This window comes from Candoia aspera, chromosome 1 (assembly GCF_035149785.1).
Source record: "Candoia aspera isolate rCanAsp1 chromosome 1, rCanAsp1.hap2, whole genome shotgun sequence".
NCBI classification, from domain to species: domain Eukaryota; kingdom Metazoa; phylum Chordata; class Lepidosauria; order Squamata; family Boidae; genus Candoia; species Candoia aspera.
In genome coordinates this window covers 177,003,700-177,580,415 of record NC_086153.1, presented here as the reverse complement: position 1 = coordinate 177,580,415, position 576,716 = coordinate 177,003,700, and the positions used below count along the sequence as shown (strand labels likewise).

Sequence of the window (576,716 nt, the reverse complement as noted above, 5' to 3'; positions counted from 1 at the left end):
ATACCAAGTCATCTTGTCTGCCTCCTGAAGAATCTGTATAATGACCAAGCAGCAACAGTAAGAACAGACCACGGAACAACGGACTGGTTTAAGATTGGGAAAGGCGTACGGCAGGGCTGTATACTCTCACCCTACCTATTCAACTTGTACGCAGAACACATCATGTGACATGCTGGGCTTGAGGAATCCAAGGCTGGAGTTAAAATCGCTGGGGGAAACATTAACAATCTCAAATATGCAGATGATACCACTTTGATGGCTGAAAGCGAAGAGGAACTGAGGAGCCTTATGATGAAGGTGAAAGAAGAAAGTGCAAAAGCTGGCTTGCAGCTAAACCTCAAAAAAACCAAGATTATGGCAACCAGCTTGATTGATAACTGGCTAATAGAGGGAGAAAATGTAGAAGCGGTGAAAGACTTTGTATTTCTAGGTGCGAAGATTGCTGCAGATGCTGACTGCAGTCAGGAAATCAGAAGACGCTTAATCCTTGGGAGAAGAGCAATGACAAATCTCGATAAAATAGTTAAGAGCAGAGACATCACACTGACAACAAAGGTCCGCATAGTTAAAGCAATGGTGTTCCCTGTAGTAACATATGGCTGCGAGAGCTGGACCATAAGGAAGGCCGAGAGAAGGAAGATCGATGCTTTTGAACTGTGGTGTTGGAGGAAAATTCTGAGAGTGCCTTGGACTGCAAGAAGATCCAACCTGTCCATCCTCCAGGAAATAAAGCCAGACTGCTCACTTGAGGGAATGATATTAAAGGCAAAACTGAAATACTTTGGCCACATAATGAGAAGACAGGACACCCTGGAGAAGATGCTGATGCTAGGGAGAGTGGAGGGCAAAAGGAAGAGGGGCCGACCAAGGGCAAGATGGATGGATGATATTCTAGAGGTGACGGACTCGTCCCTGGGGGAGCTGGGGGTGTTGACAACCGACAGGAAGCTCTGGCGTGGGCTGGTCCATGAAGTCACGAAGAGTCGGAAGCGACTAAACGAATAAACAACAACAAACAAGGGAGAAAAAATTACTTTTTCCCTTTGCCCGATGGAGCTGTAAGGGGAGAACTATAGTTCAGAGCCAGACCTCTTCCTTTTGCATGCCAGAGCCCCCAGATTCAATACCTGATACCTCCAGATAAAGCAGGAAACACTGCACATTTTAAATCAGTGTTAGCAACACAGATCTAGATAGATCATTAGTCTGACTCAAGTCCGTTGGAGATGGGCAGCTAATCCATTCAAATAAATAAATTTTCAGGTCCTTCTTAAGTTCCTATTCAGTTATTTAAAAAAACCCAAACAAAATTATATTTCGCCCATATTTATGAAGGCATTTATAAGAAACATGTCTCATATTCACCCTTGGGGCCAATTTAGAAAATATCAGTTTCAAAGAAGGAAAAGATATCTTGTACCAATTTCTTTCCTCCATCTGCATCACTGGGTTTGGATATTCTTGTCAGCAAATGGGGGCAAAATATTTCTCTTAATAGCACACACAAAACAAGATCCTAGCATTCTTGCCTGCAGAAACAGAAACCAGTGGTCAAATTCAAATTTACTTACCTGGAAAGTAAGTAAAAAAAATAAGTCCACATGTTCAGAAGTCTTCCAGCTTTGTGCCATTAGTGGTCAGCTTTGGATTTGAAGTTGTTCATATTTTTGAAGTTTGCATTTTTTAAATCCAGAGAGTGCACAGCAAAGATCTGCCTTCTACCCTTAATATAAAAAACATAAGTTTATTTATACATAGCAATCCAACCAGATGTTCTTGGGTTTATAATGGACTTCCAATGTGCCTATCAAGCATTTTTCTCCCAATTAGGCAACCAGTGTCAAACTAGCCTTCATATTAGACCCTGTGTGTATGAGTCAGAATGGTCAGTCACCCAGCAGCATCTGCTGGCCCCTGGTTCTTATAGCAGTGGGACAATTCCTTCCAATCTCAAACTCCGTGGATCAGTGTCAACAGCACTGTAACCAAAACAGAGCCAGTAAGCAACTGCATGGACGGATCAGCTCAGAGGAACCACCTGTTTTGCATTAGTACCAGAGAGATGTAAGAAAACATAGTTAAAAAGGTAAAACTCTCTCCAAACTCAGCCCAGTTAGGACTAAGCAGATTCAGTGGTCCCAAACTGATGACTGCCAACAGTAGGAAATACATGAAAAGGAAGCAGGGAGGAGGGGGAATGAAATGAAGCCAGCCCTGGAGAGGAATCCAGAGCCATCCTCAGATTTTTACCTTGGCATTTGCCCTTTCTCTGTTGATAGGCTTTTTAACGGTTTGTGGTGAGGCAGCAGCAAGAAAGAATGAGACTGGCAAATAAGAAGATGATGCTGCAGTGACTGAGGGCATCAGGACAGGGTATTTGCCAAAGTATCTTCAAGTGTAGAAATTAAATAAGGTGTCTTCAAGTGTGGAAATAAAAAATTGGAGATTCAGGCAGCAGGCCATTGCCACCGGAACGGATTTCAATCACACAGCCCTCTTTCCTGCCATCAGGAGCTTCTGTGAAGCAACAAAAGTCACTCTTTCAAGAACTATTGGCAAGGGGACCCCATGTATCAGCTCTATAGTGAGATTGACTCCAAGTTTCAGTCACTTCTACAATGAGATTGAAGTGAAACTAGCTACAGGCCCTCAGAATGAACTCAGTTTTTTCTGGCCTGGGTTAGACCTTCCTGTCCTGCAATGTGCTGCAACCCTTTTATAGTAATTTCATTACAAATTACAGTTAAAAAGATTAAAACTAATACAAACTAAAGAAAAAGAAAAAAATAGGAAGTACAGAAAAGAAAAAAAGAAAAGAAATTAAAAATAAGACTATAGTAAAGAAAAAGAATAATATATAAAGAAGTGACTTCCCCCTTCATCACAAGTATAAACAATCTTAGTAATTTATCACCTTCTCTTAAAATACAACAAATGATTTCTTCTTCCCATATCCCATCTCTTATCTACAAACGTTATCTGAAGAGACTGAGAATCAAGACTATTAAAAGCGAAAGGAAGGAATTTAAAGTTGGTTTATTTGATCAAGGTTAAAATAGATATGTTGTTATCTCTGGTAACCCTTAATGGACTTTTGCTGATCAGGACTGAATGACAAGGCTTTAAGGATTTGTTTATAGGCGCTGCAACTCTTTTGTTTGTTTGCAAAGCTTGCTGCACCTTGTGGTCAAGAGAAGGAAACTGAGGTACGAGAGGATTTGGTCAGACAGTGCAGGACAGCTTTGTTGTCTTATCAGTCTGAAGCTTCCCCCACCTCTCACCTCTGAGCCCAGAAAGCTTTGTTTATCTACACACATTTCTGTGTGCCATGTTGTGTTAAAGGTGTCGGAGCAGAAGCAGTGAAAACAAGTGGTGGGAAAAGCTCACAGTCAATGGCCTAGACTTCCCTTTCCCTGGCTTTATGGGTGCTATCCTAAGCAGAACTACTTCAAATAAAAGACAGTTGGACTCAGGGGACATTTCTGAAAGCAGCCTGGAAAATCCACACATTTTGGGTCAAGAAGGAAGGCAGTGGGGATTGTTCTCAAGAAAGGCAGAAAGGCAACCTCCCTCATCCTGATGCTGGACTTGGGCTCTCATTACTCTTACCCACCCCAGCCCTGGGCCATGCTGGCTAAGGACTTTGGAAGTACAACAGTTGGCACAGCACCTGGTTGGAGAAGGCTACGGAGATGCTCATCAATTGCGGGGGGGGGGTGGGGGCGTGGTGGGGGCTTGGAAGGGGGGAAATACTTAATTCATTCAAAGTCCAGATTTTGTGTTGGTTCAGGAACTCTTCCATTGCAGGGTGTGGTGACAGTTTAAAGCAGGTGGCTGACATTCAAAGGGTATTTTCCAGGGGTTGTTTATTTAGGTATGTGTATTTGACAGTCCATATGAGTAATTTTTATTGCATATAAATAGGACAACTGCATTATTTTAAAAACATAGTGTGGGCTGGCTTTCTTTTCAAAACTGTGACTTGATTTTTAGCTGGGATAGACTCAAAACGTGACTTCAGCTGACAGAGATTTGCACCAAAAAATGACACTTTCTAAAAGAGACGTTAAAGGCATATTTGGTGTCAGCTGCACATCTAGATGAGGATTCCTCTATCACACATCTTAATTTGGCAACCTTCCCTAGCGTAGAAAGCTCCAGACACATGGGACTAAAATTTTCCCGATCCCCAGACAACATGCAAGACCCTGGCTTTGGGGAAGCTGCATAAGGATACAGGCAGTGAAGTAGCATACGTAGCAAACTTCCTTGCATTTGTGCGTTTTTTAAACGTTAGTTTCTAACCCTACCAAATCTAGAGGTGTGCCAGAAAACGGGGTAGTGCTTGCCCAGGATTCAGCTGTCTGAAATAGTTGCATATAGAAATCCTATTGGAGCAGAAGTTCCAAGGCATATGGCAGCATCAGTAGAAGTCGGAGCTCTTGTGGGTCACAGGAATATCAGTTGGACAGATTCCTATTGGAGACCATGGGGAAGTCCTTCTGGACAGGGGCTCCTGCTCAGTAATCCATATGGAATTTCTCAGCCAGGCTGCCTTTTGGGCCAAAGGCACTGGAAGTTTTTTAAGCAGAGCAAACACTTTATACATCTGATACAAAATTATTTCAATTGTGCATGTGTAATTATAATTACATACAATATACATTATGTTAGAGAGCCAGTTTGGTGGAGTGGTTAAGGCACCAGGCTAGAAACCGGGAGACCGTGAGTGCCAGTCCCGACTTAGGCACAAAGCCAGCTGGGTGACCTTGGGCCAGTCACTCTCTTTCAGTCCTAGGAAGGAGGCAAGGGCAAACCACAAATAAATAATACATTATATTACATCAATATAATATAATTTAAAACATTATAATTATAAAAGCCCCCCAGCATTACTTGTACCCACTTTTATCTTCTTTTGGAAATGATTGAAGAATGTTATAATTTGTATTTTGCTTCCTTTTCCAGGAATATAGGGGTCCATTCAATGAATAACATTGATTGCAAATGCACATTATCATTTTATAGGATAGAAATAAGTCACACGTGTGAAATGTCCGGTGAAGTCATGAAATGGGTTCCAAACACAATAAATATGCAGTGTTCAAAGGTCCTTGCTGGTTGCACCAGGAGACACAGGAGAGGCTCAGTTTTTATGAGCAGAAGAAACAAGGATATATTTTCATGGACAAAACACTGCCATTTCTTATCAACATTTTCTTGCTGTCCATGTCAATGTTAAAGGTTCAGGGCAAGGAGGGATTCGTGGAGGAAAGCATTTCCTGGCTGGCAGAGTGAACGGGAAGTGGATTAGAAATGTGTCCTGGGAGGGTGCAAGATGCAGCACACTTGCTGAAGCTAAACAGATCTGAGAATTCCCCTGGACCACAAGCCTTTGCATCTTCCAGACCTGGTCAGTGGAAGACTTTAGTTTCAGGATGGAATAGAAGAAAGGCATAAGCACACTCACACAGAAATGGAAAGGGCAAGAGACAAAGAGATTTGGAAAGACTGTCCAATAGATTTGTCGGACCAATTTCGTGATGGCTTGCCAGCTCTCCCTGTCCTTCATTCTGTCAGGGTTCCTGTGCTTTTAACTACTAAACCAGAAGCAGAATTTCAAAGGAAGGTTTCCAACACAAGCACACACAGAGGTGAGCACAGTGAGTTTTGAGCCTATGTACAGCTTTCGTTGCTTATTTTATTCTATATTTGGCAGCTATTTGGGTCATAGGATCTTGTCTATTGAGGAAGAATAAGGCAGAGATTTTAATGATTCAGAGGGAAAAACAGGCTGAGGATGATGTCAGTTCCATCTTATTCACCCTCCCTCTGAAGTCTACTTTTATTCTCTCTCTTGGGTGGGGGGGAATCAATATGAACATAGCCTATCCTTAAATTGATTGAACATTTTATTGCCTCTGTTAAGCCTATTAAAGCATACACTTAGTTCTTTAGCTCATAGTTAGTACTTTTTTTTGCCTTGTTTTACACAGTCCATGTGAGTCAAAGGTAATCCTTCAGTTTTATTCTGCTTACTTTGTAAGCTGCATTTATGACCTCTAATGAACAAACAGGTGGCTCTATCGTGTAACAGAAAAGGAATGGCACCCACTGGTGTAACTCTTAGGAACTGCAGGATGGAATGAGAATGAGATGGCTTCCTTCTCTAGTCTGAAGTCTTTCGGATATGCTGGAAGGGCAGTTTCCAGAATTTCCAGGCTATTGGCCAAAAAGACAATGTAAGTGTAGGACTATATTAGGGCTATCAGATCCGTGTTGCAAAAATCCTGATGACCGCTAGATGCCAGCAAGAATTAGAGTTCTATATCTCTTAGCTGCCATCTTGATTTTTGCACCTTAGTTCTGGCATTGCTGCACTGTTTTCATTTTTTATTCTCTCTCTCCTACCAGATCCTGGTTAAAAATAGAATTCGGAAAGAAGGTAGGGAAAGGGAAGACCATACCAGCTGGGATTTCTGGGAGTTGTGGTCCAAACACATCTGGTTGGGAAGCCAAGTTCAAAGTGTAAAATAGTCCTCAGCCTTCTTCCATTCCCAGCCTAGACAGCTGAAACTCAATACGCTTTTTGTGGTATTGAAATCAAATCAAAACACAAATAAAATTGATATTTTAATCAATGTACTGTAAATCTTGTCTTCCTTTTGAACTGGATATACCAGCTTTTTGTGAGCAAAGTCCTGTGAAAATTGCTTTAGTTCAAATTTGGCACTTTGGGGGGGTGTATTTGCACCTGAGGGAGGTAAAAGAGGAAAATCTTGTTATCACCTAGGAATGAAGAAGAAGAAAAAAATCTTCAGTTCCTACACTGCCATCAAAACTAATACTGAAATATGAACATTACAGGCCACTTAAAAGAGCCTTTTATCTAGTTATTGTTCAGGAGAAAAATCAATAGACCACACCACTGGTGTATGATGAACCTATTGGATGATCCCAGGATCCTCCATCTCCACTGCTTGTGAAAATACAGATACTTAAAACTGCTCTGGAACCTTTCTGTGGCACACCTGAACAGACCTCACTGGCTACCGGTGATGAACAGACCAGTCTGGAGCCTTTGCTACGTCAAGATATTCCATTGCTATTCTTCTGATGAATTCTAAGTTCAGAGACGGAAAATAATCAGTATACACACACACACACACACACACACACACACTGTGTGTGTGTGTAATTTGCAGACTCTCTTTATGCAGTAAAGCTAATTAGGACTATAGATTGATTTGGATTTTGTTTCATTACTTAGTTTTTGTCTTCTGTTTTCCCAGGGGTAAAGTACTTTCGAGCTGGAGGACCTCATTCCGGCTTCAGCTGGCCTCAGCAACAGCCCGGTTGCAACACAGAGGCACTATTGTGCCAACATGCCTTTGACATGAGCATTTTTGAGCCTGGGCAAGGAGGGTGTGTGAATGGCCTTATCAAGGGACAAAGGATGGGTATCCAGTTCACTTTAATCTGGAGCCATGCAGGGACTCAGGGGACAGTGCTTCCCCTTATTTTTCAACTCCAGGATACCTGGCCTCCTCACTCCTGACAAGACAGGATGTTAATCAGTGGTCTGTTATCAGTTTTATTTTAACCAAGGTTCTCAATCAATTAACCAGGGTTAATAAATCAGTTGATTGATTTAAATATAGATGCAAAAAAGTATCACCTCAAAGATACTGCACTGCAATTAGAATTGTTTTGACAAGCTCAACCCCAAATGGAGTTCTGTTCAGTCCATTCACAACAGCGGAAAGGGGAGAGAGGCAGGAAAAGGTGATTTATGCTGAGCTGCTCCTCCACCCATAATTCTCAGCATCCTTTCCCAAATGCTCTGGAGAAATGTATATCTCTCTCTATCCAATTTTTAGGAGACTGCAGGGAGGAATCTACAAAGATCATAGCTACCTCTGTTCAACCAGCACAATTTCTCTACTTCCATCTGCAGGAGGATTTTGCCCAACTGAACCCTTGGAACAAGCCTAAAGTATGAGTTAGGAGAGTTACTTTAGGGACAAGCCTAAAGTATGAGTTAATCAAAATGGGTAAGTCTTGGAAGGTACAGCTGTGTGGAGGAGCCTCTATGCTGATGAACTCCTCCTTTATTTTCCCTTTGCTCTCATTGAAGTTGAATGTTTAACTCCTCAGTCCTTCCAACAGCAAATAAAATCATAATTGCTATGCATTTAATGATCCTTGTCAACACAGGATCAGGCTGAAATTGAAGATGGCTGGGGGTGAACAAGCCCTTTGTTTAAACACCAGTAGCCTGGGAAAATTAGTAATTGTACGAAGGAATATTATGAAAAATTATATGAAGGGTAAATGATGCAGCAAAAGAGGAAATCATCTACACCTTTAAAGTCTGTCAGTATGGGTGACTTCTTCCTACCAATGCTAGTCAAGTGAACACTGCTTTTCCTTAAAGAGAGCAATACACCAGCAGTCTTTCTGAACCTGGTAGCTCAGGACTACAGCTTCCATTATCCTGAGCCAGCATGTCTTACTGTTTGGGCTTATATTCTAGAGTATCCACAGGGCTCCAGATTGGGGGAACCAGCCCTATAGGAATGGTATAACCTTGGGTTATGCAGGCACTCTTGTAGCTTCTGTTGCGGGGAGAATACCTTTCCTAATCTGCCCTTGGATATTCCTCTGAAATGCAACCTAGTAAGAGTGTTAAGCATAGGTAGGCAGTGTTAGAGAGCCAGTCTGGTGTGGTGGTGAACTGGGAGACTGTGAGTTCCAGTCCTGTCATGGGCACAAAGCCAGCTGGGTGACCTTGGGCCAGTCACTCTCTCTCAGCCCTAGGAAGGAGGCCACAGCAAACCACTTTTGAAATCTTGCCAAGAAAATGCAGGGATTCGTCCAGGCAGTCAACAGAAGTCAGCACTGACTCCAAGGTGCGCACATGTGCATGCACACACACAAGTCAGTGTCATCCTCGTGGGCCCAAAGGATCTGTCAGCCCTTCCAGGTCAACCAGAGAGGAAACACAACTAGATGAACTAATTATACTTTATGATTTAAGAATATTGTTTTTATTGTATTTTAATCTTTATTCCAGTTTTATTGTAAACTGCCCAGAGGCGCTCTTTGAGTGAGATAGGCGGTGATGAAATTAGAAATATAAATATAAATAATTATCTCAAGATGCGTTAAAGAGCTTTAGCAAAAAAAAACAAGGTACAATGCCTTCAACTCCTAATGACACTTACCAGGAGGAAACTACGTTGAACCTTAGTGAGATGACTTCTGAGCAAATATTGGTAGGCTTGGGTTGAATGTCCCTTGCTTCCATTAGAGGATGTAATCAAGAGTGAATTAGATGCGTTTTAGTGGCATCAGTGGGAGATCAACATTTACATTGCTATCTGTTTGCAGTGAATCTTAAACACAAATCATGTTGTAATCTGATACCCACTTACCTGGGAGTCCGTTTGATCTCAGTGGGACTTACTCCTGAGCAGACATGTACAGTATAACTTGGTAGGGTTGTGCAAATCCTTTGAAAGAAGTGCTTCAGAACAAGCAGGGGCATAGAGAAGGCACCTCGCTGAAGCAGCTGTTTTTTTTTTACAGGCTGATGCAGCTGTGTTGGAAATTGTATACTTTCTGAAGGAGCTCAGTGCAGCCCTCTAAATATATACTATTAGCTCTCTTTGGTTGTGTTTACAATGCCTGTGTTGGGTGCGATATGGAAGCACAAAGCAACCAACCAACCATATATACCTTAATATGTTGTAGATACCCAACCTAAGAAGTTAGTCTATGGTTCTGTGTACTGTGCAAGTCCAGAAAGTTGGGTTAACAGTAAACCACAGTGATATTAATATTAAATAATTATAATAATGATAGTTGTACACAAATAATTATATATAATTATTACAACATAATAATTATATTAATAACAATGGTTACCTTAATAATCTGGGAAGTATACTGTGCCAACATAGCCAATCTCTGTTACCTGAATTTGGAGAAAGCCCAGGTGCAAAGAACATCATGAGGAGAGAGGAACTGAAAGCAAAGTTCAGCTTTAAGCTGAAAAGTTTCTATTTTCCTATAGGAAGAAAAGCACATTTTCCTTTGCAGGTATTAAAAAACCCTAGAGCAGTGTTTCTCAATCTTGGGAACTTTAAGATGTGTGGGCTTCTACTCCCAGAATTCCCCAGCCAGCATGGATTCATTTTAATCTAAATTTTGGACTACAAGGACTAGGCTGCAAAAATCTGGACAACCCCTAAACTGCAGCAAGGGGTTCAAGTTTTCCACATTGCCTTGCTGCCATCTAGCAGTTGTCCAGATCTGGTAGTCCTAGACTACACCTTCAAGGGAACAAATCCTCTTTTCATATAAGTAGGTGTTGCAACAGAATCATTCAATTTGGAAAGCTCCTGTTCAGAATTCTAGGCAACCAGCCATGCTCTCTAAATTCTCTCTTCTGTTCCCCCTTCTATTATTGTCTATTTTTCACTACTAATAGTCATTCAGCATTCCCTAGCCACTAAATATGTTCAGTTCTCGTGGGCTTGGGTTATTTTGGAGGGGGGTGGAGGTGTTTTCCCCCTTCAATGTATTTTGCTTTTTTGAAATGCTCAGGATTCCTCTTGTCTGCCAATACCAATTTCTTTGTACATGAACAATACCAATTACGCCACATCAGGGCTTATTCTCAGAAAATGGAGATTTCCATTAGAATATAAGTGTGTGTGTGTAAATGTGTATGTGTGCGTGTATTTGTATATGTATATATTTCAAGTTATATATATGTATATATTTCAAATTACACATGGCACCTTCCAAAAGCCATGCACACAAATTTAGGCCCTTATCTTATTGCAATCTCATGGAAAATCTTGAGGTTATACTCAGAGCCAAGTTCAATGTCTTAGAGGTTATTCTCCTTGGATATTAAGATCTCACTTGAATTCCTTCAGGATAAGTTAGAACATCAGTCTGGAGGCCTGGGTAGCAATCTGTGTCCCCTTCAGACAGATGTTCAAGATACAGGCAAACCACAGTATTATTTATTCAGGTTAGCAAATACCAAGATGTCTATAACAGTTCAGGAAAACCACAAAGCCAGAGTTTTATCCCCAAATATAAAACTCCCTACCTCCACTCTGGGTCTGCCAATGGTAAGGAGGAAGTCTTACAATGTCTCAACCTCTTTTTCTCACTAGACCTATTCTGTTTTTCTCCAATTGTCACCTCTCCAAGAATAGAATATAAAATATTCTAAATAATAAAATATTTTGGGGCACCCATACTCCGTAGTCCCAGTAAAACGAACACCAAATATGTACATTCTTCCACAATGATGAATTCTTGCTTTTCATAATAGTGCACCACCTTTCTCCCTCACTTAGTGGCTTATGCTCTAGGCTGGATTTCAAAACCTCCCTGAGCACAGACACCAGATGGACATCAAAGAAGGTTTGTCAGTGCTGGATGTTCTCCCCAGGAGATGGAAGGCAAAGGAGGGAGAGCTGTGGGCAACAAAGCACAGAGGGGATGCACGACGGAAGGTTCTAGGACTAGGAGAAATGAAGCCGAGCAATTTTGACATATATTAGGATATCATGCAAATGCTGTGGTAAGTCTGGCTTGGTATTTTCTGCTTTTTCTTGGCTTGTTTCTAATTCATAATTAAGATAACCAAGATTGACATCTTTTAGTCCTCAGCCTATGTGCAAATCATATCATATTTACAGTAGTTGCCAGCTTGGCCATTCTTTCTAGTTTATGATACAATTGTTCTCTAGTGTCACATTTAAAAACAACAGTCTAGAAATTGTGCAGTTGTTGTTTTGTTTAAATTAATCAGAGGAAGATTTCAAACTGCTTGTAAGAAATGCAAAGGCAATGTTTTGTCCTATTTGTACTGTGATCACTAAGAACATTTGTGCAATAAGGTTGGAGAACATTACACCATAAGCAATGCTGCTCAAAATGTTGCCGAAAGAAACAGTTACCTTGTTGTATTTGCCTAAAGAAACAATTTCCTTACCTTTGTGTATGCCTAAAGGTATGTAAGCGTGTATAAAATAGTTATTAGAATTGTTTTAATATTTTATCTTTAAATATATGCCATCAGTTTGCAAGATTCGAGGCAGTGATCCTTGCCAACCCTCAAAAGTACAAAGTTGAAAAGCTCAGACCGTGAGTTCTTCTCCTGCCTTAGGCTCACAGCCAGCTGGGTGACCTTGAGCCAGTCATTCTCTCAGCCCTAGGAAGGAAGCAATGGCAACCACTTCTGAAATGTTGCCAGGAAAACCGCAGGGACTTCTCCAGGCAGTTGCCAGGAGCCAAGACTGACTTGAAGGCACAAAAAAAGAAAAAGAGAAACCCTGTTGGGACGAAGAGGATTGGCCTAAGCTACAGTCTTTCTCAGCATAAACATTTTAAAGAGGTTTATTCTGACCTCTTCAAAATTAACCATGATGCAGACATTCCAGAGAATCTCAAAGGAGCATCTCTTTTCTACAGTGTCAAATGCTGTCATTACAAGGAACAGTCTGTAATTTTCTATTTTTAGTATTCCTGTGTTTGTGTGTGTGTGTGTGATGGGGAAGGGTGTTAGTACAGACTTTAGCTACATATTCTTGCAAACTTTAGCTTAAGCAATGACAGCCCTGGGTGAAGAAGAAAGCAAGCAGATTGAAACCCAAAGAGCTTTAGGCTACAAAATCAGACATATAAATAAGTATAATCAGTTATGTCTTGCAGAAAAGATTGAGCTGAACAGAAACCTGAATTGTTAGCAGAATTTCATCCATACACATCCAAGGGGCACCAGGTTACCTGGCATTACAAACATGGCTTTTGCTATGTGGTTAGGAAGCATGGCTATTGTTCAGTCAACAGTACCTTATTTTTTTCCCTGGGATTTCCCAGTCCACACTGCTGGAGTTTCCAGCATCCAATTCTTGCTAGTTTCTGCTATTCAAATCAACCAATGATGGCTGATTCCAGCAAGCCCGAAATCCAGATGTTGGACATTGTGGACTAAAACATCTATCCCCGCACCCCAACCCTTCCACCATAAACTGGAGTTCTCCAGAGATACTATTTCAGCCCCAGGACAGACCATCCCATCAGGATACTTCAAAGGCACAGTCAAGAATGAAGGGCTTGGTTAGCTCTTATTCAAAACATGCTTCTGATTTGCCGTGTGCATCTGAGATGGAGAACTTTGTTTGTGTTTATTAGCCCCAAGTGAAATCGAGATTCAGACTAATGTGAACGCCATTTTGTGGGCAACATTTTCTATAGGCTAACATCTGTATTCATCTCCTGTATTCATCTTCCAGAGAACAGAATGGCTCTCTGTGTAGTAATAGAAAATAGACAGAAGCTGGAAATAATGGGCACAGGCAATCAAACTATCATTATAGGTACATTATGTACAAGGTGCTAAATTGGCAGGAATCCTTTATTGTTAACTTCTCTTTGGCATTATTAAATGAGTTCTGAAACCAGAGGAAATTTACAAGTGACAAAGGGTAATTATATACTTTAGAAGAATGTATTTTTCATTGTGAAGATAGAACTGCACCAAGATAACAGCCCATTCAAAAGACAGCCAAAGGAGAATCTGCATATTTCAGTAGAATCATGCTGTCATACTTGGTGAGCATTTTTCAATACCCCCCTTGAAAAAAGAAGAAAAAAGAAACCATTTCCATCTACTGTATGGGTAAATTTCATGTGGAAGTATGTTATGTAAAGCTTTCCATAGGAAAAAGACCATGAAGCAAGCAAGATATGTGTTCCCTAGGCCAGATAGTTATCACATAATTATTTTTATTTAATTTGCTTCAAGCCTTTCCACACTCCTACTCAAAGCAAAGTTCTGCCAAGACAGTTGTACTGTCACAACTGAGATCTAAAATATTAAAACTAAAGAAAATTCTAAGTCAAGATTAAGCAATCTTGTCCCTGCCAAATACTTTAAATTTCCATTTTATGCTTCCTGGAGATGATGGGAATTGAAGTCCAAAACATCTGCTGGCTCACTGCCAATATTGGAAATAATCCATGCTCAGTCTAGTAAACCAGGTCACTGTTTTTTGCACAAGTAGATGAAATTTCCTCTCCCAAGAATTCACTATGATTCCCCAGGTAGCTTCTTTTGCACATGTGTTCAGAAGTTTGTACAAAACATGAATACATGGATATTCAGGTAGAGATTTCACCATAAACTATTCCACTAGCTTTTATTTGATTGATTGATCGATTGATTGATTGATTAAATTTGTATGCCGCCTGACCCCGAATGACTCTTATCTAGTGTCCTCATCTAAACTCCTTTCACAGGGCTTTCCCTGTTACTGAGCTGGTGCTCTCCACCCATCTTGAATTGGCAGAAACAATACCAGCACAAAATTGGCAGTTTCATTGCCGATCCCTGTCTTGTCTCTATTGCCCTACTGTAGTTTCCAACCACTGTCGGTCACCTTGAGGCTGACCTTGGACATTGTCAAAATAAAGGGGGGGGAAAAGGATGACGTTTCTATAAGTCATTCCATTATGTCTATAAGTCATTCCACTTTAACACATAATAAAAATCACTAAGTACAGTTACTCCTCCACCTTATATTAAAATAAAGGGGGGGGGAAGTTCATATGAACCTCCTAAACATCTTTCTCCCTCCAAAAGATAAAATATATTTAATTATTCCCTTCCTACCACTATTCTATACATTTTTGTCTACTATAATAAGAATCAAATTAAAAAGCACATAAGTTGTCTGCTATTAATAGTACAACAATTTTAATAATCCCAAGCTTAATAAACCCAAAAAAACAAAGACAATTCAAAACAGTAAATCCAAATCTTTAAAGGCAAATAGCATCAGTCAAATCCTTAAAGCAAACCAGAAAAAAATTGTTTAAAATCCTGGTGAAAGTCAGAATCTGCTTGAAATCCTCCATGTCCCATGCAGTAGATTATGGCGCCCCCTAGGAGCTTAACCAGTGAAAGTCATATATATGGAAGAGTCCCAAAGTGTGTTTACATAAAGTGAGAGTGAGATAGCAGACAGTTCTCAAGGGAAAGTGGAAACAGAAAGCTGAAGGTTCAAATCAGCCAATTCAATGTGTAGGAAAATGCTAATATCTTCAAATTTAATACAAAAATAATAACAGGAAGGCAATTATTTACTCTCAATCTTTGGAATTTCCTTTGGAAGGAAAACAAAATCCAAAACTTAAAATAATTTTAAAAAACAATAATCCCAAAAATAATGTTAAGCACCAAGAGAACCAGCTTCTCCTCGCTGTAGAAAGCCTCTCTTGGGGACATATACTTAAAAAAAAATACAAATTGGCAATTTAGAAATGGGGTGGCCAGTCTTAGTGTCCATTTAAGGCTACAGAGTGGCTTAGAAAGTGATGAAGTTCCTGCCTCCCAGCTGGCTCTTAGTCAAACACGAAACACTGTATGCGATCTTCTGGCTGCAAGCTGCTGTCTGGAGGACAGATGGGGTGATTCTAGGTATTCTCTTTGATCCGGAGAATGTTTCTGGGCTTCAGGAAAACCTGCCTGAGCCCAAAAAAAGTTACCACATTGTCAGCTCAGTCAGCTGAACCAGCAGACACAGCCGTTCCGTTTTGCCATTCCCACTGGAAGCCAAAACTAGGGAGGGTCCCTTCTGAGATGTTTGCCATGCCACATTCCGGCTACAGGCTCAGCTCCCTCTTATCTGACCATTCCCCTGGCTGTGGCTCGTCTCCCTGTCTCCCAAGGTCATTCCCACATACCATTATACTTCTCTACCATTTAGAAAATGTGAAGAAGCTAGTAGGAATTGTAGCAGCCTGTTATTGTAGATAACTGGTGTTGAGTTCATTTTTTCATAATTAAGATGGTCTAAGTTTTCTCAAACATGTTTTTTGTATGGGAAAGTCTTTTTATGATTTCTTCCAGGAACTTGTTCAGGACCGGCCATCTCCTTCTACTGAAGATGAAATGGCAGATGGCATCTCTACCCTATCAAAGTGTAGAATATCCAAGCACGATCCAGCTGTTCTATCACCTAAAACAGAAAATCCTCACTTCTGCCTCCTTCTATGGCAATAACAGTAATAAAGCAATAATAGGTTAAAAGACCAACAACTTGCTGTTTGTTCTCCTAAGGCTCACTCTGCCTAATGTTAGAGCTGAAATCAGCAGGCAAGCCTCCCTGTATATTTGCTCATTGACCATGGTGATAGATTACAGTGCAATCAACAGCTCCCTCTGCATTATACCAATTCCCCTCCAAAAGTCTGAGACTTTGGCATGCGTCCCAGTTAATCAAAACCACTCCACATTTGTTACATTTTTCATCAGCAAGATGATTGTTCTTTTAAAATATTGTCTATTTGCTGTGTTCATCTGATATTGTTACATTGATGTTATTGTTTTTCATTAATACAAAACTATGGTGGGATTTGGAAGGAAACGGTCGTCCTTATATGCTGCTCCTTGCAGCTGTAAACAGTATTTATACTTTGGATGCCAAGAGATCCCGGGAGGCTCTGGACCCCCAGCCAGTTCCCTGGGCTGTTCTTCCCTTCACATCAGCTAGAGTGGCCAACTATACACATCATCCAGGAAGAGGAAATGACTCACCCCAAAACAGTTCACCAGCTTGCCCAAATTTGGCACATAAAATACTATATGCAGTTCAGGAATAATGTCTAATATTTAAGTAAAAACGCAATACATTGTGCCAAAGAACTCCATCCAATATTACAGGAATGGATTTTCACTAATGCAACAAGATATCTCACTATGTTTTCAGCACACTCTTCAAAGTTGCTCCCATTCAGAGCAAATTTGAGGATGCAGAAGAGACTGAGAAATAGAGAGATCTGTTCTGTCGGTAGATGAGTTCCTGTCAGTGGCTCAGCATGATTCATTGGAAGATTATGATCATGTGATCTCAACTCTGTCTGTTGCATGATGCTAACTGCTGAACTGATTTTTCTTTGTAAAGTAGAACACAAATCCACCCTAGCTTCGGTCCAGAAAAAAGAAAATGGACTATTTATAGCCAGCATCCCAAAGAAACAAGGAATTGAAATCAATTACTCATAAAACTAGGAAATCTAGCAGTATTTCAGAATTTAAATTATTTCTTTTAAAAATATTTCAACTTTCCTTTTCACTCTGATATCAAAACAAGAAAAACAAGCTTAATTCCTGTTTGCTAGTTTTAAGACATTGATGTAACTATCACAGCATTTTTTTTTTAATTAAGCCTACTGAATTTCAAAGGTTTGGAAAGCAAATCTGAATTAAGAGAACTAATTCAAAAAAAAAATAATTCAGGTTTTTGAGGCTGATCTAAATAATTGCCATCATACAAAAATGAACCCTTATATAGTTGGATACATGGACCATAGAAATAGGTTCTCTGTCTCCTCTTAGTTGCTAAGAGAATAGTCCTTCAACACTAGCAAGATAAAATGATGGTCCCAAATATTCACTGGATTGAAGGCCTGATAGTTACTTGCAGCTTAGAAAAGAGTTGCTTACAGATGTAAGATTGTGGATTGCAGAGAAAAAAAAGGTAACAAATACTGTAATCCTGTACACCACCAAACTTTCCCACCTTGCCCACAGATATTGCCAACCCCCTTTGAAATATTTTCCCCAATAAATGTATACCTATGACACACTTGTATATAGGTGTGCATATATGTGTATATATCTAAATGCAGTACCAAAGAAAGATCAGAGCTAGGACAAAAAGTTATATTAATATTTATTGCTTTTTCTATAGTAAGTTCCAATAAATAAGCTCAACTCAGTGAGTCAGCATAGGTGGTGGCCAAGGATGGGCCTCTGTAGCTCAGCTCATGCCAAGTGAGCTGAGATGGAAATTGGGGAAGACATGATTATGCTCGTCAGGTATTTTTTCTCCTTCCCTTTTGGCAACAAAGAAAAGATTTGATAGGTGTCTTTATGCTGGGCTGCAAACTCAAGGAAGTTTTACTCTGTAGTAAGTCCCATAGAGTTCAGTGGTTCTCACACTCAGGTACAGATGCTTAGGACTTTTACTCCTATTCAGTCATTTTGCCAGTTCCATCTTTTGCTCAGTTCCTATTCAAGTATAAAGGGTGAGTGTCTAAGATGGACAGCTTCTCTAATGACAGAGGTTCTCCACTGACTGAAGAAGATGTCCTCATTTGTTTGTAAACTTCCATGGTTGGTAGGAAGCTCCCTTTTGCTGATATCATTTTCTACATGTGGAGGCTGACAAGAGTAGACTGAGTGTACTTCCTAGAAATGCCAGGTCTAGACCAGAAGTCCATGGCCAACTTCATCTCAGCAGGGGGAGAGAGGAGGAGGAGGAGGAGGAGGAGGAAGATGCAGCAGCAGCAGTTTCATGTCAATGGTTAAAATAATCCTCACTCTGGAATTTCTGAACTCTGCTATTGTCTTATATGTCTAAAAACTGCCTTTCCAGCTTAGGTTGTTTGAGGGTTTTAACTGCTTGGGTTTATTGCAAATTAAGCTAATTAGTACAATTTTCTGACAGCTGCAATGAGCGATGGCAATTCCACAATCCCCACTCCCACCCTTCTTCACCCACTTGGATGGGGTGAAAAGAACAGGGCAGGCAGCATTGTGCTTTAATGGGATAGGATAACATGATGAGGGCACTGCATTCCATTCTGGGCACAACAGTGCTTCCCCCCTTCCCCCACACCCTTCCACTTCATCAGCTATTATTGCTCTATTAACTTTTTACACAGGAAGTCAAGCAGAGAGAGATGGGAGAGTGACTTTGCAAGTCACCAAGGAAGAAATCAGGCTGGGATTTATTATTTCTTTGCAGGTTTGGTGATATTGAACAATCTCTTCTCCCAAATGTTCTTTTTTTAAAAAATGAAATTATAGGGAATCCACTGATGAATGGACAGGTACTGATTTCCACAGCACAAATGGTTTAATCACTGCAAAACCGCTCAGATTAAAAGAAAGCCCTCCCATTTCTGCAAACATCAGCAAAAAGCGAAACATTACAGTACATAATCCTCAGGCATTTAGCAAATTGCTTTCATTTATAGAGAACAGGAAAGGGTGGGGGGGAAACCGTACATCCCTATTATGCATATAAAACGGAGTAACTCACTTATGCCTGAGATTTCCGTAATGTTTGATAGAGAACCACAAAAGAGAAACAGTACCAACATATTGCAACGGCAATGCTAGAATAATTTGTGGGATCAGCTTCCACTTAGGGGTTAGGAGTTCAATGGAAGGAAGTTACTGACAGCATTTCTGATAAGTGGCTGCTTAATTGAAGCAAATCTGTTGGACAGAAAGGCATGGAGTTGCCTAGATATTGTTATCTTGGTAGTATACCTTTCCTCAATATGATACCTTCCAGAGGTGTTGGGACCATAAACCTCAAAAATCCCCAATCCATATTCATCCATGATTACTGGAAGTTGAGATTTTGACTGATTCTACTTTTACCTATGCCTTCTGCTCCATCCTTTCCATGGCTTCTCCATCTAAAGTTTGACATCGAACAGCTTTTCATCTAGATTCTTTAAGATTCTATTATTTCTTCAGTAGGACAAAAAAGCAAGCCTTCAAAAGCTTTCCTGAATTTCCAGTTCATTTAGGAAAAAGCTTTCTATTTTAAAAATATGGTACTGAAAACATAATGTAGCTCAGTCATGGAGTAACCTGAAAGTTTCTTTAAGTCTCAGTGAAACAAAAATGTAGCATCTAATTGCAAACTAGGGGTTGACTAACTGTAGTTGGCCAGCACTCTGTTTTTCCTCCAAAGCCTCTTAAGATGAGACCACTGAAATTTGAAGACAAAATGGTTGAATTTCAGCAACATGATTTTTGCCTTAAAAACATGAAATAAAAGCTAGATAAGGAAGCCACAGCTTCTCACAGGTGAAGCATTTCTACTCTTATTGTCAGAATTCCCAAATATTGAAAAGAAGTCTGACCATTTTTGCTTCCTGCCATGGTGATGTCATCACATCACCAGAAGGGTTCTGTGAACCACCAGTCAGTCACAAAGTTAAATTATTGTCCTCAGAATATTGCCCATTGCTACCCAGAAATTTAATTCTTCAAAGAAATTGTATAAATGGACCCAATTTTATAAATTTCACAGATGCATTAATTGAACGGACACTCAACCCTAAGTGGTCATTTGCAGCCATGATTGTGGTATTACAGAAACTATTTTCACCACACTTCAAAATTCAGTGCTTTTTAGTAGAATCACTCCATGCCCAGATGATGAGTCCTCGAACACTTAAATATAACTGAGATATGAAACAAATACTGTAGAAATAGGCCTTATGTGTTGTGTGATCAAGAGTTATATGTACCAGAAGAAGTGACCTGGATTGGAGTTCCTGGAATTAGCTTTTCAATCTGGGATGCTGACTGTGAAGAAAGTTATTTTCACTCCTAATTCTTTCACAAAGCAGTATAATTGAGGATCTGTGATAATCTTCACTACACTGACCTTGAAACACTGAGAACACACAGGGAACACCATGGTTCAATGAATGCTCATTTTTCAGCTGATCAGTCAGAAATGGCTAACAACCCTACCCAATCATCGTTTGTGTATTTCTTTGGTTCGTTTATACAAATAAAAATTGAAAAACGGCATGGATCCTATGAAGAGGAAGCTGTCTACAAAGGCGCCTTTCCTGCTGTATTTAAAACCCTCTTGTGAAAATAAAATGAAAATATGTCACACAAGGGCATTCACGACAACCAGAGTTTGCCAAAATGATAGGACATTGGTCCTAATGTCACAATGCAAGCTCTGCCCCTTACATAATTGTGTGCAATGTCATGGAGTTTGCATCACCTTTTGCATTTTCCTCCACCTTTGCTGCTTGCAGATGTCTGTGATGTTGTATTTTTTGTAACCAGCCTTTTTTTCCTAGTAGTTTTAACCATGGCTGCAAGTTACTGCAGTAGACTGAGTAGATGAGACACATTTTAAGCAGTTTTTCCAAACAACCTCAAGGAGGGTTCAGAGTATTGATTGCCCTGAGCCAGAAAGCAGGGCAAGGCAAGCATTTTCAGCAGTGGGGAAGGAAAGAGTTCACAAGCTCAGCAAAAACATGGCACTGCAAAGGGGAAAAACCAGCTTTGCTCTGGTTCCAAATAAGCCACAGCAAGAGACAGGAGAGGTACAGCTCACCTCTCAAAATCAGCAAATGTTGTGCAGTCACAGTAGCCCAGAAATGCTTCTGAACTGTTGCAAAGCTTTCCTATAGTGATGCCTTTATTTGTACTGCCACCACACTGGATTTAATTGCAGTAATCCTGGGGAGTAATCGTCATCCTCTTGGCTCCAGACAGTGGTCCATTTAAAAGGAGGGTTCCTTCTACTGAGTTAAAATGCTAGTAGAAAACTACACCAGCATGAAATGGGCTTCCTCCATTGCTGCCCCGTAGCTCACCTCCGTCCTGCCTGTTCCAAGTACTAATGAATGGGGTCGTCCTGGATATGCAAGTGCTGTACAGGACGGGCCAACTGTACGGTTGCATCCTCTGGCTTTGCTCTCTCCCTCTTCAGCAGATCATCCATCTGCAGGAAGAACATCCGCCAATCATGGCACTACAGCAGGAACAGGATGGCTCTGTCTCTAGAGAGCTTGGCGTGCCACGCTGTCATATCTCATACTGTCATAACTCATTTAGTAAGTGCTTGGTAAGTACAACAAATACAGACATGTGCATGTCCCTAAGTTGCTAAGAGGCTTCTGGCTGTAGAGGAATTCTTTCTTAGTTTTATTAAACTTCAGAAACATTGCAATTAACATTAAAAAAAACATTTCTTATTAAAAATTTATCTACCTCTATCTATCTCTATCTATCTATGTATCATCATCTCAGGCTAATAAATTATACCATTTCCTTATGCAAGTTGTGATACATTTCTTAAACAATGAATTAAAACTAAGCCATATGGAATCACATTGTCTGGTTTTGCCTGTCTTTTGCTACAAAGCTGATTCAAAGACTGAGAACTGGCAATTTTGTTAAGCCAGCATTGAGAGCCTGGGTCACCAGCATTCTTTCATGAACATGTGCTCCCCTTTTTTTCAATAGTCCAAGTTCAATATATTCAAAATTTTTCATAGATCGTAGAATTCCAGGTTTTTCAGATATAATTAAACAAAACATTAACATCTTTAACTCTTAACTACCTTCAAGAACCTGCTTCATCATTGTGATAATATCTAATCAATAAGGAATTAAATATAGACCATAATATACGTATCAAAGTTCCTTCAAATTTCTTACATCCCCAACATAAAAAAGATAAGAACTAACCTTTTAAAAACATTCTTAGTGGGGTACAATAGGCCCTAAATTTTTGCTGAACTAACCAATTTTTTTTATCATAAGACACATATCTAACTCTCCTTAAAATTTGAAGCTATTTTGAAGCTGAGGGCAACCTCAGCTAACCACATTCCTTTGATTTGTTAGGAAATTTAGGCATGCTGGGTCCAACACCAAATTAAAAATGAAAGGCAACAAGGGACATACCTGACCAGTTCCATGTTGCATTTTAATTACTGGTAAAATATGCCCTTTAATAAGTATACAAGCAGAAGGTTTAAAATAATAAATTATAATCCAAGAAATAAATTCCATAGGCAACACATGAACTGAACACTTAATTTGAGCCATATTGACTGTTTTTTTCACATTCAGTGATACTAATACTGAAGATTCGTGTGTATAAGTGTATCATCCAGGAGTCTGACTGTCCTGGGATTCTAAGAAAGCTTCTAAAATATGCTCTACACTCTACCTCAATCAGGCACAATGTACATTTTCTTGTTTTTCAGCTAACAGTAAATGTCATGAGTGCCGTTGAGCTGAAGACATCAGCGCAATGGCACACATGACAATAGAAAGGAAACAGGGGAAGGGGCTCAAGATAAGTAGCCATCAACTCACAAAGACTGAAGGTCAAGAAACAATGGCTAAACGGATCGCGAGGCACACCCAAGCTGTTAGCGCTAACGCAACGGAGATCGCCCAGCTGACAGCAATCACCGGAGGAATAGAGAAACCGATGATGGGCGATCCCGGAACGCCAGCGGGGCCTCGCAACCCCTCACCTACCGGCAGGACAACGTGTTGGACAAAGGGGGGTGACGTAACCGCGAGTGAGGGGGCGCTGACCGGCGCGGGGTATTTAAACCCCGCACCGGCGCGCTCCTGTCACTCTCAGCTTTTTTCCAATCTGTATCTACGCTGTGAATAAATCAGAGCCTGTTCCACAGAACCAGTGTCTGAGAATTATCCAGAGGTAGGCAGCGCATGACAGTAAACCCTCTTAGAACAAGTGATGAGAAGACCACACTTCGATCCTATAACCAGGATTATAGGATCCTTGTTATAGGATCCTATACTAATTAACTTAGTTAATTGGTAATTTTAAAAATCTGTTCAGAATCCATATTATTGTTGTTGTTGTTGTTGTTATCCATCTGCACCTATTGTCAGTACAGATTTGCAATATGTATTCTGAGAGAGAGGGAGGGAGGGAATGAGGAAAGTGGAAGCTGGTGTGGTGATGAGGCTCCAAAGGCCATTTCCTCACTAGACATGTAGCATCTTTGGGCATCATCCAGCCATTTTTGAGGCTATATCCAACCTTCCTCATTTCTGTATTTTGGCCCAACAATGGTTGGATGACTTCAGAAGTTGCTATAAGTTACAAGTGAGAAATGGAATTTCATTCCAAAAATAAAGTTAGGAGATAGATAGATAGATAGATAGATAGATAGATAGATAGATAGATAGATAGATAGATAGATAGATATGAGAGAGAGAGAGAGAGAGAGAGAGAGATGAACGGAGCACTGATTCGTTCAATGGGAGAACGGAATACAGCAGAGAGGACATTCATGCAGCAACACAAAACTAGTAGGTTTGAGAGGCACACTTGGCAGCTGTGTTGAAGTACCCTATGTCCAGAGGGCATTTTGGACGAGTTTGTTTTCATAAATCAGACCATTGCATCATATCTGAAGTCAGAATTAGAAGGAGACTTCCAACCTGGAAGTCTCATCTAATCCACACACTTTGACAGATCACAACTCAGTTTCTTTCCTGGGCTGAGAGAGGGAAAGAAGATTATCTGTGGCTACTTACTAGAAATATAACTTTTCTCCTTTTTAAATCTGCTATTGAAGCCATGAACCCCTTCACTAGCTTCTTCTATTATGCATTAGCCACAACAGTGCATGGGGCTAAGCATCCCAAGTTATTCTTGGATGTTATAGCTAATCATGCCTGAAACGACATTCACAGCAAAATCATCCCACCCACAGACTGGACAAATTGCCCAGTGACGTGGGTGTGTTTGGCTATCATTGCCACGGAAGCCTGTCTGAAAGAAAAAGCATTTGGTGAGCCACTTTTCTTTTCTTTTCTTTCTTTCTCTTTCTTTCTTTCTTTCTTTCTTTCTTTCTTTCTTTCTTTCTTTCTTTCTTTCTTTCTCTTTCTTTCTTTTTGAACTGCCTATTATCATTGGGAAGGACAGATACAGCATTTACACACTGCTGCACTTATTGCCTTATTTTGTGTTGACAGGTTATGGATGCATCTTGCAGGGTGTTCATTTCTTTAGTACAGTTACATCCTGCTTCTCTTCCATCATTCAGCTCAAAGCAGGTTGTATAGGGTTTCAAGGAACAGTAGGTTCCCATACAGAGAATGGCCAGACTCTGATCTTCTTAATTTCAGCCTCCCATGCCTCAACACCATACTCTAGCACCTGATATTTCTGATCCCTCTAATCCACTTGCTTCCCATCTAATGATTGTCCACCTGTTGAAACAACACATGTGGATACTACTGAGCGGCTGGTACAGGATGAAAAGATGAAACGGCATGGTTCTCCAGAACAGCACTGCACTGCATTTTGAAGGATGTTCTTCCATGCTTCTGGATGGTGCTAGTAAACTGAAGCAGGAACAACAGAAATTTGCAAGTAAATGCAATTCATTCTAAAGAGACATAATTTGATCAGTTCTAAAAACCACACGGGCAGTATACACATTCCATTCTTCTTTCTGCAGAAAATATCCTAATTAGCATAATTCAAATAGAATTAGAATCTAAAATTTGCATTAACGTGATGGCCATGAATCCCAGCTGATGGAAAATCTTATGAGTTTGTACAATTTCAAATATACAGTACATCTAGAAGGCTCTGTTTGTAATGCATATTTACAAATTGTGTTCACAAACTTGTCTGCTGATCAACATGAATGCAACGTGTGGGGGTGACATTTGTCAACAATAATTGGTGAATGGAAGTGATAGTGAAACCTTCCCAAATACCACCTGGTTCTCTGAGGCAATTCAGACTGAGTGCTCTGACACATTTCTCCCAGTTCTCGAGCAATGTCCAGCGAATAATTGCAGGGGAGAATGAATGTGTATAGCAAGAGTCCCTTCCCTGTAAAGGGAACCTCTGCATTAGCATCATGAGGAGAAAAGTTAGGAATTTTCAGTAGTTTATAATGGAACTTTCTGTTTTTAGGTTGTCCTCTCTCTTGCTGGTTTCAGTGAGCTGCTGGCTGGGCTTCCTCTAGAAAACTAAAATTAAAAGGAGGGAGAAAATTGTTACTTAGAAAAATGTAATGCTTTTAGTTGACAAGAACTGCATGTCCCAGGTTCCTCAGGGTCTGCAAGTATTTTCTGTGGACTGGAAGAAGGAACAAATGGATGCAAAACCAGCTGAGAGTTAAGGAGAGGGAAAAAGAAGCACAATATTAGGCAAAAAGAATGAGATCTTGGGGACAATGAGAACCAATATTGCTGATGCAATGTATAGGTCTCATAATTTATGACAGCAAATGAGCTAGGTCTCTGGTTTCCAGAACATGTAAACGTGGTACTAGATCTTAGTTAAAAGAAAGAAAATGGTGTGCAAATGGCTCTTGTCACTCCTGTACAATGACTGTACGTATATGTCAGGCTATCAGATGTCCAGACAGCTTCTAGATGGCAGCAAAGAGGTACAGAAAACTATCCTGATTGTTGTCATCTAGTGATCATCTGGATTTTTGCAGCCCATTTTTTGTCTAGGACATGTTGATGTTTAGTTCAGTCCAATCTTTTCCCCAAAACAATATTTCCTGGGCCACTGGCTGCCACACAACCTCAATGCATAAAAGAGTTGTCCTCATGCTTAATGGCTTGGAAGACATTTCTTCCAAGACGTCACTGTTTTTTTTCCCCTCCAGCTGTACCTTATGTAGTTATGACCAGTTTGTTGTTTCATCAGTCCAAATCACTTTGTTCCAAAATGTTTCTGTCTCCAGGTTTTCTTTCACATACTTCACACAATGATCTTTATAATGTGGTCAGGGAAAGGGTTTCCTTCTGACGACTCTCCCATGCAGATTATTGTTGTATAAGCAATGCTATACATTGGGCATAGGGATAACTACTCCATTGTTGGCTAAACTTCTCAGCAGGTTGTTTGCAGTGATCTGCTGATTCTGTACTGCAGCTGTGACCAGTTTTCAGGAAGGTCTAACAGAGATTTTCCTTGGTCCTCCAGATCTTGCCTTGACTTCAACAGTTGCATGCAACTTTCCTTTCTTAACGTTTCTCCTATTTGAAATTGGAAGCAGAAAATGTTCCACAGCCTTCCCCTGCATCACTATTCCTACATAACTACTACATAACATGCTTTCTAAGAGTGAATTAACTTTATTTTCATGTTCAAATACTTCATTTTCAAATAGTCAAACAGATGCTTAGAGGAGTCCCTGATGATGAAAGTGGACAGAATAACAGTCACAGCCTGAAAGATCAGAAGGGTCAGAATATATATTCACCTGTGGATTTGTCTTCACATGGCTGATTGTAAGCCTAGTGAGTTAATAATCTTTTGGGGCCTTATCAACATTTTTATCATGAGAAGGAAGGAAGGAAGGAAGGAAGGAAGGAAGGAAGGAAGGAAGGAAGGAAGGAAGGAAGGAAGGAAGGAAGGAAGGAAGGGAGGGAGGGAATCAACCGGAATGGTGTCCAAAATTCTGTATTTACCATATACACTGTTTTCTTTCCCTCTATAAAGACCTGCACATAAATAGGAAGTATGTATTCAGATTTGTAGAGAGATGTCATCCTTAACTTCATACCTTTAACTTTATTTTAACTTTTAATTTTATTTTATTCTAGGTTGTAATCATTTTAAGGTAGACTATGTATACTTTCACAGAATGTCATCCTTGTACTGACCTAAGACCATAACTATTGAATTCCTATTGAACTTCATACCTTATAAAGCTTCTGCTCGCTTAGGGTTTCATTGAAGGATACTGTTTGACCTATATATAAGCAGTTAAGGGAAGCAAAGAGAGACAGTGTGGGGCGGGGGGAGGCTGTAACTCAACTGCCTGGGAAAGACATCTTGCCCAAAAATGTAGGTTGCTAAGAGCCAGGTTAGACAATGACTTAACATCACTGTAAGACATTTTCCCATATTACCCTATAAAAAAATCACCGCACCAGTCCCCCTTGGATGGACAGCTCCCTGACATCTGTATAGTTTTTCCATAACTCATAGAGAGGGAGGAAACATGTGGGCTCTTCAACTTTGCTGTTGAATTTTAGTGATATTTTTTGCTGAATATTGTTAACTTGTTCCCCATCATGGTAAGGTAGTAATGGTAATTATTATTACATAGTAATCTGTAGTACAAGTCCTAGAATAGGCTTGATACTTTTTTTTAAAGAGAGAGATAAACTAGTCCTTCCCCTCCCCACCAACATTTTTAAAAAAGAAAATCTGAGTTTTACTCCAAGCATGACATAGCTGAATCCATTTTACATCATAGTTCCACCAACTCCAGACTTCAGAACCAACACATGAAATATCACGTGATCATCAGCCATCAGATGTTGCCCACATCTGCTGTACATGAACTGGAATACATTTGCACATAGAATCCCACACTTTGCAGAATTTTGTAAAGGTCTGTAACAGCAAAAAGGCTTGCGAAAATGTATTTATTAAATGAGCATACTTGGGGAAAGCATGTACAGTACCTCATTATATTATTGAAAAGTGGGAAAGGCCTTTGATTCTGCTGATCACATCAAGCTGTGGAAAGTGCTCAGAAAAAAATGGGAATCGCACAACATCTCATTGTCCTCAGGAGAAACTTAGACAGGTCAGGAAGGCACGGTACAGGCAGAACGTGGTGAAACAGACTGGCTCCAGGTTGGCAAGAAGTGAGACAAGGCTGTATATTCTCCCCTTACTTATTCAGCCCATATGCTGAATATATATGAATATATATAAATATAAATAAATAAATAAATGGAAGCTGGACTGGAAGAAGATGAATGTGGTTTTAAAATTGGGGTAAGAAACATCAGTAACTTGAACTTTGCTGATGACATTACCCTGATAGCCAAAAATGCAAATGATCTTCAAGCCCTAAAAATAAGTCAAGGAGCACAGTGAAAAAAAATGGACTAAAATTAAATATAAATAAGATCAAACTAATGACAACAGGTAGAACAACCAGCCTTAGAATTGACAATGAAGATACCCAAGTGGTGGATAGCTTCTGCTTTTTAGGATCAACCATCAACAGGAAAAGATCCAGCAGCCAAGAAATGTGCCACCGACTAGCACTTGGTAGAGCAACTGTGAAGGCCTTGGAAAGATTCAAATGCTGTGATGTGTCTACACCTACAAAGATCAGAACTGTGCAAGTCATGGTATTCCCTGTGACACTCTATGGAAGCAAAAGTTGAACTTTGAAGAAGCAAGACGTGAAGCGTATTGATGCTTTTGAACTTTGGTGTTGGAGAAGACTCCTGGGAATATTGTGGACAGCCAAGAAAACACAACAAATGGATCGTGGAACATATCAACCCAGAATTCTCATTTGAATCACAAATGAACAGGCTTAAGTTATCCTACTTTGGACACATTATGCAAAGACCCAGCTCTCTGGAAAAGGCTCTAATGCTGGGAAAGGTGGAAGGAAAGAGAAGAAGAGGACGACCAGCAGCAAGGTGGAAGGGCTCAGCTATAGTAGCTATGAGTGCACCATTGGAAAAGCTGAAGGACCAGGTTAGGGACAGATCATCATGAAGAAAATCTATATATTTGGTTGCTAAACATGACAATGACTTGATGACACATAATCAATCAATCAATCAATCAATCAAATGAACATAGGGATATGAGAGGGACTGAGTTACAAACACATGTGGTAACAAGACAAAACAAACATCTAACTGGAAACCATAGCACAACCAATATGGACAGAGCTGCTCAACTCTGCCAGAGAGTTTTGTAACAGGACATTCCAGATCTGAATCTGGGACTTTATACCTACAAAACACATTCAACTTACAGAACTATTTTTTGCCAGTTTAGGGGCTAGAAGCAGAGACTGAGCAAAGGCACCTGAGTAGCTCTTTCTGTCTTGAGTTCAGTTCCAACCTGATTCTTCATTAGATTGTCCCTGTCTGCCTCTTACTTTTATCTATCCCTTCTCGACTTCTAAGTGATCAATTAAAGCAATTTGCACGGAGAAACTATAAAACCTCAGGGCTGTTCTTCGTGTTGTTGGGGGGTGGGGGGGGGAAATAGCCATAGAAAGCCTTTTGCACACACCCCATTGCTTTGAGAAGAGGAGGGACTCCGTATCGTTTATTAACACCACAGGGTAGATAGCAGTCCAGGGTCTTCGCAAATTGCCTCAAGTGCCTCAGTAGATCAAAATTAAGTGGGCCAGTGCACAGCGGGGGGAAAATTGAATTTACTTTTAAGCATTAACTAAAGGATGTAGCCTCCCTCTTCACTGCCCCATCTACCTTGCTAATGTTCGTGCAAAAGTCATGCTGTTAATGAAATAGCTGATTTAAACAAAGCCAATGTATTTTTAGCACAATAACAAAACCATCCATGATCTCTAATTAGGTAGATTGTGAGAAAGAAGATGCTAGTCTTGCATTAGCTGGGGCTTGACTCCAATTCTAATGCGCTCTTTTTCTGCGGCAGAAAGCATTTCTTTTTGTACTTTTATCTCTTTGGTCTGTCTTGGAGCCTTAGGTAAATAACAGTCTGGGTCACGGAGGAGTAGATCTGCCGGGGTGGTACACTGCAGTTAGGTAGTGCAGTGGGATAATGCATTGTAATGTCAATTACTGTGATTTGCTGCTCTGTGATTCACAGATATGATTGCATCTAATTTCAGGAATAAGTGGAGCCGTCTGCTCTTTCCTATTCATTCAGAATCCCTTCACTGGCATTCAAATGACTCCTGCCTTTGCCACCTTAAAAAAAAAAATTCAAAGCAGCCAGCCAGTGGCATAGCAGGATGTTTCCCGGGTGTGCCTTCCTGCTACGAATATCTTTTGGGGGCCTCCTGGAGTAAACCGCAGTCCCTCATCCGTCAGTATGGAAGAAATTAACTGGATGGCCCCTCAAATTGTTCTCAGCGAATTAGCCCATTCTGGGGTGGGCTGGGGGACTCTAGATTTTCACACTCTCTGATGGTGAAGCTCCTAGTGCCTCAGTGGAAGCAGATCGTAAGACAGCTTAGCTGTCTCCAAGAAGTGGCTGCTTTCAGATTATACTGGAGAATATCTTTGGTCTCTGACAGCTTTCAAACTTTTAAACCTTAACTAAAACTGAAATAAAGACATTTTAATTATATCTAGATTTTATAATATAAAGGCTGCCTATATTTTCCCTCTGAGTTTCGCTTTCTGCAAAGGATGGAAGCAAGTTGTAAAAATAGCTGGGTTTTATATTTCCCAAAGTGGGGAACTTATTTTTCATTGGGAGCGCAAAGCGGTGCACAAGGTAGGATTCTCCTCATTTTATCATTACAACAACTCTGTGAGACAGATTGTATTGAAAACAGTGGCTGGCCCAGAATGATCTACTTAGTGGAAAAGGGGGCTAAACTGGTTTCTCCCTGTCCAACCCATACCTTAAACACCACACACACTGGTTGTCAACATGCAATGGCTTACTTTTTCATCCTAGAAAGGGAATGCTGGGTACAATCTACTATCAGTGATGGACCTGACAAAATCCAGTGTTCATTCCTTCTGCCTTCCATCTAGACTGCAACAGATAGCAGATAAAGTTTGAATAGCAGACCACATTTCTTCCTCATTTTTATGGGTAATTTATTTATTTGCCCATTTATTTGATGAACAGGTTGTCTTTCTGCTTTAAACTACTGAAGATGGGCACCTGATATTGTTAATAAGGCAACCAGGAAAAATGGAGGAAGCATTTCCATCAAAGAGATAACAGCTTGGGTCTTCCTTCTTTCCTTCCTTCCTTTAACTTCTTTATCATACAAGAAATTACACTTTCCTCTGAAGATCCTCAGCCACTATAGCAGCCTTTCTCAACTTTTTGACCCTGGAGGAACCCTTGAAATATTTTTCAGGCCTCGGGGAACCCCTGCACATTCAGGCTCAAATATAGGCCACAAGCTACAAAATTATTATATTTGTTTCACATGCAGGCCTGTATATATGCATTAACAGTGTTCTTAAACTAAACATAAAGAATGACACTTACCTCTTTAATGTGAAGTTGCCTGAATTTGAAATATTTTTTTAAATAAATCATGATCTCCCAGGGAACCCCTAGTGACCTCTCACAGAAACTTAGGGCTCCATGCAACCCTGGTTGAGAAACGCTTCACTATAGTAAAAAGTCTAAAAGAGCCAGTATGGTTCAATTGTTGGACTAGGACCATGGAGACCCAGGTCCATTCTCCACAGTGGAAACTCACCCACTGGGTGACATTGGGCCAGGCCTTCACTCAGCCCAACCTGCTTCACAGGGATGTTGTTGGGGAAGATAGGAAGAGCAACCATCATGTAGGCCACTTTGACCTCTTAAAAGAAAGGCAGTGTAATGACTGTGTCACTCAGCTTGCCATTAAATTCAATTCATATCTGATAAGGTTAGAAATCTCTTTAATGGAGTATAGTACACAGTACAGTAAAAAAGTTGTGAATAAAGGTTCCCATGTTTTCCCCAAGTTAAACAGCCCAATGAGCTCAACCCCTTCCCCATCTTCGGCATGCAGCCCCCCTTTTCGTGCCAGTCAGTTCAGTTCTGTGCAGATGTCTCCAATGCTCAGTAGTTCAACCTTGGATGCCAGAGATAGTCCAAACAAGATGCTTTCACACTCCTGGCATGTCCATCTCCCACTTCTGCTGGCCCGCAAGTCCTAATACATGTTAACTCCATTCATGCATGCGAATCCAATCAGATGTTCTGGGAACATTTGATCAGGGAGAATGACATACCACCCATCTGGGAAAAAAAAAAAACTATAGACATAATTAGTAAATAGCAAGGGAACATGGTAGGGTAAATAAGGGAGGTTGGTGAATGAAAGAATTAAGGATTAAGGAGCAGGTTTGTTAGGGTATTTAGTTTAGAATTTTTTAAACAAAACAGATGCATTAACATGATGGCTAGAAACCCATTCATTGTCAGGGAAATGTTTCTAGCAAACCAGGTACTGCAAGGAGCTGCTATGTCTATGAGCATCCAAAATCTCTTGAACTTCAAAATACTCTTCGCCATCAACCATGATAGGGGTTGGCATAGGTGACAGTGGGTGCCATCGTGGCGAGTCATGAAGTGGCTTCAAAAGGCTGCAATTTGCACCCTGAAAAACAGGGTGAATTCTTTTCAAATTGTGGGGAAGTTGCAATTGCACAGTGACAGGGTTAATGACTTTTGTAATAGGAAAAGGTCCTATGAGTTTTGGCCCTAATTTTTTCAATGGTTGAGGTGATCAGATGAATTCTGTAGAAAGGTAAACTTATCTCCAATTTTCAGGGGCCATTCAGGAGAGTGTTTGCGATCTACAATTTTTTAGGGTTTTAAGCATCCATCAAAGCCTGTTGGATGACAGGCCAAGCCAAAACAATCTTTCTGCTCCATTCAGCAGCAGAGCAATGTTCAGGTGGAGAGAGAGGCAATTCAGGGACAGGGACAAAATCCTGGCCATTAACTATTTGGAAAGGAGAGAGACCAGTGCTTTGATGCACAGTATTATTGTAAGCGACTTCTGAGAAAGGGAGGAGGTCCACCCAGTCATCTTGCTGCTAATTGATGTAGCATTGAAGGAATTGCTCTAGAGTAGAATTAGCCCATTCAGTTGATCCGTCCGTCTGTGGATGGTTCAACAAGCTTAGGGCTTGTTTGGTGCCAAGTAATTTTAAAACGGAACTCCAAAACTTCGAAGTGAATTGAATTCCACAGTCTGATATCACACACTTGGGACATCTGTGTAATTGGTACACATGTTGTAGAAACAGCTTAGCAAGCTGAGGAGCAGTAGGGATTTTTGCACACGGTACGAAATGAGCTTGCTTAGAAAACAAATCAATAACCACCCAAATAACAGTCTTGTTTTTACTCTTGGGTAAATCAACAATAAAATCCATGGCAATCTGTTTCCACAGTCTAGAAGAATCAGCTACGGGATGGAGAAGCCCTTGAGGTTTTCCTCCCTTCCTCTTGGACCTAGCACAAATGGGGCAACCAAATACATAGTCTTTGACACCTTTACATAAAGTGGGCCACCAGAATTGGCGGCGGATTAAATGTAGGGTTTTGACAAAGCCAAAATGACCAGCCATTTTATCATCATGGGAGTGTTGTAGAATTTTGGCGTGTAGAGGTTTGGGGATGTACAATTTGCCTGCATGGTACCAAAACCCATTCAGTTCACTCAAAGTAGATTTGTTATTTTGTAACCAAGTGTCAATTTGTAGAGCTGCTTGCAACTCTTGTTGCAATTCACTTTGTACTTCCACTTTATGAGCCGCAGTTTGGCTGCAAGTGATGGCGGCTAGCCCCAGCTGTGTGGAGGAAAAAACAGTATCAACAATTTCTTTTTTCTGACTGTTGTGTTGAGGAAGGTGAGAAAGAGCATCTGCCAAAAAAATTTTCTTTCCAGGTAAGTAAGTTAAAGTGAAATTGAAGTGACTGAAGAATTGAGCCCATCTAAGCTGCTTGGCATTTAGTTTTCTAGGGGTGCATAAAGCTTGTAAGTTTTTATGAACAGTCCAGACTTCAAAGGGAGGTTAAGCCCCTTCCAAAAGGTGCTGCCACGCTACAAGGGCTGATTTCACCACAAAAGCTTCCTTCTCCCACACATGCCACCTGCGTTCAGTGTCAGTAAATTTATGAGATAAATAGGCACAGGGGTGCAAGGCACCTTGGGTGTCTCACTGTAAGAGTACTACCCCCACAGCCATATCTGATGCATCTGCCTGTAGGATAAACAGTTGTTCGGGATCAGGATGCTTTAACATGGGTTTGACTGTAAAAAGTGCCTTTAAGTGTTCAAAAGTGGTTTGACATTCAATGGTCCAGTTTAACCATGCCCCAGGGCTTGTAACCTTATGTGTTTCTCCTCTCCCTTTTGTTTTCAACAAATCAGTCAAAGGCAATGAATTTTGGGCAAAGTTAAATATAAATTGGCGATAAAAATTGGCGAACCCAAAGAAACTTTGCAATTGGTGGCATGTATGTGGGGGTTCCCAGGCCACAATGTCCTGAATCTTTGCAGGATGGATTTCTATCCCTTTGGTAGACTAAGACTCCTTTGTACAGATGTTCGTATAAAACTTGTTGGGCTTTCTCTACAGGGACAGAAGGACAGAAATGTTTTCAAAGGACACCAAAGAGAGTCCTGGGAAGCTGAAAGAAAATAAAAAGAGATGGGGTGGAGGGTCACAAAACTTTTCATTTCAGTCCAGCTGCCCTGTCAGCTGCTCCTCCCAAAGCAATGCAGGCATAGTATTGAACAGCCATTGTGATCCGTCTCCTAAATCTTTGGCTGTTATGGAAAATCAACTTAGAACTGAAGTCTCTCTGTCTCTCTCTGCCTTCCCCCTCAACCCCAGGATCAGGCTGCCGTTTGCTCTTCTCTAGAGTATATGCATAAGTATTGCATACTGCAATACCTAGAACACATCTTTTTCTTTCCTCCTTAGGAAGCATGTTCAGCATCAGATTAAATGTTCATGACAGCTCACCACAGGTTAATGTACATGATTTTGCTGCCATGTTGCAAAGCCTACCGGAGGCCAGGACAGATACCTAGACAATTGGTTGGATTCATTGCTGTTTAATACAAAGAGGCTTTCAGACTGAGAGGCAGTTGGAGGTTTCAGCTTAAAATGATTTTCTTTCTCTTACTCCCTTAAAACTTGTCAGAGCTGGATGCAATTCATGCTTTATCCCCAACCCCTGCCATTCGGCTCATCATGACAAATCCCTTCCAACTGTTCAGCTGCAATGTTTGAAAGCTATTAAGAGCTTGGGAGAAAGGCCTGTGGGTAGTTGAGTCAGCAGAAGTTTAAGAAAGTGGTATCAAAACTAAACTTGTTTGACAAGTTAAGATTCAGGATGTTGGACTTAGCTTGATAAAAGGCCATTTTCTTTCTTTTTTTATGGCTGCAGATGATGAGATTTATGTGTTTTATTTGGATTCATATTCTGCCTGTACAATGCGCCAGCTCTTGCCACCCTCCACTTCCAGGATGTCCTTACATTCCTTGTACCATAATGGTTGTGGAAATCCCACAACAGTGCAGCTACAAGGTGCGAGCTGAGGGCCATGGGATCTCCAACATGCTTGTATTCCAACAGGAATCGAAGAGTTGGAAGGAGTCAATGAGTACAACTCCATGCTTAAAAAATCCCCCAAATATAGTTTTCACTTGAACATACCCAGCACAGAGGAGCTCACCCCTGGCCACTGTTGATCTGCTTCCACCATTAGGATCTTTTCTCCTAATATTTTATCTGACTCTGCTCTCCCTTTAATTTAAAATCAGCCTGAGTTTTGATTGTTCAGGAAAATGCTTTGTATGAGCAAACTAAGAGATTTTTAGTTCAGTTCTTACTATGAGGTGTTAAATAGAAAATCAGTAACAGTGGTTGGGTTTCTCAAATATTAGGTGCTTAGGAAATTTTAGGTAATCACATTTTCTAATACATGTAATCATGTATTTTCTGTCAATCATATTTTCTGTCTTATTTTACTAGTGCTACTGTGAGCTAAATTATAAACAAGCACATGAACACTTAGAAAACATACAGAAAAATACATAAAATTCAATAAATACCCTAGATGGAAAGATATAGATTATATGCAAATGTTACTTATAGACGAACATCCAACTGTCACGGCACAAGTAGCCAGGTTCTGCGCAGCTGCTATGAAGATACATCAGATTATGATTGGAAAAATGTAGTAATGTACCCCTTGTAATAACTTTGTGGTCTATATATCACATTTTATATATGATATTTTACTCTTTTTATTACTCTTTTTAATATTTTACATATCATATTTTATAGACACTTATATTTGATAGAATATTAGTCATGATAATGCAAATTAATAAGATTGTTTTCAAATTTGATTAAGGGGCTCATTTACATTGTGATCTAAACGTATTTTAACATTTAATTGGAACTTGTAAATTCAAATTTAAAATTATTTTATATCAGATGGCTCATATTTTAAGGCTAAGGCTAATGTGTATATCTTTATAGAATTGTATCTTGTACTGGTCAGTGACCGTAATAAAACTGAACTGAACATAAAATTCCATAATGAATGTGTTCATAGTTATTTTTATTCACATTTCACTAAATTTTCCCTGAGCTAGATCAAATACATCAGCAAAACAAGAGGGCAAAAGGGAGAACTTTTGAAGCAGTTTTAAATCAAACCAGCTACATATGATAAAATCAAGCATCTGGAGATTCTAATAATGGGCTAAGCATAATAATTTCATAATGATTATATGCTAATCCTGATCCATTTATGCAAGTATGCGGTCCCTGCTCATGTCACCACTACTACTGTCAACATGTCTTTGGGGAGAAGTAGGGAGTATGTTTGCTGGTGGGGTGGTGGTGGAAATAATTTCTAAATCCAACTCATCATTGTTCCTGCCCAATGAATGAAGGTTAGGCTGGATATATTTTTACTCAGTAAAGCCCTATGATGTTATAAAGATGGTACTTTTTTCACAGCAGGAATACAATTGCAAAAGGAGGAGAGGTAACCATGACCAGACAGTGTAAGCAAAATGTTTATATTAATTTCCCAACTGCCTTTCAGGTTTGTGCATGCCTGTCTGCAAACCCCATTAAACTCACTCTCACTTTTGGATGGCATGATCCTTTGATATGTGTGGGTGTTCTAATTGGCTACAGGGAAAAAATAAAAGTCTTGCTTCTCTTTCAGCAGAATTGGGAAACGATGAATTGCTTCCTAAAATATCCAGGCAGAGCATTTCTATCAGCACCAAAGCTTTGTGTTGCTGTTGCTGTTGCTGTTGCTGTTGTTCAAATAATTGTTACTGAGACAATGCACTGTAAAATCCAGACAAGGACTGGAATTATATTTTGATTGATAGTCTAAAAATATTTCAGCCTGGTACTCAGATGGAGGATCCATTAGGAAGATATCTTCTCAACAAATGGTAAGGAACCTATCTTGGTGTTGGGGCAAAGGAGGTGTCTGGATGAGCCATATACTAGCTGCTGCTGCTGCTGCTGCTGCTATTATTATTATTATTCAATCATGTCCAATTCTTGGAGACTGCCTGAACAAGTCCCTCCATTTTTTGTGGCAAGTCTTTTTGGAGGGGTTTTGCCCTCACTTCCTTCCTAGGGCTGAGCGACAGGGACTAGCCCAAAGTCACCTGGCTGGCTTTGTGCCCAAGGTAGGACTAGAACTCACCGTCTCCCACTTTCTAGCCTGATGCCTTGACCACTACACCAAACTGGCTCTCTATGCTAGCTATACTGGTTGACAATCTGTTTTCAGATCTGAGATCCCAGTTTTAAATGCTGGGTGTGAAGTTACCTTCTAAACAATAAACTGAGGGTGGAGCACCTGGAAGCTACTTATCTGGTCCACAATGTGCCCTCAGGGTCTGTCCCTGCTCCTTCTACCTGATCAGTGAAAAGCTCTGATCAAAAGCTGATAAGAAATACTTTTTCAATGTCTTGTAGTGAGATGTGGAGTTTTTGTTTGTTTGTTTAAAGTCTATTGGTACTAGGATATAGATCATGTGGAAAGATGTGCCAGAATGTGACTGGTTCGTGTGTGGGTACATGTGTAAAGGTATGTAAGAATGGTTATATGTGGAAGAGGGGAAGAAGCTTCAGAGAGTGAGGCAAGTGTGCATGTGTGAATGTTTGTGCATGAATGGGTATGTGTAGGCCCTTGGGAACCATGTGGTGAACTGCCTAGCATGCCATATGAATCTGATCCGTTTGCCTGGACTCATGTTCAACCTGCAGGTCAAAATAGATTCTCCGCTTCTGTCCTAAGTGTTTGAAGCCAGTTTTTTGAAAGGGTAGCTACAGCTCATGTTTCAGCCTGTGTTTGAGCATCAGCGGAAGGGATCCTACCCACTTGCTCATCACAACAGAGGAATGGGCTTCTTACTGGTGATCGAGCCCCAAGACATACAAGGCTGACTCAATCTGGGGCTGCTTTCAAAGGACTTTTAAAATGATCTTGTTCTTCCTGTTTTAGCTGAACATGTTTTGTGATATCTGAAGTTGTGCTTCTTAATATCATTCAACTTTATTTTACAACAAACAGATGTAAAGTGCTTTTATAAATGACTAACTCTGAAGAAAATAATAGAGGCGGGATAGTAAATAAATAAATAAGAAAGTAATGGCAAACCATATCCATTTGTTGCCACAAAAACTATATGGATACATTCAAGCTTAACACATAGAAAAGTTTTGCCAATCAGCAAGTGGCAGTACCTACCTGATCTCCTTGGGTTCTGGAGCTAAGCAAATTAGCTTCCTTAGTTAGACCTAGTTGGAACTTGGACCTAGTTAGACTGAATGCCAGTTGATGACTGAGAAGTTGAAGAAATAATGTCAGAGGAAAACAATGGGAAACCACTCCCATGTAGCTGCCAAGAAAACCATGTAGATGTTTCCATAAAGTATCCAAAAGTGGAGCAAATTTGGATTGCATTTCATTGTGGTGTAAACCATCTTAGGAAGACCATTATCTTAAGGCAGCCAAGGAATATCATAGGTCTATATAATAGGTCTCATAGAACCAGTCTTTGGCGCATGACTTAACCTTTTTTTCTCCACAATTCTCCAGTATTATTTGAGGTTCTAAAATAATGACCCTTTGGAATGCATTCTTTTCCTGCAATGAAAAGAAGTGGCTTGGGGGCACCAGTGGGGAGACTATTCCAGGCCAAGGGTTGATTTCCCATTTGGAGATGGTCTCAGGAGCTGCATCCCAGTAGGGAGTAGAGCTAAAGTCAGGGTGGACATAGTCAAAACAGAGAGAGGAAGCCCAAATAAGAGGAAGAGGAAGAGGAAGTCCAGTATGGTGGTGAGAGTGATCTCCTTCTCCATTGGCTGTGGGAGACTGCAGATAGAGAAACTCTTGGCTGTCAAGCTGAGTTCTCCTCTGTCAGTCTGGGAAACCAATGGCTCTTGGCAAGTGTGTGAAGAACAGCAGCAGGTAATTCCAAACAGAGAGTTACCTACATAGATGTCTCTGGAGAGCTAGAAAATCTTCCTTATTTTCAAACTGTGGAGCTCCAGAATTATCATGGTTTTGTATTTTGCCTTCAGTTCACTATTGTTTTGGATCAAGTTAAAATTCTTCAAGTGTAGCCCTCATTTTACACTGAGAAGCATTGAAAAAGAGCTAGATCTATTTCTTGCACATAATGGCTTGCCCAGTTGCTGAATCAGAGCTGAACAGTCAGTTCCACACTATGCGCTGACTTAGGTTCCTGCTGTTGCTGAAAGTATGGGAAACAGACAACATTCCCATTTGCCAGTTGTGTTGCCACAATAGTAATTCAGCTTCAAATATTCTTACATTTGAATGCATCAAGGAAAACTTCCAATCACCATCTCCATGAACATTTGTACCTCTTTCCTAAATGTACAAAACCATTTCATGTATTTCTTTAGTTCAGCTAGGAAACATTTCACTGTAATAAACCAAACTTCCATATTCTGCTTCCAGATCTTTCAGTGACTCTTAGAACTAGCACTTACTCAACACCCTAGTTTTGATGTAGTTAATGCATGAAATTTAAGTGAATATCACCATTCTTGTTCCCAGGGCATATGCACAGATTTTTTCCTGTGGGTTTTTTTCTCGCTGATGTGAAAAATTCAGTTATTTGAATCAAGGTAAAGACTAGGCTGTTCCTTCCTTCCACAAAACTGTATGGATACATTCAAGCTTAAGAGAGCTGCACATCCTCCTGTGCACCAACTTTTGGCAGATGCGCCCCACCACTAGTTATACCACTAAGGTTTTTCAAATAGGAAAGGTTTCATGTAAAACAATCAAAAACTTTTTGTGTTTGTATTAGTAGTTTTGTACATTGATGATATAGACAGCAAGTTCTTTCCAATCTTAAACTACAGTTAAATGCAATATAGGAAAACTGCCACCTATATGGAATTACTTAAAATAGTTTCTCATCAACAACAAATGAGTAGAACAGAAATTCAGAAGTAGAGTGTTTTGGAGATCATCTGAGATGTTCTCTGGTGAAACACCACATTAGGCATCTCTGTTTTGTCTACGTGAACTGTGCTACTGTGCTTCCAAGTTTTCAAAGCTATGGTTGTCTCATCAAAGGATTGGCCTTTAACTTCTTCCTTCTTTTTGCACTTGGCATTTTAACCAGCATCATTCTAAATTTGCTGTTTTCATCCTAGTGACTGATTCACCTTGAATGAGATAATTTGGCTTGCCCTTTAGTTCAGTCACCTATTCCTTTTTGAAAATCTGACCTTCCACAAGAACTTTTCTTTTCTTGCAGACAGATTCTCTTGAGTTTTCTAAATCGGCAGGGGAAAATATGAGTGGACCCATCCCAGACCAGGTCTAAGCAGTCGAGGTTGCAAAGCAAGTGTAAATAGCAACTGCAGATCACAGGGACATTTACTGAGGAATGAGCATGCTCAACACATGTCCATTCAGAAGTAAAGAAATATATGTAAGCCATAAGGAGGACAGGCTTCTCTCAAGTAACATGTTGGAGAAAACAAATACCAAGCTGGAACAAGAATATATAAATTGTATTGTGGGTACACCATTCCAAAAATTCAAAAGCCAGTTCACTGCTAGAGAGCTGTTCCAGAGATTACCAAAGACCAAGCAAGCTGCTCTAGAGGTACAGGGGTATTCCAAAGATTAACATAGGCTCTGAAAGTTAGGAAGCACTCTGGAAATTAACAAGTCTCCTAAAGTGTCCTTTACATTTGCAAGGTGGTCACGGAAAGGCCAAGCCAACTGGAAAAGAATCGACTGAAGCTGTAGCAATCATAGGAACCCTGCCGACTAAAAAAACTAAGTTAAAAGAAAAAGCTCACCCTTACACATCAATAATCAGGAAGAAAGAGAAGCAGCAATCTGAGTATTTTAGGAGTATATACCCATCCAGCTGCTCAAGAGAGGCCCTTCTGAAATGCCCAGGCTTGAAAAAAGTTCCCTGTTGGGCATGTGGAAAAGACCTTCTCCTGCATGACTCCTTCAGGAGCTGGTGTTGGCCCTCAGTTTCTCAGCCTTTAGAAGAAACTGTAGGGACCCGACATCCCTTTCACCAGGTTTCTGATCTGGGATGGATTTTAGTTGTAAATATGTTTTTGTATTAATTTTTAGTTACGTTTGCTGCCTTGGGTGCTCATCTGAGCAAAAGGGAGAGCTGGTGGGTATCTGAAGGCAAGATGCCACCCTGTGCACACCTTCTTTGGCACAGATGATGATTTGGCCTCAGAGGCAGTCATGATTCATTGTATATTTTGCAGCAGCCACAGAAATCATGAGGATGTGTCACTGCAAACCGACTGCCATGGCAGGGGCTGCTCTAGTGGATGATTCCCCCATCCCCAAACCCCCAGCTGTAGGGCAAACAACTGGGAGGCAATCTTTATTTATTTATTATTCAAATTTCTATCACTGCCCATCTCCCCACAAAAAGGGGGACTCTGGGTGGTTTACAATAAAACTATCCTTTTAAAAACATTGACCTATAAAATCACAAAATAAACAACCAAAATAATAAAATAATAAATATAAAATCCAAGTGGGAGAGATTATCCTCTCCTGCTTGGCAAATTTCATTTGGGAACATAACATGTGTACTAGGCAAGTGCACAGGAGTACAGGTTTACAGGAGGCCGGTGTACAGGGAAGATTCTGCTGCCCTGCATTCCAAGATCTGCTGGTCCTGGCTATGCCCTCGCTTTGAGGACAGTGCCCTGATTTCCTTGTACACATTTCCCTTGCCCTCGTGGCCCTTCTGCTCAGTTGCCTTAGGCCCCCTCGGGTGCTGTTGTGGTTGCAAATGCAGTTCCATGCCTCCTTCATTAAAGGTGTTGGTTTCCTTGCAAGGCGTGTGAGAATATTTCCTTCACATAGGCTTATCTCTATCTATCATCCATCTATCTATCTATCTATATCTATCTATCTATCTATCTATCTATCTATCTATCTATCTATCTATCTATCAAATTTAGCTACCGCCCACCTCACTCAGATCTTGGGGTGGTTGATCTGATGGTTGGGGAGGGTAGGCTTCTTAGTGTTCCCTGAAAGCTTATCTTCTGCCCTTGGCCACCCAGGAAGAGAAGGGGGAGATGCTGGGCAACAATGGACAATGTGGATGGCATGTGGGAGAAGCAAGGCAGGGGGTGACTGAGAAAAAGGAGGATGGGGGAAGGTTGTACAGCAGGCTGAGTGACGGGTATGTTTTCGTATCAGTGGTTCTTGCAACACTGCCACTTAACTTCTTTTTGTTGTCGTTGTGTGCATTTCCCCTCTTTTCCCATGAGAGAGAGAGAAAGAGAGAGAGAGATGGATTATTTGTTATTCTGGCAAATGCGTCACACTCTCCAGTGTCGCATTTCAGCATTCTAATCTTGAGACACCTAGAATCCTCACCAGGGCTTTTCATGATTGGAACATCCACCTTTACAGTAATCTCTTCAAGGGACAGAAATCAAATTGGGAGGTATTGTGGACACCCTAGAGAAAGGGTGAACTACCCACTGTCTCCTTTCATTGTTAGAATTGGCCTCTTCTAAAATATTCTGTTTCCATGTACAGTTTTTGTCTGTCTCCCTGGTACAAAACTCCTGGGAAGAAGGAAAGGGAGTTGCCACTAGCATTTATGGACTCCTGATTATTTTCACATAAACCAGGTGTTCTGCAAATTGTAGCTCCAATCTCTTCTTTTGTCTGCTGACTGTCTACCACATAGGACAGTAGCAAATAACAAGCAATCAGGTAGTCTCTCTTGAATGCCAGGGTCAGCAAACAGACCCAGCCCATAATCAGTTCAGCAACTCAAAGAAAATACACATTAATTAGATGGGTTTCAGAACGTAAATCATGAGTGTTCCCAACATTATGTAAACATAAACTTAGTGGTTCCAGATGGTGTGGATGTGGGTTCAAAGCTTAAATTAGATGGACTTGTTAAGTTACTCCATCACGACATAAGAGGCATCACCTCAGCACATCCAACAGAGTTATTGCTTGTCTTCTTGCTTATACAATAGCTTTCCAAAAAGGCAACGTTCAGACTTACCAAAAGCGTGAGGATTCCATAGCTGTACTCCAACCCTGGGTTATATTGGAGTATTTAGAACAGTGTTACTTTTGAGTTGTGCACTTGGGGGCAATGTCTGCCTCTCTCTCTCTCTCTCTCTCCCTCCCTCCTCCATCTTGGCTGGGAATTCTGGATTAACTGCACACCCACATATGACAAATATTCATAATTAATTGAATACTTACTGAAGAAGAAAGTCATTCAACAAACAATTATCCCCAACTCAACATTTCCACCCCCAACATCAGGCTCATTCTGTAGTGTAAAACAACAAGAAATAAATAGATTGGAGGGTTTCAAGTATCATTTCACTCCAAGTAGCTCTTGAAGCCTACAGTTGTGACACATGGAATATATGGAAACATTCTGCAGGAAACGGAGGGAGCAGACGGTCACACAGAATTTTAAAGGAAGAAGCATTTCGGCTTCAGCATGACCCATCTGAAGCAGAACTTTTGAAACTATTCTCAAGACTCCTGAAAGCTTTTCAGGTGTTCTCTCATGAGAATGCCCACAAAAGACTGCCTGCCAGATATGATTTCAGCACATGTGGGGCAGTTGTTCAGTCCAACAAGATACTAATCTGGTGCAGTTTATGATTTGAGGGTCCATCAAGAAATATGTTTGTGATATGCTGTTGTAGGTCCTACAGCACGCCAGGTAGCAGGGATTCTGTGATGGTGGAAAATTTGAAGAGCACTGATCTACTTGGGCTAAACCAAGTAGTGTGTTGTGTTGCATTATATGAAAAAAGCAATACTGCTGTTTCAGTGGCCATTTGGAGACCTATGACAGAGTAAAAATGTTCTCCCAGGCACAGTGAGGCACTTATTTTCATTTGATTTCAGAGCTCAAATTACATTAAGTGAGCTATAGTTCCAAAATTTGGCTACAACATAAGGAAAACCCTCTTTAAAAAAAGATTGTAATAGTAGCTGCTGAGTGGCTCAGTAATAGAATGGATAGAATATAATTGGGGGAGGGGGAGACAAGGCTTTTGAGGGGAAGAGAAGGAATTTTCCAGAAGATAGTTTGGGCCCCCTTCCTTTTTAGAACTGAAAATTACTCACTCAGGAAAACAAAAACAACAAAAAAAGTGGGGGCGGTTATTCCATGCTGGAGGGCCCCTTTTTTTTCAGGCTTCCACCACAGGCCAGAGAAGGTCTGAAGCACTTCTTTCCAATCTTTTCCAAAATCTGTACAGCCCCAACCAAATGCCTCAAATGACTTAAAGCATAGATAGCTTTCAAAGCATTCTAAACAACTTGAACTACATCTAGGCTAGAAAGAATGATCCTGTCATGCTGACATAATACAGCCCAAGACTGACTTTGGCCAAAAGTCTCATAGGAAGCCTGTATCCCGCCAGATTGTTTATTTCTGTTCTTATTCCTAAACATGTTCAACTCAGCTAGGCATGCCAGAAAGGATCATGGGCACTCCCCCTTTTAATATAGCCCTTGTCAGCTGCCAAGTGTTTTAAAAGGGGCAAGATTAACAAACACAGAGAGCCAGAAGTTGTTGCTCACCTTGCACCCTGATGCAAAATTAACTCAGATAGAAGAAAGAACCATTATCAGAAGAAGACTGGTTCTATTAGATTGGAAGGATCCTGAAGATCAGCTGTGCAAGAGAAATGCTTTCTGGGATGAATGAGCTACTTTCACTGCCTTCTCACTGGAGGCTGAATAGAAGAGAAACTGCCCAATAGGGGAATCCTATTGTGATATATGCCCCAGATTCCCAAGCTAGGTGAACTAACTTATTGTGAAAATTTTCTCTCCAAACCACTGTGCAATCTTCTGGTTGAAACAGCTATGAGAACCCTCTGATCACCCAGTTTGGGCCAGTCCGATTGGGACTCTGGTTTTCATCAACCCTGGGCTGCACTGGCTGAGGTCGATGGGAGTTGGAGTTGAACAATCTTGAGAGGCCCATAGATCCACTGCCTCTCATCAAATGCAACCTATGTGCAAGTAGGTCAAGAGAATCTTTAAAAACTGTGATTGGGACAAGATGGATACCAAGTCTCATGCTTTGTTATATGCTCACATCCAGATTCTTTAAAAGACAACCATTGTCTTTACTAATTTTCTAATTTTACTTATTTTACTAAGTTTCTACCTCAAGACACATGAACAGGTTTTTTCACATAACTTCTGACAAAACAAATATATCCATTTACTAATACTATGTATTCTTTCAAAGTACTTATATGTGGAATAGGAGCAAAAGGTGCAAAGCAGATCAAATTCTCAGTAAAATGCAAAATACAACTGAAACACTACCAGAGATCAGTCCTAGCTATCATCTACAGCTGATGTAGTAAGTAAGGCACTATCCTGTCCCAGTTAAGCACTTTTAACTACATGGCCCAATGAAGTCAATGAAGAGTCCTGACCCAGCTCAGAATAGCCTGATCTGGGGCATTTTGAAAAACTGACTTGAGTTTAGATAGGCCCCTAACTCTCCCTGTCTTGATTTAAATAGCTTTGCTTCTTCTATGTAGCCTGGGAACTGATTATCCTGGATGAAAAAGGCTGTGCTGAAAGGCTGTGCTTTTTTTTTTTTTGGTGCTTACTTACCTAATGCCTTGGAAAGAGGTGAGGGGAAGAAGGAGGATTGACAGGATTCCAGATTCTGGATTCAGGATCAACAGGACCATCTACAATCCAGAGCGATCTTTGCAATCAGTTGTACCAACTGCTGCTGCCTATGGGATGAGCAGTGAGACTGTGGACGTGAAGAGTAAGATAGATACACAACTGCATTTATGATCACTTCAGTCACATCTGATATTCATTCACTTCTTTGTGCGTGACAAAGACCTTCTCTCTTCTGAAGGAACATTGCTATTTTCCCCCATCATCTTCCTTGTCCTTCATTCTTGTTTGACCTATTCTCCCTTAATTCTCCTCTATTCCCTTCCCTGCCTTTCCTTTCACACATATTCCAAACTATAATTTTGTCTTCCATGATCATAATTTGATTTCTTAACCAACTGTTTGGTTTATTAATTTTCACCCATTCAATTAAATACTATATCAGAATACTAGCTTTGAATAACTGATCGTTCGTTGTTCATAAACATAATAAATTAGTGGATGGGGATTTTTTTTATATTTGTAACTCCTGCCATTTCTACAGGCTCTACTGATTGTGTGTGTGTGCATGCATTGTGTTATTATGGAGTATGCATCTGTATATAAATGTATGTATCCATTTCTTTCCTTATGATAGTGAAATTTTAAAATATTGTGTTTTAATTAGTGTGTCTAGAGTGTGAGGAATGTACAAACTGAGAGGCCAAAGTCTCATTTCTGAGACATGAATTTAGTTTCCTTTTCTCAGTCCTCATTCTCATCTTGTATCTGAACTGCAATCTGAGTTGGACAATTATATCCTAACTTAACAGGGCTACAAGGAATGGGATTACTGAGGTAATGCACCTTAAGGGTTTTGAGCACTTGAAAGTATTGTACAAATACTAAACCTTTCTGTGCATATTATTTGATTCAAAGATATAGGCCATTTATTATCAGGTATTGAAAAAAGCAGCACATATGGTACATGAAAATGTGAGAATAGGATTTGTAAGTGGCAGATTTATTTCTGCTCTAATCTGAACTACTGAGTTTTATGAACACAGCTGGCCTTTGTAGCATAAAAAATGAATATATGGTGAATTGGTTTTTACATGCTGTGCAGAGATGCATCTGCAAGAGCTGCCTTTCCATTTTTGAATCACTCCCTTTTCCTTAAGCCATTTAAGGAAAATGGGTTACTTAAACTTGCACTTCATTAGGGCCCAAATGTTGACCCCATGATGTTGCCTTCATCTTGTCCCCAGTCCACAAGTGAGGGGGGCTTGTTGCCCTTAGTTTTATCTGCATTAACGCAGTAATTCTGCCCTTATTCCAACATGATCCAAGGGCAGACTCAAGGGTACACAATCCATTTGACCTTTATTTAGTGATTTCAGCAGCTGAAAATGGAAGCAGTAGAAGCAGGATTGGGATGCCAAATTTCATGCCACTGGAGTTTTCTGAAGATTCAAGGATAGATGGAAAGCACTTTAACTCAGGGGTAAGGAATGACCCAACAGAGATATCCCTCTTTTCATTAAGCATTGAAGAAAACTAGTTCCCATTGTCCATACCAGATTTCCTTTTTCAGTCAGCAGGGTGAAGCCATTTTACTGGCCTGCTAGAACCACTGAAATGGAGCAAAGCTTATAACACAGCTGAGAAGCTGGCACAGAAAAATATTATCTTAAAATAGCTTTAATGAGCATGCCAGAGAAATACAGGTTATGAATCTTACACACTCAGCCTTCCCAAGCATAAAGAATCACACGCTTAGACAGATTAGGTTAAGATAAGTAAAAGAATTCTTACTGACTTTATTGTTGCTTCTGTTACATCCATCTTGGTGAAAAAGATGAAGTTCCTTTGTTCTTTTCTTTCTAAATACTTAGTTTGCCCTAAACCCTCAGCTCTTTTTTCTGCCAAGGGCTGTGTGGAAGAAAGGGGCAGAATCCTTCATCAAGGCCTGAGCACATGGCCCTGATGAATGGAGAGCAGAGCAGCATGCTTGCTTCTCCCTGGGTGGAAGAAGGAGAGAAGAGAGAGAGGGGAAGTGGGAGTAGCGACAAACAGCTTCCTCAGAGTTGCATTGTGGGACAACTCAATTTACATGCTAATTCACATGCTAATGAGGCATGCTGGATTTGCCAGCACTTCCAACAAGGGGAGGACTTGTTTTTACTTCAAAAGAATTTACAGTTGATTCAAAGTTTTACTATCAGGTGTAAGTCATTCCCATCCACCACCACCACCACCCCACACACACACACTTTCAAGTGTATTAAGCAAGTGTGATTTCTCCAAAGATCCCATGTCAGCACTGGGCAATGTTGACAGAGTTATCATTCTTCATTTCCCTTCAACTGAAGTTCTTGGAGTGATCCTTTGGGCATCCATGTACCTACAGATATCTCTCTTGACACATGTCAGCTCACTGCCCCATCCAACTTTTTTCAAAAGGAAGTTTAGATAAAGTTAAACAGTTGGGATGGCACTATGACTTTGGAGTTCTCCCCAGCCTATGGCTACTGCTGGACACCTAGGGAGAGTCCTACTCCAGACTTTGCCACTCAACATTATAAGGTTAGGTACTGAAGCGACACAGCAACTGTGTCCACATGGACTGCTTGGTTTAGCTCTGTAAGGATAGAGTCACCATCCAAGAAAAAGCTTGAGGAGAAAAAGAGTATTTCCCGGAAAGCTGAGGGTGAGTAAGCTGTAAGATGCTTAGAAGATAAGTTGAGGAGACAGATGTGAGTTCCAATTTAGCAATTACTGTTATTGTCCTGTTACTTGGAACTGAGTTGGCTGCAGAGGAGTCATGGAAATATCCAGCATCTTGAGGAATTAGAAGAAAATTTGGACAGGAAGACTGTAAAGCTGAAACCAAGAGCTGCATTTCCTTCTTCGAACAAAGAAGGACTCTGGGGTTGAACAGTGGGGGTTAGTTTAGAGCACAGGTGTGTTTGGCATTCTGGTTTGCCAGATTGTTTACATATTGTGGTTCTAACTAAAGGAGTTTTGCAATCTAAATCTTTGAAAATTTCGTTTCAGCAGGGCTTTCCTGGACCACTATAGCAAGAGGTCACCTGTACCTCTAACATGGGAGTAAATAACCTATTCAGCTTGAACAGGTTCCCAGGTGCTTTGGTTCTACTAAATGTGTAAAGGTGGAAGGACAGAGCCAACGAGGTGTTGATGATGGAGGCAGGACATGTGAAGCCAGCCCTGGAGAGCATTACTGAACAAGACGGTTGTATTCTACATTCCCCATTCACTCCCTGTTCAACATGCTTGGCTGCCTTCCACTGGCAGGGTCAGGCAATAATGCAGTGGGATGATGTAACCACACAAACATTGTGCAGAACGGGAAGAGGGAATTCAGCAAAGGAAAGCAGCAGCTTCTCCCCTCCCCCCTTTTTTAACAAAACATAGTTTACCCTAATTTTTAACAATACTGTAGTTGGCATATGTTCCCCTTTCAAATAAAAACCATCCTCACCTTACCCATCCCAAATTGTCCTTACCTGAGATATTTCTCTTCCGTGTCTTCAGTTTACAACTAGGGATTCGTTGGTTGTACAGGAAACCTACAGTATAGCAAAATAACAGTAAGGTGATAATTAGGTTTCCTGGTTAATGGAAGCAAGGTGATCTGCAGGGTGGGGTGGGCAGATGCATTGCTCTGTCATCTTCTTCAGTACCCTGTCAGTAGCACTATTTCAGTCATACCCACTAATTCGTAGCAGGCCAGGACTTTCTTCCAACATTAACGTGGCAACCTCCATGTCAGTGGTGTTTTTGAAAAGCATGCAGAATGATCAGATTATATAAAATTACATGCACAGAAAACTGCATTAGGCAACTCAGGCAAAGCTGCTCAGACTGAGAATATGCTAACCAGGCGGTGATATTTCTTTTCCTCTTACAGTTAATCAAAATCATTCATGCTCATCATGTAAGCTGGAAACACAAAAGGCTTCCAACACAAAAGCCTGAAGTCTTTTCACATCCAGTGTTTCTTTACGTCTCAAATTTCTCCACCTATGTAGCCAAAGATTTCTTAATGAGGTTATAGTTCTGAACATATATGGTAGGCAGAAAATCGACATGTCTTCTGCCAGGACCAGTGTGTGTGTGCATGTGTGCCCACGTATATGCGCATGTCCACGTGCTTGCCAAGACCTCTTAGTCTTGATCTGTTTTGAAATATACCCACAAGCTTGTTGGAAAAACAAGACTATTTATGCCTTGTTTATTTGCCCTGCCATAGAGCTGTCATGAAAGGAGCAAGATCAACCAATATAACTTTATTGTTCAGACTGTAACATCAATGGTCAGGGTGTGGATTCATCCAGTCAAGCATCTTTTTCTGCGTATACTGTAGTCTTCAACAGAGATCTATGCGCTGGTCTGCTTGGGCACCCATATGATAGCAATACAATCCTCCTGTGTTGCCTTGAGAAAAAGTATACGTACCCATCAAGAGCACATCAAGGTGCTGCCAGAGAATGACAAACAAGGCCTTTTCCTATTCATGTTTGTTTTACCCAGCATTTGTCCCGCTTGATTGTGGGGTCCCCTTGTTTGCACTGCACTTGTCCAGTTCACATGGCAAAAAGATCAAAGCATGACCCAACAAGGGGTTTGTGTTTCAGTCAGCTTGTCACAGAGTGTCAGGCCACTTTTGGTCTGAGAGAAAGTGACTGGCCCAAGGTCTAGTCTTAAGGGGGGACTAGAACTTATGGTCCCCCACTTCTAGTCCAGCACCTTAACCAGTACACCACACTGGGTCTCTGGGAGGGGGACCCTGTACCTCTTGTGATACTGCTGGGATATAGCTCCCCTCCACTCCTGACCACGGGCTAAAGCTGATTTGGAAGTGAGAGTCCAACAACGTACTGAAGGCCCAGAATCTCTACTTCTGTGATAGAGTGCAAGGAACAACTCTACAAATACTAAGACACCAGTTATCAGATGTATTTATTTATTTATTCATGGTAGTTCCTTGCTGCTCCACTCCAAGACAGCACTGAGTGACATAGAAACGAAAAGTTAAAAACATCAAAACAGTGACAATGAATATATATTACAGTAACACTAACTGGCAGAGAAGGAGGAGGAGGAGATGAACATCCTCAAAACAATCTCTTCCAAAGCTGAGATTTCACCTCTTTTAAGAAACTCACTAAGAAGGAGGCGGTGCTTTTATGTGGGGGTAGGCTGGTCCATGGAAGGGGCACCACCAAGGAGAAAGTGTATGGGTAAAGTTATCCCTGTAGAAGTAACCACAACTAATCAGGTATGTTATTCTGGGAGTTTCATGGCTGGTCTGGGATTTGAACTCAGGTCTTGAGTCCCATGTTGAAATCCAGGTTGTGATTACTATGGTAGCAGCAGAATGCTGCTGTTCAACTTCAGTGCAGAAAAAAACAACCCACTAGTTGACATTGCCCAGGCTTTCTTTATATCAAGGATTCTTAAGTATTGGACTGTTCCACCAGCAAGGCCACCCTAAACAGAAGCCACCGACCTACCACTTTAGGTCTTTTGAACCTGGAAGACAAGAGGCCAGTTCCACCCCGGTTGTAACCAACCACCACTTCTTCTTTGCTAAAACTCAGACATGTCTGAACTGTTAACATTCCTGATAAAAAGTTAATCATGCTTTCTAAAGACTGGCTATTATCTGCAAGACGAAACCATACCCAGCACAGAGATGCTCAGACACACACACAGTTCCTTCATCAGACCAACCAGCACGACAGCCAAGCCAAACTCAAATCTCTCGAGTTTTGCGGACTTCTTCAAAAGCCAAGGAAGTGGTCCGAGGAGCAGCCAGTGGGTGTTCTGTCAGAGGACGGCTAGGGCCGGCCCCTCCTGGCCAGGCTGATTCCTCAGCTTCTGAGGGTCCTGACTAATGTGTGGCTCAGCCAAAATAACTCAAATCACCGCTTTAATTGGAGAGGGAACCAAACACAATTTCTAGATTAAATGTTAATGTAAGACTACAGTACTGCTGCTTGTATTCTGCCATGAGGGAAAATTGCCATTGTTGAAAATTTCACATTTGGGATCTGACAAACAAATTAAGGGTCGCGACATGTTGTCTGCACCGAGGAATCCATGTTGGGCTTTATCAGAGCCACGTTGACTCTATTGTAAAGGGTTCAATGGCTCTTTGTTTAGACCACTTTGATTCAATGCTATCAGATTGCGCTGATGGGAGTAAACATGAAGTATTGCCATCCTGCTCATTGCGGTTGTGATTGTGAACAAAAGCACATTCTTCTAGGCTTCCCTGAATTTTCATTGATAGGCTTGGCCACACAAGCAGGCAGAACCACTCAGTATCATTACAATCCAGTGGCAATTCATCCAAATACAGCTAGCTCACATGTTAAATGAAGAGAAGCCATGATGTATGGTCCCATTTGTTCACGCAAGTGTGTTTGGTTGTGAAATCTCTACCAATCTTAGCCAGTTAGGTCTAGTGGGTAAGGCACCAGGCCAGAAACCAGGAGACTGAGAGTTCTAGTCCTGCCTTAGGCCTGAAAGCCGGCTGGGTGACCTTGGGCCAGTCCCTCTCTCTCAGTCTGACTCACCTCACAGGGTTGCTGTTGTGGGAAAATAGGAGGAGGAAGGGATATTAGGTACATTCCCTGCCTTGAATTATTTATAAAAATAATAAAGGCAGTATTAAAAAATCTAAAAAAAAAATCCAGTTGGGCTTGGGAAGCTAGACTTCAGTTCCTGCACAACTCCTGCACTGCCTGTAGAATGTCACGGGGAACGTCTTTCTATGGCTCAGCCATTCATTCCATCAGGGACCCATTCATTCCTCTGAGGATGTGCCAACTTCTTTTGCTGTTAATATTTTAACAGCTGAGTACACCGACAATAGAAATAAGCTTCCAGCATTGTTGAATAGATGAAAATTCATATGTGTATGCCATACAAGGTACATGAACAGGTGGCCTGCATATTTGGAAGTTGGAATAATCATATAATAACATTTTAGATGGCATCTGGGAGACTGAGCATTTGAAAGCAAACCCATATAAAAGCAAACAAGCCAATCCCTCACTACGCACCCCTGCCCCACAGGCTTTTCTGCCCATCCATCCTAAACCTAATACCTTCCCTACATTTTTCTGTGTTTGGGAAGATTTTATTTTTGTGTGGGGAAATATTTAAACATGCAGTTCCCTTACCTGCAGTCAAAAGAGAAACGTCATTCTAACCACAATCAGTTCCAGAACCAATGCCAGCAATCTCTGCATTTAAAATATCTAGAAACGTTCACTTGGATGCCTTATAGCAGTTCTCAAAGTGTGGTCTGGGGAAGCCAAATAAATAAATAAATATTTTAACATTTCTCAGTCTTAATTTCTAATACAGTATATATTGATAGATATAACCTGCATAAACCAAAGCTCTTTGGGGTGCTCAATCATTTTTAAGCACGTAAAATGGTCCTGAGACCAAAATGTTTGAGAACCGCTGTGTCAGCACACATAGAAAGGCTTTTATGTGGGACTACTTTGAAATAAGTGGCCCCTTGCATATGTGTGATGGTATAATCGCACAGTCCTTTGAAATCCATATCATGTTTTTGGTAAACTTTTGAATAAGCTGGAGAGGAGTAACTTCTGGCTGATGGTTAATGCTTAGTTCATGCTCTTGTTCTGATCAGTTAGCAAAATGTGGAGTCCTAATTCACTTGCATTCTGTGCCAATCTCAAGGAGTTCAAAGATCCATCACGGATTAACTCTTTTGAGAAAAAATGTTGAATAAATAGGACTTCTTGGTTATTGTTCTAGGAATTGGTGCAGTTGAACTGTGAAAGACATTTATGAGCAGATTTTGTCTAGAATGTCTAGAATATCAGTCACTAAGTACCTCTGCAGAGAATCATCCCAACCTCGAAGATGTCTCAGCCTACTGGTAAATCATAGGGAAAGGTGCATTAACTTGATATGTTCCCTTCTCTGTGGCAAACATCAGCTCTGGGGGGATTTTAATTGGACAATGGCATGGCCACAAAGAGGAAAATCCCCCCTCCCAATTCATTTCAAATGGTACCTGCACTTTTGTGCTTACTGTTAACCCTTCTCCCCTCCAAGGGTGGGAATTCCTATGCTCCATTCTCTTGTGTGAGGTTTACATCAGTCCTAATTTTTTTGAAGCTCTTCTCAGAAAAGCCAATTCCAGAAAATGCTGACGTAGATGGTCTGCTTCAAGGTCGCCACACATATCACAGAGCAGGCAAGCTTTCCTTTGATTAAACCTCCCACTTCAGAATGACAGATCGAGCAAAGGATTATTTTACAGATGACAACTGATAGGCAGGGCCGTCCCTGCCACTTCCGCAAAGCACAGCGGGTGTTCGACTTTCCCATGTCACGGGCAGAGGAAAATAGTGTTGTGGCAGGATCATTTGGGGTTAACAACTGCTATTTGCAACATCTGAAAACTGTTAGTTTTTTCTAGCTGAGGTTTATCCTGCAGCTTCATAAACTTTCCATTTCAAATTAAAGAGCTTCCTTTTAAAACTATAATAAACTTTTATCTTGAAAAATGGGGTGTGCCTTTTAATCATTTCAACATATTTACTTCAATTAGGTTTTTAAAAGTTTACAGCACTGTTCTTAATTTGGGCTGTGAGGTTTCTTCTGCACTCAGCTAACATCAGCTCTTCTGGATACCTCTGTCAGCGCACTGACAGGACTGCCACCATCTTGGACCTCACAACCTCCACTTCAGGAGCCACTGTCTACATTAACCTTGTTGGTGGAATTCCTTTGTTTCTCCCCACATGGATCTCTTTGTTATTAAACTGTGCAATATATTTTAGCTGAGGAGCATGGCAGCATCACAACATCTGACTGTTGCTGTTGTTGTTAGTCTAACCTACCCAAAATAAGTAACGTGAACCTAGAATCTTTGTCCGAGAAGTACCTATAGGAAGCCCTTCTGAAGACAGGCAGAACAATAAATGAAGAAACAAATGAATAAGTAAATACCAATATGTACAGTTCAGTTCAAAATTCTGATTATTACCTGAAAAACCTTTTATGGTGCAGCAGCAGGATATATCAGACAATGTTGCAGGCACCAGAATGGAAGCAGACATCTAGGGAGGGCCCTGAGAGGTGCATGGGACAGGGACTGAGTGATAGCCCTTCTCAGTGGTAGCCCCCACCCTCTGGAACATGCTTCCTGCCGAGGCCCACCCAATTCCTGCCCCACTTCTGTTTAGAAAATCAATACTGTTCCAGCAGACCTTTGGTCCCAAATGATTATGGATCACTGCCAGAATGGTTTTGGCTTGAACAATTTTTGTTTGTTCCTTTTTTCTTGGATACGTATAATTTTCCACTGTATTGGTTTTAACTTGGTTTGTTAGCTGACCACAGATTGGAGTGGATTATTAATATTGTCAATTAAGTACTACCATGTAACTTTTCTCTAAGAAATCACTACTCAGGAGGCTGTGCAAAGATATCAAAGCACTTGAAGACAGTTGTAAGAACCACACGTAGTATTCATAAAATGAATTAAAATACTCATCATAAGAAACAAGGGAATCCAGGAAGAATCATAACATCTATACAAGCCAGCAATTGTTTTTTATGCAAACATGTTCCCTGCCCCCAGGGAAGTGAATGTTTTTCTGTTAGTGGAAGGAATTTAGAAATATCTCTTGGTGAACATCCCAGGCAAACCATCTCACTGGGATGTTTGGAACATCCACCATTCAATAAATATTTCACATGATACGATATTATTCCTCGACAATACACTCTTTATTTAAGTAGAAGCTTTTCTCACTCCTGGGGCACCAATGGTTTCTCTGCTTTAATAGAGCTGTGGATGAAGTTTCTCCAATGAACAGAGCACAGAAATGTTATCTCCTCACCCCACCCCACATGTGGATCCTCTAACATGAAATAAGTTCTGAGTTCCAACCAAGGCATACTAAACAGTTATTATATTCCACGTGAATTCCCTGATGACTCCAGATAGATTTTTCTTTCACAAAAGGAACACTATGTAAGTTCTTGGTGTCTAATAAAGCAGAGGTTAGGGATCAAGTTAATTCCCCCCTCCCCAAGCATGGGATTTTAGTGTGTGCAGCTGACAACACAATAGGTCCTCGATGCATGAGGAAGGGAACTGAGGATGGGCTGAAGCATGTCCCGCAGTGAATACATTTACATAGTTGTTCTCTTGTGAAAGTGTCCTAGTGTTGAAGAAAAAGTAGCTCTAACACACACATTGTAAGGGGAAAACCTTCTATGACCAAACAAAAGCTTCAGCAACCTCAGTCATAAAACTCTTCAGGTGGAATCTGGCCACTGCAGGAACAACATGTGGTTTTTCTGTGCTCCTGCAGGATGCTCCCATGCTATCCTGAGCATTCTGCTCCTTCTCCTGGACTGCTTTTAGAAAGGCAGATTCAAAGCGGTTTTTCTGCAGGATTTGTATTTTACTCAGGAGGTCCATCTTAGTCAAGACAATTTTGGAAAAAACAGAACCGGTAAATTTATTGTGAACTCCTATACATGTTTAGTCTAAAATTAAGATACAGTGTTTTCAGTGGGATTTCATCCCGTATAAGAGGGCTTAGGATTGATACCTAACAGAGTAACCATCTACTTGCTTATTTGGATTTCAATATGACTTATTTCTAAATATGTCTTCCCAGGACTGTAATTTTTAAAAAATCAGTGCTTTACTCCTATTCAAATGCAAATGGCAACTTAACAATAATATTTTATTTACTTTTTAAAAAATGAGCAGGCTAAATAAATGCTTACAACCCCCTCTATTGTCAACTAAAAATACCCTTTAGAGTGTTGTTGTTTATTCGTTTAGTCGCTTCCGACTCTTCGTGACTTCATGGACCAGCCCTCACCAGAGCTTCCTGTCAGTCGTCAACACCCCCAGGTCCCCCAAGGTCGAGTCCAACACCTCTAGAATATCATCCATCCATCTTGCCCTTGGTGGGCCCCTCTTCCTTTTGCCTTCCACTCTCCTTAGCATCAGCATCTTCTCCAGGGTGTCCTGTCTTCTCATAATTGGCCAAAGTATTTCAGTTTTGCCTTTAATATCATTCCCTCAAGTGAGCGGTCTGGCTTTATTTCCTGGAGGATGGACTGGTTTGATCTTCTTGCAGTCCAAGGCACTCTCAGAGTTTTCCTCCAACACCACAGTTCAAAAGCATCGATCTTCCTTCTCTCAGCCTTCCTTATGGTCCAGCTCTCGCAGCCATATGTTACGATGGGGAACACCATTGCTTTAACTATGCGGGCCTTTGTTGTCAGTGTGATGTCTCTGCTCTTAACTATTTTATCGAGATTTGTCATTGCTCTTCTCCCAAGGATTAAGCGTCTTCTGATTTCCTGACTGCAGTCAGCATCTGCAGTAATCTTTGCACCTAGGAATACAAAGTCTTTCACTGCTTCTACATTTTCTCCCTCTATTTGCCAGTTATCAATCAAGCTGGTTGCCATAATCTTGGTTTTTTTGTGGTTTAGCTGCAAGCCAGCTTTTGCACTTTCTTCTTTCACCTTCATCATAAGGCTCCTCGGTTCCTCTTCGCTTTCAGCCATCAAAGTGGTATCATCTGCATATCTGAGATTGTTAATGTTTCCTCCAGCGATTTTAACTCCAGCCTTGGATACCTCAAGCCCAGCATGTCTCATGATGTGTTCTGCGTACAAGTTGAATAGGTAGGGTGAGAGTATACAGCCCTGCCATACTCCTTTCCCAATCTTAAACCAGTCCGTTGTTCCGTGGTCTGTTCTTATTGTTGCTACTTGGTCGTTATACAGATTCTTCAGGAGGCATACAAGATGACTTGGTATCCCCATACCACTAAGAACTTGCCACAATTTGTTATGGTCCACACAGTCAAAGGCTTTAGAATAGTCAATAAAACAGAAATAGATGTTTTTCTGAAACTCCCTGGCTTTTTCCATTATCCAGCGGATATTGGCAATTTGGTCCCTAGTTCCTCTGCCTTTTCTAAACCCAGGTTGTACCTTTGGCAATTCTCGCTCCATGAATTGCTGAAATCTACCTTGCAGGATCTTGAGCATTACCTTACTGGCATGTGAAATGAGTGCCACTGTTTGATAGTTTGAACATTCTTTAGTGTTTCCCTTTTTTGATATGGGGATATAAGTTGATTTTTTCCAATCTGATGGCCATTCTTGTGTTTTCCAAATTTGCTGGCATATAGCATGCATTACCTTGACAGCATCATCTTGCAAGATTTTGAACAGTTCAGCTGGGATGCCATCGTCTCCTGCTGCCTTGTTATTAGCAATGCTTCTTAAGGCCCATTCAACCTCACTCTTCAGGATTTCTGGCTCTAGCTCACTGACCACACTGTCAAAGCTATCCCCGATATTGTTATCCTTCCTATATAGGTCTTCTGTATATTCTTGCCACCTTTTCTTGATCTCTTCTTCTTCGGTTAGGTCCTTGCCATCTTTGTTTATGATCATACCCATTTTTGCCTGGAATTTACCTCCAATGTTTCTAATTTTCTGGAAGAGGTCTCTTGTCCTTCCTGTTCTATTGTCTTCTTCCACTTCCACACATTGCTTGTTTAAAAATAATTCCTTACCTCTTCTGGCTAACCTCTGGAATTTTGCATTTAATTGGGCATATCTCCCCCTATCACTGTTGCCTTTTGCTTTCCTTCTTTCTTGGGCTACTTCTAGTGTCTCAGCAGACAGCCATTTTGCCTTCTTGGTTTTCTCTTTCTTTGGGATGTATTTTGTTGCCGCCTCCTGAACAATGTTGCGAACTTCTGTCCATAGTTCTTCTGGGACCCTATCTACCCCTTAAATCGATTCTTCACCTCCACTGCATATTCCTTAGGAATATTAGTGAGCTCATATCTAGCTGATCTGTGGGTCTTCCCTAATCTCTTTAGTCTGATCCTAAATTGTGCAATAAGAAGTTCATGATCGTAACTACAGTCAGCTCCAGGTCTTGTTTTTACCGACTGTATAGATGTCTGCCACCTTTGGCTGCAAAGGATGTAGTCAATCTGATTTCGGTGTTGTCCATCTGGGGAAGTCCATGTATAAAGCCGTCTCTTAGGTTGCTGGAAGAGAGTGTTTGTTATGCAGAGTGAGTTGTCTTGGCAAAATTCTATCAGCCTATGTCCTGCTTCGTTTTGTTCTCCCAGGCCATGCTTACCTGTAATTCCAGGTGTCATTTGACAGCCCACCTTAGCATTCCAGTCTCCCGTGATGAAAATAACATCTCTTTTAAGCGTGTTGTCCAGTAGGTGCTGCAGATCCTCATAGAACTGCTCTACTTCAGCTTCTTCAGCATCTGTGGTTGGGGCGTATATTTGGATCACTGTGATGTTAGATGGCTTGCCCTGAATTCGAACTGAGATCATTCTGCCGTTTTTTGGATTGTATCCAAGCACTGCTTTAGCCACTTTACTATTAATTATGAAGGCTACTCCATTTCTTCTGTGGTCCTCTTGTCCACAGTAGTAGATCTGGTGGTCATTTGATGTGAAGTGGCCCATTCCAGTCCATTTCAGTTCACTGACACCCAAAATGTCTATCTTTAATCTTGACATCTCACCAATAACCACACCAATTTGCCCTGGCTCATAGATCTTACATTCCAGGTTCCAATGGTGTGTTGATCCTTAGAACATCGGATTCGCCCTTCACCACCAGCACCGTCGGCCGCTAGCCGTCCTTTCGGCTTTGAGCTAGCTGCGTCATCATGTCTGGGGCTAGTTGAGCTCATCCTCTGTTCCTCCCCAGTAGCATTTTGACCATCTTCCGACCTGGGGGTCTCATCTTCCGATGGTATACCGACATATCTCTGATTGTACCGATCCATTTAGTTTTCACGGCAAGAATACTGGGGTGGGTTGCCATTACCTTCCCCAGGGATCGCATTTAGTCTGACCTCTCTGTCATGACCTTCCCGTCTTGGGTGGCCCTTCACGGTTGAGCTCATGGCATCATTGAGGTGCTCAAGCTCCAGCACCACGACAAGGTAACGATCCTTTGCTGAAGCCCTTTAGAGTAGGGTTCCCCAACGTGGTCAATATCAACCCCCAAGTGTCAATGGGAACTATCATTGTTTTTGTTGTTATTATTCGTATTGTAGTACTATTAGTTAAAGTAGTATTTATTAAATTATTTTCATATAATAAATGTTTAAGGGACAATGAACAATCTGAAACTACATGAAGGGATCAATGAACTGAAGTGTTTGGGGACCCCTGTTCTAGAGGAAAGTATGATCAACTTAAAAAAAAAAGTTTTTCCAAAGTCACAGCCAAAGCAAAAGTCAGAGACTTTTTGCTATTTTAACTTCATTCTCAGGCCAGCACTGGGCTTCCCTGCAAAAGATCTGTCCTTCTCAAGGTTAGCCATAAAATTCTTCAAGTGCTGATTCAGCATTTTACCCCTGATTTCCTCCTGTGACTTCCTTGGGCTGCTGCCAAGATCTGTGGTCTTCATGCCATGTCCTGGGGATGCACCTATGCTAGGGACCTCTGAGCAACCATTTTAAGCCCGTGGTGTTGTGTGGAATGTGAAATGATGGCTCATAACCACCTACCAATGCTGCTGATTTCAGAAGAGGCCCACAGAGGGTATTTTCCAAGCCCCACCCCTGAACCTGAAGAAAACTCTGTGCCATTTCATATTAGCATTAACCCAAATTTCCCCAGTAGTTTTAAATGCTAGATTTTCTAGTTCCAGGATGTGAATTAGAAAATATGTTACAGCTCTGGGAAGGTGTCGGGAAGGATATTTTATTAAGTCATGTCAGCTTTCTACTACTGTATAATACTGTCTGAGGATCATAAAAGCATAACTGCCACTGAGAAGCTGACTTGAAACAGCTTTAATGCTCCCTCCCCTATTACCACAGTCATGGGTCAAAAGAGTCCTACAGTGGTTCATTGAGGGCTGTCTACATTTAAATCTCCATTCTACAACATCATAAGGTTAATTACCCTTTTATGAGATCTCCTGAGAAACTGAATCACGTTGAAAGTGAACTTTGCTTCCATAATAGCAATGGAGTTGTAGCATTTAATTTCCTCAGGAAAATTTCTTCCCTTCCCCAAGAAGCTGCTTAAATATCTAACTGATAAGACATGCAAACCCTCTGATTCCTGAGAAAGGAAATGTGCATACTGTATTACCTGTAGTAAATCTGTACTGCAACCACACTTTGGGGAAGAGCTAAGGGGTGTAGCAGACAAAGCAAAGATGGATAGGATCAGGATATTGGGAGGAGGAGATTTTTCCCTTTCATTTTTTAACAAAGTTAATAGGTTTTTTCTCCCCACCTAAAAATGATGGGAAACCTTGCCACATAACGCCACTGACAGGGGATACCGGGAGGCACAGGTGGCTCACCTCTAGCCCAAACTGGAATTATGAGGGCAAGTAGAAACTCAGAGTAGTTGAAGAGTATCTGGCAGATCTTTGTGCCCCTAATAAGCTTTGGAACCACTCCGAAATTTCTAGGGTTGACATCGCTAACCTCCCCTTCTAGGATTCCCTCTGAAGTGTTAAAATGCTGGTCTTTTATACAAAATTTTCTGTCAGTTCTACTTGTCTTCTAAATAGGATTATTTAAGGCATCTTTCCTAAGAATGCGGATTCCAATGTTTCTTTTCGACCCACACACATTAGAAAAATAGTATTTGTTGGAGTCTTTCTTTCCTTCTTTTTTCATGAATATGCATCTAAAAACTAAGTAATAGAACAAAATAGTAACACAAAAAGTTAGAAATCCAATCCCAAGTATTTATACTTATAAATACTTGTAAAATACTTACACTTATAAAATAGGAAAAATGGTGGTTTGCATTTTTCTTATTCCAAAAAAGCTTGGAGTCTGTCTTTTGCAATCTAAAAGGCTGAAATAAGGAAGGCCACACACAGAACTGTTATCGGTAGCAATCTGTACATTTGACCTTGGAGTTTCTCAAACTTTTTCACGTCCAGTAATTTATAAATTATGAGGACAATTTTGTTCATCAATTCTTGACATAGAAACCTACGTCAATCTTCTATGACATAGAAACCCTTCAGCCATCTCCAAAATCCTATCCATTGATATATATTGAATCTATGGTTGGCAAAGAAACCATATGAATTTTTTTTTAAAAAAATTATTTTATTTTTTTTTGAGACCAACCGCTTACCACAAATAACAAACACTTGTAGCAGTAGTCACAGTGAGTTATCTGTGAGCAACTCACAGCATGAAATTCAGTCCTATAAACAATTTGTCAAAGGATTTTTGAGTCATGAGCTAATTAGTAACAACTGATGTCTGAGTATGAACGGATAACCCAGGAAGAGAAATCAGCTAAAAGTGTATTGAATTAAATGCATGCTAGGATACATCAAACTGATTTGGGGAGAACTGTTTGCAGACCTTTGGGGATAGCTCTTGAGAGAAGGGTAGCAACATTGAACTATTTATAGATATTCAAGATACCTACTGCCGCTCCTTATCCTTGAATGCCATAAAAAAAAAAGCGTCCTGGCTGCATGGAAAAGTCCCTCTGGATATGCAGTAACTCTGTTCTGATGGTCAGTCTATCTCAGTGTTTCTCAACCTTAGCAACTTTAAGATGTGTGGACTTCAACTCCCAGAATCTCCCAGTCAGCATGCTGGCTGGGGAAACACTGATCTGTGTACTAAGGATGGGAATGAATTCCATCCCATTCTTCCTCAACTACTGCATTGGTAGGCCAGACTTAAACTCTTTTATAGGAGGAATTGGGTTGCAAAAGTTAGATTTGCATTCATACAACAAGTGATGAAATAAGGCAGCATTGAAGTAACTGTTAAGCTCATACATACTACTGAAATGAGTTAGAAGATGTTTTTGGGACTTCACAGGAGTGAGTGCAAGTACAGCAGCTCTCAGCAATTCACTAAAGCACTCTGGTTTTTTTCAGGCTTCTGCACCAGCCTTGTAAAAACAAGGCCACTGTTTTAAGAGTTGCAGTCATTTTAATGAATAGATTCCTTGAAGCACTTAAGAAATCTGAAAACGCTGCTCTGACAGCAGTGAGGTGGTACGTTCCTACTGAATTATTTTCACAACTCTAGTAACCATACACTATGTGAACATCTAGGCTGATTACAAGGCTAAGAGCTTCATCTTGCAGCCAAACTCTAAGACTGATACTCGCTTCTAGAGGTCTTGAACCCATGCTGGTGCAGATGGTAAGTAGAGGAGTAGCAGAAGAGAGGAAAGCACAAGCTCCAGAATTAGCCCTGTGACAATATGGAGATCTATTAAACATGATTTGACTCTATCTATCTAAGATCACCAGCGGTATGCTTTCTAAATGTATTGAGCTACAATTTCTATGATCCACCAGCCAGCCTAGCCACTGACGTATAGTTAAGAGAAGACTCATCTACATCAACTGGCATAGACAGGCAAGAGAAATTATGGCTGTTCTCCCAGGCTCTGAGCTAAGGTGGTTGGAGTCCCTGCGAGTTTAGCTGATACATGTTGTGTGTGTGTGTGTGTGTGTTGGCTGGATACACCATTTTGTTATTTATCTTGTCCTTTTCCTATTACTTTTTGTTGGCTTTGCCTTTTTGAATTGTATTGTTATTCTATTCTCTTTCTCTTTCTCATATTGTGAGCTACCCAGAGTCATTTTGGAGTTGGCAGTGCCTAAACTGAATAAATCCAGTTCAGTTAAATTATTGAATATTAGGGCTAAGCTCACTCCAAAAATGATGTGGAGGAAATGTGTCAGACCTCATGTGAACCCATTCATTTCTCTGCTACTTTTTAAAGCAGCCATATCTTTTTTCAGGCTTCCTTCTGAGACTGAAAAAGAATGTGGCTGCTTTAATGAATAGCAGAAAGATCCAAACCATTTCTTCCAAATCATGTTTAAAGCATGCCCAGCGCTATTAAATGCGGTATATATTCCATACTTTCCCTTCACTGGGCAACTCAGGGCAACAGATGTAGAATTACATGGCAATATCCCACCCATGCAGGTATTGAAGGGACCGAGCTATGCTAAATTTCTGCATGGCTGCTTACGATATGTCTTTGAACCACATCATGGGAGGCAGAGCTTTCCCAACACATTCTTATTCCTGATAGAAAGCAGGTTTGCGTCTTACTTCAACACTGGGAATGGATTTGCATTAACCACCTAAGTGGGGGTAGGAGGCTATCACCCGGGGTGCAAAGAAATCACTAACAGCTTGGCCCTTCCCAATCCATTTTCTTCACCATTGGCCACTTTTGAAGCAGCTTCCCCCCATATTAGAACTGGTCCCGTGGTCCTTAATGCTCTGGCACTGTAAGATCTCATTCATTTTCTAAACCAAACTTGGTTCATACTTTGAGGGGAAATGTGGATGAGAATTATTCTCACCAATCTGGAATTCTGAGGAGACACATAAGAGATTTGAAAATTCACCTATAAGAAGGAATTGGGCCCAGAATAGAGCAATTCCCAGATCTTCTAGAAAATTCCAAGCATTTTTGCAAACCTGAATGCTGAAGAGGACAGTAATGGATTCTTGAAGGTTACTTTGGCCCAATTTGAGCATTTAGAAACACAAGCAGAGCAGTTCCTGGATCACAGCAGAGGTCTCCACTCACAATGTTTTTCTCTCTTTCCCATGGCCTAGACTGTCATTGCAAGAGAAAGCAGAAACTCATGGATCAGACTGGTCAAGTAGTATGTGGCGGGTCCCTGTACTCCCAACATGTCTCTGGAACCACTCCAAAATGTTTATAGTTGCATGCATTAATGTATGTGTTCCAAGGCTGTCTTCATTATTTATAAAGCAAATAATGTGTAATTATTCCAAGTTGTGAATCGGAGCCTATTATCTTTGGTACTGTAACACTTAAGGTATTTTGCACTTGATCATGAAGTTCTTAGGCACTCTATATCCCACCAGGAAATCTGAAATGAAGCAATCTGAAGCAAGCATTGGTTTGACTAATGTTTAATATTTTGTTTGCTAGAGTTCCAAGCAGAAAGTAATTTACAACAGTGTAACCGAAACCCATATTTATATGCAGTTGTGCTTCACTTTTCATCTAATGCCCTTAGTGATATACAGAAATCCACTATTTGATCAGTAGATCTGACTCCAGGGGCTTCATGGCTTGCAAACCACAGCCAACTAATAAGTACCCTGCAGCTTGTTTGTTAAAATAGATCTGTGCTGGCAGACACTCAAAAACTCTCGCCTTTGAAAGCCTAGAACTCTTTCACTTGCCCAGCTATTGTGTGGCAAGCAAGACAATAAAAACTCCAACTCTTCTGAAGACTCAAACAATTAGACATAAGTTAGTTATACAGCTGCGGTAAAGCAATGCCTAGTTTCAACCTGGTAGATAATCTAATTTCTCTCCTTGGGTCATGTTTTCTAGAAACCAAAAGAAATTGGAGCACCCTTGTATGCAGCATAATGGTGCCATTTCCTTCTTAAATAAAATGGCAACTGCATGTGAGGGTTGGGAGGCTTTTGGCTTCCAGGTCAGAAGGAATGGGAAAAGACAGCATTTATTCAGGACTTTCTTGCATAGTTTGAGATGTGTTATTTTTACCTGCTCCCATCTCTTAAGAGAGAAACTTCTTTAACGGTTTACATTCAAATATACGTCACTATAAAACAACTCAGCTTCCATGCAGTTTGCTTCTTTCTAGTTTTTCTTTTTAAAGCAAGAATTGTGGACATAGCTCTGCCCTATATACAACAAAACAAAAAGCCTTGCAAATCACCATTAGGGCTAAGTCTTGCACTGTTGATTTCTAGCACAGAACTAGGCTTACTAAGTAATCATCTATGTATCCTATTTAATGAGACCAACTTCCAGAGTATAATAAATCCTGACCCAATTTCCTACCATAAGGAAAGTAAAATTTCCCTTGGGTCAAGTTCAGCTCCTAGCAACTTCATGGAGACATCCATGTTTTCTTGCCAACAGTATGGAAGTACCATTGCCTTATTCTAGCAGGTATTCTCAAATTCCCACACTAGACTATAGCCCTGGGATTTCCTGGTGATCTCTCATCCAAGGAGCAACCAAATTCCATCCTGCTTAGCTTTCTGAAATCAGCAAAAGTTGGCTAGATGCTGTCATCCTGGCGGCCAGACTCCAACTAATCAATATATAAATACTGTATTGGAGTTGTGTAAATGCTTTGAAGAAAGCCAGTTTGGTGGTTTAAGGCACTGGACTAGAAACCAGGAGATGGTGAGTTCTAGTCCTGCCTTAGGCACAAAGCCAGCTGGGTGACCTTGGGCCAGTCCCTCTCTCTCAGCCCTAGGAAGGAGGCAACAGCAAACCACTTCCAAAAAACCTTGCCAAGAAAACTTCAGGGACTAGTCCAGGCAGTTGCCAGGAGTCAAAGTTGACTCAAACACATGAATGCGCGCGCACTCACACACACACACACATGTTTTGAAAGAGGTGCATTGCATCTCTCTTCAACAAAATTTTTCTCCAGGTTCATGTAGCTGCTTTGTAAACTGCTCCTGCTGCTCCATACACGGTGTGTACTTGACACACAGTGTTGGTGCATACACACATGCAGAAAGCCTGGAGAAAGAGATTGTTTTAATGAATGGAAGAGAGATACTTTGTACACTGAAGCAATACTCTTAAAGCTAGTTTTCAGCCATAATAGCTTCCCAGTCTCACAGAACAAACAAGCAGGAGCTTCAGGGATAGAAAAATAGCCCAGAAGGAAAGGTGTAAGAAGAAAATATAAATAGCACTTACTGTATCATCTCATTTGCCCTTCTATCTAGATCAGCCTTCTTCATCCTGTACTCATGATTTATTGCTAAAATACTATATATCATCCCCAGCCAGCATGGCCGTTGCTGAGCTGTTGGGATCAGTAGTCTGGGACATCTGGAAAGAATCAGCTTTCAGGGAAACTTAGTCTAAGTTCTAAGGATGCCAGTACACACATTCACAATCAAACGTTCTCTTCAGACAAAGGTTTGTGTGAACGCATATTCCCACAATATATATGCACATTCATGCAGTGCTTCACATTTAGTTTCAATGACCCAAATTTTTTTGCAGGAAATTTGGAGAGGAACAAATGTTGCTAGAACTCAGCTTGCCACATGTTGATGAAGAGACATAGGATGTTCATCTACTTCTCTACTAGTATGACATATGGCCAGTTGGTGCAGAGAAGGGGCAATTTCTTACTCGGAGGAACAAAATATAAGACCAGCCTGTCTGCTTTTTTCTAAAGCAGGGGCCATGTGAAATATTAAAAGAACAGAGAGTATGCAAAAACCTGAAGGTTGTACCCACTTTCACATCAAAACATTTCATTGATATCCCCAATTTTGTGAGTGTTTAACCAGTGAGTTGGGGAAGAGCCATCCATTACGTTACTGGAAATCCAGAAGCACATAATGTTTATTGATAAAGAGCATGATTTACATACACGTTATTATTATTGACCATAAACTGGGGTATATTACAAGCTAGGGTGAAATTACTCACTAATTGGCCTGTGAAGATCATGTTTAATGGAATGTATAAATCTAGCTTCTCTCTGCAGGCATAAGGACCTTATTCATTAAATGTGCACATAGGCAGCTTTTATGCTGAAAAGGGATTTTGATATATAATTCAAGGTGAAATTATCCACCTTGAGATCTGCAAAATCAAAACATTTTAGTGCTCTAGCTCCTTTTACTCTGAACGTGAGTCAGTTTTGAAAGCTGGGGTCTTTTCATCAAATATTACTGGATGGGGTGAGGGGGAATAAACTATTGGATATTTCTGAAACACTGAAGAGTAACTGCTTACTACATCAAGGGGGGCAAGCCAAGAATCTCACCCAAATGAGGTTTAGCAGCATTTTTGAAAGCTATACTGTCTGATTTCACTGGAAACCAGCCATTCATGTCACAATCACTCACTGGGACTCCAGGCCTTAAAAGCATTCCTCATCCCAAATCTTCTAGGATGTTATGATAACTGAAGAAGTTAAGCCCAACTTATATGGAAGGCATCAGATTGAGCAACTAGGGCTCTAGCAACGGATGGATTGGATCCTAAATATGCTCAGTCTCACTATATGCTGCCTGCTGTTCCAAAAATGACCCAGGAGGAGGACATCCCAGATATATAACGCTTTGAGGTAGATCCACCCCAGATTGTACAGAAAGAGCAATATCATCAGGGGAGTTAGTAGAGTTACTGTGATTGGGAAACCAGCAAAGGGGTCATAGGGCATTCCTTTCACACATTGCAATAAGCATACTACCAAACTCTTATTTAGTCATTTAAAGTGTTCATGGGTTGCACAGACATCATCCTAAGGTCTAATCAAATTTGGGGCTGTCTTGCCATTAGCAGTTGCATGAATGCATTTGCCCAGCTTGACTTTTTAAAGGAAATGACGATAGCATGGGGATGAGAGGAGGAGAACTTTTTCCCAGCAAGCTAAAGTCCCAGGAAAAACTATCCCTGTGGATGAGGCTATGCCCCATGGAGAGGACTCCTCGTTCCTTGGGCAAACAGCAGCTTCATCTGTATGCATATGCATGTGTGTGTGGGAGTGTGTGTGGTTTCATGGCTAAGGTGTGATCTAAAGCAGGGACAACTTGCTGGTTCCTCCAAGGCCAGTCTCTTAACCATCCCTTGAGCCGACCTCTTTCTCAGCTGCTTTCCCCCTCAATCGGTTTAATAAGAACCATCTGCCAAATAAGGCCATATTCAGTATAAACTTGGAACTGGGGGCTGGGGGGGCATATAGGCATTTCTTTCTCTCCTTAATTGTTCACAACTCATAATGCTGGAGCAGTGAAGCACCGACTTCACGGGTGAAATCTTCCCTGAACAAAATCATTAGAGGATTTGAAGACTTGAAAAGTGATTTTAGAACTATCAGATAGAGACTGAAGACAGAATGGCAGCTAACTAGAATAAGCTGTGTTTTATTCTGTGGCTTACTTTTATGATAAAAGCTAAAGGCCATGACCCACCACACACAGCATTCCAGAATATAATCAAATAAATGCAAGGAAATACACAATATGTAACCCTACAATTGCCAATTGCTTTCCAAGCACAAATTAAGGTGCTGATATTAACCTTTAAAGCCCTAAACAGCTGGAGGGGCTACCTCTTCAGTCTTAACCCTGTCTGACTGCTAATATTTGCAACAGAAGCCCTTCCAAATTGCAACAACACTCAGTGGCTTTTCTGGTGCACCAAAAGGGCCTTCTCCTGCATTACTCCCAACGGTTGGTGACACTCCCTAAGAAGCTGACCTTGGGCCCCATTTGCTCAGCATTTAGAAAAACTGCAAGGGTCTCCTTTACCGCCCTTTCAAGGGCAACAATTTCTGGTACATTGTCATCTATCCATTTCTCCCTTTCTTTCTTTCTTTCTTTCTTTCTTTCTTTCTTTCTTTCTTTCTTTCTTTTCTTTCTTTCTTTCTTTCTTTCATTCTTGGTGCCTTCAAGTCAGTGTTGACTGCTGATAACTGCCTGGACTAGTCCCTGCAGTTTTTTGGAAGTGGTTTGCCATTGCCTCCTTCTTAGGGCTGAGAGAAAGTGACTGGCCCAAGGCCACCCAGCTGGCTTTGTGCCTAAGGCAGGACTAGAACTCACAATCTCCTGATTGCTAGCCTGGTGCCTTAGCCGCTACACCAAACTGGCTCTCATCCATTTCTGTCCCATATGTATTTTTAATTTGTATCAGCTGTAAAGTGCCGTGAGCTGGTTTTTCTCCAAGTAGAAATCCGATCAGCAAGATAAATAAAACAATAAATAAAGCAAAACATCTCCCAACATAATAACAGTTCTTGTAATTAATGAACTGGATTGTGATCAGCAACTGCTGGGCTGGGGGGATTCAAGATCTTGTTAGCCTGTTGAAAGATACTCTCATTCCAAGACTGTTTGGGACTGTGCCCAGTTTCCCCCATCAACTGCTTTGCGCTGCATGGTTGTGCCCAGTGACCATCCCTGCCTTCCCCTTTCAGCACTAGCCAATGCTCCAGCCAGCAGGGGAGCACCAAAACCAGGAGGCCCCTGGCAGGAGCCAAGCGGACCAACTTATGGAGTTAATCGGCTCGGTTTTCCAAGACTGATGGAAATGCCAGGTTGATGCATCCTTTGCATGTTGCAGCAGGATCTGAGATTGCCAATTTGAAGTAGCTTCTCATTAACATTCTAAAAGTCTGTCACTATATTTTCTGTCTATAATTGCTGACTGAATCATTATTGCAAAGAAATTTTGCTTTATGCAGGAATGGCAGGGAGAGAAATCTGGCCCTGCCATTGCAAATGAGCATGCCCATCTGTGTACTAGTGCAGGCATGCAGACTGGGCTCATCCAGAGAAAGCAATGTTCTTGATCATGTGAAGGCATTCATGATGCCAGTGAGGGTCACAAGGTTCTTATACTGGGAATGGCCCAACTATGTGTGTCTGGATCTGATCTAACATAGCTATATGATCCCTTGTCTGTAAGTAAGCATGTAAATAGTCTGAATATATATAGGTACACTTAGGGTTAATTTCTACTTCAGAATTTGATGTATTTTCCCTTTTCTCCCCTTGAAATATTATTAGTATTTTTTTCCATGTTAATTGTTGATATCTGATTTTATTATATAAAATAAATACCAATCTGACTGCATGCATCTATCTATCTATCTATCTATCTATCTATCTATCTATCAATCAATCAATCAATCATCTATCTCTCTCCAAACAGTTCCCTTGCTGTATAGGATTAGGCATTTATTAAATTTAGTAATATGTTTTATCCAGTGATTGGGCATTTTGGGGAGTGGGTGGGGATGGAGGGTTATTTGAATGTTGCACACTCTGATGTGGGGGCAGAAAGCATGAAGTGCAAAAGAAATAGCTTCCCTTATAGAGATATTGCTTTGTAATTATTTAAGGATGCAGATTTATTTTTAAATGTTGTAAAGCAATCTGCAAAACTGGGCATCTTGACTTTCTTTTGCTGTGCATGGAACTAATGCTCCTGGATGACCAATCTTTTCAACTCGAGCAAGAACCTACAGCCTGAGTTTTGGCTTCTGAGGATTCATGAGATATTCCAGAAATGCCTCTTCATGGGCAGGAAGCAGTCCTGGAGGAACCCCGGAAACTTCTGACAAAGACGCCAAAAGATCTGTGATATTTTGCTAGTGGTAGGAAAAAACACATCCTTTCGGCACAGAGGCTTTTCCTGTTTTGTAAAACAGGGGCCCCAACCCCTGGGCCACGGACCGGTACCAGTCCGTGCCCTGCTAGGAACCGGGCCACACAGCAAGAAGTGAGCGGTGGGTGAGCAAGTGAATTTGCAGCCTGAGTATTTACAGCCGCTCCCCATCGCTCACATTACCGCCTGAGCTCCGCCTCCTGTCAGAGAAAGCAAGCCCATTGGCTGCTATCTCCAAACGGTGCAAAGAAAAAAGAATAAAAGGTCGGGAAAAAGAGGAAGCACCTGAATCATCCCGAAACCATCCCCCACCCCCCACCCCGGTCCATGGAAAAACTGTCTTTGGCACGAAGCTGATGCCAAAACAGGTTGGGAACTGCTGTTTTAAAACATTAATGGTCATCATGTATTTACTTAACTCTGGACTTATTGGGGGGCTCTGAAATGGAGCGTTCTTTCCCTCCACCTAGAAATGGAGAGAGACTCCAGCAGCCGGGGGCCTCTGCCAGCAGTGCGGGGGACTGAAGAGAGGTGGTGGGCCTAGATCCACAGGAGGGCGGGATCTCCTTTCCCCTCCTTTTCTGCCACCCCTCTGGATCGCTCCTTTCCCTCTTCCCCAGCTCTCAGCTTCACCATCCTCCCCACAACTTCACTTTTGGTCAGGTTCTTAAAATCCATCTCAAATCATTTCCACATCGGTTTGTGGCGCGCGCTCTCTCTCTCTTGCTTTCTCTTTTCTGCACACATTTCTAAGTTGTGAGTTTTTGTTCATAATTTTCTTGCTATACACATTTCTAAAATGATGCCCCTCCAAATATCATATGGATTAGAGTACATTTCCCTGAATATACATAGTTTTGAACAAGCTTTTCTTTAGGGATGCCCTTTGAATGTAGAAGTGGGCTCCAGTTCTGCAAGTGCAAATTGTGTAAGTTAACTTAAATATTTGAGCCGAATAAAAGACACCATTGCTCTTAGTAGTGGGCTGGTAAGATTGGGAACAGATAGTTGTAGGCAGCTCTGAGGCTAAGCTGAGTCCTCAGCTTCAGACCCACAGCGACATCCCACAAGTCCCACTGGCTCTCTTTATCCCCTCCACCCCCAGTACACGTTTGCACTCCCTCACCTTTCTTGTAAATTCAGTTGGTTCCTTGTATTCCATTGTGTACCCAGGCTACCTTGCACACCTGCCAACCCCCATCACACCTTCCACAGTGAAATGCGTGGATCAATGCAGTCTACCTTCTGGCACAGCTCCTCTGCGTTCCACCACAAGGTGCCTAGCAGAAGAGCAAACTTTTCCTGGAGTGTAAGTGCGAGGATCGGAAAAACCATGCCAGGGGAATTTCTGCTTGCTCTAGAAGCGTTCACTTCTTTTGTGGCAGAGAAACGATGAGGAGAAAAAGTTCTGTCTGTTCAAGGGCTGTTGGGGATGGGATTTCCTGTCAAGAAATACTTTGGGGGACATTTGCTATTTTTAAAGAGCAAGCTGGAAGAGCACAACTTGAAGTTCACCCAGGAAGACAGCAGGACCACCACTGCAGTTGAAGGAAGCCGTGATTTTCTTAAAAGTGGTGCTGTAACAGAAGCCTTTCCTCAGAGGGCAGTGCAAATTGGCTTGTTGTCTCCTTGCGTTTCCAAATACATCCTAGGAAAGCTGGTAAATGCAGGCATACCATGATGATCCCAAGACTCTGGCACACCTTTTGGTCACAGGGGAGCAGCATACAATCCAGACTCCTCCTATGATCAATTTGAAGTATTTAATATGACAGAAAGGAGAAATCATTACATACACAAAGGAGCAATCCTTGAGTTCCACAGCACTTTGGATTCAAGTGCAAAAAAAAAAAGTGTTTTGGAGCATGAACATAGCACAAGCATGTACATAGCATGTCTCATCTCAAGTTTTTAAGCAGCTGCATCCGTTCTTGGGAACCTGAGGCAACTGCCAAGCAAGCCTGAGAAAAAACACAAGGAGTCCCAGGTGCCAAGGGGTTGCCCCCATGTGCTCTGAGGAATCTTTTTGTGCTTGAATCCCAAATGCTGCACACTCCCCTAGCAATCAGATTATGTACAAGTTGAAATGAAGTATAAAGGAAATCCAATTGCCCACAGTTTTTTGGGAGTGCAGCCTCTGGCAGCCAATCAAAGAACCCGTGTGTCTCTCAGCCCAGAAAAAGTTGTGCGTCCCTATCATAAGGACTAGAAACTCATCTTTGAAAAGCTAAACTCATTGGGATCCCAAATTCTGCCCAACATTCCGGTCTATGACATGACGGAGCTCAGTTTGGATAGAAATGAAAACAAGCATTCTGGTGGTCATGAGATATATAACATTGCATCCCAAAGAGGGGAGGGGAAGAAAAGTTACACAGCCTCTTGACTAAAGCCAGCCATTTGGCTGGCTCTGCTTTTACTAATCAGACCAATATGAGCCATGTCTGGGCCAATTCTGGGATATGTGTAGGTCCTTGATAAACACCATGAGAAGCAAGCTTCAATCAAGGGTGGGTGGTCACAACCCCCCCCCTCCGCAGAACAAAACAATTGAAACAATAGCCTCAACTAAGTTCAGCACATCTCCTGCTGTCTGGAGCGACAGCCAGCTCTGCTTATGCCCTGCCCTCACTGGTCCAGCAAAGGTAAGTGTGCCCAAGTGCCTGGAAAAGTCTTGGCCAATTCCGATCCCTCATCATAAATGATTCACACACGGAGCTTGCCTTGTGGCTAACTAATATATGAGATTTCCTCCGATGGCAGCAGCACAGTCAGGTTTTTAGAGGCGGAAATTGGAACATTGGCTAAGAAAAGTCAGGTTTGGACCAAATTAATTTTTACCAGCTTTAGTTCAATATGATTTCCATTTCTGTTTTAAACAAGGCACTCTGTCTAATCCCAGCCCATTAACATCAATGTTGCTGCAGTCCTGAAGGCACTAACCCCACCATTTTGGAATACTGAGCCCCATTGAAGTTTGCCACAGCCTGAAGATAATATTACATGACACCATGAAAACGGCTGTAATTCCAGATTATGGATTTACTTTGTCAAGATTGAGGATAAATTCTGGCTTTAACAACCCCAAACCGTAGGATTTGTGTTCAGGAAATGTTATTTAGCAAAGCTTTTTGGAATCTTTCCTGCCTGGATGGAAGACTACCCTTTCTACACTTATCAGCCTAATAGAAAGGGACAAACGTTTAATTTGAGGTTTAATGCTGCCCCCTTCTGAACATTCTGGGTATTGCAGCCCCATTCTGGATATTTCTCAGACCAAGGAACGGCAGAAATGTTAATCCCACCTATAACACAATCTCTCCCGAATCACACACCCAAACATCACCTCCTAATAATTTACTGTTCGAGTACAGAAGGAGTCCTTGCATCCATAGATGCAAACAGTGTCACTGATTAGACCTCTGGCACTGCTTTATAAATGTGTGTTGACAAGGAGTGGAGTAACGACTCCACTTTCCCAGGGATGAACTTGACCTGGACAGTAGACCCACCACCGTGGATCACTGCAGACTACACTTCAGGAGGTTTGCGCAAACCTTTTTCTGGGTTCAACAGAGCTGAGGATGAGGAGGGCAGGGAGCTGCACCTTCAGAAGATTTTTTGTTCTCTCCCAAGGTGGAATGAAGATTTCATCATGATAAAAGTACCGTGCAATTGACAAGCTTTGCTAGGGCAAGAAAATGAAGCAAGAACAAGACTTTCCACTATTATTGTTGCTTGTGACAGCTGAGTGTAACGGATATCATGTGACTTGTGTGTCAAGTAAGGTGGTTGTATACATGGATTAAATAAATGAACAAATAGATCAGAGAATAGGAAAAAGAACCAGGCAGAGGCTTCCTTTTCTTTGAGGGGCTGTGCTTTATACCACCAAAACTAAATGATCACACTTTTTTACAAGCTTCTTTACATTTTTAATGACAAGCGAAACATGGCATTTCATTGGACCAAAGAACTTTGGTTAAACTCAGCGTGTTTGCAAGTTGAAATGAGGCCATCAGATGTAAGAACTGGAAATTCAAGGGATATTTTTTTTCCCCTAGGTAATTATGCCCTGTGGCTTAATTGTGAAATGTTATTAGTAGTTGCTGGGGGACCAGTGCATTTATAATTTGGTCAGGGATTGGGAGGGGAAGCAGAATTTCTTCTTCTTCCTATCGCAGTCCCAGTTTTCATTTTGTTATGGGCTGCCATATGGAGTTACCCCTCCCAAGAAAGATTATAACAACACATTAAAAGAGAAGACATGATTGAATAACAAGGGGACAGGGTCACTGATAAAAGAATAATGGATCCACTGCAAATTATCTTAATTAAGTCTGGGCTCCTCCCGTTTCCAGGAGCTGGTGATTTAAAGCCCTCTCTGGAGTCAGGACTCTGAAGGCAGCTGAAGCCTTGAAGCCTCGCTGGGGACAGATTCCTTTGCCCTCTGCTTGCAATTCGTCAGGCTTCCCCTCTGGCTTGCAAGAGCAAGTCTCAGAGACAGCCAAGTTAGAGCTGCAGCTCCCTATTCTCAAAATAAGCCGTTAAGGCCCATTCTGGTATTTATTTTTCCCTAATTAAAAGTCACTTTAACAAAGGCATTATCTACTTCCTCCAAGACACAAATTAATCATGGTGTCTATCGCCCTAATTGACACAACCCGGGAAGCCCACCGTGGTGCTAATGGGCCCCTAATCAGTGCTGTGAGGGGAGGGGTGCTGGCTGGCGGTAAGAGAGAGAGGGAGGGAGGGAGGGAGGGAGGGAGGGAGCAAGCAAAGGCAGGAGAAGGGGGGGCGCTCTGACCCAAGGGGGGCCTGTCTGGATGAAAACACTTGGTATTTAAATCCCAAGCATTGGTTGAAATAGAAGCTTGCCAAGCTGCTTCCCAAAGAGAAGAGGATATCCAGAAGATAAGAAATGTGTTTGGCTGTCTGGTTATTAGAGCACCACGGAGAGTGCTGGTGGTTGTGCCGTTGACGTCTCCCTCAAGATCAGGGTGCATGACCCCCTGCAGAGACATAAAAAGAACCACTCAATACAGTAATTGCATTGCAGTGATCAAGGGCCCTCAGCAAGGAAGAGATTCTGTCATATCTGTTTGAGGGCTATATGAAGACTTGGCTGTGTTTGTGGCTGTAGGATATGATTTGGGGCCCTGTTTCAGCCCAAAGGCACATCAACATGCCAGCCCTAGTGCTGGATACTCCAGACTACAAGACAAAGGAATTCTCGGAGCAGTGGAACCACAAATGACATTGTGGTTTTGCAGGCCAAAAGGATGGACTAGAGAAAAAGTCAAGGTCAGGCCATCGATGCTGTTATCATGATGGTGATGATGATGATGAAAAAGAAGAACAATTCTCTGAAGCAGTCTACTACAGCCTGTGTTGTATTTCACTTCTCACAATCTCCTGGACAGCACAGTCCAATATATTTGGGAATTACAGAAAGTTGCTTTAAGTATTGCAAAGAATTAAAAAAGAAAGAGAGAGAGAGAAGGGAGCAGGCTTGCAATCAACGTGATATGAAAGAAAAAATGAATTGGGAGGGAAGACGAAAGCTAGTAAAATGTAGACACTAGTTCTTGAAAGTTATGCAGTGCCAGCAGCCACACTTGATCAAGGCAGGTCAGCTTTCGCCCACAGCTCAGTATCCCATTAGTTAGTAGCTGTTTCTAGCATGTGGTTTCCCATGTGGATCAAAAAGTGTTGACACAATGGAACTCAGATGGAGCCTTTGCACTGTGCTAGGACTAACACTTCAAAGGTCTTGTGCCATTGGAACTCCTGGATTCATCTATACCTTCTCCCCCTCTTCCCCTCCTCAACATTTCAATTATGACCACGAGCCCCCCAAATCCACCCACTTCTGCCCAATTGCACAGCACAGCCAGTGTAGAAACAACTTTGATGGGCAACAGAAGAAGCATTAAGAGGACTGGTTCTCATGGTCAGATTTCCCTATACACAAGCAGCCTCCTTACCAGGACAACCTTAAATGGGGCTATATAATGGCAATGATTTGGGCCGTGTGTTTTCCAGTCAGGGCTGAGGCTGCCATGCCATAGAATGAAGCCTACCTTCAGTGTCATCACATGTGGCAAAGATGCAATAGTTAGTCTCTGAGGTCCTCATTTGTGCAAGTATTTCTCTCGTGTTCAAAGAGACTTGTTTGACCCAAGCCCTGTTCATTTGTAGCAAAACAATTGCAAGTCTGGAACATCTTCCCAATCTAGATTGGGGACTTGGAGTAGACTTCTACCAAACATGACACCTGGCTTGGGTGGTAGCCAATCCTTCAAAGTTAAGCCCTCTTCATTTGGGGGTGCCTTTTTATGCACCCCAGAATTGCTGCCTCTGCCTACAGCAGCTGTCTGGAGTCATAGGCTTCCTTCCCAGGCTGGCAGTTGTTCCACTAGAGATGCTTCGAACTAGAACTGGAGGTCCTTTGCGGGTGGCTCGGCCCCTCCTTTGCAGTTTGTATCTGCCCACCCAAGCCCCCTACTACTAGTCCAATTTGAATAGTAGCCGTGCATCACTCCTCCAAAGTCTCAGTCACAGAGCATAGGAAGCTCCTTCTGGAGTGCTAATCCAGCTTTTGGACCAGAGCAGGTCTGCTGGCAGATCCCCCACTGGGGCTCCAGGCAAAATGGAGTCTTGCTTTCCATCCCAAGGGACTCCAGGAATCCTGGGTCTTCTCTGAGGGAAGCCTCAGAAGTAAAACAAACGTGTTTAAGGAAGTTTGTTCCCATGACAAACCTCCTGAGGGAACCACTTTTGCCTGTGAGGTAACAGAGGCATTTTCAGTCCCTGCGCTGGCCAAGGGTCCCCTCTTCAAGCCCCCACCCCACCCCCAGGATGGTATTTTTTGTACTGGGATTTCTCCATCAGTCTAAGTCTTGATCACAGTCTGTTAATGATATGTTTTCTCTGTGGACTGATGAACAGTCAGGCTAAGGTTCCTAATTATCAGGGCAGGGGGGCAGGGGCACACTAATCAATGCTGGAGCTTTAATTTACAGAAAATAGAACAATTTGGATAATAGCCATGATAATATTTTTTTTCAATCTAATGTCTGCCCTATGTTATTTTAAGGCTATTCTGCCCACTGTCCTTTTCCTTTAAGTTAGTTGTGATAGTGATAACAGTAACAATAACAATAACAACACCAATGTTCTGAAGAACGTTAGAAGGGCTCAGCCAGCCCTGATGCTTCTTTAGGCCTTTTAGCATCCTGTTTCCACACTGGCCAGCCAGAAACTTATTGAAATTTTTTTAACATCTATAACCTCCAGAGCAGGCAAGCAAATCACTTTGTGGTGTATAAGCACATAAGAATCTATCTGTCAGTGTATGGCAGAGATTATTATTCAAATGAAATAGGCCTCATGTTCATACTGAGTAATCCTCAGACGTTTTTCTGGACCATGCTGTTCTGCTGTCCATGAGGAACTGCACAGCCTGTGAGCTGATGACGTTTGCTTAATGGCTGGTAACGACATCACACTTTTTGTCATCTAAGTGTCATTATAGAAGAGAAAGGATGGGGACTATAAGGAAGAGTTTGCATAGGCCTAAATTTAGGGAGGAGAGATGGGGACTTGTTTGGAGAATTGGGTGGTAATAAGTAATGGAGGGGGGGGGTCGTTTTGTCGGATGCTGAGGTTCTACGCTGCTTGAGAAGTCATCATCCTTGACCTCAGACTTCCCCCCCACCCTTCCATATAATGGTGAATGTTAAGAAGAACATTACCAGCATATTTCATATCTCCACTGAGCTCTTCTTCCAAGGAAACTGTCTTGTAAAGCTGTCCTAGCATATCCTGCCACTGGGGAAGTGAGATGTGCAAAGCAATAACCAGAGTTTAATCTCTTACAGAGGCTCAAGCATATTGCAAGCAACATAAAGAGGCTCCAGAGAATTCTAGGCTCAAACCACCCAATATTGCCTCTCATTGCAAGATAAGTGGCTGTATTAGCAGAAGCATCAACAAAATGCCTTCAAGATCCAGGGTCCTTTGTCAAGTGAGGGATGCCAGGCCATTGCGTTTCCTGAAACCGCCCCCCGCCCCAAGTCCAGGTATGTTTATCCAAGGGGACGAAGCCTTCCACCCATACTGGGAGCTTTCCCTATGCCCTTTCAACCTCTGGACCACAACTCCTACAATTCCCCTGCCAGCATGGCTCTACCTTCAAGAGATGCTTTACCAATTCTCAATAGTGAAATTCCCACAGTGGAGGGAATGGATTGTGAATGTGTCAGAATTCTTTTTTCTTTCTTTTTCTTTTGATTAGTCTTTTATTCTTTGTAAAAATTCTTAATAAATATGATTTTTTTAAAAAAATGAATTTCCTTTCCTATGAAAGGAAAACAAAAACATGAGGAAAAAAAACTCCTGGGTTCCACTCCTTCTCTCAGCATCTTTCCCTAAGGAGTTCTAATTTCTGCCAGTTCCTCCCTCTCTTTCTCAGCTTTGGTGTGTCCTCCCCTTCCAAAGTGACCCCTTTATTCTGGCCAGGCGGCTAAGAGGAGAACTGCTGGCTTGTTGGAGTAATTGAGAAACCTCAACAGTCCTTAAGGGCAAAATGGGTTCCTTTTCACCTCAAGTTGCTCTGGCAGCTGCACTGAAGCATATGAGGCTTCAACTGAGCAGTCTCTGCCCAAGCTTGGATGTTGTGTCTGATCAGGTTAAGTCCCCCTGCAAACACCTTAAAAAGGACAACCTCTTCACCAAGTCCTTGTTTCTGCTCCAGAGGCATCTTACTTCTGGGTTCGGAGTATTACAGCAAACAATGTAGTGGGTGGGAATGGCTTGCAAGTGAAGATCCTCAAAGAGATTTTGTTGTTTGAGTTGAACAACTAAGTAAAATAATTCTCATTCTGCAGGTAAGGATCCAGCAGTTGGGCTCAGAAAAATAATGAAGGATTTCCAGAGGTTCTTGACTGTTTGATGGAAGTTGGTCTGTGTAGATGATCCAAACTACAAAGCTAGGCTCCATGGAACAAACAGGTTCTTGAACCAAAAAGATCCCAGGTGTGTTTCAACCTACTGATTATCTTGAGGTAAGGTGGTTTCAAGATTATCTCTCATGAGGATTTTAATTGGCCAAGTTGTAGATTATTTTACTGGTTGCTTGTCTTGATACGGTGACTTAGAGGTCAGAAACACACTTGCAGCTATTCAGGGATCTTATTGTTTTTCTACATTCCTGAGAGCAATTCCTATCTATTACATTTTAGAAGATGTCATGAACTTGACTTTTCATTAAATCACTCAGCTAGCATATGATATCATTGTCAGGATGCTGATCTCTTACCCATGCAGTTTTTCTTAGGACAATAGCCCAAATGCCAGGGTGATGCCTGCATAATACACTTATAAAGACTATCTTTCCTCAATAACATGCATTTAAAATAGGAATGGACAATACTTGTAAACCTTGAGGAAGGGCACTTTTTATTTTTTTAATTGGCCGCTGATGGTAGTGAGGTCAGCTAAATCTTTCTTTCTTTCTAAAATAGAACAAGTTATTTAAGCCTGGAGGAGACTTTTATGTTTTATTTATCTATTTTTTGTTGCAAAAAAAAAATTGTTTGCAGTTAAACTCTGAATTTTGGTAATGCGATTTTGGTGGGCTCCGACAGCCACAAAAATGGTTGGGGGCTTTAGGGAAACTGCCATTGGAGGACACGGCTTGGTCTCCATTTAAAGAAATAAGCAGGACAGTGCAGTGCTTCAGATGGATCTCCTTGGAGTGAGAGGAAGTGCGAACGCAGCACCTGTCTGCAACACCTTCAAGCAGCTGCACTTCTTCCCAGAAAAAAACACAGCTGTTTGAAGGTGTTGCAGACAGGTGCTGCGTTCTTTTCCAACATGCTTTGAAGCACTTTTTGGAATCTGAATCTGAAGGGTTGTCTAGCCCCAGAAAGAACATAACCAGCAACAACTCCATATATGACTAGATGGATGTACCTAGATTTGTGTGTACACACCCACCTACATCTACATCTGCATGTTCACACACATGCACACATGCACACAGATACACATACATCTACACACACACACACCTCAGTCCATCCCCAGTGCAGCTGGCTAATGAAAGCCACTCCAAATAAGATCCTGTAACACTTCCAAAGATGTTTGAAGTTCAAGATGCTCCCTGCCAGCTCCCATCCCACTCCCAGTTTCCTATTAGCCATTGCCCCATGCTGTCCTTTCTTCCTAACTTCATGCTTCTCTCCCTTCTTTCCATCCCAGACCATGCTTGTTGCTGAAAGGGGTCAAGATACAGGAGCAGGAAACACTAAGAATCTTCTGGGGCATCCCAGGCTCTTGCCAATTTCTTTTCACAGAACAGCTCTTTCAGTGCTGGCTGCACACTAACCAAGGGAGCATTGGCAGATTGCTCCTTCTTGGCACCAACTAAGCATGTGGCAGCTGGATGGCTTCTAGCTTGTATATTTTGCAGCTGGTAGTTGTGGCATTTGGCAAAAGCCAGCTGTCCAGATGGACACTAAATTTCCTTTAATGTTCATAACATGTCAAAAGTGAGTAATCCTATGTCAAAATGGCTTAGGAGCACATTTGTCTATCTTGTTTACAGATACTTGACTTTGACAGCTTGGGAGCAGCCAGGTCCTCCATTGGAAGGAATAGCCAAGCCACCTTCAACTGCCTGTCCCAAACTTTGCCTAGCATTTCCTCCCACTTCAGGTGTGCTTTGCACTCTCCAGGCATAGCTATAAGTTGCACAAGTAGCATTGCTATGGCTTGGTATGCACTTTTATATACACAGAACAAGCAGTGCTGAACATTCCTATTCAGAATGTTCAGCCAGCCAATCAGCCAATCATGTCTATTGTTAGGATATTTCGATCCTTTTGCCCTCCAGACCCCTGGTTTTCAATGGTGTTTCCCGTTGTCTTTCCTGTAATAGTCTCTGCTGAAGAATCCAATAGCAGTCCTGCCATTGATGTTCATTTTTCTGAGCCAGCTGCACTTTTAAGCACAATAGTTCTACATGCACAAACATGCATAGCATCCTATGTGTAGATCTGCCTTTGGGAAACGCCAATTGCAAAAGATTTAGCTGCATTTGGATAAATCAACCAACAGGCACCATAAAAGGTATGGATGGGTCAAATGTTACTAACCAGTGCAAGGTGTATTTCCACTGCACAGTTCAGATGCTGACAATATCATCCAATACAAATAGCCAGGTATATCCTTTTCTGTTGGCTTACAAGTGTACCTTGCATGCTACCAAATCACCCATAATATGTTCCATTGGATTCCATGTTTTGTTTTATTCTAATCCTAGAGAGCTGAGAAGTACCCAGACCTATCCTTCACATTCCCCAACAGCATGAATGTATTTAATTACACAGGGCTTCATTCAGCATTCCAGCATGAGGATACTTCCAACCACAAAGTGGGATTTCTCCTTGTTCTCTTCTCCTCTTCCCTGCACATTCAGCATATCCCTCAGATCTGCTCCATGTCTGTGGAAGGGTTTGGGGGATTATGTCTACCAGTCCTCATCTTTTCTGGAATGTTAACCCAGAGACTGTATTTTCTAGGAAGTTCTGAAAGGGCCTGAGCAGCACCCCCCTGTGAGTTTCAACAAATATCCTACAAAGAACAACAATAGTTTCAAATGCACTGGGGTTCTACATGGTGGATGTGTAGGGCCCCTCAAGAGTGATAGAGGTAGCCACACAATCACCTCCATGCAGTCATTGAGAGAGTAGCCGTGGCCATCATGTGCATGCATAGGCTCTCCTTTATGCCAAGATAAACCTTGATTAGCTCCTCCTCCTCCTCCCAAATACAACCATCAGGCATGATCCTGATCTCTCTTTTATTTCCAAGACGGCTTGGAAAGGTACCCAGTCCTTTGGCTATTGGAAAGATCATAATTCTGTGTGTGAGACATCTTTGGCAAGAACATCTCACAATCATGATTTTGAACACCATGCTGCACAATTAATATTGCATTGTTTCTAACCAAAGATGCTGGCCAATTAGTCTATGTTGTATTGCTTTCTCATTCATCAGATAATTGGTGCCAGACTTCTAGATCAGTATGTACAATTAAATATATTTTAAGCAGCATTAATCACTAATCTCTTTGCACATGTTTCACATTTTGTAAAATGATCAAACGAAAGCATTTACAAGTGATTCTCTTCCAGAAAAAGATTCTTCTATGCTATCAGCTCCAGAATCCCACCATTGGCTGACCCCCTCCCAGAAAAAGCCTGGGAAAACAGATTGGACCTACCAAGACACATGTTACAGATAAGCTTGTTCATAACGTAAGCCCTTGAAATTGCTTGAAAAGCTAGTTTAATGTTCTTTGTAAAGGCATTACCATCGTATTCCTAATTGGTGCTCAGTTCAGATTTCATACACACATACATTATTAGGCCTTGTAAATCTTTGCATGTATTTATTATTATCCAAATATAAAGTATGTTAGCTTGTGAATTAAGGTCACTTCCACTTCAGATGAAAGGCACAGACAGATCTTTTGACATCAAGCTGAACTGGAAGTAAATTTCTCACTGGTTTTGAGGTACACCTGTTGCTCTATATGAGGGGATTACCCATTTTTCTTGCATTTTCTTGCATTTTCTAGCCTTTTTTTTTTTGGGCTAAATAATTCAAAAAATCCTGATGTCTAAGAGAGAGAAAGCCACTCCTGTTGATAGATCAAGCCAATCATAAAGTTTGAGGAAATGGGAGAAAATGAGCTCTGTACATACTTGCAAAATGATTTGGAATAAGTGCTTCAGTCCAGCCAAGAGGAAAGAAGATTGAGGGGAGACATGATGACCATCTTCAGGTATATAAGGAGGCCAAAAACTATTCTTCATGGCCACAGAGACTAGGACCAGAAATAAGGGGCATAATTTGCAACAAAACTAGATTTTGATTAAATATAAGGAAAAACTTCCTCATGGAAAGTATCTATGGAGGATGTGAGTTCTCCGTCTCTGGAGGATTTTAAGAAGAGCTTGGACAGCCATCTCTCGTGGACCTAGTTAGTTCCTTGCACTTTGCAGAGGGTTGGAGTAGATGATCCTTGTGGTTCCTTCCAGCTCTACAATTCTATGATTCTACTTTGCACAAACATGGTACCTCTCTGCTCTTCCTTAAAGCAGCCATACCATTTTTCCAGACTCAGGAAGAAGCCTGAAGAAAAGGGCTGCTTCATGACCAGGGCTGCATTCACTGCAAGGTATGTATAGTCCTTCACCTGAATCATTCTGAAAGCAGGCACAGGAGAGGTATGCAGAATACAGGTCCAAAGTGGACAAAGGTGTTTTGGAGCCAAATCCTGCACTCTCTATTGCACAGCTCTATTGGAAATCCTTTTAGTGACACAGAGCATTGAAGCAAATCTCACTGCCTCCATGCCTTTACTCCCCTCTACACGCTGGGACAGCAATGACAGGGAATGGTTGAACGTTATGCTCAAGGCACGGAAAGCAGCTGATACTTTGATATTGAGTTTGCAGTGGATACTTTAATATTAATGTATGGTTTCCCATTATCTAAAAGTAATGTTACCCTCAAAAAATCAGATTTTTTTTTTCCATGGATATCCAGACTTTGATGCTATTTTATGAATGTCTTCTCTCAAATGATTCCCAGTCCTCTAAAATGGGCCTCTGGGACAGCTTGTCTCTGACCTCAGCATTGGAGGCTTTTTCCTGTGGCTCCTCCTTGTTGGAGTCAAGTGGACCGGGGCCACGACTGTGGGATTTTCTTCCCATGAAGACACATCTTTAGCCCCCTCCTTTTAACAAGTAGGCAATCATTCTACGCACCCTCACCAGGGAGTAACCCCATTAAACTTAGTAGGTGCTGATATCTGAGTAGACCAATATAAGATTATGCTAATAGAGTAAAAAGCATTCCACTATTTATTAACTAATTGATTGATTAATTGATTACGTGCCATCAAGTCGTCAACTCTTAGCCACCACATCGATAGATTTTCTCCATGTAACTGAATAAATTTAGAGGCCACCGGACTTCAGATGACTCTTACACTTCAAAAAGCAAAGAATAATAAAATAAAGGAAAAAGTGCAAGAGCCTGGGCTAGCCCTTTGGACTCTGAAACTTGTTTTAGTGAGTAATCGGATCTCCCCCCCTTCCTCTAAGCAAGGAAACGCTATGATTCTCAGCAGCTCCAAAGAGTGCTCTCCCCTCTGAAATATCTCAGAGTGCAAGTAACAATGGCTTTTCAAATAGCCTTTCCTGAGCTGTTTATTGTTTATTTATTAGGTTAATATCCTGTCTTTTTTTATAGGAGCTCAAGGAGGCGCACATAGTGCACTCTGCTATTTCCCCCACAACTGCAGCCCCTGGATTAGATCAGGCTGAGAGAGAATGACCGGTCCAAAGTCACCCACCAAGCCCCCATGGCTGAGGGTGACTAGAACTTGGGTCTCCCCACTCCTGAACAATTCCTTGACCACCACTCCGCACTGACTCTGCAAGCTGAGCACTCTAAGCTGTCGACCTTCCACAGCAACATCTGCGTATATATTACAGAATGAAAAGCACTGGCACTGGCCCCTCTTTCCCTCGTGCTGCTGTAAGCAAATCTAGGTAAGGGAGGCTGAAAGAATGACCTATTGGTCAGTTTAGCCCTCTCCATTTTCCTCTCTGTTTCCTACGTAAGAATTTATATTATAAATTTCCTAGATCATAGCCCTATTTTCTTTACTCTTAAAGAACGCAATGTATACTGATGGAATAATATTGTTGGGGAAAGTGTGTGCTGCAATAAACCATTGGGTAGAGATTTGCAGCCTCGTGTGGAGCAGAGTGGTAGGCGGCAGTATTGCAACCGAAGCTCTCCCCATGACCCAAGTTTGGTCCCAGCAGAAGCTGGATTCTCGGGTAGCCGGCTCAGGTCGACTCAGCCTCCCACCCTTCCCAGGTCGGTAAAATGAGTACCCAGCTTGCTGGGGAAGGTGACGACTGGGGAAGGCAATGGCAAACCACCCCGCTATAGTCTGCCAAGAAAACATCGTGAAAGCGGCATCCCCCCAAAGGGTCAGGCATGACTCGGTGCTTGCACAGGGGACCTTTCACCTTTCAGAGATTTGCTATACTGAGGTGTGTCCAGGCCTTGGAAAGCAAAGAACCCTCACAAGGTATGGTGAACTGAAGATGGCTGTGCAAAAGTGGAGCCCACGACTGTGGCAAAGACCAAAGAACCAGTTAGTAGACTGGTCCCTTGGAACCCCTCCAGATAGAGTATGGGAGATTGCCCACATGTGCTCCAGACAGCTGCTTCTAGCGAAGAGATCAAAGGACAGTGGTTTTCTGCAGTTTCGAGCACTGGGAGTTGACAGGATCAACCATCTTCCTTGCAACCACAGTGGACCTTTTTAAAGGACACTAAGTTCACAAACCTCACCTTCTAATCACTTTTGGAAATTGCCTATTAACCATCTTAAAGCTATTAGAGACCTTCTAGAGAGCAACAAGTTTGAAAAGTCTTCATTCGGTGAGTTTATCTTCAACTCTGAACAAAAGAAAATTAATTATAAGCTTAAGAACTTAAAGAATTTGAAAAAATAAACAGCAAAAAGCTAAATAAAATTTTGATCTGAGAAAGTTATAAACAGATTAAGGGTCCAGATAAATTTGGAATATTGACTTTTACTATAAGATTTTGGAATTAACTATAAAACATAAATAGCTTCTCATAGGAAACCAATTTATTTTGGCTATCCTGTTATGGCTATTGCAAGTCAAAACAAAATATAAGTGATGATTTTAGGAACTGGACACTAGAGGGGACCAAAGATTTCAAGCAGAAGAAAAAAAAGTACAAGCCTGTTCTTGATGTCAGTTAATACTGGGACTTACAAACTGATTCAAAATGTTATAACATTGGAAATATTAAAGGAGATCTTTGAAGAATGGAGCTAGAAATTAGTAACTGCAGTATCAACATTGTCAGTAATGATGTCTCCTTCTACGGATAGACTATGTCTAAAAGATGTTAATGAAGAAATGACAGATGTGAAACAAATTTTATCTGACAAGAAAGTATCGAAAATGGAACTACAAATGACAGGCCAAGAGAATGATTTGGAAAAAGACGCTTTACTGGTTAAACAAAAGAAACTGGCTGAAGTTTTAAAAAATTACAAGGAAAATATAAAAGATAAACCAAGAGAATAACTTGAAAAATGCTTTCTTATTGGATCTATTAAAAGAGGCTTGTTAAAGCCTGGAAGAAATCTGCACAATGGCATAAAGAAGAATTGAAGAGAAATCAAATCCTATGACAATATTCGATTGAATTAAAGAGTAAGACAGTTAGAAGTAAAAGGAAGGAATATAAAGTAGATTTATTTGATCAAGCTTAAAATAAGACTTTTTTTTTTTTTGGCAATGTTTTGGCAACCCTTTATGGACTTTTTTCTGACACCAGGATTGAAAAGTTGATGTTTTATGGATTTGCTTATAGATAAGGGATGAGATGGGATGAAGAGATCAGTTTAACCTTATAGGGGGTGAAGAGTTATTAAATTTGTTTATACTTGTTGTGATGAAGGTTGGAAGTCACTTCTTTATATATTTATTTCCTTTTCTTTATTATATTCTTTCTTTTCTTTTTTTTTCCTATACTTTCTATTCTTTCTTTCCATTCTCTTCTCTCTCATTTAGTTTGTATTAGTTTTCACTATCGTAATTAAAATTCTTAACAAAAATTATATTCATACAGAAAGACTTTCAAAATACTGAGATTTGCAAATACAGATCGCAAACATTTATAAGAAATATTCAGCTGTGAAACCAAGTGTTATTGGGGTATAGGTTCAATTCCAAGAGCTGAAGAAGAATTTAGATTGTCTAACATTGGAACGACCTACAACAGCTCAACTACAAGCAACAGCACTGTTGGGCATCTCATATGTAATTACACATGACTTTCATGATTCCCAAAGTCTTGAGTGTGGCTTAAGTCACGAAGAAGAAAACCAGCCAGCATCAGCTGTGACATACAATTAGTGGAATTGAAAGAACAACATGGCCACAGTCACCTTAGAGACCAAAAGCAGCTTCCTTCCCTTTGAACATAGACTGACCTTATCTCTGACTTTCCTCGTTTATACAGTAGAAGGTCTTTGACAAAGGATGACCTCCAGTTCTGGCTTTGAAGCACACACTGACACACATATCATTTTCAGCCAACGACCCAGTCAATCAATTGACAATTTTCAGTCACACTCTTAACTTAATTAATTGGCACACGTCCCACATATCCCAGTGCCAAAAAATGATCAATCGGGAATCCATCAAACCTAAGAGTTCAAACATATTTGTATTCCTTATTTATGTACCATCCTGCTCTGTGTTTGTTATACTGATACAAATATCTTTCCATAAGACTGATTCAAAAGGTTACAGAACCTTTCAGCTGAAAAATACACCACAAGTGCAGCAGCCAGAGCATAATAGCTAGAACAGCTGCCTAAACCGTAAGATGCAATAGTAGATATTTAATATCTAAAGGAGGATATCTCGCCAATATGTAAAAAAATGCTTTTCTAAATTGGATGTGAAATGTTTAATTTAATGCATTAAAAGACCCATTTGGTTCTGCAGTTAAGCTAAGATTACCACGTGTCTGGCTTTTCCTGGACAGACTCTGTTTGAATCACAGTGACTTTCAGTCAGGATTTGTGGAACAGCCACAAAGGTACAGTATACAGTGTTGTTACAAAGAATAGGATCAGCGATTCCCAGCTGTTATATCTGGAAAAGGCCCCTCACTGATGCTGCCTGAAGAAGCAATCTATGGTCTGGGTAGATTTGGGTGATTTTACACTACAGAAATGGAGAAATAGTTCGGTTTCATAACAAAGACTGTTTTAAGTGGCAGACACTTGTTGTTTCAAAACAAAACATTGGTTTATAACTGACAGAGAACTTTGATTTTGAAGTAGTGCTGCATATCCAGTTAGCTCATTCATTAGTTGGATGAGCTTTTTGGTTTGGACTTAGGGGAAGACTGTTCCTCCACTGGTAAACCTTGTTTTGGGCCCTTTTAATTTTGGTGGGCACAACCAAAGGAGCTGAAACTCATTTAATGAGGCTTTCCATTTCTCTGTGTGTACTTATACGAGCATGGCTTAATCTCTGAGACAAGCATTTGCCACTGTCCCAATTACTAATGTTGTGTTTTGTTGGGGCTTAAGAGATGAAATGAATGCTGGGATAAGGAAAATAAAATAAAATAATGAAGTAAATTAATTTTGCAGACGGTAGAGGAGGATGGAGATAAAAGAATGCATGGTCAGTTACATAAACATCAGCCAGTCCTGAAAGAGGGGGCATGGAAGAAACACATGACTCACCCACCTTAGTTCTTTGGGGTATAAGAAAAGGAAGAAATAAATTCAGTGAGGCTTTCAGGACTGATGTCAGCCCTTCAAGATAGGCCAGGTCAGGAAACAGACTCCAGAAGAACTATAGAACTCTATTGTTGCAGGTCTTAATAACAAAATCTTGAAAGCCTAATAAATTTGGTTAGATTAACCTTGGTTTAACTAACCTTAGATTAACCCAACCCATTTGGTTAGTTTATGGTTCCACTTGTTCTGTAAATCCAGAAATTGGGCAAATTAAGGTGGATGAATTAATGAATGGACTATATGATTGTAGTCAATATTTAACACATCCCTTCATGGTTTGTTCTTGCCCTTCCACCCTTGGCTGATTTACTCCTTTATTACTTCATAAACTGGGGGAGGAGGAAATGAAGAAGTGAAGATCAATTCAGCAGTAGTAACCATGTTCAAAGAGATTGTGTCCTAACAACCAGGAAACACACTGAGACAATGAACTGGTCTCTAATATTTATTGCTAGTACTTAACAGGAATCCTAACAAACTGAAGAAGCGTGGGAAAAACCCAGACATATAACCCCCAAGGGTTAAGGCGGTCCCGATCTGTGTCTCTTTGAATGGCTGAACAATTCCTCAGTGCTACGCATGCGCTTGACAGTCTGGATGGGAGCCCCCTGCTCGCCATCCTTACTCATGACAGATTGCAAGGAAAGCATTATTTATGGTCATAGAGGATTAGGAGTGGAAGGCTTCTCATGTTGTCTTAAAGTAGGGCAAGATTCTGGACCATAGAAGAAAAAAAGGGAAGGGTACCTGCCTGTGCTATGCCAGGCCCTTTGAACTAGTTGCAAGGAATCATCCAACAGACTTCTCTGGAAGCCTTGCCTCGCCACATGCTACTTGGCTGCTAGATGTGCAGCAGCTTGAGCAGCGTCTCTTAAAGCTGGGCGGAGGCAATCTATGGACTGCATTTGGCACACCAGCTCTCCATTGGTTTCTGCTAGACTCCACTTTCGTGAACATGTTCTTTCTTTTGGGGGGTTGTTAAAACGTGAAAGTGTTCTAAAAATCTTGAAAATCCTAAAAAATCAAATCAGTTTCCAGAAGGGGGAGCTGTTAAGAGACTACCCCAATTAATATTAGTTATAAAACCACCAATCACATTTCCTGCAGCCCCCAATTAGGGCAGAATGTATACAACTCCTCCAGGGTGGAAAAGATTGCACACACCATCTTAAGGAACATTTTACCCACATTCTGCTATACACATATAATCTTGATGATTATGTATTAACTCCAATAAACAGTATCATAATATGGACATGATGTCAGGCTCTTTACACATGTGTTCTGTAATAGTCATGTTTAGAGGGGGCAGACTCATTGCTTGTATCCTTATGACTAGGCAGAAAATTATGAGATGCCAGATGGATATGCACATAGACATAAATCAGTATCATTTGTTTGCTTGTCTACTGCATAAAAACTACCAGTAAAAATGGAGGCTGCCAAAAGTATTAGAGATGCAAAATTCACAGTGGTATTCAGTAAGATTTCCAACCAAGTTGCTATTTTATTCTTGAAAGAAAAATATGCATATATAACAAGGAAATATTGTGTGCACCCTATCAGTGAGCCCTCATCACTCTCTGAAGCCAAAAGAAAGGTATGCTTAAGTGGTCAGTGACACTATATGAATTATTTAGCCTCCTGATACATATCCTGATCATATCCTTTTGTTCTTTTCTCCCATTATCTTTTTTTTTAATTTGTTCAATCATGTCCGATTCTCAGAGACTGCCCAGACAAGTCCCTGTAGTTTTCTTGGCAGGTTTTTGGAAGTGGTTTGCCATTGCCTCCTTCCTAGGGCTGAGAAGGTGACTGGCTCAAGGTCACCCAGCTGGCTTTGTGCCCCAGGAGGGACTAGAACTCACAGTCTCCTGGTTTCTAGCCTGATGCCTTAACCACTATACCAAACTGGCTCTCTACCTTTTTACCACTCATCAATAATGCACAGTATGATACCAGAGCTTTGTGGATTCTATCAAGATTCAAATGGTCATGTTGGCTGAGGATTATGAAACAACATATCTAGAGCGCCTAGGGGAAGGAAGACTGATCCATGCCATTGTGGTGTGTCTTCCACTGGCAAGCTAGATGTGACTAACCTTTGGCATGTTTAGGCTCTGTAAACTGACCCATGCTACTTAAGAACATGGACCTATAATTTGCCTCTCTAGCTGGCAGCTGTTGCTAAACCTTGTCCTCCAGAAATTTCTAATTGTGTAAACCAGAGGTCATTGCTAGAACTTCCAGTAACAATTTCTACAAGTAAGGATGCAGAGAAGACAAGCTTTTCTTCTACATACATATACTGTATAGATATAGAATATAGAACATATAGAAAAATTGTTGACATAAGATGCAGTGAAAGGTGGTGGCTAATGGTTTCTGAACATTCTCCACTTCCTGATAACCAAAACGAAAAGCCATTGAAAGTGGAAGCACATGTCAGCTTTACTGCTTTCTTTCAAAGACTTTTTCAAAAAAAGATTATGATTATTTATATCATACTTTTTAGGATACAAAGCCTTCCCAACAGGCTTATAAGACCAAACTGCAGTTAAAAAGACTATCTCCCTCCCTACTTATTGTGGATTTTATTTATTTATGAAATTTACTGTATATGGCTGCTGAACTGTGACTCTGGATGGCTTACAAAAAACCCAAGAATAAATAAAAATGGATCACTTCCACTAAAATAAAGACAAACCTTTAACAGGTGATCAGGAACTTGTAAATATTATCCTCCTCCCAATAGGGATTCCCACCATCCTAGTCCCAATACCTGAGGAAAGAGTGGGATTTTTAATTCCTTTCTAAAGGCCAGCAGGATCAGGGCCAAATATATATTGGAGGAGGGGGAGATGGTTCCAGAGAGCAAACATCACAATGGAAAAGGGATACCTCCTGGGTCCTATCAGATGCCCTCTCTGTTAGAAGGAGTAGACAGGCAGATGCCATTGGAGAGAGGCAGTCCCACAAATAACCTGGTGCTGTGCCATATAAGGCCCAATATGTAATAATCAGCTTCTGGAATTGCACCTGGAAGTCTATTGGGAGCCAATGCAGCTCGCAGAGGAGCGGTGCTACACAATCATACTGAGGTGCAGTCATAACTCCCCACACCACTGCAATCTGGTCCAATTGTAACTTCCAGATGGTCTCTAAGGGCAGCCCCATGTAGAGCACATTGCAGTTTACCAACCAGGTAGTGGCGATCAAGGTATGAGTGACAATGAGCAGAGCCTCTTGATCTTGGAGCAGGTGCAATTGGCATATAAGACAAAGTTGTGCAAAGTCTCTCCTGGCCACAGCTGCCACCTCCTCTTCAAGCAGCAGAACCCCCAAATTGTGCACTGGCTTCAAGTAGGACGGTGCACCCCACCCCCCACCCCTGAGAGTCAAGTATGGAAAGTCTCCCATCCTGGAATCAGAAGGGCTCAAAACCCACAGCCACCTCATCTTGGCTGGGGTTGAGTTGAAGCCTCATGGATGTAGCTTTCATGCTGAACAGGCTCAGACAGAATAGATACCCCTTGAGAGTCAGGATACACATTCAGATGAGGGAGAAATAACTTTTGTCACATATGCAGGAAGTTAAATTACTCCAACCCCTTCCTCTGTTGGAAATAAAAAAAGGGGGGGGGTTGTTTTTGTTTTTTAACTAGAGGCAGAACTGCTGAATCTGTGAACCAAGGCTAGGAAATGCTGATGAGTCATCCAGCAGCCTTCAGAATTAATTTAAATTCCCAGGAAGCAGGAAGTCCATGAAAAGTACAGCAAAGGAATAGATGCTTCAGGTGATGGTATCTTTGAATAAACAGGTGTCAAGCCAGGAATCTGCAATAGATCTTTTCTTTTCCTTTCTTTTCAGTATCATAACTTAAGTCTAATTCTCTTTATTTTTATTATTTTTTTGTAATAGTTAGAAAATTAGGTCAGTCTTGAATCAAACCTCAGGCTGTGTACAAGCAGATCTATTGTTTTCTCTATAATCTTCTCTTGATCTGTATTTATTTTCTGAATCCTCTCCAGTCCCTTTCCTATGAAGGTTCTTGCTGGAAATAAGCCATTTAGAGAAAACCAGCCCCATCTAGTGGTCTGCTTGGAGCACTGTAATCCCCTTTTGAAGTTGCTGTCTCTGGTAGGACATTTATCTTAGCTAATACTGACTATTTTCATTTTAATACTTAAAAGTTACATCAGGTGTTATATTTTACCTTCTCTTAAAAAAAAAAAAATTAATGTTAATCTCATGTGAGATTGGTCTGCCTCCCAAGCAACTGAATCTTCTAGCCACCTGCCTCTATGTTACATAGCCAGGAGGTTACACCACAGACTTTTCCCCCTTTCTTCTCTCTCACCTTTTAAGCACCAGAACAGCAGCACAGGATATGGAAACTCTATCTGTCTCACACAGAGCAGGTTTAGGATGACACCAGAAGAGGTACCCCCTGGAAGATGGTAATGTCAGTGGGAACTGCCAAGCTCCTACCCTAAAGCAGGATCAAGATGTGAAGACCCAGAGGGCTTCTGGAAAAGGAAATCTGAGACCTCCAACCTTCTACTCTGTCCAGGCTTAGCTGGTCTGCTACACCACAACTAGGTGGAGAAGCAAGGGAGGCACTGGATGAGTGCATTCTCTCTCTCTCTCTCTCTCTCTTTTGGTTATAGAGCGGTAAAGCCATTATCACAAGCAAGCTTATTCTGTTGGAGATAGTAACTTAATAAATCTTCACAAATCTTGTGCTGAGGGCTATTGAGAGATATATGCAAAAGAATTGAGTGTTCTCAGTTCCCAAGGAATATGGATGGTAGAACACCTAACAACAGTTACTTGTTTTGTTTCTTATAACTGCAGTCACTTAAAATTGGCTTGAAAATTTTTAGATTGCCTATAGCAGCAATTCCACTGCTCTCAAAGACATGTAGAGCTAGATAATGCATGCACAAGAAAATGGTCAAAAGAAAATTTTGGACAAATCAGAATTGAGATCTAGGGCACCTTTTTATAACACTAGCTATATAAGAAAAACAAGAAACAGTTGTTAAGTGTCCTAGCTGGTATATTCAGTTGGCACAGGAAAGAATCCTAAGTATGAAGTTCCTGCATGTTCTGAAGCATCTCTTCTGAATCTCGTAGCCTTATAAAACAGTACATTTTCCTATGAATGATGCTTCTCAAAACTAGATGAACAGCGGTTGCAATTGTCCAAACTTTCTGTCATGAGTAAGGATGGCGAGCAGGGGGCTCCCATCCAGACTGTCAAGCGCATGCGTAGCACTGAGGAATTGTTCAGCCATTCAAAGAGACACAGATCGGGACCGCCTTAACCCTTGGGGGTTATATGTCTGGGTTTTCCCCACGCTTCTTCAGTTTGTTAGGATTCCTGTTAAGTACTAGCAATAAATATTAGAGACCAGTTCATTGTCTCAGTGTGTTTCCTGGTTGTTAGGACACTTTCCATGTTACAAGCAAATTTGATTTGCCAGTGCTGTGGATACATTTGTCCTCTAGACAGCGGCTTGCAGCCAGAAGATCACAAACAGAGTTCGTGCTTGACTGGTAAGAGTAGCCAGAAGGCTGGGACATCACCATTTTCCAAGCTGCACTGTAGCCTTAAAGGGATATTAAGACCAGCCACCCCATTTTTAAATCACCCAATTTATATTTTTTTTAAGTATGTGTAACCTAAGAGAGGCTTTCTACAGCAAGGAGAAGCAGTTCTCTTGGTGCTTATTGTTATTTTGGGGATTTTTTAAAATTAAGTTTTGGCTTGTTTTCCATCCAAATATTAAGAAGGAATAAGAGTAAATATAGTAATTGTCTCCCTGTTATTATTTTTGTACTTAATTTGAAGATATTAGCATTTTCCTACAGGTTGAATCGGCTGTTTTGAACTTTCAGTTTTCTGCTTCAACTTTCCCTGGGGAGCTGTCTGCTTATCACTTTCACTTGTGTAAACATATTCTGTAATTCCTTAATATCCTTGACTTTCGCTGGTTAAGCTCCTAGGGGGCACCATAATCTACTGCTTTAGGCATGGAGGGTCTTAAACAAACTTTCTCTGACTTCCATCGAGATTCAAACAGATTCTTTCCAATTCTTACCAAGTTTTTATGCAAGGCATTCAGGACATTGTGGAAAATATGAGCTTTAAAATGTGTCACTTGGATGGGGATGTCGTGGATGGAATTGAAGAATTTAACAGCAACAGAAATGTCTCTTCAATCTCTGTTGAAATGCTGGAGGAAGATTGGATAGTCAAGTTGAAGAAATTAAAGGGAGAGATTGAGTTGCAAGCCATAAGTGAAATTGATTTTCTGATGGAATGCCATGGAAAAGAAGGGGTTATTATGTACGGGAGGTTTCCTTAAGAGAAGTCGGAGTTTTTGAGGGGGGCAGTTGGGCTGTTTGATTTCTGTAAGAAAAAAGCTCTGTGTGCATTGTGGGGACATGTAAATGCTTTGGTCTATTTTGAAGTGGAAGAAAGGTTTAAGAACATCTGTTTGGATTGCTATTAGGGTTTGGCTGATTTCATTTATCTTTAACGATTTGGATTAAGATCATTAAGGTATAATAAAAAAAAAGTCTGGTTTTGGGTTTGACATGATTATTAAAATTGCTGTATTATCAAGTATATTGGTAAACAATTTATTTATTTTTTAAATTTGATCTTTATTATAGTAGACAGGAATGTATAGAATAGTAGTAGGAATAACTAAATAAATATTGTCTTTGGGGCAAGTTGATTAGGAGATTTTATATAAATATACACACACACACACGTACACACAGACACACTATATACTGTATACTCTATATTCTCTCTCTCTCTCTCTCTCTCTCTATATATATATATATATGTATATTCTTTTAATATAAGGGGATGGAGCAATTGTATTCAGTGATTTTTATAATGTGCCAATGGAATGAGTTACAGAAACAATGTGATTTTGGTTTAATATAGAGTAAGGGATTGATTATAGACAATTGTTGTATATCTTGCTGTTAAAAGCCGGAAGGCACCTCTTTTTGTAACTCTATTTTTTTTTCCTCTTGTGTCTTCACTTTTTTAGTTTTTTCTTTTTCTTCATAGTTTTTTCTTTTCTATAGCTTTAATCTTTGTTTGAAACTTAATAAAATTCTTATAAAAAAAGAAATGGTTTTGACAATTTTTCTGATTCTGCATTAGGAAAATGGTCTGAAAAAATGAGAACCCAAATCATATTCCTGATAGAAAGCATTAACAAGTGTGATGAACTACATCAAAATTCTGTGTCTGCCGTAGACTCATTACTCAGATTTGGGAGCCCCTCTTTTTGCAGGTCTTTTTGCTATACTTACTCATATCAAAAAGCTTGCTTGGGATAACAGAAGCTCTCAGAATGGTACACACAACCCACCTTCTCTTATGTTCTCAGAGCAGATACAGATGTTATTTCACTCCCCACATCTGTATTTCTCTGCTCTGAGAACTTAAGGAAAGGTGGACTGTATGTACCATTCTGAGAGCTTTTATATATCCCTTCCTGTAACTACTGAGCACCAGAACCTACATAACTCCTAAAGCTAAAGCACTATATATAGTTTTAAAATACAAAGGTCAATGATTCAATTCCCAGAAGAGGGTTTGAACCCCACAGAATAACATCTGGTTACTCACATCTGAGGAATCCCAAACAGGATGAAATGGCCTCCTAGTGGTCAGTGTATCAGGGATTACAGGAGTCAAGTCCTGTAGTCAACTGTGTTGTGTGGTGGGAGTATCTGACTGACCAGGTCCTTCAACCTGCTTAATCATGACTTCACTTCTTCATGGCAAGTAGAATATACCCTTTAGGTGAGCGATGGATGAGAGTGGGGCAGGAAAAAGCTCAGCTGTCATCCATGGAGCGTGAACCTCTCTTGACATGGATTATTTGGGTGAGTCAAATTATTAGAGGTGAGGTTTCCTGCTGTTCTTTATGATAATTGACATGCTGCTCCGATACTATCTGCTGACTTACTACAATGCTGCTGCTTTGACAGAAGTTGATTTAAATTGTAACCCTGATGCTTGATAAAGCTGAGCACAGCCAGCTCATTCAAAGTTAGTCTAAAACATTTAACACAATTCTATGGTTTCAGGGTTTTACTCCCTTGTCCTTGAAATTCTGACTCATTGTCTTTATAGTTTATGACCCAGACCCTGGACAGAAACAAAGAGAGTGAAGAGAAAATAACTCCAGCTCTTAAAACCAGATTACTGAGGTAGAAGCAAAATAAAAACAAATGTACTCATTAACATCTGGTATTTATTCCTTTTTTTGCAAGCGCAAATGCAGAATACGTGTGACAGTGCTTCAAGGAATGACTGTGAACTGTATTGTTAAGCTGTGGTTAAAGAATTTTTGTGGCAGGATTGTGCCTAAAGCAAGAGGAATTTAAAAATGGATTAAAACAAGTATTTTTATTAAACAGAAATATGTAAACAGCTTTGATTTATGCAGAACATTTCTAATTTGGGAATACTGTTTTTAAGCAAAGGACCGGACCTGAAAATAGTTCTCTAATTATATATGTATTTCACTGACATTTATTAGTCAGCCCTCTAAGTAATGTACAAATTAAGCCAAACAAAAACTAAAAATATAACCCACAGATGATTAAATATAATTCCAGTGCAGAGAACTAAAACTCATACACAGAACAATCCCATAAGAATTATCATCATCCGTGGTTGAGTTTCAAACCTGTTAAGCCATACCTTAAGGTACTGCCAATCCCACATGATATAATACTGGCTGCTTTGAAAGTTGCATGATTAAAACATCCCAGCTGTGTTGCTTCTTTGAACAAGACTTTCTCTGGAAAGTCAGCTTGCCCCAAAAGAAATTGGCAATATCTAGGGGTGGAAAGAAACAAGCTCTCTGCTGTGGCTGAAGGAAGAATCACAGTATATAAGGGTTGGAAGGGACCTTAGAGATCACCAAGTCCAACCCCCTGCCCAGGGCAGGAATCCACTCTTACCACATCCCTGATAGATGGCCTTTGTTTAAACACCTGCAGCAAAGGAGAGCCCACCACCTCCTGGGGTAGTCTGTTCTATTGTTGAATAGTAATTCCTGTTGTAAGGATGGTGTTTTCTGATGTCCAAGCTAAATCTACTTCTTTTAATTTACATCCATTGTTTCTTGTCCTGCTTTTCTAAAACAATTCTGAATAACTTTGCCTCACTTTCTACAGAACAGCCTTCGAAATACTTAAAGACAGCTATTGTGTCTCACTGCAGTCTGCTCTTCATCCGGTTAAAGACACCCAACCATTCTTAACAGGCTTTTCCTTCCTCTTATCATATTGATTGCTCTCCCCAGAACATGCTTGCAGTGGTCAATCTTCTTTCTATAGGCAGTGCCAAGAACTGGACACAATATTCTAGGTATCTGACTAATGCAGATTAGAGCAGAACAATTACTACTCCAGATTGTCACCCTTACCATTCTGTTAACGCAACCTGCATTTGCTGCTGCTGCTGCTGCTTCTCCTGCTGCTGCTGCTACATTGCACCGTACATTACAATAATCCATCTGAAAGGTTTTTCAGCACATGTGCTACCTGAGATCACACTGCCATAGAAAATAAGTAAAACAATTGAATGAAATGCAAGACAAACATACTGTGGATGAGAGGATATTAGGCAAAGCACTTAGAAACTGAATTGCCATTAACAGTTTAACATGCATTAACATCTTAAGTACAGAATTTAATTATATTATCTAATAGGTCTATAAAAATTAATTAAAGTTTAATCACAAGTATTTACATAGAAACTCTGGTAGATCAGGAAAATTGCTAGCCTTGCAGAACAGACTTTGTTTAGGTCCATTTCTCTAAAACAAATATTCTGGCTTAAGCAAGTAATATGTATTTATAACAATCACAATAGTGTTATGATTTCAAACATTAAAATAGCCCCAATACATTAACAAGTTATTATTAAAAACAGAAACAAGCTAATAATTTTTAAAGCCAAATTTGATGAGGCTACTCAAGTTTCAGGGAATGACAAAATAAACACATATACTGTTCCCAAGTCTGGAGTGAATCAGGTCCATTGATACTTTATACCAAAGGTCTGGGGTTGCTATGGGGAAGACTCACCACGGGACACATGCTCTACCACCTTTCACAAAAGGGCGATTGTCAGCAACCGCTCCCCAGGGAAGTCGGACTGTGGTGATTATTACTGGGTGATCTCTTAGATAACTAGGCCCAGAGCCCTCTAGGCCCAAGGCAGCGGCTGCCAAGCAAGGCTAATGTGCACCCATATTCTGAGCCCATATACTGCCCCAGCTGCTGTGAAACAGCTCTACCAGCTGTAATCTCTGGACTGTCTTCAAGGGCAGCCCTATATTAAGTACACAACAATAATCCAGTTGAGAGGTTCTTAGCAAATGGACTACTGAAATCAAGCTATTGCCATCCAGAATCTTGCAGAACTGACTCATAGCCAAAGCTGTGCAGAATGTCTGGTCACTGAGATCACATGCACCTTCAGTGACAATCAGGCAGCCAAGAATAACCTGTACTTTATTGTGTAGGTGGAGCGCCACCCTATCCAAAACAGGGCAGAGGACAATTCCTGGATTTGAGAACTGACCAGCCAAAGACTTTGTTTTCCTGGGATTCAGCTTCAGTCTGTTGGCCTTCATCCAGTCTATCAGCTCAGATCCCACAGTTCCACTGTTTGGTTATATGTTTGGTCATATTGATGACCTCTCCCAGCAGCTTCATACTTATATTAAACAGCACAAGCAGTCAACATTGAATCCCCATGGTGACCAAGGAAGTTTCTATGCTGAAACCTCAAAACCAGATTGTGACAAATCCAAAAAATTAGGCTCAGCCAGAAGTTACCATAGTTATCCAGTCCCCATCCACTCAAAAAATTTGCCTCCAAAGGGGCTGAAGGTGTCAGAGCAGCAGTTTGATAGTATCTCTGCAGAGAGGTCTTCAAGAATGGTTGGGTCACTGACATCTTCACATCTGTCAGCTTCACCCCCCCCCCTTAATGTGGTCTTCATAACTTTCAACCCATCCCAACATCATTGACCAGAGCCTGCTTTTTAGAGCAAAGAAAGGCAAGGAATAAGAACGCCTATCTCTTCAGGTTTCAGTAGCTGAAACTGATCCTACTGTGCCCTAAAATCTCTACCCAATCTGTTTCAATTTTGACACCCATATCATTGAGCCATCCACCATCCTCTGATGCTATCAAGTCAACTGCCCAAGCCAACTCTATTCCATAGTGAGGCTAGGGCTTAGCAAGGGCACCAGTTACAGTCATTGGGCTGAAGATGTTGCCTAGTCTGGCAATGAAACATCTGCAAGAAAACAAGGCTGAGAGAGCACCAAAAACTCCACAGTTCAACCCTGAGCTACAAATATTCTCTTTGATTAATCTCCCAATTGGTAGGAATAGTTTGCATTTCCACTGCAGTTCATGAATATCTACTTTTGGATTGCTTTATTCTGCAATTATTCTGCCTCATTCAAAGCATTATATGGGGATTGTCTTACATTTGTTACCCTCCCACAATTGAGCCATCTGTGAAAACGACCAGCAACCTTTCTGCCTACTGAGGTGGAAAGCCTGTATTTGTTGCTGTAGAGCAGGTGTATGCTGAGGAAGGTGGAAGTAAGGAGGAAAAGAGGAGGACCAGCAGCACAGTGGATGGATTCAATTACAGTGGCAATGGCTGCACTTGTTGGAAGATCTGAAGGACCAGGTTGGAGACAGATCTTATTTATTTATTTATTTATTTGATTGATTGATTGATTTCTATAGCCGCCCATCTCAGCGAGTGACTCTGGGTGGCTTACAACAATAAAACTATAAAACAATTACTATTAAAACAGTTAAAATATAAAATAAATACAGAATAAATATACATGGCTGCCAAGCGAGCAATGCACGAATGTTAATACAGCCAAGAGACTGGACCCAGGCCCAGGCACAAAGCCAGGTCTTCATAGCCTTACAAAAGGCCAGCAGGGTCGGGGACATCCTAATTTCTGGAGGGAGGATGTTCCAGAGGGCAGGCGCTATGGAAGAGAAGGCACGCCTTCTAGTTCCCGCCAACCGACACTCCCTGGCTGATGGGACCCGCAGCATACCCAGCATACTAGATTGAATTGGACAGGCAGAAACAACTGGGAGAAGGCGGTCACATAGGTAACCCAGCCCCAAGCCATGAAGGGCTTTAAAGGTGACAACCAGCACCTTGAATTGCACCCAGAAGCACACTGGCAACCAATGCAACTCACGTAGCAGTGGTGTTACATATGTCGAGTATCCGACACCATTTACTATCCGTGCAGCTGCATTCTGCACCAGTTGAAGCTTCTGAATGCTCTTCAAGGGCAGCCCCATGTAGAGTACATTACAGTAGTCCAGATGGGAGGTCACGAGGGCATGAGTGACTGTGAGCAAAGCCTCTCGGTCTAGGAATGGGCGCAGCTGGCGCACAACTCCAAGGTGTGCAAAGGTCCTCCTAGCCACAGCTGCCACCTGCTCTTCGAGCAGGAGCCGTGAGTCTATGAAGACCCCCAGATTGCGCACCGGGTCTGTCTGGGGCAGTGCAACCCCATCCAAGAGCAAAGGTGGAAAAACCTTAGCACCAGAAGGCCCACAAACCCAAAGCCACTCAGTCTTGCTTGGGCTGAGATCATCCTGGAGAAAATCCATCTATGTGAATTAGTAAAAGTCAACACCAACCTGATGGCACATACTCATGATCAGAGCAGGTGTAGTAGCAGTTGGAATACTATAAGAGGCAGACAGGCAACTGGCTACCAAGGATGATATGCAATTTCATCACATGTAATAAATAATGATTAAGATCTGCATTGTATTATTGAAAAGAAACATCAGTGTTCTCAAAACAAGTCTGCTGAAATTATCAGATTCAGTCTTGATCTGTATCTACAATGCAGAACCTGTATACTGTTCACCGCCTTGAGTTATTTATAAAAATAATAAAGGCGGGATAAAAATAAATAAAAAATAAATACTCAGCTTTGTGACAAATAGTGCAGGCCTATACATAACTACTTAGAAGGAAGTCCCATCAAATGTCACAGGATTTATGCTTAAGTCAATTTTTTAAAAGAATAATGCTGTGTTTTGTCAAAGATATTCAGAATTTTAAGTTTATGTAATTCAGTTTGTGTTAATTTTGTTTATGCTACTTTTATACAGATAAGTAATTCCCTTTGTTAAATCCTTGCTTTGTGATGGTCTGCTGACTGGATACAAATAAACAAATCTGAATCTACTCCCAAGTAAATAGGTATTGCAATCCAAATGTCCTGGACACGTGATGCCAGCTTGCAAGGAAACAAAAATATCCTTCCACATAAAAAGTCAGGATTCACACGTTCCCCAAGCAGTAGTTTTCACAGCATGAGATAGGCAAGCCTGGCTTAAGCAAATGAAAAGGATGAGCACAGACTCTTCGTTGACCCCTTTTGGTGTCTTATGCTCCTGGCTGAAAAGATATCTGCTTCCAATCCTTGGTCCCCCAGCCCCTGCAATCTTCCCCTCCCTCAGTGATACAATTGCAGGCACTATATTAATAATTATATTAAGGTTAATAGAGTTTCACAAGAGTAGTGAATCCAGTAGGGGGGGAATCCATATGTTTCCCTCTCTACTGGACATGCTTCCTGGGGCTGCTGTAGGTTGTAATTCAGCAACATTTGAACGGCCATAGGTTGACTGCCTTATGTGATGGGAGAAAACTGGAAAAATGGCTTAAAGTAAGAAAACAGTGTTTGCTTACTTTAAGCCATTGTTCCATATTCTTCCAAATCAACATCTATCAGGAGGAGGATGGGCACTACACCCAAGCATGGATAGATTCCAATATGCACAGCCATGATAATGGAGGCAAAACATCCTTACAGATAGCAATAACATACTGCAGTTGCTTAATTTAAAAAAAGGAATAATATGCTTCATCTAAATCTGAAAAACACAGATCTTCCTAAATAATTTTCACAATGTATTAAACAGATATAAAAGTCTCATTTTAGTTGAGTTCACCTCAGGTGACTTCATGGATACATCCACATAGTTTCTCAGCAACAGTACAGAAGTAGTGTCACTGCCTTCTTTGGGAGTGTTCTTTGATGGTAGTGGTCTCCCAATCAAGCACTCACTAGTCCCGACCCTGCTTAGCTTCAAAGCTCAGATGAGGTTAGTTCCTGTTAAGGTGACAGCCTACAAGAACCCTCACCTGACGTGCAACATCAGTTAAGCTAATTTGCCCATGTAGATTGGAAGTGGTCAGGTGGGTAGGAGTGGCTAGGATCAAAGAGGCACTTGCTGACTGTTCAGGCTAGCTAACTTGCCTGCTTCCATTTTGCTGTTGCCTCCTTAAAGAGCTGGATGCAGTAATACTATGCAGTAGCATTAGGCTGCTCAGCCAGAATTCTCTAAGTGCTTGAACTCTATGTCTCCTGCCGGTTTAGCGCAAGGCTGAAATACCGGAATTGTAGAATGACACCACCCTATCCACTTTTCCTTCAAATCCAAATACAAAGTTGACATTTGTTGCCTATTTCAAGAAAGGAAAGAGAAAGCTTTTTTAAAAAATATATATAGTACTGCATTTGATTTAGTTTCCTTCATAATTCTGATTTGTTAATTTTTTTTCAAATAATTTTATTAAGAATTATAAATGAAAAGAATAAAAGCAATACAGGCTACAAACAGAAAAATACAAAAGAAAAGAGAAAAGTGTGAAAAAAACATAGAAAAAGGAAAAGAAAAAAGAAGTAAATTCCCTCTTCATCCCAGCAAGTAAAGACAAACTTAATAGCTTATCACCATCTATACAGTAAATACAGCATAATCTCTCTTCACTCCATAGCTCATATATTGAGTAAAAATCCAAAATCTAAATGATTTGTCAATCGTTCTTTGTCAGGAAAAGTCCAGTAAGGGCAAACAAATATAACTATTTTTCTCTTTTAGCCCTGATCAAATAAGCCAATCTTGTATTCCTTCCCTGGGTTTTTAAAAATATATATTTAGTCCCTTCAAAAGGAGTTCCAGAGCTAGTTTTCTGTTCATCTGTGTTTCAAGCCAAAAATCTTTCAGAACTTTAACAAATTTCTATTTAATCACTATCTAACAAATCACTTCTAATAAAGTCCTTCAAAACCTTAACAGAGCTCTTTTGGATATTGAGTAAAAAAAAATATCCAAGTCAATTTTCTGGTTCACTATTTGTACATCTCCTTTAGAGAATAAGTCATCCATTGGTTCCATTTGTGTGCCCATACCTTTCTCCATATCTCTCTCATTGCTTGTTGCAGTTAAGTCCCCCTTCAAAGTAATTTCAAAATCATCCATTGAAATGCGTTCTTGTTCTGTAACTTCATTACAACACGCTCTGTCGATCTTATCGAGAAATTTATCTATCTGGTCCAAAAGTTTGGCAGACAAATATTCTGAAGTTTGTAGTATAGATTTCTGCTCTATCTTGTTTATCCCTCTAGTGTCCAACCTTCAAGTTCCCCTCAAAGACTCAAAACAATCGTTATTTTTCCCATGACAAAATTTCTTCTAGATAATTCAGAAATTTGTGGGCATTAATCCGTTGTTAAACTTTCTAAAGTCCATATTCTAAGCGCCCTTTTGCTGTTTAATCCAAAAAATAATATTTTTCAAAAGCTTTTAAAAATTGCATTTAAAAGTTTTTTTCTAAGGATAAGGCTACTCACCTGGCAAATACAGTATAACTTGCTATTCCAAAGGGTCTTAATCCTTGTAAAGCAGCCGGAAAAAAAACAAATCCAAAGTGATTAAGAAGTAAGGCTCGGTAGAGCTTATTGTCCTTTAAAAACGCTGTGTTAATGACTGTGAGCAAAGATGGTTCCTCCATTGACTCCCAGCCACTCGTCTCATAGGCAAACCACAGAACGATTTCTGCGGTTTACTCATGAGGAGCAGCTGCACAGAGTCACATGGGCTATCTCAAAGATCTCACCTTAATCCAGATAGCATTTCAGCAGCCAGGATCCTGCATCCTATGTGGATCTCCATCGTAACACCATACCACTGCAAAAAGGGACATTAAGCTCACAATGGCTCTCAACTGGAAGTCCCTGATTTGTTAATTTTTATTCAAGTCCTGCTATGATAGAATGAGTGTAGGAAGAAATTAGGGATGGAGAGTCCTTTGTTCAGGCAGCCCACCCCTACCTACTTCTTCTGGGCTACATTTGGGGTGTTTCTCCTGCTGGCTGATGATATGCTGAAAAGGGAAGGTAGCAAGGCTGGAGGATTCAACCACTCACTTTGCTTATTACATGCTGCAGCCACGTAATCAGGACACCACTATCTGGCAGTGAGTCAGAACAGAGGCAGGAGAGGGACTGCCAATGGGGGCAGCAAATTTCACACCAACAGAGCTTTCTTCTTACTCAGGTAACGGTGGATAGCAATTTAACTCAGCAGGGGGGAAAACATACTTACTCTCAGAAAAGCAGAAATAAGATTGCAGCAGAAATTTCTCAAATCACTCCTACAAAGGGAAAAAAAAAGTATTTCAAAACAGTTCATATTTCTGATTTCCAGGCATGTCAGTTAGAGTAGCTATCACTTTGATAGACCTATCATAGTCACAGTCAGAAACATTAAGCACTGTTGCTTGGGATCAATCAAAATCTATAGGGAGAAAAAGACTTTCTGGTTTTCTGGTTCAGATGTCAAGTAAGAGCATCCAGTTCAGCTTAAACATAGACTACATGTTGAAGAATTGTACCTGGTCATAATTTTGAAATAAATTATCTTGAGGCTAATAGAACTTCCTTCAAAGAAGCATAAGAAACATAATTTAGCTCAAGAAGTTCCCTAAATTTATGTTAATGAAAAATGAAGTGTTGCTGCAATTTAAGGAACTTCTTGAGCTAAATTATGTCTTTTATGTTGCATACCAGTGCAATTAGTATATAGATTTACAGCATAACTAAACTGCAGACATATATAGTAATACTGTCTTTACTCAGAAATAAGTACTATAGAATTCAATTCAATTTTAATTCCAGATAAAATTAGTTAGGACTGGGACTTAAAGCTAGTTAGCAGACATTTCCTTGCATCAGGAAACTGTAGTTCACAAGGGAAGATGTTAGGTAATTCTCATGGTGAGTTTTCCACAACTTGCCAAAATATATTTCCCAGAATTCTTTATAGAAAGCTACAAGCTAAGCAACATAAAACAAGTATTATTTTAGGATATAGTTAGGGGAGTTGTAAATATATGAAATAAACTTTTAGTGCAGGTGGTCCTGAGGTCTCTAGGTAGATCAGGTTTCTGCACAACTTTCTTGACTGTGAGTAAATAGTTTATTCATGAATGCTACACATTGTGGGTGAGCTTTGACAAGCCTTTGTTTGAAGGGCTTGGTCTGAGGACCCCTGGCTGAAGGTCAGCAGGGCCTGAATCTGATCAGGAGTAGAAACTGAGTGGGAAACCTTACTTGTACACCATCTTCCAGAGCAGAAGAATGGCAGGATATAAACACACTCAATAAAAGGATCAATATGACACATCACTTAAAACAAAAATTTTGTCAAAAGAAGGGTTTTTTTTAATGGAGTCAGTCGGACAGTTCTAATGCAAATCACAAGGTAAAGTCACTTGGTTTGAGATATTGGGTGATACATATAATTGCATGTATGGATCAACCAAGAGGACCTTTGTCACGACAGTCTTTTAAAGGGTATTTTCTAAAATAAGTAGTCAGAAATTCAATACTAGTAGTGGAGGATCATGGACGTAGAAATCCTGACATACTCTCTGTCCATTATCCTTCATTGATGAAGACATGCAACGGAGGACTTTCAAACAGTACGGAGCTGCCTCTCTTACTCAGCCATACCTGAATCTTTGTGACTATTAGCCAGAATCCTGGAAGGTGAGATATTGGTACTCTTTATACTGGGACAACTGGATAGCTCTCCATGAGCACAAAAAAAGAGGTTTTATGTGTTGAAAATCTAGCAGAAAGAACTATTATACCATGAACTGGGATTTTGCAGCATCAGTTTTTAAGGGAATGCCATTGTCTTATGATGTGTGGCTTCTATCTAAGAAACTAATAAAAGTATTGCTAGTCTCTCATTTAACTTCACACCAACATAAATGGGGCCCAAAGGGCAACTCATAAAGCTCAAAGGCTTAAAGACTTCCCTTTTACAAAAAAATATTTCCTTACATAGTGAACTTCAGACCCAACATCACAGAAACACTAGAAAAAATATATATATAGACACCACTGCCTTGAAGTATTAAAACATGCTAGTTAGTGACTCACAGATTAATGGCTTTCACTTGTGTAACAGATCATTCAAACCACATTCAAAAATTCTCCCCAAACTGGAAGGCTGCAATTTGGTGCAACTTCACAAACACACAGCACAAAACTGCTGACAAAACCATAGCTAACATAAAATCAGAGAGCTGGATGGGACACAGGGTATCATTTACTTAAAGGGTGGGGAATCTGAAGCCCTCCAGATGCTGTTGAAATGCAACTCCCAGACTCCCTCACTGTTGGCCATGTTGGATGGGGCTGCCAAGAGTTCTAATTCAGCAACATCTGGTAGGCCAGATCCTACATTCGTTGTAGGCAGAGAAATCATTCGGTGTACAGTATGTGTTTATTACAATAATTTATCTCCTACTTTCCTAATATAAAGTAATAAGTAGCATCAGCACTTATCAATAAAATCACAGCAAAATCCCCATGTGCACACAGAGAGATACTAACTGTTGTCCTTCCATAGGGAAGATGTCCCTATGGGATGAACAGAAAATCTATCTGGAGGTTCTCAGGTGGTCAATGATTGCCTGCCTTTTCTCTTTGGGGTCCTTCTCAGAGATTAACTGTTGGTAATTGGGGGTGTACAATACCTCACAGGGAAAAGGTACTTTGTGAATGTAGCATCTCTCTGCAACTTCTTAAAGGAGCTGCATCTTTGTCTGGGATCACATGGCTATAGCATAAACATGGGACAAAATGCATTTGGTTTAAGGAATTGCAGACAGCCACAAAAAACAGAATACTGTATTTTTAAATATACTGTCTCCATGCAAAACATTGCCAAGGATTATACATTATAAAATTGAACACAAAATAAATAATAACAAATCACAATAAACAGAAAACCAAAATATATGGAAGACACCATGTTGTATAAAAAACGGCTTCTACCATTCAGATCAGCCCAATACTTCCAAATCAGAGTTTCATGACGGCTCACATCTCCAGAATTGGTTTCCAGCACTGTGGAGTACAAGACATGCAAATACTACCAAAAATGTGCAGAATGCAGTTCCTGACTAAATTAATTACACCCTGTCCTTGAAAATTTAAATTTATAAAGTTGTGTTTCAAGGGCAAGATGATACGATTTTCACATTATTTGCAAATTGACAGCCAATCTCAAGGACACAAAAATTACCCATTCTTAACCTGAGGCAATGCTACCCTTCCACTGTTGTCAGTAATATTAGCATTATATGTGTACTATTACTTACCACAATTAAAGCTAATCAAGTTTGCTTTAAGGTAATATGAAGCCAAAAAAAGGGTATATAAATTTTATTTATTAGCTTTATGCAGATTCCAATGTATGATCTAATCTAGTGAGAGACATAATTTTAAGGTTTTAACCAGTATTGTTCTAACAGAACATGCTCCTAATAACATGTGATTAAGAATGAAAAATAACACAGAAAAGGTCTTCCAGAATAGCCAAGTGGATCATGCCTGTGCAGCCTGTGATCCTACAGGGCCCCCTAGCTTTCATAGGAATTCTGCGAGATGAAGCAACACAGGAGATGCCTAGAGCACCACAGGGGGAGGAAAAAAAGCAAATCTGACCAAGCACTGGTAAGAATCTTTATTAAGGCTTTCCTTGTGTCAATAAGAATAGCAAAACAGTCTATTTCTCCACTCTTATGTCCACAGCCATGTTTTGGGTGACTATGTGTGTCCTTGGTACAGAGGGGCTAGGAAAACCCTTGCAGGGTCGCTGTGAGGACTATTGTAAGCATCTATTGATAAAGTTGCTCTGATCCAGTTAGAGCTGGACTGTCTGGGCTGGTCCTATGGAAGTGACTGAGGTATGGTCCTGCTCAGTTATCTGGGAAGAGTTTCACCTGGTTGGTACTGAGGAAGTGGACCAACTTGGGGCTGTGAGTTCTGCCACCTGTGCTTTAGATCCATGTCTCCCCTAGCTGGTGAATGCCTCTTCAGAAGTGATGTGTGCTTGGATCCAAGCTGTGGTCAACGCTCCTTTACAGGAGAAGATGGTCCCATCTGCTCTGAAAGAGGTGGTGGTCTGTCCTCTCTTCAAGAAGCCGTCCTTGGATCCAACAGTTCTGGATGATTTCCATCCAGTCTCCAACCTTCCCTTTTTAGGGTGGTTGATTCACAGCTACAAAGGGCCCTGGAGGAAGTAGAGTATCTGGACCCTTTCTAGTCAGGTTTCAGGCATTCTGTGTATTCTAAGACTGATAAAATATATGTAGCTATATTAAAAACAAACAAAAAGCATTCTTCTTCCTTTACTCTGATAACTGGATGTACTGTATGATTACAGTCTTAAGCCTGGAGCTGAAAATGGATTCTGGGACTAAGTATTAGTAAGCCCAATATCTTTTTCTCTCAGATATAGATAACCTGCAATATATCTGCAAATGAATTCCTACAATATCACAAAACGTATTCTTGCTACTTTTTATATACCAAACCAGACCTCAGTCCACTTTTCCCCAGGAGGATCAACTCTGCTTTCTCTTCTGCAGCTCATTTTTATATTTATTGTGAGACTTTTTAAAGAAACTAAACTTGAAATCTTAAAATGGAGCCAGCACAGAAACAATAGTCAAAATAAAAGATTTAATTTTTTCCAGTTTTACTTTGTAAATCAATCTTATAGTAAATATCAAAAGAGTTTGCTGATTTACATTACCACTGAAATTATGAATGCTAACTGTGCAATAACCAGATGGTAAATGGTGAATTTGTCATTCAAGCTAGAACATACAGCACCATCTTGTGGTGATCAGTTTATTATATAATTAGAAATTCCAGTAAAATATATTACCAATGTGCCTTTTCATAGTAAGAGTTAATACTTTTTGGCAGTTAAGTAATGATTCTGTTTAAGCTTCATCACATCAGCAAAACAAAACAGCATGCTTATTTCAACAGAACATTGCTATCACAAAGGACAAAAATGGGGGGGTTGAAGTTGTTCTGGAAGAAGAGAGGACTAAGAACTGCAACAAAATGTTCCAATCTATCCTCATTTATCAGCCAAAGTGCTCCCATTCTGTATTCCAGACAGCTGTACCCTCTAGGATAGGTCCTTTCCTTTCATCCCCAATTAAAAAAAAATCAATGAACATTCAGTTTTCTGTAGTTTGGGGGCCTGTTTTATTTCCCAATGCATTATTCTGAGTAGTTTACGCCCTTCAGATTTTGTTTTTGATGGCTTATATGGGTGGTTATAGTAGGCAGGTTTCTCCGAACATAACAGTCTCTGTCTTTCTCAATAGTTTGTTTTGAGTACTTAGCTGTTGACACTCACCTCTTCAGTTAAGTATTAGAGGGGTGATTCTATTCTTAATTAAAGGCCAATCTTGCTCAAAAGACACCTGGAATGCAGTTCAATGAGGGCAGTTTAGGTTTTACTCCACCTATTTTTAGTAACTCAGAAAACTTCATGGATTTAAGCCCACTAGAACTTCAATTCATGCTAGCAGAATAACATTAGACCTGCAAAATAAGTGACCTAAAAGACTCCTGCTGAAATCAGTAAAGATCACTATAGAGGAAAGTGCAGGAAGGACTCTATCACTTATAAATCTATCACTTATAAAGCAGTGAGTGACAATTACAAATTTCATTAGCAAATATGATTTGTATACCTTTATGGCAGGGGTCCCTAAACTCTTTAGCTCACTGACGCCTTCATAAAGTTTCAGATTGTTCACCAACCCCCAAACGTTTATCATATGAAAATAAATTAATAAATACTATTTTAACTAATAGGACTACAAATAATAATAATATTGATCCTTGACTTTAGAGAACTCTGCTTTATGGTAAGGAAGGCATTAATCAATCACATTCATACTGTAATGACCCACTGAAGCATTTTTATCCGCGCTCCTCTGTTCGTAAGACCCTACCGCTCCTCCAGCTCCGCCTCTTCTCTTTCAGTTTCCCGCTCTCCTTCTTGCAGCCAACCAGCGGAAGCGAGTCCGAACGACCAATCAGGGATCTCTTGCCGCCTCTCCACCAGAGAAAACCCCGCCACTCGCCGCCCACGGGCGCGTGCGCACTCGCCGCACGCCGCCTCGGAGGTGTGGGCAGGCCGGGCCCGTCGATTGGTTGGCGGGTTTGTTTGGGCCGAGGGAGACCTTGGAGGCCTGGCTGAGCACGCGGGGCCAGAACGTTAGAGCCTCCATGAGCAGGTGTTGTCTATCTGCCGCCTCGGCCGTGCGGGGACTCCTCGGTTCCGTTTTTCTCTGCCTGACGCGGACTATGAGCCTCCGTGGAAGTCCGGCTGCCTACCTGTCGGGGGCCTCGGGCAGCGGCAGGACGGGCTCTGAAGAAGGAGGCAGCGCCTTCTCCCTGCCCTCGACCTCCTCGCCCCGACCGAAGCTGCTGCGGCTGTCGGAGGTGCCGGGCGCCGAGCCCTTCAAAGCCAATAACGTGCTGCTGCACCTGCCCCTCTCTGCCCCGGGGCCGGGGCCGCCTCAGCATCATGTCCTCTACTTCCCGGGGGACGTGCAGGTAGGAGGCGGGCGCCGGCGAGCTCGAGCGACTTTTCTCCGGATATGCAGAGCACGCGAGGAAACGCACTGCCTCTGCGCGACGCAGGGGGGTCTGCCGCATCCCGGGCTCGCGGGTTGGGCGACTCCAGCCCGTGCGGCTAATGTGTGGTTCAGCGGGACGTGCGAACGCAGAACATGGGGTGGAATAAACCAGGGCTCGGTGAACGGCGAGTGTGGGTGCCCGAGCCACGGACGCCGCAGTCCCCGTTAGGTTCAGCGGCGGCGCTCGGTTCTGAGCAAGAGTAAGGCGGCCCCGGAAATGCTTTTTGAGGGGTAGACAGACGCGGGGTTGCTCCCTAGGATTTCTCTGTTGCAACGTGACTTGTGCTTTATTGGGCAAAATTCAAAATTCAGATCTTGGAATGGAAATTCAAAGCTGAATGAATTTAAATCGGGTGGGTGCCATCAGAAGAAGCCATGGCCTTTTTTTTAGGCCATGACTGGCACTATTTTTTTTTTAAAAAATGGCCTTTTCTGCCATTCCACAGCTTTATAGGTATGCCTCTACAGATGCTCCTGAAAGTGAAAATCTTAAGATATATGTTGGATGTATGTCTTAGGGTTTATTTAGTTTTTTTTTTAATGGAGTCTGTAGATATCCTACACAAAGCTTATATTAATAGAAGTAGAGCTGTAAGCACCAGGGATCTTGACTGACCTTGAGACCTCTAAGTTGTTAGTGTCATTTATGGATCAAAAGAGCTTTCCCATGGTGTTATTTGTTCTTGTTCCACAGTGAAAGGAGTGAGGCTGTTGTCTCTGTGCTGGTTGTGGGATTTTTTGTGTGAAAACTGGTGGCAGGAAGTAAGACCATACAGCTATTATAGTTACAGCTAAGCAAAATAATCAGGCTTCAGCCAGTTGAAATCAAGAGTGTGCAATACCTAGTAAAGGTTAAGACATAATGGAAGGTCTAAGAATCTTCATATCTATCATTGTAGAGAAATTAATGAGAGTTTCAGCTTCCCAAGATGAAAATTGAAATAGAGGGTATTTGTCCCCACTTTTTAAGTCAGTGTTGAGGCAGGAATGTTGCATATCCATCCAAACTCCAGAGTACTTTGTAACAAATTCAGGTGTTGTTTGAACATATATCCTAAGTCATTTTAGCTTTAAAGGGATTGATGATGTTTAACATATTCAGGAAAATCAGATAAGTTACTGTTAGCTGGAATATCTTAAACAGGGCAGCTGTATTCATTTCAAATGCATACATTCCCGAAATTTTATTAGGACAAGTATATGTTCTTTCTACTCTGTTAACAAGTGTTTGTTTTATAACTGCATGTGACCTGCATTTTTCCAACAGGTTCCTATAAAATAATGACTTCCTATCTATTTCATTTCAGAACTATCATGAAATTATGGCTTGCCATCCAGAGAACTTCCAGTGGAAACAATGGTGCTTAGAAAATGTTGCAATTATTCTTGGTCATCGTTTTCCAGGCAGTTACATTTGGATTATAAAATGTTCCCGTATGCATTTGCACAAATTCAGCTGCTATGACAATTTTGTAGCAAGCAATTTGTTTGGAGCACCTGAACATAGTACTGACTTTGGAGCCTTCAGACACCTTCATGCCCTGCTGGTTAATGCATTTAAACTTGCTCAAAAATTTTTGCTGTCTCAGAAAAGCATGTATGATTTCAGTGATGATACAAAGGCAGTTTCTTGTGAATTACCTACTGTTGCTACTAGTAATGGTTGCCCGGCAGCAGAGAGACACTCTGAACATTTTAGTAATTCTACTGTGAGGTTTAATGAACCTTCCGCTATTGGTAGAGCTTCATTCACTTTAATAGGATTCAGTAAAGGTTGTGTTGTCTTGAATCAATTACTTCATGAACTGAAAGAAGCAAAAAAGGACAAGGATATAGATGCTTTTATACAAAATATAAGAGCTATGTACTGGTTGGATGGTGGTCATTCTGGAGGAAGTAATACTTGGGTAACCTATCCTCATGTGCTGAATGATTTTTCACAGACTGGAATTTCAGTTAATGCTCATGTCACACCATATCAGGTATTCGATACAATGAGAACATGGATTGGAAAAGAGCACAAGAGATTTGTACAACTTCTTGAGGAGTTTGGTGTGAATATAAATAGCCAGCTTCATTTTGCTGATGAAGCACCTTCTTTGGACAATCACTTCAAAGTGCATGAAGTATTTTGACATTGTAATATACCAGTATTCTGTAGCTGCAAAATAGATTTAAACTTCAAGTTTAAGGATGTGTTTTCTTAACTCTTGGGAGAGGAAATATGATAATGTATGCTTTCTAAGGTAAATGTTGATTAGAGCCTACTGCTTGTAACTGAAAAGTCACCGAAAAGCTACAGCTTTTTGATCTGAACAAGACAGTATTATCCCTGAGGAACACCAGTTTCAGAGCAAAACAAAAACTAATTCAGATTAATGTTAGAGGGAAAGCTTGTTTATTTGTCTAGGATCATAATGACCAAAACTTTCAAGCCCAGGTGTAAAAACAGCATCTTCAAATTGTTCTAATTTGATGAAATTGAAGTTTTAAGTGTTTTTGAATAACCCCCATTTTATTTGGATGGGATAGTAATTAGAATATCAAAGCTATTCTAAACATTATTTAGTATTTTAGCACAAGCAATGCAGTAAATTGGTTATTTTAACCTTCATTGCAATAAGTATGTATTAACCTTGGGAATAAGATGAGTAACTACTATACTGTTGTATCAGGTGCCCTGCAGTTTCTAACCATTGCAGGCATCTACAAATATGTTTATTTTATTTCCTTTCTGGGGGGATTGAAAGAGTTAAAGATCTTTTTTTTTTGTGCTTGAGACCAAAAATGTATAATCTCACACTGGTTCAACATTCCACATTAATGGTGAAGCTTGACTAACTCTTAATACAATTTTGAGCTTTTATATCTTGAGACTGTTAGAACTTTTGTAGCAACTGGGATCATTACTTTGCTGAAAATCAAGCCAAGTATCTACATGATATTAATACTGTAAGTTTTGGGGAAATGGTAGTAGCATATCTCTTAGTAATGGTTATAATACAGTTATTCGTTATCTGTAACACAGGAACATCAAGTAGCATTCTCTATGAAACAGCAATTCCATGAGAGAAGGATCACTGTAGTTAAAAATTAATTTAAAGCAATTGCTAATGCACTAGTGCAGTTGATCAATATTTTTATACACTGTTTGGAACTTAATTACTACAAACCAGAACACTATCTGAAAATGGAATTTGGAAAATATAGAATTCATCTGAATTTTAAAGGAATTGTGACACAATAGGATTCTTTAAAACTTTAATGAACAAAATATTATTAGTAAAGATAGTAAACTAGAACTATTACTAGAAAGCCTTTTTATTTTCTATATATGTTAAGAATCACAAGCTGTGTCCAAATTGTTTTTGCTTTAGCAGAAAGCAGTTTGCTAATCTAATTTTCACTGAATATCCCTCTCACTACAATTTTCGATACCATTATTCCATCCTGTGTTTTGCAAGGAGGGCACCTTTCAAGAGCAATTTTTTTAAGTGGGACAGAAAGTTAAGGTAGGAGAATCAATACAAATGGAGATCCTTATTTGCAAGAGTGCAAGCACAGCCTGCTTACTATCCAGTGTGTAGGCTACACAGCTTTTGAACATGAGTAAACTATAGAGTTTCTATAATACTTGGTTATACAGTAATGGGTGGAATGCAATGGTACGCTTGCATCATGGAAGCCATTTTTCCTCCTCTAGTGTCTAAATCCTCTGAAGCAGATTGGAGCATCACAAGAGAGCTGAGGAGGGAAAGAAAGTTGTGTTTTGTTAGCAATAGTCCTTTAGTACAGGCGTGGATGCCATCTTGTCTTCTGTACAGAGGGGATACAAGTTTGACACATCAATATAAATGTGAAATGGGCATTTGTCCTGATCCAGTAATTCATTGTGGGCATTTGTGGGTTGTACACTGACCTCCTTTTGTTTATTCACCTTGCTTCAGAAGTATTTACAAAGGGATGTACGCATGGAAGTAGTGGGAAAGCCAGGGTGTTAAGTAAGGTCAGATCTCTTAATGTTCTATTTGTGCAGCCAAAATGCAGGCATTTTTACTTTCCACACATTCCAGAGATGTTTTTGTTGCACTTTGAGATACCTCTATAAGCCAGGTTTTTACTTTTTAGTCCATGCTTTAAAAATAATGAAATCTGGTAATTCAGTCATCCCAAGATTAGTAGTCTACAACCAAAATATCCAGCCTTTAATAGACATGACTCATGTATCGCCTCGCAACTGAAGTTACAAGATGCCAGCAAAGGCACATCTTAACAGAGAAAAAAAAGTTTTATTCCATCTGCACTTAGGACATAATGTTATTTACTGATGGAATGATGTCTAGCAGCCCTTCCCTGTTTCCCAGATTTGCTTTTGAGGATTGAGAAATATTTGCTGCTGAAGTGAGATGAAGGGAATAGTATATTGCATGCCTTCAATACAGCTCATTAACTGTGTCACAGTATGAAGATGCTAAGTTTTCTGTGCCAATAAATGTTTTCAATATGACAAATAGTTGCTTACCTCTGAAAGCCACATTTATGAATAAGCATTTTGTTTTTCTTATAGTAGATGTTGACGTACGTGAAACCTTATTTTCCTGATTTGAACTAAGCTAGTTACTCTGGTTTCTACAGAGAATTGGAAGACTATAGGATAAGAAAAATGAAAGTAGTATAGTATCAAAGATAGCTTAACTTTTTAAAAAAAATATTCAGTTCAATAAAACATTTTGATATTTGCTAAACTGCAAAGAGTACATTGTTCAGTACTAACGTTGGAGTATGAGCTTTGTGTGGTGCAGAGTGGTAGGCGGCAGTATTGCAAACAAAACTCTCCCCATGACCCGAGTTCCATCCCGGCAGAAGCTGGATTCTTGGGTAGCTGGCTCAGGTTGACTCAGCCTCCCATCCTTCCGAGGTCGGTAAAATGAGTACCCAGCTTGCTGGGGAAGGCAATGGCAAACCACCCCACTATAGTCTGCCAAGAAAACACTGCAAAAGTGGTATCCCTCCAAAGGGTCAGACACGACTTGGTGCTTGCACAGGGGACCTTTCACCTCATCAGTCTTTGAGTAGAAGTAATTTAGAGCAAGCATCTATTTTTAAACTCGAAATTATTTTTCTAGCTAAGTGTGAAAAAATAAGTAACTTCCATATATATATATTTTTCTTCTAGTCAGTAGCTTAGGTTGTATTGATGCTTTACTGGGCACATCTTTACAGTTGGCATTTTAGAAAAATGTCTTGATAGAATATGTATGGATATAATCAATATGTCTCCAGACTTCCATAATAAAATGTTCTCCCAACATCCCTTTGGGTAAAAAGCAGTAAGATTAGGGATGCATTTGAAATGTTTTCCTGATACTACGCATACAGTGTGTTTGCCCCTCTGCCCCCTCCTCCACATTATCTGTGATCTACCTTCCTTTCATACTCTCCCTGCAGTCACAGCCATCAATCTTGAGTTCAAGTGCCAGGCACTGAGAAGAATCACAAAGGGGCAGGCAGTTTGAATATGCCAAACTTAAATTCAAGGGCAGTGGCTAAGGGAAAGTTCCCATCTGCTGTGTAACATGGCCAGCTATATAAATCAAATTTTCCCTTGAATTAAAGTGCTATATCCAACTGGCTGGTACGCTTGTCCCCATCCTTATCTTCCCAGTGCCACCTTTTTCCCATCTCCCCTTAGTTGCCATGCACTGCCACCAATGGCCTTGCCTTTTTCTCTCATCATCATCATGAAATACTTACGTCTGGAACATGCATGTTCTAGGTCTGTGCCCAGACCAACCAACCATATTTCAATCGACACAGACCAACTAACAGCGACTATTCCACACAAATGTTTTGCACATCCAAAATAAGATACACAATCTTTTTTTTATTCATTAGATTGTTACATATTTACATGATACAGTAGTTTCAGATAAAAGTACAACTCTTTGCAAACAACTTAAATACATACTCTGCTGAAAAGCAGTATGCTGCAAAGTAGTGAAAACCATATTCTGCCATTTCTTTTAAGTTCCTTATGTGAAATTTTTTACACCTGAAGGTGTAACTACAGAGTAAATTTAAAAAGCAGCACTGAAGAGATTGTTACACCACCTTCAGTTTGTTGACTCCAAACTCAATAGACCTGTCTGCAACCTGTCTGAAAATATGTATTTTCCGAGCTGCTTGGAACACACACATTTAAGGATGTACCAATAGTGTTGGTATGCACATTGCCCCTTCAAATCCAGATTGATGGACAGTCCTATTGTTTGTATCTCCTTAGCATCCCCTTACATTCTGTTCATAAACAATACTGACATTGTATCAGTATGTGTCTGTTAAACTGGCTTGTGTTCTCTGGCTTAAATGGTAAATGCACTAGTAGCCATCCTATTAATTGGTTCACAAGAAACATTTTAATATATATGTAAGAAAACTGTTAGGGTTCAAAAATGTTCTTTATTCATAATTACTGCTGTAAGTTTTTTCTTGGATGCGTAATGCCATTCTCCGGCCATAGAAGTCTCTGTATTCCTCAGGAAGTTCTTCCAGGGTTTTCAGTGCTCTATCCAAAATCTGTATTGCTCTTGAAGCTGCAGTTAGATCTTTGTTTCCATATGTGTCTGTTTTATCATAGCATTCAGAAGGAAGCTGCTTCCAGAAAACATTGACTCCAACTCCAAATTCCTCAGAAGTCACATTATGGAACCACAAAGCTGGGGGGGAGAGAAAGTCTTGAAACATATTTTACACACACTACTATATTTACTGAAAGATTCTTTGATTTCCAGTTAACAAGCCGTAATTGTTTTGCAGTGACAGCTTGGCAAAGAAAGGAAGATGCTTCAGTCTTGTGTACATATTAACTCTAAGTACAGCATGTTTCTGTGAATTGAAGATTTGAAGATTTTTCTGAAGATATACTCAGGACTATAGGTCCTTTAGGTTACATTTAGACCACTGTTCTACAAACAAGAAATTTGTAGTAGTGAGTTGTAGCTGGTGGAAGACCCTCCTCTATTAATCAGACATTCCAGCTGATGGAAGTTGAAGCCAGATTTGCTGATTCTTTAGCTGCATATCCCAAACTCTTCTGAAAGTCCCTGTCATGAGTGCCGTTGAGCTAAAGTCATCAGCGCAATGGCACACATGACAATGACAAGGAAATAGGTGAAGGGGTACAAGATAAGTAGCCATCAACCCACAACGACTAACGGCTAACAAAACAATAGCTAAACGGATCACGGAGCCACCCAAGCCATCAGCGGCAATACAACGGGGATCGCCCAGCTGAAAGCAATCAGCAGAGGAATGGGAAACCTGATGATGGGCGATCCCGGAAACCCTCACCCACCGGCAGGGCAACGTATTGGACAAAGGGGAGTGACGTGACCGTGAGCGAGGGGGCGCTGACCGGCGCGGGGTATTTAAACCCCGCACCGGCGCGCTCCTGTCACTCTCAGCTTTTTTCTACCAACGCTGTACCTGCCCTGCAATAAACCAGAGCCTGATTCGCAAACCAGTGTCTGAATGTTATTCAGGGGGAGGCAGCGCATGACAGTCCCTTAGTTAAAAACAATTGGGAAGAGGGGCAGAGAAACTAAGGATAATCCATGAAAATCACCACTATCCCATTTCACCTAAAGGAGGAACTAATTTAGATTCAAGTGGCATCCAGAGTACAGCTTCAAGAATCTACCCCCAATATTGTGTCTGCTTTCCCCCTTTCTTTCCTGCCTCATGTACACTTAGCACTTTGGGGTCTGAAGAGGCTTAAACTTCTAAGGAGTACACATCTAGCAATTAAAATGCCATTAGTTGTGTATTAGATATGCAGATCTAGTTAATGTCCAGCCTGTTCAGATATGGATTCCTTGAAATTTTGAAAGAACTACTAAAAATTGACCTGTTAATGGTGGCTATGCCAGGAGCTTTGAAATGAGCAGAGAGCTAGCGTGAAGTATTACTTTTTATATATGAGGCACTTTATTCCAATTCAAAGAGCATTCCTCTGAATTACAGTAATCATCACTCTAATCTGATTAAATCTAAATTTGGTAAGGAAGAGGTTACATCTGCTCTCCAAAGGACCACAGACCAGTCCAGCTGGTGTACTTAGTACCCAAGCCAAGTTGCTAAAAATAGCTTCGGATGAAAGAACAGCCATGTAGGTTTGGAAGAATCCCAAATTCCGAAATTATTTGGAAGATTTTAATATATACAATGGATGTGATAAACTATTGCAGTCTCCTTTGGATCTAGCCCAATCGTGTAAATGGGTCTGACATGAATTTAAATGTGCAAAATAAAAAATGAGGAATCTGGTAGCATCTTTTCAGACTAACACATTTTATTAAAAGGCATAAGCTTTTTGGCTTATGATTTTGGCTACCACAGACAGCTTCACTCTTACAGGGTGCAGAATAATGTAATTTTTAAGATGAGGGTATGGTTCAGCGTATCCATATAAAAGCTGCTATTCCTCCTCTCTCTGCCAGGGCCCAAAGGGATGCTTCCCCAATCTGACCTCCCAATTGTATATTGGTTGGCTATATAAAATTAAACATCCCCTCTTTGACATTTAGTCTGATACTGGATTATGACAAGCCAAGTAGTCTCACCCTCATCCTGCATAGAATGCTATGGGCAGGGGATCATACTCCTAAAGTAAGTAGAGTATATTAACATTGACTATGTCTTATATTAATTATGTTACTACATTCATTTTTAATATATTAATGCAGTCCCATAAATGTAATCAGATTCATGGGCTAAATCTGTTGCTATCTGTTAACATATCTGTATTGCCTATTTTATCCCAATTTCTACTGCTTTTTCTTACACATCAGAATTTACTTGTTATAGACATCATCAGTTAATTTTGCACTGGATATAGAACAAGGCCACATAATTTTGTGCTGAGACTGTTCAGCATTTAAAGGCCACATTCATTTTCTTTAGTTTTTTCACCTACTCGCTTATTTAAAAAATACAACCTACAATACCATTTAAATATTAAAGGTTTTATTAAAGCTTGGTCTTAAATTAATGTGGAGCCCATTAAGTATTTGGTTACACAGGTTCTCATAGACAAGGATGGAAGTGTGTTGACTTACTGATTGAACTCTGGCTTAGCATGATAGGTGAATAGGAAGACCTGTTAAGGACAGCCTCTGGCCATCAAAAGCCATGGCTTTAGCATGATTTGTGAGTCAGACCACTATAATTTGTTCAACAAAGCATGACTGAGATAGAATTATAATGTCTTTTTTTCTTTGGTTTTAAATAGTTTGCTCCATGTATAAAAATGCAGTCATAAAAAACAGAGTGTTCGCCTGTGACTGACTGAATTCTAAACTGGATCAGGCCAAAGAGTCCTCCTATGGTCCTTTAAAAAAAGAAAGAAAATAGCTGAATTTCTTGTAGGTTTTCTTACCAGGAATGAATAAGACATCTCCTGCTTCCAAATGACATTCATAACGTCTGGCCTTGATAAAGAGAGGGTATTTTTTCATGTCTGGTTTATCCACATCTAACACCTCTGATTTTGTACCTAATGAAGATTTCAATGAACAATCAATGACATTGCTTTTATTAAACTGTATTACTCTTAAGGCTACCAGCATAATATTTAGACTTCCCATCTGGGAGTGAGACATGCAGGAGAGAAAGACTGTATGTGTGTATATACACACATAGAATACTATGTGCCTCAGGTTGGGTACTGGGCTGCCAAAATGTTTTTTTTTCCATTTGTGTAGCTCTTTCAAGTTATCAAATGCTACTAAATCAAATTTAACTACAGTATGATGCAATTTAAGTGTAAGTCTTTATTAGACCAAATGGGACATTCTTTCCCTACAATCTCAGAAACACTAGTTTTAATTGATCACAGGCATTAACCACACTATTTCATTACAGAATAGCTCTCCTTTATTCAATGATTATCAAGTTTGGAAATAAACCACATATATAAGCAAACAGCAAGTCTGCATTTCAGTCTCATCTAGAATGCAGATGGTGCTGCGCAAAGCAACTGTCAACTGATCTTTAGTGATTTGCATCTCATTAGCAACTGCCTGCTCTAGTTTGCTATTTTCGTGGGTGAAAAGGTCTGTTTTGTCTCATTTGCTTCATTTTTTCCTTTTTATTTTTGTTTTTATTTAAAATTATAGGCAACACCACAGGATAGCTTTATTTAAAAAGAATATTATAAACTACAATAAATCAGCAATGCTATTTTTCAAATGGCATCCAAGAAGTTACAAGCTGGCTAACTTCACAGGTGAATAATTCATTAAAGTGAACAATAAGGATAAAATGAGCAGTTTTACAATACTGGAAAATAAGATTCTGCCCAAGGATATATTGGAGCTATTATTTTTCATAACTTATCTCGTGCTAGGAACGAGTAGTGAAGTGATCAGTGGTGCCATGTTATTCAGGATGTTGGAAAACCAAAATAGATTGTGAAAATATCCTGGAGATTTAATGTTTAATATTTTATTTAATATTTAATTAATTGTTATGTAGTCACAATGAGACTGTGATTAATCAAGAAGGTGATCTTAAGGTGATGTTGGAGCAAATTACATGCCCAGGATTATAGGAAAGGAACCAAAAGAAAAAAGTTCCAGTAATGGAATGTCTGTGTACAAATTTATGATATATGTATCCTGGTCAAAAATCAAGGTTATGCTGGAACAAAAAGGAAAGGATAACCAAGTTGATGAAAGACCTTTAAAATTTTCATATGAGGAGAAATGACAAACAGATTAAGGGGAGAAGGCTCAATAAAGGTTTCTAAAAAAATATGGACAGCAGACAGAATGCATTTATACACAACAACAGAATTTGGGATCATCCAATGTTATTAACAATACATTGAAGACAAAAAAACCTATTGTATACAATGCAAGGTAAATGTTATAGATGAGGTGATTGCCACTATCTTAAATAGGTGTAAAAAGGATTTATGCCAAATGTATGAAAGGTAGTCTAGTGACAGCTACTAAATATGTTCCAGGTTTCAAAAGCAGTACAAAACTGAGTTTGTCTGTCACTTTGGATCAAAGAACAGGAGAGACTTTGTCCAAGCGCATCCTAGAGGTATCTGGGCAGCCAAAGTGGGAACTGAAGCACTACAATGCATGGAAATGTGATCTGGTGTAGCAGGAGTGTTCTTCAGTCCTTGTGTAGTAAGGTGTTTGCTTTTAAACTAGGTAGCACACACAAACACACCTGATAAATATAAATATGGTGCATCACGGGGGCTGAACAGTACAACTCGTTTCTTTCCTGTCACCTGAATTAAGAAGTTATCCATTACCTGCAAATACAGAAACAATAAGCATTACTGAATGTGTAACCAGATAAGAATTTCAATACCGTTGCAGCTATATTAAATTAGAGCTATCAAATTAGCAATAATAATCATTTACAGTGACTCTGAACACCATGTCAGATCATGAACCTTCACTCTCTTGCCCTTTTCCTATGTGGATGAATAGGAGATTCTCTATTAATAAAATAAAATGCATGCACAGAACACTTAATGTTAAATAAAGAGAATTTTTCACATAGAATAACCATCTCTCATTGTCTGTCTTTATATCTTTACACACAAACATATATAGATACATACACATCAACAATGGTTGTGGCATTAGCAGCAAAATACTGTATATTTCCTGTCCTTCTCCTTGCCTCATTGGAGATGTTCAGACAAAAATGTCAATGTCCTGCTTATTAGTCTAATCCCCAATACGCTTGAAGTACAGATCTTGCTGTTATGTTTAGACAAATCAAAATGTACTGGCACTCAGTCACAATCTTTGGGCACATGTCTTATAGAAGGCCTTTTTATAGCTATTAACTAAATAGCCCAGGTAGAGGGGAAATATGACTTTTGAAAAGGATGCATTACTAAAAAAAAAATCTGCTCTGGAGAACTAATAGATTACCATGCACCTTTCAACTTAGCTGGCTTTGTAACCACTCAGGGAAAGAGGATCAGTAGTAGAGAAATGAGGAAAAACATGTAAACAATGAGGGGAAAAAAACAGAATTCAAACAAATTAATACATTCCATGTGCAACACTGAAATACAGGTAGTCCTTAGTTAACAACGGAAATTGGGACCAGAATTTCCATCACTAAGCAATGCAGCTGTAAAGCATGACGTCACGTGACTGCATCACTTAGCAACAGCAATCCTGTCAAGCGAGGATCTCAGGTTGTTAAGCAAGTCCCAGGTGGCTCGCAAGGGGGAGGGTGGCAAGTGGCCCACAAGATGCAGCAGGAGTGCTGCCAGGGGTGGCTGCTGCCAGGTGGGGAAGGATGCAAGCGACTTACTGGAGCAACTTGCAACCTTCCCTGCCAGCTTCCCCATTGACTTTGCTCATGGGAAGCCAGCAGGGAAAGCTGCAAATGGCGATCACAAGAACAGGACACAGCAACTTTTATAAGTGCAAGCCGGTTGCCAAGCACCCAAATCACAATCACATGACCGCAGGGCTGCTAGGGTTTTTCAGTGCCATCGTAACTTCAAATGGTCACTGAACAAATGGTCGGTAAGCGAGGAATACCTGTATCCCCTTTGAAGGGACATAGTATGTCTGACTAGACTGAATACACTGAAGGATACTCACAGAACATCTGATGGATTATATAGTATCTTCTTTAAAAGAAAAACTAAGTCAGCTAGGTCAGAATATGTTCATAATCTAATCCAAAACACACCACTATCAAGCTTGGTTCATGCTAAGAAGAAACTAGAAAGCTGCCCTAAATGTGTGTACTTTTCAGATAGTACTAGTACAATTTCAAGAGCAGGCATGGTGCCATTTTATCTACCAATCCAAATGCCCATCTAAATCAGAGAGATTCTTTGCCACAGTTTTTTCATTCATCAAAAACTACCCCATACCTCCACAGCTATCCAACGCTCAAGCTCATGGCTCCCAAACCCTGCAATCAAACTTCCTTCATATGTGCCCTTGCTCATTCATCATATCCTATTAATAATGGCTCCTCCCACTGAAATTACAGGAACAAAGTACAAATACTTTAGTCTGGATTTAAGGCTTTTCTAGCTGTGTCTAAACGGTGAAACAATGTCATGTTCCCTGTTTCAATGTTCTGTTAACATCGTAACGTTTCACATGTCAAACCTTTTTTCCGTGTATACTCGGCTTGCTCTTTGCTGGTATTTTCCATTCGTGCTCTCTGCGTTGTTTTGGGACTTTGGAATGTATGTTTGGGTTTGCACTCCTATTCAAGATTACTTTCCCAGGCGCGTGTAACAGTTGCTAGCACCTGGGAGGGGGTGCTTGCTGACGGGTGCTTGGGGCGGGACTGGATTGAAGGCAAGGCTTTTAAGTTTGTATTTGGCGCGCTTTTGCTCATTCTCAGCTTTCTCTGTATTTGCATACTATTCCTTTAATAAATCAGTTATCTTTAAGCCCTGGCTTGTGAGACTGAGTATTTGGGATTAGGCAACCATTACAAACAATCCAAGTATGGACAAAAACAGATACTATAGGCGGGATTCCTGAAGGACCTCATGAGGATCAGAATGTTTTACATCCTTTTAAATGTTTCCAATCTTTAAAAAATTACATCTATTTTATTCTGTTTTTTTTAACATTTAAACCTGTTTCACTGTGTTTTAATAGTTAATTATTATCATTTGATGCGAGTATTAGTCTGAAAGCCCTGACCTAGCTTAATACCTACAGGGCTCCTTTCAAATATTGTTCAAGGAAACAACACAAAATCTTCTTCTCACGAAGATCAAAATGAGCTTAGCATACTCTTCATTAATAAATGTTTAAGAACATATTTACATCATAATGTGTCCAAAGCTGTAGACCTTCTGAACTTATGCGGAAGACAGTGGAGAAGAACTTCTCCTTTTCAAAGTATTCTGGGATTTGAATGTCATCTGCCAATAAAGGAAACTGCTTTCTCAGATCTGCAATATCCTGAAACAAAAATATTTATCTTGGCTGGAGTTGCACATTATGCTAAGCCATAAAACAGCATTTAGAAATCGTAATAGCTGGGTTCACATAGCATATGAAGCCAAAAGCAAACCAATCATACTACAGCTTAGTGCAATGTAGGAATCCAATTATACTGAAAAGCCCTGGAAGAGGAAAAGTGTTATTAGGATATTGCAGAAAGACAGAAGGACCTTAGTCCATAGTTGTAGGTCTGCTAAGATTTCCTCCCCCATGAACTGCAAAATCTCTTCTACTCAAGAGATGCTGATTAGCTTGGGCTGCTAATAAGGCATATAGAACAAGCCAAGGTTCCAGGCCATCCATCAGGTTTATTCATACTTGGATTGAGAAAGTTCAAATAAGGCATAATATAAAACATGTAAGTATGGCTATTGTGTCTTCATTTTGCATTTTACACACTTCAAATCCTACACTCAGTTCCAGATCCTGAAGAAATTGGGAGTCTGCTTCAGCAAAGGAACAGAAAAGGTATGAATATGTTAGGAGCAATTTTAATATAGAATTGCTGAAGTTAACATAGGGAAACAAGATAACGTTTGGCTCTGAACTTCTATGAACAGTACAGTTTAACATAGTTTTTCAAATCTCTCTCCAAACCATGAGTCAGGGAGTTGCAAGGTAGGATAAAAATCCTTTTGCAAGAGATTCTATTTCCTTGTCTATCCCAGGAAACAACAGTAATATCACCTTCTCCAAATCCCTTTAAAAGATCCAGACAATGCTTCTCCCTATCAGCTTTATGAACCTCCATTCCCTCTATTTTAAATGGACATAGTAAAAAAAAGCACAAGCTAAGAACAGAACTTACATAAGGGTCATCCAGGATAGCTCAGAGAAGAACTAACATTTTTAAGGTGAGCATTTATCTTACACCATGTACTCACCTTCCGGGGGTCTTCTCCTAGTGATCGTAAATAATACTTTTCATCCTTAAAAATACAAACACGTGGGAAATAAATTGCAATGAATAAGCACATGAGTATTTAATTGACTTAGCTTGTCATGTTGCATGTAATTTGATAACTGAAAAAGAACCTACCCCCCCAAATCAACTCAGAGTATTAGTAAGTAAATAATGTTACCTCAGAAAGAAAATAATCTGAATGTTTGATTTCAGCTGCTCTCTTTACAAATACATCAAAAGGCAATGTTCTGAAATTCGAAATAAAAAAAAATAACATTATCAAAATGTTTTTCATAGGTGGGACTGACTTTTAACCATAATTACCTTAATTATGAATACCCAATATTCTTACTAGAATTTAAATTCCACTGACATCAATGGAAACAGACTTCAGATCGGCTTGAAAATTATCTACCGTGAGTCAATTACTGGTAAATTTGTGCTGGCTGCCATATAAATGGGCTCAATCGTTCTAGTCAACTAAGGGCTTCTAATCTAGCGAAGCATTTCCACTGGCAGAATTAGGAACAGAATCGTCAACAATTCCCCCTCCTGTCTGCTGCCCCACATGCCTCCCAAAATGTGTTCCAGTAGATTGGTGGACCTCCAGAAAATGCAGGTGGTGATGCTGGGAGCTGCAGAGGGAATCAGGAACTAGGGAACATCATTTTATTTATTTACCTATTTATTTACATTTTATATCCCACCTCTATTATTTTTATAAATGACTCAAGGCAGTGAACATATCAAATACTCCTTCCTCCTATTTTCCCTATGGCACAACCCTGTGAGGTGAGCTGGAAATTCCTAGAAGGAACTGCACTGAAGAAGTGCTCCTAAGGGTATGGAGAGACAGCTGGATCCCCTCTCCTATCATGACAGAAAACTGTCACAGTAATCTCAGCAAAATACATTTCACACTGAAACCAGTGACTTTATTTCCAAGGGCTTTTCATTCAGAAACTGGCTATTTCTCCCACCAGTTTCAATACAATTGCAAATACCTTGTGATTTTCATTCTTATTTGAGATAGCATGCAGAATTGCTGCTTTCATTTTTTTATGTGGATAAGTCCGAACTGTAAGCTAGAGTACACTGTGACCCTGTTGAAGTTGGAATGGGCAACTGACTGAGGTGTGAAGAAGGGAGCCATAGAAAATAGCGTAAGAATTTCATAGACAAATGATGATAACGGATGAACTGAACATTGGGGATTGCATCAGCACAATTATTCACTGCCATGGGAAAACAAGAAAGTTTGTGTAAGAGACAGGTAGGAAAATGTGAAAATTAGATCTCAGAAAAAAGTTTCAACAATACCCACACACAAACCCTGCCAATCATAGCCATCATGAAAATGTGTAAATGGATTGACAGCACAAAGTCAGTACAGAAATCTGTATTACCTAGGTTGGGAAAGGCTAAGCTGAGACAGAAGGCTTACTAATGCAAATAGTTCTACAGCTGCAGGTTCCTCTTCCCAAATGGCACATCTGTAGTTTGTTTTGAGCTAAGCATGGCATGTGACAACAGTCTACATCTAACCAGAACAGCAACATCTGGGGTGCTACCAGTTCCCACGTACAGAAACAGAGTAGAGCTTGGAACAGAATACCTATACACAAAGTTCTTATTAAGGAAGTTCATCTGTGGCACAGTGGAAACATGAACCTTTACTTCTTTATTCCCTGATGCGTGACAGAGGTAATCTACTGTCCATCTGGTCACACAAGGGCCCAGATCTATTCCTTTCAGTACTGCAGGCTTTCTCTGTGAATGGAAAAAAAAAAGTTATTGCACAAAATGCTGCCATTTTGCTATTTTCTCAAGGCACTCATGGGAGAGGCAAGTGATAAAACATTTGCTGTGATGAAAACTCCCATCCTTCAGGATGTCATGCAACATTACAATGCAAATCCAAAAGGGTGGAGCTTGTGCTGGGACTTCAAAATGCACGTCATCAGTTTAGCATCATGGTTAGAAACAAAAGGCTATGAACTATCTTATACTACCAACCATCCAAACTTTCCAGCAGTTATGAGAAACCAAATAACAAACTAATAAATAAAAATGCATATCTATTCTTACCGAAGTATGCATTTTGATTGAATGAATTCCACTAAGATATTGTTTGTGTAACCATTAAAATGGACTTCATCTATATTTTTAACTTTCATGATTTTTCTGTCACAGCATGCTTTAGTGAAATATCACATAATCATCCTAATGACAGGATAAGCAATAATGAACAACCTACAATACAGTATTGGGTTAGTCTACAGTTTACAAAGCTATGCAGCCTAATTCTTAGCTCAACTACTTTGAAGCAAATCCCCAAAATTGTAACTGACTTCTAGATAAATGTATTTAGGACTACAGTCCAGCTGAACTTGTGGATTTAAATCAATACTTTAATTAGGTTTTGTTTTTCCATAAATCTAGTAAGAGACACCCAACCAGCTTTCATGCTCCAGGTAGGCCTAGAACTCACCGTCTCCTGGTTTCTAGGCACTACTCCAAACTGGCTCTCTCAATCTTGCATGTCTTTGCCACGTTATTTATAAACGACCCAAGAAAGCGTTTGAGCCTCCGGGTTTCACTCACCAGGGGATAGACGTCTTGCAAAAAGCGCTCCCGAGTGACCCCGATGTAGTGCGGGACTCGCTGTCTCTCCATGGTCCCCGCTGAAACCTAAGCCGCCCCCCGCTCACTTCCTCCGCTGGGTCCGGCGGTGATTTCCCTCCGCTGACAACGAGGCCTCGCCAAGCCAGGGGACCCGCGCCGGCGGCCCCTGCAGGCGCCCAACGCCGCCGGGTGGGCCGCGAGAAGCGGCTCGCTCCTGCTCTAACTCAAGGGACAGCCGACTAAACGCGCCGCGCCTCCCGCCGCGGCGCCAGAAGAGCAGCCCGCTCCATCCTGCAAGGCCGGGGACCCTTCCCGAGAGGTGGCGCACCAGCCGCTCTCTTCTTGGGCTGCAGAGGCCGCTCTTTCTCCAAAAGGGGACTCTGCTCGCCGCCTGCCGATCCCTCGCGTCTCTTCCGTCGCCGCCGCGGCATGATGGGAGGGCTGAGGCGGCGGGTTATGGAGCTGCCCACGGGAGTCCTCTGCAGGCGCTGCTGCTCCTGCTGGCGCTGGCAGCCGCGGGGGCTCCCCGTCCTCCCGCGAGGCTCCTCCGCCTCAGCGGCCCAGAATGGCGGGGTCGGGCTCCCGTCGCCTTCCTCTGGCCGCGGCGCCGCTCCGCCGCTGCCTCCCGCGCGCTTTTATAGCAGTGGCGGCGACTCCAGGCCGGACGAGCGGACGGTATTCTTGGGGTTCCCCAACCCTTTGAGATGGCTCCGCACTCGCCTCTACTTCTTCCTCATCCGCACCTATTTCGACCGCGAGTTCAGCTTTCACGAGTTCACGCAGGGGGCGAAGCACGTGAGTCGTTTGTTGAGCCGCCCCGCCGCAATTTGGGTTGCTATTAAAAAAGAAAAGTGGGGGGAGCCCTGATGTGTGTTGGTTGTTCGTGTTTAACACAGCTCCGAGGAAAGCTTTTGGGTTGGTTTAGCAATGGCTGCTTAACGAGCTGGTGTTTATAGCCGTGGCAAACAATAGCGGAGGGTTCTTGTCCTCTTGCCCTGCTTACGGGTTGGAAGGCGTTGGATTGGCCTTACAGTACAGCTTCGCTCTGATCCAGTAGGTCGGGAGTTTAAACTCATAAAGTAGGGAAAAATATTAAGATACTATATAATATATCTGTATCTACATACATATATATAAACACATTATATCTTTACATACACACACAATAGTATAAGATATAAATAATATATCTTATAAAAATATATAATATAAATATTCATTTTTAAAATATTTATTTTTAAAAAATAAGAGAAAGTTAACCAGATAAAATTCAGTTTCAAAAAGGAAACAGTAACAGAAGTGGAAAAAAAGGAAGGCTTGTCTGGAGCTAGCTATAAGTGCTGCTAGGCCAGCAACATCTTGGGGGGAGAAGTGATCCACCAGGAACCTGAAGAATCTTTTTTTTTCCCCCCCCTTGGTCCAGCCCTGCAGATATTGTGATTGGAGGTATTGTACTGCCTTTTCCATTTTTGATCTACAGTCTGGGAAACAAGCTTGGGGGGGGGGAAAAAAGATAGGTCTAATTGCAACTTCCCAGTTGCCTCAAAAGTCTTCTCTTGCATTCTTTCTGTTGGGTCAGTATTTAGGTTAATAAAATCACAAGGTTCTGCCCTCCTGTATTTTGCATCAATTGAACCTAAATTATTTACTTTTTAAATATGCACAAAGACAACATTAGACTGTATTCTGGTAGATATAAACTTGTGCTTAATTGCAGGAGCCTTAATTAAACTAGCATTTTTCTCTGTGTTTTCTAGGCCTTTACTCTTGTTTCAAGGCTAATTTCTCAGTGTAAATATGATGTATTGGAGGAGCTTGTATCAAAAGAGGTAAAAATATTTAATATCCCTCATATGCAAAAAACAAGATTCTTCTCACTGTTCCTTATGTGAATTTTTTTTTTTTTTTTTTTTTGCAGAGGACAGCATAAGTCAGCCTTCCCCAGCATGGTGCTCCAGATGCCTTGGATTTCAACTCCTATAGTTTACAGTATGAATTTGGCCATGTTGGCTAGAAATTGTAAGCATTGAAGTTCAATGTATTTGGAGAGCATGAGAGTGGAGAACGCTGTCCTAAGTTAATTAAAAGTGGAAGAAACAGTTTGGGTTATATTTATATTCTGTTCCTAAATTAGGGTAAGCATATAGCATCTAAACTAACAACTTTTCATTCCCAGAAACTGTGACAACTCACATTTGACTTTCTAAAAAGGGCAAGAACCAAGTTCTGTTTTCCCATTAGCGCTTCTATGTAATTTAACCACCATAACTGTTTATTCACTTTATTCTAACTTGGGTTTTCTCACACTTTAGTTACTTTAGCTGTGCTGTCATTTCTAGAAGTAGGACGTAATTAAATAATTTATTGTTACAACTTCCATGCCACTTCATTTCCAGAAACTCTGAACTGCTTACAGTTTTAATATAATAATATTTAGTAAGTAAGGGATGGTCTGTCTATACAAGGATTAGGTTTTCCAAAAGGGTGGGGGCATGACTGAGAAAGCTCAGCATGAAGTCCCTGAAGATGAAATTCTCTCAGTGGTGGAACCCTCAGCAGATCTTACTGGAGTCAGGGTTTTCCAGAGCATCAGGTTTGAAAGGCTTTCAGTGGGAAGACTAAGAGTTCTAAAATGGGTGCCTTTAAGGACATATAGGACATTTCCCTCATCAGTAAGTAATCTGTACCCAAGGCCACTCATTGAAAGAAGTTCCCTCCCACTGATGTGCTCAGAGCTCCTTCCTTCCCTTCCTAAATTACTAGTTTCAACATTCAGTTCTGGGAATCTCAGAATTCACCCAAAGGAGATCAACAACAACTATACTCATATAATAATTATTTGATGCAAGAATATTGAGGTGTTTTAAAAATACTTGAATTTTTAAGTGGCAGGGAGGAATGGCAGCATAGTTTTCCGTAACTGTCTTATATAACTATTACACAGCTGATTAGGTGAATTGGTGTAAGGGAACTAGTAAGCACTAATGTTAACAATTCCACTTCCAACCCAGATGATTCAGATGCTAAGGGAGAAGCTCTCTTCACTGTCTGAAAACCACAGAAAAGCCCTGGCTGCCGAGATGGATGAAATTATGTTCACAGCAGCAGGAGATGTTGGCATTTACTATGATGACAGCGGTATGCCTCCATTCCATTTCAAAGCCCCTTACAAAACACAGAAGCATTCCTCAGCCTTTTTAAATAGTGCTAAAAATTTGTTTTCTTTCCATTTGATTACAGTGTTACATGTTGAGCACCTGTCTGCTTTGACTTGTGTCTGTTTTTGTATACATTTCATTCTGCCTTCATTCTTTCAGCCCAAAGCAAAATCAAGTAGTCTTTTAAAAACACTGGTTCTCAAAATGTGATCTAGGGACCCCTGGGGCTTCCTGAGACCCTTTCAGAGGATCCATGAAGTCAAATATTTTTAAATTTCTCAGTTTTAATTTCTAATTACAGAAACTATTATAGATATAACCCACACAAACCAAAGAGCCACTGGGCTACAAACCAGGAGACCGAGAGTTCTAGTCCCACCTTGGGCACAAAGCCAGCTGGGTGACCTTGGCCCAGACACAGTCTCTCAGCCCTAGGAAGCAGGCAATGCCAAACCACTCCTGAAAAACCTTGCCAAGAAAACTGCAGGGACTTGTCCAGGCAGTCTCCGAGAATTGGACACGATTGAATGGATTAAAAAAAAAACACACAAGCCAAAGCTCTTTGGGGTCCTCAATCATTTTTTTAAAATGTAAAGGGGTCCTGAGACAAAAATATTTGAGCTGCTGTTCTAAAACAATGTAACCTGTTACATGGAATGGACTTTATGACAACAAGTTACCTAGTAGCTCAGTTTGCTTGGCCCTTTAGGAAGATCCATCGTTTACTAGCTGAATACATACCTAACATTTATTCAGAAATTGGTGGGAAAGGCCTTCCATACCTTTGACCAGCAGGTAAAGGTAAAGGTTTCCCTTGACGTAAAGTCCAGTCGTGTCCGACTCTAGGGGGCGGTGCTCATCTCCGTTTCAATATTAAGAAAAAAAAAACCTTACCACAGCCAATCTCTCCTCAAAGATGGCCAGCAGGACAAACAACTTTCCTAATTTTACTTTTAAGTCAAATTAATCACTTGAATGTTAAATACTAGAAACAAATGATGTTTGAATGTCTAACTCATACCTGAGCCATGAATTTTCCCACTTGGTATTTCCAAACATACATAAAATGATGCTGTGTTGGTCTTGGCGTGAGAAGTTTGTAAGACCGCTGATTTGTGGCTACCACTTCCTAGCTTCTTGCTGGGAAGAGAAAGACTGGAAGATACAGGAGAACCATCTCTCCTGTGGTGAAGGTGGAAGCAGTTAACAGGTTCTCTGGTAGCTGAAAGTAGTTGGCTACAATAATTCAAAGCTCAGCTGTGGGTGGGTCATGGCTAAAGAGTCACATACGAAAAACGAAGGAAGGAACTCTGGCTGGTTCTGTACATTGTGTTAAGACATAATATGGTCGGTCTACATTTCACGTGTTACGTTTTATGAACCCAGCTAATTGTTATGTATTCAGCAAACTCTGGATAAGTAAATTTTGGATTTAGCCTGATAAATGAATTGAGTATATGGCAATTCATGCTTTGAAAGGCAAATTTTAAAAATTGAGGAATGGAGCAGTGGTAACATTATTTCCTCTGAAAGAGGCTTTGGCTGATTCCACTGCTATCCTCACAAGTAGTTTTTTCAAACTGTGTGTGTGTGAGAGAGAGTGCCGTGTGTCCTGTTGTATCTCTCCATATGTTATAAGGTGTCTTTTTCTATTTCAATATCTGTGTCCCCCTGCAAACAGGAAGGAAGTTTGTTAGTATCCTGATGTCCTTCTGGTATCTGAGTAGTGCTGACATCCCTGACAAGACTCCAGAAGGAACCAAAGTATTCCAGATTGCGCTTAGAGGTGAAAACACACCGAAAACAAGACGACTCTTACTAGCAAATTATGAGTAAGCCAGTCATTGATTTTCTGCCTGACCGTGGTTTTGCTCTCTGGGTATGGTGAAACTTCAATTGAATCAGTGTATTTTAAACAAGGGTAGCTCCTGTGATGCATCATATAAGTGATGTTGCTGCATCTTGAGCAATATGCCTGCCCGTAACTTAAAGACTTACGAAGGAAAAATATTGAATTTATTGGAAGACCAGGGTTGCTTCTCAAACAGCAGCTTATTTAGAAAATCTAGTTTCGGTAAGCCTCGGACAAGTTGTCTACTTCTGTCCGTAATCGCCATAGTAAGTAAGCACAAGGATGAAAAAGCTGAAGAAGTTTTGACACCTGCTCTGAGCCTTGCTGTGGAGGAATAGGGAGCATAAGCAGTACAGTATGAATGGAATGGCCTAGGAAGCCAATAGCTATTCTAATAGCTATTATTAAGCTGGTCTTTCAAAAAGGCAAAGGTTTATAATCAACTTATAAAGGCCTGGAATCAGTTTAATGTCTGGTAAGCTAATTTAGTTATTTCAGCATGAAAGATACGTATTTAAACAGACAGGGTTTATTTATGTAATGAATAATGAAGAGTTAATACTATAATAAAATATATACAATGAAGAATTTTAATTGAGGCAATTATAGGATACCTCTTTTATATTGTTTGTAGTCCACCCAGATTATTTGGATTGGACAGCAACATAAAAAAATATTTTAATAAATAAATACATTCCCACTCTTCTATTATAAAAATAATAGAGGTTAGTCTTGCAAGAATCATTTTCATCCACCACCAGAAGAGACACTGTGCACAGAGGTGATTTCTGCTTTCTCCTAAAGCTATTTGCATTTGTAAAGCTGGGGAACTCTGGAACAAATTTGGGAAGTTCATGAGAGGCTAAAGGCCCTTTTGGTTAATTAAATGTAGACATCTGTCCTTGGGATGTCTTTCAGGAGAAGACATATCACTTTGTATCTGATTTTACCACATAAGATTTCTAAGTGCAGAACATTTTCTCCACATTTTCCCATTCACATCCTATAGGAAAAAAAATGTGTATATTGGAGGACTGTATTGGTGTAGGGCGATACTGGCTGTAGTTATTATGTTTTGTGGGATTCTTCCTGCTTACATTCTCTTTCTTGTATAATTTATGGGAATTAATGTCCAACACATCTGGAGGACATGTGGTTGAGATGCCTATTCAAGAGTGTGATGAAAGCCAGAGCAGCATTCACATACATGTAAATCCTAATAGAGGATGGGTTTTAGCAAGGCAGTTAAGAACAGCTTTCTCTTTAGCTGTGAATGAGAAGCAGATGTCTAGAGAGAATGGCTCTTAAGTAGTAAGAAGATTGTACAGAGTTCCAGTTCTAAGAATTGAAAAATGAAAATGAATAGAGCTGTATGTCATCTCTCCATTTTCTCTACCAATTTTCTCTTGGGTAGACTAAAACATTAAAACTCCAGAACCTTGTGTCATTTAAAAAATATTCTCATGTAAACTTTTGTATTGATCACAATTAGTATTTCTCTTTGCATTCATATGCTTAGTTCCAGATTTAGCTTTATTCTTTTAGAGCAAACTTTCAAGTTACTATGCTTCTTTATGCTTTTGGAGGCAATTTTGAAAATATGAGGGACTGTATTTAAAACAATAATCAGTGGAAGCCAAAACAGATAAACTCTCAGCTGGCTCAAGTGATTAATAGAAACTCTGGCAGAGAAGAGTTTTTGAAGGACAATATATGTACTGCTGCTAGAGAAATGTCAGAATGACATTAGTTCATTCTTACAATCTTCCTCTGGCTCCAGCTAGATGTTTGTATCTAATCTAGTCATCGCTGCTTTTTTTTTTTTTTAATTTTAAGGGGTATACTGAATAAAAAGCATCAGTTAGGAATGCTGACACTAAGAACAAGTACTTTGGATGATTAGCTGACTCCATTCAGATAGCCTTTTCCTACGTCAACATCATAAACATTCTGATATTAATGACTGGAAGAGCATAAGGTCTCCCGGTTCCTTCGTATGCTCCACACACAGTTCTGCCTTCAACCGTAATGATATTACCGACTTCCACGAACCTCTAGATTTCTCTAGTGTTCCAATAAGTTCATCTATTAATGAAAGTATTCACAGATATAACAAGGTGATCTTGGAATTTTGTGCTATGTTTCTTGTTTTGTTGATTGAAGTCAGACTGCAGTTCTCTTCCTGAGGGATCTGGTAGCCAAGTCTGAATCTATTTTTAGTGTTACAGTTTGTTCACCACTTTAATATTACATTTGCAATTGTAATAGCTGCTTTATTAAGACGGTTCACAAAGGGTTGTTGCTTGGCTTTTGCAACTGTCCCTTCATTGTTTTGTTTTGTTTTGTTTTGTTTTCCCTAAAGGTTTCGGAGAGAATTTACACAGGGTGTGAAACCAGACTGGATGATTACATGGATTGAACATCCAAACCTATTGGAATAAGTTCACAGAACGGAGACATTCATATACTAGTAATATTTTGGCATATCAACAGACATCTCAAGATTTGTATGCCACATTACACAGTGGACTAATTTTGTGTTTTTTGCCTGAACACAATCTTGCTTGGAAGTGCATAATGTCTTTCCCATCAGACTTGAAAGCACAGTTTGGACCAGCATAATGGGGAGCATGTTAGGTTGGTATGATAAAGATCTTGGTGTGCTTTGGAAGAAGAAAAGTAACAGTTAATAGTTCAAAACTGAACAGTGCATCTTTTTTCTTCAACCATTTTCAGAAAGTGAAATGGGTGTTCTTAGGAAAAAAAAAAGGACTTGGAAAGAAGCGACCTTCCAAGTATCCGACTTTACCTGACTCCATTGATATAGTTACTTAACAGCCAAAGTCTTGATTTTAGGATCAAGAACATTAAAATTAATACATAATGTACTTTTCAATGCATATATTATCTGTATCATTTGACAATGGAAGTAAAGAGGTTTCAGTAGACTTCATATTTATACCAGAATTAAGTTTTGTAGTGAGTGTTTTTACTTCAGTGCTTTTTTTCTGTATATATGATAATGAAAGTCAAAACTATAATAACTATGAACAGCTTTTAGCTGAGATCCAAAATTGGTATAGTGAATTTAATTTCAACGTGATGCGACTTTTGCTGTTTCTTTGTGACACTGCCAGGGCTTGAATGTAGGTCTTCACACATATAAAATATATAGGACTAAGTTGACACCTGCTAAGTGGCTAAAATGCCCAGGATGAATGTTCTAAGAAAGCAAAAAGAAATATTGCAAGTGTTGCTCCTTCTATATATTTAAAATGATTTATTGAAACCCCCCTTAGCATAAGACAATTTGAATTGATTCTCTGGGATTGCAAAAGATTTTGAGGCTGTTTCGATTTAACCCTCAAATGTTCATGTTTGTGCATTTTACTGGAAAAGCATACTGAATAAAATACATCTAGGAATGCCTCAGTTAATGATGAAGGGAAAGCAGAGCAGCCAAACTGGCCACCCAGTTAGCCACTTCCACAGGGATCATTGTACTTCTTGTGTAAATGTCAGGTATAGTCCCTGGATGCTATGAGCTCCTTTCTGTGAGCCATACATATTGATCCCCTTGATCAGTGAGACCATACTAGATGATTTCTTACCAGTGAGGAACATTAATAGCAAGGACATTGTATGAAACTGTTCGAAAGAAACAGCTGAAACAGATGCCATCAATTGCTTCCCCATTGTGACAGTATAAGAGGCCTGCCAGTCTGAACCTATTAATTTTGGGAGGCACACTGATGCAGGGGCCCTGGGTTATATTGCTGTAGGGTGTACTTACAACCTTAACAGTGCTGTTATAACTGGGCTAAGGGAGTGGAATATCTGATCTGCATGCAGAAGACCCTGAGTTTATTCTCTGGCTTCTCCAACTAAAGAAAAGTGTAGTAGAAAATAAGGGGAAAGATCTCTGTTTGAAACCCTGAAGAGCTACTATGAGTCAAAATAGACAATGGTGAGCAGCCTGGACAGGTACTCTAGTATAACAAAAGAATTAAACCTCACCTGCATCTTGTGACAACTTAGCAACTTAGAAATTGTCTTTAAGACACTTTTCCCCCTTATTTTTGCTGCATCGTATTAATGTATCTATCGCTTTTGGAAAATAGTATAAGGAAATTTCTGGTGGATTAGAAATATCTAGTCTCATGCAACAGAAATAACAGATTTGTGGCACTTGAAAAGCTAACAGATGTATGACTGCTAAGCTTTGTGGATCACAGCCCACTTTATCAGATGCCTGGAGTACGGTCTTGAGAAAAGAGTATTTTAGCTGTGTGTGTACAGGTATACACATAGGTACAAAGACATATACTGTACACACGCAAGAACAGCTGTAGAAGGGATGGAAAGAGATGTGCATGCAGAACATGAGGCAAGCAACAATTGTACTCTCTCATGCCTTCAACTATGCATTTGGGGGTTGGTTGATCATGGCTTGAAACTGGTAACTTGGATTTAATATATATTCTCCAATAGCAATGTTCTTTGAACATAGAAAAGTAGTAAAAGAGAATGTCAATTTTAAAACGTATTTTAAAAAACTAAAGAGTGGTGTTCAGTCTCAGCCTTCCATTTGATTTTTTTCTTCTTGACCAGTTGGTTGTTCCCATCAATTGAGCTGTTTGAATTAGTTTCATTGCTAATTTAAACAGTTCAAAGTATGCAGTCACACTTTTGATCCTTCACGTTCTATACAATTATTTGTTATTAGGAAACCAGTGCCTAAAGTTGTAGATCAGAAAATGTCAGGAAGAAAAATATTAACTGAATTGGATAAGAATGGAGTGTAAAAAGGCCTGAAAGCATTGGCTAGCATGGACCTCCCTGTTACTGGAATTTGCTTGCAACTTGAAGAAAAGCTCATTTATGCTGAAATCTTGTACATGTTGTTGGGAGAAAATGACTAGGAAGTCCTAAGTAAAAGTCAAAATTATCTCATGGTTGGGTATCGTGTTCTGTGCTGACAAATGCTAGCAACATCTGGGTTGATTGTTAAAAGGAATTGCTTTTCTCCAGGCAGAATGGAAAGAAATACCTTTAGATGAACACTTACATTGAAGCAGCAGCGGCTTTCTCTTGCACTTCTCTTCTGTGTACATTAGGTGGGAGTATTTTATCACAGCCAAAACATTTTGTTGCTCCCAGGTCAGGGTTATCTTATATACGTAATGTCAGTAAGTACCTGTAACAAGGAATCTTCCTTGTCATAGACAGGAATGCTGCTCTGGTTGAATCCAGCATAATGCTTGGTGCATGGAGGAAATTGTTTTATGACTCAGTGGTTAAAATATGATTCTGTCTGCAGCGTGCCTAAGAAAATCACATTATGATAAGCAAACATTTGAACTAATTAAAGTTAAAAAGTTGTTAGCACTCTGATTTTACAAATTAAGCTAGTTCTTTTTTTAAAGTTTGCCATCATAGATTTCACTTTCAGCATGTGGGAAGGGGTACTGAGATTCTAACAATTGGTGGATTTTCTTACAATTAGTAGATCTCTTAGTTAATCTTCCCTTGAAAAAAAATGCCCCCTGGCTAAAAATTGTTTGCTCAGCCCTTAGCTAGATCATTCACTGCATCCAGCTTAGTGTCATACAGTACTTTTGTCATAGTTGCAGTAGTAAAACCATGGAAAATGTAGAGCCCTGATCATTAAGTACTGTTCCAGACTGGACTTGTTATGCATTACAATCAAAACTAGCAAAAGATCAAATTAGAAAGCATTGCATAGTCTAGGAATCCCTATATGTGAGTGTGCCACCTTTTAATAATTGCATAGATTTTGAAGCTGCTGTGTCAATGGAATAGTGCAAGCTGATGAATCTGCATAATTTTCTCCTTGCCATTCAGAGTTGTCACGTCTGAGAAAAGCTGACGCTGCAATAATGGCCCACAGGATTGGCCCAGGCTAAACTAATTATTGCCATAGCAAATAGTTTTCATGAGACATTTTGTTCTCAGCAAGTAGCACAGGTAGCTTCTTAAGAATTTGACGTGTGGGAGGGAAGCCATGTGCATAAGTGGAAAATGTGAAGACAGAATTGCCCATTTCAGTTCAGATTTGGTCTTTTGGTCTGTTGGATTCTTACTGCACTCATTCCCCATTAGACACTCTCTATTTTTCCCCTACAAAAGGAAAATCCACCATAGTCAAGTAGTTAAAAGGCTGAAAGGGCTATCATACCCATGTCTGCTCAGAAGTGAATCCTACCAAGTTCCATGGAAACTATTCCCAAGTAAGTGATTTTAGGATTGCAGCCTAAGGCTGAGAAAGTGAAGACAGAGGTACAACCAAGGAATGTTGGTTGAGAGAGGAAGAAACTAATAAAAAATACTACTGTATATTATGGCCTTGGTGGCCCTCATTTTCTTTGTAATTTTCTTTGCTATTGTTAGTTTTCTTTTTGGAATACTGTTTTAACATTTTAATCTTACTGAAAGAAGGAAATGTGAACTACTCAAAAGTCCCTCTGGATTGAATTGGCACATGCACCAAGTAAGTAGGTATATAAATCAGTAGGAAATACAGTGTGGGTGTGGGTGTTAATGAGTACCGTTGTCTGTACTGAGAGAACAGCCACCTTATCAGGCTACTTGAAATATTTTCTCTACCTGTTTGTTAGAAGAAGACAACTTGAAGAAGAGCTTCCCTCCTTTTGTCTGGATGTATATTGTCTAGAATATACAAAGGCACTTCAAATTTATGTTAGAAATGTGAACAACAAGAAGGAACATTTTATCATGTTTGGTGGACGTGTAAAAAGTTAGAAAATTTTGGATTCAAATACATACACTGACTCAGAGGATTTTAAAGATTAATATACAATTGAAACCGGAGGCTTTTCTTTTGGAAATGATGGACAAACAGTTGGGAAAAAGTCCATGAGCTTTGTTTTTATGCATGACAACTGCAGCGAGATTATTGTATGCACACAGATGGAAAGAGTCGGCATTACCCACAATGGAAGAATGGTTGGTGAAGATGATGGAACTTGCTGAGATGGCTAAATTGACTTCTTTGATCAGAGAAAAGACAATTATCTACATTTATTGCTGAGTAAAAACCCCTCATAGATTTTTTGCATGAAACAAAAAAACCCTCATGATTTATGGTTTTGATTATTAGACAGGATAGATTATAGAAAAAAGTGTTACATTGTAACCATAGAGCAAGAGGTAAATTTATAATTGTATTTAACTATATCACTGCTATAAAGAAGATTGCAAGCTACTTTTTGTATACTTTTTTTTTCCTTTCTTGCACTTTTAGGGTTTTCTTTGATTTCTTTTTTCTCCTCTCTTTCTCACTCTCTCTTAGTTTCTCTTAGTTTGTATCTTCCTTAAAATATTTAATAAAAGTGTGTGTGTGTGTGCGTCTCATCAATTTCCACCATTGTCACATCTAGATTGTAATCTTGAGGGCAGAGGCTATCATGCTACTTCTATCTGTAATCTAATCTGGGAACAGTTTTGGCTATATAAGGTAAATTGTATTAGGAAAAAAAGCAATAAAAGAATGGGATGCCTGGAGGCCATGGCAGCAGGAGCCATGCCACTGCCAATGCTGCTCTGTATTTCTCCAGGTTCCACTGATCATTTTGTTAACTAATTCTTGGACCGCTTCCCAGTTCCTTACCTCCCCTCCCCCAGATGTTCATAGAAATAGACAAAAGGGAGCCAAAAGGGTAAGAGAAGGAAATTTTTAAATTTTATTTATTTTATTTTATTTTTAATTGGAAGAAGGGGATGGTGGGGACTTCCAGTGGGAATGGCGGGCTGATTGGTTCCTCCTTTTGAAGTGTAGCTGGCACAGTATTTTCTGGGTGCAGGCTGGGTTCCTGCACCCTGAAGAATTCTCCGAAGGTAAGGAGAATCCAGGAAAACATCCCATTTCTTCTCCAGACAGCAGGTTTGGGGTGGGGGGTGGGGGTTGTAGAACGGAGTTCCTGCCATCTGTGATTGAGATTGCTGGGAGGTGAGGCTGTCATCTTGTTCGAGGCTGCACCAAAGCTGAAAAACAGATGCCACCCCATTTCTTAGATACTTTATTTTTTTGCTTATTTGTTACTTAAGAGAGGCTTTTTACAGCTAAGAAAAGCTGAACCTCTTGGAGATTTTCATTATTTTTTGGAATCTTTTAATTTGGAAATTTGGCTTTTTATAATATGTAACATCAAAAGTTAAAACTACTGGTTTTTTATTGCTTTTTAAGGAATAAAGTTTTAAGGAATATTGAAAACTCTTATTTTGACAAATCTGCTTATGTGGAGTTGAAATCAGACCTTTCTGCCCTTATGTTCCTGTGGGAAACTGTCTTTGTTGTTATTTTCCACCATGCTGATTGGTTCAGTTCCGTAAATAATAAATTAGGAGATAATTTACACAAAAATAGCCTTCAACTTTTGTTGGTGCTTTCCTGAGTCACTAGAGGGCACTATAATCTACTGTGATGAGACATGGAGGAAGTTAAACTGATTTTTGATTAGCTTTATCTTAAAGTCACTCAATTTTTGGACTCTTTCTGAGAAGTGGATTTTAGAGTGTACCAGCAGTTGCAGAAAACTAACAGTGCTGTGAAACACCCAAAGGATAAAGGTGATTTTTCAAATAAGAAGATGGGGATTAGGGATTTGGAGTTAAAAAGAGAGCTGGAGAAGATTGAATCATTTGAATTTGAAGAGAGAATTGGTCTTAGAAATGGGACTCTATTGTTGAAATATGAAGAAAAAGAACTTGGCTTAAAAAGTTGGAAGGTCCCAGAAGAAAATTTGAACTTGTTAAGGCAGGATGGAGAACAGATGGAGGTGCAAACGGGGAAAGCCCTCTGTATAATGTTAAGACATGTACATGTTTTGGTTTATTTTGAGGTGGAATAAATTTTAAATATTTCTGTCAGGATGGCTTTTTAAGGTTAAGATGATTTTTTTGGGGGGGGGGATGCCACTCTTACTTTTGGTAAAAGGATATTAAGAAAGCTACTTTTATATATGTATATATGTTAGTTATAAGATATAGCCATGTTATTTTTTGTTAGTTATAGTTGACGGAATTAAAAAGTAATTATAGGCATGAGGGACAATATTTAGTTATTTGTTTTCAGTGAAAAACTGAGTTTGAGGGTTTCTTTTTTATGTTTTTAAGTGGGGGAAAATTTGTGTTAGATGGGAATGGACTATAGAAATAATCTTTATTATAGTTAAAATTGGAGTAAGAGATTGATGTTTTTTTATGTATATCTTTGCTGCAGAAAGTCAGAAGTCACTCTTTATTCTTTTCTATTTATTTCTACACCTTTTTAGTTTTTCTTTTTTCTTTCAGTTTTCTTTTTCAGTCTTTATCTTTTATCTATACTTTGAAAATATAATAAAGTTGTTTTTTAAAAAAGGAAGAAAGGAGTGGTGGAAAGAATGTGCAGTTATTTCACTCCTGCAATGTCACATAGGAGTAAGTTGTCACAAAGACTTTGTGAAATGGTGGGAAAGACCTCTTTGGGTTACTTCAGTAGTAAGGGTTCACACCAGGTAACAAACTGTAGAAAAGTCAGTGGATCATCTTAAAGGTTTAATCAGAGAAGACGAGTTAGATTTCTTTTCAAGAGCCTTCCATTCATTTGGAATTCTAAAATGATACCAGATACATATAGCCCACCAGCACCACGCATGCTGTACAGGAAAAGAGAACCCTCCCAAATTGTATTTGTTACTTTAAAGAATTAAAGCTCTTTTTAAGTTGACTCATAGGTTATGGAATAAATCTTTCCAGGAGCTTCATGCGAGAATGTTCTATCTTTCCTGGCAGTAAGTAAAAGTGATAAAGACAAGTTAGTTGTTTTTCCCATTCTGGAAATTATGTGTCCCAGTGAATTTTCAGTGAGGCAAAAACAGGGAGCATTCTCTTTAAACTTTCTTGTGGAGATTGGCTTCCACCTCCTTTAACTACTTGCTTCAGTTCTGTAATAGAATTCAATTTTGGGATGAAGCTTTATTGTGATGGGCATGGGAAGTGTGGTTTGCAGCTGAGCATCAGCATTTCTGTTGTTTTTAACAACTGTAATACATTGGCAATTCTGTGGTAGGGGAGCATACAAACATCCTTGCATTCAGTTATGTACCCTTGATGTGCATCTCCTGTAAAGGGTATGTTTGCATTCCTAGTGAAAACCAGTTTTCTGCCACATCTTGACTGCAGCAGCTGATTGCAGCTGTCAAGAACATCTTTAATAGTGTCTGTGGCACCACTGATGTCAGGGGACATGATCTCTGTGCCTATAGGCACGTGCAGCTAAATGACTGGTTTTGTTAAGTGTTTTCAAGCATTCCTGCTTCAGCACTGCAGCAGGAATACTCAGGGGTTTTTTTCAATTGAGGAAAGAGGCAAAAAGAGATAAGACTGCTTTCTTCCATTTTTTTCATGTATATAATTTGATTTTCTTCATAGGATGCATTTCCACTCTGTTTAAAGGAGTGGGGAGAAAGCCTTTTTTTTTTTTAGGAAAGTAATGCGAAGTACTGCCTCCACCTTGATTATTTATACATAACCTTTTTGATTATTTATATATATCTTTTTTTCCCAGTCAAAGTGCTTAATATTATGCATTTCCCATTAATCTGCTGTGCTAGCTGCAGAAGCAATTGGAAGACAGTCCAGATTTAAGCATCTTCCTAATCCATGATTTATCTAACCTTAAATTGTTAAATAAGCCATATTTGGCTGGGTTTGCACATTACACTGAGCAAGAAACAAGCCACATTAAGCTTTGGTACACTGTGAGAACTAGATTATAGGGGCTGTGTATTATACCCAGAAGCTAGTGCTATTTCTAAAAACTGATTGACAGCTAACCATAGATTCTCTTGTCAAAGAATCACTCTGCTTCCAGAATGCAGTAGTCAGGTATATAGAAACAGCTTTCTAAAAGAATCTGTCACTATGTATTGTACCAGATCTCACTGCTGCTTCTATCAGTTCTAAATGAACAATTATTTTCAACCACACAGCTACTCTCTCTCCTTGTAGAAATCCAAGAATTTCTGTGCACCCCACAAAGATCTGCCAACAATAGCAACTCCTAGTTGCAAGAGTATGATCCTTTCCCATGACACGTTTAATTGGGTCAAGGGGGAGTTGAGTATGTCATGGGAAGACCAAAAATGGGCTAATTGACCCAGTGATCTAACCTGGGGAGGGGGTGTAAAATTTATCCCAATTCAAATCCAGTCATGCTCAGTTTTAAACTAACTCCACCTAACCACTCATGTTGTAGTAACATCAAAGCTAAATGGTTCCAGTTTGCATACCAAATTCTCTAGGAGCTCCCCCCTCAACCCAACCTTATCTGGAGCAAACAACTGGCTATAAAGGACCTCCAGCCCAACATGTGCAATGTCGGGTCAGGGTACCCAATCCTCACAACCAATGTCTACCAAGGACTCCTTACTATCCATGGCATAAAAGAACCAAGATAGTTCTATTGTGTATTGCCCGGAGTCACTTTGTGTGAGATGGGTGGCCATATAAATTTAACAAAAAATAAATATATAGTACAAAGACTGCCTATCTTGTCAAACTCCTGACCAGTGAACAAGTGCAGGAGGTAAATAAAAAATTGATGAGGAAAAAAACTAATGAGAGAAGCTTCTATTGCACCTTCCAACATTGCACAGACAAGCAGGAAGCCATAAAGTAACAAGTCAAAGAGATAACCTTTTGTAATAAAAAAGGGTTGTTCCATCCTTATGGAGTGGAGAGATGTTATCCAGGAATATGTGGCTGGCAGTGGGATCCTACCTTAATGGCCCCCCTTACCCTTATGCTATCCATGAACCATGGCCACCTTGAGTTAGGCAGTGGATTGTCACTGGGGAATCCAAGTCTGAGAGGGAAGAAGAGGAACCTTCTGCTATGGACAAATGCCAGATGATGTCCAGATGAGCAAGAGGTTCTCCTCCATCTGAGAGCAACTGTGTTCTTTGGCATCCTTTATACTGTACATCCTAGTTGAGGTGGGTAGGTTTAACTGTGGATGTGAGCTTCTCCACAGACAGTCAGGAATGTGTTACTGTACTGAATGATATGGCAAGTAAAGGAAGAGTGGTGGAACTTTTGTCCTATGAACCTCCCAGATTGTGGTGCCAATCACTGAGAGGCGACTGCAAATCCACCCTGCCTGGCAGAATGCATTCAGGAATATTATTGGATGTCCGGTAAATGTGGGGTGGGCGAGGAAAGTGGGTTCATATCTGCTCCCTAGTTCCCTGTGCCCTGAGTTACTTGCCAGAGCTCCTTTTAGTCAACTGTTAAATTCTCCTGGGTTCCCTTATACTTGCTGCAATTGTTCTAAGCTGCCACTCCCCCCTGCCAGGCTTTACTTTTCGCAAAAGGCACGTGGTTATGTGTTTTTTCCCCAAAGTGTTTTTAGTGCACTGGCCTGATCAGAGCTGAGTTAGGGTAGTACTGGGCAAGGTTGAGGGATGTGAATGGGGTCAGGGTCTGGCTGCTTGAATGGAAGGCACCTGAAAGGATGGGCAATGAGCAGGGGCTAGAAGGCTACCCAAATCAAGAGTAGTTGCCACCATCTAGCGGCCATTCTAAGTTTTGCAGCACAGCCCCTAAAGAGGATAAAACGTGGTCAGGATTAGCGTTTGGACTTTTGCTGCCTCTGGGGCATTATTTCCCCCCTCTTCTGTCCATTTCATCTATCTTTTGCCTTCTATTCCCCTCACATCACTGCCCGCTTGGCCAAGGTGAAAAAAGCAGCAACGTCCTGAAAGCTTGCCATACTGTACTGTAGTCTCCTGCTGCAAAGGCTCATAGGACTCTAGGACCTTCCTGTCTCCAGCTGGGGAGGCTGCGTTAACTCAGAGGCTGATGGTGTGTTTTTTAAGTTGCTAGAATCCCAGTTAAGGAAAGCTAACTAAGTGAATGGCTGGCTGGATAAGGCATTTTGTGGGAACAGGGCCTAGGAATGATCTCATTAGCCATCACCATATCTTGCCTTTTCTCATTCCCTTCTCTCTTGATGGCCCGTTTTTGCAATTCTTTCAGTTTGATACAAGCCTGCCTCCATTTCTCTTTGCCTTTACCTCTTCTCCCCGTTGCCTTTGCACCTGTTGATGTAGCTTCTGCCAGCAAGTCCTCTGGCTGCTAGCTTCTGTGAGCAGTGCCAGACAGAAGGGAAAATCTGGATTAGAGAATAAAACTGCTTAGTTGTTTGAGGAAGACCAGGTCTGCTGCAAATCTAATGGATGCATTCACTCAACACAGTGCTTTGCCTCATTAAAATGCAGGCAGGAGCTTTTGGATTCAAAAGCAATAAAACACACAAGATAAAAAGCTGAAAGGATTTATAAGCAAAGCATAGCAAAAGAATAATTTTAATTGCAATACATAAGATAGACTGGAAATACCCATAGGCAAGGCAATAAAACAATCAGCAGAGGAGTGTAAATACAGGACAAAATCTCACATCCTCTGGGTAGATGGGAACCCCTCATCCTCATCAAAGGCAACTATGGATGTTTCTCAGATTATCCCAGCTAGCAAATAGCACCTATCCTGGGAAGAAAGTATTTTAACATAGCTGTCTGGCTGTGCCTTAACGGATATCTGCAGTAGCTGTGGTTCTTCATACACTGCTGTAGGAAGAACCACTGCACTGTCTTTTGTGATTTGAGAAAATATTTGTGCAGGAAGTTATGATACCTTACCAATACTGTCCCCGCACCTCGTTAAAAAAAACCAAAACCATTCACAATAGGACATCTGTTTAGCAGTTGATTTCCCTGCTTGCTTTGCATCCAGCACCCAATATAATAGTTTTTCCATCTTCAGTGTTTTTAATGCTTTGCTATACTGAAGTAAAGCAGCTATGTTACACATCTCTTAAGCACCTATACTGTAGACTACCTTAAAAGTCAGGTTGTTGGTTTGTTCGTTTTTTTACAATAACTTGGATGTATGCATCCCCCATTGTTTGCATTTGTACTGATGCTGCCTCAGTCCCAAACAAGGCTATATTTGGAAGATGTGCTGTAATTGATTCCAAGATACTTTGCAACGTGTCATAACCCTAGAATCATGGCATGACATTAAGTTGGCTATCTCTGTGCTATTTACTGGTCTTGGCCACTGATTAAGATTAGTCAGAAATATAATGTTGCAACAGCTTTCTAGACTCTGTCATATAACATCCTCATCGATAAAGGCTCCATGTCACCAAGTAGGCAGCATCCTTCAACAGGATTTGCAAGGATTTTCATTATTTGAGGAAGCTACAGAAAAGTCTGGGAGATAAACCAATGCAGAATTCATATTTTGCCATTGTAAAATGAACTGCTTTGCAGGATGACATTTAGATCTTCAAGTATTTCCTCTTTAATGCTGTGAATGAGTGTGCTATTCGCCAGGTTTATACCCAAATGTAAGTGAACATGATTGCCAACTTAATCATGTTGAAGCTCATCTCAATTTAGAGTTACAGTGAACCTACTACAGACTGTGGGTGAGAGATAATTTAGTTGGCATTTAAATGTGAGTTCATTTAATTTAGCAGTTTTGAGCATACCAAAGTTACCGTCTGAAATTCACTATGTATTTTTAAATATTTATTTATTTATTAATCAAATTTGTCACTGCCCATCTCCTCCCACCAGAGGGACTTTGAAAAAAGTTTAGATACAGATGCACACATTCATGAAAATCAGGTACAAAAATGCACTGTAGTTATGCATGTATAGGTCAGAGAAGAACAGAATCAAGCTGACAGCAAGTTGCTTATTTATTTTTCTTGTATGGCATTGGTGTATGTACACTGGTAATTACGTGGTAACATGAGTCTGCAAGATGAGCTACATTCCATTTGAAGACTCTCCCTGACCTAAGACTGTTCATTAAAACTCTGTGTTAAGTTTTCCAGGCACAGCCTCTGTAGAAGCCAATGTTCCTGCTTTTAATATTTTAAGCAAATAAAATAAATCTGGGTCTTCCAGCTCCTGGTGTCCTCCATACTCAGCCATCTAACTAACTGGATCTGAGTGGGAATGACTTAGACTACTCTGGAAAAATAGAAGAGTCCTTAATACAGTGTTTCTCAACCTTGGCCTCTTTAAGATGGATGGACTTCAACTCCCAGAATTGTCCAGCCAGCCTTGCTGGTTGGACAATTCTGGGAGTTGAAGTCCATCCATCTTAAAGAGGCCAAGGTTGAGAAACACTGCCTTAATATGGTATTGATTTCTTCCTTAAAGAGATGGTGGTATGCTCTCTTGCTCTCTCCCTCTTTTAAAGACACTGCTTTGAAATAACAACTATTGTGACCTTGTTCCAAACTCTTACATTGAAAAATACGTTTAATCTACTTTGATAAACAGGATGTAAATAGTGCTCTGAAAAAAAAACTGATCAAATTGAAGAGCAGCAATTAAGGAACATATGACTCTTTTAAGAATTTTTTTCCTCAAAGGAAAGCTGTGCTTAAATAATACTTTTCTTATAGCAACATACAGAAGTGATTATCAATGCTTCTTTCCAAACCCACCATCTCACAGCTTATTTTTTAAAACTTTCTTAAATATTAGAGGTGCTTGATAGCATCCCCTTCCAATAAACCCTAGCATGAATTTAAAAAGGAACTTCAGCTTCTTCCTCAGTTCTTCATTCCCTTGTTGGTCACCCCATCCTTCACCTTTTTCACACTGACATGGTATCAACCTTAGTGTTTAAAAATTTGGATAAGTAAACAGCCAATAAGATATCAAATTACTTTTGCTGTAATTGGTTTGTTTCCCTTGAACGTCCTTGTATGTTTCACACACATTCCCAAAAACCCCTCCCTAGTTCCAATTTATCTTTATGTAAAAAGGAAGAGGCAGGGAATGAGTTCCCTATGTAGAGTTTTCCAAGTCTTGTTTGTTTGTTTGTTTAAAATCTAGTCACCGTCCATCTTACTCACTCTTATTGAAACTTTTGGGAATCTTTCGAAAACCTTCACATGTCTAGGTGAGCAGGTGTATTAATGTATTTGTCCAGCACAAGAGAGAGATAAGTTGCGATGGGGTGAACCACTGTGAGTCAAGAGGAGTAATGTTGAGGGTTAGGTCTAGATCTGAGCCCATGCATTTACCTTTAGGATAACTCACAATGCATTAGCAATACCAGCCTTCTATGAAATAGGTGGGTTGTGTCTTGATATCCTCATAGTAAACATATCAGTGGGATGGCAGGTATTCTGCCATGGTGCCCGCAACCCTTTCATAAAACTCAAACTCTGCCCACCAGCCCAGAAAGACTGAGCACCCCTGCCATAGCCCACAGGCATCCTCTCAGGAAGAGCAAAGACAACAAATTCAAAAGGAAAGGAAAGCGGGACCTCATCACTCAAGGTTCTCTGGGTAAATGACTTTGGTCCTTGCCAGCCATCAACAGCCCATCCTTGAGCATTTCCTAATGAAGCACAGAGATATGGCAAGGCGGCTGTGCATATGTGGGGATTCTTTGGTTTGAATCAAGTGTCACTGGGCCAGGGAAAATTCAAATGATGAATCTTTATTTGTACAGATCTGCAACCCTGTGGATTCCATAGACGATCCACCCCATCATGGTTACCAGATGTGCTCAGGAATGTGATTCACACATGAGCCCACTTTCTAATATATATTGTCTAAGACAAAGGAGCTCAGTGGGAGCTCTTTGCAAGCAACTCAGGTTTAATATTTATTAAACCCAATGAGGCAATGTGCAGGCAACATAGGTGCATTGTCAAAACTGATTCTGGGGTTTTCTCCCCACTTGCCCAATCAAGCTGGCTGCAAGCTTGCCCAGGCAAAGAGGGAGCACAGTCAAAATTGCTTCTGGATCTTGATCTTTATTTTGCCACGGTGGGCATTTGCAGTTCCACACCTCCCACACTCTGAGAACCCTGTGATAGAATGATTAAAACTGACCAGTTAAGTAGTAACTAAGTAGTAATGTATTTCTTGCCCAACACTAACCCCAAAGGATGTATTAGTTATATTCATGGGGAGTTCACACAGACAGGGACACAACTGGGGGGGCAAGCGAGGCATGTGCCCCAGGCGCCAAGCTGGGGTGTGTGTGTAAATGAGCACTGGGGGGGTGCCAAAATGGGCACGGAATCCATGTTTGCTCTGGGTGACACAGACCCTAGTTGCGGCCCTCAACACAGATTCATGCAGAGAGGGCAGGTTGCGGACCCCGTCTGTAAGAGAATTTCATCTGGTGGGGTCCAGGAGGCAGGCCTTCTCTGCAGTGGCTCCCACCCTCTGGAACTTCCTGTCATCGGAGGTCAGGCAAGCTCCATCCCTCCTGACCTTCTGGAAGTCCCTGAAGACCTGGCTCTGCCGCCATGCTTGGGGTAGGGAGGGAGATAGTCATTCTTGGGGATGGCTGGCACCTTAGAGTGCGTCCCTCATATTTATGTTCTTTTATAGCCATCTGGATTTCCATTTTATTTTTCAATCTTTTATTGTATTGTATTATATTTCATGTTTTATTAGGATTATTGTTTTAATGTTTTAATTAATTAACTTATTGTAAACTGCTCAGAGTCCCTCCTTGGGGGGAGATGGGCAGTAGTACAAATTTGAGACATAAATAAATAAATAAATAAATAAATTTATCATTTTGCAGGAGTGTCGTATTAGAATGGTTGAGATCCACTGCGCTAAGGGATTGTTGCCCCAAATGTATTGAAAAATTAATCTACTCTTCACACGTTGATGAAACAGGGAAGGCCCAAAAAATCAGTGGGTACAAGTGATTAGCAATCTAATTGAAAATGTAAAAATAAAAAATAAAATATTGCGTAAAGAGACACAAAATAAGTTATCATAACATAGCTTTTGAAAATGCGGTCTGGCTGCTGTGGGCATGACCTGGTTGGGATTTAAATAGTGTCTAAAGTTTTAGATTTAGTGCTTATTTTTGTCTGGAATTATCATTAGTGGAGCACAAAGAGTGCTTTAAAAAGATAGGCTTTCAGCAAATTGAGGATATCAGGAATGATCAGGGTGGATTAGAAAATGGGAGGAATCCAAAAAGAAGGCTGAAAAAGGTGAGGATGGATGCGGATTCAGCAAAAGCATCTTCCCATCAGCTTCTCCTTCTCCTTCTCCATATGTCTTAGGTAATGGCCAAAGATTTTGTGATGTTTTCTAAAATTACGTTACTCAACTTCTCCACCTATTTTTATGGACAGCGGTGTTTATCTCAATAAAGGTAGCCTGTATGCACCTCTCATTCATAGCTTAGATCCATGGTTCCCAAACTCAGAGAACTCTGAGTCCCAGTGCCCCACAGCAAATTCACAGGGGCACTTTGGATATTTTAAATTTTCAAAGGAAACGTGGCAATACTTGACATCTGTCAGACCCTGTATGAACTACTAGTCTAGAAGTGCCCCTGTGAGTTTGCTGCTTTGTTAAGCCCACAGTTCCCAAACTGTTCTATTTCTACTATTCTTGCTTGCTTTATGTGGTTCACATTTGCATGATTTTTAATAAATAAGCTATAATTTGAAGTATTGAGCAAGCAAATTGAATCAATTGCACAGCAGTTGCTATGGTGAATTTATTGGGTGGGTTCATATATTTGGCTTTAATTTATTATAGATTTATTTATTTATTTATCAAATTTCTCTGCTGCCCATCTCATACACAACAACTCTAGGCAGCTTACAAATAAAATTTAACATTCATACTGCCTGTAGAATATTGGATTCCAGATATTTTCAAGGCATTTTTCCTTCGATATCCTTTAAATAAGAAGCGCCACTTTTGATTCTCTATGGAAGGTAATTTGAATGTCTTACATTGTTAAAAACTCTGGATCCATATGCACTTGTTCCATGCAGTGAACCTGAAATGCTGGTGGCTCTTCTCAGCCAGACTGACCCTGGATTCTCTTATAAATAATAAAACAATTTAAAATAAATAAAATAACAGGCATATTCCTGCTGAGCCTTGCTTGAATAGCATACCTGCCTGAACACTGATGTGCTTGATTGTTCTTTAATCCTGCTTCCCAATTTGCATTCAAATTCTGCTTTGCTCCTTCACTCTGACTCTTTCTTTATTCTCTATCACTGATGTTCTCAGTCCTAAATCTTCTGTAATTCCAGATTTCCATGTTACCTATCCATCTCCATAATATCAAATTATGATGGGTAAAATAGATAATTCTTGCAAACAATCAAAGCCACGTACAGATAAACACGAACACTTTTCTGTTCGACTGAAAACTGCCCGTGTCTGGTCCTTCAAGGAAGCAGAGCAAAGGTTAGAGCTAATGCACAATAGTGGCCAATATTGCACAGCTTGCTTTATGTAGCCGTATGACACTGAACAGGTTAGAAACCCTTAAAGCAGTGTTTCTTAACCTTGACCACTTGAAGATGTGTGGACTTCCACTCCCAGAATTCTCCAGCCAGCTATGCTGGCTGGAGAATTCTGGAAGTCCACACAACTTCAAGTGGCCAAGGTTAAGAAACACTGCCTTCCAGTAATGAAGGTAGGGGAAAAGAGAGAAGCATTCCATGCATGCAAGATGGGACCACATACATCTCATGTGGAATCAGTTGTATCAAGATGGATTTGCACCTTGAATGTGCACAAGTATTTTTGCACTTCTCCGTTAAGGATGTGATATGTTAATTATGAATTGGGGAAAGAGGTATCCAGCATCAGGAAATGGAAGAACCAAGCCTGGCCCTGTGCCCACAGGGGTTAGCACCGGCAGGGGACCCACTTCCTAGAACTGGCTCTTGGGTTAGGTCTTTGAAGGGCTGTTGCGGCTCCTGAGTGCCTTTTTGAGGCTGCTTTGCATTCTTCATTCTTCTGTCCACTTCGCTCCATCTCCTTTTCTTTCCTGACATTTCCTCCTGGTGGTTTGTCCTCTTTCCCTCACCCCCTTCATTCCCACACTACCCCTTTCTCCAGAATTCATACCATCTGGCTACTAGGTTTTCTGGATAATTCACCTGCCAGTCCACCACGTTGCCGCATTTTCCTGGACTCTACTTTTTAACAACTTTCGTCCGTGGGATTTCTTTTCTTCTCTGCCAGTCTTTCAGCAGTAGATTGACAAAGTTTGGAGATAAGAGTAGATTGGAGCCAGTTTGGTCTAGTGATTAAGGCAACAGGCTAGAAACCAGGAGAGTGAGACTTCTAGACCTGCCTTAGGCCTGAAAGCCAGCTGGGTGACCTTGGGCCAGTCACTCTCTCTCAGCCCAACCCACCTCACAGGGTTGTTGTGGAGAAAATAGGAGGAGGAAAGAGTATTAGGTATGTTTGCCGCCCTGTGTTATTTATAAAAATAATAAAGGCAGGATAGAAAATAAATAAATAAATAAATAAATAAGTGCTATGCATTCAACTGGCAGAAGAAGAGACCTTCAGGCAATTGATGATTGGATTGGGGAAGTCCTACTTTTCCTCAGGAGTTTGTACATTTTTTGGTTGCATGCTCTGATTATTGGCTGGAACCCAAGGAACCCTCCTGAAAAAGTTCTGATTCCTCAGGCCAGGTATTCAGAAGGGAAGGGAACAAGATTCAGTCACCTCAGCCTTCCTCCTCTTCCCCATATAAAGCTGGTATGATCATGGGATTTTCATCTTCCTTGGCAGCTTTTTCTGCCTTTACCATTTATGCAATGCATCTCTCTTCTCCTCTGCCCCTTTATGCTCACTTTCAAATAACTAGTATATTTCTCAATGTTGTTTTTGCACTGAAAAACAAATGTACTGCTTAATCAAACTCAAGCAAATGTTGAAACATTGGGAATAGAGTAGCATTTGCCATAGGAAATGCATCAGACACTGATGCTAACCCTAAATCTTCACAATGAACAATCCAGTGTAAGTGCTTTCATTTATGCAGATTAGTTTTTCTTTTAAAAGGAGGAGATGGTAGCTAAGGCAGTTGTATTACAAATGGCCCTCGGGTTACAACCACTCATTCAGCAACTGTTCAAACCTGCAACGGTGCTGAATGAGGGGAATTACGAACAGTCCTTAGAGTTCTGGCCATTGTAGCATCCCCGTGGTCACAATTTCCAACATTCCCTGCTGGCTTCCCACAAGCAAAGTCAATGGGGAAGCCAGCAAGAAGTCGGAAGTCACAGTCATATGAAGTCCTTGCTTAACCCCCCATGTGGTCCTTGCTTAATGACAGAAACCATGAAGAAAATGAGAAAGAAACTATGAGAAAAATGAGGAACTGATGTTTCTGTGAAGAGACTGAGATCTCAGTTCCTGGATTTAAAGCAAACAACTCTCAGCAAATGCTCAAAGGCAGTTTCCAGTTTGTGTTCCCTGCATCATTGCTGAGCACATAACTCTGGTTGGTGGACTAAGGACTTTGTATTTAAAGGCGAACTAGATTCCCCACCCACAAAGCTTCATCTCTGTCCACCTCTATCCTACAATATGGTTTGGAATCCTTTCCAAATGGAGATCAGTTAGTTCTTGTAAGAATTTCACAAAGACAGGAAGTCTGAGAAGAACTGCATTGGCCTAGTCATATCTGAATACATACACACACACATGCTGGTTTTGTTCAAATGCAGTTAAATGTTTAATGTTCAATATAATATATAATACAGGTAGTCCTCACTTAACAACCATTCGTTTAGTGATGGTTTGGACTTACAATGGTGCTGAAAAAACTGACGACCAGTTCTCACACTTACAACCGTTGTAGCATCCCCGCAGTTATGTGATCATGATTTGGGCGCTTGGCAACCAGTTCACATTTATGACCATCACCACATCCTGTGGTCATGTGATCGCCATTTTCGACCTTCCCAGCCAACTTCTGGCAAGCAAAATCAATGGGGAACCATCTGATTCGCTTAACAACTGCCACAAAAGTAGTAAAATTGGGTTGGATTCACTTAAGGACCACTTCGTTTAGCAACTGAAATTCCAGTCCCAATTGTGGTAATTAAGCAAGGATTGCCTGTAGAGGTAGTCCTTGAGTTACAACTGCATTTGGGACTGGGATTGCCATAGCTAAGTGATGCGGTCGAAAAGCATGATGTCACATGACACCATCGCTTAGCAACAGCAATCCAGGCAGTCCTGGTTGTCAGCGTAACCCAAGATGCACAGGTTGTGAAGTGGGAAGTGGAGGGAGTCCAAGATAAGGAGTGCAGCGATGCTGCAGGGGGGTGAGGGAGGCCCTAGGAGGCCCAGTGCAAGCCATACATGAGTTGGGGAAGGGGGTACTTGGTGCAGCACAAGCTCAGAAAGGCCAGGGAATGAGGGCATGGGGTGCATGGGATAGCAGGGAGGCTGTGGAAAGACAGCATTGAATATGCGCGATCTCAGGGAGGTCGAGGAAAGAGAGTGTGGGATATGTTCGTGCATGTGTGCAATTGCAGGGAGGCCATGGAAAGAGGGCACAGGGGTGTGTGCATGTGTGTAAGTGGAGGGAGAGCATTGAAAGAGGATGTGGGGGATGTACATGTGTGCATGCAATCACAGGGAGGCCATGGAAAGAGGGCATGGGGTGCACGTGATCGCAGGGAGGCCATTGAAAGAGGGCGCAAGGTGTGTGCATGCATGTGTATGTCAGGATGGGGTCAAAGTCCAACAAAGAGGTGGGGGAGTTAGCTAGTGAAAAGGCAGGAAGGCTTTTGGAGTCATAGAGTGGCATAGAAAAGGAAACGAAGGCTGAGGGGAAAGGGTGATAGAAGCAAGCTGCGAGCACCAAGTTTCAGAGCTGCCAATTGGCGAAGAAAAGAAGGCGGAATCACCACCACCTCCCAGCACACACGATAGGCTGGAAAAGTGCGTGGAACAGCGGGCACTCTGATTGGCTCCTGAGGCTAAAAGGCAGGACAAAAGAGTATATAAGGCGCATACAAAGGCAGAGAAGGTAGTCGGAGACAACCATTCTCTCAATCTGACTTCGGCTCCTTGCCTTGAAGTTCCGGATCGCCTCGCTGAGATTTATTTTGATCCTGTGCCTCACTTTCACCCGGTACCTTGTCTTAAGCCAGACCCTGTGCCTTGCCTTGAGCCTTCACCTCAGCTGGACCCAGTGCCTTGCCTCAAGCCCTTACCTCAGCTGGACCCAGTGCCTTGCCTTAAGCCCTTAACTCAGCTGGACCCTGTGCCTTGCCTCAAGCCCTTAGCTGGACCCGGACATTATCTAGAACCCTCGCCTTACCTCAGTGCCAAACCTTATCTCAAGCCTGCACCTCAGCTGGACCCACATCTCATCTAGAGCAATGCCTCACCTCAACCCATACCTTGTCAGAGCCCTCATCTCAGTTGCACTCCATACCTTAGTCGAACCCAAGACTAACCTCGACTTTGAGCCTTGCTTGGAGGCTGCACCTCACCGTGATTTCGAGCCTTGCGTAATCCATGTCTTAGTTGAACTCTATGCCTTGCATTGTTCCAAGCTAATTAACACCTTTGAGCCAAGCCCCAATTCTGAGACACCTTGTGCCTTGCCTTGTATCAATCTCTAAGGAATGGTCCTTAGAGCGGTGATTAGTTGTTGTTTAATTATTAGTAGTAGTAGTAAAATCCTTAATGTTTACAACTGCTTCCTGAGTTGTGCGTACAGCCGATCCAGGACAGATTGTCTCCAACCAGACTTTCTTGGGGAAAAGGAAGATGGTTGTATAATTTCGTTTGGTGAAGAAAGATGGAACAGCTCGCGCTGGAGAACGCACATCTTGTGCAGTAGATTGCAATTCTTAATGCCCAGTTAGCTCAACTCCAGCCTCAGCAGATGTTAGAATAGAGACTGAGTCAGAGGATGAATGGGACAGCTGGGAAAAGCAGCTAAGCCAAGCCAAGGAAAAAACTGAAGAAAACTTACAATTAAAGAAAAGTCTTGAGTGGGAAGAAGCAGAACAGCTGAAGGAGTCAGGAAGTGAATCAGGTTCACCACCACCAATTAGCGCTCGAGAGCGGCGTGCGGCAAGGCGGGCCGAGCAACAAGAAGCCCAATTGGCTCCTATGCGAAAAAGGCGGGAAAGCCAAAGATATAAAGAGCGCCAGAAGCCAAAGCCTATTATCAGAGACAACCATTCTTCTCTACAGCCTCACAATTTCTCCTCAGCATGTTCAGAGCTGTCTTTGAATTCAGAAAGCAACCTTGATCTTGATAACCCCGATTTTCCTGTAGAGTCTGTCATTCTTCCACCTGCCTCTCCATTTGTCTTGGCTCCTAATTCGGCATTTCCTTAAGGACTTAATTACCTCAGCAGTCACTGCCGTTTCTCTGCCTTAGAACACTTTGTGCAGTGGGGCTTCAACTGTCAGCCTCTGACATCATCATTCAACTGTCAGCCCTGTTGTAATTATATCTATACCTTTCGCCCCAGCATTGTATACTTACCTTTAATCCCTTCAAAAAGCCACTGTCACCCCCTCACCTTAGTCTGTCTCAATTCTCCAGTTCTACCATCAATTCATCTTGTTAAATACTCAGATCACCAGATTCCTCTACCTCAGCTTCTGTGTTAATTCTACTCCCTCGGAACCGCCCTGTTTAATGCCTCAGAGTCAACAGCTTCTACAGTCTTCAACCAATTGGTAAAATAGTACAGTGCAAACAATCCATTTACTCCTCAATTGTATTCTGTCTGTTGCCTATGACTTTCTTTGTTTATACCTTAATTTTAAGAATCAATTTTCCTCAGAGTTAATTACCTTGTACGTAGAATCCATTCTTTTCCTATTCAGAATTCCATACTGAATTCAGTTTCAAAAATTGAAATAATAAATTTCTGTTAATTATTATTAGACCTTCCACTGAGATAAAATTAGCTTAATAAAGAATTGTTATTAATTAATTCAGAGTCTATCGCCTAAACAGGACAGCAGGCCACTGAGGCTGCCGCCACAACCCCACAACACAAATGTCCCGTAGTGGCACCAGAAAAATTTGATGGGACTTTGGCTCAATTTCTGGCCTTCTTTGCTCATTGCAAATTGTTTATAAGTCTTCACCCAGAGATTTTCCTTCAGATCACCATAAAGTGGGCTTCCTGATAAGTCTGCTCTCAGGCACTGCTGTGAGGTGGGCTTCACCTTTAATCACTCAGCAAAGTCCATTATTGGACAATTTTGATGAGTTCAGTTGTCAGCTCCAGCTCATGTATGAAGACCCAGTTAAATCACAGTTTGCCAACAGACGTCTCAGGGAAGTAAGGCAAGGGCGTCGACCAGTGGCTGAGTATATCAGTGACTTCTGTCTGTTAGCACAAGATCTAAAGCGGAATGATGAGGCCTTAATGGATCAATTTCAGGAAGGGCTATCTTCAGAGATTCTGGATGAGTTGGCCAGGATCAACTGTCCCCAAACACTTCAAAACCTCATGCACCTTTGCTTAAGAATTGAAGGCCACCTCCAACAGCGTGGAGCAAAAAGACGAGCATCCTTGACCACGACTTTTCTTCCTGCACTGATAGCTCACAACTTCCCTACAGAAGAACCAATGCAAATTGGGGAAGCAAGACCATGCCTCACCTAGGCGGAAAAAGAAAGATGTAGACAAGAAGGCTATGCCTATACTGTCCCAGACTGGGTCACCTTGGTGCTAATTGCCCTGCCAAAAACAAGGCTTTCTCATCAGGAAACAGCCGCAGCCCAGCCTAAAAGGGCAGCTAGGTTGGGCCATGTTGGTGGCTAGTCAAACCCAAATGCCCCGCATCACACCCACTAGGCACCTGTAACAATTGTCCTATAGGTTCCTAAGGCTTCATCTTTAATGGTTCAAGCCATGATTGATTCAGGGCCAGTGCGAATTTCATAGACAAGAAATTCACCAAAGAATGGGACATTCCGTTGCATGAAGTAAAACCTCCTTTGGTCGTTGAAACAATCAACGGTCAACCACTTTGGTCTGGACCCGTGGTCTCCACTACTGAACCCCTACCCATAAAAATAGGGGACCATCTGGAGTGGGTAGAGTTTTTTGTAGCTACTACAACCCATTTCACTTTAGTACTAGGGCTGGAGTGGCTTCAAGCACATGATCCTCGGATCATACGGTCTTCCAGGGTGATAGATTTCCACAGCCCTCGATGGACTGTCATGAGTCCATCTCTTCCTCCACAATTTGAAGACTTTGCTGACATGTTTAGCGAACAAGAGGCTGAGCAACTTCCTCCTCACTGGTCCTATGATTGCCCCATTGATTTAATTCCTGGCACTAAGCATCCTGTGAGATGCATTTAATCCTTGTCGGAACCAGAGAGAGCAGCCCTCAAGGATTTCATCGACAAGAATCTTAAAACAGGGTTCATTAGACCCTCTATCTCTCCAGTAACTGCCCCCGTGCTGTTCATGAAAAAGAAGTCAGGGGAGCTGAGATTGTGCTGTGACTATAGGAAGTTAAATGACATCATGGTAAAGAACTGCTACCCCTTGCCACTAATTTCCGAGCTTTTGGAGAGACTTGGTAATGCCCAAATCTTCTCAAAATTGGACCTGAGGGGTGCTTACAATCTGGTCCAGATACGTAAGGGGGATGAGGGGAAAACCAGGTTTCAAACCTGCTATGGCCACTTTGAATATACCATTATGCCTCTCAGTCTGTCCAGTGCTCCAGGGGCTTTCATGTACTTCATGCATGATTTTTTCAGAGATCTCTTGGACCGGTATCTTATAATTTATCTAGATGACCTTCTGATCTTCTTGTCTTCTCCAAGCGAGCACATCCAGCATGTCTGTTCAGTGTTGCAATGGCTACAGGCACATTGGTTGTGTGCCAAACTGGAGAAATGCCAATTCTTGCAAACCATCATTGAATTCCTGGGAGATCAGATGTCAGCTACTGGCATTGTCATGGAGCATGGCAAGGTGGAGGCTTTGCAGTCTTGGCAATCCCTGCGTTGGGCCAAGGATGTGCAACGACTGTTAGGGTTTGCCAATTACTATCAGAACTTTATCCCGCAGTTTGCTGAGCTCACCACACCTTTGTCCAACCTGCTTCGAAAAAGGACCAAGTTCAGTTGGGAGAAAACAGAGCAATGGGCCTTCAAGATCTTAAAGGCTGCCTTTACTACAGAGCCTATCCTTCGGCATCCAGACACATCTCGACCATTTGTGGTCAAAATGAATGTGTCTGATGTAGCTATAGGGGATGTTTTGCTTCAAGCGGAACCACAGACCAACACATTATGCCCTTGCGCGTATTATTCAAGGAAACTGGTGCCTACTGAGAGAAATTATACCACATGGGACAAAGAGCTTCTGGCAATTAAGGTGGTGTTTGAAGTATGGAGACACCATTTAGAGGGAGCTCGACATCCAATCGAGGTAAGAATGGATCATCAGAATTTAGAACATCTGAAAACCGTGAGGAAATTGAACCAACAACAGCTCCACTGGTCCTTGTTCTTCTTGCGGTTTAACTTAAGGGTGACATATATTCCCCGAGGTTGAAATCAACGAGCAGACACTGTCTCTTGGAAACACGAATATGATCTTCAAGTACTGCCTCAGCCTGTCATTCCCTTAGAAAGATTTGCTGCAACTAATGCCCCGCTGGATCTCCTCCAACAGATTTATGCTCAACAACAAGACCCATATGTAAGGAAATGGAAAAATGAACTTTGGCAGTTTCAGCTGATCACTCAACCCCATGGACCTGGGTCCATGATATGCTGTGTTTTGGGGGACACTACTATATGCCAGCAAGGAAACTTCAGGGGGTGGTTTTACAATTATGCCATGACAACCCCACCGCAGGTCACTTCGGGTTTTTTTAAAACTCTGCATCTACTTTCCCAAGATTTCTGGTGGCCGTGTATTCAGGATGATGTAAAGCAGCATGTGGCATCTTGTCCTGAATGTTGTTGAGCCAAGAACCTGACAGGAAAACCCCCAGGCCTCTTAATGCCACTTCCCACTCTGAGGCAGCCCTGGGATGCCATTTCCATGGATTTTATTACAGAGCTCCTGAAATCCAATGGCGTGTCAACCATTCTGGTCGTAGTCGATATGATGACTAAAATGGCTCACTTTATTGCATGTACAGGGTTACCTACCACACAGGAAACTGCATGATTATACATTAAGCTTATCTTCAGACTGCATGGATTGGAAAAAAGTGTGGTTTTGGATTGCAGTTCACAGTTCACTGCTCGATTTTGGAAGGCCCTGCTTAAGAATTTGGGCATTCAAAGCCATCTATTGTCTGTGTATCATCCTGAGTTGGACGGGGGTACAGAATGGGTGAATGCTATTCTAGTGTAGTCCCTGCGCTGCTACATGAACTTTCAGCAAGACAATTGGGCGGACCTGTTAGCAGTGGCAGAATTCACCTACAATAACTCACAGCACAGTTCTACACATATGACACCATTTATGGCCAACTACGGCTTCAACCCTTGGCTATTCCCTCTCTTTGCCCCGGATTCCATTGTACCAGCTGCCAACCAGTTCTTCCAGGAACTGCAGGCCTATCATCAGGTCTTGCATGAGCAGTTAGAGAAAGCCAAGGAAGACTACAAGCAGTTTGCCAGAAGGCAGGTGTGAGAATCAAGCAACCCTCTGACTTAGAAAACAAAACTCTTTCTGAGTCAGAGGAGGAAATAGAAACTTACTGGGCTGAAACCAGGAAAGCAAAACCCAGAGGTGAGTCAGCAGCGTGGGAAGAGTCATAGGCTCTGATTGGCCAATATTCGGAGGAGGATTTGAATCCTCCAATCAGTGCATGCCAATGATGGGCAGAAAAGAGCACGAAGGAGAAGGCAGCCCAATTGGCTGCAGACGGGAATAGGCGCATGAAGGATTGACATAAAAGGCAGATGCACAAGGAGCAAGCTGCCAGAGACAACCAAGCCTACAAGCCTGCAGCTTCCGCGGAAGAGTCCTTACCAGCATCAGAGACAGCATCTGTTACCGAAGAGGGATCAGAGCCAGCGTTCTCCACTGAAGAGGACTTGAATCCTGCTCTGCCTCCCAGGATCTTCTCCTTGCCAAGCCCAGCAATCTCAATCTCACATCCAGCCTCAGACTTCCACGGTCACCTTGTGCATGTTCCAGGCACACTTCCTGTCCCATTTCGAGGTTCCAGCCATGTCCAGAGTCTCCAGTCCAGCCTTGTCATGCCTCAAGTCTGTAGCCTCACCCTGAGTCTTCGGTGCAGCCTTGTAACGTTTCTAGCTCGCAGCTTAGTTCCAGGTCTCCAGTACGGATTCAGGGTGCCCCTGACCTCCAGTCTCACCATGGATCTCCAGTCCAGTTTAGCTGTGCTTCGGGTGCTCAACCTTGTTCAGGAGTTCCATGCCTATCTCATTGTGAACCAGATTTGCAGCCTTGTCTAGAATCTGTGGTTCAGTCCTGCCATACCTCAAGTTTCTTGCCTAGTCCAGAACTTCCAGTCCAGTCTTGGCTTGTAGCGAGCTTTCAGCCTAGTCCACAGCCTCCAGCAGAGTCCAACCTTGCTCCGTGTTCTCAGCCTTGCTCCAAGTTCCTAGTCCAGAGTATTCAGCCCAGTCTAGTGCCTCCAGCTGAGTCTAGTCTTGCTTCGAGTTCTCAGCCTTGCTCCAAGTCTCCAGTTCTGAGTATCCAGTCTAACCAGAGTCATTGAGTCCAGTCCAGTCCGGTCACTAGAACCCAGACACATCCAAGGGGCTCCACCCAGCCTTGCTCAGCATTTTGGTGCCAGCCTAGTTCAAGTGGCATTCCAGTTCAAGGTCATTCAACTTCAGTTCCAGTAGTGTCTCCTGCTGCAGCTTCTCTCAGCCTTCCAGCCTCCGTTAGAGAATCCTGCTCCACCACCTTGCTGCTGTCTCCTCCTGCAATCTTGCCAGTTTCCTTGTTGCTGCCCAGTTGGTCTTGACTGAAAGCAGTTCTTTCTTGATTCTAAGGACTTATTCATTGTAAATAGTTATTTAATGAAGAGTATTTTTGATATTTAATCTGCCTGGCTGCCTCTAAGTCTGATCAGGACAGCAGGACCCTTGTTGGCAGTCAGCGATCTGGTGTGGCTTTCTAGAGAACATCTTGCCTCTTTATGCCCCTCCTGGAAATTGGATCACCAGTTCTTGGGGCCCTTCTCTATAGCAGCTGTAGTTAACTTAGTCACTTTTCATCTGAAGCTTCCACATTGTATTCGTGTATACCCCATCTTCCATAGATCCTTGCTGATTCCTGCATCACCGATTAGTCTGCACAGATCAGTGAAACCTCCCCCTCCCCCTCCTCCCCCTCCCCCTATTGACATTCAAGGGGAACCCGAGTATGAGGTCACCTGCATTTTGGACTCACATGTATGCCACGGTTGTCTCCAGTATTTAATCGACTGGAAGGGGTACGGCCCTGATGAATATTCCTGGGAAGATTCGTCTAATGTACATGTGCTCCTGCAGACACGACAATTCCACTGCCAATATCTGCACAAACCCAGGCTTAAAACCCAGGGGGAACCAGCACCAGTGTCTTCTACCTCTGCAGAATCACCTTCTGCACAAGCTGCTCCAGTGGAGCCTCTCCTTGCCATTCCTGCCAAGCACAGCTTTGCATCTAGCTCCAGACCTTGTCACCACATTTCAAAGCACAATCCAGGTGTGCATTCAGCCTTGCCTTTAAGTCTCAGTGTAATGATTGCCTATCCTAAAACACCATCAGACTCATGAACAGGTTCATAAAGATATCTGATTTATTAAAGAATAGTATGCAGGATCACAAAGAAAGCTGAGAATGGGAAAAGCGCACCAAATGCAAACTAAAAAACCCTCGGTACAATTGAGATCCCTCCCCCCATAGAATCTTCCCAGGCTCACAATCCCAGGTGCTCCTAACAGCTTCTGCTGGTCCACGGGAAAAGTCCTTGAGCAGAGCACATAACCCAAACACATTCCATTGAAATGAACCTAGATACAGAGCTTGGCACAAGGTTTCACAGCAGCTCCCTCCCAACAGAAACGCGCGTCAGCACCATGGCATGTGAAACGTTACGATGTACAGTGCACATTGAAACAGTGAACATGACACTCAGACTTGCCTGAGGTCTCCAGCCCAGTCCAGCCTTGATTCCAGCTCACAGCCTTGCCTAGAATCTTTAATCCAGTCCAGTCTTGCTTTAAGCTCTCAGCCTTGCCTAGAATCTCCAGTCCAGACCAGCCTTGCTCCCAGCTCTCAGACTTGCCTTGACTCTACGGTCCAGTCCAGCATTGCTTCCAGCTCTCAGCCTTGCCTAGAATCTCCAGTTCAGCCCAGCCTGGTTTCCAGAGATCAGCATTGCCTTGACTCTCCAGCCCAGTCCAGCCTAGCTTCCATGCTCCAGTCTGGTCCTTCCTGCGTGCCTGTCCACAGAACTTTGCCCTTCCTTTCCTCCTTGCCTCGCACTCTAGCAGCACCAAGTCTGACAGCTTCAATCAGAGAGTTAGCTGAATTCTGCCTTGCGGTTCTGCCTTAGTCTGACACCACAGCATTGCCTGTTCATCTGCCAGTGCCTGGGTAGTCTTGATTGAAATTGCTTGCTTAATCATTCACAGACGTTGTTGTAAATAGTTGTTTTTAATAAAAAGTTTGATAATACTGCTGTCTGGTTGCCTCATATTCTGAACAGGACAGGCTGAGGGGGGAAGGGCGATAGAAGCAAGCTGCGAGTGCCAAGTTTCAGAGCCACCAATTGGCGAAGAAAAGAAGGCGGAATCACCACCACCTCCCAGCACACACGATAGGCTGGAAAAGTGCACAGAACAGCAGGCACTCTGATTGGCTCCTGAGGCTAAAAGACGGGACAAGAGAATATATAAGGCGCATACAAAGCCAAAGAAGGTTGTCGAAGGCAACCATTCTCTCAATCTGATTTCGGCTCCTTGCCCTAAAGTTCCAAATCGCCTTGCTGAGACTTACCTTGATCCTGTGCCTCGTTTTCACCTGGTACCTTGTCTTAAGCCCTTAACTCAGCCAGACCCTGTGCCTTGCCTTGAGCCCTCACCTCAGCTGGACCCAAACATTATCTAGAACCCACGCCTCACCTCAGTGCCAAACTTTATCTCAAGCCTACACCTCAGCTGGACCCATGTCTCATCTAGAGCTGCGCCTTGCCTTAACCCGTACCTTGTCAGAGCCCTCATCTCAGTTGCACTCCATACCTTAGTCGAACCCAAGACTAACCTCAATCTTGAGCCCTGCTTGGAGGCCGCACCTCACAGTGATTTCGAGCCTTGCCTAATCTGTGTCTTATTTGAACTCAATGCTTTGTGTTGTTCCAAGCTAATTAACACCTTCAATCCAAGTCCTTATTCTGAGACACCTTGTGCCTTGGCTTGTATCAATCTCTAAGGAATGGTCCTTAGAGCGGTGATTAGTTTGTTGTTTAATTATTAGTAGTAAAATCCTTAATGTTCCAACTGCTTCCTGAGTTATGTGGACAGCCAATCCAGGACAGAGTACGATTACAAGGAGTCCAAAGAAAGAGGATGTGGGGAATGTGCATGTGTGTGTGCCATCACAGGGAGGCCAAGGAAAGAGGGCACAGGGTATGTGCATGTGTGTGTGCAATCACAGGGAGGCCAAGGAAAGCAAACAGGGTGAGTGTGTGAGTGCAGAGAGGCCAAAGAAAGAGGGTGCAGGGTGCATGTGTGCAGAGGAAAGAGGGCATGGGGTGCATGTGTGCGAGCACAGGGAGGCCATGGAAAGAGGGCACGAGGTGTGTGCAAATGAAGGGGGGAAGGAGGGAGTGGAGCGTGTGAGTGAAGAAAGCTCAGCAACTTGTGACCTTCCTTACTGGCTTCCCATTGACTTTGTTTGGGGGAAGCTGGCAGGGAAAAGTTATAAATGGCAATCACATGACCGTGAGACACTGCAACTGGTCATAAATGCAAACTGGTTGCCAGGTACCTGAATACCTGAATTTGTTCACATTACTGCAGGGGCACTGCAATGGCTGGAACTTCAAGGATTGGTCCCTTCGTTCAGCACCTTCGTATCTTTGAACAGTTGCTGAATGAATGGTCATAACTCTAGGGCTACCTGTAATGTAATATATAATAGAAAAATAGTAGCTTATGAATAGAATACTTAATATAGTAAATAAATTAATGTAATAGTAGCAGCAAGAACAAGAGCAGCAAGAGGGAAGGAGAAAGATAGGCTTTCTAGGATATTTCCAGATCTGTCATGAGTAAGGAGGGCGAGCAGGGGGCTCCCATCCAGACTGTTAAGTGCATGCGTAGCACTGAGGAATTGGTCAGCCATTCAAAGAGACATATGTCTGGGTTTTTCCCACGCTTCTTCAGTTTGTTAGGATTACTGTTATGTATTAGCAATAAACATTAGAGACCAGTTCCCTGTCTCAGTGTGTTTCCTGGCTGTCAGGACAGATCCCCTAGATCCTCCAGCACCGCATGATCTGATGGAAGAAAAGAGAGAGGAGATCCAGTATAAGTTTCCTTGAGACAGTGGGGATCCTGCTATCCTCAGGATTTCTGTGCCACCTTCCCCTATCTAGAGGATGGTTTTCTGGCTATGAATTAGCATAACAGCTTGAAAAGAAGCTGCTTTGAAATCTGCAGAGGTATCCTCAAAAAGAGCCAGTGGAAGGATAGGCAACTTCATAGCCAGGGAAAACACTTCTCCCTCTTTTCTCCTTCCTTCTTTACTTATGGAGTAGAGGAAATGAGGCTAGTGCTCTCAGGGTGTACCAGAATCAATGGGGGAAAATTTGTTTCTCAGTAGAGTTAAAAAAAGACATAAAGCAACCTAAAAGTAGGCAAGGATACAGCCCCTCTCTCTAGAGTTATGCCAATTAGAATGTCCATTCTTGTATCTCAGTGCTTGACAGCTGAGCCAATACTGCCATATTTTCTCTTGTACCCTCAAAACAGGGTTGGAGGTTTGGGAAGGTGGAATTGAGTCATTAAGCCTGAAGGCATCAACGGGCATCACAACCCCCACCTCCAAATCCATCAAGTAGAAAGCAGGGTGAAATTGACAGCCCACCCACTGCAGGATCCAGAGGAGATGCTGGGCTGACATGAAATCCATGGGCTGTAGGTTGCCCACCTTTTCCATGGAAGGGATGTTATTTTATGAATACACTCTGGAGGCAGAAAAACAAATACAGCTCAAGTAGCGATGAATGGGACATTCTGGAAGAATGGCCATAGCAACTGCAGAGGAATCAGTAGATCACACAGACTTTTCAGGGGAATAATGTGATGGGGTTCTACTTTCTCCCTTTCTTGGGAAACAAACTTACTTTCGTTGGTACTGAGGTGCTGAACAAATGACTTTTGCTGTTGCCCTATTTTCTTTTGCACTTCTCTTTGCTAAACAGGAGGGGGAAAGGCCAGAATCATCAGATATTTTTAATGTTAATCCAAGCCTCCGCCATCTTAACCCCTCCCTACCAACATTAACCCTCTTCTCCTGATTAATTCCCCAGAAAGGAAAAAACTCCTGCTTCACTGACTCCCTGGACTCTGAGCTGAGGCTTTTCCAGAAGGAGTCCAAGAGAAAAGCATCAGTCTCTTTCAGACAAAGCCATTCCCAGCCTCCCTTCCTGCACCAAAACACTCCTATATCTCACCTTCTGCTCTTCAAATACACAGTTACAATATATGAAAAAGTCACAGAGGGCAGAGAGGATGAGGTAAGTCTTAAGCAAGATGTTTAGCTCCCAGATTCAGTCCTTAACTTAATCCAAAGGAAGGAATAATTGCAGGTTAGGCCCACATTTCTTGACTTCCTGATAGCTCCTATCAGAGCTCAATAGCCTTTGGATCCAAATTGGAACACTACACGGGGTACTTACATCTAGTTGTGGCATACTCCGGGCATGGTGGAGCAAGGCAGAATGCAGATTGATGGCCTGTCTCTCCCTGTAGAATATATGTCAGTGATCCAAACTTCTATATGCTGTAGAGGAAAGGAGCAGCTCAGGAACATAGCAGAGGTCTATGGTAACAGTGGACCCTTTGGGGCCTGTTAAGGAGGTTCATGTACAAGAATAGGTCTCCACTAAAGGAGCTTTACTCTTTTGGAAAGCTACTTCTATCATAATATTCCCCTCAAATTGGATTGCATAGCAGGATCTTCTCAAGATCCACAAGGATCCTACCTTCATTCTGGCTGAAGATGAGGTCCAGCTTAAACACTGATACAAATCAGGTCATCACACCATTGTACTCAGTAAGTGAAAGGTTGTACTGTATGTAAGCATTTTCCTCCAAGGGATAAGGGGATCCTCCTGTCCAACAGAAAGGGGAGAATCAAAATCATCCCATGTCACTTTGCTATTTGGTTCTGACCAGCAATTGTCTCCTCCCCACCCTCAGTCAAGGGACTTTGTGGAAGTCCTTGGGTTGCTTGAACCCGAGTATCCCAGAGGTGTACATTAAAAGGGATTGCCATGCTTGATGTATTTGCTCACATTTCTCTTTTTTACATTATTGTGTCAACATTTGTTTCTTTTATTCATTAATAATGCTAATTTATACGTCTACCCATCTTTCCACCCGCTCTGGGCAGCGAGATTCATTAACTCGTAGAGAGGAAGTACGCATTGTCATGAGTACTGATGGTGAGCAGGAGGGGGCCACTATCCAGGGGGGAAAACGCATGCGTAGTACTGAGGAGTTAAGCAGCCATTCAGAGAGACACAGATCAGAACCGCCTTAACTTTTGTGGTTTATCTATCTGGGTTTTTCCCACGCTTCTTCAGTTTGTTAGGATTTTCTGTCTAATGTAGCAGTAATAAAACACTAGAGACCTATTCCTTGTCTCAGCGTGGTTCCTGACTGTTAGGACATCAATCCTAACAAACTCAACTACTCTCATTGAAAGAGGGAGGAACAAAAAAAAAAAAAGGAAGAGACATTTGGGAAAATGTCTTTGGAAAACCAGGAAATTCGGCAAGCCATCCAACAACTGGCAGCAGCATTGCAACAACATCAACAACAAGTAGATCTCCAGATCAACACATTACAAACAGCTATGCTACAGCAGTTACAACAACCAGCTCCGATTAACCCACAACTGGTGCCAGCAGCAGCAGCAGCAGCTCCGCCAGTAGTCTTGAGATCCCAGGGCAGTCTACCAGAGAAGTTTGGAGGAGAAGCAGGACAGTTGAGAACCTTTCTCACACAGTGCACAATGTTTTTCGACAGCAGACCAGCAGTTTCCCACAGACCAAAGCAGAGTCACCTTCATTTTAAGTCTGCTAAAGGGCCCAGCAGCCAAATGAGCTATTCCCATGGTGGAGAACAACGACCCAATTCTCAACGACTACCAGAATTTTCTGGCAGGGTTCTGAGCACACTTTGACAACCCTATCAGAGAGGTCACTGCCAGCTGGGAAATTTGGAAGCTCAAGCAAGGCAACAAGAGAGTGGGAATTTACTTTGCTGATTTCAAGCTGTTAGCAGGAGATCTGGACTGGAATGAGAGTGCCTTGAAAGACCAATTCAAACAGGGGCTGGATGAAGAAATTAAAAATGAATTAGTGCACCAGGGAACACCAGCTACCCTAGAAGGTTTATATCAACTTTCTGTGGTCGTAGACGCCAGGCTAGAAGAGCTCAGACAGATGCAGCCAGGGAGAAACAGGGGCCTCGGAGCACTTCCAGGATTTCCAGCTCTCTCCGCAGCATCTCTTTACCCAGGACCAGAGTGTTGGCAGATTGCTGGGAAAGCCTTTAGCCCAGGAGAGATCAGAAAAGTCACGCACACCAGGCATATCTATAAAAATAATTTATTTACAGAAAGCAAAACAAAAGCAAAACATATTTAAAGGACTTAGCTCTCATTGAGAGCTACCTGGCTTGCTACATGCCTGCACAGAAGAGAAAGAGGAACTGAAACAAGTCCGGGCAGGTTCCTCCCCCCAGGTGCAATAATTAACATTCGAAAAGGGGGCAGTTGAATTCAACCTCTGCACCCGGCCAAAATGATTAGAGACAATAGCACCTTAATCTGTTAGTAGGAAAACCATTAACACAGAGGAGCCGATGCAGATCAGGGTGAGCAGGAGGCTTATTTCCGAGGCCGAGAGACAGAGAAGGAGAGAGAGAGCCCTCTGTTTCTACTGTGGAGTCCAGGGGCACATGGTGAGAGCTTGCCCAGTGAGAAGCCAAGCAAATTCCGTAAGAGCCCCAGGGCAAGCAGCAGAAACAAGAGCCACCTCCACCTCGACTTCCAACCAGGGAAACTCCGTCAGTCTCCCTCCAAAGAGATCAGCAGGGAGACCATCAATCAATTAAGAAGGGCTCATTCCGAGGATTCCAGGCAATCCTTTTACTACTTACCAGTCATAATGCACATTAACCCAGAGCACCAGGTCAAGCTAGAGGCCCTCATGGATTCCGGAGCTTCCACCAATTTTATTGATGTACAGACTGTACAAGACCTCAACATCCCGACCATAGAATTGCCACATCCCATAGAAGTTGAGACCATTGACGGCCAGCCCCTCAAGGCAGGGCCAATTAGAAGTTTCACAGAACCTTTGCAACTAACAATGGGAGACCACACTGAGTGGATCCAACTTTATGTTACTGCATCACTTAATGTGCCTATAGTCCTGGGCACACCTTGGCTGAAGATCCACAACCCATTGTTGAACTGGACTATGGCAGCAGTCTCCTTCCCAGCTAAGGAATGCCAGCCCCACAAGATTCAAGCCGCTCTTCTCTCTCCAGCAACCAACGGAGTCACGGAAGCAGGTGGGGGTCCACTTGCCAGCCAAGTATGCAGATTTTGCAGACATTTTCAGCAAACAAGAGGCCACAGCACTACACCCCCCCCATAGTGACTGTGATTGCACCATTGAGTTGATACCAGGAGCCAAGATTCCAGCAAGGAAACAATATCCCATGTCCCCCAAGGAACTAGCCACCTTAAAGGATTACTTGGATTCTAATCTCCAAAAGGGTTTCATCCAACCATCTACTTCCCCAGCATCTGCTCCTACCTTCTTCGTACCAAAGAAGCCTGACCTGTTGGCACCAGCAAACCAGGAGGCACCCATGAGAGTGGTGCATGATTTCAGCTCCCTCAATAAAGTCACGGTCAATGAAAATTACCCACTCCCCCTAATACCTGATCTGCTGGATCACTTACAGAAAGCACGCATTTTTACTAGGTTGGACCTCAGGAATGCGTACAATCTGATCCGGATGAAAGAGGGGCATGAATATCTGACTGCCTTCGATACCAGGTTTGGTAAATTTGAGTACCTTGTTTTGCCCTTTGGCTTGTCTATTGCAGGAGCCATATTTTCCCGATTTATGAATAAAATTTTCTCTGATTTACTAGATAAGTATCTGGTCATTTATCTAGATGACATATTAATATTCTCTGAGGATGCTACAACTCATGTAACCCATGTACATAATGTCTTAGAAGGACTGAGAGAGAACAAGCTGTTCGCCAAGCTAGAGAAGTGTGCCTTTGATTTAACTGAATTACATTTCCTGGGCTATAAAATGTCAACAGAAGGCATATCCATGGATCCTTCTAAGGTCCAGGCAATTCTCTCTTGGCAACCCTCCCGAAATGTGAAAGAGGTACAAAAATTTCTAGGATTCTGCAATTTTTACAGGAGATTCATAAATAAATTTAGCGACAGGGCTAAACCCCTCCCACAGCTTTTGAAGAAAGGATCCAAATTCCTTTGGGGGGAGAGGGAGCAAGCAGCCTTCCAAGAATTTAAGCAACTCTTTGCATCCCAGCTGCTTTTGAAGCATCCTGATATCACGAAGCAATTCATAATGCATTCAGATGCTTCAGATTTTGCTATTGCTGCTGTTTTATTGCAATATACTGACAAAGCAGGGAAGACATTGCTCCCTTGTGCCTTTTTCTCTTGCACGCTCTCACCGGCAGAGAGAAACTATGATGTTTTTAACAAGGAGTTGCTGGCAATTAAAGCAGCATTTCAAGAGTGGAGGCACTGGCTAGAAGGTGCAACCTTTCCTGTGAAAGTTTGCACTGATCACAAGAATTTACAGCTTCTACAAAACACCAGATCCCTCACCCCACGCCAAATCATATGGAGCCAGTTTTTCTCCCATTTCAATTTTGTTATTTCTTATGTTCCTGGGGCGCAGAACTCTTTGGCAGATGCCTTGTCTCGATCCATTCAGGCAACCCCCGCTACTCACCAGGAGGTCCAGTCTACTATATTACAACCTCACAACTTTGATCAGTCTATGAGGGGAAACCAGACAGAGATTTTAGCAGCAGGCAGACAAGCAGAGGAACTATTTGCAAAGGTCAAAGCTCAGCAGCAACAGGACCCGTATGCCAGGGCCAGGATGGATGACCTCCAGAGGGGTCTGCAAGTCACTGCATACCCATTTAATGTGGAAGCAGGAATCCTCTGGCATAGTGGGCAATTATACATTCCCCCCTCATTGAGGGAAGAAGTACTGAGACTTTGCCATGACCATCAAATGGCAGGGCACGGAGGTGTTTTCAAAACTCTCCATAAGGCTCTGAGAGACTACTGGTGGCCTAAGATGACTGCAGACATAAAGAGTTACGTTGCTTCTTGTCATACCTGTAGATGAGCCAAGCCTCTCCCAGGGAAGCCCCCAGGGCTCTTGCAACTCCTACCCACCCCCAGTAGGCCTTGGGATACAGTTTCCATGGATTTCATCACTGATTTACCCCCAGTCCAGGGGCTGACTTCCATACTAGTGGTGGTGGACCTTTTCACTAAAATGGCACATTTTATTCCTTGCAAGGGCCTCCCATCTGCGCAAGCCACAGCGCAGTTGTTTATGGACCATGTTTTTAGGTATAGAGGCATGATAAATCAGTTGGTGAGTGACAGAGGCCCACAGTTCACTTCCAGGTTCTGGAGAGCCCTTTTCCAGTCATTAGGGGTCCAGATCCACCTATCATCGTTGCATCATCTGGCTAGTAACAGGCAAGCTGAGAAAATTAACCAATGGTTACAGCAGTATCTCAGGTGTTATACCACTTATCAGCAAGACAATTGGCCAGCCCTACTCCCCATGGCAGAATTTACTTATAACAACTCTGTGCAGTCATCTACCAAGATATCTCCTTTCCAAGCACTCTACGGGGTTAACCCTCAGGTGTTGCTCCCCACCTCCCAGCAGGGAACTGTTCCAGCTGTGGCTGATTTTCTTAAAGAGCAACAAGCCGCACAGGAGTTGTTAAAGGAGCAGCTGAACAGGGCAGAGAGTGCTTACAAGAGAGCTGCAGACTCTCACAGACAAGAGGGGCCAGCGATTGCGGTAGGAGACAAAGTGTGGCTCTCTACCAAGTTTTTGACCTCTACAAGGCCCTCCAAGAAGTTGGACTCTAAGTTTGTGGGCCCTTTCACTGTGGTACAGCAGATAAATCCAGTGGCTTATCGCTTAAAGCTGCCAGCATCCATGAAAGTCCATCCAGTCTTTCACAGAGCCTTGCTAGCCAAAGACCCTCCCCCAAGTACCTTACAATCACAAATGCCCCCCCCCACCTCCAGTAATTGTGGATGGGGAGGAGGAATACGAAGTCGAGGAAATTCTGGACTCTAGGAGGAGGGGAAGGGCATCCAATATTTAATACACTGGAAAGGGTACCCTGAGGAAGAGCGCACGTGGGAAAATGCCAGAGATATGCATGCACCAGCGCTGGTTCAACGATTCCATCAGCTTTTCCCTCACAAACCCAAGCCTTGCACTCTACCAGAGATTCCTCACTTGACTGAGCAAGCAGAGGAATCCCAAGCAGAGGAGTTTGTAAGTTGGCAACCTCCACCCCTGCCAGAGGCTCTGAGGCCAGAGAGAGAGGAGGAGGGGGAGCCGCAGCCCTCCACCTCCGGCTTGCATTTCCCAAGGGGGAGGGGGGAAGAATGTTCTAATTATCTAGCTATTTTCCAGCAGCAGCCACCTGGGCGAGAAGCATTATCAGACCTGGAGAGCAGCACTGTTTCGTCCTTGGAGGAGTTTTCCTTTGAAGAATTTCCATCATTGCCCAGTTCCCATGGGAGTTTGGAGGGGGAGATGGACTCTCATGAGGGAGAGAGGAGGGAGGAAGGAACTCTAGAGAGGAGGGGGCTGAAATGGAATGTAAATCTGGAGGGGAGGGTGATGTCATGAGTACTGATGGTGAGCAGGAGGGGGCCCCTATCCAGGCGGGAAAATGCATGCGTAGTACTGAGGAGTTAAGCAGCCATTCAAAGAGACACAGATCAGACCTGCCTTAACTTTTGGGGTTTATCTGTCTGGGTTTTTCCCACGCTTCTTCAGTTTGTTAGGATTTTCTGTCTAATGTAGCAGTAATAAAACACTAGAGACCTATTCCTTGTCTCAGCGTGGTTCCTGACTGTTAGGACACACATGGTGTTTAACACTCTTTGTGACAGATTTGGCATGATATTCCAAAACAATCTGCAGTTGAGGTATGTGGCAATTAATTGTGGTGACCAGATGTAGTGCAGGAGAGAGCATCTGTCTACCAGGCCTTCCTTTGTCCACCACCATCTTGACAACCCACCTACTTTTTAGATCCTGAACAGATGCTCTGTGGTGGGCTGTTCCAGAAGAAATGCCCTCAGCATGTCCTTCAGGTTTGCGAATCTCATACTATACAATTCTTGAAACAAAATACAACCATCGGAGCATCTTAAAAAGAGGTATAAAACAGTATGGGTTCTACCCATTGAGATAAGATCCTTCTCCTTGAAGTAGAATCTGTGCATTTAGGAGAAGACAGAACTATAATAAGCAATCTTCCCCTAGCATTCTCCTGACTTGTCTGGGGATCATGGGTTTCAGCCTTGAAGCTGAAATGCAAATTATAATTCAAGGAACAGAAACAAACTAATATTGCTGGCTCTCAAGGAATACCTGCCAGATGGCAAATAAGCTTAGTAAGACTTACCTGACTGGAGATCCTGCAGTTCTCAGAGTCCATGCTTAGAAGAAGGTGGAGAGCCAAGTGGAGTATGTGGGATTCAAGGTGTAGGGGAAGCAGAGGGTGGATCTTACTGGGAGAGGGAGGAGAGAGTATTAGACTGTGTAATGGGAGAAGGATCAGTCATCCATCCTGAGCCAAGAACCAAGTACTTGATGTGTCCATCCAACCCCACTGAGGTGTGAAATTTGAAAGGGAGGCTCAGGGTCTAAGGTCCCTGAAGACCAGAAATGAGAGAATCACAACTGTGGAGGGAAGGATGGACTTTTGTGTTCTTGGGTCACATGTCCTGAGATAGGAGGATAAAACTCCTTGGAGGTTCTTGATGTCTCCTTTTTCAGGAATATCTTCTAACGTTTTATTCAACTAGCTGCTAAGCCCAGCGGGCCAGCCAGCTCCTTTATACTGTTATGTGCCCTTCTGAGTTGCATTTAATTTTGCATTGTGGTTTTGAGTTTTGTCCTATACATGTAAAACATTCTGCCTGTACTTCTCCTTTTTCCTTTCTCATCTCTTAATCCTGAATACTGCATATAAATATCCTTGCACAAACTCCAAATGAGATACCTTAAATGGTAAATGGCCACCATTGAGCAGGACAACACTGAAGCAGGCATGCAATGTGGGTGAAGCATTTCCATCACCTCCTGGAAGACATCAAAGAGCAAAACAGAGGAGATGTTGGTGTGCCTTAATTATGTTGGTGTGGTTTTTTTTCCCTGCTAGAAGCTGCAGAGGAACAGTATCCATGGTGACAAATCATTTTCTTAAGTGTTTGGCAGAGTCAGAAGGTCGGACTTAATTGTCCTCAGGTTGGGGTGTGGAAAAGGATGACCTAATAAGGAAAGCTGCTGCATGCTTGGGGGAACTTGCCTGGACTTGCCACCAGAAGTTTCAGTTTCTGTTTTCTGCTCAGCCCAGCTCAGCAGCCTCTTTTTTGCTCAGTGTTTGTGTGTGCGTGTATGAGTTTGTAAATATGCCTTTTTTTATTTAAGGACTTTGCCTATCCAGGGCTCTGGATAAGGAAACTGTTTGTGTTCTATGCTTTGTTTAAATACACTTATTTTTGTAGAAATGCCTGGTGTCCTCCTTCTGATCTCTCGGGCCAAACGCTTTCCAGCACTCTGCACAAACGCCAACAAATCTTTCATGGACCCAAGATACCAGGTGCTGTGACATTTCTAACTTGTCTTCAAGCCTCATCATCCAGTTCATTTTGGCTGTGCCTCTTTCAGCAACTCTCTCTCCACAGATATCCTTCAAATGGGAGATATACTGTCATGGGGAACATTATGTGAATGTTGGGTTTTTGCTACATAGTCCATTTCCCTCACCCCATCAACTTTTTTTTACAATACTTTCCCAGAGCTAATCCCTTGGGCATCCTGTCCAACAATTAGTTTTTATTTATTTATCAAATTTGTCACCACCCATCTCCTCCCACCAGAGGGATGCTGGGCAGTTTACAATAAAAGTAGTCAATTAAAACAATAGGCATAAAATATAAATACAATATATAAAAATATAATTACAGTTAATAAATAAATATAAGAATAAGAATAAGAATTAGTTGCTACTTGGTTGCTACTAACCCAGCCACGTACACTTGTTCATCCAGGTGTACATGTCGGTCCCAAGCCCAGACAAATGGGGAGGGTTAAGGAAAGACCTGGCAACCTACCTTGTAAAAATTTTGCCAAGAAAATTCCAGGAAAAGGCTCTCAAATGACTTCGATATGGTGCCCAATGGGGAGACCCTCAAGCTAGAAGGTACCAAAAAATGACTGGGGAAGAGCAAGGACCTATAGCAAGTAGCTCTGGATTTTATGACATGCCTGGGGCAAATCCAGTGGGACTGTCAGGTGCTGATGCTACCAATAGTGAAAGCAAGGGTCTGCACTGCATGAACATACAACAAATAGCAACTTGGAATACAAGATCAGAAATCCTGCAGAGAGCTGGCTTATGGAATCGCCAAGAGTCAGATACAACTGAATGGATAATTCAATTTGATTCAAGGTTGCTACTAGGTTTGCGATGCCCTTGCTCACTCACTCATAACTGCTTCTGCTAGATGGACTTTAGAGAATGGCAGATGAAGTGCCTTCTTCTCCTCATTTTGGAATGTGGCCAATTAAAGATGAGAGATGGCACTGAGGCACCAAACTTGCTCCTCTTCACCCTGGTTGCCCTGAAAAGAAGTTGTCAGAGAGTTAGAGGAGGCCCTTGCTCTGCCTCAGGTGTCCTTTTCTGGGGAACTCAGAAAGTTATGGGAAGTGTGGAACTTGGGATAACAATTGACTCCCACACAAAGGGACTTTCTATGGGACAGACATGCTGGATTTCCATGGGGAACAAAGTGATGTGCACAGTCCAGCTGTTCTGCAGTGCAGGAAAAACCTGTGAAGAAAGCCTCTTTGCTGAGATTTCTGAGTTTACCTTGTCCTTGTGATCCAAATGCCTGCAAAGGAGGTCCTCTGCTTCACACAGATCCAGATCCTGTGGCTCTAGATTGCTACAGCATGAAGAAAAGGAGTCCCATTTGCAGCTCGATAGTGAGTCTGGATGGGAAAGACACATAAAGATCATGTGGACAGTGAGATCTCCTTCCTCCTTCTCAGCGAAGACCTCCTTGAGACCTGATATGCTCCTTGAGCCCTGAAAATGAGATTAATTTCCACCAACTATCCTCCCATTTAATTATGAGCCTCCTTTCATTCTCAGCTGACTGGCAAAGCTCTTCTCAAAACCACTGAGTGGGGAGAAAAAGATAGTATTAAAGATATCCTTTCCTGCATTGGGTTGGCAGAGAGCCTTCTAGGACCATCTTGGAGAATGAAGACTCTGCTGTGAAATCTTACTTACATGATTATCCCTTGTCCTTCCTTTCTTTCAGCTCAAAGACCAAGAAGCTAGGACAGAAGTGTCTTCTCCCCTGAGCAATGCTGTCAATCTGACCTAAGACCTGAGCTGCTGAGAGGTTAAGCTGCTGGGGGGTCATGATGACACAGAGGAATGGCATGATGTCACAATGATCTTTTTGGCCTCCCAGCTAATCACTGTGGTTTTGAAGTGGCCTTACTCTGATGATGGCTTTTAATCCAAGTTATAGCCTTTTCTGACTGACAAATCTTACTTTTGATTAAGTCTGCACTTTTAGTTACAAGGAACAGTGGCACATATTTATTTTCAAAATCATTGGTGCTGTCCCCCTGCTTAAACTCCAAAGTTTGTATCCCAAACTTTAAGAAATAATCCCATATAGAAAGTCTCATTTTTTGGGAGCACTTTAAGAAAAAAGACACATATTAAATGGCTTGGGGTATTATATTTATTCTGAGACATCTGAAGCAAGGTTTTGTTCAGGTATGTTAGCATACTTCTATATGACTATGAATGGGGACCCTGGGAACCTAACTCTACTGAGTCTCAGATTTCTCAGATGTACCTGTGCATTGGAGTCCAAAAAGGATTAAATTTCACATTGATTCCTGTGTTAAATGGATTAAGCTAGTTATTGTGAAGAGCTTTAGTTAATGGGATTTCTACTGTTGTCAGAAGGAGTTTGCTATTCATACAAGCTGGGCAAATTATTAGAGAATATTCATTCAGAACAATATCCATGAGTTCACAGTGAGAGTATCTGCAAAACAGGAGGTTGCTGCACTTTGGCTGGGATCTCTGCCTGCAAGGGTGAGTTAAGTAGAAAGAAGGTAAAATTAATAAAGTGATCACACTGTGGATGTTCCCTGGACAAGGGGATGCTCTTGAAGAGAATTAGAGTTGTATCTAATGTAAAAAGCAGGAGCCAGATTGCTTTCTGATACTGCACACATTTTGTGATGTACTCAGCCCTGTTCTTCCACAAATTCTGGTCTGAAGAGGGCAGGAAGCTAAAAGCTCTGCTCTTGCGTTTAAAACAAAATCCAGGAATCGGGACAGTCAAAGGCAATTTGGTCTGGCACCACCAACGGAGACATGGTTCAGCTCCAGGCTCCAGTTGGTGGACTTGGATGGGCTTTAGAATTAAAGTCAGTGTAGAAACACCCCCACCCCCGCTTGATCTGGGTACCCCTCTGCCCTACAACATGGCCCAGAATCCTTTCCCTTGGCGGCCAGGTAGTCCTAGGAGGAGTTTCATGGAGACAGAAAGCCTGGGCAACCCTGCCTTGGCCAAGCCAGAGCTCTGGGCTCATAGAGAACTCAGAGCTGGTGCAGGTTATGCTCATCCTAAGCAGGCGAACCCCGAGTGAGTTGTGTGGTAAATCCTCACTTGTTTTGGGCTCATGAGAAGCTGAAAATGAACAATCCATGGCAGTTGGGGGGAGCCTTGAAACCTAAAGGTCAGTGGTGGAAACTGTTACTTTTTGCACTTGCCTGACTTCACTATGGAAACCATGACAGGACTGTACGTACTGTGGTTGGTGATTGTTCAGTATAAAAGCATAGGTTACCCTGCATTAGGGACCCTTCATTCAGCCTGTGTGCCAGAGTGGCACCACGTTTGCTCAAATGCTATTGGTGTGCAATCACAGAATAATGTTCAGGCCGTTTTCCTAACCCTGCCTGCTTAATTGGGACAGCCGCTGGGCAACAAATAATTAGTTGGATATTTTGGATAATTATTTCTGTGACAGTGTCCACGCACATGCTTCTTTTCATTGTCATTGTGTATTAAATGAATTACATAACTACTGTAATATATATTAGGCAGGCAATGTGTATGCAAGAAAACACAGAACCGCCTGGACACTTAGAAAGAGACATAAAACACTATCAAATTCCACCTACTGAAGTGAGATCGCTCTCCTAGGAGTGAATCAGCAGTGTCCTAAGTCTGTTGTTCATATCTGCAGCTTGGGTACAAACTGACTGAGTACTTGATTCTTCAGCAGTTATAGCAATGCCATGTAATTTGGATGGGAAAAATTAGTAAGAACAATTATTAAAACTAGAAGCTCATATAAAATGAAAATACCTGAACATCCACCACTTAACCATATGTTTGGGCCCACAAAACATCCATTTCACAGAAGTAAACTTATGATACTCAGGGAAACCTAAAGGCACCCATTTTATCCTTTCAGTCTAAAACCAAGGGCTCAGAACGGTTGGCCCTTTCACTCCAAGTGCTTGGGGGGGTGGGGTGCGCAGAAAAAGCATTCCTGAGGCTACATGCAGGCTGCAAGCTAAAAGTTACCCGCCACTTTCCTACAATGGGGATGGCACCTTACGTTCTACACAGCCAAAATAATGAGGACATTGTAATAGACCCTTCATGACACAGGGCCAGGCTACTTGAGGGACTGTCTCTCTCCTATTGTTTCTGCCCGCCCTACCAGATCTAGTCCAGAGGGCATGCTCGGGGTCCCTTCTATGAAACAATGCCATCTTGTTGGACCCTGGAGTCGTGCCTTCTTAGTGGCAGCACCTACCCATGGAGCAGCATCCACCTGGAGATCTGGATGGCCCCAACCCTGTTAGCCTTTCACAAGGCAATGAAGACCTGGCTGTTCCCCTAGGCATTTGGAGGAGGGGGGAGATGAGCTCTGCTACAATTGATAGTAAGCGGGGCCAACAGTTTATCCTTGGGCACTGGGGGGTTATGTTGGTGGGTTGGTTTGTTTTAACCTTGTAAGCCACCCAGAGTCACTTGTGTGAGATGGGCACTATATAAATCATATCAATCAATCAAAGGCACATCCTGGAGTAAATGGCACAGCTGCTCATTCAAGAATGGTAGTACATCCAAGCTCTTCTTGGGAGATAATCACTCTTGTCCCACCGAGGTGCCCTTTAAAAAGGAAGAGATGGATATATTTGATACTCTTTTGGTTGTTTGGTTGGCTGGCGGGCTGGTGGGCTGGTTTTTAACTGTATACTGTTTAGTCATCAACTCATGAACCAACAGAGCAGATCATGTTTAGACAGGCTAATTCAGACAGATTTGGTGTGTGATTTCTGCATGTTCTCTTAACTAGAGTTCATGGCAGGTGGCAGTGCTGAACAGATGCTGGCTAAGTGGTTATACCTGCCTGCCAGAGTCTCCTTTTGCCCTCTTTAAGATCTGCTTCCATTGTCTCCCAGCGGTGCCCAAAGCAAGTTTTCTAGATTTACCAACCTTATATTCTACAGTTTCTGAAAGAAAATAGCTTGCTTGATTTCCTCCCCAAAGCACTTCTCGAAACAGCCCGATGAGTGCTGAGGTGAAATTCTTTCCCTTAAAAGTGGTTCTGTGTATTGTGAACAAGAAAAGGAACTTTGAACTATAACCAACAATATCTCCCTACTCGGTAATCTTGTCTTTGAGGATGGAATGAAAATTGCCTTGTCTTTGAGAATGGAGTGTAATTTCAGAGATTGAAATAAGAGAAGAACTCTAATCCTGCAGGCTCCCAAGGTATACTTTCCCATGAGGTTTATCTGGCTGGAGATATGGGACAAGCTCCTGGTAAAGCTGAGACTGGGTGTGTTACTGGTAGCATAGAGGCAGCAATATTAAATTATGCTCTGCAAAGAAAAGGCAGTCATCCCCAATGACCCCATAATCAATAATCAATCTATTCACCTAAGTTCTACTAATGCTGAAATTTGCAGGCTTGAAATTCCCATGAGAATACAGATCAGAAATGAGGAGAGAAGGCTGGATTGGGGGGCTTTGAAATCATATCTCCCAAGGTGTGAGGAAAATGACTATAAAACCTGTGGCCATTTGCTGGGGAGTCAAGACCTCCTCCTTGCTGAGGCAGAATCCCCAGTTCTTTATCCAACCAGTTGTTTAGGCCAATGGGGCATGTGTCATGTGGTTATTTGCTTTTCAGTGTCCTGTCATTTTCCCTTTTCATTTTGCTTACTGACTCCTACTGTAACTTTCCTGCTTCTAGCCATCCTTTCCTCTCTGCTGCTCATCCTGAATACTGAAAGTAAATATCCCTTCACAGATCCTGAATTATATACATGAAGGCCCCAATGAAATATCTGAGCTGTAGATGCCATTGGGCGAGGCAAAGTTTTTCCATCTCATCCTGAGAAGGGTTGAGGAGCCAAGATAGGCAGGGAAGGACCATTCTATTCTCTGCAGCCAATCCTACTGTCAATTTCTTTTAGGGCTTAATTGCACTCTGGGTGGGCCACTGTTTCTAGTATTCTAGGAATACGAAGGCAAAGAAACCAGCCAACCTGCATTTCAAAGAGCATAAGCCATCCCAGTCAATGAAAGAAAGGCATGAAATACTTCTGCAAGCAAATAAAATGCAGGGGGAGAAAACAAAGAAATCTCCAAGCCTTGCTTTCTCAACTGAAAGATGAACTACTGTATGCATAGATTCTGGAGCTGCAAGTAATCTTATTAAAGAAGAAGTTGTATCAAATTAAATTCTAAGCACTGTAGTCAGGAAAAAAATTCCCAAAAGGGGCTCATTTGAACCAGACACGAGAACACGCTCACAGCGAAGCATGAATTGATTTATTGATACTTACGATTAACTGGAGGCAGCAAATATTACCTAAAGCAGTTGGATGACCGAGGGGGTGGTGATGTGATGCTACCAAAGTGGATGGGCTAATTTTTTCAAGAATTGGGGTGGGGGCTTTTAGATATGTTACAGTTATCCAAAGATGTAACATGCCAGTAATATTCACTGATGCCTGAGGGCTTGGGATCTTCAAAAATTGGTTTAAGTCATGTATGTGACCTGTCGGCTAAACTATGCCTCTGATATAAAGGATGGGAAGTGAGCAACAAAGTTCTGAGCAAGTTCCTCACCCTTTTCTCCTATTACCCTTTTTTAGGTTAGGACCCTGCAATAAATTTTTTAAAAATTCCCACTGCACCTGTTTTTAAGCAGGGAAAGCAGGAATGAGGATAGGGCAGCACAACAATCTTCAAGTTGTCTGGCAAAGATTCTGTAGAGAAGTTGTGCAGAAAGTGTTTCATTTTAAAAAATAATCTGAACTCTTCAAAGTGATGTTCCCAAAATAAGACTGCAAACTAATTTTGATCCCGATTTTTGATCTGAATTTTGCATGTTCAGTAAAAAAACAAGAACCTACAGTTTGCCAGTTTGGTTATCATTACAAATTGTGCTTTTAGGAAATCTAAATTTGACAAAATGAAGGAGAAAGAGGAGGAGGGAAGGTCAAGCTATGTGCTTCTTTCTGAACTCCAAGTCAGGAATTGGGAATATGCAGAGCTGGCTCTGGGCTAAGGCCGAGTAGGCAACAGCCTAGAGGTGCCAAATTTTAAGGGGTGCCAAAATTGAAAAGACTTCAGAAAAACACAATAAAAAGGCAGAAAGCAGTAGTGACACACTCTGTGAGCCAGCACACCTGCTTGAGGGATAAATATAATTTTGCAGTGTAAATGGGGTGAAAATGTCCAAGAAAAGAAAAATTGTCCAGGGCTGAAAATCATAAGTCTAAAGCTCAAAACCTCGAAGAAAAAAGAAACAAGAAGGTGCCTTTTTGAAATTCCTAACAAAATGGAAAGATGAGCCAAACCAGAGGGGGCACCAGAACATGACTTTGCCCAGGTAGCCAAAATGTCTGGAGGCAGCCCTGGGAATATGCAGCTAACTATAAACTCACTAACACATCACAGTAAGCCATAAAGTTGTTTTGTTTTTTGCTTAGCGTAATGTGTTAATCAGGCTGCTATAAGGTATCCAGCAAACTGTGGTTTTAACATCCAGACTTGACATTGTGTCTGAACAGAACTAATAAGTTAAGAGACTTAATGGAAAGAAAGATTCCCAAATAATTTGATTCCTTTGAAGTCACTTGCACTTCCTCCAATTTTTTTCCAGAGGGACAGAGTCCCTTCAGGACAGTGCGGGATGTTGTTCAAGGACATGTAATAGGAGGGGAAGATGGTTCAATACAGGATGCAAATCTGCCAGATCTCACTGAACCTCCCCTCCTAGCAGCCCGCCATTTTAAGTGGTTCAAATGCATCTGCTGTTGGGGAACTTTCAGGGCTTCAGAGGAGACAACAATAACTTTCCCTCTGTGAATTAACTTATTTTATGAGCCAATTAAAGTATGCATACAACCTCCAAATATTTTCCACTTAGGCAGAGCCTCCCATACAAAAGGATACAAGTAATGTCTGATAAGATGGTGCTAGAAGCCATGTGCCTTACGACTTGAGAGCCATTCTATGATATGTTTCTATCTTGACCCTTATAAATGGACTGTAAATTCATTTGTGGTTTTTATTTCCTTATTTCTTCTGCATCTTACGGTTTTATAATACATTTTTAAATCCATCATCCCCAGTCTGTCCCATTCCTGCATCGCTGTGCCATTTGAAGTGATTGTAAATAAGCAGCAGATGCTCATCCACCAGATTAAAACAAACATTATGGTATCATCAGCACATGCTGTACTAGCTTGGCTGTAAGTACAATATGCTTACTAGATATTTATTACAATAGTGCTGTAAAATTTATTGTTCTCAAGAACAATCATTTCAAAGAAAGCGTGCATATTTATTGTTTTATTGTTATTCACTGTTGATTATTGTTATTTTTATTTTACTGTATTTTGAAAGCCAGCTGGAGGGAGAAGTAGCATATGTAGAGTCTACAAAGAAAAAAAATAGAAACTGTTATCCATATTTCAGTATATATTTTCTTCCTAGGGAAATTCAGGAGTCTGAGAATGTCCATCTGCATACTCTCTCCCACATTTTCTTGCTGATATCTGTAGATCTGAAAATATGACATTGCTTGGTGAAGCTCTAAAAACTTGAAGAAGATGAACACAAACTGCTCTCTATAACTAGCAAAAAAAAAAAAGTTGTAGTAATTCATGTCATATTTTCCTCCAGATTAGATAGCTTAATGTACACTGAGACTATCTTTGATATGGCAGCTACAACTGCAAGAGGTTCTCGCACCAGTCAATTGATTCATCTTACAACTAATTTCCATTACCTACACTGATTATCTATTTTTTTTCTGGGGTTCTGACCTTAACTTTTAAAACAATACAGTAGTATGGCTTGGCTTCCAATTCCCCTTCTGCCATACAGTAAATGGCCATCTGAAATAGAGCCTTTGTAGCTGTGGCACTCGATATCACAAGAAGGTCTTGTGATATCGCACCACTACTTAATGAAGACAGTTTTAGTGGTGGGGCTGGGGGGTTAGGGAGGAGATTAGAATATTGCCAAATACTCTTTCATGGTGATTTTAGCTTTTTTCCATTTAATCATAGATTGATTGACTGATTACATTCCATCAAGTCAGCACTGACTCTTAGCAATACATAGGTTAGACTTTCTCAAGGATGATTTGTCCCTAGCATCACTGTTTAGGTCTTCCAGCAGTGCATCATCACCACTGTAATCAAGTCTACCTGTCTTGCTGCTTGTCATCCTCTTTCCTTCCACCTTTCCCAGCATTATAGACTTCTCAAGAGAACTAGATCTTTAGGTATTATGTCCCAAGTATGCTAATTTAAGCCTAGTCATTCCTCCCTCAAGTGAGAACTTGATTGATTGGTTCTATGATCCATTTGTTTATTTTCTTGGCTATCCACAGTATTTGCAGGAGTCTTCTCCAACACCAAAGTTCAAAAGCATCAAAAAGCTATCTGGTTCTTTAAATTCTAACTTTTGCTTCCATAGAGTGCCACTGAGAGAATCATTGCTTGCATAATTTTGATCTTTGTAGGCACAGACATATCCTGGCATCTGAATATCTTTTACAAGTCCTTCATTACCATCCTACTGTGGAAAGAAAGCCTTGCACTTGCCAGCATGAGCTCTTCCGTTCCTTTGTTCTCTCCCCTGGGACTTTAAGGCAGCCTGAAGAGCACTGGACCACACCTGGTTTCCAATTATAAAAGGAAAGTGCTGACGGCACCAGTGTGTGGGTGTGTTTTTGAGGAAGATTTGTGGCACAGACAAGGTGATAGGAGAAGCAGATCCCAGCAGCTTTACCAGTCCAACAGAAACACTGAGAGGTGCCAGCCAGCAGCTGGCAAAGCACCTTCCTTTTCCCACCCCAGCACAGACTGAAAAACTGCCAAGTCAATGCTTCAGCAGTAGTTCAGAACAGCAGCTGACAGCAGTAGCAGCCAACTAACCTGAAGGTGGCTAAATGGTGGCTAAAGACTTTGTCATAAGCTCAGGCAGCAAAGGAGAACAGAATTGTTCACAGGACTGTTTAGGAATAAAATATATACATAGGCATAGATGTAAATATATTATAATGTAGCATATGTTTAGTGATAAGAGTTAAGGTAGAATTTAGGAAAATAAGTTTGTTAAACTTTTGTACAGTAATAAAAGCCTCCCTGGAAATAGAGGGAAGATAATCTCCCATTGGGGGCGATGGGTGGTGATACAAATTTAATAAATTAAAAAAATTAAAAAATAACAGTCTCTTTGTTGGTGGTCTGTACTATTTTGCAAAAGAACCCCCTCACACCTACCAAATGCTGGCTCTTTTACTGTTGATAGTTGACCCTAAAAGGCAGAAACTATTTCCCATTTCAATATCTTCATTGTCATTTCTAAGTCTGGTTGTTGTACTTACTGTCATAAGTTTGGTGTTCTATACAGTATTTTTAATTGTAGTCCTATTTTTTTCCCTGTGCTCCCTGACTTTCATTATTAGAGCTTGCAGTTCATTTGCATTTTCAACTATCAAAGTAATGTCATTAGCATAGCACAGGTCATTGATTTTTCTCCCTCCAGTTTTAAAACCACACTCATCTTTTTCCAATTTAGCTTCCCTCAATATATATTCAGCATGTACTGTAGGTTGAATAAATAGAGAGTATACAGCTTTGTCTCACACCTGTGCTGACTTGGAACAAGTCTGTTTTACCATGTTTTGTCCAGACTCTAGCTTTCTATCCTGTGTATTGATTTGATTTGATTTGATTTGATTTAGAAGGCCCCCAACTCCAAAATGACTGCCATTTCTCATGAAGTGAGGACAACGAGATGTCTTGGGACTCCCATTTTCCTAAGGGCATTCCACAGCTTGACATGGTCTCTAATGTTTATTTATTTATTTTCTATCCTGCCTTTATTATTTTTATAAATAACTCAAGGCAGCGAACATACCTAATACTCCTTCCTCCTCTTTTCCCCACAACCACCACCCTGTGAGGTGAGTTGTGCTGAGAGAAAGTGACTGGCCCAAGGGCACCCAGCTGGCTTTCCTGCCTAAAGTGGGACTAGAACTCTCAATCTCCTGGTTTCTAGCCCATTGCCATAACCACTAGACCAAACCAATATGAAGCATATTGACTTCTTTTTGGTATCCTTTGGCTTTTTCAAATCATCTTTGTTGTTTATTCGCTTAGTCGCTTCCAACTCTTCATGACTTCATGGACCAGCCCACGCCAGAGCTTCCTGTCAGTCGTCAACACCCCCAGCTCCCCCAGGGATGGGTCCATCACCTCTAGAATATCATCTATCCATCTTGCCCTTGGTCGGCCCCTCTTCCTTTTCCCTTCCACTCTCCCTAGCATCAGAACCTTCTCCAGGGTGTCCTGTCTTCTCATTATGTGGCCAAAGTATTTCAGTTTTGCCTTTAATATCATTCCCTCAAGTGAGCAGTCTGGCTTTATTTCCTGGAGGATGGACTGGTTTGATCTTCTTGCAGTCCAAGGTACTCTCAGCATTTTCCTCCAACACCACAGTTCAAAAGCATCGATCTTCCTTCTCTCAGCCTTCCTTATGGTCCAGCTCTCGCAGCCATATGTTACTACGGGGAACACCATTGCTTTAACTATGTGGACCTTTGTTGTCAGTGTGATGTCTCTGCTCTTAACTATTTTATCAAGATTTGTCATTGCTCTTCTCCCAAGGATTAAGCGTCTTCTGATTTCCTGACTGCAGTCAGCAACTGCAGTAATCTTCGCACCTAGAAATACAAAGTCTTTCACTGCTTCTACATTTTCTCCCTCTATTTGCCAGTTATCAATCAAGCTGGTTGCCATAATCTTGGTTTTTTTGAGGTTTAGCTGCAAGCCAGCTTTTGCACTTTCTTCTTTCACCTTCATCGTAAGGCTCCTCAGTTCCTCTTCGCTTTCAGCCATCAAAGTGGTATCATCTGCATATCTGAGATTGTTAATGTTTCTTCCAGCAATTTTAACTCCAGCCTTGGATTCCTCAAGCCCAGCATGTCACATGTTGTGTTCTGCGTACAAGTTGAATAGGTAAGGTGAGAGTATACAGCCCTGCTGTACTCCTTTCCCAATCTTAAACCAGTCCGTCGTTCCGTGGTCTGTTCTTAACTGTTGCTACTTGGTCGTTATACAGATTCTTCAGGAGGCATACAAGATGACTTGGTATCCCCATACCACTAAGAACTTGCCACAATTTGTTATGGTCCACACAGTCAAAGGCTTTAGAATAGTCAATAAAACAGAAATAGATGTTTTTCTGAAACTCCCTGGCTTTTTCCATGATCCAGCAGATATTGGCAATTTGGTCCCTAGTTCCTCTGCCTTTTCTAAACCCAGCTTGTTCCTCTGGCAATTCTCGCTCCATGAATTGCTGAAGTCTACCTTGCAGGATCTTGAGCATTACCTTACTGGCATGTGAAATGAGTGCCACTGTTCAATAGTTTGAACATTCTTTAGTGTTCCCCTTTTTTGGTATGGGGATGTAAGTTGATTTTTTCCAGTCTGATGGCCATTCTTGTGTTTTCCAAATTTGCTGGCATATTTTTCAAATCATCTAGTATACATCAAAAATAATGTCTCTTATTTCTTGAACTTTCTAAAGCCAGCTTGAGTGTCTGGCAATTCCTTTTCCATGTAGGGCTTTAATCTAATCCCTACGTAATATTGTGTTAGTACATGAAATCAAGGATATTGTATGATAGTTTGCACACTGTGTTAAGTCTCCTGTCTTTGGTATTGGTATGTAGACTGCCCTCTTCTGTCAGCAACTGTATCATTCTCCAGATTTGCTAGCATAATTTGGTTAGAACCTTTTCTGATTCTTCTTCTGTTGTTTGACATATTTCTGAAGATGTTCCATCAATTCCTACAGCCCTTCAACTTGGTAATGACCAGAGTGCTGATCTGACTTCATCTTCTAGCATTAGAAGTTCTTGTAAATAGACAGTAACTTCTAAGCCATCTAAGAAGTTGACATCTCTACTGTACAGAATTTCAGTATACTCTTTCCATCTTTGTTTAATCATCTTTGAATTGGCTATTGTCTGTCCATTAGCATACTTTAGCACACCAAGTTGAAACCTTCTCCTGAATAAGGAGATATTTTGGAAAACTTTCCTTGTTTTTCTGGGTCTGTTCATCTTTGACAAATGTTATCTTTATAAATTTTATAGAGAGATTTTAATGTTTTAATATTATAGTACTGTGTTAGCAATCACAGTTTTGTTATCCTTTATCTCCCATAAGCCTAGTGTTACTATTGAAACACTTCTTCTTTCTACCTTGTGCTAGTCTACAACCAAAATAAAGATCTGACTGACTATAGTTGATTTGATTTCTGTGTACTTCATTTGCTCATGTCCATGTTTATCAGCATAATTTTGATTGTTTGGTGTTAGCAATGAAGAAATCATTGGTTCATCAGAAACTAAGTCATCTTGCTGTTTCATTTCCTAGACCATACTGTCCAACTATATTTGCCTCATTATTTCCAATTTTGACATTCTAACCTTCAACTACAAACAGTACATCTTGCTCGCATGTTCTGAGAATTTCCCATTGAACATGGCCATAAAATTCATCAACATCTCCTTCTACATCAGTGGTTGGAATATAAACTTATATGAACATCATATTAAAAGGTTGCCCATGAAGTCCCATTTATCTCATTTAATCATTGAATTTTTATTATTATTTGGCCTTTATGGGGGTTTTTTTCTGTTTTCATTGTTTTGTAAACCTTTTGAAAACCTGAAGTTGAACTTTTGGTGATAAACTAACCACTTTGCTGAACTTGGTAAAATGCACGCAGTTATGAATCTAAGTTTCTTGGAGTATGTGGACTATATGCATTAATGCAAAGTAGTTGTTCTTTTACAGATCATTGTATATACAGCTATACAAATTACTGAAATTGATATAATTATGAGGTTTATGACTGAGATAGTATTAAGTGTTCTGTAAGACTACAAAACTGCACCATGATTGCTACTGTCTATAAAGTATATTTATTCACAGAAAGGCTGTGAGTATAAAGATTGGAAGAATTTCTCTCAATACACTGCAATTCTAGCTGAATATGTTCTTGGTTACAGGCACAGTAAAAATCTCTATCTAGAGCTGCAGCCATTAATTTCTCTGCCATTATATACTGACTATGAATCATGTAGTATGGGCTCCTGGAGGTGTTATGTATTAGCATTGTGACATTTAATTGTAACATAATGGGCATGGATAGATAGAATATATTTAAACAAAAACAAGCTCCTTCCTCTATCTATACACATACAAAAACATACCTATATTAAACTTAGTTATGTTTTCATTTAGCAAGCATTTTTAAAAATCATTTCCTGGTGTTCTTTTATTTCCCACAGGCTTTCTACAGGAAAAACTTCAGCCTAGCCCGCCAGTCAGTTTTAATGGAACTGCTTATTATATTTGGCATAAGAATGTCTTCTAGATGAACAATAACAGAGAAACGTTCATTTTTTATTTAGCTTAGGAAGTGGGTTTTGAATATACTTCAAAAGTCTGAGCATGTATTCTTACAAAAGTCATAAAATTCCAAGTGTTTCCATTTCTTAAGAAAAATGGACTCCTTCACTAATTTTTCTGGAATTCTATTCCATCTTCTTCCTTACAGTTATCAAAGTAAAAATCACAACTTTTCCTGCAGCTGCTTCAGGGCCATTATGGGAACTACCACTAGACTCCCTTACTGAAATATGCCAGTAATGGTCTCTTTTTTTTCATTTGGAATGTGCCTTTCCTGTAATTCTTATAATTGAGAAGCCAGAAAACAGCACCATATTTATAATAGCACTGCAAGAATACTGTATAATACATTCTGATACTGCTATTTTTCTACAAGAAATATCTCCCAAATTATACAATATGTCCTCCATGTTGGAAGTTCTGGCAAATCCAGCATGCCTCATTTGCATGTGAATTAACATGTAAATTAAGTTGTCCCACAATGCAACTCTGAGGAAGTTGTTTGTTGCCACTCCCACTTCCTCTTTCCCTCTTCCTTCGTCTCCACCAGAAGCAAGCACACAGATGTGTGCTGCTCTCCTCCATTCTGGGCACCATGTGGTGGGCCTGGAATTCCCCTTTCTTCCGCACAGCTCTTGGCAGCTGTAGGGCTGAGGGTTTAGGGCAAAACTAGGTATTTAGAAAGGAAAGAAGAACAAAGGAACTTCATCTTTTCCACCAATATGGATGTAACAGAAGCAACAATAAACTCAGTAAGAAATTCTTATCTTAACCTAATCTGTCTAAACGTGTGATTCTTTATGCTTGGGAGGGCTGAGTGTGTAAGATTAATAACCTGTGTTTCCCTGACATGCTCACTGAAGAAGTTATCTAAGATAATTTTCTTTTTCTGTGCCAGCTTCTCAGCTGTGTTATAAGCTCTGCTCCATTTCAGTGGTTCTAGCAGGCCACTAAATTGGCTTCACTACAATTGTAAAAACTATTGTACTATTCACCCATTCCTCTGAATGTTGAGAAGTTACAAGGAAGTAGTCATTATCCAGATTAAGATATCCTTTGGTCACAGGAAGTTTATTGGCATTTTGCAAAACAAATGTATTTATAAATGTATAAGTTGAGAATAGGTAGAGTCTCATGGGTTAAACATACCAAAAGACTTCCAAAATACATTACTTTCATATCAGAACTCTAGGGAAACTGTCAATACTTTAACATATTGTTAACTTACAGCCCAAAAGTTCACTTCTTTATATCTCTTGGTAAGCTAATTTCTGTCTGGCAGGTATCCCTTGAGAGGAATACCTGTAATATTAGATTCCTTCTGTTCCTTGAATAGTAATTTGCATTTCATCTTTAAGGCTGTAGCCCGTGATCCCCAGACAAATCAGGAGAATGCTAGGGGGAAATAGCTAATTATACTTCCATCTTCTCCCAAGTACACAGGTCCACTTCAAGGAGAAGGATCTTATCTCAATAGGTAGAACCCCATATCATTTTATTCCTCTTTTTAAAATGCTCAGATGGTTGTGTTTTGTTTCAGGAATTGTATAGTATGAGGTTCACAAACCTAAAAGACATGCTGAGGGCACTTTTTCTGGAAAAACAGAGCATCTGTTCAGGATCTTAAAAGTAGGTGGGTTGACAAGATGGTGATGGACAAAGGAAAGCCTGGCAGGCAGATGCTGTCTCCTGTACTACATCTGGTTAGCACAATTAGTTGCCACAGTTAAAAAAAAATTCTGGAACTTCTGCTGCTTGCCTCTCAGACACAGATGGAGGGTCAAATCATCATGAACACAATGCTCCCTGGGTCACTTCCAGCTATGGTTTGAGAGACAACTGGTATAACATGTTTTATAGATGGTATACAACTCAGTCAATAATTGCCAAAATAGACAAATTATATAACAATAAATGTTGGAAATGCCATGAAACAGAAGGAACAGTCCAGCATATGTGGTGGACATGTAAAAAACCCAAAAGTATTGGAAAAATATGCACAGCATTACTCAAAGAATTTTGGGAATCAAAGTCAAAATGAAACTAGGTTTTTTTAATTAGGTATAATTCCACAACCTATCAGAAAAACATACCATAATTTATTAAGATACATGCTTATGGCGGTGAGGGTAAACATTGCACAACACCAGAAGAAAGACATTACTAACTATATCAGACTGGGAACATAAACTTGGAGAATACGCAGCATGGCAAAACTGTGCGTGTATGTGTGTGTACCTCCCCATTGAAAACAAAGTATAAGTTTAAATTTAAGCAAGAATGTAAATAAATATGGAAATAAATAAAAAAATATTGCTGCGTAATATGTAATACATTTTTATGCAGTACAATAAATAAATGAAAATACCCATAGCATTACTGCTGCGCGAGCTGCAGTGGATGCCAGTTTGCTTCTGGGTCCAATTCAAGGTGTTGGTTATGACCTTTAAAGCCCTACATGGCATGGGGCCAGGTTACCTGAGGGACCGTCTCATCCCCATATCATCGAACCGTCCCACCTGATCATGCAGAGAGGGCATGCTACGGACCCCGCCGGTAAGGGAATTCCACTTGGTGGGGTCCAGGAGGTGGGCCTTCTCTGCAGTGGTGCCCACCATCTGGAACATTCTGCCCCCAGAGGTGAGGCAGGTCCCTTCGCTCCTGGCCTTCCGGAAGAACTTGAAGACCTGGTTCTGCTGCTTCACCTGGGGTGGGAGGAGCAATAGTTCTTCTTGAGGGTGGCTGGTACCATAGATCCCTCCCCAATGAATGAGATCCTCACTCCTTGGATTTTGTATTCATTTATTAGTATTTATTGGCTGTTTATATTGTAATTTATATTTTTATGGTTTTAATTGTGGATTTTATTGTAATCCGCTCAGAGTCCCCCTATTCGGGGGGAGATGGGCGGTGTTAGAAATTTGAGAAATAAATAAATAAATAAATTACTCAAAGAATTTTGGGAATCAAATATTTATTACACATTATGCAGCAAGGTAAATACAAACATTTAGATTATGGTTTCTAAAGCTTATGCCAACAGACACTGCAAATCAGTTGGAGTACAAAGAAGGGGGAAATCAGAAATTAAATATTTACCTATATTATTTTTAGGGTTTTTTTCCTTTTTTCTTTTTTAACATTTATAAAAAATAATATACTGGAGATTTTGGCATTAAATTCAGATTTATACTTTCTTTTTGATATCATAAAAATAATTTAATATATTCTGCTTGAAATGTTCACTGATGTCATACTGAGTAATAATTGCACAACCTCAATAATCTGTTTATTTCATAGACAATATCTTTTTTGAAAATACACCTTTGTTTTACATAAAATAAAAGGATTATAACAAGACTAAATAATAATAAAACAAGCACAGACTAATGTTGAGGTACTTCTTAAAAGAGGGAAATGCATATATATCTTTATGCACCTGTGGTGGTGTGTCTTCTCTTTTTTTTTTACCCTTAGTCTCCGATGGAATGCCATTAAAGGCTTGTGGAGCACTGTTCTAGAGCACAAAGTATGTGCCATACTTTGTGTGGACTCAACACTTTTCAATACTCTACCACACATCATCCATGACACTGAATAACTGTGCCAGCAATTGCTACAAAAAGTACCAACAATTACATACCCTGAAACACCATGTCTCTGGGCCACATTTCATGAAATGTCAATTGGGCTGTAGGACAGGCAGAATCTAAGCAGTCTGGTGATATACTTCTTGCTTCCCGCTACCCCCCCTCCAAATTAAGCCCTTTAAAATATGGTAAACCTCTAGTGGGCTTAACATACTATTAAGGCCAAAGTGTTATGCAATAAACATGGGCTTGGGAACCCACAATTTGACCTAAAATGTTTAATTCCTCCCATCCACACACTGGATACAAAAAGATTCAACTTCTACTTTTGATCATTTCTCCAGAGAAATTTCTTCTGACTCCAAATTATCTGGTTGCTAGAATATTTTGGATGTTCAAATCAGATTAGAAGGCATACATGCCTCTTTTGTTATGACAGTGCAGAATCTGAGACAACCCCCTTCACACACACACCCTAACTGCTTTCCCCATTTAGTGTGGGACTCAATCAGACACTCATTGTATCATCCATCATTTTGTGTGCATTCAAAGGAGCCAGGAATATGTTCAGATCATAAACCATGCATAAATTGTTGTATGCTCAACACTCTAAACTAAAGAAACATCTGTTATGTTTCACACTGTAGGATTAAATTCTCATACCCTGGTAGCCAAGCAAGCCATGAGTTCAATTTCCATTGCATTATATGCCATCATTTTCATCAGTAGTGCTATCTTGTATTCTTAAGGTGACAAACAGGCCAATCCCTATATAAAAGAGTAATGGATATGAATTTGATATCAGAAATACTTAGTACTGAAAAACCAGAGAGGGAAATCACTTCATTGTCTCAGCATATTCCACCACCTGTCTTACTCTTAATCAAACAGAATAGTAATATAATCTAAAATATGGGCTACCATCACCTCAGCTGTAAGAACTCCCATAATCTCATGCTGACTGGGTGATGGGAATAGTAATCCAACCTATCTGGATAGCTTTAAGTCAGAGGAAGCTGTTTTAGAGCCTGCCCAGTCCTAAACTGGTCATCCCTTCTCCCTGAAAGAGCAATAGGAAGAACTACTGTATTTTGATGGCATTTAGTCTTAAGAGCTTTCTGATAAATAAATGTGATTTGCAGTAAGCACTTACATAGGAAATCATTCTCGATGCTTTAATGGAGCTTCTGTCCTTCCAGGAGAGTGGAACATGAGGATTATCTCCAAAATGGGATATTTTATCTCATGAAGCTGTTTAAACTGTGGCAAGTATATCTGAATTGTTCAAGCACACTTTTCTATCCTAAAATCTGTGGGGGGAAATGGGTACTTCTAAAAGAAGTATAATAATGTTTCCTGCCCCCTCTCCAATCTGCTTTCTTTCTTTCTTTTTCCTTTTTTTTGGTTCAACATATTCTGAGAAATAATCGTGAAAGCCAGATGTGGGTGGAATTATCTTCAGAGGTAATTTACCAAAACAATTCAAATAGAATAAAAAGGGAATAGCTGTTATGAATGGGTGATATGACTAAAGTCTGAAAAGGAAATTCTATTGTCATATTTTTCACCGTCTCCTGTGCAAAAAAACCCAAACCCTTAGAACCCAACCCTAAAAACGCTCTAAATTGATTTTTCCTGATCTTCTGCCTGGCTGAGAACAGAGAGCACAGCTGAAGCAGACACACCCACAAATATTCTTTGCAGCAATCAGTTATTTTTGAAATGGAGCTGAATTGAGGACAACCTCCTTCCCCCACCCCATCCTGCTCTTCCTTTCCCCTCTGTCTTAAAGAAACCAAGTTATATAAGGCTAACCTCAAGGGTATTGGAATGCTTAAACTAAGAGAGATTGCAAATGTTGTTTTTTCCACTTGATTGATTGCAAGCATTCAGTTATTTCCTCCCATGCAGTTGGAAGATTTTTTTTAATACATACCCTCTTAATACACAGAACAGATTTTTCTCCATATATAGAAACAGAATGTAAACATTATAGTTAATTTGATACAGTGGAATGGTCAGGCATGTAAATTTTTCAGGGAGCAACAGGGCACATGCCCCCCACCACGCCTCAGTCTCATCCTTAGCTGGGTTATCAAGCCAACTGGTGTCATCAGACTCCTACATGTAGGGAAACAGCCAGTCCTAGAAAGATAAAATATCTCCTAAGGTTCGGGCTCCTGAAATCACAGTAACTCCTGTTCCTTCCCTTCTAAACCAAACATGTTCTGGTCAGATCCAGCCACACCACCAGGAGCATGAGAGGTGGGAGGGGGAGGGACAGACGGAGGGATTCAAGTGTCTGTCTGTCTGTGTCTCTTTCCTCCCTCCTGCTCTGCTCTGCTCTGCCTGCCTCTCTTCACCAAAGTGGTAGTCAACCTTGCCTCGTCAACTTGCATTTGAAAAAGCAGCCTGTCCATCCCTCATCAGAAAGGGGCAGAGGGTCTGGGCCAGAACTGATTCCAGGGGCTCTGGCCTGAACTGTTACTGAGGAAGAAATAGCTTCTGATTCTTCTAACACAGGGTGTGCTTGGAGTTCCTCAACTGGGAATATGAACAAGGAAGGAGAGTCCTCACAGGCTAGATCTTTGGACTGAGACCCGGAAGTGGACGCCAGGAACATGCAGGTACCTTGTTATATGGAAACAAACATTTGAGTGGCTCCATTATGATTTAAAAGCAGGAAGCATTTATTGAAGCATTTGCTGTATAACCAGTCAGATCAATGCTTCTCTCCCAACATACTTCAAGAGACAATGATGCCTGTGAAGACTTTGTTCAGATTGTCTTTTCCAGCTGGAGAAGTTTAACAGCCATCAGGGTTTTCACTTGCAGTAGCTAGTAGAGCTGAGATAAACACAGGACCCAGGTCTCATGGTCCCAGATCAAACGTTCACAAAACGTCTGATCCAACTCGCATGCATGAATGAGTCAACCCGGGTTGAGACTTGCAAGTCAGTAGAAATGGGAGGGGGAACAAGCTAGGAGTGTGAAAACATCTTGTTTGGACTATCTTGGCACCTAAGATCAACCGGCAGAGACATCTGCACAGAACTGAACAGACTGGCACAAAAAGGCGGGCTGCATACCGGAGAAGGGAGAGGGGGTGGAATCCATTGGACTGTTTAACTTGGGGAAAGCGCGGGAACTTCTATTCACAACTTTTTCTCTGTACTGCGCATTTCAATATCATTAAAGAGCTTACTACTTAGCATGTATGAATCGAATTTAATGGTAAATTGAGTGGCAGTCATTACACCAGGTTTTTAGCAGGCGTACAGGTGTGAGAGACTAGAACGGCACTGCTGGTCTCCTTATCACCTCTTTGATATCTAGCCTGACAGAGGGTTAACCTCCATGGCCATCTGGAGGAAGAGTCAAACCTGAGCCTCTTTGTTTTATAGGTAGGGGACACTTTCTTGATCTCTTTCCCATTTCCAATTCTGTATTGAAATTGGCCCAAAGCTAATCTGGCTGTGGACTAGAAGGGGTCTCTGCCTTCAATAAGAGTCCTTTCAATTATGCCATCTATTTTGTAGCCAGAACAAGAGGATGTTGCTCTCAGCTCTGCCTACCTTTTAGCCTTGTGATAAAAGTGTCCTGTTCACAATATAATCACACTAATAGAGATTCACTCTATTCCCATGCTGTTCTTATCAGATAAGAGGGGCTGAGCAGCAGTCATAATCCCATTAGTAGCCTTAACTCAACAACAGTGTTTCATGATCCATTTTCTCTTTGTGATGGCGCATTTGGAGAATTTCAGGACTGACCCTTTAATGATCCATGCATGGCTTTATTTTTTAAATTCTTGGCTATAAATTTTTACCTGAAGTGCCTTGTTCTTTCAGAGCTTTAAGAATGGAACTAATGCTTGCCTCCCCCATTCACTGTGTAGTTCATTTGCATTTGATTTGTCCATATGGAGCTCATTTGCCATTGAAATTTGAAGTGAAACACAACTGACAAAGTTCAGTGAGGATGTTTGCCTGATGCAGAGCAGATCTTTGCCTGTTGCCATGTAGAAATGATGTCAACTTGGCCAGGAAGAAGCTGCAGCATTCAGTTTGGCATAGAAAATCACTGTATCCATTCCATTCCAATATATTCGTCCATTGCCTTATGTCAGGCCTGCAAAACATACAGACAATAGAGAACCAGTCTGTTGCAATCTCTTGGGTGAATTCCAAATGCCACATTTCTGTGGAAATATCTAAATGCTCATCCAAGCTGGAAGCAGGAACGAGATAAAAGTTACATTGCTGCAATTGTATTGAAGGAAGTACATAAATAGTAGGAGTGAGGAGAGAGAGATTAAATACAGTATTCATTTTTCCAGCTCAGGAAGGCTTTGACTAACTAGAGCTATTGCTTCAGCAGAGAACTTTAGGGCAAAGCAAAGCCCTAAATTTTTAAAAATGGAAAATTCATAAGTAATCATATTAAGCATATTCAGTTAATTCAATTAAACATGGATTTATAATCAGTGAGACTCTTCTGAATCCCAGCTCACTGCTGTGTAGCAGAAAATGGAAAAGTGGAACAAGTTGCCAAATAATGTCTCTGACACTCTTTTACTGGTATCTTGCTGCCTTTGTCTTTTCTGTACATCAAGTGCTGGATAAAGTGGGAAAAGCAGAGATAAATAAGAGAGACATTGGGATATGGAACTCACTGGATAGAGAATGTATTCTTTTTGTCCTAATTTGGAATATATTCAGATCTTAGGCTAATAGAATCAGAGAAAACAGATCAGTATTTAGAATACTGTCATCATCATGTTCTTTGAAGTGATTTAATAAAAATTAAAAGTATTGTACTAGAACTGTATATGAACTCTAACATCAAAGAAACCATGTCCTTGAATCCTCTACATTACAGTAATAGTAGAATTCCTGTACCAGATAAATGGTTTAAACAGGAATTTGGAGTTCACAGCATGAATTTGAACATGACTTTTGTGATTTTTGTAAATGATCCATTGGAATTTATACTTGCCCACAGTTAAGACAAACTATGGGTTTTAGTCCATTAGGTCGTAAAACAGGGCTGTTTAAGTATAGTTTTTAAATTAAGTATAAATTCCAATGGATCATTAGAATTCCAGTGGATCAATAAAGAGTGTCAGAGATGTTATTTGGCAGCTTGCTCCACCTTTTCATTTTCTGCTACACAGAAGTGAGCTGGGATTCAGAAGAATCGAATCCAAAGTCTCATTGATTATAAATCCATGTTTAATTGAATACGCTTAATATGATTACTTATAATTTTTCCATTTTGACGTACTTAAGCTTTATAATATCGCAGAAACTTTTGGAGGAACTTGGGGGGCATACTTTATATACTCTAGGCCACCTAGTTCAATTTAGTTTAGTTTATTAAAATAAAACAAATTTTAAATTAAATTTAAAATAATCATAGATCAAATATGCATAAGTTAAAGAATACATTACACTGCTTCCAGTTAAAAAAGCAAAATATATATTCATGCCTGCATAAAATACACCTAGGAAAATGATCAGGTCCAAAAACTTCTGATATGCCTATTGGGGAATTATAGAAGGTGAGAATGTGAACTAATTACAGCAGCGCTGAGGAGTGTTGGTTCTGCCTCTTTGTAAATCAAGACCTAAAATTCTCACTTGAGCTTCACCCAGGCTTCGCCCAAAGCTAACACGGATACCGACTGGGGATAAGTTCACAATAAGCCAGGTCATTCATTATTCATTTCTTCCAGAAAGACTAGTATCAGTCTGTCAGGATTAGTTGGGCTAGTGATTCATTTCCCCAAATTTGTTTAAACCGATACTTCAACTGGCAGAATCGTAATCAAGCCTCAACTGAGATAAAGTGGAGTTCTAGCCGGAAAAGCACATTAGTGACAGAAAGAGATATTTGGAATAAGGATCTCAGAAATTTTGATTGTACAACTTCTAAGGCACGGATGTCCTTGTAAGCATAACATTGTGTGCCATCCAACAAAATGCTTAGCACTTTGGCTTTAAAAAGTTTTAATTGATGCAGTATAGGCCACCTATACTGGTGGTTATCCTTTAGGACATATTAAATTCAGTTTAATCCCAGGAAGTCCATACTGGAAATATTTACTAGGAAAACAAACCAAGGCTGTATCCCTTTGCCCAAGCCAGAATGCCTTCAACATTTACTTTGAATAGAATGCATTTCTAGAATTAAGATCATTTCCAGTTGTAAAAGCAGACTTGCAGTTCAGACATAGATTCCTACTAGCTCAAACTTTTTTTTTTAACATATTCTTTTACTAATTCCACTTGGTTCCATCCTTCAGTGCAGTGTTAGATAAGTTCTTACAGTAATGTAATATGTGAGACATATTTTCCCCTTGCTTTTGCTGTTGATCTTGATTAGGAATATGCATCCAGACATTCTTGTTTTTTATATGAATATCACCTGGGAATCTCCAACCATTGTGTCTGAAATGTTTCATTCCCCTTGTACTGAAGATAATGCACTAGTAAGCATTACTTGCTTTCATGTTCATCAGGAAGAAATAGTTCTGGGAAATAAATGTATTGCCTAAGCAACTATTTGTAGGGGTGTGTTAATGTGAAGGTTCCATCTTCTTTTCTTGTTCGGAGTAGATATATTGGATATCTACATATTTCTCTATTCACGTTCATAAATCATCACTTGCTCCAGATATTTCTCTATTCATGTTCGTGTTCATCACACATTCATCCATCTATATTATCAAGAAGAACTGGGTGCCCATTATAAATACTGGAGGTACTTGTCATTGTTCAGTGTTTAGGTAAGATTATCCAGTATCTTCCAATATTGATGTAGTGGGTAGAAATAACCTAATAGACATCCATATTGCTTTCAAAAGAGTATTTTAAAACAAACATGTATATGTTCGTATGCAATATCTTCACAGATTGAAAACGTATTTCTGTAGGTTGTTCTGTTTATTCACTATGCTGGATGAGCTCCTCTTATCGTCTACTCTGCTTCCACCTGCCAGTTTATCATTTTCTTTCCTGGGCCTTGCTGGATTGATTCCACAAAAGAAAAAATTCTGGAAACCACTGCACTGCAATGGAAAACTTAGAAGGATTTGTTTTTCCTGGAAAGATCCTGACCTGGAAAGAACCTAACCATTTAAATCATGGTTAAACAAAAGAAAAATATCAAGATAAGTTTCAGTGCAAGTATGTTTCCCATGTATGGGAATCACCCTAAACCTGAAAGCAATTTGTTTCCAATTAGGATCCTCGGGAAAGTTTTATGCTAATTTTCAGCATATTAAGACAGTATAAAGCTTAACTTTCAGAGTGATAGCCATGTTAACCTATTGAGGCAAAATAAAAATAATGTTGTGGCATGTTAAAACTAGCTTATTTAAAGAACATCAGTTTTATTTCACAAGTGCTACATGCTTATTCATTTGGTTATTTTTCTTGCAATATTATATAAAGCTGGGGATTAATGGATCATTCTATATTTGTGTCAATTGATTTTAGATATATTTATTCCCAAGTATATGTTGTCTTTTCATTTCTACATTAATTTTTGATTTTATAAAATCTGCACAAAAATCCCAATAGATCTAAAAGCAATACTTCTAAAAAAGTGCATACACACTCAAACAAACATGAATATTTTAAAGCACTACAACATTCTGAGTAGTACAAAATCTGATGATCAATTCATAAGGAAATAAATTCTACAAGGATTCCTAGTGATGGCTAATATCCCTCCCTCCCTCTCTTGTGACTGTGTCTCTATCACTAGATCCATGATGGATTCTATGGTTCTGTAAACATTAGAAGACTTACATCGCTAGAACAACAGCAGCAAAATAAGTAATGTGTTTAATGGAGGCATGTCACCAATCTTATATTATCATTTCATGTGCTGTTATGGGATTAGATATAGCCTAGGAAATTGAACCTATCTCTGGTTGGGATCCCCAAATTTGTGCCTGCAGAGATCTATACAAATATCTACTAGATAACTTGCCCCAATGGACTTATAAAATATTTTTAAAAAACAGGCATGCTGCAAAGCAAAGGACTCTGGCATCTTTATTTGTTGTTTGTTTGTTTTTGCAAGGAATACCTAAGCATAATAGATATGGTGGATGGCAGCAGCCCAGAGGTTAATTTGGAAAATGTACCCATCTACTCAGAAAAAAATTAAAGGAGAATTGAGGTCAGGCAGGGAATAATTTGGGTGCCAGAGGAGATGGCAGGGGACATCTACACCAATCTGCCATCTGTTAAATAGGTGTTTTATAACAGGTTAGGCTTACAAAAAGGGACATGGTGGCGCTGCGGGTTAAACCGCTGAGCTGCTGAGCTTGCCGATTGGAAGGTCAGCGGTTCGAATCCGTGTGACGAGGTGAGCTTCCGTTGCTAGTCCCAGCTCCTGCCAACCTAGCAGTTCGAAAACATGCAAATATGAGTAGATTAATAGGTACTGCTTTGGCGGGCAAGTAACAGCGTTCCATTTAGTCATGCCGGCCACATGACCAAGGAATCTCTACGGACAAACGCCGGCTCTTCGGCTTTGAAACAGAGATGAGCACCGCCCCCTAGAGTCAGACACGACTGGACTTAATGTCAAGGGAGACCTTTACCTTTTTAGGCTTACAAAGGTAAGATATTTTGTGAATTCGCAGGTTTTCCGGTAGAGATATTTTGTGACAATTTACATGACATGCTCTTAACATTCTATATGCATCTAAGTTCCCCCCAAAGACAGGGATCCTGGTCCATGATTATCAGCTACAACAATTTTAGTCTCCATACTCAGGGATGGTATATATCTGTAGACCAGGAACAAAATGGGAGCCTTCATCATGCTATTCTAGTGAACTTTATAGGGACATCAACCAAATCTCTTGGCGACTAAATGCTACATAGGCTACATTGGCCATTGATATGATACAGCAAGAGAGTTCTGTTTCACCCTATACATACTATACTTACCTGAGAAACTGCCAGGGCCCTAAGAATAAAACCAGGTATCTTTCTGCTATGATCTAGTAATGCATGTATTACATTAGAACCAGAGAATCATAGGTTTCAATCCCACTTTATCCTGAGATTCACCAAGGAAAAAAAAAGTCCTGTTTTCTCACAGGATTACTTTCTATTAAGCAAAATAAGAGTAGGTTGCAGAAACCTTAAGAGGCAAGTTTCTGCATCTCTGCATATATGAACAATAATGTGCTCAGTATCAATTCTTCACGATTCTATAAAGAATATTCTGCAGATTTGATTTCTTGCTTTCAGCCTAGCTAATGATTTAATATGTATGTATGTATTTATTTATTTATTAAATACATTTATATGGCCACCCAACTCACACACAGGTAGGCTACAAAATTAAAATCCACAATATAAAAAACCTACACACACACACCCAGCGGCAGTTACAAACACAATCAGGTCAGCTACTTGATCGGCTTCATCTCAAGCTGGGGTCCCCAGGCTGCTGACAGAACCATGTCTCTTCAGGGCCTTTTGGAAAACTATCAAGGTAGGGGCCAATCTAATCTCCGGGGGAATGATGTATTTATTCTTCAACATACAGCTTTATAGCAACAAAGTCCTAGAATCAGGCTTAAGAACAAGCTCATTTCATATGATCCTAAATCAAAATTGTTGATAATTGTGATGGCTTACAGAAAACTACAAGTGTACAAAGAGCAGAATTACCTTGGATTGGGGCTATTATAAGTGGGCTGCAATATTCCAGAAAACCATTAGAGGGCAGCAATGTTTTAGCTATTGCTTATCTCTTTGCTGCCATCTAGTGGGCATCTGAAATTATTATTATTATTAAATTTATTTCATTAATATGAAAATATGCAGCCTAGATATGGTTGCCCTACTTTGGATTAGAAAAGAAGACTTGGATTTGAATCCTTACCTATCAATAACTCTCATTTTGTAGAGAGTAAGGGAGATAACCTTGACAAAGTTGCAAGTACCGCTACTTAGGGAAAAAAGGCTAAAACATTCTTTAAGTCCCAGGAAGCACAATAGTATTTAGAAGCGGCTCAGGCAGGTTCCTCCCTGATTCATTAAAGTATAAGAAGGATGGAAAGTAAAGCACAACCAGGCTATCAGGATTCTGTTATTATAGCCTATCTCAATAAAGTACAGTATAGTTCTAGTCTTCATTTGGAGATGATTCTCTGTCCTTCACTTTGGCACAGGTCATAGTATCATTTAAGATAAATGTACTGGAAGGAAGGAAGGAAGGAAGGAAGGAAGGAAGGAGGGAGGGAGGGAGGGAGGGAGGGAGGGAAGGAAGGAAGGAAGGAAGGAAGGAAGGAAGGAAGGAAGGAAGGAAGGAAGGAAGGAAGGAAGGAAGGAAGGAAGGAAGGAAGGAAGGAAGGATCACCAGTCTAAAAACAGATTTTTCTCCATTTTAAATACACAGAGAAACTGGGTATGTTATTTAGAGCAAATCAGCAGAACAGTTCCATAGAATGTAAAATGACTTAACCTTATCTCCTTCGTCTCATCTGCACTTTGGATTGCTTTTAGCAGGTTTACCTAAGATAACAGACTGTCAGATATTAAATGCTAGAGTAAAAATCAATGGCTATTCCAAACATATTGCAAGCGGACTAAATGGACTGCTGTCAGCTTTAGGGGTCAGCTCCATGTCAGGAAGACTCACTCAAGTCAATTCTATAAACCTGGTATGTAAACACCACTTTCAATTCAGGGTCACAGAACTCATTTCTGCAGGAAGACCTGCCACATCTAGAAGTGTTCATGTGTTCCATGAAAACTTAATTGCATGGGGGGAAGGGGAATAAAACAGTGCATACAGTGAATGACCTTGTGGTGTTTGTACTCTGATGTTCAAAATGTTTAAATAGTAGAGAAAATGTTTCATATTCCTATAATTGCTATAAGCAGGAATGTCTTTCACTCCCTTCCAGCTGCTATTGAAGCTTATTGTGTAAACCAGCATTCCTCAATTTGGTCCCTTCCAAAACTGTTGGGCTACATTTCCCAGTATCTGTAGTTGGTACTCCAATGGGTGGTGATGGAAGTTGTAGTCCAACTTATCTAGAAGGCATTCAATTAAGTAAAGTTGATATAGACCAGAGAAAGCAACATTCTGTCCCAATCCCTATTTTGCAATTTCAAAGCACCTGAAAATTGCTGTGCTGAAATTTGGTAGCAAAATTGCCAGTCTTTGGCAATGTGATTTTTCCCGGCTTCCTTTTAAAAAGTTTCCATGGAAGTCTTATGCTTCCACGATGAGACCTATCACTCAACATATCTCCTTTGCAGCACAAAGTACAATATGCCCCCTTAGGCCAAAAAGGACATGTTGAGCATAAAATCATAATCTCTTCTTTTGCAGGTATCTCTAAGTAGCCTGTGTGTCAACTAGTGAGTATATTGAACAAAAATCATGTTCAGTCTTGGAATAAGGATGACAAGAAATAGAAACAGACCTGGAAAGAGGAATATGCACTGAATCATTCCTTCAGTGGCCTGATGTATGAGCAACCTCCTACTACTGCTCCACTTTCTTCACCAATACAGACTCAAGCTCCTCTAGCTTTGTTGTTATAGAATTCCAAGATTCTGTAAAATGGAACTAGTTCCCATTCTCCGATACACTAAGAGGATACATGGTTTTTTATAATAGAAATGCAAGTTTCATTTTTGTTAACCGAAAGTTTATACTGAAAGTCACTACTGTATGAACCTTTTACATATCTATGCTAGCTGTGTGTGCGTGTGTGCGTGTGTGTGTTGCTATTTTGCTCTAATTCATTCTTGTTTCATACTCTTGTAAGTGAAAGGGAAGTTGTCCATTTTCCCCATATGGCTTGAATAGTGCATAAAAATCCATGCTGCCCACTTCTACTCCTAAATACATTTATTTGGAAGTAGGCTATGAAAGGTTTTCCACTACCTCTACTCTGCTTCTGAATATCAGGTGGGCACAACTACTGTCACGTTTCCCTGAGGGCTTTGAGCAGTGTTTTTCAAACTTGGCAACTTCAAGATGCATGGACTTTAACTCCCAGAATTCCCCAGCCAGCACTGGCTATAGAATTCTGAGGGCTGAAGTCCACGCACCTTAAAGTTGCCAAGTTTGAAAAACACTGGCTAACAGGCATCTGCTTAGCCCTGTGGGAACAGAACGCTGGACAAAATAAACAGGTTTTCCTGTTTTTGCAGGGCTCATTACACTTAATAGACCTTGCTTCTTATCTTTTTTCTGTAAAGTACAGATCCTTCAGCCTCAGCCACACTTAAAGGTTCAAACTATTTGCCTAATTCTAGACAGAACAGGAGCCTTCCTGTATCTTGTGGATCTCATTCATACCAATTCCTACTTAGACAGCTGATGACTGTTAAAATTATGCTAGTCGCTAGAAATGTAAATCAATAATCACATATTTATTTTTATGCTTCCTGTCTCCCAGCTCTGCGAGATTACAATTAAGAAATTCTTTGATTTGAATGGTAAATTGTTCATTCAGTTTCATTATGTCAGCTGATAGCTTATCTGCATTTTCTATTATACTTTGCAATTTTTAGTCTTGATGTTTCAGACTCAGTGCAAGTTAATCAAGTTTCACACTACCAGAAGTGTCATAATTTTTTTGCATTATCACGTAATTCAGTTTTTAAATTTTAAAACAGAAAAAATGAACAGAAAGGGGCCCTGAAATCATGAACTGATAACCATGATTAATGGTAAAAGCCTTGTGGAAACCAGCATAATTAATTTATGTTCATTCACTGGATATTTGAAAACAATAGTTTAATAATATACAGATAATATAAAAATCTATACCAGAGGAGTTTATGGTTTATGGATAGACTTCAGGGGATCTGTGAACTTGGGAAAAATTATAAATAAATATTTATTTTCACTAACTTCTAACTGAAATTTAGCTTTTTATTCAATAACAAATGTACACAACAAAGTAATTTACATCCTCTAAAAGTGTTTAACTTCAGTAAATCTCACTATCTAAAATTATTATATCCTGTATCTGCAAATACTTCCCTTGACCCAGGTTTCCTGCCCACTTGATTTTTTACATTGCAGAGCAATGTGCGGATTTTCAGGAGAAACTTTATTTCCAGTAATTCCTTGATCCCAAAGTGGGCTTCATAAGATTTTCATATAATAAAAATGATGGGTGGCTGCAATTCTGTGCTTACCAATAGAAGAGAATATATGTAGCTCAGGGTTGAACTGTGGAGTCCATGGTGCTCTCTGAGCTTGGTTGTTTGATTGCAGACATTTCATTACCCAACTAGGTAATGTCATCAGTGCTGGTGATGGGGGTTTGTTGCCTGTTTATATGCAGTAGCTTGCCCTGCCAGTGTTGGTGGGGGTGTGGTTTTCTCCTTGGTAGTTCTTTGATTAGGGTATTGTTTTCTGATTGATTGCTTGTCTCCTTGGTAATTCCTTGGCTAGAATATGGTTTCTGCTTGATTGTTTGTCTGGTGTTAATCCCTGCTTATCTGGGTGTAGGCTGCTGGAGAAGATGTGCTCTTGTCTTTTTGTTTCCTTCAAAAAATATCAAAAAAAGCCTAACTACTCAACCCACTACACAACCACCACAAGCTATGAGAAAGATAATACTCCCATACGTTGGAAACGTCTCAGAATAACCAACAGACTATTACAACCACACAGCACCACCGTAGCACACAAACCAACTAAAGCCCTCCAAAACATCCTAAGTAACCCAAAAGACCCAGTAGCCCAAGAAGGAAAAACAGGAGTCATCTACAACAATCAATCTAAGGACTGTAATAGCCACTATGTAGGACAGACAGGCAGAAGACTAGCAGAGCGCATCCATGAACATCAACTAGCAGTCAGAAGACACAATGAAAACTCCTTAATCTCACAACACATGGACAGACTCAACCATAGTTTTAACTGGGAAACTGTGAGCATCCTAAAGGTTTCCCTTGACGTAAAGTCCAGTCGTGTCCGACTCTAGGGGGCGGTGCTCATCTCCGTTTCAAAGCCTTGGAGCCGGCGTTGTCATAGACACTTCCAGGTCATGTGGCCAGCATGACTCACGGAACGCCGTTACCTTCCCGCCGAAGCGGTACCAATTAATCTACTCACATTTGCATGTTTTCGAACTGCTTGGTGTGCAGGAGCTGGGACGAGCAACGGGAGCTCATCCCGCCGCGCGGTTTCGAACCGCCGACCTTCCGATCGACAGCTCAGCGGTTTAACCCGCAGCGCCACCGAGCTAAATCCAAAAATGCTAGGGAATTCCTGGAAGTTTGGCACTCAGACAAAGAAGCCATCAATAAACACACAGAGATAAACCACATTTATACATCATTCAAAAGAGACAATAAAAAAGCTAAGAAGGAAACAAAAAGACCAGAACAGATCCCCTCCAGCAGCCTACACACAGATAAGCAGGGATTAACACCAGACAAACAATCACGCAGAAAATAATATCCCAATCAAGGAACTACCAAGGAGAAAGCCACCCCACCACCAACACTGGCAGGGCAAGCCGCTGTATATAAACAGGGAGCAAACCCCACACTAACTTGCACTGATGATGTTACCTAGTCAGGTAATGAAACGTCTGCAGGCAAACAACCAACTTGAGAGAGCACCATGGACTCCACAATCCTGTGGTTGTTTGGAACTCTACCTGACTTCCCAGAAAAGGGGCAGGGATAGGAAGGAATTGTTCTATGGAAGGAGAGGGATGACAGGCAACATTCTAATTAATTAGAGTTTTATAATTGCTTATGTTCCTCAAGACAGCCATTTTGCAAAAGCACCCACCACATGCTTTCCATATTCCATATATGCCACTTGAAATAACCATTTTTTAGACTGATCCTCCATACTATATCCTCCTACTATGTTAGGTGGTAACAGGAGGGGAAGGTGGCGATTATCCATCTCACCAAGTGCTCATAGCTGTGTCCTAACAGGCAGGAACCACACTGAGACGAGGAATAAGTCTCTAGTGTTTTATTACTACTACATTAGATAGAAAATCCTAACAAACTGAAGAAGCATGAGAAAACTCAGACAGATAAACCCCAAAACTTAAGGCGGGTCTGATCTGTGTCTCTTTGAATGGCTGCTTAACTCCTCAGTACTACGCATGCGTTTCCCCCCCTGGATAGGGGCCCCCTCCTGCTCACCATCAGTGCTCATGACATCACCCTCCCCTCCAGATTTACATTCCATTTCATCCCCCTCCTCTCGAGAGTTCCTTCCTCCCTCCAAAGCCTCATGAGAGTCCATCTCCCCCTCCAAGCTCCCATGGGAACTGGGCAATGATGGAAATTCTTCAAAGGAAAACTCCTCCAAGGACGAATCAGTGCTGCTCTCCAGGTCTGATAATGCTTCTGGCCCAGGTGGCTGCTGCTGGAAAATAGCTAGATAATTAGAACATTCTTCCCCCCTCCCCCTTGGGAAATGCAAGCCGGAGGTGGAGGGCTGCGGTTTCCCCTCCTCCTCTCTCTCTGGCCTCAGAGCCTCTGGCAGGGGTGGAGGTTGCCAACTTACAAACTCCTCTGCTTGGGATTCCTCTGCTTGCTCAGTCAAGTGAGGAATCTCTGGTAGAGTGCGAGGCTTGGGTTTGTGAGGGAAAAGCTGATGGAATCGTTGAACCAGTGCTGGTGCATGCACATCTCTGGCATTTTCCCACGTGTGCTCTTCCTCAGGGTACCCTTTCGAGTGTATTAAATATTGGATGCCCTTCCCCTCCTCCTAGAGTCCAGAATTTCCTCAACTTCGTATTCCTCCTCCCCATCCACAATTACTGGAGGTGGGGGGGGGCATTTGTGATTGTAAGGTACTTGGGGGAGGGTCTTTGGCTAGCAAGGCTCTGTGGAAGACTGGATGGACTTTCATGGATGCTGGCAGCTTTAAACGATAAGCCACTGGATTTATCTGCTGTACCACAGTGAAAGGGCCCACAAACTTAGAGTCCAACTTCTTGGAGGGCCTGGTAGAGGTCAAAAACTTGGTAGAGAGCCACACTTTGTCTCCTACCGCAATCGCTGGCCCCTCTTGTCTGTGAGAGTCTGCAGCTCTCTTGTAAGCACTCTCTGCCCTGTTCAGCTGCTCCTTTAACAACTCCTGTGCGGCTTGTTGCTCTTTAAGAAAATCAGCCACTGCTGGAACAGTTCCCTGCTGGGAGGTGGTGGGCAACACCTGAGGGTTAACCCTGTAGAGTGCTTGGAAAGGAGACATCTTGGTAGATGACTGCACAGAGTTGTTATAAGTAAATTCTGCCATGGGGAGCAGGGCTGGCCAATTGTCTTGCTGATAAGTGGTATAACACCTGAGATACTGCTGTAACCATTGGTTAATTTTCTCAGCTTGCCTGTTACTAGCCAGATGATGCAATGATGATAGGTGGATCTGGACCCCTAATGACTGGAAAAGGGCTCTCCAGAACCTGGAAGTGAACTGTGGGCCTCTGTCACTCACCAACTGATTTATCATGCCTCTATACCTAAAAACATGGTCCATAAACAACTGCGCTGTGGCTTGAGCAGATGGGAGGCCCTTGCAAGGAATAAAATGTGCCATTTTAGTGAAAAGGTCCACCACCACTAGTATGGAAGTCAGCCCCTGGACTGGGGGTAAATCAGTGATGAAATCCATGGAAACTGTATCCCAAGGCCAACTGGGGGTGGGTAGGGGTTGCAAGAGCCCTGCGGGCTTCTCTGGGAGAGGCTTGGCTCATCTACAGGTATGACAAGAAGCAACGTAACTCTTTATGTCTGCAGTCATCTTAGGCCACCAGTAGTCTCTCAGAGCCTTATGGAGAGTTTTGAAAACACCTCCATGCCCTGCCATTTGATGGTCATGGCAAAGTCTCAGTACTTCTTCCCTCAATGAGGGGGGAATGTATAATTGCCCACTATGCCAGAGGATTCCTGCTTCCACATTAAATGGGTATGCAGTGACTTGCAGACCCCTCTGGAGGTCATCCATCCTGGCCCTGGCATACGGGTCCTGTTGCTGCTGAGCTTTGACCTTTGCAAATAGTCAAATAGTTCCTCTGCTTGTCTGCCTGCTGCTAAAATCTCTGTCTGGTTTCCCCTCATAGACTGATCGAAGTTGTGAGGTTGTAATATAGTAGACTGTACCTCCTGGTGAGTAGCGGGGGTTGCCTGAATGGATCGAGACAAGGCATCTGCCAAAGAGTTCTGCGCCCCAGGAACATAAGAAATAACAAAATTGAAATGGGAGAAAAACTGGCTCCATATGATTTGGCGTGGGGTGAGGGATCTGGTGTTTTGTAGAAGCTGTAAATTCTTGTGATCAGTGCAAACTTTCACAGGAAAGGTTGCACCTTCTAGCCAGTGCCTCCACTCTTGAAATGCTGCTTTAATTGCCAGCAACTCCTTGTTAAAAACATCATAGTTTCTCTCTGCCGGTGAGAGCGTGCAAGAGAAAAAGGCACAAGGAAGCAATGTCTTCCCTGCTTTGTCAGTATATTGCAATAAAACAGCAGCAATAGCAAAATCTGAAGCATCTGAATGTATTATGAATTGCTTCGTGATATCAGGATGCTTTAAAAGCAGCTGGGATGCAAAGAGTTGCTTAAATTCATGGAAGACTGCTTGCTCCCTCTCCCCCCAAAGGAATTTGGATCCTTTCTTTAAAAGCTGTGTGAGAGGCTTTGCCCTGTCACTAAATTTATGTATAAATTTTCTATAAATTGGCGAATCCTAGGAATTTTTGTACCTCTTTCACATTGCAGGGGGGTTGCCAAGAAAGAATTGCCTGGACCTTAGAAGGATCCATGGATATGCCTTCTGTTGATATTCTATAGCCCAGGAAATGTAATTCGGTTAAATCGAAGGCACGCTTCTCTAGCTTGGCGAACAGCTTGTTCTCTCTCAGTCTTTCTAAGAGATTACATACATGGATTACATGAGTTGTAGCATCCTCAGAGAATATTAATATGTCATCTAGATAAATGACCAGATACTTATCTAGTAAATCAGAGAAAATTTGATTCATAAATCGGAAAAATATGGCTCCTGCATTAGACAAGCCAAAGGGCAAAACAAGGTACTCAAATTTACCAAACCTGGTATCGAAGGCAGTCAGATATTCATGCCCCTCTTTCATCTGGATCAGATTGTACGCATTCCTGAGGTCCAACCTAGTAAAAATGCATGCTTTCTGTAAGCGATCCAGCAGATCAGGTATTAGGGGGAGTGGGTAATTTTCCTTGACCGTGACTTTATTGAGGGAGCTGAAATCATGCACCACTCTCATGGGTGCCTCCTGGGTTGCCGGTGCCAACGGGTCAGGCTTCTTTGGTACAATAAGGTAGGAGCAGACGCTGGGGAAGTAGATGGTCGGATGAAACCCTTTTGGAGATTAGAATCCAAGTAATCTTTTAGGGTGGCTAGTTCCTTGGAGGACATGGGATATTGTTTCCTTGCTGGAATCCTGGCTCCTGGTATCAACTCAATGGTGCAATCACAGTCTCTATGGGGGGGGTAGTGCTGTGGCCTCTTGTTCGCTGAAAATGTCTGCAAAATCTGCATACTTGGCTGGCAACTGGAACCCCCCCCCCCCTGCTTCGGTGACTGCATTGGTTGCTGGAGAGAGAAGAGCGGCTTGAATCTTTGGTGCTGGCATTCCTTAGCTGGGAAGGAGACTGCTCCCATAGTCCAGTCCAACAATGGGTTGTGGATCTTCAGCCAAGGTGTGCCCAGGACTATAGGCACATTAAGTGATGCAGTAACATAAAGTTGGATCCACTCAGTGTGGTCTCCCATTGTTAGTTGCAAAGATTCTGTGAAACTTCGAATTGGTCCTGCCTTGAGGGGCTGGCCGTCAATGGTCTCAACTTCTATGGGACGTGGCAATTCTATGGTCGGGATGTTGAGGTCTTGTACAGTCTGTACATCAATAAAATTGTGGAAGCTCTGGAATCCATGAGGGCCTCTAGCTTGACCTGGTGCTCTGGGTTAATGTGCATTATGACTGGTAAGTAGTAAAAGGATTGCCTGGAATCCTCAGAATGAGCCCTTCTTAATTGATTGATGGTCTCCCTGCTGATCTCTTTGGAGGGAGACTGATGGAGTTTCCCTGGTTGGAAGTCGAGGTGGAGGTGGCTCTTGTTTCTGCTGCTTGCCCTGGGGCTCTTATGGAATTTGCTTGGCTTCCGCTGGGCAAGCTCTCACCATGTGCCCCTGGACTCCGCAGTAGAAACAGAGGGCTCTCTCTCTCCTTCTCTGTCTCTCAGCCTCGGACGTAAGCCTCCTGCTCGCCCCGATCTGCATCGGCTCCTCTGGTCCTGAGTAGAGAGATGCTGCAGAGAGAGCTGGAAATCCTGGAAGCGCTCTGAGGCCCCTGTTTCTCCCCAGCTGCATCTGTCTGAGCTCTTCTAGCCTGGCGTCTATGACCACAGACAACTGATATAAACCTTCTAGGGTAGCTGGGGTTCCCTGGCGCACTAATTCATTTTTAATTTCCTCATCCAGTCCCTGTTTGAATTGGTCTTTCAAGGCACTCTCATTCCAGTCCAGATCTCCTGCTAACAGCTTGAAATCAGCAATGTAAATTCCCACCCTCTTGTTGCCTTGCTTGAGCTTCCGAATTTCCCGGCTGGCAGTGACCTCTCTGATCGGGTCGTCAAAGTGTGCTGGGAACCCTGCCAGAAAATTCTGGTAGTCGTTGAGAATTGGGTCGTTGTTCTCCACCATGGGAATAGCCCATTTGGCTGCTGGGCCCTTTAGCAGACTTAAAATGAAGGTGACTCTGGTTTGGTCTGTGGGAAACTCTGCCGGTCTGCTGTTGAAAAACATTGTGCACTGTGTGAGAAAGGTTCTCAACTGTCCTGCTTCTCCTCCAAACTTCTCTGGTAAACTGTCCTGGGATCTCAAGACTACTGTGGAGCTGCTGCTGCTGCTGCTGCTGCTGCTGCTGCTGCTGCTGCTGCTGCTGCTGCTGCTGCTGCTGCTGGCACCGGTTGTGGGATAATTGGAGCTGGTTGTTGTAACTGCTGTAGCATAGCTGCTTGTAATGTGTTGATCTGGAGATCTACTTGTTGCTGGTGTTGTTACAAGGCTGCTGCCAGTTGTTGAATGGCTTGCCGAATTTCCTGGTTTTCCGAAGACATTTTCCCAAATGTCTCTTTTTTTTTTCTCCCTCTTTCAATGGGAGTAGGAGTTTGTTAGGATTGATGTCCTAACAGGCAGGAACACGCTGAGATCAGGAATAAGTCTCTAGTGGTTTATTACTACTACATTAGATAGAAAATCCTAACAAACTGAAGAAGTGTGAGAAAACCCATACAGATAAACCCCAAAAGTCAAGGCGGGTCTGTTCTGTGTCTCTTTGAATGACTGCTGAATTCCTCGCTACTATGCATGCATTTTCCCCCCTGGATAGGGGCCCCTTCCTGCTCACCATCAGTGCTCATGACAGCTGTCCTCAAATATTCCCTTCCTCCTGGTCTATCACCTTGATGGTGCATTGGTGTTAGCCTTCCAAGGTACTTCAAGCAAGAAGCACAACAATGAATAGTACCTCTATCTAGAATACAGTACCAGAATCCTGCAAGTCTGAAAGCACTTCCCCTCTCCCCTGCCTTTACTTTCCAGAGAACTAAGGAGGGACCTTTTTGAGATGCTTTCCATGCTCCTTCTGTTTCTGTGGACTGAGATACCTTTTGCATGATGGTTGTCTAGTCTGCGGCTCTTCCTCCTGTCTCCCAAGGTCATTCCCACATACCATTACAATTGGTGCCCTGAGCAGGCTGGCTGGATTTCTTGCCTAGCCATCCTCTACAATCCCTGATGGAAAGCATTTTATTTATTTATTTATTTATTTGATTTATATAACTGCCCATCTCACTTTTACATGACTCTAGGTGGCTTACAATAAAACAAATAAAATACATAAAATACACAATATAAAAAACAAATAAAAATAAAAACATTATTAGGAGAATCCTCTCAATGGGTAAGTAGGCCTTATACATTTTTTTATTTTTTTATTTATCATATTTTTATTACTGCCCATCTCCCCCACTCGGGGAGATACATGCACATGCATTGTTGTTCTGCTAATGTGACAATGCAATATTTGTTCAAAAGGCAGCTTGTGTAGATGCAAAATACAGAGGAAAAAGCTGTGTGGGCTACTAGTTTGTCTTCAATACCCAAATTAGACAGTTGTTCCCCACTGAGGGGGAGCATATTGTCCTATCAAGAGTGTTGAAGTAAGATTCAGCTATCAAGCTAATTGGGTTTTGCTCATGAAACTGAGAGGTAAGTGTGCTGTCTTGCCCTTGGAAAAGGCGAGGAAAGGGCATCTTTCTATCCTAGACTGACTTTATATTCCCAGTGCAGAATACAATTACGTCATAAGGTCCCAGGAAGCAAAGCATCTTGGGCCAATTCTACGAGCAGATGTCACTGTCCAGTTCTGGCTCCAGGGTCTCAGGTGGATAAGTCTGAGAAAAATACACTCAGTGTCCCCATTCCCGAGTAAGCCTGTCCCTCTTTCCACACCACTGTTGCTACTTTTGCATCATCTCCCACAGAGGAAAGGTCAAAGATATGCAGAAGTTATTGTTCCCTCTAAATCTCATTCACCTAGAGACAGTAGTTAAACAGACATCAATGGACTTCAGGGTGTGATAAAATTTCCTACCAGATACAGGACTCAACATGGCTCTGCCATTGACACCTGATATAAATTGATGAGAATACATTTTGTACTCAGGCACCCTTATCTATCATAGAAATGCATTACAGGTATATGTATAATTGTGCATGAATATCCACAAACATGAGAACTAAAAACATACTGCTTAAAGTAAAATTCTTAAGCTCTGTACTATAATTCTGCAGAATGTTCCATATATTTAAAATCACAGTAGGTACATATTCTCACACATTAAAAGCAATATGAGTTTAATTCAACCTTTCCAAACCTTGTGCATTTCAGATACATTTGATTACAGCTCGTATCATCTCACACACAACAGTGAATTTCCATCCTAGCTGGGCAGGTTGGGAATTGTTACAAACACATTTGGAGGGTCTGAATTTGAGGAAGGCTTTTAATTCATATTTGTTATTGTTGGTTATAGAAACTAGCCTTATGACATTAATTCAAAATGCATTCTTTGTCCTTTGTAACTGAAATACATTCCTTCTTTTTTCATATTCAACAGCAAACAGCTGGAAATCATTGGATGCCAAATGTGAGTGACCTACATTAATAGCTGGAAGGCATTTCATTGAGATGAAATCTTAGATATCGAATCTTATGGCTTGGGTTCCTCTGAGAGTGTCATGTCCAGGATAATGGTGAAACAGATGTGCTACCTCTCTGCTTCGTGGCAATTTAAAAGCTTTCTTAATCTGTTTCTCTCAATTTTTTGTATAATCTTCCAGTGGAATTCATTTTTTTTCCTGGCACATTAATCATGTGAATGTGTTGAGTGTGTGTGTGTTTGTGTGTTGTGCACACACACTTCTGTGCACATTTAGAGCACCATTATTCTCTTTCCAGCAACGTTAAAATATTCCCAATCAGCCACCTCACTATCTGATTATAACTATATAACTGGAATTGTTCATTTGTGCTTTGATGACATCAGCTTTTACTCAGGGAATGAGGTTATAAGGCTTTTATACTGTTCACCCCCTTCTCCCTCTCCCTTCTTCTCTCTTAACATGATAATTAATCAAATCTTTTTCAAGAGCACATGAAGCACTGGGATATATCAAAGTAAGGCAGAGACTTTTTTTTGATAGTTGTTAGATTATTTTCCCTTTAAGTTACAGAGGAGCCTTTTTCAACCAGGTGCTCTTTAGTTGTGATGGGACTAAAATATTCATAATCCCGACAGCCAAGCTGGTTGAAGCATGTGGGAATTGTAGTCCAGTCCATTTGGAAAAGGCTGATATCAAAGAAAGGAACTTAAATCTTTTTGCCTGAAACTTTTTTATTATCAGTCAGCTTTCCCCCCAAAATTATTTGGTCTTGCCAAACCAGTAAAAACTATTTTTAATGGTTTTCAGGCTCAGCACCACAGTGGGAAAGCTATAAATGGACACTGGGACATTTCCTGAAGAGTTATTGAAGCCTAGAGGAAAATGTTCAGGTGGAGGGTAGAACCATGACATGGCTTGAATTTACACTCTTAGGTGGTCATCCCTTGGAAAAGAGTATGTTTAGGAAATGTATTGATGGCTTCAGTTTCATCCTGCTTAGGCACCAATGATATTTCCTCTGCAGTCTACCTGACAGAGACAGAGAGAGAGAGAGATTGGGGTGGGGTGGGGGGGTGTAACAAAAAGAAAAAGAGAGAAAAAAAGTAATAAGTAATGCTTTTCTACACCTGGGTCTAAGCCTGCCCTTTCTTCATGTGGCCACAATCATTTATCACAGAAAGTTAGAAAGTAGGAGGTGGCAGCAAGGACTTTCAAGCCACATACCAAGGCAAGAGGAAGAACTAAGGTGTGTTGACCCAGGGGGCGTCTGGGACATGAGGTTTGAGACCTCCAACTTTTCATACTATAACTGTAAGGGTTGCCTATTCTAACAGACTCAGTCTCACAAGCAGGTGCTTAAGGAAAACTGGTTTATTGAAAGAATAGTGTGCAAATACAAAGAAAGCTGGGAATGAGCAAAAGCACGCCAAATACAAACTAAAAAGCCTCGCTTCAAATCCAATCCCGCCCTAGCTCCCACATAGAACCACCCCCTCCCAGGTGTTGGCAACCGTCACACACATTGGCCTGAGAAAGTAACCTTGAACACATGCAATAACCCAAACATACATTCCTCAGTTACAGTAAGGAGATTACAGCCTGGCACAGCTGAAAATCCCCTCCCAGCAAACGTGAGACACGGATCAGGAAATTGACATGCGAAACATTACGATGTATACAGTACATTGGAACGATGAACATGACATACTGCCCCCCTTAAAGAAACCTAAATCAAAGAGCAGGCTTGGCAGGATAGGCAGCATGAAAACGGGCCACTAAAAGAGGGGAGTGAACATTGCGGGCAGCAACCCACTCAGGATGAGGGAAATGTTTCCATCGGATAAGGTATTGCAGGGTAGAACGAAGGCGCCGAGAATCGAGAATCTCCTGGACCTTGAAGTGTTGCTGGCCATCAATCATAATGGGAGCAGGCGGTGCTGGCTGTGGGTGCCAGCGATCCAATTGGTGAAACGGTTTGAGCAAGCTGCAATGAAAAACGGGATGCAAACGTTTAAGATTATGAGGCAAATCCAATTTAAAAGTAACAGGATTAATTTGTGCCACAATAGGGAAGGGCCCCACGAACTTGGGCACCAATTTCTTAGAGGGCTGTGGGGATTTAATAAACTTTGTGGAGAGACAAACTTTATCTCCCACTTTGAAAGGTGGCTGAGGTGCGCGCTTGGTGTCAGCATGGCGTTTGTAAGCGGCTTGTGCATCGGCAAGAGCTTGTTGGATTTTAGGCCAGGAGTTGCCCAGATGTGCTGCCCAGTCTGCAGGGGACGAAGGAGGAGAGGTTGGGCGAGGCAGTTCAGGAATGGGCACAAAATCCCGACCAAAGACAGTACGAAATGGCACCTGCCCAGTGCTCTGATGCACGGCATTGTTGTAGGCGACTTCAGCAAAGGGCAGTAGATCGACCCAATTGTCTTGCTGATAGTTAACAAAAGCATGCAAATATTGCTCCGGTGTGGAATTAAGCGCCTCTGTAGATCCGTCAGTCTCAGGATGCGACACAGTGGGCAGCACTTGATTAGTGCCCACCAATTTCATAAAAGCCCGCCAAAATTGGGAAGTAAACTGTGTGCCTCTGTCAGTCACCAAATGGGAGGGGCTCCCGTGGAGTCTGTACACGTGTACAAAGAAGAGGCGGGCTAGCTGCTGTGCTGAGGGAATGGAAGTGCATGGAATGAAATGGGCTTGCTTTGAGAAAAAGTCTTTTACAACCCAGATTACAGTCTTTCTCTGGCTTGGAGGTAAATCCACGATAAAATCCATAGAGATCTCCTCCCAGGGGTGAGAGGGACTGGCCACTGGCTGGAGCAACCCTTGGGGCTTACCAACCTTCCGTTTGGAGCCAGCGCACACTGGTTTATGAAAAGCACATTTGGACAATTTAGCATACAGTTCAGCCTTTCTCAGCTTGCTGAGCACTTGTGTGAGCAGTTCTACATGTTCCTCCATGGTTTCAGTATAGATTAACACATCATCCAAATACACCAAGACCCCCTTGAATAAATGGTCATGCAAGACCTCATTAATTAATTGCATAAAGACCCCAGGCGCTCCCGCCAACCCAAAAGGTAATACTTTATATTGGAAAGATCCCAGAGGGCAATTGAACGCAGTTTTCCATTCATCCCCCTCCCGGATGCGTATGCGGAAATATGCCTCTCTCAGGTCTAACTTGGAGAATATTTTCCCCCTCGCCAGATGTGCTAACATGTCTTTGATTAACGGTATCGGATATTTATTTAATATTGATACTGCATTCAATCCACGGAAATCTGTACAGAGTCTCAAAGTTCCATCCTTCTTTGGTCTAAAGAGCACAGGAGCCCCTACTGGGGAGCTGGCTGGTTCAATGAAACCTCTAGCTAGATTTTTGTCAACAAACTCCCGTAGCATTGCCAGCTCCTTTTGGGACATAGGACAGATTTTTGGCTTCGGCAGTTTCACATCAGGAATAAACTCTATGGCACAGTCAGTTTTTCTGTGCGGCGGCAGCCGATCAGCCTCCTTTTCGCCAAACACATCTGCAAAATCCTGGTATTGTACCAGTAGCCCGTCTAGCGGACCGTTGAGGAAATGCGGAGTTGCCGCTGCCACCCTCCCCACTGTGCCATCATCCGTATCATCCCCCTCAGGGGCTTTGTAGAACCCATCTGCAAATGTCACAGTTCTGTGTACCCAATTTATATGGGGGTTTTGTTGGACAAACCAAGGCATTCCCAAAATGACAAACGGACCCCCCACAGGCGCCACCACAAAAGGCAGTTTCTCCCAGTGACTGCCCAACTGCAACGCCACCAACCCTGTGGAAAGAGTCGCAGGCGACCCTCCCGCTGTAGATCCATCCAATTGCGTGAAGATCATAGGACGTTTCAAAGGGAACGTGGGTAACTCTAACGCAGCCACCACGTCAGGGTGCATCAAACACCTAGAACACCCCGAATCAATCATCGTCCACAATTCCACCGTTCGAGTGCGGGACCCCAATTTCACCTTCACTGTCAGTGTAGGGAAGTTTCCACTCACCGAAGCGTGATCGCGCCCTTCCTCTTCCACCTGCCCAGTGGCGCCCTTTAAAGCAGGTGGCTGGCGTTTCCCGCCGGTTGATTAAGAACAGCCTCCTCCTCATCCCCGAAGAAAGGGACTTCCTCAGGTTCGGCCTCTGTCAACGCCGCCTTCATCTTTCTCGGTAGAGAAGGAGATTTCCCAGACGACTTTCCCGGCCGGTCCTCGGTCTTTCCCTTCGGGCACGCCGCTGCTCGGTGCCCCTCCTTTCTGCACCGCAGACACTGGCCTCGCGCATAGCATCGCTCCTTCTCTTCCTCCCAGGTCCGTTGGCTGGATCTCCCTGGAGGAGCCGGGGTGTGGGACCCTTTACTGAATCTCCCATACCTCGCCGATCTTCGGTGGGCAAACATCTCTAGGGTGTGCTCAGCGCTGCCCGCCAGCTGAATCCAGTCATACAGGGTTTTTGGGTCCTCTCGCCCCAGGGACCACTTTAGAACTTCAGTTTCCAGTCCATCCTTGAACATCTCCACCAACGTGGATTGGGACCAATCCTCCACTTTCCCAGCCATAAATTCCAGCGCATAATCCGCCACGGATCATGAGCCTTGGTACAGTCCCTTTAATGCCCGTTTTGCTCTTTCCTGAGTTAGCGGGTCTTCAAAATGTTGCCTTAATGCCCACAGGAACTCCTCGAAGTCTTCTAATTCCGGAGCGTCCGATTGGCACAGCTGTACATACCAATCGGCCACCCTCCCCTTGAGCTTGGTGGCAATGGCGTTTATTTTGCCCCGTTCTGACCGGAACCCCTGTTCCCAGTCCTCCATATAACTGTTAGCATTAGTTATGAAGAAGGACAATTTGGTAGGGTCCCCATCGAACTTTACCGTGAAGGGTGGGGGTCTCACCGCTTCTGGTCACTCAGCCCTTGCCACGGCCCCTAGCGAGCGCCTCTCCGGAGGTGATCTCAAAATTGTCACCCTCGGGCCCCTCTCCTCGATGCCGGGCCCTGCTTCTCCCTCTGGGGAATGGTAGGGGTGATGGTGGGGTGGAATGCCTGCGGTGGGACCCTTCCCTTCCTCTTTCAGGCGAACCCCAGCCCATTGACATTTTTTTCAGCGTGAATTCGACCGAGTCTAACTTTGACTCCAACACCTTTATACGGTCAGGGGTGGGTGATCCCTCAGGCGCCTCTTTTCTGACCACCTTAGGTGACAGCGGGTACCGCCGCTTCCAGGAGGTTTGAGTCGCCCCAGTGACCGAGTCCTCGTCCCAAGTGATATAGTCACCGGCCGAAGTACTGGTTGTTTCTGGTGCTTTTTGACGTCCCTCCTTCTCCTTCAGGTTGGGGTCGGGTTCTGCCCGACCCTCCGGAGCGTCGCTGCAGGGTACCTTCCCCGCTCTCACAACCGTGGCGTCCGGTTCCCCTTCGCTCGATGCCTCGCTCTCCATCTCTTGCAATCTCGGTTCGCTCATCACTAGCGCTCCCCTTCACAGACGAATCTGGATAGGGGCTAGCGGAATAAGTTTTTTGAGATTCCCAGCTTTATGTAAGGGTTGCCTATTCTAACAGACTCAGTCTCACAAGCAGGTGCTTAAGGAAAACTGGTTTATTGAAAGAATAGTGTGCAAATACAAAGAAAGCTGGGAATGAGCAAAAGCGCGCCAAATACAAACTAAAAACCCTCGCTTCAAATCCGATCCCGCCCTAGCTCCCACGTAGCAACCACCCCCTCCCAGGTGTTGGCAACCGTCACACACATTGGCCTGAGAAAGTAACCTTGAACACATGCAATAACCCAAACATACATTCCTCAGTTACAGTAAGGAGATTACAGCCTGGCACAGCTGAAAATCCCCTCCCAGCAAACGTGAGACACGGATCAGGAAATTGACATGCGAAACGTTACGATGTATACAGTACATTGGAACAATGAACATGACAATAACCAGTTTTCAACTTTTGTCACTGAGCTTAGCCAACTAAGAAAAACGTTTGGAGCATCAACATGTGCTATAAAAGGGCAATTTACATGTTACCATCACAGCAAAGGTATCAATTTAACTTATGCCATCTTTTGAAAAGTCATATCACCCTTCATAGGCATGATCTATATGTTAATATACACGAAAGTAACTCACTGTCAGCTATTAGTCATTCTGTGGAATGATTTAAAGAAGATCCAGTGCGGCAGCCCAGAACGTGAATCAGCCATGGATCTGAAGTTATTCTAGATTTAGGAGAAGGTACATTAACAACAGTGAAGATGTAGCTTTCAGATTTCAGCTAAGCATAATTATAAGCTTTGAAAATATATACTGTATATTTCAATGTGTAGCTGGTTTCCTATATTGCATAATGCATAATGTGTTTGGCATAGTATTTTGTAAAAACCTAGCCAATTGTGACTTCTCGACCATGGTTTATGCTATCTAAGCCCAACCTGTTGTGTTTTAAACAATACAAAAGTGATGGTTTAACTTAAAACAATCAGTGTTTTCCATCTGTGTGTGTTTTAATAAAGAAGTAATAAATCCTGAAACTATACTGCAATCACAAAAACAAGGAAATCTAGCTCAGGTTCATGCAAACTCTATTTATCTTACACGGTACAGATCTGACTAGAGCAATGATTTTTTTGCTGGATAACTGCCGAAACTAAAATGAACTGCTGGTCTGAAGTCACAGTCTTTTCAATTAACATCTGACATTTCAAGATGTTTGTGCAGAGTGTCATAAAAGTTTCATCCAATTTTGAAGACAAGTTGCATTCCTCATCTTGATCGAGTAATGCACCACAAAGACCATTTTCAATAGGAAAAGAATTTATAAACATATGTCTACTGTACCAGCTGCAGAGGATTAAAATGCAATAATGTATTATGTATTTTGCAAGTTTCTCATAGCAACAGTATTTGGGAAAGGGGGGATCTCCTGCCCAGATACAACATTAAAAGAAAATGCTATCATTGGAAGACAAAGCAAAGAAATATTACAGGAATAATTTTAATATGAACTAATAAATCAAGAGGCTTACCCTGCTTCCACTTAACCACAACAGAAATGATGCTTTTGCAATGTGCTATTTTTTGCAATAACCCCATAGCATTGCCTAGACAGGGTTAAGTCATCCTTAGCCGCACCAGCGTTAAAAGAGTCATCTTCCCATGATTCCAAGGCAGCCTCAGAATGGATATAATCTGTTACGCTTCATTACCCAATCTCTGAAGTCAGGTAATGGCAGTGATTGGGAATAAACAAAATAAAGGCAGGATAGAGATCAACAACTGGGAAGGCAAATTTCACACCAATGTTATTTTTGGCTGACCCATTGATGCAAGAGTACCAGTTTGAGCTCATCCTCACATTCCCCTAACCATGGCAGGAAAATGCTACATGCCCCAGTACTGTTTTTACACCATGGCCTCATGACGTTGCCTTTATCTCATCCTCAGCTTTAGCTGTTCCAGTTTTAAAATAGTATTTTCCCTGATCTCTTCCTTCCATTTTCTTCTGTTTGGGTTGTGGGTACAATTTAGCATAGTTCATCAACAACAGTGGGTTTATTATTATTATTATTATTATTATTATTAAAGCTTTATTAATTTTTTCAAAGTATAATTAAAATATAAAATACAGAATACAGAACAGATAGAACACGAAATTAAAAAGAGACAAGAAAAACTATAGCTACAGTATATAAGATCATGTCCCAGAAAAATTATGAATTACTACAAAAAATAAAAATCATCCCATTTTTTCTAGGCAGCATTCAAATATACATTTATTGAGGATTCACTTTTTAGAACATAGATGGAGTGAACAGTCTGAATAATTTTTTTCATATAAATAGACATTCTGAGAATGTACTGATTGTTTGAAAAGACATGGCCATGTCATGCTTCTCTTTGCAGATACCAGAACTGGAAGCAGCTCAGGTAGGGAGTCAAGGATTCAAATCTCAAATGCGTAAATTGATTGCAGAAACTAATGAAGCCATTCTGAAAGAATTCCAGAGACTGGGACATCACAGATGCAAGACTTGATTATACTGAAATCAAGGTTCAAATTCTTGTGCTTTTTTCTCCTGCCCACACAGTGCAACAAGTTTAAAGCTTATTACCTTTGGCTGGAGACTCAATTTTTACCTGTACCTTGTTATGATAATGGGCTAGTCTGTTTCTGGCAGTTTGTATCTAACCTTCCCAGAACCAGCATTCACCCTACCTTGAAGAAGATAGGGTGTGGTAAAGGAACACAAAGGACATGGAAGGTGTTCAAGGAGCAGGAGGGAATGGTGGAAAACCAGGGGAATTTTCATTTTTGTTGAAGCTCTAGACCAGAGGTTTGCAATCTTTTTCATCTCACAGTGCACATCTCATAGGCAGGACTTCCAGGTCGCGGAACCAGAAGTCCCGTGACATCGCAGGTTGCTGGGACTCAGGAGGGGAGATCGAGGCAATCCGCCCCGGCGATGTCACAGAGGCGGAGTTCTGGCTGAGGCAACATACCCGTGGACCTTTTGTAGCACACAATGCCTCAGCACAGTGGTTGAAAACAGCTGCTCTAGACAAAAAGAGATTGGATTGATCTGTGCTGATACAAGAAGCAGTCCAATAAATATGGCATCCAGTGGAGGGCAGGAACCTGGTAGAGAGCCAAACACAGTCTCCAACAGCATAATCTATTTTTCTTGTTTACCTTTCTTTTCTTTTTTTCCATTTTGAGGTGTTTTGCTTTTTCTTTATCTTTCTTTTCTTTTTTTGTGTATTAATTTTAAAAATAAGGTAAAATAAAATAAAAACATAATGTTACTGCCATCTCTATACCCCTCCCCTCATTACAGGATACTTCCTGCTGTCCCTACTTACTTTTGCCTTTGCCAGGCAATTGGACTTCCAAATATAGCAATGGGCTACAAATATTATTATTTTCTACAGACGCTTATGGTGTCACTGGGGGCTCAAGGGCTTTCTGAGAAATAGCAGTTTTACAGCATGCTAGCTTCCTATTTAACAACAACAACAATAATATCAAAAACAATATAAAGGAAAGTTGGGACATGGAACCAGGCAGGTACACACAGCTGTTTCAGTGGGTACTGGAGAAATAAATTGTAATAAATGAATCAACTACCATAAATTCAGTATGCATGTCAAGAGGTTTTCAAAAGGGAAGAATGACAATCCAGCATTTTAAAATGACATCAGCTTCTTAATAACTATTTCAGGAATATGTACATGTACCAAAGTAATGCTTTGCCATATAAGGTAGTACATACATGCAACCAATGAAACAGATGCATTGTGTTATGCTTGTCTTTGAACCTATATATACTGTAACCTTTTTAGTCCTGTCATCTCTCTTGTGGGCAGGTCCTGTGTTATGTAGCTAATACATTTTTCTCTTTATTGGTTAGCATCCTCTGTTAGTTGGGCATAGAATCATTCCAGAACTGTAGGTTGGCACCATTCAACATTATGTTGGGGATCCATACCACACTGAATTGTTTTTAGTAGGCCAACTTCTCTTTCAGTCTTAGCTCTGACATCCAGCTTGCTAGATGTACACTACACGAAGCCAGAACCTCTCACACCCTTTTTATTACCAAAATGGAAAAACAGAAATGCTACAACCTGGGGAGAGGGGGGAACAGAGGATGGGTACTCAGGTTGGATATACAGTAAGAATATTTTTAGCTTTGCTTAAACTGTGAACTCTTTCATGCCTGTGATCAGTCTCATTCCTTCCAATACTAGGAAGATTTGGCAAGTTATTTTAGTCTATGAGATAGAAAATGCCTCACTCCAGGCCCCTCTCAGCAGTAAAAAATATAAACTAACCAATCAACACACAGCTGCTCTTTCACATTGCACCAAATCATCCGCTTGAAACTGCTGTTCCATTCAGAGGAGTCCTCGGCAGGAAACCAACATCAGAATAATGGGTGTGGCTGGACAATTGAAGCCACACCCTTTTTAATGTACATGGAATCTGGGCAGCATAAGTTAAAAAAGGCAAGGCTTCAATCATCTGGTCTCTCCTGCCATTTTGATGCTGTTGACAACCTCCATGGAAATCTCTGCTCCTTCTCTTCAGGCCTGTTGTTGTTTTTGCAGCATATAGGCAAGCAGTTCAACCTCTCCACAAAGCAACTGAAAACCCAAGCAAGAATTTGGGGGGGGGGTGATTTTAGATCTTTTTCTCCCCCTCCGCATTGGTTTCCAAGTCCAATGAATGAGTAACTCGAAGTAAATGTAACTTGGCTTTATAGCACCTTGGACATACACTGAAGATCAAACAGACTGCACTGTGCAGGGGGCAATTATACAAAGGCTTTATAATCTGTAGGTAGCCTTTAGCTATCATACAGAGTTCGTCTCCTTGGCACCATTTCTCTGTCCTAAGTAGAGATAATGTGTTCAGTAAAAACACTTGAATCAGAATCTCTAAAGGTTCAGAAAATTTAGGAGTTTATTCCCATGCTTGGAGACAATTTTTCCATCACGGCTGTCATTCACTCCTCATTCCCAGTTCCCTCCTGTAAACACCTGAGATGTTCAAACACTGTGTGCATCTGTCTCATGTATCTGCATGCACATTTTAAATAAAGTTTTTAAAATTAAAATTCTGAATTTCAGGATTTAAAATACTACAGGTATCATTTGGGTTATCATTCTGTATCAGGTCATCTCTGAAATAGAATGGAACAGGAGCTATGTGTGGATTGTACATAGCTCCATAGGCAACAAAATTAGAAAAGCAACAATTTAAAGCAAAAGAAATGTTGCTTTTGGACATAATCTATGACAAATTAAAGAAATGACATTAAATCAATCTCAGTTGCTCCATTTTTCCATAGGATTTTAAATACGAAGGATATGATGGGGGGAAGGGGAGCAATCAGAAATTACATAGTTCCAAATTGCCAAACATGTAAACCTCCCAGAGTTTTGAGATCCAATATGGTATAAATTAGTCTAACAAATAAATAAATAAGCAAGCAAGCAAACAAGCTTGTATCTAAAATACAGTGTATTAACAGTACTAATGTTACCCACATATTAACATGAAATAAGACACAGTGTTGGCTGATATTTGGTCTGTAAACATAAGTGACCAATCCGCTAATTATATACTATGACACACTAGGAGCTGCACATAGTTTTTCACAAGGATCAGTTACTGCTCATGCTATTAAATAAACACAGTTGGTCATTCAGCCATTGCTGGATTGTAACTGAATCAGAAAACTGGCTGCCTTATTCTTAGCATTATATTCTGGAAAAGCTGATGCGGAGACACATTGGCCTGATTCACACATCATGCTAAACCATTGTGTTTTTGAATTAGCCCGATGGGCTAACCTGGCCATTATTACACAAAGATTAAAATGCTTTGTTTGCATTATGTGTTAGCAAGGCAACTGAGGTATTTTTAATAAATTCTTACCAGGGAAGTCTATCTGTCCATCTGCGCTCTCCAATAGCCTGAGGTCTTCCTGGAATCTGTTTATAATCTGGAACTGCCCAATTGCTCCTGGTCCAGAAATACAGGGATTAGCATTAATGCTTTTTTCCTTCCTCTACTGACCTTTCAGAAGTACCCTATTAGGTTACCCTCCTCATGTAATTCTTAAATAGCATAGCAATGTACAGTCTAAGTTAAGATTTCAAGACCATTTCAACTGAAACGATATGTCCTCTGCCCCCTAAATATAACAGGAAATAAAAGTTTGGAATTGTAATGCCTTAGATAAAGAAGTAAAATCATATTTCATAAAGGAGATATGATTATATCTCGTAAGGTATCATATCTAGCTTGAAATAAGTCATTTCATAGTCAAACTTTGGACTTGAAAATCACACCATAAAAGCAACAGTGGGATTGCTAGGATTATGATCCATGCGATGTCATTATTTTTCTTGGTTTGTCTATCTATAACTGCTTCTTTGAGTTCTTGTAAGCTGATATTTGTGTCATCAGTGATAGTATCTATCCACCTTGTCTTCTAACTCTAATCTTCATTTACAATTGCCTTCAAATTTTCCAAACATCAGGGTCTTCTTCAGTGATTCTTGCTTTCTCATTATGTATCCAAATTATTTAAGATTTAGCTTCATTATTCATCCTTCTATTGAGCTGTCTTCATCTGGTATTCAGTTTGCTGTTCTTCATTCCAACTTATTCCCAATCATTTTCTCTAGCACCACAATTCAAAGACATAGGTTTTTCCTCATTCAGCCTGATGACCCAGTTTTCACAGCCACATGCTACATCTGGAAAAACCATGGCTTCTTTTTTTTCTAGATACATCAATCTTTTATATTGCCATGAAATATAAAAGAAGTTTATATTTCATGGCAATATTCACCATAAATGTAAATCTTTGAGACTAAGAAAATAGTCTGCTTTAATGGCTTCTCTGCCTATTTACTTTGTGTTGGCATTTGACATGATCTCAGATTTTTTACAATACTGAACATTAGATTAGCTTCTGTACACTCTTTTGACTTGAACAAGAGAGTCTTTAAGTCTTCTTCACTTCTAGACACCAAAGTAGTCTAGAAGTAGTATCATCAGCATATCTGAGGTTATTTATGTTTCTCCCAATAATTTTAATTCCAATTTCTATTTCTTCTTATTCAGCATTTCTCATTATACTGTATATTCTGCACAGAGGTTAAATAGATAATTTGTAATTCTTTTACCAGTTTTGAACCAATTAATGGTTCCATATTCTGTTCTGCTGATTCTTGGTCATCATCCAAAGTCTTCAATAGGCAGATGAGGAGGCCCATGTCACCCATACTGTTCTCATTCTGTTTCTTTGTTTGCTGCAATATCCTTTGTTCAAACTAGTCTCATTTAAAAGACTAGGGACATAGCAGGAACCATAATCACATATTAAAACAAACCTGGAATCCTCTTGAAGCCCTAAAGGAGCCTTGAGAACATTTACTGATTTCCAATATTGTTGCTTTCTGAAAATAGCACCAATTTATTTTTTCTTGACATACTCTACATTGGCATTCAGTAGAAATATTTAACAATTATACACTGTGGAATATAATTGTTTATTGAATTCCTAAGCTGTGTGTGATATTATGTAATGTTCATTTCTTAGCAATTATAAATATAGGCTCTCCCATGACTCAGAAATCACAAGGACCGTGTTTACAGATAGGAAGTTCCTTTTGATTTTTTCCCCACTGAAATATATTCAAGATTCTAGCTATAGTTCTGAAGAAAAAAACCCCAAAATGTATCACTCTTTTTCTTTTTGTGGTAACATCTACACAAAACTGCTGGGAGAGACTATCCATTAGGAGATGAGGGCTCAGTTGTAACCACTAAGCATGACATCTTCTTCTGTTTTTCACCCAATACAGATGATGTAGCCAGTGTTTGGTATGAATATTTCAACAGTGTAATAGAACTGAAATCTCAGTCTAAAAAGTGAGATTCACTTGGGAAAAGACTGAGAGATTAACTGTAGGTAGCTGATCTTTTTGAATATATGGTGTTTGAGTGGAGGTTGCCACCCTGTAGGATCAGATGCTTAGACTGGAGATACTCCTGACTAGAGGTTCAAGGAACTTTAGTGATTCTGAGCACCTTTTATCATTTGCCAAATATCATGTGCCTTTTATCATATTCAGCTAGACTGAATTAGCCGTACTACAGTTACACTCTGACAATTACAGATTTGGATTATTACGAGTTATGCATCTGACTGTGTTTAAAAGGTTTGAGACTTCAGTTAGTAAAAAACAGACTGATGAATAATATATTATCCAGGGCTTTTCCATCTTCCTTGACTGTCAATCTAGGCTACCATACCTGGGCTGCAACATTAGAAGGCCACAAAGAGATACAACCACTGGAAGGTTGCAAAGAGATTCAGAAAACTCTTTGGTGCTCTCTAATGATTGCCTGGATTTTTGCAGCTAAAATCTGGTAGTTCTATACCAATATACTTCAAAGCTGAGTTCAAAATGCTGGTGTTCATTTATGTAGCTTAATCTTTACCTAATCAAAATTCTACAGTCATCATCTGAGCTCCTTTTCAATTGGAAAAGGCAAAACAGGAGAACAGCTCTTTCAGAACTGTTCCAGCAATGGAATGCTATCTACTCACCTGCCAATTACATTTTTTTTTTCTAGAGACAGTGAAAGATGTTGTTCTTTCCTCAAGCATTGTAGGAAGCCACTTTAGAATTACTGAAAACTGTGATATAATTTTCAGTATTTATTATTGCTGTACTCACAGTAGTACTAAAGGGTTAGGGTTCCTTCAAGTCAACTCCTAGTGTCTATGTGGGGATGTCCATGCAATTTTCTTGGCAATAATACTGATGTGGTTTGCCATGCCTATTTCTGGGAAGTTTTTTCAGCTTCCCAATGTATAATGACAATGATGATGATGCAGTTTTTTATTATTTTATAACCTAGGAGACTCTAGTTATTGGGGTAATTAATATATAAATTACATATTTATATTTATATTATAATTATAATTATATATAATACATTATATATAATATATATTAATTATATATGTATGTACATGAATGAAGAGACATGTACAAGGATTCAGTTTGAAACAACAGCATGTGAATTAATAAACTAGCAATCAGTGTAGACATTTCCTTCAAGCTATTTCTGGTTCTCCTGATCAGTTTTCAAACAGGATCAAAAACATAGCATTTCCATTGTAAGCCAACACTAGGATACCAGCTGCCAGATTCCTCCCTGGTACACCCATTTGTGTTGGAACATGTCACCTTTCTTCTAAAATGATTGTACTATGTTTCAGATTAGTTTCATGTTGATTTAAAGTTAGGTTCTTCCAGCCAAATGAATTCATTGATGTTATGTTTTCTCTGTGTAACCTTCATAGGCCAAAAGAGGATGAAATATCAGCAACTGATGTAATCTTATACTTTTACTGCTACAGGGTCTGAGGATCATGTCAGTTAAGAATTATCAAGGACAGTTATGGAAACCAAAGCATGAGTCAAAAGCAAACTTAGGGGGCCAATTCAGGTAATTTTTTTTAACCATGGATACAACAGTCATTCACATGGGCCTTTTTGGATTGGTACACTAAACCAGTTCTCTAACCTTTCTAATCTGACAAGTTCCAGAGAGTTACAGTAGCTATGTTCAGTAGCCAAACAACTGCAGCCTCTCATGTGGCTTCTTAGAGGAAAAAACTTAAGCCACAAAAATGTGATTTTGTTGCTGTTGTTGTTCCATAAAAGGGCAATTTAAGCCATCACTATGGGAAACTGTAGCAGTACATTCCACACATTTAGATTATGGGAGGATGTGTCTCTGAATCAATTTTAAGTTGTTGGGGTCTTTTTTTTCTTTCCTTGAGTAACCATTTATGAATGCTTCTTGCAAAGATGGTTACCAAATCCTGAACAAGTGCCAAAAGGTTTTGTGAACATGTTTATTTATTTTTCAAATTTCTATCACCGCCCATCTCTCCCGAAAAGGGGACTCTTTTCTACATTCTTTTATAGCTCTTATAAAATCTTTCAGAATCTTGCATGTCTGAAAGTACAAATCTCCCACCATCTCCTTTACAGCCTGAGAAGTTAGGGAGGGTCCCTTCTGAGCCTCTTTCGCCACCCATTAGGCAGCTGCGGACTATGCCCTCTCTTATCTGACCATTCCCTAGGCAGCATCTCTTCACCCATCTTTCAAGGTCTTTCTCACATACCATTACACCACCCCGGGCTAAATTGCCATTTATGAAATAAGTTGCCAATTATTTGCCCACTATCTCTTAACTGTTTATTCCTACTTTTCCTTCCATTCTTTTCCCAGTCTCCCCACAATCTCTCATAATAACGATGGGAGAAATCTTCTCATCTGGATGTAGAATTGGCTCAACACACATAAGGTTTATCACAAAAGCTTTCAGAAAAAGTTAATCCTGTCTTTGAAGAATTTACTCTTGGGATGAGATGCTGATGTGTACAAACAGGCGGTACATGCACTTTATCATATCCCTCACCTAATTGTTTTCCAGTAGCAGACATTGCTAAGATTCTCTCAGTGACCTCAGGCCAGTCACTCTCTTTCAGTCCTAGACTTGGAACCTACTATCTACTAGCCCACAATGGACCAGCATGGTAGATCACAGTCCATAATATTCAATGAGGAAGCCTTCATCCTGCAGTGGGTTGATTCAGACAGATCATCATCATCGTATTTTAATATAATATCTGCCAATAGCTGTACTCTGAAAAAAGAGAAGAGGCAGAACTAAAATAAAAAACAAATAACTCCTGATGAAAACTAATTGCCTGAAAAATAAGATACAACACTGATCAAATTAATCGTTGCCCCCCCTATATATATTAACTATTTTCTTTCTGTATATATTTACTATTTTCTTTTAGACACTTTCACAATAACATATACTCCCTTCTTCCTGCCAGACAAAGCAAAGCAAAAAGGAAAAAAAAAAACCAAGTTGGAAACAGTGAGGGAAAGGGATAGAAACAGACAAAATTGGAAAAAGGTACTGTATAGAAAAGAGGCAACGAGATAGGGAAGAAAAGATGAGAGACATCCAATTCAAGCCTTACCAAAAGATTTCAATTGACTAAGCAGTCTATCCTCTACAAAGCAAATGTTCACACTAATCCAAAAGCATCCACTTTTTTCAGCAGGGATCTCCACAGTCATCTGTATCTCCTACTCATTCCTGTTTTCAGCAACTTCTATTCTTATTAGAAAATGTAAGAGCACCATCTCAATTCACAGTAATTATTTGTGGAAAAAAAATTGTCTTCCTATTGGAAAATATCATAGTTCTGAAATTTAATGGCATCAATAATTTCCCCAGTCTTAAAACAGGAATTCATCTCAAAGGCTAAAATGGGAAACGGTATCCCATAATCATACAAATTAATAACAAAGCAGCTTTCTGTAGTACAATGATACAGAGAGGTGGCAGGAAGGGAAAGCTGATTTACTTGCCTCCTGCAGGGAGGGGCAAGGGAGGGCAAATGATCGAAGCTATGTTGTGATATGTGCTCTGCCCCTTTCATACATACATGGTGATGTTGCGTGCATGGTCAAAAGGGGCAGAACATGCATCACAATGGTGCAACATTACTTTTATCATTTTGATCAAAATGATAGATCCTGTGGCCCCATTGCTCCCCACTGTTGTTTCTGCACTGAAAATTCTCTCCCAAATTCTTTCTTTCTCATGCTATACTAAAGGCAGATTTATGAACATAAAGACAGATCTGAAACCCTGCAAAGAAAAAAGGGCTGGAGGGAACAATTTTGAATGGCAAAATGACCAAGAGGGAAAGTGTTTTAATATGATAACATATGTATCACTTTTAATCAGCAGAACAGCTTTGGGAAAGGAATATAGGACAAGGAATTGATATCAATGGGAAAGGAAAGATGCTTACTCCTCCTCCCCCCCTTTTTGGGGGGGTCAAAATTTCTTCCTCCGCAAAGGATCGTTACCTTGTCGTGGTGCTGGAGCTTGAGCACCTCAATGATGCCATGAGCTAAACCGTGAAGGGCCACCCAAGACGGGAAGGTCATGACAGAGAGGTCAGACTAAATGCGATCCCTGGGGAAGGTAATGGCAACCCACCCCAGTATTCTTGCCGTGAAAACTAAATGGATCAGTACAACTACCATTGGAAGATGAGACCCCCAGGTCGGAAGATGGTCAAAATGCTACTGGGGAGGAACAGAGGATGAGCTCAACTAGCCCCAGTCGTGATGACGCAGCTAGCTCAAAGCCGAAAGGACGGTTAGCGGCCGACGGTGCTGGTGGTGAACGGCGAATCCGATGTTCTAAGGATCAACACACCATTGGAACCTGGAATGTAAGATCTATGAGCCAGGGCAAATTGGATGTAGTTATTGGTGAGATGTCAAGATTAAAGATAGACATTCTGGGCGTCAGTGAACTGAAATGGACTGGAATGGGCCACTTCACATCAAATGACCACCAGATCTACTACTGTGGACAAGAGGACCACAGAAGAAATGGAGTAGCCTTCATAATTAATAGTAAAGTGGCTAAAGCAGTGCTTGGATACAACCCCAAAAACGACAGAATGATCTCAATTCGAATTCAGGGCAAGCCATCTAACATCACAGTGATCCAAATATACGCCCCAACCACAAATGCTGAAGAAGCTGAAGTAGAGCAGTTCTATGAGGATCTGCAGCACCTACTGGACAACACGCCTAAAAGAGATGTTATTTTCATCACAGGAGACTGGAATGCTAAGGTGGGCAGTCAAATGACACCTCGAATTACAGGTAAGTATGGCCTGGGAGAACAAAACGAAGCAGGACATAGGCTGATAGAATTTTGCCAAGACAATTCACTCTGCATAACAAACACTCTCTTCCAACAACCTAAGAGACGGCTTTACACATGGACTTCACCAGATGGACAACACCGAAATCAGATTGATTACATCCTTTGCAGCCAAAGGTGGCGGACATCTGTACAGTCGGTAAAAACTAGGCCTGGAGCTGACTGTAGTTCAGACCATGAACTTCTTCTTGCACAATTTAGGATCAGACTAAAGAGATTAGGGAAGACCCACAGATCAGCTAGATATGAGCTCACGAATATTCCTCAGGAATATGCAGTGGAGGTGAAGAATAGATTTAAGGGACTGGACTTAGTAGATAGGGTCCCGGAAGAACTCTGGACAGAAGTTGGCAGCATTGTTCAGGAGGCGGCAACAAAATACATCCCAAAGAAAGAGAAAACCAAGAAGGCAAAATGGCTGTCTGCTGAGACACTAGAAGTAGCCCAAGAAAGAAGGAAAGCAAAAGGCAACAGCGATAGGGGGAGATATGCCCAATTAAATGCAAAATTCCAGAGGTTAGCCAGAAGAGATAAGGAATTATTTTTAAACAAGCAATGCGCGGAAGTGGAAGAAGACAATAGAATAGGAAGGACAAGAGACCTCTTCCAGAAAATTAGAAACATTGGAGGTAAATTCCAGGCAAAAATGGGTATGATCAAAAACAAAGATGGCAAGGACCTAACAGAAAAAGAAGAGATCAAGAAAAGGTGGCAAGAATATACAGAAGACCTGTATAGGAAGGATAACAATATCGGGGATAGCTTTGACGGTGTGGTCAGTGAGCTAGAGCCAGACATCCTGAAGAGTGAGGTTGAGTGGGCCTTAAGAAGCATTGCTAATAACAAGGCAGCAGGAGAAGACGGCATCCCAGCTGAACTGTTCAAAATCTTGCAAGATGATGCTGTCAAGGTAATGCATGCTATATGCCAGCAAATTTGGTAAACACAAGAATGGCCATCAGATTGGAAAAAATCAACTTATATCCCCATACCAAAAAAGGGAAACACTAAAGAATGTTCAAACTATCGAACAGTGGCACTCATTTCACATGCCAGTAAGGTAATGCTCAAGATCCTGCAAGGTAGACTTCAGCAGTTCATGGAGCGAGAATTGCCAGATGTACAGGCTGGGTTTAGAAAAGGCAGAGGAACTAGAGACCAAATTGCCAATATCCGCTGGATAATGGAAAAAGCCAGGGAGTTTCAGAAAAACATCTATTTCTGTTTTATTGACTATTCTAAAGCCTTTGACTGTGTGGACCATAACAAATTGTGGCAAGTTCTTAGTGGTATGGGGATACCAAGTCATCTTGTATGCCTCCTGAAGAATCTGTATAACGACCAAGTAGCAACAGTAAGAACAGACCACGGAACAACGGACTGGTTTAAGATTGGGAAAGGAGTACGGCAGGGCTGTATACTCTCACCCTACCTATTCAACTTGTATGCAGAACACATCATGCGACAAGCTGGTCTTGAGGAATCCAAGGCTGGAGTTAAAATCTCTGGAAGAAACATTAACAATCTCAGATATGCAGATGATACCACTTTGATGGCTGAAAGTGAAGAGGAACTGAGGAGCCTTATGATGAAGGTAAAAGAAGAAAGTGCAAAAGCTGGCTTGCAGCTAAACCTCAAAAAAACCAAGATTATGGCAACCAGCTTGATGGATAACTGGCAAATAGAGGGAGAAAATGTAGAAGCAGTGAAAGACTTTGTATTCCTAGGTGCAAAGATTACTGCAGATGCTGACTGCAGTCAGGAAATCAGAAGACGCTTAATCCTTGGGAGAAGAGCAATGACAAATCTCGATAAAATAGTTAAGAGCAGAGACATCACACTGACAACAAAGGCCCGCATAGTTAAAGCAATGGTGTTCCCTGTAGTAACATATGGCTGCGAGAGCTGGACCATAAGGAAGGCTGAGCGAAGGAAGATCGATGCTTTTGAACTGTGGTGTTGGAGGAAAATTCTGAGAGTGCCTTGGACTGCAAGAAGATCAAACCAGTCCATCCTCCAGGAAATAAAGCCAGACTGCTCACTTGAGGGAATGATATTAAAGGCAAAACTGAAATACTTTGGCCACATAATGAGAAGACAGGACACCCTGGAGAAGATGCTGATGCTAGGGAGAGTGGAAGGCAAAAGGAAGAGGGGCCGACCAAGGGCAAGATGGATGGATGATATTCTAGAGGTGACGGACTCATCCCTGGGGGAGCTGGGGATGTTGACGACCGACAGGAAGCTCTGGCGTGGGCTGGTCCATGAAGTCACGAAGAGTCGGAAGCGACTAAACGAATAAACAACAACAACAACAAAAATTTCTTCTCTACCAGTCATTCCGCTTTCTCCCTGCAAACAAGGTTGCAAATGAGGGTTCATTCTCATAGCTATGTTTCAAGAGAAATATAGTGTGAGGAGATTTTGAACAGAGAAATTACCAGTGCAAAAAGGGAATTGTGCTTTCTACTCCTTCACTTCAGATTCCTTCTGTCCCACAACTGTTTTGACTGAGATACTATTATCTGCATTCATATGTAAGTTTTAGTGTGACCCAAAAAGGGGAAGTGAATGTTATTATTTTATGAGGCTTTGGAATCTTTCTATATTTGGACTTTCCTGGCAGCAAAGAAAAGACTGGATCACATTTATAAAAAACATGTTTCCTGTCGCTTGAGCTCAAATTGGTAAAATATCCAATTATGGAAATATGTCTGAAGATGAAAAATGTCAACATATAACTTAAACATTTTAAATTATACCAGTGCTATGTAAACTCATAGACAATATATTGTTATAGTTCAACAAGTACTTTCCCTAATGGAGCAACACATATTATATGAGCATATTTCAATTCTTAAGCACTCTATGAAATGGAAAAATAAGATGACTGTCCTTTGGCTGAATATATATAGTTGATACATAAACTAAACAGTGGGATTTATTTTATTCTTTGCTCTCTTTCCATATTTTTCTCTACACTTTCTGACATCCAAAATAACTCTGCTTTTTGAAGCTTTTATCTTATAGTTCAGACGGCTTCAACACTACTGTCCAAGTCTTTTGTAAATTTTATTTTTCCCAGCTGGTTTTGAAATGGCAGTTGTGTTCCAGAAGAATCTCTACTGATTCCCCAAATGCTCATTAAGCTGCATAATATGAAACCCATGTCTGAACTCTGTAATTAGAAAAGAACATATATTCAAAATACAGTGTATTGTAATGTAGAAATGTAAAACATTCAAGTGTCCCAAAATATTTTGACTGCCTCTATATACAGAGTTGTTAGAAACATGTTCAGCAGACTGCAAATGCAAAGAATATTTGACTGTACTAAGAAGATAATCAGGATGAGAATCTGTTATCTTCTAAGTAATAGCAAAACTATCACTGATTTTAATAAACCACAAATGCAAGTTTGGAGGACAAAAAATGAAGGAATAGCAATGTGGTTTCAAACTATGGTAACAGTACTATGGCACTGTTCCAAGAATGTAGCTCTACATATTTACATGAGAGTAAGTCTCATTGAACTGGTGTACAGGCCTGCGCCATGAAATATTGTGTGCAGGGCCGCAACTGGGGGGGGGGCAAGTGGGAGATGTGCCCTGGGCGCCCCGGGGGAAACCAAATTGAGCACTGGGGGGGTGCCAAAATGGGCGTGGAATCCATGTTTGCCCTGGGTGACACAGACCCTAGTTGCGGGCCTGATCGTGTGCAAGCAAAACATTCCCTAAAGTCTGGGTATTATGATACCTGAGAGCATTTTCTTGTGAGTAAAAATGATTAAGACTTCTTGGTTATACAGTAGTCACTTTTTAAATCAATCTTCAGAAAAATCATTTTTACCTAAAGTACAGGCATTAATCAGAAAAGCGGGCTGAAAAACAATACTTCTGATTTGTTTAAACAAATGAACCACCATTACTGACAGTGTGGCTCAGACAGTAAACTTCTTTAATGAATTAATATGGAGTCAAAAAATGATGTATTTCCTACTTTTCAGGTGGGTTGGTGATACTTATAGAGACATTGTTCTTTAAGGAGATAATCTGGCCTTTCTGAAATTCCAGTGAGCACGACTGCACTATGGAATTACATTTTACTAGTTGTTTTTGCCACCTATTTAGTTCACTGTTTACTTTATCTTCAAAGGAATTTACCACGACGACTGCCACATCTTTTCACAAGCAAAAATGAGCTTGGTTGGTTCATAAATATCAGCAGTAACATGTCCCAAGCGTCTGAAAAACATGTCTCACAATCCCCGAATATTTGAGGAGAAAAGAAAGAAGCCCAACCCCATGACACATCCACATCTGACCAAGGAAAAGCTTCTCCAAAACGGTTTATTTAATCTCCTGTCTTGTTAAAAAAGAGAGAGAGACGGATTAGACATTCTCGGCTGTGAGAAACTCGTTACTTTTTTTTAACCCGTCCAAAATGCCTCAGCTAGAAAATATGCTGGCTATGTCCCACTGAACTGTCATTATCACTCACTCACACACACACACACACTTGTCCAGAGCTCCAAGCAACAGCCAGAACGTACAATTCTATGGGAAGCCGCGCTTTGCATCTCGGCACGCAATAGGAAAAGGGTCTGCGGCGACTGAGAAGTCATTTCATAATGTTGGGGGGCAACTAGAGAGTGCATGTGAAGAGGAAGAGAGATTCTCCACCCCCGCATCTTTTCTGTAGCGAGGAGAGAGAGGGGTGTGTGTGTGTGTAGAGGAAAGGAGGGGGAAACCCTGCGCGATGGGAGTGACTGAGGAGGGGTTAACTGGCGTTTGAGCGACGAGCCGAGGGAATTGAATCGCTCTAGAAACCCAGCTGAACTGAAAGGTCGGCGCTCTCCTGCCAGCGTTGAGCTAAGGGAAAACGAAAGGCAAGGAAGCCGCCGCCTCTTCGGTATTCCCCCGCTACTTCTCAACTCGCCTTTCGCTGTCCTGTTGCTGCTCGGAGGAGAACCGTCTCTCCCAGCCCGGGCCGCGTCGCTCAGGCGGGACCAGACCATTGGCTGTGCGCGAGGTAAGGCACCGTCGCGAGCGTCCCGACCCGCGCGCCCTTCCTGCTTTGCTGCCCCTCCGGGGGTAAATGGCGCCAAATGGCTTGGAGCTGAATTCTGCTCTTCGGTGAAAAGGATCGGAAGCGCTGAGAACCTGGAATCCAGCATTGCTGGTGGAGGGGAATGATCGCGGATTCCCCCTTCCAAGCCCTTCAGGTTTCTTTGGCCAGCCTTGGCCGTCTTGGTCGAGGCGAATTGCGATAAAGTCGGTGGCGATGGGAGGAGCGGGGTGAAAGGAAGGGAACAGAATCTGGTTTAATTGTTGAACGGAAAATCATTTGGGTAGGTGGCCCGCTTCCTACACCACCACCCCTGCATTGTTAGTCCCTTGCATTCTTTCAAGAGCGGGGGTACTCCCAACGTTGCAGTTTTGAGGAAATGGCACAGTGATCCCTCAAAAGCAATAAAGGGGTGTGATGCTGGAAGCATTCTTGGATCCTGTCGGAGTGTGCGTGGGAAGCCCAGAGATCAAGTCCATCCTTATTAACTATGAGGCAGGAACTGTTAACCCTATTTTGTTCCTGAGGCTCGTTTTACATTACAGCACTGTACTGTATTGATGCTCTGCAAGCAGGAATCTTACAAGGCATCTGTATTATCCTTGTATTTCCAACTCCCTTGCTCTAACACCCCCCCCAATACGCTACTTCCTAAAGTGGGTATGCGTGTGTGTGCGTGTGTATATATACATATATAAATGTTGAATGGTTTCGTGCAATATTTAAATGGCTTGAAAACCTAAAAATCTCCTGAAAACTGCAATCAGGTATATCAAGGCAGCAAAGTTGCAATATTTTTCATGAAAAGTTGCATTATATTTTTTGAGTGCAGATGCCCAAAATTGTAACTGTAGAATGTGCTGAAATTAAAAGGCAAATGGAAAGGTGAGTGAGTGGTTTCTCTGATTTGCACCAAGATTCTGGCATTTTTAAACTGGGGTTTCAGGAGCTGTTCACATTCCTTGTCCTTTATGTTATATTCTTTACTGCCATAGCGTTAAGATTCATTACCTATTTACCGAGAGCAATATGAGGATTGAATTTATTCCATATTTTCAAAATGCACAGACATCTTATTTAGAATTTTTTGCTTGGGTTTGTAACTCAACTGTAATTGCAGGCTCTTCTTTTGATAAGTGGGAACAGTGGGAGAAGGGCTTGTTTGTCCACATGCTATTACTAATGCAAATACTGTTGAATTTTTTAAAAACAATAATTTTATTAAACAATATAGTTAGATAAAAACTAATAAAAACTACAAAAAATAAAGGAATAAAAAGAAAAAATAGAAACTGCAGAAGAAAAACATACAGTTAAAAAATAAAAAAGAAAGAGTATAAATATAGCAAAGGAAAAGAAAAGAAATATATAAAGAAGTCACTTCCCCCTTCGTCACAACAAGTATAAACAATTTTAACAACTTATGATCTTCTCATAAAATACAACAAAAAAATCTCATCCCATATCTAGAAACAAATCCTTACAACCTCATAATTCAGTTCTGGTCAGCAAAAGTCCATTTAAGGGTTGCCAGAAATAACAACATATCTGTCCTAACAGTCAGGAATCACGCTGAGACGAGGAGTAGGTCTCCAGTGTTTATTACTGCTACATAAGACAGAATCCTAACAAACTGAAGAAGCGTGGGAAAACCCAGACAGATAAACCCCAAAAGTTAAGGCGGGTCTGATCTGTGTCTCTTTGAATGGCTGCTTAACTCCTTAGTACTACGCATGTGTTTTCCCCCCTGGATAGAGGCCCCCTCCTGCTCGCCATCAGTACTCATGACAATATCTAATTTAACCTTGATCAAATAAACACACTTCATATTCCTTCCTTTTACATTTAACAACCTTGATCTTTAATCCCTTCAAATAATGTCCTAGAGCTTGTTTTCTTTTCATTTTTTCTTTGTCCCTTCTCACAAGACTTCAGCAGATCTCTTGTAGATCCAATATAAGGAAGTTATCCAAGTCACTCTTTTGGTTTGCCAGTTGCACATCCCTTTCAGTTATTAAGACATCAGCCAGTTTCATTTGTATATCCAGCGTAACATCTTTTTCCATATCACTCTTGCAGCCTGTCATTTTCAAATCCATTTTCAGATCAGTCTCAGTCCTGTCCTTCAAAATTTGTTCATCTTCCACAACATCTCTTAAAAGCTGTCTATCTATAATGGCAGTCACTTTTAAGCTTAACCTCTGGATCCATTGCTCACAAATACCTTCAAATACATCCAGTGTTAAAGTATTTTGCTCAATTCTGTATTAGGAAGTCAAATTTAATTGTTGTTCTCCTTTAATTGTAATATTTGGTTCCCTCTGGTTCCCTCTAGTGTCTAATGTTCACATTCCCGTCCTATCATGTTTTCTTTCAAGAATTCAAAACAATGGCATTTTCCCGCAGGAAGGATTCCCACGATCAATTTCAAAATCTTATTTCAAATCCATATGGACCCCTAGTCCATTTATAACTCCGAAATCAACATTCTAATCAACCTTTTGCAGCTTATTCCAAAAAATGATTTTTTTTAATATCCTTAAAACTTACCTTTAGAACTTCTTTTGTTAAGGATTAAAGGAAACTTACCCAGTGCATGTTATGAAGCATGTTGATTGCAAGGGTCTTAATAGTTGAAAAGCAATTAATAAGCAATTTCCAAAGTGATTAAGGAATGAGGCTCGGCAGAACTTTGTGTCCATAAGGCTACATTGTGGCTGTGAGCTTGGTGGAATCCCTCAACTCCCAGCCGCTCCACTCATGAGCCAACTGCAGAAACCTTGGATCCTGCAGTTTACTCACGAGGATCAGCTATCCAGAGTACAAGTGGGAAATCTCACAATCTCTCCTTTATCCAGAGCGGTTTGGCTTGCCAGAAAATGCTGTCTGGCCGTCAATTTCACCGCAGTGCTGTCTCTGCTCCCTTGGAGACATCTAGTTCACCATGAATCTTCACCAGAAATCCCAATACTGTCGTATTTTGAGATACCAAATCGATATGTCATGGCCAACATTTCTGATCCCTTGAAAAACAAATTGTGTGAATCTTTGTTGTATTCCAATAGTATCTGCTCATCACAGGTTACTGTCCTGTTCAGACCATGCACCAGACCAGTTCTCAATAAAAGTCTTTATTAAAGAACTATTTACAATCAATAAGTCCTTGAAGTACGGAGACTAGAAAAACCAAGGCTAAATGACACAGCAAGGCTGCCAAGAAAATCTATCTCTGGAGGTGAGACTGGATTCAACAGAAACACAAGGACTGGAGACAGCAGCTGTCGAACAGGAATTGTACTGAAACCGAACGACTGAGCCAATGGATCTGGATGCAAGACTATGAGCCACACACAGGAATGCACTGGATCTCAGGAACAGGACTCAAACTTGGAGCAAGACTGGACTCAGCTGTGATTGCTGGACCATCGGAATCACCTTGGAACAGAGACTTGGAAACAAGGCTTGGTACTTGAGCAAGGGTGGACGCGGCAGAAAATCCCTGACTAGACTGGATTTCTAAGAAGGATGACTGGAAGCATGGCTTGGAACTTGGAACTGGACTAGACTCAGCTGGAAGCCCTGGACTGGGCTGGATCCTCTGGGCAAGAGACTCAAGGCTTGGAACTCAAAACGCAGTTTGACTCAGCTGGAAGCTCCGGACTGGACTGGATTCACTGGACGGGAGATCTGGAACAAGGCTTGGAACTCGGGATTTGGCTTGACTCGGCTGAAGGCCCCGTACCAGGCTGGATTCGCTGGCCAGGAGGCTCAAAACAAGTCCTGGAACTCAAAACTCAGTTTGACTCGGCTGGAAGCCCCGGACTGGACTGGATTCACTGGACGGGAGATCTGGAACAAGGCTTGGAACTCGGGATTCGGCTTGACTTGGCTGAAGGCCCCAGACCGGGCTGGATTCGCTGGCCAGGAGGCTCAAAACAAGTCCTGGAACTCAAAACTCAGTTTGACTCAGCTGGAAGCTCCGGACTGGACTGGATTCACTGGACGGGAGATCTGGAACAAGGCTTGGAACTCGGGATTCGGCTTGACTCGGCTGAAGGCCCCAGACCGGGCTGAATTCACTGGCCAGGAGGCTCAAAACAAGTCCTGGAACTCAAAACTCAGTTTGACTCGGCTGGAAGCCCCGGACTGGACTGGATTTGCTGGACGGGAGATCTGGAACAAGGCTTGGAACTCAGGATTCGGCTTGACTCAGCTGAAGGCCCCGGACTGGGCTGGATTCTCTGGCCAGGAGGCTCAAAACAAGTCCTGGAACTCAAAACTCAGTTTGACTCGGCTGGAAGCCCCGGACTGGACTGGATTCACTGGACGGGAGATCTGGAACAAGGCTTGGAACTCAGGATTCGGCTTGACTCAGCTGAAGGCCCCGGACTGGGCTGGATTCTCTGGCCAGGAGGCTTGAAACGAGGCTTGGAACTCAAACTTTGGCTTGACTTGTCTGAAAGCCCCAGACTGGACTGGATTCGCTGGGCAGGAGAATGGGAGCAAGCCTTGGAACTCAGAACTTGGCTTGACTCAGCTGGAAGCCCGGGACTGGGTTAGATACCCTGGGCAGGAGACTTGGAGCAAGGCTTGGGACTTAGAACTCAGCTTGACTCGGCTGGAAGCACCGTGTGTGCCACGAACTCAGATCCTAAACAAGGTAAGCGATGACCTCCGAAAATCGCTGGGGTTTGCGAAGCGGGGTTGCAGTAAACTGCTGATGAATGGCGGCACGAAAAACTCTCAGCTTGGCTGCACTGCTGAGATAAATGCGAGCTCTCAAAGCTGGAGGCAAGGCGCGGGTTGCCAGGCTTTGGTGACCCTGGTTCCTCAATTGCAGTAGGCACGGAAATCCCCACCTCAGAATGCAAGCCTGGCGCTGCTTCTCCTTCGATCACAGACGCTGCTTCTGATGTTGGTAGGGATTCTTCTGAAGCTGCAGGTCTAGAGGAGCAGTTGTCTCCGGCAGCACGATGTCTGCACTGCTCCCTTTTATCCTTGTTCCTTGGCGCGCTTGGAGTCTCCTGCAGCCAATTGGGCTGCCTTTTCCTTCGCGTGTTTTTCAGCACGTCTTTGGCGTGCGCTGATTGGCGTATTCAAATCCTCCTCCGGATCTTGCCCAATCAGCATTGTAGATTCTTCCCACCCTGCTGAGTCATGCTGGAGTTTCGTTTCTCCAAATCCAGCAAGATTAGTTTCCAATTCCTCTTCTGACTCGGAAAGTGAAACTAAATCCGAGTAAGAGGCAGGCTTGGTCCTGACAGTTACAAAAATGGGCCAGTGACATTTGTATTTATTCTCAATAGCGGATTTTTTTTTAAACCCACACCTGCACATCTAAAATTGTATTAAGAAAAGCTGAATTCTGTGATTAGCATAAAGTAAGAAAATATTGATAAGGAGATAATGCTATGAGTCTTCAGTTTCATCTTTGACGAAAGGGCAGACGGCCTCTATATAATCTTATGAGCTCCCCTGCAGTGCTTGGGGTTTTTCATCATGCTCTAGGAGAGGGCCACACCCAGGTGGAAACTTGATGGTCTGGAAAGTCTTTCAATTATTTATTTGGGGATGAGAAACCATAGGCTTCCGGGGAAGGGAAAAATATGGTGTCAGAAGCAGGAATTGGGCTTCTGGAGAAGGAACTGATTATACGCATAAACCCCTGAAGCATTATGGAAAGGAGAGTGCAATGGAATAAATAATAAATCAAAACAAATAACACTTTCAGATATAAAAAACATGATACTAGATTAAAATAACAGGCTTATTCCCAACAACTGGATGCTTCCCAATATTATTTTGACATCTTGTTAATATTATAGAAACATTCACTGAGGAATCGCGATCTGGTTCTGATTACTGTTTCTCTGAACCGGAACCCTGGCACATTATAATTAAGGAGATGCAGCATTTTTAATAAATCCCCTAATTCAGGGGATTTGCTGATAAAGTCTTAAACATGCTAGGCTGAATACAGAGAATCTACTTCTGAGTAGATATTTATGTAGGGCAATTTATGCCTTGCTCCAGTCCAGATAGGATCCTGGAATACATAGAATTGCTCAGTTAATTCCATTAAGCAATGGGTGGCAATATAAGAGGTTTATGGTTCTTTATTTATGTGAGTTATATCCTTTTTCTCCACTAACAGATGGTGGTCATGGCAGCCAACAAATAATGTTATAACCATAACATTAAAAATACAACTAAAACATCATTAGAACACACACTAGGGGAAAAAAACTAGAAAAAAGGCTTCCAGCTTGATCAGCCAGAGCCTACTTGGTATCAAAAGCTTGCCTAAAGAATACTTTTTGTTAGCTTGGCTTTTGCTAAGGAGCTCAAAAGCCTGGCTGAGAAGCCTCTTGAATTGCCGCCAAATATGTCCTCTCTTGAAGATAGGAATACCAGGACAGGCCCCTAAGGGAGAAGGTAGTCTCCTCAGTAGGCCTTTCCAGATTATAATCAGGACTTTGAACTGAACGTGAACCAGACTGTTAATCAGTTAAACACTTGAAAGCGGGGAATCACCTGCTCCCTGTAGCCAGACCTATTCTCCCATCTAATAGCAACCTTCAGCTGAAGTTTCCAAGCCCCATATAGGTAGCTTTAGCTATGTGAGCACATTATAGTAGTCCAGAATTATTTGGTAAAAAAGGTAAAGGTTTCCCTTGACGTAAAGTCCAGTCGAATCCGACTCTAGGGGGCGGTGCTCATCTCCATTTCTAAGCCTTGGAGCCGGCGTTGTCATAGACACTTCCGGGTCATGTGGCCAGCATGACGACTCGGAACGCCGTTACCTTCCCGCCGAAGCGGTACCAATTCATCTACTCACATTTGCATGTTTTCGAACTGCTTGGTGAGCAGGAGCTGGGATTAACAACGGGAGCTCACCCCGCCGCGCGGTTTCGAACCGCCGACCTTCCGATCGGCAGCTCAGCGGTTTAACCCGCAGCGCCACCGCGTCCCTTCAGAATTATTTGGATGAATATGTATATATATAAACACACACTGTATCTATGCTACATAAGTTATATTTACAAACTGAAATGGGCTTTTCCTTAGGATGCTTCATTCTGAATGTCCCACAAATATGTCCATAATAGACTGTGGGCCCTCCTGCCACTCCGTGATCAGTTCCAGACTTGCCTATTCCCATACCTTTGATTTGCTGGGAGGAATAAATCAGGATATTTTCTGGCTCCCTTCCAGGATAACTAAAACTCAGCAGAGCTATTTCGTTTGTTGCTTTGTTTGGCAATGTGGGGACTCGTGGTTCTGCTGTTGTTCTGCCATGCGTCCCAGCTCCTTGATTCTTGATCAGCTGCCACTGGAGCTTTCGCTATGGAAGGGATAAAGGCAGCCTTCTCAGTAGTCTTCTTTTTAACCCTCCACATCAGTTTCCCGACTGATGAACACAATTGATTAAAGGTTGATTTTCCCTGCTTATGGGAACAGCATGCAGGGCTCTCTTGCCTCAGCCTCCCCTTCCAGACCCTCTGGTTTAAGTGAGCTATTAACACTCTCTTCCTCAAGACATATTCCTAAAGGCATAGAAACCAGGTGAGCACTATTGTGCAAAGAACGCAGTTGTAAAAATACTGCCATGTTACCCTTCCGGTATCTGTCATAGCTAGCAGAGGCTTCTTAACAGAAAGATTTGTGTCATCCCAGCAATGTGGCTTCCTTCTATAATGTGTCTGTATTTGCAAATAATCAGAAAAATGTACATATGTATTAAAAACATGGAGGGGGAGAGTTTGCTGGCAAATAATTTATCTTGTTTTGTGTGGAATGGGGCAACAGGATTTTTGTTCTGCCTGGTGCTGTGGCAGCTCCAGGGGTGTGAAAAATAATTAGTATTTTGAAACTGGCAGAAAAGGTTTCCTTCAAATATGTTGTAAGGGATTGAAGGGTGAAAACAGAACAAAAACAACTATGTGAGAATATCCTCAGAAACTTAATCAGATACAATCATTAGAATAGAATTTGTGCTTGGAAGGCTTCAAAAGTATGCATCCCCCCCCCCCCCGAATGTTAGGCTAAGGTGCAGATTTTGCTATAATTTTCTGCTGAGTTATAAATAATCTAGAATATTTATAATTAATATAAACCATTAGGAATACTTTCTTCAGTCAGAGGCTTACATTACTTTGTGTTTGAGCAAGATTATTTATATGTTTTTCAAATTTCTATCACTGTCCATCTCCCCCAAAAAGGGGAACTCTGGGCAGTTTACAATAAAATTGGCAGTTAAAACCATAAAAGATATAAATTACAATGTAAATAGCCAATATAAATAAAGAATAAAATAGATATAAAAACCAAATGGCGAAAGATCTCATTCACCAGGGAGGGCTCTGCAGCACCAGCCACCCCCAGGAAGAACTATTGCCCTTCCCACCCCAGGCGAGGCGGCAGAACCAGGTCGTCAGATTCTTCCGGAAGGCAAGAATTATATTGCAGATAACACTTATTTTATGGTAAGGCTGCAGAGTAATCCCAGCTTTGTTGGTTTCCTGACATTTTAGAAGTATGTTAAACATTGCATCCTCCACACAAGGATTCTGTGCTGCTTTGAAAGCAGCTCTAGCCTTCTGTGTTCCCATGATGTCAGTACAGTAATGTTGTAGAGCTGACTTTTTTTTTCCAGGTCAGCTGCTCTGTAATTCAAAGTGCTGTAGAGCTAGTTTGGGTTTAGCTGGTGGTTGTTTTTAAAGACATTGCTGCTCCTTTCCCCAGCAGAGACCTCTTAACGGCAAATCTTACAGGTCTTTAACTTTAGCTCTTGTAAGGGAAATGCTAGTTTCAGGGTTCTGCAACTCTTCCTCAATAGCTCCAACAAAAGAACAGGAATGAAAATTAGAAATGCTTTGTTTTTGTTCCCTTTTTTAAGTATGGAAACAACCAATGTGCAAAACCAAGCTATTGCTTTTTCCTCTTTTTTTCCCTTCTGTGTAGTGCAAAGAGGAGGTAAGAGGATTTTTGTTGGTGCAGGATCTGTAATAGTTTGGTTGCTGCAGTGATTTCCATACAGCTTACAACTCTGTAGAAATGATGAATATCACAGACCACCTTCAGGATTCTTTTGAGGGCTTGGAGAGTGAAAAAGGTGGTGATAGGGAAGTACCCGCTGTATAGTTTGGGAAAATGTATCTTTTCCCCAAGATATTTATAAAGGTGCCTGAATAATTTGAAAATATTTAAGCATATGATGGTTTAAAATATGCTATAGTTAACATTTAATCACAATTAAGTGCTGCTTTCTTGGTGCTTAGATAAAATTCCTACTGGAAAGAATGGGGCTCCAGATACAGCATTTGCTTAAGTGACTGCTCTGTTTTGTTTTGTGGTAACAAAAGAGCAACATTGCTAAATCAGAAAAGAGCCAAACCAAAAACCACATATCCAAATATACTAAACTACTTATAGGAAGCTCAGCCCTCAGACATTAACTACTGGCTTCTATATTTAAAGGGGAATGAAGCAAAAAATAAGGTCCAACTTTGCCATTTCAGCATTAGGAAACCTGCATCAAAAGCATCTGCCTCAGCTGTAAAATAGAATTCACCAATCTTTATGGTCTGGTGTTTTCTGTTGCCTTTTTGAATACTATTCTTCACCTTGAGACTGAACTACAAATGCTAGTTAATATATCTATCCCAGCATAGCACTTGCTGTATATTCCATGCTAATTTTTGAGCCAGTATTATGATGGCTGTTTTGATAAATCGTTTAGATAGTGTTCCCAGGAATAATAGGATAAGTAATATAATGACTGCCTATTTTTTTAAGGAACTTTATACACTACGAAGTATACATAGAAAATTGTATGGGTGAAATTTGGTGGCTGATGGAACTGCTTCTGGCAGCAGAACCAAAATGGGATTTTCCCTTCACCTTGCAAAAAGTGGCCATATTGTGTGCAAGTGCTGTCAGTGTTGTGAACTGCTGCTTAAAGTTTTGCTTGCTTGCTTGCTTGCTTTCCCTCTCTCTCTCTCTCTCTCTCTCTTTTTCTTTCTTTCTTAACTTTTCTTTACAGCTATATTAGTTATATTGTACATTTAGATGTTTATGTATTGACCATACCAATAAATTAAACTCTTCTGCTTGCAAACTCATGATACTCTTCCAAAATCTTCTCTGGAAAATCTTCAAGTGAGCAGAGATGTGGAGTAAGTCCCATCTTGTTTTTCTCCAAAAAACATATTGAAATCTTCTGTAATTGTTGATGGATCAGTGGCATGGGGACATTTCTTCCCACACAAATAATGCTATGAAGGAAGACAAAGTGAATAGGAAGAGTACTAGGAAAGACAGACTTTTCATTGAGTTAAATTCACAATTTATTTTATCTTAAACATGCTTTATTTGTAAAGAAAAATAAAAAGTGCACCAATTTCTAGTTATACATTGTCCTTAATTTCTGCAGTACACAACATATTTTTCTTGATACTGAATCTGGATCTCTCTTCCTTTTCCTCTAGATAGAATACTTCATTCTGAATATAATGATGTTTAATAGAAAGAAATACTGCCTTTAATACCACCTTTCAGAAAACCACAATGGCAGTATAAACCATAAAAACACTACAATAATTGCAGCATAAAATAGAATTCCATAAGCTACAATAATTGTACTATTAAAACTACTAAAGCTTTAAAGGCCAATTTTAAAAGATATTCTTTCTGAAACCAGAGACTAAGGCCCAATTATAGCTCTAAATTAAGGGAAATCAGTATCTGACAGTGACAGAAGAGAAGGCCCTTTCCCATATGCCTGACTAGTAGGGGCAAGGGACGTTTTCAGAAGGACTGTTCTTAAAGTTAGGAGGAGGTAATAGCAAGAACTTTTAATTTTGAAGTCTGAATTCTGGTGTGGCACTTGTAAATGACCACATCCCCTATTGCTGCTATCATGACCAAACCCCTTCTCAGTGCAAGGATCCTCAAATTAGAGTATTTGAGACAGATGGCAGTCAAACCTCTGTTTGAACACATCCTGCAAAGAGGAACCTACCATCTTTCTGGGTAGTTGGGTCCACTGTTGAACTGCTCCTACTGTGAGAAAGTTTTTTCTATTATCAAGCTACAATCTACTTTCTAATAACATCAATCTATTATTCTGTGTTTCGTGCTCATCAGTAAGACAGAACAGTTGTTCACCTTTGTGGCATTTTGTCAGATATTTGAGGAGTGCTGTCATGCCCTCCCACCTGCTGAGTCATCTTTTTTGAGGCTAAACATATTTAGCTCCTTACATTTATTGTCTTGGCATTTAGTTTATGGTCCTTTGATCATCCAGATCATGGAGGAAGAAATGGATGTCAAATGATAAAGCAGGATTAAAAACCATCAGAAAGGCAGCATACAAAATAGAAATGTAACCAAGCCAAGCTAGGCTGCACATGGAAAAGCATGGTTTTGAGGGAGAGTGGCACTTTTGGCCATTCCAAAGAAACCTGAAGATTATTCAGGTTTATTTTTTAATAAAATGGTGATAACACAATATGACCTTATTAATGACTACATTCGCCATTCTTAACTGTAAAATGAAGTGGGAAATGTGCTACACTGCCTGGGTCTGCTAGCTGTGCTCATGAGTGGCTGTGACAGTATGGGTTTCAAATCAGCTGTGATTTAGCAATAGCTAGGCATATCACCGGAGTGCAGAATTCACCCTACTTGCGGCTGCTGCATGTCACAGAACGAAGCAATGGTTTGTGGCTGATTAGAGTCCAGTAAGCAAGCCAGAACTAACCATGCCTCTCTGGCCATTGATGGGAAGAGACAGTGCGTGCATGCAGAAGACTGGTATGTTTGTTGTTTAATCTTTTTATAGTTAAAGTGAACGGATTATGCCATGGAATCCATGGAGAGCAAATTTAGAGGTTCCATACCTACCAAGTTTTAATGAAATCCCCAAATATGCAAAGGATCGTGTTTGAAAAGAAGTTGGGTACAAACTGTGATATTTACATTTTAACGAACACCTTCTATCAAGACATTACAGTCTCTTTTTAACCCAGGAAATAAAGTGCAGGATTAAATATTGCCAGATTACTACAGACAGCAAAACAGGCAGGATTTTCACTGATTTGCACAGTCTTAATTAAGCTTGATGAGTTGCTGAGCCCAATATATCTTAATGAAAAGGCATAATTACATTTTTAAGGCAAAGTCAAAAGCCCCAGTATTTAAGGCTGATACCATTAGAGGTTAGACCAAGGAAATAAATAAATAAACACATACATACTGGCTATTTCTTTTTACAGCATAACAATTTTCCTTTGTGGAACAAAATTTCTCTTCATTAAGTTAATTGGAGCCATCTTTCATATACAGTATTAGAAATGCAAAATAGACATTTTGCATGCAGACTATAATTAAACACAGTTGCTTACCCTTCTTACACAATTGTTGCTTATTAAGGCATTGTGTGTGCATATGTTTGATACGAGCAGGAGGGAGGAGAGTACAGTATGGCCAGGAGAATAGCATTCATCCAATTTTCAGTTTAGAATTACTGTGGTTTCAGAACACAGGAAGTCCAGCCACCTCCAAATTGGCAGGCTTAGGCTGATGTTTGTGTGTTTTTTCTAGAAACATTTTTCTTCTATTAAAACTTTTTTCCATTGTGAAAGAGAAATTTATTTCAATACACAGATTGTAACACTCGTGCAATGGAGAGGGAAAATAATCATCCAACTTTTAGCAATATTAACAGTCAAAATTTGGTGGGCCATAAATGTCACAATGTTTTCCAGTCGTTTATTACCCCTTTTCAAGCTTTGGGAGAAAAAGATTGAGCATCTTCTCCAATTGTGTCATGGACTTTTCCAACCACTGCTGTCATTACTCATAATTTCAGAAGAAATTGGAAGGTGACCTGCCATTTTCTTCACATTAGCAGACTTGAAAAGCTAAGGAGTGAAAGCAACTACTCCAGCCTAAGAACCCCTCAACCCCTCATTTAACAAAAGGGAGGGAAATCTTTTTTGCCCCACTGCGTGTCCAGTGCTGCAGAGGGAAAGTGGCAAAATAACTTTTCACTTTCATCTGCGGTAGTTTTGTCTGAATTACTGAGGGGGAGTTGTGGAGCTTTTGGCTGGCATCTCCTTTTCAAGAACTGAAGTTCAGGAGCTGGAAGGAGCTGTGAGGCACAGCATCTTAAAAACCTTGAAACAACCCCAAAACTAGCTCTTTGTTGCTTTCAATTATCCTGCAGCTGAACCAAAGGTAAATCAGCTCAACTCTCTTTTCTTGTGGGGGGTTCATCCAGGTTTCAGTACAGAGTAAATGGTTGGGAAGTGAGATACCATGAGCAGCTATGTAATATTGGTTGGCCTCTCACTTATTAAGAAAAAGGAAAACGTGATTAAAAATTGGGTGTAGATTTGCACATGCTAATTCTTATACTTAGATGCAGTTGTAGGAAATAAGTAACATAATCTGTAAGCTGCCTGGAGTCACCATGTGTGAGTTGGGCGGCCTTATAAATTTGTTAAACAAACAAACAACTGTGTTTATTTAAAATACATCATATTCACCAGAATGGGGAGACTTACCTTTATATTGATCTTGAAAAGGACAGCCTTTAAATCTTGATATTTTCTGTAAAGTAGGATATTTTTAGATACTTGGTTGACATACTGTATATCCAAGTTTTGAATATAGATACTTTATATATAGAGGAAAACAATATGAAAAGGAAGCACCAGTTATAAGGAAGTGTTCTCTCAAAGGAATGTTTTGATCTCTTAACCACTCAGTGTTTTGCTTGAAATGACATCGTAAGTTAAATAACAGCCCTTAACAACATTGTGGTATTCTGCATGTTTCTTAGCTGGTACTGAGTTGGAAAAAAGAATGCCAGTACAGAAAAAATGCCAAGGTACTTCTTCATTGGATATTACTGTTTTAGTGCAAGTATAATTTGTGAGGGGTTTTATAAATTGAGAAGGGTTTTTGTTTTTAACAATATTAGATATAAAACCTTGGCAAGATAATCCATCAGTTGAACGATATAAGGGTTGCTACGGTGTTAATATATGCACATTCTGTAATACATTGGCAATATATAGTATTGCAAAGATTATTGCATTCATTATGCACCTTTGTTGTAAGGATGATCACTATTTGCACTGTTGAAAGACATTGATTGATTGATTGATTGATTGATTATGTGCCATCAAGTCAGTGTCAACTCTTAGCAACCACACAGATCTTCTTCATGATGATCTGTCCCAGATATGATTTTCCAGTGGTGCACCCATCGCCACTGTAACTGAGTCCATCCACCTTGCTGCTGGTCATCCTCTTCTTCACTTTCCTTCCACTTTTCCCAGCACTTTTCCAAGAGAGCTAGGTCTTAGCGTAATGTGTCCGAAGTAGGATAATTTGAGCCTGGTCATTCATGGCTTTAGTGAGAACTCTGGTTGATTTCTTTGATGATCCATTCATTTGTTTTCTTGGCTGTCCCTGGTATTCTTATGAGTCTTCTCCAACACCAAAGCTCAAAAGCATCAATATTCTTCTTATCCTGCTTCTTCAAAGTCTTGTTGAAATAAAACTAAGCCCAACATAGTGGTGTGCTCACAATCAGTTCTTTGATAATTTTGGGTGTTAGTTACATCACATAGGGACGCGGTGCGCTGAGGGTTAAACTGCTGAGCTTGTTGATTGGAAGGTTGGTGGTTCGAATCTGCGTGACGGGGTGAGCTCCCGTTGCTAGTCCCAGCTCCTGCCAGCCTAGCAGTTTGAAAACATGCAAATGTGAGTAGATAAATAGGTACTGCTTCGGCGGGCAGGTAACGGCGTTCCATGTAGTCATGCCAGCCACATGACCACGGAAGTGTCTATGGACAAACGCCAGCTCTTCGGCTTTGAAACGGGGATGAGCACTGCCCCCTAGAGTCGGACACAACTGGACTTAATGTCAAGGGAAACCTTTACCTTTACAAGTTACATCACATACACAGTTCTCACTGTAAGTCACTGTAAATACCCTGAAATAATATCTCTTGTGAGAGCACGTGTTGCCAAGGAGTAAAACTACTTTATTAGGAATTAGGGCTTGGTGGCACTTGCTTCAGAGTACTTAGTGATGAGAATGTAGCATCTATCTACAGCTGCTTAAAGTGGTTTTTTTGGAACTGAACTCAAAGCACTGCACAACCCTTTTAGGGTTCCTTGTGCCTTTTGAACAGTGACTCACAGAATTAGGAAAAGATCTGGCCAAGGGGCTGTGATTGAGGATAAAAAGGCCATAGGGCTGAAAGGGAATCATCTAAATCTTTGTCACGATTTAGAACTCTGTCTGCCTAGATTCCATGTTTTCTAGGACTTGGAATCGAGTATTTGGCTGTCAGTATTACAGTTATTGCCTTTTAAGTTTAAATGCTTGGGGGTGGGGAGGTGGGTTAATCTTGTTCTTATCTCTGGCTGGATTGTGCCATGTATACTGAAAAACTAATATACCTGAAAGAACAGTGCTGGCTCAGCAGATTTTGCTGGCTAACAGAGAGAAAATACATCATCTGTGTTCTAGGTTTCCCCTTATGCATTCGCACAATTTTAAAAAACTCAACAATGTTACAGTACTGCTGTATGTTATATTAATAGTAACAGAAAAAAGAGGGCCAGTTATATGCACATGGTGTCAACTTTAGCCCTTAGAAGGGCATGGGGTTGGGCTCTTAAAATATACTCTTATGGAGATTTCCTTGAAAGTTAGTCTCTTGGCCTCAGTGAAAAGTTAGTCACATGACTTCCAAGTAAACCTGAAGAGGATGAAGCATTTTACTTTTTTTCCCTGAGATGGGGAACATGCCAGTTTCTTCTCTTCAGATGGACCATTGCCTTTCCCTCCCTTTTCATTTCTCCCATAGCTAATAGAAGATTCCCCCCAAACCTGATGCTCTTCAGACCTACTGGATCAACTTGCATAGTTTATCACTGTGGATTGGAATAGAACCATTCAACTTTTCATGTTGAAAGGTATAAGGATACATTTCTTGATATTCATCGTCCTTTTCTTCCTCCAGACCACTTTTTTAAAAGAATCAGAAAGGCCCTTTGGAAAATTATCCTAAGAAGAAAAGCATTGATTTATCTAAGGACAGACTATTTCTTCTCTAGCATATAATATCAGGCCAGAAACTCCACATGACTATCAAGATTTTAGTGACAGTGGCAACATTTAACAGGCAAACATATTAAGAAATGTCAATATTGTGGTTTGAGTTTGTATATAACCTCCATGAAAATACTGCTTTGACATATAAGTTATTATTTCACAGGGACTGGTTGTGAGTTTTGGAGGGGTTTGTGTCAGTGATGATTGCCTAGGAATGTACTTTTGTCCTTATTACATTAATTCCAGCAAATCTCCACTGGCAGTTTGTTTTTCCTCTTTGTCCTCCTTGTTCTGCTTCTTCAGAATTTGAACATAAAAAGCCTAATACTACATATATATTTAAGGGCAAACAATACAGTACAGTACAGTTGCTGCACTTTATTTTCTGTTGTATGTATGTATGTTGCTAAGGTTTTATGTTTTATTTGGTATTTAATTGCTCTTATTATAAGGTACACAGAGAACTAAATGTTATGGGGAAGACACAAAAATATCATAAATAAGCAAGTAAGCATGTTTAACTTGACATCAATTTCGTTAGTATAAATTTTATGGATTTATTGTCTGTAAATTGTTCTGGAATTCAAAAAAGAAATGTAAAACGTATGAGTATTCTGCTTTATTTTATTCATTTCTCATGAGAGAAGCAGCCAGATGATTCATCCCCATACTGGTAATATTTGCAAATTAGACCTATTAGGCAATAAAAAGCAAACAGTTTAACTATGAAGTTGACCGTGTAGTCTATTTATTTAGAATTATGATTATGATTATTAAATTTATATGCCACCTGACTCAGAACAATAAAGGTACAAGTCAAATAGATGTTTTATTTACACATGACTATTATCAAGTCACAGTGTACAAAATATATTTATATATTTTTAAATTGAAAAATTACTACATATTCTTTGTGTGCCCAATCCCACACCCCCTCTAGCTTGATTTGGAGAATCTCCTAAATCTTTGTATGGCAGAATTGGGATCCATAAATGGAGAAGGAAATCAGTCTTACTGGCTGATGGAGATCAGCATGGTATAATGCGATCATCCAGAGAGGCCATGTTGCGGACCCCGTCCGTAAGAGAATTTCATCTGGCAGGGTCCAGGAAACGGGCCTTCTCTACAGTGGCCCCTGCCCTTTGGAACATCTTGCTCCTGGAGGTGAGGTAGGCCCCTTCACTCCTGACCTTCCAGAAGGCTCTGTAGACCTGGTTCTGCCTTCTCACCTGGGGCAGGAAAGTGAGCCACCATTCTTGGGGGTGGCTCGCACCCTAGAGCCCCTCCCACCAGCTTGGATTTTATACCTTCTTGGATTTTATATTTATTTATTGTATTTTATAATAATTGTAATGTGTCTGGTTTTATGAGATTTTAATGTTTATGAGCAGAGTTTGATTTTATTGTAAACCGCCCAGAGCCCCTCTCTTGGGGGAGATGGGTGGTAATTAAATTTGAATAATAAATAAAAGAATAATAAATATAACCACACTGCATATAACCCATTGTCTTGTAATTATGCTAAGTAAAAATAACTTAGCACAGTAGTTGACATGATGTTTCATTATTTTTCTCCTTTTTACTGTTTCCTCTTGTTTTTAGTAAATGATGGGCAGAAATATAAACGTTTAGGTCCTCTACAATGACCATTTCACATCTCCTATTGAGGAAAAGGCTTTTCAACTAAGTCTTCTTTGACTTGTTTTATTTATTTTTCATAAAACACATTATAATAAAAAAGAACGATTTACATTCAAAAGAAGGGAGCACTGAAAGGCTTTCAGATCACTTTTCACAGTTATACCAAAATCTTTTGATTTTTTTTTAATTTAACCTATTGCTGAAGAAGAATTAAGTCATATTCGGTCATATTACTTTCTTTAACCTGCAAGGGTGAAATGAGCCTTCTATTAGCCATATTTTTAGAAGAATTTTTTATGAATATACTGTATATCACTGCAAGTAACACTGGAAGTTACAACTTGCAGAGAGAGCAATTTTCTCTGTATGTAACACTTACCCTATGACCACAGACAGATCTTAGAGATAAATTAGCTTTTATGTTATTTTCTAAAATCAAACCAAAATAGAAAAAACTACCATCAGATAAGACCCTTCTATCATATATTTAAAAGCAAAGAACATTGCGGGATTTCAGGAGCATTTTGGAAACAGAGGTTATTGCATGGATTTCCTCTTGTGTCTGTATAGCACCTATGGAGAAAAAACAGAAAAATGCAGTTCTCACCACCAAGTGGCAAATGCCCCTGGAGAAATGCAGAACCCCCTACAAACTAATTGTTTGGTTTCTGGAATTCTGCACTTGGGCAGATTGTACTCATTAGTTTGTTCAGCTGGTTTGTTGATACAAGATAGAAGTGAAAGGTAAAGATTTCATTAAAAAAAACAGAAATTTGCAATTTTTTAAATGAATGGGATACAAGGTACTTGGGACTTAAAAAGTCAAATGAGAAGGACACTATAAGGGAAGAGCTTTAAGTACTGAACTCTGACTCCGCATTTCTTCAGATTTTGCAATACAGTTCTTGGCTTACATATAAACTAAACTGCACATTTTACCGTAAACCATTTATAAACTGTATAGCATAAAATGTTTGTAATACAGTATGTGTACAGATTTCATGCAGATTTAAACAACAATCTTGGTAAGAGGAAAAATACAGAATGGAATAGAAATGAATTTATTAACAAATATGTGTGAAACCAACATGAACCAAAAATATTCTGCCATCTGCTCATCACTTGGTCTGTGTGAAGAAATAAGAAGGTAATCAGCCAGGAAATGTTAAAAAGCAGAATGAGGGCATCCAGCTATCTCCTCCTGCAAGTAGATTAACCTCTGTCAGTGAGTGAATAGGAAGATTACTCTGTTCCCCACAGCATCTTCTGCACCTTCAAACTTCGTTCTGAAGTGTTGGGGACCACTTGGAGCAGATTCAAGAAAGCACAGTGGGAGAAGACCGGGCAGGTGGAGGTGGGGACATCCTGCAGCGTGACTAGAAATCCAGAACAGTAATATGGAATGTAGAACTGAATGTAAGATGGATATGTGATAGATCCTATACTGGTCTTCACTGAACCAATTCCCTGGACCGTTCCTTTGAATGCAGCTCCTCCCTTGCTGATTTGTTGTCAGATTTGTACTGGATTTGTTAGAGAGCTCCCTGATTAGGATAGCCATTAGAATACTCTAAGAAATGATGCCATGATGATGATGATGTCATGATGGACAACAATAATTAAAATTAAATACTTCTCCAGCCTCAAAAAGCCTGCAAAAGTACAATAATGCTAAATATACGTTATATCAATAGAGACTCTACCCCCACATAGACACACACAGCACACAGACACACGCACACACTTTTCTCTCTTGACACATAGATGACTTTCTCCTCCCTTCTCCCTCTCATTTACGCACATACTTGGGATTTAGGGCTGCTTTAGTAGGATCAGCATGACTTGTGCTGGTAGTAAACCTTTAACATTGTCATCGGCACCCACCGAGAGAAAGAAAAAAGGCTCTCGGAAGCTTTCTTCACAGCTCAGCCATTCATTTTGCCTCCTGCATATTCTTTCCACCCAAATCATTCTGCCTCACCAATTAACAGACTGCTTGGAGGCCAGCTCTGTCAGCCTCCCACCTGCATGCCATCCATCATACTGCTTCCAAGTCCCTTCCTGCAAGATAGCTGATGGAGTAGGGCTAGCAGAATTGCTGCCATCTAGTGGTTGTTTGGATTTTGGCCCCCAATTTATGATAGCCTTCCATGAAAGCAGACAGAACAAGCCAGAGGAGAGCTTGGTAGAAACTGGAGAGGATGGTGGGAAATCTTTTAAAAAGGGAAGCCATATTATAAAATTACATAGTAGAAATCATCATCCATTCTTCTTTACTGGCATCACAATTTTTTTCCTCTAATTTGTGACTCCAGTAAAAAAAGCATGCACGTGCACATGCGCGCACACACACGTTTCATGCCAGTAATCTCCTGTGGTGTCAAATAAGTCAGTGTAACACACGTAAAAAGGAATGGAGCTTTGATCAGATGGTTGTGAACACCATCTTGACTTTTTTTACCCCACCCCCAGATCCCCTGGTAATCTCACAACACAGTTACTGGGTAGTGCACATGGATAATAAATACATTTACAACTATTCAGCCCAAAATATCTGCAATCCCCATAGAACCAGTTGCCATGAAGTCTCAGAAACAATACTTTAAAAAATGGAGAAAAATCTCAGTGATTTGTCACACATTAAAAAAAAATAAAGTAATACTTAACAGCATAAGTATTTTGGATGATTTCAAATCTGTTGTCCAACATACCATTAGAAAAATCAGTATAAAACAGGACATTTAAGCCATTTTTTAAATCCTGCAAAAGTTAGAGATGGACCACATAACAGTATATAAAATCTGAGGTTTTATGCAAAACATCTTCGTGGAAAACCACTGCCGTGTCTGCATAATAATACTTTGCAGTGCAATGCCTATAATTTTGTGAGTTGTTCTCTGTGTGGTATAAACAACCTTAAAATAGCCCTTTTGATACATGCCATTTTGCAAAATGACATAATTGAAAGTACGTATGTTAGCTTTCAATTTCTAATAGATGTTCTCTGCTACTGCATTTACACCTGGATTGTGATCGAGCTCTGCTCAAGTTCTTCTACATGAATCACCTTATCAATTGCAGTATTTACATTCTACCTTTCCACTACATTATTCAACACTCAACTTCATTCTGCCTGATTGACATTGAAAAAAAATTGAGAGAACTGATGATGGATATGGTGAATAAACCACTACAATAGTGAACAATTCTTTACAATACTGTGCAGTGCCATCTGTGCTGTTCCTGCAGATTCACATGCACACATATGCCAATTGTACATTATTTTATACTGCATAGTGCAGTATATTCCTCAAATTATATTAGATTATACTAGACATCCAGCACATTCAATTAAAGAAATATAAATATCAGTCATATTTCTACTTGTGAATGAACTACAACTTAAATAAAATGTGGAGAGTCCTATCATAGTTTAACAGAGGCTTAAGATTTTGGAATTACATTGTGGAAAAAACTCATTCCTTTTATTTACTGAGTGGTCAGTACTATATTTCCTGGAAGGAAGATGGCTTTAAGATGACTCCTCAAAAACAAAGGATGGTCAGATGAAAAGTTGCAAACATGTCAATGCTCCCTTTCCCTGTCTTGTCAGCCTAAGATCAGTAATTGTAGCTAAAATCTGAAACCAATCTCTGAAAAAGGGATGTTATGGGGAAGGTCATGCAGATCTTGCTGTTCCAGGAGCAGTTCAGCAATTTTCTGGAAATAAATCATACAACTCAGAAGATGGGTTGCTGTGTTTGGGATGTGGTTCATGCAGGAAATAATAAAACTTTTAATTCAGATATTCCTCAACCACGGTGTGTGATTTATCAAGTGATGTTGCAGGCTGCCCACCTCCTTACCTAATGAAAAAAATGTGTTCAATTCAACTAAAGAAATAAAAATATCTTTTGAGAAAACTGAAAAACATGCATGTAAGTTACTTCAGTCACAGTGGCTGATTATTTTTCACAGTTTAGAGAAGTTCAGAGAACCTGTTATTTCCATTTATTGCGAGTGGGAAGTGTAGAGACTTTTAGTTTTTGTATTTTCATAAAGGGTTTCCTTAATATAAGTACACATAATACATAAGGACAATAATATAATCCATTCTTTCTCAATCTTATTTTTAAAAAAATAGTTGAATCTTTACTGTGACTAAACAGAACAGAATTTTTATCATATATATTTGAGTTCATAGAGTAGAGTAGAACAGAGTAGAGTAGAATAGAGTAGAGTAGAGTAGAATAGAGTAAACTTTTATTGTCATTCCACTATACACCAAGATGCACATTAAAATGAAATTTCGTTGCAATTGGCTGACAAAAAATAATGACTATAATATATAATATATATTCTTTACCATTTCACTCCCTTAATCATTATCTCTAATAAATATCACAGTCCTATGTACAACATGTACCACAATGAAGTAAGAGGGGATTATTAAGAGTTGTTTCTTGTTGAGAATTACTGGGGATTCTGTATTTTCAATCAGAATTGAACTGAATTTTGTCTGCAAATAATTTTATTTATTTGTTTATTTAATGTATCTGAGCTCCTGAAACCAACTGGACACTAAGCAGCTTACATAATCTGTAGTAAAAGGGGCAAAAATCAAGATAAAATAATTAAAATAGTAACTAAGATGTTTGTGTGTGTGTGTGTGTGTGTGTGTGTGTAGTGTCACAGGTGGGTATTAGCAGATACTCTCTGGTTGTCTGGCTAGGACAGGTGTAAACTATCAGGGAAAAGCAGTGCCCAAGATACCCACACCTCAAGCTATATTGGGCTTTATTTTTTTAAACTTTATTAATTTTTCAAGATAAAAAGATAAAAGCTAACGAGGGATAAAAAGAGTAAAAGAAAAGAACAAAGCAGAAAAGAAAAGAAAAAGTAAAGTCAAAGGTGCAGAAAAAAAAGAGAAAAAAGAAAATACAGAAAAAGAATAACTCCCAACTTTCTTTGCTACAGATATAGATATACATTTACATTAAACTCTTACTGTAAGCTTACAACATAGCTTTCGTTAATTCTGTGGTCCATTATTTCTAATCATCAAATCCAGATATCATGATTTAAGTTATACAGGACTTTATAGGTAGCAATCAGCCCCTAAAATTGTACTCAGAAACCTATTGATAACCAGTGCAGCTCCTGCAGCAGAGGTGTGACATGGCAGTAATACAGCTGGCCATTAAATACATATGCTGCTACTTCCTGAACTAGCTGAAGTTTCTGGGTAGTGTTCAAGAGCAGCCTTCTGTAAAGTGAATTACAGTCACCCTGTCGAGAGGTAACAAAGGACATGAATGACCACCTTCAGGGCATCCTGTTCTCAGTAAGGCCACAGAGCTGGTGCAACAACTGAAGCTGTGCAAAAGCCCTTCTGGCCACAGTCTCTACCTGCTCATTGAGCAGGAGCTGGGAGCCTGCTGTTTGGGGGAGCACAACCCCATCAAGAGCCAAAGATGATACGGTCTTGGAATCAACAGCCATCCCACTTTACTTGGGTTGACTCTGGGCCTGTTTCTCCCCATCTAAACCCTGACAGCCTCCAGACATGGGTCATGACTTCCACTGCATTCCTACAGAGTTCTTTTGCCACAAATTTAGGAAGGTCAAACAGGTTTTTGTATTTGCAGGGTTTCGCACTTCTTATGTGTATCAAAGAGTGGAAGGATGGTGATGCAGCAGCTAATAAGGCCTGGCACTGCTGACATTAAGAAATTGGACAATGCCATCCTGTGATCAGTGCAATGTCAGAAAGTGAACAACAGTGGGCTTCATGTCATCTTTTTCTCTATCATGTCGTATTGTGAAATGTGGTCACTGCTCCAATTCTGTAAGATTTTAGAGGTAAATTCACAAAGATTACTCAACTATTATATACAGTAACTGTTAAGATTTTGTGTGTGTGTATGAGAGAGAGAGAGAGAGGTTTGTATTCATGGCAAAATATGTTGCATAAATAAACATTTATTTACTTGTACTTATAATGCAACTATAAAAATAAATTGCAAAGTAAAATATCAAGCAAATAAAAAGTCAGTATGATAAAGAGCTAATAAAACCAACCCAATAAAAATTAGAAGCAAAAATAAGACAACTAGGGTTAACAAGTACCAAGCAGTGTTAAGGCAACAAAGATTTGAAAGGGCTTGTGAAGAAAAATGTTTTAACGAATTAACTTGTTTTTAGACACCAGCTAGAATGACTTGCAGAGCTACAGCTGACACGAGCTGCTTTCCCTTGTCCACATGTCCACTTCCTTGTCCACTTCCAAAAACTTTAAAGCTGAGCAAGGAATGTTTTGAATCCTCTTGCAGACTGCTAGATGGGTTGCCTTGTGTCCCAGGATTAGTTTTGCTTGATTCACAGCAATAGAAAACATGTCTGTCATGATAATTTGTTTTGCAAGCATTCTTTAACACTCAGCAAAATGCAGGCATGAACACTACATCAGATTTGATTTACCTATTAACTGATGCCAAGCAACCAGTTGGCTATGTTTTTTACCTCTACGCGCTCCCTCTCTCTGTCTCTGCATGTTCTTTGTTGACTTCGTTTATCTATTAGTTCCACCATGGTACCCATTGCCTTTTAATTATTTGAGAGCCACATTTACTGTATATAACTTTGTATATATAAAGGGTACATTGTGTTTTATATTATATATAATCATTGCAAATTTTGTTTTGCTGCTAGTAGAATTTGTTTTCATAGTAAACTATGTATGTATGTATGTATTATGGAGCTACATTAGAGATTAAAACAAAACTTAAGTCCATTTGTTTTTTCATTATTCACCTCTATCTCTGATGATATCTAAATGTGAATAATTTAATATAAGAAGAGTACAGTTCAGTAGTGAAAGCAGAACAAATATGCAGAATCAAATATACAGGATGGACAATGGGCAATGGAGGCTGAAAGCATCAGGCATTTTCTATTAATCACCCATGAAAGCCTTCAGCATTATCCCTAGGGCAGTCATTTCATCTCTCTATTTAGAAACTCAGGACTGTTGATCTCATAAGTCAGTTAAAGAAAAGCATTACAACTTACCTTGCAAGTGTACGTATCCCCTGTTCACAGAAGCTTCCTTTTTACAGCTTTCTGTCATTCCTTGTTCTTGAGTTACAAACTCATTTTTTCTAATACAAGCATATTTCTAAAGTCTGTCTGTTTTTCAGCAGTTGCATCTGGCATGATTTTGTAGTAAAGCAAGGCTTCTGGACAGAAGTTTCCCGAGAAAGACCTGATTCACACATCATATTAAGACATGGTGCCATTTAATAATTGAAGGAAACGAATATGTTGGCAAATATTCAGGGAAGCAAACCCGGTGGTTACTTCAATGTGATACTGTTAAATGTGCCTTAGTAGAATGTATGAATCCAGCTAGAGGATGAACAACCATCTGATGGAAACTATTAGCTTGAATATATTATATATGCAAGTAAGACTCAAACTTCTTTCTCACCTTCTACCCTCTTCAGTCTTGAATGGAGTCAGTAAAGTTAAAGTCTTGAATATCACTTTAAATGTAAAAAAACCCAAATTAATAAAACAAATCTCAGAAAAACAAAGGAGATATTTATTACGAGTCTCCATAAGCAAAATCTTTACTGTGTTTATTTCAGTATGGTTTGCTTTCTGCTTCTGTTATGTACTTTGTCTTGTAATACTAAATTTGCAATTAAATTTATAATATTTTCTCTTTTAAAATTATGCATGTCTTTCAAAAAGTTTCTATGGATTAGAACCCATAGAATGTGTGTCCAATCTCATTGTCTCAATCACATTTTGATAAACCACATCCAGCTTTTGCTTCCCTGCATATTTGCCAACATACTCATTTCCTTCAATGATTAAGTAAGCCAGATAAATTTTAATTATGCCATAAAAGTGCCATAAAGAACGATCACCTGTGATTCTTTGCAGTGATGTTTTTCTTTGCAAATACTCTTTGACAGACTTAATGAAGATATTGGCATGGCAGTGTTTCAAATCCATTTCCATGTGAGTTATTAAAAAGGATTGTATTGGTAGACAAAATATTTCATTATTAAGAATTTAAACATTGGAAACATGGAAATTATACATGACAATTGCTAACAGTACAGGCTGAAAAAAAGGAAGCAGTGCAAGGTGAAGTTCTGATTATTTCTGTTTGCTAGAGCAAAATACTGTTGCAAAATGGAAAAGATGATTTTATTTGTATGCTTTTCAGTATTTGTGTGTGTACACGTGTGTGTGTATATATGAATGCATATATGATTTATTCCACTTTCTGGTACAATTATTTTCAAATTAGAAATGACAATACAAATTAAACACTATGGTCTATTGTGCAGCCAGTAATATGAAGTATGCTGTTAAGTATATAAGAAGCAAAAAATAAATATCAAGGTCAAAAACTCTGAGATGAACAGTAAACATTTCATTGCAGAACTGAAATGTTTGTGTATTAAGTATATTTTTAAATTATGCTATACTAATATCTGATTTGTTTTCAAATAAATGTAATCAATCCAGTAATTAACCATTACTGTTCTATATAGTAACAGTCACACACCTAGCACTTAATCGGCAGCTTAAGAAATGTTTATCAAGCAAGGTAGTGATTTTACTAGCTTAATAAATATTTTTAAGAAGCCAAGAAAACATATAGAAAAGCTAATTCCTAAACTAATGATCATTGTGAGCCAGTTTTATAGATTATGGATAATTTATTAAAGACTCAAACATATTTGTTTTGTTACATTTATTGTCAGTGCTAATAAATCTGAACATAAATGGTATGGGATAGAAAATTCCTGGTCTTAGGAGCATAATGGGCTTTCTCTTCGAAGCAAAAAGCTCAAGAAAATTATTCTTACTGATTTATTTTTATTTTGGATTGATAAAAAACATTGTAAACAAGGGTTTACAAGAATGCGTCAACTTAGTCCTATAGACAGACTAAAATCCTGTAAAAAAAATCAGCTCACGGTTATAGATAAGTTTCATGGTGGGATTTAATTAATAAAAGTACTAATAAAATAATCATAAACAGCAGGTTACCCAAAATTTGAGAGAACATGCAGTAAACAAGAATTAGGCAAAGTGTTGCCCTCCAGTCATAGCTGTCTAATAGAAGCCACAGTGATACTTGTGTGTGTCATTGTGTCAATTGTGCAGATTGCCTGTTTCAGTGATACCATGACATATGATGTCAGCTCCCCCTATGGATGCCCAATCTGCCACCTGTTGTCCATTTCTGCTCCAAGTTATGATCAAGAAACAAGAGCAGAGAGATTTCCAGTGTGGACCAGTGGTGGCTTGAATAGGAGTTTCTGTGACAGTGGAATGACCGGTCAGCGTGGCAATTTTTTCAGGCTCAGGCAGGCTTCCTTAGAGCCCAGAAGTGTTCTCCGGAGCAAGGAGAACCCCAGGATCACCCCTCATGTCCTTCCAATGGCTGGTAGCAGCCAGAAGACCGCAAAATGGCATTTTATGATCAGCTGGGAGGTGGGGCTGTCGTAAAGACATGCTGAACCAAAACGGACTCTAAAGCTGCCCACCCCATTTCTATAACATTAAGGGGGTTTTTTGTTTGTTTGTTTGATTTTTACCAAAGAGGGGCTTTTTACACCAAAGTAATTGGGAATCTCTTGGTGACTTTCATTATTTTTGGAATTTATTAATTTGGTGATTTGGCTTTTTTTATACATATAATCTGTAATGCTGAGATTTAAAGAATTTTCTTTTTATTGTTGCTCTTTTTACTAAAGTGAGCTTTGAGGAGTATAAAAGATTTTTTCTTCTTTGTTGAATCTGCTGATTGGAATTCTGATTTATTTGCTTTCACTTTTCTGTGGGAACAGTCTTTGTTACTACTTTCTGTTTTCCCGATTGGCTACACTGAAGATAAATGAGCTGGAGAAAGTTTCCAATTACAGTCTTAACAGACTTGACCTTCCTGAGGCACTACAGAGCGCCATAATCTACTGTGGAGAGATATGGAGGAAATTAAAGCAATTTTTAAAGACTTTTATACTGAACTCACCCAAGTTCTGGATTGTCTCTCAGAACCTGTGGAGCCCAAATTGTCCCAAAATTGAGAGAAGCTGTCAAGGCTGGAAATTATCCTAAGAATAAAGTTGCTTCCCCAAAGAAGAAGATGAGAATTGGTGATTTGGACTTAAATAGTCAAGGGAAGAAAACAGTTGTTGTAATGGTTGCCTATCCCAAACACTCAGACTCACAAGAGGTTACTTAAATGAAATCTGATTTATTAGGGAAATTATGACAGTTACAGAGAAAGCTGAGAATGACTAAAAGCACGCCAAATACAAACTAAAAACCCTCAGCTCCAAACGTAATCCCTCCCCCCGCCCAGCCATAGCAACCACCCCCCTCCCAGGTGCTGGTAACCGTTTTCTACACATCCTGGGAAAGCAGCCTTGAACACAGGAGATAACCCAAACACATTCCAACCCAGCAGCCAACAGATAACAACTCCCTGAAGAGGAATCTTCCTCTCTCCCGAGATCAAACACGTATCAGGCAAATGACATGCGAAACGTTATGATGTACCAAGCACATTGAAACGGTGAACATGACAGTTGTGGAAAGTTGAAGATAGAAGAGTTTTGGATCTAAAAAGAGGGATGGGCTGTGCTGCCATCATATCAGGACCAAGAAAGAGAATTAGGCAAAGGTTTGGACTCTTTAAGGCAGGCTGTAAAATTTGAGACTGACAATCAGAAAGTTCTGTGTACAATACTGAGATATGTGAATGCCTTGGTTTACTTTGAATTGGGTAACTGTTTAAATGTGTTTATCAGGATAGTCTTTAAAGGTTTAGATAAATGTTTTTGCTTTTTAGATAACACTTATATTTTTGGTAAAAGGGTATTAATAAAGTTACTTTTCTAAATATATAATAGTAATAAGATGTTGGTAGGTTACTTTGTTTTAATTTAAATGCTTTGGTTTACCTTGATAATTGTTTAAATTTGTCTATCAGGATGATTTTTTTAAAGGGTTTAGATTATTGCTTTTACTTTTTGGATTATATTTTTATCAATAAATAATAGCAGTAAGATATAGTTAGGTTATTTTTTGTTAGTTTAGCTGGCAGATAGGAGCAAATTATAGTGAAGAAGCATATTGTTTGTTAGTATATTAAAGGTAAAGGTTTCCCTTGACGTAAAGTCCAGTCGTGTCCGACTCTAGGGGGCGGTGCTCATCTCCGTTTCAAAGCCTTGGAGCCGGCGTTGTCATAGACACTTCCGGGTCATGTGGCCAGCATGACTCACGGAACGCCGTTACCTTCCCGCCGAAGCGGTACCTATTGATCTACTCACATTTGCATGTTTTCGAACTGCTAGGTGAGCAGGAGCTGGGATTAACAGCGGGAGCTCACCCCGCCGCACGGTTTCGAACCGCCGACCTTCCAATCGACAGCTCAGCGGTTTAACCCGCAGCGCCACCGCGTCCCGTTGTGTTAGTATATTAGGTGCAAAAAATTTTTAACTGGGAGGGAAAATTTGTTTTAGAAGGGAATGTTACAATGAGTATTGAGATGCTTTATAGAAATAATGCTTATTACAGTATAAATTGGAGTTTGATACTGATTTATGTATATCTTTGTTGTAGAAAGTCGGAAGTCACTTCGTAGTAATTTGTTTTGTATTTTCACACCTTTCTGGTTCTCTTCTTTTTCTTTGTAGGTTCTTTTGTTTCATCCTTTTTAGTTTTTATGTATATGTTGAAATAAATTAATAAAGCTTTAAAAAAAAAAGAAACAAGAGCAGAGAGAAGGCAAGAGTAGCTCTCAGGCAGTAGGCAATGTTTACTCCTAAGTAAAGAATAAATTAGAGTCCAGGTCAGCAACCACAAATACAGATCCAGGCCACAATTACCACTGTTACTCATAAAGCACTTCTCAAGTCTAAATGTTCTTACCTAAAACCTGTGCACAGGCTCAAAGTCTGAGTGAAGAAAAAAGTGGGGAAGGATTTTCTGTCCCTGAACCTGTGCTGCCTGTGAAAACTTGTTTCATTTCTAAGGAATGGGTCTTTAACAGATCACATCCAACATCCATTCATGTACTCTTTTTTTTTTCTGACAGGTCGTCTAGTATCTTTAATGTGATGCATGTATATTTGTATACAGTATTGTATTTTCTTGTAAGAGGTTACATGCAATTGCAAAATGTTGCTGTTATTGATATTAAGGAGGTTGGACTTGGAGTGACTTTACACAGAGATCACAAATGGGTTTTATTTAAATGGATCCTGCTGGATATCAGCGATGAGGATCCTTCAGCGTCAGAGGTGTGATTTCTGTTCCTTTGCTGAGTAATTTTCAGGTTACTGGAAATAACAGAGTGAGACCAGTTTCCAAATTGGTGTCTGCACCGGTATTTGTCAACATACTGTAACCCTAAAGGTAAATAGCCTGTTAATGGGGATGACTTCTGATCCAACGAATGTGGGCAAAACAAAATGCTGACGCAGCCCTTTGGCCCATCTCTGTTGTACAGATACGGGTGGGGGGTTACGGGCCTGCATTCGGTCATACTGAGGAAAGGAGGTACGGGGTTTAGGAATCGTCAGAGACAGTACTGTTGCTTCTGCTTGTTTTGCTTCTTTCTCCCTTTCCTCTTTCGTGCTCCAGCGATTGGAAAAGTAAAGTGCTTCCTGCAGCGTCAGCAGTATCAAAGGAAAGAACTCTAGTGTCCCCATTATCACTGCAAGCATTAGGTTGTTTGCACATTTATAGGTTTAAAGGACTGGTACAAAGGCTAGAGGCAACAATGTGCATAGGCAGTGCTTTTTGAAAAGTCAGCCCAACACTTGAGGAACTTTTCTCTCTGTTTCTGTTCTCTCTTTGCTTCTGGCACAGTGGCTGAGCCAAGGAGGGCAAAAACTGCATACAAGACCCTTTTAGTCTTCTCAGTCTGTGGCTTAGCCCTGAGTGTCATTCTTGGGATAATGGGATGGAACAGTTTGGATGTGTCTTGCTGAACTAAAATGGTGATTTAAGAGTGATTCGACTGCTATCAATGGAATTGTTATTTATTTGCTTAGATCACTGGGGAAAAATTATTCTTATTATTATTTTTGTATATCCGTTTCTCACAAGTGCCCAAAGTGACTTACAAGCCTAAGAACAGAAGCTTAGGCATTCCTATGTTTAAAGAGGTTTTGTTTAAAAATATTTTTTGCTTGCCATTTCCTTCCTTCTCTCAATTTTTAAATTCAAATACAAATCTTCCTATGTTTCGTCATCTTTATTCCCACACCCTATTGGTGTTACACTGGCAGTTTCTAGGACTTCTTTCCTGTGTTCTGTAAGAAAAGTAAAAGTCACTTTCTACATGGAGAGAAATTATGTCAAATGGGAAACCTTTGTTTAGCCTTTTCCAATATATGGCTATTATATTGAAAGAAGCATCTTCACCTTGCAAGATGAGACTGAAGACTTGGAATAAAGACATTGTCTTTAACTGTTTACAGTCTCTTATCCCTGCCATGTAAGAGATAAGAAAGCATTTTTCTCTATCAGGAAGCCTATGCTTGGAAACCAGTCCCAGAAGGTTAGACCCTTCGGATAGCAAAAATGTTTTTGTTTCCTTTCCTCTCTTTTCTCTCCCCGCACCCAAGACAGCATGTACAGTGACGGATGGACGGACAGAAGGCAGGCAGGCAGGCAGGCTGCAAAAGAAAGATGTGATGTGCTGAAGCTGGCTTTCAGCCTTTTCTTAGAAGGCTTTCCACATATATTGTGTTCATATATGTTCATGATATTTAATATTCAGAGCTGGAAAAGAAGAAGCAAACCATGAGCCAAGGTCTTTCATTGGAATGCCTGTTTTTCTGTTGTGGTCAGTTTTAAATGGTCTTATTTTAAAAAAGAAGTCTAATTGTGTCATTATTGTTCATAATACATTTTGATTTAAGCAATTGGGTTGCTACATTACTTTTGCAAACAAGAAATCTAATTAATAGCATAGAACAGAAACGGGCAGGAGAAAGATCTGAATCTGCTTGTAGATCCACTTTAATGGGCTGTTACAGATCATAAAAAGGTTACAGTTCCCAATTATTTAACAATAATAGCTACCGAATGACCATCCACCTTAAATTATACTGCTAAACTGAATAAATTTTGGATAGCCAGGATTTTTATAATGAAGAAATGCAAGTTCTGTTGCGGTGCTCAAAAGAAATTCCTCGGCTCAGAATTATTTAACTCTGTTACAATATTTCTGTAATGATTGCCTATTCCAATAAAAGGAGTCTCATCAGTAGTTACTAGAGAAAACTAATTTATTGAATGAATAGTATGCAAAGTATGAAGAAAGCTGAGAATGAGCAAAAGCGCGCCAATTACAAACTTAAAAAGCCTTGCTCCTGTTGCAAACCCTCCCCTCAGGCTAGCATAGCAACCACCCACCCCAGACGCTAGCAACCGTTAGAATCGGCCTGAGAAAGTAACCTTGAACAGCAGAGATAACCCAAACATACATTCCAGAAGATCACAAGTCAGCACAAAGGAAATTTACCAGCGTGGCCAGGCAGGCACGCAACTGCAGATATGACGTGAAACGTTACGAGGAACCATAAACATCGGAATGGGAACATGACAATTTCCTTATTATAAAAATGGGTTGAGATAATATGTGAGATTAAAATGGGACTAAGATAATTCATTCCACCCCCAAATGCCAGATATATCTATTAGTGCCTACTCCAGTGTCTTCACAAAGTCTCCAGAGACTTACATGGACAGATCACTTTCTGGTGACTGTAGGGTTGACCAATGCCACAAACCTCTGAAGGAACATGAGACTAATTATATCAGTCTACCCCATGTACTTGATTAATTCAGTGTGTTTCCAGGTGGCACATGGAGAGTTTTTATTGTAAGAAAGGATAGATAGGAAGAACCATCAATGGGCTGCTGTAATTTATTAGCAGAGCACTTTGCAGACAAAATCACTTGCCTTCACTTAAAACCAGCTGGGCAGAGCCTGAAGAAGTGCCAAGGGTAACATCTAGCAGTGTTATCTAGAAAGAGTTTGAATCTGTGGATTCTGAGAAAGTGGATAGAGTCCTCCAGGATATGAGTCTGTCATCTATGCACTTCATCCCTGTCCCACTTGGCTTATATGTGCTGCCAGGAAAAGGACAGGAAGCTGGGTCAGTGTAGTTGCTATGACCTCTCCTTAAGGGGTCAGTCCTCAATTCAGAGCCAGCTGTACTGGGTAACTATTGCCCAGTTTTTGACATTCCCTGTTTGTAGGCTGACCATACGTACCGTTTTGAACGGGACAGTGTCGTTTTTTTTCACATTTCCCGATCGTCCCGTCGTTTTAATGTAAATGTCAATTTTATCCCATTTTTTAAAAAACCACCTGTCAGCGCACATGTTAGGCAAGCCTTCCGTGCCTGACTGCCCCTCGCATTGGGAAACAACACCACAGGGACTGATCCATGTGCAAACAGGCACCAGTTTGTTTACCTGACTCTACCTGGGATTGTAAATAAAGATTGTCTAAAAGTGCTGCTGCTTTTTATATATACAGTAATCTGTTTAAGGACCAGCACATGGATCTTAAAAACTTTAAAACCATTTTTATCATCTTACTTTTTCATGAATACGAAATATTACATAAGTTTAACCCTGTCCCGTTTTTGCCATCCCAATGTCATGTTTTTGTCTCAAGGAAATATGGTCAGCCTACCCCTTTGGGGAAGGTTATTGGGAAGGTAGTGGGCAATCAACTGCAATGAGCTCTGGAAGAAATAGATTATCTGGATTCTCTTACACTAGGGTTTAGGCATGGGCATAGGCATGTGATGGAATGCTCTGGTTGCCCTCATTGATGATGTATGATGGGGCTTCGATGGGGGAGACTAACCTTACTAGTTCTACTAGATCTCTCAGTGGCATTCAATACCATTGACCATGATATTTCTCTGGACTTCTATACTGGCTACAAGGAAACACTGTTTCTTGGTGGTTCAGTTCCTTCTTAAGTGGGCAGTTCCAGTTACTATATATGGGGAAGCAGCCTCAGGGCTTGATCCTCTCTCCCAATTTATTTAACATCTATATGAAGCTGCTGCTGGAGGTCATCTGACAGTTTGAGGTTAGGTATCATGAATGTTCCAGTTATAGCCAGTTGTAATGGTATGTGGGAATGACCTTGGAGACAAGGCGAAGAGATGTATCCAAGGGAACGGCCAGATAAAAGATAACTTAGCCCACAGTGGGAATTTGGGTGGGACATGAAGCTCAGAAGAGACCTCCCTAGTTTCTTGGGCTGTAAAGGGGATGGGGGGAGAGACTTGCAAGGTTCTGTTAATGTAACCTTACAATAAAGTAGAATAAGCTCATCTGGCTGTGTTTCCTGTCTGGTCTACCTCACAAGGCTGACACCACTTATACATCTCTACCTTGGTGTGCCTGGGAGATACAGTGGAATTCTTGACCTGGAGTTAGTTGGGGTCTGGATGGGGAGAAACAGGTTGAGGCTCAACCCTAGCAAAACTGAGTGGCTGTGGTTCTGGACTGATTCTGGGACAATACCAGCTTCAGCTCTGGATGGGGTTGTGCTTCCCCAGAAAGAGGTGGTATGCATTCTGGGGATAGTCCTGAACTCTCAACTACTGTAGGAAAGCTATGTAGAAGCTGGGCCCAGGAGGATCTTTGCTCACCTTCAGCTGGTTACTAGTTGCAAGCATTCCTGTAGCATAAGGCTGTAGTCACTCATGCCCTTGTCACCTCACAATTAGACTGTTTTAATTGGGACTGTCCTTGAAATAATAACTAATGCAAAATGCAATAGCCTGCATATTAACTGGGATAACCCAGTATTGTCATATAATATCAATATTGTGGGAGCTGCATTGATGGCCAGTTTCCAGGTGCTATTCATGATGCCAGTAATCAGTTTTAAGAGTTCTATATGGATTGGAACCTGGCTATCTTTCAGATGGTCTGCTCCAAAGTGTGCCTGCCCGAGGCATGCCCACAGGAAGTTCTGTGTTGAGCGTCTTGGCTGCATATGAAGTGCACAACCAGTTTTGTTTTGTTTTAATGACTGAGTAGATCAGAGATAAATAACTTGGGTTATTTCAGAAGCTGGTGATCAGTGACTTCTGGCATCTCTCACTAATGGCCATGCTGGTTGAAGCTGTTGAGAATAGCAGTCCTGTATTATCTGAAGTAACCCACCTGATGGGCTTGGATAAATGTCTTGGGTAACTGCCATGCTTGGTAGCATTCAGTGTTCTAGTATAAAACAAAATAAATCCTGCAGAATTGAACTCTGTGAAATCCTGGTATATAATATATATTGAAATAATTAATGAAAAATAATGTCACTGTTCCTCAAACATATGCATCCCTGAATTCTTATAGCTACCTATTCTTTAAACGGTTCTTTCAATGCTGAACTTGTTTGATCTGAAGTTTTAAAATGGAAACTGCCTTCTGGAACTTCAGATATTTCTCTTTACTCCTAGCAGTGTTGCATCTTGCTTCTGCTTTCTCCTTTACCCAGCTTTTATGTGGCCAGACCAAAGTCTGGTATGCTTTTGCCACAGTAAACCCAAAATAAGAGTTGTAGCTATTTTTTAGGTTTGAGTAGCAAAAGGTAATTCTCCCCCTAATGAAAGCATTTGTTGGTGAACAGGTGATGTCTCAACAGTTTCATCCCTAGAATACTTTTCCCACCAGGGAAAAATGGCATGGCCTATTTCTGCGTTCTTAGCAGAAATTTGATCTACAGAAATCAGCAAATGAGCCATTTCCAGGCCTTTTGAATGATATTCAGGTTATTAGAAAAGGCAGCAGGAAAATTCAGGAGCTATTTAAAATATTGGCAGTTTTATTCTTGGCTGGGTAGGCATTTAAAATTAAAGCATTCAGACTTACTATATGCATTACTTACTATATGTATTTATTTCTTGCAGCTTGCAGCTATTTATTGCAGCACTTCCAGGTAGGAGATGGCAGAAATTGGCTCACAAGCAAACATCAAGGAAAAGGTACAATTTTTAATCATCATGTCATGCAGCACACAGGACATGTAGATCAGATCATTCAGACCTTAGACAATGCCCACTCCTGCTTTCCATAGAAGATGAAAGAATTAGTCAACACCCCCATGCTTGGTGGACATCCTTGAGCTAGCTGCTCTGCATTTCTACTTCAGACAAGGACATTTAAATGCTACTTCTTGGTACCAACAATGGAATCTGTTATCGCTATATAACAATCCCCTTTCCTTTTTAGAACTCAACTCTCTAATAGCCTGGATTATATGAAAAGGAAATCCTAGCTTGCATACGTGCTTGATGTTCTTCATATCATATACTCATTACCTATTTCATATATATAGACACATGCACACATACCATCTTTCCTTTAATGAGCTTAAAGTGATGTACATGGGATTATCCTTCATTTTTGTCCTTGCAGCAGCAACACTGGAGGTGGTTTGGCACCTAATGAACTCCATATTTGAATAGGGATTTGAACCTGGGTTTTCCTTGTCTCAGTCCAGCATTCCAACCACTACATTACAATATACTTATTACTGAAATATTTTGTTCATTAGTAGCTAGGACTTTTTCCTGTATGCAACTTCAATAGCCTTTTTGATTTTCTGAAAACAGTATTATTCCTACATTCTCTATCTTCCTACCGCTTAATCACACCTTATATTTTCATAGAAGTCAAGCCCACTTTCTTTGTAGGGTATGCCTGAACTTTGCAACCTAAACTCTCTTCCATTTTCCCCAGGATTCCATTCCTTATTAATTAACTGCCTGTCTTGTATTGATCATGTTCCATTCCATTTGCTTCTCCTGTATGATTACATGCAGAAGAGGACAGGACACCTGCATCTTTATAAAAGTTATGTAAAAGAGAGAATGTCAGCAGGTATAATTTAACATGCAAGTTAGATCCATTGAAATCCCCAGTTTTACATGGTATTAATTGATGCATGATGTTCTGCTGTCCATATCTGAGACCTACGAGGAACAAAAATTTTGTAGCCATTAGGCAAAGATGAGAATTAAAAATGCCAGAATCAAGTCAAAGCAAAAGCCAACTTTCATTAAGCTGTTACATTTTTAACACAAATGCAACAAAACTTTAAAAAAATATTTGGAGGGAGATTGATGGTTGCAAAGTGAGTGGAGCAACATCGCAGTTGTAGCTGGTGGAATATTTTTTTAGCAAATTGGTTGACTGATTGATTGATTGATTATGTGCCATCAAGTCGGTGTTGACTATGAGTGACCACAGAGATAGATTTTCTCCATGATGATCTGATCCTAACCTGGACCTTCAGGTCTTCCAATGGTGCACCTATTGCCACTGTAGTGGAGTCCTTCTGTCTTGCTGCCGGTCGTCTTCTTCTCTTTCCTTCCACCTTTCCCAATGTTAGAATCTTCTCCAGAGAGCTAGGTCTTCACATAACATGTCCAAAGTACAATAATTTGAGCCTGTTCATTTGTGCCTCAGGTGCTCACAAATGCTTCTATCATCCTCTATTCTTTGCCCATCTTCAGCGGTATAGCCAGACTTCTGCTATGACCTGAGCCAGCTAGAGAGCACTTATCTGAAAATTTCCATCCTGCACATCCTGTATCATCCTAGAAGAGGCATAATGGTGAAGCCAATTGGATACCCAGATGACAGCAGAAACAGAGCTTGTGGGGCATCTAGTTTGTTGAAAATTTACAGCATGAAAATACTATTCATCAACTCTGAAATGTCAAAAGCATCTCTAGGCTGACACAGTGCATATAACCTATTAACAGCTGCCCTTGTGTACCATTGCCTGGAAAGCTATTTAAAATTTAACAGGCAAGCTACAGGATGCAAATAAATGGAAATGTCAGCGCTAATTTTCAGGTGGAACGAGGAAAAAGTTGCTGCCAAGAAAGAGGTAGCAGCTGTATCTTTGCTGCAACCGAGGAAGTTATCAGAAATATAGCAGAAAAAGTGAAGCCAATTTTCACTTGTTCTTTCTGTGTACCACTAGCGATAGGAGACTATTTTGTACGAATAGGCTATTGAAAGTTTGAACTAGAATTGCAAGTTTGTAATACAAAAATACAACACAAATTTGTATTTTTATTTGTATTTTGTTTTGCATTAGTAGCCCTTTCCTTGTTTCAAAATGTATTTTTCTCTCTTCATTGCAGATCAGTGCAGTGCGTTCAATTGTCCCCAACAAAAGCCACAACGAGATAGTGCTGGTGTTACAACAGTTTGATAACAATGTAAACAGGGCCGTGCAAGCTTTCATGGATGGTCTGTATGCTGTTCACATTTCACTGACTCTTCAGAAAGAAGCATTAATTGTTAAACGTCTCATTCTTTGCATAGGTGAAATAAAGGTCATCCGTGTACCCTATTAAAAGAGAATATTCAGCATTCCTTGAAAGTAGACTATTGTTAGTGACCTGAGAAGGGATTTATAGGCATCACCAGCAAGCCCCATATGGTATAGAACTTATCAGCAGCTTTTCATCTTCTTGGTGCATCCAAGTGTAGTAGAAGGAATATTTGGGGCATGGGAGGAATGCCATAAAGTTGACTTAACAGTATGGCTGCTTTGCTGGTAATTTTGAAAGGTCGCTAAGAACAAGTGGGCCAGACCCACAGAGGAAAAGAAATAATTTGAACCAGAAATTAATGAGATATTACCAGGCTCTGGCAGCCATGGACACCAAACCTGTCTCTAACCATAAAGCAGCATTCTTGATGCATCTCAGAACGGCAAGGACAGCTCCTATAAATTTGGACAGCTTCCAGAATATTAAACCATCAGTAGCACACTAAGAAGGGAAACTATTCTGAGCCACTGTTACTGCTGATTGCATATTCATCTTTCCTTCTCTTCTCCTCTCCAGGCAGCGCACTTCAAGTTCTAAAAGAATGGAATATGACTGGGAAAAAGAAGGTAAGGGATTCCAAAGCAGAGTCAACCCGCTAAACTCATATTATCTACATAAATTGTGAGAGCTGAGCAAATGATCTGTTGCCACAGTTTTTTGCCCGTTGCTTTGTTTTGTAGTGAGCACAGTTCCACGTCTGCATACAAGCAGCTTCAAAACCAACAGGTGCTGTTAGTTTTAATTATTCCTTGCGGTTGCTGTTTGTGTAATTGCAGATTGCCCTGGATAACTTGACAGAAAATCAGAACAATTGAAATAGTCCACCCTATTGAAATCTCTGGGCATTTCTTTAAGAAATAATCAAGGCCAGCGTTTTTCACTGTTAAGTGATCCTTGAATGATTGAAAAAGTACTGATTTATATGAAGCATACGTGTTTACAATTTCCTATAACAATTATGTAGGGATGGCTACCAAGTTAGAGCCAGTCAAGCCAATGAAAGTCTAAAATTGGGTCACTTTAATTTTTTTTTTATTTGGCCCCTCCACAATTAGAACTGGGATTGTGGCCTTGAGAAAATGTAGTGGAGGTCCATCTGCGACAGTGAGTGAGCATAGTCAACAGCTGGCAGCTCAAGAATAACTTGACAGCGATCCAATAAAGCTGCATTTGTGTTTTTATTATGCTATGTGCACCCCACCTGATGCTCAGATAACACCCCCCCCATCTCTTTTCTGTTGCTGTAATCTTGCTCCACCCAAAGTGATGCTTTAAACTGGACCCAGTCTGAAGCCCTTCATTCTTGGGTGTGTATGGGTGCCCTTATATAGGGATATACAGTACTTACACGCACGCGCAGAGTCTCTGCAGAGTATAGTTGAAATGGAGGCTACAGCGGTAGGATCACAGTTCCATCTCCTTTTTATGCTTGTTGCACATAAAAAGCAGGCAGAGCTTCAATTGCTCCCTTGTCACCACCATCTTAACATTTTCTTACCATACCCTGCAGACACTCCTGTGCACACCAATGTAAAAATTGTTTTCAATAGGTAAGAGAACTCTGATTGCTCTGTTAAGCAGCTGAGACCACAGATTCTAGCTAGTGCTTTTCACTTTTGTTTATACAACTTAACTTTGATATTGAATAGACTCTGTAGTGCATGGAGAGTTATTACATGTTAATCCAACAGTTGCGAAATATAACAAATAATTATGTTCTTCAAAATAATTTTCTTTTCTCCTGTGGTTGAATAGAACAAGGTCAAAGTTAAAAAAAATTAAGAGAGCTAAATATGCTATATACTTTTCTAAGAAATATTTTTATTTAAATATTCAATGCTCAGCTGTAACTGCAATTATTTTATGATCCTGTTTCTTTCACCCCATGTGTATTTCAAGTAACGTGGATGAAGCCCTGATAAAATATACAGGTAGCCCTCGACTTACGGCCACAATTGGGACTGGCACTTCCATCACTAAGTGAGATGGTCATTAAGTGAGTCACACCCAATTTTATGACCTTTTTTGCCATGCTTGTTAAGTGAATCACATGGTCATTAAGTGAATGGCTTCCCTCATTGACTTTGCTTGTCGGAAGCCAGCTGGGAAGGTCGCAAATTGTGATCACGTGGCCTCAGGACACTGCAACTGTTGTAAATACATGCTGGATGCCAAGCCCCTGGATTTTGATTACATGACTGCAGGGATGCTACAATGGTTGTAAGTGCGAGGACTGGTCGTAAGTCACTTTTTTCAGCACCATCGTAAGTTGAGGTAAGTCTAGGACTACCTGTATTGCATTTAGTACATTGAATAGAATTTACAATTGAAAGAGAGAAATGTGGGTGGATGTGTTTTTCCCACTGTAGCATGACCTGTATGGAGTAATGTTGCTATCCTTATTTAACGCAGAACAGCAAAAGGAAAAGAAGCAAATCGAAACAACATCACCGTAACAAAGATACAAAAGATAGAGAGGATGGGGCAGAAAAGGTGTCTTTGGAATCCCAAGAGCTAAATGGCTGCCAGCTGAATGGCTGTGCTAAAGATACTTTCCCTGGCAAATATGCCAGGGAAAAATCAAAAAATCCTCATGAAGAAAAGAGCTGGGAATACAAGGACAGGGGAGAGACAAAACCAGAAGTAGCAGGTCAGTGCCCGTATCAGCTGGATTTCCACCTTTCTCATTCAGCCAGGATTTTGTCTTTCATAGAGATGGACTGATTCAGTTCTGATTTGTTCTTTCACAAGTCTGAGAATTTAAAATTTTCAAACTGCATAAAAATTCATGGGCGTTTTTGTTCAAATTTGCCTTATTATACACATTTTTGCAAGGTAAGATAAGATATAGCATAAATAACTTCAATATTTTTTTTTCACTGTTAAATGAAACTTTTGTGTACATTTTTCTCTAATACTTATTGGAGATACATCAGAACATTTTAAATAATGTAAGTTTCTATTATTAGTTTGAGCTTGCGCATTGATTTGAAAATGTGAATTGGCATTCAGATGGGAACTAAACCAATTTCTCCATATCCTATCTTATATGATTAGCCTCATAGCCTTTGCTTCCTTCTTTCCTTCTTTTTGATCTCCTTAGAGATCATTTTATTCAGCTGTTTTCTGTATTTCATGCTGCAGTGCACCTGTCTGAGTCTGGGCATGTATGTCCTGGGCCAATGTTTTTCTCCCCATGAATGGCTGCTGCTGCTGCTGCTGTTCTTTCCTCTGGTACCATCTTCGTTGCTTCCCTTTTTCCTTTGGGCATTGTTTCACCTGTCCTAATGCAGCAAAGTACCTAGAATGTAATATTGCTTGCCAGAATTATTTCAGATTTTTAAAATTCTATGGGCTATCATGCATTGCTGCATTTAGTGATGATGCATATCGTTTGATGAGGGTACAGCTGCAACAGTACTTCCTCTTTTCTGATGGTTAAATCATTGCTGGAGGCAATTGGTTCTGCAAGCAATGCAGAACCAATCCAGCATCACCTGCCCTCTGATCTGTTTTGGTCCCATCTCCTGAAGAAGTTTCTTACAACTGTCCTACCAACCATGTATGTTAATAGTGATCACAGTTTTCTGTCTTTATATAGCTGGTTCTGCTGAACTCCAAGGGATGCTAGATGTTTAGAAAAGAAAGGTTGAAGTTGGGGACCCAACACTGCCCTATGATTATTGAGGAAGTGTATTACTGTACTCAGAATGCTGACTGCTTGTTGGAGAGGGTTGAAAAACTGGAAGGCAGGGAAAGAAGGAATGAAATGGAGTATTTATTTTATTTATTCCCCACCCATCTTACTCAGAGAGCGACTCTCAGCGGTATCCTAGAAGAGAATATTCTTCTAGCCAGCCCTGAATAAGAGCACCAAATGCTTCACCCTTTTGTGTCTTCCACAAAAAGCAGAAATGTTTTCTGTATGACCATATTAGCATATATCCATCCTGGCTTTTATAGCATTTGGACAGGAAGTAAAATATATATTGGCAGCCGTATATAATCCCGAAAGAGTCATGTACAAATTTGTTGCAGATGTAAAGCTTCTAAACTTCTGAAAGTTCTTGGTCAATAATTTCAGCATGCATAGTCATAACAATACATTAAAGGAACATTCCAGGAGAAAGTTGGAATATGCTTCTCAAAATCATTTTCAAAGATGTATATCTTACAAATACTAATTGAAATGTGTTTCCCCTAAAGAAACACACTTCCTTAGTGTTTAAAGAATCCTTTAAGGAATTACCACCCTCTGGCCAATGTATTATTCAAACCAAACATAAAGCATATGTTTAAGTCTGGCATCATAAAGAAAATTCTATTCCTGAAAAACGGACTTACAGACAGGTGTGGAATGGATATTGTGGCTTGCTAATAGACAATTACTCCGGATAAAAAATAATCAAGAGCCATGCATAGAATTTCACAAATGTTCCCTAATAGCTTTTGTTACCCATGAAAAACTACCTGCAAATTCAGTGGTGTCTTGATTCTTTTGAAAAATGTCCATCATCTAAGATCTTACAGCAGTTAATTCTGTTTTTTCAATCTTACAGAAGTTAATAGTTCTGTTTCTTAAATCCCATAGGAATTATAAAAGCATGCAGTCACTCAGTGGATCTAAGACAGCTTTTGGCTTTTTATTTCTGTATTGATATAAATTACTTTTATCACTTTTCTATGCAGCCAAATGACTAACATTCCAGTTACTGAAATAATGAAAGCAAAATATAGAGCTCAAAAGCAGCTAAAAAAACACAGTTAAAATATTTTAGAACAGAATTAGAAGAGGGTAAAAGCACTTTTGCAGTACTGTCATATATTCTACCGAGAGATCTTGTTCCTTATATAGCCAGAACTACCCCATCGACATCAAGAGAGTTACTGTCACACCTTCAGGAAATAAAAAATAGAGCTTTGCAAACTATTTGGAACACCACTTTGCAACAAACCCTTCCTATGGCTATGAATCCTGCCTTTTCCATATTGCTGAGTTGGTTATGACTATGGAAGATTTGGCAAACCTACTTTAACACCATTTCCTGAGTCCACTGAGCATGCACAGTAAACACTTCCACTAGAATGGATGGCAAAGCAAAGAACTGGAAAAGACGGTCTATATTTCAAATGCATCACACATTTGGTTTACATCAGGGGCCCCCAAACTCTTCAACTCATCAAGCCCTTCATGAAGTTTCAGACTGTTCATCGACCCCCCAACATTTATTATATGAAAATAATTTAATAAATACTACTTCAGTAGTACTACGAATACTAACAGCAACAACAATAATAGTAATAATAATGACTTCATAAAAATAGATAATATTTAAATATGAAAAATAAAAGATTTAACATGCTTTTTTTACTGAAACTGTTGACATCCACCTCACCTTCAGGCCTAGGGACAGGCATGGAGCTCTACAGAGACCCCAAAAGATTACCAAAGACTTTTTCGGAACATAATCCTGTGAGTTTGATTTATAAAAGAAAATCTAGTTCTTTTAGATGGAGACTAAACGAAACACTGCTACAGAAAGAAGGAATAGTGGAGGATTATAAAAAGAAATTAAAAGAATTTGTAAGACTGAATTTAAAATAGAATTGTGTGTAAATGATGAACATGTAATTGCTAAAATATATAAACTTTTACTGAAATCTGAAGCAGAAAAAGAACAAGTGAAAGAATGTATGATAAAGTGGTCTACAAATTTTCTTTTAATATACAGATGGAACAATGGGAAAATATGTCTTTGAAAGGACTGAAATTTACACTATGTTATAATCTTAAAGGAAATGGTTATAAAATTATGTACTGTTGGTATATGTCACCAGAGAAATTGTCTAGAATGTGTAAAGGCACTTCAAATTTATGTTGGAAATGTGAGTAACAAGAAGGGACATTTTATCATGTTTGGTGGACATGAGAAAAAGCTAGAAAATTTTGGATTCAAATACACTGATTCAGAAGATTTTAAGGATTAATATACAATGTAGACCAGAGGTTTTTCTTTTGGGATTGATGGGCAGTTTGAAAAAAGTCATGGAACTTTGTTTTTATACGTGATAACTGCAGCAAGATTATTGTATGCACAAAGATGGAAAGTTCGGCATTACCCACAATGGAGGAATGGTTGGTGAAGATGATGGAACTTGCTAAGATGGCTAAATTGACTTCTTTGACCAGAAAAAAGACAGTATCTACATTTATTGCTGACTGGAAACCTCTTACGGACTTTTTGCATAATACAGAAAAAAAATGAACTCATGACATGGTTTTGACGATTAGACAGGATAGATTATAAAAAGAAGAGAGTTATGTTGTAACCATAGAACAAGAGGTAAATTTATAATTGTACTTATAACTGCTATAAAGAAGATTGGAAGCTACTGTACTTCTTTGTATCTTTTTTCTTTGTTTTCTATTTTTCTTTTACCTTTTTTCCCTTTCTTGCACTTTTAGTTTTCTTTTTGATTTCTTTCTTTTCCTTTGCTTTTTCTTAGTTTGGATTAATTTTTAATCTTCTTTTAAAATTTTTTTTTAATAAACATATAAAAAAGAGACCCCCCCCAAAGGTTAATTGACCCCAGTTGACCTTCCATCATTTATCGACCACCTATTGACCCCCCAGACATTTACCGACCCCCTTTTGACCCCCAGCCATTTATCAACCCCTTGGATAGCCCCATCGACCCTTGGAGGTCGATATTGACCACTTTGGAAAACCCTGATTTACATAAACATCTAGTTATGCTGCAAAACATACACTTATGTTTGCTTTGATCAGGACCTGAATAGAAGAAACAAATCCCTATGGAAGTTGCTCTGTGGAATTCTGTTGTGAATGCCATACTACAGATTTAGATTTTTCATTAAAATAAATACTTAAGGAGAAAAATGTTTCAGCTTTCACTGATTTATAGATCTTCAAAATAGCTGAATTTGCTCTTATCACTGAATCATCACAGCAGGTTCTTCCCCTCTAATTCCTGATAAATTTTCTTTGCAAGTGAAATGATAGGCACACATTGTCATTAAAACACTCTCAGCCTTACTCACCTTTTAAAAATATGGAAAAGTCCCATATTATATAAATTCACATATATTTGTTAAGTGTCTCTGAGGATGCAAGTGACATCTTTATAGCATTACATACAGTAGTGTTATTTCTTTATTGATTTAATTTAGTATATTATTGGTGCAGTAAATTAGGTTTTACTGAACTGGGCTTGAAAACTGTCTGGAAGAATATTATCAGAGTATTAGGCTCATGGATTCAAAATGTCTGGCCCCAATAAACAAAGTACTGTTCTATTCTGCATTAAATGGGATTTTCAGATTGTCTGTAAAGATAGATCCATGTATCCTACATTGCAATAATCCAGACAAAAAAAATTCTGGTTTCTGAGTGACTTCTCTATCCAGAGGAGATTACAGTATAACTGGCATTAGAATCTGAATCAGATGATAGGCACACAGTGGTACTATGAACCTGATCCTAGAGGAGCATGACCCTCTTAGAGCAGAATGAATGCCTGGGCAGATTAGGTTTTATTAATATTTTTATTTACTTAATCAGTTTTTAAGGCCAACAAATTTGGGCAGCTTACAGAGGATTAAAAAGTAACAAGAACAAGAAAAAACAATAGCAATAAATGGCATCTGCACTGGAAAGGAGAAGCAAATTCTGCTATACCACAGTGGGTTCACAAGTCATCCCAACCCAGTGCTTGTAGGAAGAGCTAGTCTAATGCCCTCCTAAAGGTCAGCAGGACTGGGGCCATAAGGACCTGGGGGGTGGGAGCTGTTCCAAAGGGCAGATCCAGCTACAGAGTGGGCATGCCTCCTTGGTCTCATAAGATGAGCCTTCTCTTTTGAGGGGACCTGAAGCATACCAACCCATCTTCAGACAATCTGAAAAAGGCAGTTCTGCAAATAAATCCCACTAAAATAATTTCTGCTTTATTTCAGTATCCTTTCCCTGGCAGAGAATGTTTACTTTCCAAGATACTTCTTCTAGCATATCACTACTGTTGTTTTGTTTGTTTTTCTAGACAAAAAAGAAGAACCCACAAAAGTATCTATAGAGGCAAAACGAAATAGCACAGAGCTTCCTGATACTTTCCAGTGTTCACCACAGCTTCAGTGTAATGTTGGTAGAACAAAAACAAAAATACCAGCTACCACCATCAAGTCACCTGTCCCTGAATCTCATCTTGCAATGAAAGCAGAAGATTCAACCCAAAAAAGAGGTAACATAGATTGTGATGCAGTTCAGTTGGATAAACACTTATTACTCTGCCCAGCTAGTGTTACTATAAATGCTACTTCACCATCCATTCCAGAAGTGATATGTAAATATATTTTGCCTACCCTGTAAAAGCAAATATACTTCTTATCTTACAGACAAACACCTCTGGGAGCAGTCACAAAGTCACCTCTCAAAGGTTATTACAATGGGACTCTTCCAGTGGCTTCTGTCTTTCATATAGCATTTTACCAGCTAAAGTTAGGCGTGATGGTGGATTTGTAGCCACCTTCTCCTTAGACTCCAGAATTCCCCTGCCCCCTTCAATACATAGAAGATTGGGAGAACAAACTGAATGAGGTAACACTGGAATGAAATAAACTCCGAGTAAGAACAAGGAGGAAAGATAGAAGGAAAATCCCCAGAGACTCGGTGCAGGCAACTTGCAGGAGAGGAAGATCCATCTGTTGCTAGAATTAAATCATTAGATGAAACCCTGAATCGATGTAAGAGTAGTGGATTTGTTTTACACAAAATAAAGATTGGGATATTCAATATGGTTTTTTAAGTTTTCAGGTCAGGGATATGATATTGCAAAATAGGGAGTAACTGGATTTTTTTGAACTAGCAGCAAGTAATTTTACTTTTGAAGGATCTTCATCCGATTACAAAAGGAGAAAAATGCTATAATGCTTCTTTCTGTGACAAAATTGAAAATGTTACAGTCTGTAGCAGTGGTGCTGCATCAAACATTCAGTTCCATTCATGATGTGGAGTGAAGGAGAGGGTAGGATAGAAGTCAGAATTCAAGGTAGGAGAAAGAGAAAACTTAACATACTGGTGGACAGTAACTCTATCCTTTTTCTTCTATAAAAAGTCCATATGTTCACACACAACATTCTTTGTGGATTTTTTTTTTAAATTCTCTGCTAAAGAAACAGGAAAATCAAGGAATGGCAGGGCCCGAACTGAGTCATTTGCAATATACAAGAAGTTACATTCATTTCATAATGAAATAGAATTGATAGGAATCTAGCTGTATCCTAGTCTTCCAGATCTACCGTGCTACAAAATCAAGGTTTTAAATATTGGTCCTCTGTTTTGGCTATTACAGTGTAAAAAGAGTTCCTGATGTTCTGTACAAACTGAAGAATAAACTTAGTCCTGCATTTTTGTCCCTTGTTTCATTATTATTATTATTATTATTATTTACAATGAACCATTTCTCAATTGTGCATGACCAGCTGAAACAGAATTTTGTATATTTCATATAATGTGGAAATATACAAAATTTTGAAATACATCAGTTAATTGAAATATACCAGTTAAGAAATATACAGTAACAATTACACTTTGTAAGTTGATAATATCTTAACTGAAATTGATAATTTATCATTCCTTTTGAATGCTAAGATAGGAAAATAGTGTCAGTGACTTCACAGAACAAGTGATGTTTAATTTTGCATATAAATGGACAAGAACCAGTTTGTTTGTTTAAATTGTGAAACATTATATAACAATAAAAAATGTGGATTTTGGCATTTTAAAAGAAGAAGCAAAATTCTATTCCGTCCTTAATTGTTTGTAATCAGGCAGTTGTTTTAAATCAGAAATCTTTTATGCTCTTACTAGTTTTGGAATGGTATGAAGGATGATTTTCTATCTTGGCTTACTTATTCTAAAATATTAAAGGTGCACGCTCAACAAATTTTCTGAAAAAAATAGAATTTATAAAACCTGGAATATAAATTGCCAAGATAATTTAGAGATACAGTGTGTATAATGTTTAAAATTTTAAATAATCTGGTCTCTTGTGGATTCTCTTTTTTTCAAAAATTTGCAATTATTTTCTTAAATTACTATACTTTTGAAATATACTTTGTATAATTTAAAAAGTACTTTTTAATATATCAAGAACAGATAGTGTATATATGTGTGTGGGTTTGCTTCTTAGATAACTGATCCCTTTGTTTTTTCTTCTGAATCAAGTTTGTTGGTGAAATAGTAATTGATGAGCGTGTTGAATCAGGACCAGGGAGGTCATTGATAGCCATGAAAACTATCTGGGTGACCTTGGTTCACCCTCCCTCTCTCAGTCCAATCACAGGGTTCTTGAGGTGGGAGTAAAATTGGAGGAGGGAGTGTGAGGTGCCTTGCCTCAAGCTCCTGGAGGAAAGCTGGAATATAAATATACAGTACTAAATAAGGATGATAGCTGTTTGTTCTTATAGGTCCAAATATTGAGAAATCTGTTAAAGATCTTCAACGCTGCACTGTTTCACTGACTCGATACCGCATGATGGTCAAAGAGGAGGTGGATAATTCAATAAAGAAAATTAAAGCTGCCTTTTCTGAATTACATAGCTGGTAAGTAGAATGGTTTAAATATTTTACAAAAGACACAACTCTACTCTCTCAGATTTCACTCTATAAGGAAGACTTCTTTGCTGCTTAAATCAACCCGTCACTTCAATATTCCCCCACTTTCATTCTAAATAAGTAGGAAAGGTCTATATTTGACACCATGGAACAGCTACTCTCTGGTCTGGTGTTTCCCCACTTTTTCTTTGTGTAGACCACTTCATCACCAGCTTAAGTTTTTGTGGACTACCACAAAAATCAGGAATCCAAAATGTGATGTCTGTGGGCACCAAGGTACACATCTGGATGACATCCATGGAACACCAAATTTAAATAAAGTTAACGTAATTTTTCTTTTACGAATACCTGATATTTGGCAAGATTGCAACATTTCAGAGTTGGTTTCCAAACTGAAATTTTGGGTGAAAAGACCCAGGTCTTCAATATTTCATATGAGACCACAAAAATCTTGCAAGAAGGTTTGGGCATTTTTGGAAATTGTATTTGGTTAGGCATATGCATTAGAGTCCATCTATAGGAGAGAGCTCTGACACATCATCAGAGGTCCACAGGCCACAGGTTTGGAACCATTTGTAGAGGCTAACTGGATCCCCCAGAATATTTTTTTTCTGTTTCACCCTTCCTTTTGCCTGGGTTTACTGACTGCATTTGGGATGGATTGAAAACCTATACACTTTGAATGCCAGTATTTGTTATTATAAACAATATGCCTGACCAATGCACTTCTTGCTTCTCAACTGAGAAGGTTGAATGAGGCAGTTGAGATGAAAGTAGTGTATATTAAAATGTACACAAAAATAAAAATTACAAGGCTATTAATATGTCCTGTTAAGACATACAGTAAATGTGCATAACAAATACAGACTGACCCTGCTCATCAGGAAAAAGGAATTGTCTCCTTACATGCCCATACAATATTTTTCTCTGCCTTCAATAGAAAATAAACTGTAGAAAGTGAGTGTTCTAGGATTAATTATAAAGTATACAAAACTGACCCTAAAAACGTCTACCCTCCTTTTTTATCTCAAGTATTTTTGTGTCAAAGAACTTTCAGCACCGAAACCAACTAATGGAAAATGTTTGAAATGTTTGAAATCACAGGAACACTGGGGGGAAAAAAAGTCTAAGAGCTATTATAGTTTTTTAAGAAACCTGTATAAAATGAAATCATATGTAATAAAAGCAAGAAGGAGAGGGAAAACAAAAGGCAGCATTAATACTTTTTTTTATCTAAATATATAGCAGAGAGGAGGAAAGTTAAAAATAATGAAGGTGGGATAAAAATAAATAAATAAACTTTTCTCCCTACCAACTTTTTATGTTGCTGATTGTAACAATTTTACAGAGCAAGAAAGAATGGTTAAAAAACCATTTGGGGTTTGAAACCAGATGTACGTTTATAGTCTTCATTTCTCTAACACATCAGTCTGCTTTTCTGAGTATACTGCTTAAAAAAAAGTGATTGGTACAAAAAGCATGTTGGCATGGTTTGATCATATAGAGAGGATGAATAAGGATTGGGTTGCAAAACAAATATATGAAGGAAAAATGAATGGGTTGAAACGATGAGGAAGACTGGGAAAGTCCTGGCAGGATGGACTTTAGGAGATGTGAAAAGTTTAAATAACAAAAGGCAACATACAAAGCCATGTATGGATGCTATTGAAGCAAGGGTATTTTGCACACAGAAAGGAATGCACAGGTTTAGTGCATGGCATTGGTGTAGATTTAGGTATATTTCATTTTTTGTCTCTTATCTCATTATTTACTTTCTTTGTCTTAACTATTTCTTACTACTTTTCTGTGCTTTGCATAACATTGCTTACCCCGAAAGGGAATAGCACAGCTGGTATCTATGTATGCATTTAATTATCACCTTTAGGTGTTACTGTACATCAAGAATAAGAAATTAGACACAATCCTAATTTCTGTTCATTCATACTTGGAAGTGAAAATATTTGAACTCATTGGAAGTTGCTCCTGAATAAAAATGTGTAATATTAAATACATTTTAAGAGGTAATTGCAGAACTTTTTGGAGCTTTCTATTAGCAACACACACTGTTTTTTATATCTGGTCAAATAGGTTTTGCAGTTCTTTGAAGCAACACAAAATTATATAAATACTGATTTTCCTTAAGGGAAAGCAGGGTGTGTATGAGGACTTTCCAACATTAAAATTGCTTTGGAAGGTAGTTGAAAAAACAACTATCTTCAATCTCTAAGTGGCTTTAATTTTTTGCCCTTTATCTTTTCAATAGCTGGTTTGCTTTCAATGTTTGCTAGTAATACAAGTACACAAAGTTTCTTGCAAAATGTGGGAGTTTTATAAAGGCAATATTTTATTTAAAAGTTAGGACTGGTCCATTTTCAGCTTGATCTGTGATGTGTTCAGTATGAAAAGAAAAATGGCCTGCACCTCTTCTCTTTATAAGTTCTAGTCTTAAGTGCTGGATTGTTGCCTGGGATAGGAAGAACAAATCCTGTTTTAGGGTTATATGTGAATTGGACATCTTTTAGGGGGGGAAATGAAGAATTCTGTATCTTTGCTTATTGTCCTCCTCCTTTCACATCTTTTCTTGTGTGTGTGTATGTGCTATAGAGAAGGTTTGAATAAAGCTGTATTTCTTCACAGGCACCTAACTCTCAAAGTATTACTGTACTGAGCACCTTTATGTTAGAATTTAAATAGTCTAATATATACTGTTATATGCTAGTCATTCTCTTAATTTTTTTCTTTGTTCGGCATTCTAAGCAGCTGGAACCTTATGTCTCAGCTTCACAGGATACAATAATTTGTACATATTAAAGTCAAAATCATTCTTTATAAGCTGAGAACTGCAGTGCTTGGTTTTAAAATGGTGAAATTAGAAACCTGACCATACCCATACATTAGTCTGTAGGTTTTGTTTCCATACAGAACAGATGTCAGAAAGGGTCTGGCTGTACTTTTTATGACTAACACATTTCATTATAAGGCAGAAGCTTTCATGAGCAGCAGGTCACTCCATCAAATGCGTGGAGTGGCTAAACTGATGTAAGATTTAAATACTTGGGGAGGGGAGGGGATGACAGGATGGTTTTGCACATGGAGGTTCCATGGGGCACAGATGATAGGTACATTATCAGCTAACAATTGTAATGGGTTTTAAAACTGTCATGAGTAAGGATGGCGAGCAGGGGGCTCCCACCCAGACTGTCAAGCGCATGCGTAGCACTGAGGAACTGTTCAGCCATTCAAAGAGACACAGATCGGGACCGCCTTAACCTTTGGGGTTTATATGGCTGGGTTTTCCCACGCCTTCTCAGTTTGTTAGGATTCTTGTTAAGTACTACTAATAAATATTAGAGACCAAGTCCTCGTCTCAGTGTGTTTCCTGGTAATCAGGACAAAAACCTATTATTTAGACCTTTGAGTTGCTGAAACCTACTGACTGCAAGCTTAGCTGCCTCATGCTCAATTGTGCTTGTGTAGTTTCTTTGTTCCCAGACTGCTACACTGAGATCGGCAATGGAATGTCCTGGGAGGTTGAAATGCTCTGATATTACTTTGTCCTTATCTTGAGTCCTGATGTTAAATTTGTGTCCATTAATTCTTTTGTACAAGGTGTGGCCCTTTGTCCTAAGTAGAATCCAGGAGGGGCATTGCTGGTAGATGATGGTATATCTCACATTAGAGGAAGAGCATGTGAAGGTGAGAGGAAGCTTATGCCTTACAGGTAATCCTCGGTTAACAACACCAGTTGGGACCGGAATTTCCATCACTGAGCAATGTGGTCATAAAGCACATGTCACATGACCACATCACTTAGCAACAGCAATCCTGGCACTCCCTGTTGACATTGTTAAGTGAGAATCGTGGGTTGTTAAGCAAGTCCTGGGCGGCTTGCAAACAGGCCGGCAGGCAAGGTAAGTGGCTGCTGCTGAGCGGGGGAGGTGCACGGGTGGCCAGCATGGCATGAGTGCAGCAGAGCCAGGGGTGGCTGCTGCCAGGTGGGGGAGAGTGCAAGCAACCTACCAGAGCAACTTGTGACCTTCTCTGCCAGCTTTGACTTTGCTTGTGGGAAGACGGCAGGAAAGTTCTCAAATGGCGATCACATGACTGCGGGATGCTACAGCCATCATAAGTGTGAGCTGGTTGCCAAGTGCCCAGATCGTGATCATGTGACTGCGAGGGTGCTGGGATGGCCAGAACTTCGAGGACCAGTCATAAGTACCACTCATTCAGCGCTGTCGTAATTTCAAACAATCGCTGAACAAGTGGTTGTGAAACGAGGACTACTTGTATAACAAAATGTGTTAGTCTGACAAGGTCTACCTGACTCTGACTTTCGGTTACCACAGACTAAGACAAGCCTCTTCCTACAATACCTACATAAAGAACCGATGAAGTAACAAATGAATGAGCAACTCATTATACCCCCAGCTTATACAGTAGATAATAAAGTATGTTAATAGGGGCCCAGTGTCCTAACAGCCAGGAACCACGCTGAGACAAGGAATAGGTCTCTAGTGTTTTATTACTGCTACATAACAGAGAATCCTAACAAACTGAAGAAGCATGGGAAAAACCCAGACATATAAACCCCAAAGACTAAGGCGGGCCCGATCTGTGTCTCTTTGAATGGCCACCTAATTCCTCAGTACTACGCATGCGCTTTACAGCCTGGATGGGAGCCCCCTGCTCGCCATCCTCACTCATGACACCCAGTTTCATTAAAATAAGAGAGGTTGGCAATAAAGAAGTAAACAGTGACTTTTGCATCTACCTAACATTAAGAACACTGAACTCCATTTACTGGGATAATTATCCCATGTTTGAATCTTCTGTCAAACTTCCTTTTTGCAGCCAGAATAAGAATAAGGCTTACTTTGGATTACTGTGCAAATCTTGAGCATTGTGCCAATAGAATACAGTTGATACAATAATGGAACAGTGCTATATTCCAAGCCATTGCAAAAATACGTAATGTAATGGCTATCCTCTAGGGATCATAGCTGGATGAAAGGTCTGCCTATTTTTTTTTCCTAGCCAGGAAGCATTTCTATTCATCAGTTATTTGATTTAGCTTCTAATCACTTTTCTAGATCTGCAGTCAAGCAATTATGTGCATTAAGCACCCAAATAATTCTTGGCCTATATTAGGCATATTCTGCTGAAAAGATGCAAAGTTTATGCTTTTAAAGGTGTCTGTTTTGGTGATTGACAAACATTACTTTGGCCATATTTAGTTTTTTCCTGTGCTAACAAAAGAGTGATCAGAGTTTTCAGTGCCAAGCATTAGGCATTAAATTAGCATCATACTTCTGTACTTCTCTAAAGGCCTCTCCCCTCAGCCCCACAATGCCCTGATAATGTCTTTTTTTTTGCTGCTCTGCCACCATGATTTTACCTTCATCTTGTCCACAGCCCATAAATGGGGTAAGTTATCCTTAGCTGTGCTAAGTATTTAAGAAAGTAGCATTTCCTCCTTTATTCCAACACCATCCAAAGACTGTCTCAAGAATGTAAAATCTGTTACATTTTTATCCTTCTATTATTGCTAGTCCGAAGCAATGATAACAAAAATCCTTTATAGCATTTATAAAATTCGGCTCTATAGCCATGTAATCCAAAGGCTTTATTTGTTTTCATATTCCTCTAGTTCTTCCAAATCTTGTTCTGCCTAGCTGCCATCTCAAGTAGTGTAGCTGAACTTTTGCTAACTATCTACTTATTTTAACAGAGTCTAATTCTTTAATGGAAAGAGAGTGTGAGATGTGTCCGTGCGTCTGTGCAATCACAGGGAGGCCATGGAAAGAGGGTTCAGGGTATGTGTATGCATGTGTGTGGTCATAGGGAGGCTGGGGAAAGAGGGCGTGGGTGTGTGCATGCGTGTGTGCAATCTCAGGGATGCTGGGAAAGAGGGCACAGGATGTGTGTGAATGAAGGGTGGAGGGTGTGCGGTGTATGAGCGAAGAAAGGCCAGGGGGTGAGATTTACCCCAGCAACTTGCAACCTTCCTTGCCAGCTTCCCATTGAGTTTCCTTAGGGGAGGCCGGCAGGGAAGGTCACAAATGGCAATCAGATGACTGGGGGATGCTGCAATTGGTCATAAGTGCAAGCTGGTTGCCAGGCACCCAAATTTTATTCACGTGAACATAGGGGTGCTGCAACAGCTGGAACTTCAAGTATCTGTCATAAGTCCCTTCGTTCAGCACAGTCATAACTTCAAACATTCGTTGAACGAATGTTCATAATTCAAGGACTAACTGTAAATCATGTACTCAAGTTTAGATTTTTCAAATTTCTCAACTTCAGGTTGATCTGCTAAGAGTTCCAGTTCAATCTCTATCTAAAATTATTTCACATTCTGCAAGATATGCAATCTGTAACTTACTGAGGGCATAAAGAAATACTATGGAGCAGTAAATGTGCAGGCTGCCAACCCTTGCCCCACATTTCGTAACAACCAGCCAGCCAAACTTATCTAAGTTTCAGTACATATCAAGAAGGAAAGAACTCCTTTCCCAGGTAGGAGGGAGAGATGTCTTTGGCTCATAGGCATAGTTGGATACCCCAACTCTTCCCTTTTCTGAATAGGAAAAAGCTTTGTTCTTTTAAAAGAGAGAGAGAGAACTCTGAAGAAATGGAAAAACAAGTAGATTGCAGGAGCCCTATTGCTTTCACAGACCAGGATTAGGGGAATTACATCACATGAGGTGTCCCTGGAAGAGATAGGTGATGACAGCAGTAATTAGCAAATAGCTTGTCCTGGGCAGGAGGAAGGACCAAGGTACATGAACCCACTGAGCTTCTGGAAAAGGAGGTTTGAAACATCTAGTCTTTCACTCTGTAGGCTCAGCGCTGTTACCTCCTTTACCCATACACATCTACTGTTTTTTTTTAATCTTATATCACCAACTACCTAGAATAACAGCAACATTCCTGGTCATAAAGTATTTTTGTTGTTTTGTTTCTTTGATATTTTTTTTTCTGGTTCCTTGGAAGACATTAAATCTTGTTGATATATCTAGCTAGACGTCTGGCGAAGTATATTCCAAGTCACAACTGCATAGCCTCTAGTGTCTGGAGCACTTTTCACAGCATAAGCTGTGGCACTAACTGCATCCTCTTCTGTTATCTATGCCTTGGGCAACTTTCAGACTAAGCCAGCAGTTTTTGCTAGGAACAGATATGGATTTTCCATTCTCAGCAGATCTATGGCAGATAAATGCCAACAAAAATGAATTATTGCTAGGATTCATTCTCTTCCAGAAAACAGTTATGGACTGACCACATGACTAAATATTGGCTATGTGGTCATATACATTTTAGGAAGTGATGGAAGATTGAAGCAACTTTGGGGAAGGTCTCACGCTACTGTGAAATGTGCAGGGTAGTTTAGATGAGAAACAAGAGCCCTGGCCACTTTGTGCTTTTTTCAAAATAAGTCTAGTAAAACACACACACCCAATAGATCTAATGTATGTGCACATTTCATTTTAAAAAAAGATGTAAATCTGCTGGAGTGGAAATCTGTCCTGGCTATAGAATGTGAAGCATAAAGGTATAGCTTTCTCCACATCTAAGCTCCAATACTGTATTGTAGGAGAGGCTGCTTTTGTCAATAGAATTGGTTTAGAATATAATTGCCTAGTTAACAAGGGCCTGGTGGCAGAATCACATTTCACAAGGATTAAAAATAATGGCAGTGCTTCCTGATCATTTTTTGAGGTACATCCAAGGTGATGATACTTACCTTAAAAAAAGAAGCCAAGAATTAAGGGTGGGGGTGGAATGTAGTTGTTGGCCCACTTTCTGTTGTGTCCATTCCACTTGAAGAATTGAAGTAATTATTTAAGTATCTTGTAGTTGTCACCAGTTTCTCTGATGTGGAGAATAATACCTGGGAAGGGGGCTTTTTTGATGGTAGCAACATTCAAGTTGTGTTGGCAGCCAGCCGGTAAGCAGTAGCTTTGGGGATTTGAAGACCATAGGCTCAAACCAGGATGAAAGGACTTTATTGAACAAATATTAAGAGAGGAAAAAAAAGGTTAGTTAGTTATACCTAACTACGTCCCTTTGGCTTGTCAAGAATTCCATGAAATGACAATGGATGGATCCCTGGAGCCATCTGGCAGTTGTATAACACCTTCCTGGATCTTCAGGTCTACATCCAGGTTCAAAATATTTAGGATGTTTTGCCACTTTTTAATACTTGCTCAAGGGATAGGAAACATGAAAAATACATCACCTGGAGATGGCTAGGTGGCACATCTTATCAGTGACTTGGCCACAACTCAGCAGTTGACCTGCCAAATATATTTTTAAGTAAGACATCACCTTCCTAAGACAATGTGCGGGGTTGTTCTAATGACACGTCTTGCCAGTAACTTGGGAACTCAGATAATTGACCTTCTGCCAAAGATATTCTAAGTGAGATACTTCCTTTGCTCACCTTCCTTTTTGCAGGTGTCAGATTAGGGATCTCATGTTCTCTTTACCTTGTTGTCAAGTAGCAATACAGTTAAAAGACTCAAAGTGAGAGTGCGTACATGCAAGTTGCAAGAGGCTCAAAGCAAAAGAGGTTACATTCAGATTGCAACAACTTGCTAAGTGACCCTCCTTGGCAATTTTTCCATGGTGACACTATGCACGTTTATCTGACCAGCAGCCACACAGTGGCACAGGGACTTTAGACCACTTAAACTACTGTTTTAAACTATATATTCTGCTGAGTTTTGATTGTGCTTTATTTGATATTGCTGTGATTTCATTCCTTTTTATTTTTAATTCTGTGAGCACTAGAACCTTTTTATTAGCATCTGGAGCATTTGTTTATTTATGTATTTAACAATATTTAAGTGGTTGCAGAAGGGTATAGTCAGCCCATTAGTCAAATGAGCTGTGCGAAAATGAGATTCATAGAATACCTTTTCTGCTCTGTCTTAAGAAATCATCTTTATCAGGTGCAAATCTTACCAATTTTTTGATAATGTTTGCATATCAATGGTTTTAGTAAGCACCACTTTATAGTTTACTGAATAAGACATGAGCAAGCAGCAGGAGCAATTCAGAGGCTGATTTAACAGCAAATTTATGCTAGTGGAAAGTAATCGTGCTCATGCAAGTTGAGATACCCAGTTTTCACAAGTCCCTGCAACTAGTCCAGCTCTCCCTGCCATAATCCATACTATTCCAGAAAGTCCCCTAACCCTGAGAAGGGCTGTGGGGGACGGCGCTGGGCAGCCAAGACAAATACTGGTCTTAAGACAAACTATTTCAGCCATCAGCATCATAGTGGAAATATGGAAGCAATGTCTTGAAAGAAAGCATTTAATGGGACTTGATTCCAAAGCAAATGTGGGAGCCTGATTACAGCACTTTTTTATCTTGCAGAAAGGAATATGTAAATGCCCCTAATGATAAATTATGGTGTTCTACAACTGATTATTGAATATCAGAAAAGTTGTATTAAGTATGGGAAGAAGATAGTGCTCTGTAGCTAAACATGGAATGAAGTGCCACATAGCCAAATGTACAGTGTTCAGTTGCCCTGTAGCCTGGTTACTTCTGCCCCCTAAAAATCTATCTGTCCATTAGAAATCTCCATGCATTCCTTGTGAATTCTAAGTTGCAGAGAGAGAGAGAGACTTGTATACGTGCAAAGGTTTCTTAAAAGGAGGCTATGTACCAAAGGAGAATAGTACCAGCTGCCCACTACTGCTAATGCAATAATTGAGTGAATGGTCTTGATACTATATCACCATACTGAATATGGGAAACTATGCACAGAGTGCCATCTACAGGGAAAAGTTAATGGCAGTTGTGTAAGTTGTTTCTTAAGCTGTGTCCTGAAATCAATTCCATCCATAGAACGAAATGTTCTAAAAGTCAAAGGGAGTAATTTAACTAAACACAATCAAAGTCCCAAAGTATGAAAGCATTAAACAAACTGAAGCAGCATCAGTGGTTCTTTCTGGAGTAAAGCACAAGAGGATTTCCCCCAAGAAACAGTCTGCCAAAGCCCAGAGGATCCTGTGGTGTGTTTGATCGAACTGTTTTCTACACCACTCGGAACATCTCCTGTGTGCTTTTGCCTATCATTTTGAGTTATAGTTCAGGCAAAGATGCATTGATGTGGTATTTTTCTGAGTATTTGAGTATATACAGCAATAGGAATATTTAACTGTGTGCACAGACCGGCAAGCCCCAATGAGCATGTGTAGTATTTCCTTTTAACTTACAGATTAGATGGGGAATTGATGTGCAGCAGCAAAATAAATCACATAAATGTCCAACATGTTACTACTTTCCATATTTCTTCACACTAGGACGCTCTTTTTAGAATCTAATTTGAAGTTTCTAATATCCCGTTTAGCAGATTAAAAGGTAGCAAGGGAAGAAGATGAAACCATGTTCAGTTGGTAGAAAATATGCTATTAGGTTCAATGTTAAGTTTGAAAACTGGGATCATATTGTGATATCATTAGTGTGGCTGTGATAGCATTTCAAGAGGATCATAGAAATGAACAATTAAACCATTATAGAAACCTGTGATAGTGACTGCATTTGACATACCCCACAATTCCAGACTAAGAGTTATATAAATGAATTGGTTTAAATCCACATCTAGTGAGTTTAAGGATCATACAGTATATAAGAATGTAACACCAATACAAATAGCTGAACATGTGGGCAAAAGCATTGTGTTATTATCCAGATAGCATTTTCTTTTGTTTGTAATGGTTAATGGTGGACCTGCACACTAATACAAACAACTAGATCTGTTTTAATGAAGTAATGGATTTGATGAATCTGAAGCAAAGAAAACATGTTCTTATCTTTAATTTCTATTTAATTTTTTCCAGAAAGCAATATTTTTCATAACCGTTACCATAAATTCTGTTTGAAAACCTTTTGGAAGGACATAATTAATTAATTATTCTATTTGTATTGTCACGGACTAAATTATTTTGTTTCCATTTTCAGTATCATCGACAAGGAAGTGGCTTTAATGGCAGAAGTTGACAAGGTTAAACAAGAAGCCAGTAAGTAGAAATTAAAAATCAAGTAATGCTTGCTAAATTTGTTCAAGCCAAGGATGGGAGAAGGAAAAGAAGAAGTTGAGATTAAAAGATTACTAACTGTCAGGGCTATTACATCTTTGCAGAAGGCTGATAAAACAGTTCCTTGTGTTAAGTTGGTTTCTAATACCGCACCAACAGATTTGGGGTGATTCCCCCCCCCTTTTTAAGTCACCCACTTTTCTTTTGGGAAAAGGCATTCCTAGAAGCTGCAGTGAGGAAGAGAAAGGCTGGAATTTCCCCTGGGTGAGGGAAAACTGTTAACATAGCATTAGGAGGGGTAATCCCATTCCAAGCCTTTTAGAGAAGGGCAAGATACAGATATTGTAGCATAAGTCAACAAGCAAAGAAAAAAGTCATTTCATGCATTGATCGGTGACTTAATTTATCACTGTGGTTATCTCTTCCACATGCCCATTTAACATTTTGCATTATCCTATTTTCTTTGGCAGTGGATATTTTGACTGCACGTCAGAAAAAAGCTGAAGAATTGAAGAGACTAACTGATTTGGCAAGTCAGATGGCAGAGACTCAGCTGGCCGAACTGCGGGCTGAAATTAAGGTTAGCTTTTAAAGGATGTTCCTCTTGGAAATAAGTGTAGCTGTGTACAAGCCAGGCATCTCTATTTCTGCACTTAGAGCCATAGCCGGGCTCAAGCAAAGTATAAATCTCGCCTTTTAAGAATGTCTTCCTCCCTTATATTTTATAGTAAGATTTTGAAAAGTAATATTTAGATTCATATAATCAAAGTAATTTCTGCTTTTCTTTCCAATTCTATGAGCACTGTAAGGGTTCTTTTTGTTTTCTTAGGCTTTAACTCCCCCATATAACTGGAGATTTTTTTTCCAGTGACAAACATTCCCTCCATTAAATGTGAGGACAGGGTATTGTACTGTTGATTCTGAATCAGATTTCGCAGTAGCATTTCACAAAGGATAAAAAACAATCAAACTTTCTAAGATTGGAGCATGCATCTCCTCAAAAGGCTTTTGTTCAAAAAGTTGGGCTTCAGCATGATTTTCTAGTTGGGGCTATTTGTAACAGTTACTTTCCCCTTCATTGTAGCACTTTGTAAGTGAACGTAAATATGACGAAGAATTGGGTAGATCTGCCCGCTTTTCCTGTGACATTGAACAGTTGAAGATGCAGATATTACAGTGCGGAGAAAGTAAGTTATGGTAGAGTCTCCATTCCTCTCAGCTTCTTCATTAATTGCCCTTTAGAACAGTTATTAGAACCATTTTCATAGCTAGTAATTATAATGGATAACCTACTGCCTTTGGTTTAGCTTTTCTGGAATTCATGTCAATATATTGTATGATAAAATCTGCATTTTTTCTTTGAAGTTTTCCATCCAAAAAACAATTACTCCTCAAGAACACCATCCAGTACATTTCTTCAATCAGCAACTTCAAAATCAGCGACCAGCATACAAAATACATATAACCAAAAATATTCTAGTCAGACTCCTGCCAAGACTTCTGATTATAAAACAGCAGTAACTAAAGGTTCAAGCCAAGTTGTCCCAGTTTCGGAATCTTCTCATGTAATTTCAACAAATAAACAGGTAAAGACCAAGGAAAAGTTTTCTCTGTTAGTGTAAAAATTATAAAGTAAAAAATTTACAACTGCATGAGAAACGTCATGTAGACACATAGTTGGAATGATTTTCATCAAGTCAATTTCTTTCCAGATTCAGGAATTATTTTGAATGCTATATTATTAAAAGACTCTAGATTCTGGAACACCTTTGGATCTGATTTATGTGTTTGATCTCAAGAGACCTTTCAGCTGATCATGTTCCTAAAATTTAATTGAGCATAACTTAACATTCTTTTTCTATTCAGGATGAGACACATCAATTAATGAATTGAAGAGGTCACAATGAAGGCTTATTCTCACATCCATATATAAACCCTTTTCTGTCCCTCACATATACCACCTCAGTCTAGCTGTGTGCTCTACATGAGGCTGCCCTTGAAGACCATCCAGAAGCTGCAACTGGTTCAGAATGCAGCAGCATGCGCAGTTTAGGGTGTCCCACAGTTCACCTGAGTAACACCACTGCTGCATGAGCTGCACTGGTTTCTAATTGCTTTCCAGGTGCAATCCAAGGTGCTTGTTATCACCTTTAAAGCCCTACATGGCACAGGGCCAGATTACATGCGGGTCCACCTCTCCCTGAGGGTATCTGCCCATCCTACTAGGTTAGATAGGATGAGTGTGCTCCAGGTCCCTTCCCTTAAATGTTGCCATCTGATGGGACCTTGGAGACGTGACTTCTTGGTGTTCAACCTAATCCTTTGGAACAGCCTCCCACCAGAGATCAGAGGGATCCCTACTCTTTTAGCCTTCTGGAGGGTTGTGAACACCTGGCTCTTCCCCCAAGCATTGAGCTAGGATGAGGGGTTGAGTTGTGTGGATGTTTGATCTGGCTCCTGGGGGGAAGGGTATGTTTTTAGCTGTGTTTTATGGATTGTTGTGAGCCACCTAGAGTCATTTTATGAGATAGATAGCCATAAACGTACTGTAAATAAATAATGAGGCAGCCAATTGGCATGTATAACCTAGATCTGGGTAGGCCTGGAGGGAAGGTTTCTCCTTTCAGAAGTATGTCCCCCAAAATCTTTGGCATCAGCTGAGATTCCAGGGGAGGAGGGTGGCTATTGTCATCTGTAAATTGCTGTAGGCTTTCAGAGACTCTGCATCACAGATAACCAGATGTAAGACCCTCTGGTTGAAATTGGGTTCTAGGGGACATATGGGAATGTACCATCTTTCCTGCTGCACAGCATCATCCCTGCTTGACCTCCTAGATTCCATTGCCAGGCTGTCTATGGAGACACCAAAGCTGTTGGTCTTGGGGATTTCAATTTGCTACCAGACAACACTGAGTTCAGAGCACTTCTATGGAACCATACACACAGTTCAAGTCACTGAAGGCCTGATGCGTACTGGTGGTTGCATTTTGGATCTGGGACTGGAGGACATAATCATCAGTCCATTGCTATGCTCTCTGATTTCGACTTGCTGGTGTCACCCCACCTCACTGGGAGATAGGGTTTGTTAGAGTGGCCCATTGCGGGTGAGGCAAAGTTTTTCCCTAAGAAGTGGGCAGTTTGGCCGAGGCCTTTATTGCAGCCTTGAATCGGCAGGTGGCAGAGGCCCTGAACTATACTGCCCCTATGTGGTCTTTCTGTGTGCCTTGACACCTGATGAAGAAGGTCCTTCAGACTGTGAGTTCAGTCACCTGTTCATTATATCCAGGTCCCTGGTTTGTTAGGGCTGCCCAGGAGGGGACTTGTGCTTGGGTCTCTGTGGTGGTTCCTTTGGCCTTGAAGGAGTCAGTGGTGCACCCCCTCCTCAAGCCATCACTGCACTTAAGTTTGAACAATTTCTGTCTAGTCTCCAACTTTTCCTTTTGGGTGAAGGTGGTTGAGAAAGTGGTCAGACAACAGCTCCAGAGGATCCTGGAGGAAACAGACCATCTGGACCCATTTCAGGCTAGGGACTTTCCATCTGTAGTCTTTGATGGGGTCGCATTTCCTCACTCGAGACTGGTGTCAATCTGGGGGTTGTCTTGGACTCACAGCTCCTACTGAAGGAGCACATAGCAGCTGAGGCCAAGAAGACCTTCACACACGTTCATCTTATACACCAATTGTGCCCGTTCTTGAATCAGGACATCCTGCTCACCTCGCAAATGGATTATTGCAATGTCTTCTATGTGGGGCTGCCTTGAAGGCCGCTAGGAAAGGTCCAGAATACAGCAGTGTGTATAGTGAAAGGCATCTCACAATATGCCCATGTGATGCCACTGCTCCGCAAGCTGCACTGTCCACCAGTTGGTTTTCAAATGCAATTCAGGGAGCTTGCTAGTTATTACCTTTGTTACTCTTTGTGGCATAAGGCCCAGTTATTTGAGGAACTGCCTATCTCTGATAGTTTCTGCCCATCCAGTGAGATTGGGCAGTGAGTGCATTTCAGGTTCCTTTGATAAGATGGTATCATCTATTGGGGCCTAGAAAGGACCCTGTCATAGCATCTACCCCTGGAACAGCATCCTCCCAGAGATCCATATGGATGAGGACAGAAAGCCATTGAAAACTTGGCTGTTCTCCAAGTTCTGAGGCAGGGTGCTGTTTGAGCCCCTGTAGGATGTTTTGTTTGTTATAGAGGTTTGTCTTCTAGATGCTTATAATCTGTCTCTCTCTTAATTCGTAAGTGTAACCTGCCTAGAGTTGTTTGGAGTTGGGCTGCCTCTAAATTGTGTTAAATACATACACTTTCCAGATTAAGAGGTAAATAATGAACAAAAGCAAGGCAAGCTTTTCTAGAAAGGCAGTAAGATCTGATGTGTGCTTGAATAGGTCACAAGATGAGCTTCATTACAAGTGAGAGGATATTAATTGGAAGCTTCTATGAATATTCATAGATTAGTTCATCAAAATATTAGAATCTCTGAAAAATGTTTCATTTCCCAAAACATGGCAAGAGGAAACCATATTTCAGAGATGAGCTAAGCCAGGCCCAGTGGCCATTTTGTCTTAGTGCCAGAGGAATGCATTTAATAGCAATTCAAGCAGCCTGCCAATAATTAGCTTTTTGTTCTGTTATCTCCCCCACAGTTCCCCCAAAGAGGAACTGTGGTTGATGTCATTTTATACTCCCAGCCAGTAGAAGCTGCAAAGTTGATGGGGCCATTGGAACTGCCTCAATGACGGTGATGCTGACATGGTTAGGTAATAGATAGGCTTTGGTGGACAAAATAACAACAACCCCACCCAGCTTTTACTAAACAGAACAGGGGGAAAGTTGTATCGCAATGAATCCTGACATTGTTTTTTCTACCTTAACAGAATGTGCCTTCAGGTCCAAGACGAAGATTTCATGAGCACTACCATGGCATTCGAATCAATGGCTCTCTCAAGCCCCAAAGTCCGGGTGACGAGTCTGATCACAGCAACCCAAAGAGTCACTCCCGACATGAATACCGACGGCAGCACCATCATAGCTTTAGGCCCAAAAATAGAGGCACGGTGAAAACTCAAGAGCGACCGACACCCGTAAAAAGCCTAGAAAAGGTAGCATATCCAGAAAAAACACAACAAAAGCATCCTATTCCCGGCCCTGCAGAGCCCAGCCCTTTGTGCAGCAATATAGCAAGAGCTTCTCAGTGTAATTTATGTCCTCCGAGAAGAGAGACTTCTGGGGACACCCCTGTCCTTTCAGTCACAGTGCCAGCTGTGACTTTGGTGGCATGAAAACAGTGATTTTCACCTTAGGTTTTTCACTAAAGGTGCTTCTGCCCTCCCTTGTTGTATACTCCCCAAGTACTGACAAAATAGCTTGAGAAAAATATTCCAGTTGTGGTAAACCAAACTAGCTAAAATCATCTTAACTATATCCCATTTTCTACATGGAAAGCTTTGCTCAATACTCTGTACTTAAGATTATTTTTTCATAATAATGCAACTTTAGCCAGCAGTACTTAAAGATCTACTAGACTGAAAAATAAACTGCAAGAGGATGTCATTAGAGATACGTGTTTATTACTGTCCGATTTGTTGTCAGTCATTCAGTATTAAAGAGGTAAAATGCTGGCATCTCTAGTGTTGGACTATTATATAAACTCATAACATTTTTCACTCTTTCCATATTAGATGGAATTCAATATTTGTACAGAACAAATCTCATAGTTCTGTGTGACCTAATATCATTGCCAGAAAGATCTTGAATATCAGTCACAAATAATAGTAAACGAACTACATATTTAATTGTTCTGCGCTCTAACATTTGTAAAACGTGTTTTTTCCATTTGAAATGTATATAACTTACACAGTACAGTTTTCCAAGCTCTGGAGTCCTTTTTTAATGACTGATTATTTTTTGTGGACTAAAAATTGAATGTGTTTCAGTCTCAGATTCTTTTTGGGGGGATGGGGGGGCTATTCCTACATTTATTTATTTGAGGAGTTCAAGAGGGCACACTTAACATTCTAAGTTTTTCCCTACAACAGTCCTGTGAGGTGGATTGGGCTGAGGGTGAGTGACAAGTCCAGAGTTGCCCATTAAGCTTCTATGGTTTCCCATGTTAGTAGTGTTAGCATTTATTATGGGCTTATAACTAAGGACAGTACACTTAATTGATAAAATAACATTTATTTCATTATTATACCTCGCTGCAATACCACAACATTCTCAGCAGTTTACAGGAGTACAGAAAGAATGAAATGATCCATGGTCACCATAAAAAATAAAGATACTTAGAAACCAACATTCTGTGATCACCTTCCAAATGCCCTCTGGAAGAACATTTCAGCTGTTGGGGAAATTCCCCATTACATGCTGGCTGGGGAGCTCTGAGAGTTGAAGTCCACACAGCTTCAAGTTGTCAGGGTTAAGAAACACTGCTCTAGAAACCAATCTAGAGGTGCTGTAAGGATTGCCTACCCTAATAGACTCAGACTCACAAGCAGGAACTTAATGATATCTGATTTATTAAAGAATAGTATGCAAATACAGAGAAAGCTGAGAATGAGCAAAAGCGCGCCAAATACAAACTAAAAAACCCTCGGCTCAAACGTAATCCCTCCCCTCGTCCTGCCGTTGCAAACTCCCCCCCCCCAGGTGCTGGTAACCGTTTCTGCTGATGTCCTGGGAAAGAAACCTTGAACACACGAGATAACCCAAACACATTCCAATCCAGCTGCCAACATATAACAATCCCACGAGATAGAATCCTCCTCCCCTCCCAAACGAAACACGCATCAGCCAAATGACATGCGAAACGTTACGATGCAGCGGTAACATTGGAATGATGAACATGACAACTGCCAGTAAGAAGCAGCATGTCTGAGCCTTGGCTCCCCTCAACCCCTGAAAGTGGGGAACTGCCAGCTGTTTTCCTGGCAAGATCAAATTGGTTGGGCCAATGTGGTCCTGAAGATAAATTGGTGTCAAGCCATAAAGGGCTTTATAGGTGAAGATCAGCACTTTAAATTTCATCTAGAAGCCTATGAGAAGACAGTGCAGCACCCACATCACAGGTATAATATAGTCCCACCAGCAAGTACCAGATAGTAGGCAGGCCACTGCACTCTGGACCAGCTGGATTTTCTGAGTGGTTCTTAAGGGCAGCCCCATAGAGAACATATGAAGGTAGTCCACCTGGGGGATGACAAGGTGTCACTGCAGCAAGGTCCTCTTACCCCAGGTAGGGCTGCAGCTAGGGCACCAGCTGAAGCTAGGCAAAGGCCCCCTGGTCATGGCTTCCATCTACTGTTCCAGCTGTGCATCCAGGAGGACCATCAAGTTGTGGACCAGCTCCTTCATGGGTAGTGCTTCCCCATCCAGAGACACCAGTGCAGCCATCAGAAAACTCCAGTGGATAAACATGTGATTTAGAGGCCATCCAAGTCCAAACGACTCTGGATGGCCTATGCTTAATAAGCAAGAAACAATAAAAAGATAGATACAGATCATATGCATCCTAACCCTAACCCTCTGCATCCAGAAGAAATATATGTAACAGAACATCTTACAGGGATTCCATACCACCCTATCCCAAGGCCTGGTAGAATAGCCGGGTTTTCAGTGAACATCATCAAGGTGGGAACCATACATATCTCAAAGGGGAAGGAGAAGGTGATGCTGGTCCAAAGGACAGTATCAGAATAGAGAAGGCATACTTCTGAGATTCCAAAAAATGACATTGTTTAATCAAAGAGACCTAGAGTGCACCCACCCTGCCCAATCTAACTGGATTAGCAGGACCTATGGGAGGTAGGCAGTCCCTCAAATAACCAGGTCCTACGCCATGAAGGGCTTTACAGGTGGTAACCAGCACTTTGAATTACATCCAGAAGTACACTGGTAACCAGTGCAGCTTGCAGAGCAGTGGCATCACATGGGCATATTGCAATATGGTACCTCACCTTCTACTTGGGCCCCCGATCCAATTACTGTGGCCACCTTTGCTGGAGGGGGAAGGGGGTAAATTCCACTTCCTTCCCATTACAATCAATTATCTCTTTAAATGTAAGGAGTCTCACTAGTCCTGATCAAAGACTAACCACTATACCATACTAGCTTTTCTTTTTTGACAAAGCAATCCTCATGCTGGCAAAAACTACAATGGAGGGGAATTTTGTTTTTAGGATTTAACTAGCTTTCCTTCTTTTTTAACTGCTCCCACTCATTGTTCTCAAAAGGAAAAATAAACTTCACAAATCATAAACCTCCAGGCTTAAAAGAATTAAATATTTCCTTTTAAGAAGTTTCATTTCCTGATGGTCAAGTGCACAGACTCTGCTTAGTGAAATCACCCAAGATTGGCTGGGTACTACCAACTGATTGACAAGGAATGGATAGATAAAGGTAACTTCTCTCAAGCATATACATGATGTACAGTAGTGAAAAACCCTACAAGAGGCTGCTGCTGCTATTTTCTGCTGCGTGCTCAGAAAGAGACCCTTCTCTAAAAAGTACATCTGGACGTACTCTTCCACATTCTGTGCTAAATTTGACCAGCCCTTGGCACTCTTACAAGCGTCTGTCCACACTGCTACATGAAGAAGAGGCTGCCTGTTTCCAGAGATAAAAGACTTGACCTCTGATGCTGGCTCGGCTTCTTTAACACGAGGAGGGGAAAAAGCAGACTAGAATCATTGTATGGCTGCTACAAGATTAAATACTGGGAAAAGAATGACACCCCTTGAAAACCACTTGGGAATTCACCTGTAGTACCGCCGCCTCTCTTTCCTTCCTCCCTTTCTTCGCTGTTTTCTCATCATTGTTCTCCTAATTTTTCCACTCCTTTTCCCTTGCCTCTTCCTACTCAACGTCTTGCATTTTTTCTTCTAGTTTACTGGTTTCATTTCCCTTAAAACTTCCTTCCCTCTTTAAAACTCTTCCTTCCCACTGAACTCTCTCCTCTCCAAAAACTGTTCAAAAGCTGTTTAGAGGATTCAGGTTCCTCCACAGAATTATTAGGGTGGCAATATTTAGCCATAAATGTAACTTAGGTCTAGGGACGTACCGTATTGCCCACTTGAGCAAAATGCTGAGGATGGTTTTGAGATGACAAAAGAAATCAGGCTTGCAAATGAGAAATTACTGCAATAGTTAATGCTCACGCCATGACAAAAAACCAAATTTCTACGTACTCTCAGTGTCTGCCATAGAACAGTTGGTCCTGGAACCAGTCGGAGGGGAGACAACCCTAAATTTAATTCTAAACGTGACTGTGACCTGGTGTGAGAGTAAGTGTTGTGGGACCAACAGAAAGATTGCAGATTGTTAGATACACTTATCTGGGAGCAAGTTTCCAGACCCCAAAGCGCCTTTTTCCTGAGAAGACAGAAATTAAGGGTAATGGTGTAATAACACCTACAAAAAATCATAGCCCAAAGAGACTGGCAATTAAAAACATAGAAGTTCTTCTGTTTAATACAGATTTATTTTATTTAAAAAGCCTCAGGTTACTAGTAAAGACAAAAGCTTTGCAAAATTACTTTTCTTCTTAAATAAGTATTATTTACTCCTATTGTTATCATCAGAGCACTAGTTACAAAACAGCCTCAAACATTAACTACCGTCTGTCTTCACTAACCTCTCCATGGATGTTGTGTTTAATGGGTTCACGGCAGGGAGACAGAGGGCTTGGGAAGTGGAAATGAGTGGCAACGAGATCTGGCGCTTTGGCCAGCTTGAAAACAACGGAGCGGATTTCGCTAGCTTGTCTGAAGCTAGTGTTGCTTCTCAAATGCTTCTGGCTACGGGGAACTTGTGGGCAATCCGTTCCCCATTTGCAGAGGTGTGCTTCACCATGCTCTTCAGCTCCTGGGCTCAGCCTTTCAAGGGTTAAAATGGCTTGATACTTCAACTCCCCTCCTAGGAATTGCTGGGGGGAAGGGAGGCATATGACCGGGATATTGACTGGGGAGGGGGAACACCATTTAGTTCTGTTTGGATAGATAGGGATGAAAGGGTTTTGATGTAATTGGAAATAGTGGTGGTATGGAAGTGTCCTAGTAACCTCAACAGAAGCTATTTTCAAACCTTAAGGGATTGGAGAAAAACGTATCTTTCTGATGATCTGCTGATCCAGTAGTTTTCTGTCTTGGGCCAGAAGGATAGACAAGGAAATGGAATGCTTGGGAAGAACAGTGCAAGCTGCAGGGAAACCGCAGCATTTGGAGAAAGCAACATTCCTGGAAAACCATGGACACTTTTCCTGAAAGCTGGAAATACTATCATTGCAAAAGGAGGAATAAATAGTCCCCAAAGTCAGTTTTATCATTAGATAAAAATGTTTTCACAGCTGTCTCAGCTTTGTTTGTAATAAGAAAGTATCCCTCAAACCACATTAATATATGGTTAATGTAATACAAAGAAATTAATGCAACACATGGTTAACATTTTGGAAATATGGGGCCATACCTAACAAAAGCAGAACAGCCGGAACAATGACAGAGTAAGAATCCTACTGTTCAGGGGGAGGAGACTTTGCTGTTCTCTACAGGCCCAGAACAATTTGAACAAGTTTTCAAAATGTTAAAACCATGGAACACACACAACCTAGCATAAATAATACTCTAAAATGACTAACATCCCAGATTTAATCTATATTACATAATCATTTAGAATGCACATTAAAAAATGAACGTTGATAGACTTCTTATACCATCCACCATCTTATTAGATGGTGATTTAATGATTATTAGACGGTGATTTTAAATACTTCCAATATTTTTCTGCATCCTGGGACAGATTTGTCCTCTCAGAAGGTAAAAGTTTTGTTGTTAGAAGGTAACAATCAGTAAGTCTTACAAGAGACCAGCCTCATACATCACCACTCTGCTGATTATTCTGGAAACCATCTCTGATACTGGTGCACCTCAAGGAAAGCCCCGAATGCTCGCAGTTTAATGGGTGGGATGCAGAAGTAGCAGCAATTGCAGCAGATGGAATTTGTTGTTTAACTTTCTTCACAACTGATGAAGAATGCTGAGTCAGTAATTCATTACAGAGTGGAGTCCGCTTCAATTTTATCACCCGACTGGTTGCAGATTTTCTGGACAAGGGAGACTTCGTGGTCATTTGGCTAACTATCCCATTGTCAGCATTCCTAAGATTGGCCTGAGAATTTTTAGTCAATGGTATGGTCTTTGTACAAGGTGTTTTGGAAATTTCTTTGTTTATTAAAGAAGTATCTCTGCTAGGCCACTTAAGAACCGTTTGGGAATGTGAAGATGCTGCCATCTTTAAAGAAGCTGAGTTCTTAACTTTGATACGGGTACTTGTAGAGGGACCAGAGAATTGCACTGGCTTTCGAACTATTCTACTGTTCAGCTGACTTCCTTCCTCATCAGGAGGATCAACTATTCGTCTGTAAAAAAATCATTAGGTTCACTGAATCTAGTACTGTAAAGATAGAGGATAAGTATAATATTCAAAATACGCAAAACTCTTTTTACTCCAATATCTACTTAAAATGGCACCCTCACACAAATGCTATTCAATCATCAAGAATAAAAAATCAGGACATGTTGATAATGATAATCAGTTGCATTTGGCACAAACAATAGAAAAATGTATCTGCTCTTATTTAATACTGATTACAGCATATTTCCAAGTATATTTTTCTTATGCTCATGATTAAGTATTACGAAATGGGCTGAGGACCAGCATGCAATTTAATATATAGCAAAGGGTTTACATGGATTTCTGTGCACTGAACTGTTAAGTTTTATAAATACACACACACACACAAAAAAAGGAAAATGCACAGAAGTAGCCTGTATCATTAGTGTGATTTAAGTTTTTAAACTGGGGCTTACTAATACTGCATTTAGCATTTATTTTATAATATAGTTAGTAATAGATCATATTTTATAGGGTTGTGCATACTCTGAAAAAGATTCAAGAGCACTACAAACTCAGCATAAGCCTGAGTGCAGCATCTCTCTGCTGCTCATTAAAGAAGCCCAACGTTTTTCAGGTTTCCACATGAGCCTGAAAAAAACATTGCTCCTGCTTTAAGAAGTACCTTCATAAAGATTCATTTAAGATTGTTTGCCACCCAGAGTTACTTGTTGAGATGGGCTATAAAAATTGATTGATTGATTGAATGAATGAATGAATGAATGAATGAATGAATGAATTAATTAATTAATTAATTAATTAATTAATTAATTTTGTGTGACTCTTAAAGCAAAAGCACTTTTTTTTTCAGGCTCACTATTTTACTGAAAGCACAGGTGCTGCCCTTGCACAAGGTCCAAAACATTTCTTCCTAATAACTTTGAAACACACACACAGCCCTAATATTTTGTAACGTATTGTTTAACATATACACAGCAGGTAGGTTAAAGCAAGTGGATTTACTGACCCTTCTATAATACACTTAACTACACAATCATTTGGTAACACACACACGTTTCTTCTACCAAAGTGATACAGAAAATCAAGTGCACATATAGCTTCTACTCCACATAAAGGCTATAACAGTACAATGAACCACAATACCTACCGTTCACGTACTGGAGACATGTTCTGAAGGCTTCCTTTCAAAGAATGCTCCTCAAGAGTCCAACACTCTATCAGCTCCTGTGGTACTCGCCAATAGCTGGCACCTTGTAATTTCAAACACATCATTTCACAATATTCAAGATGCATAAATTTGGTAACTTCTACCTGAAATTCACTGATATGCAATAAGGAACGTGTTAATGCAACTGGAAACATATATCTTCATTACAACAGTTTCTCTTGTGTTCCCACAATTAAACGGCAGTATTATATTCTGAATGTTTTTTCCTACATACAAAATAGAACTATATCTAGCATTACATGAATGAAGTTGCTGACATAAAAATATGAGATCTTGTTCCCTCCCCTCATCCTTTTTCCTGCACACGTCCCATCCTTTGGAAGATTTTCAACCTGATGCAGTAAATCTGAGATTTAAATGTAGGATGCAACTCCTACTTTCTAATTTATAATTATTGTTTCCCTTTTTCTTGTACAGCAATTGCCTGAAGTAGTAATATGTTTCCAGAGAGAGAACAAAAATAATGGATCTCATATTTAACCAAATTCCTTTAAGAAAGTATATGCATATTTTCAAAATCCACAATACTTGTTCTGGCAGAAATGAAAATTAAACTATCATGCCAACACATAATAGCATGAACCCAATACATGTTATTTGAAATACACATGATATTTCCTGTATGTCAAAATTGCTGACTACATTTTTTACTATATTGAAATAATGGATATCTGGTTGTTTGAGCCTGAATAATAATAACGTTCAAGACATTTGGTTTATGTTAAGAGTTAGCTGTGTCCTTTTCCTTATGTTGCTGAAGAATAACTGAAAAAATACTCCAGCTGTCCTTCAACAGCTGATTCCTGATCACAAATGCTTTTATTCTTTACAGAAACTCCCATCTTCAAATATAGAAATATATATATATATATATATACCTCTTCCTTCCCATGCCTCAAATGCATCCATTATCTTTTTCAATTCTGTTGCTGAATAGTAACTCCAAATGTACTGGATATTGTTTCCAGCCTCTCTAGGAAAAAAAGTGTAGAAAAAGACAAATTATTTTACCAAATGAAAAGCAAAACTTTGCTGAAGTTATTTTTTCATATCCAAGAATCATAAACAACTGAACATTCATTCTCATGGTCTAAATATTTAAGATAACAACATTGTTGAAATTTCTCTTTAACAAAAGGAGAAGTGTCAGCAATTCATAAAATATTTTGCCAAAGAAAATGGTAGGATTAATCTCAATGGCTCCCTGAGCTGGATTCTCACATTGCATTAAATGAACATTAGGTTTCATTACGGTTTGTTAAAGAAGTTATAATGGCTGAGCTCATACATCATGGTAGACCATAAAACAAAGTTTATAAACTGCAATAGATGATTCACATATTGTGCTAAAACATAATTTTTGTCTTGGTGTGATGTCTGAACCCAGAGATTGTAGTTTATTCAACAAACTATGGTTGAAAGAAAGCAACTTAGCACAATCAGGCTATGTGTTTAAGTGAACTATTTTATTCAGCCAAGCTCTAGCACTAGATTATTACAATTTCTTTATTGCTGAATGTTGATAACACAATTTGTAGAACTCAAATGTAGCATTTTTGCTTTGTGTAACTATCTTTACATAATAATTTCATCTAGTCACCCAGATAAATAGGCAGATCTTATGGAATATATGCAAGGAAACTGAACTGGAGAGCAATAGTAACAACACTTGAGTTCTCTACCCCAAAATCAAATTAAGTTCTAGTTTAATACATTTGGGTGAATTACTGCTTAATCTATTTCCTGGACAATATATGTTTAGATAGTCCAGATGTAGTTTTACTTATGACAATTAAGATCCAGAGTCCTACACAGACATTACAGAAGTAGAAATCTATTCATACAGCTGGACTTCCTCTTGCTCTTCTTCTCCTACATCTCTCCCAAACCTACATCCAGAACAGATTTGGTGGGTATGCGGGCTTTAAAGGGGAATCCATTTTCTAGCAGATGTTAACACACCAATATGAAAACACACCTGGAGAGTGCTTAATATTAAATCATTGTTGGTAATTAATTAATAATTATACACTATACACTCCTACCTGAAAGTAACTTCCATTACATTTAATTGGGACTGGATATAAGATTGTAATCCTAGCCAATCTGTGTACATAAACAAATCTCAAAAATCGTGACACTGGGCGAGATCTGCTCATTTTTAGAAACCTGCTACTATTGTTGAGCACAATGGTAGGAACCTGTACCTTCCTGGTAGCTGTTGGGGAACAAGTCCCATGATGATTTATCACTGCTCACAATGACAGGGAATGACTGGTACTGAAGTCCAAAGCATCTGGAGAACATCTGCCAATTTTTACTCTAGACAGAAAATGCATCACAATTCATTTATAGTCATATGCTAAGGTAGTCACCTGGCTGAGAAACTTCTCACCTCTTGTAAATATTTTTACTATTTATTCGTCCTCCTAGTTCCTTCTCAACTGCAGTTGTTCCATCTGCTTTTGTAGCATATACTCCAATTATTCTACTCTCACAGCTTGCACCAGAAGTGTTGAGATAATGCAAGACCCAAACTGTAGGTTTAGTGCATACTAAGCCATAAGAGTCACAAAAACCTATCAGTGCCTAGAAAAGAAGCATATACATGTATACACATAACTCAGTCAAACAATGTGGTTATATAATATCTTATATATCTTACATAATTTGAGTTATAAAAAAAGTATCAAAAATGTCTGCTGCCTAATTCTGTGAATGAATTCATAGTATTTTGCCAGTGGTAAATGCAGAGATATCTGCAGCACAGCTTAACTAATCATATTTACTTTAGGTATTTATTCTATGTGGTCAAAGTCATTTACTAAATGAAATAGACAAAATATTTTACTAGATTTTATTAGAAACGTGTTAGAGAAAACACAGGAATTTTAAAAAGGATTACTGAATTCTGTTTACCATTGTTGAAGGGCTATGATTTAATGTATGCATAATATTTTTAAGTGCATGAAAAAATTCTCTGGTATAATTGGACTGTGAGCATTGTTACATTACACTGTAAAATATTTACTTTAGTCCTAGCAATAGTAATCTAATAGCTAATTTTTTTAAAGCTTTTTCCCTGCCAGCCCATCCTAGACAAAGTGATTTGTGGAATATGCCCCAATAAAAAGATAGATGTTATATCCCAGCCTGAGAAATATGCATTACTTGGCCTTTATCGAATTTTGAGTATATATCACAGAATAATTTAAGACCGTAGGAAAATTCTGAGACCTTCTTAAGTTCTATATTTGTTCTTAAACAATATGTCTCCATTTCATTAGCTAGGTGGTCAACGAGACTGTAAGGGTAAGGAATGCCAAAATAATCAGCTTCTTCTTGTAATGCAACTCGTGTTTCCTCATTTTCAGGAATCCAAACTTCTCCATGAAGATAATTTAAGAGGTATTTAAAAAGATTGCCATCACGATCAATAAGACATGCCCCTGAAAAGACACACAAAAAAATTACACATGCATTATATACTACCATTACTCCAAAGCTGTATTAACACAGAAGGGAGTTCAATTAAACTTTTAATTTATATTAACCAAGTTGGATGTAATTTAAGACACTGAACTAGATCAACAGAAGCCAAATCACGTAGGATTACCTTATAATAGAACTCAGAAAATACCTACACTGGGACAATAAGTCTTTTCCAAGCCATGCTAGCTTACTATGGTATATATAGCAAGCATTGTTCAATTTTAATTGTCAAACTTGAACACCTATTTAGAAGTTGTATTTCCCAATGTCTTATCATATTTGCTTACAGAGGGCTTAATTCAAAAGTTCTTTCCTCTAGGCTAGAAGTCTACAACTTTTTTAGTATGAGGACCATATTTGGCTATTTAGTGGTATTGTAATGACTAGAATACTCAACTTCCCATTAAATCCAACTCATAAGCATTTACTTAGAATTCTCTTTAATGGTGGTAGCATTCAGTACAGAAGAAAAAGTTGCGAATGGAAAAGCCCACACTTTTTCCCCATTAAACATCCTTAGTGACTTCAAATTTCCCCCACCCCCCACTCAGGTATGCCCCCTCCCTCTCGTGCCAGTTAGTGAAAGCATGTGCAGCTGCCTCCAATGTTCTTTGTAGATGACCTTCAACGATAGTCCAAACAAAATGATTTCACACTCCAAGATGTTCCCCCCTCCCTTATTTTCAACTCGCAAGAAGACGACACGTGTTGAATGAAACATGCATGAGAGTCCAATCAAGTGTTCTGAGAACGTTTGATGTGAGAGCATGACAGGTGTGCCAAGAGCTGCACTTCAAAAAGCAAACAAGGGGAAATTGATTTATTCCCATTTATATTTAAACTGAATGAAACTTATTATTGTTGTTGTTGTTATTGTTCCCTATTATTTAATAAATTTCCTCTTCTGTCCTATTAAAAAATTAGTTTGATGGCAACTTTGGGAGAGGCTCTGGGGCCATACTTGAGGCTTTCAGGAGCTGAATGTGGTCCTGCATTCACAAGGTGCAAACCTCTGTTCTAGGCCATTAAATACTAACAAAGCACTGAGGAAATATTCTCCCTCCAACTCTAATCACACCCCCAACTATGTGTTGGGCTTTGACTCATAACACTCGTTCCTAAATAGAATCAAATCAAACACCTACAGAATGAGGGCTGTACGTATGAATGAACTGATGCAGATGGAAGAAACCAAGAGGGGTTAGTCAAGCTCACAGGAAAAATAATGCAAAGAAGCATACAGCCAAGTTATCTTGTGGCAAATGCTGAAACAGTGTAATGCATTTGTTCACCTTTTCAAGTTCTAGCTATTTATGATTTAAGAAGCTTTTTACCTGAATTATCCATTTTTAAAGGAAACCGTCCACTGAACATAGCTGCTAACATTGAATCCTTAAAACGGCATAAAGATTCACGCCTAGCAGTATACATAAAGCCTCCAACGTTAAGGCGAATAATATCTACCATCTTTTCAGACTTGCTGTCATCCATCACTTCTGCAGTTAATATTGTTGATTAGATTAAGTATGTTGACACCTGAAAGAAAATTGTATTTATAATTGTATTTAGGAGATTAAATTTAAAAATTAATATTTCAGTCAGCATCACTACTCAAAAATAAGTTAAATGACTTAAATTTTGTGCTGATGTTTCATCTCATTCCTTTGTCTGGACATTTAGTAGAAATCTCTCAAACACTGAAGGTCCATACAGTCATGTGGAGTGGACATACAGGCCCCACTTGTAACATGGTATTCTCAAAATCATTGGAGATTCCATTCCTATAATTCTCATTCCTCAGTCGTGGTGGCTGGAATTTTGTAAATTGCAGTTCCAACACATTTGGAAGGCACCACTATATTAGGTAATGCCTTGTTTCTACATAGTTTTCTCTCAACCACTACAGTGAAAGCGAATTATATCCATAACTGAAAATCCAACTATTCATACTTAAACATTAATCCCAAGAAACACATACAGTACTAAATATCATAAGCTCTTGCACTTCAAGAACCTAGTACTCATGAGCTATCAGAGAAAAGGCAATATGTCTAATAAACATATATTTACTCACTCAGTGAGACTTACTTCTGAATCAAAATGCATTAAAGCCACTATTTTTTTAGGGGACACCAGAAATATATGGAGGAAAAAAACCTGTTTTACAAATTCAGGTCCATAATTCTATCCAGACATCCAGTAGATGCTGTTGGCACTTAATGCTAATCTCCCCTTATATCAATCTAATATAAAACCCAAGAATTTTCTATTTTTCCTTTGAAACCTCCCAGTCAATCTACTTGGGGAGATCTATGCTGGGGAGGGAATAACCAAGGCATATTTGGAGCCAGAGCAGATCACAGTCCTCAGGCATTTCTTTCTTTATCCAATATGCTCTGGGAGAAACTTGTGAAGTACTGACCTAATGTGCAGTTCTAAACACTGAGCAACTACAATTTCAAATTGAAATACCATGTTTATTTGCTTACTTGGCAGTAACACCCAATCACTTTTGAATAAAATAGGCATAGTAAGATGGTGCTTCATAGCAGAAAGTACATACTTTTCATCAAAATGCCAAATGCCAAGAGTAACAATATTTTTTATTAGAACTTCCTTTCAGAAGAGGTCACCCAAGCTATGGCAACCTTGCAGGATTGTCATTGTGGGCAAATATACAGGCCAGCACTTTGTACAGCACCTTGAGCTGCTGTGCAAATGTGGGTTATAAATCAAACAAATAAATGCATATACTTTGACTTTTCTAGACAAATGTACTGAACAACGGCCTATCCATAAAAACATCCTCGTTTATAAACTTCTTTAGCAAATAGTAAGAAAACATCTTCATGAGTACTTCAATCTATGGGTTCCTATGCCTCATTTCCCAAATATACTGTGCCATGAGAAAACATGAGAGGACTAGAAATGGAAAATAACGTCTGGGCCCAGTGAAACTCTCCAAATGAGACAGGCTGGCTGCACAATGAAAGCCTCCTAGAGGGGTATGCCCTGTCATTAATATATCTATCCCTGATACAGTACAAAGTAGGTCCTTCAAGCTGGACAGCAAAGTTCTTTGCCAGACCCAGCAATATTGTTTCTCTCCCATTCTAAGATCCAAGAGGGGACATGGAACAAACAATGCTGCTGCACATAACAAATGAACATGCTGGACTTTTCACATTTACCATGTCCAATGGTCGAAGAGTACAGAGCCGCTGTATTAAACATCTGGAGGACAACAGCTGCCTCTTCCTATCCTGGGGAGAATCCAGACACTTCACAGACTTGCAGCCAAGGCTCCTTAGAAGAGCCGCTAAGCATCACCATCGCTTAAAGTAAGGGCACGCTTTCCGAGCTGGCTGCTTTCCCTAGGAACAAGGCTATCAGAACCGAAGTGCAAAATCGCGGGCGGCAGCGAGAAGCAAGCGACAGGTTACAATTTTCTGCGTCTTAGCTGCCACTGGCGGTTGGCCAGATTTTTGCAGCTCTACTCGAAAGAACCCTACTCTCCTGCTAAATCAGTCAAACGAAGTTTCTAGGCATGCCTCCTTTTCCTCTTTAGTAAGAAATTACGTACATTTCCAAGGGCAGGGAGGAAAACGCGGCACCCGGCCAGAAGAGGGTCACAAAAGGGAGGGAAGGAATGATGAAGGCCCAAGCCAGCCGCTTCCTCCTCCTCCTACAGCCAGGAAACAGCAGCGGCCGGAGAAAGAGGCAGAGGCGGCGGCGGGCCCTCTGACACACAAGCACTTCGCGGTAACGGGGACCGAGACGATCGAGGCCGAGGAAACAGCCCCGGGATCGCCTCCGCTCTCGCGCTCCGTTACCTTCCTAGTCCGAGGCTTCGCCCAGAATTCCCGGGAGCGGCACGCGCAGCCCTGCCCCCTCCCTCGCCAGCCTCCACCTCCCCCATTTCCAAATCCGGCGGAAAGGACGGAGGGGGAGGCGGAGTCACCCCCGGGCTGGATTTGAAAAAACGCGCCTGACCTTTAAAAGCAGCGCCCGGAACATCAACCCACGGATGCCAAGGAGACAGGACATGTGGAAACCACTTTGAATAACTGTTCCTCCCTTGACAGATGTCTCTCCGAGTTCTCCAAGCTGCTTGCGCTGCCTCTGTGACGCTCTTGCGCGGCCAGGCAAGCATAAGTTAAAAGTCACTGAGTTCAATAAAATTGGTACCTGCTTTTGTAACTGTGCAGATAATAATAATTATGTACTTATTATACTCCTGCCTATTTTCCCGACAACAACAACCGTGTGAGGTGGGTCGGGCTGAGAGAGACTGACTCAAAGTCACCCAGCTAGCTTAGTAATAACTGGAGGGGGGGCGGGTTCGGGCAAACCGTTTTTTTTCCTTTCCAGAAGTCTCAGGTTCTGTAACATTGACGTTCAAACATCTTTCTGATTCGCTTTCAAAACTGAAGAATTAAAATAATGCAACAGCTTGAGATACAGTACCTTGAACAGATTAGCATTATTCCAGTGTACAAGATTAAGGCATGATAATTGGCTATACAGTAACGGACAGGGAGGTACTAATACTCATCAAAGTTTTCAAATATAAACCTGTTTTCCCATTGAAAAAGTTCCCTGTTGTCTTTTAGCATCTGTTATATTTCCTTCATAAGTTGGTAAATTCCTCCCTTTACTGCACAAATACATCAGTTCAGATCAGTCACTTTCTTGACAGCAGACAGAAATTTTGTCTTTTTGGATACTTTGGATTCTATGTTTCTGCAGGCAGTTGCAAAGTCTCATGAACAGGTACTTTTCATTAATGAAAAAAGGGTATGGTTATTACAAAGGGATAATGAAAAACACTGTTAAATTTTTTCTTTAGTCATCGCTACTGAGAAACAATTTAAACAAGCATGAGAGGCAAGGTTATAAGTGGAATAAAATCGCTTACACAGCTTCACATTTTATTAATTATATAGATTATTTTAAAAGCACTGATTTTTGTGGCTCTGTGTCATGGTTGCTAATGTTATTTAAACTTAAACTGTTTAAAAGTTTTGCTATTAAATTGTGCAATCAGGAATTTGTTTAATGCAAAAGCATTTTTTACAGCTTACTGACATTCACATGTAGATGTATTTATTCTGAAAAACAGCATACTTTAAACCGTATGTTTCACTCATACTGATTAAATAATACTTCTAACTATGTAGTACTAACACAGTACTGTAGTTCAGAAGCAAACCTTGGTCTTTGCCAAAATTATAATATAATACTATTTATATAATGAATTTGAGAGCATCCAACCTGATCTAGGTGACAGCCTGACGAAATTTCAGAAAGATGACTCCTGGCATTTTCAAGCCCTAATGGACAGAGACTTTCCAAAGAAAATCCTAAGGACTGAAGTTTGCTATTAGCTTTTGTTAGCCAGGTTGCTTATCTGCTTCTACTTTAACTGTGTAACTCATCTCATACCTAACACCGTATCTGTATATAGCTCTCAAATGTCATGTCTAGTATTTTTCAGGTGACCTGTGTGGGTCAAATAATCTGTGCTGTAATTGCAGATTCATCTGTACCAATCAAAGAGAGTATCTGTAACTCAGGGTTGAACTGTGAGTCCTTGGTGCTCTCTGAGCCTTTTTGTTTTCTTGCAGATGTTTCATTGCCAGACTAGGCAACACCACACTGAAGATGTTGCCTAGTCTGGCAATGAAACATTTGCAAGAAAACAACAAGGCTCAGAGAGCACCAAGGACTCCACAGATTCATCTGTTCATGCAAAGCGAGCTGCTTCAAAAGTAAAAATAAGGTACTGTACTCTGGAGCCTGCTGTTTTGACTGTTGAAGTAATTTCTTTCATATATATAACAAAGCTTACTGAAAAGTGAATCATGAGATTCCCCTTTAATCATTCAAGAGATTATTATCAAGAGCTAAGATACAGATGCCTTCAGGAATCTTGCCAATTATCTCTTCCCTGTGCCCTAGCTTTATAAACTAATGCTTAGTAACTCAGAAACATATCTGAACCAGCTCACTTTTATTTTGAAGTCTTTAAAATGAAAGTATGTTGTTATTCTTGTTTTAGTTATCAAAGAGTAAGTCTTATTCCCATGGTTTCTGTGCCACACCAAAATAACAGCAATCTATTATCTATTTCTGAAAGAAAAAAGGATAAAATATCAACAGCCTTAACCAACAGAGGTTTAGAGCACCAAAATACCCTGGGTAGAACAAAGTGTGAGAAAAAATACTTATCCTGATTTAATAGGCAATATCAATAAAAAAAAGGAAGAATTCTGGATGGATATAAATAGTTTAACTTCAGGCTTCAGATGTATTCAATGCTGTAACTTAATCTCTGTTCTTATTGATTGGTGGGATTTATTCAGTTTAAGCAATATTCTAAGCAATATGCTGGATGGGAGAAATTATCTTTTATTCAGTTGGTGTAGCACAGTGCTAGTATTTGTAAACTGCCTACAGGTTAGCAGCTAAAATACTTGCTTTTAACTATTAATCTATGGATAAATATCTTCACATTGTTTAAGATCTGCTAGTTTACCAGTGTTGGAATAAATAAGTCCACTTATCTGGTAGAGTGAAAAGACCTTAACATGCATGAGGTTGCTTTCCTTTTTCTGCAAAACCTAAACAGCTACTTCTTAATCAGGAAACAAAACTAATGAATGGTAATGCAAAGCTAAAAATTGCTCCAGTCTGTCACTAGGGTAGCAATTCATAGAATTAGCCTGTTTTAATTATATATTGATCCCTGGGTTAGTAACAATAAATTGCATGGACAATTCCCCATAAATTGCAAGTAAGTGTTATATTTAATGAGTGCTTATAACGAAAAAGGATACAAGTCAGTCAATGTGCTGTACTTTCATGGAGGAAATTCTCAGATATGTGGCATCTAGGAGGGAAAACTGTACATTGTCAGCATGACTTTATCTTTATTCACACTAGGCACTAGTCCTTATACTGTACTGAAAGCAAGCTCTGTAACTGATGTCCCAACCCTACTTTGTTTCTGTGCCCCAACCTTCCGACAGTTATCCTTACGTCGGATTATCCTATTCGTTTACATGTTGTCATGGGGGTAGTTTCTAGCTAACGGTACCGCGATTAGAGGAACGTGCAGACGAGCCGCTGGCGTGTAAGTATGAATTCTATGGAAACGTGCATTAGCTTGTAAATTATTTTTACAACCTTTTGACCACATCTGGCAAGTCTTTGTAATAGCCGAGAGTCATAATCCTAAAAACACTGAGACACATTTCCTAAGTATCGATTGCAACTGATTGACTGGAGGAGGGAGGACGAGAGGGCAAAAGCAGGGCCCGGCTGCAAAGCCAAAGGGCTCCCAGTCATGAAGACACTAGCCAAGCGAGCTCCTCTCCCCTGTAGCCCCAGCAGCCCATCGATCACTTTTCCACCGTACATCCCCACCACGCGAGCTTCCAAGCAGGCCGAAACTTCATTCCGCTCCCGCAGAGTCGCGCGATGCCCTTCTCGTCGCGCGAGTCTTCGCTCCCCGTCCCTCTTCATAGCGTTTAGTCACTGAACCACCTCTGCAAGGCTCGCGCTGTTGCGAGGCCGCGCTTTAATGGCACTGGCGGTGAGCTCCATCCAATCAGGTCTCGCGACTTCGGTTTTAGCGGGAAGACGAAGTGCTGCACGGGAAAGAAAGAGCGCAAAGGTGGCCCCTTCGGTTAAACTGCAGGGTGTTGGGGTTATGAGTTTTAAAAAGGCAGGCATAATTCCCTGAAGTGTCCCGGGTGAGAAATGATGACATCTTATGGCTCTCCTCCTTTTTTCCTGTCAGTGTTTAGAATCACTTCCTTCCTCAATTAATGTGAAAAAAAAAAAATCACTTGTTTTTTGCTCCCTAACAAGGTTTATGAACACATGCACACACTGTAGCTTATTTTTCTAGAATTAAGAAGACCAAACATATTTTATCCAACGCACATACTGCAATTTTTTTTTTATTTGCTTGAGTTACAGTTGGGCTTGAAGGTTTTGGATTACTCCCACAATCTGTTTTGGGTCTCTAATAAATAAAGGGGAATTCCATAAATGAAGGCATTTAATTTGAACCATGACTCCCAGAATCTGATCTGAATGCTAAAGTTCAGAGGTGGGAAACTTTAACTCTCATGTGGAAAAATAATGAAAATGTTAGGAGTGTTTCCACCTGAGGCTTTTATCATGTGATTATTCTGCCCTCATTCATGGGTCCAAACATTTGTGTCTCCCATTTATAATTCTTCAAGACTTCTTCCCAGAAAAAAAGCTGTTAAGCCAGGAAACTGTAGAAATCGAATAAACAAACAAACAGAGCCCTCTATCTGAAAGCATGCACAATTCAGGGCAGCTCAAAGACCCTAACCCAGAGAATTCCTTTTCAGGCTCCAGTCACTCTCTCTCTCAGCCCAACCTATCTCACAGGGTTGTGGGGAAAAACTGGAGGAGGGAGCTCTGCATACTCTGCCTTGAGCTCCTAAATGAAAGACAGGATATAAATCAAACCATTGAAATAAGCTTGTATTGTGGTGCTACTTAGGACAGGTAAGTGAAGAGGCTAGCTCCTTCTTAGAAAACAAGAATTAACTGCTTGTTTGTACAGGGTCCTTGTGCTTTTCTCCTGTCCTGGGGATGGAAGGAAAATATATTGTAAAATCTGCTGCCCCAATAGGAACCTTTTACTGCACCTGAGAAGAGGCTGGTAGAGTTGCTGTCCTCACATGGGTGGCACTTAGCTGCTGCAGTGGTGGCAGTGGTGCTCTCCTACAAGTGGGGAAGGAAGAGCTGGGGGGATGCCATGGTGACTGGAAGGGGGAGCCATGGGTACCAGGAAATCCTGATACTTTTGAGCCTGCTGCTTGCTCACAGGGCCTAAGCTGAATTACTGTCTCCACTTCCACTTCTCTTTCTCTGCTCCTTGAAGTGCCATGTGGCCATTCCAAGTGAGTGCTAATTAGCCTTGTTTCCTAATTATAGCTGTATATGAATTACTAAATCAGCTTTCTTTCTTTTGGCCCCTGCTTGACTCCACTCCTCCATTTTGGTCACAATTTCTCCAATGGGAGTATCAACTTAAGCATGATATTCCATGAGAAAAAGAAGGGAAGGGAAGGGAAGGGAAGGAAGAAATGCTGCTATGCAAGGTTCTGTTCTCTCCAGTAGCCAAGTCAGAAATGTCTATGAAAGCACAGAGCCCAGTGGCTGGATGGGAGGAGATGGTCCAGCAGCAGGCCAATATAATAGAATGATCTAGTCTAGAAGACAAGTAGCAACAGTAAGAACAGACCACGGAACAATGGACTGGTTTAAGATTGGGAAAGGAGTATGGCAGGGCTGTATACTCTCACCCTACCTATTCAACTTGTACACAGAACACATCATGCAACATGCTGGGCTTGAGGAATCCAAGGCTGGAGTTAAAATTGCTGGAAGAAACATTAATCTCAGATATGCAGATGATACCACTTCGATGGCTGAAAGCAAAGAGGAACTGAGGAGCCTTATGATGAAAGTGAAAGAAGAAAGTGCAAAAGCTGGCTTGCAGCTAAACCTCAAAAAAACCAAGATTATGGCAACCAGCTTGATTGATAACTGGCTAATAGAGGGAGAAAATGTAGAAGCAGTGAAAGACTTTGTATTTCTAGGTGCGAAGATTACTGCAGATGCTGACTGCAGTCAGGAAATCAGAAGACGCTTAATCCTTGGGAGAAGAGCAATGACAAATCTCGATAAAACAGTTAAGAGCAGAGACATCACACTGACAACAAAGGTCCGCATAGTTAAAGCAATGGTGTTCCCTGTAGTAACATATGGCTGCGAGAGCTGGACCATAAGGAAGGCTGAGAGAAGGAAGATCGATGCTTTTGAACTGTGGTGTTGGAGGAGAAATCTGAGAGTGCCTTGGACTGCAAGATCATACCAGTCCATCCTCCAGGAAATAAAGCCAGACTGCTCACTTGAGGGAATGATATTAAAGGCCAAACTGAAATACTTTGGCCACATAATGAGAAGACAGGACACCCTGGAGAAGATGCTGATGCTAGGGAGAGTGGAAGGCAAAAGGAAGAGGGGCCGACCAAGGGCAAGGTGGATGGATGATATTCTAGAGGTGACGGACTCGTCCCTGGGGGAGCTGGGGGTGTTGACGACCGACAGGAAGCTCTGGCGTGGGCTGGTCCATGAAGTCACGAAGAATCGGAAGCGACTAAACGAATAAACAACACAAGTCTAGAAGATCTAGTCTTCTTCCCTTTTTACATTACAATACTACTCTCCCGATCGATTATCTTAATTAAGCTTCAGCCTGCCTCAGCTATGGGCTACCACCAAAACACAAGCATTGTTGTGAGGACATGTCCTCCACAACCAGTATGTAGTCCCACAACTGTGGATGAACCACAGGTTTATCTTTCATGGTTTCTTTCCTTTCATGGTAAGGAACAATGCATTTATGGCTACTGAGTTTTGATTCCAGTTGGCTGAATCCCAAACTATTTCTTGAATTGATTTTCATCTGTGGCCATTTCTACCCTAGGAACTTATAGTGTCCTTGAGGGCCTTTCTCCCTTTGAGTTGAGGTGCTTTTCTTCCATCCTTCTGACAACAGAAATCTGTACCAGCGTGAAATTTTCTGTTCCCATTGCCAGCCCCTGCCTCTTACTTCTTTTTCAAATCACTGCTAGTTACCTGAATTCAAGGGTTTGCTGGGGTGCGAGGGGAGAGAGTTCATGTAAGCTGATTTAATTTGGGGGATTAGCTGAGCCCTTGTTAATGCAGACAAAGTCTCTGAGGTGCCCTGCAGAGACAGTATGGTCCTTGTGCCAAATCTTCCTTTCAGTAAATCTGCAAGCTCTGGTTTGCTTTGCAGATCTCCCTTCTCACATTCTTTTGCCCAGACTCCACAGTAAGGAGCCAAGGTCAACCCAGCATTGAGGCTGAATTGCTTGGCTTCTGCAGCAAGAAGTGAGGAGGCCAAAAGTATCCATTGCAGTAGTGACATCATTTTCCATGCTGTGTGTTTGAGGGATTATGTAGGAGTAGACCAGAGGGCAGCAGGTAGCAAGTCAGCTGCTCTCCCGCCACTGGCAATCCCTTGGCCTGCCAAAGGGAGACATAGAGCAGTGACAGGCTGCAGCATGCTCCAGCAACCTTGACATGCTGAAGGTGTCTTTGTAGAGTATAACCTAGATCCACCTGGCTGCTAGTGACAGCAGCAGAGGTACAGATTTGGTAGGGATGATTTCCAACTTCTCTTCCATTCCAAAACTTCTTTATGCAGCAGCAGAACCATCCTTGTTATTTATATAGAATTATGCATATTCCATAAGAGTCATAGTGGGATCTAATTTACAGAAACTTCTACAATATTTTGCAAGAAAGAATCTTTCAAGCAAACTAGCAACAAAGCCTGCCTGAATTCCTTCCAGTGACAAAGCCTAACAGATTTTATATACTTTGAGGCTTCCCTTGAAGGTGTTAAAATAGAGGGGGAAATACTATTTTTAACACTGATAAACAGAATAAATCTGTCTCACTTATGCACTGGGGGTGAGATGAAGGCCATGTAATGGAGACAAGAGAAGGAGGAGAAGGAGGAGAGGTTGCCTAGGCACATTTGTATCCTGGCTAGGTGCTACTAGAAAAAGACTTACAGAGTCATCCAACAGTCACTATGGGGATACTTTATTAATGCAGATGGGCTTTTTATTGCCAAAGCAATGGCTACGTTGCACTATAAATTACTTGTGTCAAAATGTCCTATGTCTACATTGTCACTCTTGTAAGTTGAGTAAAGGGTCAAAGTATATATATCCAGAGAGGTGTGGCTAAAATAGCCAACTTAGTAGCAACATTTCTTGTGAAAAGCATGGAAAATAAAGGATTACAGGTATTTGACAGCGTATTTCCATAGTAGGGCAAATAATAAATGGAGGAATTCATTTGAGAAGAAGATACATGGGTGAATTAAAATCCTTATTTAAATGCAATGGTCTCAATCCTATTAGCTTTTAAAATAAATCAAGATTCCAAGATCACATTTGATCTAATTTGACTTTAAATGTATTCTTTCTCATAAATTGAGTTTGAACATCATGCTAACCCATGATTTGTTAACCATGGTTTACTGACTGAATCACAATTAGCTGAGTTCATACAATACATAAATAATGATTTTAAGCCACAGTGGGTATTCATACAACATGCTAAGCCAAAATCAAACAAACTACATTATGACTTAGAATGGGACCTGAAATTGAAGACCTTTTTTTACTAGTATTCTAAACTCTGGTAAAATAAATTGCCAATGTAAATGAGGTTGCGTGGCTCCAGCTGTGTCCATAATATCTTTCTGCCCAATCCAATTATTCTTAAGGAGTGAGTGTCAGTATTTTCAGATAAAAAAATTGGTTAAAGTCTGGTCAATAATGGGGCTGGAATACCCCACTGGCTAGTGACCTGCAGGTGGAGTGTTACATTTTCTACCTTGTAGAATGTGTTTGGACAGTGCCCTGGGATCTTGTTGGCTTAAGCAAGAAAAGCTGCTTGTTTTCAGAAACTGGCATAAAATAATTTAAATTTTGGACTAGAAACAAGGTAATGCCAATGATGTGATCAAGAGAGAACACTAGTTTGCCAGAGTGTACTGAAGCTAATAGAAACTTTAACTGAGGAAAGGACACAGGATTGTTATGTAAATAAAATGGATAATTTCTATGAACTGCTGCCCTGAGGTATAGAGGGACTGAATATGGTTAGATCTTTTTAAAAGTAGAAAATATGTGCAATTTTGTTGAGGAATTGTCAGTATTTTTCAGTACACTATGCATTTAAATTTGATGAATGGACTGAATTGTTAAGGTGTTCTTAGGGGTGTGATTATCATTACATTTAGAAATATGAATATATTTAGGCTGAATAATAGAGATAGATAATCCTAACTCACACTACCCACTTAAAAATATTTTTAAAAGCAAACATCAATATATATATTTTTTCATTATATCCATTGTTAGGTCTTCTTCAAGGTAATAAACCAAAGACAGAAATTGATGTAATGCCTGAAGTATCTTCCCTTTTTACCACTGGAGGTATTAAAAGACATGTGATGGAGAAGAAGAATGGAGCTCTAAAAGTTACAAAGCTGAATACTTCTCTTGCATCTAAATTCAAAACCAAGATAATTAGTAAGTGCTAATTAAATTATAAATAATCAGGATCATATTTACAAAAATAAAGTATTTGTGAATTTCTCCAGTATACCTGAGTATGGTTACCAAAATAAATTTAGGCAAAATAAACTAAAAACAACAAAAGGCTAAGAGCTAATTTTCACTTTAACTTTCTATTCCAAGTTAAACCAAATGATGTTGGACCTATCAGATTTACTTAATTATGTGCCATCAGTTATGTGATTCTTAGCAACCATATAGATTTTCTCCAAGATGATCTGTCTACAGTCTGGTCCTTCAAGTCTTCTATCAATGCACCTTTGCCACTGTAACTGAATCTATCCACCTTGCTCCTGGTTGCCCTCTTTTTTTCTTTCTTTCCACTTTTTCCAACATTATAGACTTCTCCAGAGAGCTAGGTATTTAAATAATGTGTGCAAAATATGGTAATCTGAGCCTAGCCATTTATCCCTCAAATGAGAACTCTGGATTAATTTGTTCAGTGATCCATTTGTTTTTTTTCTTGTTTATCCATGGTATTCTCAGTCTTCTCCGCCATGAAAGTTCAAAAGCGTCAATACTCTTTCTAACCTTCTTCAAGTCCAACTTTAGCTTCCATAGAGAGTCACAAGGAAAACTGTTGCCTGCACAATTCTAATCTTTGTAGATATAGACACTTAAGCATCTAAATATATTTTCCAAGGCCTTTGTAACTACTCTACCAAATGCTAGTCTGCAGTGTATTTCTTGACTGTTGATTCCTTTACTGTTGATAGTTGCTCCTAAAAGGCTGAAGCTATCCCTCGCTTCAGTATCAAATCAAATCTTTATTATGGTCATAGATGTACATATCACTTCAAACTTTTCTTTGTCAGTTCTAAAGCTGGCTGCTGTACCTGTTGTATTAGTTTGGACTAATTGTAGTCCTATATTTTTCTGTGCTCCTTGTCTTTCAATACTAGAGGTTCCAGATAATTTGCATTTTCAGCTATCAGAATAGTGTCATCAGCATAGCACGGATCATTGATTTTTCTTCCCCCAGTTTTAAAACTTCACTCATCTTCTTCCAACCTAGCTTCCCTCAATATATATTCATCATATAAGTTGAATAAATAAATATACAGCCTTGTCCCGGTCCTTTGTTGATTTGCAACCAGTCTGTTTCACTGTGTTCCATCCAAACTGTAGCTTCCTGGACTGTGTATATATTTTGCCTGAGGACAATGAGATGTTTTGGGATTTTCATTTTCCTAAGCACATCCCACAGTAAGTGACACAATCAAGAGGCCTTTCTATAATTAATGGAGCATATATTGACTCGTTCTTGGTATTCTTTGACATCATCAGTAATATATATTGTTCTACATCCTTTTCTAAAGCCAGCTTGAACATCTGGCCATCCCTTTGCATGTAGGACTCTAATATGTATTCAATGATCATAAGCATTATTTTGCTAGCATGTGAAATTAAGGCTATTGTACAATAGTTTGCACAGTATGTTAAGTCTCTTTTCTTTGGTAATTATATATAGACTGACATCTTCCAATCTGCTGGCCACTCCGTGGCTCTCCAGATTTGTTGGCATCGTTTGGTTAGAAACCTTATAGATTCTTCTTCTTCACTTGCCATATTTCTATAGATATTCCATCAAGATCTGTAGCCTTCTGACTTGGTAATGACCAAAGTGCTGATCTAACTACATCTTCTAATATTAGAGATTCTTGTAAATAGGGAATACCTTCTATTTTGGATGTTGACATTGTACTGTACATAATTTCAGTATACTCCTTCCATCTTTGTTTAACCTTTGAATCAGTTACTATCCGTCCACTGACATCCTTTAGCATACCAATTCAAGATTGGAACCTCCTTCTGAGTTAGGAGGTCTTTTTGTCTGTTTCTATCTTACAGATGTTATTGTAATATTTCTTCTTTCATAACAGCTGTCTGAAATTCTTTATTCTTCCCTGAGATAGTTCTTTCTTGGCTTTAGCTTCTCTTCTTTTGGCAATTTCTACCATCTATTCTGATATCTAGTTCTTTCTTCTGTTTCTTCATTTTTGGCAATCTCTTTTCACATTCTAACTTTGTTTTCATTCTACAGTTCCTCTGATTCCCTATCAGTGAGGTTCAGAACTTCAATGTGATTCCCCATTGTCATGACCCCGTTGCAAGGCACACAAGAGCCTCACAACGTGGATCATGATCATCAGGAAAGAGAGGAAGGATCACAATCAAATCAATGCTCAGATAATCACCCAAGCATCCACACCCATGAACTGATCTACAGCTTAATAGAAGGATATCACTAGGTAATCCAGATAAGCATCAATGACACAGGAGAACTCAAGCCTTGTGCCCCGGAGGACGCACCTGCAACCAGAGGACAAAGACGGCAGCCGAGAAAACTCCCAGACACCTATCACAAATCACATCAACACCTAAATCGCCCGTCCGGTCAGAGGAGTGGGGACAATGGACGGTGGAGGAGCACGGGGTCCGGCAAGAGGGTATAAACAGGGTACCGTGCCACCACGCCTCCATTCCCGTTTTTCTCTCTGTCAGCACCATTTCAATAAACCGGAAATCCTTAATCCCCATTAAGTGAGTCCGTGTCTTATTCGGAGCGAGGCTGGCCCTGACACCCATGTTCTCTTTGAAAATGGTGGGTATATGCTCAAGATTGTATCATGGACACTGATTGCCTTTGTTCTTCTACTTTAGCTTGACTTAGAATTCACATGCAGTACTGTGTAAAAGTTTTAGGCAGGTGTGAAAAAATGCTGTAAAGTAAGAATGCTTTCAAAAATACATATTGTAATTGTTTATGTTTATCAATTTACAAAATGCAAAGTGAGCGAACAGAAGAAAAATCTAAATCAAATCAATATTTGGTGTGACTACCCTTTGCCTTCAAAACAGCATCAATTCTTCTAGGTACACTTGCACACAGTTTTCACTCACTTTGCATTTTGTAAATTGATAAACATAAACAATTACAAAATGTATTTTTGAAAGCATTCTTGTTTTATAGCATTTTTTCACACCTGCCTAAAACTTTTGCACAGTACTGTATGAGTAGCTTGTGATCTGTTCCACAGTCAGCCCCTGGCCATATATTTGCTATTATAACTGAGTTCTTTCATTTCCTTCTACCAATAATATATTGTAGTCAATTTGATTTCTGTGTATTCCATCTGGTGATGTCCATGTATATAGGCATCATTTTGGTTGTTGGAAGACTGTTTTAGCAATGAAGAAATAATTTGATTGCAGAAATTGGTAAGTCATTCTCTGGCTTCATTTTGGTTTCCTAAGCTTTATACTACTTAATATTTCCAACTTTGTGGACAATATAGTAAGTTTAGAAAACAAAACATGGTCTATGTCATCATTATTCAAACTGCTTTTGAGGATTTGTGGAATGGAGGTAGTGGCAGTATGAAAGTGCCCTTATTTTCTCTTTTCATTTTATTCAGGCAACTCCTCACTTTTTAAAAGTTCTTTGAAATGTAATAATAAGGCATTGGCCATGGCCCTCAGTAAGGAGAAGGAAAATTCTCGGCGGCTGAAAAATGAAAAGCTATTATTACAAAAAGAATTGGATGGGCTGAACTTGCAAAATGTCTTACTTCGCCAAAAGCTAAGTTACTTGGTACATTCTAAAAAGTAAACAATGGGATCTAATATTTGATTCACTTCTTAAGAATATAAAACTAATAGAAAATATCCAATTATTCCTTCCTATTAAAAGAATAGCTTATGTCAGTAAAATGTGCAGGGGGCAGTTTTACTTTTCTTTGCAATTCCCTGAATGTCCTCAGAATCTGATCTGTTGAGTTTATTTAATTATTAGATTTATATTCTGCCTTTTGTATAGATGCTGAAGGTGGTGTACATGGTATTCATTCTTTGTCAGCCCAAGATAGGCCAGGTCAGGGACAGACAACGCAAGGATTATAGGAATGCTGCTTAATTGTTGTAGGGTGTAATAACAGAATCTTCAAAGCCTTCCGGAGTTTCTCTTTGCCTCCTCTTATATCAAACAGAATCAAAGGAAGGTTATTCTGAGTTTCTTTCTCATGCCTTCTTTTTTCCCAGAACTCAGTTACAGTATCTTTTATTTTCCCTTAACTGTTTCTGCATAACTTCTTCAACATCCTTCTACTCTCCTCCTACTTTTTCCCCATAACAACAACCATGTGAGGTAGGTTGGGCTAAATGAAAGTGTCTGCCTCAAAATCACCCAGTGAACTTCTATGACTAAAGGTGGACTAAGGTCTCCTGTTCTTAATCCAACATCTTGACCACTACACCATGCTGGCTATCTTGAGTTGAGAGATCCTCCAGAGAAGGAAATGATGAAAATTCCTTATTGAATAATTGGAGGTCTAAAGCACAAGGGATAGTTTCACTCCAATGAAAAATAATATTTAAGTATTTATAAAATAAGCATCTATTTGTCTTTATCTTGCTTGTAAGCATGCATAGAAACTGACAGCATGCATAAATAATCCATTTAATCAATTACTAATTCCACCAACCAGCATTTACCAAGAAGGAATGCCTCTCTCTTTTGTTTACAAATAGATAATAGGAACTTCTGTCAATTTTCTGTCAGTTTTCTAACTTGTCATAAACAGTGTCCTCACTGTGCAACACAGTTTGGAATTCAACTAACTGGTAAATCTGTGTCTTATATGAAATATTGTATTACATATAAAAAAGAAGAAGAAAAATGTTTCATGTTAGAGAAATGACTAGAACTAATAATTTTGATATTTTCTTTTTTTCATTGACTCTTTCCTAAATTTTCTAAAATAATCATTTAGGGAGTTGGTTTAGGTAAAATCTTATGCTCATTGTCTAATAATTGAGAGGCTATGAGATTTACCAGAAATTTGCTCTGATGACAGAATGCCAAATATGCTGTACCATGGCAGATTCATCAACCAAATGTTTCATGTATCATTGGCAGATCCAACAATGTATGAGATATGTTGGCCAATTGACAACCCCCCTCCCCCAATTCTTGTAACAGAGGGAAACTTTTTAAAAAATTCATCCACATTGCCATGTTTATACTATCTGATTTGAAAGGATGAGGGGAAACTGGAAGGGGTAGATTGGATGAAGTGTTTCCCAAGGTTTTGGTCTATCACCAGTTTTTTATACCAAGTGTACAATTTTTTTATCGTGTGTTTTTTCAATCCCATTCTGAATGCACATTGGACATAGCAGACATTTTGCTGATGTAGCTGAGGCATATCTTCATAATGATAATAATAATGTGAATATAGATTTGCTGTGCTTCCCTAGATCAAATATATTAGGTCTCAACACTGATTCTTTTTCTGTCCTAACAATAAGAAATTTTTAAAAATCAACCATTTTTCTTACTCACTTTGGCTGCATAAAAGAAAATGTATTTTATATTTAATATTTTTATTCTTTTTAATGCACAGAACAAAACTCTAAAAGAAATTCAAGCATTCATGAATAATAATATTTTAACTGCAATTGAAATAAGCACCTTTTCTGAGGTATGTGTCAGCTGTATGACTGTTATATCATAGACCCAAGCAGGATAGCTATTATGTCTGTTTGTTATTCATCATTACAGTTCTTAGTTTTATTTGATTTTTAAAGATTTTTTTTTTATCCTGCCTTTATTATTTTTATAAAGAAATTTTTCAGAGATTTTCAGAAATTACTCTTGAGATCTGGTGAAAATACAAGAAAAAAGTATTAAATAAAATAATCAGAGTCCTGTCTACATGATATATTTATACAGACATCTATTCAGAACTACCTGCATTATTTATTATTACTTATTTAAATTCACTGGCTGCCCATCTCCAGTTGTCTCTGGGCAGCACACATAACTAAAAGAGACATAAAAACAGATAAGAATATTAAATCAACAGACATCCCAGTCTAACATGCTTTAGTAACAAAATCCACAAAACAAACAAGAGCCATTAAAAAAATAACAACCGCAGGCCTGGAACCAAAGCCAGGTTTTCAAAGCTTTCCGGAACCCTAGGAAAGAGGGTGCCATCCTTACCTCAGGGGGGATGCAGTTGTTCAAATTAATTTTTTTTAATAGGAGTAAAAATATACTTAGTTTATAAAATAATGAGTATGAATTAAATATTTTTCTAATAGATAAGCACTATGCATATTGGTATGTTTGTGTGCTTTATATTTCCTAGCCAAAAGCTGCAAACATTTGAAACTTAAACAGGTAGTCTTCATTTAGCAACTGCATTTGGTTCCGGCAAAATGGTCACTAAGTGACATGGTCACTAAGCAAACCACATGACTGAGAAGCTGTGAAGATCGCTGGTTGCTACTGTCTCATTTAAATAAAGTTCTCTTTTGCAACAATGCCAGCGTTACTCTTATTCCAGCATGCGTTGTTGTCAGGTGCAGAAATTTGGGTGTAAGAGTGCACATTGGTCAGAAAATGGTTTTTTAACTACCATTTACTACCGTTTATTACTGTCATATTTATGAATGGTCACTATCCAAGGCAGTTGCTAAATGAGGACTACTTGTATTATAGAATGTGCTTACAGTACTGATTAATATTCCCTTGGAAAAAATCCTCACAATCTATACACTAGATGTATAAACGTCCTCACAGGCTTCTTGCACCTTCTGACTTTTCTCATTAAAAATTAAAACGTTAAATGTTTTAGTTTAAAAAATTAAAAGCTAGCTTTTAACAAAGAAAAATGCCAGCCTTCAGCATGATCTTTATTTCCAAAGGTGCTTCTCTGCCTGAAATGGTGTATTTTTAGAGAATGAATGGGTAACTGCAGTTTTTCTGTGCCCACATAGCCAGAAAAATGGCAGAAGATAAGTTGGAGTAGTAGAGAGCAGATATGAGGAGTGGATGTTCCACTTTGCAAGAGCATCCACAACCACAGCAGCCATTTTGCAAGACTACTCATAAACACAAGTCTCAGAATTCCAAGCCATGAAAACTTGGGAATCCCAGGAATATATTGACTTATTTTTCCTTTGAATAGTGTATTCCAAAACCTGTAACAATGGATGATGCTCAATGCAGCAATTCTGGTCATGAATCCAATCTTTCAAATCATCAAGTAAGGTAATATTTGAGTTTAATTATTAAACTAGATAAAAATCAGAACAGAAAACAGAAGAATCTGCCAATTCAACCAACAGTGAAGAGCTGCTTCAGAAACAGTTTCTGAGCTTTATTTTGTACTCAGAAAAAAAAAAGTGTATTCTTGACTCCAAAAGATACATAGCCAATATATGAGTTACTGTTAGATCAGAAAATTTATGAAATTATCACTTGTTTTTATTTTGCTAGCGCATCACAATTTATATTGCTGTCCATGTAGCACATCTAATTTAATGGATTTAAATGAAATATTTTAAAGTTTGGGTCTTATTTTCTCTATGTTGTATGCGGGTATGTTTATAGAATATGATATGCTGTTAACAGAATATCTTTGTACTCTTGCTCAAAGCAGCATACAATACTACCTAAATTATGGGCCTTTATTCCATTCTTTTTTTAAAATGTAACTTGAAGCACAATTCATCATGCGATCAAAATTTGTTTTTTATTTTTTAATATTTATATTAATGAATATTATTCACTCTTAGTAACTCTCCTTTCCTTTTCCTTTCAGACCTACTGAGCAAAATTTGATCACTCCTCATATTGTAGAAACTGATGGGGGGAAAAAAAGGAACTTCTTTGTATGTGACACAGATGACCCTTTTAAGCAGATATCTGTACTATCAAAAGAAATTGCAGCTGATCAAATAAACATTCAGATATTAGACCCTAAGCAAATGCCAAAACCAAGTGAAATAAATAAAGTGGAAAAAGAATTTGCCACAAATACATTTCCAGAAGGTATACTGTATTAATTTTTATGCAGTAGAGAAGGGTATCATCCACTATATGGTGCCAGGTAGGTAGGTAGGTAGGTAGGTAGGTAGGTAGGCAGGCAGGCAGGCAGGTAGGTAGGTAGATCCTTCCAAATTCATCCCAAATTATCATCAGACTCCTCAGATGAGATTTACTGAGAGAGACTGGGACAATTGACAAATAGAATTAAAGTCCTCAATGCTCCAAATGTCTACCATCAGATGATGTTTGGGAAGAAAGCACAGACCTTATCTCCAGAACTCAAAACGAACAAAGACAATAATGAAAGATAGCACATCCTGTGGAATAATTCAACATTTAGAATTTGTTCTCTTGGTTAGCTAGATTCAGAAGCCAAAAACCATAGAAACTTTAGAGGGAAAGAAAATAAAAATCATATAAGGAAAACAATTGGCAGTTGGTAAAAAGGAAATTATACTGCTTCAAATGTAATCTTCAGAGAAGCTCTAATAATATGACTCATTTATTTGGCATTTTAACAAATGATTGAAATACATGTATTTTTAGACAGGCCTTGAAATATCAATGGAAAAAAATGGACCAGTTTTAGGAATTGACTCATTAAAGTTAATGCAACTTTTAAAGTAACTGCAACTCTTGTTTCAATTATAAACTGCTTCGAGATTTTTTTAATGGGAAGCAATATAGAAATCTAGAAAAAAATAAAATAATGAATACCAGAGAGAGAATGTGCCAGCACAGTATCCAGAGCACTTCTTCCTAATCAATTTTATACATAGCCCTAGTGAATACTTCTGCGAAGGTCTACAAGCCAGTCAAATACTGCATTGTGATTAGTACTGAAAGTAGATTTCATTTGTTCTATAGCAATATAAAATCAATGTTAGATATATTAAAATAAAACTTAAACATTTTAAATAGTTTTCTTGATTTTGCTTTTCAGAAAAGCAATCCCATATGGAACAAATCTCCAATAGTACCTTTCTAGATTATGCATCATCTACAGATGAATATGAAAGACAATCAAAAGGACATAATAGTCCCTTTCCAATCCATGGATATATAACCGAAAGAAAGAAACAAATGTGCGTTTCAAGTATTCACCCTGTTCTAAACAATTTTGATACCAAAAAAGACAGAAATTGCATATTGCATTTTTACACAGCCAAAGTTTACACTAATAATGATATAGGTAATCAGAGAGCCCCAAATGTTTCGCATATTGAATTGACTTCCCAGCCTAACAATAAGCCTATTCACATAAATAAAGAAGATTTAATAAAAAGTCAAAAATCAGAGGAAACTATATACGATACTGAAATGGAATTAACTGCAAGTGAATTGGGTGAAATAGTCATAATTAAATCTAGAGATAAGAAAGTTAATAAGGTTAAAGCTGACAAAATTTCAGGAAGTTTAAGAAAAGTAAAATTTGCAAGTACAGAAAAACAGATTAAAAATAAATTTAGCAGTAAACCAAAAAAAAGTAATGAAAATATTCCAAAACCCATCCAAACCATTAAACCAAAAAAACAGTTACTGCTGAAAGAAGAATTGTTTGAAAAGACAACAGCTTTGGAAGTGAAACTGAAAAACAACAATGAACAAGATGTTGGGGAAGATAATAAAGACAGTAACAAAAATTGCAAACACCTGCGTTTGGTAGATCTCAAGTGTCAGCTGCAAACTACTAATATTTTAGAAACAGAAAAAGAGGAAAAAATAATTTCTGAAACAGAGGGTTTAGTCAGGCAGAATCCAGGAGAAAATTTGGAAGTATCTACTGAACACAATACACTATTAGAAGGTAGTAATGTTGAAAGTTTGCTACCAACAGCAAGCCACATAATGGGTGTTCAAGAGACTTTAGCTGTAAATGAGAGTTATCCTGTTACCTCCAAAATCAGCAAAGCAAACTACTGTGAAATAGAAAACATGCAATATTTAAGAAGAAATTTGAAAGGATGCAGATCAAAGGAATACAGATATGACTGCCAAACAAAACAAGGTCAAAGAACCAGTATAAAAAACAGATGCAGCAGCAAAGAAGGTACTTCCAAATACAGCATAATAGAAAAAGGTGCTTTAAATGTTTCAAAGCTAGATCAAATTAATGAAGACATTTTACAAAGTGATAAAAGAAGAATTTTTGCAAAAGCTAGCCGGAAGACAAATATTATATATCCAGGTTCTCTTAATCAGAAAAAAATGTACATGAAACAGAAATTACACAATGAAAAATTATATGATGAAAATATTCCACATAAGCCATCTGAAGACAGAGGAAGAATTTTCAGTGTTCAGAGAGTAAATTCATGCTCCATAAAAGATGCTGAAATTTCTATTGAAACATTACATGAAAAAGAAGGTTCCACATCAAAGCCAAGCAGAAAAACTTACTTTGTTTGCACACATGATCAAAATAAAAGGGAGACTATCCCCATTCTGAATAACTCTGAGAGATATTATCAAGAAGAAAATGATTGTGTTTCTACAGAGAAGGCGGACATAACTTACGAAGAATCATGCAACAGAGAGCCAGTGCAAGATTCTGGTATGTGTAACCCTAATTGGGATGAAGTTTATTTATTTATTTATTTATTTATCAGATTTGTCGCCACCCATCTCCTCCCATCAGAGGGACTCTGGGTGGTTTACAATAAAATAATCAATAAAACAATAAACATACAATATAATTACAATATATAAAAATACAGTATATAATAATAAATATAGGGAAGAATAAAATCCAGATGGCAAATGATCTAATTCAGTCCTTGCGTGGGATGAGCACTTAGGGCACTAGCCATCCCCAAACATGATGACTCCCCTCCCCGCCCCAAGCCAGGTGGCAGAGCCAGGTCTTCAGGGACTTCCGGAAGGTCAGGAGAGAAGAGGCTAACCTCACCTCCGTGGGCAAGATGTTCCAGAGGGTGGGAGCTACTGCAGAGAAGGCCCGCCTCCTGGACCCCACCAGACGGCATTCTCTTACCAACAGGGTCTGCAACATGCCCTCTCTGCCTGACTGGGTGGGACCGGTTGTTATAATGGGGATGAGGCAGTCCCTCAGGTAACCCATGCCATCTATGGCTTTAAAGATAGTAACCAACACCTTGAATTGGACCCGGAAGCAAACTGGTACCCAGTGCAGCTCACGTACTAGAGGTGTTACATGTGCCCTTCTAGGGGCACCAAAGATAGCCCACGTCGCTGTATTCTGGACCAGCTGTAGCTTCCAGATACTCTTCAAGGGTATCCCCATGTAGAGCTGGTCTGAAACTCAAAAACCCTCCCAGAACTGAATTATTGCCATCATATACAAAAAAGGTGTATTAGCATCTTACTTACTTATTTTCATTTTCTTAATGGGTATTGCAATTCTAAGAATGCATGATACAAAAGAGTCAGGTAAAAAATGCCTCTCCAGAGAAATAGCACAAACAGGACTGTTGTTGCAGATTTTTGCTCTAGATGATAGATACATGTTCCGTATAATAACTGGAATCATGGAGTTAGGTATAGTGGTCCCTGTGCTTCGAACATTAGATCATTTTTGGTTTCTTTAGTATCCAGAATCATTTGAGTTATGCATAGTAAAGGTACCCCTCCACACATGTGAGCTGCATTCGCTACCAACCTTATAAGATGCCCTCCCATACATGTCAGAGACTGTAAGTCTTGCTTGTATTCCATGGCCTTCACCCTAGGTGTCAATTTATTGTTCTACAGTTAGTGCATCTGACAAGTGAAAACACTGTAATACATCAGGCACTGGTCCTCATGAAAGCTTATGTATAGTAAATCTCTTCATGTTTCAAAATATCGCAAAAATACTCTTTTTGGTCTAGTCATTGACTGAAATGAAGTGATATGAATTAATTGATTAAAAGGTCTTTTTGTTTTTGAGTTTGCTGTAGTGAAAACCTAAGAGACTTACATAGACTTAGGTCTTCCTATGCTCTACAGCACAGTGGGCAACATGCTTTCACCAATGAGTTTGGCCAGAGTAGGGAGGTAAATTGATGAAGAGTAAGATTCTGAAACATCTCAAAGTTTGCTTCAAAGTTATGGTTGCTTCAAAGGCCTCCCTGTGCATCCAAACAGAGATGATCCCATATATCATGGTTGAGCAAGATTGGAACCTAAGTCTCCCTAATTTGTCTGACACAGTATCCTCTACAGCATAATATTTAAAAAAAACACATTTAAGATTATTTTTTAAAAATCCAAAAATATTTCTAATTAGTGACTTAAGTGTTATTGCATTCACAGGGAACAAGCCTCTTCAAGAACTGACAAATATTGGCATAAATTCACATCCCAAATCCAAGAAAGATACCGAAGAACATTTTGTACCACCTATTAGACGCAGACGAGCAACAGTTTGCTACAAAGAACCCAGTATCAAAAGGTTTAAATGAGATTTTCTTCCCTCCTGTTTTTGGAAAAATAAATTCTCCCTTCATTGAGCTTGATTTCTGGTAACTACAGACATATCCAAGTAGAGGGCTTTTTTTTTATCCAACAATGTGGTTTCTGCAATTATTTACTGAGTAGATATTTATAATGAATGGACTTCTGACTTTTTGCTACTATATCCATGCCTGAAGTGCACTGAGAATTTCAACTATTCCCGTGAACCTTGTTGTATTTATTTTGTTAGAATTATATAGATCTATAGTGAGAACCTCTTCCCAAAGAAAGAATAAAAATAAAAGGATAGGAAGAGGTGAAAGGAAAGAGGTCTGCATGGAACAGTTTCTCCAGCTATAAGAAAAATAAGCCCAACCTAAAACAAGGTTCACTGGAATAGGTTGAAATTCCCAGTGCATTTCAGGCATGAGCAATGGATATAGTAGCAAAAAGTCAGAAGAAATACATTTTACAAGATTTTTCAAGTTGCTTTTATTACCACTATGGTTGGCTAACTTCAGTGCGGCTATTACAATTACTTCCCATGCTGCACTGCTTTTTTATGCTAGACGTGTGCAGTTTTTTCAGCTAGAGACCGCACTTCCTCTTTCTGTCCCATTTGATAGCTGAACTGGACATAGATGGAGCTATGTCACCAGACTGGATGGGCTGACCTCTCAATTTTTTAGACTTTTGGGGGATTTAAAGTAAAAATCAATTATTTCTTTGCAGTAGAAATCCAATACCTAAATATACTACTATGCTTGGAGCTTTTTCCAGATGATTCCATTTACTAGAGCAGGTATACCTAATCCTTTGGGCCAGTGGACACATTCGGAGTGTCATAAGTACTCAGAGAAAATGGCTGCCATGAGGGCTTGCACATTCGTTCACAGAATGTGGCCAATGACAAAACATCCATTTATCAGAAGGTAAATGAGTGAGATTGCTCCCTACCTGCCCCTTTCTAGTCCTCCAGAATACTTATCTCACTGCTTCAGTCATGGTGCACATAACAAGGAGGGTGCAGCCCAAGAAGCGGGGAAAAATCAGTCTCTGTAATTGACAAGCGAGGTACTTGGGCTAAGACAGGGGTCCCCAACCTCCAGGCCACGGACCGGTACCAGTCCGTGGCCTGTTAGGAACCAGGCCACACAGCAGGAGGTGAGCGGTGGGCGAGCGAGCAAATTTACAGCCGCTCCCCATCGCTCACATTACCGCCTGAGCTCCGCCTCCTGTCAGAGAAAGCAAGCCCATTGGCTGCTATCTCCAAACGGTGCGAAGAAAAAAGAATAAAATGTTGGGAAAAAGAGGAAGCGCTTGAATCATCCTGAAACCATCCCCCCTCCCCCCGGTCCATGGAAAAATTGTCTTCCACAAAACCAGTCCCTGGTGCCAAAAAGGTTGGGAACTGCTGGGCTAAGAGAATGACTTGCCCAAACCGCACAGGAAGAGAAAGCTTGTGAGATACTGAAAAAGCCGGACAATATTTGATTTTAAGGCTATGCCTGTCAGACTGAGGACATGAGGATAAAAAGGAGGACATGTCCTCCTTTTGTGGAACATCTGGTAACCCTAGGCCTGCAGTATGAAGAATTAACATGCAGTTCATTTAATGATAGACATTCTATAAACTTTAACATTTATCAATATTAGTTACACTGTATGATTGTTCATCGATTTCAAACCCAATTGTGATTTAATCATTTTGTTTTGTAGCAAATTGAGGAGAGGAGAGGATGTCACAAAGGATATATTTCATAATTCTCCAGTCTTCAAAGTTAAAAATAAGCAAAGTTTCAAGAGTAAATCCAGATTAATCTAAAGGAAATATACAGAAAACAATGATTTCAATGAATACTCTACCTGTCAAACAGATTTTATCTTTCTTTCTTAACAATTTCACTTATTTTATTTTCCTTTGATTGTTCTCTTTAATCTCTCACTAAGTTTAAGAATGAAATGAGCAAAGTTAAACTGTATTGGAAAACATTTTATTATTAATACAAATTTAAACATAGCATTTCCTGAATTAAAATGAATTTAAAAGTTATAAATTGTAAGTAAAATAAAAATGAAAATGAAAACAGTTGTAAGTGAATAAAAATGGTTTCAGAACAATGCCACATAGTTGTTTGGGGTTTTTCTACTCCCGTAGATATTAGGAAAATCACAGCCTAGATCTATTCTTAGAAATAGCAGCTATGGATCAAGTATCGCAGGAAACCTTCTTGCAACCATGCTTTCTTAGCTTTATTTTTGAGAAGTTGCATCAGGGTAGAGGGTTGCTTAACAATGGTTGTGTTGAGCTGAAGCCTGTTTTACCCCATTCAGACCCCTATAGCCTCCAGGTGCTTGGAAAGCCCTTAATGACATCACTTGTTCAGCCAGGGATAGAAATTATAGCTGAGTATCATCAGCACCGGTGGTTCGAATCCGCGTGACGGGGTGAGCTCCTGTTGCTAGTCCCAGCTCCTGCCAACCTAGCAGTTCGAAAACATGCAAATGTGAGTAGATTAATAGGTACCGCTTTGGCAGGCAGGTAACGGCGTTCCGTGTAGTCATGCCGGCCACATGACCACGGAGGAAGTGTCTACGGACAAACGCCGGCTCTTCGGCTTTGAAACCGAGATGAGCACTGCCCCCTAGAGTCAGACACGACTGGACTTAACGTCAAGGGAAACCTTTACCTTTACCTATCATCAGCACAGGATGATACTTTATCCCATCTCAATGGATAACCTCACCCAGTGGCTTCATGCAGAATATAGATAGGAGCAGTGAAAGCCTGTAGGCCTGAGGAACTCCCCAGAATGGAAGTCTAAGGATAAATCTCTCCCCTTCTCCTAACACTGTTTGGAATCAACACCAGAGGAAAGAGGAGAACCACTGTAACTCTCTGTCCCCCACCCCACCCCACAACCTTGAGAGTCAGAAAGATATCATGATTGGGTGGTATCAAATGCCACTGAGAGATCAAGGAGGGCAAGGATGGATAGTGATTGGCTAGTCTGTGGTCAATGTGTTTCAACTACTGTTTCATTTGTTGGTCCAAGATAAGGTACATTTTAGTAAGTAAACGTACTGTGATTTAAAAAATATCTGCTGAAAAAGAACTGTCAAGAACAACACCACCTGAAAATTTTTTGGAACTATCTTTGGAACTTAAACTATTATATCTCAGAGTCTTTTGTCATTATGAATCCTTTGTTATTCACCCTTGGGATAGTGATATGTTGTCTTAATTAGGGCTGTCTTGGCAGTACTGTGTAATTAAATATATTGTCATCATTTTGGGGGAGGGAGGATGTTTTGTCTACCTTTCCTGATAAGATTACGAACACCTGTGTGGGAATCTACCCATGACTGATCAAGGATTATCTAGTCATATGAACACACTTCCCTCTAAGGGGACAAAGAATGCACAATAAAGTTTAAACACCATGTTTCTGGTGGCTTAAACAGGAAAAACTAGTTATTTTCCAGAAAATAAGGATTAGTGTAAGACTGTGCAGTGGCTAGAGGGTGGAAGTCCTGTAATCTAGGAACAATAACTGCTGGAAGAAGGGAGGGAAGGAGGGTTGTCCTCCTTTTTGCCCTCATGTCCTGTGTCTGGCAGGCATAGCCTTAAAATTAAATATGGTTTGGCTTTTTGAGAGCTTTTGTGTGGTTTTTTGGGGGGGGGGATTGTTTTCACATTTCACATGTCGTACAAATGTTCATGTATTGTGACCTTGTAGATTGTCTGCTTCTTTTTTTCCCTAGTCTGTCAACAGATTTGACAGCCCAGATTTTCATTTATGGCCTGATTCCAGCAATCGGCTTCAATCTGGCCACTTCAAATCTGTGATCTGTGTGTGTGTGTGTGCGTGAGAGAGAGAGAGAGAGAGAGAGAGAGTCAGTCTTGACTCCTGGCGACTGCCTGGACAAGTCCCTGCAGTTTTCTGTGGGCTTCATGCCCAACGTGGGACTAGAATTCACGGGCTCCTGGTTTCTAGCCTGATGCTTTAACCACCACACCAAACTGGCTCTCCCATGCTCCCTATAGTCTGTAGATAAATAAATAAAGGTATGCTGGAAAAATATTGCTGTTGAAAAACCAGACTTTTTGATTGATACTGGAGAAAGTAATTTCATATGCATGTAGACCTAAGTAGATTTTTTTTCTCAGCTGTCCACTGTAATTTTTGTCGCAGATGCCAAGAAAGTTAAACAGTGTGTCCTCCTTTTGCCCCCATTTGCCCTCCTTTCCAATCGTCCATGTCCTCCTTTGCCTGTTCAGATATCTAGTAACCCTAGCGGGAGAGGGGTTCTGATGTCCATGTACCAGCAAATGGGAAATTACTGATTATAAGCCTTGCAAGTAATAATACTACAGTCATAAAATAGGGCAGTCAGAAAGTAATTCAAGTTATGAAGTAGAGAGACCAAGGACATCTTTGCAGATCACAAAAACTCAGTGCTTGTTCCTTCAGTTATCATGACATTGGACGGTTCTAGCCTTTTCCCCTCCATCTCACCTCCTCACAAGTGGGGGGGGGAGGAAGCTAGAATGAAGACTAAAAGCTGTGCTTCACCCTGGGCCAGTCACTCTCTCTTAGCCCTAGGAAGGAGGCAATGGCAAATCATTCTGAAATCTTACCAAGAAAACTGCAGGGACTTGTCCAGGCAGTCGCCAAGAATCAGACATGATTGAACAGCAGGAAAAAAAAACATTTCTATTGCTTATGTTCCTCTGATTAACTGCTCGCCGCGATTGCCCCTTTGGTGAAATTCTTCTAGTGTCTTCCCACTGCAATGTCTCTTTTGTCTGCAGAGGAGGCAGGAAAACAGGCAGAACGGGCTTGATCTGATTCTCTGCACAAAGGAAAAAGGTCAGCGGTGACTTACATGAATGGCAGAAGGTAAGTGGGAGGGAGAATTTCAGGGGATTAGTTCCAGATCTCCTACAGATACAGTTTGCAGAGTGGCAAGAGAAAAAACCTTGTGCATCTCAGGAGGGGCTGAGCCCCAAGTGGTTTTCTTCAGTGAGAACACCTAGTATATTGTCATTGTGCACTGAACATTTTCCATCACAGCATTTTCCCTCAGGAAGCATTCTTATAATTAATTTCAAAATCTTATTTCAAATCCATCTGGACCCTTAGTCTGTTTGTAACTTTCCAAAATCAAAGTTCTTTTGCTGTTCATCCTTTTGCTGTTTATTCCAAAAAAAGGAATGTTGTTAAGTCTTTAAACTTGTATTTAAAACTTCTTTCGTGAAGGACTGATGGAGACTCACCTGGTGCTTAATACTTGTCATTCCAAAGGTTCCTAATAGCTGAAAAGCAGTAAATAAGCAATTTCCAAAAGTGATTAGAAAAGGAAGTATGCAAACCCAGTGTCCATAAAGGTGCTGACCATGGTTTGGGCAAACATGGCGTTCCCTTGTCTCCCAGAGCCTGCCGAAAATGTCTGTCTTGCAGTCTCCTCATGAGGAGCAACTGTCTGGAGCACTCATGGGCAATCCCAAGGCCTCTCCTTCTCCGGAGAGGAATCTCGAAGAGCCAGTCCACCCACTGGTTCTTCATCCCACCATGGTCATCAGCCATTTACCATCTTCTTAAATATAGCTAACACTTGTCTATGCTTAGTTTGAAACCCCAACCTTTTAAAATTCCCAGTTACAGAGGTGGCTCCTATTAGATACTATTAATATTCAAAACAGTAAGCAAGAAAAGAAGTGTATGCCATACCCATCCAACTAAGCCATACCAAAATTTTGAGCCCCTTTTCCCCCAAAAGAAAAAATAAAGTGATAACATTAAATATATATGTGGCCTAGCTGTGGCTAGGAAGGCCTTTGAACAACTCATCTGGTCCACCAGTTGTGCCCTTTCCTAGATTGGAGGGCCCTTCAGACAGTCACTCATGACTTGGTCACCTCATCACTTGACTACTGCAAGGCTCTACATGGGGCTGCCCTTGAAGACCACCCAGAGGCTTCAACTGGTCCAGAATGCAGCAGCATGAGCAGTGATGGGCATGTCTCAGTATGCCCATGTAACACCTCTGCTACGTGAGCTGCATGGGTTGCCAGTTTGCTTCCGGGTGTGATTCAAGGTGCTGGTTATTACCTATAAAGCCCTACATGGCATAGGGCCTGATTATTTGAGGGATTGCTGTCTCCCATAACATCTACCCAGGAAATTCAATCCTGTAGGGTTGGCATGGTCCAGGTTCCTTCAATTAAACAATGTCATCTCCTAGGACCCTGGAAGCATGCCTTCTCTGTAGCAGTGCATGTGCTATGGAACAATATTCCCCCTGAGATCCAGTTGGCCCCCACTCTGCTGTTGTTTAGAAGAGCCATGAAAACCTGGCTCTTCAACCCAGGCCTTTGGTGAGGGAGAGTGAGGCCCCTCGCTTCACCATGCTTGCCATCTTTTATCTTTATTTTTTATGCTTTAATTGATTTTATTGTAACTTTTTTTTATTGTTCTGGGCTGCCAGGAGTTGATGAGAATCGAGCAGCATACAAGTTTAATAAATAATAATAGTAATAATTATTATTATTTACTGGCATCATTCTATTAGTGTCAATGAAGTATACCAGCAGTGATGCAATACTCTGATCTTCTAAGGTCAGGGCACAAGCAACTTTCAGTTTTCTTTAACGGCCAAAGGAGAGAAGATAAGCAGTTATATGGAAAAAATACAGACCTAGTTATCATCTTAATTGTAAATGAGGATATTCATTGGGGTAGATGGTTGAACTGTGTTTGAAGTAGGCCAGCTGATACCACTTCTGAGATGTATAAAATGCATCCTGACTTCATTGTGGGCACCAAAAATGGTTGCTGTTGAGGAACTGGAATTTTACTCAATTTTTCTAGCTCCAGTGTTTCTCCCATTCTTATTTGGGTCTATTTTTCAGTATTCCTCTCCTCCTATTAGAATTTAAGACTTTAGAATCTTTTGAAACTCAAAAGATTTCCTCTAGGCAAACTCGGGGGTGTAATACACTTGGTGTCATGAGCACTGATGGTGAGCAGGAGGGGGCCCCTATCCAGGGGGGGAAACGCATGCGTAGTAGCGAGGAATTGAGCCGTCATTCAAAGAGACACAGAACAGACCTGCCTTGACTTTTGGGGTTTATCTGTCTGGGTTTTTCCCACGCTTCTTCAGTTTGTTAGGATTTTCTGTCTTATGTAGCAGTAATAAACACTAGAGACCTATTCCTCGTCTCAGCGTGGTTCCTGGCTGTTAGGACGCTTGGCTTGTTTTATGGATAGAGCTCTAGACCATTATATTTAAACAAAACATGAATGTTGTAACTTTTTGTCCTAAATTGCTAGCTGACATTTAAGGGTACAGTGTCTAATGTTTACTTCTATGCAAGAAGTACCACAACCTTTCCTAATGCCCCCATGATTCATTTGGATCTGTTGGAATGGATGTAAATTGAATAGCAGTAAAAGTAAAGTAAGCAAGATATTTTCTAGCTCAGGGTTGGGGAACATGATGCACACAACACTAATTTGTTCTTGATGCCTATCAGGCAAATGTTACATCTGGTTTAATTATTCTTTTGATCCTTTTAATTAAAAGAAATTATGAGATGCTGATATACTACAAAATAAAATACCCACAAAAATGCTTGTAGGCCTACTAAGGGCAAACAGAAATCTTTAGAAAATTAAAGCAGTGGATGCTTATAGCCAGAGGGTGTGATAGAGAGCAAGCTCATCAGTTTGCCTTCTAATGTTGTGTGTCTAGCTGCCAAGGCAGCCCTCTTGTAGGTGGGCAAGCCATGTGCCCCAATATGCCTGCAAGTCCTGCAACCAGCAAGTGTCCTGCTTCTCTTTGAGTAGGAATATGTGTATTCCCCAGCAACCCCTGCCTTGTTAATGTTCTTCTATAACCTGCTCTAAAACTCCAGCTGAACACTTGTGTGCAAACAATGAACATTAATATGTTTTTTTTTCCATAACATATATCACAAAGTGTAGAAAACCTATATTTGTCCACTCAGTTGGTGGAGAAATTCCTGTTGATCATGTTAAATTGGAGTGTGAGACTGCAACTTTGGAAAAGTGAATGCTTCTAGAACACAAGTCTTTGGCTTCCCAGAAAGAGGAGATTGTACCTTTACGATAGAAGTGTTACAGCCTCTGGATTTTCTGCAGAAGTGTCACTTGCCAGTCTCATGGGCAATTCTGCATAGAGACTTCTGCAGTAACTAACAGCAGTACAACACTGTCACAAACAGAAGAATCTTGAAAGTATTTCCTGTGGAAAAGTTCCTTTTCTTCCCTCTGTTCTTTTCAATCTCTTCAGGATGCCTATCAGACTCTTCTAAATCTTCTTGTGCTCATCATTAATCAAAACTCCAAGGATATCCAGAAATATTGGGTAAAAGTTGTCCTTTGGTTTATATAACTCAACAAAAGAAAATACATTTGAAGTTTATTAAAGGCCAGTTGCACACAAAAACATTCTTTGCACATTATTTTAGAGCCAGAGCATAAACAGTTGTTTTATTCAAGCCCCGAGTTGCTATCCTTAAAGATTCTATGGGCAATGATGTGGGTAGTATTAAGAGAAGATGGAAGGAATATACAGAATCACTGTATAAAAAAGAGCTAGTCAGTGTTCAGCTATTTAAGAAGGTGGAATATGATCAAGAACCGTCGGTACTGAAGGAAGAAGTTCAAGCTGTACTGAAGGCATTGGTGAAAAACAAGGCTCCAGGAATTGATGGATTACCAATTGAGATATTTCAACAACCAGATGCAGCAGTGGAAGCACTTACTCGTCTATGTCAAGAAGTCTGGAAGACAACGACCTGGCCAACTGACTGGAAGAGATCCGTATTCATGCCCATTCCAAAGAAAGGAGAGGAAACAGAATGTGGAAATTATGGAACAATTTAATTAATTTCACATGCTAGCAAAATTTTGCTGAAAATAATTCAACAACATTTGCAGCTTTACATCAACAGAGAACTACTAGAAGTCCAAGCTGGATTTAGAAGAGAACGTGGTATGAGAGATATCATTGCTGATGTCAGATGGACATAACAAGTTATGGTTAATATTACGAAGAATGGGAATTCCAGAGCACTTAATTGTACTCAAGCAGAACCTGCACACAGATCAAGAGGCAGTTGTTAGAACAGAAAACAGTGATACCAAGTGGTTCAAAACTGGAAAAGGTGTGCGGCAAGGTTGTATACTTTCACCCTACTTATTTAACGTGTACGCTGAACAAATAATTTGAGAAGCAGGAATGTATGAAGAAGAATGGGGTATCAGAATTGGTGGAAGACTCTTTAACAACCTGCAATATGCAGATGATACAACTTTGCTTGCTGGAAGTAAGAAGACTTGAAGTACTTGCTGATGAAGATCAAAGATTGTATACAGCAATATGGACTACACCTGAATGTGAAGAAGGTGAAGTTACTCACAAATGGACCAATAAACAATGTCACAATAAATGGAGAAGAAATTGAAGTCATCAATGATTTCATTCTACTTCGATCAATGCCAAGGGAAGTAGTAATCAAGAAATCAAACAACATATCGTGCTGGGAAAATCTACCATCAAAGACCTATCTAAAGTTTTCAGAAGTAAAGATGTCAGTTTAAAAACAAAGGTGCGTCTGACTCACACCATGGTCTTCTCAATTGCCACATATGCCTGTGAAAATCAGACATTAAAAAAGGAAGATAGAAGAAGAATTGATGCATTTGAATTGTGGTGTTGGCGTATTGAAAATACCATGGACTGCCAGAAGAACAAATAAATCAGTTTTAGAAGAAATACAGCCAGAATGTTCCCTAGAGGTGAAGATAACTAGGCTTAGACTCTCATACTTTGGGCACATCGTCAGGAAAGACTGATCACTTGAAAAGGACATCATGTTTGGTAAAGTCAAGGGCCAGCGGAAAAGAGGAAGACCTTCAATGCGGTGGGTTGATAAAATTACTGCAGCAATGGATACCAACATTGGAACAGTCAAGCATATGGCGCAAGACTGAACAGCATTTCGTTCTGTTATACATAGGGTCACCATGAGTCATAAACAACTCAATGGCAACTAACAACAACATTCTCCCTCTGTCTGCCAAGATAACCATGTGCATAAGAAATCCAGCTGTAGAAATGGAGAAAATGCTTTCATTGTGCACAGAATAAGAGACAAGGAAGAAAACTGGTTTAACATTAGGACATAAGAAGTCTCTCAGTAGCAACTGCCTGCTCTCTGCAAAAACCTGGACATTGTTTCATGTTTCCAGAAAAATAACAAGTAAAATTCAGTTTTCTAAGCATTGCCCTTAGAGAGAGCTTTCAGATTGGGTGCTTAAAGAAGACAAGTGTCAGTACCTCACTGAGATCCAACTAAATCCCAAGAACCCCAGAAGGAGAAACCCAAGAAAGGGTTCCAGCCAGACATATTAGAAGTTAGCAAATTACTCTCCTTTCTCCAGTGTCATGTGGTGATATTCATTAAAACTGTTTGCTCTGAGGTATGTTACAGAAATGTGCTGTTCTTTCAGATTAAATTACAAACCTTACAGGTTTTACAAGTGCTTATATAATTCCAGTGATACGCAATGTGGCACCTACAGCAGCAGCATCAGGACCAGTTGAAACTGGTTTTTCTATTCCCTGAAATCCCTCAGGGTCAAATATATGTGGCACAGAGTCATGTGTTTTCTCCAGTGAGTTTCACTATGTTCTCCCCCATCTTTTACAAAATGAGATTACTAAGCCTAAAGTAAGAGAAGAGAGGGAAGTTTTTTTTAAACTTAAAATTATGATCCAGAGTAGTCATAAGAGTCTACTGGGAAGGCTCAAGGGAGTCCAGCTTCAGGTTACAAGAAGCATGGAAGGTCAGGGTTTGCATCATAATTGTTGGCAGAATGCTGGGAAAGCCTTTAGCCCAGGAGAGATCAGAAAAGTCACACACCAGGCATTTCTATAAAAATAATGTATTTACAAAAAGCAACTCCAAGCAAAGGATCGTTACCTTGTCGTGGTGCTGGAGCTTCAGCACCTCAATAATGCCATGAGCTAAACCGTGAAGGGCCACCCAAGACGGGAAGGTCATGACAGAGAGGTCAGACTAAATGCGATCCCTGGGGAAGGTAATGGCAACCCACCTCAGTATTCTTGCCGTGAAAACTAAATGGATCAGTACAACCAGAGATATGTCAGTATACCATCGGAAGATGAGACCCCCAGGTCGGAAGATGGTCAAAATGCTACTGGGGAGGAACAGAGGATGAGCTCAACTAGCCCCAGACGTGATGACGCAGCTAGCTCAAAGCCGAAAGGACGGCTAGCGGCCGACGGTGCCGGTGGTGAACGGCGAATCCGATGTTCTAAGGATCAACACACCATTGGAACCTGGAATGTAAGATCTATGAGCCAGGGCAAATTGGATGTGGTTATTGGTGAGATGTCAAGATTAAAGATAGACATTTTGGGCGTCAGTGAACTGAAATGGACTGGAATGGGCCACTTCACATCAAATGACCACCAGATCTACTACTGCGGACAAGAGGACCACAGAAGAAATGGAGTAGCCTTCATAATTAATAGTAAAGTGGCTAAAGCAGTGCTTGGATACAACCCAAAAAACGACAGAATGATCTCAATTCGAATTCAGGGCAAGCCATCTAACATCACAGTGATCCAAATATACGCCCCAACCACAAATGCTGAAGAAGCTGAAGTAGAGCAGTTCTATGAGGATCTGCAGCACCTACTGGACAACACGCCTAAAAGAGATGTTATTTTCATCACAGGAGACTGGAATGCTAAGGTGGGCAGTCAAATGACACCTCGAATTACAGGTAAGTATGGCCTGGGAGAACAAAATGAAGCAGGACATAGGCTGATAGAATTTTGCCAAGACAACTCACTCTGCATAACAAACACTCTCTTCCAACAACCTAAGAGACGGCTTTATACATGGACTTCACCAGATGGACAACACCGAAATCAGATTGATTACATCCTTTGCAGCCAAAGGTGGCGGACATCTGTACAGTCGGTAAAAACAAGGCCTGGAGCTGACTGTAGTTCAGATCACGAACTTCTTCTTGCACAATTTAGGATCAGACTAAAGAGATTAGGGAAGACCCACAGATCAGCTAGATATGAGCTCACTAATATTCCTAAGGAATATGCAGTGGAGGTGAAGAATAGATTTAAGGGACTGGACTTAGTAGATAGGGTCCCGGAAGAACTCTGGACAGAAGTTGGCAGCATTGTTCAGGAGGCGGCAACAAAATACATCCCAAAGAAAGAGAAAACCAAGAAGGCAAAATGGCTGTCTGCTGAGACACTAGAAGTAGCCCAAGAAAGAAGGAAAGCAAAAGGCAACAGTGATAGGGGGAGATATGCCCAATTAAATGCAAAATTCCAGAGGTTAGCCAGAAGAGATAAGGAATTATTTTTAAACAAGCAATGCGCGGAAGTGGAAGAAGACAATAGAATAGGAAGGACAAGAGACCTCTTCCAGAAAATTAGAAACATTGGAGGTAAATTCCAGGCAAAAATGGGTATGATCAAAAACAAAGATGGCAAGGACCTAACAGAAGAAGAAGAGATCAAGAAAAGGTGGCAAGAATATACAGAAAACCTGTATAGGAAGGATAACAATATCGGGGATAGCTTTGACAGTGTGGTCGGTGAGCTAGAGCCAGACATCCTGAAGAGTGAGGTTGAGTGGGCCTTAAGAAGCATTGCTAATAACAAGGCAACAGGAGACGACGGCATCCCAGCTGAACTGTTCAAAATCTTGCAAGATGATGCTGTCAAGGTAATGCATGCTATATGCCAGCAAATTTGGAAAACACAAGAATGGCCATCAGATTGGAAAAAATCAACTTATATCCCTATACCAAAAAAGGGAAACACTAAAGAATGTTCAAACTATCGAACAGTGGCACTCATTTCACATACCAGTAAGGTAATGCTCAAGATCCTGCAAGGTAGACTTCAGCAGGTCATGGAGCGAGAATTGCCAGATGTACAAGCTGGGTTTAGAAAAGGCAGAGGAACTAGAGACCAAATTGCCAATATCCGCTGGATAATGGAAAAAGCCAGGGAGTTTCAGAAAAACATCTATTTCTGTTTTATTGACTATTCTAAAGCCTTTGACTGTGTGGACCATAACAAATTGTGGCAAGTTCTTAGTGGTATGGGGATACCAAGTCATCTTGTATGCCTCCTGAGGAATCTGTATAACGACCAAGTAGCAACAGTAAGAACAGACCACGGAACAACGGACTGGTTTAAGATTGGGAAAGGAGTACGGCAGGGCTGTATACTCTCACCCTACCTATTCAACTTGTATGCAGAACACATCATGCGACAAGCTGGGCTTGAGGAATCCAAGGCTGGAGTTAAAATCTCTGGAAGAAACATTAACAATCTCAGATATGCAGATGATACCACTTTGATGGCTGAAAGTGAAGAGGAACTGAGGAGCCTTATGATGAAGGTGAAAGAAGAAAGTGCAAAAGCTGGCTTGCAGCTAAACCTCAAAAAAACCAAGATTATGGCAACCAGCTTGATTGTTAACTGGCAAATAGAGGGAGAAAATGTAGAAGCAGTGAAAGACTTTGTATTCCTAGGTGCAAAGATTACTGCAGATGCTGACTGCAGTCAGGAAATCAGAAGACGCTTAATCCTTGGAAGAAGAGCAATGACCAATCTCGATAAAATAGTTAAGAGCAGAGACATCACACTGACAACAAAGGCCCGCATAGTTAAAGCAATGGTGTTCCCTGTAGTAACATATGGCTGCGAGAGCTGGACCATAAGGAAGGCTGAGCAAAGGAAGTTCGATGCTTTTGAACTGTGGTGTTGGAGGAAAATTCTGAGAGTGCCTTGGACTGCAAGAAGATCCAACCAGTCCATCCTCCAGGAAATAAAGCCAGACTGCTCACTTGAGGGAATGATATTAAAGGCAAAACTGAAATACTTTGGCCACATAATGAGAAGACAGGACACCCTGGAGAAGATGCTGATGCTAGGGAGAGTGGAAGGCAAAAGGAAGAGGGGCCGACCAAGGGCAAGATGGATGGATGATATTCTAGAGGTGACGGACTCGTCCCTGGGGGAGCTGGGGGTGTTGACGACCGACAGGAAGCTCTGGCGTGGGCTGGTCCATGAAGTCACGAAGAGTCGGAAGCGACTAAATGAATAAACAACAAACAAAAAGCAAAACAAAAGCAAAACATATTTAAAGGACTTAGCTCTCATTGAGAGCAAGCCTGGCTGACTACATGCTGGCAGAGAGAAAAAAAGAGGAAGTAAGAAACAAGTCCGGGCAGGTTTCCTCCCCCCAGGCAATTTGCATGAAGCACGTTTGAGGAGACAATCAAATACAACCTCTTCACCGGGCCAAAATGATTAGGTACAATAGCAGTCTTAATCGTTAGTAGGAAAACCTCAACAATAATGTCACAGTATGTATTTTTCCTTCATCATGATTTATACAAACATCTATGAGAATAACTGCTATTCTCCCATGTGAAAAGAGCTAAAGCTAGTTCAGATATCAAGTGTCAGATATACAGTACTTTTGTTTTTAATGATGCAGAAACCTCCATCTGGTGCAGCCTGTTGCTGAGGGATCATATGATATAATATTTCCCCATAGAAATCAATTATATGTGTCCCAGATCTTTGTCCTTTCTCCAGTCCTGTTTAACATCTACATGAAGCTGCTGAGAAGTTACTCATCAGTTCAGGAGGAGCTATTATCAGTATGCAGGTGATATCTGTCTTCATAATACCACCCCAAGCTAAATGGGAGATCCAGTAAAAAGTTGATCCAGTCTCTAGAAACTGCCCAAGCTTGGACTGGGAGGAACAGGCTGAAGCCAAGCAAAATGGAGTGGCTGTAAATTCTTAAGGCTACTGACCAAGATAATACCAACTTTGATTCTCAGCTGGATGATTCTTCACCAGAAAAATCAGAGCCACAATTTGGGGGTCCTTCCAGACTCACAGCTCCTGATGGAAGAGCAGGTGGAAATTGTGGCCAGGAAGCTGTGGCCCAACCTTGGAGTGCCTGTTGGAGCTTTACTTGGAACAGGATGCACTGAGGAGAGTCATTCACACCTTGTCATCTCACAACTGGATTCCTGTAATTTGCTATATGAAACTGCATTTGAAGACCATTTGGAAACTTCAGCTAGTCCAAAAAACCATGGGCTGCATGCTTAATGGGCTGCAAATCCTGCAACATTGTATCAGTGCTGCAGAACAGCATTAGTTATCAGTTACAGTATTTCAAACTGCAATTCAAGATACTGCTCAATACTTATAAATTCCGGTATAGCTAGAGACCTAGCTATCTAATAGACAGCCTTCTTCCCATGCAATAGAGGTAAGAAGGGAGTGCCTGCTGAAGGTCCCTTTTTATCTCAAGGTACAACAGGAGAGTGACAAGAAAATGGGCATTCTCATTGAGGGCATCCTTCCTTTGGAACAGCTTGCCTCCAGGCATTGGTGGCTTGCATTGGCATAGCTTTCCATCAACTAATAAAAACTTGGTTTTTGCAGACTGGCTTTTGGAATTGATCATGGAATTTTCAGAGCCAAGATAATTATGCCTGTTTTGTATTATACTGTATATTAATTTGGTGTTATGTTCTCACATTGCACACTGCTTAGACTCCTTTTGGATTGAGGTGGTCAAAACATTTTATAAATAAACAAATGTAAAATTGTTCCTTGGTTTTTCATGAGTATGTTAGCGATATGGTGTAATCCTACATCTGAAAGAAGTAAACATTGTGCTTTGTATTGTGTGAAGCAGACCTTTTAGCAAAGTATTAGTCTGTAAACTACTGATTATTTAAGGTATTAAATTAAGTCCAAGATTAAATAGGAAGCAGCCAGAAATAATTATTGGTCACATGTCAGAATAAGATCTGACTAAGCTGAGATCCTGAATGACTAAGTTTATATTCTGATTGGTATGATCAGTTCCCAGATTATACATGAGGACCGAAGACATCCATGATATTATGAGAACCAGAGCGTCAAAATATACAATTGTGCTTCTTAGAATGGAGACTGGGAAAGCACCATTCTTACTAAACAAATGATACCACATCATTTAAGAGTGCCATTTCATTGGATTGTAATGTAGCAGCAGAGGAACAAGAGGGAGAGTTTATCGTCTCTTCCTTTTTGCACAGTCCCCTGTTCTCCCATCATCTTCCTGGATGCTCCCTTCCTTTTTTTAAAATATAATTTTATTAAAACTTTTAAGAATGAAGATAAAAAAACTAATAGAACCTAATATAGAATAAGAAAAAGAGAAAAAGAAAAAAAGATCAAAGAAAGAACTAAAAGTGCAAAAGTAAAGAAAGAAAGAAAATACAAAGAAGTAGCTTCCAATTTTCTTTAAAGTAGTTATAAATACAATTATAAATTTACCTCTTGCTCTATGGTTACAGCATAACACCATTTTCTTCTATAATCTATTCTGCCTAATCATCAGATCCATAAATCATAAGTTCATTTTTTTCTGTTTCATGCAAAAAGTATATAAGGGGTTTCTAGTCAGCAATAAACATAGATACAGGTAGTCCTCGCTTAATGACCACAATTGGGACTGGAATTTTGGTTAAGCAATGTGGTCATTAAATGAATCTGACATGATTTTATGACCATTTTTGTGGCAGTTGTTAAGTGAATCACATGGTCATGAAGTGAACCATGTGGTCGTTAAGCAAATCACATGGTTCCCCATTGATTTTGCTTGCTGGAAGCTGTTATACATGCTGTTCCCAGGTTCAGCTCATGGTCACTCACTCACACACAGCCTGTTGAGGCACATGAATCATGTAAGCTCCCCTTGCTTTCTACCTGGGTTTTCCAGATAGGTGCAGCTTGAGCAGACAAGACACACAGCCCTGGTCAACAGCCAGGATATAATTAGGGACAAACACAAATCACTTCCAACTGAACACGGAGACACAACAGGTTCTTTGTAATACACAGAGACCCAATGAATGTAAAGTAACAGCAAAACTTTACTGGTTACAATGTACATTTGCTCTTTCTCACATGCACACACACACACATCCACACTTACCCACATCCTTCTCCACTAGGCTGCCAGAGGGACAGAAGCTGCCAAGTCTAGATCCAAAGATGACTCAAGAGGTCTGTGAAATCAAAATTATTTCTCAGATATTGAAAATGTTTGCAAAAATTTTAAACAATGCCATTATTATAAGAAAAGCGTCTGCCCTCTGGAACATTCTTCTTCCAGAGATTAGGATGGCCCTGACCCTGTTGGCCTTTCGGAAGACCTTGAAGTCCTGGTTATGTGCGTGGGCCTGGGGCCCTGAGCATGTGAAGGGCCCTGTTTCTTGGTTATGCTAACATCTATGGATTATAATAATTCTTGCCTGCTATATATATTTAATTTTTAATTTTTCTCTTTGTATTGTGATTGTAATTGGTTTTAATTGATTTTATGATTGTTCGCTGCCCAGAGTCACTTGTTTGAGATGGGCAGCCATACAAATAAAATAAATAAAGAAATAAAATTATTTTTTATTTGTTAAAAAATATAGGGTTTTTCATAAATAATATTTTATTTATGTTAATATCTAATGGGTTTAATGTTATTATTTTTACATGATTCAATAAATAAATATTCTATGAAGGCATCGATTTTAATTTTAACACAATAAATATCAAATATAACCCATGCATACAAAAGCTCCATAGTTTTTGCAATCTGGAAGGGGTCCTAAGAGAAAAAGTTTAAGAAACACTAACCTAGTGTAATGGGGAGCAGCTGGCCCTTTAAATCACAAACCAGACTGATGTGCCCAGAGGGAGTCACCTGACCCCTGAGGGCCAATAAAAGAAAAGAAGGGGGTTCTGTCAAGTTTTGGGTGAGAAGAGTTTGGGTGTTTTTAGTGAGAGAGTCAGATGGAGTCCTAGATGAGGGGGTGACCTCAGGCAAGGTTGGAATTTGAGTTGATTTTAGTTAGAATTGTGTTAAGGGTTTTTGTTTTTGTTTTTTAAAATCTTTTTAAAACTGTGTGTTGTGTGTATGGAACCCTATCTTCTTTTGGTGCCATTACAAGTAGTCCTCAAGTTATAACTGCAATTGGGACCAGGATTGCCGTCGCTAAGCGAAGCTGTCGTAAAGCACGATGTCATGTGACCACATTGCTTAGCGATGGCAATCCAGTCAGTCCCGGTTGTCATGGTAACCTAAGACCTGGGGGTTGTTAAGCAGGAAGCAGAAGGAGTCTCAGGAAAGAAGTGCAGGGGTGCTGCAGGTGGGTGGGGGAGGCCCTAGGAAGCCCAGCACGGGCCACATGCAAGTTGGGGGTGCTTGGTGTGGTGTGCACTTAGAAAGGCCAGGGACTGAGGCCGTGGGGTGCGTGCATGTGTGCGATTGCAGGGAGGTGGGGGAAGAGGGTGGAGGGTATGGGTGAGTGCAGGGAGACCACGGAAAGTGGGCACAGTGTATGTGCATGCGTGTGTGCAATTCCAGGGAGGCCAGGGAAAGAGGGTGCAGGGTGTATGTAGTTTGCAGGGAGGCTGTGGAAAGAAAGGTGGGGGGAGACTTACCCCAGAGACTTTCGACCGTCCTTGCTGGCTTCCCACTGACTTTGTTTGAGGGAAGCTGGCAATCATGTGACCGTGAGATGCTGCAACTGGTTGTAACTGATTGCTAGTTGCCAGGCACCTGAATGTTGTTCATGTGACTGCAAGGGCTCTGCAGTGGGCACAACTTTGAGTACCCATCGTAGATCCCTTCGTTCAGCACCATCATAACTTCAAACAGTCGCTGAACAAATGGTCATAACTTGAGGACTTCCCTGTAATAAATTTTTGTTTAAATCCTGGAGTTGACTGGTGGCTGCCTAGCCCCTGCCTCAGCTTGGCTGAGCTACAGATTCCCAAGGTTTTTGTTTGGTTTCCCCTTCTGTATTCTGTATTCTGTATGGGGTGGGGGGGGAAGGGTGAGGATTTCCCTTTCAACTTTCTCCCAGTTCCCCAGAGGGTTGGTGTAGAAGGGAGAAACTGGTTTATGGTAAAGGGGGAGATGGCAGTAAGGAGACCTAATTTTCCAGTCACTGTTCACCCACAGGAGCAGGTTACCTCTGAACTGAAATACTCTGAGGAGGGGCTGGTTTTACCCTTATTACACCTACTGACAAGATTTTGGGGTTATTTACATGCATTTATACCTTTTAGCTAAATATGACATCGGTCAGTCAGAAATCTTTCGAATTTTTTTTGAAGAAAATCTTTTCTATTTCAGATCATCCAATTTATTTATACACATTGTGCATTCTGTCTACCTTAATTTATTTATATGGCACAAAAATACTTGCTGTGCTGAAAGACACATCAGCATGTCAGGCTGCACTGCAGAAGGGATAAAGCTTTATAAAGAAATTTAAACAGAAGGCAGAGGCAAAAATTACACTGCTAATATTCCCTTTATTGTACTTGATATAACAGCTAAAATTCATCACACACATTCCTAGTGTTCCCATTCCTTCATATCTCACTGTACTTTTCTCCACAAGCATTTGAAAGAATGATCACATAATCAAATATATTAGAACACAAATTAAATCTGTAAGATTTTCCTCTGAATTGGTTCTTCCTTCATACTGTCATTTTATACATCTATTTGAGTTCTTGCTGGGCAGAGAAATTCTTTTTTTCCCTACCATTTCTTATTGATGAAAAACAATTTGCTTCAGAAATTCTTTTGAATAAGAAGAGCATTTTAGAATCACTGCTATGGATGAACATGGCTGTGAGAGGCTGTTCTGTCTTTCATTGCTTCGTCTTTTCCATGAAGGTTTGTAGACACTTTGGCTTCCCACACTTCCATTGAACCCAGAATTACCCATGAGGTAATTTGTCCCATGGGAACATTTTCTTTAACAATTGTTCTGTCACCGTTAAGGGAGAATCCTGCCCTTGAGAAATTACTGTAGAATTTCTCATTCCCAAGAAATCATTCTCCTTTACCAATAAATCATATAATCAATTTCCTTCCACAAATTTGGTGGAGAATTTCAAAAGGCTGTTTTTCAGCATATTTGGTTCCTATCTATAGAGAGATTTGAGTCTAACACCCATCCCCCACTATTATATGGATTATCTATGAAGAAGGCCATTTACGCCAGCCAATTATTTTTCTAGTATTTTGTCCATTTTGCACAGTATAAACTTAGCACAGGAAAGAATCAATGCTGTTCCATCCATGGGTTTGGAAGTCAGATATAATAACAAGAGAGTGACAAGAGTTTAGAAATCATTTCCCTTCCTCACTGATATTAAAGAATGTCTAAACTGGATACCCTACATCTTTCCAATTCACCCTCAATCTGTCTAATGTACAGTCATGTTGTGTAATTATTATTTTAAGAAGGGAAGCAGATTTTTTTTTTGTTTTATCTATGTCTAAAATTATATCTGCATTTCCAGAGTGATTCACAACACTTTACAGACATAACACAATACAAAATAATTAAAAAGTACAAATAGCTTGCTTCCAATTCCATTCCCTCCTTCCTGTGTATCTCTACTTTGTCGTCCTAAATTCCCTCAGTTTTCCTCTTCCAGTTTTGTTTTTATTTTTTGTTTTGGTTTAGTTGGGAAAATATGGAACAACACTTCATGTTCTCTCTCAAAGCCTGTATCTATTAGTATTGAATTTTTATATTCATTTAACTCCCTGTATTTTGCTGAAAAACACAAATAATAGCCTGTTATCTATGACTAATTTTAACCAAAAATAATTATAAATGCCACGGTGTGCCATGACTCAGCCCATGATCCAAAAAATATATGCCAGGAATGTGTGCAGGTAAATGTGTGATAGGTGATCACTTCTAGAGTTAAATTCTTCCAACTAAGTAAATACATCTATGCTTGGAGATGAAGAAATATAATCCTCCAAGGGGATTTTGCATAATTCTATTCAAGCTCCTCCTCCCTCCTTATTGCTTAGTTTTTAAAAATCGACTGCCACTGCAAAATCCTTCATTCTTTACTGATCTTGAGCATCATCCCTGACAACTCTCAAGGTGTGCTTTTCAGTTGTAGAATGGCTTGTCCCCAACAATCAGATGAGCTCATATTTTTTGTAAATGGAAGGAAGGTAAGGATTTCTTTTCTCTAACAGATCATGTGCTCTTTTAAAAAAAAAATCAGGAAGGTTAGGAATGTACTATGATACTGTATTATTCCTGATTCTGCACACTGATAAATTCTGACTTTCCATGAAGTTTTTTGATAATTCAATATATTATATCTTTATAAGTGAGACATTTGTGTGCATGCAGTAGTCATTGCTTGAACATAAATAAAACTATGTAATTGTGACATACCTATTTAGATGTAAAATTACTTCCTCAAATGCAGCAGGATAGAATAGGAATAGAGTGATCATTAAACCAATGAAATGAACTCATCTGTTATAGAAATGATTTTGTCTAATGTACTGTCATATTGTGTAACTATTATTTTATCTCAATGTAATTAAGGTAAAAGTTTGCCAAGACTAAGCTAATTAAATTACTGCTATATAATAATCTGAAAAGTTATTAAGAAATCTAGTCAGGTAATTATGCAGTCTATTACTTATAGCTTCAATTTACAAATATGTTAAGTAGCTTTTTAACAGATTTACTACCAGTTGATGTTCTCAAGGGGGACTTTAGCCTGCATGATACATGCAAGAAAAGAAGAAGGAATCCAGAAATACAGTTCATATTTTATGAATTTTCAACTAGAAAACTAGTATTTATTCCACTGAAATAAATAAAACCATATTAAAATTCCAGTGGATTTGAGTTAAATATATTGTTATTTTTTGAATTAACTGTATGTCTTTTTGACATCAATAGTGATAAAAAGTTTTGAATTGCCTGGATTATGCCCATACTTTGAATATGTCTATCAAAACCCTTCTGGAAGAGATGGGGGAAGATGTAATAGTAGTAGTATATTATTATTAGATCTATTAATTCTTTGATTTCAATAGTATTAGCTGTAGTTGCAGAGTAATAGAAGGCATTAACTTTTAAGTTTAGATTTCTTAAGTAAAGCCGTACATTATATTTTAGTGAAAATTGTTATTAAAAAAAAACAAGATCACTTTCCTTTTCCAGACATATAAAAGAGGAAATACTTCAGGGGGGCATGTTGTGCGGGGAAGCGTTAAATGTGAACATTTCATTCATTGTCCTCATCCCTTAGGTTTGAAGTGTTTGTCTACAACTACATTTTTGGCTTTTTATATTTTTATAATTCTAATACAGTGTGATAAAAGCACAAAACAGGGTATTAAAATATAAGAAATGCCCAGGAAACAACATACCCCGTTCAGACTCCCATTCCCTTAACATTTGGCAGTCTTTTCTTCCTCTTTGTCTTGCCCTCTTTCCTGAAAAAATGACTTCGCAAGAACAGGTTCCAGTCAGGGGCCATCATCCTTGCCTGTTTAGGTGCCACCGTTGAAACGACTGAAACGGTCCTCTGACTCAGTGAGCAGAACTGAGTAATGGATGCAGATCCTTTTAAAGGTTTCTTGGGTTTACCAATTGTCCAAACATGTCCAATCATTTCTTTGCTAAGATTTCCCAGCATGCCAATTGTATTTGCAACAAGGACTAGAAATGAATAATCACAAACAAGCTAAGAAAACGAATGCAAACTACAGATGAGTAGGTGCTAAATAGAGGTAAATCACTAGGATAAAAATGAATTTCAAACCAAGAGCTTGAAAAAGGAGATTCTCAGTAAGGCAATGCTAATTATTGTAATAGTTCTACAAACAATGATTATTAATATTAATAATTAATATTAATTAATTAATTAAAATAATTAATAGCTAGGAATAAGAAATATGGGAAAGCTATCATAATATAATCCCTAAATGAAGATATTCTCAGTCTGGCTAGCATTGTTTACAGTTCCCAGATATGCAGATTTGTTTTTTTTTCTTTTTGAAGGTCACTTGTTTGGATTGAGAAATGGTGCTTTGTTCCAATCAGTCTCGATAGTGCAAAATTCAGTAACTAGACAGTTAGGCTTCAGAGTTTTGAACAGATAGTTTGTTCAGTTCATAAGTCAAACTGGAATCATGGGTGTCATTATCCAGTCCTCACTCCTTAAAGCAATCCAAAATGCACACAATTACAGAACCAAATTCCACAACAAAAAACACCTGTAAAGTATCATGTTAAGAAAAGATTACCACAACTTGGAAGACTGTTTCTGAATCCAAGGAAGAGAATGAAAAGAAAAGAGAGAAGAGAAGAGAAGATCAGATCAGATCACTGGAGTTGGGTGGCCAATAAATTTAAATAAATAAATAAATAAATTTTGCTTGTGCCACTGCTTTGATGCAACTCACAGGTTCTCCCTTCACTTCACACAGTTTCAGTTTGGATGGTGGTAAGGCAGATAATATATTTTGGAGAGACATCTGATTTAGTCTAAAAAAGTCGGTGAATACCTGGAGGAACCTAAGGTGGTGCCTCAAGTTCCTTGCAGGTCAGGTAAATATCGTGTCTTGGAGCTTTCCCAGAATTTACCACAGTAAATATTAATATAAATCACAGCTCAGCCAGTCTTAACTTGCTTTTTGAGTAATAAAATAATCCAGCAGTAACAGAAGGAGATGGAGTGAATAACATCGCTGTTCCCTGAAAATTAGAAACAATGCCTTTAGAGATCCCTTTGAACTAAAATTGTTTGTACTGTATTCCAGATGGTGTCAGTAAAGAGAGGTGAAAAGCAAAATAGCTTTCCATATACAGTATAACCTTATCTAGAGTGTTTTCTTAAGTGAGAGTAGAAATCTTTTAACAGACCTGTTAATGTTTTCTACTACAGATTAAGGTTACTATGGTAACTAATCATTTTGGCGAAGAGGTTGAATTCAACTGTCCCCTTTTCGAATGTTAATTTCTGCACCTGGGGGGAACAACTTGCCTGATTTGTTCTAGTTTCTGTTTCCCTTCTGTGTAGGCATGTAGAGAGTCATGTAGCTGCTCTCACTGAGAGCCTGCAAGAATGCAGAAGCTTTTAAATATGTTTTGCTTTCTGTAAATAAAATTATTTTTATAGAAATGCCTGGTGTGTGACTTTTCTGATCAATCCTGGGCCAAAGGCTTTCCCAGCAATCTGCCAACAAGACCTTCATGCTGGTTTGTTCCCATCAACATATCAAAATTGAAAGGAATTGTTCATGCATTGCACAGAGAGTAAAATGTAAATGGAGCTATATTGCTGTGGATAGATGGACGGAAGGAAGGAAGGAAGGAAGGAAGGAAGGAAGGAAGGAAGGAAGGAAGGAAGGAAGGAAGGAAGGAGTGTCTCTATCTTTTGACTTCCTATGATTTTTCTTATGGCTTGTGCCTTGAGTTAACTTTATCCCATACTTATGCAAATATCCTATTGGAATATTTGCACAACAGCTGGCATTCTCCTCTATTATTTCCACAAATGCTTCCTTAGAAAATCATATCAGAAATCCATGCTCCTTATAGGTCCTGACCCAACAGTGGTTGCACAATTACAATATGTTCCATGTAAGTTAATAATATGAATGTGGAAATGGGATTCAGTGTCCCTAGACTGCATGTAAAGCTACAGAATTCAATTTTCATCAGGAAATGGATGAACGTGCATGGAGATCATTGTTAACTAGTGCTCACTGCATGCTAACTTTTCCCCACTGATAGGCAATCACAACTACATGTTTAGCACAGCAGGGTCCCATGCTGACAGACTAATGGTCCACTTTTTGTGTGGAAGTAGTGAGCAACACCCAGTTAATACCCTTCATTACACAGAACAGTTAATTTACACACAAATTGCCTTGTAGATTTATAGTGAATTTGATTGTTGACTGTGGTTGTCATTAAACATACCTTGTCTATAATCCATCTTGACTACTCCAATAGTCTTTCTATGGTGCAGCCCTTGAAAAGTGTTTGAAAGTGGCAATTGGTGCAAAATGTGGCAGTTAAGCTGCTAACTGGTGAAAGGTACAGGGAATATATCATGCCTGTACTGAAAATCCTGCACTGGCTGTCAGTTGCTCACTAAAGCCAAAAGTGCTGGAATTAATCTTTAAGGCCCTAAACAGGTTGGTCAGACACACAGGGGGGCCATTACTGCTATTATGAACCTGTCTGGTCACCTAGACCAGTAGGAAAGCCACTTTTGAAGATCCCTGCTGCCAAAGGTTACCTATCTAGGGTCTAGGAGAGGGCCTTCTCTTAAGTGGCTCCCAGGCCAAGGAGATGTTTGGTCCCCCACTCTCCTGGTATTAAAGAAAACAGCAAAAACAAACTTCTTTTGCTATAAAAAGCCAGGGAGATGGCCTTGAAGCAAATATTCAGAAATGGTTAAGTAAGTAAACAATTAGGACAGAAGTATTCCTTAAGCTCTGAGAAGGAGAATAGTATTAAGAAGAAACTAAGGCTGGCTCCTCCTTGACTCCCAGAAGTATAAGAGAGGGGGGAGGAAAAGCAGAGTCAGACTTTCAGGATTCTGTTACTAGAACCTCAATAAAGTAGCGTTCCAGTCTTCCTGTGGTGTCAGTTTCCTGATCTGGTCTACCCCAAAAGGCTAACATTCACCAAGCTTTAATTGTTAGTTCAACTGATTTTGTTTTGTACTGATTTTAATTTTGCCTTGATTTTAATTGTAGTCTTTTGGCATTTATGTTTTATAATTTGTGGTATAAGGGAGCCCCGAATTAGAAAGTTGGCTGGGAGAGGGATCCATTGTGGGGGATAAACTATAGCATTCAGGAAGAGGGCAGGATAACTGAATAAATTCACCACTGAGCCGCAGATGTTCACATTGCACTAGATTTGTGGGATGTCCCACTTGTCCCCTTCTTAACCTAATGGTCTTATTGTTGTCTGAATACCTGCAACTCAAATAACTTTCCAGTGTCGTTCAACTTTCCAGTGTCGTTCTCTCCTAACTGATGACTCAAGTCTCTACTCCCTAACATGCTGAGAGATTTGTATGCCTAGGAAGGGGGCAATGACAAACCACTTCTGAAAAATCTTGCTAAGAAAACCGCAGGGACTTGTCCAGGCAGTCTCTGAGAATTGGATACGATTGAACGGATAAAAAACAAAATGCTAAGCCTAAGTATGAGGAGAGAAAAAGCATGTAGTATTAATTTCCTCCCTTAAAAGCATTGTTAAACCTATTGGGGCAAAGTTGGGGCATTATGTCTTCATAATGATTAAATCTTCTTTCAATGCAGGTGACAGAGAAATATGCTGATCCTGAAGAACACTTGCTTAACTACCTGAGAAAGGAGCGTATCCTTTTTTTCTATAGCATTTCATAACAAATTCTGATTATGCAAAAAAACCCTGATTAGTTTCCTGTAACTGAAGTAAACCTCAAACCACTAGGATATAAAGCCTTTTGGTTTGTACTTATTTATACTGCTTAAAGCAGGATCTCCAAAATTAACGCCTTTCTTAAAATACATATAATAGCATTGATGGCCAGATCTAAAGTATTCTGTTTCAGTTGTGGGTGCAGGAAATGGAACCTCTGAGAATGCTGCTTTTCCCACTTTTGTGGATCAAGCTCCTGAAGGTGCAACCTCAAACCAGCTAGTAAAAACTTGTGCTTGGTTTTTCCTTAGTTTGCAAATGTTGGTATCAAATTTTATTACCAGAATAGAATATCCTTGAAGACATTGGATTGTTTATAGAGGCACTTGATGTTTACAGTGTTTTAAAAAATTAGCCTCTTTTCATTCCCTGGATATAATATACCTCACAATAGATAAATGTGCAGAGATTATTCCTACTCAGCTGTTTTGTAGGTTTTCAGAAACTTACATAATCTATTTAGACCACGGTTTCTCAACCTGGGCCACTTCAAGATGTGTGGACTGCAACTCCCAGAATTCCCCAGCCATGCAGAGAAAAATATGCAAATACAGTACTTAACATAGTTGCTGACAAACTTTAGTTTATGGCACAATTTTATTTATTTATTTATTTATTAGATGTATATTCTGCTTTTTCTCTCAGAGCTCAAGGTGGTGTACATAGTGCTCCCTTCTACATTTTTTTCCCCACAACACCACTCTGTGGGGTAAATTGGGAGAGAGCCACCAACCTCAAGTCACCCAGTGGCCTTCTGTGGCTGACAATGGACCTGATCCTGGGTCTTCCCATTCCTAGTCCAAAACCTTAACCACTAGATGTTGGGTTTTTTTCTGTTTTAGAAAGTCAGCTACTGCAGATCTCTTAGACAGTATGGGTGACTCAACCTTAATTTGGGGGTTTTCTTGGACTCACAGCCCCTGCTCAAAGAGCATGGAACAGCCATGGGTAGGGTGAGCTTTTGCACCAGTTGTGCCCATTCTGAATCTGGAATCATTGCCACTCATGCCTTGGTCACTGCAATGTGCTGTACATGGGGCTGCCCTTGAAAAGCACCTGGATGTCTCAACTGGTCCAGAACTCTGGGCACACTGAGGTTCACCCGTGTGACACCACTGTTGCGCAAACTGCACTGGCTTCTGGCATGCTTCCAGATGCAATTCAAGGTGCTGCCTGTCACACTTATGGCACAGGATCAGGCTACTTGCAGAGTCACATATCTCCGAGATCCTCTGCCTGCCCCACTCTTTTCCTGTTCTGCAGAGGGTATTTTCTATTTTGGGGGATCTTGGTGAATACTACAGTATCTGATTTTTACAAAAACTCTGTAATTATTCATTGTTGCTTGTCTGACAATTTTAAAGCTATTTGGGAACTGGGGCATATTTCTTTTAGGACAGGAATAGGTAACTCCCTGCAGGCCATTTATAGTATCCAAGGTGCTCTGAAAGCAGGCCACCAAAATCAGCAGCAAAATGGACCATTTGAAGCATTGCAATATTTGTCTGAGTTGGAACTATTACATTTCTGCAGTTTTAAGGGGGCAATTTTAAGGGCTAAATAGGAATGTAAGACCTTCTTTGTGAGATAAAAGCTCCCATTCACATCCCCCAAAACACAAACAAGAAAAAGTTGACTGAAAAAGTTTGGTCCTGCTTCTTCTGGTGAAGTCCATTTTTTAAAAGAAAATTTAAGCTTTTAAAAGATTTTTAGAAAGTTAAAGGTACAAAACAGAGAGTAAGAAAATGGGCGGGTGGGTGGCTGGGTGGGTAAGCTTTTCAATGATGCTTTGTCCTCTTCCATTTGTTTTCCCAAATGCTAACCTAAAGATTTGTATTTTATGTTAAACACTGAACATTGAAGGATCTGTTTAGGTTATTTCATCTGTTACTTTTTATCAGTCTCATGACTCTTTTCTTCTGAATATTCCAAATGTCTACATTTGCCTTGCTGTGTGATGTGTGGTATGAAAGGTCTCCATTCTTGCTCAGGTTGGGTTAAACTTCTGTTATGGATATATACTGTCAGCTTTGCCATTGCTGCATATTCTCCAATTTTGGTCTCCCAGTCTTGTATCGTCAGTAAAGTTTCTCTTTTCCAGTGTTATACCAAATGTGTCCTTAGTGAGCTGTGGTATTTTTCATTTATATTTTCTGGGATTTTGTGAAGTCCATTTCAGTCACAGAAACCTACTGAATACCTTTGGGCCAATCACTCTCTCTCAGTCTAGCTTGCCACACAGGGCTGCTCTTACGGGGATCACATGAAGAAAGATCCCTGTGAAAGCTGCCAAGCCCTTGGAGAAAAGGCAGGATGTGTCTTTAACAAGTAAGAATATAATAATGAACGTTACTCTAGCATCCTAACTTCTTAAGGGCACCTGGCTTTTTCCTGGTTAGGATAATGACCAGGAATAAGCCAAAGCGATGGCTGTTTGAACCACAGGTTTACCTTTCAATACGGGGAGCAGGAGAGATTTAGAAATGAGTAACAGCACACAACCTTGCATCTCTTCTGCTAGTAGATACCCTGCTTGTTCTTGTTCCTTCTCTGGGTAAGCTAACCTGATTGTTACTTATTTTCTTCCCATTTGCTCCCTGTGGAAATGAAAAGTAATGGGGAAATTGTTCTAGAAAAGTATCCAGTATTTAACAGGTATCCACTTTTCCTTCCTTAACCATGTGCCATATCAGTCCGCCTGACTGGAACTAAATACGGCTGTGGAATTGGAGGCTGTGGGGCCTGCACTGTGATGATATCGACCTACAACCCTGAATCCAAAAAGATACGGTATCCTTTGGGAAAGGGGAAGGCAGATTCTGCATAAAGATTATGCAAATTCAAGGCAACTCTCTGACGTTGCTTTCACCCCAAAGAATTGTGGGAAATACAGTCTGATCCAGGAAAGGAATAACTCTCTGTCAGACAAGAATAGCCAAAAAAGGAAGTGATAGAGGGGTTGCAACCTCTGCGGGCCAACATGGTTTAAGAGGCCTGATGCCAAGTTTTGACTGAAACGACAAGGACCTGCTCAAGCTATAGTGCTGTCCAAAGAAGACATTCATTGTCCCTCCCTCCCCCTTCCCTTATTATCTAAGGTGGTGGGATGATTGTGAATCCCTGTAGCACTTCCCTTGGTTGCAATTCTTCTGAATCATTACTAAAGTAAGAACAGGTTATAACTGGAGGAATCATGATTGATGGCTGACCAGTCCAAGTCTGGTTTCAGAGTAATAGGCTGTAAGAAAAGAAAGCAGGGGCTGTGCAGGGGACCATCAACAGTTAATGTTTGGATCCCAGACTGACACACAGGAGGGTACACACAGGCACATAGGTTCCTTGTGTACCCTCCTCACAGCTTTGTATTTCTATTTAAATTACAGGAATTACAGTATTTTTACCTGCTGTTATATCTATAATAGAAATTAATATATGCATATTTAATAAAAATTTGCATCAACTTTGTCCCAAGGAGCAGAAAGTAATATTGCTCCAAGGTACTGACCCAGCCAGTAACAGTGGGTTTTCTCTGGAGGGCTATGGCATGATGAGGTCCCAGACAACATGTCAGATTAGAGGGTCTAGAGATCATCTATAACTATCTTAATGGTTAGGCATTTGGAGATTCTCCTTTACATCCCAAAGACATTATCCAGCCAACTCTTGTCTACTTCCACTGTGCTCTGTCCATGGTGCCGCAATAACCACTGTAGAAGGAGTGGGAACCACAAAAACCAAACTTAATCCTATACAGGTAAGAGTAATAGATAAGTTGTTATATCAATTAAGATTTGATGAATTACTGTGCTTGTTTCAAAGCTGAATTGAGCACTTTGACCTATAGTTTTTCTCAAGCCTGGTTCACACTGAGTTGGAGAATAACTCCTACAGTGTTCCAATCCCAACTTCCTCAGCTCCCAACTCACCGAACACCTCTTTCTCTTTCTTCTCTTTATCTGGTTGTCGTGGTTGCACCACAGGTTCTTTCTTCCTTCCCTTCCATTGATATACCATATGTGCCAAGGTGTCTGGCGAATGTGTTGCTGCTAAAGCAGTGACCCAGATATGCCAGAGGAGTAAGAAAGGAGGAGACCCACTATCACCCCTTGCAGTGTGGGATCAGGTTTATGACAGTTTCTATAAAGGATTGCAACTGGACTTTTACGTGGTATTTTGAGACAACAATACAGCTGGCTGATCCCTGTTCCAGTGAGGCCCTTGGGAGTGAGATCTCCATTTTCTGGAACATTTTTATTTATTTTGACAGTAAATATTTGGCAGATTGTCAAGTTGACCACTGGCCCTGCATCAAAAATATAAGCACCCAGTAGCTTTGTAATATGGAGATTGGGAAGATTTCTTCATAACTCCTATACTGCAGGCTACTGTTTAAGGCAGTGGAAAACAAATATAGCATAGAGGTTGTGCTGCATGTGGTAAAAATCTGTACAGACATCTTCCCCTGTGATGCAGCTTTTGCTCCAGATTCATGTGGTGTATGCAGCAGAGGAGACAAACAGCAGGACAACCACCAAGCAAAATAGTGTGCACTATGCCAAAGAAAGATGTAAAAAGTAGCATTAAACCTCCTCAAAACCTTTCCCAAGTTTGTGACAATTTCTGTAGCCATTAATTTGGACATACTGTATGTTGCATACACAACAGCATTTTCTCTTTTTAAAAAAGTTGATCCTTAACTGCTTTTTGTAGCAATCAGAAGAAAAATCTGTTCAAAAATCCAATATATATAGAGTTGTAATAATAAGATCACAAAGATAACATTTTATAAACAAATCACAATTGCAGCACAGTTAATTCAAGTCCAGGAGATGAGAAAAAAGTTACAATTATATGTACAAGACAATACTTTCCCATAGATCATCCATTTAGATATTATTTTGATTCCAGGAAAGTCTGGCAATGTGTCATGGCTCTCAGTGTGGCTTCTGTACTCCTGGGATGGTGATGTCTATGTGTGCTCTACTGAGAAATCATCCTGAACCCAGCATGGAGCAGATTGTTGCATCTCTGGATGGTAAGCTAGCTTTCTCCCAAAAGTTATTTTTCTTTCAAAGTTTGTTAGCAGTTTGGACGCACACTAAAAGAATCAGCTATTTTTAGGCCGACCAAAGGCAAGATGGATGGATGATATTCTAGAGGTGACAGACTCGTCCCTGGGGGAGCTGGGGGTGTTGACGACCGACAGGAAGCTCTGGCGTGGGCTGGTCCATGAAGTCATGAAGAGTCGGAAGCGACTAAACGAATAAACAACAACTGGATTCTTCTAATATTTGTCTTCTCCACATGTGCCTGCTCTCTACCTATATTAGATGTATAGGTTAGAGAGAATATAACCAGTTAGTGAGCCTCCTCCCTGGGCTTAGCTCCAGTGGCCTTAGCTATTTTGAAATATTTTTGAAGTACAAATGGCACAAAATGTACACTATCAATAAATTAAAACATATACAGTAACCAAGTTTTAATTAATGTATGGTCAGATGTACCTTCTTCATGTACCCTTTAACATTATATTTGTTTATGAGCAGAGTAATGTTAATTTACAGATTTAGTTTGTTGAAGAGAGCAAAAATTAGACTGGAGGGGAAACTCTTCTGCCATGGAGATCTCTCCTATTCCTGAAGAGAACTGTTTGGAAGAAAAACTGCTGCGTTCTTTCTATGCACTGAGTAAAATTTTATTTGAAGATATTTCCTGCTGCTTTGGTTTGCTTTTATTAAGTCATTTTATTGGTATATAATGGTTGTCATATTTGCTTCTTTTGTAAATTATGTAAAGTTTGTGATATAATTGTTGTTAGCCTGCCTGAGTAATGCACATGCATTGAAAGGGTGACATGAAATGCATATTCATCTCTGAAATAAATTTATCTCTGTGTCTGATCATTTCTTCCAGGTAATTTGTGCCGTTGTACTGGATACAGATCTATAGTGGACAGCTTTAGTGCTTTTTCTTCGGTAAGGAAACAAATGGATAGATCAATATATTTATTTTGCTGAAAGTGCCCATTAATGGGAGAAGATGCAGGTACTATTCTATTTGCAAAAGGGATTGTTTTTCTAAGGAAAGGACGAAGTAGAAAATTTGGTTCATATCTTTTATGTGATTCCATGTTGAATAGAAACACTGTATTCTGTAAAAATAAGCATACATAGAAGTTGCTTTGACTTGAAAGCCTGTCTTGCTGGATTTTGGAAAGGATACATAATAACTTTTGGTTATAAGTCCAATTGTTTTATATTTTACCTTGATACGGTTTGAATTCCTAAAAAGGCACTGGAAGATCCTCCATTTGTTTGTGCCTACTCACAAGTAAAGGATAGTTCCACAAAGCACCAGAAGAGACATAGTGTAGTTTGGCTCTGTCCTGAAGAGAGCTTCTCCGCTTCAGAAAGCACGGAACAAAGAAAATGGTCAGCCAGCCAATGGAACTGCTAGAGACTTCCTTAATTAGGGTAGTACAAAGCAGTATCATTACAGTGAAGAAAAGAGAGTCCAGAGCCTGGAATGTTTGAACTTTGAAGTGAGTGCAATCTGAGGGTTTTTATCTTCTTATATTTCAATAGCAGCACTGGTGGTCTCTGGCTGAAAGCTGCCCAACCAACCTTCATAACATACCCCAAGATATACAGTATTGGTGAAGCAGGGCACAAAGAAATATCTAGCAATAAAATGATTCGGAACAATAATGAGTAACTCCCTCTAGATTCCTTTCCATTATTATAATATGATGCCAGAATAACATAGAATAAATTATTTGCTTAGGAATGCTGCCCATTGGCAGGGAGCGGAAAATGTTGCATGGATAAAGAAGATGATGAAGAGAAAGAGATTTATGCAGAAGACCCATCGTTAAGAAGAGGAAAGGTATGCTGCAGCATTTATAATGTCAGTGCTTTCATGAATGAACTCATGATGCAAGTCCCAAAGGGTTTATTTTGAATGACATATATAAATCTTCTAGGAATGTCTAGTTTCCCGATCATATGAAGAGGTCTCCTTCGTCCGATACTCTCCAAATTATGGATTATTATCTTTCACCATACTTAATGGAGATGATGGGAATTGTAGTCCAACACATCCTGTTGGGTTCATTTTGGGAAAGATTGTTATAAATAAGGAAAGTTTTGCCTCTGTTATTTTTCTTGCATGCAATCTCACTGCATGACAGGAATGTCATTTGCAAAGCATGCATTGGATACAGCCTCCTTTAATAATAACTTATTTATTTGTTTGTTTGTTTGTTTATTTGACTTATATGGCCACCCATTCTTATGTACAATAATCCTGGGTGCATACCAATACAGCTAGTCATCATTTAGTGACTGCCTCGTTTAATGACCATTTACAGTTACAACAGTGATGCAAAAGAAACTTTGCAACCAATCATCACATTTATGACCCTTGCAAATCTGAAAAGCAAAGGAAAGCTGAAGTAAGATCGTAAGCATAGTCATGGTTTCACTTAGTAACTGCTTCACTTAAAGACTGAGTTGCTGGTCCCATTGTGGTCACTAAACACAATTATATTTGTGTAATTATATGTATTATACTTTCTTACCCATAGACTTTCATGGCTAGTTGGCTATGATGACTGAAAATTACAAGCCCACATTGACATCATGATGCAAACCCTATTCTTTTGTACTTCCTAATATCTGACATAATTATGTAAGTCACAGGGATTGTGTCATAACATGAAGATGCACATTTTGTCACTTGCCCACCCGTGACTTCTTTCATCTCATCTTTTCATCTTCCTAATATCACTTGTCTTTTGATTGAGTGACATGATTCTTGAATATCTGGTGAGCCTAACAGAGTTAAGAGCCCCAACAGTGCTCCTATATGGAACAACCCCCAAATTACTAAGCAGAAATGTAGATGACCTCTACCCTACTGCATGGAGCTCTGCAGAACTTATAGTAGGGCTACCAGATCTAGGCTGAAAAAATCCAAATGTCCACAAGTTTTTTGTATCTATTTACTGCCATTTATTGGTCATCTGGATGTTTGTAGTCCAGATCTCATAGCTCTACCTATAGATGATGTGAGAAATTAGAAATTGCCAATCTTTGCTCCAGCAGTATGTGAATCCTTTCCCTGTGGAATCAGAAGTATTCAGTGAAGCTTATTTTCACATAAATAGGCATAGGTTTGCTGTCTTAGAATCAAGAGTTGATGTACCTTCCGTACCCAATCATGCATTGCTATTTCAGAATTTGGAATAGCCTTTTTCTACTCTAAATTTAGAAGTAATATAATTTAATTTTAAATTAAATCTAATAGTATTATTATTAACAATAATCCTCTGGGCAGAGGAGACTAGGGTGCCTTACTAGTCAAGTGAAATCTCATCGTCTGGATAAGATGTATGTTGCACGGTTTTGTAATACAGTAGTTCAAGGAAACTACTTAAAGTTAAAGTCCTACATGGCATGGGTCCAGGTTACCTGAGGGATCATCTCACCCCCATTACATTGACCCATCCCACCCAATCAGGCAGACAGGTCATGTTATGGACCCCGTCTACAAGAGAATGCCGTCTGGTTGGGTCCAGGAAGAGAGCCTTCTCTGCTGTGGCCCCCACCCTGTGGAATACATTGCCCCCAGAGGTAAGGCAGGCCCCCACTCTCCTGGCCTTCCGAAAGGGAGTAAAGACCTGACTCTGCCATCTCGCCTGGGGTGGTGGGGGGTAATCAATCGTGGGGGTGGTGGGTTGAGGAGTCCCCTGGGGAATTTATGTATTTAAATTAAGATCTTTGGATTCACCATCTTGGATTTTATACTTTATATTTATATTTATATTTTTTATGAAGAATTTTGCTTTTATTGTATTTTACTCTGTACTTATTTTAATTTTAAACCACCCAGAGTTGCTCTTAATGAGATGGGCGGTGATGAAATATGAAACATAAATAAATATAAATAAAACCATTTCCAGGGATTGTCTAAACATTTTGCTGTCCAAAGCTCTTTTGTGTTGAGGCAAGTTCTGAAAAGGGTAGTGTTGTGATATGCATAACTGCTTGACAAGACTCAAATGTAATGATGTTTTAATTAAACTGCCTGGGGATTTTTCCACAGAAATTAACAAATGTTCACCACACCCTTCAATAATATTGCGGAGAATGGTCTTTCCCTAAAATCTGCATAAATATCCAAGTGTTTGTTGGTTCTGAAAGCTGATCTGGAACAAGAAAATCAAGCATGGCCAGCAGGATTCCAGTCTGTGAACAGCTTTCGCTGTTTCTTCTTTTTTAAAAAGATTAATATTCTTTGAAGAGATTAAAGAAAAAAAACTGTTCTTTAAAGTTGGCAGAGAACATTTTATACTCATAGTTAAAGAGCTCTAGCATTACTGGCACAGGATTTTATCACCATGGTTTTTTTGTTACCCAACAATCCTGATCTGAGGAATACTGAAAAAACCTCTCATTGGTCTTGTCTGCATGGCCACCCTCCCCTGCCACCTCAGAAAATACGCCAATTCCACCAGAGCCTCATTTCCACCTGCTTTCATAGTTGTTTTGCTCCTGCCTTCTACAGTAACTCTTACAGAAATTATGTAAAGTATGACTCAGGTTGGATTCAATGCTGGCTTCCGTTCAACAGGGAGGTGAGCCTGCATGACATGAGTTCAATTTATTTATTATGGTTGAAGACCAGTACAAGCAGAGTGCTCTGTGAGTATATATAAATCTATCTTAACAGATAATAAACGAAATAAAATTTAAGGAAAGTTAAAATAATTTATAAAATAACCTTACTAACATACGTGAGTGAGGTCCAGGGTGCAGTCTATATTTAAATTATAAAATAAACACTAAAATGAGGTGATAATATCTAAAATTTGAATGAGTTATAGTTACATAAAATATGTTTGGCTAGTGGGAAATTGGCCCATTAGGGTCCGGTGGATCTTCTGTGCTGCTGCACAAAACCTAGCCACGTGCACTGTAACAAAAGGCAGTTCACCTATGAGCAGCATCTGGGCATAGGCTGCATCTGAGCAATCAAGATGTCTACTAATCAGAGGTAGGATTAATCTGGTTCGAAAGTCTCCATAAAGGGAGAATGAAGAACATGTTCTGCAGTTTCCACCTCTCTGGAATCACAGGGGCAAAGTCTTTTAGCCAATGGCACTTTTTATACTTACCATCCAATGCTGCAGAGGGGAGTGCATGACATTGGGCAAGAGAGGAAGCTCTTCGATGGCTGGGTGTTTCTAGCTGTGTAAGGTAGCTGGCAGCAATGATAATATGTCTGTTGTGTACTGGATCCAGTTGGGGAAGGTGATTTAGAGTCTTCCCTGATTTTTCTTTTAAAAAATATCATAATACATGCACACTTTTTTAAAAAATGCTATCTGATATTCATAATTACATGTAGTCCTCATTTAGTGACCACAATTAGGACTGGCAACTTGGTCATTAAACAGAGTGGTAACTAAGTGAAACCACAACTGTGCTTATGATCTTACTTCAGCTTTCCTTTGCTTTACAGACCTGTGAAGGTCGTGAATAGGAGGATTGGTCATAAAGTTACTTTTTCATCACCGTTGTAACTGTGAGCAGTCACTAAACAAGGTAGTCGCTAAACAAGGCCTACCTGTACAAGGAAAATGAGATGACTTATGACTTTGGAGATAACAGCAACAGAGCAAGGAGGCAAGGGCACTCCATAGTCCCAATGATTAGAGAAGCCTTCAAGTGCTAGATGGGGCTTGATGGGGCTTGACTATAGATCACCAAGCTGGGAAATTTCATTGTTACAGAAATGACTGGCCTAATGGTAAATGGCAGAATATCATTCTCCTGGCAAGATGATCAGTGAGGTAGACCATGCACACAAGTGACCTGTGCATTCATCTGAATTTAAAGAATGATCTGAATTGGACAATCGTATATAAGTTAGTCATCTAGAACAGTTTAGCATGTTTGGCGAATCCTACCACCCCAGCCAATGACTACTCTTGTAAATTACACATCCACTTTTAATTTCTCTCTCTAAATATAACATAACATAACATTTTTTTTTTAGATACTTTCAGGCCTATGTAAACCCGAAGAATTCCATCCCAGGGATCCAACCCAGGATTATATATTTCCTCCTGAACTAATGGTAGGAGATCAGTCTTTTATCCAGGCTTGTAAAGTTCTTACAGTCTTTTACAGGATTTCCTATATTGTTTTCCATTGATTTGGGGGTGCTATAGGTGGAACTCCATGGAACAGTAGCAAATTTTTCTGATTCCAGCATTCTGCTGTTTGTAATTGCCTCCGTTCAGTGCTTTCTGTTTTTTATGCCATCTTTTTTGGCAAGCACTTTCCCCATGTTCCCAAATTATGTTTTTTCAATCACTAATAACTAGCAACATTGTATGGTTAGTTGTTGAAAGTGATTTTAAGTCTGTAGAACTTTTAGTGCAGTATTTATCCCATTTTTTTTTCTCTTTAACCGTGAGTGGGACAGAAGGAGTTAGCAGGTGGGACATTCAAGACTGACTTTTTTCTTTAAAAAAATGTGGGGAATATTTGTCATTGAGCAGCCACACAACTGCACATTGAAAATGACCAATTTTTATTTTTAAATCTCTGTCCCAGCTGCAGAAGTACACATGAATTTTATCAAAAGAAAACATAACCTAAAGCTGCAGTTTAAATGGAATGCAGACTGAAACTAAAAATTCATTGGTTTGAGCTGTCAGTGCAAAGTAACAAATGTCCAGGATTGTGTAGTTATTTATCTCCCTTTTTTAAAGCAAACCTGAAAGTCCCACACAATCTGCCACTTGTCCTGTAAAATAATTGCACAAGTAGTTTATGTGGTGCTCATGCAAAAGAAATGTGGCTTTTCTGATGCCACCTATTTCTCCCGCAGTAAGAGCTGTGAATATGAATGAATGCTACTAGACTGAGTTATACATACAATAGATACTGCTGTGTCCATTAATCCATGCCCACCAAGCAGCAACTCATTTGGAAATGTAGTGGCTGCAGAAGAGCTGCAGAAGCAGTAGGTGCTGTGCGGGAGATTCTGCCTGAGTAAGAAGAACACTAATTGAGTGGCACCAACAGTATGTACAGTCTCCATCAATGTTGCTTTTCCTCACAGAGAATGGCTGAAGAGAACAGAGGAAAAACTCTGGTTTTCAGTGGAAAAAGGACAACATGGATTTCTCCTGCATCTCTACAAGAACTTCTCCAGCTGAAAGCCACCCACCCACAAGCACCTCTTGTTATAGGAAATACATGTGTAGGTGAGCAGACCAAACCCGACATGTCACATGATCAGCCGTGAGGGAATGTGGCATGATACTGTATAAGAAGCGTAAAGGAAACTACTGACTGCATTCAGTGAGAAGAAGCTGCTGGCTGGGCACCCATCCTTTGTGTACACATATACATGGATGGTACAGATACAGAAACACCGTTGTAGTAATAGAAAATAGAAGTTGGTGCGTTGAGCTGTTCACTGATGATACAACCATCACAGACTACCTTTCCTGAAGAGAATTTACCAGGAACAGACTTACCCAGGCAGTAGAATGAAGTAACAGAATGGGTCATACCACTATAGGGAGCAAGGATGGAATGTAGCTTGAGGATGCTTTGTTTATAAAACCAACCATCCCCAATCTCCCTGACACAGAAAACTGGCATGCTGATAAAAGTTTCCAACAGTTGTGCTTTTTCCTTTTTTTACTACAGAAACATGAGTTTTTCTGCCCTTTTTTATTGGAAGGGGATAATTAAAAATGTGATTCCCCTACTTCATCAGAAGTAAATTAGCATGAAAGCAATCTATCTCATGGCTCCACTTAAGTTGAATAGTCCTCCTCTAGCCATCTGCAATAGCACTCAGAGGTATGATGAAGTAGGCATGATGGTGGCAGTCGTGTTTTCAAGCCCAGCAGTACAAAAGAACAGCTGGAATGGTTCCAGGCTTATCGTATACTTGCATACTCACTATTTCTTCCTCAGAAGGCTATATGTCCATATATGTTACTTCTGGTTGTCTCCAGAACTCATTCCAGGTTCATTTGGCAGCTGCTCTGCACGGCAAACATTTACATAGGTTGCTTCTGCTGCCCAACTCTTAGTTTTGCCTTCTGTTTCTGGCATCTGATTCTAATTTTCTCCCCATTAGGACTTGATAGGAAACTTCTGGATGTTTATTATCCCCTTTTCCTCCATCCTATAAGGGTTCCAGAGCTGCATCTCATCAATACTGGAAACAACGGTACGTCTCTGTTGTGGGATAAATGCCCACTTTAAACAAGGGACCAAAGCGATTGGAGAAAGATGCAATGAAGTATACTTTTTACAGATAGTCCTTGTTTAGCGACCACAATTGGGACTGACAACTCAGTTGTTAAGTGAAGCAGTTGTTAAGTGAAATTGTGACTATACTTATGACCTTACTTCAGCTTTCCTTTGCTTTATAGACCTGCAAAGGTCATAAATGCAAGGATTGGTTGTAAAGTTACTTTTGCATCACCTTTATAACTGTGAATGGTGGTTAAACAAGGCAGTTGCTAAACGATGACTAGCTGTATTGGCATGCACAAACTACAATGATCAGTGAGCTCCTCGCCAAAGAACTGCAGAAGAGTTCTGAACAAAGCAAGGTTCAGAATGTACAAGTAGTACATTCTGAATCTTGCATTCTGTACATTGCTTAATGATAATTCATTCAGTGACCATTCAAAGTTATGGTGGTGCTGAACAAATGGTACTTATGCCTGGTCCCCAAAGTTGTGGCCGTTGCAGCGCCCCTGCGGTCACATGATCAAAATTCAGGCACTTGGCAGCCCGCCCACACTTACAACCGCAGGGGCACTTCAACTCCCCCCACCTGCTTATCTCCACCCCATCTTTGTCCTTTTGGCAACTGTGCACAGTGGCACTCCTTGGTGATGGTGATGACACCAGCAGCACTGGAGCTAAAGTAGAGGCCTGGGGCCTTCAGCGGTCTGTCATCTGCTGCTACCCCCAGGCCTCTACTTCAGCCCCAGTGCTGCTGGCACTGCGAAGGAGTGCTGCCTCAAGCCCCATGCCATGGCCAGTTACCCCAGCACTGCAGTGCAAAGCTGCAGCTGCCCCAGCCATCCTGCGTGCCCCACCTGACCTTCGCTGTCTTCTTCCTCCTGCTGCTGACAAGGTGCGCCCAGCCTGGCCCTATGCAAGGCAGTTGCTGACTGCACCAGGCCTGCTTCCCAAGGCTGGGACGCCCTTCTCTATCACATGCACATTTATCCAAATGGCGCATGGCCTTCTCACAAGCTTTCGGAAGGCTTCTGAGGCTTTCTGAAAGCTCATGAGAAGGCTGTGCACCATTTGGAGAATGGGATTGCCATCGCTAAGTGATGTGGTCACATGACATTGCGTTTTACAACCACATTGCTTAGTGACGGCAATCCCTGTCCCAATTGCAGTCATAATTTGAGGACTACCTGTATCTACATAAGAAAGATAAAGAAAATATTGTAATCACAACGTGAGCCTTACCGCTGAATGTCTTTGATAAAAGATTGAGAGTAACCTTACTATGTAGCCCTGCGTTCCTTCACACTATAAGATTCTATCCTGTTCGAGACCATCAACATGTTCTGTAAACAATAACATTTATTATACCTATGTACTTCCTTCTTTCACACTATTCCATTTATGCTCTAAAGAAAGAGAGTTGTCTGGTTTCTGTTATCTGTTTTCACTATCAGGTCACGGTGCTAGCTTTATTTCAATGTTTAATTTTACTACAGTTCTGCTTTAAAGCTTGAAAAAGCTATTTTTAAAATAATAAAGCACATCAATTAAGAATAAAATGAATTAAACAACCACACTCAGTTGTAGCATAGAAACCTTTGTGGCAACAATAGTGGATCAATGTTTTGGGTCTTCAGTCAGCTATAAACTTTCCTGAGGAACTGACAAAAATAATATGGATGCAATGAATGCATCAAACAATCAGATTGTGGACTTCAAGGAGAAAGATATTAATAGGTTTTCTTAATCATGTTTAACCATAACTGACTGTGATTAGATTGTAGTCATTGTGTTATAGCAGTTGCATGCCCACATAAACATCATTTTCTCTCATATACCCTTTTTGGCAGATTAGTCTTTATTGTTATTCCAACAATATAATGGCAGCACATCACATCATGAATATGGCTGCTAGCTGAGACTGCAGTCATCTCTCTCTCTCCCTCTCTCTCTCTCAATCTCTCTCTCTCTCTCTGAAAATGGGTACCATTGAGTTCAGTTGGCCTTACTTCTTTGTACAGAATTGCACTGTTATTGTTACTGTTATTGTTTCTAATATTCCCGGTAACCAAATTCTCTGAACATTCTTTGGTTTCAGGCATACTGATAGGCGCAGCAACCTGCCTTGCCCAGTTGAGAGACTTCCTATTAAACATCATCTCAGAGCTCCCAATGGAGAAGACCAAGATTTACCGTACCCTCTTGAAGCAGCTGAGAACATTGGCTGGAGAACAGATCAGGAATCTGGCTGTACGTTTTCTACGTGATTTTCTTTCCCAAAATGCAAATTACTTCATCTCCTTAGCTCCACATGTCTCCACAAATTGTTCCAGAGCCTATCATTATCTTCAGAGAATACAAGAGCAGGATTCACCTATTTCTAGCATGGGCTCCTTTCTGCCTGCCTAAGGGTCAAAGGGTGGCAGGCCAATTGTGAGAGGAAGAACATCTATCTAACATCCTTCCACAACCTATGGAGGAAAATCCACTAGCAACAAAGTACCCATCCCCAGATTAAATGCAGAAGTTGTTCTGATATCTAACTCAGAAGCTTACAAGTCTATCTATTGGCCCCGACCAAGAAATCCCAACCTAGCAGTTGAGATTCTAATGGTAATTTTTTTTACAAATCTCTTCTTTTAAGAGTTAAATGGGAACTCTTGAGTGAGTCATTGATACTAAGCTACACAAGCCAATTCAGTATTCACTAGATATAAGACTGTAACTATTCCTAACCTCAAATGACAAAACGTGCATTGTGACATCACAATACAATATCTGCCCTTTTGTAGTTGCATTGCAATGTTGCATGGAAATATATAAGGGATGGAAACTCCATTATGGCAAAGATGTCATTACTTCCCCCAGCAGCCTCCCCCTACAAACATCTGTATGCAAGAGAATGTCACAAAGCATTCACTTAAAAAAAATAGTGGGAAAAGTTACGACCTGAATAAAAAATAATCTAGACTGTAGAGATGAGTTAGTTTTTATTGAATATGTTTCACAACAAGATGTTGGTTGCAGTAATTTTCAGCTATAATTCAGGATACATTTACATTAGCAGATCCCGCTGAATTCAGTGGGTTTGCTTCTGAATACAGATGTACAAGACTTCACAGCCAACATTTGAAAATTGCTGTTATTATTGAACAAGGCTATTTCACTAACGTGATACACTATGCACGAAAAAGACCACTACTTTCTGATCATTGTGTTTCAAATCTGTACAGAGATGTGGACAGGAAGCAAATAAACCTTATTCTTTAGTCTTTAGGAGGACACATTGTAAGCAGAGGATCGACCTGGGATTTGAACCCTGTCCTGGCAGCTGGAAAAGCTATTCTCCATCTGGCATCAGAAGGTAAATACAAAGCCTCTTGAGATTTTACATTTATGCAGCATGTGAACTAGACTGCCTAATCTTGTGCACCCCACCTGTGCTGAGCCAATAGCCATACTAGCTGTGAATTCTGAAGTTAGTCCCAGTACAACTAGACGGCATCAGATATATGGGAAGGCTGGTATATTCTTACAAGATTATGAGGAAATGTTACAACTACAGATATAATGAGTGTTACTAGTAAAATCTCACATTTTAAATGCTAGAAATAAATTAAAGTATGCTTGATTGGGCTCAGATGCTGCAAACAGCAGCAATTCCTAAACAGAAGGGAAGGGAAGACTTTGCATTTAAGAAATGTACTTGACTCTTAAAACCTTGAAATCTTCCCTTTATCTCATCAATTGATGTAATATTCCCCTCACTAGTAGGACGGACTGTAGGACAATGACCAAACTGCATAACATATGGTTAAATAATAAACAAATTTTGCCCAAAGAATCTCCATTCCTGCAGGCATATACAGTAGGTTGGATATTAGAGAAATAGGGGTACAGTGCCAGTAGGAATCAGAAATCACAGCCTACAAATCTGGAAAGATTAGAATAATTCATTGCCAGCAGTCTTCCAATAAATGTTTCTCTTGGGTATATCAGTATTTTTCTCTTTTGTGTATGGTAGGTAAGGCCTCTGTCTGACAGAGCACCCTCTCTAAAAAGTGTTATTTCCTCCATCAGATGGTACACGAGAGATTCCATTGAATGATGAATTCCTTGAACGAATACCACAAGCAGACCTTTTAGGAAATGAAGTCATTGTCTCTGTTTTTATTCCATTCTCAGAGGAAGTAAGTCCATGCATTTTTCTCCACTCTCTGATCATGCAGCCTGTGGAAAGATGGGCAGGCACAATATGGGGAACGAATGTTTTGCATTATGGTACCCTTTGTCTAGTCCACAATGAGATTTTTCTCTGTTCTCTTTCCTCTATACTAGCATATTTGACCCAAAAGTTTTGGAAAACTGTTCCTCCCATTATTCAGAGTAGAAGTTGAGACTGTACAAGGTTTGGATGGAGGAGAAATTTGGTGGGGGGGATTAAACAAACATTACTCATAGGATTGTAATATTAGTAGTTTGGTTCAATCTTCTGGTGACAGTTTCTTCTTCTTTAAAAGCATGAATAATGCCATATGTTCCTTGGTTCTTACTGTTTCTCTCATAGGCAGATGTTTTCAGGATAAGCATTTTTTCACATGTGAACTAAAGGATGGACAGCTCTTCAGTGTGTAGGAGAAATAATCAGATTTCTTTCTTCTTTCTGCCAGAATGAATTTGTGTCAGCCTTCCGACAGGCAGATCGTAGAAGAAATGCACTGTCGGTGATAAATTCTGCAATGAAAGTCCTTTTCCAACCAGGCACAGATATCATTCAGGACCTGGCTATTTTATATGGAGGCATTGATTGTACAACTGTGAGTGCAAGAAATTCCTGCCAGAAGCTCATTGGAAGGTATGTGTCAATGGTCCTATTTAGCATTATATAGATCACTCAAACAACATAGGATAATGAAATTCTGATTAAGGACCATCTAATATCATGCAAAAAAATGTTCATTCCCCAGTGGGATGGCCCCTTGCTTTCTTCCTTCTGAACTCCCTATGTGTTCCCCTAAGTTTCTCCCAAGGGTTCTTCAACTTTTCTGGGCAGATTTGAGGGGCTGCAGGAGGAAAGTGAATTTGTACATCCAACAATTTCTGTAATGTTAGACAGTACTGAATATAATGCATGGGTCTACAAGTTGTAGTATGAATACTTCTTTATTTAAAAAGAAGAAGAAGAAGGTGGATTGCTGTGTTGCTGTTTCAAAATGGCTTCTTAATATTTAGAAAAGTTCTTCTTTAAAATATTGTTGCTGAACTGAATTGAGAGAAATGAGAATTTCAACTTGTATATGAACCTGAGCTGAGAGATAAAAGGTACAGTACATCTGTTTTCTTGTTTTTTAAATAGCCAGGTTTCTGGGAAAGATTTCTTTTAAATGTTATCTTGACCACAGATCACAGGGCTATATGTTATATAATTCAGTCCACTGAGCTGAGGCAATATCTTCCAGACTCAAAAACTAACTATTAGATGAGTGAAATATCCTGATACTCTGTAAAGATATAAGGCCGGTGTCCTCTCTCCTAGGATTCAGGAAAGCTTTGAAAACCTGGCTTTGGTCCCAGACCTGGGGTTGATGTTTATGACTGAAACAATCCCCTGTTTTGTTTTGTTGATGCTGTTGTTTATCAGATTATTTTAGTCTGTCTGATTTTATGTTTTTAGCTGTTTTTATCTTTTTTCTAGTTTTGTACACCACTCAGAGTCTGGAATTGGGTATATTTATTTATATTTATTGGCCACCCAACTCCAGACTCTGACCAATAAATGTATAATAATAATAATAATAATAATAATAATAAATCAAAAATTCCTGGCCATACTCTCCAATGACATGTTCTGTCACATGTAGTTGAGATAAATTAAAATCCCAAGTTCCATTAAGGCAGGAATGAGCAATTTGAACCTGCAGGGCTGTATGTTGATCAGTCCCCTTTTTCAGCCTTCAGAGCCCCCACCAATGATTTCAGAAAAGTGAGAGCAGAATGCATTGTCATTTTGATATGAGTAACTCATAGAAGATCTAGGGTAAGCCCTAGAATAGGCACGTCAGAATTTATCAAAACAAAGAGGAATAAAAGGCAAAATCACCCCATTACCCAGCAATGCTCGTATGTGTGATGTGGCTGAACCCACTTTGCAGTCCTCAGTCCCACACAAAACATCAAGTATAGGTTTTGGCCCTCAAAAGTTTGTCCCTAGTTGCAGTGTGGGAATGCTGTAGCTAAAGCTAGCACCCTGGAGAGTTCCTAAACACTGCAAATTTGAAGACTTCTTAAAGGAGTTGAAGCACTGCACCAAAATCAAGAAGCCCAAATGGAGCCTTCAGATGATCTTGCACTCTTCCTAGTGGCTAGCTCCTCCTCTGGTGAGAGAGGCCAGATTGGTCAAGGAGTCCTATCTTGCTTTAAGAGCCACTAATAGGTGGATGCATTTAGGGTTGCAGTCTCAGGTGGAATACAGTTTGGGTAAGCAGACTTCTGCTCATGAAATTGGACTTCCTCTTGCTCCCTCACACAATGCTTTGAAGCTCCTGTGCATTTCCCAAATCTGTTCCAGAAGACTCTCCAGATCAATTTTGGAGGGGTGGAGCAGCTACAAGTAAGACAAAATCACACCCTCCACTTCAGGGAATGCAAACAGTTTCTGTTCAAAGAAACATATACTTGGTCTTCATCCTAGTTCTACTGAGAAAATATATATACACATACATGCTCAAGAAGTCATTTGCTTGAAATCTCCACTGTTAATACACCAGAAATCCATTTTTATCCCTTCACTGACATACTAACTAGACATTTCCATAGAAGGACAATGTCATATTACTAACTTTATGTATGCTAATAATTATCCCTAAATAAAAGTACAGAATAAGCCCTGGATTCTTGAAAGGTTTCTTGTGTAAATCTTGAATTTGTCATTGTAATATGCAATAGTACCACTACAGCTGCCAACCTATGCTGTAAGCAGTGATGTTCCAGTGCATGTATTTGGAATGGCTTATCACTGCTCACCCAAATTTTTCCTCTACTTTGCTCATCTAAGCATGCTTGGCTATATGACTTTTTTCCTCCAGAAATTGGAATGAGCAGATGCTGGATGAAGCTTGCAAGCTAATTCTTGAAGAAATCACACTCTCTCCCTCAGCACCAGGTGGAAAAGTAGAATACAGACGAACTCTGCTTATCAGTTTCTTTTTCCGATTCTATCTGGGAGTACTACAAGACTTAAAAGACATGGTAAATAATAGACCTTCTGCATACCCAAACCTTCACCTTGTTTTTCCAAAGCCATCTGGTTGGGAAAGTTGCTCTGTGTAGATCACTGACATCAAGAACTGTGTGAGCTGGTAGCCTGGGACTGACTGCTGTCAGGTCCAGGTCATGGAAGTTACTTATTTCCCATTGTGAGCAAGCTCAGTAATAGGTGTGTGCTAGGATTGCCATCTTTTCCACCAGACTTTCTTGTTGTAATATTAAAACCAGATGGCCCTGCCTGTGATGGCAGGTGATCAGATTAGCTTCTTCTTCATAAAATAATCAGTGTTTATCAAACATCAAAATGTATCAATAATTTGATAAAACAGCCTTTTCTATATAGTAGGAAAGCAATCTCAATGGTATATATTGGATGGAATACAGGTGATGATGTAAATAGCCATAATGGCTAAGGATAGAAATGTTACCAATAAACATTTCACTTCATCAGTGAAAATTTACACAGAAAAGTTTAGGACTACTATGGTGATACAGAAAACTGTCACTCTGCTGCCATCTAGTCATCTAAATTTGAACAGCCCAGATATGGTAATCCTAGGAAGCTTACACCAAAGACAACTGGGTAATTTAGACCTACGTTTCAGTGAATGCTATGCTTTCTGATAGTAATTACTCACCATGCTTGTACATACAGTATGTTGAGATCAGGTTAGCATACATGTATGACCTTATTGTACTTTACTTTATGAGAATAAGCCTAGATTCTCACAAGCGTGTTCATCTGTCCTTCGACTCCAGTTTTCTACTCCAAAACACATCTACGTAAAACATAATCTGTTAGGAAGTATTTTGCTAACACGATTAATTGAATGGAACTAGATTGGAATAAACCTGATCTGTGATTGATGGATTCTTTTAGGTTGCATTAATTTTTTTAGCCAATGCAGTTTCCCAGAGTCTTAAGTGCCACTAGTTTAAAGTCATGATATTCTGCTGTAATACATTTGGAAGCTTTTCTGATTTTGCACTATTGTCTGATTGCAGGCAGAATGTGGTTAATTTTAACTTTGGATACAAGCTAATTTTACATCATACTTTATGACATGAGGTTGTAACAACTCATTCCGGTTTAGGGTTTAGACTTGCTTAATGCTAAAATTGGTGAATCTAAAATGTAAGTGGACACTTCCAATGTTCTTCTTGTTGCTACACTGCAAATAAAAGAGGACTGTGTGAACCCAGAATAAATAGACTAAGCTCATTCTTATAATGCTAAACTGTTAATGTTGCAATGGAATATAGCAATGCTCTTTTGACCCTGGACTGTTCCCTAGCAAAATCATTTTTGAAATGTTGGTATAATATATTAAATGAGTTCCTAACTTCCTACAGTTTCCATCCAAGTATCCTGACTTACCGAAAGAATATGTGAGTGCTTTAGGCGAGTTCTGCGATACACCACCACAGGGCAGACAGATATACCAGGTCAGTGAGGTCAATTTTAAAGGAAGTTATGTGTAGATAAAAATGATAAATTTTTCTAAATGGTCTACAAATATCTCATCAGATAATAGAAATTATTCTGCAAATATGGGAAGAGGACATTTGTGACCTGGCTTTAGTTGCCATTAGTAATAATCACACACCTAATTCTTGAGGGTGAGGGCATTTTATTTTGCACTAGGAATCTGAACTTTCTGTTGTTACCAGGAACATTCTCCAAGTTATGTACATAATAGTCAGACGATATACGATGTAGGTGCGCAATGAGGTGCTTGAAGGTGACAGTGCTCCTGCAAACACACATCGATGCCCATCAAGTTATCTGCCTTACTTAGTTCTATTTTTTAAAAAATTCAATTTTAAAAATGAATGGGATATAAGTATACTGCAAAACAAAGTGCAGTTCTGGTCATAACCTGCATTTACAGCAATGCTTCTCAGCCCCACATAGATCCCAGAGGCATTCTTAGAAAAAAAAATGTGGTGAGCCTATAGCCCAGTGCTCTTCTGTTATAAGGGGGTTTTGTGAGTGGCCATGTTCTCTATAGTAACCATTTTGTGAGAGTGCCATTATGTTCTCACTAGTTTAGATGTGTTTGCTGGTTCACAAAGATGAGGAACTCTGAAACAAGCAGAAATTTAACCTTTTTCTCAGGGAAAAAGATGGAAAGGAATTTATGAATGTCATTTCCCAATTGTTTCAATACTTTCTACTATGTGACAGGATGTAGATCCTCAACAGCCTCCTTGTGACCCTGTGGGACGTCCCATCAAGAACGAGTCTGGAATTAAGCATGCCACTGGTGAAGCTGTCTATGTTGATGACATGGAACCAGCAGATAGAGAGCTCTACATGGCAGTGGTAACCAGCACACGAGCCCATGCCAAAATTCTGTAAGTAACATGAAAGAAGAGGCATGAAAAATGTGTGCCAGGGGCCATATTTCCACAGGTTCAGAACTCACTTTAAATCTGTTTTGACATTCTATGTTGAATTTTTTGCATTCAGCTGTGGTCAGGGCCAAGAGTGAAGAAGTGGTGATAAATGAAAAGTAAATGAAAAAAGGGATGCTCAGGACCCAATTCTTTAAAATAAGAGCAGAATACAATTTGCAGGCACTGGATCTTCTTGTTCACATATCCATCTCACAAGAAGTCCATTCTTAATCTTTATGGGTTTCCTTCTCTTTTCTTTCCTTCCAATGTTTATTTATTTTATTTCATAATTAGTTTTACAAAAAAGATACACAAAAAGAAAAAGAAAAAAGAAAAAAAATACATACAGAATAATAAGAAACGATAAGAAATTAAACATAGAAAAAAAGGAAAAGAAATGTTACAAAATCTCTAAACATATTGCATATTTGAAGTATATTCAGCAGTATAGAAGTTCCTCATTTTAAAAGAAAAAGAACACTATAAAGTAAAATATATGATAAAATCTATGCCAAACACATTGAGTCATTTTTATTTGTACATAGAAGTGTGAGAGCCAGTTTGGTGTAGTGGTTAAAGGAGCAGGTTGGAGATTCTGAGTTCTGCCTTTGACACAAATCCAGCTGGGTGACTTTAGGCCAGTTGCTCTCTCTCAGATCTAGGAAGAAGGCAATGGCAAACCACTTCCAAAAATATTGCCAAGAAGATTGCAGGGACTAGTTCAAGCAGTCATCAGGAGTCATGACTGACTCAAAGGCAAACACACACACATATATACTGTATATAAAACAGATAAAAGTACCTTTTTTGAAACAGATGGACTACATATTTTATTTATTTAGCCAATTTATATGGCCGCCCACTGCAACAACAGGCCATGTACAAAGGTTAAAAAGCCAATGGTAAATAACAGTAAATAATAGTAATGCAACAGTAATCCATATAACCAAAGTCCAGAGTTCAAAACAAGCATTCCTTATTTGCCAAAGTAACAATACATCAGCCAACCAATCAACTAACAGAACTAATTAACATCTTGGCCCAGATGCCTGGGAGAACAGCCAGGTTTTAAGTGCCTCACAAAAGACTAAAGGAGTGGAGGTCATCTGAATCTCCAGAAGGATGCTGTTCTTCTCTGCAACAGAGAAGATATGAATCCTGTGTCTGAGAAGTTGAAATTGCCTAGTAATGGGGACCAGGAACATTCCCTCCTTACCAGATCTGGTGGGGCAAGCAGAAACAATTGGAGACAGGCAGTCATGCAAATAGCCTGGCCCTCTTTCCGGAATCCAGTCCTTAAATATTGGAAATAATGCTACTTTTTGAAATTCTCAAAATAACTAACAATACGCCATGCCTGTTAAAACCTTAATTTCTCAAAGGCAGATTCCAAAGTTTTGGGACATGATTTAACATAAGTTTAACATCTTTAACATTAAAAAAAAATCCTAATAAATCTATACATTAAAATATTGTCCCAGAAAGATGCCAATGACTCATAAGAAGAAATGATATGAATGATATGATATGAATCAGTGATCCCTCAAGTTTTTTACATCACCAACAAAGAAAATCTGACATTTATCCTTTTCAATACATTCTTTGGGGCATTCAATAAACTCAAAATCAAATATTTTCATGGATCAATTTTAACCTTAAATCCAATTAAACTAATTTAACATTCTTTAAAACATGCAACAGTTGATGCTCCATTATTGGATATTCCAGTTTTTTAGTCCTTAAATTGTAAATGTCAATAATGTCAACTTCAAAATGTTTTTTTTTTAATTTTGATACAAATATGATGTGGGTTTAGTTTCAGTTATTGACTCCATCAGTTTAGAAATCTTTAATGGCCTGTTTTCCCATATAAATCTCCTCAATAACGTATCTATCTAAGAAAATATTTATTTGGGATTAATCTTGGAATCTGTCTTAAAACATAAGTCAGTTGTGAGCTGATACTCATTTTAATATCTTTAATTTTACCCCACCCGCTTAAGGATTTTAAGTTCATTTCTTAATATTCAAGGCAAGCTTCTCCAGAACTTTTAACATATATGTTTTCATGTAGTTAGAAATATTTTTTTGGATATAAAGTCCTAGATACTTAATATATTCTATAGACATTACAAAAGCCGCATCTTTACATTGTTCTATTGATATATCAGATTGAAAAATAAGTTCAAAAAAGTAAAAAAAGATACCCTAATTAATCATTTTTCATCAATTGAATTGTCTCTAATGACTCTTGAAGTGACAAGGGCACTTTCAAAATATTAGTGGTAATGGCTGAATGTTAATCTGCCTCAAAAATTATCATATTGAACAACCTTTTCATCAAGTTTATATAATGACATATAAAATTGAAAGAAGTGTTTATTGACAGATTCAGGGCCCATAAATCTCTCACCATCATCTGTTACTATTTCAACAATATTCTGTTGGTTCTTTTGCTTCAATATGCCATGTTTGTCACCTGATTCCCAATAGTATCAATTCTCCTCTATATTGGTTGAGGGGACAGAGCTTGAAGTGAGCCCAGCCTACCTAGTTATTTTAAAAGTTTGGTCAAGCTATTATATTGCAACATCAGTATTCAACCTTTCATTAAGTAAAAAAAATTGTATACAGATACAATTACATTTCACTTTTGGTTTAATTTTTTTGTTAATTAAATACACACACAAAATTGACTATAGACTATAGCTGACTCCAAATCATAGGGTTTTCTTGTTGTTTGTGTCTTTGTCTTTTGGGGGACTAAATGCTGAACCACAAAAAGTCACAGTGACATCATGTGTCGGGTTACATTTTGGAATACAGCCTGTTCCTTTTGAGGAAGGGAAGCACAAGGCTGCTCCAAATTCATTCTCCAAAAGTACTTTGCAGGTGCTGGATCTTGAAAGCTGTTTTGCTTTTCCAGTGCCTGCAAAGGTGAACGGAAGCATGAAGGTAGGCTCTGGGGACGATACGTTGTACTTCATTCATGCCCCATGCTCTCCAAAGCACCTCAGGGTAGTCAATTCCCAAGCAGAGCACAGCCCTAGGAAGCACCTCTTTTGGGTTAGAAGTGCATTCCTGTTGGAAGGAAGCTTGGAATTTTCTCAAAATTTGGGTAGTTGATAAAATGATTCAGAAAGTTTTAACAGTTTCAGTGTAGATATTGGGCTTCTTCTAAGTGGACATTAGTTTAATTTAGGGCTAATTAAACAATATATCCTGTTCTAGTTTTTGACTTTATATAACAGTAACCACATGAGATGGATCAGGACTAGCACACATAGGAAGAGAGGAATGTATGTTCTCCTCCAACTGTTTTTTTTTCAAACTATATCTTTGTTGCATGGGTGTGGTATTTTGATTACTTCTTCCCTTTGAACAACAGACTCGGTCTGAATTAGGCAACTGTTTACTTATAGTTAATTAAGTCGAATCAGAAACTGGAGCAGGAAGACAATTTGTAGATTGTCTAGTTTAGTCTTAAATCACCTGGAATCATAGCTAAAGAAAAGTATGTATTTTTGTCATTGATGTTTTGCTTTAGGTCATAAAATAAGTATGTACATTTGAGAATTCTTCTAATCACTTCCTTGGACTGAGCTAAGTGGGACATATTGCTTCTTTTTTTCCAGAGCCATTGATGTATCAGAAGCCATGAAAGAACCAGGTGTGATTGATGTAGTAACAGCTAGCGATATTCCAGGGAAAAATGGTGATGGCAGAGAGGAAGTGTTTGCTGAAGATGAGGTAATTCTTGGTTTTGACATTTTATTTCTATGTAACAGTGGAGCTTTATGCTCCACTAATGCCAAGATTAGTTGGTATAGGAGTTTCTTCTTATTCTAGTGTTTCTTTGCCCAAGATGTAGATTTACAATTATCCTACTTGCCCAATCACTTTTAGAATAATGGAAGTTATTGACTTTGGTGGAACAAACTAACACATCAAACAAGGGGAAATAACTATTGATTTGAGCACTTCCCACTATAGGAACTCTTTGATGTAACAGTCAAAGGTTTCCACACAACACTTCATAAGAAGACTAGGGGTGCACAAGATTTATGGGGAAGGGGAGAGAAAAATCTGTTCTATCAGCAGGGTCAGTTCAGAGATGGACAGACATAACTTAGATGCTATCTAAAGAACAAACAACTTAGTTTTTGACAACATTTAAATACTCAAAATGATTTTCAATATCTGGACTAGGTTCTGTGAGAGTTATGATTTTAAGGCCTAATTTTAGAAACTCACAGCACAAGCCACGATGGATATACAAAGTTCTTTATTAGGTCTTTCTCTCAGGCTGTCAAAGCCACAACTGGCTCCACTTCCTCCTGCCTCCCTCCTTAAGCATCCCGCCTTTTCTTTGTCCCACCCCTTCCTCTGCGTTTACAGCTTGTGTGATGGTGGCTTCGCAGTCTTTCAGTTGTGAGTGGGGTTGTTGCTAGCTGCTCTCTTCTCATCCCTCGTCCCTCCATTATTTCTCTTCTCTCTTTCATTCCCCTTGATTTGTAAGGTTAGAGTACCCAGTCGCAATTAGCTATTGCTGCTGGGTTCTCCGATCTTACAGGTTCACACTGATAATATAACATGAGGGAACAAGGATGCCCATTATTATAATATTTTTAAATACATGTTATTAAGTTTCAAGACAAAGATAAAAGCTACAAAAAACAAAAAAACTACAAAAAAGAAAAAAGAACTAAAAAGGGGTGAAAACACAAGAGAAATTTTTTTTTCAACATTACAAAAAGATGTGACTTCCAACTTTTAACAGCAAGGACATACAACAATTTTCCATAATCAATTTATATTAAACCAAAATCACATTATTTCTAAAAATAATTCCACTTTAGCATATTATAAATATCACTAAGTACGATTACTCCCTCCCCTTATATTAAAATTAAAAAAAAATCATATAAACCTCCTAAACAACTTCCCCCCACAAAAGATAACACTTATTTAATTATTCCCTTCCTACCACTATTCTATACATTTCTGTCTACTATAATAAAAATCAAACTAAAAGCACATAAATTGTCTCCCATTATACTTAATAATGCAGCATTTTTTTCTGTTTAGTCATGCCAGCCACTTGACCATGGAAGTGTCTATGGACAAACGCTGGCTCTTTGGCTTTGAAACGGAGATGAGCACCGCCCCCTAGAGTCAGACACGACTGGACCTAATGTCAAGGGAAACCTTTACCTTTACCTTTAATCTTAATAAACCCAAAAAAGAAAAACAATTAAAAGTAACCTTAAATCAAATCCTTAAAACCATCCAAATGAACATTTTTATACCAGCTTGGCCTAGTAGTTAAGGCAACAGGCTAGAAACCATGAGACCATGAGTTCTAGTTCCACCTTAGGCATGAAAGCTGGCTGGGTGACTTTGGGCCAGTCACTCTCTCTCAGCTCAACTCACCTCACAGGGTTGCTGTTGTGGGGAAAATAGGAGGAGGAAGGAGTATTTGGTATGTTCACCACCTTGAGTTATTTATAAAAATAATAAAGGCAGGATAGAAAATAAAATACATGAATAAATAAATAATCTTAATCCAAATCCTTAAAAACAAATAACATCAGCCAAACCCTAAAAGCAATCCAGATAAATATTCTTAAACCTTTATCCCACTTCAAAGTAAACCAGAGCATTTACATATCCCCACAATATGCACAGAGCTTTTCTCTTGAAAGAATCAAACAGCCCAACTGCCCTGCTCAAAAATTCCAACTTCTCTTCAGAAAACCTCCCATACATAATGACCCCTTCTTTTTCATGGCATTTCAGTTTCACTTATTGCTTGCGGATCCCTCCCTCCCTTAAATTTCTCCAACTCCACTATCTAATCTTCATCCAGCATCTCAATAGAAATTCCAATCTCACTCTTAAAAGAAACATTTCTATCACTATTGAGTTCCTCAGTTTCATCCACTACATCCCCAACCAGATTACATATTTTAGACCTCATATTTTCCACAATGTCCTGGATGTCTTATATAAAGGCTTGGTAGGAGTCAGAAAAAATCTGTTTGAAATCGATCATACATGTCTCACACTGTAGATTATGGCGCCCCCTATGAGCTTAACCAGCGAAAGTTGAAGATAAGGAAAAGTTCCGGAGTGTATTTACACAAGCGAGAGTGAGATAAGCAGACAGTTCCCAAGGGAAAGTAGAAACAGAAAGCTGAAGGTTCAAATCAGCCAATTCAACATGGTGTTGTTGTTTATTCGTTTAGTTGCTTCCGACTCTTCGTGACTTCATGGACCAGCCCACGCCAGAGCTTCCTGTCGGTCGTCAACACCCCCAGCTCCCCCAGGGATGAGTCTGTCACCTCTAGAATATCATCCATCCATCTTGCCCTTGGTCGGCCCCTCTTCCTTTTGCCTTCCACTCTCCCTAGCATCAGCATCTTCTCCAGGGTGTCCTGTCTTCTCATTATGTGGCCAAAGTATTTCAGTTTGGCCTTTAATATCATTCCCTCAAGTGAGCAGTCTGGCTTTATTTCCTGGAGGATGGACTGGTTTGATCTTCTTGCAGTCCAAGGCACTCTCAGAATTTTCCTCCAACACCACAGTTCAAAAGCATCGATCTTCCTTCGCTCAGCCTTCCTTATGGTCCAGCTCTCGCAGCCATATGTTACTACAGGGAACACCATTGCTTTAACTATGCGGACCTTTGTTGTCAGTGTGATGTCTCTGCTCTTAACTATTTTATTGAGATTGGTCATTGCTCTTCTCCCAAGGATTAAGCGTCTTCTGATTTCCTGACTGCAGTCAGCATCTGCAGTAATCTTTGCACCTAGGAATACAAAGTCTTTCACTGCTTCTACATTTTCTCCCTCTATTTGCCAGTTATCAATCAAGCTGGTTGCCATAATCTTGGTTTTTTTGAGGTTTAGCTGCAAACCAGCTTTTGCACTTTCTTCTTTCACCTTCATCATAAGGCTCCTCAGTTCCTCTTCACTTTCAGCCATCAAAGTGGTATCATCTGCATATCTGAGATTGTTAATGTTTCTTCCAGAGATTTTAACTCCAGCCTTGGATTCCTCAAGGCCAGCTTGTCGCATGATGTGTTCTGCATACAAGTTGAATAGGTAGGGTGAGAGTATACAGCCCTGCCGTACTCCTTTCCCAATCTTAAACCAGTCCGTTGTTCCGTGGTCTGTTCTTACTGTTGCTACTTGGTCGTTATACAGATTCTTCAGGAGGCATACAGACCTTGCCACAATTTGTTATGGTCCACACAGTCAAAGGCTTTAGAATAGTCAATAAAACAGAAATAGATGTTTTTCTGAAACTCCCTGGCTTTTTCCATTATCCAGCAGATATTGGCAATTTGATCCCTAGTTCCTCTGCCTTTTCTAAACCCAGCTTGTACATCTGGCAATTCTCGCTCCATGAACTGCTGAAGTCTACCTTGAAGGATCTTGAGCATTACCTTACTGGCATGCGAAATGAGTGCCACTGTTCGATAGTTTGAACATTCTTTAGTGTTTCCCTTTTTTGGTATGGGGATATAAGTTGATTTTTTCCAATCTGATGGCCATTCTTGTGTTTTCCAAATTTGCTGGCATATAGCATGCATTACCTTGACAGCATCATCTTGCAAGATTTTGAACAGTTCAGCTGGGATGCCGTCGTCTTCTGCTGCCTTGTTATTAGCAATGCTTCTTAAGGCCCACTCAACCTCACTATTCAGGATGTCTGGCTCTAGCTCACTGACCACACCGTCAAAGCTATCCCCGATATTGTTATCCTTCCTATACAGGTCTTCTGTATATTCTTGCCACCTTTTCTTGATCTCTTCTTCTTCTGTTAGGTCCTTGCCATCTTTGTTTTTGATCATACGCATTTTTGCCTGGAATTTACCTCCAATGTTTCTAATTTTCCGGAAGAGGTCTCTCGTCCTTCCTATTCTATTGTCTTCTTCCACTTCCGCGCATTGCTTGTTTAAAAATAATTCCTTATCTCTTCTGGCTAACCTCTGGAATTTTGCATTTAATTGGGCATATCTCCCCCTATCACTGTTGCCTTTTGCTTTCCTTCTTTCTTGGGCTACTTCTAGTGTCTCAGCAGACAGCCATTTTGCCTTCTTGGTTTTCTCTTTCTTTGGGATGTATTTTGTTGCCGCCTCCTGAACAATGCTGCCAACTTCTGTCCAGAGTTCTTCCAGGACCCTATCTACTAAGTCCAGTCCCTTAAATCTATTCTTCACCTCCACTGCATATTCCTTAGGAATATTAGTGAGCTCATATCTCGCTGATCTGTGGGTCTTCCCTAATCTCTTTAGTCTGATCCTAAATTGTGCAAGAAGAAGTTCGTGATCGGAACTACAGTCAGCTCCAGGCCTTGTTTTTACCGACTGTACAGATGTCCGCCACCTTTGGCTGCAAAGGATGTAGTCAATCTGATTTTGGTGTTGTCCATCTGGTGAAGTCCATGTATAAAGCCGTCTCTTCGGTTGTTGGAAGAGAGTGTTTGTTATGCAGAGTGAATTGTCTTGGCAAAATTCTATCAGCCTATGTCCTGCTTCATTTTGTTCTCCCAGGCCATACTTACCTGTAATTCCAGGTGTCATTTGACTGCCCACCTTAGCATTCCAGTCTCCTGTGATGAAAATAACATCTCTTTTAGGCGTGTTGTCCAGTAGGTGCTGCAGATCCTCATAGAACTGCTCTACTTCAGCTTCTTCAGCATTTGTGGTTGGGGCGTATATTTGGATCACTGTGATGTTAGATGGCTTGCCCTGAATTTGAATTGAGATCATTCTGTCGGTTTTTGGGTTGTATCCAAGCACTGCTTTAGCCACTTTACTATTAATTATGAAGGCTACTCCATTTCTTCTGTGGTCCTCTTGTCCACAGTAGTAGATCTGGTGGTCATTTGATGTGAAGTGGCCCATTCCAGTCCATTTCAGTTCACTGACGCCCAGAATGTCTATCTTTAATCTTGACATCTCACCAATAACCACATCCAATTTGCCCTGGCTCATAGATCTTACATTCCAGGTTCCAATGGTGTGTTGATCCTCAGAACATCGGATTCGCCGTTAACCACCAGCACCCTCGGCTGCTGGCCATCCTTTTGGCTTTGAGCTAGCTGCGTCATCACGTCTGGGGCTAGTTGAACTCATCCTCTGTTCCTCCCCAGTAGCATTTTGACCATCTTCCGACCTGGGGGTCTCATCTTCCGATGGTATACCGACATATCTCTGGTTGTACTGATCCATTTAGTTTTCACGGCAAGAATACTGGGGTGGGTTGCCATTACCTTCCCCAGGGATCGCATTTAGTCTGACCTCTCTGTCATGACCTTCCCGTCTTGGGTGGCCCTTCACGGTTTAGCTCATGGCATCATTGAGGTGCTCAAGCTCTAGCACCACGACAAGGTAACGATCTGTCATGTTCCACGTTTCAATGATCTGTATACATCGTAATGGTTCACATGTCAAACCTTTTCTGCTTACTGTATTCACGTTACTTCATGCTGGGTGTTTTTCCATTCCTGCCCTCCTCTTTGTTTCCCAACACTGGAATGTATGTTTGGGTTTGCAAGCCTGTTCAAGGTTACTTTCCCAGGCGCGTGTAACGGTTGCTTGCACCTGGGAGGGGGTGCTGGTTGTCATGCTGGATGTCATGCATTCGGGGTGGGACTGGTTTGAACGCAAGGCTCTTAAGTTTGTATTTGGCGCGCTTTTGCTCATTCTCAGCTTTCTCTGTATTTGCATACTATTTGTCCTGATTACCAGGAAACACACTGAGGCGAGGACTTGGTCTCTAATATTTATTAGTAGTACTTAACAAGAATCCTAACAAACTGAGAAAGCGTGGGAAAACCCAGCCATATAAACCCCAAAGGTTAAGGCGGTCCCGATCTGTGTCTCTTTGAATGGCTGAACAGTTCCTCAGTGCTACGCATGCGCTTGACAGTCTGGGTGAGAGCCCCCTGCTCGCCATCCTTACTCATGACACTATTCCTTTAATAAATCAGTTATCTTTAAGCCCGAGCTTGTGAGACTGAGTATTTGGGATTAGGCAACCATTACATAAAGCTGAGAATCATTTCAATCATCTTCCGCTAGCCCCATCCAAACGTTGGATAAGAGGGAGCGCTAGCGATGACCGACCAACAGCTTCGCGTGAGTGAAGGGAGCGAGGAAGAGCAGGATTTGACAAGGACCCGGCCCGCTCTAACTTCGAGAGCGCAAAGAGCAGCACGTCGAGAAATGCGGGAAGTTCAATTAGAGGAGTTGCTGCTATCTATGCAGGAGAGCCTCAGGAGTGAACACAAATCCGTAGTGGAAAGGGCACCGGGGAGGGGGTCCCCACAACTATCCTGGGAGCCCGAAATCCCCTTGTCACCGAGGGTGGTGGTAACCAACCAACCGGTGGAAGAGCCGGTCACTCCTGCTCGTATAAAAGCAATCGAGGACAAAATGAATCTGATAGTGACAATCCTAAAGGATCTCCCCAGGGGTGCAGAGCCAACTCAGGAGGATTGGGAGGAAGAGCCGTCACAGCTGGCTTACCCAAGACACAGCACCCTACCCCCCAGGGGAAGGAGCAGGACTCGAGCGTCCCGCCAGGGGGGGGGACGAGAGCCAAGACTGCCCAGAGATCGGCCACCCCTGGGGGCTCAGCGTACATTGACGTTTACGGAGCCGCCACAGCCAGCCGAGCCGGTAAGAAACTTCCCACCGTTTGGGGTGAAGTTTGATGGGGATCCCACTACACTCTCCTTCTTTATTACTAATGCTAAGCATTACATGGAGGATTGGGGGTGAAGCTTTCGTTCGGAACATGGCAAAATCAATTTTATTGCCAACAAACTGAGAGGGAGGGCAGCTGATTGGTATGTGCAACTGTGCCAAACCGAGGCAACCGAGTTAGAGGACTTCGATGACTTTCTGTGGGCACTTAAACAACACTTCGAAGACCCTTTAGCCCAAGAGACAGCAAAAAACGCCCTGAGAAAACTCTATCAAGGGTCCCTCTCCGTGGCAAACTATGCGCTTGAATTTAAAGCCTTATCAGGGAAGGTGGAAGATTGGTCCGAGCCAACTTTAATTGAGATGTTCAAGCAAGGCTAGAACCAGAAATCCTCCGTTGGGCGCTGGGACGAGATGACCCTAAAACATTATACGGATGGATTCAGTTGGTGGGCAGCGTGGAAAACGCCCTGCAGACCTATGCCCATACTAAAGAACTTAGACAATCCCGAATGGCCAGAGGAGCGCGGATGACTGGACTTGCCAGCCGCCCCAAACCAAAAACCTGGGAAGAGGAAAAGGAACGACGGTTTTCCAAAGGTCAATGCCTGAGATGTGGAAAAGAAGGGCATCGCGCCACTTCGTGCCCCAGACGTCGTCCAGAGGAACGACAGGCGAAACCTTCAGTGAAGCCGTCTGCCCCGCCACGGAAAATGAAAGCTGCCATCGCGGAGCTAGACCCACCAGAACTACCATTCGGGGAAGAGGAAGAGGAATTACAATTCGAACAGCCGGCGGGAAAAGGCTACCACCTGCCCTAAAGGGCGCCGTTGGGCAGGTGGAAGAAACCGGGCGTGACCACGATTCGGTGAGTGGGAATTTCCCTACACTGACTGTAAAAGTTAAAATAGGCTCAAAAACCAAAACTGTGGAAGTCTGGGCCATGCTCGACTCGGGCTGCTCCCGTTCCCTTATGCACCCTGATGTCGTAGCGGCCCTGGAACTGCCCACGTTCCCTTTGCCAAGACCTATGATCTTCACCCAATTGGATGGAACTATGGCGGGGGGAAAAGCAGTCACTCATTCCACAGGACTTGTTGCCTTACAAATGGGTTCCCATAGGGAAAAGTTACCATTTGTTGTAGCTCCAGTGGGGGGCCCTCTGGTCATTTTAGGTATGCCCTGGTTCGTACAACAAAATCCTTTCATCAACTGGCTACATAGAACTGTCACCTTTGCGGATGGATTTTATAAAGTACCCGAAAAGGATCTTCTAGACAACATGGAGGGTGGAGGGGTAGCGCATACCACTGTACAAACACTCCAACCTCTCGAGGGACTACCCAGCCAATATCAGGATCTAGCTGAGGTATTCGGGGAGAAGGAGGCAGATACATTGCCACCTCACCGAAAGACAGACTGTGCCATTGACTTCCTCCCTAATGTGAAATTACCTCCGCCAAAAATCTACCCTATGTCTCAGAAAGAGCTAGCTACGCTGAGGGAATTCATTGACAAAAACCTTGCTAGAGGTTTCATTGAGCCGGCAAACTCCCCGGTGGGGGCACCTGTTCTATTTAGACCAAAGAAGGATGGTTCCTTAAGGTTATGTACAGATTTCCGCGGGCTCAATGCGGTCTCAATATCAAATAAATATCCTTTGCCCATAATCAAAGACATGTTATCACATCTGTCCAAAGGCAAAATATTCTCAAAATTGGATTTAAGGGAAGCCTACTTTCGCATTCGCATAAGGGAAGGGGACGAGTGGAAAACGGCTTTTAACTGTCCTCTGGGTGCCTTCCAATACAAAGTTTTGCCTTTTGGTCTCTCTGGTGCCCCTGGGGTTTTTATGCAACTTATCAATGAGGTCTTGCATGACCACCTATTTAAGGGGGTATTGGTATATTTGGATGATGTATTGATTTATACTGAAACAATGTCTCAACATGTTCACTTGCTGCGTCAAGTGCTTACTAAGTTAAGGAATGCTGAATTATATGCCAAATTATCCAAATGTGCTTTCCATCAATCACAAATAGACTACTTGGGATACCGAATTTCTGCTAATGGTATTGCAATGGACCCTGCAAAAGTGGAAGCCATTGTAGCATGGGAACCTCCCCGCACCAGAAGGCAATTACAAAGTTTCTTAGGATTCGCAAATTTTTACAGGGCATTCGCCCAAAATTTTGCAGAAATTGCCCTCCCCCTCACTGAACTGCTGAAAACCAAGGCGCAAGGCGATACGCGCTGTTCCAAAAATCCGGGAGCGCTCCTTAAATGGACTCCTGCTTGCCAACAGGCTTTTGACTCGCTCAAGCAAATTTTCACAACAGAACCAATTCTACAGCACCCTGACACCACTAAGCCTTTCATAGTGCAAGTGGATGCCTCTGATTTCTCCGTGGGGGCTTTACTGCTCCAATCTGATAACTCTAACACCTTAAAGCCCTGTGCCTATCTCTCCCGTAAATTTACGGAAACAGAGAGACGCTGGCACGTTTGGGAAAAGGAGGCTTTTGCTGTAAAAACAGCTTTGGAAACCTGGAGACACTTATTAGAAGGGGCGTCCAACCCTTTTGAGGTCTGGACGGACCATAAGAATTTGGAAGCATTAAGCACCAGCCGCAAACTCAGCCCCAAACAACTGCGCTGGGCTGAATTCTTCAGTCGCTTCAATTTCACCCTTAAATTCATACCCGGCAAGAAAAACTTTCTAGCTGATGCCCTCTCCCGGAGACCACAAGATGCTGGCCCGGGGCCATCAATACAAGGTACAGTCTGGACAGAAAAACAATTGGGTTTGGCAGTGGTGACGCGCAGCCAAGCGCGAGTGCAACAGCTTCAGCCCCCTTCCGCTCCACCTCCCTCCACTCCAACGCGCTTGCCAATTCCCTCAGATTTGAAACAACAGTTTCTTTCCCACCTCGAAACTGATACTTGGTTGCAAGCAAACCAAAACACTGTAACTTTTGCAGACAATTTTGCCTGGCGGAACGATCGTCTTTACGTTCCTGCCGCCTTACGAAAAACGATCCTCCAAAGGTGCCACGATGACAAATTGGCTGGACATTTTGGATACCTCAAAACCCTTCACTTGCTCAGACGCCAATTCTGGTGGCCATCGTTGCTAAAAGACCTTAAAACATATGTCACTACTTGCCCTGTCTGTGCCATGACAAAACGCAAGACTGGCAAACCACAAGGACTTTTACAACCCATTGCCACCCCATCTGTCCCATGGCAGGACATATCTATGGACTTTATTGTTGACCTGCCTCCCAGCCAATGAAAAACCGTCATTTGGGTGGTCAAAGATTTCTTTTCTAAACAAGCCCATTTCATACCATGTGCCTCCATTCCTACCGCTCAGCAGCTCGCATGTCTGTTCCTCCTTCATGTGTACCGGCTCCACGGAATACCCTCCTGTTTGGTGAGTGACAGAGGCACGCAATTTACGTCACACTTTTGGCGGGCATTTTTGAAACTCCTTGGTACCAAACAAGCCCTTTCAACTGCTTGGCATCCACAAACAGATGGATCTACTGAAGCCGTTAACTCTACTCTAGAACAATACCTTCGAGCATTTGTCAATTATCAACAAGACAACTGGGTTGACTTACTCCCCTTTGCAGAAGTTGCCTACAACAACGCCGTTCATCAAACTACTGGACAAGTTCCCTTTAAGACTGTCTTTGGCCGTGAGTTCGTCCCAATACCCGAGCTCCCGCACTCACAACCACTTCCGACGTCCCTCACAGACTGGGCTGACACTCTCAAAGACTCCTGGCACAATATTCAACAAGCTCTAGCCCACGCCCAAACCACCTACAAAAGACATGCCGATGCCAAGCGCTCCCCAGAACCTACCTTTGCTGTCGGGGACAAAGTCTATTTATCCACAAAATTCCTTAAGTCCCCGCAACCCTCCAAAAAACTGGGTCCTAAATTTGTGGGGCCGTTTCCCATTGTTGCGCAAATTAACCCTGTTACATTTAAACTTGATTTACCGCACAACCTTAAACGTTTACATCCTGTTTTCCATTGCAGTTTACTCAAGCCGTATTTGCCGTCCGACCGCTGGCACCCCCAACCAGTCCCACCTCCTCCAATCCTGATTGATAACCAGCAACACTTCAAAGTGGCAGACATCCTCGATTCCCGTCGCCAGCGCTCTATTTTGCAATACCTTATTCGCTGGAAACACTTCCCTCACCCCGAATGGGTGGCTGCCACTGATGTTCGTTCACCTATCCTTGTGAATCGTTTTCATTCTGCCTACCCTACCAAGCCGGCCCCTTAGCAATTTTCTGGGGGTGGGCAATATGTCATGTTCCACGTTTCAATGATCTGTATACATCGTAACGGTTCACATGTCAAACCTTTTCTGCTTACTGTATTCACGTTACTTCATGCTGGGTGTTTTTCCATTCCTGCCCTCCTCTTTGTTTCCCAACACTGGAATGTATGTTTGGGTTTGCAAGCCTGTTCAAGGTTACTTTCCCAGGCGCGTGTAACGGTTGCTTGCACCTGGGAGGGGGTGCTGGTTGTCATGCTGGATGTCATGCATTCGGGGCGGGACTGGTTTGAACGCAAGGCTCTTAAGTTTGTATTTGGCGCGCTTTTGCTCATTCTCAGCTTTCTCTGTATTTGCATACTATTCCTTTAATAAATCAGTTATCTTTAAGCCCGAGCTTGTGAGACTGAGTATTTGGGATTAGGCAACCATTACACGATCCTTTGCTGAAGAATTCAACATGTAGGAAAATGCTAATATCTTCAAATGTAATATAAAAATAATAACAGGAAGACAACTGTTTTCTCTCAATCCTCCTTTATATTTGGGAGGAAAACTAATTCCAAAACTTAATTTAAAAAAAAAAGTAATCCCAAAAATAATGATAAGCTCCAAGAGAGCCAGCTTCTCCTCACTGTAGAAAGCCTCCCTTAGGATACGCAGTACACATGCTATATACATATACATATACATATATCACCATATACATATACATATATCACCACACACACACACACACACACACACACACATATATATAGTGATTTAGAAATGGGGTGGCTGGTCTTAGTGTCCCTTTAAGGCTACAGCGTGGCTTGGAAAATGATGAAGTCCCCACCTCCCAGCTAGCTCTTACCAGTTGAACATGAAACTCTGTTTGCGATCTTCTGGCTGCAAGCAGCTGTCCGGAGGACAGATGGGGTGATTCTAGTTGTTTTCCTTTATCCAGGGAACACTCCTGGGCTTCAGGAAAACCTGCCTGAGCCCGAAAAATATTGCCGCATTGTCAGTTCCGCCCAAGCCCGTGGGCACAGCTGCTCAGTCTGCCATGTCCCCACTGGAAGTCCCATTATTATTCTATCTTAATTTTACAGTAGGCTCACAGATATTATCAGGCAAGCTGATGTTGTGCTGTTTTGTCAGCCACTGCTACAGTAGTTCATGTTGGTGTAATGCAGTTGCAGTCCTGTGTCTACCTAGCCCCAAAGTGAAAGCAATGCAAGAGGCTGTCAGTAAAATATCCACTGCAACCCTGGAAATCTGTGCAACATTGTGCAATGATGTGTAATGAGTGTGGCCCTGGGCAGGATTGCATCTGAGAGACTCCTTCCTGTTTGCTGATTCAGAAGAGCTCCTTGGTCAGGTTTCAGGCCTGGGCACAGTACCAAGAACTCATTGCTAGATCCCTCTTGTGGATGACCTGTGGAAAGACTGGGACAGTGGACATGAGACTACCCACTTCTTGCCCAGGTCTTGCCAGACCTCTCAGTGGCTTTTGATACCATTGATTATTTATTTATTTATTTATTTATTTATTTATTTATTTGATTGATTGATTGATTGATTGATTGATTGATTGATTGATTGATTGATTTCTGTAGTTATATGTTGATTCTCACGAACAGAGAATACCATTATCATTTGCCATATTGGTTGACATTACTAGGTGTTGTAGTTCTGCAACCTTTGGAGAGCCAAGGTTTCTAAATCATCCTTTGCAGCTGCCCATTGAAAATGGATCAGCATGGTCTTACTTTGTTAAGGGAAGCCTTTTGTTTGAAGGCATTTCTAGCTGAAGAACCATCAGTTCAAAAATAACAATGAAAAGGAAGTTGCCATTCACTGCACTAATGGATTTCCTGAGCAGGCATATAGGGGACTGACCAAAATCTGCTCTCATCTAGATTGGCTCTCTCTTAGAATTATAACTAATTCTAGTTTGCATCTATATGTATAATTCAGATATGCAATTTTTTAGGTTAAGTCATTGCCAGTTTCCTTCTCTTTTGAAACTAAAATTTGTCTCCTTTGGTAATTTGTAAGTGACCTTCATAAATGGTAGACAAGCAGACGGGTGAAAAAGACTTTCTGCTTTCACCAATCATCATGCAGCAGAGTCCTAGAGATAATTTTCAAGATACTTGAGTTCCTTGGAACTTTGTTTAAAAAAGATAAATAACCTTATAACAAGTTTACAGAGGTAAATCAGATCATGTCTTTACAGTACTGTACTCTAAAGTCATGCAGCTTCTACCGTTTGGGTTTCATGCAGGTAATATTCATTGGGCATATTATATGTGGTGTGGTCGCAACATCCTCTGAGTGTGCAAAACAAGCAGCAAAAAAAGTGAAGATTGACTATCAAGATCTGGAAGTGATTCTGACAATTGAGGTAAACATTTGGGAAGCTTTGTGCAATTTGGTAACCTTTCGCCTTAACTGTTTAAATTTAAAAAAAAACCCTTTTCAATCAAAGCCATTATTTAATCCAGTATCCTGGTTCCAACAGTGACACAATAAGATCCAAATAAGGCATAAAGGCACCCTATCTATTGACCCTGCCCCACCATCACCAATTCAGATCCTGTGATTAATAACCACTTGCAGACCTCCATAAGTAAGTCCAATCCAATTTTAAAGTTCCACAAGCCTGCAGCTATGTGAATTTCAACATTAATCACAGGTTGTATGTCAGTCCTTAAGCTACTGCTAATCAGCTGCACAGGATTAGAGTATTATTAAAGCAGAAAACAAATGCCATGGAATTCTGACATACTCCTTCCTCTATTAACTTCTTTTTTTAAACTAAAAACTCCACATGGCTTTCCCCTTTCTAACGGAAAGCTATTCCAATCCTTTAATTATTTCCTCTGGCAAATCTCTCTATGCATTGTCTGAGAAATGTCTGAAGCATAAAAGAACCAAACTGTTAGCAAAAGGGCACAGAAATGAGGAAGGGAAGAATACCACAATGCTTTAACTCGTTGTCTATAACTTGTCCAGTAAAGCCAACATGGACTTAAAATAGATCATGATTAATTAATGAATTAGTGACAGATTTTTCATGTGCTGAGAGCAGATACAGGGATCCTCTGGAGGTTTCCCATCTATATCATGTGTTCTAAGGAAGCTTTATCTCTTCTCCCACATCCCAACTGCATCTCCCCAAGCACTTCCCTTAAATTTTTTCCAAGTCGAAAATCTCTGATCTCTAATCAGCAGTTGCTCAAAGACAAGACCTCTTTCCAACCCAAAAAATGTTAAACAGTAAGATCATCTATATCCAGTCTGTCTCACTTTCACATATGCAATTCCTAAGTTGGTTCTATTGTGTTTCTATAATTTAAAAATGCAAAAAAGGTATGTTTATAAATACATATTTTCTGACAACATACACATTGTTGATCAAAAAGTACTGTATGCATGTCTGAATACTGTATTTGATTGTAAGAGATGTGTTTTAAATGTGTTTTGGTATGCTTTTTGAGTAAGAACCTCATTTAAAAAATTACAGAAGTATAAATCCAAAGAATTAGGAGCTGAGTGCTACTTACAGTCACAGGCAATGTCCCCACCATTGGCCAATATGAAAGAATATAGTTTGAGAAAAGTTTGGCCATAGTTCTTTTTTATAGCTTTATTTGTTTATTTTTCATGACAGTTCTTTGAGGTTCAGGAATTTCATGGACTTGGAAAAAGTCTATTATATTCATATTTGCTGTGAGACAGCTTCTTAACTGGAGTAAATTTAATGCAATTGTACTGAGACAGAATGTGATACATTAATTCTGTAATATCTTCTATGTTCTAGAACTCAACCCAAAATTTTCTCCTCTATTCCAGGAAGCAATTAAGCATAAATCCTTCTTGTCAAAAGACAAAAAACTTGAAAGGGGAGATGTGGAAAAAGCATTTCAGACTGTGGACAAAACTATTGAAGGTAAGAAGTATCAATACTGGATAACCATGAAGTCCCAGTGATATGGCAGTATATTTCAATTGTGTAGATTCAATTGACATTTTGCTTAAACTCACTACAAGAGAACTTTTCACCTATGGATCCGAAGGATTGCCTAAGATGAAATGTTTATCCTAGGATAAACATAGGTGCCCAGCACCTATGCTTATCACCCATTATTTTATGTTTAGCACCCATATCTAGCCCAGCACCTAGGATAAACATAGGTGCTGGGCTAGAAACCAGGAGCCTGAGAGTTCTAGTCCTGCCTTAGGCCTGAAAGCCGGCTGGGTGACCTTGGGCCAGTCACTTTCTCTCAGCCCAACTCGCCTCTCACGGTGGTTGTTGTGGGGAAAATAGGAGGAGGAAGGAGCGTTAGGTATGTTTGCTGCCTTGAGTTATTTATAAAAAATAATTAAGGTGGGATAAAATAAATAAATAAAATAAAAATAATGGCATTAAATCTTCCCTGCCTCAATATTCCCCTGCTGTTGATCATCCTGTTTTTATTGTTTGGGACTATTATTTGTTGAACTTTCAAGAATTCCCAGTCTGTACCACCAAGGGAATTGTGAGAGTTAATCCAATGCATCCAAAAGTCTCAGACAGAGAAGGCAAAGTTAGGACCTAGTGTAAAGCTAGCAATATAATCATATACTAACCATCTGCCTGGCACTATTGTTTTTGATAGGTGAAGTCCACATTGGGGGTCAAGAACATTTTTACCTGGAAACAAATAGTGTGCGTGTTATTCCAAACAAAGAAGATAATACCATGGATATATATGTGAGCACTCAGGATGCTGCACTTGTACAGGTGAGGTAACCTGAAGCTTTGCCATTGATTCAGCAGTAACTATGAGGTAAGACAAGTCACATACCCACTCACCCAAAGACGTTCTGAAATTGTATTAGCTTTTGTCTACATTAATAATAATATCAATATTAATTGATTTTATTGTCTCTGTTTATACTGTACTTGTAACCAGGTGATTTACAAAAATTAAACACATATTGAAAACAGCAAGATAGGCAATAAAGGCCATCAAAACACAATATTGCTTCTTTATTACTTAAACCATCTAAGTTTCAAAATGATATTGCTGATTACCTTTTAGTTTGTGGTGAACCACTGTTGGAACAGGACCTTATCCTTTGTGGTAGGATCGATCAGGAACCCACCCACTCTGCAGGCTTTCTCCATTTATATTCACCAACGCAAGCAGTAACTAGAAGAGCTTTGCAAAATGATGACGGTAGGGCTGGGGAAGCTCCAGTGTTCATGATGATTCCACAATCACTTTTTCAAAACAGGTTTTAGAGCTCTGGAGTATTTCAAGAACCTTTAACTGGCGATAACAGTGGAATTTAAAAAATGTATACATCTACTATCCTGAGGATGGAATACCTAAACACATAAATATATAGAGCTGGAATTATATGTTCATAGCTAGAGTGAACATGCTGTAAATAATTAAGTGGGATATGCTGCTTGACCTGTGTAGGAAAACCTGGGAATGCTTTTCTTTTTACAGGAATTCGTGGCTTCCGTGTTAGATGTTCAGAGCAATGAGATCATGTGCTATACAAAACGAATTGGAGGAGCTTTTGGGGGGAAAATAAATAAACCTCCATTTTTTGCAGCTGCAGCAGCAGTGGCTGCAAAGAAGTAAGTACTAAACTAAAGTGCAACCATCCAAAATGGCTGAAACCTAGTTCAGATATCTAATGGTTCTTGTTTATTTTCTCTGGTTTTCCAAAATTATGGACATCAATTTATTATGAAGAAAATCAATCATTTATTTAGGGTGTAAAGCTACAGAGGCCCAGAGACTCTACCTACACTGATTATCCTCTGAGCCTCATTCTTCTCATGTTATGCAAGAAAACAGGTGGCTGCTTTAAAAGTTAACTGTTTTTTGTAAGTTGCATCACACTTAACAGCAGTATTGAATATAAAGTAGCTTCCACAAGAACTAGGTTGCTGCACTTCTCTTTCTTTCACCAGCTTTTTCCAATGCTGCAATTAAGTTTTCAATGAAATGTAGTTAAAGATCCTAATAATCTGATACAGTATTTGTTGGTGTACTCCAGCTTGCACACATCACCTTCCTTGGACTTAGGTGGAAAATTATTTATTTATTTATATTTCAAATTTAGTCACCTCCCATCTCACTCAGAGAGTGACTCTTGATGCCTGTTGAGCTGCTGTGTATCAGAAAGTGTGATAATATGGATACTACTTACATATAAAATGTATATAAAACTTTGAAACTTAATGGCTCACTGTGTCCCCCACAAGCATCAGTGTGCCCACACACAATATTTGGGGCCTTTTGTCAACTTCTATGCCTCACCTGTTTTTATGTTTATCATTTTAGTTAAAAGTATTAATTGGGAAATCAGAATGCTATAAACCAAAACACCAACTTCAAGCATAACATTTTTAAGAATATTCCTAGGCCTGCATATGCCTGTGGGCATTTTTAGAAAATAAGAGCCAGTGAGGTACAGTGGCTAAGATGTTGGACTGTCACTGGGGTCACCCAGGTTCTAGTCTACCCCTAGCCACAGAAGCCCACTGATGATAGGGGGCCAATAATCCTCTCTCAGCCAAATCTTCCTCCCAGGAAAATGTGTGGGATAAAATAGAAGGAAGGAACATGATGTATACCACTTTCAATTCTTGCATGAAGGCAGGATAGAAATCTAATTGGGACCAACTCTCATGGGGGGCTTGGAGTCCGAGTCTGAGGATGAGGAAGGGCAGCTGGGCCCTGGAGCAGCCTCGGAGTGCGAGCAGGCAGCGATGGGGGCACCGGACTAGGGGCTGGCCAGCGAGCAGCGGGATCAGGTGCCGCTGCTCAGCAAGGGTGAGGACACTGAGTTGCCACCCCCGCCCAGCCCAAGAGCAAGGAGAGTGGAGAGGAGAGAGGAACAGTGGAGATTGGCGAGGCTATGCCTGGGAAAGAAGCCCTGCCCTCCTAATTAAGCCCCACTGGGGTCTGCTCCTATAAAAAGGGAGCCACAAGCCTAGACCGGTCGTTGGGAGCAACCGTCTGTTTACCTAGACTTTCTGTGCCTTGACTTTTGACTGGAAACCTCGTGTCTTGACTCTGGACTGGCTGACAAACCTTTTACAGCATCGGAACCCTTGGAATTCTCTTGACTACTTGTGCTTTGGACTCAGAACCCCCTTAAGGCAAGCTCTCTGAACTTTGGGGGCTTGTATCTTGTAGTGGGTGTGTGTGTGTGTTTTGCGCTCACATTTCCTTGCTGCCTACTCGTTTACCTCACAAGTTCCTCAGTAAAGTTTGCAATTGCTTCCCTGGTGTACTGCGTGTGATTTGGGTGGGACAGGACACCAATCATGTACTCTGTTTGCCAATAAAAAAGAGGGAGAAATATGTTGAGCAGGTAAAAAGCAATGGAAAGTGAAGTGGGAAGCAATCTGGCCTGTTTGCCTGCTGGTAAGTGTGAGTTTTGCCACTAACCATGTCTACCTTAAGAGGCGTTTTACAGTATGAGGATGCCTGTAACAAGTTTGTACAATTCCAAAAGTGCCCAAGAGACCTGAGAATCCCTGCACTATGGCATATGCTCTTTGGTCTCCTAGCAACTCACTCTAATGTCATGTATATTTTTGTAGAACGGGTTGTCCAGTCCGTTTTATCCTGGAGCGAGAAGATGACATGCTAGTATTGGGAGGCCGACATCCGCTTTTTGGGAAATATAAAGTAAGCTATTTTGATTCTATTTGGCAGCACTTCATTTGCCTAAATTATTGCCTCACACAGACTGACTTTGAGCTGAAATGTCCTTGCCCATCGGCTAAAACGTTAAAAATTTCTCTTTCCGGACTATTCTGTCTTCAGATTTTGCTGCTGTACACAATGTCATGGGCTGTGCAGAAAGTATGCAGTAATTAGGCATCTTCTAGACTTAGGGCAGGTCTAACCCAAGGCAACAAGGGATCTTTATGAGTTAGTTTGGTCAGTGTCTCTCATGCATGCTGTGGTAATCTCCCATTCAGAACCTCCTTCCCTCCCTCCCTTGTAACATCTTTTATGTATGGCTGTTTTTGAGAAAGGTTAAAAAACTGGGCAGTTTAAGTGTATTACATTACTGCGTTATCTCCTGCAATAGCTCCCAACCTATTAACAGTTTGGAATCACTGAAATATTCCCTTCAACATATTTCTCTCCAGGACTCCACCTAAGCAAAAGAGATGAGTAGCTAGCTGTCAAGGAGAAGACTTTCTAAGAGGAGACAGATTAGCAGTCAAATGCTCTCCCCAACAAAGAAGCTCATCTGACACTCAGCTTATTGTCATTTCAGCACCGTCAAAGTTGTTGAAGAAAAAATGAAAGAAGTAATAAATGCTGATTCTTTCTGTTGCCCAGAGAAAAGAATTCCAATATACTTCAAGGGAATCAGATGAAGGAGGTAGTTAATGTGTTTCTAACAATATGCTGTTCTGATTTTAGGTGGGATTCATGAATGATGGTAAAATCAAAGCTGTTGACCTTCTGCTCTACATAAATGGTGGATGTACACTAGATTGCTCTGAACTGGTAGGTTTCTTTATAACAAAAGATTCATAGGTGGGAAAATTATATTCAGTGCTAGCTGAGGGAAAAACAATCTTATACTTGCTGATGAAAGAATATAAGTTGAATACTTTATTTCAGGATATATTATGCAGTTCTCAATCTTCTAAAAGAATTAAGGGGATTTTAATCTGAAATGGATCCCTTAAATTGAAAACTCCTAGGAACAAGGGAAGACACCTGCTGAGGGCTCTTCATTTGTAGCAGACAAGCTCCACTTTGTGGTCTGCCAGTGTGTTGTATTATTTTTGGGATTTTTCTTTTTTTAATCATAGTTGCAAGCTGCTATATAACCATGAGTGCAATTCCTTTCACATTAAATGTCCATGTTTGAATACTTTAAGTTTAAAAAAAATGGGGGGCAGGCTGAATCCTGTAGTCACCATGTCTGTATGCCATAGGGTTAGATGGATTGGTGGCATTATCAACATTATTTCAATTTTTCCATTTTGATGCTTAATTGCTTGAAGGGCAGCACTGGGTGTAAATTTTTCTCCCCACAGGGTTAGTGAGTAGGTGTCAGGTGATAGCCTCTTGGAGGATAGGTAGTGACAACAGGAACCTAAGAATGCTGAAGATTAAAATATGAGGGTAACTCCATAAGACATAACAATTAACAGGTTTATTACGTATCCCCACCCACTAGGTAATAGAGTATGTGGTGCTACAATGTTATAATGCATATGATATCCCCAACTTCCGAAGCCATGGATGGGCCTGCAAGACAAATCTGCCATCAAACACTGCATTTCGAGGGTTTGGATTTGCAGAATCAGCCATAACTGCAGAAATGTGGATAGAGGCTGTGGCCGGCAGCCTTGACCTTCCACCTGACAAGGTACATAAAAGATTGCAAAAAAGGTTTGTTGAAGCCTTTACTGTGATTTGGAGTAGGACCACAGTGTTACCTTGGCATGTGCAAATATAGCACAGATATGTCAGTCTTCATTTGCAGAGTAGAATTGACAGAAAAGAGAGGGAAATGAATCCCTTCTATACCCACCAGTTTTCCCCAGTAAATACACCTAAGGCCTTTTCTCCCAGCCAGACTTATTTCCAGTTGGGGAGCTTGGCTGGAAGGGGCAAAACTTATCAGGCAATGGATAAACAGTACTTCATAGAATCATAGACTCATAGCAATGGGAGGGAGCACTAGTTTCCTCTGGTCCATCCACTTATAATGTCCATGAGAGGTGGCTGTCCAACCTCTTCTTAAAAGGCTCCAGAGACAGAGAATCCACAACTTCTATTGGTAGACTGTTCTCCTGTTGCCAGATCTTACCGCCAGGGAAGTTCTCCTTATATTTGAACCAAATCTAGGTAGCTGCAACTCATATCTGCTATAAGTTGCAGAGGTACATAGACTTTCCATGCATTTTAGCACTAACAGGGGAACTGATTGCTTGCCTCACTGTGTCATTTTGTCATCACTATGCAACCTCAAACAGCAGAACTCCCCACTTCAGGCTCATGAAAAATATCAGATAAGACTGAAAATGAGCTTCTCTCCTCATCCTGGAAAATTGCATGATTTATTTTTTGTTTTAATTGCTGCAATATTTCTATACCAAGCCCCATGATTCACCTTTGGAAGGTAACTTTCTGTCCCTTCCAGAAAGATTTATACAAATGCTCATCCTGATGGTGAAAACCGTTGCCACGATGTAACTTCCATAAACCATTCTTTTCAATTTTCCCAAGGAAACATTCCAGATTTCTCTGACATGGCTCTTGAGAAAGATACTTCAGTGGATATAAAGCACAAGTAGCTTTTTCTGGTTTGTGGGCACTTAGGAGTCTTTCTAGAATAATTCATTTTTTGAAAGCAAAAGGATGTGAAAGTTATTTACTGTAGGAACAAACTGTGATCTTTCTACAAAGAGAGTCTATCTTAGTCCTTAAGGTAGACTGTCCTCAAGCAGTGCTGCTGGAAGAACACTCTCATGAGTGCTAACTTTGGGGACTTTGCAACCCGACCAACAGTTCTAAGCTGGGGGACAGCCCTGACTTTGAGGAGACTTTGAGTAAATGGCCCCTGCTGCCTCCCTTCTTTGGTCATTGGACTTGGATGGATATAAAACATCCGATGTGACAGTACTCTGTTGCTGAGTAGGTGCCATAGCAACCATTTCCATTTCTCACAGTGTCCCAGATAAATATTCTGTTGGGGACATAAGCACTGTGGGAAACTCAAAGATAGTGGTGCAGTACAACCATCAGCAATGTCAGCCCTATCAGAGCACTTGGGCACTAGCTTTATTTGGAATTGATGCTAATCAAATAAAATCTGATAAGTTGTTCAGCAAGCCTGCAGGAGTTGATCAGCTGAAAAGGAATCAATAGAAGAAAATATACGTGGCACAGGGTTGTACTGTGGAGTCCTTGGTGCTGAGCTTGGTTGTTTGCTTGCAGACATCTCATTACCTGACTAGGTAACATCTTCAGTGAAAAGGAATCTGCACATGCATTATTATGTCCAGGAGCCTCCAGCTCACCCACCCCACAGGCCAAGCACTGGGAGAGTGGGACACATTTTGTTAGCTTGACCATAAATGTGAAGGGAGAAAGAAATATTTGTCATTTATTAACATCTCTCTTCATATTTTTCAAAACGATCATTCAAAACTTGCCCATTAATCTGTTGTGAAAGTTATTGCTATTTTCACACCAACAGTCACTTCTGTACCATACTGGAGTACGTTTAGGGGAGAAAAATCTGCCATAGGGATACATATGGGAACTATGTGCATGTTCTATGAAAATACACTGATCAATTTGTACAAACCTTGCTGTTTACCACCAGTACTTTTTTTTCCATCTTTACCAAGAATGTTAAGGGGGGATTTATATGATTATGTTTAGGAAACATAATAAACAGCATTCTCAGTGGTGTACAGAACACTCTAAACTGAAATGTTTCAAACTCAAAATACTGTATTTTGAACACAGGCAGAAAAGAGCCTGCCTGGGGCAGCATCTGTGGGGAGACAGGATGGGGAGCAAGGCCAAAGCATTGGGCAGACAGAAGTTTGTAAGGTGTGCACAATGTCTAGCACGGCTTACCGCTCCTATTCATAGGTCAAGATTTTGTCCAGTCTTCAACCTCCCCTTTTGGGAGATGGTTGTTGAGAAGGCGGTCAGGTTACAATTACAGAGAGTCCAGGAAGAAATTATCTGGACCCTTTTCAGTCACTACTATGTTCATTCAGGCCAGGACATAGTACTGAGACAGCATTGATTGTGCTTGTGGTAGAGTTGGCATGGGAATGATGATGAGGTTGGGGGTTGAGAGGGGAGAGAGGTCAAGTCCAAAGCCCCTAATTTGTGGGGTGTCACAGTTTGACATTCTCACTGCTCTTGTTTAATATCTACATGAGTCCAGTGGGAGAGGTTTAGGGTCAGGTATCACTGCTGATGATACTCAGCTGTACATCTGGGCCCCTGGCCGACCAAGCAATGCTGTCAAGGTCTTGTCCTAGTGCCTGGAGGCTGTTGGGGTTTGGATGGGAAGGACAGGCTCAAGCTGAACCCTAGCAAGACTGGCTGTCGTTTTTGGACACCCAGTTCCAGGGATCTTCCCCTTCTGGTCCTGAATGGGATTGCGCTAACCCACTTGGGACTGGTGCATAATCTGGGGGTCTTCCTGGACTATCAACTCCTTCTCAAGGAACAAATGGCTGCTGTGGACTGCACCTTTGGACTGTAGTGATTTTTTGAGCATACCAAAGGCTTGGTACTTGTAATTAATCCATAATATATAAATAAGTATGCCAAGACTTAAATGATTTGTTAAGCATGTGGAACAACTAACAGTATTTTCTGTGTCTGTGCTGAAGGTCAGAGAGATGAACATGTACAAAACGGTATCTGAAACTCCCTACAAAGAAGTGGTTGATGCCAGAAATCTGCTAGCATGTTGGAAAGAATGCCTGAAGAAGTCTGATTACTATAACAGAAAAAAAGCTGCTGAAGAATTTAATAAACAAAATTACTGGAAAAAGAAAGGAATCGCAATCATCCCCATGCAGTTTTCAGTTGGATATAATGTCACATATTACAACCAGGCAAGATGTTCACTTTTTAGAAATTGACACTTCCAAAGAAGCAGGATAATTATAACAGCAAGGGAAACAGCAGTTACGAAGGGATGGGTGAATTTCATTTGGGAAAATGCCACAAGGGGAAACAATTAATTCTCTTTTCTCCAAAGCTTACACTCTCAGTGCATAGCTCTTTCTTCTGTCCTTTAACATAAAAAGAACATTTGTGAAAGATCCAATTACAGTACATATCTTCTACCTCCTGACTTAACTGAATTTGTGTTCTCAGGTTCCCCCTATTATGTACATATAATATATGTATGAATGTATTCTGCATATATATGTAACACAATTCTTACGGTACATTGTTTGGGAACATAATATTACCTTCCTTATAGGGGTGTAATGAAGATTACTTTTCAGTATTGTGAAATTTTAATTATTTGAGAAGTCTTGAAGGCCAATCCTAAACATGTCACATTCAAAAGTAAATCTTATAGAAATCACTTCGGTGACTTGAAGGGCACTTTTTCCCAGGCTCCAACTTCAGCCCTCACCTTCTCTGAAGCACTTTCATGCTCCTAGGCAAGCATCCCACTTTCCTTACTGTGCTTTGTCCTCCTGCCCCCTCCAAAAAGCCAGTGGGGGAGCATGAGAAACAAAAGCGAAGGTGTGTGTGTGCCCTGCCCCCACCCCCACCCTTCTCTTGCAAAGTCTGCCCTCAGGGTGAACAGGAAGAATGGGGGAAGTAGCAAGGGGCCTGTGGTCCTTGGCTTTAGGAGGGGGGTAGAAACTTGAGGACAGGGAGGCAGAACAAAGGAGCTGTTCCCACCAGTAAGAAATCCCCTGCCTCACAACTCCAGAGGACCTGCTGCCAAGTTTGCTGGAGAAGTTAATTAGCTCAGTTTGCAACTACCTATGCAACACCTCTGGTGAGTCCCTCTGGTGGGAGGAGATGGGCAGTGAATCCTTTTTAACCATCTTATGAGTCAATCCTGATTTCTGGTGATTACACAGACAGATCCATCCAGCTTACTTTGCAACATTTTGGAAATGGTTTGCCAGTACCTTCTTCCTAGGGCTGAGAGAGTGACCCAGCTGGTTTTCTCACTCAAGGGAGTCTCATGGTGTCCCACTCCTAGACTCCTAGTCCAAACAGATTTGCAACATGTACTACAAAATTATGCGTTGATTTTACCACTTCATTTATCATGGGTCTGGTTTTATGAGATTTTAACATTTATGATTGGAGATTGATTTTATTGTAAACCGCCCAGAGTCCCTCTTTTGGGGGAGATGGGCAGTAAGTAAATTTGAATAATTAATTAATTAATTAATTAATTAATATCTTCTTTGAGGTTCTGGTATACTGGGTGAAGGAACCCTTTGTTCCTAATATGATTCTCTGTATCACAAATATAACAGGATTTAATTTAAATGATTAAGAATAACATTTGTTAAATAATTAAATAAATAAATAAATTTCTATTTTTTGTAGGCTGCTGCTCTGGTTCATATCTATCAAGACGGGTCAGTGCTGCTGTGCCATGGTGGATGTGAAATGGGACAAGGAATTTATACCAAGATGTTACAGGTAATGTAAGACCAAAAAAATCTAATATTTAAAGCTTAAACAAAGCAGTCTTTCCAAATTGGGTGCTCTTTCCATATGTTGAATTACAACCCCCATAATTTCTGGCCAGCATGTCCAACTCATCTGATAGGCAGCAGCTGGGGATGGCTACTACAGAATGCATATGATTTACAATATATTGTCCAGAAATAAATGAGCATGAAAGTTCCATTGTTTGTTTGTTTTTATCAAATTATCTAACATTTTTTCCCTGTACCAATACCATTTGTTAGGGCATATATATAAACTCCTACTTAGATACAACACAGGGACAGAACAAATAAAAAATTGTATGGTAAAATGGATGCACATTTTCAAAGAAACAGTCACAACACAACAATGGGAAGAATTATGGATCAAATCCATAAAATTTACTCCAAGTTACACTCAAAAGAAAAATGGCACAAAATGTTTTACAGATGGTATCCAACTCCATTAATAATCCCCAAGATAGATAAATCATACTGTAATAAGTGTTGGACATGCCATGAAACAGAAGGAACATTTTACCACATGTAGTGGACATGTAAGAAAAAACCCCCCTCAAAACTATTGGAAAGATATACATTACAATACAGAAAATTTTGAAAATTAATTTTGAAATGAAATCATAATTTTTCTTACTAGGTATAATCCCAGAAAACATCAACAAGAAATATCATAATTTACTGAGATATATGCTTACGGTAGGGACACGGTGGCGCTGCGGGTTAAACCGCTGAGCTGCTGAGCTTGCCGATCAGAAGGTCGGCGGTTCGAATCCGCGTGACGGGGCGAGCTCCCATTGCTAGTCCCAGCTCCTGCCAACCTAGCAGTTCGAAAACATGCCAATGTGAGTGTCTACGGACAAACGCCGGCTCTTCGGCTTTGAGACGGAGATGAGCACCGCCCCCTAGAGTCGGACACGACTGGACTTCATGTCAAGGGAAACCTTTACCTTTACTATGCTTACAGTAGTGAGAATAAATTTTGCTCAACACCGGAAGAAAGATACAATTCTGACAATATATGATTGGGAACTTAACCTTGGAGAATATGCAGCAATGGCAAAATTAACAGTACATATTCACAACAGAAGCTTAACCACATTTAAGCAAGAATGGTTCCCATACATACAATATATTATGCAGCATGGCAAAACACAGTTTGACTTCTAAGCAGGCCTAAATATTTATAAACACTGCAAATTAGTAGAGGCACAGAAAGGGGGAAATTAGAAACCAAATAGCCTTTTTTTCCCTTTCCTTTTCCTTTTTAAAAAGTAGTTGTTTTAATGTTATATTTAGCTTTGGATGTAAAATTTAAACAACCTTATGCTTATCTGATATTTCAAATCATAGTTAACACTGATATAAACCTCTTGTTTCTCTATCTTTAAAGGTTTAAGTTATCTAAACTTTAGAGTGTTAATATTGTCTAGTCAGTACTGTATAAATATCACTGTATCAAAATAATATCATATATTACAGTACTTATGTCTTAATATAATAAACAATTTAAACAAAATATTCCCTGTAGTAGAAATCATAATTGCATCTGAGCTGGTGTTGTAACTCCAGGTAGACTAGAAATGCTAATATTTTTATTTTTTAAACCAAAAGGTGGCTAGCCATGAATTAAAGATACCACTATCTTATTTACGCCAATATGAAAGAACTACAGTCACAATACCAAATGCAATTTGTACAGCGGGATCAGTTGGTGCAGACGTCAATGGGAAAGCAGTCCAGGTTAGATGCTTAATTGGTAGTGTTCTTTTCAATATTTTTGAAATGCAATGGAACTTAAGCCTTACTGACATCAAAATCTACCTTTTTGTGAATGAGAGCCTTCCTTTTTCTCTAGCCGTTACTGGATTTGAACAATGGGGAGAAGCTCAGTGATAGAGCGTGTGCTTTGCATTCAGATGGACACAGGTTTTCTCCTTGAACCCATTAGAAGAACTTCCCTCATAGATGGGACCCACAACATACCCTGCCTCCCCACTCTTCTGGGCCAGGTAGATGGAACTGGGGAAAGGCAGTCCTTCAAATAACCAGGCCCCAAGCCAGGGTTTCTCAACCAGGGTTCTGTGGAGGTCACTAGGGGTTCCCTGGGAGATCACGATTTACTTAAAAAATTATTTCAAATTCAGGCAACTTCACATTAAAGAGGTAAGTTTCATTCTTTATTCTTAGTTTAAGAACCCTGTTAATGCATATATACAGGCCTATACATGAAACGAATATCATAATTTTGTAACTTCTGGCCTATATTTAAGCCTGAATGTGCAGGGGTTCCCCGAGGCCTGAAAAATATTTCAAGAGTTCCTTCAGGGTCAAAAAGTTGAGAAAGGCTGCCCCAAGTCATGTAGGGCTTTAAAGGTGATAACCAGCACCTTGAATTGGACCCGGAAGCAAATTGGCAACCAGTGCAGCTCCCACTAAAGAGGTGACACATGTGCAGATCTAAATTATGCAGCCTTACCTATTCCTTACCTATTCCCCATAACCATAGCCCACATTTTCGCTTATAATGTGCAGTTAGTGAGGCAGTGCATTCCTGTATACTGCATTTTGGCATGTGAGGACCTGTGATGCTAGAAGAATTTTGAACAAATTTGTAATTCCTGCTAAGAAAAAGTCTACCTCTTCAATTCTACATGTCATGGAGTTTAACATTAAAAATGCACCAAATCTGGAAAACATCTTAACAATCAAATGTACTCTTTGGGGCTAATTTCTCCTGTTTTCTTTGGCACCCCTTTCTATAGAATGCTTGCCAAATTCTAAGGAAGCGTCTTGAGCCAATCATTAAAAAAAATCCTAAAGGAAAGTGGGAAGACTGGGTAGGTATCATTCATATTTTTAAAACAGAATAATTTTAATCCTATTAGTGGCACATCTTCAGAACAGCTTTTAATACATTAGCTTCAAGTATAAATACAGGAGCAGCACAGAAGGTAAAGTGAACATTATGTCAAAATAGCAATTCTAAATTTATCTAACAAGAAGCATTGGTGATATATGGCACTTCTTGGTGCTACTGAGCTTTGGATATATAAAGATAACCTGATTTCAGCAGTGAGCCCATTTTGGGTGGCATCTGACCTTCACTGATGGTCTGTGCACAGTGGAGCCAGTGAGGTTGCTTAGTGTCAGCAAAGACACTTCTGGGGAGGTAATCCTAGATGCATGAGCAGAGAGCAAATTCAACAGGACTTTCTCACCCCCTTTTTGCAGAGGAGGACGGCTGACCTTTAATGATCCCCATTTTGGTTTTGTTTTATGCATAAATGTATTTGTGTCTGTATTACAAATATTGCCATTTAAACAATCCATCACTTTCAGATTAAAGCAGCCTTCGAGGAAAGCATCAGCCTCTCTGCTACTGGCTTCTTCAAGTAAGCAATTTGATCCCAATTCCTAAATGGCTTTATTTTCAATACCAAAGGTGATAGGTTGGGATTTAATGGGAATTCCAAGTGCTGAATATCAATGCACCTTTGGAAGGGCAAGAGCAACATGACTGTCCTCAAAAGCCCTACTAGAAAGAGCTTTCCCCCCACTTGAACATAAGCAAAGATATAAACTTGCATGACATTTTTTTCTCTGCCATGTCTCTGAAGTTGTCTTCATCTCATCCCAGCCTATTAGTGAGTGACACATTCTTAAGCAACCTTATCCATACTATATAAAGTATATTTTTCCCCTTAAACTACCAGCACTCAACAGGAATAAGGTAAAATATATTACTCTTTACCACCCATTACATCAGAGGTGAAATTGGGCGACCAATAGCAAGTGGGATAAGAGAGGCACTTATGGGCCATTTCAGGGCATACCCTTTCCAGTCCCCTCTAGTACCCCCTTATCTGCTGCCATTCTGCTATTGTCTCCCTAAAGAGCTGGACACAACACTCCTGTGCTGGTGGTCCTTTAAATTTGTACAAGTATGGTAGAGCTGTCTTTCTTTGCATGGAGGTTTTTTTGCATTGTCTAGCAATCACACTTCTACTGCGTGCAAACAATTCCCTGCCGCGTGTCTACCTGTGCAACACCATGTGACATACAGATGTCACTGAAGGGAAGACAGTTGGCTTAATGGCCGCTGCCTTGCTTTTGCTAATACCTTGTGCGAGGAAGAAGGGGTGGGGGGGAAGCACCGGAAGTAATGAAATGAACCAGAAACAATGAAATGTACCGGGAACTATGAAATGTATAAGTTGCCCATACAAGGTAATGTCCAGTGTTGACCCCAGGTGATTGGTTTATTCAAATGTAAGCTGTTGTATGAAGGATGTATAAAAACTGAAAACCTTTGTCTCTGGGTGTGGCTTCCTCCGAGCACGTTGCTGCCTGTGCCGTTGGATCGTCCACCCGGCTGCTTTACTTGGCCAAATAGAGGTCTGTTAGTTTTCTGAAGCCTCTGCCTGGAGTCTTTATTTTCAGTGTTAAGAGTCTCCGGTTTAGTTTAGGGTTTGCTGGAACCTTACATCACCATCTGACCTTCTCCACAGAATGGTGGGAAGAGTTAGTGGCCAAGTATATTTAAACAAGGTTCAATTAGACTTGCACAATAGCATTAGACCAGTCAGAAGTAAAACTCTAAGTGCTTTAACTCAATAGCCCTTAACAGATCCAAGCTGAAGATGGAAGAATCAACCAATCACTTTGCTTATCACACTCTGCACATGCATAATCAGCTTAATTACAAACAGCATCATTTGGCAGTGATTCAAAGAGAGCCCGATTGGGAGTGGCAATGGGAGCAGCAAACATTTTCTCCTGACTTAAGGAAAGGTTGATTGCACCTTAATTCAGAAGGAGGGAAAGGCCCAGAGAAACAGAAGGGAAGGATTTCTTCCTGATGTTGTCTTGCTCAGGTTAAGTGAGAGGAACTTGTAAGGCTCAAGCCTGCAATAAGCCAACAGGTGAGATCCAAAAAATATCCAAGAATGGGGATGTGGCAAAAAGTCATTGACAGACTTAAAGGGAAGGACAGAGACTATCATTCTGGAGCAGTTCAGTGCTAGATGCAGCAGGGGTCAATGTCTGGCAAAAGCCAGGAGCCCTATTTATTTGAGCCACAAACTCGGGCAGTTCAAAAGTTACCCCAGCAAATTCTAGGTCTCATTTGAATGCCTCAATGAGATACAGCAGGAAACCACTTCTGTCATTGGCTTTTTTATCTAGCAATCAATTTCCTTTTTGTTATTTCCCACTGAAAAGGAGGGAGCACCTTCATCTTACCCCAGATCCTTTCTTTATTTCTTTCAGAGTGTCCTAATAATTTGGTATTTTCACATGATTTCTGTACCTCTATTTGAAAGACATCTAAAGGAAACTCTCTCATTTTTTCCCCTTCCCATCAGAGGATATCCTGTCAATATGGACTGGGAGAAAGGAGAAGGTCACGCATTTGCATATTTTATTTTTGCTGCATCTTGTTCTGAAGTTGAGATTGACTGCCTGACCGGTGACCACAAGGTAATCAGGAGGAGTATTTCCACCTCTCTGTTCTACCATGGGATAGCCTGTGGGGTGGTTCAATGGCCCTCCTGCCTTTTAGGTTTGGGTGATAAGCAATTCTTGCATTAAGGCAATGCTCAGCCACCAAATATTTTGAAGGATAAACAGAGAGAGCTTATAACATATATTACCAAGTATTTGAAAGGTATAAACAATTGACCACTCAAGTTGGGAAACTTTAAGAGCTATTGGCTTGGTCAAATCAGAACATATTTAGGTTGGATATTGGGGAAGCAGTAGTCTGACACTTCCAGGTTGTGCCGGCTTGGGGAAGGCTGTTGTAGGGTGTGCTGTTTACGGCCAATACCATAAAACAGTCTTTGTAGAACTAGACAATGCAGCCATAGCCAAGGTCCATAAACCAGGAAATGGAGTATATGTGGAACTGTATGTGGAAAGCTCCAGGCTCAGTCTTGGCACAGATAACACTGGGCAAAATGGGCAAATGTGCTAAGGCGTGTTTCCATGTTCTGGCTTAGATGGATTCTTAGCAGAGGACAGGCAATGTTTTGGTGGCTGGGGGCCTGTGTATAACTTGGAACAGAGGGTGAAGATCCTCACTGGGTGGAATATTAATGCAGCTGGGGGGTGGGGTGATATCCATAGGCAAGGCCAGAGTTTTCTGGGGTGGGGGGGTCATTCTGCATTTGGGATGTACTTGAGGTTTTTTTGTTTTTTAAGTATGCTTAGTTTATTGTAGATCTTATGCTACAGTTTCCCATATATCCCATCACAAAATAATAGAAGACTGTCATCATTCTGGGGACTGTCGAGAAAGAGTTCCAGGGCCTGCAAAAAGGGATTCAGCAGCTCCACGAAACTTCAGGACGCCCACCCCCAAACTATACGATGGCCTCTCCCCATCTGATGCTGCTTGGAATTTATTTATTTATTTATTAGCATTATTTATACGGCCACTCATCTCACAACAGTGGCTCTGGGTGGCATACAGGGATTAAAACATGAACCACAACATACAATCCCCTGCACCTAAGGATAAAACAATGTGTGTGATCCCAATCACACCAGCAGCAAAGGACTCACTTACCTCCTTACCCAAATGCCTGGGGAAAGAGCCAGTTCTTCCGTGCTTGTAAAAGGCTAAGAGGATCAGGACCATCCTGATCTCCAGGGGTTGCTGTTCCATAGGGCAGGTACTGCCACAGGGAAGGCACAACCCTGGGATCCAACAAGATGACTTTGTCTGATGGAAGGAACCCAGAGCATACCCCCTCTACTAGATCTGGGCAGAGCAGAGACAGTGGGAGGGAGGCTGGCCCGCAAGTAGCCTGGCCTCATGTCATGTAGGGCTTTATAGGTGATAATTAGCACATCACACCAGGAAACCTACTGGAAGCCAGTGCAGCTTGTAGAGCAGCAGTGTTATATGAGCATTTAACAAGAAATGCCAAAAACTGCCCATGCTGCTGCAGCTTCCAAGTGCTATTCATGGGCAGTCCCATCTACAACAAGTTATAGTAATCCGAAGAGGAAGTTACTAAGGTATGAGTCACCATGATCAAGGCCTCCAGGTCCAGCAGTGGGCACAATTGATGAACAAAATGAACCTGTGCAAACCCCTCTAGCCACAGCTGCTACCTGCTCTGAGCAGGAACTGTCTAGCAGGACCCCCAAAATACACACTGACTGGGAAAGTGCATCCCCAGGAAGAGTTAAAAATGGAAAATCTCCGGAACTGGGGGGGGTGGGCTTAAAACCCACAGCCACTCACTCTTGCCAGGGTTGAGCCAAACCCCCATCCAGATCTTCACAGTCTCCAGGCATCAGGAAAGGATCTTGACAACATTGGCTCAGGATGGAGCTGTATATCTGAGTATCATCAGCACACTGATGATACTGTACCCTGTGCCAGGGATGACCTTGCCTAGCAGATTCATGGAGATGTTAAATGGGGGTGGGGAGAGGGGAATGCCCTGAGGCACCTCACAAAGCAGGAGCCTCAGACTTGACTTCTCCCACCCTGCTAACACCAACTGGAACCAGCTCCAGAGAAAGGAGTAGAATCACTGTAATATGATGCCTCCCACTCCAATCCCCTAAACCAGCCCGGAAGAATATCATGATCGATAATATCAAAAGCCACTGAGAGATCAAGGAGAGCCAGGATGGATGCACTATCCCCACACTGAGCCTGCAAGAGATCACTGACAAGCACAATCAATACCGTTTTAGTACTATAAACAGGCCTGAATGCTGACTGGAAAAGGTCCAGATCATCTGCATCTTCCAGGCTCTCTGGAGCTTAAGCCAACCACCTTTTCAACAACCTTCCCTAAAAAGGAAAGATTGAACATTGGACAAAAACTGTCCAGATCCATTGTGTTCAGCAATGATCTCTTAAGAGGAGGGCACACAACCACCTCCTTCAAAGTGGATGGAACCACCCCCTCCCACATTCACCACCACATGGACCCAATCACCTGTCACTTCCCAGGAGACCTTAATCAACCAGGATGGATAGGGATCCAGAACACAGAACTCACAGCTTTGAGGACCTTGTCCACCTTATCCACCTCATCAGGACTAACAGGTTCAAACTCTTCCCAGATCACCAGGCAAGATTGTGCTTAAACTCCATAGGACTTGTAGGGCTGGATTCCAACTCTGAAATAAACTTTATTTGACAACTTTAACTAAAATAGTCCTCACAGCAGCCCTGCAAGAGTTCCTGCATCTCCTTACCTAAGAGGCATGAGGTTACTCTGAACAGGGCCACTGGCCAGCTCTCTGCAGATGCAGTAGGGATGGAGAAATAATTATGTTATTGCCACAAGATAATCCTTAAGAAAGGCTCTTACCTGTGTTTGGTCTGGTTCACTGTTTGTTTTCCTCCAGCGACATTCTAGGGATCTCTTAGACCATTTCATCACTGATGCTCCTCTGAAGGCCTGGGGGCCCTCCAGGATCTATGTGCATAAAGAAGCTGCATAGATGCAATCTGATCCAAGGCCAAAGTTCCCCTCATTCCAAGTGGCAACTAGAGCCTCAGCCGAACCATGCACCAGAGCCCCAGGAACAACCCCAAGCTCCCTTTGGAACTCATTAGAATCTATCAAGGGCTTGAGGCAGACTGTTCAGATTGGTCCTGCCTCCCTGCAAGGAAGTGCAACACCAGAGAAATCCAGAACCAGCAAGGAAGATCCATCCATGGCAAGGGATTGATAGTAATATCCCTCAACTCCAGATCACATTGCCACCGCACCGAGATACAAACCAGGTCTAACGTGTGGCCTGCCCTGTAAGTTGAGTCAGAGATTGATTGGGTCAAGTCCATAGTTGCCAGGAACTCCCAAGCTGCCTCTGAGCCCGAGAACAGCATTTGCTCTGTGGTCTCAGCTTGGTGATGTTTTCTTGGACACAACAGATCCTCTCAGAGCTATCAAATGCAGAAAATGTTATGCTTGAAATCCTCCGTACCCCATCTTATTCCTCTTATTAGAGGAAAAGGAGCTGACATATAGCCATACTTAGGGGCTCCAGGAAGACAAGTTCAAAGGTGCATTTCCCTTCAGCTCAAGGCCCCCAATATTGTCATGCCTGCTGGAAAAACTTCCAGAAAATGTATAATATATTTGTCATTGTAATATCATGGGTTTGGATGTCCACAGCCTTTTCTTTTTTTTTCTGAACTGCTATAAAATGTGCTAATGACAACTTCTCTGTGCAACAGAACCTCCGAACTGACATTGTCATAGACGGTAGTTTCAGCATCAATCCAGCCATTGACATAGGGCAGGTATGTACTAGGCACTTTAAATTCCCACCTTATTGTAGCTGCAAACAATCAATCTTTCTTGAAAGATCAGAGAAGTAAATCCCAGTTGAATGTTATTGTTCAGGCACTTATTCCCATAAATCTTGATTCATCAGTGCACCTTTTCACCCCATCTAATTTAAAGAGTACCACAGGGATGGTTGTAGTTATAACATATAAACCAAAACATGTGATGAATAAATAAGTAAAGTGGAAATAAATAAAATGTGGATATATATGTTATGTGATAAGTGAAAAGATAAATCAAATGATACCATATCATTTCCTTATCAATCCTGGGATAGGATGGAATGATTAAACAAGAATGTGCTATTTTTGCATATCCATGCTGCAGAATTCAGCTCTCTCTTCTCTTACATTCCTATACATTAAGTAATCTACAGTGTTGAATTTTAATTTTATTTTTTTATTCTTCCACACCTGAATATTAAGAAGCGTCCAGACATCATAGCTGTAGAGAGAAATAGTGCAAATTTGCACCAATTTTTAGTCCATCTTGGCACTTTTATTTCCAGATTGCTATAATAGTGCTGCTGTCCAATGGTGTCTACAAGTAGTGCACAAATGTGTGTTACCTTAAGACATTCCTTATTTCTGCATTCTTGATGCAGTTTTTTTTAACTTTCTCTTTCCAATCATACTTCAATATACTGTATGTGCATCCGCCTCTGAAGAAGAAGTGAATGTGGGGAAGAACTGATGTAATTAGAGTATTTGCAGGAAGGATTCATGGAGGTCTGGTAAGCTTGCAACAGAAGCAGTGCTTGAAGGAACAAAGAGTAGTAAGCTGATTCACTGAGAGCTGTAACTGAAAAGATTATGTGTTCAGAATCTCAAGCACCCATGGATTTCTCAGAATGGATGCTTGAGAAAGAGATCTTCTTTATCCTCTAGGACATGGTCTACTATTCACATACCCTGTAAGTCTTCCTTCAGTAATAGTGAAATACTGTGATTGAATATAATGGGAGAAAGGAATGGACTTGCTGGAATGGAGAAGTCGTTATGTGGAAGGACTAAGAAGGCAATTCTTGCTGATGCTCACTATTCCTTCAATTCTGAATAAATGATTGCTTCTATGATGAAGTTGGAATATGATAGGGCAATCAAAGAATGCTAACTGGCAAAGAAAGCTTCAAAAGAAAATTACAAATAATAAAATTGCTATATAAATGTAGATTAAGAATGGAGGACAGATAAGAAATAGAAAGCCAATAAGCATTTTCCACGTTTTGTGGAAAGATTCTTAGGTCAGATAAATCCTGGGGTAGGATGGAATGGGTAAACAAGAACTGTAGGGTGGAATTCCCATGTCAGGATTTTGACTAGGATGCCCTAACATCTGCCCTACCTTTGATGCCAGTGGGTTCTCACAAGCCAGCAGAAGAGCCTGATGACCAGGTATCTCCAGGTTTAAGCAGACCATCAGGACTACTGCTCTGCAGAAGAACGACAAAGGCTATTTCTACAGCACTAGCCTATCCACATTCAGGAAAATAAATTTCCAAGGAAATATGTTTAGGACTGCAAACTTAAGAAGCTATTACTTTCTTAAAAGAAATATATGAAAAACAGAAAATATGTATTTTATTCCCTCAGGTTGAAGGTGGCTTTATTCAGGGACTTGGACTTTATACGTCAGAAGAAATAAAATTCTCCCCGGAAGGACAGCAGTATACATTGGGTCCTGACACATACAAAATACCGGGTGTTTGCGATATTCCAGAAGAGTTTAGAATCTCCTTGCTGCCAAATTCAAGAAATCCAATTGCTATCTACTCCTCCAGGGTAAGCAAATGATATGGATTGTCCTGGAAACTGTTGAAGTAAGGAGCACAACCCGCCCCCCCAGGAGAAATTGCCTGCTGTTTATTCAATGATCCTCCTCGGTGCCTGCTTTACAAGAAAGAGGGAGCCCACAGTATGGGAAAGCAAAGATTTTTAGAGAAGTTAAGGGCTACAAAGCAGGAAATCCGAGGGATCAGATTTGTGGGACAGTTTGGGGAAGCTAGGCAGGTCTTTGTCAGTGTACTTATTGTTAGGCAAAAGGGGCCTTTCGGAAGAGCTCTGCTGGTAGGCATGCTAAAGGAGATGGAATGTTGCGGTCCTCAGGCTGATTGAGGATGGAGCCCTGAGGCTTGTTCCTGTGTTGCAGCTCCCTTATCAGGGCTGCCCCTGGGCTGTACTATGAGCTGGTGAGGAGGCTTCTATTCTTTGGATGAGATAGGGTTGCAAGGGAGCTTTGTCTGGGGCAGGAAGGGTCAGTTCGGGTCTGATAGCATTAGGCAAAGAGATGAATTTGGTTTGACTCTGGTCATGTCTGAAAGACCTGATGGAGGGAAAGTGCAGCCTCCTTTTTGTTTGTTAGATTTATTTTCTTTGATTATTTTATTTTATTGTAACAATTTGTTACAATAAAACACAGGACTCCAGGCAGTTGATGTCAGTAACATACAATAAAAGTAACAACACAAACAATACAACCCTCCCATTAAAGCCCATATCATAAATTAATGATAAAAAAATATCAAAATCAGACATTCAAAAAATAAAAAAAATCAGGGACTTTCCCCAGGTCAAAATGACGGTAGCAGAACACTTGTAGACTGCTATCCCTACATGTGGACAGAAAAGTCTGAGTATTAGTTTAGAAAGTGGGAACAGCAATATTAATCACTCTGGAAATTGTTAACCTCTACTCTCTGAGAAAGAGTCCAACGTGTAGTGCCTAAAATCTAGTAGATGAGGTAGTTTTGGATAAGACCTTTTGGAGGTGATTTGGCTTAAACTGAAAACCTTGAAAAGATGTTAGATTTGAATGGTTCAATGGTCTGACAATATACAGTATCTTATATTTCTATAAAACTAGGAAAATAGGTTTAAAGAATGAAAATGATGTGTGAACTATGCATCCCATATAGAAATACATGTTTTTTCGCAAAGAAAAGAATGTTCGCTGTAAAAAACAATCACAGGTAAAAAGTTTATTGATGGCCAAGAAAGAGGGGTTTGCTTAATACTTAATACATGCTTAATATGCAAATTACAAACTCAAGACTTAGGATACTGGAGTTCCTAAACTGAAAAATTATTCATTTATTCAATAATTGTATCCCATGTTAGAACTTCTATTGTTTTTCTTCACCATATGTTTTTGTTGTTTATTCGTTTAGTCGCTTCCGACTCTTCGTGACTTCATGGACCAGCCCACGCCAGAGCTTCCTGTCGGTCGTCAACACCCCCAGCTCCCCCAGGGACGAGTCCATCACCTCTAGAATATCATCCATCCATCTTGCCCTTGGTCGGCCCTTCTTCCTTTTGCCTTCCACTCTCCCTAGCATCAGCACCTTCTCCAGGGTGTCCTGTCTTCTCATTATGTGGCCAAAGTATTTCAGTTTTGCCTTTAATATCATTCCCTCAAGTGAGCAGTCTGGCTTTATTTCCTGGAGGATGGACTGGTTTGATCTTCTTGCAGTCCAAGGCACTCTCAGAATTTTCCTCCAACACCACAGTTCAAAAGCATCGATCTTCCTTCGCTCAGCCTTCCTTATGGTCCAGCTCTCGCAGCCATATGTTACTACAGGGAACACCATTGCTTTAACTATGCGGGCCTTTGTTGTCAGTGTGATGTCTCTGCTCTTAACTATTTTATCGAGATTTGTCATTGCTCTTCTTCCAAGGATTAAGCGTCTTCTGATTTCCTGACTGCAGTCAGCATCTGCAGTAATCTTTGCACCTAGGAATACAAAGTCTTTCACTGCTTCTACATTTTCTCCCTCTATTTGCCAGTTATCAATCAAGCTGGTTGCCATAATCTTGGTTTTTTTGAGGTTTAGCTGCAAACCAGCTTTTGCACTTTCTTCTTTCACCTTCATCATAAGGCTCCTCAGTTCCTCTTCGCTTTCAGCCATCAAAGTGGTATCATCTGCATATCTGAGATTGTTAATGTTTCTTCCAGAGATTTTAACTCCAGCCTTGGATTCCTCAAGGCCAGCTTGTCGCATGATGTGTTCTGCATACAAGTTGAATAGGTAGGGTGAGAGTATACAGCCCTGCCGTACTCCTTTCCCAATCTTAAACCAGTCTGTTGTTCCGTGGTCTGTTCTTACTGTTGCTACTTGGTCGTTATACAGATTCTTCAGGAGGCATACAAGATGACTTGGTATCCCCATACCACTAAGAACGTGCCACAATTTGTTATGGTCCACACAGTCAAAGGCTTTAGAATAGTCAATAAAACAGAAATAGATGTTTTTCTGAAACTCCCTGGCTTTTTCCATTATCCAGCGGATATTGGCAATTTGGTCTCTAGTTCCTCTGCCTTTTCTAAACCCAGCTTGTACATCTGGCAATTCTCGCTCCATGAACTGCTGAAGTCTACCTTGCAGGATCTTGAGCATTATCTTACTGGCATGTGAAATGAGTGCCACTGTTCGATAGTTTGAACATTCTTTAGTGTTTCCCTTTTTTGGTATGGGGATATAAGTTGATTTTTTCCAGTCTGATGGCCATTCTTGTGTTTTCCAAATTTGCTGGCATATAGCATGCATTACCTTGACAGCATCATCTTGCAAGATTTTGAACAGTTCAGCTGGGATGCCGTCGTCTCCTGTTGCCTTGTTATTAGCAATGCTTCTTAAGGCCCACTCAACCTCACTCTTCAGGATGTCTGGCTCTAGCTCACCGACCACACTGTCAAAGCTATCCCCGATATTGTTATCCTTCCTATACAGGTCTTCTGTATATTCTTGCCACCTTTTCTTGATCTCTTCTTCTTCTGTTAGGTCCTTGCCATCTTTGTTTTTGATCATACCCATTTTGGCCTGGAATTTACCTCCAATGTTTCTAATTTTCTGGAAGAGGTCTCTTGTCCTTCCTATTCTATTGTCTTCTTCCACTTCCACGCATTGCTTGTTTAAAAATAATTCCTTATCTCTTCTGGCTAACCTCTGGAATTTTGCATTTAATTGGGCATATCTCCCCCTATCACTGTTGCCTTTTGCTTTCCTTCTTTCTTGGGCTACTTCTAGTGTCTCAGCAGACAGCCATTTTGCCTTCTTGGTTTTCTCTTTCTTTGGGATGTATTTTGTTGCCGCCTCCTGAACAATGCTGCCAACTTCTGTCCAGAGTTCTTCCGGGACCCTATCTACTAAGTCCAGTCCCTTAAATCTATTCTTCACCTCCACTGCATATTCCTTAGGAATATTAGTGAGCTCATATCTAGCTGATCTGTGGGTCTTCCCTAATCTCTTGAGTCTGATCCTAAATTGTGCAAGAAGAAGTTCGTGATCTGAACTACAGTCAGCTCCAGGCCTTGTTTTTACCGACTGTAGAGATGTCCGCCACCTTTGGCTGCAAAGGATGTAATCAATCTGATTTCGGTGTTGTCCATCTGGTGAAGTCCATGTATAAAGCCGTCTCTTAGGTTGTTGGAAGAGAGTGTTTGTTATGCAGAGTGAATTGTCTTGGCAAAATTCTATCAGCCTGTGTCCTGCTTCGTTTTGTTCTCCCAGGCCATACTTACCTGTAATTCGAGGTGTCATTTGACTGCCCACCTTAGCATTCCAGTCTCCTGTGATGAAAATAACATCTCTTTTAGGCGTGTTGTCCAGTAGGTGCTGCAGATCCTCATAGAACTGCTCTACTTCAGCTTCTTCAGCATTTGTGGTTGGGGCGTATATTTGGATCACTGTGATGTTAGATGGCTTGCCCTGAATTCGAATTGAGATCATTCTGTCGTTTTTTGGGTTGTATCCAAGCACTGCTTTAGCCACTTTACTATTAATTATGAAGGCTACTCCATTTCTTCTGTGGTCCTCTTGTCCACAGTAGTAGATCTGGTGGTCATTTGATGTGAAGTGGCCCATTCCAGTCCATTTCAGTTCACTGACGCCCAGAATGTCTATCTTTAATCTTGACATCTCACCAATAACCACATCCAATTTGCCCTGGCTCATAGATCTTACATTCCAGGTTCCGATGGTGTGTTGATCCTTAGAACATCGGATTCGCCGTTCACCACCAGCACCGTCGGCCGCTAGCCGTCCTTTCGGCTTTGAGCTAGCTGCGTCATCACGTCTGGGGCTAGTTGAGCTCATCCTCTGTTCCTCCCCAGTAGCATTTTGACCATCTTCCGACCTGGGGGTCTCATCTTCCGATGGTATACCGACATATCTCTGGTTGTACTGATCCATTTAGTTTTCACGGCAAGAATACTGAGGTGGGTTGCCATTACCTTCCCCAGGGATCGCATTTAGTCTGACCTCTCTGTCATGACCTTCCCGTCTTGGGTGGCCCTTCACGGTTTAGCTCATGGCATCATTGAGGTGCTCAAGCTCCAGCACCACGACAAGGTAACGATCCTTTGCTGAAGCACCATATGTTAGCCATGTGTAATGTGTAGAAATGGATGCAATTTCTACAAATTGCAATACAATTTCTGTATTTTCAGTTCACAAAGGGCTTAATCTTTTATGCACTGGAAATATTCAGAATTTAAGATGCTGCTATCAGAATAGGACAACTGGATCAGACTCTTAACTGTGTGAAATTGTTGTACAGCCTTAAATATTATTGCACAACAGTGTTGCACCACTGATTTTTTTGCTTCTCTTTGGTTATTTTTGATTTTCCTCCAGGGACTGGGGGAATCCGGAGTATTCCTTGGATCTTCTGTATTTTTTGCTATAAAAGATGCAATAGGTGCTGCACGGAAGGAAAGAGGATTAAACTCTTGTTTTACACTGGACAGTCCACTGAACGTAGAGAGGATTCGCATGGCCTGCACTGATCACTTTACAGAGATGGTAAGGACTCTGCCCCAACACTTTTTCTTCCCTTGCATCTATCCTTTCTTTCTACTTCAGCCAGCAAGGCAAAGATTATAAATGAAGGCGTATAAAACCAGAGACGTGAAATGCCCAGTACTGTTCAGTTAAATCACTAACTGAGGAAAAAACAGAAAACTTGATCCAGATTACCTACTCCGTAAATCAGGCATGTCCAACCCATGGCCCACGGGCCGCATGCGGCCCTGAACAGCTAGTAATGTGGCCCCAAGGATGAAGCACACAAAGAGTAAAATTAGAATTAAAATTTCTGATGAGCACCTTGAGAACTCACTGAGAATTGCAACCACTTTAATCAAACCAGGCATTGATGCATTAGTTTCACAAAAACAAGGTCAAATATCCCACTAGTTTTACGTTGCCCTCTTTTTTTTAATTTTATAATAAAAATACTAAAAAATAAATGAAGTTTTATTACTTATATACATTACCTATATTATATATTTTATGTGTGGCCCAAGACAATTCCTCTTCACTCAGTGTGGCCCAGGGAAGCCAAAAGGTTGGACACCCCTGCCGTAAATGATGAGCTTATTGCAGTCAGCAAAGGCTCCCGCTGGAGGAATGGGCTTGGAGACTGCCAATTACCCCTGCTCTCATAGCACTGCTTCTCATTCAGCTCTGAAGTGTCTTCTTTCTCTTCCTCCTCCAGCAACTTTTCAGGAGGTACTAGGGAATGCAGATGGAGGAAAGAGGAATCATAATCAGTCAGTCAGTCAGTCAATAAATTTCCCCCAGCACCTTCCCACCCGCATCAGGCCCTGTGAGCTGGCAAATTTAGGAAACAAGAACCACTTGAATTGCTGGAATGATCTTGATTGCTCATAGGACAATTTAGCAGAAGCTTGAAAGCCTGTCAAAGGAATTCTCCCAGGCAACTGATACCTAGCGTAATTAAGGTGGAGTTACTTCGTATCTCTTTCTCATATTTCCCTTCTGCCTTGGACTAAACAATCTTTTCTGAATGGTACTCCCTCCACCTCTGTGTTCCCTATATCAGTTAGATATTTAATCATACCACCTCCTGATGGAAATAAAACTCTGCTATACTATTTTATTGTGATTTACAGTGCAAGCTGCGAGATTTCCTCATTCAAAACATACCTGAACCACCAATTCACTGATATCACTAAAATCTCCTATCTCTCATCACAGAATCCCACCTCCCATATGAGCAAAGTTAAAAATATAGGTAAAATGTAAGAAGCAGAACAAACATTTATGGCATCGCATTTCCTTTCCAGAAGCCAATGGGAACTCCACTCACAGGCTATGAGTATAATAGACCTCTCCAGCTTTTCATCCCCGACAGCTGATCCAATATGTGGGGCTTCTGATCTCAGAAGTGGCATATAAGTGCCATCATTAATATCGTTACCCTCCATTTTTTTTCTTTTAAGACTCTCTAAATCTCCCTGGGCTGCTTGCCACATCTTGTGGCAGGAGATTCCAGAATTTTAACTATTGCTATGAACAGAGGAGTATTTCTGTGTATGTATTTTGCTGTCCTTGCTCTCTATCATTCAGATGAATTAGGCACTCTGAAATTTAGTATTATGAAAGAAAGAACTCCTCCATTTACTCTCTACGTTCCATTCAGAATTAAATTGTCTGAAATTTTGTAAGCTTTCTCCTCAAGGAGATGCTCCAGGCCCACATATACTAGACTTGCATCTTCTTTTTCCATTTCTGCAGCACTGTATTGTTTTTGATCTGAGGAACCAGTTCTATGCACTGGATTGCTATTTTAATTCAGCTGATTCACTACAACCCCTAGACCCTTTCCTTAGTCTAGACCAACTCAAATCTTATGAGAGTATATGTGAAGTTCACTTTTTGTGTGTCATTATGCAATACAGTAAAGCAGTAATATAAGTGCCATGGTATTTTATTGCCCATTAAATATGGAAAGATCATTATACATGCAGAATAATCAGGACACTTGAAAGGTGTTGCATAAAAGTTGCACACCATGATTAGTATGTGTGCATTAGTAATTTTATGGTTGCCTTCTTAAAAGACTGACCTTCAGCTTGGAGCAAAACAAAACTTCACTCAATTACTCTGCTCGAGACAATCGGGTTCACATTCAGGAAATGATGGAGCAAAGCTAGCAATTCAAAGTTCCACAAAGAAGATTTATTTGTTTGTTTAATTTGTCCCTGCCCATCTCCTCCCATCAGGGGACTCTGGGCAGTTAAGTTTTTCAGGGGACATGTGGAGAATTTAACAGAAAATTTCAGTAAACTAACCAAAAGCAAATTTCCAATTTCCAAATATTTTGGAAATATTTAAGATTAACTTTTAGAGAAGCAACAAAAATAAAGCAGAATAAAATAATTTTATTTCTGAGCATTTTTATGGTATTTTTATGCCTCAAACCCACCCCCACAACCTACCGATAGAATACATGCTTGTGGAAAACTCCCACCCGGTTCAAATTGCAGCAGTGCAGAGTGGACTACTTCCCTACCCCACTTTTCCTTAATGGCATCCCAAGAATGGAGGAAAATGCTTCAGTGCAGAGTGTTATGTTGGCTGTTACGTTGCACATAATTGTAGCAGCTCAGAGTAGACCCCTGGTATGTTGTGCTGTATCTTATCAAGCAAGTTAAATATGCAATCTAGAATGTTGACTATCATAATTATATTTTATTTCATACTAAGCAATCACACTGTTAAATAATCTTTCATGCTCCTTTTTTGTTTAGATTCCAAGGGACAAGCCCGGGACCTATAAACCTTGGGCCATCCAAGTAGACTAATCTTCTACTTATTTGTTTTTCAATGAAGTTGTGATTCTTTTACCACACAACATTATACATACCTCTTCAGAAATATATCCTATGGTTTTCAGTGAGACATACTCCCCACATAAATGCTTACAGGACTGCAGCCTTAGTTGTCTATCTAGACAGTAATATTGGAACCATGTTTAGGATACTGTTGGCCAAAGATGTTCAGTTTGATTACATTACCAGATTTCAAAAAATAGTTTTTGTATGTAAGTGGAATCATTCTTGTTACACTGCATGTTGAAATGCTTAGAACGTAACCTATAAATTTCACTGTATAATGTATAGAATTGATGCAAAAAATAGATCGTCTGAGCAGTCTGTGGGATTCAGCAAATACAGCCACTCCTCTTTTAGCGACTGTGCACAAATACAAGAGTTATTTAAAAAAATCTTTTTCTGACCACTTACAACCAAATTTCGTGTGCCTGACAACAACGCATGCCAGAGTGAGAATAATGCTGGCATAGCTGTGCAAGAGAATTTTATCTGCATGAGACAGCAACATCCAGTGATCTTTGCAGCATCTCTCTCTCTCTCTCTCTCAGTCATGTATTCACTTAGCAACCATTTCACTTCCAGTTCAAGGAATGGATTGCAGTTAGTAAATGAGGAGAGGGTGTATAGAGAGATATTTACCTATACATCTATAAAAATATTAAAATGCTATAAATTGTTGCTTGTAAGATGTACACCTCACTTCACCAATTGGATGAGCTGCTACAGTTGTGGAACACTCCAACTGTTCAGGCTAAGAAGGTCAACAGTAGATTAAAACAGTACAGCTCCTGTGGGGAAAGGAAAGACAGAACTGAATGGGAGAAAAATGTCATTATGGACAAATTTATCTTGCGTATGGGCAACCAAGGGAAGCTTACCAAGGATATCATATGCTAGAAATGAAAAGCGACTATCAACACAGTTATAGGTGCAAGCAAGGCAATGGTGATTTCCAGCAGTGCATATTATACTATGTAAGAAACCTGGTTATTTTCATCATAAATGTGACACTTTCCAATGATTTAAAAAGGGGCACTCAAAAAATAGCTGCAAGTTCTATATAATGTTATATATTAAAAATGGTCCTCTTACCTGTCTGCATGCACCCACACATATACTATGTGGAATTGTAGAGAAGTCTCACGTGTGTATTCTTTAATGAATAAAGATTTAATAACTTGTCACTTTTGAAAGCATTTTATTAGAAACACTGCCTTAATCTGAATTGTAAATCTCCTAATCTGGGGTGTTTTAACAACCAATTCCCAAATTGCAATACTAGGGTTGCTATAAAACCATTCTATTCAATCTCAGCACCATTCTGTGAGGAATGCCTAAGGCCAAATAAAAGACTCAGACTCTAAATCAAGTTTAGCTCTGGCTTTTATTTAGAATAGAATGCACACCCGTAAAAAGCTGAGAGTGAGGGAAGCGCGCCAAAAGTTGAATTAAATAGTCTCGCGCCAAACAGCGCTCCACCCCCACACTCCCCGGGTGTGCCCCATGAGTTCCACGGAGTGACAGGTCATCAAGACTTGATAGGTGAGAGGTCGTCCAGCCCCATTCGCCCCGGGGGTCGCCCTGTTTATCTTCCTGCGAGGTAATGGTCCATTACCGGGCGATTAGACCTCAATATTCCTCGAAAGCCCGGACGCACCCTTCCGAACCTCGCCCTGATAATTTCTTTGACAATAGTGTCAATGGTCGATTACCAGGTTGAGATCTTGTTGTTCAACAGATCTCCCAAACCCATTACCTTCTTTGTCTGGTTTATCGCCCGCACCTCTCCAGTCATTGACACGCATCCGCGCTTTGTCATGCAAGCCGTTACGATGTCGCAAACATCGCAACGGCGATCATGACATACCGCCCTCCTGAAAAAAAATCAAGCCGAGGGCTTGGAGGGATATGCAACATGGAAGTTGCGGACTAGCTCGGGGGCCTGAATGTCGCGGGCAGCGATCCACTCAGGGTGGGGAAAGTGTTTCCAGCACACTAAGTATTGGAGAGAGCCACGAAGCTTGCGGGAGTCGAGAACCTCTTGACTTCGAAGTGCTGCTGTCCGTCGATCATGACGGGTGGAGGGGGGGGAGTGCGTGGATGCCACCGGGAGGGGTCACTGGCCGGCTTGAGTAAGCTGCAGTGGAACACAGGGTGCAGCCGCTTCAAATTATGAGGTAGATCCAAATGCACCATGACTGGGTTCACAATTTGTGTAACTTGAAAGGGGCCAATAAATTTGGGGGTCAGTTTCTTGGAAGGCTGAGGTGACTTGATAAATTTAGTGGAGAGATAAACCAGGTCCCCTACTCAAAAAGGCGGCTGTTGGCTCCTGTGCTTGTCAGCCTGAAGTTTGTATGAGGTCTGAGCCTCATTGAGAGCATCCTTAATGACGGGCCAGGAGTCTGCGAGTTTAGAACCCCAATCACAGGCCACCACTACTGGAGACGGGGGCTGTGGGAGCTCAGGAATGGGGACGAAGTCCTGACCCGACACCACCCCAAAGGGGGTTTGTCCCGTGCTTTGATGCACAGCGTTATTGTATGCAACCTCCGCGAAAGGAAGCAAATCCACCCAGTCGTCCTGGTGGTAGTTGATGTAGGAGTGGAGGAATTGTTCAAGGGTGGCATTGAGGATCTCAGTAGATCCGTCAGTCTGGGGATGCCAGGAGGTTGACAATGCTTGCTCGGTGCCAATTAATTTCAAAAAAGCCCGCCAAAACCATGAGGTAAATTGTGTGCCCCTATTGGTCACCAAGCGAGAGAGGCAGCCGTGAAGGCAGTACATGTGCACCAAAAAGAGCTTCGCCAGCTGTTGCGCCGACGGGATAGAGGCACAGGGGACAAAATGAGCTTGTTTGGAAAAGTAGTCTTTGACTACCCAAATGACTGTTTTCTTTTGACTGGAGACGTAGAGATTTCATCCCAAGGGCATGAAGGGTTAGCCATGGGCTGCAGCAGCCCCTGGGGTTTACCGGACGGCCGCTTAGACATTGCGCAAACAGGGCAGGATGCCACATACGTTTTGACATCCTTCCTCAGCGAGGGCCACCAAAATTGGCGTCGGGTCAAGTGGAGGGATTTGAGGAACCCGAAATGACCAGCCTGTTTGCTGTCATGAGAGCGGCTGAGGATAGTTGATCGTTGCGAGTCAGGGATGTATAAACGTCCCTCCACCCAGGCGACGTCTTGTTCCATGGAAACCTTGTCAGGGTTAGCAAGGAGCCAGGGATCAGACTTTAATGCGAGGGCAAAATCTGCACGCAACCCACCCGGCATCTGTGGTTGCCTGCGGCCCAGAGCGGGCTGCGCCGGAGTCGTTTGCAAGGGGGGGGGAGGCTGTTCCCGAGCGCGGCTCTGGGTGACAGCGGCCAAACCCAATTGAGACTCAGAGAGCACAGTCCCCACGATGTCGGAGACAGGCTCCACATCCTGGGGCAGTCGGGAAAGTGCATCTGTCAAAAAATTCTTCTTCCCTGGAATAAACTTCAGCTGAAAGTTAAAACGGCTGAAAAATTGAGCCCAGCGAATCTGCTTAGGGCTGAGGCGCCTGGGCGTGCGGAGCACCTTGAGGTTGCGGTGGTCTGTCCAGACCTCAAAATGGCAAGTCGCCCCTTCTAAAAGGTGACGCCAAGCCTCCAGTGCCGCTTTTACTGCAAATGCCTCTTTTTCCCAGACATGCCAGCGCCTTTCCGTCTCAGAAAATTTCCGGGAGAGATAGGCACAGGGCTTCAAGAGTGCAGCAGAATCCTTTTGTAATAGGATAGCCCCAATTGAAAAATCAGAGGCATCAGCCTGAACGACAAAAGGCCGTTCAGGGTTGGGATGGGATAAAATTGGCTCCGCTGTAAAGAGAGCTTTCAACCGGTCGAAAGCAGCCTGACAGGCGGGAGTCCAATTGAGCACGGCCCCTGGGTTTTTTACCTTGCGCATCTCCCCGACGCCTTTGGTCCGCAACAAATCAGTCAAGGGCAGGGCAATCTCCGCGAACCCTTTTGCGAAGGATCTGTAGAAATTTGCGAATCCCAGGAAACTTTGGAGCTGGCGCCGGGTGCGCGGGTGCTCCCAGCTCAAAACAGCCTGAACCTTTGCAGGATCCATTTCGATGCCCTTATCTGAAATCTTGTAGCCTAAGTAATCCAGGCGCGACTTATGGAATTTGCACTTGGAAAGCTTAGCATAAAGTTTAGTGTGCCAGAGCTTGGTGAGAACCTGTCTTACCAATCTTTCGTGTTCTCTCTCAGTTTTGGAGTATATCAGGACATCGTCCAGATAAACCAGTACTCCTTTAAACAAATGGTCATGCAGAACCTCATTAATTAGTTGCATGAAAAGCCCCGGGGCCCCTGCAAGACCAAAAGGCAGTACCTTATACTGGAAGGAGCCCAAGGGACAGTTAAAAGCTGTTTTCCATTCGTCCCCCTCCCTGATGCGAATGCGGTAATACGCCTCGTGGAGGTCCAGTTTGGAAAAAACCTTTCCAGTCGACAAGTGTGCCAACATGTCTTTCACGAGAGGGAGGGGGTACTTGTTTGCCAAGGAGGCTGAATTTAACCTGCGATAGTCTGTACACAGTCTCAGGGTACCGTCCTTCTTCTCGCGGAACAGAACGGGCGCTCCAACCGGCGAGTTTGCCGGTTCAATGAAGCCCCGAGCGAGGTTTTTATCGAGGAAGTCCCGCAATGCCGCCAATTCCTTTTGTGTCATTGGGTAAATTTTTGGCTTAGGCAATGGGACATGAGGGAGCAGTTCAATGGCACAGTCCGTCTTGCGATGGGGGGGTAACTGGTCTGCCTCCTCCTCCCCGAAGACGTCAGTGAAGTCTGCGTATTGTTCCAGCAACCCCTCCATGGGGGAAGCGTGAACTTGAGGGTCAACAATCTCAGCCCTCCCTACAGTCAAAGTGAGGGATTTCCCCTTAGCAGGTGCCTGGTAGAACCCATCCTCAAACGTTATCGTACGGGTCCTCCAGTTAATGTAGGGATTGTGGCGAGTTAGCCAGGGGATTCCCAGAACCACTATAGGCTTGCCCACCGGGGTGACCACGAATTCTATGGTTTCCCTGTGCATGCCTATTTGTAGGGTAAAATTCCCTGTACCCTGGGTGGCCGCCGCCCCCCCCCCCCTGCCATGGAACCATCGAGTTGCTGGAAGATCAGCGGCTTCGGGAGAGGGAAACAGGGTAAATTTAGCGCAGCGACTAGGTTGGGGTGGGTCAGGCATCTGGAACACCCGGAGTCCACCAAAGCCCTGACTTCGATGGTCTTGGAGCAGTAGCTCAGTTCAATTTTTATGGCCAGGATGGGACAGTCTGCACTCACCCTGGTGGTATCGCACCCATTCTCCACCACCTGTCGAGCGGCGCTGTTTAGGACAGGTGGAAGGCGTTTTCTGCTGGCTGCTCCGGGGCAGCCAACCCGTCCCCCGCGAGGTAGACGTCCTCTTCTTCGTCCGGGGTCGCTAGTGCCCCTGTCAGCCGTCGGGGAGGGTTGGGTGGTTTCTGCGGAGCCTTCTGCGTCGGTCTAGGTGGGCGATCCGCCGTCCTAGCCTTGTGGCATTCTGCCACACGGTGACCTGCCTTACCGCACTTGATGCATTGCCCACGGGCAAAGCGACGTTGTCTTTCGGCGTCCCATGTCGGGCCCGACTGTGGCACTGGCCCTTTCCCGCTGGGAGGAAGCCTGTCGCTCTTAGCCACCAGCATGAAGGTGCGCTGGGCATGTTCAGCCTTCCCGGCAAGACAGATCCAGTCATGCAGTGATTCCGGATCGTCTCTGTACAGCGCCCATTGCAACACCTCTCGATTGAGGCCATCCTTAAACATATCGATCAGGGTGGCCTCCGACCATTCAGGGACCTTCCCTGCCAAGACCTTAAATTCTAGGGCGTAATCTGCAACCGATTTCTGCCCCTGATTAAGTTCTTTCAGAGCGCCTTTAGCCCTCTCCTTCGCCAGGGGGTCTTCAAAGTACCTCTTCAAGGTGGTCAGGAAGGTGTGGAAGGTAGCCAGGGCTGGGGCTCCGGACTCTGACATTTGTACGTACCAGTCCGCGGCTCTGCCCTTAAGTTTTGTGGCAATAGCCGAGATTTTAGCCCCTTCCGATGCAAAACAATGTCCGTATAGCTGGATGTAGTTTGTTGCGTTAGTTAAAAAGAATGACAGGTTCGTGGGGTCACCATCAAATTTTACTGGAAAGTCTTTAGTGATCCCACCAACTGGAGAAACCCCAACCTGTGAGTGAGTAGGGGTAATCCCCACCGGAATAAAACCACGGAGCCCTGGGAAAAAGTCCCGTGCCTGGCCCCTTCCTCTCGGGGCCGGTGATAGGGTGAGTGGGATGCCGAGACCCCTCCCTGCGCCCTGCGCAGCAGCACTCTTCGTGAGCTCACTCACCACAGTTGACATGGATCGCAGCATGTGTTCTAATGATTGCACCTTGGACTCCAGAGCCCTGATCCTGTCCGGTGTGATGGGATTGTCCATCCTCGGTGCTGTCGGTTGTTGCCCGATCAGCAGTCCCGCGAATTCCCTCTCGGGCGTCTGGGGGCATTGGAGTCTCCAAGTGGTGTCAGATGTCCCCGGCCGGGGGTCCGCTACACCGTCCCACCTGAAGTGTTGTTGACTCACAACTCCCTCTTCCATTGGGGCCCTCCACTCCGGGCTGAGGCTCCAGGCTCCAAACTGGGATGCGGTGTGGGTAGGGAGGGGGCTCGTGTCCCATCTCGGGAGCGCCGATTCCAGAAGCTGTCTGGTCACCTCCCCCACTCGCGTTGAGGCCTTCGCGTCTCCGCTCTGAAGCGCTGACTCTAGGATTGTCCCCGGTTCAGTCATTGCTAGTTGCTTCTCTCGCAAAAAAAAAAATTCCTGGTAGAGGCTAGCAAGGTTCGTTCTTAAAAGACTCTCAGCTTTATGTGAGGAATGCCTAAGGCCAAATAAGACTCAGACTCTAAATCAAGTTTAAGCTCTGGCTTTTATTTAGAATAGAATGCACACCCGTAAAAAGCTGAGAGTGAGGGAAGCGCGCCAAAAGTTGAATTAAATAGTCTCGCGCCAAACAGCGCTCCACCCCCACACTCCCCGGGTGTGCCCCACGAGTTCCACGGAGTGACAGGTCATCAAGACTTGATAGGTGAGAGGTCGTCCAGCCCCATTCGCCCCGGGCATCGCCCTGTTTATCTTCCTGCGAGGTAATGGTCCATTACCAGGCGATTAGACCTCGATATTCCTCGAAAGCCCGGACGCGCCCTTCCGAACCTCACCCTGATCATTTCTTTGACAATGGTGTCAATGGTCGATTACCGGGTGATGAGACCTTGTTGTTCAATAGATCTCCCAAACCCATTACCTTCTTTGTCTGGTTTATCACCCGCACCTCTCCAGTCATTGACATGCATCCGCACTTTGTCATGCGAGCCGTTACGATGTCGCAAACATCGCAATGGCGATCATGACACATTCCCACTGCACTAGAGAGATGACATAACTATGAAAGGGACAAGTCCATCCTGGTGTACTGAACAGTGATCTTCATTTCCAGTCTTGAAAGCTTACCATTAATAAGTAAGCAATTAAGTTTTTATTCCAGATCACATGAGAAGCTATAACCCAATTTGAAAATAGCAGGGAAGATGTTTAACTGGAACACTTGGCTAAACAAGGGATCAGTGCTTTGATATCAGTTGATCAGTTCTTTTAAAGACTTTGAGACATAGTGTGTTGAATAAGACTTACCTACAACATTTGCATATACAGTTGAAATATCTGCTAACCAAGCAATATGGTCCAGACACCCTAGCAGTTTTGAGATGCAGGACCAAAAACAATCAGCAAAAAAATAATATTAAGGTCTAGAATTTGACCCTTTCAAGCCAAGAGCACAGCAAAGAGGATAGTTTTACATAATAAATAGAAACTTATCTCCTGATGTTAAAAGGATGCAGGATATGAGTCTCTTATCTATCTTTGAAAAGTCTCTAACAATGGGAAGAGGAAGCAGTATGTTTCTATATGGTTTACATTTAATGATAAATTTAAGAATTGAACTGCTTTTATATTATCAATAGTTAGTGTATGGATTTTTCTTTTTCCTGTTAATTAGGTGGGTCTTTTGGTCACATTAAGCACCTAGTTTTTTTCCCTTCACCATATGACCATCATTTATCTTTTTTTTTTCCTGTTGGCACTGTATTTTTAAAAAATTTCACTTTTCAAAATAAATAGAAGTCCCTGCCGATATGCATGGGCAAATACAGATCAGCCAGTTTTATTATTAACTTCAGCCATTCCTATATCACTTGAAACATAGAGATGTTTTTCAGGAGACCTAATGCCTAATGGAGACATCAACAGCAGGCAAAGATAGGTGGTCAGGAGGACAAGTTGTATCAGCAAAGGAAGGATGACAGCGAAATAGTTCAGTGTTACCATGAACAGAGTTGACACCTCAAAAAGAATTTTTGGCTATTTATCTGGAAAAGCATATTTTTAAACAGTTATTTCATTATCTTCCATGTTGTAAGGTTACTTGAAGTAGGGTTACCTTATTTCTGCTGGAAAAATCCAGATGGCCACTAGATGGTAACAAAAATTTGGTTTCCCCTGTATCTCCACTGCTCTCTAGTGTCATCCAGTTTGTGGGTTTGTTTGGGATTTTTTTTGGTAGCACCGATATGATAGCCCTAGCTAGGGGGCATTTTCATTTAAAACAGGGATAAAGATTTGCCTCTTTTATTGTCTCTAACATCTGCTCCTTCTGCCACAAAGGTGTTAAGCCGCATAGGTACTGTAGCTATCTGCCTTCTATTTATTTGCTATTGATTGAGTGACCATCAAGTCATTTTTGACTCTTATAATTTTTCTATAACTTTTTTTTAAATCCGTTTGATTTTTGGAGACTGCCTGGACAAGTCCCTGCAGTTTTCTTGGCAAGGTTTTTCAGAAGTGGCTTTCCCTTGCCTGCTTCCTAGGGCTGAGAGAGAGGGACTAGCCCAAGGTCACCCAGCCAGCTTTCATGCCTAAGGCAGGAATAGAACTCACAGTCTACCAGTTTCTAGCCTGATGCCTTTAACCACACCAGCTCTCTTCTATGTCGCTTAAGTCAAAAGTGGGTGAATGGCCTAACACCAAATAACGAATCACAGAATTTGAACCTTGATCCTAACTTCACACTTCCCCACTTGTTAACAACTAAATGTTTTATTAATAATGATTGTGCCCCTGCATGAAGATGTCTATAGCTGTGTAGCCATATATGCTGCTAAGTTTGCTTCTGAGTACACCATCTGGAAGGGAGCGAGTTATATAAAAAATCTACACTGCAGCATTCTTACAGCATTTGAACACAGTCACTGTGGATTTTGCAGAGTGGAACTGAACTTTTATAGAACTGTTGGAACCTACCCATTTCTTGTTAGGACCCCCGTGCAACTAAGATGCCACTCCCTGTCCTCACACAGATGGTCCTGCTGCTCTTTTTCACAGGAAACTTGAGAATGGATTGTTTTCCTGAGAAGCAAGGAAGGGCGTGCCTAAGCTGATGAAAGCAGCAGCCAGAGAAGCCAGCTTTTTTTCACAGTTCCTTTTCTCACAGGGCAGCTGGTTCAGGGTGCCAGGATGCAGGAATGTCCCATGGACAGACTCTCAGTTACATCGTGATTGCTATCAGCTAGCCTAACCCAATCAAGTGCTCCACAATATATGCTAGCCACGTTGATTGGGAACTGTGTCCGCAACACTCTTGTAGAGAATCGGATTTCCTCCAGCCAGTTTGGTACAGCGGCTTAAAGCATCGGTCTAGAAATCGGGAGAGGTGAGTTCTAGTCCTGCCTGAGGCACAGAGCCAGGTGGCTGACCTTGGGCCAGTCACGCTCTCTTAGCCCTAGGAAGGAGGCACTCCCGAAATCTTGCCAAGAAGACTGCAGGGAGTTGTCAAGAAAAAAAAACAGCACCAGAATTTGCTGTATCTCCTCGTCCCATTGCGGGAAAGTCACAAACCAGGCGCGCCTGCTGATTAGAGGCTAGATCTGGTCCCTCTTACACGTCACCTTCCCCACCCCCACATCGCTGACGCAGGCACGAATGTTTTTTCCCGGGAGGGTGGGCCTCCTCCGTAAGTTCTCGCGTCGTCTCTACTTCTCGCGGGAGGTTGAGGGGGAGGAGACTGAAGATACTACTGCCTCAAGCCACCTCTCCGTCCTCCTCGCGTCGCTGGTAAAGCTCGTGCTCCTTGGACGTTCCTTTCCTGCCTTAAAAGTCGGTGAGGCTCGAGAAGGGGTGGGTGAGCGGGCGCGGGGCCGTTCGGAACACGACTGGACAGTAACGGCCGCGCCAGTCGGGCCTCTTCCCCCCTCCCCCACGTCCTCTGGCCTGGCTTGGCCTGGCCTGGCCTGGCCTGACCTGGCGGGTAACAAAGCCGCGGCCTCTGTTGGTTGGTGACGCCGCGGCCGCCGCCGCTGCGGGGGAGAGACCCGCGGCGGCGGCGGCTGCGGCGGCGGTGGCCGGGAGGGACAAGCGGGACTCTAGCCTAGCCGTGGCGGCGCTTGCGAGAGACATCCCCCTTCCCTCGGCCATCGCTTCCACCTCCTACAGCAGCGGCCGCCTCCGCCCGGAGGGCTCGGTGGGTAGGACGAAGGGAAGGAAGAGGACGAGGGAGCGCTGGGGAAGACGAATCCAGGGAGGGAGATGGGAAGGGCGCCGTACCCCTTTTCCACCCTAGGCAGCTACGCTAGGAAGAAAAGAGTAAAGAAGAAGCGCCACATAATACGGCTGCTCTTCCGTGGTGCGGGGTGTAATGTAGTGGGAAGGAAGGTTGCCAGGTCTCCCGAGGCTCCTTGGGCGGACCTGGAGGAGGCGGAGCCTAGTGGTAACTTGATCACCAACGCAAGAAATCTAAATATTTTCTCTAGGCGCTCTCTTTTAACGTGATTATTAACCTTTTTTCCCCAGCACGTATATATGACAGATGACCCTCAACGTAGATTGCTCTTTTTTAGTGATCGAGGTGTATATGACTACATTTTCCCTTTAATAGTAAACTAAAAAACCAAAATGGGGAGAGATGAATATTTAATACTTACCCAGAAGAGTTGCAAATGGAGCTTGTAGGAAATGGCTTTGTCTCCCAAACTCTTCCTAGGTGATCACTGAAATGGGGACATTAAGCGGGGGGGGGGGTTAAAGTATTGAACCCCCCCCCCCGCTTAATGTCCCCATTTATAGGGTACAAAATAGGAGTGTTTTATCCAGTTTTAGAGTAGAAGGGGAAATCAGTCTTGGTCTGCTCTGCTCTACTATCATTTTGTTTTCCCAAGATTACCAAGAAATAGCCCTGCTTCCTGATGTAGCATCATTCCAGTTTCAAGGAGAAATACAGTACCTATTATAGGTCAAGAGGAAGACATGGGAGACATGTTGAAATTCACTCTGTGGCCCCAACATTGCCATCAACATTGGAAATGGGACAGCTAATTTCACTACCTCTTTTGCTGTCCCTCTCCCACCCTTGTCTCAGGAATCCTAATTTGTGATTTATAGCTCCACCCTAAGATGTGGAACTCTGATGAAACATTTTGTTTCTTCCTGTATTTTTGACTGTGCGTGATTATTATTTAGGAGTGTGCATGCTTCTTTTAGTGCAAATCCTTAATGAAGTTCCATTGTAATATTTAATGAATATTAATCACTGGTGGCTGAATTTAGCAAAATTGTCTTAATGCAGGTGTTATTCTAAAATCTCAAGCATATTTATTTCTCTCCTCTTGAGGCTTAAAATCTTTTGTGCTTTTTATTAATGTTGAATATTTAGTGTATTATAGCTGTGTATTTGCAGTCTGCATGCTGATGCAGAGAACTGATAAAATCACAAACTGAGACTGAGCCCTTCATTTCAAAGTAAAACTCAGCCCTGAATTAATTTTCAGGCCTCAGTACTGTAAAAATAATTATTTTGGCTTCAATCTGTAAAATAATTGTTAAAGTACTATTTCATATATCACTGAATTTGAATTTCTAGCATGTTTTCAGTTGTGATTTTCATAGTTGCTCTAACTATAGTGCCACAGCTTGGAAATTGGGACAACCATAGCTGGAACTAGTCAGAGAAGAGAGAAGGGAATTTTCATGTAAAGTATATACCTGATAAAGTTTGATTCATCCATCAGATTGAGTCACCCAAGATTTCATGGATTGTAGTGGGTGTGAACAGTATTACCAGTTAAGAAAAGCTTGCATTACAGTATTAATTAGCTTATTTAAGAGCTTTTATACATTGCCTTTCAGCCTTAAAGAATAGTTAGGTATTGATGGAAATTAGTCCCTGCTTTCTGGTTTATAATCTAAAAATATCTTATACAGAAAGAAAATAGGATTTGCATGCAAAATGAAAGCACTGGAACTTGTTTGAAAATGGCTATAATGTTTAATCAGGGAGGTTCAGATAATCCCATCATCCACTGAGCAAATGATCCTGCTACTGGTCTACAAGAAGAATAGCAGTCTTTGCCTCTTGCAGTTACATAGGTCATAGCATTTGTGTGATGGTATCACCACACTAATTTCTCATTCTGCCCAACACCCATAGTGACGATAGAGCCCCCCCATTAGTTACAACAACAGTGACAGAAGATGGCAATGCCTTGTTTCTGTTTGCTCCTATTCCTACTAATAGCACTTGTAGTAATAGAATTTACTAGAACAGACAGTGAACTAGAACAGTTTATAATAGAGTAGTTAATTTTAAAGCATCTTCCTAGGTGATGACTCAGTGAAGGACATTTGAGGAAGCTGTCTTAAGACAGGGCAGTAAAAAAGCATATTTGGTACTTAGGATGCTCTGTCAGTAAAGTTTTGATATCCAGTCTCACAATAGAAAAGATACAGCTGCTCTGAACTGTGCTATAAGTGAGCCTCCCAAGACAGGAGACGAGCTGACTATCAAGATACCTTCTTAATCAGAAGTCCACCAATGCAAAGTTTGACTTTTAATTGCTGCTGTGAACATTGCAGTTCTCCAGAAAGAAAAACAGTCGGCTTCTTTTCTCAATTGGAATAGGAATGAGATCTTCCTAATGTTCTCTTTAATGCAATAAGAATTATTAACCTGAGATAACATTAGATGTAATTGTTCTTACTTGTTATGCAATAATAAACCTGCCACCTTGGCTACTATGTATTACATAAATTGGTGGTTTGCAGTTAACAAACTTGTTTCTAGTTACTGTTCCAGTTTTAAATATAAATATGTGGCTCAGTACCCATTTTTAATGGTAATATAGACATGGAAATTTTGGTAATGGGAAAAACTTGTTATGTATTCTGATGTGTTATTATTCTGCCAATAGGTAGTAAATGTCTTGACCAAAATCTTTCTTAAGTCCTTGAGGATTATCTCCTTAACCAGTGTATCTTCAATTTGTTGCTTCCACAGGGTGTCTTTTATGAATAATCAAAAGCAGCAAAAGCCAACGCTATCAGGCCAGCGTTTTAAAACTAGGAAAAGAGGTAAGGGTAATCATATGCCTGTTCAACCAGTTTGTTTTTATCCCTTACAAATTAGCATATCAGTGTAAAGATTGATTTGTAATATGTCCTTCTGTTGGTTTTGCTGGTGAATCTTCTTGAGTCTTTGTCCATTTATCCTTCCTTTCTGTTAGACCTATTAAAAACACTTATATGTATACGTAGTAGTAACCATAGGATTAGCTTCTCCATATTTTTCCTTATTACTAATTAAACATTTATTAATATATTCCACCTAAAACCTTAAAGGTAATGATTCAGTGATCCCATTCTTCCCTGTTTCCCAGTTACTGATTTTTAATCAGTCTTCAGTCTGACAGTTATATTTCATGTGTTATATTTCATGTTCACACAAGCCTGTTAAGTTAATGGAATCAATATTTGAGGAAATTAATGTGCATTTTTACTTCTCCTTCAAGAAAGAAGTTGATTGCCAATTAACAGAATGATTGGGCAATCTGAGGAAAGACTTAATCAGGGTCATACTGTATTTGTTTCATTTTCTACAAGTAGAAATAAAGCATACTTAATTTTATCATATATGGAGGTGCCGTGAGAGAGAGATTGGGTGCTGGGACAAGAGAACAAACCTGATTCTGTTCATAATTACAAGAGATGCGGGCTTTATCTTTACGTGGTGTCATTATGTTTACGAATGAAACTTCTGTACTGCCTCAGTGCCTGGCAGCAGAATTTGGGGAGAGGTTTATTTACTTATTATCCAAATTTCTATTATTCTATTTAATATAAACCATTTCTGGTTGTCTTAATTTTTCTCCAAACTACTTAGCTTTGAGCTTACAAATGTGAGAGCTACATTTGAAAAGTTTCTGGTTATATACATTGGCTTCTGTGACATAGTGTCAACTGAGTACATAGTATGCTTAAATCACAGGAATGCAAACTTGTAAACAGTCATTGTGTTGCAGACTTACAAGGTGAAAACATTTGCTCAGGACAAAGCAAGGAAAGCATTTTCTGATGCAAAGTCATAAACATAAACTACCTAGAATGGCTTGAATAGGTAACATAAAAATAATTCTAATTAAAAATAAAAATAAGCTGAAACTTCAATTATTTTAAAAGGTGTCTCTCTTCAGTAATGTAGTTCTTGGACACATCAGTCTGGAAATGAGTCCCATTGAATTCAACAGTGTACTTTAAATAGGCAACATAGGACTATATATTACTTTGAATCAACATTTGTCATAGTTTTACATAACTTACAATGAAACATCATGAATTGAGTTTGTGCGCCCACACTGAATTAGGGAAGCTGTCTCACTTCTGCCAGAGGCTGTGTTGACTTCTGTCACGTAGTGAATTAACACAGTTTGCACACTGTTTTCTTACCATTTTAAACTCTCAAAGAGGGTGGTGGCTTTGGATTTGCAGCACACGTCAGCCGCTCATTAAGTCCAAGATCTTGTGGCTTCTGTGGGATCCTTGACTTTTCTTTTGGCTTATCTGTTTCTCAGCCTGAAATGAATAACTCCAAGTATTCTGACTTTCTTTTCAGAAACATTTACAGTATTATTTATTGCAGATGAAAAAGAGAGGTTTGACCCCACTCAGTTTCAGGACTGCATTATTCAAGGTTTAAATGAAACTGGCAGTGATTTGGAAGCAGTAGCAAAATTCCTTGATGCTTCTGGAGCAAAACTTGATTATCGCCGCTATGCAGAGACACTCTTTGACATTCTGGTGGCTGGTGGAATGCTGGGCAAGTATATTTTTATTGGCTGTTCGGACTATGAACACATGGATGCACTGTAAAAACATTCTGATTGTTTTTTCAGAATTGCTTGTACATATATAAAATTTGAGAGTGATTGTGGTGTTCAAAACAAAATATAGAATAGAGGCAATATATGCTGCAGTGTGATCATTTTAACATAGCTGTTGGAAGAGGAATCCTGGCTCAGACTGGGTCTGAACAAAGCTCTCAGTTGGCTTTCAGCGTTCTCCAAAAATGCTTTAAGATAAGGATCAGGTTCATTTGCCTACCCAATCCTAGATAAATGAATTTTATTTGCAGTAAATTCAGTGTAATATGTATTGTTTAAAGTTTGACTGTTTTAACAAAGATGATCTTGTAGACCAAAACAAATTGTAATACAGTTGCTTTTCTTGTAATTGAAATATCAATTTTTAATAGCCCCAGGTGGTACCCTGGCAGATGACATGATGCACACAGATGTCTGTGTGTTTGCTGCACAAGAAGACCTAGAAACAATGCAAGCATTTGCTCAGGTTCGTGTGTTTTATCTTACTCTTTTCTTGATCCTACCTTTCTACAGTATGATACATTTGTATAGTAAAAATTAACTTTTATAAATGGTTGGTACTTGAGCGTTTTATTTCTTAAGCCGGATCATTTTCATTTATTTTATAGGTCTTTAACAAGCTGATCAGGCGATACAAATACCTGGAAAAAGGCTTTGAGGATGAAGTTAAAAAGGTATTCAATGAAAACTAGATTTTTACCTTATATTGCCAAAAAAAATGGATTATTTATATAAATAAGCAAGTAGTGTTAGTCTGTCTGCCTCTGCTGGTCGTTTTCAATCTGAAAAGGAAAAAAAAATGGTTCACCTGCTTTGTAACAGCTTTACTTTGCTGGGGCGGGGGTGTACATTGAAAGAGCGAGTGAGAAAATGGTTAATTACAAATGTTGTCTTTTAAGCATTTTAATGCAGAAAAGTGGTGGTCTTTTGATGATTCCCATATAAAATCCTTTATAATATTGTAGTAGTAATCAGGAATGGTTTCAGTATCTCATTTATTTCAAAATGCTTCTTACCATATTTCCTCTTGCAGTTGCTGCTCTTCTTGAAAGGTTTTTCTGAATCTGAGCGGAACAAACTGGCCATGCTGACGGGTATTCTTCTGGCCAATGGGACACTTAATGCATCAATTCTCAACAGCCTGTATAACGAGAATCTTGTTAAAGAAGGTAACTACAGAAATCTTGTCTCTGATGTGGCTTCTTCCACTCTGTTTTCATAGTATGTTCAGTGATCATGCATTCTATTTAAACCTAAAATTGCTTCCACATTTGAACATAAGAAGCAACGGAAATATGAAAAGGGCAAAAAATAAAAATAACTTTAAATAGCACTTGAAGCCAGGGAACATTGTATTTTGCTTCCTCGCCAATAGAAATTTGTCTAGTCTCAATTCATTACATATTATTATATTTTTTAAATGATTTTAAGATCCTCAGCTCCTGCAGGCAGCAGGCTCTGTATGTGTTTTGGTTACAATGAAGCAAACGCTGTTGAATTTATTCTCAGTGTAATCCTGACATTGACTTGTATTATTGAGACTGTCACCTTGACATTTTCCTCTCGAAAAGCCTACTGTAAGTACTAGTGCGTGAAGAGGAGCTCCATGATCTAAATGTATTAGTTGTTTAGGAGAAAACTTGGAAAGCCTGTGGAAGGATTGGATTATGCATGTTCCTACTGTAGAGTATTAAAAAGTAATTGTACAATTCTCTATGCAGGTGTTTCAGCAGCCTTTGCAGTAAAACTGTTCAAATCATGGATAAATGAAAAAGATATCAATGCAGTGGCTGCTAGCCTTCGTAAAGTCAATATGGACAATAGGCTGATGGTAAGTAAATAGTGTTCTATAGTCAAAGTGGAACTTCTGTTACCCAAGCAGAGAGTAAAGTATTGGTCTTTACCAAGAATATTATTTTTAGCTTTCAGGGGTACCCAGGTTCCCTTTCTACTACACAGTGATTGTCCTGGATTCATAGGTTCATGCCTGAAGGACAACTGATAGTTTAATTCACCAGTGCATAATAAAAAGATCTTCTGAATTTGGTGCCTTCATTACATCTCACTCTGGTTTTGGCATTTGGGTACATTTGATAAATCTGGAGTTGAATTTATAACGCAGGTTTTGACATAGTGTGGACCACAGGAGAACTTGATAGGAAAAAGTATAGTATTAAAAACTAAGATACGTGACTCCTCATATCTACCTTCTGAGCAGATAGGAAAATTAATTTTATTTTGAATATTTCCATGCATCAAACAAGGAAGAATCTTTGTGTTAAGCACTAATGCTTTGCTTCCAAGTATAGTTCCTTAATCAATGTTTGCAAAAAAATATGTTTCAGGAACTCTTTCCAGCCAACAAGCAAAGCCTTGAACATTTTACAAAATACTTCACTGATGCAGGATTGAAGGAACTTTCTGAATATGTTCGGAACCAGCAGTGCATAGGGGCTCGTAAAGAATTGCAGAAAGAACTTCAAGAGCAGATGTCACGAGGGGATCCCTTTAAGGATGTAAGTATATTTAGCTGACAAGTTGGATTCAGTAAGATCTTAATGAACTACCAGAATAATGAAAATAGCATTTTTTAAACTGAGCATTGTTTTGGTGAGTTAGATTCTTAAGATTTGTCAAATATGTTTGATTAAATAACTTCTTCCCTGTGTAAAAGATTGTGTTTTACTGAGAAGTGCTAAGAAACACCTAGCCAGTCTTGGCTGATCTCAGAAGCTAACTAGGGTCAGACTTGGTTAGTACTTGGACAAAGGTCTTCCTGGGAATCTCAAGGCTGTTAGACTGAGAAGCTGAAAATATATCCGGGAAGAAGGTAATGGCAAACTACTCCCAGAAAACTGGATGGATGTAGCCACCAGAATGTGAGGGCAGCTTTGGGGCACCTTTACTTTTTAAGTATTAAGATTGTTGCTAGTATATTACTTCTGCAAACATTTTCTGTTCAGAAACATAATGAAAGAATAGTTCATCGTAAATAATTGTATGCATAACATTATGTATCATTGTATTGTTAGGCTACCAGCTTTCTCCACAACACCCACGTTTTTTTTGTCTAAATTGTAATTTGAAATCTGCTTACTTTTGTGTTCATCCTCCTCTTTAGTACTACTATTATCCGAAGCTAACCTTTCACATTTGAGCCCAATCATGGGGGAGATCTAATTTGTTCAGTCTGATTCCATGCTATCAAACACTTTTGTGGAGGGCTAAGTTCAGCCACTGTCAATGGAAGGAAGTGATATTCTGTGCCCCCCTAGAACATTTCAGTAGTCTCCTTGGCTGAATATGAGCTATAGAAATATTTGGGGCCGATCTTATGAAAAGTGCAGGTATTAACCTCTTCACAAGAACCCAAATGGTAGCTGTCCATTGGCATGGAATCCTGATGCTATCCATACATAACTCCCTCCTTGGTACTGTTTTAGCATTCCTGTACTGTATAATGAATATGTCAGCAGAAAGCAATTGCATGAAGATTGTCTGAAAGGCAATCTCACGTGAATGCTCTTTGCCTCCTTTTAGCAAGGGTTGTGGCATAACTAGTTCCTTCCAGTCTGCTTCCTAAGAATTGGCTAATATGGCTATGCAGTAGTTTGGGTTTGCTTCTGTAAAAGCGCTTTGGCACGGAGAAAGATTCTCTTTCTCAGGATCGCTGCAGTTGTGTTCCAAAGCAACGTTTGGGAATCAAATCCAAAGCATTCCACCACTCTTTTGGCTATTGTTAACGGTATGTCTCAGACCAGTGATTGTGGTCCACTCCTGATGGGTTTGGTTTTAATAGTTCTTTCATGGCAATGGAGGAAAGCCAGATGGCTATGTTTGTATTTAGAATTAATGTTCTAAACTTTCTAGATGTTCCTAGCTGTTGACCTGCCTTGGAAAGTGCATAGAAAAATTGTTTTAGGGAAAAAGAACACTCTTTTAGCCTTGAGTTTGATATTTGTGTGGTGTTCAATAGCAGATCAAAATAGCAGCTCAAAATGAGTGGTGGTTTTTATGTTGAGCATACTTGCTAAATTTGCTTATACTTAGATATGTTTGTTAAATAAAGTTGTTATTCCAGCACAGAGTTAAATTTGAATAAAGAATAATACAAAGGTGAGAGACAAGCCCCCCATTTTGGTATTTGCATGGCAAACCAAAATAGGGACAAAATGTGCAGTCCAACACTCCTCCTTGTACATATATCCATACATTCAGGTAGCAGGTCAAAGTGGAAGCTGTATTCAGATTTACTTGGACTTGAGTACAGTGGTCAGTAGTGTCCAGGACCTTGCTTGATATGGATTCTCACTCACATAGCGAGCCTCAATTAAAGTCCAGTTTGAGCTCATTACATTCAGAAAAATGCCTGGACAAGGCTAATATGCTAATCTTGCTTGCCTAGATCATACCGTACGTCAAGGAAGAAATGAAGAAAAACAACATATCAGAGCAGACTGTAATTGGCATCATCTGGTCTAGTGTAATGAGCACTGTGGAATGGAACAAAAAAGAGGAGCTCGTCGCAGAACAAGCCATCAAGCACTTGAAGGTATAGGATTAGCTTTTAAATATTTTTTTCAGTCTATTGCAGGTGTGTGTGTGTACACGTGCACACACACACATATGTATGTACAGTATGTATACAGTTGTAATCGAAATTATTCAACCCCCATTGCAAATCAGGTTGATTGTCAAAATGTATAGACATTCCATGAGGAATGGGCTACGATTCCTTAGGAATGCTGCCAGAAGTTGGTGTCTGGCTATGCATCTTGTTTACAGCAGGTCGTAACAGCAAAAGGGTGCTCTGCTAAGTACTGAAGATGCTTGCCATGAAGGGGTTGAATAATTTTGAGACTGGAGATGTCATTATAAGTTGCATTTTCAGTTGAATTTGGGGACACCACTTGAAGCATTTGTTGTGTTCTGCTATTTCAATTGCTTTTGTTTGATTTGTTCATTGCAAACAGCTGAAAGTCTGTACATTTTGACAATCAACCTGATTTGCAATGGGGGTTGAATAATTTTGATTACAACTGTGGATGGACGTTTCAGGAGGTTCTGTCTGAAGTTTTCCTGAAGTGATTTTTTTTTCAGAGTAAGTTTGTTTTTAAAAATTAGGCTTAATGCTGTTCTTCAGCATCCAAAGTTTCTTTCTAAGATGCTGTGCATTTCTTGACAATATTAATTTTTTTCTTCATAAGAATGGGGTAAGGCATTGCAGCTAACTTGATGTTGCTTACCTTAGTTCTTAAGAGGATATTAATTTTTGAATAACTCATCTTTATTCTCCATGGCTAAGATGAAGCAAATGTTTAAATGCAAGGTAGGAAATTATGACAAGGCTTCTCCTGTCTTTTCAGCAATACAGCCCTCTTCTTGCTGCCTTTACAACCCAAGGTCAGTCTGAACTGACACTGTTGCTGAAGATTCAAGAGTACTGTTACGACAACATCCATTTCATGAAAGCCTTCCCAAAAATAGTGGTGCTCTTCTACAAAGGTAATATATGAACCTGTCTCTTTTGAAAGCAGAGCAAGTTAACATATAATACTGGTTTCTGATGTTGATGAACCAGGCATTTATCTGCAAGGAGAATGTATTTGCAGCCTCTTATTTCAGAGGCTGCAAATTATTGCAAATTATTCCAGGCTTTAAGTTTGTAGAAAGCTGTAGAGGTTAAATAATTCAGTCTTCATAACCTAGTACAGCCTCTTTTATAACAAGATAATTATCAGATGTAATGTGTTGCTCTAGGGATTAATGCCTCGCTTTTGTGCTAAGTGTCACTGTATGGGACACAACTCAGCCAGGGAGTCTGTGAAATATACAGTCGGGACCAGAAATATTGGAGCAAGGATAACTGTTTTGGCATTTGGCCTCTGTACACCACCACATTGAAGCTGAAAGGAAACACACCCAGATGGGAGCGAAGTCAGGACTTTCAGCTGTCATTCAAGGGATTTGATAAAAGTGGGGCACGAACCATTCAGGAAGTAACAGCCAGTGGCATACACACACACCCATCGTTGGTGGCTCATAAGTAAAGGAACAAATGGCTGACAAGCAGCTGCATGGCCAGGTGTGGCCTGCTTCCTGGGTACCCCATGACCAATCAACCAGATAAAAGGCCTGGAGGTGGTTCTGAGTGTTACATTTGTATTTGGTAGCTGTTCACTGGAACTCTCAACATGAGGTCCAGAGAGGTGTTCATGCGAGTGAAGGAGCCCATCATTAGGCTGAGAAAACAAAATAAACCCATCAGAGAGAGAGAGCAGAAACATTGGGAGTGGCCAATACAACAGTTTGGAACATCCCGAAAAAGAAGGAATTAACTGGCAAGCTCAGCAACAGCAAAAGGCCTGGAAGACCACAGAAGACAACTAAAGTGGATGACTGCAGAATTCTGCTCATGGTGAAGAGGAACCCTTTCATAACATCTAGCCAGGTCAAAAACACTCTTGGGGAGGTAGGCAAGTCATTGTCAACATCTACAGTCAAGAGACGGCTTTATGAAAATGTAAATACAGAGGCTTCACAACAAGGTGCAAACCTCTGGTAACACTCAAGAACAGAAAAGCCAGATTAGACTTTGCCAGCAAACACCTAAAAAACCCTGCCCAGTTCTGGAAGAAGATTCTTTGGACTGATGAAACCAAGATTAACTTGCACCAGAATGATGGGAAGAGAAAAGTATGGAGAAGGAAAGGAACAGCTCATGATCCAAAGCATACCACATCATCTGTCAAACACGGTGGAGGCAGTGTTATGGCATGGGCATGTATGGCTGCCAATGGAACCAGGTCACTGGTGTGTATTGGTGACTTGACTGCTGATAAAACCAGCAGGATGAATTCTGAAGTGTATATAGGGCTATACGTTCTGCTCAGATTCAGCCAAATGCTGCCAAACTGATAGGACGCTGCTTCATATTGCAGATGGATAATGACCCAAAACATACAGCAAAAGCTACCCAAGAATTTCTCAAGGCAAAGAAGTGGGATGTTCTTCAATGGCCAAGTCAGTCACCTGATCTCAACCCAATAGAGCATGCTTTTCACTTACTGAAGACAAGACTGAAAGACCCACAAACAAGCAGCAGCTGCAGTAAAGGCCTGGCAAAGCATCTCGAGGGAGGAAACTCAGCATCTGGTCATGTCCAAGGGTTCCAGACTTCAGGCAGTCATTAACTGCAAAGGATTTTCATCCAGGTATTAAAAGGCGATCCTTATGTTTGTCATGATGTTGGTTTGTTCCATTACTTATGAGCCACCAACGACGGTGCGTGTATGCCACTGGCTGTACTTCCTGAATGGTTAGTGCCCCACTTTGGTCAAACCCCTTGCATTACAGCTGAAAGTCCTGACTTTGCTCCCATCTGGGTGTGTTTCCTTTCAACTTCAATGTGGTGGTGTACAGAGGCCAAATGCCAAAACAGTCATCCTTGCTCCAATATTTCTGGTCCTGACTGTGACCTTTCCTTAGAGCACTTCCCCACAATTAACCAAGGCACAAAGAATACCTTTGTCTTGGCATCTTTGTGCTGATTGCAGTGCATTTCCCAGCGGAATGGAGATTTTTATATATTCTGAGTGGAATCCAGAATTCCTGTGAGCAGAACTTCACTCATAGAAATATTCTGCTGGGAAAAAAGAACACAGTGATTATTTCTCCTTTTCCTAAAAACTGTTCCAGGAGGTCCCAAATCCTTGGGTGGGGGGCAGCTTCAGTAGAAGAGAATAATGACATCAGGCTTCCCTCTTGATTCAGCAGATGCCTCTGAAAGAAATCCTTCTGTTTGTAGAAGGGGGGCATGCTGGATTCTACTCTCTCTACTTTGGATTCTTATATTGAAAACCAGCCTCAGCCGCACAAATAGTATATCTTATCATGCATCTTAAAAAACAGAGGTAGTCAACTTGTGAGTCTCTAGATGTTGATGAAAACTCCCATCCTCTCTTGCCAGACTATTTCCCTTCACCTAATTTAAAATCCCCCCACTTTTTTTTTTACAATTAATCTGAAAGTTTAAATCTGCTGCAAAATGAAGTCCCCTTCCCCCCAATGCTTCTGGTCTCTGACTGAAAACGGGAAGGATTGTAACCTGCTGGCATATCCAGCCCTCTTCCAGTTTAAAACAAGGTAGGGAAAGCATGCAAAGCATGGATTCTGGAATTCTTTCCAATTCCTTAATAGAAGCTCAATTTCAAGTCACACGAGCAAGGCTTAGAATGGAGAAGCCAGCACCATTCTGAGACACTACCTGACTGCCCTCCATTAGCGGGCACTGGGGGATTTTTTTTCTCCATAACCCCTAGTTGGATCCAGCCCATACTGAATTTTTTACCCCCCCCCTTCCAATTTGATCTCATTCTGTACAAGCTTTGAGGTTATACTGATGGACATAGTTCTGAGCCCCTTTACATAATTTCTTCCTGATGTACTGCTGGTCTTGAACAAATTTTTAAAACTACGTAGATAAATGTATACTGGGAAAGTTAAGAGCTGATCATCTGGGATGGGGTTTTAAGGGTATGATAGCTTGGAAGCGTATGGGATTAGAATTTCCAGAAGGAGCTGTTTGTGGGGGGTGGAGTCTTTTGTCTTTATTTAGTTTGTTAAACCTAAATAAAGGGTTACCCATGGGGGGGTGTAAAAAATACCACTTTTCTTTCTTAGCAGTTGGATGCTAAAATTGGTACATTTTCTAGGGAGGCAAAAAAGTGTGAGGGAGGGGCATTGCATATAGTCCATGAATTGTCCACCATTGATCTTGATGAAGAATTTAATTTGTTCTTATCTTTTACAAAAAGTTAAAATGAAATGACAGAACTCTGGCATATGCATCCTTAATATAAATAAATATCCAGTATTGCTGGTGACAAAAACTTCAGAGAAGTTTAAGTTGGTCATAGAATCACTATAATAGAGTGTAAAATCAGAATTGCTGTGTTGAGTTTAAGTATTCAAACTGCTTTCCATGTTACCTATTTATAATAATTACAGCCCTCATTAGAGAAGTTATACTGTGGAGATAATTATAGAAAGAGTTCATGGTAGAAACAGAATTCAAATTAATGACACCAGGAACAGGCTTCTTGGACCATATATGGAACAAGACAAAGCACTTTATTGCCAGAAATGAACAAACAGCTCCAGAACAGCCCTATTGCTGCATTTGGTGAGAAAACTAGAACATTTTGGAGATCACTTAACCATTCCATGCCCAGGATGGCAAGTTTTGCCAACTGCTATGCAGAGGTTTGAATGTCTTTGGACTAATGGAACACTTCTGAATGTTTGGAACGATTTGCACTGTGCAAAATGATATTCAGAGGCATTCTGAAGGAGAAAGTTGTGAGGAACTAAAGCCAGTATTTGATTTTGAGGACTGTGCAGAGAACAAAATAATGAGAATTAGAGAACACTGTAAGTGTAGGGAGAAATGCCTGTGCTCATTATAATACATTCAAGAGGAGCTTCTTGAAGGTCCAGCAGAAAATGAAAGAAATGCCTCCTGATTTAGCCACTGTTAAGATTCCTTGCCATCAGATGCCATAAGTTGCTGTTCAGATTGTAAGAATATTTGTCAAATGACTTGTAAAATAAACCCATTTTATTCTTAACAGTACGGCATTTGCTTCAACTGCATGTTGTTTTTTTAGTAACTCTGTGAAGGGATCTCCAGTAGCTCATTTTAATATAGAATTTGTGATAGCTGGGTGTCTTTTCTGAGATTGTTATTTTGGTGTCTTGAAGAAAACGACCGTTCTTTCTTTTTTGTCACAAGGAGTCACTTCTGCAAATATTGGGTTGCTATAGAAAAAGTCTTGCCTGACCTAGAAAGTAGGCAGAGAGATGTGTTAGTGAGATGTGTGGCCTGACAGCCCTTTGTTTTCCACAGCTGAGGTGCTCAGTGAAGAACCCATCCTCAAATGGTATAAAGATGCGCACCTTGCCAAAGGAAAGAGTGTCTTTCTGGAACAAATGAAAAAGTTCGTAGAATGGCTCAAAAATGCGGAGGAAGGTAAGTAGCCCTGCTGTTATTAAACTATTAATTATTAGGTGCCCTGAATATCACAAAACAGCCTCATGGTGAAATACTTTGTTTGTTTTGTCTTTCAGAATCGGAGTCTGAAACTGAAGAAGGTGACTAAGTTGTCAAAATGTCAACAGTAAAGCAAACAGGAACTGTAGATAAAACGTCATGTTTTGTGTCCTTCTGATTCTTACACCCTACCTCCCTTTATCAAGCATGATATAAGGGCTCTCATAGCAAATTTATGTTTGCATTTTCTAGGGTCCTTAGAAAACACAGAAATTAGGTTTTTAAAACCATGTGTTAGTAGCTTACAGGAGCTCTAGATTTGATTCTAACATTGCATTAGTCCTTTCAGTTACATTCTACCTCCTGTATTTTCTACTGTAACATAATTTAAGGCCTTCCACAACTTAAATTCATTTTACCCCTGGGTTTTCTATAAAGGTTTACAGTAGACATGGAAAATGAAATTTGTTATAAAATTCTGTTTGCAGATTAAACTGTACAAGTATCCAAAATCTAGAAGCCACATTTGTTTGATTTTGTTTGAAAGAAAACTAGACTGAAGCAAGAACGAATTCCTACATTACCACCTTCTTTCCTTTCAGCTTCTTGGTTTTGATACTCTTGCACTGTTTTAGACAGCCCTTAAAAATGCTTCTTTGCAGAATTAAGAGCTGTTTCTCAATAGAATAACAATATTCCTTGCTCTTAGTGAACACACAAGTAATTTGAGATTAAATCTTTGTGTGTAATTGAGCACTGTACAGAAATGATTTGCAGTGACCAGCTCTACTTCTGAGAATGCTAGGCAAGGAGGAAAAAATGTTTTCTGAAGGTTCTAGCTAAAAAATTGACTTTAAAGAAATTGATTTTATTCATAATGCACCTCACAATTTTCAGACTGCAGAATGGCCTAAATTGAATTCTTTTAAATTCAAAGCAGGTTTTTTGAGCTTGAAGCTGTTTGATTCAGAACATTTTGCACACTGCTAGAATTAACTTGCTTGTTAGCATTTTAGGCTCAGAATCTGAAGATTGTAGAATCTTTTTATAGGTTCTGTTTATGTCTCCCAAATTAACAAACTGATACATTGCCTTCCTAACAACAACTTGTTTGTTGTGGAACAGATATCCTTGCTACAAGTGAAAAAAATCACTGGCTGTGTTCACTGAACATGCTTAGCCTGAATACTGACTTACTCCATTTTCTGTGTTCACACAATACATGGAGTCGTAAACTTATCCAAGAGGCTGGATTGACTCAGTATTCTGAGCCACCAATAAACCAACCCTTAACATAGTGACCAAATGCAACTGCTGGGTTTTTAACTTACAGCATAACCTAATTCAAAGCATGAGATGACATCCTTTCATCATATTCTGATTGAAGATGTATAGAAATTGGTTAATTCATGTATGATGTTAACATTTGGCTTCCTATATGCTTTTTTCCTACGGAAGAGTACTATGTAACCTGCACTTAAATTGTGATAGTGGAAAGTTGGATTTGTTTTCAAAGAAGAGTTGGGCATGAGTTGTCCAAAAGTGGCGTGATTGGTCTTGCTTAAAATGGTTTGATCACATGCAGCGTTATCTGAAGCTCTTGTCTTGCTCAAAGTTCATACAGGATAGAAAAAAAATTCTCAATTGTAGGAAATTTCCTCCAATTCTATCCTAGAATGCAGATGTAGCTGAGGATCTACTTTCCTAATGGAGGTTCTTCAAAAGAAAAATTGCCCTCTGTGGCCATGTTAACAAAGTACATTCCTCATACTTCCAGCTTCAACCTTCTTTGCAGCCTGCCCCTTTTTGAACAAAAAGATTTGTTTCTGCTTCAGTGTAAAAAAAAATCTGCACTAATAAAAAATAGAGCCCAGTACACTGTTTGTTAATTAAGAGAGCCAGTTTGGTGTAGTGGTTAAGGCACCAGGCTAGAAACCAGGGGACCGTGAGTTCTAGTCCTGCCTGAGGCACAAAGCCAGCTGGGTGACCTTGGGCCAGTCCCCCTCTCAGCTGTGGGAAGGAGTTAATGGCAAGCTACTCTTGAAAAACCTTGCCAAGAAAACTGCAGGGACCAGTCCAGGCAGTTCCCAGGAGTCAAGACTGACTCAAAGGCACCCCACCACACACACACACACACACAATTGAGAGTTGATCTGATTAGAAAAAGCAAGTTGGGGTAGCAGAGAGCAGTCTGAGAGCCAGAGGAGGAGGCAGGGTGTGCTTATCTTGTCAGGCATTTTGTGATAATACACATAATATGCTTGTAGTTCCAATAAGCTCATTGACCCAAAATTATTGAAGATCCCTCAAGTATGGCAAGAATTGGCACTAGAACTGGGGTGAGTGGGGGAACTACACTTAATATTTGGCTGGGGGTGTAGTAGTTCAGTTCGTTTTAAATTAAGCCTATTTCAGCCTTTTCCTAAGCGCTCTGTGTAGGATATTATGAACGGCTTGCCTGAAGGGCCCATAACCTGGCAGATTCATTTGGTTAACTAATCTTCTAATTTTTATTTATTTAGCAATTCTACTCCAGTGGGTAAGCAGATGATAAGCCTCTCTGGAGATTTGGGGGTGTTCAGATGCAGAATGTACCCATCTTGATAGTGGGGGAGCCAGGCTGTCCTGCATGTTAGATAATTGACAGACCGGGCCATGATTTTAAACAGGAGCATTGAATTGCTGCCTCTGTTGATCTGCCTGAATTTGAGCTAAAGAAAATGCCTTCAACTTTCTTAAGTTTTAAATGGCAGGAGCTTTGTTGTGTCCTTGTAAGTTACCACTTAAGAGCTAACAAGATCTTGGTCCTCAACCATTTTGAACAGGTGAACGTTACTGGAATGTTGACTTTGCTAGGTATTATGAATTTGCAGGTGGGTCTTTAAAAAGGATGCCACCCTGTTGTGACTTAACAAAACACGTGTGGTATAAACCATTAAAGGAGTTTGATTTCGGCACATACAGTAACTGCTTTTGCCAAAACTTGATTTTTCAATCACTGGTCACACTTGCCATGTTGACGTTGTTAACCCTCCTGCTGATGTCCCTGCTAGAGTGTACAAATATATGAATGCATTATATTTTGGTAACATTTTTTTCCTGGGATTTTATGGCTGTGTGGACATATTTAACAGACAGCACAAAACCTGAAAGGCAATTTCTATAAATTTGGAGTGGAAGATGGTTAATGAAACCTGTGAAGGGAATATCAACGTTACGGTCTTTTGTAAAAAGTGTACTAAATCAAATCAATTAGTGAGGTGTTTTGTGAGATAAAAAGAGGCATTTGCTCAGAAGAAGAAAATATTTGATAACAGTTCCTAAAGTGTAGACTCCCTCTTTTGAACATACACTTCCAACTCTCATTTCACATAAATCTTCTAGTATTTACCATCCAGTAGCTTTATTCTATTTTTATTAGCATCTGGAAATGCTAACCACCTTTAACTTCACTGCAACTAGTGACCATTTTTATTTTAAAAAGCTCAACTGTACCTTACGGCTGTCTAGAAAATAGGACTGCACACAAAACTGAAATGTCATCAATTCCATTGGCTTGGAATTTGGAACAGCCAGAATATGCTATTGACACAAGCACAATTTTTAATTCTACTATGCAAAATAATGCACTCTCAATGAGCATCAGCTCATTTCTCTTTCAAAACCCAGGATCATGATTATTGGTGAGAATTCTACTTGCCAGTACATAGTAACATGTCCAGGTCAGAGCAGGTTACCAGTGGGTTGTAAAAGGTAAGAGTGGCAAACTATTACTGAGTTGTCTATTTGCATAAAGATTGCTGAAGTTTTTTGTAACATGGAGGAAACATTCAAACTTCTCACAGGAAACAATGGAAGTAGTGTGGTAGGATAACAACTGTATTGAGCTTAACTGGGACAAAAATTGGCATTTTGAACAGAGATCATTCTGAGTTTGAGGTATGCAGCACGTGCCTACTGGAAGCATGGATGATTGATCATTTTGTAGCATATCCCTTCTGCACTTTAAAACTTCAGGACCACCAAAACAGATACAAGTTAGTGAGGGTATGGTACATGAATCAGCACAGCTAAGGCTTTTAAAAAGAAGTAACCAAGTCCATTGTCCAATCACTGCATCTGAAGTACCCTCACTCAGGAATAAGCTTTCTGAAATCCATGATAACTGGACTAACCAAACCATCACTGCGATCATATATAGTTCTGGTCTTGTGAGGGATAGGAAATAAAGACATTTCTGGGTTGCTATGTGAGGGAGGGGGAGATCCCTATGGTTTGTATTTCTCTCCCACCCCCAAAAGATAATTGAGAATGAAGCTTTCTGAAATGAAAGCCAAATTAAATTATGTCAATTCTTAATAAAATCTGAATCTTGATAAAATCTGAAAGGCATTCATAGCGCTAAGGGAATTAAAGCAACCACATGAGTCACCAAGTGCTGCAGTCACGTGAGTTCAAAAACACAGGGACTAAAGTCTGAGGAACATTCAAGCATCCTTGGTTGCCACAGCTTATGTGCAATATTAAAAAAAAATAATTAAAACATTGATAAGTGTTAAATGTTTTATTTTAAGAGCTAGCTTAAACAGAACAAGACAATATGAAAATAAATTTACAGGATTACAAAATAAATATTAAAAACATTGTTTTTTTTTGAGTGGCAGTATCTTTAAAAATTTTGTTTCATCTTCTCCTTTAATGGGAAAAAGAAAGGATGCTCCAAAGCTGCTTTAAGTGTGATTCGCTCAGCAGGGTCATATTCCAACATTTTCTGAATGAGATCAAATAGATTCTCATGGTCAGAACTGTGACACTGCATGAATTCCTGTGGGTGAAAAAAAAAAACTAATTAGCACAATGGAGAACATGGAGGAAACTTATGGTCTAGCAGTCAATTCTCTTACCTTCAGTGGCTTGCAACGCCTTGAAACGTATCTGCCAGCAGAACTGAATTCATCCCAATCCAAACTATCATACCGGAAGTACTTGCGTTTTCTGTTATAGATTTAAATTAAAGGCAGCTTTAGAGATGGCAATTCTAACATAAAGCATTCTTTGTAACTGCTGTGGCACACATCACAACTCAAATTTGGCATACAACACAACTCAAATTTAAATATTTTTAAAAGATTTGCACATTTCCCACATTCTTTCATATTTATCAGATGGTGTACAGCATTCAAAAACTGCTTCACAAGCATGTTAGTGCAAGTGAAGCATCTATCCTGAAAGCATTAAAGCATCTTTTGGAAGGCTCAAATGGTCGTTTCAAAGGCTGGCCCTTGGTATTTGCATGTGCAGATTATTTCCACCAGCAACACCAATAAGTGGAAGTACACACACTCCTTTCGAATGCTTTTGCACAACTCTGAGTAGCAGTGCCACCAGATAAAACAGACAAGTTTAATTTTCCTCTAAAATTATGCCACAGAATACATTATCCCAGTCTGTTCTCCATTAGTTATCACAATCAGAATGTAGTTTTTTTACTTTGTCAAAAATAAAAGGCAGAACAGTATCAGTCTCATTCTAAACAGATGAGAACCAGCATCACCACCAGCTCAAAGACATGGTCAATGAACAGAGAAATACCTCTGATTTGCACAATTATTATAATTAGGGCCACAGCATGAGAACTTCTGCCATAACTTCTAAGATGAAATGCACATAATAGGCAAACACATACGGAGCATTGTATCTACCAATATTAATTTCTTGGTTTTACAATGTATTCTCACAGAGCCAATATAATTTGCTTCAAGGTATCTACTGAAGAGAGTGACTTGAGGAATTACCACAGCAAGAGCACCCATGCTAAGTTCAAATACCTTTACTGCTTCAGATTACTATTTTTTTTAAAGTAAGCTAATCATTAAGGAGATGCATACAAATACTGATGGCACTCTGCTGAGGAAGTTGAGAAGGTAAGCAAAAAAACCACAGGCAAAGACTTTACCTGGTCTTTTGAACCATATGATTTGGTAATGGCCCTAGTATCTTCTCCATCATAGCCAGATGTTCTTTGCTGTCATGTGTCTAAGAAAAAAAAACAATTATTGAAAAATTCAGAAAAACAAAACATTCCGTGATTAAAACCAGTTGCTACAAAATGTGTTTGGAAGGGGGAGGGGGAAGAAATTTTTTTTTTACAATTTTTAAATACTCCTAGCCAAATGGTTCATAGGCTATGAACAGACGAATGGTAATGGACATCATGTGGCAGTGCTTCAAAGAAATGTAGCATCTGAAGCCCCAGTGCCGTATAGAAAATTTGCTTTCTGAAGTAGTTCTCCAGTTTTGGATATGACATCTAGGGCTCCATAGCTAGAGCCACTATAGCCCCACGGCTTTATCTTTACTGAAATTGCCCACTTCCATTGCCAGACTATTTAATTCTTATTTTACTTTGAATTACTAATCAGGTAATACTTTAATTAGAAGTGTAATAGCTCTGGTCTTTAAAAACAACCTTCCTAATAATTATCACTACGTCTCTCTATAATGGATGTATCTGTAGTCACATACCGGAAATATTGTAAATCCAAGGTAATATTCAATAAGAATACAGCCAATACTCCAGACATCACATGGCTGTGACCATCCCAAAGCTGTAGCAAAAAAAATTACACTTAACATCATAAAATGTACTCTGCAGTTTTCTCTTTCAAACTATAAAAACTTCTGACATGAAAGTACTAAGGGTATGCTTGAAACAGGGACATTACTGACAAAACTTTTAAGTCAGCAACTGCTTTGGCTGTTCTGGGTTTTGGATGGAAACATAATATATACTGGTGATTGATGCCTGTCATTCCCCTCTCACCCCAGGAGCTCCCAGCACAGAAGATACCATTGCCCTCCCACCCCCACAGTCCCAGCCCTTCCCTCCTTCCAGCCACCACCATCCCAGAGCAGCAGATCTCATAGGCCTGCACCCTCCAAGCCTCCCTCCAGCACTCCCAACATAGCATATTCAACCAGCTGCACGCTACCACATCATCTTCCGTCCCTTGCTTAACTGAGGATGTCCTTCACGTGTTCCACACTTTGACCCTGAACCTCTTCTGCTAGACCAAAACGATTGCTCTGAGTGGTTTTTCACTCCATGCATTGACCACAATGTACTTATTTGGACACAGACCCCCCACACACAAACAAGCTCAGAGATTTTAGCAAGTCTAGAGTACATCCTAAATCACGCACTTTAAAGCTTGTAATACATATGACACACAAAAATACAAATACTGCAACTTTCTGCATTAGTGTAACATGCTTATTATCTCACCCAATATGACTTCAGGAGCTCTGTAATGCCTTGTAGATACAAGAGTACTGTGATGCTCATAATCGTATGTTGCACTTCCAAAATCTACAACTTTGATCTCTGGATGTTTCAATGTGCGTTCACCATGTCTCTGAAATGTACCATAATGTTAGTAGGCACACAAGCAGTAAGAATCAGTTAGGAAATCTATTAAATGTTGAGATAAAATTTACCAGTTTAGGGTTATATTCTTCTGTAAAATCAGAGTTCACAAACAGTATGTTTTCAGGCTTCAAATCTGTATGAGTCAGCTTGTTTGAATGCAAGACTGTGAAGCAGAAAATGGTACCAACAATTAAATGGAGTATGCTACAGCTGCTTTTTCTTCCTTCACCAGGGATCCAAATTTGAAAGCAGTAACGTACTAGCTTAAGACATCTTAAATACCAATGTTTATAAACCCTTTCTGCTCAAAAATATTTTTCAATTAAACAAGTAAATATATTGTGTTTATTGGCCTTGAGATTGCTAGAAAGATAGCTTAATACATACTTACAATTTACAGATTTGCAAATCTGATAAGCTATTTTTCTGATATGGTCCAGACGGAAAGGCAGAAAACGGTTTTCTTTAAGGAAGTCATAGGTACTGAGTCCTAGCAGTTCAAACACAATGCAAATGTGGCCATGATGGTCAAACCACTCCAACATCTGGACACAGTGACTGTAAAAACAGTAAGATTACTCAGAAGGCATCACTAAATTAGAGCATAAAAACAACTGAGCAATTTATAATTCAAAGTAAAATGTCAAGGATGAGAGGGGAACTAGTATACAAGAGAATATAACCACTTTCATTGTAAAGGATTTACCAAGGAAGGAGTAAACATGTACACAGTCTACTTTGACTGTATCATATACTTACAACATGCTATTAGGATCTGACAAATTCAAGTGCTTCAACACTCGTATTTCTGAGCGAGCTGCTTCTGAGTATCTGTCAACATTTTTTACTATTTTCACTGCTACATGTTTACCTCCCCTAAAAGACAAAGTTTTGAAGTGTCACTAATATATTCTCTGGAATAATGTGGTCTATTCACCATGAATGAAAAACACCTGTTTTAAAATTCAGTATTCCACAGATAATTACATTTTAAAAATATCTCCAGATAGTCATCTTAATTTTATTTTTAGCGTATTATATTGAAAGAAATATATGCATTATTTCCTGAGTGTCAATGAGATTCTTAAAACAAAGTGACTAATTGTACATTTCAGGGAGAGCTGTTGAAACAGACTGACTTTTTAAAATCTATCACTGGAAAACCAATGATTGCAGATATGCTAAGAATCTTCATGGAAGAACCCCGCCCCAACCCTGTATCAGGAAAACAGGTCTCTGACAATGGGGGCATCTTCAAAAGGGTGCTTCCTGTCAACAGAAAAGACAGTCCCTCAGACGTTTAGGCCCTAAAGTATTCAAGGCTTTAAAAATCAATACCAATTTTTTCAGCAGACACATGAGGGACTTCTAGTCACAAGGAAACAGCAGAAATATGATATTATGTATAATCTGAGATTTAGAAAATACTGAGCGGCATCATAAAAAATAACTTACGTTTTGTGGTCAATGCACTCTACTACTTTTCCAAAAGCACCTTCACCCAGAGTAGTGATAATTTCATCTAAAATAGATGGGAAGCAGTCAATTATATAAGCAATGACATATTTTCATTATTCAACACACCATGCTATGCCATGTAAAAAGTATAACTAGACAACTTTAAATATTTAATTGGACAAGTCTCCAAGACAGTTATGTCTATCTTGTTATCAACTGTGTTTATTATATAGGAAGTTCCAATTAAGTTTAACTCTAGAGAAAAAAGAACCCCCCCAAAGAAAAAATAAAACACGTAACAAAAGAAATGCAAAGTAAAGGACTTCCAAAAATTCCTGACTTATCTAAAAGAAATTATTCTATCTTGAAAGTAAGTTGTGAAAAATATTCTATACATCTTGCATTTAGTACGTCTCCACTCTGACAGATCAGGTGACCCTCCTCATCATCCTCTACACTCCTGGATCTTTTCCTTCGGTGACTCCTCTGGTAACGGCAAGTGTGCGGCACCAACATCATCCAGCCAATCAATATACCCGAGTGAATTCAGGGCAGAATACGAAATTCATTCAGCAGGGAGATATTCAGGCATTCAGATACGCGCCAGGCCACAAACGGTTGGCAGGAACAATTTCAAATTCCCCAGAATTTCACAGGGCACATAGTTTAGGTTACAGGAAAAAAACATGGCAAGGAACAGATTTTCAGATAAGGTACTTCAAGTGGCAAGGCAACAACACATAATATATATGCTTTTAAAATATGGTTCACTAGAAAAATTAAGTATTTTAAAATTGCAAATAAACATTATTGAGTTTAATGCTGTCATACACCAAGTGTTGGCATGTACTGACCTATAAAGCAACCTTTTTGGTAAATAATCTCAACAAAAATTAAAGAGTGTAAAATACATCCTGCATATTACACCTAATTAGGGAAATCAAAATTCATAAAAAAAATCCCTCTAGTGTTTCTAATTAAAGAGCTCTAAGCAGCCCTAACTGCTATAGATAACTTCTCATTCAACAGAGGATCTACTATGATAGTAGCGACTGCACATCACATGATAAACACTGGGGAAAGACTATGTGGACCAAATCTATCAACCATTCCATTAATAAAGAGGCAAATCCTATCCTCAGATAGCAATTTGCCTGGTGGGGCAGATCTGCAGAAAAGCTAGGTCTGCATGATTATCCTTGCTGATTTGGATTGACTGTCTTGACTCTTTGATAGAGATTCTCAAAGGTTATATCCATTTAATAAGCAGTGACTATCCGACTAAATCATGCATTTACATTTGTTTAAAAGGTACTTATTCCATTTCAATGTTACCACTAAAACCTAAGAAGTCTTAGAAAAGCATTTAAAATGTGTTTTCTCTTCAACAATTATCCTTACAGGAAAACACAACGTAACTCCATTTCAGTAAATAATTTAATCAGATATTTTCCCATTTTTGGAACACATGATCTAGGAGAAAAAAAATTTTTTTGCTATATGTATCCTCCTTCATTTGTGATTATTCAAAGGGATATGTTCAAGGTGTTTTAACTTATACATACCGTGTGTGCATGATATGATTTATTATGATGAGCCTTGCATTTTCTTTTGTAACTGCTTCTACCACTCTGACCAGATGACTTGCTGCTATGGTTGTGATAATCATTCTCATGGACCCTACAATGGTGCCTGATTTCAGACAACTGACTATCGTTGCTTCTGTATTCTTCAACGTAGCACCGTTCATGATCACCTCTTTCATGGAAGGAGCTGGTATCTTTATAAAAGCTATGGGGGGAAAAAGATCCATAAAACTCCTTGTAATGCAAAACTCCACAGTGCAGATGTCTGATTTTAAGAGCACAAAAAGACTGATTAAGCATTATCATTTTTAATAATACTGAAAATCAGCATTTCAGATAGGTATAGGAAATCAAGAGTTGTCCTTATATTTAGGATTACACCTCCTATAAACTGTTGCCACAAAATTTAGAACATTTGGCAGATATCACATTACCTACATTTTAGCTGAATTAACTGAGCAAGAAAGTAACTTACCTATCATACATTTGAGTGTGATTATATTTGCACCGTTTGCCTTCATATGTGCTGTGTGATTGTCTTTTTCTCTTATGCTGATTTTGGGGATCCCAACATTGTTTTTCATCCCAGTCAGCATATTGACTTTGTCTGGAATACCTCATCTGAAATAGATTACCAACATATAACACATATTATCACATATATCAATATCCTCTATAACTACAAGTCCAATAAACCCATCCCCATTTTTCTTAGAAATTAAAAAAGCTCATACGATCTTCCTTTTCAAGGTTGAACAAATACTGAACTCAGCAAAATACACAATGAGAAAAACCTTTACTTCCACAACAGTCTGATTCTTAGCACATTCTTAAACCAGAACGTGTAAAGAACTACAGATAAAGAAAAGCTATGGCAAAAGGTCCAAATAGTAAATGAAATATAGCATGCAAGGTTTTGAGAAAAATGAAATCCTTCTCAAAAATGTATATACTTTTGAACATTGTATGGTCTACTAATTAATTAATACCTGTTCCAATTAATATTGCCCACATTTTATCTGCTTTTGATCAAACAACATACTGCATTAAGATCTTTCTAATTCGGCATTACATAATACTTCAAAGTTATATCAGTGTCAACACTGTTACCAAATTCAGACTTTAAAAAATTTGGTAGGTTCTAAATACAGTGGACTACAATTATCACAATCACAGATGTAACAATGGGACTTCTAATCTAATAGTTCAAAGAAATCTGGCTGGAGAAGGCAGGCCTACAGTGTAATCAACAGTACGAAAGAAATTAAATATGTACCAAACTTGAAAAAAGCAATTTTACAGTGGATTCTAAAATACTTAACACAGGGCTTCAAATGGCATTCCCCATATATAACTCCCTTTCTGTCAGTGCACTACCAAGCCCAACGTGAAAAACAAAAGCTGTGAATACTGCCTGTCAAAAGTATCTCTTAATATCTTATTCTATACAAGAAATAACAATATAAATGTAAAAGCTCTACACTACATCTATAATCTGGGCAGTAATAAAATATACCCACCATGCTAAGCTAGATTAGTGTGAACCTTGGTTAGTTTTTTGATGGACTGGCATGTGAACCCAGCCTATTAGGTTCATTTATGATTTAAAACACAAAAAATGAACTGAATTAACTATGTCAAACATCTCATGGGAACACAGTCTCTATTTTTTTAAATCACTGTGGATTCTGACTAATTCCATGGAGATGTTTCATCAATATCAACAAAAAGAATATTGGTAGTAAATTTAAAGATAGGACTTGTTTGGCCCTGGCAGTAAAAGCTCTGCATTACTCTCCTTGGAAAGATCTAGCAGGCTCCTTTTCTTCCTCCTTCAGACTGAAAATCTTTTACTGACAGCCATTCTTTTCTACAGTTTCAACTGCACTTTATTTATTTTGCTATTCTGAGTGCTTGTGCCTTGGTAACAATTTCAGTGTTTATTTCCATATGATCTTTTATTACCCTGTATATAAACATTGAAAATAAAAAAACCTGAACACAAAGCTTTCTTCTTCCATATTTATTTCTTTAACTGTTTCTTCTCCATTCATAACTATCTACCACTGACTCAAGGATGACAGTATCACTGAGTTATTTTCGTGATTACTCTTAAATCATTTTAATTATATTTATTTCCTACTAGTCCATTATCTCATACTCAATATCGCTTACAATGTATTAAAATATCACACATCACACGCACAAAATATCGTTACACTGTATTTTTCCCCGTAGCTTCAGATGAGAAAACCTTTTAAAAGCTATGCAGCTTTGTGGGCGCAGCCAGCACAAAAAAAAAGGCAAATCCATTTTACAGTGACAGCACTTTCTCTCTCTCTCGACATTATATATATAAAAAATAAAAAATTCTACCTCTTCGCTAAGGCGAAGCAAAGGTCAAACATACACACGTTCAGCGGGGGCCATTTTTCTACCAGGCCCTCAAGGCCACAGCCGGACCGCGACGGCTCGGACCCTTTTGGTCCGCCTTAACGAACAGGCAGAAACTACCAACAGACTGAATCGGCTCGGCTTGCATACAAAGGAGACTAACGAGGTCTCCATAAAGAAAAAACAGGCAAGGTCCCCGCGTCTCCTGCCCATTCAACAAACGATCCCACACTCCCCATATAAGAGAACAAATTATCTCGTGCCGAAGACTCCTAACTTTGGTATTTCAGGCTTAGACTATAACCCTACCCAAACGCACCTTTCCTTTCGGAACCAGTCCCCGTTCACAGGCGTCTATAAACACGCTCGCAGCTCTTCACTGCCTATCCGCCATTACAAAGTCCTCGGCGAGACAAAATGGCGACGGGCAGGAATCTTCTGGAAAAAACGGATTATAAGGGATGCGCACGCGCAGACATAACCCCGCCCTTCTGCGTCACAAGCTAACAAAGAGGTTAAAAAAAATACCGCGTGCGCAAATCAATGCTGCGTGAGCATTTCTGCGCACGGCGTCTGGAGTTGGGGAAGCTGCGGATGAGATGTCGAGCTGTCAAGAGTGTGATTTATGAAGACCCGGCCTGAACACCAGCCGCAGTTTTCTTTTTTCAGTCATCTTGCTCGATGAAATGATCCTTAAAACCATCCTCCTAGCATATTATTTTATAAACCGCCTACAGAAAACATTGAGCCCGAATGGATCCTAGATATTCTGATCTCATGGTTCTGTGGCTCCTCCTATGTGGCTTGCATTATCCAATTCCTCTTAGAGTTCATCCGAGGGCTTTTCTAAGAATCACGGGTAGAACCTTCATAGTGTGGCGGTTTCTGTGCTAAAGAGCTTTGTCATGAAGAAACGGTCAAGTGCAAGACTTCCTTGATCCTAAGTCTCCACTCTCAAGAACATACGCGGTGAAATGCATTGCCACGCCAACTGTCACCACTGTCAAAGCAACCTCTTGAACAACAGATAACCGGAATTCTATCAGGTGAGGATTAAGGTGCTGGGAGAAGGTACTCTGGCACTGGTCTAGCATCCCCCTGCCCTTCACATTTTGGTGGAGGTAACCACTGAGCTTATGGCACTTATCCGTAAGAGCAGCAGTGCGAATCTCAGTGCCACCTGAGAGAATCCTAGTGGTGACCCCCTCCAGGCCATGATCATGAAGATATGGTTGAGGTTCAAGCTCATGCTGCCCTTTGTGGCCATGGTCCTCTCATCTGCAGTATGTACCACTTCCAGCACATAAGCATGAAGCAGCACCCATTTGTACCTCTGTCCTACTTCATGAGAAGTGCTGAGACTATAGCAAAGGACCACATTCTCACCCCAACCCATCAGAGAAAGGAGAGAAGAAAGAAGCATGCACTCTACATCAGTTGGACCAAATATCTGAGGAGGATGTAAGCTAGTAGCAGTTCCAACACTTCCTCTCTGCATCAGTGATAGAGTCAAGGCATCACCTACCTTTCAACAGTAATGCATTAAAGGATCTTTCAGAGGCCACCAGGTGGAGGAAGTGCGGGAATTGGACATCATCCATCACGCTGAACAGTGAATATCCAAAGCCATAATCTGTGTGACAGCGTGTATCCTATCTGATGCCTTTGAGCTACCTGCCCCTTGCTGCCTCACAGCTGCTGTATCCTCTGTACAAGCATCTTGCTCAGCTTGAGAAGAGAATGCCTCTAGACCTGGGGAGGATATCTGGATGATGCCTAAATAGATGCATAGCATATCCAAGATGATAGATGAGGTGAGGCCAGCTGGCTTGGCCTTTCTGCCTGCTAACTCACCAGATATGGGAGGGGTCAGTTGGGAGCATTACCATCTCTCGCATCTGATCTGGCTGATCTTAAAACGTTAAACACCTAATTAGTGCTTGGTTGAGACACCCCCAGCAATCCCACAATTGTGTCTTAAAGTGGAAAACATCCCTTTCTGCAGCTGATCTGGGCCTTGCAGTAGTTGCAGTGTGTATTATAGATCTTCAAGCAGAAGCTGTTCTCCTGCCTACAGCCCACCTGCTTTAGTAGTAGTGAAGGTCATATAGTAAATCACCTCTGGAATGAGGTTCCACCTGAAATCCAGATGTCCCCCACCATACTGGTGTTTCAAAGGGGCTTGAAGACCTGGTTCTTCTCCCAGGCCTTAGGGTGAAGGAAGCCCCCTTGGATTGTGTGGGTTTCTTTTTTCATTCCGGTTTTTGTCATTTTTGCCATCTTTTATTCTCCATTTTTGTTTCTTGTATTTTTTAAAAATACTAGCCTATTTAAGCAAAAAAAGCAGCTTTGTAATGTGTGTTCACATGTATTTAGCAAGCAGCAGTGCTATCAGTACAATGCACAAACACACAATTGGAATAATTCATTCCCCCCACCCCAAAGCAAGCAAGTCCCATTTGGCAGGAAGTTTTCTTTGGAGGGAAGAAATGTTATTTTAAACTCAAAAGGAGCTGATTTGAAAAGCAAGGAAATAGCATTGGGTGGGGAAATCTGTTTCTCTACTGTAACCACCATCACCTACTCATAACAAGAAATCAAAACCCAAAAGTTAGAACTGGTTTGTTTCAGAGGTAGGCAGACAACCAAATACTTACCAGTCACCACTGCTCCAGGAAAAGCATTGGTTCTATACTAAGTCCAATGGCCCCTCGCCACAATTTCCTTTTTTATAACTCATGCTCCAATCAGTATTTCTCCAACGGAAGTTACATCCAGAACAGCTTTCTGTGTTACATGCTCTTTAAATGCCTACTGCTTCATTCCACAACTCCACCCAAATCACATACACACCCCAAACTAAACTAATAGTAGTGGGACATAACCAGTCCTTCATAGTGTACTGGCACAGAGATTTTAAAAAATAACAAAAAAACAGTGGCAAGGGACAACTCCCAGTTATAACTAAAAGTGAACACTCTACATACTGACCCAGAAGCATTAGAAACCAAAACAAGTTTTGATGTACACATAAACCACCAGAAACTAGCTGGTCTGTGCATAGAACAGCTTGTACAGAAATGGTTTGGTGCATGCCTAGAGTCCTGATTAAAACCATGAAATTCATCAAATTACCTTCAGTAACACATTCTCCTTGCCTGATTTACTGTATAGGATAGTTGCAAAAATAAAGGGAGACCCTGAGCACTTCAGGAAGGGTGGGATTAAAATGCAGCATTATATGCATGCATGTTGCTATAGAGACTGCCTAAAATTGTTGTAATTTTGGAATTTGCTGTATGCCACTATTAATGATTCAGCAGCATATAAATTCAATAAAAAATAAATAAAAATTGCATTTTTAGGAATACCCACATTAAAACACAGAATTTATATAAATATTCATACATCTTTATTTTGGTCATCCAACTGGCAATGCCTTTTCCTTGAATGAACCTTTGTTAACACAGATTTATCCACTAGCATTGTTTATTGATCAGCTCTCCAGTTGGTTGACATTGGAGATTCCTGATAGATTTTAAAAAAATATTATGATGCCAGGTACCCAAGCTAGCCTTCTGTACTGCTTTTTCCAAAAGAGATCTTCAGCCGTCTGTGGTATTCTTGATGATGTTGAATTTTAAAAAAGGGAGATGGCAATCAATCCAGCTACACTGTCTGGATTACAGGACAAACATTAAAAATATAGTTTGATTTTAAACATTTTGAACATCAACATTTGAAATTTCTCTCCTGTGAAATGTTCAAATTAAAAAAGTTGGTCCATTGGAGCTATTGAGCAAAAGGGTTAGCATGAATTGTCACATCTTTAATATGGATGTCATTCAAGGGGCGGAATGTCTTTTCGTTTACAGGCAGCTTCTCCAACTCATCCAGTGTATCCAAGCCATCAATTACTCTACAGAGAGAAATAAACAAAAATAGTAACGAGAATCTCCTTGCACAGAAAAGCACATGCCTTCTCTCATTTTTTGTTGTGGGGATACATGCCCATTCACAAATAGGCTGCTGTGGTGCTTGTGGCCAATGACAAAATCCCATTGAAGGGAAGGTAGAATGGTGAGATGGCTTCCCATCATGCTTTCCTGCCCTGTAGGATACTCTCTACCAAGTCAGCTTACTGTTACCTTTTTTATTAGACAGACTTCCAAGGAAAACACTGCAATGTAGTCACCCATGATTTTAGTTTTTCAAGGAAGTCTATGTGACACAGAGAAATAGCTGTAAATAATTACAATATTACGTAGCAGACCTCAGTCCCTAGAATTCTCCAGTGAACATGCCCATTGCTGTGATTTCTGGGAGTTGCCCATGTATCTGGAGAGCACCCTAGTTGGAGAAAGTTGTGCTTTGGTTTGGCATTTGCAGCATGCCAGCTTTCTATTTTTAAAAATAAATAAAAAGGTTTTTTTAAAAACTAAAGTCAGGTGGAACAGGTTGCTTAACAAGTGCCAGAGGAGTATCCGGATAAATATAGTTTTTTTCCTAAACCACAGTCTCTAGACCCTACTAGACTCTTTTTAATTCTATGGTATACAGTGTTCTATTTTATTCAGTAACATTGGATTACTTACTTCCCAAAGACAGTATATTTCATGTCAAGATGTGGCTGTTTGCCATAGGTGATAAAGAACTGAGATCCATTTGTATTCGGACCATTGTTTGCCATGGAAACAACTCCACGGACACTGTGCTAAAAGTGAACCAGGAAATTACAATAAGTGTACCTTGGTAAGTATTTTTTATTTAGTTCTAACATTTCTGTTCTACCTTAAGGCAGCTTACAGTATAAAACCCTAAACAAGCAAAGGCTTGGTCTATCTGGGCTGATTTGCTTCATTCAGCCTTTTCCAAACTTGGGACTGTAAGGCTCTTTACTGTTTTCTGCTACAACATACTCTTTGGTAACTTGTCAGTGCAAGTGTTCCAAAAAGGAAACCGAGACTAAAAATCATGGATCTAAAAAGAACATCCTCAGTCTCTGCAGTAACTTTGACAATGTTTCCTTTGGGTCTGGCCATCCCAGGTAAGTAGAAGGTATGGGTCCTGTTGATGGATGGAAACCCTGAAACAAACTATGATTAGATAAAAGAAACCTAGGTTTTGCATTATGACTCAACTAGGGCAAAGATTCTGTTGGGTCTACTCAAGACACTACCAGTCCTACCTACTTGCAGTACTCCATGCCCCAAAGCTATCCCATCCCCAAATACCCTCCTTGAGCAATGTGATCTTCCATAGTTAGGTTCATAGCTACCTTATGCTCAGATAATTAGGAACAGAAAATAAAAAAGAAAATGTGCAACTTGAACAAGGTATTGCAATGGCAAGAAAAAAAAAATCACCTTTAAGTATTCACTGTATTCGTCTTCAAACTTCCTGCCCCAAATACTGTTTCCTCCTTTCCCAGAACCTGAAGTAATCAGGAAGAAGGATGGGATCGGGGAAGGAGAGAGAGACAAACAGAAAGATCAAGGGACAAAGTCAACAGCACAAAAATCTTATCTCCATAAATCCAGGTACCCTCCTGTCTAGCACAAAATTTTCTCCCCCAGTTCCTCAAAAAAATAGTAAATAAGTAAGATAGAGAAGTTTTCTCGCATTTGGGCTGGAGTGTCTGAAAAACACAATAAACAATACATAAACTCTTCTGTAGCTGCTCAAACCTCAAACAAGCTTTAAAAGACCTTTCCCTTATGTCCCAGAAGATGCTGTCCTCAAGATGTGGGTTTTGTTTTGGATCTGTTAAATATACTGATCTATACAATAGATGGCTTTTATTTGCCTTACTTTTTAAAATTCAAATTTAAAAAACTACCGTTCAGCAAATTACTTTGCAAATTTACATAGCAAATTCATAAAATTACAATCGTTGTCCTCATCTTTGCAGTAAAATGCTTTTCTTAGTAGTACAGAAGTATTGCTTCAGGAGAATGGTGTAATATATCTAACTTTAATAAAAGGAATTACCAGTTGGGTCTCCTGTCTGAACCATAAAGCCTTTGATATTCCGGTGAAAAGTACAGCCATTGTAGTAGCTACTCGCACAGAGAGCCAGAAAATTCTAAGGAAAGAACCAGAATGCCAGTTAAGAAACAAACCGTGATACAAAACATGTTATACTCGTTCCAAGGACTTGCTTAGACATAACAGCCATGTCCAAATGCCATGCTAAAATAGGGCTGAATGAGCCTTCGAAGCTTCCTTCTCTCTCCTGCTAAACCACCGCTGATTGTGTGAGTGGGAAGCCCAAGGATCAAACAATTCAGTTCTAAACTATGCATTTTGAAAACTATGCCATTTAAACAAATCATACTTAACAATGCAAGTGAAAAATGTGCACTAAAATGGATGGAAACTAATATTCAATGCAGAAACATGAGAAGTCAGAAATAGTAAGTTTATCTGGTGTTGCTATTCTGTCAAAGCTGAATGCGTAGATGTAAAAGGATTTGGCCCTTAACTTTGTAAATTACAGCAGAATGCCTTAAGGCATGAAAATGGTGAATGAAAAACAGTCAACAGTGATAACCTTCTAAATGTAATTATAGTTCCTAAAATTCCAAGCAACACAGCCAATAAATTGTGTCTAGGAATTCTAATCCCAACAACAGAATAAAGAAATATAATGGGATGGGTTTAAGGGAGATAAACAAAGCATATCTACCATATTTTGTTGTCTTACAAATTCTCTTACACTGAAAATTTTTAGAAAATCTGAATTGCTCCCCCATTGAGTGGTATCTCTTATTTCATGACTTACTTCACAAGCTTTGGGTGTTCGTTCACAGAATAACTCTATTTTAATATCCCCAACATCAGTGTGCAGTGTGACAGCCTGGAGGAAGAATTGGACTATATTATTTGCAGCAGTTAAAAAACAAAAAAATCAAATATACTACAGCAATCCAATTAAAATAACTGGCTTGTAAAAGGAAATACAGTGCATATATGCTTCTGTACTGGATAACAGAGTTGCAGTCCAACAAATTCTTAAGAGTACCTTATTTATTGACTTACTGACTTCTTACTGACTTACCGAGTTACCAATTTACTGACTGACTGACTTTCTTACTGACGGACTGACTGACTTACCAAATAACTACCGAGAGTCCCCTTTTTGGGAGAGACAGGCGGTGATAGAAATTTGAAGAATGAATTAATGAATGAATTAAAAAAAACTGACTTTTTTACTAACTTACTAATTTACTTTCTTATTGACTTACTTACTGACCTAACCTACTTACTGACCTACTAACTTACTGACTGACTTTCTTACTGATTTACTGAGTTACTGACACTGACTGACCTTACTTTCTTACTGACAGATTTACCGACTGGCTTTCTTACTGACTGACTGACTGACTTACTGATTGACATACTGACTTTCTTACTCACCGATTGACCTACTTACTGTCTGACAGATATACTTTCTTATGACTTACTGATTTACTTTCTTGCTGACTTTCTTGCTGACCTACTGACTGACTGACTCTCTTACTGACTGGCAGGCTTGATTTCTTACTGACTGACTGACAGACAGACTTACCGACTGATTGATTCACTTACCAAGTTACTTTCTTACTGCCTGACTTACTGCCTGACTTTCTTACTGGCTTACTTACTGACCTACTGATCTTACCTACTTACTGACCGTACTTACTTACTGATTGACTTGACTTACTTAGTTTCTTACTGACTTACTGATTGACATACTGACTTACTCTCACTCACTGTCTTACTGATTTTCTTATGACTTACTGATTTACTTTCTTGCTTTCTTACTTACTGACACTGACTGACTGAATTTCTTACTGACTTACTGACCTTGCTTACTTACTGACCTACTGACTGACTGACACTGTTTCTTACTGACTTACTAACTGTGCTTACTCACTGACCTTACTTACTTACTGACCAACTGACTGACAATGACTAACAGACTGACTTCTTACTGACTTACTGACCTACTGACCCTGCTTACTTGCTGACCAACTGACTTAATGATTTACTGACACTAACTTTTTTACCTTCTTGCTGACTTACCGATTGACATACTGACTTACTTTCTTGCTCACTTACTGACTTACTCACTGGCCCACTTACTGTCTTACTGATTTACTGACATACTGAGTTAGACTTACTTTGTTACTGACACTGACTGGCCTTACTCTCACTGACTGAGACTTACCGACTGACTTTTACTGACTGACATACTCACTTTCTTACTCACTGACTGACCTACCTACTGTCTGACTGATATACTGACTTTCTTATGACTTACTGATTTACTTTCTTGCTTTCTTACTGACTTACTGACCTGTTCTGACTGACTGACTTTCTTACTCACTGACTGAATGACTGACGTTCTTACTGGCTTTACTTACTTTCTTACTGACTTTACTTACTGACTGAATTTACTGACTGACTTACTGACAGACTTACCAACTGACTTTCTTGCTGACTTACGTACTGACCTGACTTTCTTACTGACTGACCTACTGTCTTACTGACATCCTGAGTTAGACTTACTTTCTTACTGACACTGACTGACCTTACTTTCTTACTTACAGACTTACCGACTTTCTTACGGACTCTTACTTTCTTACTGAGTTAGACTTACTGACTGACTGACTGACTGACATACTGACTTTCTTACTCACTGACTGACCTACTTACTGTCTGACCGATATACTGACTTTATGAGTTACTGACTTACTTTCTTGCTGACTTACTTTCTGACTTACTTTCTTGCTGACTGACAGACTTACCGACTGATTGACTTACCGACTTTCTGACGGTCTTACTGACTGACCTACTTACTGTCTTTCTTATGACTTATTGATTTACTTTCTTGCTGACTTTCTTACTGACTTATTTACTTACTTTCTTACTGACTGACTTACTGACCTACTGATCTTACTTACTGATTTACTTTTTTACTGACTTACTTTCCTACTTACTCACTTACTGTCTTACTGACTGACCCACTGTCTTACTTGCTGACTTTCTTACTGACCTACTGACTGACTTACTTTCTTACATACTGACACTGACTTTCTTACTGACTGACCTTACTGTCTTACTGACGGACTGACATACTGACTGAGTTACAGACTTACTTTCTTACTGACTGATTGACTGACCTTACCTTCTTACTGGCTGACAGACTTACCAACTGACTCTCTTACTGACTTCGTTACTGACTGACTTTCTTACTGACACTGACTGACCTTACTTTCTGACACTAACTTTCTTACTGACTTAATGATTAACATACTGACTTTCTTACTCAGTGACTGACCTACTTACTGTCTGACTACCTGACTTTCTTACTGACTGATTTACTGACCTACTGACCATGCTTACTTACTGATTGACTTACTGGCTGACTTTACTTACTGACTTACTTTCTTTCTGATTTTACTTTCTTACTGACAGACTTACTGGACTGACTGACTTACCAACTTACTTACTTACTGACCTGCTGACCTTACCTACTTACTGACCTATTGACTGACTTCCTGACACTGAGTTTCTTACTGACCGTGCTTACTTACTGACCGTGCTTACTTTACTGACCGACTTACTGACCAGCTGACTTTCTTACTGACACTAACTTTCTTACCTTCTTACTGGCTGACTTACTAATTGACTTACTGACTGTCTTACTGATTAACCTACTTACTGTCTTACTTTCTTATGACTTACTGATTTACTTTCTTGCTGATTCTCTTACTGACTTACTGGCCTACTGATTGATTGACCTCCTTATTCACTTACGGTCTGACTGACTTTACTTTCTTTTGACTTATTTTTTTGCTTTCTTACTGACTTACTGATTGACAGACTTACTTATATACTGACAATGACTGACTTTCTTACTGATACTTTCTTACTTACTGACAGACTTAGCGACTGACTTACTGACATACTGAGTTACAGACTTACTTACTTACTGACACTGACTGACCTTACTTACTTTCTTACTGACACTGACCTTAGTTACTTTTTTACTGACTGACTGATTTACTGGCTTTCTTACTCACTGACTTACTCTCTTACTGACCTTACTGACTTACTTTAATGACTTACCAACACTGACTGACCTACTGTACTTTCTTACTGACTTGCTTTTTTACTGACCTTGGTTACTGACCTTACTTACTGACACTGATTTCCTTACTGACTGACCTACTGACCATGCTTACTTACTGACCTACTGACTTTCTTACTGACACTAACTTTCTTACTGACCGTGCTTACTGACTTAATGACTGATTGACTTACTTTCTTACTGACTCTGATTTACATACTGACTGACTTTCTTACTCACTGACTGACGTTACTGACTTTCTTACTTTCTTTTGACTTACTGATTTACTTTCTTGCTAACTTTCTTACTGACCTACTGACTTTCTTACTGTCTTACTGACTTAACTTACTTTCTGACTTAACTTACTTTCTTACTGACTGACTGATATATTGACTGACTTTTTGACTTACTTTCTGACTGGCTGACTATCCTTTTTTTTGTAAATAACTGATTGCTGATGAGGTCTATTCAACACCACCTCTGGAAAACGTTTCACCAAGGATCTGGTCAAGCGACCAGTCTTTCAACAATTCCCTATTCCCAGTGTTCAGGAATGCCAAGTCGACTCTGCAGCGAAACGTATATGGAGGCGAAGCAACGGCATTGCTAAATGGAAAGCTATTCCGCGAGAGCTAGAGGGCGGGATAGGGAAGATCTTGAAGACGCAAGCCTCACCATCTTTGCCGGTTAGCGGGTGGAAGAAAACCGGCAAGGCCTCCCGAAAAGCAGCACTGTCGAAACCAGCGGAAACGCAGCACATGATAAACCTAGGTATAGCGGAGCAGTTTCTCAGGCTAAACGCTTTGGGAGTTTCCTTACTGCTCCAGTAAGAAGGCCGCAAAAGAAGGGCGAGCTTTGCACGGGGCAAAAGCATCGAGGCCCTGGGCCGTCTCTTACCTCTGCATCCGAGGTGCCGCACTTCCTCTCCGCGAGGAAAAGAGCAGCGGAGAAGCGCAAATGCGCACGCGCTCCGCCTTCCAATGGTGTCTTCTCAGCCAGGCCCCGCCTACGGATCTGCCGCGCTCAGCCTTTCTGCCTCTGGGCGGCAGAGCGGGAGGGAGGCACTTCGGTGCCTGCAAAGCGGGGATTGAAGGTGTTGTTTGCACGTGGTGGTGCTTTTCCAGGAGGGGGGGGTTTCCAGGAGGTGGCGAATGAAGCGATTTATTTCAAGAATCTGAGGAGAGTTTGGCTGTTTAGGTAAGGAGGTAGCCGCAAGGGGGTGGGGCGGGGACGATTAGAAGTGTATTTTTCCTTACTTGGGAAAAAAAATCCTCTTAAAACCAGGGAGGAAATGCGCGCTGGATGAAGTCGTGCAAAGCACTCCGGGAACTGTAACATACGGAGGGTTTAATAGGGAGTTAAGAAGGTTTTCTCTCCCCCTTCCTCCGGGTGGTTGTGCGGGCAAGAGGACTGTTACTTTGTATTTTATGGCGTTTCTCTTATTTATGTCAGGAATTCATTCAAACAAGCCAATGTAGATTGGTAATAATACATGAGGGCAGCAGGGCAGAAGGAATAACGTTTATCACATTTATTTTGCCAAGGTTTGCATTTAAATTGATTCTCCCTTGGGCAAGACATCAATCTTGAAAGCAGATCTCCTTGTATACAGTAACTGCTTGTTCCGCTCTTCTTCCTTTCTCTTGGGTTTGAATGCAGCTTCCCTGATCTGTGATTTACAGATTTACATCCTAGGTGAGCAGTATTTGCTGTTTTGAAGATCTGAATAATGCTGAAGAGATGTGACCCACCTGACTCTTCCTTTCAAAGTCCTTTTTATTAGTCGTCTCATTTCTTAAAAAGCTTGCTCTTTGGAAATCAAACTTTACTGCTCAATTGGAGTGTGTTGAATTTTCTTCCCTGGAAGTATGATGATGATGTTGCAGTAATTTGATTGACAGCCCTGTTTCTATCTTGGATAAGGCTCTGGTTGGCTTCTTTGGTTTGTCGGGTTCACTTTGGTTTGTTGTAGATGACACAGTTAGCTGGATTCATTCATAACTCTTAAGCTATTAGTTAGGATCTGCAAACCCCAGTGGCAAGGTTTACATGATGAGTTAAATCAAACCTGAACAAATTATGCATTATCCAGGGGTCCTCCAGACTTTGCATAGACAAAAGTTCAGAGTTGTCAAAACTCACTCCAGGAGTTGGTCCCTGATTTGACTGTACAAGCCCATCAGATTTTAGAACCCTGGTGATATGTATATGAACATTTAATTATCAAAAGTAGGAAAATAAGAGGTAGGAGCATTGCATACTGTATGTCATCTTGATTTGTACAAAATAAAGGTGGAATATAAATCCAATACCAGTATACTAATAATAAATTTCTTGCCCAACCTGTGAAAATCATGAATTGTGAGAGAGTTATGCAAGTTCGTGTATCATTTTAGGAGTTTGCATACACTTGTTTAGGATGATGTGTGAACCCAGTTACATGGAACTACTACTGGTTCCTTGTTCTTCCCCCATTTTAACCATTTTAAGGAAAACTAATTAACTGGGAAACCAAGCATCTTGAAAAAGCAAATTCTCCAGCATCTCTATTCACTAATCTCTCTAGGCCAGGGTTTCTCAACCACCATTCTGTGAGAGGTCAATAGGGGTTCCCTGGGAGATCACGATTTATTAAAAAAATTATTTCAAATTCGGGGAACTTTACATTGAAGAGGTAAGTTTCATTCTTTATTTTTAGTTTAGGAACACTGTACATGCATATATGCAGGCCTACACGTGAAACGATCATAATGATTTTGTAACTTCTGGCCTATATTTGAGCCTGAATGTGCAGGGGTTCCCCAAGGCCTGAAAGATATTTCAGGGGTTCCTCCAGGGTCAGAAAGTTGAGAAAAGCTGCTCTAGGCCTTGTAGTAATTAAGTAAGTAAGTAAGTGGTTGCCTCCTGGTACTTTTTTGGGAGAGATGCTCATCTGCCCAGAAAAAGAAAGGGAAAGGTTGGATGGGAATGATAGGGAACATCCTGAGATTCAAGAGAGGAACAACCTCTTTAGTTTGCCTATTTGTAAATAGGTGTCACTGGCTATTTCATCCATGGCAGCTACTTTTGGCTCACCTTCCTATGGAGTCCCTGTCTCTGAAATGAATTTTGTAAACTGGACCATCTCAACCTGCTGTGTGATAGGGATGACTTAGGTTAAAGCACCATTAAAGGCAGAAGGAGTCAATGCACAAGACTGAGCCATGCTTAGAAATGTGAGGAAAGTAGAAAATTGGGTGGGATTTCTTTCTTTTTTTTAAGACTAGAAATCAAAGACATGGTCCCACATTATCCATTCTACCATGCTGTAGAAGTAAGATTGTCCAAGAATATACTGTGCTTGAAAATTGCCTGGGACTTAGCATTAACATTACTATTCAGATCTGCTTTGTACTGGGCTCACTTTAAGTTTTTCAGATGGGTATTCCCATGGAACAATGATAATGTTTTTACACTGGGTTTTCTGTGGAGTTCTTGGTGTTCTCTGAGCTTGATTGTTTGCTTGGAGACTTTTCATTACAGTACCCAACTAGGTAACATTATCAGTGCGAGTGAGTGTGGAGTTTGCTGCCTGTTTATATGCAGTAGCTTGCCCTGCCAGTGTTGGTGGAGGCATAGTTATTTCCTTGGTAGTTCCTTGATTAGAGTATTGTTTTCTGCCTGATTGTCTGGTGTTGATCCCTGCTTCTCTGTATGGGCTGCTGGAGGGGATGTGTTCTACTCTTCTTTTTCTAGGTTTTTTATTGTCTCTTTTGAATGCTGTACAAATATGGTTCATCTCTATGTGTCTATTGATACTCTAATCAAGGAACCACCATGGAGGAAACTAAACCCCCACCACACTGGCAGGGCAAGCTACTGCATATAAACACTTACTTGCACTGATTATGTTACCAAGTCAGGTAATGAAATGTCTGCAAGCAAACAACCAAGCTCAGAGAGCACCAAGGACTCCACAGTTCAGCCCTGAGCCAGATATTCTTTTCTATTAGACTGCACTTTCTGTTCCTTTTGGTATTCCTAATGGTGTTTTTGCTTTTGGGTTTTCTAGAAATCTGTATGCCTCTGTCCTGTTTGAAGGTGGCTACAAAACCGTTTTTGCAAGCACCATCCTTGATAGTTCAGTCTTTGCGCTTCATGGATCTGAAAGTCCTCGTTTCTTCCTTAAATGATTTTGCTTCGCTTTCCCTGGCTGAAAGTTGGGACAATGTGGGGCTGTTGGTTGAGCCAAGTCCTCCTCATATTGTCAGTACTCTCTTTCTCACCAACGATTTGACCGAGGATGTGATGCAGGAAGCCCTGGAGAAGAAAGCAAACCTCATTCTTTCTTACCACCCACCCATTTTCCACCCACTGAAACGTATAACATGGAAAACATGGAAAGAGCGTCTGGTAATCCGAGCCTTGGAAAACAGAGTTGGCATTTATTCTCCTCATACAGCATATGATGCTATACCTCACGGAGTCAATAGCTGGCTTGCTGCAGGACTGGGTGAGGCACTGTTGTTAGTAATTATACTATATATAAAATAAGAATCTATGTATGAGTGCAAACCAAACACGAAGTAAATAATAACTTCTTCGAGTTTTTAAATGTTATGTTCGTGCTATTGCTAACATTTGATATTACTAATTTTTGTTGAAATGTCTCAGCAGAGGGACTGTTAGATAAGTAAAATCTTTGTTACTGTTTAGGGAAAAAAGGCAACCAAAAACATGGAATGGATAAGATTATTTCGAACAATGAGAAAATACTACACTGAAATATAAGTTCACATCCAACCATTATCTGTGGGGAGCTTCTCTCTCCCCATCTTAAGGTACCACACTGTCAGCCCCACTAGGTAGACCAGGCCATAAAATCAACTCCACAGGAAGGCTAAAAATACTTTTATTGATTTGGCTATAACAACAGAATTGTGCTGTACTGCCTCCTCCTCCTTGTCCTCCAGTGAATTAGGGAGTGTCTGTCGCAGCTGCTTCCAAATGTTATCTGTACGTTTTGGGCCCTTTTGCCTAGGCAACAGCTCCTGCATCTTTCTGCCTAGGCCATCTTCCTTACTCTGTACACATAGTTATCAGGACATTGAATCGCCTTACATTTCTCTTCCTTAAAAAACAATGAGCTTGATTGTGGCTTTAAAGAATTCCTTAAAAATTATGATCTTGCCCTAAGAAAGCATATTCTGTAAAGGGCTGGTGCTTAAGAATGGGAAATATAAGATAACCATCTAATTGACACCTTTTCAGAAGACTGATGTGATAACTGCTCTTTTCATTCTACTACTTCAGATTATCAGGTAGCACAATCCAAAGAGGGTAGGTTTGTCTCAATACTCTGGGCACAAATAGTATTGCACATATAAACGGCCAAGATACAGAACCTACTATGCGAGTCGGTGTGAATCATAAACATGGGTGATCAGGAATTCTAAGCAAATGTAGCAGGCTGCTGCAGGAATGAAAGATCTCTGTCCCTTCTCTGCCATCTCCTTGCAAGTCTGATTTTTAAAAAAATGTTGTGGTCTAGTAATTTTTCAGCTATACAGTAGTTACAGGGCTGTAACTAATTGCCGTGTTTAAAGTGTAATATTTCAGCAGTCCATTATTATTTTATGAAGCATTAAAATATTCAAATATTATGATAACATTGGTACATTGCAGTGAAACTCAGCTTTCAGTAAGTTAATATACTGGCAAAAATGTTATGGAAGGCATGTGATTTGGCAGTTGGCAAGGCAGAACGTGGTCAAGAGCATTGTGAGAATCATTTAATCTGCCGCTCTGCTTTTTCTCAGGCACTTGCACTTCTGTTCCCTTGAAACCGGCTACAGCTTCCACTTACCCTGTAGGTGGGCCTTTCCGGGTTGAATTCAGTGCTTCCTCTGCTGAAAGCCTAGAAACAGTTTTATCCAAAGTCCGTGCAATGCCAGAGGTGTCACTCATCACAACTCAACCTGCCAGGTATTGTAGGAGACCATCCTTGGTTATTTTCTTTGACCAGTTTCATTGTGCTAAAAAACCAGATTCTTTATCTGTGACCAGACAGCATTTTTGAGAATGTGTAAAAAAAGGAAGTACATATTATTTTACTGTGCTAAAAGGCATTCTTCTTTGAAACCTCCCATTTCAAGTTATACAGATAATCTGTCATAATGGTTTAAACAGCTTGCAGAAATACTCTAACTTAATCCGGTAGCTGCAGTCTGTTTCAGAGATATCATCAAACTGTATTAAACTTTGGATTTTCATGTAATAACAAATTTTTACTTTAAAACCATACCCCAAGAAATCAGTGTTTTTTCCTAGCATTGGATATACATCTGATGAAGCATGTTACATTTCAGGCCAAATAAATTCTTGGAGAGCTAGAATCTCCCAGCATTTTTTAGACTAGTATGACTAGTCTTATGGCACCTACTAAATTAGGAGCATGAGTTCATCCTTCCATGTCATAAAACAGAGGAAGCAGCTTGTCCCCAGGCCGGACTGTTTATTTCTCTAGCCAAATATTGTCTAATCTGACAGGCAGTGGCTCTCTAAGATTAGCCAGCACTTTTTGACCTTTGACAATTTTTTAACTAGAAATGCCAGGGATTAAATCTGCAACCTCAACTATGAAAAGCACATGATATTCTTTGGTCCTACACTTTTTGGGTGAGGGTCACATCTCTCACTGATAAAATGTCCAGTTCCCTGTCTGTGATCCAGGTGCTGAAGTGGAACAAGGTAGATAGATGGCAAAAAGCTACATACACCAAACACCTAGAACCAAGGAAGCAGCTCCATCATCTCTAATGGTCATGCTTGTGAACCAGGATCTCTTCCATCCCCACCACACATTTGTAGATCCCCAAGAACTTGGCCTTTCTCCCCACAGAAGTGACCCACTCTTCCCCCTCCACGCGAGTCAGCTGAAGCCACAAATAAAGAGATGGAAGTGAAAGCAGTCAAGCTCAGCATTATCTGCCTTAGGTAGTGTTGTATCCTTGTCCATATCTATGAATGGCTTCAGCCAACATTTTCATATGGCTGCCAAATGACATGACAGGTGACATGAGTCCTAATCTGCCAAGGGCTGGGGGGGAGTGGGGAGAGCAGCACTATATTTTGTATCTGCTCATGTGAGAGACCCAGAGCTAACTTTTAAATATTATAAACTGGAAACCTAAGAGGCATATTGTAAGGTTTTCTTACTAACATTTCTGTTCTAATTTTACAAGCGTTGAAGGTGAAGAACAGACACGTGTCAGCTTGAACTGTTCTCAGCTAGCTTTGTTGCAAGTGGTGGCCTTGCTTTCTCAGAATAGCCTTCTATATCGAAAGACTGAAATCGTATCACTACAGAAGGTAAACCACATACAAACAGATCAAAGTATACTTTCACACACAGTTTGCTTAAGAAAGAAGAGTGCCCAAAAGCTGCAAAAGAATAACCCAAGATGCAGCAGTGTGATGGAGGAAGGCTGGTTGCAGCTCTTTTTAGCAAGGAAGCCAAAGAAATGACTTAGCAAAGAGATGTTCTGTTTCCAGCAGAAATAAAAAGGATCCTTTGCAGATAGAGCTGCAGCTTCCTAGCATATCTTTTGTAAGTTTGAAGAAAGTGCCAGTAAGAGAAAAGACTGCTGAGAATCTGTGGCTGTATCAACTGAATCATGTATTTTCAAAAATGGGTATCGGCTGCTGCTTGTTTCTCCATCCCAGCAATTCCTGAGAGAATTGAAGGTACAACTTCAAATGACTGCAACATCTAACAGAGCCTAACTTGAATATCTGCATTCATTCCCCTCTTTTCTTTAAGCCTATAACTAAATTCAGGCTCCATGGCTCAAAAATAAAGTATTCCCATTCTCCACACCTTATTTTACCATTTGTTTGAAGCACCATTCTGGAGAACTGAAACACTTGTCCACTGTTTTCTGAGACTTCGTGCATTAAAGTATGTCATATCTGAAAGCTGGAAATCAGACAAGCATAACTATTGAGTAATTTGTGATACATATGGGATAGCTGTGAAGCATACGCTGACGTTAACATTCTCAAATTTAATACCATTTACATGTTACAATCCATCCTGTGCATGTTTAGTGTTGTTCAAAAGGGGCTTGATTGCAACTAAATTTGCAAAGGATTGACAGCTATATCCAATGAGTACAACTGATAGGTGCATGTTAAAGACCACTTGGAAATAAGTCATTGGTCCTTTAGTATATCTTTTATTGTATATTTTTTGAAATATTCTTGTATTTATGAAAACAGACTCATTTGAATCTGTCTTCCTTATTAAAGTAAAAAATAACTGTCAGCAGCTTCATAACCGTTTTATCCTTGGCTTCTTTTCAGCCTCTGCTTGCCGATACTGGGATGGGACGCTTATGCACGTTGCATGAACCAGCCTCAGTGTCTCTGTTGATTGAACGATTGAAAAGTCACTTAAAATTGTCTCATGTTCGTCTAGCTCTTGGAGCAGGGAAATCACTGGGTATGTATTTACTTTCTCATAATTTATGTTGGCCACAGACTTGTGGTACTTGCTACTTAAACCGTTCATTGTTCTATATTTTGTGAGAAGACGCTTGATAGGGAAAGAACAAGATGCTTCTATTTCTAAGTGATTTATTTTACTGATACACCCAGAGGAGCCACTTATACAAACATTGAACAGTATTTTCCACTGAGTGTTTCAAGATGAAATATTGCTTTGCTCTGGAATTAAATAAAATTAGTCTGGTTCAGCTGGACCAGTCATTTAAATAACTGGTTTGGGGGAGGGGGAAGATATTTAAAAGTTCAGCACATCTAAAATGTCTGGAAAGGGCATCTTTATTTAGACTAAAAAAATAAGAGCTCCTTTTCATAAATGAGAGGTGAGAGAAAGAAATCCATATCCATCACTACACTTCAAAGACTCATTTGGTCACATGGTATTGCTACTACACTCTTAAGATGCTAGCTTATACCAGCTAGTTTCACTTAATGCTAAATCACTGAGTCAGAGCATTGCCTTGTGTAGGCTAGAATTAACTGTTCTGACTGGCAGCAGTTCTCTCTTAACTGAAGATGAATGAACCTGCTGGTTTGTGTCTGTAAGATCGATGGCTTGTGAATGATTACTAAAGGGCCAGGGAAACAAACGATGATCCAGTCACGTACACCAACCTGCAGCCCTTAATCCATTGCCCACCACTCTGCATAATCCAAGGAAAAAAAAACAAACCTAATCACAAAACTTGCAGCACTTAACTATGCTAACTATTCTTTCTGTAGAGTCCCTGGTGAAGGTGGTTGCTCTTTGTGCTGGTTCAGGAGCAAGTGTTTTGCAAGACACAGAAAGTGATCTCTATCTTACCGGTGAGAACTTTTTAAAAACAGGATATTGGAAAAGCTGCCTGCTAAAAGAAAACTCATTTTCTTGTAGATCAGAAATACCAAAACCACTATTGTTGATACATTTGATACGTTAACTTTGTACTACTATTCACTGGCTAAGTTTGTCTAAATAAAATATTAGTATCCCCTTTTTTGCCATACCCTTTAGCCACTATTTATATGAAATATGAAGAACTTGGTTTGTTGGAAGTAACCCAAATTTGTAAAGTTAATTACAGTAATGCAGTAACTCACTTGGAATACAGAGACCTGGATTTGGAAAAAAATTTGATTCTCTGAACCCTATTCAGGTGTTTTGCTACCTATCCCTGTACTTCAGATATTTTTGCACATTTAAGAGTGTAAATTATTCATGTAAAGTATTTTTACCTACATCATCAGACAGACAGGGTCTCAAGATAGTTTTAAGTAAGAATAGTAAGCAAATAAACCCTGCCTGAATTCTGAGTGCCTTGCTGCCTCTTGATTGCATTGTAGGAGAAATGTCCCACCATGATGTACTAAATGCTGTTTCCAGCGGGATTTCTGTGGTCTTGTGTGAGCACAGTAACACTGAGCGAGGTTTTCTATTAAAGCTGCAACAAATGCTGGCCATGCATTTTATGAACAAGATCAATGTCATCATTTCTGAGAGAGACAGAGACCCCCTTCAAGTTGCGTAAAAGAAACAAATGTTGAGGTATGATGTAAGTATATATCCTTCAGAGATGTAACAAATATATTGGCAAAAATATACTTTGATCCCTTACATGTTAACAATATCATACCTGGAAATGAGCAAATGGCTGGTTGAACAAGGGAAAAATGACTTTATTATAGCTGAGAAAATTATATTTGAATACTTAGATTTTTATTTTACATCTTGAGAGTATTAAGTTGGGGGAAAGCTTATGTGCGGTCTCCAACTAACAGCCTTCTCTCACTGAATGTTCTTCCTGCCACTCATTTTTAATCTGCCTTCTAGTTATTTTACTTGCTCCACTACTCCATCCTTGTCCTCTTTTCCTTCTCCCACATTTTTGACAGAGGTCAGTCTTGCTGATCCCTTGATACTGGGAACTTTTCCTCAGGCAGATCATTATTTGTCACCCTAGTTTCTACTTGTACTTCCTTTACAACAATATTCATTTTTCATCACCAAACTTGGATCCATTACTCACTCATTAACATCAATCAAACTTTTTCCTCTACTATCTACATCAATATAATTTATTTTTATTTTATTTATATTTCAAATTTAGTCACCACCCATCTGACTCAAAGAGCGACTCTTTATAATTATATAAACTTCTGAAGCCACATTTACCTTCAGGGATGATATGGGAGGAGAGGTGTTCTGGAAGAATCTAGAAAGTGTTTATTTTCAGTTAATGCTCTCTCAATATTTCAAAAATAGTTCTCTAAGACAAAGAAGTAATTACATGGCATAACAGAACCATACAAAAGGACACAACTGCACGTTATTTTTATTCAGAGAGTTTTTAAATAGCCATTATGTACTTATCTGTGATATCATTAAGAAAAACTTAGGTTAAAATTAGCATGTTTGCTGTTGCTTTAATTGACAAAGAGAACTCAGCTGAAGTTTAAACTTTTAAAATGAATTATATTGGGGAAATCTTTTGTTTCCAATTAAGGCTAAAAAATTAATAAACTATGATATCCTACATCTCTGGTATCAATAGTTTATTTTGCTCAAGTCAAACCAGTTTCCTAACCCAATCCTTCCATCTCACATGACACATACTTGAAGATCAAAAATAGTCTGTATATACGATGTATTAAAAATACACCAATAAATAGCTGAAAAGGATTCAGCTACTAAAAGCCAACCACATGTATTATCAAGCACAAGTTCTCCAGTTAAGCCCTTATTTCCAGAAGATTTATGAACAGAAGGCACATTATTATCGATGGATGACATTTTCTTGGTCTGTGATGGTATAGACTGGCAAGGGGAGAAACCTGAACAGTTAAAATTGGCTTGGCTTATACAGCATCATACTCCATTATTACAGGTAGATTAGACTCCTGAGATCAGCAAAATGGCTACACGGTAGGATAAAATCCAACAGTTCTTAACAGCAATTGCCCTTGGCTGTATGAACCTTCAAACGTCATTATCTTTTTGCAAAAAGTCAGCCAATATTCCAGCATCCACAGGAATTAATAAATATTCTACTCCATCAGCACCCTGAAAACAAACAGAGAATTGGACATATAAAAATGGAATTTTTTTTACTCAGTCCCACTAGTACATAATTCAGTATTTTGCCAGGAATCTATACAATGTAAACTTACGCTTGTGCTGCAGTTTCAGTAACAGAGCAATATTTGGCTTCTATCAACAGCATAGTTACAAAAAATATGGCATTTTGTCTTCACTAAGAAACACATACTTGTGATATTCTACTGGCATTTATCAATGTAGCCAGAATAATTCAGCCTGGATTCTTTCTGCAGCTCAAACATGGTTAAGTAAGCACATAAGTTCACAACTAACACAAAGTAACACCTCACTCACCCTCTTAGTCCGAATGAGCTTGTGATCCCTGAATTCTGTGAGCTGAGCCCTAAGAGTTAGGTCACTATTGACCAAGAAGGCCTCCCGACACCGTTGATACAAATCTTGGAAAGAAAGACCTAGCAAAAGAGAAGGAAAAGAGGCTTAACATCAAGCATAACAAATATAATCTTGTTCAGATGGACAACTCTCACTTCAACACCAAGGAACATCATCTAATCCAATCTGTAGAATCTAATTCCTAGTGCTGGGAGTAATTCGTTTTTAAACTTTCAATGAGAAATGCACGTATTAATTATTGTACATAAAATTAGTTTAAGACCACAGCAAAAATACAGTAGAAGGCAAATCAAGCCACCAATGTTCAATCATAGAGCATACTTGGAGCACATTTCTCTTTTTTTAAATAATAATTTTATTAAAGATTACAATTAGAAAAAATAAAATACAAACAACAGAAAATATAAAAATAATAAGAAAAAATAGAAAGTGCAGAAAAGAAAAGAAAAAGAAAAACAGAAGAAAAAGAAACGAAGAAGTAATTTTCCCCTTCATCACAAGAAGTATAAACAATTTTGGTAACTTATCACCATCTCAAAATACAGCAAATGCTCTCTTTTTCCCATTTCTCATCTCTTAACTCTATATCCTTCCCTGTACTTTTAAGATCTTGGCTTTTAGCCCCTTCAAAAAATGTCCTGGAACTTGATTTCTTTTCATATTTTCCTTGTCTCTTCTCAGAGGATCCTTCAAAACTTTAACAGATCTCTTTTGTAAATCCAGTAAAAAAAAGTTATCCAAATCACTCTTTTGGTTTGATATTTGTAGGTCTCTTTTAAGTATTAAGACATCAACCAGTTTCATTTGTATATCCAGTAAATCTTCTTTTTCTATATCATTTCTGTAACTTAATCGTCTTTAAATCCACATTCAAATCAATTTCAATCTTATCTAGTATAGTTTATTCCTCTTCTGTGACATCATTTACACATCTATGATGTCAAACATTCTTAAAATTAATTTCTGAGTCCATTGTTCCCAAATCTCCTCCAAAACATCCACTGTTAAAGTGTTTTGCTCCATTCTGTATTAGTGAGTCAAATTTAAGTATTCTCCTTTAATTATCTTTCGTTTCTTTTAGTTCCCTCTAGTGTCCAACCTTCAAAGTCCCATCCTATCCCGTTTTTTCCCCAAAAACCCAAACAACAGTTTCCCATGGGAAGTATTCTTATAATTAATTTCAAATTCTTATTTCAAATCCATCTAGACCCTTCGTCTGTTTTTAACTTTCCAAAATCAACTCTCCAAACACCCTTTTGCTGTTTATTCCAAAAAGTAATATTGTACCATCCTTACCATTTAAATTGTGCTCCTTGTGAGGAAGTGCTTAGAGGAACCTTACAACTTAAATAAATTGAGATTGATTTGCCTAAGGCTAGAGTTGGTTTTGACTGCAAAGCCTCAGAATGGTCTTAAATGTTTTCCACTTTACTTCCTAGTTTATTTATCTCTTTAGTTAAAAGCTCTACCATATTCCAACCAGAAAAAATCATGTGCAGGTGGTCCAGATACCATTAAAGGTCTCAACCCATTTATTAACAGATACCATGTTCAAAGTCAATGTCTTCTACCAAACTCTTGTCTTGACAACACTACTCTAGTTTGACCTTCAGAAAACAAATTACAAATGCATGTTACCTAGATAGGAGGGATTTTCCTTATTCTCCAACTGGTACTCTACCAAGAGCCTAAAAATACCCCTGAAAAGAGAGAGAACCATGTTAATATAGTTAAATACAGCAAGATCATAGACCCACTCCTTGTTTAGCAACTGTCTTGATTAGCGACCATTTGCAAATATGACAGTAATAAATTCTTTTTCCAACCAGTGTGTGCATATACAACCAAATTTCATACACATGACAACAATGCAGGCCAGAGTGAAAGTAATGCTGGCATAGCTGTACAAGAGAACTTTATCTGAATGAGACGGCAGCAACCAGTGATCTTCGAAGTGTCTCTCTTCAGGTACGTGTTCACTTAGCGACCATTTCGCTTAGCGACCTGGTTATTGGAACAGAACTCGGTTACTAAACAAGGAGTGGGTGTACTTATCTTCAGTGAGAAAAAAATGTTCTAAAAAAAAAATCCATACTCGTCACACCATTTATATGTTCTTAATTTTATATATTTTTTTGCAATTCCACTGAACACTGGAATAGCTCTCATTATTCCATGCATCAGCATTACCGGTTTTTTTCCTCTCCCCAAAGAAGAAAACCTTTTTTATATTTATACATATGCTAAGTTTAGCCAGTTGTTTGTGTGCACATGCACATAAGACAGAAACACCATCTATTTTTAAGTTCCTCATATGAGAAAGGAATAAAACACGATGCGCAAAATCTAAGATTTGGGTTCTACCTCAGCTATGTTACGAAAAATATTAGAACACATTGGTTCTGAGAAACTCGGCATCACACATCCTTGAACTTGTTGAGTGGGGCAGTTGGCAACCACAGTTCAGCACATTTGGAGGGTCCCAAGTTCCCTATCCTGCACTAGGAACGCATACCATTACGTTATTTCACATCCCTACTTGAAATGCATAAAAGAATTGTTTTCAGTATTAGTCTTACACGTTAGGTTTTTTTTCTTTCTGGTCACAGGGAAGAATCTCTCCTGTTCCTCACAGACTATTTCTTACCTTGCATTAGGAGTAAGGCTGCAGAGAACATGTGTGAGGGAGCTCAATGCCAAAGATCCAGAATGCTGTACCAAGAGGGAGTTCTCATAGGATGTTTCTTCTACATAAGGACTGAATGTGGTTGTTTCATACCACAACCAATTATACATACTTTGTTTTGCTTGATCCCACACTATGAGTGCAGAAAACAAATATCAAAAAGAAAGAAAATATTAGGTGTACTAAGAGGAGTGGAAAATACATCTCACAAAAATGTTGGGGAATCTGTAACTCTGGAAATGGCTTTCCATAGCAGCTTTTGTGACATGCCAGCATAAAAATGGCAGAGAAAGGAAGTAATTCCAAACTATTACCTGAACTAAGTTCTTTTTGTGACAGATCGTTGTTTGAATAAGGTCTGATACTAATTAGAAAATAGCACATATCTTTAGTGCAGAGGTGAAGTTCAAGGGACTCATTTGGCCTTTGGGTGGCAAACTGGGGGATGCACTCCAAACAAGACGACAAAGAACAAATGTAATTTAATATGAATATAATTATTAAGCCCAAATAATTTTATTCCATCACATTATTCTATCACAATTTCAAAGCCTTCTGGAACTGTGCCCAAGGCTTTCAGAGGCCTCATGCAAGTCTGGAGTCTCAAGTCATACGTCTCTGATAAAGTGCAATTATAGCATCATTTGAATAGCCATTTCTATTGCCTTTTCATTTTTATTAGAAACGACACTGGATTCTCACCATGAAGGCTCCTTCTGATTAGTCTGACAGAGGCATCTAGAGAATCGAGTTAACTCACCCTATCTCCCAAGACAAGAAGCTTTGACTAGACCAAGTCTTAAAGGCTCCACCTATCAGCCCAGTCAGTTTCTCCCATGACGCCGCCATAGAAAAAAGCAACTGGAGGGAAAACTTCCAAGGATAACCATACAGAGGAATGTTTAACTAATGTAAAGATGGAAGACAAGCCACTGTCCTATGAATCTTAATTAAAGGAGCATGGATAGAAAAACAGCTGATGTAGATGCCATCTGAATAAATATGAGAACAGCTTCTAGTCCAATACACAGTGCAAGTTAGAAAAGGGCAAACATTTGAATATTGACTTTACTATAAATAGCACTTGCATTTCATATACAGCTGTTGATGGAATTCTCTTGTAATGGCTTCATTAGCTTTTCTGCAATAAATCTACTTACCAGAATTTTTGTATCTGAAAGTCTATACTTGAAGTTTCTTGCCTACCCAGTCAAGATAAGTCTGGTGGTTACAGAGAGAGGTTATTAGGAGAAAAAGTGATGTATAGTCAGAAGGCTAGATAATATAGCTTCTCCAAAATCTACAGAGATGAGAATGAGAACATTCTGGCTTTCTGATAGACTCCAACAGAACTGATGAGAAAGCCAGAGTCTGCCTTCTGACTGTGTTACAATGAAAATTTCTCTGTGTGAGTACATCTGCAATGATTGAAATGACTCGGGATCTATTCACTAACTGAAGAATATCAAAAAATATCTTCAAAGTAAATAAGAGTGTTACTGGAATTACTGTTGACTTTTGCATCGTGATTTTCCATAGCATCCTACAGCTCAGAGAAATTAATAAAGGGTAAAGTGTATTGCAAGCTTGGTGATAGCATTCACTGCCTTGGTTCTCTGTGATAGGAACCTAACGTATCTTGGAAACAGGACTGAAAATAGCAAAACACTGTTAGCCTGATCTACTTCTATGCTCTTTGTGTATGTTGTACAACAAAGAAGTAAAATTTGTCACCTGTTTGTGAAAGGATTTGGTTTTTATATCTGATAATCCATGTGAGAATCTGAAGATGTTAAATAAGCATGCTTCATAAACATGCTTTATAAAGCCATTTGGACAGTCCTAAGCCTTACCAAGCGGATGCCACACCTGTTTTTCTGACAGAAAATCCTGAGCTGCAAACTCGGCAGTATGCTCTCCATCTTGTAAGGCAGCAATCACTGGCTAAGTCTGCCCACTACCTTCAGAAAACCTTATCTATAGAAAATGGATTTTGAAAACCTGTGGATATATAAACCTCAAGCACAAGTGTGCACGTATAGCATGATAAATGCCTTTCAAATCTATAAAGGGTATGAAATCTGTAGAAGTTATATTTTAATTGTTTACAGATTGTTTGTGTTACACTACATTTTTATGCTGTATTTTAAATGCAGAGCACACTACCATTCTCTTAGCAAATTTGGAATTACAAAGATGGAGTTGATTCATAAGGCAGGGTTTTTAATTTTTAGGATTTTTCTTTCTTTCTTTGAGGTGAATATGTCATGTGGCTATGCCCAGAAAGAAAGAACAAAGTAAAACAAAACAGGTTAAAAGAGAAATGAGCTCTAGAAAGAGACTAACTGTATCCTAGTTGAAGGCCTATAGTGAACTGGCTGGCTGGCACAGTTTGTGAGACTAAGCTGGTCATCTATGCCCTGCTATGTTGAGGTGGTAGAGTGAATTAGCTCATTCTGGATGCCTCTGCACACCAACTGGGTAGGGACACATTAAAATTAATTAAATAAGTTCACACATGTCTGCAAAAATACAGCAGACTCGTAAGAAGATTAGTATTGTCATCTTGGTAGTGAAGCAATGTCTTTAACATTTATTTGTAAAAAGACTTTATTAAAAAAAAACCTTGCTAACATAAACTGTGATCTGAAACTGCCTTTGAACTGTTCTGAGATTCTGGTTTATCAGTCCAAAATAAATCATAGTTTCTAAGAAAGTTAAGTATAAAATAATAATAGTAATAATAATACCATTGTGAAAATGTACAGTACATTAAAAAAACAGCCTTAGAATGCATTATACTTTACCACAACAGGACCTGTTACTACTGTCTGGCTTTATGATGAATTTACATACAACATATACAGTCTGAAAAACCCAATAACCTACTGAGCGGTGCATTAATATGATCAATAGACGCTATGAGGTAGACATTGGAAAGCGAAGACAACTGTCCTAGGATTTGCTGATTTTTATCTCCTCTTAACATTTGACTGTCCAAGTTGTGGATGAGAAGATATAGCTCCAAAGAAACATCTAGCAAACAGCAAGAAGAAAAAGAAATATCAATAGTCTAAGATCAAAAATAGGTTATATACAAATTGGTTTCAGGATTGGAGTCTGGAGTATTTAGTATTTATATGAAAAAAATGCCACTGTTTGAAATAAAAGTTTTTCCAGAACAGCTTACAAACATTTTTAAATTGCAATTAAATTTACTCTTAAAACAGTAACTTACAACAATAATATACATTAAATCTTCATTAAATTAATAACCTATATTAAACTTTCATTAGATAATCAATATATGCATTGATATATTGATGCTTGTCCCTATAAGTCATCAAGAGTCAGGGTTGACTCCATGGACAATAACAAGCTTTTAGTCATTTCTATACAATCATGATAGGATTGAGCTTTGTGATGGGCAAGTTGAAAAGGGGAAGACCTCTGATTGGGATGAAAAGCTGGGATGAACTAAGACAGAAATCCAAGGATATCAGAACTGCAGAAAAAATCTTTGCTGTATGATCCCTATCTTTTGGGGGGCCTTGGGGATTCAAAACCTATTGCCAGACAATCTTTCATTCCAAAGCAGGAAGCCCAGCATTATTTCAAAGCCTACTGGATCAAGTCCCACAATTTCTAATTTTCTACTAGATGCAATCACCTCAGATCATTAGCAACAATATATCAAGAATTTTTAATGGAGCAGTACACAAACTTCTAGAATGACTGCCCATAAAGTTTACCTTCTTTAAATCTTTTTAGGATGAAGTCCACCTGGTCCTGGGGGCTACGAAAGGTACCCATGTGATTCAATACCTCTTCTGTTATGGAATTCAAAATCTGGCACAGAAAAATGGCAGGTCATCATCTTCTTTTAACACTTTGTTCTTAAACATTCTTAGAAGAATTAAACCTGAGCTAAAAACAACTTTTAACCATTATGTCTACTTGAACAAGTTATAACATTCCTGTACTGAAAGCAAAATCTAGTAGAAAAACTCTCACAAAATATAGAAAGACCTTTCACATAAAAATGTATAATAAGTGAAAGAAGATATCATGGACTGCAGCTTTTATACTGAGAGCCAGTTTGGGGTTGTGATTAAAGGCACTGGATTAAAAGCCAGGAGACCATGATTTCTAATCTTGCTTTAGGTACAGAAGCCAGGTGGGTGATTTGGGGCAATTGCTCCGTCTTAGCCCTGGGAAGAAGGTCCTAGCAAAGCCACATCCAAAAATGTTGTCAAGAAAGGTGCAGAGACTTGTCCCTATAAGTCATCAAGAGTCAGGGTTGACTCCATGGACAATAACAAGCTTTTAGTCATTTCTGTGTTTCAAATTAATCCAATTTGCTCCTAATAGCTTACTTTTCCTTATAAGTGGAATCTATAAATAAACAAGTTGCAATCAAAGAAAGTCTACAACACAGATTGGCTGGCTATGTTCATATAATATGCTTAGCCATGGTTTAACTGTGGTTTACTGAACAAACCACAACAGGCTGGATCACAGAACACTCTAAACCAGAAACAAGCAAATTGTAATTTAGCTGTGTTGTTAGAATGCAGCCTCCATATTTTAGAGTTAACCGCAGAAAAGATAAGCAATTTAAGCAAGGTAGTCCTTGTTTAGTCCTTGTTTACCTACCACAATTGGGACTGGCAACTCAATCGTTAAGCAAAGTGGTTGCCAACTGAAACCATGACTGTGCTTATGATCTTATTTCAGCTTTCCTTTCTTTTCCAGACCTGAGGAGGTTATAAATGCAAAGATTGGCTGTAATGCTACTTTTTCATTACCATTGTAACTGTGAAACAGTCACTAAATGAGGCAGTCACTAAAACAAGGACTTCCTGTAACAGCCTTCTGTCTATACCACTACATTTTGTAGTAAAGCATTAGTTAACTTTGACCAAAACTAGCCATATTTCTGTTTTGCTTACTGATTTCACGGTGATGTTGGGGAAGAATCCATTTACAACAAGATGTACAGAATCCTGAAGAAGAGAAATACGGAAATTCTCCAACAGATCTCTCTTTGAACCTAATCCATAGAGCACAATATTGAAGCCCAGGCTGTAAGAAAGAAAGAAAAAAAGTTCCCTGAAGATCACAAAGCCACATGCAGTGCAATATGATGTATTGAAAATGTTTGGGCTGATCACAAGACCTTGTTCTGATGGGGGGGTGGGTTTGAATATTTTTTCTGTGTTTACTTCTGAGCACTAATACCAATAACTGAAGATTTTATTTTTTAAAAATCCAGGATTTCAGTTTCTCTATAAATACTATACCAGTTTTTTCTAACCAAACTTTCAATTCTTTACCTATTAACAAAGATATGTAAGTTTTCTGCTAATTGTCTATCCTAGTTTTCTATGTTAATTATGTATTCTCTCAATATCAAAAGCTGTGTCTTAAACAGATCAGAAAAAATATCAGGATTCTTAATATCTAATCTCTCATACATTTATTCAAGAAAATTGAGGTGACAGTTTGCTCAGCATTGAATCTATTTCATTCTGTTTACTTTTTTGACTAGAACAGTCTCTCAGTATTAGACTTGTGCCAGCATTACTGGCCCCCTGGAAGCTATTAATAGAGGAGAATATACGTAGCTGAGGGTTCAACCTTGGTGCTCCCTGAGCTTGGTGGTTTGCTTGCAGACGTTTCATTACCCAACTAGGTAACAGAATAAGTGTGGCGTTTGCTCCCGGTTTATAGGTATTCACGCAGAAAGAATATGTGGTTCCAATAGAAGAGAATATATGTAGTTCAGGGTTGAACATATGGACATCAAACACTTCAGGAAGCATGCAAATGGGAGAAATTTGCATGTAGGCAAACCTCCACCAAGGAACAACTCTTCTTTCTGCACGAATGCCTATAAACAGGAAGCAAACCCCACACTCACTCACACCGATAATGTTACCTAGTTGGATAATGAAATGTCTGCAAGCAAACCACCAAGCTCAGAGAGCACCAAGGACTCCATGGAAGCTATTAAAATCAGAATTGGCCTGGAAGGCCTATGAAGGCTCAGGATGATACCACTGAATTATTGATAGCTACTGATGATTTTGGAGGATTTTGTCTTACATCTGCTTTTGTGACTTTCTGAATTTTAATTTTTACCATGGATGTTTTAGTGTATTGTTACTGTATATGTTTGTGATAAACCACTGAGAGTCCAGTTGATTGTGGGCACAAACAAAAAAATAAATACAATTATCGTAATTTTATACCTAGCATTCATTTTTTTAAAGAAAGTATTTACATTTTTTTCAAATATCCATGAAATTGTTTATGCAGACCTCAATTCCAGGAAATATGAACTATATCCAATGATGAAGTGCAGTTTTATTCAACAGAATGATTTCAAAGCATAGGTATGGTGACTTTATTTTAATTTATTCTGTGCACTGCAAATTCTTACTGAAATATAAGGGATACTTACTGCAGTTGCAACATCCATTTGTAGAAGAGAGATTCATGTTGTTTGATTAACTTCTCACGTTCAACAGCAAAAGCAACAGGTACGTTGCTCAAGAAGTTTTTCAGGGACTCCTAGACCATTTACATTCATTGTAGAAATAAAGGACACTCATCAGTAAATGTTTAATTAATGATATAATGAAAAAGTTCTTAATTGATGGCTTTGAACAGAATGAAGATCTTCATTATCAGAAAAGAGATTTCCATCAATTCCTTCTCTGTCTCCCAGCTCAGGAAGGGCTATGTAAGAGAATGCAATTGAAAGTGCTGGTTTTAACTTCTGAAGCACTTTGTGGCTTGGTGCTGAATTAACTTTAGGACTGCATCTCTCCACTGGAATTGGCCCAACCACTTTGATCATGCTGGGAAAAACATGATGGTCTCCTATTTTGGGGAGGCCAGGGGGCCAAGGCCTGGATGTGTTGTTTTTTGTCATCAAACCAGCACGCTGGGATGGGCTGTGGCGGGAAGGGCATTTGGCCCCAACTGTAGTTGCCTTCCGGAAGCCTCTGAAAATGGAGCTTTTCTAGAGAGTGTTTGGGGACTAATGCCAGATGCTATCTGGAATGTGGGTTTGTCTATTTTTGACTGCTGGTTCTTGTATTTTTGTTGTTGTTACTGTTTTTCTTGTTGTGAGCCCCCAGGAGCCTACATACAATTGCAGCAGGATATGCGATAAACAAACAAACAAACAAAAAGGGATATACGGCCTTTTAAAGCCACAAAGGTGCTTCAGTGAGGTGTGGGCGTGCACACTTAAAGAAGCTGCATCTTTTCCTGGATTCATACATTACTCCTGTGATCCCAACAAAATATGTGCTTGAGTTAAGAAGGTGCTAATGGGGAGCAAGAATGTGCTTCAAAGTGGGTGTGCTAACTGCACTTCTTTAACTCAAATGTGTATTTCCTGATACCATATAGCTACTAGGTAAGCCCAGGAAAAGACACTGGACTCTGCAGGCATGGTACATGTGCACAAATTTCAGAATACTCAGCAATCCCTGTGCCAAATAGGGAATTCTGGTAGTTGGAGTTTACAGGCAGTCCTCAACTTACAACCATTTGTTCAGTGACCGTTCAAAGTTATGGCGGCACTGAAGGGACTTATGACCAGTACCCAAAATTGTGCCGTTGCAGCACCCCCATGGTCATGTGATCAAAATTTGGGCACTTTGCAGCCCGCCTGCAGTTACAACCTCAGGGGCACTTCAATTCCCTCCACCTGCCTATCTCCCCCACATCTATGCCCTTTTGGCCCCCTGCATTCCACAGCCCCTACTGCCCTAGCTGACTTTTACCATCTTCTTGCTCCTGCTGCAGACCAAGCATGCCCAGCCTGGCCCCTCGCAAAGCAGCTGCTGGCCACACAAGGCTTTCTTCCCAAGGTTGCACACGGCAGTTTCCTCGCAAGACCTGGGGAAGATGGCCCTATGTGGCCAGCAGCTGCCTCACAAAAGGCCAGGACAGGCATGCCTCGTCAGCAGCAAGAACAAGAAGACTGTGAAGGTCAGCTGGGGTGGAGTGCAAGGTGGCAGGGATCTCAGAGTGTGGGGCAGCTGGGCTGGGGTGTCTGGGGCTTCCTGGGGCTGCTAGAGTTTTGTGGTGCTGGGCTGTGACTTTGCGTTGCAGTGCTGGGCTGCGGCTTTGTGCTGAACTGCTGGTGCAGCTGGGGCTTCCCAGGGCACTACGGTGCTGCAGCTCAGGGGCTTCCTGCAGTCCCAGAGCTGCAGCACGGCAAAAACCCGAACTGCAGCATGGCAAGCAGCTCCAGAGCAGTGCAGTTCTGGGGCTGCTTGCCGCCCTGCAAGGCAGGGTGCAGAGCAGCCAAAAGGGCAAAGATGGAGGGGAGATAGGCGGGTGAGGGGAGTTGAAGAGGAGGCAGTCCCTTACCTCACTGAGACTCGGGGCTGGGAGGGACCAAGCCTGGAATGGCTTGGATTGGGGTGGGTCCTCAGCTAATGACCGATGGAATTCAGTTAACAATGGCAACGGGGATTGCCGGAATTGCCATCACTAAGCGATGCAGTCATGTGACATCATGCTTTACAACTGCATTGCTTAGCAATGGAAATTCCAGTCCTAATTGTGGTTGTAAGTCAATGGCTACCTGTATGTATATCATTGTACAAAACTCATAGATTTGGTAACAGAATGTCTGGGACACTTTATAACCTAGAGAGCTTTCTTCTGGAGTCTGTTGAATTGCCCCCAGAAAGACGTTGGTTTAGAGAATTCTGGAATGGTCTGATGAAGGAAGGGACTGTACTCAAATGGGTACATTCTGCATACAGTCATGTATTTGGAGGGAATTAAGATTGGGGAAAGCTGGTATAAAGGATTAAAGGAACATCTCATTGTACTTAGATAATGGTATTAGGAATTTGTTTAATTTTACTGTATCTGGAGCCTACTAAGCTGCTTGATTGAGAACCAGTTTGGGGTAGTGGTTTAAGGCATCAGGCTGGAAACTGGGAGACCATGAATTCTAGTCTTGCCTTAGGAACAGAAGCCATCTGGATGACTTTGAGGTAGTCACTTTCTCTCAGCCTAAGAAGAAGGTAATGGTAAACCACTTTTGAAAATGTTGCCAAGAAAACTGCAGGGACTCATCCAGGCAGTTGTCAGATCAAGACTGACTCGAGGGAGGGGAGGGGAGGAGAGGACTTGCTTGATGACAACTCAGAAATTTACAGAAATTTCTGAGCCAGAATTTGCAGTAGCTAATAGATTTAAAAAAAGAAATCTGAGTTAAACTCAGTTCCTAGGGATCTGATGGGTAAGTATGTGTACTTTCCTTCGCAAACCATATAGAAGGTATTTGCCACTGACTTATTTCAGAATGTTTTTGAAATTTTCAATCTAGTTTATAGCCCTGGGGTTTCCTCATAGTTTTCCATCCAACTACTAACCAAGTCCAGCTCTATTTAACTTTTCAAGATCAAACAAGGTTATTAAATGCTGTCATCTGCTGTGACAGCTAACTGCACAGAGGATACAGCATTCTGCAGTTTGTAAACCATGACTGATGGTTTGGTATATTGTGTGAATCAAGATAAATCTCTTTCCCCGCACATACTGTACCTGATCCAGTTTTTTTTTCTCCAGTTTCTGCAGTGTTCGATCAGAGGTTAAAACTTTGGAACTGCTGTGTGCTTCAAAATACTCTTCTACCAAACTGCTCTGAGAACAAGCAGATATACACAGAAGAATAATTAAGTATTCTCTTCTGGCAACATTAATTGGGAAACAAATTGATGGCTTAATTTCATGAATCAAGATTCCAGAGAACTGATTAACTAAGTGCAAAACAGTACTACAGAAAACAGGATACTAAAATGAAGCTAAATCCTTTCTAATGCTTAACAGTGTACCGTATATACTCACGAATAAGCCCATCCACAGATAAGCTGACCCTCAAATTTTTAACCAAAATACCATGAAAAATGTGCCACCTGCAGATAAGCCTCAAATTTTTTGTGTTTTAGTTTTCACAATTGGCTTATCCACGGGCAATGCATTTTTCATATTATTTGACTATGACTATGTATGGGTACTTTAAAAAAACTATTACTGTATATACTCATGGATAGGCCCATCCACAGATAAGCCGAACCCAATTTTGGGGGTGTATTTTGAAACCTAAAATTCTCAGCTTATATGCAAGTATATACAGAATTTAAAAAAAATTTGGATGAAAATATTTTGCATGAGTTACATTTTCACTCACAGTAACATGAAAAAAGCAAACTTCTCTCCATTCCACCTTTGCTGTTTCACCTTTTCCCCGTGTGTTTAATTTTAGCTAACTTTTGTTAAACTAAGGGATGATATAATTTTGGTTTTAATTGTTTTTTTGGATGAAGCCAGCGGTGAAGTTTTTAAACCCATATAGGGAGATTATGACAAAATTCAACAGTCCTACTACAATGTTTATGCTTTATCTGAAAGATGCAAGGGAAAAAAATCCTTCTACAGACATGGTAATCCTTTCTATATACTACAGACATGGTAATCCCAGTGCACATATTAGAAATTACTTAGCTATAAGGATACAGCTAATATTGCCTTATATCCCCATCTTCACTTGGGGATATAATTAGGAATGTAAACCCAGAACTTACAACATAAATGAAACTTTACAGAAAGCATTTAGTAAATTTGTCTCCAGAATTAAGTCAGGAGAATTAAAGCTAGATAAATTAAACTGCAACAGAACACTTTTCAAAAACAACTCACTCAGAGAAAAAATGTATTTGATTTACTTTTGGATGCAGATAAAACTGGTTCTAAATGACATTATATTGTACTCATTGTGCCCTGGTAACAAACTGAACTCTGAGCATACTTACAGAAATGCCTCTCTTCAGCTTCTTAGTAGGTGTTTCTTTGTTAGGTGGAACAGAAGAGGTTTGGGATCTGATTGGCATTTCTGGACAAACAGCTTCATCAGCAGATACCACGCAAGCATCATCCCCTTCTTCTTCAGAGTATGAAGCAGAATAATCACTTTCACTATCAGAGCACATGTTTAAAGCTAAAAAGGAAAACACAGTTGAGAATACAGGTAGTCCTTGGATTAGGATGGCAACTGGGACCAGAATTTCCATTGCTAAGCGATATGGTCATAAATTGTGACATCACATGACCACATTACTTAGCAAGGGCAATCCCAGTTGCCGTTGTAACCCCAGGACTGTGGGTCATTGTGGACTCACATGACCATAACGTGGGAAGAGGCGGGAGTCCCAGGCAAGCAGGCCGGCAGGTGAGAGTTATGGGCAGGCTGATGCTACAGAGGGCAGGTAGGTGCCGATGACGGGCACTATGGAGCGCAGGTGGGCAAAAAAGCAGTGGGGACAGGAGCAACTTGCATCCTCCTGCCAGCTTCCCCACTGACTTTGCTTGTGGGAAGACAGCAAGGAAGGTTGCAAATGGCAATTATATGACCACAGGACACTGCAACCATCATAATTGCAAGCCAGTTGCCAAGCACACAAATCACAATCACATGACTGCTGCAACACTGCAATGGCTGCAAGTTTGAGGACAGGTTGTTAAGTTCCCTTCGTTCAGTGCCGTCGTAACTTTGAATAGTCACTGAACGAGCGGTGATGTACCTGTACCACTTGCTAGGAAATGAGACTGCAACAAGGGTATTCATTTCCCATCAAAAAAAATTTGGGAGAACAGAATGCTGGACTAGATAGATAGATTTTTAATTTGATTCAACAGGGCTGTTATGTTCTCAGGAGTTTCCCCTTCTCCTCCTGAGAATTTTGTCCAAGTTTTCATGTGCTAATTCAACGCAATTGTAAACTACATTTTAGCTATGACTGTTATAGGCAGTTAACACATTACTGTTTTGTCTTGATGTATGATACTGTAGGATGGAAAACAGTAGCTTCCTCATGAGAGCACTGCTATTCATATTTAAGATCTGGTATTAAAGCACCAAGCTGGGACTGTGGAAAACTCCTTCACTTAAAAACTCAAATACTGGAACTGAAGAGCAAATTATAGGAGGAACATCTCATAATGTCACCAAATTGTGTCAGCTGGAATTACTACTCCTTACCTGTCATTCTTTTCCGAGTCCAGTAAGATAATTTTGATAAAAAATCATTCCTCTTAGTCTGTTAGGAATAGCAAGCATGTTAGATCATATTCTCAAACAACATCTCATGTCTAAATATTCTATTTCCTAACCAGATAACCATCTAAATAGAAAAAAATAAATTTTGTTTCCACAATCTAGCTATAAAATCTATCTCAGCCAAGAGACTGAGCAAATGTTTTCAAATGTATAGTTTTTGTTTACATATAATGTCATCTGTTCATCAGCAGAATGGAAATCACACATGTACCTGACTTCCTTAGGAGATCTCCAAATTTACTTTGGAGAGATGGGGGATCTCTAGTGCAAATCCGGCAGCTATAGAGTTGTTAAATGGGAGGGGGAGGAAGTGGAATATCCTAATTCAACTATCATATATCATTTTCAAAAAGGTATCTTAAGATTGAATACATAAAAATATTTGAAAATATATATCTGTAGGCTAGAAAATAATACATTCTCAATGTAAGCAGCCTCAATTCTCTGAGTATTTCAACCATGATTGATATTTTTAACAGCCAAGCAATTTCACTCACCTCTTCCTGGTCTTTGCTTGAAGAATATTCTAGAAATTAAAAAAATGGTCACAAATTACGATTTTTCTACAAGCATCATGTTTTTTTGGTACTATTTCAAGTGTATCTCAGAATTTTCTAATGTATATTTCACCTAAAATCAGACATTGTTCCTAATTTGATATGTAGTATCTACACATTTTTCTATCCAAGTAACAATTTTCATCATTGTGCATGTAAGTAAGCAAGAACCAAACTGCATGTCTTTCGTATGGCTAAAGGAGTTTTCTGCCTTGATAACTCTATTGCCAATGTTTTTCCTCTATAAATTCTATGCTACCTAAAGTTCATCTGAATTATAGAGATAGTTCAGCATCTTTAAGTAGCCCTATAAATAATGTTTCAATAAATTTAAGTTTGTATGCTGCTAGTTCGGACAAGAAAATCGGGAGCAGAAAAATCAGCAAATCTATAGGTCCAGATACTAGCTTCTTTTGAGAAGCAGCTATTAATCTACACCATTCCTTCAACATTTGTTCTATAATTACCTAATTATAGACATTGCAATCTATATCACCCTGCAATTGGAAAAGCATGTTGCGGAAATGAGACTAAAGACTGGAGTCCTTGGAATCTGCGTATCGCTAGTCATGTAAATACATAATGATAACGTCGTACAGTAGGGGGTATGAAATTATAAATGCAGAATCCCAAAATGCCTTTTCAAGCAGCTACTATGAACATTCCCCCAATTTCTGTTAAATATTCACAATGAAACTGGGCACTCACATACATTTCTTTATTATGGTCCCTGACCAGAGCCCAACAATCAACAGCAGATGGAACAAAATAAAGCAGTTCATGACTAGATCGTTGAGGCAATCAAAGTGTGTCCGGTTTTACAGATAGCATAGCAAAGTTTGGCCATGTTCACAGACACGGAATCATACTGGACTGATAATAACAACTGTCACAGAATAATCAGAAATGCCTGGGTATTTTACTCAATATCCAGAGTCGTTGAGAGTCAGGCGGCATACAAGTTTCATAAACGATTATTATTAAATGAAGAATGATAAGATGGGACCTTGCATCCTTATTTGGGCACTCATTAAGGGATGGTGCTTCTATACTCAGCATTCAATTCCTTTTCCATTTTAGAAATTGTATAAATACAAATTCTGTATTCTTCAAAACTAGGCTCACAGGTAAGCAACAAAAGCAATGTAAAATACATATTCTTGTCTACCTCATTTCATTAGAATGACTCTTTTTAAAAAAAGCAAATTCTATAATTCCCTGATTTTAATCAAATATTTGATATTTTAAAAACTATTTAATAGAGCTTACTCTTGCTGATTTCAGGAGTGTTGGTTTTCTCCTCAAGCTTCTTCAAGAGGTCATGTTTTACATTCTTTCCAGAGTTCTGAATTAGCTCAGAAACTTTCAAGTAAAAAGAAACGTCCAATTAAAGCAGTGTGCAAACAGTACACAAATACTCAAAGGACAGCACAGACACTGTACCATGTACACATGTATTCAATATCCAAAGTCACTAACAGCAGTAAATAACATGATTCAAACACAAGACATACTCAGGGCAACAGGGATATTGTTACTTACCTACAGTACCTACCTATTTATTTTACTGATTTTGATTTTCAAAGTCTTTGGTTCCCTAAACAGCCCTTTACCTTGTAGGAACATTTTAGGAGTAGCAAAAGAGCTCTTTTTAGGAACCCTTTTTCTGGGATGGCACTCCATTTATGGACTTCCCTCCCTAAAGAGTCTGAATTAGTGTCCACATTAAACACCATTTCGACACCAAGTGAAGACCTTTCTATTTTCACAGGCTTTTTAATTGGCTTTTAATTGTGCTGCTTCCTAGTTTATATGGTGTTTTTATGTTGCATTTCATTTGATTTTATTATACATGTTTTAACTCAGACTGTATTTCCTATTTTTTCATTGTAAATTACCCAGAGCGTTTCAACTATTGGGCAGTTTAAAAAAATTAATAAAGGCCTGCATGCACTAGGTTTAGCTTTTTATTTTAAAACACTTCAATGTCAGCTATGTTGTGATACATTCTATGTATAGAACTTTCCAAAAATTTAGAAGCAAGCTGCCAAACTAACAAAAGTCTACTGTTGTGAAGTAGAGTTCTAAAGTCTCACCAATCCAATAAAATTGCTGAACACTACAGGACTAATTACCTATATCTTACACATAACTATGGAATCTGTTATTCATAGCATTAACAGACTTAGATATGTGAGTTCAAAGCAGATTTAGGTTTACTTTTTAAAGGAATTCATGAGAAAGCAAGTCATACAGATATAGACAAGTACCTATGTACAATATGTAAAAGAAACAGAGCATGGAGCAGAATACATACCTTTTTCTGCCATCCTACTAGAGCGTTTTGGAGTTTGGAATGGAAAAACATCACCTCCACTTGCACTGGAGCCATTTCTCATCGATTCTAAAAATATACAGATCAATTAACCCTCAGAAGCAAGCTTCTGGGGGGAGATGACAAAAGATTTATAGCAGCTCTATGCCAAAGGACAAAAAGATTATATTTTATTAGCAATATAAACATTTATATTTAAAAGCAAATATGAGTGTCTCACTTACTTCTTGGGGGCATTATGTACAAAATATTATTGAATATTTTCATACATAATATAAAACAAAAATCCACATAATAATAGCTGTGACAATGATGGATTTCCCAAAGTACATTTCTCTCATTAATACCTTGGACATCTAGTGCAGTCACATAATCCTGTTCTTTAAAAATATCCTGGGCTTCATCATCGGAGCTGTTCTCTGGATTTTTCATCCATTTTTTAATATCAAATGTATGTGGAGCATTTAACTTCCGAACTTTAAGACCTGAAAGTGCAATAAGACTGCTTAAAGAAAAATTACAATAAATAATTTCCCTAGGCCTGTTAAAACTGATAGTTTTTAGGGAAGTTATATATTCTACTTTAAGAAGGTTGACATTGACAAGAGGTTGGCAAGAGGAGTCAGTTGTCAAAACTTCCTGAAGACAAGGAAGACAAGGCCTCATCTCTATACATCTACATTAAAAGATAGTGTGCTGTTGTAAAGTCTTATTTTTCTGTTGTAAAGTTGTCCATACTGATATGGACAACTCTGCCAAAGTAGATCTCATCACAGTTAACTTACTATTGTAAGAGTGCTAAATAGTTCAGCAGCATAATCTTGCTCTCACTTCCTATTATCAGAGGATCAAGTTGTAATTTAAGTAGAGGAAAAGCCATTGCCATTTCAAAATGATGTAACTAAACATCTAAGCACAACAAAAATTATTAATATTTTTGGAAAATCCAAAATGAATAAATGTTACCTCATTCTAATATTAATAAAGTAAAACAACTAAGGATACCTGCATCCTCAGAGATGTGCTTCAGAACATCTTCATCAGCCACAAATTTGATCTCTAGGACATTATTCCTCTTTATCTTTGGTTTACTCATATCAAGGTATCTAAAGCAAAAGGAAAGTAAACTGACATATTCCTATCAAGGCACAAGTATCATACAAGTTTAATTTATTATTATGAATAGCACCCAAACCTAGGGTGCATATTAAGTCAAGAAAAGTTATACGTTATTATTACTACCAGAGGTAATAGTAACTTGGATTTTATAAGAGCTTGTTGGTCCTCATCACATATAGAGAAAACAAGATGTATGTTTAAACAAGGCATTGGATAATTTCCTTGATGGATGTTGGTAGCCAAGAGGGCACTCATGTAGAATATCATCTTGAATTCTAGATAATATCCACATCATTTACCAATGAAGTAAAGCAAAACTCAAGATTCAGTACCTCAAAATATGTAACACTCAGTTTCAAAACTAGCTATCTTTGAGCAGTCAAAAACACAATAAAACAATTCACATAATAGAATGGATAATGACTTAACTCACTTACATAACGTAAGACTAAGTGGTAGGACCCCATATAGCATCCTGTGTAATCTGGGGAAAACAAGGGAGAAATACAATTAACAGATAGCATCAAATAATCAGAAAGTCTGATTTGCCAGAGCACTGAAAATAGGGATTGATTTTCCTTATCTGACCAAGGTATGCAACGCTTGAAAACTTATTTTATATTTTATCTATATTTGACAATTTGGTATCAACAACTGGAATAAGAATTAGTTATATGTACATTTTTTTTGCAGAACACTCCTGATGATTTTTCTTTGCCACCTAATTAAAGTTTGTGAAATTAAAGTTTGCACAAACAACAATATACATTAAATAACTGCAAAATGGAGAAAGCTAATGATAAATGCAAAACAAAACAACTAATCAAAAATTAGCCCGCACAGAAATAAAAAGAATTTAATCTGAATAAACGTACTTACAAATGGGCTAAAAAAAAGCAATCTCAAAACAATCTCCTATGGAATTCACACGAAGAGCCTGCAACCACCCACGTATTTGTTGAACTACAATTCCCAGCTTGCCCCACTACTTGTCATGCCTGGATCGCACCGTTGCGAGTTCCTTCTGGAAGATTTTGACGCTACACCTCTGGCATTAACTGTAAACACCTTCACGTATGCTGCAGGGGCGGAGGAGGAAAGAGTTTCACTTGAATAGGTTACTTTTTTTTTCAGTCATAGGATCAGTATTTTTTATTGTTTATTCCCACCAGACCACACAAAACAGGGCTAGGTTCCTTTTAACTCCTCCGATACCTGGCCGTTTAAATACTGCCGGGCACTTGATACACACAAGGAGAGAAGCGGACAGGCACCCGCGACTCCTTTTAACCAAAGCGCCCATCTCACCGATCTGGGTTTCCGACCGTCCCCGCCGCCTCGCAAGGAGCAACGGATCTTCGGGACATTAACTTGGGGCCAACATTCGCTCTTTCTGTCGCGCGCGCGCACGGAAGAGTTTCAGCCACGCGCTCCTCACGCACCCCTCAGTACTGAACCGTCTTTTTCCCCTCAGCTAACGGGCGCGCGCCAAGCTCCGAATTCTCCCTCCGCCCTCGCTCGTTCCACCCAGACCCCAGTTACTCACCAGATCACAGCACCGGAAAAAACGCGAGTTTCCCGCCAGCTGCCAGAGCGGTGGCCCACCCTCTTTCTTGGGGTATCAAGGGCCACTCCAATGGGCGGAGCTAACCTTCTGTTACGTCTCGGCTCTTTTCTTACACGGAAACCTGTCCGCGGATTTGCGATTGGCCCTCTTCTACAGCCAATGGCGAATAACCCCTCCCCGGAACGCGACGGGTTAGACAGCGGTAACATCTCCCAATTCTGCTCTACAGCATAAACAAATCAGCCGGGCGCGGGGTGGGGAGAGCGCGAGGAAGTCTTTCATGCGCTTTTGGTCTCGGCGCAGGCTGGCGAAGGAAGCTTCTTGGTGTTTAGGCCGCCGAAATTCAATCAATGAAAGCTTCTGGGGACAGCTGATGTAGTTATCTTACTAGTATTTCTCAAATCTAGATTCCCTTGTTCGTTGTAGCTTTATCCCAGGTCCGTCATGGAAGAGAGGCAGGATATAAAGGTTCTAAATAAAAAAACAGCACTGACTCAACTTCCACGTAATCCCTGATTTGCTACCACCTGGAATTTCGACCCAGTTTTTTCGAGATTCCAAATGACTTTCAGAAGAATAAATTGAAAGCCCCCCCCCCAAAAGGCTGGATCCAAATAAGAGCTTTTTTGTGCCTATCATGATTACCTGAGCAGAGTAAATCAGTAGATAGGCTTGTAATACATAAGAAAGGAGGAAAGAGTATTAATCCAGATGCTCCTCAGAATCTCTATACCCTTTGGAAGATACAAACTGCTTGAGGCCATCTTATTTCACACTCCTGGGTTACCCAACTGGATGATTGTGACACTACAAAGGAAAACCCATGGTGGCAAAAAACAAACACCCCATACCTTTCCAATAAAGTGACAATAACGAACTACCCCATATTGTGATAAGGAAACTATGAGGATGTATCTGTAGTCATCAGGAGTCTAGTTGACTTGAAGGATGCTTGGCATAGGAAAAAATGCAGTTTTGTGATTTAGCAGAAGATGGCAGTATTGTTTTGCAAGTTACCTGAGGACAAATTATTCTAAATAAAAATAAAAGCTACAGTGGTGCTTAAACGTTCGTGAATCCTTTTGAATTTACAGTATTTCTGCATAAATACGATGTAAAATGTGATCTGTTTTCCACACAAGTCCAAAAACCAGATAAAAAGAACCCAATTAAACAAATGAGTTAAAAACATTGTACATTTATTTATTGAGGAAAATCATCCAAAATTACATATTTGTGTGTGGATAAACTATGGATGAAGAATAAATTTGCCAACACAATATGAGCAAGCAGCATTGCAAGGGAAAGAAAATTATATAATTCTCTTTAATGTATGCTTATTCTTTTAAGGTACTGTATATAAGACAAAATTAAATCATACCTCAAGGAAGTGCCCAAAGAATAACTATCAAAAGAGCTATAGTGACTTAAAAGTCACTGGATTGAAGAATACTAATTTGGATGAATTATGCAACATTGGAATCAATAATAATGGCAGTGCATCAGATCTGAAATATCATCACATATTAAATTGATGAACCTTCAGCAAAGGATTGTTACCTTGTCGTGGTGCTGGAGCTTGAGCACCTCAATGATGCCATGAGCTAAACCGTGAAGGGCCACCCAAGACGAGAAGGTCATGACAGAGAGGTCAGACTAAATGCGATCCCTGGGGAAGGTAATGGTAACCCACCCCAGTATTCTTGCCATGAAAACTAAATGGATCAGTACAACCAGAGATATGTCGGTATACCATCGGAAGATGAGACCCCCAGGTCGGAAGATGGTCAAAATGCTACTGGGGAGGAACAGAGGATGAGCTCAACTAGCCCCAGACGTGATGACGCAGCTAGCTCAAAGCCGAAAGGACGGCTAGTGGCCGACGGTGCTGGTGGTGAACGGCGAATCCGATGTTCTAAGGATCAACACACCATTGGAACCTGGAATGTAAGATCTATGAGCCAGGGCAAATTGGACGTGGTTATTGGTGAGATGTCAAGATTAAAGATAGACATTCTGGGCATCAGTGAACTGAAATGGACTGGAATGGGCCACTTCACATCAAATGACCACCAGATCTACTACTGTGGACAAGAGGACCACAGAAGAAATGGAGTAGCCTTCATAATAAATAGTAAAGTGGCTAAAGCAGTGCTTGGATACAACCCAAAAAACGACAGAATGATCTCAATTCGAATTCAGGGCAAGCCATCTAACATCACAGTGATCCAAATATACGCCCCAACCACAGATGCTGAAGAAACTGAAGTAGAGCAGTTCTATGAGGATCTGCAGCACCTACTGGACAACACGCCTAAAAGAGATGTTATTTTCATCACAGGAGACTGGAATGCTAAGGTGGGCAGTCAAATGACACCTCGAATTACAGGTAAGTATGGCCTGGGAGAACAAAACGAAGCAGGACATAGGCTGATAGAATTTTGCCAAGACAATTCACTCTGCATAACAAACACTCTCTTCCAACAACCTCAGAGACGGCTTTATACATGGACTTCACCAGATAGACAACACCGAAATCAGATTGATTACATCCTTTGCAGCCAAAGGTGGTGAACATCTGTACAGTCGGTAAAAACAAGGCCCGGAGTTGACTGTAGTTCAGATCACGAACTTCTTCTTGCACAATTTAGGATCAGACTAAAGAGATTAGGGAAGACCCACAGATCAGCTAGATATGAGGTCACTAATATTCCTAAGGAATATGCAGTGGAGGTGAAGAATCGATTTAAGGGACTGGACTTAGTAGATAGGGTCCCGGAAGAACTCTGGACAGAAGTTGGCAGCATTGTTCAGGAGGCGGCAACAAAATACATCCCAAAGAAAGAGAAAACCAAGAAGGCAAAATGGCTGTCTGCTGAGACACTAGAAGTAGCCCAAGAAAGAAGGAAAGCAAAAGGCAACAGTGATAGGGGGAGATATGCCCAATTAAATGCAAAATTCCAGAGGTTAGCCAGAAGAGATAAGGAATTATTTTTAAACAAGCAATGCGCGGAAGTGGAAGAAGACAATAGAATAGGAAGGACAAGAGACCTCTTCCAGAAAATTAGAAACATTGGAGGTAAATTCCAGGCCAAAATGGGTATGATCAAAAACAAAGATGGCAAGGACCTAACAGAAGAAGAAGAGATCAAGAAAAGGTGGCAATAATATACAGAAGACCTGTATAGGAAGGATAACAATATCGGGGATAGCCTTGACGGTGTGGTCAGTGAGCTAGAGCCAGACATCCTGAAGGGTGAGGTTGAGTGGGCCTTAAGAAGCATTGCTAATAACAAGGCAGCAGGAGACGACGGCATCCTAGCTGAACTGTTCAAAATCTTGCAAGATGATGCTGTCAAGGTAATGCATGCTATATGCCAGCAAATTTGGAAAACACAAGAATGGCCATCAGATTGGAAAAAATCAACTTATATCCCCATACCAAAAAAGGGAAACACTAAAGAATGTTCAAACTATCGAACAGTGGCACTCATTTCACATGCCAGTAAGGTAATGCTCAAGATCCTGCAAGGTAGACTTCAGCAATTCATGGAGCGAGAATTGCCAGATGTACAAGCTGGGTTTAGAAAAGGCAGGGGAACTAGAGACCAAATTGCCAATATCCGCTGGATAATGGAAAAAGCCAGGGAGTTTCAGAAAAACATCTATTTCTGTTTTATTGACTATTCTAAAGCCTTTGACTGTGTGGACCATAACAAATTGTGGCAAGGTCTTAGTGGTATGGGGATACCAAGTCATCTTGTCTGCCTCCTGAAGAATCTGTATAACAACCAAGTAGCAACAGTAAGAACAGACCACGGAACAGACTGGTTTAAGATTGGGAAAGGAGTACGGCAGGGCTGTATACTCTCACCCTACCTATTCAACTTGTATGCAGAACACATCATGCGACAAGCTGGGCTTGAGGAATCCAAGGCTGGAGTTAAAATCTCTGGAAGAAACATTAACGATCTCAGATATGCAGATGATACCACTTTGATGGCTGAAAGCGAAGAGGAACTGAGGAGCCTTATGATGAAGGTGAAAGAAGAAAGTGCAAAAGCTGGTTTGCAGCTAAACCTCAAAAAAACCAAGATTATGGCAACCAGCTTGATTGATAACTGGCAAATAGAGGGAGAAAATGTAGAAGCAGTGAAAGACTTTGTATTCCTAGGTGCAAAGATTACTGCAGATGCTGACTGCAGTCAGGAAATCAGAAGACGCTTAATCCTTGGGAGAAGAGCAATGACAAATCTCGATAAAATAGTTAAGAGCAGAGACATCACACTGACAACAAGGGCCCGCATAGTTAAAGCAATGGTGTTCCCTGTAGTAACATATGGCTGCGAGAGCTGGACCATAAGGAAGGCTGAGAGAAGGAAGATCGATGCTTTGGAACTGTGGTGTTGGAGGAAAATTCTGAGAGTGCCTTGGACTGCAAGAAGATCAAACCAGTCCATCCTCCAGGAAATAAAGCCAGACTGCTCACTTGAGGGAATGACATTAAAGGCCAAACTGAAATACTTTGGCCACATAATGAGAAGACAGGACACCCTGGAGAAGATGCTGATGCTAGGGAGAGTGGAGGGCAAAAGGAAGAGGGGCCGACCAAGGGCAAGATGGATGGATGATATTCTAGAGGTGACGGACTCATCCCTGGGGGAGCTGGGGGTGTTGACGACCGACAGGAAGCTCTGGCGTGGGCTGGTCCATGAAGTCACGAAGAGTCGGAAGCGACTAAACGAATAAACAACAACAAAATTGATGAACAGACAGAACAAGGTCTTGAGGAGCAGCATGAAGATGAAATATAGAGTTGGACAGTTAGGTATAAGAATTTCTTCAAAAGTGACATTGTCTTTCATTAAATTATTGCTGATCCCATCCTCCTCCAAAGTTTTGGCAGAACCAAGTTCATAAGGTTAGGCTCTCTTCATCTGGTTGCCTTAAGAACACAAATTTCAGCTTGTACAGACTCTGGCCTATAACACCAATTTTTTTAAGAGTTGGAAACCTGATAATTACTTAATAATAAACCCTGCTAATGTTCTGAAGAACAAGCTAAAAATCTTTTTAAAAGTACAATTGGTTTGACTTTTTAAAGCTCAAATCAAGAATGAGGACCTGAGCTACTTCATCTATTGTTGGACCTCAGATCCAGCATGGCCAATGTTTAGGAGAAAATGGATGTTGTAGGCCAACAGCATGTTTTTCCTACTCTTAAATGGTTTAGGATGGAGATAACTTCTGGCCCACTGTCACTGGCAGCTTGGGAATTATCATAAGGCCTTTTCAATGCTCACCCTACACTTTTGGAGCTCCTTTAGGAAATACATAAGGCTTTCTCCATTGTGACATTTCAAATGATTCTAAATTCTACATATTTCTACTACTATGTAAAAGTGACAGAGCTTTATATTAAATACACTTTGAAAGGTTCATATATCTGCATAGAATAGAATAGAATAGAATAGAATAGAATAGAGTAGAGTAGAGTAGAGTAGAGTAGAGTAGAGTAGAGGTAGTCGTCATTTAGTGACTGCCTCGGACAGCAACTGTTCATAGTTACAATGGTGACGAAAAAGTAACTGTGCAACCAATGCCTGCATTTACGACCTTTGTAGGTCTGTAAAGCAAAGAAAAGCTGAAGTAAGACTGTAAGCACAGTTGTGGTCACATGATTTTTTACTTAGCAACCGCTTCACTTAACAGCCAAGTTGCCAGTCTCAATTGTGGTCTCTAAATGAGGACTTCCTACAGAACAGAACTGAACAACAGAAGAAGAGCCAATTGTGAAAGTTTTAACAGTTACATCAATAGCATGCATTTACAGTCCTCTGGCCAGAGTTGTATGCGAGATGGGCGGTAGAGAAATCTGACAAGCAAATAAATAAATAAATAAATTCCCAAGACATGGGAGTATTCGGAAGAGAACCAATATTCAACCTCCCAATGCTTCAGAGATTAAAATCCTGCAGCCTGTAACATGCGAGGCCATTGATATTCTGTGCCAAGTGATACCAAAGATTAGGCCTGTTACTATTACTGTATCTGGCCAGTTTTTAGAAATGAACTTCAGTGCAAAATAAGTATTCTGGATTGTGTATAAAATACCTACCCAAAGGAAGCATGTTTTATCAAAGAACATGATGCTTTTCATATAGAATTATACTGGGGAAAACAGGACAATGTGGCAATTTTTCCAGAAACAGCACAATATTTATTTCAACACCTTTATATATACATATATATTCTGCATTGCAGATTTATTTTATTTTATACACCTGTATTTACAATGATTTAAAATATTATCTATCTCTGGCAGTTATTTACAAACTCAACACTTAACACAGTTCAACATTAACCAGATTCAGTAAGACAGTTAAGATAATGGCTTACATGCACCAGTATAATGATCTTCAAAAACATGTCATCTGAGCTCTGTTAATAGTTTTTTACAGGTCCCAAGTTAGGGTCCCAATGCCACAAAGACTGCATGTATTACATACTCATTTTGTTTTAACATTTCACCAGCACCAAATTTTGATTTGTTTCAAATGCCATACCAATATGCTGGTGGAATATTATCATAAATCAAGTCCTTTTGTCAATCTGATCTTCATAAAGTAAGTGGGATATTTGCTAGCTATACTTCTTTTTAAATGAGGTAAAATAGGTTACATAATGCCAGAACAGTAAAAATCCTTCAGAAACCTTGGTTTAGAAGTAAACCTTTGTATGACAGACAATAATTGGTCAGATGGAAGGTATAAGGTGAAAAGAAAATGCTTTTGATAAAGGAGCTTATGTAACTGTTGTCAAACTGACTAGAATCCTGGCTAGAATGAAACATTGTAAATCAGGTTATCTGTTTATAATCATTAAAAATTAACACCTCCATTCACAACCTGTAACAATCAGTAGCTTGTCAGAGAATTATTCAAATCCAAGAGAGAAGTTTTAACATGACCCAGTTAAGTGACTCGTCTTTCAGATAGTACTAAAAAACTGACCTTGCAGTAAAGAGACTGATTTCAAGTTTCTACATCCTACTTTCCAATCATAAATAATACATTCAGAAATACTAATGCTAAATACTAATGAGAACACTGTAAAAAGAAATTTCAAAATGAGGGCTAGTCAACTTGTATAAAATTTCAAACACTCATGAACATATTTCACTAATATCCCTCAGAATGCCTACCGCAGATGATCGTTTAAAAAGAAACATTACATGTTAATAGCCATTTATGTTGATCATAAATAAAAATTCAAGCGAAACAGAAATCAAAGTTGGTAAGCCAGTGTAAATTCGATAGGCTTCTTTCCCACTCTACTAATTTCAAGTATTTTATATGTAGAATAAAAATATTGGGTTGGGTTAAATTTGATAGACTATTAACTGTGTGAATTGATATCATATTGTTAATGCCAGAATAGGAGTAATCTTGGTCCTATTTGAAGTAAAGCACCAAAACATGTTCTGTTACTGTTTTCTAGTACCAATAGATGCTACAGCATTTAATTCTTTAATATTTAGTGAATTCAGCTTTTAAAATGAGTAACAGGATTCAAAATATACAGAAATCCTTTTGTGCTAACATTTCTCTACTTTGCAAATTAAAAGTCTCAACATAAAACTGATGCTCCTTATTACAAATAATGGAATGACTATTGTATTTCTAGGAAGAACTGTAAACCAGTTTTGAATATAAGTTTTCAGGGTTACAGTATCTACTGAAGGCTTGAATAGATTTAACAAAAACAATTCAAGGGCTTTAAAAAAGTTATGCTCCAATCATAAAACATACTGTGGTTTATCAATTCCATACTGCAGTAGTGATAAACTGACAGAAATTTACTAAAGGATGTTATAGCTGTAACATGTACCTCTTGTACATTTCATTTAAATTTTATATATGATGGAAATGGCTATATGAATACAAATATCTCATCTTTAAAATCTCACTTGCTATTTGAGGGGATTTGAGTTTCAATATATTATTCTCTACAAAATTTAAGTAATCATCTACATATTTTAAGTGCAGACTATTCTAAAAAATCTTACTGCACATAAAGTTAGGGTTCTTTACAAAAGCACAATAGTGGCTGTATTCCAAAACTCATAAAAATAGTTGTGAGAAACCAGAGGGAGAATTAAAATTTTTCTCAAAATAGCAGCCTTCTAGTGAAATTGTAATGATGTACAATCAGCAGAAAACTGTTTCAAAAGTCAGCTGTGATATTCAGGCTAATGGCGGTATCAAGTATCTTTATTAAAGCAACTTTGTCTTAAAGAGAAATTAAAAAGTTTATTTAAAGAGAATTAAATTGAAGAGAATTAAACCTTTAATTAAAAAGAAGTAAGAAGTTTTTAATTCAAATGATTAAGTGAATCTTTGGATCATAACCAATGAGACTGCAATATTAAAAAGATTAACAGTATAAACAAATGTGAATATTATAGTGGGTGTAATGCAGAAGCACTAACACTGTAGTGAAAACAATGGGAAATGAGTTGAATTCCTACTGAGCCATGAGTAAGAATTATTGTTAAGCTCTTCTTTCTCAGGGATGTATCTCATTATTCCTTGTGTCCAACAAATTAGTGTTAAACACTTGGAATGAACCAAATTTGGAATTCATCTAAATGGTTTTGCATGTATACCCCATCCTACTAATGTGCCAATATTGAATTTATGCATTGCATTTAATACTAAGCAATGGATCAAGTTACTAGTCTTTGGCAATTATTAATTTTAATTGGTTGAATATGAAGTTTTGTTTAATTTTGAACAATAAAGCTAGTTTATAATGCATGGTATGCAATTATCCAGAAATAATTTTGTAAAGCAAATTATTGAAATAATTTATGCAAATACTGTTTTAATAGATGTTTTTCCATGTGTTTTTTAAAGTCTAAAATAAAATTATCAATTTAATCTTAATTATTTGTTATAAATTGCAATTTTTGTATTCATTAAAAAAATAATAATCTGTGGCTTTTGGGTGGTACTATCTGCCCTCAAATTACTCCTCCAAAATGTATTTGTAACCAGATAATGAAAACCTATTCCCTGAAGATAAACACTGATGATTAATAATGAAAAGATATTAAACAAAGTTTTGGAGATATATATATACATACAGCTATTTAGGAATATGTATTACATTATATTTACATACAGCTTACAAAGCAATTGATTGTCAACAACTGACAAATGGTACACACCATATATATATATATATATATATATATATATATATATATATATATATATCTCCTCATCCATCCATCCATCGTATATATATATATATATATATATATATATATATATATATATATATATATCCCCTCATCCATCCATCCCCCAGCAGAAAAAGAACTACTTCCCACAAAATAGTGCAAATCAAAAGTCTGAAAATATTATGATTTTCCTTATTTCAGTTGTAAAATATATGAATTTGCCTACTTTAAATCTACAAAAAGGAACAGGACACAAGATACCCCAGTTTATGAATCAGATACTATTACTGTATGTTTGAAAAACACTATATCTTAAACAATGCATACTCACTGTGATATGAATTCATCATTCTGGTATAGAATGGTTCAGTTTCACATGAAAGACTTATTAAGAATTCATTGAAAGAGCTGCCCATAAGTTGCACATTAGCAATCTATGAAATATTGTAGTTAATGAGATGGTTAATCTTATTCCAATATCTTTTTCTGCATTATGAAAAATTGCAAGCCGAATCAAATGGCATGACTAAAATAATCAAATATTTGGTAATAACCATGTAATTGTATGCTTACTTTTCCTCTCACACGTAAACCTAGGGCAAAGTAATGGCAGAATATTCTTTATAATATGGTAATGTTTAGTTATGCTATTCCTCTACAGAGGAAGGCAAGTAAAAATATTATTTCAGACTATTGTCCTACCCAGTTTTGTTCATAGACCTTTCTTGTAAAATCTTATTTTCTGATTTTCAGATTTTTTTCACTGATAATGCTATACAGGCATTTCGGTCTGCACACCCATAAGATATGCAGATGCTTTGTTCTTGTCCACTGTGCAATTGGAACAAAATATTGTAAAGAACGCCATTGCTACTTAACAGAAGCTATTATACAACTGGTTATGGATAACAATTTTTAATTGCACATACCTACATTTGTCATATTCTTCTGAGCACTGCTGTTGCCTAAAATCCAGAAAAAGTTTGTAATGCAAATTACAACTGAAGCTTCACTTGACAGTTTTGACTTTTCTGTAATTTATGTGATTCTCATTTCAATGAATTTTACAAGATACACCAAGGATCAGTTACATCTTCACTCAGGCTCCACCATTTTATTCTTTTCCTTCTTCCTTTTCAAAACTGAGTATTGTAACTCTGTCTCTAGAACACAATGAACTATGAACCACAGGGTACTTCTGAGTAACACATGAAAGTAGTGACTGATTCTCTCTATATATTTGGTAAGCATACATGGTAGGTTTATATGTTTTTGATATTTTGTGGTAGACATCGTGAAAGCTAGTGTGCAATTCAGATATAACTGAAGGTGGGCAAGAGTATGCAAATCCTAGATGGTAAGAGGAAAGGAACAATCTCAACCATGAATAAGGAATAAAGGGAAAAGTTACACCCCCCCCGAGCCTGAACCTTCAAATGCAAAACATCAACACAGTGCTTTTAGCAGAAACTTTGGGACAGCTTAGCAGCAGATACATCAACAAATGTGGAAGCAGTACTAGCATGACCTGTTAAGAGGGCTAATTAATATTATCAAATGAGACACCGACATTTAAGAAAAGATGTCCAGCAGTATTTGCTCCATCATAAATGCATAAAAATAAGGTAAGCTTCATACTTGAGTCCACAGTATGGGAAAATTGCATATTAAAATAGGAATAGAATCTGAACAATGTGCCAACTTTTTAGAAGAAAAAAGTGTAACAGAAGAAACATAAACCAATATTTAAAATATATATTTGATGTTATGATATGTCAAGTGATACTAAAAGCAAAAGAACTAAATACAGGAAATTGTACTGCACAGGAGAAAACAACCGGTTTACTAATCATATGAGTAAATCATCACCCCAACATATGCATAAATTGTAATTTCAATATGTTGAGAAGATACAATATATTTTTATTCAATTTTTTAAAAAATAAACTATAACCTCTTTAAGATGAACATTTGCACAGTTAAACACATTCCAGTTTGATAGCAAGCTACCAATCATCAGTATGTAAATTAGAATTTCTGCTTATTATGTGCATACAACTATACACAGATTTTTTTAAAAAACAAGCTTAACATGTGATTTAAATTTCTTTCAAAAAGAACAAATAAGTCCAACTGATCTGAATCATAGCAATATTTCTTTTTAACTAAGACTTTTGGCTTTCGCTGTGTAGAATACATGGATCTGGATCTTAAAAAGCTACTCTAGGTGCAACCACAGGCTTGGACACCCCCAATGGGATTAAAAAAAATCTTGTCAAATAGCTTATGTCACAATCACTTCTGTGATCTTCACACCATTAAATCAGAAGGATGCAAACACGGTTTGATATGTTGCATAATGAACTGCTGCTTAATACTCGCAAGCCCAAAGTCCATGGAGTTATAAAACTACTCATGCAGTTCTCTGGATGATGGTCATAGTTTCTATTATCAAAAAAAGACTGCTGAATTATATGGGAATCATATTAGTTCTCTAGAAAAATAAACAAATACAGCTAGGTCCCCCCTCTACAGAACATAGAAACTTTCTGGTTGTCTGTAATGGATGGCTTTAGAGCTCAAGGAAGCTACATTATACATATTATTTAAAATTACTCTGGATATTCGTAATTACAATGAATCACTGGTGAAACATTCCTGAGTTTTAGTAATATTGGAATTAAATTTGACATTAGCTTTGCTTCAATGAGGGCCCATACAAAGTAACTATTACTCAGTGTAATAGTAATACTTTAAAATTAGGATTACTTTAGCTACAATTCTTCTGACAAACTCCAGATTCAAACTAAAAGTCAGGGAAGAAAGAGAGTAGAAGAACTGGAAGCTATCAATAAGTTTAAATTTTTCTTCAGCAGAATAATGGCACTTGGTAATCTGAATTTTGTAACCTTTGACCCTTCTAAAAACAATCTAGTATGTTTGAATCCCTCTCAACTTGTAATGAATTCAAAATGCCAATGGGGTAGGGTGGGGAATATAACTTACATCTGTTCCTTTGATTAACTGTCAGCAAAATTCCAGGTCAAAGTACAGCAAAAGGTAAGAAGGCAAAACAGCCCCCTTTTGCTTCTCATGTATATATTACCATTTAGAACATGATGAATACTTTCTTTAGAATAAGAAATGCAATTTAAAGCAGTGATCTACAGCACAGATATCACATATTGCTGACACACCACATGCATTCAAGGTTAAGTTCAACAGTATGCATTCCCAGATTAGAGTGGGGATAGTATCTTTAGCTCCCCCACACACACCCGCATTACATTAACTATATCAAATAATGTAACTGCAAACGGATTGATCAAAATATAGGCAGTGAATTGTTTCCTTTGGAGAGAGCGAGCTGCCAAAACCCCCACTGCTTGAGAAATGATTTTAAGGGAAACTGATGCCTCAGTATTTCCAGCAGCCATTGCCTCTGTCCCTGGCATTTCCCACTGGAGAACAATTGTCTTTTTTGAAGCTTCTGAGTCTGTTCAGTGACAAAATTTAGGCAAGCACCCTGGAAAACTCCCTCGCCTAAACTTCAATTGTTCTTGTATGTTCCAAAGATTATCAGCTTACAAAAGTAACTTTAAAAGGAGCATTGATGAGTAGTCATGGTTGGAAAAGCCCATGTCCCATTTTCTCAATCTTGTTTTAAACGTACTTCTTCTTTCAAAATCCTAACATGTAGGCAAAGCAACCCTGTTTCCTGGGTGAGGAAGACATGTAAACATGGCTCCACAGGCCTTAAAACTGCATGGTAACCTATGCTGTCTACTTATAGCCCATTCGTTCTGAAGGGGCAACATCCTGGTCACATATACATGTCTCAGCTGAACATTAAGCTTGGGAGGGCAAGAGTGGAAGGATGGAAGAGGAAGACTACTCTAATGTTCATGACAAAGTGCATTTCAACCGCCATCAGAAGCAATGACTGTATTCCTCCTACTGATTGCACTAACTCAGAGGTCCAAAGTCCTACTAGAATCTCTGAGGCACTCTTGGTTCCAAGAGACAAAAAAAAAAAATCACAATTCATTAGTCTTTGCAGAACTTTAGACGGAGAAAACTAACCCGTTTATTATTTCTCTGGAAAGCCAAAGCTTCATTTTGATAGGGATCACATTCACCATTTCCTCCAATCTTCTCAAGACTCACAGTGTTGAAATGGGAACGGATCGGCCTATAATGGATTGCACATCACCCAAGGAGAACCGAAGGCATGGAAAAGGCGTAAAGTATATTTTATACTGTTTCACAATGACATTTATGGGAGAGGGGAAGAAGGGCTAGAATATGAGGTTTTATTGCTGTTTCAGTACAAAATATAGTATAGTATCTAAAATGAATTGAACAAGACCACAGAAGCCGGATTTTCAGACGATAGGATGAAGATTGTAGACGTTGCTCAAAAAAGAACTGGGCAAATGGAAAAAATATAGGAAAGACAACGAAGTTAAACCTGGGATATTAGTTGCATATTGAAACTTGGGGATCGGGACTGCTTAGTCAGAGGAGCTCCTGGTGAGCGGACATCTTTACCATTTCCAGCTTGGCCTAACCGGTCCTCTTGTAGACTAATGGTCGAAAAACGATTGGAGTTGCCAGCTGCTAAGTTAGTAACACCATCACTGCCAATACCAACACTGGAACCCGTTTGACTGCCGTTCACATAGTCAAATGATTTACTGGAAGAAGCACTTGCAGTCCGGATCAGGCTCACACCGCTGGCTTTTGGTACAACCTGCCCAGCAGGCAAACTCAAATGTTTCTTTGTGGGAGTCATTTCAATTGCATCTGTACTGAGGTCCACTGACTGGTGTAGGTACTGCTTACGGGCAGATTCTCGAGGGCTGTCTGTGGATTTGGTAGCCAAGATTATTTCCTTATCCTTGGCCAAAAGCCCAGCCACCCCTTTCCTTAAGCTGCCCCTCTGAGATGTGGGCAAAGGTTTGGTCCCAGCTGGCTGGCTGCTAAGCGATGCCCCAGAGGAAAACCCTTCATCAGCATCATTGAAGTTCACAGACTCTTCTCTTCCACTGACTCCTTCAGCATCTGAAAACAACAAAGACATCAGATCAAGAAACTATAATACGATGATACAATTTTAAAAGTGGTTAGAATTGCAAACAGATACTTTCTTCAAACAAATTTGTATTGTAAACATTTTTGGGGAAGCTTAAACTTCAAGTTAGATTATTCTTATTTTATTGAAATTGTTCTTACATTGCAGTCTGAACAGAAGGAATTTGTTGCAGAATGCTTAAATGGATTCACTTTCTAAAAGACGTGCCTAGGACTGCATCTATAAGAATAACCTTTCTGAAAAAGTCATAAACCATACATGTTTTACTACATATTTACAAATAATGTGTAAATTATAATAATAAATTTGTATATGGCTGCAATCTTAGCTGCACTTATTAAAAAGCACATTAAATACAGAGGACTTTACTTCTGAGGAATGTTTATGATTGCTCTTAATGAATGTCACCAAAATCACACTCTTCCAGAAGTAAATTCTCTTAGATATCTTCGTGCCATTCTCAGTGCTTAAGATCAACCTAGAGTAGCTGTGCTTGTATATAAAACTAAGTCAGAATTCATTTGAATAGAGAAAATGGGTTCTTTCGTCAATTTTTAGTTTGCTTTTACTTCATTTTTTCCACTCTAACTCAAATTGTACCTCTAGCTGTCCTACTTGAGTATTTGTGGGGGTTCTATGAGATGGAGACTTTGGTGCATGCAAGTGTTTCTGTATGTCAGTATCTGAGTGTGCTATTTTATATATGAGCATGTTTCTTTAACAGTGTGTGCATGTGTGACTGTGAGGTTTTGCAGAATATGTTTTTATTTAGCTGCAGGAGTTGCTTGCAGGGATTTTTGATACTATGTGTGTTTCTGGGCAAATAGTTTCAAATGTTAACCCATTATCATGGAATTTGCACAATGCAGAAGCATTATAAGCAAGAGAACGGGTTATTTACAATGCAAAAGCAGGTCTCCATAGCTGACGCTGCATTTGTAAAATTTTGTTTACTTTTAGCCAACTTAGTGTCTAACCAGTCTCTCAACTCACTCTGTCTTCCAATCAACTATTTGGCATCATTGTTCTAACGTAATTCATAATTAGGCAATACTGTTCTGTTCTGTAAATCCCCAGTTTACAATTATACTGACATTCATCTCTTCTCTTCCATGTCAAAAATCTCCTCCACAAAGTAATCATATTGATAAATGTAAATATGTAGAATTAAATCCAACAGCCAAGAGAATGCACATTTTACAGACTGAAAGGGTATTTTTATTATTTTCTAAGCAACACTGATTTACTTCATAATTCTATACATTAACACAACACTGCCCTGTAAAATAAGAAGGCCCCTTAGATTTTTTTTAAAAAGCATGCCTTGTATTTTCATATAATGCTTCCCAATACATCAAAGATTATGTTTAAAAAACAAGCCACTTTGCATATGGTATTCTTCACACAAAAAGTTAAAAAGGCATCTGAAAGAAAAGAATGTCCTGAAAGCAAAAGCATCTTTTAGACTCTTATTCGACCACCATGCAAAGCTAAGTGAAAGTGCCTTTGATTGAGCAGCACTGGCTGCTGCCTTCCCACCACCTCTCTTAACCCCTCCTTACATTAATGGAGAAAGCACAATCTCCAGAGATGTTTCCGAGTCAGTTTCCATGGATACATTTCAAGTCTTAAAATCATTTTTCAAGGATAAAATAGCATAAATTGGAAGCAATATTTGTTCTATTGTTGTTTTACAGTGGTGTTTGCAACGTTGTTATTCAGTATAATTAATAATTATGCTGTAAAATTATCCATTCCATTTAGAGAAAAGAGTCAGAGAGGCTCGGTGTGAATTTTCTGAATGCCACCACCATGCAGAGGCCAAGGCAACTCAGCAGTGCTTGAAAGTGAAAAAGGGACAAAACAACATGCAAAGTAGGATCTCTCAAGCCACCAGGTACCCAGAAGTTGAATTTGAGCAATATACAGATTTCAGTTTACTAAACCATAAACATACTCTTTGGCTTCAATGGAAACATGGTAATTTGGGGAAAAGCTTACTTTTCTCACAAAAAGTGCAAGTATACTCTGTACCAAAGTCCTTGTAGGAAATAAAGCTTGTCAGAGAAAGAACCAAAATATAAACCCAAAAGAACATATCCACCATTTTTTTTGTCCTGCTGAAATATTTTTAAATTAATGTTAGCTCTGTACCCTCAACAGGTACAGGCTTCATCAATGGTCCCAACATTATTATTCATACTCAAAGCTCCTCTTACATAACTGACGTAAGAGGAGTATAAGCACACTTCAAATACACACTAATCCTGACAGCATTATGATTCTATTTTTTGTTAATATACAGATAATATTTACATAAACTGACTCAAGCATATTGCAAAAAAGACTGATTGTTCATTATATATTTGAAATATTTAAAATCAAGGATAAATAAGTAAGTTCAAATCAAAACAGTTTTTATTATGGCCATAGACCAGCATAATAAGAAAGGTAAGTTTATGCCATTTTGTTTACACATTTTTAAAAATAAGGAATATTTATCAATTTTATTTCGTGCAAGATCAGTAAGAACAATCCAAGCACCAAAAGAGGGTAATTTAACAAACTATGATTTTCTTTTATGATTAAGACAATGCCAATCTTTTCCTATCCCAGATCACAGTAAAAACAGCTTTGCTCACATAAAGTACGATTTGTAAAATACTTTTCTGTGTATGTTACAGTACTTTTCACTTTATTTGTCTAGAAGACATTTAGGATGATGATGTTAGTTGTTGTTACTGTAACAACACATAATCTAAATGTATCCAAATATACCTAAGGTATTAAAGAAAGACGTGCTGTGGCATTTAAGCAACCTTTTTTCAAAAGAAGGTTTGAGAATTTGTGTGAGAATTTCTGAACGCCTTCTGGTCATGCACATGCAACACGTAGTTCGTATGACAAAATAACAACCAGTGGGAGAAAAGTTCTGGTTAGGGCTCATTTGCTGACCATGCTCAGATTCACTCAGTTCTAGGAGTAAATTCTATGCTTCATGCTTCCATAGTTTTCCAATAACGCCTCTCCTCTTTGGACACTGTGAACTCTCTGATCACACATGATCGATTCAGGTGTAATAAATAAGGAACCCTAACCCTAACTCCAGAGGGGTGGGTTGTTGTTGTTTTTTTGCTATTAGCTTCCCTTGGAGCAACTGCGAAGCATGTACAGCACATAATTTGCAAATGCCATTAAAGTTGAAAGAATTTAAAATATCAACAATGCCAAAAGACTGCACTAAAGACAGAAAAGAAGCACTATCGAAACAAGTTAGTAAGATATGGGGATTAACAAACTCATAACTGCATTGCTATCTGAATACTTCTGCACCAGCACCAAGGGGACAGTAGATTAATGACGTGCACCGAATAAAATGAGAATCTCTTAGTAACGAGTTAATATGAAGAATACCACTGTATAAGGCTATAAGATTTGTTTCTCTCTCCAAGTTCATACTGCCTAGTTTGAGACACAATCCTATAAATAGCACAAAGGTGATTTGATTCCACTTCAATCCACTCATATTAGTCTTATGAACAGATGATGAAATGTTTTATTAAACTGGAAGTTTGGTATATAAAATAGTATGTGAAAAATGCTTCCCCTTTCCCTTCTAATATTAAATTACGGTTACAATATTATTTTATATGCTGTAAGGCATTCCAGGTTGTGAAAACAGTACCAATATTTTTATTTGACACATTCTTTTACTGTATATATACAAATATATATTTAGCAGACTTAACATGCTCAGTAACAGCCATCCCAGGTTATCAGGTGTGACTCTTATTTTAGCCATGCTAAGCTAGATAGCACACAGATAGTCCAGGCCCACAATGTTAGAATAAATAGTTCCAGGCCTGAAGCTAGGCATAAAGGGGTATGTGTAGAAAGAAGGGTAGAGAAGAAAGTATACCTGTGGTCAGTGGAACGTACCCTAAAGCAAAAGAGAATTCTGTTTGGGAAGAAAGAGCCAGGATCCTCCCAGCAATAGCCTTACTGACTTATGCCACCTCATCTCTGTCCTACCCTCTTTTGTGGCTGGTGTCAAGTTGGGCTCCGGTGAGCCAAGCTCAGGGGTCCTGAGCACCAGTACGTCCCCCTCTTGCTTGCGTTTGATCCCTAGGTCTGTGGAGCCGTGCAGGATCGGAGATCCGGGAATGCTCATGTCAGCATCATTTGAGAAGTCAAAGCCATCTGGGATTCAACATATAATATTTTAGTGTCTTTCTACTCTTTCCTAATCATTACAACCCAGGCAGGGAAATGAAGGTGTACACGGAACACACAAAACCACCACCTGCACTTTTCTCAAAGAAAGTTGAACAGCACCATAAAAATAAGTGGATGTGATGTGCTGTGTGCAAGAGACATGCATGCAACACTTCTGTAGTAAGGACATACATGATGAAGGATTTGCAAAAATAGGATTACTTGTGTTTAGGATCAAGAATCCAGAATGGAAACAAAAAACAAAGAATCAGCAAAATACATCAATAAATATCTAACAAGGAATTTAAAAGTTTAATAAAAGTTCAAATTTTATGTTTTTGCAGTCTACTATATATTCACCAATATAATTGGTAAAAAAAAATAGCCCAACTATACACAAGACAAGCTGTAATAACAGAAACTGGCATCCTTCCAATTTTACATTTGCTTTTCTTTTTGCTGGCAGGAGTGACTTTAAAAGATCTGAAGTGCTCTCTATGAAAACTAAGAAAATTCCTAAATTATACCACATACAAAATACTTGGCATTTATCGTTCTGTTTGCAGAGCACAGGTCCTGAAAATACGATTAAGAATTAATATTAAAATACCAATTACGCATTTTTATCAATGAAAAACAGAGATAACATTTTCAATATTATTTAGCTTCTGTTGTTGTTCTGGAACTTTATATATACACACCCATACACATCTCAATACACCATTTTTTAAAAAAAACAGCAACACACATCCCCAAAAGTCAGAGATATAGATTGTGAATTGTGAAATACTTTGAAAAAGAAAAAAAATCCAAGCCTAAGTTTTCAGAAATACTACCTAGCTGGATTTGCCCACAAATTGTGGGTACAGTCACACCATCAAAATAATTACCTTCCAACAATTTAAGGGAAAAAAGGCAGAATGTTCCAACCTACTGAATGTAGAAAGTCATTATAACAATTTGTAAGTTCCATTCAATTTCCATACCATGATAAAACACTTAAATCACTTAGGCGATTCTAGATTTCCCAAAATATAAAATAGAGAGAATTCTTAGCTCAATATAGTATGCAATCACAATTACATATCTGCACATATGTACAGCAAATAATTAGCACTATGTCTATATATTCTGAAGCTAATAATCACATTCGGGCTTAGAAGTTAGTACTCGGCAGTGGAGGTGAATAATACCACGCTACAATCTTTGCTTTGTGTTGTAAAGACTTACCTTCTCTTCTCCAGCGATGTCGGCGGATTGAAGCTGTTGTAATAGCTGTTCGAGAAATTCTTGGCACTGTTGGAGTAACCTCTACTTTCAAAACCTTCTGTCCTCCTTGTGATGTATCAGGAGCATCAAAGGGTAATGAATTCTTCATTGCATTTGCGACCTATTACAACAGTAAAATGCTTTGTAAGTTCGCTATCAAAAAAGAAATTAAAAGAGGACTACAGAAGGAAACAGTGATAACCGAACTATAGGATTTATGTTAAATAACTACAAATAGTTTAACTGTATATAGCTGAATCTTCGTATTTTTGCATACTGCAATTCCACATCAGGATATATACTCCCTTCTATCTCCTGTCAGATGTGTGCTCCTTTTGTCAAATTTTGCCTACAGTACAGAGTTGACAAATACTGTATTGACTTTGCTGTAACATATTTAATTAGCCTTTTCTATGCTGCTGTGAAACTCTAGTTGATGATGTGTAGGTAAAGCCCTTTTCTTGCACTACCAAAGTCTCCTTTGATTGTACTTTCACTGGTACAACTGCTGAAAATCAATGGTATGGTTTTCCCAGTATTAGAAAACCTGGCCCTCCACTTCCCCAGTTCTGTCTATACGTGCACCCTTCTTGCTGCCAACTATAGCCCCTTGATTTGTTAACCTCCCAACAGGATATGGTTTTTTGCACAGACCCATTCTGCTAGTAAAATGCTTTGTAAGTTCGCTATCAAAAAAGAAATTAAAAGAGGACTACAGAAGAAAACAGTGATAACCAAACTTTAGGATTTATGTTAAATAACTACAAATAGTTCAACTGTATATAGCTGAATCTTTGTATTTTTGCATACTGCAATTCCACATCAGGATGTATACTCCCTTCTATCTCCTGTCAGATATGTGCAGTCAAACCAGATGAGTAGGAAACGTATTAACTGTGCTTTATCTAGAGATGCTAACTCAAAAAATAATACTTTTTATACCAGTTCTAGCACAAATGCTCACAATTTTTTCTTCTTTTCAGTAGTTAAAGGTACTTCTTAGCGCCCCACTGGTTGACAATTCTGAGCTGCAGTGCTGGTTCCGGGGACATTAAGTGGGGAGGGCTTGTTTACAGAAACAGGCTAAAGCAACCACCCACCCTTTGTCTACCACAATAAACTATGTGGGGTTCATTAAAAACAAAAGAGAATGCTTCGGATTTCCTTGTAGCCATATGGGGGAAGTGGGAGCTTATCTGCTCCAGAGCATTCATATAACCTTAAAACCATGCAGAATTCTTTTCAATCATATATACTGTTTAAAATGATTTAAAATGTTGGCACTACATCTGGCTCTTAGAAAATTGGATGAAATTTGCTTTAATCAAAAAAATCCAGAAGGCTGAAGGTCACTGGCAGACAACCCTTGTTTTAGGACTGAATTATAAAAATTTATAATTATAAAGAGGCAAGCCCCTAACTTCTCTTTTTTAATGAAAAGGAGACCAAGAAATGGAAACATTTCTAAATAAAAATGCAGAATAGAATGGAGAGAAGGACAGCCAGTATAAAGAAAACTTTTTAAAAGGGCTGGAAAGAAAATATGATCATTTGTATTATTACAACACAAGCAAATCAAACAGGACCTTCAATCAAATTAGTATTTGGCTCAGCTTTTTCAGTTTTAGTCAAGAATAAAAGCTGAATTCAAATACCAATCTACCTTTAGGCTTTTTAATATATTAGAGGAAGCTTAGCAGAAGAATTTATTTATTTTTATTAAAAATCCATTTAGTAGTGCATTTAGTTATTTACCAAAGGAACGTTTAGCAACAAAATAAGAAGCATGTAAATTGTTGTCTTCAGAAGCATACAGCTAGATGTTCTACCCAGCAATAATTCATCAAGCAAGACTTTAACCAAATCTATTGGGAAGATTAAAAAATGCCTTACCATTTGGCAAGATGCCTTACCATTTTACCCTTGCAAAAAGAGCGACATTTAATTTTATCTAAGCAAAGCACACACACATTTTCTTCGATGTTGTTATTGGATGCTGTTGTACAAAAGTCCACACCCCTATGTTTTCCTTTAATGAAGGGTATCCAGGCCCTTAACCCCTGCCTTGCATCTTACCAAGATCAGTTCCTGGTAACACCGAAACAAATCAGCCCCCCCCCCCCCACCACCAACAATCTAGAAGAGAAAAATAGTTTGAGGATCCATGGGCAGGATGGTAACAGGGGCAGTATGGCTTGCCAGAAGGCTTGAGCCCTTTTAGTGTCCCCTTTCAAACTGGCAGAAACTAGCTGCTGGGCATGGCTGTGAATAAAGAAAAGCAAATGACATACGAAAGGGCACATTCTCTTTTTTTCAGTAAATGTTGTTTATAGATCTACCAGAAGGCCAGTGATTTGACCTACAATCAAACCTACAATTATAAAAGCTGGAGGGCAAAAGGAAGGTTATGCCACTTCTTCAAAAAATTATAATGCTTTTCAAGTTCAGAGAGAGGTCCAATTCAAGTTGTCCAATCTACTGATTGGCAATGTCCACTGACCTCCAATTTAAAAACAAGCAGAAACAAACATTTTAAACATTAAAAAGATTAAATTCAAATGGCAGAAATTTTACAAGCTCTTTGTGAGATTTTGGTAATTTTTATTTATTTTGGAATAAAAACAAGTTAACATTTTAATATTATTTTAGGCATCGTATTAGATGAAATCAACAACTGTTGGAATTCTGTTTTTGAAAGCTTTACCACTGTAAGTTAATATACTATTAATATTAGCCCATTAAGACTTGAATCCACAGAACCATCATATTAATTATGAATCCACACCGGCTGAGACTTCCCCTTATGCGGTATGAAAATTGGTTTTGATAAGCCTATGTGATGGGGGAAATTAAAAATCTATTTTGCTGTCAGCATGCCATCTGATTCATCAAATAAAAAAGAAACACACATCCCACAAGCACAAGTGTCCTTTCATTTTAGAGATATGCAGATTTCAGCCCTTCTTATCCACAAAATGGAAGTAGTAAGGAGCCACTTGCAAAATCGCTGCATGGTTATATAAAAAAAAAGCTGCCTTAATTTCCAAGTATAAATATACACACGTGAGAATATTCATTCTTTTTCCCCCTAACACAAATTTTTCTGATAGTAACAATGCATGCCATACATGTGTTAATGTATAGATACTCCAAAACATGAGGTGTAGGCACACATACAAAACACATCATTTAATATAAATTCTCTTAAATGCAGTCCCTAACCTTTATTTGCCAGTCCAGTATATTGTTAGTACATGATTAAGTTGCTGAATATTGGGGCAAATTGGTACTGAAAGGCAGGCAAATATAGGCAACGTATGCAGGCAAACAGCAAACAGGGAAGCATGTTTCAGTCAAGCTCAAAATTATAACTTAGTCCACATTCTTGCATACTCACCTCCAGGCCAGGGAGATTTGAGGGGAAGAAAGTTAGGAGTTGCTAGATAGTCATACACTTGTTCACTAATTCTATAAAAGTCCCTCCCAACAGACATCCAAAACACAGATAAACAAGCATACACATGCACAGTCCACAGAGTGTACATCTGCATGGTTCCCAAAAGAGCACATTCAATAAGCACATTGCAAGTAGCAGTCAAGCAGTGATTGCTAGTAATATAACTCCAATTATTTCCCCTCTGTCAACTAAGATTCTGCTCATCTTTGCCTTATAAGAGACTGGGCAACTCTGGATTCTAGCCTAGTGGAGGAAACCTCCTCCATACAGCTCAAGGCACTCTCAGGATCCGGAAGTGTGACAATTTATCATGAGATTTTGTTAGAACAGTGCACAAAAGTACTGTGCTGAAGGTTCCTTTGAAAGATTTTAGAACACTACATAAGTCATTCAGAGGTAACCTATTAACATTACAATCATATGCACAGTTTAAACCTCATGAATAGATTGCAGTCTACCCCTTACCAGCAGTGGCTGAGAATAGAGTTCAAGCTGAGCTCGGTATATTATGTCATCCAGGGCTTCCTGACCAAGTTCCCATTGTCCATTGTAACTATATATGGATGGAGAGGAAATAACACAGTGCGTTATTTTTGTGATCGTGAGTTTTTCCCCTATCACTTATCTTCCAAATATAGACCTTACTTTTCTCTCGGTTTTGCTATAAGAACTTATGTAAACAGCTGACTCAGAGCTACAATTCTTCCTTGCTCAATTCTGTCTACACTTTTTAGTCAGGATAGTTTCATTAGTAAAATTATAAGCAAGTAGAAGCTTTCCACAGTTAAAAGTCAACTTCATAACAAATGTAAGTTACTAGATTATTTTTCACAGCAGAGCACAGCACAAATATTATAATCAAAAGGAAAGAAAATGAAAAACAGGGTGTTAAGTACTCTGGTACTGGGGTTACTCAGGTGGTCACACTTCAATTCACTGCTGTTTTTTAAACACACACAAAATGTAATGTATACTCACTTGTACTTAGGCTGATAAAATACTTTCAAAGGACCTGCTAACTAATATGGCAGAAAAATTGCCTGACAGAAGTCCATTGACCACTGTTAATACTTTAATAAGCATTTACATTACATTTTATTCCTGTAAAAAATATGAATGATTCACTCAAAAGCAAAGAGCTCTTCCTTATCCAAAATTTAGATACATACACAGCGTAATAGATTCCAGTGAGCAGCTGAACCATGAAGTCAGGATCCAATACCACTCTGCAACCATCTTCCTTCCAGCATTTTTCATTTTGTCGTGGAAATCCACTCACACAGAGTCTGGCAAAACATAAAAGCATTTCTAAAAATTAAATCTTGATCCTACAAATATTTTGAGTAAACACATTTTCATATTATAAATTTTGTATACAGAGTTCTAAACTCCAAACCAAGCTATTTGAATAAAAATATTCAGTTTTTACATTATTTATTTGTGCTTTTCTTTACAGTTAGACTCAGAAGACTCTGGGTGGTATACTGTTGTGAGAAAACTGCTCACTTAAATTAGAAACCAAAGTATTTGGAGATAGATGCAACAAAGTACAGGTAGTCTTTGTTTAGTGACTGACTTGTTTAGTGACCATTCGCAGTTACAAAGGTGATGAAGAAGTAACTTTGCAACCAATCCTCGCATTTATGACCTTCGCAGGTCTGTAAAGCAAAGGAAAGCTGAAGTCAGATCTTAAGCCCAGTCAGGGATTTACTTGGTGACCGCTTCGCTTAACAACTGAGTTGCCAGTTCCAATTGTGGTCACTAAATGAAGACTACCAGTATACTTTATTGGAACATGCTTACAATGATCACTGGCTTCTCACCAGCAGACATCAGGAGTAAGAGAGCCTCTAGCACAACACATCTACAGATTATATGTTTGGTCAATTATATTTGAAGCACAAAGATAAAAGGAATAATATAATCACCCTGAAACCCTTCTTCTGGAATGCTTTGATAAGCTATTAAAATTATCTCCCTGCTATATTTCACATTTGCAGTATCCTTCCTGATATTACTGATGTGTACAATAAAGAACATTGTTTATATTGTAGTCTCCTTTTACACCATTCCATTCCTCCTCCCTGAGAAAGACAACTGTCTGGTTTATGTTAACTGTCTCTTGTCCAGGGTCACAGTACTAGGCACTAGGTTACACAAATATAATGTTGCCTATCATCTCTATATGTTTTAATATATTTAATATATTTAACCTCCACAGTACAATAAACAACAATATAAGACATCCCACTAATATAACCCTTTCTCTACATAAAACCACAATAAAAAGATGGCTAAAATATCATAGGATGACATTTAAATCACAAGAAAGTTACTATTTATTATCATTCACAATATTTCCTATTTTATGAAGTTTTGCATGACTTCGTTAGCATACATTTTCTTCAAACGGAATATCCCACAGTATGCCTTTTGTACATATATATTCTTCTTTAGAGAATTAAATTCTGTTTACTGCTGCCAGTCCACACCACCAAAAACTTGATTTTTGTGGATGCTACCAATTTATTTCCATTGAGATTCCCTAGCAATTCTTTCTGCAATTCATTATTAGTCTCAATCAAATTACATCTAATCACATTTATGGAAAATATCCAAGTAAGAACTGTCAACGTCCACCTAACATTTAATTGCAGCAAGAAAACCTGAGATCCAGCCAAAGCCAAGATCGAGAATATCCTTTTAACAATAAAGAAATTAATCTTTGGCCACCAAAAGGATTCTAAAGAGAGAGTGAGCTCTAAGAATGTACACTCTGGATTCAAAAATCAATTTTTCTCTGAAAAGATTCTCAGCATCATGGTACTGAAGTGCCCCTCTGTCCTGAGGATATCCTACCTGTAACCCAAGCTTACCCTTAGATTTTTAGTATGGATACTTTAAAGGCATGGATCCAGCATGTGCTTGGCACAGATATTGCAGAATTTTATTACTAGAGGATATCCACTGATCTATCTTTGTGGGAAAAGTCTTACAAAAAGTGAAATGAAACAGTAAATAAAAAAAGAATGGTGATTAGAATTGGAAATAAGACATGAGTTTATAAGCTCTTCTCATCTTGCTTCTCTTCTTGTCATAAATTTATCAAGACCCTTTGAATGCAGACTTAGTATGTAGGCTACGTATTAGGTATTTCTATTGCTAACCTGGTTAAAAAGAAAAACAGTTGCTCCTTAAGTTCTGTTTTGGATAATCTTTATTAAAGCTGAGCTTTCGGAGTGGGACTCGGACTTTTCCCCTGTTTATTTTAATTCATCTTAGCATCAAGTGGAAAGAATTTACAATGGAAGGGATATGGAACAACATACATGGTTTAATCTCCATAGTTGTCTGTGGAAAGTTAACTGATGAAACTTGCATCTTGATGTTGCACCACAAACTCTACCCTTTACATACCTACCTGCCATGCTGTGGTACAAATACAAAAGGACAGAGCTTGCATCATGACCATCACGATCCATATTTTGTTATTTTGGCATCATCATGTTTGGAAAAGAATGCTTTTGTTAACCCCTGCCCCTACACCTCATTAATCATATTTCACTGTACATCTGCAACCAGCTTGACACTCCAGTTAACAAACATATATATCTCTTGAATGCCACACATAAAACCAGCTCCTTCCAGACACAGGAGAAGCCATGCTCCTTTTTTCTTCCTCCAATGAATTAGGAGGATTTGACTTTTCTTTATCTAATTTAATGGAGAAAATGTGAAGAATCTAAGTTTCTAAATCTGGAATAAAGCAAATCATTGCATTTACATAGTCAAATAAAAAGAAGCTGGGACAAATTATGGCAAACAATCAATATTCAAATGTTAAGTCTCCTATGATACATGAGATTTCCATAACTTTTCCTTTCCATATGATTTAAAAATCTTATGAAAAACATTCCCCTCAACCATACCATGCATCATTCTTACCTAGAACCCATCCTGCAAAGCGACTGATAGGAAGAGGCAGGCATATAGACAATAGCGGAATTATAACACAGCATAAGAAAGCTCAGCACTTCAAACCTAGAGAGATGAAGTGGAACAGATTGAAATAGTTAATATTCTATTACAAAACTATTCTGTTGATGAGTTTGTTAAAAAAAAAAGTAACAGAATAATTCTGTTTTCATTTCAGTTCACTTCATTTGGGTTTGATGTAGCAGTCTTGAAAGAGATAAATATTCTACCCCAAAAACATTTTAAAATAAGTAAGACAGCAGGATGGAACCTGATCTCTGCTGAGCATCATACCAGACTCAGACCTGAGGGACTGTGATGCCAAGGCATCTACTCAGGATGTGCCAGATGAATGTCAGCGTTGGGAACTGGCAAACAATCAAACATCTGAGGCTGACTCTGCCGACAGTCATCTGGAGCAGCCGTGCAGGGGTCAGACAATGAGGATTCCAAGCTAATATATAAGAGTGACCACTGGCTAGCAAACCTCTGTTGGGAAGAACAAATCCGACCTGGGCCCTGTGTGCTTTTGCCTCCAAACCCTTGCATCCTGAAATGCTAATTTGAGCTGACCTCAGACCGGCTGATGACTTCCCCACGAACACCTTGGAGTGTGATCTGCTCACTGTTTGGAAGCTGGACTTCTGCAGGCAAGCTTCTGCGTGCGTGTGGACTTTGCTAGTAAATGTGCTCCCGACTATGCTGACTGCCGCTGCTGGTAAATTTCCAATTTCATGAAGTAAACTACTGAAACCTAATCTCTAAGGGTTTGTTTCGTCTGGAATAGGGGCCTGAGCTATTAAAGATAAATCTTGACAGACTTCCTTATTCACTCATACCAATCATGCTTGTCAAATCCCAGAAGACCAGGATTACATCAGTAACCGATTTTAAAATGCAGCTAATTCTGATCTGGGTATTTAATCAGCCATTTAGTCTCCTAGGTATAGTTTGAAAACTGTACACAAGACACCTGTACTAGAAGTTGCTGGACTGGTTGATCCAGAATTAGGCTTTGGCTGATAAAAAAGCAGGATTTAGGCTAGAGCAATCCATATTCAATCGCTGTATACTCTCGTAGCCCTTAGTGGAAAAATAATCAACCCTCCAAGAGGAGCCCTATTTACTGCCTTTCTTGATTTAAAGGTGGCATTTGATTCAATCTCTGGGGATAGACTTTAGGTGAAACTGACAGCCTTCTCCAGTGATCAGAGATTCCTGCTTCTGATCATGAAATTACATGAAAACACTAATACAAGTCAGATATGATCCAGATTGCGTCTTTGTGCCAAAAAGGAATGAAGCACAGCTGTGTACTTGCTCCACTGAATTTCATCCACCCAAAGTGGGCATAATTTAATCTCAGTTCTCCTATGCTGATGAAATAGCCATTCTCTCCACAACTCTAGTGGTAGGCTCATGGCCCTCACGCTATCTGGGCAGAGAGGAAAGATTTGCCATCACCTACTCTAAGACAAAGAATCTTGGATGACTTTTACTCAGCTTGGAAGACAAGCACTGAGCTAGACCACAGAGAGCATAACCTCACAGTTTTTTTTACCTAAACTCATTAGGGCCAATGCAGAACTGAAACAGTGTGCTTTTTATATCAAACTTCAAAGTGACTAGACACTTTCCCTTTCAGTTATGGGGTTGGCCCAGGTGGAAGATCATGTTTCCCAGATAATTATTTTATTAACATAGAATCATAGAATTGGAAGGGACCAAAGAGGGCATCAAGTCCGACTCCCTGCACACTGCAGATTCACTACATCATCCCCGATAGATGACTACCCAGCCTCCATTTGAAAGCCTCCAGTGAAGGAGAAGAAACCACTCCAGGCGGTAACCTGTTCCACTGACTGACAGCTCTTACTGTCAAGGAGTTTTCCTAATGTCGAATCGGTGCCTACATCCCTGAAGCTTCATGCCATTAGTTGTAGCCTTTCCCTCTGGAGCAAGTGAGAACAAGTCCAAACCCTCTACAGTGTGACTGTCCTTCAGGTATTTGAAGACAGCTATCACGTTCCCTCTCAACCGTCTCTTCTGCAAGCTAAACATGTACCTAGGTCTTTTGACTGTTCTTCATAGGACTTGGTTTCAAGTCCTTTCACCATTTTGGTAGTCTTTCTCTGGACTTGCTCCAGTTTATCAATGTCCTTTTTAAACTGGGATGTGCAGAACTGAACACTCAATCAAAGAACTTTCTCCTTGTGTTGATTTAACTCCCTACCTTCTATGGTAATACAGTGGAAATATTCCCTCAGTACAAGACTGACTATGGCCCTCTCAAATGAAGGATATTGAGTCCATTACTAACATTTAATTACCCTGCCCTTTTTACATTGCTTGGTGCACACACATAATAATCCCCCTACTGTTAAACTGTTCTGACTTCATTTAGCTGATGTGTCTGTTGAAGTATTTAGGATGGCAGCCAGGTTCTGTGCAACTGGTAGAGCTATCAGGAGATTAATGGTTTACATTTCTCAGGTACTACATATTAAAAGTCCTACTGGTTTATTTTACTGATGCAATGGTTAACTGCAATCAGTTTTTAACTCTTAAAAGCTTTAATAATCTCTCATTATTTTATTTTATTTCTAACTTATTGTTGATTTATATTTCTTTATCATGTTTTTTTCTTCTCTGTATTTTCTTACTTTTTGCAATCCATATTTTTCTGTTATTTGTCTCTGATAATAACTAAAATTGCAAAAAGTATTAAAGTAAAAACACAAATAACTACTAATTCCTTTACACAAAATACAAACAGAAGTAATACAATTTGGGTTAATGAATTTACAAGAACCAGTTTGGTGTAGTGGTTAAGGCATCAGTCCAGAAACCGGGAGACTGTGAGTTCTAGTCCTGCCTTAGGCACAAAGCCAGCTGGGTGACGCTGGGCCAGTCATTTTCTCTCAGCCCTAGGAAGAAGGCAATGGCAAACCACTTCCGAAAAACCTGCCAAGAAAACTGCAAGGGCTTGTCCAGGCAGTCTCTGAGAATCAGACACGATTGAATGGATTTTAAAAAAATGAATTCACAATGATGGACAAAGCTGAAACCTAAGTTAAGCAAGAACATGACTATTTCAAATAGCAAGAAAATGCCTATAAGTCCAGGTTATTTAAGCAGAGTCTTCAGGACTTATATATTGGAAGGCACTCATTAGAATCTACCTAGTCGCTAGACAAATCTAATATTTTCTGCTCTCCTTAACTATCTCACACTTCAAAGTCAGGGAGCGTTTTTCTTTTAAGATATTTGGACTGTTATGGTAAAATCTACTACATCGCTTGCTTACCTGTTCTGTGCAGTGAATGTTTCTCTTTGAGGGTGAAGATCACTATAAACTACTCTGATGAGGTCATGCTGACACAGGGCTCCCTCAGTCAAAGCCATGGAACCAATTGTAGATGGCTTAGGAATTACAAAATGGTGACATATTATTTAGGCACAATTTCAAGATACTACAAATAAAGTCTAACAAGACTTTAAACTCTAACAAGAAGGAAGATCGCATTACTGTACGCAGAGTTTAGAGAGTCAAATTTAATATCAGATGACAGTTTGCTTTCTCTTTGAAACAACTGTTACACTCATCCTAATTTCTTATCAGAAGTCTAGGAATACAATTGTATTCTTACCTCATGGTAAATTGAAGGCTTTGATAAGGAAGGGATAGTGAAAGATAAAATTTTATTATTCCCATCTTTGTCAGCAATTTCCTGCAATAATACAAACACATAGATAAGTTAATTTATAGCATTATGTCATCTTAATGCTAGCAATTAAGACTGCAATGGGCATATTAAATATCCACAAGTAAAAGATGAAATTTCTAATGGAAGATGAAGACCTTGTTTGAGCAACAGACCAGGTTACAATTTGTAGAGCACTGGTCTTTCCACAACTTCACTGGCAGGAACCTTTTTGCCTTTGCTCAAAAGTCTTGCAAATTCTGTATTATTTCATTTATTCAAGCATTTATCTTCCTGCCTTTATATTTTAAAAAATAAACAAGGTGACTTACAGGAAATATTAACATGCAAATCACATACAAAAGACAGTAGGTTAACAGGCAGAGTAATATTAGAGTTCATTCTTTGGAGGCTCAACAGAAGAACCAGTCTGGCCAGCCAAACAACTGTCAGAAAAGAGAAGTGTCCATGAGATGTCAAAAACTATCACAAAGGTGGCAAATAGGCGTTTCTAGAGAAGACGACACCATACAAAGAGATCAGGCTGGGATTTTCACAGAGTAATGCTCCAGAAGAGGGTTGAGTTTTATTTTTGTTGGTTCCTGAGGAGTCTGAAGCCTAACCTAATCACTTTTCTGTTTTGCTTAATACTGAAAATCAACAATAAATTATACTCTGGCTTTTGAAGGCTGCTGTCAAGTATGGACTGTGTGACTTTAGAGGACTCTTTGAGCTGCCTATGACCTGTCCACTTTTGTTTTGCATTGATACAGAAGGACAATGCATTTCCACTGCAGTCTTACTTACCAAGTTGTAAATTCCTAGAAGTAGGGCTTCAATGCAACCATTGCTCTGCCTATCTTTGCTGACAGTGAGACGCAAGTAAACCCAGATGAGTTCTGGTAAGAACTGTAATGTGAACCTTTTGAGACGAACCTCAGAACTACGGTAAAGTTCAAAGAGTTGGTGGCAGACAGGTTCCAAAAACTGGAGGAGACAAATAATGATCACTGTGGTTTATTCACTGATGTCAAACAATCAATTTAATAATGGCACACTGCCGAAAGAATCATAGACATGAAAAGGATCATTTAGGATATCAAGTTCAACCACTAGTAAGTGCAGGAATCTAAACTAAAGCATCCCTCACAGACAGCCATGCAGTTTTCTCCTGAACACATCCAATGAAAAATGGTCTACCATCTCCCTTAGTACTTGATTCCACAGTTGAACTGCTCTTATAATGAGCAAGTTTTTGCCAAACTTTCACCCTAAATATACCTTCTTTTATGAAGTCTTTCATTTGATATCTTCCACTATGGAATGACAGATCCTGACCCCACTGCATTACATCCTTTCAGGCATCTGAGCTGTACTAGCATATCCTCTATCCTCATGCCTTGTCTTCTCAAAACTAAACACAGCATTTCCCTCAATCCCTGTTACAGGACTTAGTTTCTGGTCCATCGTCATCATCATCATCATCCCTTTTTCTGATTTGTTCCAGTTTGTCTAAAAATGTAGTAGACAGAACTTATCACAATATTCAAAGCGGGATCTGGCCAACGTAGAATAGAACCATTGCTTTCTGTGCTTTTGAAACTACTGCTGAAGCAGCCTAAAATTGTTTTTTCCTGTTTTTACAGCCATACCACACTGCTGGCTCTGACTATGATTATACATACATACATACATACATGGTGTGTGTGTGTATATATACAGTATATGTATATATACATACATGGTGTGTGTGTGTATATATACAGTATATGTATATATACATACATGGTGTGTGTGTATATATACAGTATATGTATATATACATACATGGTGTGTGTGTGTGTATATACAGTATATGTATATATACATACATGGTGTGTGTGTGTATATATACAGTATATGTATATATACATACATGGTGTGTGTGTGTATATATACAGTATATGTATATATACATACATGGTGTGTGTGTGTATATATACAGTATATGTATATATACATACATGGTGTGTGTATGTATGTATGTATGTATATATATATACAGTGTGTGTGTGTGTGTATACAGTATATATATATATACAGTATTTGTATGTATATGTGTGTAAATCTCTCTCTATATATATATACATACATACATACACACACACATATATATATATGTAGTTTGCCTCTGCCTATATAGTATACAGTAAACTATAATTTCAAGACTTCAGAAATACTACTGTCAAGCCAAGTATCCCCATTAAATGAAGACTTCTGTATCTGTCTCTGTTAAATTTCAGTCTCTTATCTTCAGCTTATTTCTCTGAATTATCACAAGTATTATGAATTTTGTTTCTTGTACACTGTCAAATGATTATATAATAACAGAATGGAACAGAATTTCGTTTCTGTCTTCATATTACCAGCTATCTCACCCAATTTTGTGTCATCAATAAATCAGATAAGCATTCTCTCCACCTCTTTATTCAAGTATAAAAATAAGAAGAGTGCCAGACCCAGGAAAAGAACTTTGAGGCATCTCACTTGATATTTCCCCTCCAGTTTGCTAAGGAAGTGTTGATCAACACTTTTTGAATACAGTTTTTGAGCTAGCTGTGTATCCACCTTACTGTCGTGCCATCTAACCTAATTTAACTAGCTTATTAATCTGAATGTTAAGGGATACTTTTAACATATTATTTCCTTAAATCAAGATATCCATGCCATCATTCCCACAATTTATTAAGAAGTTATCCAATAAAATGAGATACGGTTAAATTAGTAGAACTTATTCTTGAAAAATATATGCTGAGTTCCAGTTAAAACTGCATTGTTTTCAAGGTACTTACAGATATATTGCATTATGATCTACTACTGAATCTTCCTAGGTATCAATGTCTGACTAACTGGTTGACAAGAGCTGAAATCCTCCTTTGAGGGCAGAAAAAATCTTTGTTCTCTTCCAGCTGTCTGGAACTTTATCGATTCTCTAGGATTTCTCAAAGAGGATATACGGTACTTGGCTGGAACACTACCAAGTTTCTTTCATACTCTGGAATGCAATTTATCTGGCCCTGGAAACTAGAACTCATTCAAAATAGATAGATACTGTATTCCCTGACCATATTGTTAACAACCTCAAGCTGCAATTGTATCCCTTCACAATTGCCTAGTAGAACACATAGCCCATTGTCAGAAAATATTAAAGTAATAGTTCTCCCCTTTGTTTATTACTTCTTAGCATTTTGTATTTTACCAAATAAATTGTTTATTAAATTGTTTCTACCAGGCTGTTTTATAAAGTCACTAAAAAGCCTAATAAAAAAGGAAAGACACTGAAAACTAAAATCTACCAAAACAAGTCTTACAAGAAGCAAAAGAAAGCATTATCTCTGCAACTCAGTTCAGTAAATAAACTTGAAATAAAGCCATCTTCCCTATACATTTTTATTTTTATTTCCAATCGTACTTACATTGTGTTCCTTTCTTCCAGCCTTATAAAGAGACCGTGGCAGATTACAATGCACACATTTATTTTCTTAAAGAATACAACAAAACAGAATAATACAAAACTTAGTTTACTTTAAAAGCTAAAAGTCAGAAGTTCCAACGTGTTTTAACATAGAAATCCTGTCAAACATCCAACCAACCACATCTCAAAAAGCAGTGGAACAAAGAACAGACCTGCACAAGACTGATGTAGAAAAAGTTTAACTTGCTGTTAGTAAAGGATTCCTATGAGTAGCACATGAACTCTTAAGACCTTGGTTCACACAGATTTATAACTTGCATGCCTGCTCCAGGCAGCTTGGGCACCCTACCTCTTCTATTCCCTGCAGGAAGACAACACCTCATGAAAGGCAGCAGGCCAGCAGGCCAATGGGATGTCTGGAATGGGTACTAAGGCACAGTGCCAGGACTCAGTGATGCCCACCAGGAAGAAGCCCAGGAAAAGACACCCTTGGAAGAGGAAGAGCACAAAGAGGCTAGACAAAAGCATCTCCATCCTTGCCAGGTTGCCTTGGGCAGCAGTCATAAATGGGTTATGACTGTTGCAGGACCCATTGCTAAGAGCACAAAGTCCACTGAAAGAGAACCCCAGAACGTGAATCCTGCACATGGCCTGGTCCAGTGCCAGAAGCTCAATGAGGACCTATATCCAGGCAGCACAGGAACAAGACCCCCTACCCAAGTTGCTCACAACTCCCAAGGGGTCATGAATCACACTTTGAGAACTATTGAACAAGAGAGTTATAGTTCATTTATCCAAGCACCATAAAAACATGTTTAGGAAAGGGAAGTTGCATTTTGTCTTTAAAAACATGCCAAAGACCATGTGAACATTTTCCATGGCTATTCTGAAATAATACTCTTGCAAGTTCCATAATCTAATGACAAATTTCCATCCACTCATATAATTTTTCCAATTTTTCTTCTTATTCCCAGACACACCTTGGAAAGAATATTTAAACTCTTGGTTCATAAATTCTATTTAACCTTTTACAAATACAAAAATATATTCCTTCTAGTAATCTATCTATAATCAAGTTTCTTTCTTTTATCCTACCTTTCTCCCAGGAGCTCAAGATGGCATTCGTAGCACTTCTTCCATTTTCCCCACAACCACCACCTCTGAGATAGCTTGGGCTAAGACAGAGCCAGTTTGGTCTAGTGGTTAAGGCAACAGGCTAGAAACCAGGAGACTGAGAGTCCTAGTCCTGCCTTAGGCATGAAAGCCAGCTGGATGACTTTAGTCCAGTCCCTCTCTCTCAGCCCAATTCACCTCACAAGGGTTGTTGTGGGGAAAATAAGAGGAGGAAGGAGTATTAGGTATGTTCCATGCCTTGAGTTATTTATAAAAATAATAAAGGTGGGATTAAAAAAATCTAAAAAAAAAACCCTAGCTGAACATCCAGTGAGCTTCCATGTCCTAGAGTAGACTAGAACCTGGGACTTTTCTGATCCTACTTCACCATCTTAAACTCTTCAGAACATCAGCTCTCTTTCAAATAATCAGAGAACCAGAGATAATCATGTTTATTTATCCTGAATATACAAGTAAATTCTTTGTCCCATCCAGTAGTGTACTGGTAAATATTTAACAACTAACTCTGCCAGCTCCATTGCCGCTGCCAATGCCGCTAGCCATCAGCTGATCGGCATGCCAGCCTTTGTGGCTCAGCTCTGCTCTCAACCAGCTTACAAAGTTCCAGAAAATTTAGCAATCAGCTCTCACAAGCCAGTTCAAGCCAGCTCCAGCACACCACTGGTCCCATCTGCAACAAACTCTGGGCAATACAGAAAACTGGAATATTTTACTCCACCTTATTCAAACAGCAAATCTGAATGCAATTAAATATTTTAAATAGATTGTGTTTAACTTGAAAATATTCTATTTTTGAAGACAATTGAAATAGAACAACACAGAATAGATGGAAGCAAACTATTACTCACACTAATTAGTTAAAAGATCAGTAATTAAGATGCTCCTATATGAACTGTATTAATGCACACTTTGTTGTCTCTTTTAAACAGTGATTTGATTGTTCCATACCTCATTATTTGGGTCTTGAATAACTTTATAAAGAGCTGGTACTAATATTTTCTTCCGATGAAGTGTTGCTGCATAATTGGAAATCTGCATTTCAGGTAATGCCTAAGAGAAAAAAACAGAAGCAAGGAGAATGTGTTCCTTATCAAGACTGGCTAGGATTTTCTTATGGTTCACTGAACAAGCCACAGAGACCTAAATCACATTGATGAGATTCATACATCTCACTAAGCAAAAAGCAAAACAAACAATCCACATTTTGGCTTAGTGTTATATGTATTCTGGGCCACCACTGTAAGCTGGGGAAGGAAATACATCTACAAATCCTCAACAAGCAACTACAAAGGAAGAAAGGGGTAGGGGGAGGAGAGATTGAGACAGTGGCACAAAATTTCTTCACATATAGCAGCCAAAGACAGAAGTTATCAAAACATATTCACCTTTTAAAATTCTCACCTTGAATTCTGATAGCCATTCTTCTACCACACCACGTTCTGATCCAAGCATTTTCATAAAACTTCTGTTCTTTTATTACCTTTGAGGAAGTATATTAAAAAGGAAAAGTTTTAGAGTTTGAATTATGTTATTTTATCTGTGAAAATCCATATATTCATCATCCCATTGCAGAACATTTTAGCTGGCATTACACTCTGAAACATGACTGGGGCTGAAAGGGAAGAGCAAAAGAGGAGGACTTATATCCAAAATACAGCCCATACTTAGTCTCTTACCAAATACAGTACCAAGAAAAATCAGCTAGACAAAACTGGAATGTATCATGGAAAAAACCATGTGATATCTTCTAATAATAAATCTGGCTATGGTACAAAGGAAAAAGGTTTCATGAATATAATACCATTTGAATCCAAGAACCTTTATTTCTTCTATTTGTTGGTGAGCAGTTATAAAATTTTATTTATTTATTATTCAAATTTCTATCACCACCTATCTCCCCTCAAAAAGGGGGACTCTATTGTCTATTAAATAAATAGCAAGTATGAAAAAGATGCATGTGGAAAGATTAGAAAAGAAATTAAACAATAAAAGAATTTTCTGTTTCAAGTCCTAAAACTGACTTCTCAAATCTATTGTTTAGTTTATTTTTATACTTAACCACCATTCAATCCAATATTTAATCTGGACAAAATTTAAGTTTTCTGATTATGCTATGTAAGCTTTTTGAATTTTTGCAGAAATAAGTGTTAGGTCACACTTAGAATGAGTCTAAAAGATCACAACAAGTGGAACAACTATTGGAATACGAGGCTCTAAATTAATTCAACAGTAATGTAAATGGAAAATAATTCCTAGAGGTTAAAATAGTGTGACCGCAATGCTAAAGACTAATATTACTGCACTAACACCAGATAATGGTTTTTTTGGCCATTTTCTCACTACTGACTTATAGCGTCTTCATAGTATTATCCAGCCATCACTGAAGGGGTATCAAATCTGTCCTCATCACTGTTATTTTGGCAAAATGATGGTTGGATGACTCCTAAAGATGCCATAACTTGTTAATGGGGAAATGACCTTTATAATACATATGCGCTGAGAAAAAGTAGAAACAGAGGTTAATTAACTCACTTCCCTCCACAGATCAATGATTCACAAGAGACTTCAATAGTTTACAAATCTTCTTTAATTTAGCAAGATCATTACTAAAGGTATTATTTTCTTGATATGAATGTCTTTTATATAAAGGACATTTACAAGAGCCTGATTTTTTTTCCAATTACAACTGATGGGGGTATAATATCAGATTTATATATTTTTTTATTATTCTCATACTTCTGATTACTTAGTCAAAAATAATTTAACAAAAGAAAACAATATACCAAGAATATAGAATTAGCTAAGATAAAATAGGATTTGTGAAACTGATTTGCATGGCACATTATTCTGATTCAAACCACCTTGGGTTGAAATCAATTAAATCATATTGGCCTACAACCATAAATTCTTCAAGGGAAGGCTTAGCCTTTAACATATACGTACATCCATGTAAAATTACAGTACAATGCATATACTTAAAAGAAAAAATAATTTCCCTAAATTCTCCAACTTTACTAGTTACTGGAAAGTGTGGTTTATTCAAAATTCAGTGGTGAAGCATTCAATTTCTTCTTCTTCATATATGGAAGGAGAAACATGTTAATCTGAACATACAGTTTGCCAACCCAGCCAAATTCCAGATATGTGGACCAATTCTCAAAGATGGCTGTCCTAGCTGGGAGTTGTGTTCACATATCTGCTCAATTTTGCTGTGATAAACCATTTTATTTGAATTCTATTTAATCTTTATCTTAAATCTTCCTCTGTTGAAAGTAACAGTTTTCCATACAAAATAACTGCAAGGCTGCTTGCCAGAATACCAAACAATAGTAGTTTTAAGGGAATAGGCACTTTATCTGCACAAGTAGATAAGGTTTTAGCAAGATAGGACAAACTTCTCCCTGGCCAGCTCAATATTTGTAAGCTTCTCAGCTGGTAACAACTGGGAGACTGCTTGGGGTTTCCTCATTGTTTGGGAGTGTATTGTTGGCTGTAGGGAAAAACAGGAAGATCTGTTATATGCTGATGAGAGTGTACGGTACTGAAAATTTCCCTTCCACCTAACCTAACTTCCCTAACCCAATCAGCTCCCCATATTTCCTAGTCCATAAATGTTTATGCGTACTGTATATCTCATCACTTGGCAACAAGATCTCAACAAATTACTTGCTAACACTTAAATACTATAAATTAAATCACCTCATGTCAGTGACTAGTCAAATCCAGTGAAGAGGAATGTACAAAATTTTGAATATTTTTTTGTAAGAGAAGAAAACTGGAGAGTATTTGTCATATCTCAAATAGATTTCTAATCATTAAGTTGCCCTTGTTTAGCTCTCCTTTAAAATACATTTTTAACAGTAAAAAAAAAAGTTACATTCTACCTTGATTTGGATAAACTAGTTTTCTAATAAAACTGGTGGAGGAATGCTGCCATTTCCCAGTCTGGAATACATTTGATAGTGCTTCATCAAATAATGGAACTGTCAAAAGCAAAAACACGAGACACACAGATTTTTAAAAATGGGCAAAGGGTAAAGCAAACTATGCCACCGCATGTATATACAAACTGTATACGCAACTATACTTTTGGCTTTCAAATTCTACAAAGAGTTGAAGTTTCAGCATATATAATACTGTACCATTTTAAAAAAAAATAGGAATCCAAGTAGAACTCTCTAGCCCAAAAGCAAACCATTCACATGGGACTTCCTAATGGTGCACTGGGGGCAGCTGGGAGATGAAGAGGGGGATCACCTAACTACTTCTTCCCTGCTGCTGGTCCAGCAGAAAAGAGAAAGAGAATGGTCAACAAGCATTGGAGAAGAGCCCTTGTGTGGTTCAGCCCCTCTCTGCCCAACTTCCAATTCACTAGACTGACTTGAAGAGGAAGAGGTAATCGGCAGAAGCAATGTTGCTGCTGTCTCTGATTGCAAAAACATCTGACTCTGGTGTGGTGGAGGAGGTATATAGCATGACAGCAGCTTCTCTGTTGCTCCCTCCTTCTGCACCACTCCTTCTCTACAACCCCTTTTAGGGCTCCACCTGCATGTTTAGGTTTGTGAAGGACAAGAGATTGATCCAAGGGGAAACTGCCTACAAACTCAAGGCAGTTGTTTTCCCCACCTTCACCATTTGTATGTGCCAGTTAAAAACATAATGACTTTTACAATTCATAAGCCATACTTGATTCTGATAGTGAATTATGTCACACATTAAAACATCAAATTCCTTTTTTTTTCTAACCACAGTTTAGAGTTACAAACAAACCCTAAATTTTGGTTAATTTTAAGGACAGTTTCTTGAAAGGAACCAGTTTCATGTTTTAATTTAAAACTACTTAATTAACTCCAGTAAATCACATCCAGTCATTGTGCTAAACTGTAGTTGATAAAAAAGGAGAAAAATCTAATATTCTCTTTGTAGCCATACCATACGGCGTGTGTCAGTCCAAGATTTGCTATCTCCTGCTCCTGTAACAATAACCCAAATTTATTGTGACATCCAAAATGGCCTTATGCAGTGAACACACTGTAGTGTAAAAACAGAGTATTTGTTTTCCAAGAATAAAATTCTTTAAGAAGAGTACCTTCTTTTCCTCTTTTCTTTTGTTTTTAAAACATCCTTTTGACATATCAATCCTTTTTTATAAATGTAGGATCCATAAACTAGAATTTTCAGTAGTAAGATCCCCATGTTACAGGAAAAAACATCATTTGACCAAATGATAATGATGTTATTGGATATGAAATAATAACCCCATGCTCAGAAGCATGAATACATATCAGAATATCTTAATAGTTTTCATTTCATCTCATTCTGAAGGCTTATCAGCATCCTTTACCGATTCAGTAAAGATAGAACTTAGAGTACCCTTCTCTTCTCAACCAGCACATTTTCTACTAAAGAATCAGCACTTAGCATTTGTAACTATGCTTCAGAGAAGAGGGCTACATACCAATGCTACTGTGGTATAGCATGCATTAGATACTGAAATCCCATTACTGTATTTCTAAGATAACAGAGAATATTGCTTTGTCATAAATCTAAGAAGTAAATTTTAATTTCTTGTTGCAAACACACAGAGAGGAAAAAAGCATTTTACAATCAATGTAAGGGGCTTATGCAACCTTTTCACAATCAACAATTTCCAGGACTTTAGTTTTATACAAATTAACATCTGGAGTGATTACAAGTCCTATCCTAAGGACAGACTTAAGATAGATCAGTAGAATACCCACTTCGTTCACGATCTGTGAAGAGTATCTTCATTGACAATTCAAGCTGGGGATCACTGGGGTCTGGAATAGAGTTGGGATGTAAGGCTGGCCACCATGAGAGGCTAAGTATTTTTTTTCCTACAAATAGTGCCCCACAACAATATACTTGCAATCCATTCAAGATATAAGCATGTGAACTTTTAGAATCCCTGCTCTAACATTAGTCAAATTGTCATTTAATTTTTTCAAAACTTCCGTGTTCATATAAAAGTACAACCAGTTAGCAGTCTGCATATGTATCAATGGAATATAACACCACTTCATACAAATAAAGTAATGTTTTATTATGGAAAAGATGCCAGGATACAATTTAAGTAAACTGACTTTTGCTATAAACTAAGAAGTATGGGGGAATTTTTGAGGGGAATTCAAAGCAAGCTTAGCCCATCCTTAACAAGCAACATTGTGGATTACCCTGCAAAACTGCTGTGAGCTACTCTCTTCCAGCATAATTAAACTCCCAACCTATGCTGAAACTACACTGAAGGTTTGTTCTAAACTATTCTTCATTAACCATTTCTAGTCAAGTGATTCCATTCCTCTGCACCAGCTAGTTTTCGTTTCTACATAACAGAATGATGCATGGCTCGGTACGCTTAATCCTCATTGGCTGATTGGACTTTCCTCTGTTCAGGCTTTTTAATATAATTTTGCAGAATATGGGATTTCTACATGTCCAATGGTATCATTTCCCTGTTGTATATGGATGATGTCATTTTTGGCATTCATCTTTAACTGAAAATACTAAGGGACTTACTTATATTCCACTTTTCTATAGGAGCTCTTCTCAAATGATATGTTGGATAGGATAGATTTGGAAGAACTATGAATAAATTTTATAGATTTTAAAGCTATCTTTGGCTTTAAGCCATTTCACTCACATAAGAGGTGCATTTCATCTTTTTAAAATTATTATTTTCTTGGACTTGAATCTCATTAAGAGAAATCAGCATTTTTAGGCGTAAGATTCTACTCTTTCAAGTAGTCTCTCTGATCTTAAAGCAAACTTAAAGGTCAGTCTATGTTTACTGTAAGTTCTCCTATGTTCAATGGGCATCATTTGCACCTATGGGCTTTATGTGGGTTTGCATGAGTTACTGAAGGCAGAACAATATATCTCGGAACAAATCATACCTTATTGTAGGTTTGAAGCAATGATAATCACTGTCTTCAAGCTCAATAAATTTTATTTACTTGAGATCTTGGCACTGAGGATAAATTTGTGCTCCTATCCAAGAGAGTCCCCTTTTCAGGAGAGATGGGCAGTGATAGAAATTTGGAAAATAAAATAAAATAAATAAATAAATACCTATTTATTTGGGAAGATGGCTTATATGCTTTTAGACTATACAGTATGTACTATATTTGTATTATTTATAATTCTTTATAATCCATATTAATTTATTTCAAAAGCTGTATCAGTGGCATATGAACATAACTTCTACTGAAAAAAATGAAAAATTAATCTCTCAAAAATCTGCATAACTCAGGTGAATAGAAAAGAACAGTAGAATAGGAGATAAAACCACCAAATCAGGAAGATTAGAAACTAATAACCAAAGAAACATAGGCTTTCCTTTTTAATTTATAAGGCTATTTTAAATTAAAGAATAAATAACTGAGGACAAAGAGTCTAATTTTAAAGAAGTCCAACATACAGTATTCCTTATCAGATAGAAAAATGAAGATGTCTTTAATCAAACAGAAACTACCTCTATTCACAAGTTACACACTAACAGAATAAAATATAGATCTTTAAACTGAAAATAGCATGTGCAGCTGTTTCAGATCCACTGATGACATATTATCTATTACAAAAAGAAATACCACCACCATGGCAGTATGATAAACCACTAAAACCACTCTTCCTGGAAATTCCTAGAAATTATTATTGATTTCAATTCAGCAAGAAAACCACTCTCTAAGGATAGATCAGTTTCCTTAAGCTTAAATTATTATTTTATAACTCCTGCATTAACTAGCTACAACTAGGAAAATTTGTTTGTGTATCCCAGCATTCATGTTTAAAATTATTACTTAAAAATAATATTTAATTCCTGAATAAAACATCTGTCAGGAACCAGGCCAAGAACCACACTGAGCCGGTATCTCCAACTCTAGTTCTTCATTCTCACCATGTGGACAGAACCTTGCCAGACTAAAGCCACTCAACTAACCTAAGGGGAAATAACCTAGAAGGGCCCTAGGGTAGAGCTACCTTGAACCTCTTACCTTCCCAGCAACAGTGTCCGGGCTGCGATGCCTCTTATCTGCCTGGAATGCGTTTCCTCCCTGGGAACTAGTGACATCGCCAGAATCCACCACATCACCCCCTCCTTCAGGAACACATTCCATCACAACATCCTCACATTCCAGGGTTTGCATCAACTGCTGGCCAATTGCAAATGTTTCCTTTCCAGATGAGAAGCTTGAGCATTGCTATAAAACTCCAGGTGCTTTTGGATGAGACCTATTAATGTGAGTAGATGAATAGGTACCGCTTTGGCGGGCAGGTAATGGCGTTCCGTTTAGTCACGCTGGCCACATGACCACGGAAGTGTCTATGGACAAACGCCGGCTCTTCGGCTTTGAAACGGAGATGAGCACCGCCCCCTAGAGTTGGACACGACTGGACTTCATGTCAAGGGAAACCTTTACCTTTACCTTATTGCAATTATACTTCAACCAACTAGAAGCAAGATAATAACAAGATAAAACATGGTGTAACTGGAATGGTATATGTATATTGGAAAAAAAGAGAGAAAAGATTATGGGATATATTGAATCATGGCAACTTAGACAGGGCTCAGCATCACCTCACTTGGAGAAGTTGTTTGCCTTCACTCATTGCTTGGATACAGAACTGGGCTACACTGTCTGAATCCCCACCTCCTCATCAACTAGCAAGATGCTATGGTAATCACTCTCTGTCCTGCTTGGGTATTATGTTATTAATGGGGAAATATAAGTATCATGGAGATTTCTATTCAAAAAGTGGTGCAACAAAATATGTCCCAAAGTTTCGATTTCCTCCTCATCACAAGGACAGAATTGTTCTATAGGTATGTTACAGAACCTTCCCTCCAAAAGGTAGGGCATTACAACGGGCAAATGTAAAAGCTCTTCCAGTGTTTTTAGGGGTGATATTGTACAGGTATTGAGCAGGTGCAACACTTTTTCCTGAGTTCACTGGAATAACATACGGTGGCACCTGGCTAAGATTGTTTTGCAGGGCAATATCTCTGGCATGTTGCTTGAAAGATGCTTGGGCCTGATCAAATCCCACTGGAAGCAATACATCAATCCACAATACCCTAGGGTGTCACTAAGTAGTTTCCACCAAGAAGTCTAGAATTTATTTTGAAGAGTCAAAAACACCAGACAGCTTGGGTTAAAGATTAATTTGAGCCAGTAGCTAACATGGGCTATTTGAGCATGAGTTTTAATTGGAATCATTCCAGCCTGAAAGGCTGAGTTAGGGACACAACAAGGAACCAAAAACAAGTTCCTTGAGAAGCTTGATTGAACAACTTCTAATGGTTCTAAATTCTTATATGCACATATTTAGAAGCCACAAGACAGTTGTGCTACTACTCTGGCCTCAAACACTTTTAGTCCACCAGGTATGTAGTTACCTCCTATCTTGTGAAAAAACCTTAGGATGGCAGCTACACTTCTTCTGACCTTCCCTTTTAGAGATTAAATTTGGGGTCTCCATGAACCAATGGCATGGAAAACAATTCCAAGGTATTTGAAGGCCTGAACTTGTGTGATATTGTTCCCATTTACTTGCCACCTACAGTTGTATCTAAAGGGCCTCTGTTAAAAATGTGCACAAAACATCTATCTAGTAATATACTGTAACTAGATATTAAGAGGCATACAATTACTGGATTCTGCCCAAAGCAATGTGGATATATTTTGTACATGAATGCCAATTTTTCTCTCTTATACCAAGTTCATACCAATAATACAAAATATGAATGTATATGATAACCTTTAAAAATAAAATTGGTCTGTTGACTTTTTCTTCTCATTAGTATTAACTTTTATTGGCATCCTACAGATTGAAAAAAATGCTGATTTCCTCAATCAGAACCATCCAGATGTGTTGGACTGCAACTTCTATTATCTTCATATGACACAGCAGGCAACATGCTTACTAGGAGATTATGAGAGGTTTAATACATCTGGAGGGTACTAAATTGGAGAAGGTTGTACTAGTATATCCCATTTTAGAAATAGCTATATAATGAAGTATTGTTCTTATTTAGGCAAGCAGCTAGATGGAACAGTGTAATGATATATAGTGCTGTGAATAAGTCCATCTAGAATAGTCATTATTGGCCTTCCTACCTTGTCATTTAAATATCATCACAAAATCTGTACAGCAAAACAAGTCTGAATATGATAGAGGCAGACAAATGACATAAGCTTCTATTTTAGCAAGTCTATCAAAATGCAGCCAAGACATAAAATACTACCTTATAACAAAATACATGATAAAATATAATGTTAATTGTAAGCAGCATCCCGATATCTACAGAATTTTATATTGAAAACCATGACTCTAGCATTGTATTTTAAAACAAGAAATTTTGTTTTAAGAAATTAAAAATATCTGAACAGCTACTGGACAGAAGGGAAATGCCACAATGTAATTAAAACAAAAATAGCTACAAACAATCAGAAATTATAATTAGCATATCTGTTCTATCATGCCTTGTTCATATAAGATATCACAAATATTACAGAAGGTTCGGTTTGATTGTTATCTACTTCAGCCTTCCCTAACCCAAACTCTGTTCTATTGCTAGAGATGATAGGGGTTGCAGTCTAAGACATTTGGAAGGCTCCAAGTTGGGGAAGTCTGTTCTATGCAAAAAAAAAAAAAAAAGCTTTCCTATTTATTGACTTGCAATAGCATATTGCACATTAAATACAACAACATCTAAATATGCTTTAAATATATAAAATGGGACTATATTTCTGCTGATCCCATGGTTAATAATAGTATAGTAATACCAAAATACCAGCCAGTACTTCATTTTGAGGTACTCTTCTTTCACAATTGGAAGTCAGTGATGATATGTAAATAGTTTCATAATTCTATATTATGAATCCATTTACTCACCACCAACAGCATGGAAAGTGACCGGATGTAGCTACATTAAATTAAACAGAAACATGCTCAACTGCAGCAATATTTCCATTTTTATAGCATAGATAAAGGAATATCAACTGAATATCCAGATTTAATATAAACAATGTTGAAAAGCATTCTAATACTAGAAAGCAGAACAGAATAAATAAGGTACAATGGCATAACGATATACAAAAAAAACAACAGACCAACCCAATGAGATCCAAGAATCGTTTTTAAGGGTTCATCTTCAGAACAGATTTCTTTACCTTTTTAGATGTTCCCACCACCAGTTTCCCTAGAAACAACATTATGTAGTCACCCTACACTAAACCTGAAGCACTCTCATCAGCTACTAAGTGATAACCCAGCCAACGCAAAGCAAGGCAAATTACCAATCCATCTTTCGTCAGCTCTACTTACATTAAACTGAATATTTATTTATTTATAAATTTAAACTGAATATTGCCTCATTCAAATAAAACCAGCAGTTTTTATGATTCTCACAGTTATAATTTTTTCCCAGATTTGTTCTCATTGGCTGATAGAAGGATTTTTACTCATGAAGTTCATTTATTCAGTTATATCAGGCCTGTTGAGATAATATTTTTAAAACTGGGACAAAAAAATTGGATTTTCTCCAATTTTCCCATCATAGTACAGTTCCTTTTTGAGACATATACATTGATATAAACAATTACAGCCATCAGTTTCATATCTTAAAAGCATATACTTTTCTATGATTGTTATTCTCATAAAACTTCATATAGCTGGGGGTGAGGGGAGAGAGTGGCCATGCTATTCTTCCTATTCTTCCTCAGCATCCTTTTCTAGCCCCCTCACTGTAAAGAGCTTTGCAGCAAAAGCCATAAGTCTTCCACTGCTAAGTATTTCTGTCCATAGCTTTATGACTCTTCAACTTGCATTAGTTACAGGCCCTAAAATCTGTTTGCATTGGCCATGGCAAATTTACGTTCTCAAAAAAATTCTCATGAGCCCTACAGGTTGAGTCATGACAACTGGATTTCTTTCTTTTTGGTAGAAAGGTTTCGCTGCTTGTCCAAGCAGCTTCTTCGGTCTGGGCAAAGGTTGGTGAGGGGACCCCATATATGTCTTCCAGGGTGGCTGCATTGTCCCTACACCTGAATGACTGTTAATTGTGCCATGGAGGTGTGGATTGTCTTTGGGATGTCTTACTCCTAAATCCTTCGTTCATGTTGGTATTTGTTTTTTTTCCCTGCTTTTGGCTGTAGAGCCATTAAGGTTACCATGGTAATTGAGTACTTCCTTAAGTATCGGCAGGGTGAAGAGGTCGAATTTAATTGTCCTCAGTTTGGGTGTTAATAGCTGCATTGCCTGGGGGAGGGCAGCTTGCTTGTTACTTGTTTAGTTTCGCTTTTGCAGCTGAGTAAGCAGCTCAGTTCTTTCTGAGCACGTGTGAATGCACAGCTTGTAAAATAGGTTTTTGTGCTTTCTGTAAATAAATTTATTTTTATAGAAACGCCTGGTGTGTGATTTTTCTGACCTCTCTGGGCCAAATGCTTTCTAGCACTCTGACAGTTCATCCCCAAGTGGATCATTAAGAGTGGCCTTCCTGGTGGTCTTAATCTTCCTGGGGACTGATGAAAAAGCAGCATGAAAAATGGGGGACAAGTTGTGTCTGAGGCCTCCACCTCTATTGAGGGAAGGATTTTCCACTTCAGCATGGATGGATTCCTTAACCCCTCTCTCAAACCACCTATCTTCTCTGTCCAAAATGTGAACATGGTTGTCCTCAAATGAGTGTCCTTTTTCTTTTAGATGAAGGTAAACTGCTGATTCTGGTCCTGTGGTGTTGCTCCTCCTGTGTTGGGCCATCCTCTTGTGTAAAGGCTGTTTGGTTTCCCCAATGTAGAGCTCAGAACACTCCTCCCTGCACTGAATTGCATATACTACGTTGCTCCTCTTATGTTTCGGTGTTGGATCTTGAGGGTATACAAGCCTCTGTCTCAGTGTGTTAGTGGGTTTGAAATATACCAGTATGTGGTGTTTTCCAAATATCCATTTTATCCTTTCCAACACGCTGGCCATGTAAGGAATGACCAGGTTCTTCCGCTGACTCTGGATCTCAGCCCTGTCTGCCATTGTTTTAGGTCTAGGGGTAGACTTAGATTTAATGAAGGCGCAATTTGGATACCCACAGGACTTCAGGGCTGTCCTCAGGTGGTTTTCTTTCTTTTTGGCATCCATGGAGGTGGGGATGGTTTCTGCCCTGTGACGTAATATCCTGATGACTCCTAGTTTGTGCTGCAGTGGGTGGTGGGAGTCAAACATCAGGTATTGGTCTGTGTGTGGGGGTTTCCTGTAAATCTCTATTTCTAGCTTGCCACCGGTCCCAATAAGGGACAATGAAGCCACCCCAGAAGACATATATGGGGTCCCCTCACCAACCTTTGCCCAGACTGAAGAAGCTGCTTGGACAAGCAGCGAAATGTTTCTACCAAAAAGAAAGAAATCCAGTTGCCGTGGCTCAACCTACAGACAATTCCACCTGGATGACTGAGAATCTTCATTGACTCATGAGCCAATGCATTTATGTCCTTTTATTCTTCAGTTCTTTGTACAGAACCCATGCATTCTGTTCAGTTCTCTAAAGGACATATGGACATAACCAAATTTTCACAGTGGCATTTGAATTCAGCAACAATCAGGCATTCTATCTCAAATATATACTGTTAGACATTTTCAAAAAGAGAGCATTGACTGCAAGCACGTTCAAAGTAGAAGCATATTTTACATTCCAATTTCTGTTCATAGAAATGTTCAAACACTCTCTTAACCAATTTATAAGACAGAATTCACATAAGTCTCAGCTGTAAAGTAGGTCATATTAAGAAGCTGATTTTAGATCCTCTTTACAAATGAAAAAGTCACACCCCTGCCACAAGCAAGAGCAACAGTGAAAGGTTCTTCTTCAGACAACAGTAATGGAACAAAGCCAAACACTAAACCTGTCAAGCATCATGTTGCCCACACAGTTGAGAAATCAATACATTGCTGACCTGCCAAAGCAGAGTTGGGCCAAGATAAGGGTTCTATGGGCAACCTCCTAACAGAAACAGGGAAGAAATGGAATAACATGGTAGGCTTTCAGACTACTACCTTATTTTACTTGCCCTTCAGTATTCAAACAATATTATCCAACTAATCTTATTTTCAAGACGAGAGACTAGATTAGGTTGGCTATGTAACTGTAATAGTCATGACATTATGTCATCATAATACAGGATATGAAGTTATGCAGCTATTTTGCTTAAGTTGTACAAATGTAGATTTGATCAATATCTGAACAGAGAACTTCATGTCATATGCCACTCCTTCAGTTCTGCAATGGAAAAATGTAATATATAAACATATTAAATTAAAACTGTAGCTATTTTACAGTAATCTGAAGAGCACAGCTTTATACTCAAGTAAAACAGCAATTCTGTACATCATCTAAGAGAAGTGGGCATGTATGTATGAACAACGTTAACCAAAATATTTCATGACTATTGATATCTAACACTGAAGAAAAAAAAGGAATATATCGTTGATAAAAATAATTTTAAAACTGAAAGAAAAAGCCCAATACCTTAAATACAATGGAATATATGTTTGATCTCTTTGAGATTTCCTCTAAAATGATTTTTATAAATCCACGTGCTCAGATCTGGGTTATGAATCGAGTGAAGTATAGCAGTCCGCAAATAATAATACTCCAGCATAAGCAGTAATCTATAAAGAAAGCATAGAAGTTCTATCAAAGTCAAGCATTTTGACAAATTCACCTTTCATTTCAGACTGATATGACAGATGTCCAATTTGGCTAGACAGTGAAAACTCATGAAGCAAGCATCCCAAACCCTGCTATTATTGCAAGAACGTGCACCTTCTCTTAACTTTTCTTCCTTATTATATTTTGGGCATAGTCCACAGAAACCTCTTAAAGAAAAACATGGCACTTCTATTTTTTTTAATTGAGCAGTACCTGAAAGCAGTATAAAACAAAAAGTGAACAGCTGCCCAGAAGTGTTGACAGCATAATGGCTAGCTTAAGAAAAAAAAAAAGCTTAAGTGCCTTAAATGAAGTGGAAAATCCAATATGAAGAAACAGGAAAATAAGAGAAATAGAAATCATATAGCAAAATCAATACGAAAAATGTATTCAGAAACAAGAAGTGTTGTAAGTTATGACTTTCCTTACTGCTGTGTCATCACCAATGCAAGGTCAATGCCTATACTTCTCTCTCAAAACTGCTGAACCAATTCACAACTATTTGCTCTATACATAATTCCATGAGCAAAATTTTTATTATAAGACAAAAAAATTGTTTAAAGCCTCTATAAAATAGCAGTCTAAGCATCCAAAAATGAAATTTAGGGTAGAGATATAATACAACAAAATTAGTAGTAGCACTTCTGCTGGCTTCTACTACATGTTATGAAACAATGAAGCTGTTAGTAGATGAAACTACTGTAGCTTCTTCTCTAGAGGACTAATTGCTTTAATAAAATATATTAACAAATCAATGCTTGAGTGCTGTAGAATAATGCCAGTAAACATGACTAGTCCATAAAACAGTATGTAAAGGATATTTCGTGAACATTACGTACATACAGTATATACCTAGCTAAATGTTTAGGATTCAGATACAAGATGCAGGTTTACTTATGACATTAAGCTACAGGTTTTTTTTAATTTGTTTTCACATATTGTATTTATGTGCCTATTGTGGTTTATAACTCATGATCTATCATGCTTTATATAAATATCTCATTTGTTTAAACCATGATAGCATCTACTTATCTTTTCCAGGTGAAGCTATACAGAAGAGATTTTAAAAAATCAGTACATTTGTTTTAAAATACTGACATAAAATAAACTCAACCAAAAGTATCAACCTCTTTAAAATGTCTTTTTTTTAATGAACTTCAGAGTCATAACATAATTCCTCCAGAGGTCAATTTTATGAATGGATGCTTGCCATTGTTATTCTGCAAATTATGGACCCCTTCCATCATAAAGGAATTCTTATTAACAGCTGAATTTTTAAAAGGGTCAAATTTTGTCTTTGCTTACAGCAACTGAGACCTTGACTGACAGAAGATGTTTTCAAACTAAAGCAGAAAATCGGGAAAAGCAAGGTGCCAAGTAGTAGCACGTAGGCGATTAACTATGTACGTACTATATATGAACAGATAATCTCACTCATTAAAAAGAAATTGTTCATATTAAATGTATATGGTATGTACATGTAACATTTAATGATCTCAGGAAAAAGAGACATTATTGCCATTTAAAACAAGGTACTGTATATAAAAATCACCAGAAACAAACCATAATTTTTAAGGCCTGCCAGAAGATTACCAGAGTAGAGACGTAAACTTTTATGGCTAAAGGATGAACTTCTCTCTTTAATATTAATACTTTACTGTATTACTGAAGAGCTGAATACAACGCCACCTAATATTTATATACTATAATTGCAGTACTCTTCATAACTTCATAAGAATGCAAATGTATGTGAGAGACTTAAAGCTAGGTATTATGTTATAGCCTACAACATGGAGGCTTGTGCCATCTTAAAAGGCCAACTAATATACTACTGTATAACATGAGCTTTCTGGATCACCGTCCAATCCTCAGATACATGAAGAATAACCCTGAGATTGTGTGTGCATCTGTATGTATGATTTGGACAGAAGAGGGAACTGTAAACAGTGAAGTCCAAGAAAATTAAATACAGAGGTTATAAACCACACCTGCTCACAAAACAGACAGGTGGATCATTTTCTATTAAATTTGTATTCTTCCTGACACACAACAGTCCTCATTTGGGGTAGCATTCCATACAACTGATGAACTGTTACCCACAAACACTTTCACCACAATAAAAGAATTAGCTTGTAATACACTTTAAACCTCTGTTTCTGCTACTGCAAGAACATAGTTACTGCACAGAAAATTTTACCATATATAGCACATAAGCAACTAAGAATGCTTGTCACAATCTTACTAACTTGGCACTTCGAGTGATGGGAGTTGCAGATCATCACATGAAGGACATGAGGTTGGGAAGCTAATGAAATGTATACAGTTCCCCTATATCAATCCATGCCATTATCTATCACATTTAGTATTATTACTACTTGACTAGTAACATCTGCCCAAGGCCTTATTTGTCACTTATGCTATCCAAATTTCCATTAATTAGAACTTCCAAGAACTTGGAACATTTGCATGGAAAAGATTAGAGCTACAAGGTGTGGGTTACAAATATCTGGACAACTGCTAGATAGCAATAATGAGTTAGAATTTTCTGTATCTTTTTGCTGCCATCTAGTGCTTCTTTGGATTTCTGCAGCCCAGACCTGGAAGCCCCTGAAAAAATATCCATCACTAAGCTAAGACCACATACCTAGGCTTGCATACAGAGCCTCCCAAAACCTGGTACGCCAGGACATTTTTCTATCTAAAGGTGTAGGATGGCAGTTCAACTAGCAATGCTTGGTGATCCCAGCACAGCCCAGTTCAAAGTGTTAGAAGAAAGCTGTTTAGCAAATATGTGGCCGAGGCACCCACAGCACTTCTACCAGACAGATTCAAACTGCAATTCAACCCCTCCTTCTCCCTACTTTCCTGTTCCCAAAGGCGAGGGCTTCCCTAGCTAATAGAGGCAGCAACCACATAGCCATACTATTTGTTCAGTCCTCAAGCTCAGATAAAAAGTTCCACTGGGTCAGTATTATTCAACTGGAAGCCATTTTAAGTCTTGCACCAACAGCTTCTTTCAGTGAATATTATGCATGGCAAAGATGTCTGAACCAACAAAGCTGCATTATACTGTACAAACACAGTCCATGTAAGTTTGGGACTTGATCAAGCTCAAGTTCTCCCATGTCTCAAGCAGTGGGATTTCCCATTGCTACTATCTCGTTCTTTTAAATTACCATTCCAGGAACTAAATCTGGAATTGTCTATGTGCAAAGCTTGTATTCTACTACTGAGCTAAGCTCCTCCTTTACTCAAGTGGAGCTTCTTGCTTTATAAGAAGTATTTGTTTCCAGAAAAAATGTAGAAAATAATTAGAAGTTGGAGAGATGGCAATGGGGAAAGAATGGGACATGTTAACATAGTGGTTAGCAAAATCTGTTTGGCTTTGTATGAGCTACAAACAGACTATGCCTCTAGTTATCTCTGCCATACCTAGAGCTTTCTGGACTTCACATTAACAAACTAATTATATCTAAACTAACTCTTGCTTTTGGTGCTACTATTTTGGTCCCTTACAAATTAGCTGGAGCCCTCACAAAAGAAGTATGATCAACACTTAACAAAGCTGCTTATTTCAAAAAAGTCCTTTATGCTGTAGAATTTGTCTGACCTGCTTCACACATAATTTTTCTTCTATTAGCTAATATTCGTTTGGAAAGATTGTTGTTGTTTATTCGTTTAGTCGCTTCCGACTCTTCGTGACTTCATGGACCAGCCCACGCCAGAGCTTCCTGTCGGTCAACACCCCCAGCTCCCCCAGGGATGGGTCCGTCACCTCTAGAATATCATCCATCCACCTTGCCCTTGGTGGGCCCCTCTTCCTTTTGCCTTCCACTCTCCTTAGCATCAGCATCTTCTCCAGGGTGTCCTGTCTTCTCATTATGTGGCCAAAGTATTTCAGTTTGGCCTTTAATATCATTCCCTCAAGTGAGCAGTCTGGCTTTATTTCCTGGAGTATGGACTGGTTTGATCTTCTTGCAGTCCAAGGCACTCTCAGCATTTTCCTCCAACACCACAGTTCCAAAGCATCGATTTTCCTTCTCTCAGCCTTCCTTATGGTCCAGCTCTCGCAGCCATATGTTACTACGGGGAACACCATTGCTTTAACTATGTGGACCTTTGTTGTCAGTGTGATGTCTCTGCTCTTAACTATTTTATCGAGATTGGTCATTGCTCTTCTCCCAAGGATTAAGCGTCTTCTGATTTCCTGA

General features: G+C 40.0%; 13 protein-coding genes across 27 annotated transcripts; 7 read left to right on the top strand and 6 right to left on the bottom strand.

Moving 5' to 3' along the window:
* The first annotated feature begins 112,452 nt into the window (after positions 1-112,452).
* Positions 112,453-117,479, top strand: C1H2orf69 (chromosome 1 C2orf69 homolog). Its single transcript, XM_063318025.1, has 2 exons — positions 112,453-112,885; positions 114,276-117,479. Exons 1-2 carry the CDS (start codon positions 112,556-112,558, stop codon positions 115,101-115,103), a joined length of 1,158 nt encoding a protein of 385 aa, XP_063174095.1. The 5' UTR covers positions 112,453-112,555; the 3' UTR covers positions 115,104-117,479.
* A 1,928-nt stretch (positions 117,480-119,407) lies between these two features.
* On the bottom strand, positions 119,408-130,755 carry TYW5 (tRNA-yW synthesizing protein 5). Of its 2 annotated transcripts, XM_063318020.1 has the most exons (8): positions 130,504-130,753; positions 129,515-129,669; positions 128,078-128,147; positions 127,880-127,924; positions 126,816-126,953; positions 124,210-124,297; positions 122,405-122,521; positions 119,408-119,684 (listed from the first exon to the last, which is right to left on the bottom strand). In XM_063318020.1, exons 1-8 carry the CDS (start codon positions 130,573-130,575, stop codon positions 119,428-119,430), a joined length of 942 nt encoding a protein of 313 aa, XP_063174090.1. In that variant the 5' UTR covers positions 130,576-130,753; the 3' UTR covers positions 119,408-119,427. The 2 variants fall into 2 exon arrangements, with proteins under 2 accessions (XP_063174090.1, XP_063174091.1); XM_063318021.1 differs by lacking the exon at positions 126,816-126,953 and having other exon boundaries at positions 130,504-130,755.
* Positions 130,756-130,931: 176 nt separating this feature from the next.
* MAIP1 (matrix AAA peptidase interacting protein 1) lies at positions 130,932-138,501 on the top strand. 3 transcript variants are annotated; one of them, XM_063318023.1, is made up of 5 exons: positions 130,936-131,319; positions 132,282-132,353; positions 133,536-133,662; positions 135,364-135,468; positions 137,897-138,501. In XM_063318023.1, exons 1-5 carry the CDS (start codon positions 130,954-130,956, stop codon positions 137,923-137,925), a joined length of 699 nt encoding a protein of 232 aa, XP_063174093.1. In that variant the 5' UTR covers positions 130,936-130,953; the 3' UTR covers positions 137,926-138,501. The 3 variants fall into 3 exon arrangements, with proteins under 3 accessions (XP_063174094.1, XP_063174093.1, XP_063174092.1); XM_063318022.1 differs by having other exon boundaries at positions 130,939-131,319; positions 135,364-135,514; XM_063318024.1 differs by lacking the exon at positions 135,364-135,468 and having other exon boundaries at positions 130,932-131,319.
* A 61,210-nt stretch (positions 138,502-199,711) lies between these two features.
* On the bottom strand, positions 199,712-480,179 carry CLK1 (CDC like kinase 1). Of its 2 annotated transcripts, XR_010068900.1 has the most exons (14): positions 480,044-480,179; positions 477,806-477,951; positions 477,310-477,535; positions 476,140-476,230; positions 475,742-475,808; positions 475,046-475,162; positions 474,678-474,844; positions 474,355-474,449; positions 474,143-474,272; positions 473,383-473,465; positions 472,814-472,893; positions 471,762-471,852; positions 471,447-471,682; positions 199,712-199,724 (listed from the first exon to the last, which is right to left on the bottom strand). XR_010068900.1 is itself a non-coding variant. In XM_063318014.1 (13 exons), exons 2-13 carry the CDS (start codon positions 477,949-477,951, stop codon positions 471,527-471,529), a joined length of 1,449 nt encoding a protein of 482 aa, XP_063174084.1. In that variant the 5' UTR covers positions 480,044-480,179; the 3' UTR covers positions 471,411-471,526. The 2 variants fall into 2 exon arrangements, 1 of the variants encoding a protein (XP_063174084.1); XM_063318014.1 differs by lacking the exon at positions 199,712-199,724 and having other exon boundaries at positions 471,411-471,682.
* On the top strand, positions 242,070-307,828 carry SPATS2L (spermatogenesis associated serine rich 2 like). Its single transcript, XM_063318010.1, has 12 exons — positions 242,070-242,340; positions 278,143-278,217; positions 280,390-280,498; positions 281,101-281,150; positions 282,997-283,234; positions 288,643-288,840; positions 291,068-291,203; positions 302,193-302,251; positions 302,740-302,849; positions 303,354-303,456; positions 303,635-303,855; positions 307,148-307,828. The coding sequence occupies exons 2-12, from the start codon at positions 278,179-278,181 to the stop codon at positions 307,550-307,552; spliced, it is 1,668 nt and encodes a 555-aa protein (XP_063174080.1). The 5' UTR covers positions 242,070-242,340; positions 278,143-278,178; the 3' UTR covers positions 307,553-307,828.
* Positions 311,804-322,298, bottom strand: KCTD18 (potassium channel tetramerization domain containing 18). Of its 3 annotated transcripts, none has more exons than XM_063318008.1 (7): positions 322,230-322,298; positions 319,731-319,932; positions 318,142-318,353; positions 317,300-317,493; positions 315,783-315,877; positions 314,824-314,926; positions 311,804-313,680 (listed from the first exon to the last, which is right to left on the bottom strand). In XM_063318008.1, the coding sequence occupies exons 2-7, from the start codon at positions 319,885-319,887 to the stop codon at positions 313,134-313,136; spliced, it is 1,308 nt and encodes a 435-aa protein (XP_063174078.1). In that variant the 5' UTR covers positions 319,888-319,932; positions 322,230-322,298; the 3' UTR covers positions 311,804-313,133. The 3 variants fall into 3 exon arrangements, with proteins under 3 accessions (XP_063174078.1, XP_063174077.1, XP_063174079.1); XM_063318007.1 differs by lacking the exon at positions 322,230-322,298 and adding an exon at positions 321,980-321,998; XM_063318009.1 differs by lacking the exon at positions 322,230-322,298 and adding an exon at positions 321,588-321,670.
* On the top strand, positions 322,482-345,989 carry SGO2 (shugoshin 2). Its single transcript, XM_063304287.1, has 11 exons — positions 322,482-322,541; positions 323,146-323,169; positions 325,954-326,074; positions 331,416-331,586; positions 335,051-335,226; positions 337,037-337,114; positions 338,609-338,691; positions 339,245-339,474; positions 340,415-342,025; positions 343,744-343,882; positions 345,604-345,989. Exons 1-11 carry the CDS (start codon positions 322,482-322,484, stop codon positions 345,707-345,709), a joined length of 2,799 nt encoding a protein of 932 aa, XP_063160357.1. The 3' UTR covers positions 345,710-345,989.
* Positions 365,006-441,929, top strand: AOX1 (aldehyde oxidase 1). 3 transcript variants are annotated; one of them, XM_063291864.1, is made up of 37 exons: positions 365,006-365,059; positions 370,199-370,256; positions 373,034-373,130; positions 373,986-374,094; positions 375,249-375,375; positions 376,254-376,315; positions 377,124-377,175; positions 378,685-378,704; positions 379,010-379,012; positions 381,402-381,482; positions 382,476-382,620; positions 383,511-383,603; positions 385,728-385,879; positions 386,900-386,993; positions 387,710-387,819; positions 388,300-388,484; positions 390,715-390,884; positions 392,247-392,341; positions 393,084-393,253; positions 396,931-397,045; positions 410,588-410,707; positions 412,159-412,255; positions 412,965-413,089; positions 413,808-413,941; positions 415,922-416,009; positions 416,760-416,846; positions 417,529-417,720; positions 420,719-420,946; positions 422,421-422,516; positions 424,157-424,285; positions 425,308-425,382; positions 425,885-425,937; positions 427,909-428,023; positions 431,757-431,822; positions 433,461-433,649; positions 438,500-438,667; positions 441,421-441,929. In XM_063291864.1, the coding sequence occupies exons 1-37, from the start codon at positions 365,006-365,008 to the stop codon at positions 441,472-441,474; spliced, it is 4,008 nt and encodes a 1,335-aa protein (XP_063147934.1). In that variant the 3' UTR covers positions 441,475-441,929. The 3 variants fall into 3 exon arrangements, with proteins under 3 accessions (XP_063147934.1, XP_063147927.1, XP_063147918.1); XM_063291857.1 differs by lacking the exons at positions 378,685-378,704; positions 379,010-379,012 and adding an exon at positions 380,769-380,800 and having other exon boundaries at positions 377,124-377,172; positions 390,715-390,877; positions 392,249-392,341; XM_063291848.1 differs by lacking the exons at positions 378,685-378,704; positions 379,010-379,012 and adding an exon at positions 379,347-379,370 and having other exon boundaries at positions 377,124-377,195; positions 390,715-390,877; positions 392,249-392,341.
* BZW1 (basic leucine zipper and W2 domains 1) lies at positions 451,632-467,369 on the top strand. 4 transcript variants are annotated; one of them, XM_063318003.1, is made up of 12 exons: positions 451,632-451,759; positions 454,928-455,001; positions 456,566-456,742; positions 457,178-457,272; positions 457,415-457,480; positions 457,840-457,975; positions 458,528-458,637; positions 459,152-459,322; positions 461,212-461,358; positions 462,173-462,311; positions 466,714-466,836; positions 466,935-467,369. In XM_063318003.1, the coding sequence occupies exons 2-12, from the start codon at positions 454,938-454,940 to the stop codon at positions 466,964-466,966; spliced, it is 1,260 nt and encodes a 419-aa protein (XP_063174073.1). In that variant the 5' UTR covers positions 451,632-451,759; positions 454,928-454,937; the 3' UTR covers positions 466,967-467,369. The 4 variants fall into 4 exon arrangements, with proteins under 4 accessions (XP_063174073.1, XP_063174074.1, XP_063174075.1 ...); XM_063318004.1 differs by having other exon boundaries at positions 451,637-451,755; XM_063318005.1 differs by having other exon boundaries at positions 451,645-451,776.
* A 2,945-nt stretch (positions 480,180-483,124) lies between the features above and the next one.
* PPIL3 (peptidylprolyl isomerase like 3) lies at positions 483,125-490,701 on the bottom strand. The gene is made up of 6 exons (XM_063318019.1): positions 490,517-490,701; positions 486,509-486,583; positions 485,716-485,809; positions 485,091-485,158; positions 484,320-484,438; positions 483,125-483,643 (listed from the first exon to the last, which is right to left on the bottom strand). Exons 1-6 carry the CDS (start codon positions 490,517-490,519, stop codon positions 483,517-483,519), a joined length of 486 nt encoding a protein of 161 aa, XP_063174089.1. The 5' UTR covers positions 490,520-490,701; the 3' UTR covers positions 483,125-483,516.
* Positions 490,702-490,947: 246 nt separating this feature from the next.
* Positions 490,948-505,666, top strand: NIF3L1 (NGG1 interacting factor 3 like 1). Of its 3 annotated transcripts, none has more exons than XM_063318018.1 (9): positions 490,948-491,038; positions 491,386-491,536; positions 493,893-494,333; positions 495,640-495,805; positions 497,065-497,191; positions 498,185-498,323; positions 499,109-499,192; positions 499,709-499,910; positions 505,184-505,666. In XM_063318018.1, exons 3-8 carry the CDS (start codon positions 493,901-493,903, stop codon positions 499,891-499,893), a joined length of 1,134 nt encoding a protein of 377 aa, XP_063174088.1. In that variant the 5' UTR covers positions 490,948-491,038; positions 491,386-491,536; positions 493,893-493,900; the 3' UTR covers positions 499,894-499,910; positions 505,184-505,666. The 3 variants fall into 3 exon arrangements, with proteins under 3 accessions (XP_063174088.1, XP_063174086.1, XP_063174087.1); XM_063318016.1 differs by having other exon boundaries at positions 490,949-491,038; positions 499,709-499,917; XM_063318017.1 differs by lacking the exon at positions 491,386-491,536 and having other exon boundaries at positions 491,018-491,038; positions 499,709-499,917.
* On the bottom strand, positions 500,903-520,659 carry ORC2 (origin recognition complex subunit 2). Its single transcript, XM_063318013.1, has 16 exons — positions 520,556-520,659; positions 519,898-520,035; positions 519,533-519,619; positions 518,485-518,577; positions 517,156-517,184; positions 516,581-516,638; positions 515,355-515,539; positions 514,087-514,185; positions 510,968-511,077; positions 509,454-509,586; positions 508,254-508,350; positions 507,391-507,537; positions 504,463-504,634; positions 503,454-503,515; positions 501,756-501,874; positions 500,903-501,425 (listed from the first exon to the last, which is right to left on the bottom strand). The coding sequence occupies exons 1-16, from the start codon at positions 520,644-520,646 to the stop codon at positions 501,342-501,344; spliced, it is 1,704 nt and encodes a 567-aa protein (XP_063174083.1). The 5' UTR covers positions 520,647-520,659; the 3' UTR covers positions 500,903-501,341.
* Positions 520,660-533,223: 12,564 nt separating this feature from the next.
* Positions 533,224-561,769, bottom strand: HYCC2 (hyccin PI4KA lipid kinase complex subunit 2). 2 transcript variants are annotated; one of them, XM_063318011.1, is made up of 12 exons: positions 561,671-561,769; positions 559,188-559,266; positions 558,735-558,836; positions 554,006-554,185; positions 553,145-553,225; positions 552,802-552,917; positions 549,465-549,560; positions 546,689-546,805; positions 545,985-546,072; positions 542,024-542,183; positions 540,611-540,778; positions 533,224-536,547 (listed from the first exon to the last, which is right to left on the bottom strand). In XM_063318011.1, exons 2-12 carry the CDS (start codon positions 559,242-559,244, stop codon positions 535,949-535,951), a joined length of 1,764 nt encoding a protein of 587 aa, XP_063174081.1. In that variant the 5' UTR covers positions 559,245-559,266; positions 561,671-561,769; the 3' UTR covers positions 533,224-535,948. The 2 variants fall into 2 exon arrangements, with proteins under 2 accessions (XP_063174081.1, XP_063174082.1); XM_063318012.1 differs by lacking the exon at positions 540,611-540,778.
* Between the last annotated feature and the right edge of the window lie 14,947 nt (positions 561,770-576,716).

What these genes read in the sequence shown, in the direction of transcription:
- HYCC2 (XM_063318011.1), bottom strand. Translation starts at nt 559,244, where the DNA reads ATGAAAATGCTTGGATCAGAACGTGGTGTGGTAGAAGAATGGCTATCA. An exon ending in ACATTCACTGCACAGAACAG is followed by an intron (nt 549,561 to 552,801) that starts GTAAGCAAGCGA and finishes TCATCTCTCTAG; the next exon opens with GTTTGAAGTGCTGAGCTTTC. An exon ending in TCTATTCTCAGCCACTGCTG is followed by an intron (nt 542,184 to 545,984) that starts GTAAGGGGTAGA and finishes CTGTTGTAATAG; the next exon opens with GTCGCAAATGCAATGAAGAA.
- MAIP1 (XM_063318022.1), top strand. Translation starts at nt 130,954, where the DNA reads ATGATGGGAGGGCTGAGGCGGCGGGTTATGGAGCTGCCCACGGGAGTC. An exon ending in AGGAGCTTGTATCAAAAGAG is followed by an intron (nt 132,354 to 133,535) that starts GTAAAAATATTT and finishes CTTCCAACCCAG; the next exon opens with ATGATTCAGATGCTAAGGGA. An exon ending in CTCTTACTAGCAAATTATGA is followed by an intron (nt 135,515 to 137,896) that starts GTAAGCCAGTCA and finishes TTTTCCCTAAAG; the next exon opens with GTTTCGGAGAGAATTTACAC.
- ORC2 (XM_063318013.1), bottom strand. Translation starts at nt 520,646, where the DNA reads ATGAGTAAACCAAAGATAAAGAGGAATAATGTCCTAGAGATCAAATTT. An exon ending in CCAACATCACCGTGAAATCA is followed by an intron (nt 508,351 to 509,453) that starts GTAAGCAAAACA and finishes TTTCTGTGCCAG; the next exon opens with ATTTTGAATTCCATAACAGA. An exon ending in GGAAAATCCCTCCTATCTAG is followed by an intron (nt 501,875 to 503,453) that starts GTAACATGCATT and finishes CTCTTTTGCTAG; the next exon opens with GTCTTTCTTTCCAAGATTTG.
- CLK1 (XM_063318014.1), bottom strand. Translation starts at nt 477,951, where the DNA reads ATGAGGTATTCCAGACAAAGTCAATATGCTGACTGGGATGAAAAACAA. An exon ending in AAGAATATAACCCTAAACTG is followed by an intron (nt 474,273 to 474,354) that starts GTAAATTTTATC and finishes GGTACATTTCAG; the next exon opens with AGACATGGTGAACGCACATT. An exon ending in TTGGATTTACAATATTTCCG is followed by an intron (nt 472,894 to 473,382) that starts GTATGTGACTAC and finishes TTTTTTTCTTAG; the next exon opens with ACACATGACAGCAAAGAACA.
- PPIL3 (XM_063318019.1), bottom strand. An exon ending in TCAGACAGGAGACCCAACTG is followed by an intron (nt 485,159 to 485,715) that starts GTAATTCCTTTT and finishes TGATTACTTCAG; the next exon opens with GTTCTGGGAAAGGAGGAAAC. An exon ending in AAATATACTGTCTTTGGGAA is followed by an intron (nt 483,644 to 484,319) that starts GTAAGTAATCCA and finishes TTCTCTCTGTAG; the next exon opens with AGTAATTGATGGCTTGGATA.
- TYW5 (XM_063318020.1), bottom strand. Translation starts at nt 130,575, where the DNA reads ATGGAGAGACAGCGAGTCCCGCACTACATCGGGGTCACTCGGGAGCGC. An exon ending in CAGATTATTTTCTTTCTGAG is followed by an intron (nt 127,925 to 128,077) that starts GTAACATTATTT and finishes TGTATTTTTAAG; the next exon opens with GATGAAAAGTATTATTTACG. An exon ending in TAGGAGAAGACCCCCGGAAG is followed by an intron (nt 126,954 to 127,879) that starts GTGAGTACATGG and finishes TTTTTGTTTCAG; the next exon opens with GATATTGCAGATCTGAGAAA.
- AOX1 (XM_063291848.1), top strand. Translation starts at nt 365,006, where the DNA reads ATGGCTTGTCCCCAACAATCAGATGAGCTCATATTTTTTGTAAATGGA. An exon ending in GTTCTGAAAAGGGTAGTGTT is followed by an intron (nt 379,371 to 381,401) that starts GTGATATGCATA and finishes TTTTTTTTTTAG; the next exon opens with ATACTTTCAGGCCTATGTAA. An exon ending in AGGATGCTGCACTTGTACAG is followed by an intron (nt 413,090 to 413,807) that starts GTGAGGTAACCT and finishes TTCTTTTTACAG; the next exon opens with GAATTCGTGGCTTCCGTGTT.
- SGO2 (XM_063304287.1), top strand. Translation starts at nt 322,482, where the DNA reads ATGTCTCTCCGAGTTCTCCAAGCTGCTTGCGCTGCCTCTGTGACGCTC. An exon ending in AAATAAGCACCTTTTCTGAG is followed by an intron (nt 337,115 to 338,608) that starts GTATGTGTCAGC and finishes TCCTTTGAATAG; the next exon opens with TGTATTCCAAAACCTGTAAC. An exon ending in CTTTCAAATCATCAAGTAAG is followed by an intron (nt 338,692 to 339,244) that starts GTAATATTTGAG and finishes TTTTCCTTTCAG; the next exon opens with ACCTACTGAGCAAAATTTGA.
- KCTD18 (XM_063318008.1), bottom strand. Translation starts at nt 319,887, where the DNA reads ATGGATGACAGCAAGTCTGAAAAGATGGTAGATATTATTCGCCTTAAC. An exon ending in AGTAAAAATATTTACAAGAG is followed by an intron (nt 315,878 to 317,299) that starts GTGAGAAGTTTC and finishes TTTTTTTCCTAG; the next exon opens with AGAGGCTGGAAACAATATCC. An exon ending in TGAGGCATGGGAAGGAAGAG is followed by an intron (nt 314,927 to 315,782) that starts GTATATATATAT and finishes TGAAATTACAAG; the next exon opens with GTGCCAGCTATTGGCGAGTA.
- C1H2orf69 (XM_063318025.1), top strand. Translation starts at nt 112,556, where the DNA reads ATGAGCAGGTGTTGTCTATCTGCCGCCTCGGCCGTGCGGGGACTCCTC. An exon ending in ACTTCCCGGGGGACGTGCAG is followed by an intron (nt 112,886 to 114,275) that starts GTAGGAGGCGGG and finishes ATTTCATTTCAG; the next exon opens with AACTATCATGAAATTATGGC.
- NIF3L1 (XM_063318018.1), top strand. Translation starts at nt 493,901, where the DNA reads ATGCCTCTGTCCTGTTTGAAGGTGGCTACAAAACCGTTTTTGCAAGCA. An exon ending in AAATCGTATCACTACAGAAG is followed by an intron (nt 497,192 to 498,184) that starts GTAAACCACATA and finishes GCTTCTTTTCAG; the next exon opens with CCTCTGCTTGCCGATACTGG. An exon ending in AAGTGATCTCTATCTTACCG is followed by an intron (nt 499,193 to 499,708) that starts GTGAGAACTTTT and finishes ATTGCATTGTAG; the next exon opens with GAGAAATGTCCCACCATGAT.
- SPATS2L (XM_063318010.1), top strand. Translation starts at nt 278,179, where the DNA reads ATGGCAGAAATTGGCTCACAAGCAAACATCAAGGAAAAG. An exon ending in CGTGCAAGCTTTCATGGATG is followed by an intron (nt 280,499 to 281,100) that starts GTCTGTATGCTG and finishes TCTCCTCTCCAG; the next exon opens with GCAGCGCACTTCAAGTTCTA. An exon ending in TTTTCTGAATTACATAGCTG is followed by an intron (nt 291,204 to 302,192) that starts GTAAGTAGAATG and finishes TTCCATTTTCAG; the next exon opens with TATCATCGACAAGGAAGTGG.
- BZW1 (XM_063318003.1), top strand. Translation starts at nt 454,938, where the DNA reads ATGAATAATCAAAAGCAGCAAAAGCCAACGCTATCAGGCCAGCGTTTT. An exon ending in CGAGAATCTTGTTAAAGAAG is followed by an intron (nt 457,976 to 458,527) that starts GTAACTACAGAA and finishes TTCTCTATGCAG; the next exon opens with GTGTTTCAGCAGCCTTTGCA. An exon ending in ATATGGACAATAGGCTGATG is followed by an intron (nt 458,638 to 459,151) that starts GTAAGTAAATAG and finishes AATATGTTTCAG; the next exon opens with GAACTCTTTCCAGCCAACAA.